This window comes from Struthio camelus, chromosome 3, assembly GCF_040807025.1.
Source record: "Struthio camelus isolate bStrCam1 chromosome 3, bStrCam1.hap1, whole genome shotgun sequence".
NCBI lineage: Eukaryota > Metazoa > Chordata > Aves > Struthioniformes > Struthionidae > Struthio > Struthio camelus.
In genome coordinates, this window is record NC_090944.1 from 42,020,173 (window position 1) to 42,596,888 (window position 576,716).

At 40.5% G+C, this 576,716-nt stretch overlaps 7 protein-coding genes and 1 long non-coding RNA gene across 14 annotated transcripts; 4 read left to right on the forward strand and 4 right to left on the reverse strand.

Moving 5' to 3' along the window:
- Positions 1-400: 400 nt before the first annotated feature.
- LOC138066710 (uncharacterized) lies at positions 401-19,435 on the reverse strand. The gene is made up of 3 exons (XR_011140111.1): positions 19,273-19,435; positions 17,947-18,349; positions 401-5,219 (listed from the first exon to the last, which is right to left on the reverse strand). It is a non-coding gene; the product is annotated as an uncharacterized lncRNA (long non-coding RNA).
- KCNQ5 (potassium voltage-gated channel subfamily Q member 5) lies at positions 18,944-323,915 on the forward strand. Of its 2 annotated transcripts, none has more exons than XM_068937551.1 (14): positions 18,944-19,328; positions 231,681-231,771; positions 248,753-248,879; positions 271,319-271,494; positions 271,914-272,039; positions 279,880-279,990; positions 281,787-281,882; positions 285,576-285,670; positions 287,893-287,919; positions 295,607-295,827; positions 308,695-308,803; positions 316,111-316,242; positions 317,820-317,946; positions 318,365-323,915. In XM_068937551.1, exons 1-14 carry the CDS (start codon positions 18,952-18,954, stop codon positions 319,304-319,306), a joined length of 2,757 nt encoding a protein of 918 aa, XP_068793652.1. In that variant the 5' UTR covers positions 18,944-18,951; the 3' UTR covers positions 319,307-323,915. The 2 variants fall into 2 exon arrangements, with proteins under 2 accessions (XP_068793652.1, XP_068793653.1); XM_068937552.1 differs by lacking the exon at positions 18,944-19,328 and adding an exon at positions 138,763-138,858.
- A 1,556-nt stretch (positions 323,916-325,471) lies between these two features.
- On the forward strand, positions 325,472-346,674 carry DDX43 (DEAD-box helicase 43). Its single transcript, XM_068936468.1, has 16 exons — positions 325,472-325,823; positions 326,123-326,178; positions 326,555-326,687; positions 328,052-328,198; positions 328,739-328,820; positions 330,483-330,639; positions 330,715-330,833; positions 331,137-331,247; positions 333,332-333,473; positions 337,064-337,164; positions 337,928-338,015; positions 339,368-339,495; positions 340,986-341,095; positions 341,860-341,998; positions 342,806-342,893; positions 346,561-346,674. Exons 1-16 carry the CDS (start codon positions 325,472-325,474, stop codon positions 346,672-346,674), a joined length of 2,067 nt encoding a protein of 688 aa, XP_068792569.1.
- On the reverse strand, positions 344,996-356,258 carry CGAS (cyclic GMP-AMP synthase). Of its 4 annotated transcripts, XR_011140114.1 has the most exons (7): positions 355,482-356,258; positions 354,709-354,759; positions 354,213-354,435; positions 353,161-353,406; positions 351,835-351,937; positions 349,637-350,683; positions 344,997-348,711 (listed from the first exon to the last, which is right to left on the reverse strand). XR_011140114.1 is itself a non-coding variant. In XM_068937556.1 (6 exons), exons 1-6 carry the CDS (start codon positions 356,046-356,048, stop codon positions 350,341-350,343), a joined length of 1,533 nt encoding a protein of 510 aa, XP_068793657.1. In that variant the 5' UTR covers positions 356,049-356,258; the 3' UTR covers positions 344,996-350,340. The 4 variants fall into 4 exon arrangements, 2 of the variants coding, with proteins under 2 accessions (XP_068793657.1, XP_068793658.1); XM_068937556.1 differs by having other exon boundaries at positions 344,996-350,683; XR_011140115.1 differs by lacking the exon at positions 354,709-354,759 and having other exon boundaries at positions 355,482-356,256.
- Positions 356,259-356,623: 365 nt separating this feature from the next.
- Positions 356,624-364,346, forward strand: MTO1 (mitochondrial tRNA translation optimization 1). 2 transcript variants are annotated; one of them, XM_068937554.1, is made up of 12 exons: positions 356,624-356,774; positions 356,867-357,066; positions 357,953-358,070; positions 358,680-358,969; positions 360,209-360,321; positions 360,455-360,645; positions 360,906-361,036; positions 361,407-361,611; positions 361,693-361,864; positions 362,556-362,674; positions 363,182-363,339; positions 363,525-364,346. In XM_068937554.1, the coding sequence occupies exons 2-12, from the start codon at positions 356,872-356,874 to the stop codon at positions 363,750-363,752; spliced, it is 1,920 nt and encodes a 639-aa protein (XP_068793655.1). In that variant the 5' UTR covers positions 356,624-356,774; positions 356,867-356,871; the 3' UTR covers positions 363,753-364,346. The 2 variants fall into 2 exon arrangements, with proteins under 2 accessions (XP_068793655.1, XP_068793656.1); XM_068937555.1 differs by lacking the exon at positions 356,624-356,774 and having other exon boundaries at positions 356,936-357,066; positions 357,925-358,070.
- A 14,303-nt stretch (positions 364,347-378,649) lies between these two features.
- On the reverse strand, positions 378,650-383,439 carry EEF1A1 (eukaryotic translation elongation factor 1 alpha 1). The gene is made up of 8 exons (XM_068937558.1): positions 383,156-383,439; positions 382,105-382,296; positions 381,058-381,237; positions 380,618-380,914; positions 380,257-380,407; positions 379,828-380,084; positions 379,398-379,632; positions 378,650-379,053 (listed from the first exon to the last, which is right to left on the reverse strand). Exons 2-8 carry the CDS (start codon positions 382,246-382,248, stop codon positions 378,929-378,931), a joined length of 1,389 nt encoding a protein of 462 aa, XP_068793659.1. The 5' UTR covers positions 382,249-382,296; positions 383,156-383,439; the 3' UTR covers positions 378,650-378,928.
- Positions 383,440-407,540: 24,101 nt separating this feature from the next.
- SLC17A5 (solute carrier family 17 member 5) lies at positions 407,541-434,131 on the reverse strand. 2 transcript variants are annotated; one of them, XM_068937560.1, is made up of 11 exons: positions 433,749-434,131; positions 428,386-428,582; positions 426,803-427,036; positions 426,206-426,293; positions 422,964-423,050; positions 421,676-421,794; positions 420,758-420,916; positions 418,441-418,573; positions 414,316-414,463; positions 410,592-410,682; positions 407,541-409,182 (listed from the first exon to the last, which is right to left on the reverse strand). In XM_068937560.1, the coding sequence occupies exons 1-11, from the start codon at positions 433,807-433,809 to the stop codon at positions 409,045-409,047; spliced, it is 1,455 nt and encodes a 484-aa protein (XP_068793661.1). In that variant the 5' UTR covers positions 433,810-434,131; the 3' UTR covers positions 407,541-409,044. The 2 variants fall into 2 exon arrangements, with proteins under 2 accessions (XP_068793661.1, XP_009687458.2); XM_009689163.2 differs by lacking the exon at positions 433,749-434,131 and adding an exon at positions 433,176-433,532.
- A 22,119-nt stretch (positions 434,132-456,250) lies between these two features.
- On the forward strand, positions 456,251-545,278 carry CD109 (CD109 molecule). The gene is made up of 33 exons (XM_068937561.1): positions 456,251-456,333; positions 456,734-456,894; positions 476,278-476,306; positions 480,908-481,138; positions 481,285-481,410; positions 490,008-490,047; positions 490,986-491,070; positions 493,461-493,557; positions 494,577-494,712; positions 495,579-495,688; positions 497,307-497,546; positions 497,938-498,039; positions 498,136-498,198; positions 500,312-500,485; positions 503,363-503,515; positions 504,284-504,358; positions 504,784-504,844; positions 505,358-505,493; positions 506,269-506,386; positions 509,108-509,221; positions 510,343-510,561; positions 510,916-511,060; positions 512,231-512,407; positions 516,462-516,543; positions 517,759-517,987; positions 518,529-518,694; positions 519,784-519,974; positions 523,296-523,451; positions 523,530-523,595; positions 532,486-532,622; positions 536,772-536,928; positions 537,353-537,455; positions 539,888-545,278. The coding sequence occupies exons 1-33, from the start codon at positions 456,254-456,256 to the stop codon at positions 540,076-540,078; spliced, it is 4,350 nt and encodes a 1,449-aa protein (XP_068793662.1). The 5' UTR covers positions 456,251-456,253; the 3' UTR covers positions 540,079-545,278.
- Positions 545,279-576,716: the final 31,438 nt, after the last annotated feature.

Genomic DNA, 576,716 nt, shown 5'->3' on the forward strand with positions numbered 1-576,716 from the left:
AGCCATTCCCCCCAGTTTAGTATCATCAGCAAACTTGCTGAGGGTGCACTCTGTCCTTTCCTCCAGGTCATTGATGAATATATTGAACAAGACTGGACCCAGGACTGACCCCTGGGGGACATCGCTAGCTACAGGCCTCCAACTCGACTCTGCGCCATTCACCACAACCCTCGGAGCTCGGCCATCCAGCCAGTTCTCAGTCCACCTCACTGTCCACTCGTCCAGCCCACACTTCCTGAGCTGGCCTAGGAGGATGTGATGGGAGACAGTGTCAAAAGCCTTGCTGAAGTCCAGAAAGACAACATCCACTGCTCTGCCCTCATCTACCCAGCCAGTCATTCTGTCATAGAAGGCTATCAGGTTGGTCAAGCATGATTTCCCTTTGGTGAATCCATGCTGACTACTCCTGATCACCTTCTTGTCCTCCACATGCTTAGGGATGGCCTCCAGGAGGAGCTGTTCCATCCCCTTTCCTGGGATGGAGGTGAGGCTGACAGGCCTGTAGTTTCCTGGCTCCTCCTCCTTACCCTTTTGGAAGACTGGGGTGACACTGGCTTTCTTCCAGTCCTCAGGCACCTCTCCTGTTTTCCAGGACCTTTCAAAGAGGATGGAGAGTGGCCTAGCAATAACATCTGCCCAGCTCCCTCAGCACTCGTGGGTGCATCCCGTCAGGGTCCATGGATTTGTGGATGTCAGGTTTGGACAAATAATCTCTAACCTGATCCTCCTCAACCAAGGGAGAGTCTTCCTTTCTCCAGACTTCCTCTCTTGTCCCCAGGGTCTGGAATACCTGAGGGCTGGCCTTAGTAGTGAAGACTGAAGCAAAGGCAGCATTCAATAACTCTGCCTTCTCTGTATCCTTTGTTACCAGGGCACCCGCCCCATTCAGCAGTGGGCCCACGTTTTCCCTAGTCTTCCTCTTGCTATTGATATATTTGAAGAAGCCCTTCTTGTGGTCCTGGACATCCCTTGCCAGATTTAATTCCAACTGGGCCTTAGCCTTCCTTGTCGCATCCCTGCACACTCTGACAACGTCCCTGTATTCCTCCCAAGTGGCCTGTCCCCTTTTCCACATTCTGTGTACTTCCTTCTTCTGTTGGAGCTTTGCCAGGAGCTCCTTGCTCATCCGTGCAGGTCTCCTGCCCGCTTTGCTGCACTTCTTACTCAGAAGGCTGCACTTATCTTGAGACTGGAAAACAACCAGCCTCCACCCTTGTACGAGAGGAGATATTTTCTCAGAGAAAAAGTAAACAAACCCTTTGAAATTCGAGGAAGGTAGAAACCTTGCTTTTCCCTTCCCAGATTTCCTGCAAAGCATGTGATGGTCATTGCCTTGTGCAGAATGAGGTTCAGCTGTCTCTGAGCAACCCAGGTTTTGCCCTTGAGACAGCAAAGAAAAAGTAGCAGAAATAGGCTAAATTTAATACTGCCATTCTGAAAATGGAGACAGAAGAAACAAACATCTTAAGCTTTGGGATGGCAGGATGACACTTCCCAGAGCTGGCAGAGAGACAGGTCTTCCTAGGCAGACCCTGGCTCCCTGGCTCCTTTGCCACGTGGCAGCCAGGAACAGGAGGACACAGGCAGCCACAGAGCACCCTGAGCACCACAGTTTGCATACATACATGATTGCCTGTTCCTTGGTGTCGCATCCTGTGCCTTTTCAGGGATGCTCCTTTGACTACTGAGTCAGCACGGTCCAGCACAGACCATGGCCGTGATATGAGACAAACAGGGTGAGATGTTCTCCTTGACATTGTGATTTTGCCTAGAGCTACACCTAAAGCCAACAGTGAATAGCCTTATGTGCAGCATATAAAAATGAGAAACCAACTTGCATGCTTCCCACACATTAAAAAGTTGGCAGGCCGTGTTGTCTCTCTTGCTTCAGCAGTAGTATTTTCAGAGAAAAGACAGATACCCAGAACTTGCTGAAAATCCCTGCACACTGGGAGGTGGGATAAATCCAGGCCTGCATGATGATGGCTTGAAAAATGATTCTTTATGGTTCTGTCCCCAGAATAGCATAGCTTAGGGCTGAGTATCAGCTTACCAGTGGAAAAAACAGAATGATTTAAAAAGTGTTATATAGCACAAAATATATAAACAAAATGAGATAATTTCTATGTTTTCCTTGGTTTCTGTTCATTATGAAGCATACGGCCAATTTCTCCCCTTTCACTATTTTCCTCAATAACCTAGCTAGGTAAACATGCTTTTGACAGTGTTTATACTACAACAACATAAGCACACGAGCTCTTGCATCAATAATTTAAGCAAGCTTTATAAAACACAATAAAAAAGTGCAGATTAAGTGAAATAGATGTCTACCTTTTTTCTTTTTTTTTTCTTTTTTTGGTGAGTGAAATTTATACCGGTTAGGTGGTGTAGTTAAATCCCACTTGTCTGAGAAGTTTACAGTACTATAGTGAAGAATACCTAAAGAACAAAGAGCAAACTTCTATGAGAGTTGCTGATTATAGCAGTCCTAATATGTCACAACAGAGCTATAACAACACTCCGGTATTGGAAATATTTCCCACACAGCATTGTAAACGTAGTTGAACTCCGATTTCAGTAATCTTTCTCTAATGTCAAGGCTGACTGGAGCAAAGGCGGGGAGCAGCTACAAACCATGTCTAAATACAACTCATTCCATGTTCAGTTTTGGTTTTTAATAGTATGCAGTTTTACCAGAACAAGATCAACAACCTGCAGTAAGGGTGATTATACTGACTAGATTTAAAGCAAGATCTCTGGAGATGAAAAGCTGGAGCAATATCCAATTGGACTGACAGGCTTGTGCTCAGAAATCTCTAAATTCACCCCTCTCTCATAATGTAGTTGCAGGCATAGTAAAGAATACTAATAACCTGAGTTGGGTTAGTAGGGAAAAAAAATGAAGTGAGGTAACTTTTAAAGAAAAAGGTACTATCTACTTTATATTACGCTATACATCAGCCGGGGTTTGTGATTTGGAAGAAAAATAATGGCTCAGTAATAGCTTCTAAATAATAATAACCTTGTATCCCAGTACTGTTCCAATCGGCCATGGCCAGAAATGTGCATCCAAGTGCATGTTCTCAGCTGACTGAATAGCCAAGAGGTGCTGGATATCCAATAGTTCCTGCTGAAATGTTAAAAGTTAACATAACCTTGCTATTGGTAAGAATTTGGATTTAGCATGTAACTTTAGGCAACCAGTCCTGAAGTAAGTTAGCTTCTGGCCTCTCACTCTGCAAACAGCTCTTTTGCAGACAGGCTGCATCGCCTCTCTCGCTCACAGTGGAGATTTGTTCACATATCAGTAAGCTGCTCGTAGTCTTTCAAGCATTATATTAAACTAGTCAATAAGCAGATAATTTGCTTTAGTGGGATGGGGAAGGGAACGTCAGCATTAAGTGCAGGAGAGAGGAATGTCATTCACGCGAGCATGTACTCAGAGTATTGTACTTCATCACCTTTCCCAATGAAAGAGCAGCATAACTTGGTTTCTGTAAGTGGTTAATCCACTCCTTGTCATCTTGCTATTTCCACTTGCACGTTTAAATTAGGGTTTTTTAAAGTGGTATTCCAATGCTTCCTGATTGAAATTTTTAAGGTGTTTTAAAATTATCTGCAGGGTAACTGAGCCAGATTTGGATTGGTTGTGTATAATAACACGTTTGTCAGTACTGTGAGGCAATATAACAACACGCTGCAAAACGTGCCATTAGAAATGTATACTTGGTACAAGAATAAGAGCATTTAATTGATTTACCTTTACGGTCTAAATTTTTTACTCTTAGTCATGCACTAAGATAGATGTATTTTACACAGTGAGAAACGTACCAAACATCTCACTTACTAAGCAGCATCCGATGGTGTCAGAGTTCTCCCAACTGCGAGCCAGTTCCGCTCCATCTGTGGCAACCAACGGAGGCGATAAGCAAACCGCATTGCTTTTCAATATTAATGAAAAGCAGACACGGTTAATCATGGGCGTTTAAACCATCTTAAGCAGCATAGCACCAGTCTTCAAGAAGTTGAGGGGGCTACCATTATAACACTGTCACGAAGTAGCAAATTATTACTCCGATTTTAGAGTTTGGAAACTGGGGCTTAGATGTGTCATGAAATTTCCCCAAATTTGCTCAGGAACACTGTTGGCTGTGCTGATAAGAGAACATTGACCTCCTGCCAAAGTAATGGATTTTCTGTAGTATCTTCCATGCCCTGCACATTCAAGATAAATCTGCAACAGTTAAATCAGAAAACAATCTTCTTTCTGACAGTTCCTCATGATATTTTCCCTTTTCCTAATCCAAGAATTAGTTTTTCCTATTACCTCATTCCATAAAAGTACTTTCACTCTAAAGCTGAGTCCCAAGACAAAACTAGCCAAGGCTTTTAGCTCCTTTTATATGCTGTCCCCGAACTAGCTTAGGAAAGAGGAGTTGCTGCATATTTGAGGTCTTGCCTGCAACATGTTATACTGCCTAGAGAAGTGTGGAGCAATTAATTTTAGACGTTAAAATTAAGAGAGTTTTCATAAAAATCAAAACAAAAATCACAAAGACTGTACTTCTTTGTATGCTAAATAACTAGCTCAGATATATTCTTTCCCAGTAAAAATAAAGAAGGTTTGCAGCACCAGTAGAAAAAGTACTTAATATCAGTGAAAACTTTTCTCGTTTACGAAAATTTTGTAAAATCTATATAATAAATTGTTAATAAGTACATTGCAGAGAAAAACTTTTCTCAGACAAATATCTACATTGATCCTGCCTCCTGATAAACCTGATGATCTCATGTTATAGTAAAATATCATGTCTAATCACGTCCTGCTCTGCGTGCCTATAAAAAGGGATGGTGCGTCTGAAACGAGTACCACATTACCGTCTCACCCACCCGAAGTTTTCCGACACAGTCAGGCAGAATCCTGAGTATACTAAAGGGCAACATGATAGATGCTGAACGCTGTTCACAAAGTTGCTGAAAATCAGAGGGCTGGGTAGGACACTGGTAATTATGTGCCCTTCCTGATATTTCCTGAAGGTGTCACCTTTGCTTTTCTGCCTGCTCGCGAAGCGTCTGCCCTCTGAACGGGGGAGCAGAGCTGGGAGGAGGAAGGGCAAGCTCCTTGGGGCTTCTGTCTGCTCCAGAAGGACAATTTAGGACCTTGTCCTTCATGTGTCGTCTGCTCCTCTTGCACTCACCCGGGATTCATCTGCTTCCTCCTGCAAAACACATTTCAAATAGATTTTGACAGTAAGCGCGATGAGAAAGGAATCAGTTGACATGTTCTCCTTGCATTACACCATTTATTTATATGATATTGACACGGGATATTGAAACTTCTTCATCTTGCAGCAGGGAGTGAAAAAAATCCATGCGTCTAAGCAGTTATTACTTTTTCAAGATTAGAGGCCTGCAAAGCTCAACCGGAGATGGTTGTGCCTGCTAAAGACTTGTCACACAGTTACAGGCTGGGTTAGGTGGTGAATGGCATGCACATAAACACTGCTTATGCTAACCATAGAAACGACCGGTTGCATGCACGGACCATGGGTCTCAAGACTGTTTGCGTGTACAAACTTGGTTTTTACAATTAACACTAGCAGAACAATTTTTTTTTAAAGGGATCAGTAATAATCAGCATGAAGTTCTCTATTTAGATTTAAAAAATAAATGCTATTTGATACCAGAAGATCACTTAGGCAGTGGAACTTTTCAGGATGCAAAATAATAAGAAAAAAATTTAAAGACAGTACAATGTGATTGAATCACTACCTGCAGCAATCATGGAAGGGTATATTTATTTTATGTCACAAAAGACTATTAAATAAGTTATGAAGTATTTTATTATTTCAAAACTCCGTAACACTTCGCTGAAATAACTGGACCAGAAATTAAGGGGAAACGCAGTCCTCAGGAAGACCAAATGTGGAATACCTGTGGAAATGTTTCGTCTTTGCAGTGTTGCTCAACAGCAGAGCATACTTGGGGTATGCTTATTATTGGGGTAAATAACATAGTTATCCACAATTTAAAAGTCAAAATCTAGGAGGAGCATATTTCCTATATGCTACTGGTATACATGAGGTGAGGTAACCTGCATTTAAAATAACTATGAATAGATGAGGCCAGTCTTCTTTATACCATTTTGGAGTATGAGCACTACAGGCAATGTGGGAGAAAGAGGACTATCTGTACGTATTAAATTTGTAATTCGAAACAGCTTGCTTACCTGCAGTTACATGTGTTTCATGAAATCTGCAAACCGCTAATTTCATTTTAAGTAACTAAGCATCTGATCGAACGCACCGGTTTGACAGCTGATAAGCATAGCCTGGAAAGTGTGTAGGATTTTGTGTTTCCACAGCCTAACACCAGTCAGAACTCCACTGCTCTGCTGCCTTCCTTTCAGCTGGTTTTAAACAGTGTGCATGTTAATGAATAAAACATTGCAGTAATCAGGTTGAGAAGACTTAAAGCCAGGGATAGAATTTGACTTCAAAAACGCAAAAGTCTGGAAATGTTCTCCGATGGGAAGCAATTAAAACAATATAGAAAAGTTAGGTGTTATTGGATCTTGCACAAAGTAAACAGAGCAGCACAGCCATGGTAACTACTGCAACAGTTCATCTTTTCTCATGGAGCTCGGAGGAACTCACAGAGCTACTGATCTTGGAACTCCTTTATTTTTTTCCCTGCTTATTCCCTCTTCCTTCTTGATATGAACCATCATCAGTGGGCAGGTGAAGAGGAACTGTCAATCAATATGCCGCTCAGGGCTCAAAAGATATGCTTCTTGTCAATAAAGGTAAGTGTACCCTTCCTCCCCATCAAAAATATGTTCTTCCCTAGTTGCCTGAAGCCCCAAATCACAGGACTGAGCACTTCTTTTCAAAATTTCAAGTCTCACTTGCAATCGTTGAATAGCCAGCACACGGCTGCACCAAATTGCCAAATTTTTAAATGGAAGGTGCACAGCTTCCAGAAAATAAATAGAAAAACTGTCAGAGAATATATGCAGATGAGCCAAATATGTAAAAAGAATATTATTTTTAATAATTCTCAGACAGGTACTAGCAAACAAAGAGTCAGAAAATACAACAGCATGGCACTACTCTTTCTTTATTCTCTGTCTTTTTAACTAGAAAAGCACACATGCTATACAAAAACCTAAAATATCGAAAAACAATGAGCAGTGGTCGTTACTGATGACAATCTAATGAAGTTAGTACAGACACTATAAGGAACAAAATCTGGACCAACAGCTTAACTGCCCTTATTTAGGTGAGTATTAATTACACAAACTTCATTCAGTAATTATTCCTGCAAAGCTTAATCCTCTAACATGTAATCACTTGTAACAGTTATTAAAAAAAGGTATATTTAAGACTGTTGTAAAACATTTAAGACAGAATAACAAAATGGTACTCCAGAAACAGCAGAACACCTCAAAAAAAAAAAAAAACCAGAAAAGCAACGTGGAGACCATTTACCGGGGCTGCCTGCATAGACTTAACATGCTCACGTGATTCTAGAAACAACTTAACTCAAGATTTTGGAAATTTTTACCAAGAGGAATCGTGCTGCTTGAAAACTAAATGTTTTGACATCCTTTTGAATGTGGCTGCTTCTTTAAATATCCGCTCTCTCCGGGGAATAGCTCCTGACTGCTAACGTTTTACAACATTTCATGACCGATTGTATGTATTTGCCTTGATTTTTGGGAGGGGGGGCCGGGGGGGGGGGGGGGAAGTGTTCCTGAGTGAGTGCATGTATTTTCCTTGAAATCAGTTGGCAGAATAAGAGCAGGGGCTGACAGAGCCGCACGTGCCGGGCCGGGACTGGCAGAGGCAGGTCCGCGGGCAGCGCAGTGTCCGCGCCGGGCCCGCGGGGGCCGGAACCAGCGGGGCCCCCGCTCGCCCGCTGCGCTGCGCTGCCCGCGCCGGCCGCCTGCGCGGGGCCACGGGCGGTACCGCCCGGCCCGGCCCGGCCCGGCCGCCGCGGGTCGCCAGTGCCCCCTGCTGAGGGCGCCGGTCCCGGGCTTTAGGGAGAAAATGCACCGGTTCAGTGGAGAGCAAGTAACTACGCAAGAGGAGGTAAGGTTCCCCGGTGGAACTCGTTACTCCTAACTAATGTGCTCCTCTAAGCCAAAATGCCTTCAGTAGGTCTCCTCAGCCGAAGGAAATACACCGAAGAGACTGTCAAATATTACATTAAAGAAAAAAAAAATCTGTTTGTTTGGTGACTGGGAATAAGACCCTAATCAACGCTTGGGGTCTGAAATAAAATTACTCTTGCGAAGTTATTGTAGGCATTGCCAGTGCCCCCCTCTCAGCCAGAAATTCATCATCCGTTGAACACAAGTAAACAAAAAATGTTTGTTACGTTCTGGGGCTTGTTTGCTTTAGCAGGAAACTACCTCAACTCGCACACTACTCAAGTGTACAGATTAGCTGTGGAAACAGAGAGGTAGTCTTATCGGTATGGATTTAAATATGGAAGAGACAGTGAATGGAAAGAACAACTTCAGTCAGATATTTTAAGTTACAACTGAATCGTAGGTTTGTGGCCCCAGACAGCATGTTCTGTGCATTGTTCCAAAACACTCATCTCTAAGCTTTCAACCATTTCTCACTTCTGCTCCACCGAAACCTTCTGAGAAAAAAATTAGTTTTGTTATCAGTATCTAATAGAAGGAAAGTAGAATAAAGGTGATAATCATTTTCAGCTGAGTTATAAAGGTAGTCTGCTACTTTTCTTTATGACCCATAATTACCTTCTAAGCCATCGTTCCTTTTTGAAATGTGTAAGAGTTTTTGTTCCGGTACATCATCTTTGCACTGTAAAAATCATTTTGGAACCGTAGTTTTGCAGTGCACCTTTTAGAAGGTAATGGTTTAAATTTCTAGTTTCTCTCTTTATTGCAGTGATAAGATAGCTGCTTCTATAAAACAGTCTAGATAATATGTCATATCTCTCTTCAGCAGGTACTGCACACATGATATAGGAAACTCTTCTGCTACTGGTTACTCATTAAAGTTAAGTGACAGGGATCCACACAGCAAGGTTAAGTTTCGACATTTTAAACCCTGCTGAAAGTTGCTAATAATATTGTTTAATTTTCATTCCAAGGATTTTTGGCATCATGAACTTGAGCTCTATGTTCCTCTTCTCCGCAGCGGGAATCAATGAAACACCTTGCAGAATGGCAGTCTTCGGGAGAATAACAAAATAGAGGCAGAATTTGACTCCTGCTTAAATTAAACAACTTAAATGAATGTCCTATTAATGAATGTCCACTTAAGTGAATGTCCTATTAACCAGAGGCAAAGTCAGATCAAGATGTTCAGAAAGGACTAGAGACATCGATGTTCAAATAGTGAAACGCTAATGGAAGCTTGATTTTCAAACCAAAAGCACTAAACACTTTCTTAAAATGGTTCATTATGTAGGGCATCTGAAATCACTACTCCCTTCTAAAAAATGTCAGTTTTGAAATGGTGCCTTTTTATTTGAGGAAAAGAAAAGGTTTGTATCTAAGCCTCTCCGCACAGAAAAAACCTGCTGTAAAATATCAACTAAGTTCAAGCCATCTCCTAAGGAAATGAAAGAGATGAGAAAAGGAAGGATTTTCACTATAGGAGAGAGGGCTGGAGAAGGGAAGTACTGGCCTGCAGGACTGTGGGTTCCATTGTAGGGACAGGACAGGCACCGAAATCTGTGCCGCTCCTCGCAGGAAGGCTTAGAGGCAAATGTGGTACGACGTCTCCCTTGGGTCGTTCTCCCACCTCTGCGAACTATTCCCCTTTTTGGGGGAAGCAATTAGAGGAGCTATTACATTGAACCACTGCTACCCTTTCAACCCTGTGCCCCCTGCACCTATAGTTGGTGATGTGGCAGTGGGAGTAGGATACCAGCAGTGACAGATGCTTATATGTCCTTACAGTAGTGACCAGGTCAAACTTATCAAAGGGTTTTTATTTCACGGAGTAGGTCATGAAGTATTCATTGCCCTGGGTTATTTAGAATCACCAAATAATTTAGGCTGGAAGGATCTTCTCGAGGTCAGCTACTCCTGCCCGTCCCAAGCCCCGCTAACCTCCAAGTTAAGCCAGGCTGCTTGGGGCCTGCTGAGTTTTAAAAAACCCCAAGGCTGGAGACTCTGCAACCTCTCTGGGCACCTGTACTGGTGTCTGACCACCCTCATGGTTAAAGGTTGGCTTTTTTGCGTTACATCCGTATTTGTACATCTTGCTTCTCACGTAAGTGCTCCTCTAGTGAATCTGGCCTCTAGCATTCGATCATCCTGTCGCCAACTCTACAAGGATGTTAAAAACCTTTTCCGGTTCATACACTTTCTTGCAGACAATGATGTACATGGAGACTTAATACAAGTTAGCGTCAGACACATAACAGCCTCTTTTTCCTTCTTCCTTTTAAATAAAATAGCTATTTCCAGCCTTTCCTAGGAAGAGAGCTTTTAGATCATCCCTTTAAGCTTCTTGGAAAAAAACCCCTATTCTTTACAAATATCTTATTCCCCATTTTTATGATTCTTGCTTGCCTGTTGTTGCAAGCTTTGTCTCACTATTGTTATTTCCCACAGCCTCACTAGAGCACCTATATTCCTTTTAACTTTTGCCTTCTTGGTTTTTTTCTTCATTTTTAATGTTCTCCTGATGCAAGTTTTTAACGTGCACACTTTAGGATGAGATTTAAACACATAGGTGACTAAAGTTAAGCACCTAACTATGCAGGTAGAAGCCTAAGCGATTCCCTTCTTGATTGCTATAGTTCCAACAACTCCCATTGAATTTGATTATTTGTCCAATAAAACACAAGTATTTGAGGGCCTTACTGACCTTTGACATTTTCCCCTCCACTTTTATGTTTTACCTAATGATAGGAATAAATCTCACTGAAGTCAGTAGGAATGCAGTAGCAGAAAGGAAGAGCCCTAAGTATGTAATTCTTATTTGTCTTAGAAGGAATTTAAAATGCAAAAGCTTTCCAACAAGTACTTGTTTTCTAATATAGTAATGGATTTATATACTTTCAGAGTTTATATCTATTCTAGCATTCTGTGATACCCCTAGTTTATGAGCAGGTTATAGTTATGCCACTTGGGTAACTCAGAGGGCATCAAGGTCTTACTCATACTCTCTGAGGCTCACTGAGGCATGAAATTAAAAAGGTCACATATTTTTATAATTTTTAATGGAAATTGGTAGTAAATTTTTTAAATTATTTTAAAATACACCTGCAGAATATGTTAGGTTCATGACTGATCATCTAATTCGGAAAGAATATTTCTTCAAAAAGAAGAGTCTTCCAGACTGTGTGCAGTACAGTTGTCTATTATTGAGGCCAGTATTTCTGCTAGGAATAAAGCCTAAGACATAGCGGCATTTGCATGCAAGATGAACGGCTGATGACCATTTGAGAATACTAAATCACTCCTAGATTCACAAGAGTTTAGATACAGTGAAACTCTGTTTTAGCTCCTAAAATTTGCACTCCCGTTCTGACGGCAGAAACCAAGCTGCTATATTGGGAACTAGGCTATCTCAATAACTCATGAGGCATATAGGAGCCTGCATATGGGGGTCACAAACACCAGGGCGCTGAGCAAGGAGCCTGTTGAAGGGGCCAGAAGCTACCAGAGCGCGTCTTCTGTCGCGTCCCTCGCTCCAGAGGAGCCGCGGCGCCTACTCGGCAGCTCCGAGGTTACAGAGCTCCTCGTTGCCTCGCGTTGCTCCACCTCCTGTGAGCAACACAAAAAATGTCCAGTGTTTCTGAAGTGAAAGTGCTCCGCAGTATGAGCACCTGAAGCAGTTGACTCTCTCCATATTACTCTCCATGGATTTTCTGAGAATTATTTGGGATAGGGAGAGCAAGGATGAGGCTGTCTCCCTCATCTAGAGACATTTAAAGTTAAGAGTATTTTTCTGTGTAGGAGAATTTACAATCCTTTTGATAACGGACCCTCTGATATCTCTAACAATTTCATGCAAAACAGTCAGGCTCAGGAGAAAGGAACGAGGCACCCAGAAAGAACCGTTATGATGCTCACAGCTGTATTTTCTTACAGAGTAAGAAGAGTCTCATGATTATGATACTCTTAAGGATCTGAGAAATTGGGGTTGGGGGAGAGCTCTTAATCCCAGTCTCCTGTATCTTTGATAGGTGCTCTTGCTCTTAAGTTACCACTTAAAAGAGGAAGGTAAAAGAGGAAGGCACAATGTCACTTCTTAGCTTAGTTTAAGAGAATGCAATGATACCATGTTACACATGTTGTTGATCAATCTCTCAGGCAAGGTACGTGGAGAAAGGTATAGCCTGGGCAAACAGGCAGTATAAATGCAAATTATGGTCCAGCTGTAGACTGAAGGGCTTCTAGGTATTTTCAGAAGAAAAATTTTAGGCAATTCTGAAATAGTCACGTCAAAAAAATGTCAATGTCAATGTCTTAAAGATTAGGCCATAAACACATAGGAATTTTCAAAACCACAGCTCCTGTAGTTCAAACAGAAGAAATCTGAGAAGGGGAAGGAGGAGATTACCAAAAGTTTTATGTTTGGCAGACAATGAAGGAACTATACTCTAAAGAAAAAGGTCATAATGAGGGATATCAAAATATTATATACTAGCTTCTTCCAGTACACAAGCAAACCCCTCTAGATGACCTATCACATAAGCTAAGACTATGCATTTGGTTGCGTCTTAACAATGTCTAAGCAAAGACATTGTTGTGCCTGCATCTTTGACAATTCAAACATCAAGTTGGGTTTCTACACAATATTTCCTCCATACCCAAAGAAACCAGAAACAAATTCAAACCAGAAATCTTTGCTTGGGATTGCAATCCCCCAAAAAGAATGTCTTCCTGCTGAATGCCTAAGTAGCCATTACTAAGGCTCAAGGATTTCCAGCACGTTTCAAGTTCGAAATTAATTTTATTTTAGTTCAGGGAGTTCTTTTCTTTTTTTTTTTTTTTTGAGGTTTTAGTCTGTTTTACCTACATATCTGTCAATATTTTGACCTTACTGGCTTTCCTGTAGGTCTACTGTGGGTTGTTACTGTGCCTGCTGGAATGAATTGAGTAGTTGCACGCCAGCCAAGTTGCATTCTTCTCCTTGATAATAAACAATTTTGAAGAAAATATTCTAAGGTTCTACATTTCACTTTCCTATTTAGACACTGTGTTTGGCTATAAAAGACTATATTAAACACTAACACTTTTGAGTGACATGTTTATCTCAAAATTGGTATGTATTGAGGGGAATATAATTTAAAAAAACTAAATATTTTGAGAAGTGAAACTTTTTATTTCAAAAAAAATTTCATATTCTATTATATTTCCAGGTCATGTACAGTAAAGTGGTTTGTTGTTCACAGTATAAAGTCCTTTCTTTTCTTCAAAATGGAGCAAATGCTTTGGTGTCACTAGATTACAGAGTGGGAATGATCTATGGAGCAGATTCTGCTACTGTGGCAGAGTTGCTGCCCTTGAAGACATATGGTGTTGTTCTGGCACAAGGCTGTTTGGTCAGAGAGCTGAATAACGGAAGAAGGACACTTTGGACAGAGGGAAGAAAAGAGCCACAAAATAATGGGGGGAAAAACAGAAAACAGAAAGTAAAAGAGCAGAGTGGAAGAGCAGTTATAAAGAGATAGTGTTGGAGGCTGAACATGACTGAATGGACAATTATGCCTTATTAATGGGGAGTGCTGTTTAGATGCTTGGTTAAGTAGGAATGAATAGAATCAATTAATTCTCTTATCAGGGATGAATATCTGATCAGAGTAAGAGGAAATACTAGATGTCAGGAAGCAAAATGAGCATTTTGCATGGAAAGCAAGGCCAGGAACCGCTGCCCTGAGTTTGGTGCAGCACGAGGGGGAGGCTGAACTGCCTCACTAAGTGTGGCCAGCAGAGCCCACTCCTGGCAGAGGAAGCTGAAGGGGCAGAGTGCAAGGCTCTCTCCAGCCAGGTTGGGCTAGCCCTGGGTTTTACAGACGTACTGAGCCAGCCAGAGTCACTTCTGGCATACCTCCCGTCAAGGGGGCAAAGGGAAGAGGCATTGAGAGAGCGAGCCATTCGCTTCCTCTGCTCAGATTAAAAGGTAGCCTGAACTGGTAGTTACCCCGAGTGCTTATTGGTGTCAGTTGTGGTGCACTTGAAATGAAAGCCTCATCTCAATACAGCACTTTGTGGAGACAGGACTTCCACAGAATTATCAAGCTTGCCTAACATACTTAAAAAGGATGTTGAAACTAAATTTCCTGTCAGGGTGCTCCCTCCAGGCCAAGGTTGAGGGCTGTCCTGACGGCGGCGCAGGGAAGGTTGGGCAGTGTATTCTGCGCTGTCCATGCACATGATGCCAGTCTTGCCTCTTTCATTTCTATGGAAAGAAGCTTGCAGAAGAATACTCCAACATGAGGAACTCAGGGTCCGGCTACAGCTGCTAGTGTGCTGCACGCTCCGGCTAGACAGCTTGTAATATGCACCCTGCCATGCTCTTCACCTTGTTTGCCATTTTGCTAATTATTTATTTTGCAATAATGGTGATTCATTTGGGGTTTCCTGGAGATGCAGGCCATATATCACAGGGCCACACAACAGTTGCACATACCAAATGAACTGTCCTAACACCTAATTGATTTGAAAACTTATTCCTGTCGTATGCTTGGCTTCAAGAATAGTTATATGCATCCCCTCCTCCATATAATTAGACGGAAAGGTCAAAATCTTACAAAGAGATGCAAAGCCACAGTGTATGTGATATCTCACAGCATTATGTAACACAAAAAAAAAGCTTATTCACAAGCAACTTAAATGAACTCAAAACATGATACCATGGTAAACTGACCTTTGCAAACCATAGCTACCAAGGCCCTCCAGCTAGCACTCCAGCTGCCTTTCTGGGTAAAACAGCTACTATACGTATGTGATTTGTACTATTCTTTTTTTTTTTTTTTGGTAGTACTGTGTCTTACAATGTTCTATGTATTTATGCTAGCAACACCTCCAAGAATGAGTTGCTACCACCCTCAGTGACAGATATGAAACTATGGCACAGACAGGCAGATTTTTCAAAAACATTTAGCTGCAGACAGGGACACAGCAGACTTTGAAAAATTCATTAGGCACCTGACTGTGACTTCAGGCAACTAGGTGCTTAGGTAAATTTGACTTGAGTGGGATAGACTCTAGCTCATATCCGACAGGGCTGCACAGAGCAAGACTGTGAACCCAACAGCCTGAATTCTGGCGACAACCTTGCACAACTCAACCAGTCGTCTTTTTTTTCCCGAACAGTTTAACAACGTTTTTCTTCCATTAGTACCTGTACCACGTGTTATGATCACATCAGGCTTTTTGTGTATTTATTTCTGTTAAAGTATGTGAGTGCAGCCATCATGAAAGCCTCTTTTAACTTCTAGTACTTCTATCCCCAAAATTCCAGTTAGTAAATGTCTTTAAAGAGAACTTCACATATTGTTGCAGAAATATATTCTGTTATAAATATAGGAATGAGGGAATATCAGTACTACTTAAATATTTTCCTCATTTATTCAAATTGAACCCAGAAACACCGATTTCAGACAACGTGATCCTAAGTATTGGAAAGAAAATCTTGAAAAACCTAAACATATGCAACATTTTGTAATTGTCCAGAACGGGTTATACGTCCTTCCAATGCTGGTCCTTCCACAAATCAAGATATATAACATTTGATTGGAATAATGCAACATGATCTTAAAAACTGTGATACATGATTTTGGAAGAATGTGTTGTTGCCATTAGCAATACAGCGCAGCAATATCTGCTCCTTGGTTGCACTCATATAGACCTTTCCTGGTCCTACTTGCAGGGTGGACGTAGTACACCTGCAGGCAAGGAATCTAAGTCCAGATTCCTTGGAAAGTTCTTGCCTTGGCCATTACGTCAAGTAGATCCTGTTACTGACACCTGAACCCAGGACGATGCCGCGCTTTGAGGACGTGCTAGAATTTCACACGACTCATCTCTATAGGTGTTACAGAGTCTGAAGCCAAACTAGCAGGGAAATCTCTTGTCTTACAAATGTAGACCCTTATTCTGCATTAAGAACTGCATTAATACTTAGAGGATCGCTAGAACTTTTTACATAATATACGCCTTCTGCCTAATACAGGGATATCAGCTGCACGTGAACGCTAACCCTCTACTCGGTGTTTGACTGACATATCATGCTCTGATTATCTGACATGCTAACAAGTGAGGACTTCATTAATTGCCACCAATCTTTTCATAATACACACTTTTTTGAGCATTACTTACCAAAGATAATGGAAAAACACTTTTGTTCACACATAGTAAAATAAAATACTTGATTTATCACTAACTATGATATTTGTATGCTTCTGGGTGTCTTTGCATGTATGGCTACATTTCAACACTGGCCTACGATTTGTGCTCACAAACTGTCTTCCTTGCTATTATTTAAATGAATAGATGGCTTTAGGAACCACTAGAGGGCACAGAATTATAACCATATTTCTTTGAGGGTAACAAACAGTGCATCGGGAACAGGAGTTCAGTAGTTTTCACGGTTTATTGTCCACATTCCCCAGTTTAACGGCTCGATCCTGCCAACGGCGATGCCTGTGTTCAGTTGCGCTACTCCAAGGAGTCCATCGGAGATCGGATCGCCCAGCCACGGCCACTACACGAAGCTCTCGGGCAAGCGCGTGCAGGCCTGGGGCCTTACAGCGCGGGCAAAGCCAACGAGCGGCTGGAGCGTGTGCTTGCAGCTTAACTGCACGTTTTAGCTTTTGGGAATTTGAGTACCAATCCTCAAATATTTTCCTCAAGTGACTAAGGCCGACACAGTATAAATCTAAGCGTAGTGACTGCGACATAACTAACTTCAAAAGACATTCTATACATATTTTGCTCTAAATGGGTACATGGGGATGAGAAAAATGAAAAGACTATAAACACTTGCATATCAAAACAGAGAAATGCAAACAAGTCGTAAATGAAGGATTAACTAACTCAATTTCCAATTCAAAGAAAGAGGAGTAGATACGGGCTACTGGAAAGCTTAAATATTAATGGGGTTGCTGTGGATACTTCTACCAACTATTTAACATTTGTTTGGCCATGTGCGCTGTTTCTGCCACCCCTTACCATGAGTGTGAACCCGCTGGGCTTCACGTGCAAAAGGTGCTGTTTGCAGGTGTTTGCATTAGAGGAGGAAGTGCAATGAGGAAAAGAAGACGACAAAATTCTTTGTTCAAAGGCAGCCGATCGAGGGGCTTTGGAGACAGCGCAGCAGTCCGTAAGCGCTGCGGCTGGAAACATCAGCGCCGTGTTGCCTCAGCTCCTTGCCAGCTCACGCCGGCAGCCGGAGCGCAGCAGCTCCCTTCCTGCTCACTCGCGTTTTTTTCGAAAAGTTGGAGATGCGCGTGCAAAGTTGGGCCCGGCCTCCGAGGCGGTAGTTAGGGAAACGCCAAACTTGACTGGCTCTGGCGATTGCCCCAAGACGGTTTTCGGGTCGTGTCAGCGGGCCGCGCTGCTGCGTTTGGGGACGGGGCGGGGGGAAGCGCAGCCCCACGCTGCCACCTGCGGGCGCGCCCCCCCGCGCGCGCTCCCCACGCGCGCCCCGGCGCGGGGCGGGGCCGCCCCGGGAGCGGGGCTGCGGCGTCACGTGAGGCGGCGGCCGGCGGCACGCGGCTCCCGGGCGCGGACCGGGGGGGGGGGGGGGGGCGCGGACCGGGGGCGCCCGCCGAGCTCCGGCAATAAACGGCGCCCAAAACCCTCGCGGCTCCCGCTACGCCCCGCCGGCTCCGGGCGCGCCTGGCGGAGCGGCCGGAGCTGCGGAGGATTTCTGTATTATTATTTGGGGGGTGGGGGGGTATTTAATTTTTTTTTTTTTTTTTTTTTTTTTGCAAACTCACCTTGATGCGCCGGGGAGTTAAACGCCCGTCCTCAGCAGGGGGAGCTTTCTTTTCTTGCGCGCACCGAGCTGCACCGCTGCTCCCTGACCGCACCTCGCCGGGGTTGGGGCCGCCGGGCGCCCGGTGGGAGCTGGCGAGCCCGGGAGGGAGGGCTGCTTGCCGCTGCTGCTGCTGCTGGGATTTACTCGCTCGCCGAGGCGCGGGGCCGCGGCAGCGCGTCAGACTGTGCAACGCCGGGGGATTTCCCGTCTGCTGGCCCGCCGTACCCCCGCCCGGGGCCGGCCGGGGCTCCCCGCCGCCCGCCGAGCTGCCCGCGGGCTGCCGCCGCCGCCGCCGCTGAGACTTCCAGCACTTCTGTTACTTTCGCGGACTTAAATGGACATCTCCCGAGAGCGCGCGTAGCCTGCGGGAGCCGCGCGTCCTGCCAGCCGCTCGCCCTGCCGTGGCCGTCGGCGCCCCCGGGCAAGCCGGGCCGGGCTCGCGTCCCGCCGGGGCGCGCTACTCGCCGACTTTCGCCGCCGCTGGGAGCCCGAGCAACAGCTTGCCCGGCCGAGCGAAGCGCCGCCGGAGGGCGGGGGCAGCGAAAGGTACTGCCGGAGCCCCGGCGCGCAGACCTCCCCCGCCGCGCCGCCGCCGCCGCCGCCGCCGGCTGCCGCTGCCGCCCGCCCTCCTCGCCGCTCCTCCCGCCGCCCCGTCCAGCGCTTCTCGCCGCCGCTCGCCCGGGCCCCGGGGCCGCGTTGCGGGGCCGGCGGCCCCCGGCCAGCGGCGGCGCCGCCTCGGCGGACAGCGCACCCGGGCGGGGGGCGGCGTCGTCCCCCCCCACCCCCCCGCGCGAAGCTGCCGCAGCCCGGCCCGCCGCGCCGGGCGAGCAAAGTGGCCCGCGCCCCCCGGCCCCGCGGGCTCCGCTGCCTCCTGCGGCCCGCCGCCGCGGCGTGCCTGGCCGCCGCCGCCCGCGCCCTGCTCCGCCGCTGCCCCGGCGCCCGCCCCGGCGCCCGGGGTGATGCCATGCCCCGCAACCACGGCGGCGGCGAGGAGAGCGGCGGCTCCGCGGGGCTCTGGGTGAAGAGCGGCGCGGCCGGGCGCCCGGCGGCGGGCATGAAGGATGTGGAGTCGGGCCGGGGCAGGGCGCTGGTGAACGCGGCGGCCCGAGGGGACGGCCTGCTGCTCCTCGGCGGCGCGGCCGCCCCCGCCGGCGGCGGCGGCGGGCTGCGGGAGGGCCGCCGCGGCAAGCACGGAGCCCGCATGAGCCTGCTGGGGAAGCCGCTGTCGTACAGCAGCGGGCAGAGCTGCCGGAGAAACGCCAAGTACCGCCGGCTGCAGAACTACCTGTACAACGTGCTGGAGCGGCCCCGCGGCTGGGCCTTCATCTACCACGCCTTCGTGTGAGTACGGCCGCCCACGTCCCGTCCCGTGCCGTGTCGTGCCGTGCCGTGCCGTCCCCCCGCGGCGCCGGCCGCACCTGTCCCCGCGGGCGCGCAAGCGGGCAGAGCCGGCGCGGTGCGGCGCGGCGCGGCGGGCCGGGCCCCTTTCCTCCTCCTCCTCTTCCTCCTCCTCGTGCTGCCCCGCGCTCGCCGAGCATCGCCCCGTGCCGCCCGGCCAGATTCAACGCGGGGGCGGCCGCGGCCGCGTGGGAGCGCGTGCGGGGCCCGGCTGCGGTGCTGGCGGGGAGTGGTGGTGGGGGGGGGTGAAGGCGGCCCCGTTCATCCCGCGGGAAAAAACCCCGCGCGGAGCGCGCGCGCTGCCGGGCCCCCGCGATAGGAGGCTCCCTGCAGCGCCCGTCGCCGCGGCCTCGGGGCCGCCCGGGCCGCGTTAGCGGAGAGCCGCGCCGTTTGAGCGGTCCGTGCCGTCGGGCTGCACCGCCCCGCGGCCGGCCTGCGCCTCGCCGGGGCGCGGGGCCGGGGCGCCGGCAGCCGCGGGCTCCTTCCACGCGGGTTTCCCTTTCGGTGCGGCGGGGCTGCTGTTGATGGACGTGGTGTTGCTGTCGTGCTCAGCGCCAGCGGGCAGCGCTTCAAGGCTGCGGGCCTCCTGCCGGTAGCCCGGCCCGGGGAGCGCCCACCTGCAGCTGCGGGAGCCAGAGGTGTCCCTCGGCCAGGGCTTAGGAAACAGCTGAGCAGCCCAGTCAACTGGGAATTAACAGTTCGCTCACCTTGCTCTCCTGATAGTTGTCATTTCTGCTCTCTTGAGTTTAGCAAGGAACTCCTCCTTTTGGGTGAGCGCTTTGTCCGCGCTCTGAAAGAGCTGTGACTGTTGCGCTGCTCTTTGAAGAGTGTCGTTGCCACTGTGCCATTAAACTTCTGCTGGTTTATCTACCGTGGGACAGTTACGTGAGAGGGGGATCTAAGATCCATCACTACCTCAAGTATCCATCTCCACAGTCTGTGCTATTCCTTCTCTCATTAACAAGCGTCTGGTGTTAAGGGGCTTCCTAACAGCAGAAAGGCCCAACTTTAAAGCCCTTTTGGGTGGCCCATCAGGACGTGCAGTACAGCATGCAGTGCCGTCTCCAGCCTGGGGTCACTGCAATTGCTCCTAGTCCTAGATGAAAATATTGCCATCAGTTACAGATGGAGAATGATAGATTTTATTATCATTCAGGTGGACAGAGTTGATCTTCAGTATTATCCCAGATATATCTGTGTTTGACCACAGAAAATGTATCTTGAAGAAAGTGGAGAGTTTAACTGATCTGCTGTACATAACTGTCTCTTCCGTGGTACTAGCTAGAGTCAAACTACTGGTTACAGCAGATTTAGTGAAAAAGCAACTATTCCCTAAAAGTTCCGTTGGATAACGTAAAGAATACGCTTCTCCCAGCAGCAGGGGAATCCCCAAACCCTACTTTAATAACAGGTTTTTATAGCTGAAGCAGTTTTTTGCCAAGAACATGACAGTGTGATTAATGAGATACTTCATAGACAGATTTACTTAGTAGATCAAAATTGCTGTAGATGATAAACAGTAGAAATATACTTAATGTTTTGTTTTATTCAGTAAAAGGATTTTTGTCTGCTCAGTACAGCTGCTTACCCTATTATTTCGCTGCGAAAATCTACACTTACAAACAGAACTTCCTTCTTGGAGAGCATTTATTTGGTACATTTTGCTACTTAGGTTCTTACAGGAGTCAGCTGTTATCCTATGGAATAGGTAGTACTTAATGTGAAAACCACTGAAGTATTTGCTAAGAATTGTCTTAGTGCGCTGTCTTAAGCTGCCATATAAAATCTATAATTGTAGCTTTGAACCTTTCTCTCTGAGAGCATGAGGAAAATTAAAACAAATAAAATTCAAGAGGGAAATAAAGTTGAAAAGTTTAAACTTTCAAAAAAAAAAAAAATTTCCATGCAAAGTGAAGTCATGACACAGCAGCACTGTAAACAAGGAAGATCGCCAGCTGCGTTTAGATAATTGCCTGCATAGAAAGAGTGCCAGTTTTAATTTTTAATTGCAAATGGCAATTTTGGCAGCTGTAAATGCCAATATTATATCTTTTATCTGAGCAGATCTGTGTGAAAGAACTTGAAACGTTGTGGTGATATAAAGGCACCTAGTAATAGTACTACCTTTAAGAATCTGTCACTGCTACAGCTCCCTGTTTTTAAGGTGCGTTTTAAGTAGACACTTCAGGTTGCATTGGATGACGATTTGACCAGCTTGGTTGCCCCCCTAGAAGTTATTTTATTGTATTTATATCATTTTGAATTAATGACCGCAAATATTTAGATAGTATTTTTGGTGTTGTGGGTTCATTTCTTTCCAGCCACCTGCACCACAATTGCATCTTGGAAAATTTGTTTTCTTATAGAAATAAAAAAAAAAAAAAAGTGCCTGAAAGTCTTCAAACACTCAAGTAACTCTAGAGTTCCAGGGCCATTACTCAGCCTGTGGCTGAGACTTCTGCTCCTACCTTTGCTAAGCTATGCTTGATCAGAGCAGAGCCCCTCGGAGCTCTGTGCCGTTTCTGCTGCAGGAAGGGGCTGTCAGCTGTAACGCTCGGTCTACATTGTTGGTCTCCTGAAATGAAGCTCGCTGATATGCCAGTTGAAATAACCTGTTTGCTTTCAGAGTTTCAATTTAATGCTTAAGATATGTAAAGTTTAGGTTTTGCTCGCTTGTTTTTGAAATAAAGAATGAGGACTTAAGCACCATTAACCAATAAGAAACCATTTCTGCAGTGATATTTTCATTTCTCATTTCCATAGGGAAAAACACCTTAGAGCTGAGAACTGTGCATAGTGTACTCCCCTTTTTTTCTTTTTACCCTTTTGAATAAGAAAAAAAAAATAGGACAGCCACCTGAGGAGTGTTGTGACCTGCATTCAGAAGTCAATTTGTTAGTTTATTCATAAATATGAACTTGCAAAATGCTAGGAAAGGCAGCAGTTCTGCAGGCTTCTGCTACTAGATTAGGCATTTACTCTTGAGCCTAGGCCTTTGACTTCAATATGATTATGCCGGGTAGTAGAGCTGCAAGTTGCATGTTTCTTGGTTCCCGTATGTGTACCGCAGTAGCTCGTTACATAGAAGCCCTACTGAAAAACTAAGATCATTCCTGTAACGTTTTGAAAAACTGCTTTTCACATACCACAGGCTTCTGTTCTTAATCATTTAGGAACACTTACTTAAAATATGAACACTTGTACAATCAGAAAAGAGCATTCATACCGTTTGTGAGTAATGAGTCAGTAACTTAAACTCCTGCTAGTAAAATATTTATGCCGCACCACATCACATAGGCATGGTGTATGTGCGTACTTAACGTGTGCACATGCGTTAAAATGCTGTACTTTTAAAAGCATTGTCTTGGGATGTCATAGGATTTCTTTTTTTCTTCTTGCTGTTTGCTTAGATTCTTTTTGGTTGTTTGGTGTGATGAGAACGTAGGACGAATACCGTGACATTGCCTGAGACTGATCAAAGGGGAATCCCAGATTTGTTGCAAATTTAACTCTGGGTTTCATCTTCAACTGTCACAAAGGTTTTGTGTTACTTTTATTCTTAATTGACATTCTGAAAAAGAGATGGCCTGAGCTGTTCATTAAACAATATTGCTCTTTGATACTGTTTATGCTGGTAGGATATAATTAGTTGCATAAGTTTCCTAATTTAACAAGTTAACTTTATTGTTCCTGAAATAAATCTTCAGTTTCTTAATGACTTCTTTATCATATATTCCATGGAAAAGGTCTTTAATGGTGTGAGTAGGTCCTCCTTATTACAAAGCCACCACCTTTGCTCTGGAAGTTTCTGAATCACAAATTGCAGAGGACTGGATGTGTACACCAGGGTGGTATCACGTTGCATGACCTGTTTTGATATGTTTCCACGGGCATCCTCTATTGGTCCTTACTAGAGACTAGATACTGTGCTAGATGATCTTATGATCCAGGATGATGCTCCTCTTGTCTTTTGCATTCTTCGTGGAAGAGGCTGAAAAGTAATTTTATGAGAAAATCTAATGAGGCCACCAAAGATTTAACTAGCAATTTTAGTTATCCAAATGTGCTTTCCAAGCATAGTTTACTGATGATCAGATTGCTATTGAACAACAGTTTGTTTGCATGTGAGCTAACAGTGCTGGATCATACTGTGCTGCTGGTATCATTAGGGAGGTTCCACATTCTTACTTAAAAAGCAGTATGTGCAACAGCCTAAATACTTGTTTTTTTTTTTCTCCTACTATCAGAAAGTGCATGCATGATTTTATTATTCTATTCTGTCCAGCTCAGGGCATCTAATGTACTAGTTTTTAGCACTCTGTGGCTAGAGCTAAGGTTTTCCTCTTTTCACGTACCATTTCAGAGTCAGGGCCTGATGTTGTTAAGATAACACTGTATTTATATTTACATTAATCTCCCCCCCCCCCCCCATATTTACAAATAAAAGCAATGTTGACAACATAAATGATGTTGCAAAGTAAATCGTACTAGGTTACTGAGAGGGTAAAAATTTATAACTGTTTCATGTATCACCTAAATTTCAGTAAGCATTTTCTTTCAGAGAGTGACAATGAATGATGGTAAATACTTAGACTCCCTTCACTATAAACCTGCAGCGTTTTGTCCCATGTGAGGAAGTCTCTGGCCCTATATGTATGCGTATTTCTCATTTACATGTTGTTTGGAAGGGGCCTTTGAAGATCATGGGGTCCCGTTTGAAGATGCCCTCTCCCCCCGCATCAGGTCAGCCAGGCCTTTGTCTAGCTGGGCCTTGAACACTTTGAAGGATGGCGGTCCCGCAGCCTTGCTGGGTAACCTGTTGCAGGACTGCACTCTCCTCCTGTTGTGAAAGGCTTTTTGGTCTTTTTGGTCAGCCTGAACCTTCCAAGTGCAGTTTGTGGTCATTGCCCCGCATTGTGCTGTCTGGCACTAGCAAGGGAGAGCGCTTGGCTTCTTTGTCTTGTAACGTCCCTTCAGGTCGCTGTAGGCTGCTGTTCGATCAACTTGACAAGCTCATCTCCTCCAACCTCTCTTCGTAAGACATGTACTCTAGGCCCTCGCTGTCTCGCTGCTCTCCTGGGTCTTTCCCAGCTTCTCCGCATCCCTCTTCAACTAGGGGGCTCAAAACTGGATGCAGTGGTGTCAGCTCACTGGCACCGAGTAGAGCAGAAAAATAACTTTCTGCAGGTTGCTGGCCACGCTTCTCTAACATACTGCAGTAGGCCGTTCGCCTGATTTCTGATGAGAGCATGCTATTGGCTTGTACTCAACCTGCTGTCCACAATAACCCCAAAGCACTTTTCAGGGGGGCTGCAACCCAAACAGTGGGTTCCTAGCCCATATTGATGCATATGCTTAGGGTTATTCTGCATCAGATGCAAAGCTCCACTTTTCTCTTAGCTGGACTTTTTACATTCGCTTCCTGTATTTCCTTGGACTGAATATCTGAGGTACAACAGTCTTTAAAATTGCAGCACATTCTCCGTGATCAGTAGAGAGGATGAAATGGGCAGTAACACTTTTCCTTCTTTTTTCCTAGTGTTGCTCATGAACAGCAGGCCTCTCCTGGAATACTGTCACAGGCATGTGAGATAACATACACGCATATATGTACATGTTACATATACAATAACATACATATAATACACATACATGTACAATAATTTCTTGTTTTCGTTTGTTTTTTGCTGGAGAGCTATTGCCTCCTTCAGGATTTTTAATAGGTAAGTATCAAACGTGTAATATGTCTAAGAAATGTTTTCCAGTTACCCTAGTAAAATATTGTTTTGCATTTTTAATCTTTTCAAGCTTGGTCTAGTAAGTTTGCTCTTTTGTGCTAGCCTTACTTTCTGGTTCAACAGGATATGATCCTAGAAAGAAGAGAGCAAAAGCCTTTATTTGATAAAGAGTCATTAAGGATTGGACTGGTGAAAGTCCATACGTGTGGGCTTTTTTCTATTGGTCATGATGTTTGGGTCTCAAATGAAACTATGAATAGTGTATATGATTACGAAGATAAATTGTATATCAAATTAGCGTTTGGACTGGAATTTAAAAATAAATGCACTACCTGAATGAGTAACGTCGCCTTCATCTCTTCTCCGTTGTTAAGCATGAAATGAGTTCAGACTTCCTTTATAGTATATATTATATAGTATGTATTAGTGTATATATAGTGTGTGTGCATATATATAGTATATAGTGTGTGTGTGTGTGTATACATATAGTTTGTGTGTGTGTGTATAGTATATATTTTTTCTATAATCTTTTTCCCTCATGCAAAAATCATACAATTAGCATTATGTTGGGGGTTACAATCTAGTCTTAGATCCATTTCAATTTCTGTGCCAGTCTTGCTTGTTACACTTCCTTTCTTGCTTATTGAGGGTCTTGTGTGATGTGGGATCTCTTGATGCACTTTCTATGGCCTCATGCAGTGAAAAATTTTGCCTGGAATAACAGATTCTGTCCAGGGGCCAGACGATCTGTGAGTACTTAATGTGCCGTTAAATGTGCGTTCTCTCAAAGGAGTATTAGTTTCAGAGGATGCGGGAAAGATTTCGGAAAGTTTTTAATTGCCTGTTAGACAGTATTTGTGTGACAGATTTTGAGAGTAGGTTCTAGACAACAGTTTAATGAGCTAAAGGACTTGTTTTTGTTAGTTTTTAAGTTTCTGGGATGTCTAACTTCTTAAAGTAAAAATAGAAATCATGATACTTGCACAGATTTGATGTGCTTTCAATGCTGCAAGTGTGACTGTATTAGTAAAATTTGTTTGCACTGTCTTGCTGTTATTTGTAGCTGAACTGAGTTTCTTGAATTGCATTAAAGTTCAATTGAACTAGCATTTTTCTAATAATTGCAAATCTTTTCCAGCATCAACCATATGGAATATTTATGTTCATTCAGTCATCGATAGTGCATTCATTATTCATTATAATAACAATCATTAATATATTTAGTAATACTCAGGAAGATGCAGTGAACTTTTTCATGCTTGTTTCAGTGGAATGGAAAATAACACGGTTTGTTATTTCATTAATCTTTTTATAGAAAAAAGATTACACAGACAAGTTTTTATTCCTAGGTAATGTAACACCCCCCCCCCCCCGATGTTCCAAATAGAACTCAGTGCTATATGGTGATTGTTTCTTAATAATCCATAAATAAAACTTAATTGCCAAGTATTTAACATTTTTATATGGTTCATATTTTCATTACCATACATTTCATGTCTGATGAAAATTAATGAAATTTACCACTAATTTTAATGGGAGCAAAACTGTGTCTTCTGCACACAGTATCTACTCTGTCTTTTTTACCTGTCTAGTGAAAAATCTTTAACAGTGCTAGGTTCTTGCTAATGAAGCAGCTGTTTATCCTTACAGTGAATCTTGGGTTTTTCCCTTTGCAGGCCATTAACACAACAGAGCATGCATTATTCTAATTTGTTGTTATTAAGGCCTGTGTATTGAGATACTTTACATTAGTAAATTGTATTGAATTTGTGAAGAGTTGCATATTTTCCCCCCTTTTGTTTTCTTGTGGGAGATTTTTAAGAGTTTGGTTTACAGATTTCCTGTAAGAGAGCAGATTTAGATTGCCCGGGGGATTGCCACCACAGTGGCAGATCAGTTTAAGTAGAAAATTTATCGGTTGTACAGTTTTATCAATTGAAAAATAATTTTAAGCAGTTCCTCAGCTTGTGTCAAAATAAACTTCCTTAAAAATTATTAATTAAAAGTTCAAAGGCTATCTTACAGGTCAACTGCACTTGATCAAGAAGGACTGTCAATTTTCTATTGAATGGTAGATTTATCTTTTGATAGCTGTCTGAGTTGCGGTGTAATTGTGTTACCGGAAGCTCTGCAAAACATTCATCATTTGGGGCACTGAAGTGCAGTCTTAGATGCTATTCTCCTTGAAAGAGTGTAGGATTACTTTGTATGTATAGTCTGGTTCAGTGATTCAGAGGTGGTCACAGTACTCCAGCTATGTATATCTGACTTTCTCTGCTAGGTCTTCATCCAAGAAAATACTCAAGCATAAATGTGTATATTTTCCTTAACAGAGATGGGCTTATATAAATATATATGTACGCACTTTCTTGAAGGGTAAAGGATTTTCAGAAGCATAGAATACCTGCAGCTTCCTTTAATTAATCTACTGTACATTCAAAGGCTGATTCACTTTTTTCTCCACACTTGTACAGAATGAAGTTTAGCAAATGAATCATGCTCTTAAACTGATTAGAAATAATGAAGAAAGGAAGTTCTGTACCTGCCCACTTCTTGATTTAAGCAATATATTCCTGTTTGTTTTGGCTTCCTTCTTGCTTTGAGACTCCGTGATTTTAAAAAAGCAAACACATTAAGCCTTTCAAGATTTTTGTAGAGTTTTAATTATTTTATTCCAGTCATACCAGATATCATATGGTGTCAACATACTGGTGCCAAAAGTCAAATATGACAAAACCAAGGGAATAAAATCTTTCTGCTTTGGGAGGAGGAGGGAAAACAGTTAGCTAACACATATTCAGATACCTTTCTAATTCACTAGTGTCTTAAGCTAGAGCATCTGTACGCACCCTTTTGAGGTCAGTCAGTCAGAAGTAGCATCTAACTTTTAGTGCGTTAGGTTTAATTGCTTTATATGGCCTAAGCTCATCCATAACCCTGGTATCTGAGAATTGTCCATTGGAAGCAAATATGCAAACCTTCCTTTTCCAAGTTCTGTTGGCAGGAATGCACTTATGTTACTGCTGGGACCTTTTGTAAATACATAACGTGTAGAGATCCTGACGTATTTGAGAGGGCCTTTGTAGGAAAATTAGGACAAAAAATTGGTTTGAACTTATTTCCGTTAAGTGGTGAGTGTGGAGGATCATGCATATCTGGCACTGAGTTTAGAAAGCTAGGTGGGTCTCCCCAGGGGACACATCTTTCCTGTATATGAGTAACTTCTTTATTTTTTTTAAACGGCAAAACTATCATGTCTTTTGAGAATGACAGGCGATCGCTCCAAGGTAGTGTGGTAAGCCTGGAGAGTGATGCGTATGCTGCAACCTCCATCATCAAACAGATGATGTACTGTGCTTCTTTTTATGTGGCCTTCCGCTGGAGAAAAAGCATGTGTTACCAGGAAATAACATAAAAAAAAATGCACGAGCTTCAAAAATGCTTTTACTTCTGAGGAAGTTACGCTGACTGACGTTAGAATTAGTCTCTAAAATTATTAGGAGGAAAGAAACCTGCGTTTCTTCTCCGGCCTGTCTTTGTGCAGTTGATAATACTTCCAGTGGAGTCAGTCTGAGTTACATGCAATCATCGTAGGGTATGGTTTTCTGTGGCGGTGGTTCCTTGTATGAACCACCGCCACAGAAAAGAGCTTGTTTTTGCTCTTTCCTACTCTCTGCAAAAGGACGCTTGTCGTTGGCAGGAAACGCAAAGCAGTGCACGTGTGGAGGGAGTGAGCTACTTGAAACAAAGATGAGCCTAGTGCAGGCAGTCCGATTTCTCCTCAGCCTGTCCCCAAGACCCTGCTAAAGTGCAGCCGGGAGGCAGCTCTCCTTATGCCTTTGACCCCACTTGCTTGTTTTTGCTGGAAGTGATAATTAAACGTTGGTTCCTTTGAGGAGGTTTCAGTACATTTCCTGTGCTGTCTGTAGCTACTTGCAATAAATGTGCATGCACTTTAGTGATTTACTCAATTGCTGGTCATTTAATCGGTGGATGTTTCCCTGTTTGAGAAGATGTCCCATTAATAACTGAGTCTGTAGACTCAAGATAAAGCAGAATTTAGAGAGAAAAAAAAAAAAGGAACAGCTTTGCTAACGTCTTAGAGTTACGTAAATTTTTATGAAATAAAGCAGTTTGTTCAAACATATGTCTCTCTCCCCTTCAGCCCAGAAATGTTGGATTTGGTTTGCCGGTGGGAGATGCTGTCTGGAAAGAAGTTAGCCTTCCTCAGAGGTCACGCTGCCTGCTGACGAAACTTTACTCGTTAGGTGGTTTCCACAAATAATCTCATTGCCAGGGTATTGGGACTGGGAGATCATTGTATGCAGTGATGAGGCGGGTGGCGGTCCTGAATTGTAGATGCAGTTGGGAAGGAATTTTGATTTTCAGCCTGAGAATGCTTGTAGACATACTACTTCAGCGGTGTTGTTAGTGCCTTTTAGGTACTTACATAGTAGTTAGTAGAAACTAGAACAGTGAGCATTGATAAAAGCTCCGTCTTTCAGTCAGGGGGTGATTGTGAAAAAGTATGTTTGACTTAGAGGTATGTTTATAAAGCTTCTGAAGATACGCTCAGATTCTTGTATGGAGAGAGAAAGGCCTGTGCTGAAATCTTGAAAGCTACTACATTATATATGTGCAGGCACTCTACCTTAGATTTCGCTATTTTTGAGATATTATGTAGGAAGAGTTATGATGAGAGCACTCTTGAGATTCTAAAGGTAGGAGGTATTATCTAGATGCACACACTGGGAACAGTTATCAAGGTGAGGTAGAACTTAGGAGAATCCATTTGACTGTAAGACTTCTTGATTGATACCGAACATTAGAGTTAGACATGTGTAAGTGTTTTATATTATCAGTAATATATCTTTAATTGATTTTTTTGCTTTTCTTGCGTGTTCTCTGTAGAAAGAAAGTTGAAGCACCAATGTGAACCAATTTATTGCACTTATATAGCTAAAACATAATATTGATCTTTACATTTTGTTTTCCATTGAAGTTTTGACCCTTTGTGCGGAGTTGAGGAAATAATGGGCAATATTTTTACTACATCGTGACAATCTTAACTCTCTACCTGATTGTGTCTGAATGCTTTTCCCTCAGTAAATGTCTATGTATTTGGGGAGGGTGCATATGTGTGTGTGTGTGTGTGCGTGCGCGCGCGCGAACGCATGTGCTCTGGCAGCTGATGTGATGTAAGAATCTGACTTTTTCTCCAACAGCGGTCAAGTTTCTCTTCAGATTTAAAGCTATAGCTTTCTGAATTTTTCTGGTTTACATTGAGGTACGTATTTGAGGTACTCTTCTTTCAAGTTAGAGTAACTAGTGAACCCTGGTCGATGTGATCCAAACACTGCACAAACAGTTTGAATTTGCTACAGCAAAATAAACTGTGGTGCAATGGGCATACCATTATTTCAGAGCAGCAGCTTGTAGCTCTGCTGCATTTATCTTCATCCCCTGGCTTTTCTAAAAAGCCAGATGAAATAAATAAGCTCTGCAGCATGCCCTGTAGCAGGGACGTTTGGTACTGGCTGCCCAGCTTGCTGAGCAGGTGGTCACTTCCGACCGTGCTTCCAGCTTCCCGTGAGGATCTGAGCCGTGGCCCCATGCGGAGAGCCCTCCTGGGCTCTGCTATCAAAGGCACAGGGGTAGGGCTAATCACAGCACCATCTGCATCTGCAAGATAAAGTTGGCTAGCAGGGTGCAGAAGATAAAATCACTTTTCCAGACTGCAGCTGATTTTGTTGATGGCTATTATAGGCTTAATTTGTGGTGGGGGTGACAGTCCCTGTGCCATTGGCAGCGTCTTCTCCCTTCGAGCTGAGACTGAGCGTCAGCTGTTATTATTGAGATCTGTGTGCACCCTGTGCTAGAGCTTAGATCACTTTTTTGCTACTTTTGTGGATCACTGGACAGGAAGACGTGAAGCTAGGTCACCAGAGTGCAGCCTAATCTCTAACCTCCAGCATGGCTATGTTTACGTTTCAAGGAAGACCTGGGGTGCATCTGAAGTCCGGCACTCCAGAATGCCCTTGAGGCAGCTAATATTTGGGGACTTTTTTTTGCAGAAAAGAATTAAGTCTTTCCAGTGTGTCTGATTCCTCTCCAGGGATTTCTCCTTGAAAGCACAGCTGAATTAGAGATATGCGTGAAATACCGAAAGCATTAAAAAAGATAAAATTAGGTTAAATTTTGGGGTTTTTTGCTCTTCATTTATGGGAAAGCATCAGCTGAAATATCTGTACCAAACTGAAGCGTGATCTCATGCCAGTTAGTGTCAGAAGTGTTATTTACATTGAAAAAGCTTTTGTGTAATTTTGCTCTCCGCTACTTTTTTCACTTACCCATGTCTGTAAACAGGCCCACTACAATGCAAGATCGTCATGGGCTTGCCTTTATCTTCAGTTAATTAATCCTAAATAATATTTAATTAATTAATCCTAAATAATGTAATGGCTAGTAATTGGAAACTCAAATGTATTAAGACAGTGCAGCTTTTGGAATTTCCAAATTCACTATTTAAGAAATAAGAGTCTATAAAATTTGGATTATGTTTTTCAGGTTTATCAATCCTTGAAAAATTTTGCTTATTCTGTCTTTAGTATGAAAAAGGAAAATCTCTCTGAGATAGAGCTGCTATATGAAAATGATTCTGGATGAGAACAAGCACAGTTGAAAAGATTTTAAAGTAGTTCAGAGAAGCGTCAGTCAAGAGTTTTGAAGCACTCTTTGACTTTAGGAAAGGGATAAGTTGATTAGTGAGGCCCGCTAACACCTACATTTAACATCCTGCGATGAACCAGAGCGTTTGCATTTCTCACAGTCCAGCGTGTGCTGTACAGTAGTGTCTAATGAGCCCACAGGATACCTGCTGTATTTTGTGTGTTGTGATGGCTCAGTAATAAAACTTCCCTCTGTCAGGCTCATCTTTGAGTCGAAGGAGTGCTGTGACGGATGTATGATGTTGGCTGGTTATGCTGTTACAGGTCTGGTTCTGTGGATTAATTTTTATGCTGAGGCCTTCCCTGCCTACCTCTAGAGGGTGTTCAGGTGACAGCAACAAATCACTGCAGATATAGTTAATACTGTTTCCTGGCAGGAGGATAAAACTAGTTATCATCTTGCAATGTAGTCCTATGAATTACTGATTCTGTGTTCTGAAAAAAATCGTTGACATTTTTGCTTTGTTTAAAAATGATTATTAATGCAACATACTGAAAAATTACTGCAATACCTTGCAAAGATGATTGCTTGTAGTATCACACAAAAGCACAACTCTACAGGATGTTACTTACTAATCCATAAACTTCTTTGCTTTAACAAATGTGAGGTGTAAGTTCATGATTAAATAACACAGAGCATTTGTATAAATTTTGTGCTTAGGTATTCTAGTTATTTACCATTGTACAAACAGAGTGAAAAATCTTTGAGGAAGAGGCTATCTGTCTTTTCGCTTGGAATGATATGGAAAGGCAGTTAAATGGCACTGGTCAGCATAATATCCAGGAATGTCATTCTCCACCTACTTCTTTTCTTAATTAATGCAGACAGTAACATGATTCTTTCTTTTACTGAGGCCTGTAACCCAGGCATCATTTTTGAGATGGACTTTTATCATGTCTAGTATGATTTTCATCTACCGAATATCTCAATCATCTGTCTGTCACCACAGCTAAAACCATCACTGAAACTCTTCAGATTTCAGTTCTTGTAGCATCCTTTGGTCGGGACTCAGCAGTATGTTCTGAATGCTTATCACTTTGACTGTATCACCTCTGTCTTTCAGCCCAAATCAAGCTCTTTTCCTGTCTAGAGATAGTTATTTGTCTTAAGTTTCAATAGCTGTAAAAGCCATCTGGCTAATTAATTTTTAAAAACTGCACTTATAAATGAATAACAAAAACAGCTAGAGAAAGTAAACTTTACATGATTCATTAAGGGGAAAAAAAAAGGCACGTGAAACTGGTCCTTTTTACTGTCTAGCAGCCTCAGTAGCATGTGGTGGAAATGCTGTTGATTCAACGGTAAACTATTGACAGAAAAAGATGTCAGCACTGATGGACTTCTAACTAACTGCAAGTAAACATTCCTTCAATAGACCTGTAACTAAAACAATGGTATATATTTTTTTAATCGCTTTTTGAAAATAGCTCTTATTTTGAATATATGGAGCTATTGTGCAATCTGGGAATTTCGATATATAGCAGTTTTCGTTAACCACACCATATACATATCATTCATAAGGAGTTCTTCCTACACTAATTGGCTTTGTCTGAAGATACTGAGTCAGATAAATAGATGATTGGCAGAAGAACAAGCAGAATGGTAACCCAGCTTCCCCACACGCTGGTAAGGGCGACAAGATGTGGATGAGCTGATGGTTGTAAAGTTAGGTCTCCGTGACTTTTTTTCTGAGGCTGGGAGCTAAAAGAGCCACAGAAGTTAAGACTATTAAGAATATGGGGAAAATTGTCAGTGGGATGCCCTGGGAGAACAGACTGATAGCGGCCTCACGGGTTCTTCTGAAACAGGCTATTGTCAAAATCCTATGGCTTGACAAGCTTTGAGAAAGATGGTCATGAATTCAAGTAATTTGTTTTAAAGTATGTTCCTATGAAGTTGCTTCTCTCAAAACAGGCTTCTGCATCTGCACACTTTAGTTTTGCAGTCTCTAGTGTGGCGTGAGGAGGGACTTAATGCTCTTGAGCTAGTTTACCTCATTTCATCTGATCCTGTTGCTATGACATGATCGCTGTGCCCTTTGGGACAGTCTACCTAACTTGGTAGATCAACTACCTAGCATAATTTTTTTTTTTTAATTTTTCAAAAAAAGGAGTAAAAAATGTTTGCTTGTGACCTAGGATGGAACTGCAGTTTACATCTTTGTAAGTAAAAGACTTGCATAACTTCTTTTAATTTTACCAACTCACCTGCAGATGACGAATATTTCAGGCTGAGATATATTGTGCCTAAGTAGGCTGAATATACTGCGTCTACCGTTTCATCTTTTCATTTGATCATTCAAAACACTGTGCTCATTAAAATAGACCTTAGAATTTGTTGCACGCATACACTGATTTCTTGTAGTTGTCTTTCATGTTTCCTTTTACAGCCTTTTTAGGGCATCTGAGAACACCCTGAGAAAGTTGGAAGTGTATTGGCCTTTCAGTTGACAGAACCATAGCAAATCAGAAGAGAACACAAACTTTCTTGAAACATTACCCATCTTCATTTCTGTGTTGTCTTCCACAAAGACAAAGCAAACAAGAATGTCCTCTCTTTATCCTGAGAAAAAAACACCAGAAGGACTTTTTTTACATGAAGGAGCAAGCCATCGCAAGCTCCTGAGTTGAGAATGAACAAATGTTTCTATATTCTTATTCCAACAGAACAGATGCAAAAAAACTTCTGTTTCTTCTTCTCGGGTGTCAGCTGTTTTCTTGGTTTCAACCTTTTAACAGAACTCTCACAGAATCACAGAATCACAGAATCGTTTAGGTTGGAAGGGACCTCTGGAGATCATCTCGTCCAACCTCCCTGCTCAAGCAGGGTCACCTAGAGCATATTGCCCAGGATCACATCCAGACGGGTTTTGAATATCTCCAGCGAAGTAGACTCCACCACCCCTCTGGGCAACCTGTTCCAATGCTCTGTCACCCTCACAGTGAAGAAGTTTTTTCTCAGGTTCAGATGGAACTTCCTGTGGTTCAGTTTCTGCCCATTGCCTCTTGTCCTGTCGCTGGGCACCACGGAGAAGAGGCTGGCCTCACCCTCTTGACACTCCCCCTTCAGATACTTGTACACGTTTATGAGATCCCCTCTCAATCTTCTCTTCTCCAGGCTGAACAGGCCCAGCTCTTGCAGTCTTTCTTCATAGGAGAGATGCTCCAGCCCTCTAATCATCTTGGTAGCCCTCCGCTGGACTCTCTCCAGGAGTGCCATGTCTCTCTTGTACTGGGGAGCCCAGAACTGGACACAGTACTCCAGGTGAGGCCTCACCAGGGCTGAATAGAGGGGCAGGATCACCTCCCTCGACCTGCTGGCAACACTCTGCCTAATGCACCCTAGGATCCCATTGGCCTTCTTGGCCACAAGGGCACACTGCTGGCTCATGTTTAACTTGTTGTCCACCAGCACTCCCAGGTCCTTCTCGGCAGAGCTACTTTCCAATAGGTCAGTCCCCAGCCTGTACTGGTGCATGGGATTATTCCTGCCTAGGTGCAGGACCTTGCACTTGCCTTTGTTGAACTTCATGAGGTTCCTCTCCGCCCACCTCTCCAGCCTCTCCAGGTCCCTCTGAATGGCAGCACAGTCTTCTGGTGTGTCAGCCACTCCCCCCAGTTTAGTATCATCAGCAAACTTGCTGAGGGTGCACTCTGTGCCTTCCTCCAGGTCATTGATGAATATATTGAACAAGACTGGGCCCAGGACTGACCCCTGGGGGACACCACTAGCCACAGGCCTCCAACTTGACTCTGCGCCATTCACCACAACCCTCTGAGCTCGGCCATCCAGCCAGTTCTCAAGCCACCTCACTGTCCACTCATCTAGCCCACACTTCCTGAGCTTACCTAGGAGGATGTGATGGGAGACAGTGTCAAAAGCCTTGCTGAAGTCCAGAAAGACAACATCCACTGCTCTGCCCTCATCTACCCAGCCAGTCATTCTGTCATAGAAGGCTATCAGATTGGTCAAGCATGATTTCCCTTTGGTGAATCCATGCTGACTACTCCTGATCACCTTCTTGTCCTCCAGATGCTTAGTGATGACCTCCAGGATGAGCTGTTCCATCACCTTTCCCGGGATGGAGGTGAGGCTGACAGGCCTGTAGTTTCCTGGCTCCTCCTTCTTGCCCTTTTTGAAGACTGGCGTGACATTGGCTTTCTTCCAGTCCTCAGGCACCTCTCCTGATCTCCAGGACCTTTCAAAGATGATGGAGAGAGGCCTAGCGATAACATCCGCCAGCTCCCTCAGCACTCGTGGGTGCATCCCATCGGGGCCCATGGATTTGTGGATGTCAAGTTTGGACAAAAGATCTCTAACCCGATCCTCCTCAACCAAGGGAGAGTCTTCCTTTCTCCAGCCTTCCTCTCTTGTCTCCAAGGTCTGGAATTCGTCAGGACTGGCCTTAGCAGTGAAGACAGAAGCAAAGAAGGCATTCAATAACTCTGCCTTCTCTGTATCCTTTGTCACCAGGGCACCCGCCCCTTTCAGCAGCGGGATACTGCTCTCTGGATATTCGATTCCCCTTTGAGTGGCTTTGAGTCATTTTGCCAGTCAAGTTGTTCTTCTTTTGGTTGCACCCCGTTGGTTCCCTGAGAGACCGGGTCCTGAGGGACTCCCTCTGCGCTCTCTGATTAACTCCGTCTCCTTTCTGACCCTGCAGCTGCAGCCTGAGGGCGTCCTCGTGGCCAGCCTCATACAAGGTCACAGTGGACACAGACGAGAGGTGAAAAGAGCTTTTCATCACAGTGGTTTATTTCCTTTAAAATTCCAACACCATCTTGACATTCAGCTCACGTTATTTTGGGCTTTCAGAAAACTCTCTGGTGCACTCACGTATCTGTGTGTATATACATATATATGAGAGTATGTGTATGTGTGTATGTTATATTCATGTAAGTACACCTATACACATAAATATGTGTATGTGTGTATATACATGTACTTTTATGTGAATACGGAGCTATCTCATTATCTGCAGAAAGGATGTCTAAGAGCAAAAAAGTGCGCTGAGTTGTTACTGCTTCTGGAAGCAGCTAGGAAAAGGAAGGGTGACAAAGTCGCAGCGCTTGAATCACTAACTTTGATAACGTGTCCTCTTAGTCTCCAGTTAGAAAGTACACCTCTATCAGATATTTTTGTACAAAAGCATATACTGATGCACCCATTAGTAAAAGTAGAGAGCATGATTAATATTTTATTGAGTCAAGCATTAGTACTTTTGAATAGAGAAGTCTATAGCAAGTACAAATGGCAAGCCAAATCCTAAAACTGTTTACTAGCCATTAATTCCAGGCTGAATCGAGAAACTCATATTCAAGTGAAAAATCAGTGAAGTAACAAGATGCTTTATCTTAGTATCCTTGATTTTTCTAAGAATGCTGTGCAATTTAGACTAAATTCTACTTGAGGTTTTTGTCAGCAATGTGTCATCAACTATCTTGTGCAGCATCACAAGATGTGATCACAGCACGAATTTGGTATGTTACATGCTAAATCACCTGCAGCTGAAATGGATCACAATGTGCTTTAGACAATGTTTTTGGATCTTTGCTTTAGCCCTTTGCAACGAATAACATAAATTATAAGTGGCAAAATACTTTTCCTTTAAAAGTAGTCATTATAAAGACTGCCACAAAAGTAACTATAGAGTTTGGAAAATGATACGGTACAAAATAACATATTTTGCTACGTACAGTTTTATTCAGAAATGAAAAAGATTGTTCTCTTGCAGGCATGGAAATCTGGAAATGTTCCTAATCTAAAATCAATAGGAAATACTTCAGTTGTTCAAATAACTCTTAAACATATTTTAGTTTGAAAGCTGACGGTATATTATGTTTCAGCCTTTGTGCAAAGCAGTGTTTTATAGCAGTTTGTTTCATGATGAATGTAGACAAAGAATGTTCTTTATGTTATCAATCTAAACAAAAACATGTATTTTTTTTCCTCTAGTGCCACTTGCTTGGAATTTCTTGCCACATTGCTTGGGACATAGCCATCAACTAAACAAAAAAAGCAAAGCGCCCTCTCCTTAAAAATATCAAATCTAACTCAAACCTTATCACTTCACCTTTAGAAAATGACCTTACAAGTTAGTCGTGATTGAATTAGCAAGGTTATAATGACTCTTTGGAAAAGCAGCCTTTAATGGAAAGTTCTCAATATTGGTGGGGTTCACGTATTTGATTTTCCTTTTGTTGCTGTCGTTATTGCCTATGTATGCAGTGGTTATCAATGACTATAATTGCTTTAGGGTTATCAGCCCCATTCTCATGCTGTTACTATTCATTTTTAGCTTTTCTAAAATTTCAGCAGAGAATATGTGGGGATTTAATCTACTGCTTTGTTTTTTTTGTGTGCTGTAAGTCGCTAGTTATTAATGACCACCCTCGTGGCATGAAAACAAATATCCTGACGTTCTCCTGACAAAATATATTTTCTTTTGAAATCTCTGGGACCAGTTTTAGTCCCATCGATGCGCATAATCTGCTTGCATAGTGCTGTGAAAAAGTGTAAAGTAAAGCAACTGAGTTGCATCCACTACGTTGGAGATGTTTCAGAGTGAAGAGACCTGGCCAAGCATGGGGGGTTTTTGGGTCTTTTGCTCGCATGACCTGTAAAATACCCCAGCTTACCTATTTAGCTTAAGGTAAATGACTAAATCTCCACATGAATTGCTGTTTTAGTCTGTTTTTGTCAGAGCCTAGTCATAAAGGGATTAAATCTGGCTTGAAGATTGTGTCTGCATACAGTGCTGATTATCAAGTGAGGAAATTTACAGTCTCTCCAGGTGACTGAGAACTTCGTGGGGTATCATGACTTATTTCGAGCGTCAGTGCAACTGATTCAAGGCATATAGGAACAGCTGAAAATCAATAAAAATACCCAGTGAACAAATCAAATGATGAATTTTTCAGTGAATTTTTCTATTACTCACTGTTAAATAATGAATGTAAAGCTTTTTTTGCTCAGTTTTAAGACTTAACTTCTCTAGCTTACTGGTAAATAGCAGTTATTTGATTGGTGACGTACTCTCCTGGCGACAGGAGCGCAATCTCTGCCTGCACTGCTTTTTGCAAGTGTTAATTAAACCAATCGGACTGGTCGGTGAAAGAGACATACCGCCAATTTAAAAAAGCCTTTAAAAAAAAACTTCCAAACTGTTCATGGCATTTGCAGTGTTTCATAAGTAAACGAAGTTGCATGTAAGGGAATCACTGAGGAATTTGACTCTCTTCTCTCAAAATATGAGACACTTCTTTTTAATATTTTTCTTTTCTCTCAAAATATGCATTATGAAAACAAACCTTGTGATTTCAAGATTTTATAAGTCACTTGGCTCTACTGCATGTTTGGTATATGGCCCCGTCACTCATGAGTAATCAAACTTCCCACACTTTAGCAAGCACCATTTCTGAGTAGCGCTTCTTATCCTGTACTAATTCTCCATCCCTTTTTTATCACTATAGTGAAAGATTGATGTAAAAATAACAATGTCACTATATCTATTATTAGCACTTGTTTTCAAACAAGAAAGCTTCTTAACTTCACTTTTAAAAGGGTTAAAAAGGTGATAACAATTGGCAGTCAAAAATATCACTTCTTTTTTATGATAGCAGAAAAATACACTTATCCTGGTTTTCTGTTTAATCTAGGTTGTAACATTGAGTTTAGAATAGTTTGTCCTCTGACTCCAACTGCATAAGCTGAACTTGAAGTCCTGGTTGTGATGATATTCTTAGCAGTAGTGAGGAGAGCTACTGCTTTAAAACTATGCTTCCTGTTGTGGTTTTCTTCCTTGCAGTGTGGTGGATGCTGATGTGTCACAACTTGCAGCTTGTGCTGTCTTATTGCTTAATTTAACCATCGTTTTCATTTCTTATTGTTTGATTGGTTGGCAAACCCTGCAGAAATTCTGAGTCAGGTTCACCTATTTCTGGATGCCCAGGATAATTAGGTGCAGCCCTGAAGCATCATATTTTGTGTAACTTTCCAGGCACACAAAATGCAGAAATACAAGCGATGGTTTAAAAGTGATTTGGAAAACACAGTACTGTTGAACTTTGCATTCGGATTGTACTTGTGCTTCTACTTTATTGTACTTTATTAGTCATAACGTTGATACATGAGAAATATGCTAGATGGGCATTCTTGGAAATTTAGGTGTCCTGTGTAACCTCCGAGGGGCTATATAGAGCAGGCACTGTCATTAAATTCAACAAATTTATGTACTGTTTTTCTATAGCCTTGTCTTGGGGCATTGCTTTTAAAAGTGAATTTTGTTTCTATAGCCTTTGTAGTTTGGTTTGTATGATCAGCCTGCTAAAAAGTGTGCTAATTAGTGCTGCTGCAGTTGGATGCACGATACTAATTGGAAACAGGACTGACGACAGCAGCTTGTGTTCCGTGGCTCGCAGGAATTATTTGCTGATGATAATTTTTGGTCCCTAATAATTAGATTTCCGTCTGGCATTAGGAGAAGGAAGGCTGATTGGCTATAACTGTCTTAACTAAAAAGAAGGTATCTGAAAAATGTTTTCCCCTATATTTGAAGAACAGGGTTATATTGAACAGGTAATAATGTTTGAGGCAGTTAGCATTTAAAGTGCTTAATTGCTTGTGTGTAAATAATGGAGTAAAATCCTTATGGGAATTAATTGAGATACACCTGGGAGCAATTAAGTACAGCGAATTAAAATGTTATTTTCCTTGAAATAAACCAAATAAACTGGAAATACATGAATTCTCATGGCACACGATCACACACCTTTGTGTATTGAAAATATTATGTATTTGCCTCTTGAGAACCATGCAGAATTTAAAGCCATAGGGGAAAAATCTAATTCGAATATATTTTAGCTTTCTTTAAAAAAAAGTATACTTTAAACCTTAATTTAGAGTTATCTTTTGAGGTCTGCCACTGTTATTTGCTTCGTTTGCAAACTGATTCACTGCATCAGCTCTACCCTTGACTGAGAGCGGGCATGGTTTTCCCTGGTAGGTACCAATACGTGTCTGTCAGGGGATGGCAGCGTGAGAAGCACAAGTGTCTTGGCGTTCCTCTGGGCTGGTCTTCTGATGTTGCAGTAGCTACTACACATCTGGAGAGTCAATACTAAAGTCTGTAGTAGGCTGACTATTATGGTTGGATTATTATGCGTTTATGTTTATGGTCAGCCTTTCTCCCCACTATGCATCTTTATTTACATTAAAAAATATATATATGCTCTTTCGAGTCTTGTTTGTTTCTCCTACAAAAATTCCTTTGCATATGAAACTTTTACGTAAAAGTTTATGTATAATTAAAGTAAGCAGCTAATGGAATTTTAGGGAGTGTATTTTACCTTTATTAAACAGTGAGGAAAATATCTTTGAATTACCAAGGAGGGAAAAATAAATTAACATTGGAGACGCAAAGAGTGGAAGTTTACAGATGAAGCTGGAATTTTGGAAAATTGCTGTAGTATTTTTGGTTTATTTTTTAAAAGGGTGGAAATATTTCCGTTAGATTTTCTTAAAGAGATCATTCTAAAAGCCATACCCATAAGTTTTTAAAAACTTAGTGTTCATGTGAATGAACGTGTATCCCTTGCTATGTTGCTTATGAAACTGGTATTTCTACTGTTTTTTAGCCCTTCCTTTTTCTCACGTTTGTTTTTTTCTTTTGACCTAGCAGGAATACACTTGATAGGTGGGCCAGCGCTGTATGAGCGTCTTTAACTGTTGCTTAATGTATACGCTAGTTTATTCATGCTAAAGGCATGCCAGAATTAACTCATTTCAGTAATAGTGACACCAAGTGAATCCATTCCAACAAATTGCGGACCAGCCTGAACATCCATTCATATAATGGACTTAGAGCTTTTATTTATTTTATGTGTGTGTATGTGTGTGTGTGTGTGTATATTTTATATATATATATATATATACATATATACACACATGTGTATGCACACACACACACGCACTCGAGTTGCCCATAGCAGCTCCTGATCTTAAGGTGCAATGATGCAGCCTTTCCATACCACTTAAGGGCTGACTCTCGCCCATGTTGACGGGCTGCATCTGTCCTGCTTAGGACTTGACCAAAGGTCTCTTCTGGGCCTCAGGTGGTAGTCCTCTAGCTAGACCTTACACATTTCCCCTCTTTATGTGGAAGTATAATGAGACTCCTACTCCAGAGATTTCTGCTTAGTTTCTTGCGGCGTTTTTCATGCAGAATTCACAGAGGAGGCTGACAGTCTAACAGCAAAGTTTATTTAGTGTGGGTAGTGGTCTAGGAAGCACACAGTTCAATATTGAAAGTACCAAGTAGGCTTGGGGAGCTGCAGGAAAGGGTAGAGAGAGAGAAAGAGTGGGAATACTGATGGACACTCTTTAAGAGTATTAGATGCTCTTAAAGAAGTCAGCAGGCTGACCCCACGTTTAACTTTTCATCGCCTACCTCTACCCTTTCAGAAAAGTGTAATTATCTGGCAAAGTTGGCGAATCTCTCTGAGCTAAGTTTCTGAAACTTGGTGAGCCACCGTGCTGTGCTCCGAAGCTGTAGGAGTTGTATATGTAAGCACATATTTCGCCCTTTTTTTAGGCTTGCATTTCTGCATTCTTACCAGTATTTTCAGTTTGCATCTCAATGTTTTCCGGTGCTTTTGCTGTAAGGGAGCTAAGGATCATGCCCTACGGCAGGGCTTAACTTAACCCCCTTGCTGCTAGCTGGAGCAGGTAACAGGGCTTGCGCTGTACCCACACCAAAAAACCTTATGTTGAGCTTTACTGTTATCAGAGGCCCAGGTCTGATCCCTCCTTATTGCAAACATAGCGCTATACTGTGGAATGATGATTATTTACAAACCTTTAATGAGCTAGCAGCAATGTCATAGTGTTAGCTGTCTGGGCTACGCCTTTCGTAGCACTGTTATTGCAGAAGTCCCAGATCTCGCTAAAATGAGATGTTAAGTTTTCTATGTATTATTTATTTACTTTTATAAAAAGCTTGGTATATCTAAATAATGTTTTAGAAGTGTATCGTACTCTCCGGCGCACAGTAAAAAGGTATATATTTAATGAAAAATTTTCTACCTTGATTTTTTTTAAAAAACTTATAATCAAAAAAGCAACCCAGATACCGTGTACTTTATACAGATGTAATATATTTTGGGACTGATACACAGTGGGTGAAGTAGTATTCTTATGTGTTTAATAGTATGATGTAGTATTTTTAACTTGTTAATTTTCGTGTGTGTGAAATACTTTTTAAGAGAAAGGAGCCATTTTATCATATGACTAATCAGAGGATAATTCAAAGAAAAGTTGCTGTTACAAGTTAGAAATATTCTTCAGGTTGTTTAAACATTTCACAATCCTGTGTTGAAAAAATGCAAATGAAGCAAGCCACTAAATGAAGACAAGCTGATGTTACGCTCTGGTGCTGCTTCTTTTAAATTTGGCTTAAGGCATAAAATAACAGCTGAGAAGCCGGTGCAGCAAGCACTTACTGTTCTCATTCATTTAAAGTAATCACACTTTTAAACTCGAAGGAGCTTTTGGAGACAACATTCTTAATATTTAAAAAAAAAAAAAAAGAGCACCCTGAAATGTGCTTATATTTTTTGCTGCCAGGTTCTGATGTAGCAGCAGTGCGTATTTCTTGGAGCAGACCTAGAACCTGTAGGGTTTTTTGTTATGAAATACCAGTCAAGCATCATTCATTCTGCAGTTTTGGCAACCTAATGTGCTTGTCTGGCAACCTTTCTCATTCCAGAGTTTACTATAATCTCCATTAGTGCTTGTTCCTGTGGAAGAACTGCAAGGCAATGCCACAGGAACCTGTACATTGTGTTGCAGTTTTAGATGAAAGTCGAGCAGAAGGCTGATGCTTTGCTCCCCGTTCCTGCTCTGGCCAGTGTGTGCTGCTGCCTGTCTGCTCGCTCTGGGCTCTGGGCTCGCTTTCCATCTGCCACCTGTGTTCTCGTAGTGGACTTACCTACCATGGGTTAAAAAATGGACAAGCTGAAGTGAAGCCCATTGAGCAGAGATGCTCACAAGGTTGGTTGCTGGGGATCTGAAGATCTTAGTACATTCCCATCGAGCTTTTTCAAAATAAGGAATTTGGGAAAGATTCGGCATTTAATATTTTCTCTGCTTAAATTCAGAATTGAAAAGTATTTGGAATGTTTAATTTTCTAATTTGTGTGGGAATTTTTCTTTTCAGTTCAGATCTTGAATATTTTGTAGTTTAAATAAACATCTAAATGTTTTTATTGAAATGAAAATATGCCAGATGCTGGAAACGGAGGCTGACCCAGACCACTTCCATGGTTTCTGTGTTTGATCTTTGGGGAAAGTTCTCTATGGAGTTGCTTGGACCTCCTTGATACCAGCTACCCAAAGTAAAGTTTCCAGGTGAAAAAACAAGTGTTAACTGGGTCTGGTGGAACTCTTCTGCAGCATAACTCTTCCCATTCTCCTCCTAGTGTCTCCTGACAGTCCCCTTGCTCTACTATAGGTAGTTGTATGTGGCACAGCTGATCACTCTAGGTTGCACTTTTTTAATTATTATTTTGATGTCTTTTTTTTTTTTATTAAGGTTAGGAGCTAGTGCTAGATACTGACACAGGTGGTTATGGACTACTGTGTAGACTGCACAGGTTAACTGTCATGGAGATAAAGGTCAGGATTTTGTAACGTTAGGCACGCACAACCTGTTGAAATTCAGCGGCAGTTAGTTGAGGCCTGCTGAAGTCCCTGAAAGTCTGAGGCAAATGCAAAACAAACCTTGTGGCTTGGTTTTGTAAAAGCTCATTTGGCAGGAAGCGGGCATCACTTTGTGTCGTCTTCTCAGCACACATGTATTTCTGCTGCAACTTTACTGCGATTTAAAGGTAGACTAGGCAGTTACTGCCTTACTTTTTCAAAAAATATTTGGTAGCAGCAGCAGATACTTCCTATTTATTGACTGATTCTAAGACAATGTTGATTGTCCTGTTCTCCAAGTCCTATTCCTTGTATATAAAGTTATTGTTAGCAATTAAAAACACTAAAAATGTTGGGTGAGTGCAGAATTAGTTTAAGGGGAAAAAGATTGTAAGTAATAAGTAGCTCCATAAGCAGCAGGATTAACAAAACCTAGAATTATGTTTCTGGATTTCCTATTTTGGTGTCTAAGGAGGCCTGAACTCAGTTTGAAGCTTTTTCTTCAGCTGTGGCATTTAAAACGTTTCTCTCCTTACGAATTTCTTATTTAGTTAAGAGCTGTGTCACACGCTGCACCGTTTTTGTGACATAGGATCTGCACATATTTTTTTCCTCTTTCATTAAATACATAAAAATGTAAAGTTTTTTTCTGATTTCCCCCTTCTGTCAAGTCTGATTGAAATCAGCTAATGTGGAAAAGTTGTTTTGCGTGGAAGAAAGGCTGGAACAGACAGGCATACACACAAGCAGCTTGATTGCATAAATCTTGTTTCCATAAAAATCAGGCTAAAAACCTACTGCTAGCTCATCTGTTAAAGGTTGAAAAGTTTCTGTAACTGTATTCCCAGAAGCATACAGTAATGTCTCTAGTCTACATGGCATTTTTTTGATAATTGGCTTAGTTTGTCCAAGCAAGGACAGCTGACTTAAAGGAGAGGCGATGGTAGCCTCAGTGTTCTTGCACCATAGCTATGGATTGTGCTTTACAAGGAAAAGATGAGTCCTCTGTCTCAAAGGTTAACCTAAATAAAATGCAAATCACAACATATTAAAATTGGCTTGTCACTTAGGTTTCACTTAAGGTCTTTCCACCATGAACGACATTCCTGTTGAATGAGAATTTTCCTGGAAAGATAAAATGTTAGGTACCCCCACCCCTCCGCCTGTTGCTTAATCCCTGTGGACAAAAGATGTGATGAAGATGAAGATGAGAAATGATACCCTTTTACCAGCTTGGAGAGGTGCTGATGTTCAGCAATGATAGTGCTTTATTGTATAGTTGCCAACATTTAGAAGCGCAATCCAAAGAAAATTCTCTAAATAAACTGGGTGCTTGCTGGGCTGCCAGAAGCGAATAAACATAGAGATTGCCAAGAAAGTAGAGTACAGGGCACCACTTGGACAGGGCCAGATTTGTAGAAAGGATGGAGGAGCCGTAGGGGAACAGGGCCTTGTACCTTAAAAGCTTCCAGAAATGTTCTTACCCCTTAGGGAGCTGATACAGCCCTGCTATGGGAAATACATTAAATTAGAATGGACAAATACTCTGCGGAAAACAAAAGGGGGGGGGGGAAAAAGCTAAATATATTCAGCTTGGTTTTTGTATAGTGAAAGTAAAGACACTTGCAGGTTTTTCTTTTCTATCCCTCTGTCTTTCACAGCAGAAGCATAAACATCCTGCTTTTATCCCTGAAGAGTATCTTCTTCTTCTTATTGATACGGAAAATCAATATTTGTCTAGAATGGAGACTTCTCCTCTAACTGTCTTGTAAGATAAATCTTCAGTTAAAGTGGGAACTCTGCTGAATAAATTTGTTTTGCTAGTAAATGATTTTAGTTTTAAATCAACATCTCTTAAATGTTAAGTGTTTAGAGTGACTTTGATCGCACTACACGAAGGAAATGCGTTGTTCCATTTCCACAGAGTGACGTGTAGTAACATCTTGCAGTTATATTTTGTAATCACAGAATGGTTGAGATTGGAAGGGACCTTTAAGGATAGTCTAGTCCAACCCCTCTACTCAGCAGGGTCTTCTAGAGCAGGAACCTTTCCTGATGACTTTTGAATATCTCCAAGGAAAGAGACTCCACAACCTCTCTGGGCAACCTGTGCCAGTGCTCGGTCACCCTCACAGTGAAGAAGCTTTTTCTCAGGTTTAGGTGGAACTGCCTGTGTTTCGGTTTGTGCCTGTTGCCTCTTGTCCTGTCACTGGGCACCACGGAGAAGAGACTGGCCCCATCCTCTTGACACCCTTCCTTCAGATACTTGTACACATTGACCAGATCCCCCCCTCAGTCTTCTCTTCTCCAGGCTGAACAAGCCCAGCTCTCGCAGCCTTTCCTCATCTCAGAGATGCTCCAGCCCTCTAATCGTCTTTGTAGCCCTCCGCTGGACTCTCTCCAGGAGCTCCATGTCCCTCTTGTCCTGGGGAGCCCAGAACTGGACCCAGCACTCCAGATGTGGCTTCACCAGGGCTGAGTGGAGGGCAAGGATCACTTCCCTTGATCATTTTCAGCAAGGCTATGCATATTGTCATTAATCTTTATAGTTTCATTCATATTGGTGGGAAAGAATGTTCCAACCACAGTGGCTTTGGGTTTTATTTCATGGCTTTCAGAAAAATGATGATTTTAAACTTTCTTATTTCCTCCTGCTGATTTGTAACTGTAATTGGGAAATCTGTATATTTTTTTTCTCTTGTGGCTTTTGTTATTTTTTTCCCCACAGTTTTAGTTCCCACAGATTCCAAACTAAACCCTCAGCAATTCATTAGATGTAGAAAACCAGTATTAGGATTACAAAAACACATACAAAAGCAATTGATGACTTTAAAATTATTGATTTGGAATAAAAGGCACCCATCAATAAGTCAGGTGTTTGAAAAACAGCATACTTGATGTTAGGTACAGCTAATCAATGTGGATAGAGAGACTGAATGTATGTGAGCATATACAGAGTATATGTATGTAAACATATATCTAAAGTCTAAACTTGGCGGGTAATTTAAACATAAGACTTGGTTGGGGTAATTCACGTACCTGGAGTTAAAAATAGTAGCAAGATTTTTGCTGCATCTCACCCTATGCGTGAGGGTGCGCAATGCGAGGGCAATCGCATCCACATATGCTGAATGCTGTGCAAACTGGCAATATGATAAGACATGCTCCACTTTGGGCTTCCTTGTTTTTGAATGTCACCTGTGCAATGGCTAAAGATGATGTGATAGGCTGTATGGAATGATTAGATGATATCTGCCCCTGGTCATAGGTCCACATCAAAAAATAATAATAAAAAAATTCTTATTTGTCACTAGTTGACAGGATGGCTAAATGCTCTAAGCAGACGGCTTAAGAACTGAAGACGTATGTGAACTGAAATGCATTTTTATTTGAGAAGAGGTCCTTGAAGGGCATGGATGGAAAGGAGGCTCTTGGAAAGAGGAAGCTTGTACGGATTTCGGTTGTTTTTTTTTTCCCCAATAAAGAACATTATTGCCTGACTGAAATGAAGAAGAAAAACAAGCAACTAAGAACAAATGCCAGGCATTCCTCTTTATTCTACATGTACTTTCCTCCTCATTTTATATGAGAATTTTGGCCTTTTTACAACTCGGTTGTGGTTACTAAAGAAAATAAATTAAAGAGAGAGCATCTGTTTTTTAATCAAGATATATTTGCTAGATACGCGTGATTTTTTTGAAGGATAAAAGCAATTTCTGAAAAACTGAAATAAATGGCAAATCTTTTATCAGCAGTAAATGGGCAAGAAGTTAAAACTGCATCCCTTTTAGGTTTCTAAGATTTGTAGAGTTGTAAACATTCTAGCAAAACTGCAGAATGCCAACAGAATCCTATTAAAAATATTATTATAAAGTTCTTTATAAAAACTTTTTTCCTATTTATGTTTTTATTGGCTCTCAATAGGATACGAGTTCATAACCCAGTCATAATCAGTTCCACTCTGAAATTAGAAATGGGAATGAAGCCACTTTTCCACAAGTTAGAGAGTAATCACTATTTATGCGCCAACAAAAATGCAACTAATAACGGTTCTTCCTAAAGACACGAAGTACATGAAGTGATGTGTAAAAATAGTTATCTTGATGAAATGGGATAAGAACAATAATTTAAAAATACATGCGTGCGTTGTGGATCAATGCAATTCATTTCTATCTACCACATTTGTAAAGTCAAAAATGAGCATATTGGCCATTTATTTTTAAAATGTGTTTTAAATATACAGTAGATATATGCCAATATAGTTTATATTGTCAGTTAACATTTTATATACTTTCATCCCTAGAGGTTTTCAATGAAATGTTTGTGGACTTCTAAAGCAATTTAAATCGAAAACAAATACAAGTGCTTGTGGAGCAGCAGTTAATTATTTCTTTGAATAAATTTTTTTTTCTTCTTGGAATAAAATTTGGAATGTAAGTGAGCTGGAAAATCAGACGGAAAAGAGAATTCTTATCTTAACATACTAGCATATGATCTCATAACTTACACGTATGCCTAACTTTATTATAATAATGCAGTGTTTACAGGTTGAGGTTCCTCATGTAGAGAGTGTGGATGCTGTCTACTCCATTCTCATTGTGTTGTAGAGTGCTGAGGAATTTTAAACTAGGAGTTTCATTTTCATTGTAATGCAAGTTGAAAAAGAAAGACAAAGTTCCTGTGCATTACCGATCGCATATTATCAAGGCGATGTGCTGCAGGACCTTTCCGGCAGATTTTCTGCAAGGTTGTAGCCCAAACAGTACAGATTGAGGAAAGAAGGGGAGGGGTATTTTGGCCTGGGATGTCCTTCTGCATTGGTTCCATTGGAGCTTCCCTGGCAGCCGGACACCTTCAAGGGAGCAAGGGCCCGGGGTAGTAGTCCCTATACCATTAAAAAAAAACGAAAGAGGTAGTTCCTGACTCTGGAGAGATATCTGAGATTTATGTAAGTCTCGGTGGAGCAGAGTGTTGAGGAGTCTGAATCAAAAATTCAGCAAGAGGACTGAAAATGAACTTCCTTAAGGTGAAACTCTTGGGATTTCCACTTCTTTGCAGAAGGACAATTGCCTTGGGGGCCTGGGGAAGAACTTACGTCCAGATTCTCATATGTGACGGTTAATGCCGTAGAATTATCCATTTGCTCTCAAACATCCTGAGGTAAATCAGTCATTAAGGGAACAGCGTGATTAGAAGTAAATGTTTAAACTAAATTCTGTATGCTGAAATACTTGTCATTCTTATGTTTTTAATATCTGCAAAGTGTATACCAGAATGAAGAACACTGTTTAGAGAGTCTAGTTTATGGCAAGTTCATCATGGTGGGGAGGGTTATGGAGATTATGATTTAAAGTCTGTAAATAGAAGAAAGTGGACACCGTTGCATAGGGCTTGATTATAATTTACGGTTTTTTGGAGCATAGATTGCAGTCAGATCCAAAAATATCCATTCAAAAAAAATTGGACAGGCAGTTAATTCATATGTTAACAAAGAATAACGTTAGGTGATCTCAGAGGAAAAATTGTGCTTTGTGACGCACTGCCTTTCGCAATAACCAAGATATGCTCACATTGGATATATGTCAGGCTTTCAGTTTTATTTCTCTTGGCTGTGCTGGTCTTTTGGCAAACTCGATCAAAGAATTTATTTCGGAATAGTGAACAGAATCCCAGGAGTTGCAATGGACTGCAAGTCTTTACGAAGCAATGACAAAAACCATTTAAAGAAGATTTGAACTGAGATTACAGATCTGGCTCAAGGCTCTGAGCATGCCGCATGTGGGAAAACACTAAGGAAAAGAAGGTCAGTTTAATTAAAAATACGATGCATGTTGTAGTTATAACAGTCATATCAGGTACCAAAAGAGCATATCTTCTAAGAGAGGAGATGTATGGTGTTGGTGGACATTTTGAATTCAGGTGAAGTTGTTCATTGACAACTAGCAACTTGTTATATTGAGGTAGGGTTGGGTAGTGCGTCGTGCTTTGGTTTGGTTTTATTTTAATCCTTTACTGCTGGAGAGTGCTGACCTGTGCTCTGTGGTACAGTGGAGCTGTGTGGCGCACTGGAGCTTGGCTTGCCGAGGGGATCCCTTCCTGTTACCTTTCCTAACCAGGTGCATTTCATAATAAAGCTGTTTCTTGAAGACAGTGAAGTCAATTGCTGAGGACCCCTCAGTAACATTTGAGACCTTTCTGAATATTTCTTCTTCAGTCTACTTGTTGTCATAGGGAAAGCTTCAATATATTCTCAGCATGCTTAGTCTTTTGAAATTTTTTTTATATATTTTGTCCCAAAAGCCCCAAAGAGCGCACGCTCTAGCTACTTGCTTGCTCATAAAGCCAACAGGGTTTAGTTTCATGCTTCGCAGCAGGCATACCACATTGAATATATCTGTTTGTTAACACTCATTCATATTGGCAGCGATGAATTTTTATACCCTGCCACATTTTTTTCTGTTTGAGTCCTTTCACCTCTGTTCAGGTTTCATTGCCTGTTTGTGCTTCTCTTCCTCTGTGCCTGTTTTCTTGCTTATCTTTAATGAGGGCATTTCTCTTTCCCTTTCATGACTCTTAACTTTTCTTTCCACCTTATTTTCAGGATATCTTAGAACACTAAGTAGGCAGTGCTTGAGTATTTTCCATAATTATATTTAGTACCATCTGTGCCAATGATGCAGGCTGGCATTGCTGAGAAGAGGCTGGCCATGTAGATGTCCACTGAGTTCCAGTCGTCTGCTTCATGGATGTCTAGACCCTGGGGGAGACATGGGAGGTGGGCATTTAACATGGGTAGGTAAGAAAAAAGTTATTCAGGACTTACAGCAAGAGTTTACACATTCAATGTCCTTTTGATGACTAGCAGCAAGTTTTTCTGAACTCTCTGAAAAAGCCCACGCTGGCGGGAAGCTTTTTATGGAGTTCTAGGTTGAAGAAGCATAGGGCTCCTTCCTTGCAAAAAGCAGTGCTGAAGTCCTAGTTTTCAAATGGGCACCTCTTATGAGTGCTATAATTGCAACCTGCTTTATGGTTCATTTATGTTTCTTGAAAAGGCAGCGATGTAACTGCACCCTACCTTGATGATTAGCAGACAACGTATATAGAAAGTATTGCTTGAGAACCAGGGAAAGGTCAGGCAAACTCGAGCAATCGATCACTTGGAAAACAGAAACAGTTGCTTGCAGAGACCATGGCGACTGCTCGTCCTCTCCCCCTCGCTTGATTTATGCTGCACGATGAGGTTAGCGCTTCTCAGTTGCTCATTAAGTGTGACGGGGAAAGTGGTTACTGTTGATGCAAGCAAGACCCTAGTGATACTTGGAGTGAGACGGCCAGGCCTGTACGCCGGCCGCGTGTTTGCTCAGCTGCGTTAGAGCCTTGTCGGAAAAAACAAGAGTTCTGAGAATACAGTGTACGTCCTGCTAATTTGTTTAATGTCTATTATGTTTGTAGTTGGTGCTCTGTTTTGGATAACCAAATGCCACAAACTTTCCAACGATTTGAAATCAAACTTTTCTGTATTTTCTGTTTCTTGCTGAAACAACCTTTTTCAGGAAGAAAAAAAAAAAGGCCGCTTTCGTTGACTGCGCATGGCACGGTAGGGCTGCTAGAAAGGCGGATCAGAGCAGCATGCATCCATCCTCTGCACGGGGAGCGTTGCTAGCTGCGTGGGCCCGGCTGCCGTGGGGTCTGTGCGTGCTCAGCGCAGTCTCCCGCCCCTTCATTCACGGCTTCAGCCTTTGGCTGCCTGGGTCAGCAGCATGTTCTGCATACCCTGTCAGCACGGTAGCATCCAAGCGTTGGGCTTTCAGTCTGTTTCCAAGATAAATAAATACATGAACTACTAAAATCTGTGCCGGTACAGTCAAAGTGTGGTCTAGCTATTCCAGGGTGGCTGAAATTCAACTTTTGTTCTTGTGTCCAACACAAAGTATTTATCTCCCTTTTGCCCTAGCAGATCACCACGCAAATCTTCACAGGAATGATGAGTCAAACCTGTGTAAAATAAATTGAGAAATTCTCAGTATTTTTCAAGTGATTAGGAGGAACATCCAGCAAATTGGCATGTGGCCATCATCTAAGTGGTATATAGATAAATAATTTTTACATTATGGAAAATAGCGTGGTTCCATACAAAGGCCATACCTATTAAAAGAAAACAAAGGATATTGCATACATATTTTATCTCCCAGGACGAAGTAGGAAGAATAAATGTTAATCATGTCACTTACCCCATGCCAGAAGGTTCCTGGATACTGTGGTGATTCAGACTATGTAAGAAAACATTCAAACCGCAGTAGAATTAATGAACTGGCATTAATGAAAAATCAGTGTTACCTGTAACATAAATACATGTCCTTGGTGAATACAAATTGTAAGACTGGAAAAACATCTTGTTTTAGGAAGCAGCTTGCCATAATAATAAGCAGTGAGGCTAATATAATATTGCTAAAGATATATGTATTTTTAGTTGAAAACTTTGTTGCCTTATTTCCCATACCCTCAGTGTCATTGTGAAAAAATATTTTTCCTCATCTTTATACTCTTTTCTGCTTGATTATATCTACAAAAATAAGTCATCATAGCAAATTATTAAGATGTTTATTTGTTATTTAGCAGGTAGGAGATTGGGTTAAACACATAGAAAGTGTTAATTCAAGTTTTGATGAGAATTCTTGAAACTGTTGGTGTAGACTGTCTAGGTGTTCCCTGCATTTTTAAGAATGATTGTAAAGTTTGAAGCAATCTCCCTGTTTCTTTGAGAGCTAGGATTGCATTTAGTGGTTTTACAGTTCTTAAAGAGTTAGGTGCTTGTTAAATTCCTTTCAGTAAAACTCAGTTACCTTTCAGAGATGCCACCAGTAACATTTCCCAAAGAACATTGAAAATGCAAGTTCTTAAACATGACTGTAGGGGAAAGCTATATATTGCTAGCCTTCTGCCCTTGACTTAGTTCTAGCTCAGCATAAAACACAACATGTAAGTTTAAGCAGGTGCAAGTCAAAGTAGAGCAAAGGATTTCTGGGCGACGGACAGTCGTTCAGGTGTTACGGGGTGAGTGGTGGCTGCCTATTTGAGTTTGGGCTGCAGTGCGGAAAGTTTTGCTTCTTCATTGAATTGCAGGCTCTTTAAAAATGTACGGGGTCAGGTTTAAAAATCAGGTGTTCAGTATAATTGCTTTGTCATTTTTTTTCCCTCTTGTATTAGAGCTATACCATTAAATTGCCTTCTTCTGTAGCTTAGCAAGTTGTATTCGGAAAATTTTGCCATTAAAGATTGAACTGAGAGCCATTTCATGACAAGAGGTTGTAATAATCCTTGAGCACAAAAGTACCACTGTGTTCTGGTAGCTAGCAATTTTAATCAGCAATAACTTATGTTTTCGAGTATCATTCGAGCTAGGTATGTTTTCAAACTGGGAGGACTGGTACTGTAATAAAGGTTTTGGAGATAATCTCTGCTCAGAGGATGTATATACTGTGTTATCTACAAACACAAATTAGTGAAATTAAAATAATATTGTCTACATGTTCTCATAACAGGTTTACAAGCGGTTGTAGGTAAATGTTAAGTTTGGAAGCACTGTGGTCTATTTCTCTAATTCTGCTCTGTCCGTTGACCTTGCTTCTTAATTTGAAACTTTCTTGGCTGGTATATTCCACAATATGGAAACAAAATCAGAGCTAATCCCTGGTCTAGGAATCCAGACAGTCTGATTTTCTTCTGTGGCTCCTGTTTAGCTTGTCGCTTAAATCTTACTCTGTGTTTGTGCGTATGCACATGCACACGCGTCATCTTCTTTTCCTGTACTTGCAGGGTGGATCTGTATCACTTTGGAACTGTGGGCAGGGCAGGCTTCTTGAAAGCTTTCCCTTAATAGTGTCCAAACTCATATAAAAGCATATTCCTTATTTTAACAAGCTAGCATTTAGCAAATAGGAACATTTTTTTCAGTGGAAATATCTTTTGAAATACCAGGGAAAAGATGCAAGAAAATAAATTCCTCGTTCATATCAGCTTGCCATTTTTAAGGCATCTTTTTATGAGACCAGTGACCCGAGGAGAGGGGGAAATAGAACGGATTCTTACCAGAGAAGGTTATAGGTGTTCGCTGGTTTAGCAGGGAGTAATTTCAGAACTTTATGAAAAGAAAGTCTGAAAGACAGAAGCATATCTGAACTCACATAAGTATGCCTACTACTTTAGTATCCTCGACTTACTGCTCGAGTAAGTTTTACTCCACTTTTTTTCTGTATTTTGCGTAATACTCATTTTCTCTTTGCAGAGACGCTAATAGGCCTTCTGTGATAGTGCTTATACCTCTGCTGTACGTCCAGTTGTTCTGCACCTTGCCTTGTGTTTCTGCTAAAACAACAGGCAGAGAGACTTTTTTCCCCTGGATTATTAGAAAAAGAAGGTATTCCACGTTATGAAACCTTAGAGCTATTATTTGCTATAGGTGCTAAAGTACAATACCGTTTCTTAAGGAACAGTATCTTTAATAAAAAGTATGATGTTTGCCACCATAGAAATAATGCTTAGGAATAATGCCTTGAAGTTAACCTTGTTAGCTAAGCTTCCCTACACAAGACTTTTCTGTTACAGGACAGTAATACACACAGGCATTTTCTCTCTGATCTTGTCAGGGGGATACGTGATCTCAAAATGCATGTTTTTGCATTGCTTGAGTTCACTTTGAGTACGGTGGCAGCCTCGCAGCAGAGCAGCGTTTTCCCCATGAGCAGCAGTGCTGGAGCCACCACAGCCAGCGGTCGTTCGGTCCCCACGTCAGCAGCCGGTTACCTCCGCAGTCTCCCGTGAGCCTGACAACCTGCAGTTTGTATTCCTCGGGTGAGGGGCGCCAGCACCCCGCTTTGCCTCGGGGTGGTTCCCTCACCGCTGCCTCCGCCGCTCCCGGCGCGGTTTCCCATCTCCTGCAGCCGAACCCCTTCCTTTGCCCGTGTGTCGTTGGCCCAGCCCTCCCCTGGGGAAGAGGTGGAACTTGCCGACCTGCCTGATGGGCAGGAAAAAGCCGTGGTGAAGCTCTGGAAACGACTGAGGAGATGTCTGAAACCTCCTGGAGCGTACTTTTTGGATCTTTGGGGCTTTTGGTGAAGCCGTCCTCTGAGGCATGTTGTGTATATATTTATGCAGACTTTAGAAGCACCTTAATGATTAAAATCTTTTTTCCCACTACTCTTTTCTATTTTTGATTTTTAAAAATAAACCAAAAACAAATGGTGGCATGTAAGCACCTGGTCAACTCTACAGCTGCAGAATAAATGTTGCCTTTATTTGCAAGGGAAATTTGCAGGAACAGTTGTGAAAACAGGAACCATTGCCAAGTTTGGCCATAGCTTGCCTTTCTGACTGATAGGCAACAGTAGGTAAATAGCAAGAAAATAACGTGCAGACTTCAGGCATTCTGATGATGACTACCCCCCCCCCCAAAAAAAAAAAAAAAAAGAAAAAAGTACAAAACTTGGCACTAGAGACAAGCACATGCAGCACTTGTCTAGCTTTTTCATCTGGTATTGATGAGTCGAAGTCAATGCATTACTGCCTGAAACTTGCAGAGGGATTTAACCATCTGTACTCTCATGCTTGTTGGATCGCATCTTGAGCGTACAAGACAGGGTGGTGGGGACCAGTGAGAATTCAGAATATTGTATAACGTTGTCATTTGCAAACCAACTTCAGGCATCACGTCCTATGATCACATCCTGCCTCCGCAGTTGCTCCTGGTTGCTACTGAAATAAATTACGCACTTTCCCTGTCCCCACCCCCTGCAGGGACAATGTGGAACCAAAGCTGATCCTAAATTTTGTCAAGGCCTGCTGAGATCATTTTTCTATCCAAACATAAATGATATACTCTGAGAGGTTTCAATATTCTAGGCACTTAGTAAATCAGTGCTGTTACTGTTTTTGTTAGATAGGCGTAAAAACTGTGTTAAACTTCCCATGTAAGGTACGTAAAGTATCACTAATGAACTGTTTAAGTTGTTTTAATTTATTATTAATTCTTGAGCTATATCATATTTTTTTCTTTGTGCAATCTGTATTAAATTCTTTGATACAAAAGGCTTTTTACTGCTAACGACTCAAACCTTGCAGTCGCCAGTTTATCCTAGAAGCTCTGTTAAAACCAATGAATAGTACGGGAATAAGGACTGTTCTCTGAGTCTGGCTTTGCAGAGTTAAGCTCTGAGTTTTTGCAGTCTTTAGCTTTGAGGAGATTTCTTTCAGCGCGTGTACTCAAGTTTGCTTGTATTACTGTATTTTCCTTACAGTGCAGTGTCATCTTTGTCTTGAGTATTAGTGAATATACTTGTAATCTGGATATTTAGGTTGCTGTGGATTACTCAAAATTTGTGGGAATTATTTTTAGGAACATAAATATTTGGTGGCTCAATGCAGGTAAGCAGGCTTGAGCTCTTATAAGGGTAGTTGTGCTGAAAATGATGTAAATGATACAGTTAAACAAAAGGCAAGTTTTTGGAAACCACATTAGTATGGAGCATCTCCTGCAATTGCAGTGCTGCTTGGAAAGCTTCGTTGAGAGATACGTAGCGGTAAGTTGAAAGCTTAGGAGGAGTGTCAGGCTTTCTAATGCGATGAGTTGGGAAAAAATTGGGAAAAGCTGAATGAGCTTTTTTGGGAAAAAAGGTTTTTTATGTATGTGAGGCAAGTCTGTGAGAAAGACATTTATGCCACTATTTTTATGTGCTTTGCTTTAGAGTCATTTATTTTCATTCTCATGTTAGCAGAAATACTGTGGGGGAGGGGAAGGTGCGTAAAGTGATCTTAAGATTGGATACGCATGTGAATTGTAATAATTTGTGAACAGCCCTTAACATTTCACTGTCTGTTTCTGTATTGAGAAATGATGAATATCATATGTGTGCTGCTGTACATACAGTTCGGTTGTAATGCAGCATAAACTTAGGGGCGATAGTTTCTGTTACTCCTTTCTGTAGTTATAGGTAGAGCTGGTATCATCGCCTGCTCTTAGATTTGACTGATGTTTCTCATCCGCGTCTCAAGGGTGTTTTTTCAATCAGATTTTTTAGACAGGAGCCATGCTAGGTGAGATTTTTTCCAAGCCAAATGTTTGCCTTCACCTGGATTATTGTGAAATAATCATTTTGAAAGCAGGGGGCTGGCTAGAGCTTGGGGGGGAGCTGTGTTTTGGGCAAAACGACTGGCCTTTGACAATTTAAGAGAACAGGGTGGGTGGGCAGAATCGCTGCCTAAAACTCAGCCTATAATAAATTCTGTATTAATAGCCAGCAATGAGAAGCCCTGTGACACGGTTCAGCTGTTTTGCACGCAGTTGTGAGCTTCGGCTGAATTTCAGCTGACGCCGCCGGGAATCCCCCTCGGAGAGGAGTGCAGTGAGTGTGGGAAGGGGTTGGCGCTGGGGCACCTCAGGTGCCCAGCAACAAAAAAGAGGGGATTGCTGGTCCCATCCTGTCCCTGCAGTCAGGAGAGCCAGGCTTCAGCTGGCCCCCGGGCTGTGGCCGTCCGTGGCCATCCCATGGCCGAGGCTCGCTCCAGCGGCCTCTGGGTGCCGACTTGGGAGAAGACCCAATCCAAGATATATATATATATATATATGTGCGCGATTCTGTGCAAACAAGCAAGCTGCAGTCTTTCTCTCTTTTTTCCTCCCTTTTCTGGAGGTGCTCCCCACTTTCCATAGCCACGAGCATGTGAACAGCTTGCCTTTAAAACACTTACTTTCAGAACATTATGTCAGTCGTTGTGGAATGATCTTCGCACTTGGAGGTCTCTGACTAAAATTAACATACTTTAAAAAAATTACTAAAGGTGTTTGATCCCTCAGGAGAGAGCCATAGAGAAAGGATCTAACCTGGCTAGGAGTATTTATATTGTGTTACGATAAAGGCACTGTCAATGGCATTTGCACATGTTACTTTGGCTCGGTTTCTTTTTGATTAATATTGCAATGGTGCTATGAGGTCGGCTAGATTTCTTTCCCTTTCCTGCACTTCCTTTGGCATGAGAGCTTTTTCCTTCACGTTGCTCAGCGTAAGATGTTGCACTTCCTTCAAGTCGTAAGTCAGCAGCTGGGTCCAGGCTGATGTATTTAACTGGATATTGAGCCTCTGCCTTTCCTCCCCTGGGTAAACGTGACGCATGGTACGGGCCTTCTAGAAACAAATTGCCGTTAACAAAATCGTTTAAATCGTTAAAGGATTTAAACAAATAATTTAAAAACAATGAGCAATGCATTGCGCCTATTTAGTTCCCATCTAACTTAGACCATGCCCTCATTAAGTTAAACTGGCTTTTCTCTTTATTTGCGGGATTTGGACAGAGTAAGGTTTTGTTCTCGCTAGCAGAACCTGGATGCTTCCAGGCTTGAGAGATTGCTTCCTTTCCGTCCGATTGACCCTGCTCCAGCTGATCGCTGTTTGCCATGACAGCAGATTCATAGCAATAAGGAGACTTGTTCTGACATTTGCTAATGAGAGTGTGATGATTAACCCCTGAGACACCAGGGAAAGAGGCCCAATACCTCTCTCACTCGTTAGGAAATCTGCTGCTCTGCTGAAGTACTGAGTTCATGACAGACCCTGGTAGCAGCATTGGTAACTCCTGGAGAGGATGGATTAGCTCATGTCGCAAATGTGTATGGAGTTCTGGAAAAGGCGCATCTTAAATTCTGTCTAACGTGACTCTGTGAGTCTGCTCGATCCTGTGGCATTGACGTTGGTATCCTCAGCTAACGTGAAGAAAATCGCCTGTCTCTAAACCAAGGCAGCGGAATGATGGTAAAGTTTTCTCCCTCCTGCCTTGCTCACCAGCATAAAAACAACATGCCAGGTGTGGTGAATTGTGATCTCTCTCATCTGTACATGGGTGAGGAAGAGGAAAGTCTGTGCATTTGCTTTGATGTCTCTCTCCTTCAGTCCTTTTTCTCATTTTGCCTGCTGAGCTTGCCAAAAGGAGAGGGTGGGACTGCTGAGCTGGGAGTGCTTTGGGTCATTGGGATTGGGGTAGCAGCACAGCAGGTAGTTAATATCAGGTAAGAAGTAATTCGAATTGCCTCCCTTCCAGCTGCATGTGGTTTTGAATCTCGTTTCCACTTACTTTTCTCATTGATCTTTCTTTTCTTTTCTTTTTTTTTTTTTTTTTCAGATTGGAATATGTTCATTGTGGACACTGGACTAAGCTGACACGGTGTCGTCAGCAATAAACTAGGTTAAATTCATACTCAGGTTATGTTCATGAACCTTGCTTGCGTGGGCATAACTTTGCTGTTCCATGTTAGGATTGTTGTTTTTATTTCTGCTGAGCACACAGAAAAGTAGTTTCCGTGTAACAAGGCAAGGATTAACATCATTCATGGCTAGTTTTACACAACAGTAGTCCCTTAAAGCCTTTGTACCTTATTAAGACATATGCACTATAAATTTTAAGCATGCCAAAATGAAGATCTTGTGTGGGATTATATGAGAACAGCATTTTGAACAAAGAGTACCCCAAAGAAATGTGATTCCTACAGCCAGCGTCATACTTTAGTAACATACTTTAACTGCTGGCACAGTAATATACTTGTCTAATTTGAGATTAACATTTGTTCAAAAAAAAAAAAAGTAATGCTTTAAATCAGTTGTTAAGCTTGAACACACAAGCATTATTATAAATAAACAATGGAATTTGCCACTGGGAATTTTATGAAAATCTTTCAGCAACTCCTGTTTACACATGCAAATTGAATTTCTTTATTTTGCATACATGAAATGTGACCTGGGCATTACATCCCGTTGTTGCATGTCTTCAACTTCTAAAACTGTTGGAAAGGAAAACACTTTCAGAAAAGATGTTCATCATTTTTGAACAGTACAAATGATTGCAGTGTCAAGTATTACTCTTTCTCGGTTTTTACAACCAGAGGGTAAGGCCTAAGAATAAACTTGCTGGCACGTACTTAACTACAATAGCATAAGGAAGCATCTCCAGAATAAATAAATAAACCAGCCTCTAGCTAAAGTAATGGAGTAAAATGAATGTGTAAGTCATCTGGGGAGCCACATATTTGGAAGGTGGTATGCAAGGGCTGGGCTGTCCAGTTTATCAAGACAAAATGTTCTGCTGAACGTTGCTAGTTGATTGTAACTGCTCTAGAGACCTTCATGATACAGCATTATTTACTGCCTGAGGGGCCATTAAAACTGAATTATTTGGAAAAACAATAGTCACTAAATTACAGATGTGTTTCCACCTAAATGTACAACAGTAAAGAATTTTATCCTTACATATAAATGAATAGTTTTTATAACAAAAACAGTGAATTAACTCTAAGATACTTTATATACTAGGATGTCTAGGAGTAACCATGACAACAGTCTAGTTCACATCCATTTGCTATATCTGAGCATGTTCTTTTTTTTTTCCTCAACTGAAAAAAGGGCAGTGAGGGACTAGTACGCAAACACTAGAAAAATAACTATTTTCCTGTTATCTTCCAAGGGAATAGAGATGTCTTCATCTAGGTGTATTTCTATGCTTATCAGGCAAGTTATTTATTTATTTTTTTTCCTCTCAAAGTTTGAGAACTATTTCTTGTGCATAGAGTTATATCCTACTGTCAGATTACAAAACATGCATTTTTTCTGTGTCATTGGATATTTTATCAAATAGTTTTAGAAGTAAAAATTTACCTTCAGCTCTGTGAATAATTTGACCAACAAAGTTGCATCCAAATTAAGGATGTGTAAATACTGGTTTTTAATACAAAAATGGATGTGGGTTGTTTTTAGTTGGAAATTTGAAGTGAAAATAAAAGGCATCTTACGTGGCAAATGCTTACGTTTTGCAGCAAATACTGAATTTTAAAAATAAGCTATTTATAAAATTAAGGACTCATAGGTGGTGTGTGTTATATGCAAATACAGTGAAACTAATTTTCCTTCTAGTTGAAAATTTTTTAGTTTTACTCGTAGAAAAGTCACAAAACAGCAACAGCGTGATAAGTGCATATTAAATCTCCAGAGGATCAGGTTGAAAGGCATATACATGTTTTTAATTAAAAGATGATTTAGTGGCCAAAAGAAACTAAACCAAACACTGCGGTCACTATCACAGAGTACTGAGACATGATACAGGATCTACAGCAGACTTGCACATTCTGTCTGGCAGCGTAAGGTCATAAAGAGTAAGAATCAGTAAATTCTATCCCATAAAACAATTGTTTTGTGGTCCTGCAGCGTGAGAAGCCTTTCACCATTTTGGCATACTCTGCATAATAAATCTCCAGCTCTGGTTGGCAAATTATCAAAAACAATGTCCTACAAGTTGAAAAATCCACCAGATTATTCCTTTACTATGATGTGAAGTTTTTCCATTACTAATGAATTAAGTATTAAAACCAAAACAACTCTGAGTACACTGTCCAATCTAAAGTACACATTTCCTTGTGAGCAAGCAGCAAGAATACCTTCTTTTTTTTTTCCTTTCTCTTTTTCCCTTCTTTGTCCAAGTGGAAAAAAAATTACATCACTGAAGAACACATAATAGCCACTGCTATAACAAGGGCTGTGTGTTGGTGACGATCTTTTATTTTATTTATTTATTTTAAGGAACTATTGTCACACAGAACAAGAAAGTTTCTAGGTTAGAGGAAGTGCTAAGGATACGCATGTGAATGGTCACATAGCAAAGGTGGTGAATTTTATACCTTTAACTTTATGCTTGAAGTTTTGCTTTTCAGTGTGGTAGCTCTAGACTGTGGTATAACTGCAGACAGAATTTGTTCCCGTACTTATCCACCAAGAGCTTAAAGGCAGAGTTATCACTGGATAAATTATGTGTGTGTTTTTGTATTTTTTTTTTTTAATTCTATGATTTCCTTTTACATTTTTTTCAGCTTTTGCATGTCATACTTCCATTTTGTATCCATATATTTATTAATCCCAAATACCTGTGGTGTTTTTTAAAAGTTCAAAGCACAATGTATTGTTTTGTGGACTTCCTGCCCATAGCACTGTAAATACTGGCTTGCAGTGACTGCGTTTGGGTGAAACGTTGTTTTGGCCAGTCATCCAAACAGATCTTTTCATGCTGAAGCTATTTGCAGATATGTCCCCAGTGTGTTGTTTTGTCAGACAGGTTATTTTGGTTTAGGTTCAGAAAGTAAATGAGGAGGAGTGGTTGTGGTCCCTGGTTAGTCAGCTCTTCTCTCCTTATATTTTCCAGGACTGAATTTTAAGCCACCAGTTTACAAATTTTTTGGGAGGGGTGGGGGTGGGAGGGTTGTCTCACAATCTCTTCCGTAACATCTTTACGTTTTGTATACATGACTATCCCTCAAGGGAACTCTCTTGTCCTCCCTCCTCGATAGAAGTTTAATCACTTGATCTGTTTGTTGGGAGATTTTTAAGGCCCCCCCCCCTTTTTTTTTTTTTTTTAATAATGTGGAACTGCTCCAGGCTAGGCTCTCCCCTAGGCTGATTGCTAGGGTGTTCACTCACGAGGGTCAAACCCGCTCTCTTTTCCGACTTTGGGGAAATCAAGCCTCCTCGAGTGGTCTAGCTACAGAGGGAGCTCTTGCATGGGTGGGAGACTACCGCTATGTTACTCCCATTTTATAAATCTAGTCCCTTACTGTCCAAGGTATTTTTGTTTTACAAGTGTTTGGAAACTGGTTTTGAGGTTATCTTTGTTGTTCAGCTTGGAAATAACTATGAAAATTTGGCTCCTCTGTCATGGAGTGAAGAGCTAAATTTTTTTTTGCCGCTAACCCTGTGAGAGACCGTTGTCGCCTGAAGTTAGATTGAACTGAAGCTGCGGGTGCAGTATTCCTGCCCAACTTCAGCTGATGGTTGCAAACTGGAAAAGTTCCTCTAGAAATACTTTCACACCCATTGTTTGCAGTCACTTCTGCTGTGCGCATGCTGCTTTTGTGGCCAGACTGCTTAAGGCATATCATTTAAATGAAACCTGTACAAAATAAAAAACACCTCCTTTTTTAACGTTTGCAAGGACAAAAGTATGTTGCTCTGCCGCTGGGAGGTATTTCGGAAAGTGAAAATCCAAAAACGGAGCAAAATCCTGCCAGAGATCCAATTTTGTAGAAACCAATAGTTGCTAATAATTATAGATGTTGTTGTACCGCTGTCCAGAACTCTACTTAGTGATCTGCGCTTCTAAGGACAGAAAATGTGGTAGTGCTTCGCTTCCTCTCATTTCCCAGCAGCGCAGATAGCTATACGTGCTTGAAACCCGCCTCAGTGAGAATGTGAGGTCTTTGATAAATCCGGCAGTTTCTTCATGTTTATGTGGTGGTGTCATGTAACTAAGTTAGAAGCTGCTTTTTTCCCCCTCGGCTAGCGTTTGAGGTGAGTCGGATTGTAAGAGTTAGGTATGTTTGAGATGTTCTTGCCCTGTTTTACTCTGAAGTCGCAGCAGTCTGGTCCAGAAGGCTGGGGGGTTGTTGCCCTTCTTGTGGATGTGGGTTTTATTCGTTTTTTTTTTTTTTTTTTTTTTACACTTGCTGCCTTTTTGACTGCTGCGGAGGCGGGGGGGGGGAGATTTGCCATTTGATGTGTATATTTGGTGTGGCGTTTTGCCTCCAACAGTAAGTTGAAAGTGAGCATAAGCCTGCAAATCCTTACACCACATCCGTAGTGGGGCGTGCGAGGGTTCATCCTGTATCCGCAGTGTGTTCCTCGTTAAGTCTTATTAGGCAGACTATTTAAAAATAATTGTTATAGTTATATTAAAACAGGCTTACAATAAGACTGTCAAAGCAGAGTGCAACAGGATACTTGTCCAGCAGAATTGAGGAAGCAATGCAGCTCCGCTTAGCTGGTTTTTTACTGCTCTGATAGGTACTATATGTCCTTCTAAGTTACATATTTGGAGAGGATGATAATTACTGCCATATCTGTCAGCAGTATTGCAGTGCTTTGATAAAGGCTATTCTGCTTACAATCAAATGACTAAGAAGTTATTTTTGGCTTTGTTTATGGAAAAAAAGACATTTTGTCAAATTATAGTTGGAGACTGGAGCAAAAAAGATGAATAGTTTCTTGGAATTGCAACTCAGAAACAAGCAGAAAGAGTACCTCTGAGATCTTAAGTCAGCATGTGAAACTGCTGCCATGGTTTGAAGAGGCCAGCAGCTGTGTGCAAATGCTCATAGTGCTTGTACATGGTTAAAAATTAACTCCTTTTATATACTGTTCTAGATAAGGACGAAGCATTGTGTTGGAAACTCACTGCTTCAGTGGTCGTTATCGTTTCACAGCCTTGTAGGATTATTCTTCTTTATTCGTTTCCAACCAGACTATGACGTAATACATCATATCAGAAACGAGGACTTGCCGTTCTGGACACAAAAGTCAGTGGGAATATTATGAATGGTAATGATTACATAAAAAAAAATTGTGAGTTATAGAAGTGAGGTATTTTTAAGACAAAATGGACTTACAAAAGAGGAAATGGTTAGATGGGAGAAAATCTCATGTCGGACACAAAGGTGGCCCTGATGGACGGCAAAAGGAGTATAGTTTGGCCGAGTGCTATTTCAGGAATAGATGATGAATCCAGACTCATCCCTGCAAATGGGGTGAAGGCCTAACCTCAGCATCTAGTAGCCCATCAGCATAATATCACTGCGTTATTAGAAGGACCGAATAACAGGAAAAATGATCTGTATCAAGAGAGAGTCTTCAACTAGTTCCACCTTAATAAACTTAAAAGAAATCTAGCATGAAAGTAGAACTTTTCCAGCATTTTGAACAAACTTCATAAGGAAAGTGGCTTGGTTCTCATGGAATACAGAGCTCAATTTATTGTCTAGTTAGTAAGTTTTTCTCTGTGCGTAATACAGTTCCTCATGCATAGTCTGACTGAATATCACGATCGATTTTTATGAACTTCTGTGATATCAGCCTGGCTCCATGAGAGATCACTCTTTTTTTTTTTTTTTTTTTTTTTTTGGATCCTAAGCGTGTACTTGGCTTTGACTGGAATATAAGACTGTCAAAAAACAGGGCTGTCTTGTTCCAGGAAGCAAGCTTTTTTGCTGCAGCTGGAAGATGTTGAAATGCAAAGGGAGGCAAATTAAGAATGACCAGGTCCTGTGTGCTTCAGGATTGAGTGCAAAAGCTACCGTTCCGCATGGTACTTGGCTGTTGTGACATAATTTGTCTTTTTTTTTTGTTTTAGGGCTGTTTTAAAGATGAGATTATTCCTGACATCAGAGATTTCAGAGAAACTGTTTTATGATTTATTTCCTGTGAAAGCTACTCGAGAACCGTGCTGATTGGTACTCGCTGTAAAGTTGGAAAACTCTGGTATTCAGAGCACACGCATATCTTTTTTAGGAGAGTGGATATAGTGTGTGTCTGTGTGTTAAAACAATCTGAATTGGTTTGTTTACTTAGGCTTTTTCTTTCCATCGGCTTTTTCTTCCTGCTTAAAATTGTGATATTAAGTTACCCTATATTTACTGTGGTCTACTATTAGTATTCTATTTTCAAAAATTTTAAAGCGATACAAATTTTAGAGCCAGAATACTTGTCGTACCACCAAACAGGAGAAAATTCCTGGCTTAACGTCGATGTAGTAATCTATAGTTTGTTCTGTGAATAAGGAAATAATATTTTCTTCATCTTTTTCCACTCAGCCTGTTCAGTTGAATATCTAAAGAGATTTATTTGGAGATGAAAAGCAGTTGCATTCTCCTATATTTTAGACACAGAAAAATCGATGTCTCTATCGGAAAATCCTTACAGATCTGATCATCAGGACTGTCCACTTCATTTAACTGAAATACTACTTTGTTTGACTTGTAGATCACTTTGCTAAACTGTGCTTTAATAATCTGGGGGAGGAAGGAAACTGTGTTTGTGTGTGTGAATCCAGAAGTATAATAAATTTATTAACTATTTTTAGAATAGCTTTCTGCATTTTATGATCCAGTATCCATCTGAATGCAATTTGACATAAATTATTAAAAATTACCTTTTTGCTGTTTTATAAATTAAAAACGCACAACTTCAGAATATGATGAAATTCACTGATACATAAGTATCAGTAAATCAGTTTGAATATGTTTTTGTCCGGATATAGTTTCTGTGTGTGTGAAAATATATATATTTTGTGTAGCCTCCGGTGGTGCCAAAAAGTTGTCTTTGTTCGGCAAGTAACAGGTTTCAATAGTTAACAATCAAAAAAAATAGATATTTCTTTAGGAGATTAAATTGGAAAGTAAATATTCAAGAAAAGATTTCAATACCTTTAAATACAAGTTTCCTATTAATTCAGAATCATGCTCTTTTTAATGGTTAGACTGAGTTCTTTACATTGATCCACAAATGTGACGTTACCTTTCATTTTAACATGCAGAAAAACATTTTGATTAAAAGCAAGAGCATTAAAGGGGGCATTGAAATTTTTATAATTGGCTTTCCCAAAAGTAATTGTTTAAAAGCATCAGAAACAAACTCCCATTTCGCTTTTTGGATAAGCTCAGCTCTTGCCAGCTTTTTTTCATTGACTTTGAGCTTTAGCCTCTTCTGATTAAAAAGTACATCCCAACAAGGAGAGAGAGGTGCTTCCCTCACGTCCTTTGCAGCTTGGCTCAGAATAGTGACGAGGCAGGTAACAGGTATTTCCCTTTTTTACACAGACCGGTTTGTACTCGTGGAGATGCGTTAGTATCATAAAAGGGGGAAAGCACGTTGATTCCAATCCTGATTATTTTCCGAAGAACTTCTGCTTTCTTAGCAGGTCGGTGCTTAAGGAGTGACATTGACAGATACAGTCTGAGTGTAGAAGAGCAGCGACATGGAATGCCCTCAGCGTAGTCTGAAACGAACTTTCCCAAAGAGCAGCTCAAAGCAGCAAAATGTTTACATAAAATTGAAACCTGCCTGATGTGCATTGAGTATGCCTTGGCAGGATCAGGATGAGCAGCCTACTCTTCTAATCCAGCAGTTCACGTGGGCAAATATTTGCCTTAGACTTCCCTGTTCCCCTTAATAAGAGTCCAGAAGGTGTAGAAGTAACTGTGCCTTTTGTGTGTGCCTCTTACACTGTTTCTGTGGTCATCTACAGGTAGTCAGTCTGCTCCACTTCCCTTCCTGCTCAAGAGGAGAGTGCATTGGGTCCCCGTTCATCCAGAATTGAGTAATTCCGCGCTGGGGCAGAGATGCCGTTTCAGGCTGTTGACCTTTACACCTCTCCTTGTGTAACGCTTTGATACTTGTCACAGAGATTCTGTCCCCGCTACCCCTCACTGATTTCCTTAAGGATTAGGAAACATAGTGTCAAAAGCAAATTAAAAGACCCACTGGACGTGTCTTTCTTTTGTTTTCTTTCCTTTTCATTAAATAGCCTTAAGCAATCAGACTAAGGTTTTATCCAGCCTATTTTCCAGTCTCGGTTACGGAGCAGCAGTGGGTCCTTAGAGGAGGAGGGTGGGAGCCACAGTGCTCCTTGATCCCTCCCCACTAACCTTTCTCCATTTCTGATAAGGAAGAGCTCCGGGGCCTTCTGAACTAAAAGCTAAATTATTTCTGTTGTGCTTAGTAGACCAAAAGATGGATTCTTTCACTGAGTAGTTTCACTTTGTGTCACCTTTTTGTGCTTTGAGAAATAGTACATGTTTCCTTTTCATTTCATGATGATATAGACATCCCCACCTCAGGTGGCTTTTTTTCCACCCTAAAGAGCTGTAGTCTTTTATCCTGCAAACTCCACTGTCTTTTCCTTGCTCTTTTTCTACACAAAAAGAAGAAATATGAATCCTAGTGTATGGATTTTTAGAAGTGGGTGTTTGTTAGGTACTAATAGGGGAAAAACGCACTAGGCTACAAGAGCGAGTATTTATTGCTAATCACAAATAGGTAGAAATACAGCTTACTAATTTTATACTAATTCACTTGAGAGGGAACAGATCCGGGCACTGAAAATAAAAGCATCACATGTCCTCCATTATTTGCTTATGTAAGCAATAGTATGCAGTAGATGCTATTGCAAACATGAGCTGGTCCTTTTTCCGTTGAAATCAACGTCAGTTGATTAACTTCAGCAGAAGCAAGCTAAGCCCGAATGGAAAATATCACGTGTGCGTTCTTCCAACATTTGTGAAACAGATAACTCTATATCCTGATTCTATCTTTATGAGTGCAAATTAAAATAAAAAGTCAGTGTTTTTGCTGAGCAATGTTGATCTGTGCATGCCTGATCTATAATTACAGTGCAACTCACTCACTAAAGCTATTTCCTTGAGGGAAAGCAAATTTTAAGTTATGTTATACTTTCACATGCACACATGTAAACAATTTTTTGATTAGGTTAAATGAGAAGCTCCTGTTTTTCAACCTAACTGTTCCTGACAAAACTAAAGTCAAGACACAATGATGAGTCTGCTAATTGAAGTTCAGTTGTTAGCCATGCCTGAGTGCATCTTAAAACCCCAGAAGTATCCAAAGTGAGAATGACTGTAAATGGTGCTCTATAGTTGAGTTGTTTGGGAATTCTCACTTCCCATATATAAAGAGTCAGGAGTGTGTTTATATGATCCTCTTAAGCCAGTTAACGGAATATCATCCTTTTGGGCTTTCAACTTCCACTTCGGTGATGGATGTCAGAAAAAATAGAAGGTGGGCTTTCTATTTCCAAAGGTGAACCCACACCTCCTCAGGCATTGAGGTGGGATTTGTCCCACCTGCTCTGAGGGAATGCCATGCTGTAGCTGTCTCCGTGTGAGCTAGCCATCCTCAGCTTCCTTCATAGCCAGCTGAGAGGTCTCATTCCTAGCCTTGGCGGAGCAGAGTCAACATCTGCTCTACTTCCGTGACTTTGTGGAAACCTGCATGTTGCACAAAGCACCTGTGATCTGCAAGTCATGCGGACTGCATCTGGGATAGCCATTATACAGCTTCTTTTACCACTGTCATTTGCCATAGGACTCATCCTTAATCTGGAGTTTATTTTGCCCGGTCACAGAACTGCTTTGTCCGTCTTCACCAAATACAGTGTGCGTAGGTCTTAGCTGAGAACGATACAGTGTGTATATACACATGTATCTCAAACACACTAGTTAAAACCTATATTGTGGTGTCTGGCTTTTGTAATTAGAACGTATGATTTTGTTATATGTAAATTAGGTTAATGCTTATCTTTTATATCCTTGAGGCTTCCTCCAAGTGAATATACTTCCTGAAATGCAATACTTTTGCATCCATTTTCTGAGAAGGTCACTTCCCCTCCCCCCCCCCCGTCATGTGGCTTTATCATTAAAACCAAAAAAATCTCTGATATTTGAATTCTACAAATGAAAGCAGGTTTTATATTGAACATTTTTCAGGCTTAAGAGCTGCCTTCTTGCGTTTGCTTTGCAGTTGACCCTTTAGACCTATTTTGAGTTACCAGCTGAAAATAAGGTTTCCCTTCAAGTGGTGGTTGCCAAGGGTAACTGGCACTGACGCCAAAAGATGAATACTCTACCTACTTAGTATAATGCCTACTTTGTGAGCTAAATAAAGAGCTAAATTGCAGAGAAGGAAGTTGGATAAATGTGAAATATCAAGGGACAAAACCTGAGATTATTAGGGACACAAAATTCAGAAAGGATGATTGATTTTTTTGCAATAGTAATGTTCCGGCGTGCAAATTGTATACGCTATTCTGTAGCTAGGCACTTGGCTCGCTTAGTCCCGCTGATCCACTGAAAAGTACCCATGCCGTTACCTCTACTGGCATAATAATAAAGCTGTGGAAGTGAGAGGGAGGGAGTCGGAATTTTTCACATGAAATAATTACTTTGAATTTTACAAAGGAATGATTACTGAGATGCAAGAAGTTGAATATTTGGAGCTTGAGGTTGAGAGACTCAGCTACAGTTATTGTTGAAATTCAGAATTTCTTGGAAAAACTGATGAATAGCGAGTGTAAACAGAGAAGAAAAAAAAATTATCTAATATTACATAGTGGAAAGAATTAATTATTCTGAGGCTGGGTTCAAATATGGAAGCAATCTTACCCTCTTTTCTACAAAAAAGTTGCTATTCCTCTTGTGGTGCATAGCAGAAGGAAGCTTTCATAATGGTTCAATGATAATCCTGAACAATATATTCAGAACTTGATGTCTACTGATGTTGCCATATATTTTGGCAAAAAGAAATTAAAGCACATGACCCAAATAATTTAGTATCAGAAGATGTAAGCTCTTAGTTTCTTACAAGTTAGTTGAAATACTGAATAATTCTCAGTAACAAAACTGGACTAGCCAGAACTGGGATGTGGCTTTCTAAGCGACTCGGGAGGCTGAGCAGTCAAGGCCCTTCCTCTTAAAGCTGATATCTGCTCCGACTGTTGAAGGTTTTAAGGCAGGTCCAGTAGCTGGTAGCTGGTTCATCAGCTTCATTCAGAAGATACAAACCAGTCCTACTTCTTAAAACAAGGCACTAGTGTTTTTTATCAAATTAAACAAATGGAGGTGATTAATCAAGGACCACCAATGCCTAAGACAACTAAAAATACATTTACACTGAAGGTTGCATTTACCTCAGAGATCTCCAAACAGGCCTCAGGTGACCAGGTAGCTGGGTGGTCTAAGGCAGTGTTAGTAGGACATTAGTAGGACACTGCACCCGAGCCAGAGGCTGTAGCTGGAGCCCGGGACCGGTGTGCCCTTGTGGCTCACAGTGCCTGCCGTGCCACTCGGTCCCCGCTGCAGCGCTGCCTTTGCCCCGAGCTTTGCTGTGACACCCAAGAACGTCACCACGCGTGACAGTTCTCGGAGGAGAAAGCATTTGGCAGGTTGGCAATAAAACAGTAAATGACAGGCTGCTGCTCTCCCTTTCCATCAGCTTTTATTGCTACGAGCCCTTTCCATCCTGAAGGGAATAAGGAAGAGGTGCCCCAGATGCCGTACAATTACAGATGACTCTGACCGTGTTGCTTCAGTGAAACGGGGTGGACCAAGAGTCCCGACCGAAAAGGCAAAAGGGGAAAACAGGGAGAACACTTTTCATTTCACATATGCTTTTAATGCTTTTTCATTGTGCCTGTAGCTTCGTGCCTAGTTTTGAGAACTTGCTCAGGTTGCGGTGTAAGGAGGGTCCAACCTTCAGCATGTTCACTGAGTTGTGATATCACATAACAGACGAATCCACTGAAGCTTTGATCCAGGGACACTGAGCCTAGGTAAATGCTATTTTTAATTTATTATGCTATTTCACAAAGTTAATATAACTCAGGTAAGAAAAATAACTTTGCACAACTACAAAATATACAGAAAAACATTATCTCAAGGTTGAGCACCCCAACCGTCCCGTGCCCTACTGGATTTCCATGGTTACTGTGAAACTGCTAGCGGAGTGTAGGCAATGCTTAGAAGATACCACATCTGTAAGAAAAACGCTTTTCATGGACAACAAAAAGGCCAAAGTGAAAATACCATAGCTTTCCTCTGTGATCTTCACTTGCAGTTTATGCTCATCAGAACAGAACTAAAATCCTGCTTGGCGCTTCACAGCCCTCTACAAAATAAATCATCTAATAGATTAGAAATGTCTGCTTTCTAAAAAAGAAAACGTATCAGCCTTTGCCATGTACGGCTTAGAATAGTAGAGGAGACTCCTGGCTGGTTTTCTGTGTACAACATCCTCCGAAGCAGAACCCCCACGGTGGGACTCGCCGCGGGGGGACCAGGCAGAGCTTGTGACTGACTGTTCCTCTTTTCTAACTACTGCATGATTTTGCTCAGCTGTCTTCCCAGGGAAATTCCAGGAGCTGATAGCTGAACATATGTACGTACACTTAAAAATACGCTAGCTAAATGCATATAAGAGTTCGTAGTTCACTCAGGACTTTACAACTTACTCATCCAAGGTTAGAGGGTGATAATTGTGGACAGTCCCTTTTCTGGACTTTGCATGGATTGAGGTAAAATTGTATGAATCTTCCAGAATCCTTTACCAGTTTCTGCAGGATGGACAAAGCCTTAGTAACCGTAGTTTAAACCCTTCTAAGTCGTATATTTATGTACTGTGGAAAGTTGATTTATTTTTTATCTTAATTAAAAACAACTATCCATGGAGAATGCTCTTAACATAAAAGGATCTTCTCCAGTTTCACATGTCAAAAAGCTCATTGCATTCAGATCTTTGCCTGCCTTGGTAATTTTGATCTTATCTTTGTAAAATAATGATTTAAGAAAAATTCTGTAAAGTTCTATCAAATGTCTGTAGATCTCATGGAGGGAGCCTTCTTGATTTCTTACAGTTGTCAGCAGGTTTATAATGAACTGAAACATTAGATAATTATAGAAGTTGAATGTGCTCTTAATACCTAGTGAAAATGTATGCCAAATGGCCTGTTATACTACTGATGTTATTAATGCAGTGTGCCTAAATAGACTTTCTTATTCTCTGCATACAAAAATAATAAAATCATAGGTATTTCTCATTCTAATTTCACATTGTTTTCGCTTCCTTTTCTTGTTTTAAAGCATCAATGAATACTATTTTTCATCTTAACCTTACAACAAGCTCCGTAAGCTGTGCTTAACAGCATTTTGGAAAGGGATGACTACTAAAATAGTAAACATGAAAAAGCTATATGCACAAAACATGGACTGTAGGAATATTTTACTTCTAATTTTTGCACTCTTGCTATAGAGTTTTAAAATCTTAAAGGGATTTTTGTGATTGTCTAGTCATACTTGACAATTAGCAATGGACAGGTATGATTAATAGGTGAATGAAGAAATCTTCTGGCTGAATTAGCCGGCACCTTGCACAAGGATGCTCAGTTTTGATCTGAAGGTTTCAGGAAATGATTAGGTCTCATCTTCTTTTCATAAACTTGGAGGGGTTTGCCAAGTCACATAGCTGCAAGGACACACAGGATGAACGTAGAGCTAGAAAGGACTTCCTGAACCGTTTCATCCAAATCTATTATGGGCAGTAGATGTAATGCCTTGTGTAAGATATTTTAAGATGGATCTTGAAACAGTGTAGCTGTTTTGCTTTAGATCATTGGTCCACTACGCTGTCCCAAGAACTCTTCCAAAATCCGTCTCTTTTTATGGTTGACCGTAACTTGAAGCTTGAATTTCTCCATGGGTAGTTTATGCTTACTTATGCCAGCCTTGTCCCTGAAGCTCTTGTCTCTTTCAGGTGTTCACCTCATCCCTCGGTGACTCCGAGTATTTGTACACCTAGATCATGTTCCCTTTGGCTTGTTTTTGCTATACCAAAATAACCATCCTGTTTTAACCTCCTCTTATAGGAAGTCCTACATTTTTCTTAAACAAGATAGACTAGAATTGCACAGAATATTCCAGATAAACTCTCGCTATGCCTTGTGCAATGTACTTCCGTGTCTCTATACGAGATGCTTCTTAGGCTCCGTCTGTAAGGACGTATGCAGGGCCGTGCTTGTTGGACCAAAAATATGCTACCAATGGTTGCCAGCGTACACAGGTATGGAAAGAGCATTTCCTGTGATTGTATCCTTCTGCATCCCAGTAAGCTACGGCTGTGCCTTGTCTGGGAGTTACATTAGCAAATACGCTAATCATGTTTTCAAGCTCTTTGCGCTTTGGCGCTAAAATATCTTCCAGCATTAGATTCTTCAGTTTAGTTTTGAGGCATATGAAAATGTACTGTTTTCGTGTGTTAAATTTTTTTTTTTTTACTTTCTTTGATTCCACTTGCTACTGGTGTTATTGTAAGAAACAGTGAGTCATTTTCTCTTCATCATCGTTTTCATTTTGTTATGTTAATACCTGCCTATCTCTCTGAGGTAATGCGAATTTTATATAATGCTGCTCAGGATTTCCAGGGTGCTTAAATGAGAAGTTCCATAAATTTGAACAACTACAAGTATTCAGAATTGCACTGACAAGGTCAGGGATATGCATTTTTGTTTGCTTATAGTCTTTGAGCAAGTTTTTTGTCTAAAGCAATTTTTGACGTAACGACTATTTATTCCGAGTGCTCGTTCCTGTAGGCATTGATCATTCTGAACTGATACTTCCACGTCAGAAGTGCAGTTTGCTTGTTGTGGGCACTTACATCTCTGACAGTGCTAGAGGTGGTGTTTCTCTGGAAGGGTGTTGCAGGTTAAGAGCCGGGGAGTTAAATAACACAGTCTGAGATTTATTAGAGTATAGAAGTGCATGCTTCTGATCAGTTAAATATTCAGGCGAGAACATTGACCGCACAAATTCAGTCCACTGAGTGTTAGTGGTGAATTAGGCAGAACTGTGTTGATTTACATTCAGGTGACTTCAAAAGGATTTCATATACCTTAGCAGAGTTCATTGCAGGTTCGCACTAATGTTGATAAGAGCAAAGTCTCTGCTAAAGGACATCAGTGTGTTAGTAAAACATAAGAGCAAAATAACTAACTTCATGTCTTCCATTGTTATTGCAGCCTTCTACTGGAGGCTGTTTGCTACCTCAAGGAGAGAAAGCGAGTCACCTTGAGAAGCAAAGTCATCATTTTTTATGTTCATTTTAGAATAGAGTAAAGCACTCTCTGAAGATGCCTAACTGTCAGTTAGCTATAAGACAAACCAGTATGACTGTCCTTTTTACCAGTATATGCATGTGTGTGTATAGCAGGAGATGGCCAACAGGAAAAACAGCGTTATTTTTAAAGAAAGACTGGTGATGCCTTCTCTAAGTGAAATACCTGTTGTGATTTTAATGAAACACAGTTCTACATGTGATGATGACAACTTCTTTCAGGGATCTATTGTGTTTTTTATATTAGAATACAACTAAGTATAATGACATAATTTCTGGGGTAGTATGAGGTGCTAAAATAATCAATGAAAATAGTGTGGGGCAGCAACATCAACTTTCACTACTCTTATAATTTGTACAAGCTTTCTGTTGAATGTTAAGTAAAGGTTTTTTTCATAGATACTGGAGATGATTAACTTTTTGAACCTAAATATTTAAAAGATGCAGGACAAGTAACATGCATTGACTGTACAAGAAAGACAGCATCACGGCACCGAGTACTGAAAATTCAACTATGTAGTAGGCGCCATAAAAACATCTTGTCATTTTTTTTCATTTTTGTAATGTAAAATTTTTAAATGCTTAATATTTGAAGTTCTTCAACAGTGCAGTGTCTTTATTTATCCATAGTCATTTTTCGCTATCCACAGTCCAGAGGGAGGAAACGCATCCTGAAATGAGTGCTGGGGTTTTTATTGAGTTTGCCTGTATTTCTTGGTGCCTTTGAATCAAAAATTATGCCATACTAGAAGAGAAAGATCAATTAAATTGATAGACAAACTATGTCCTCTTACAGAAAGTCATGTTATGGCATGTGTAAATGTATTTGAAAATTACTATGCAAACAGTTAAATATATATAGTAACATGGACAAAGATTCCATGGATCATATACGGATACATGTTGCCTATATTTCTGTTTTCTCATTGTTTTTTTGAGTCATTAGAATGTCACAATTACATTTTAGAAAACTGAACGTCACAAAAAACATAAACATGTTATACATGCTAAGTATAACATGAAGAAGCCTTATTTAGATGAAAAAATTGATAGTTACCTCATCATAATTCTACTACTGTAATTCTGTGTGTGCTGATAGTCTTATTCCAGGATCAATGCCCTTGCCCAGTTTGTCTTGTACCTACAGCGGTAAAATTCTAAAATACCAAGGGATCTGTGTGTTTGTTTATATGTAAGCAAGAGACATTTCTGAATCTAATCCTTTAGTGATTTGGTGTTGATATGGTACAGAGGCAAGAACGTTTCAGTTAGATGCTTCGAAAGGATACTGATCTTAATTTTTTTTTCAATTTCCAATTATCCATCCATTTCTGGAAAACAATTCAGAACATGAATCTGTTACACTTTCTATGTGCTAGCTATGATTCAGTGTGCCAAAAGGGGAACGATAAAAGTATTTCCTTGATTCTGTGTTCTTTGGCAGCAGCATAACGAATAATAAAAAATAATCTCTCTAGAAAAACATGTGCTATCTTTTCACCATGATTTTGCATGATTGCAATGAGAAGATTACTTAGTGCTTTTTAGTGTCCTATCAAGTTGCTAACTGTTGAAATACAAGGCTGTTGCTATATATTACTGCTAGAAATTGGAGCTACATGTGCTGCATGTGTGGCCTTGTGCCTAGTACTGCAGCTTGCCATCTTCTGTCGTTCCCACTAGCTATAATTATTTAATTGCTACTGTAATATTTTCTTCATTTCTTTAATGTATGAATTAAATATTAGCCATATTGATAAAGAAATATGTCCATTTTGCTTCAGACTGAGAAAATGTATCGTTCTTATTTATGTAAATATGTATAAATACACGTTTACTCATGAAGCTTAGTGTAATATGCGCCGATATATATAAGAACATCTTTTCCGTAGATAATTCATTTCGTCTGACACATGAGCTGAAAATAATTGTCAGCTTGGCCACTGTGACCCCAAAATGCAAAGTCTAATAGGTGTGTTTAGCACTGGGGGTAAAAAAGTACTTGTAACCTCTCGAAAGAACATAATATCCATTACTGCTTTATGTAATGTTCCTTTTCCTTTATTCTTTTTTGCTGTAGACCTTCTGAGTTATTGCAGTGATGAAAGAGATTCTTCTCGTCTTCGGTCTTGTGTTACTGCATTCATGGTTCGTTGTGTTTGTTAGCAGAATGCTTAGGCTTTTGAGCCAATAATTTAAATATGGGCCTCAGTTTAATCACCCAAGTGATTTTAGTTGATTTAACTTCATCTTTGAAGTTAGCCATGCTCTTGCTGAACTGCTGCTTATCTCCTAACCTTGTTTCACAGAAGTCTGAGTCCTGCACAAAGTTCCAGTTTGAATAATTCAAGTGTTGACGGCAACTAGCCTTATCTAGTGCCACGGTCTGTAGGAGAAAAGAAGTGGTAGCAGCTTTCTTGCTAATTCCTTTATTACTAGCACAAAAAATAGAATCCACAGTGCAATTGTGCTAGAAAGAGCATTGAGGATCTGTTATTAAATCTCCTACCAAGTTTACGAATAGGGAGAGCTGTGGGTTTATTTTTCGTTGTGCTTCTAATAGAGTTCATTTTTTTTCTGGACACTAATGAAATGAGTTTAGAGTACTACAAACGGCATCCTAAGTCTCAGACTTTTCAAAGCAATGACTAAGAAGAGTTATTGCTCCAGAGTTATCCTTTGAATTCTTTTCTTTTACGTGCTTATCTGCTGCTTCAACTCACGTAAATGAAACACTCTCCTTGAAAAGACAAGAGGCGAAGGGCACAAACTGAAACACTGAAAATTCCACTGAAATGAAGGAGCCCAAGGATAACCGTTTTTACTGTGAGGGTGGTTGAACACTGGAACAAGCTGTGCAGGGAGGCTGTGGATTCTCCACCTTTGGGGATATTCAAAACCCAACTGGACACGGTCCTGGGCAGCCTGCTGTAGGTGACTCTGCTTGAACAGGGCGGGTGGACTTAGACACATCTCCAGGGGCACCTCCCAACTGTGACTGTTCTGCGATTATACGGATGTGACTGTAAACATGGCATCGTAAAACCTTAATGTGTTCCTTTTCTGAAACACAGCCCCTGCTGCCTGATCAAATAAACTTAATCTTGTTGCTGAGAACACCAGGAAATGAAATGGCAAGGTGGGTAGGCTAGAGGAATAATTCTAGACGTGATTCAACGCCCCAAAGCTTCCCATTGATTTCTGTGGGCCTAAAACTTTGAGATCCTCTATTTCTCTCTATATGCAAGCAATTAAAATGATTTTTAATGTTGATTTTAACAACTTGCATGATAGGAATCTTTCAGTGTTTAAGTTCTGGCAAGTTCTAAGCCTGGTCCCAGCTGTTTTGATTCCTGCTTCCCTATTCTCTTCCTGGTATGTACATCTCGTAAAGGCACATTCTCCAGGACCACACGTCTGGTTCAATCTGTCACGAAGATGAAGATCTTTGGGAAAATAAATAATGTGAATTTTGTGTCCCCAAAATTGTGTTTTGAAAACATGTTCTGGAGAAATGAGGTATATGGTACGGTTAGCAATGACGTGCAAATTGCTAGGGGTAGATTAGGGTTAAAAACTGTATGGGTGAGGTTTTTGTATGTTGAAAAGGTACAAGATAAAAATGAAGAAATAGGTTTACAACAAATTGCAAAAACTGCTGTCATTGAACATGCATGCATCGAAAACTGAGATCAGTCTAAGGGTGGTCAGTAAATCGCATTAATGTATGAAAAAAAGCAAAGTGAAACTTGCATGCGAGACAATTGTCTGCATTCTGAGGCAAGATTTGGTGTCCTGCTTCCAAAGCAGCAAAGAAACAATCAATCATTCAAGACATAAAGCAGCACAGATGACAGCGCAGGGCATCAACCACGCACGTTGTAAGCAGACTATCAGCTCCGGCAGGTGCAGGGGAAGCAGCATGAACATCGGCTGTCGGGAAGCAGCATGTTTGCTGTAGAGAAACCCGTCGTGCAGAATTCAGCTCTAGGAACTGTGGCTGCAGTTAGGGGACAGTTAAGAACTGCTTTTGCTACAAGGAAGGTGGACAGGACCTTATTTTGTAAGAGCAGACTGTAGGCTGCATGTAGAGGGTGGTTTCTGTGCCCCACGGCTTGGTGGGCTCCTCTCTGCTGGGGCTCCGCAACCTGCTGAGGCTTGGGCCCTCCGTGTGGTGGTAGCTGGGTGACTCTTGCATCATGTGAATCAGCTGATAATATATGAGAGTATCAGTCCCTCTTTCTGGACTGCTTTGCATTACAAATATTTTGTAAGACACCTGAATTATTTATTGTTATTATTTTATTGTTCTAGGATTTGACATCTGAAGAAGTTCTAACTTGTGGCTGGAAATAAGGCTATGTGACTAAAGTGTTGTGCTGCTCCAAAGCAAATTGAATTCACACTACCAAATAATCTGTCCTTCCCCAGTAGCTCTGTAAGTAATGCCATTAAGATGTTTGCATAATTCTCATGATTCAGCTCCTGCTAGAATACTGTGCAGTTCTCTATGTATTATTTTTGTTCCTGACTAATAGTTTGGTAGCATAATAAGAATATCTGTGAGAAGGAGCGATATTGCATAGCTTGCAGCTGCTTTGTGCTACCATCAAATCCCCACAAATTAATTAGGCTTCAATGTCTCTTGAATGTTCTGGGAAACCAAGTAATCTACAAAGGCTATAGGAAATAATAATGATGAACTAATGGGTGGCTCAGTTAATTAGCAAAATCTTTGCATACGGAGCATTAACAATGAATTTGTAACGACAAGATCTGACGTGAATATGTAGAGCAATGCATTGCTGTGCAGAGATATCCAAGGTATCTCTGCCCATGCTAGCTCAGTAACAGATGCAGCACAACCACATTAGTCCAGCCTTTGCAGGGAGGGTGAAGTGATCCACTTCTTGCTACTCAGTTAATCCCACTGTAAACTTTACAACAGAACTGCCCCAAATAGCAACAAATCAGTACCTGAGTATCTCTGCTAAAACAGATAAAGGGGGAGAGGGGATATTAACTCCCCCATCAGATGTTTTGAAAACAGTGATAATTATGTGTAGTTAGTACTTTGTTTGCTTTCACATGTTAGTGATTGAACATACTCTGAGTACTTGGTAAATATAATTCTTGTGGTTAAAAATATTTTACTTGATGGATGTCCACTAGTAACTGCTCAAGAGCAAATAATTTCTACCTTTGCTACCCCTAAGCATCTTTACTTCCTTTCCTTCTGAAAATTACAGGAGGTGGTGCCACTGCTCTGTATCTCCTCTCCAAGATTCAACCTTTTCACAAGGGCTGTAGGTACTCTTTGGATTTTTGGAAGTTTACCTTTTATTTTCTAAAATATGAGTTAAATCAACCATCTTTAAGTGGTTACTTCTGAGACTGGTTGGGTAATTGCTAGCCATATTATAACTAACAGCAGAAGAGAAAGCTCTTTTCTGTCGTCCTGTTGGGAGGAGAAGAGAAAAACAGTTGGAAAGAAAAAAATCATGTTACTGGATAAAAGAACATTACTGGAAAGCAATCTTTAAGATCCTCACTATGTGCATATTATAAGGGTAGTCCTGCTAACTAGTCCTGCACAACGGTTATTGCATGGCTTTTCAGAATCCCATGTATATTTGCCATTTATTGTTTAAGGCCAAAAATTATTTTATCTCGCTATAAGAATTGCCAGAGAAATGGAAAATACTGGTTCATTAACAGATCAGACCCTTCCTGGAAGGTCTGTGCAGGTGATGGTATTAAGGAATTCCTTTACAACACGTAGCTGCGCTTCTCGCTGTTTTCTGTAGGATACTGCTCTGCATGATGCTATTTTTAAATGGTCAGCTATATCAGAATTTGTCTCCTCAGAACTAATCACTTTTTGTTTTAATGCACAGTGTGTCAAGTAAACTTAAATTGCATACTATGAGAAAAGACTGTTCCTTAGGGTAACGTTTTTCCGACATGAGCTTAGTGCTAGAATATGTTTTTTAATGACAGACAAATTATAGGCTGTCAGAGAGTCATTTAGCAAGACTGGGGCGTTCTGAGTTTCTGCTACCGTTATTGCTACGTTAATAAAAATACATTCAATTAAAAAGAGACTTTTTGATTACAATTCAGTAAAAAAAAAAGTGTTTCAAAAGCGAAACATACGAATTGTAGAAATGTAGAACAGGCCAATGTGAAAGAGTTTGGGATAGCAAAGCAATTTACAATGGGTTAAAAATACAATCAATCAAACATGTAAGGGGAGATTATGGAGCCTATCCCTACCATGGGAAATAAAACCAAAGTTAAATTTCATGATATGGTAGCAGTTTAGTGCTAGCATAAGGCAGATTTATATGAGAATATAACGCTGAGCTTAGTGAAGCATTCGTACGCTCTGAGAGTCCTGTCGAAAGAGTATGGTCAGCTCTGGCAGTCTGCACAGGGCCACTGGCAGACTCCAGGGAGCGACAGCATCTTCTCCTCCTCCGGGAAGTTGTTTGCTGTCAAATCGAGCTCTGAGGAAAGGAGCTGTGAAAGAAGCCATGAAGGTCTTAGACGTGATAAGTAATAGCTTGCAATTTTCCAGTTATTCTATAGAAGCTGACAGTTGCCTATACTCACTGCGTTCACTGTGTGTCATTAGCTGTGTCACTGATGTATGGGGATATCAAACCCTTCAGTACTGACATCAAACCATGGAAGATTGAAGTGTAGTGAGAAAACACTGAGACTACATGACATTCAGTTTACATTGCTTACAAGAACTGGATTCTTATAGCTTTGAACTATTTGTAGGCATTCCCTTGAAGATGATCTGTTTGGGCAAATGCTATACGGTGGTCCGCCACTGCGGAATGTAACTAGGCGTGCTTTTTCATGCCAAGACTGATGACAGTGAATCAGGGGAAAAAACTGCTTGTAAAACGGCCTTGGAGTCTGTGGGGCATCAGACCTGACATACTGCGATGGGAAACGCGTTGTTTGTTCTTGTGTATATGATCTTCCGTCGTATCTACAAATCTATAGTGTCTTACATTTTTCATCCGGTGTAATTCAACAGTTAAAGAAGACGAGAGATCGTTTCTGAAGTTAGTTGACTACTGATAGAAATTCTTTTGGTAGGTGTTTTAAGTATTCAAACTGAAGCTGATACTTCTCCTCAGAGACAGACACGTGCCTTTAAGTTATGGACAAACTTTTAAAATAAAAGGAAAAGCTATTAAGTGTATGTCATTGGTCCCAGTCCTGCATAGGCCTGTTCAGAAGGGTTTAACTTTATGTAGAGGAACAATCCAAAACGTGTACCATTAGACACAGGTAGCATCCTCAGTTAGGGCTTAGAAGATTATAGTAGTATTTTGGGGGATGTTATTGATGTAATAACTCAATATTTAAAATTTCAGATAGTGAAAAGGGATAGGAGAGAACACACCTTCTGGGCAGGATATTTGCCAATATTCATAGGAGGTTTTACTTGCCTTCTCTTTTATTTGCCATCAATCTGTCCAAAATTATTTCAAATATTTAACCCTCAGACTGCTAATTCCTTTAATAATATTTCTTAAGAAGCCAATAACTATGGCTTTTAGATTTGTCTTGCAGATTTTGGTTCATCTCAGAAGGGATAGATGGAGCTCTTGCTATTTTTCTCTAGGCTTTGTTCTTTATCCTGTTGGGTAATTGAAATTCAGATTTCTTTATTTTTAGTTTCACACATATTTGATTCTTAGATTTGTATTTTCATTAAAAACTTGCCAGTAATGTGAGCTATCTGTGATTCTGAGATATTCATTAAATGAGATTTGTAACAGTTTACACGGTATTCTGACAGTTTACCAAATCTATCAGTCAAAAGCAGATGGCCTGCGTTGGTAGGATTTTTCTGTTATAATGAATATATTTTCAACATATGTACTTCATTTATAATATATTTGCTAGCAAGCTTTTATTCTTAAATCGTTCAATAAATCTGAGATACCTTCCTACACTTAAGCTTGATATTTGAATGCTCAGACGTCATCTACTTGCAATTCACTTCAGTAATACATGTGTTTATGGAAGAAATTCAATTATTTTATTTATCAAGCCTAAGACACTGAGAACACAGCTGTATTCATTAATCACTTCTTTGCACTGCTCTCTTCGTGAACATGTTTTACAGTTGGACCGCCAGTCAAACTTGGCTTGGACTCTCCCTGATTAAGAAAGTTTTTTGCATTTTTAGAGCAAGCGAGCTGCGATACTGCGGGTTCTTGACGAGCGCTGCGGCTCTGCTCCCCGCACCGAGGGGCAGTGGTAGCAGAGAGCCTCTCCGAAAGGGGAATGGTTTTGGTGAGGCGCCTCATTGGGGCTGTCTGTATTTGTTGGCCACCCACACCTGCCTGCACACCAGAGGTGACCGTCCCTGGCCGGGCTGGTTCCCTCTGGCCGTAGGAGAACCCCCTGCTATATCATTTGGGCCCCTTTCTTTGGCAGCTCGGTGTTGTCCAAGGCACCTTTGATACTCCGTGTCCTTACTCGTATTTCCAGCCTCAGCTCCATAGCTTCACGGGGAGGCAGCGAAGGAGAGGAACCCCGCCAACAGCGGCTGGTGTTTCGGTGTGGTGGGCTGAGGAGGTCTGGTGGCCCTCGAAGCGCCAAGGGAGCAAGGTGGGGAGGTGACCAAGGGGCACGTTAATACCCAGGTCAGTGCACAGCAGTGCTCACAAAGGCCTTTGTGTTGCTGTTACCTCTTAGGGTGGGTAATATCAATGCAAAGGAGCTCGAGGGTGTTTTACAGTAAAAGGCAGTTCCTCATATCTGTGACGGGTAATATAGATGCCGTAAGTCTGCAAGATTTGGGCTCAGATTTTCAGTCTTTTGTAGGCATCTAAATTGTTTGAAGCTATTTGAATCTTTTCTTTTTTTTCTAGTCTGATTTGAAGTTTTGAAATTCAGGCATCTGTAGGATGGAAACAGAAGGAAAGACAGCCTCATTTGCAAGTGCCTTGTATTAACCACGTTTTCACTCTAGTCAGGTACTGGAATATGTTTGCACTATTCACCTTTGCAGGACTTTTATTTACAGAGATCTGTAGAAAGCAGCTCAAAGAAGAGGAAAGTAGTTCAGGGCCAGCTCATATCTTTGCGTATTGGGGAAAACCAGTCCCTGAGTAATCCGCAGTCCTGGTAGTTTACCAGCGGACGACTGAGGCTGAGTAGTTGTATATTTTTTCTTTTTGATAAAGTATGGCAATAATACTGGACTCGATAAATGCTAAAAAGGTGATAACTGTTCTCCAGTTGCTTCTTCAGACTTTCTGGAAGTGAACCTATGTTGAGCTATGTTTATCTTTTCTAGAGCATCCAGTCCAGGGCACAAACACTTAATCCAAAGCTTCATTAATGAGGTTAACGGTGTCAGATAAAAAGGCATCATTGAAGTTTGAAAGGCCTGGAGCTGCAGTCCATGAGAAGTGCTAAAGGTGTGTTTTTCTTTCATCTGATCACTGTGGTCAGTCTGCATACACTTTGGAGGATTTTGTTTGTTTGTTTGTTTGTTTTTTCGGTGTAGTTTTTGGTGCACAAAAACAACAATTTAAATTTCTCGCTGTTAAAGCAGAATGTAGTTGAATGACATAAAAATAAAGAACTTTTGATCATTTTATTTGGAAAAAATTATTCTTGGAGAAAACTTTATTTGAGTGATCTAAAATTACACAGGTAAACTTACTTTCTGAGTTTTTTTCAAAATTTTAATTTGTCAATGTTGAAACGTTCTCATCAGTGACAATAAATTTGCTTGCACTAGAGCATCTGCATAGTAGTTGGACAAGGGGATTTTCATTTTTAAAAAGTATAATAATTCAAGTATAAGAAGACGTTACATTTTTCATTATGCTAAGGTTGATTATTCTAAGAGAGATTTTAGGGTTTTTTTCACTTTAGAAATCTTTTCTCCCAGCACACCATAAGCTGCAAATAACAGCGGGAAGTGGCTTGGCTTTGAGGCTTTGTCTGGAGCAGCATTAGTCGCGCGCTACCTTGGGTGTGGGTGATACCTGTGATCAATCGACGAGTATTTGGAGTGATCATAAATGCAGCTTAAGACGAAGTCCTGTGGAGGAAAAATGCTCATAGAAATACCGTTTTTGGTTATTAAGGTGTTTGTAAGAGAAGCAGTGCTTTCAGTGAACACATTTTCTACATATACTCAGAAATTCACAGAACTGATGACTTCCAGGTTCGAGTAATCAAGAGTATCTGTACTGAACTCGCAATAAATATGAATCAGAAGCAAATGAATGTAAACTTCCAGAGTAATTCAAGCTCATCAAGGCAGACGTGAGGAACATGTTGCTTTAGATTCCCTCCCATTGTCCGTGCTTCTCAAGACTTGGTTCTTGTATCGTTGTGACGGAAACGTGTAACAGGGAGGAAGCTTATCGTAGCCGGAGAACCCTCCCTTGTATTTCTTGTGCTTTGCTGTGTTTGTTAGACAGTTGGAGTAACATAATCGGCTTCTCAATTAGAGTTATAGGAACAAAATATAGTGTAATGATATTTATTATTTGCCTTAGATACATATCTTTTTAAGGGAAAAATATTTGTGTTTTATATAACTAAGGAAGGCAGGACATAGGAAGTTTTTTCCATCTGGCCAGAACTGAGTGAAAATTCCTAGTTATCTTCTAAGTAAACTGTGACTTCAGATAAACTACTTGAAAACGTTCATGTTCCGTTTCGTTATCTGAATCAAACTATGAATTAAACTATGTAGCTCACTGTACCTTATCGTAAGGCAGGACACAGGGATCATCTGTTATGTAGCTAAAGTTTTAGCAGTTTGAGAGTTCATCTAGATTCACAGCAAGATTAATGCAAAGCCAGCACCAGCAGTAATGAAGATGAATCAGCTTGGGTTTTGTGCAATTTCTGCTCAGCTGCTAACCAGCAATAAATATCCTGCATTTTACATTCTCTAACACTGATGGATATTAAAATGGGTAACTTATTAAAATCAAGCCTTAATTATAACATAGTGCCAATTTAGTAATCTAGTAGGTAAGTAGAGGAAATTATGCTGAGGGAGCATTATAAATAAAAGATTTATATGTGTAAATATATAAAGAGGGAAAAAGCGTGCCTTTTCTGGCATGTGTTGTTGTTTTTATTAGCAGAGTTATTTGTATATTTATTTAAGTCTAAGAGTCCCTAAAATAATTGACTTGAACTGAAAACAATTTAGAAGAGATTGGTTAAGTAAGTTCTGTGTATTTTCATGATCTGGAATTTTAAAAACGTGCATGTACTATAGACTTTTGGTTTTCCGGTAGCCAGGTAATTCAGGTTTTTTTCCAGAAGAGAGACAGATGTTAATTGGAAATTGAGGTGAGTAAGAAAAGAGGGTTAAGGGTTTTCATGAAAGAATTGTACTAGCAAGATAATTTGTAACAGTTGGCATCATCGTTGCATTGTCACTTAAATTCTTCTTTTTTTTTCAGTAAAATCTGTAACAGAAAGCTTTGAAAGGAAAGACTTAAAGTGTGTATACAGACCTGGAATTGTCTCGTTTCTCAAATACCTACTTGCTCAGTTCCAATAATAAATCACCTAGTGGGACTTTCTCCCTTCTCTTTGCAGTATAAGTATAAAGGGGAGTGGAATAGAGGCCTAAAATCTTAAAAAAAAAAAAAAAAACTGTTTCTACTCAGAACCATCCTGAGGTAGTAGTTTATTGCACCAGAAAGGCTGGTTCTTAAAATCATTTTATTTTCACTCATGTACAAGTATATCAAACTTTCTGCTGTATCATATGAGTTATGTAGTTCTTTCAGTGTTTGCTGTCTCATGGTTTGTTTTTTTGAACTGAAATACTGATTTAGACGAAATTTGTTAGTGAGTATGAAGAAATGTTTATAACTTCCTCCAAAACCTTCTCCTCAAGAAGCAAAACCGGCAACCTGCCTGTAAAACATGATTATTGACAAGACCTTGTAAAACTGCTATAAAAGCTTTGACATAAAATTCTTTGCAACGGGGAGGAAAGGCAATCATTCTTAAAAAAACATTTATCACATTTCATTTAGCAGCTTAAAACAATAATGTATGCTCCTCAGTCAATACTTTATTTACAGTTTGGTATATTTAGATAACGGGATTCCAAAGATACGTGAATTAGTACTATTCAATACAACATAAAACACATTATCCTCAACTCATAAATGGTAACTGTGGTTTGGACAAGCTAGTCTATAGTGTTACTGTCTTGAACGTTCAGGAATAATTGATCATATTCTTTTAAAAGAAAATAAATCAAGATTTTCGGATGTCTCAAAAATGTAAATGGGAGCAGGATAAATATATCCAGATATTCAGATATTTGTCTAATGGTAAACAATTTTAAATTCATTAAAATTTTAAAGGTAATTGTATAAAACAGCAGGAATTTATGTTCGTTCCTGTTGCTTCCTATTCAGCCTGTGAGGAGTCATTGCTTTTAAAAACCGTCACGTTACTTTTAAAACCGTAGCTGAGAATGCTAATATCAAATACAGGTTTCCTTACCTTCCACTCTCTACAGTAGTACCTTTGGAATAGGAACAGTACAAGCCACCTGTGGGTTTCTTATGCCTAAATACTATCAACTTCCAATTTTAGCGAACTTTTTATCCATTCTTCAGGCAGTGGCCGACCTTTGCAAGGTTAATGCCCCCGCTCCGCTGTCCGCTTGCCCTTTCCGGAGACTTGCCACCTCCTTGGGAGGGTGCGCGACTGTGTCCTGGCACTGATGCTCAGCTCTCCTCCCTCCCCGGCAGTCCCTTTCCCTCCCGAAAAGCAGAGCTGCGGCTCTTCTCTCGCCTCATGCATCGTGGAGCTGGAGGGTAGCAGCAAAAAAAACCAGGGCTGTGTGGACGAGCACCGCGAGGACGGAGTTAGGTGGTTGTAAAGCCGATTCAAGGACTAGGAGGACCAAGCGGGGGCTTCCTCGTCCCACCTTCGCTTGGCGTCACAGGCAGGTTCACGCTGCAGCTGGACGCGCCGCCTTCGTGGGTTTTTTTCCTCCCCGAGTCCTCGCTTCCTCCTTCCTCATAAAACCGGGAGCGTGCAGTTTATAGTGACCGCGCTGATAAGAAGCAGGATGCTGGGAAGCGGCGGAGCAGCTGCCGTGCTGCGGCTCTTCCAGCTCAGTTTAGCCCTCGGCCGCGCGCTCACAGTAGTTGCTGGTACTTGGTCTTACGATGTTATATATATTACTAGCAGAGAGGCCTCGGGGGTAGAGAGCGCTCGGAGGAGTCAGGGTGCGCCTGGGGCCGCGGCTGCGAGCCGGTGAGCGATGCCCGGCGGCCGCGCCGGGCTCGGCGTGCCTGGCGGTGCCGCGGGAGCGTCGTGGCCGGGAACGCCGCTGGGGCGGGGAGAGGTGCTCTCCGCTAGCAAACCTTACGTCTGGGTTTGGTTGCAGCTGAATGGTGATGGCTCTAGCAGGTGGTGGTGGTTGTTGTTTTTTTTAAACATTATCTGCCATTTAGCAGATGCTGTGGGAAGCTCCATATTCCCCAGTAGGAGCTATCGGTACTAAGTGAATCTGTTACGTTCGTATTAGAAATTCTGTTTTGTTCTATTACTACTACTTATATATGCAAGAAGGAGGAGGAAACTGAAACTTCGCATTAAAACACTGTTTTGTCTGTGTGGAGTAAAGCGGACTTGGATAACGCATCAGTTTCCTCAAACCGGAATGAGAGAGTCTGTTGCTGTTTATGACCAACTCCCTTTTTTATGCAGGTATTGCAGAGCCACCAAACAGGCTTCCAGTCTGGTGTAATTCTAAGCAACGCTGCATATGCCATTAGCCGAGTGCTGTGCCTCGAAGTGACTGCAAACGGTCAGAGCTGAACTCAGCGTCTGACGGGAGCAGGGAATGCGTCATTAACAGTGCAAAATAAAAGTGAAAATTTCTGCCTATTTTCCTCTCTATTTCTTTTTATACCTCTGTATTTTTAAGTCTATTCAGTGTCCATTTTTGTAAACGTATAAAGCAGCAGCAAGCCATCAGTGAATCCCTTTTCCTAATAAGCAGCGGAAGCTGTTGACATTCAGAGTTCAGAAACTTCTCTTTCTGCTTTGAACTCTGTTATAACTAGCTGCATGTATTGTTGCAGACACATTCTCTATGCAGATGTATGTAGAAGGAAAAATATACCTCTGTTGAGAATATCCATTTACAAAAAAATTCAAGGATTGGAGCTCAGTGTGGATCGCTGGTTTTTCAAAATGGAAAATAATTGAAATGGGGAAAAGAGGATGCCTTTCTTCTAATACATCTTGAAGAAAATTATAAGAACAGATGTAAAAAAATTAGTTATTAGCTTACCTAAGCTTGACGGAAGCAACTGATGCAAAGACATTCCTAAAATATTGGCACAGCTAACATTACGTTATGTATATTAAAGCTTTCTTTGTATATTGAAAACAATTTATCTGCTTTGAAATGTTAGCAGTTTTTGCTCATTTTTTGTGGTAATACCATTAAATTTTATTAAATAAGACCTTTAGTAAAATAATTCCGATGTTAAGAAATGCAAGACCTAAACCTCTAGTTACAGTGCTCAAGTGAAAGCCTGAAAACGGATTGTAAGTAATTCCTTTTAGTCTGAGTCCTGTGGTAATTTTGTCCTCTTTGGTCAGTTATGTGGGTTTACCCTTTCTGTATCTAAAAGCAAAATCTTTTTTGCTGTCGCAGAGAGCTCTTCTCGGTCATCTGAATTAGAGAGCAAAGAAACTCTGGTTCATCTCCACTTGTTCTTGGTAGTACACATGAGAAAGTAGGTTAATTTATAAGCAGAAGATTTACGTTTGTGTATAAAGACGCCTGAGTGGCACAGACCATCCATGCCAAGCTAAGAGAGTTTGCACGCCACATCCCTTCGCATACCAAAAGCGTGGCTGAAGCGCGCTGCTTTGGTAGTCCTGGGCTTCAGGGCCCTGGCAGAGAGCCGGGAGACTCTGATTTACTGTCCCGGCGACCCGCCTCCTGGCCGAGGAAGCGCAGGGGCGGCAAAATGTTGCTTTTAGTACTGGCATCTCAGGTCCAGGCCTGGAGACTCTCTTGGCACAGGTGCTTTTGAGGTCCCCTGGCAGGGGACAGCTTTCCGCCTGCGCTCCGCAGGGACTGGGGGGTTCTTAAGGCACGTGAACCCGATGCCGCTTTCACCTGGCGTGGAAGGGCTGAGGTAGGGTACTGCTGTGAGCTGCGTAAATGTACCCGCGACCGTGACATACGCCATATTCACTAAATCTTGCCCTTAGTTCTTGTTATGTGTGTTAACGCGTTATACACTTTTTTCCTGTATTAAGTTATTTTGTTAGAGGCATAACGCCCAGTGATCTCAGAGAGTAGCAGTAATACTTTGGGAAGCAAAATGATAAGATGAGGAAAGAAACCCTGACAGGATCAGCTGTAGCGACTATGCAATAGCATGACATTGGCCCTCGATCCTCTATCCATTGGCCCTGCGGTCCTCGATCTCCACGTGTCTGGACACAACAGCTAGCAGAAGACTTCTCTGCTCCTGTGGTGTCCAGCTATGTGACACCCTTGCTTTTTACAGTGTAAAACTGAAAGTAGGTAATGGCAAATAGGTCTGCTGTGTCTACTTTTTTAATGTCATAGATGCCTCACACTAAATGGTTTTATACTTGTAGTAATACATCCTGCTGAAGATACTTGCCTTCTTTATTTCTTGTAGAATATGTATGTGATCTTAAGAGGAATATTAATTCCACTCTTTTGCCTTTTTTAGCAGAAGGTACAGAAAGCTGTATCTTCTTGAGACAACATACAATTTCTGCTTTTCAATTGAAGTAATATTATCTGAAGAATAATTGATCTTTCTGCTTAAAGGCGAATATCCTAGCCTTAACTGATTTTAAATCATTAGTTGCAACATTAAAGCAAGCTTTGAATATGTACTTGTATTTTGTAGTAAGCTATTTTACAGTGTTTTCACAAATTTGGGTAAGTATGTTGAATGGCAGTTCTGCAATTTCCAAATACTCTCCAGTTAATGAACAGAAATCAATGTACAATAAAGTAGTAAACAGACCATGAATCTGAATCACTTCTTGTTTTTCAAGCTGAATTTTTCCCGGAAATTAGTTTATGAACTGGATTTTGAAGTCTGCACTCCGTCAGTCTTGAGGAGAAAAAGCTGTAATTACATTCTCTCTCAATTTATGCTGTGTATCTGCACTCCTTTTTTTAGAATTTTTCATTTTAATTCTATTATATTGAACTTAATTTTACATGACAAGTAGCAGAATCATACAGATAAGTAACAGAAGAAATATAATACAATTGTTCATGTAAAGACCCCACAGTTTGCGGTGAGGATATGTGTACTTTGTAGTCACTCACTAGGACTGCAGCTTATGAGGATATATCTACACTAGGGTTTAGACTCTTGGCTAAGGTGGTGGAAACGAGAGGTTCTCAGCAACCCAAAACTCAGGTGGGCTAAACTCTTCTTGTTTTACGCATTTTCATGGATTTTCTTTTGCAGCTGACGCTGAACAACAAACTACTGGAATGGATCTCCTGTTTTGCAGTACAATTTTGTTACTTTAAAGCTGGTAGTAGATGAGCTGCAGTCCCAGGAGCAACTTCAGTATGGACATACAATTTACCTTAAAAAAAAAAAAAAACTCCGCAACTTTTTCTGTACAGTTTTCTCTTTTGTGATTTCTTGAACTGGGAAATACTCAGCTTTCATCTCATACTGGGAAAACAATAAGTTATAGTCACATATAAATCTAGGGTTAGTTTTTTCTCTTGATTTGGAATTATGGTATCTTAATTCCACTGATAAATTTATGTTTTGTAGTTTTAAAAATCTAAATAATCTCAGAGTAAAGTGCTTTTATAATATGCTTACAGTATGTCAAAGTTTTCTATTTGACACTGAGAACAGACAGAGAAAATATTTGGTGAATGGACTCTGTCCTCAGTTACTGTGAAGCAGTTTGCCAAGCTGCTTATCTCTGGACAGAGATTGGTTAGTTGTAGCAAAGTTGTGCAGAGACTTAGGAATTTTTATCCTAACAATGCCTTTTCTGCCATTGAAAATGCTGAAATTGGAATTTTTAATTTCAGAGCATTACATCTTCATTTGTTCTTTCAATCTTACTTCACTACTAAAATTTACAAGAGTTCTTCTGTTGAACTTTCTTCTATTACATTTTTAGACAAAATGGGTCTTTTCTGAAAGTGTTTCCATCTATTCTGTGATTGCACAGTTGCTGGAACTGAGACATTCACATTGTGAACTTTTCATACCGTCTTTATAACTTTCCAAGAACTCGTAACTTTTGAACGTGTTTTAAGAGAGGAGATATATTTTATGTAGTATAAAGTAGCGTCTGTATGGATCTGCTGGTTGGCCTCACCGCCAGAGAATGGGCCGAGGTATGCTTTATTTACTAGCACAGACATATCCCGCTATGTGCTTGGAGCAGTCTGGGCTGCAGGCCAGTAGATGTATCCACCAGCTGCAGTGTGCTTTGGGCACAGTATTACTGTACTGTGGTTTAATCACCTTTTTGTTGGTACCTCTTGCCCCACTAAGAGATTACTCTTTTCACTCAGCGAGGGTGAACTCCTAATAACGGTTCTTGTCCGGTGCTCCGAATGATGGTGGTAATGCACACGAGCTTTGGTGGCCTCTTGAAAAAGAAAGAGGGACCAACCCACTGCACTTCTTCCCCCCTCCCTCCCCCCCCCCCCCCCAAACAAAAAAGCATACAAGAGATCTTGCATCTGGTCTACCTGTGAGGAAAAGAGGAGTTGATTAATAGCAGCTCATGCTATTTTTGACACTAGCAAAGAAAACAAACAGAAATGTGGGTTTAGTGGTGGTGAACCTGTCAGTGGTATAAGGGACATGCTGTTCTTTGTGTAGAAGAGATGCAGTGATAAATCGTAGTAAATAGAAAGTGCAGATAGTAATCCACTTTTAGAGTGGAGATCACAGATGTTACCCTCTTTATATGAGTAACCCAGAAGGTATGAAACCAGTAATACAGTACATATTTTATTGGTTACTAATGAAAAGATAATATACTAAATCTCCACTTTAAATTTACCCTGAGATACTTTGCAAGTAAAAGCTCTTATATTCAGTAAAATTAAAAGGAATGTTGTTCTAGCCGCTGCGCAGTGGTTTTCTTAGAAACAAATTGCAAACATATCGGAGGCTTTAAGTTGCTGTTATGTCACCCGAGAAATATTAGACTTGAAATAGGATGAATAGTTTTAATCATGTGTAAATAGATTCATTAAAGAGGAATGCAAAGGTCCTGCAATTATTCATTTTCTGAGATTAGATTAAGAATGTAGTGTTTAGAGTCTTGTATCTTAATAGACCACTTTAATTTCTGTTAATACCTATTGTTCGCTTTCAAATGCACATTAATCTCCTCAGTGAAATGTATCCATTTATCCAACCAGAAGAAATGTTCCTAGCTATTCATGCAATTATTGGAAAACACTGATGATTTTCATTTGAGGTTGTAAATGCATTTTACTTTGCGCTTGCCATTGTTGCCTTGAGCGTCTCAGCATATTGTTAAGTAGGAGAAATTCTCTACTGTAGAGGAGAAGAGAGATTTTGTAAACCAGAAGCTTATTAATGGCATTTATATACTACTTTTCTGTGTCTTTTTGTTGAAATATGATAATTCCTATATTTCTAATGTTTGCTTTCCTGCACAGAATTATTCAGCAGTGTTTCAGTTTAGTTTCTAAAGAAGAGATCATTTGCATATATTTGCAAGGCTGCTCTTGTTTATAATGCAAATCTATATTTTCAAACGGAAGAGCATTTCCATACACACACGAGTAATGCCTGTAGGTGAGAGGTCGGAAACGAACTAGAAAGTGACCCTTTTTTTTGGTCTATTTTAATTATAATAAATATCTGTTTATATTCACTAGCAGTAATAGTGGTGCAAAGCATTTCTGTTCAGTTCTCTCACTCTTGATTCATGCAGGTGAAGTATGATCAGACCCAAGCTTATTACATCTAGGCTTGCTAATCCAGGGTAACATTGCAGTCTCACTGGTAAGATATTTTCAAAGGCATAGTTCATTACATATTCCCACACAGTTGCTTTGTATATTTTTGTATTCCTCAGGAGGCTTGAATATCATGGTTACCAAAAGATAGAAAACACAATATGATAACAAAGAAATAAAAAGTATTTGGTGCCCCCAACCGGCCTCAGTTGAAGGGAAATAGTTGTAAGAACACTCACTTTATTTTGTTGTGTTAGTCAACATTTTGTCTGTGAACTTGTTCCAAGATCTGGTTATACTGTCATGTATCGCATTAGAAGAGAACATATTGCTGTATTTCTGTATCGCTGTTTAGGTTGCACCTCTCTTGCGCTCCATACCACCTTGATGTCCCAATCGGGTCAGGATACAACTCTTGCCAGTTTGTTGGAAGTGCGCTGGATACCTGTAGTTGAATGTGGCGTATGCCACAGCAATCTGAAAGCCGTGAGAAACAAGCAATGGGGTGGATGGAGGCACCCAACAAAGTTCTAATGCTTATCGTTAGAATTCTAGAATTCTGATTGATTAATCTTTTTAGCCCAGTCTGACAACCTGCGTTCTACTTCTCTGATTGACCTTTCTGGTATACCCTTAAGACAGTCAAATGTGCTCTTCTTGTAATGTTTACCTCCCTTGGATTAAGTGACTCCACACATTGTTTTTCTGATAATTTCTGTCTCTTGTCCTGGAAAGGTACCTCGTCCCCATTTCAGCTTTGTGCAAAGGTTGTAAAACATCTGCTTTTCTTCTGCTGCTGCTGCCACATCAGTGGATGATCTTGAACGCATACTCAGCCATCCTGTCTCTGCTGATGACTCAGAGATCTGCTTCCAGACCTACTTTCTCCTCTCCATATTAATAGGTAGGCCCCATTCTCTGGCATCTCGTCTTATCCAGTTGTCTCTAACTGAAATTTGAACAGAATTCGTTTTTCCATTCCTGACTTACTCAGATGCTGCCCAATACCGCCTTCCTTGATTCGTTTGGGCACCTTTCTTTAAATTAGCACATTGCCCGATGACCTGAGGGGCATTTCTGACTCAGTCTTCTCCATAGCAACTCATTGCCGGACCACGACAAGTCTTGCAGGTCACTTGTGTGTGTCGTCTCTGAGAGATCGCTCTCTCTCTGCCTTGTAAATCCCTTGTTTGCATCCCTACTGTCTTGCAGTGTGATCACTGCAAAATCATTTTCTCTTGTCTTTACTGATGCAGTCCTGCACTTAGGATATCCATGTAAAATGGAGAATGATAAATAATCTGTCCAGCTCGTCCATTTAACAGTCACAATCCTGTGTCTATGAATCACTCCACTGGCTCCCCCTTCTCTTTTGTGTTAAACATAAATGCTTGTCTTCACTTTCAAAACTATTTCTTAAACAGCCTGAACATAGTTTATCTAACTTGTGTCTAATATGCAATAGTTTAATTCCCTGATTAATATTTACTAATACAAGTTATATGAAAAATGTATCATTTTGTCAGCAGTTTAAAATTTTCACTTGAGTCACAAATTACCTCTTTGCATTAAAGCTTCTGTCATAACAAAATAGCTGTAAAACACTGAAGGAAATGACCTTTAATTTCAAGATCAAGAAAATTGATATAGAGAATAAGCGGGTCGGTGGTTTGCTGAAACATACTGAAATCACGGAATCATAGTTAGTTGGAAGAGTCTTTTGAAGGTCATGTAGTCCAGCATCCCACTCAGAGCAAAAGTATCTCCAACACTAGAGCAGGTCAGCCATGAATTTGCCCAGCCAAGTCTTGAAAATTTCCAAGGATGGAAGTTTGCCACGTCTCTGAGGAATCTCTTCCAGGCTGCACTACCCTTCTGGGGAAGGCGTCAGCTTTATATGTAATGCCCATCCTGAACTGCCAAGCCACAATTTAAGGTCATTGCCCCTTACTGTGTTGCCAGCACTACCATGAAGAGGTTGGCTTCAGCATCTTTGTAACTTTCCTTCGTTGACTCGCCCTTTTGCCCCTCTTTGCAGGACTGACCGAACTCAACTCCCTCAGCCTCTTTCCACAGGGCGCGTGCTGTAAGCCACGACCGTCTTGGCTGCTCTCTGCTGGATCTTTCTGAGTTCCTTCGTGTCGTTCGTGGTGTCTTAAAATATGCATTAAAAAATGTGTGAAAATGCCGTTCTGCAGTATGTGGATCACATTGTTCCTTATACCTTTTTTCTTTTTTAGGTAACTGCTGTAGTTATTTTTGTTTTCTTGTTTTTAAGAAAAACGTTTTCACTATAAAACAAATGAGTAAATGGCCCTTCAGACTTTGCCTGATTTTCTAAAACTGCAAATCTGCAAATTGAGCTCTTATATAGTAATTCAGCTTCATTCCATCAGTGTAATGAAAAAAAGGAATCAAAGATGATTATTACATTTTCTTGTAGTTTAGTTGTGGTGCTGAGATTTGTTTTACTCGTTTAATATTTATTAAATAGGTGCTGGTGGTGATGTTGGAATACCATGGTACATGTGTAGCTAGTGCCCAACAGTAATTTCTTTTAGTCATCTGGCCAACTGTGAGTGAATATTTTTGTTGTGAGTGAATACTACTGGAGTGAAGGAAAGTTTACGGCCTTTCAATGTTGTAAGCCTTGTTTAAGCATGTTAAGGATGTCAGCCTGTTCCTGTCTCCCCCTTTGCCTTGGGCTTTCAGCATTTTGAAGTCCATACCTATTAGGGGTTAGTAGCAATACTACAGAGTGGTAATAAAATAAATACAAGTGAACACTGATGTTAATATGGTGGTGTGCCACAGTGCCTTTGTACAAATACTTTCTATTGATTGTTTCTCCCCAGAATCTGCTCAGAGCAAAACCACAGTTTTTGGTGCTTCTCTAGCAGAGAATGTGTGAAAACCCCCCTGTCTGGCAAAATGAATTTATGGAAGCTCAGGAAGCACAGACCTCCAGGAGGCCATGTCTCTTCCAGTGGTGTATCTCCCAAGAAGTTAGGGACTGAACCACTCGGTTAGGGAAGACAATAATTTTTCCAAAAGTAGAAAACAACGATCCGTCTGGTTACATCAATATAGGTTTGGGGGTCTGTGGCATACTTTAACTTAATAGTTCTTCTGCCAAAGTGTTGGAGACTGTGGCAAACCTGGTGACATTAGTTGTAGACCATTTGATGTTATGTTAAAGTCTGTTCACAGCAGTTTTTCGTTATGATGCCCTCATGCTTAGGACTGTGAAGGTGTTTTTAAATACAGCATTCTAAGGTGATTTAAGGGCATTTTGGAAGCATTTAATACAAATCAAACAGTGAGAACTTGCTGTGTTGGAGAAACTGCTTTTTGAAGATCTCAGTTGTGTCTGTCTTCTATTACTTAGTGACATGTTCTGTCTTTTCAACCTGCTGCTATTTTTCTCATCTGCCTCGACTTGAATACTTCCATATTTTCATACACTAGAAACAGCAGCAACAGAAAGCAGTGATTTTATAAGCTGAATTTACATATTTAAGTAGAGGAGAGAAGCCTTTTATCTTAGTGTTTCTGCAGTCACTGTAATAAGTGTATCTAAAATAAGAATGTTTTTATTTGTAGTTAAAAACACTACTTAATTAGATTAGGTATTAGGAAACCCAGAATTATCCCAATTAACAAAAGGTTCTCGATAATTGCTTCTCTCATTTTTCACCAAGTGGCATTTCTCAGGTGAAGTTATAATTAATCACAAGACTATAGAATGTTTTTTTACAGTTTAAGTACAGTAATTTTTATTACACCATGGAAGCATTAGTAACTTATGAGAACAAAAGTAAGTATATAAGAAGAATTGGCTTATTTAAACAATATTTAAGTCTATCTCATTTTAAAAATACTGATGTAATAGTTACAGGACAAGGAATGTCATATATTGTTCTTTAGAATTCTAATAGAATATGCACTTTTATGAATTTATGGTTAAACAGAACAGTAGTAACACCTCGATGAAGCCCCGAGAGGTGGTGTTGAAAGTGGACTGTGGCAGTGCCATTGAATACTATGGAGTTGTGCAAGTTTAAGGGAGTAGAACTTTCTCACGAGAAGGTCTATTCCAGTTCATTGCTAAATGCCTGAAATTTCACCAAAAATTTTGGCTATAAATTTCAAAAGCAGGACTTTCAAATGAATGGATTATTTGAGGCTTTCAGTTCTAGAGAAGTCTTTACTCTCATTGCTTGTTTCTGAAAGTTGAAGATAATTGAAAAATAGGCCACTTACGGTACCTAAGAATCGTCAATAACTGCTGGACTACGTCGTACATCCTTTTTTTGGTGGTACAAGATGATCATTTCTGACTAAAATCTTTGTCCTTTATATATTCCGAAGTAATTGAAATTGGAAAACTTAACAGGAGAACATGCACAAGTTCGTTACTCTTCAAAAAACACATAATTACCTTAAAGTGCAAGAGGATTAGAAGTAAAGCAGAACTGGTTAAATACCTGAATTTTTCGAACTGTGTACTTGATTACATTAGCTTTTCTTCCTGTCTGGGGACTTACTGTGAAAAGTTTATTATCTTCTCACATTTCCTTATTTATTCATTCAAATTAGTTGGAATTGTTTGCAGATGGTTTTTAACTCTTTGGATCTAGTCAAAACGGTTTGGGGAAGAACTCAGCATTGAACAGTGCTGATTCCCTGTGTGACTGATGAGAGGGAGGAGGCAGGATGATATCCAACTGAACAACAGCAACAAGTAAGCCGTTCACCACTCGTATTTCCCTCATATACGTAAATCCCACTGTAGGTGCTGCTCCGCCAGGCACTGTATCCAAATATTTAAATGTTTGCAGTGAACACCAAAGGAAACAAACTTGACTGAGGTTACTTCTCCTAAAAATGTTACAATTCATTTGCAATATGTTCTGTATTGTTTTTGTTCTTTGTGCGTAAGCCACCTCTAGGGATGAGAGCTAGTGCTATATTACTATTTTGGCTTAAAATGGCTTCCAATTACGTGGGCTGGAATACCTCGCTAAAAGTCTCTGAACATAGCATACGTAAGCACCACAGTATATTTCAGTAATCTGAAATAGCTTGGATATTAAAGTGGGGTTCATGAGACAAACTGTGATTGCTCTCAGTCACGATGCCAAAGAGTATGTCTGTGGATCTGGCAGCTGTTTCCATATATTCTTTGTGAGCTGAAGAGCTAGAAAACGCTGATCCTGCACTTTAATTTGCTGGTTTCGCTTTGCATGTCCTGTGTTCTGACAATGATTTGTCAAGTAAGATTTTTTTTTTTTTCCAAAAGAAGAGAATTGCTAATTTTCCCAGCTTATGAGGGTCCTGATTATTTAAAACCATTTCTTTCTGTTTTGGGGGTAGTGTGCCCTCTCCTTCTGGTTTGGACCCACGTTTTTCAAATTCCACTCTAGAGCCTCTGAAACTTACTGAAATTATTTCTGCAAACTATTGACTAGTGGTAGGCATAGACAGACATTTTCTCTATCTTGATTTGTACTTTACAAAGTAAACTAATGAAACTAGAGACATGGCAAGACACTTCAAAAATGCTTACTAGTCATATATTGGTTTAAAACCTTATGTGAAATTTGACATTGCTGATAAACCTGTTCGTTGTAGATATTGTCAAAAAGAAAAAAGAAAAAAAAGGATATTATTTATAGCTTCTCATTTTTTTGTTGATTGACAACTCTTTTTTCAAGTATGTCTAATTCTCGCTCATTCACTGCTACAATTTCAGTAACAAAGCCACTGAATATTAGCCATTCGAAATCCTCAACATCATATTCTGCACGGTGAAGAAGCCCTCGCTGTATGGTCTGGATATGAGCCTGCTTGGCAGATGTCATTTTTTCAGGCTAGGAATGCTACTGGAGAGCCACGGAGAGTGGCATAGGCTTGCTCGTGGAGGAGCACGCCTGCTGTTTCTTGAACAGCTCTTGCTGTTAGCTCAGGAAAAGGTAGGGGAAGGAACTGCTCCAAGCTCTGCGGGAGCCAGCGGGGGCGGAGGTAAGCCAAGGCCACTGATCCTAGGGTTACATGGTGGTGCAAATAGGAAGGGAGACCATACACGCAGCGGGCCCTATATAGATGCTTCTGGACTCAAGTGAGCTCTTCTGCCGTGGCTAAGGGGCGGCTGTTGTAGATTTGCTGGTCATGCATGTGTCACTGGCAGAACCTACCTATGGCAGAATTTGAAAACATTTGGGTAGGAAAGGGGAATCCTGCGGAGATTTGTGTCTTTAAACGTGTCAGGGAAGCAAAACAAGGGGGACACAGGTTTAAGAGCGTGGGAGGGGTCTGGAAAGGTTCGTGATGAAATCTGAGTTTACTGCTTTATGTAATTGAAAGTGTCCGTTTGCATAGTTTCACGGGCATGTTTCTGCATCCGAGCAGAGAAGCTATTGAATTTTTACATGCCTCTGAAGTTACTCCAAGTCCGCAGGGTCTCACCGCGGTGTCTTGGGTGTTCTTTGGTTGACCTATTTAAGGATGCTTAGAAGCGCATCAGCTGGTGATCTGCCTTGCAACAGTTGGGAGCACGCTAAGAGCACGCCGATAGGTAAAAAGTAGCCATTCATACTGATTCAGTAAAAGCTGAATTTGGATGTTGCTTCCTTACAGAGTCCCTGCCAGAAAATGTCATTTTCGTAGTTTTTTTGCAAGAAATTTGGTGTTTCTTTTTCACTCTGAGGAGCCTGTTAGTCAGTTCCTGTTTGTGGCTTTTGAGGCCTAACTGGGCCCCTTACAGTTGGCGGAAGGATGTATGTGCAGTAATTCATATTCATACAGAATATATATACATATATGCGCGACAGCACTGAAGTGGGAGTTAAGAAGTAGAAAAGGGAAAATACTTGAAAATAAGGCTCCAGTTTGGCCTGGAAAAGCCTCATATCACTTTGGATAACAGAGTATTTATTTATAAATCTTCTCCTTTGCTGTGACTTCTTCTTTCTCTAACATAGGAGTTAATAAATATTTAAAACACGTATTGCTTCCCAGTTTGATGAACTCAGGCTTTAATAGATCAATTCATGTTTAGAAAAGAGCATCTCGCCTTCTACTGCTGTATGCTAACTGCTGGGTCGTTGGTCTGCATCTGGCCAGGGTGCATATCCCCTCAAATCGTGTGCCATCTAGTTGTGTGTTACAGCCTGTGAGAAATAATCAATCCTTTTTCATTTGAATTTCATCAGGCATGTCCTCTTCCACAAATGTTGCTTCCTGCAGCAGGAAAGGAAAGCCAAAAACTGATTTTAAATTCTTACATCCTTCCAGGCCAGGTTGGATTCAGTCACAGCATCGTCATGATGCCAGCGTTGCATGTGTGCGGTGCACAAGGGGGGCTTCATTTTTCAGACCTGCTGATGGCCACTCAGTTGCTCTCAACACAGTTTTGTGAAGTGGTGCTTTGTTCCCAAGTATTTTTTTTTCCACAAATCTGTAATGCTTTACCAGCAGTCAACAAGCACAATCTTTTAAGATGTTACAGCATTTTAGATTTGTTTTAAAAGCAGCATGTAATATAAACTTGTGCTGTTCTCATGCTCTTCCCTACTATTTTTTATTTCCTCTCCATTTTCTTTTCTTCTATCCAACTCTCACAGCCTTTTATAAAGCTAGCAGATAGATCTGAGGGCAGCAGGTAGGGAATAAAGACCTTTCTATTTTCTCTTGTAGGTTTTAGTTTAGAGTGGCTGATTCAGCGCGTTGCAGATGCTTGTGCTTTAGTTGCCACTGAGGAATTAGCAAATAATTATGATAAGAGTTTGCCTTATTTCAGAGACTGGAAAAGGTAATGATAGCTTTTAGTGAAGTGCATACAAGTGCTGCAGTCATGGACTTCTTACTTTCAGAGTTTGCCCAATTCAAAATTAAATGCTTTTACCCTTGAACTAAAAAAGTGAGTAAGATGTACTCTGTGAAGGAAGTTAGAAGCTGCTACATTTGGAAAGACTGAAACATAGATTTTTATCCGGATAGTTAAATACACATTATTAAGTAGCAGAACACTGTATACAATGAAGTCCTGGTTCACTTATACAGCTTCCCGACTGAAAAACCAGTGTAGTGAATGGGTACCATCCCTTTTTTTTTTTTTTTAGAAAGAAACCCATCTTTCACATATAGAGAAACAGCAGAACATCTCAGATGTCAGATGAAAAAATTTTCAGAATGGCATTGTGTTATTTCTGAATGGATAATGTCTTGTGACCCAGGCCTTCAAAAACTCTTGTTCCTAAAGAGAAAATCAGATGAACCGTGATGATTTTTATCCGTTTGTGCCACATATGTTTATTTCTGGGCAGATATTTAAAATGTTGGTCTGTTCTCTTGTGACTAATGACCATGTTGGGAGAGGAGAATATAAGGTCCTTACGAAAAAATTTTTCTGTGCTTTAGAAAGTCCAAAGCGAACACATTTAACGTAGCTATCAAGCTCATAAACTTCTCAGCTGGGAAATGTTATAAATTATGGGAACAGAGATTCAGCATGCAATAACATTTTAATATTAGTGTAGTCACTCTTTTTTGCTTTTAGAACTTGTTATCTCAGTGTAACAGCGTAAAAGATATACATCAGGAAGAGACCAGCTCTGGCACGTTTGAGGCCAGGTCTAATTCTGTCCATCTGCAATCACTTCTTTTCCAAGCTGGACATGGAATTAGCTAATGCAATCCCTGGTGTCTCAGCCCTCATTAAAAACCAGCCTTGCTACTAGAAATCTATCGAAAAGTTCTGAGAAATGGAAATGCTTAGCCTGAACTGTAGGTTACCAATCCTACCCATAGCTGCTGGAAGTATTATATCAGCAAGTTACATGATGATTTTATCTGTAAAACTGCAGTTTTTAAAGCTCAAGTGTTTCGTCCTCATTTAAATGCAGATCTAAAAGAACAATGAGTCCTACTAGTTTAAGTGATTTCATATCTTCAAGAAATTTACATACTTCCTAAGAAAAAAAGACAAATGCAGTTGTTATTCCCATTTTTTCCAAGATACATTAGCATTAAGTTATTCAGTTCGCTTGTGATTTCTAATTTTTCCTGTTCTTTATTTGTAAGACATGCCACTTACACCATAACTTAATTTCACTATGATCTGACCTTCTTGTTTCTCCAAAATAGCCAATATTATAACTGAAATTTCATTAATGTTCGAACTAGCTTGCTGCAGCTTTAAAATCAATGAAGCAAAAGCATTCTAGCAAGCTTTACCATTATTGTTTGACTTGTTCCATCCTTACAGCGTAGATAACTTACTGATACTGTTTGTTGTCCTTCGTATTTTCTATATTCTGTAAATTTTTTCTTGCAATTTTTTTTCTTAATCTTTATAACCAGCTTTTGCAAATAGGTTCATTAAAAATTACTGCCTAGCCATAAGCATTTTTTCCTGAAGCGATGTATCTGTTATGTTAATCTTTGGATGCGGCTGCAAAATAGCAGAGGTAGACCTTCCATGTTCTTGTACATCTTGTGTCGAGGCTTCCCCCACAATCCAACATAATTCTTGCAGAGCACCTACATTCCTCAAACTGAAAGAGACAAAATGTTCCAGGTCGCCTCAACCTGTTAAGTTGTCTCCAATAACCTGCCTTCTAATGTACAAAGAAGCACTTGAAGATAAGAGAATGCAAAGTTGTAACAGAAGAAGTCAGCGAAGACCCAGACAATAATGGCACCTATAAACTTGTCAGCTTGATGCCTCATCACTGATGAGATGAAGGCCAACAATAATGTCTAAATGCAAAGGCTCTGACACAGAAGTAGTGGGGATGTAGTCAAACATAAAGGGCATCCAGACCTGGAAAGACAAATCTCCTTGGATACTGAAACAAAATGAAGCCTGAGCTCCTGGGATCAAACAGAACATTAATTTTCTAATTATACCCTAAAATGTCATAGCCCTTTCAATTCTTGCTTTTCAATTCACATTTTGCTTAGTTCACAATATCCCACATGATTTTGCCCTAGTTACTAATGTACTTTTAGCATTATTGATAAGTAGCCCCTGCTGCCTCTTCATGTTATGTTCTCAGACTTTTGTTTGTCTCATAAAAGCTTAGCATGTTTTATCAGAACAGCGAATGTCTACACACTGTCAAGTTGTGTCTTTGAAGTTACCAGCAAAAATAGATACTCTTCTACCGCCTTGCTCGTAAGAGTTAAATTTTTTTGAGGCACTTCATCTTTATTCACGTAGACCTTTTTAAAGTTTTAGACTTCAGAAGATTTCTGTTAACTATTCATTTACAAACATTCGAAAGTTTTATAATATCTGGCTATGAGAACGCTCTTTATCTGATACTGAATTCTTCTGTTCTATATTAAAATATTCCTTCAATACAAAAGTAAACTGAATGAAAGGTGTGTTTATGGATTACAGCATGTGCTACTGGATTTAAGAGTCTGAGGGAAGGTAGAGGACGCTGCGTTAGGAATAAGTGAACATACACTGAAACAGAATGGCAGAGTCAGAAAGGAAATGAGAAAAATCTAGAGATGAGAGTTATCAAGGTATCTCTGCCTCTGTATAGAGAAGCAGATTGATGGAGGTTTTTAGTGTGAAAGCCTTGATGTATGCTATAAGGAAACGAAACAAATTTAAGACTTTAAATTAGGATTTAACACATTTGTGTGGATTCTGGATAATCTGCAAAGTTTTCCTTTACTTGCCCAATGTTTTTCCAGGATTGCTGCAGGAGAGGAAAACAGGACTTGTGTTTTCACCTTCTATTCTAGTTAATTCTATTCTTATCTTTTAAAATATTATCATATAAGATAATGAAGTCCAATAGTATGTGTTGTGCTATAATGTTTACTTCCACTTCTCTGTCTTTTATCTACAGTGTCAGAACAATCTAGCAGATTATATTTGTGCCCTATATTATGGAACGTCTATTAAGAAGTGATGTTTAGGTACCATAGCGCTCAGCAGAAATATCTGAGATGGAAATACTCAAAAGTGTATATTTCAAAATGTCTTACTTCTTTGCATAATCAAATCAGCTGGTTACATGCCCAGGAAATGTTCTTTCAAATGAGTTGAAAAGACAAGATGTGTGAATGAAATGTTTGCCCGCTCTGGATAAACGCCTATCAGGTGGACATTTTTGTTAAATAGTGGCATGTGAAAGAACTCATTATACTAATTTATGGAGCCTGAGCAAAATTTAGTTCTCCGTTTAGTCTTTCGTAATTGTCTTGTTAAATGATAATATAGCAAGAATTTAATAGTTTAACAAGAAAGTAGTTGTCACTTTTTTATTTGATGGGTCACATGTAAGTGTTACCGGTGCCAAATTTGTTATACTTTGCTTCCTTTAATCTGATTTCTTGAGGAAAAAATTTTCAGATTAAAAAAGAGATGAATTTAATTTTTTTTTCTTGCCTAGCATTTACAACTTTTTGGGTTTTTTTTTTCTGCCTTTACTGATTGTCATTGTTGTAGTTCATCTTTTAGTGCTGAGATAGCTCACCATATTTGCTTTGAACATTTAAGCTTCCTGAAGGTAATTATCTTTTAAGTACAGAAAACTACCAGACCAATTAAAAATCCCAAAGGAATACTCACAATTTGACAAGCAAGGGCTGAAGAGAACAGGAAATGTAGCATCTAATTAAATAGTGGTCATGCTATTTTGCTGCTCTGGCAAATTAAAGATGAGATGTATAGGTAAATGACTGGAGTTTATATTTAGGGTGTTCTGTAAGAAGTCACTCCTTAATTATACTATTGATGAAACCTGCTCTTATAGTAAATAATTTATTAATTTTGATTAATGGCATGTATAATTCCCTTTGTAGCAAGAATTTGTAGTTTCATTCATTTAGTAACATACTTTAGTGTTATCTGGATGACTCCAGCTTTTAAGTTCAGTTTTACTACACCTAAAGCTGTCTATTTCACTGGTTATTGTAACATCCAGAACTATTCTATATGTTTAAACATTACCTAGTCCACTTATCTCCTTATTTATGAATGGAATCATTAACAGTCTGGAGACATGAGAAACACACTTGAACACGTGTGCTTTTAAAAACCTTCTTGATTATTAACTGAAAGCTTTGCAACCTCTGAACTCATTTGAAGAAAGATGCAAATTCGGAGAAAGATGATAATAAGAAAGTACCAAGCATTTTGAGGGGTTTGTAGAGTGTAGGTCTAGTTTTGATTTACGTGGATTATAGAATCCACGGCACCTGCTGGTTGAGTGCTACATGGCAGCATGTTGAACTATTCAGAAGTGCTCTTCTGGAATATTATTTTCAAGTGAATACGTATTCTATCTGTAATAAATTTGGAAAGGAATTTTATGCTCTTACTTTCAGAGATCAGAATGAATACACCATTTTATATCCAGAGAATGTGCGAGGAAGAAAGTCTCAATAGGCAGAACAGTTCGTTTCCATCTTGCTGCAAATTTTTCGTTTAGGATTATAAAACACTAAGTAAAATGTGCAAGTTCTATTGTATTGCAGGCTTTCGTACATATTCATTATTCTTTGTATCAGCATGCACAAAGAGCTGGCACTGAAGCAGACTATGTGCGTTCTAGCTACTGCATTTCAACAGCTGCACTCATTTAGGTGGTGTTTACCCTGGTAATGATTGTTTTAATGAAATCACAGTCTGAATTGGTGGTATCAGGGGGCAATCCGGGAATAGCAAAAGCTTTGGTACCAAATTAGCAGATAGAGAGGGAAGTGCTGAGTAGTTGACGTGAGTGGTTCTTCAACAGACTGTTACATGTGCTGCACAAATACTCAGATTGAAGCAGAAAATGCAGTGTGTAATCTTCCCCATCTGTCCTCTCTAGTACTGTGTTCAGCAGAATACTGAGGCCTGAAGCATCTGAAATATGATGGGAAGTTGGAATTTGAGGTTGCAAGCATCAAACCGGCTTGAAGACTAGCTAGACAAGAGTTAGACAACCTTTTTAAAGTGTAGCAGCCGGAAAAGAGATAGGATATTGTCCCATTTCTAGTTGAAATGTTTGCACTGGTGCTGTTATTCCAGAATGTCTCTTCTAAAAAGAAGTATGCTGAGCTTTTTAATGTGTTCAGTTAGCATTCATATTCCCTATCTGAAAGTTTCCTTTGGGAGGTTTCTACATAAAGTCAGCAAAAGAGCATTTGTCCATATGTATATAATAGTAAATAACCAGCCAGACTGTTCTGGGGTATTTTACGTGACACTGAAACTCAGCTAGGTCCCACCTAATTTGTGGCACATGATTAAGAAGGCTAATTTAGAAGACCAATCTTCTGCCAAGACTCTGTCCATAAACTATTGAGAAAATAGGCAAATCTAGCAGAGAATTCAAACCTTAGCAGGACTGAATTTCTTTGAGAGGTTTCTATCTGTCTCTATCAACCATAGAAGAGAATATAGGGTAGCTGTGCCTGCTAGCTTGGCTGCCTTGGTACCTGAAATTAGTTTTGGATGAAGCTGGATTAGAATGTGAACTTCTTTAGACAAAGTCAAGCTTGGTTTATTTAGTGCACCACTGGACGCTTGCTGCAGCTTTTGTCTCTTGTAGTAGTGACACAGTTTTATCTTGGTGCATGTTCCTCAGTGGGAATTGTCAAACCTTTGCCTCTTTCAAGAGATATTCCGAAGAAGATGTATTAAAATAGACAATAGTACTAATTCTAATCAAGTTTGAATCTTGCTTTTCCACTGCTGCAGACATGGACAGCAGACTAGACAGAAAACAGAGAGTAGGGGCTGCTACCTGTTGAATTCAGAACTAAAAGTGATAGAAGTGACAGAAGTCTTTATTTAACTAGAAAAAAAATGTTTAGCCCTGTTTCTGCTGCTTGTTTAGCTTGACGAGGAGTATTCTACACCTAAAATGCTTCTCCACTTTCATTCCTTGACAGGGGCAGAAGCTTCCTTGTTGAGATATGGCATAAGTAGGCCAAACATCAGCACTGTGCCAAAGTTGAACTTCAGAGCTAGTAAAAATTACGATTGTGTTAAATATGCATTGATTTTTGCCTGATCTTTCTTCTTCCTTGAGTGAACTGCTTAATTATGCTTCTCTTGTGTTGTTAGAAAAGCAAGAGTTGTCATGGTGGTTGATCAAACATAACAGATGGCTGATTCTTCATTTCTTTAACCATCTGAAGTTGATTATGATTTAAGCGGGATGTGCACACTGCTGTTTTGATTGTGAATAATTTGATGCTCGTTTAGTAAGGGTAAGTGTAAGGTTATAGGCGAGGCAGTGGGGTGTGCATTTATACCTGGAGAACAGATAGTAGAAGAGGTGTTAAATTTTACCATCTATGCAAATGGCTGAAGAATTCTGATAGGTGTTTGCCTTCAGTTTGTCTGTCTGTTTACCTAGCTCTAAGTGCCTTTTGCATTTCTTTTTCCAACAGTTTATTTGTATATAGTAAAGGAACTGGTCTGGATATCCTTGTGTGACTTAGCCTGTCTCTGCAGTTCCTTATCTCTTACATATTTCACATCAGGTAGCGCTTAGTGCCCAAAGCATGAATATGTGAATAGTAGGATACTTCAGTCAAAAAAAGGAAAAAGTGCTATTAGGGGTTAGACTTCATAAGGAGAATTTTGAACAACTTAGGAGTTACATCTGTGAGCTTCGGTATTTTTAGAGTGGGTTTTCTCTTTGGGAGATATTATCAGGGTAGTGTGCTAACTGTCAAATGAGGTCAAGGAGGAGAGAAAAGGAGTGTCTGGTGCTTTGCTTGAACTTCTTTTATAATTTTTATTTCAAAAGTTATGTGAAGGACAGTCAGGGACCTAGACTAGAGTTTATCTGTGTGGAGTTTTTAAATATAAATACAGCTAAAGACTTAATTCTTGAGAGCTATTAAAGATTCTACAGTACTTCTTACAAATGCAGGACTCTACCATTCAATAAATATATTACAGCAATGTTTGAATTTTATCAGTGCAGTACAAACCTTGCAATGTGCCAAATGTTTTCATTTTCAACTAACTGATCAGGGTTTGAGTGCTTGGCTCTTTGCAAAAAACACTGAGTTCTTCTAACTATGAATTCTTGTAATTATGAATTATATATTTGTAATTTCTTTCAGGACGGTGTAAGCAAGGTTCTGCAAACCTCACAGGATTTGAGTCACAAAAAAAATCACGCTTAGTTTTTCTTTCCAGAGCTAGAAGTGGTTCTGCACTCTTTTCATGGTTTCAGAGATTTTAAAGCTAGGAGAGTCGTGAACATCTGTCATAATTCCAGCTATAGACTTGTGGACATATGTCATTACTCAGCCCCATAACTCATGGTAAGAATAGAACCTTCTTTTGTGTGAGATCCATTTACTCGGTGAAACAATGCTACAGTAACCTTCGTGGTATACCAAGAACTTACAGGTTATCTCTAGATTTAGTTCTTGCATCTTCAGCTTCTTATGATCTTCTTATACCTCTATCTCTAAAGAATCCGCTAATATGAGAAGTTACTCTTCTTGTTGCAGTTCTCTAAACCTGCCTTTTGAAAAGCCGCTCCGTGTGAACTTCCACTAAAGTGTGACTGCATAACCTGTGTTTTCCAGACCTTGAGCTACTACATTATTTTAACCTTCTCTGAGCTTGTCTGTCTGAAGTGAATGAAGTTGCGCTCAAGCCTTCTAGCACAAAACATAAAGCTGTCCTCAGAAGGACTCTCACTGGTATTCTGGTTTTCAGTCCAACAAACGTGTCATCTGCACACCTCACTTCACAAATGAGGTTATGTGCTCTGTGTGTGTGTGTGCATTTATTATAGAATATTCTTGTAGATCATTTGATGAAACAAGTGCATGACACGCGGGCCACTAACAGTTCCTGCGATATCAGACTGATTATACCATAATCTGTTAGTAGGTCTCACAGTTAATTCACTAAATGATTATGGTTGTGTACCACATAACTTTTTTAATAGTTAGACTGTCATGAATTACTAGAGAAAGGGCATATGTCTAATCCTAATGCATCAGTATAGTCAACTGAAGACATAAATTTGTTAGGGTAATATGCAGTATCCAGGTTTAATTTCAGTGAAGTCATTCTAATTGACATTAAATGTATTTCCGTATTTCAGTAATATATTTATTGAATTCTGTATCAGTTGTCCACTCATTTTTCAGGGGAGCTATATCAGGCTAAGAGGTCTGTAAGCCTGTAATTACCTATGTCATCCTTTTTATTCCCTCTGGCCCACTTCCAGTCCCCTGGAACTTGCCCAGTTTTCCAGAATTTATTAAAAATGAATATCAGCAGCCTTGAGATTTTTTTCTCAGGTCACAAATTTGTTTGGAAGTTTCAGTTGCCTAATTCAAACATCTGAACAGGACTCTCTTAAAAGATTCCTCATTCATCCCCCACATTGCTCAGACTGTGAACTCCCTCTCTTTCCACAGTATACTCTTAGGTGCCCCTGCTTCCAAAATCCACTTTTTGGGGGAAGAATACAACTCTCTGTTACGAAAATTCTCCTTGTTTGTGGTGACCTCAGTCCATGCTCATATAACGTTTGCGATCACATGCTACATGTACAACTTTGAGCAAAAGTATCATGCTTTTCTAAGCACAAGATTTATTTCAAAGGAATTTTGTTGCTTACAGCTGTGGTGCTGTGTTTGGAAATCCCTGTCCATTCTCAACCCAGGCAGGTGGGCTGAAACTTGTCCAGTGCTGAGCTGCAACCCCTCCTCCTCCAGAACAGGCCTATGGTTGCTTCTTCAGAGAGTGCCTAGGCACTGAGCGGGCAGGCTAGTTTAGGTGAAAGTTCCTAAATTTTGCTTATTATTACAGGCAACAGTGCTGCTAGCCCTGTATATACAACTCCTTTGTATGAGCTAGGTGAGTTTTACGTTTTCCAGAGATTGCAGTAAGTAAAGATAAGGTGCAGGTCCCAAGCTGGCATCCAAACTACCCGTCCTTTCTGTATGAACTAGTGCACAGAGTTCTGTTACACTTCATGTAACTTACCTTTTACCTTTAGCTCAGGAAGAGGTTAATAACCTGTCCTTAATGCCGAAGCTGCACGGGTGAGCTTCTTAATCTTGCCCTATGCATCTGGTGCAGAGTGTGTGTAACACTGTACCTGATGCTAACATGGGAAAGACAGTAAGGAGGAGAATAGGGGCGAAAAAGGAAGCAGATAGATAGATAGTTTTCATCGGTGAAGTAACAATCTATCCCTTAGGTCTTAGAATAACAGCCAACTAAAAAGAAGCAAAGGAGAAGCAATATTTGCTCCAAATGTGAAGAAACTGGATTGCTTGTCGTCAGCACTTCAACTGGCCCTTCAGACACGTGCATCCCCTGCAGAGCTGTAGTAGGGCAGATAGACAAGTCTCTCCAATACTAAGGAACAAAAGCTTCTTCAGAACAGCTTCGTGTTCCTTAAGATCTTGCAAACTTCAAATACTACACAGCAAAGCTCTTTATACTGATTAATGTAAAAACCCCAGAAACTAAGGAACTATAATAGTATGCTGAAACAAAAGGTTGGTTATATGTTGGCTCTTAAGAAAGACATTGAGTCAGGCTTAATTATAGCACAGCAACGTTAAGTGGAGAAATGTGACTCACAACCCACTGAGCAAGGAGCTCTTGAAATTGTGTATGCTTCTGGTATAACAAGGAAGGACAATGTTTAGAAAATCCAAACCTCAGACACTTAGCACATTGTTTAGAAACTATGTGCATGCACACACTATCCGTGTGATTAAAACTAAATAAGGAACATACGTTAAAAAGTTCTGTGGGATGAGGCTGCTCTCTGCAAGGGAAGAAGGGAAAACACTGTAGTCCTTGACCAAAGTGTTAGCAGGTGGAAGTGACAGAACTCTTCCTGTTTACTTCAGCCACAGTTAGCCCTCCACACCTTTCAAGAAAGCTGCATAGCAGTAAAACTGTATTTCCTTATTCCAGCAAGAGTGATTCCAGTAGTCTCAGATCAAGAGAGACCTTTAGATCACCTACTCTTACCGTTTCTGCATCAAACGGTATCAAATTCTACCCACTGAAGTCTGTAGCAAGCACAGGAGGCTGCCGGTGATGTAACTTACATTAGATCTTTCAGGAGGGTATGTAATGGTACTTGAAAATCGTCAGGAGATGGAAGAAGTTTTCTTCTGTTGTATTTTCTTGAAGCGGTTCATCACCCTTTCTAATGAGAATTGTTCCTTCCCTCTGCTTTGTATGGATGCAGTATCTAGGCGTTTGTTCTTGATATGCCGTTTTCCACAACATGGGAGTCCACATGTGCCTCTGATTAGCGGCATTCAATATATTCATCTCAAAATTAAAGTTTATGTGCCTGACCTCTTTCCTGAAGGAGTACTTGGCCAAAGCCAGAAAGAGAAATCTCAGCATTTTACACATTATGTGAAAAGAGAACGCAGCAAGACTTAACAGTCCCGAGAGGGAAAGTTCCCCATTTGTTCCTATTTTACAAGTCTGGAAGGCTGACTGACTCCTCCTGTTACCTTTCTATTTCTTAGAAGAAGTGACCAGGATAGTATGTGTTTATGCCAGCCAAAATCTATCTTCTATAATGCTATTGTAGACCACTGTTTCTAGATTTCTGTTGTTTAAAAGACGATATATATATATGCTTATATATATATTCGAGCTCTTTCACATTTCAGAGGCCATCAGGCCTCTAAATTGCTGAATATCAGCAATTTGCTGAGATAAAAGTGACGAAAAATGATTTGTTAACACTTGAAACACCCACCATCTCCACTGCCTTAAAACACAACTGGGAGGCTCGTGTGTGGTTCCTGACCCTGGAACTCAAGCTTCGTTACACAGTGGCCCGTTGGGACATCAACAGTGCAGGTAGAAGAGCTCTGTAGTACCTTGCTTCTGCCTCAGAACAGATACTGTAGTTAAATCAACTTCTCAATTCTTTTATCTGAGTTAAAAAATGAGCATGATACGTTTCTGTAAAGTCAGTCTTTCTTTATAGTCCCACCTTTATTTCTTTTTAGATGAATTCCTTTTTTTTCTGTATTTTTCAGGTATTTTTCCAGCATTATTAGTAACACCTTGTATGTACACTAATTCTGCTTTTTAGTGTTTTAGTAATAATCACTATTTAAGTCTTCTGGAATTTTCATGTTATGGCAAATGTTATTAAAACAGAGCATCTGCAAGTCAAGATTGTTGGTCTTTTGGACTCTCATCCACACTAAAAAATGCGTTTTGTTTTCAGTGGTAATATTTTCAAACGTTCATCCACCAACCTCAACTGAGTTGAATAAGAAGTTCTTCGTATCAGTATCTTCTAAAATAATCACAACAGAAAAGCTTTTAAAAGAAACAAAATCTAACCTATTTTGTTATGTATGAACATCATGTACATATGAACTCCTCAGTTGAAACTGGTATCTATATTATTCTGCGAAAGGAATTTCAGCAAATAAATAAATATAAAATCAAGTCAGTATATTTGTTATGAACACAGAAATGTCTTTTCTTTTGTAAATACACTATATGTTAATACATTAACTTTGCTACAGGTATGAAATACCCACAAGAATAATGATAGAAAAAAGTATTTCTTTTTTGATTTTTAGATACTTCATCTCTACACAGATGCAGAGTTTTCCATAATCCAGAGTCTTTACAATTCTTGACACAGGCCGGTAAAACTAGTTGAAAAACAACTTCAGCTAACTACAGAAAAAACTTATACTTTAACTTTTTTTTCCAGTTTTTGCCACCAAAGCTCAAAATTTTGGTCTGGAATACACATATGGAATGCACTTTTTGAACTACAAGCAATTTTGAAGCAAAGAAGCTAATTTTCCTAGGAAAAAGAAAAAAAGTGATTTTAGATATACTTTGGGTTGAGGAATTCATTCGGTTGTAGCTAATATATGAAAGCTGTATCAGCCTCTAATTTAGTTTATCTATCAGGCATTTATAGAACACTTGGCATAGTTGTACTGTGTCTAAACACTAAATGTGGGGTTGGCAAACACCAGGGGTACTTGAATTTCTTTCTTAATTCAGGTCCATTTAAGAATGAAATTTTGTGATAGCACAGAAGAGTGAACACACCATAACAAACAAGAGTGGAGATTTTTTTTTTTTCTTCAGAAAACACTCCAATGTTTTCCAGGCCCCTTATGAATAGACATTTGATTGCTAAAATGACTGAAATGTTTATTGTGTTGCTTACAGAGTTGCTCTCTTCTTTAGTGAGACCTCAGGTAAAATAATTTTTATTCTATTGGAAAGGTAGTAAACTTCTTTAAATATGGTCCTGACTTCTCTGCTGGGCAGTCTCAAGACCTCTGGTAAGCACCCTTCTGCACTGAAGTCTTGAGAGCCCACAGTTCATCATACATGTGCTTACAATCTTCAGCTACTTCTGTGGGCGTAGAAAGAGGGTTATTAATGTTTGCTTATTTATAACATCAGTTTTTGAAGCAAGGTTCAAGTTATACTGGAAAGTGATCCTGAAAAAGCATTTTTGCAGATTATCTGAGTGGATGAACGTTATGAATCTATTAAGCAGATGGCTACTGAACAATCAGATGATATCTGATATAGCCCTCAGCAGCTGATAGTTAGAACTGAAGACCTAGTAATAACTAAGTCTTTTGGCGTCACAAACACTTCTTCTTTAATATTAAAAACCTTTTTTTAAAGCTGAACTTGTTACTCTTCAATGCCCTGTCATCCCTGTCAAGAAAAGAGTAAAGATTCTATACGTGAGTTAAAATGAGACACCTGTTGGCATATTTAAATCCTCCAGAAATAGTCCACGTTTCTGACCAAAGCTAAATTCTTATTTAAAGTCCTTGAAGACAGAATTTGCATAAATTATTCTTAACTTTCTTTGTTATGCTGGTTGTACCACCTTGGAAACAACTTCTGAGTTTGTGTTGAACTCTCAAATAGATTTGGCTGAAAAACCTTTGGAGGGAGTAGACACCTTTGAAAAGATGAATCATTCAATTTCAATAGTTTCTAAATGATATGTTTCAGCTTTTCATTTTGAAAGAATGTGTTATTTTTATACCAACCTAACTTACAAAGGTTTTTAAAAAGTAATTAAGTAACCCAAGAATTAAAGGAATCACTTTGTTGACTGAAAACAGGGCAAAAAAAAAGGTGGGGTTTTCTCATTTCATCAGCTGGGGAAAAAGAAAAGACTATCAGAATTTCCATTTGAAGTCCACCAGAACTGATTTTTCCGTTCAGTCTTGCTTTGGTTTGGCAGCCTAAGTAGGAAGTCCATTATTTACGCAGTATTACTTGTAGGTGGTTGAGTCTAATCCCTAGCTCTTACCAGTAACCATGCCATATGATCTTTAGAAACTTTCTTGTTTATAAACTCCATCTTTAAAATTGCTTAGGTTTTCTTCACTTTCTGCTCCCACGGAATGTTTCTCTCCTTTGATTAAAAATCTTATTTTCAGTCTTAATTTTCATAGGAAGTTTATAATCATCCAGTTTTATACAACCTGTGCCGATTATCAGTTAAATAGCTCTTCTTCCCTCGTGATTATCCCACTTGTATTTAGCAAAAACTGTATTCTCTTTCAGCTGACTTGTTAGCCAGGCTGAACAAGTCAGGCTCTGTCATGTTGACAATTCATGTCATGTTGAAGATGCCTCCATGACTTGATCATTCAGCTGGGCCTTTGCACTTTTGCCCTTGCTTCAGTTTAATTTCTCTTTCTTGAACGGTGGCCAGAACTGTACATGGTATACAGGATGTGTTTTCCAGACAGTGCTGCTAATATTTCCCTGTCTATACTGGAAATACTTCATCTATTAAAACCCAGGATCATATTTAACATTTTTTCCACAGCAACATGACACTGATGGTTTTTAGCCATTCTTGACCCATATGACCCACCCATATGCCTCTTTTTCCTCCTCCGCTATTTCCAGTTGAATAGCCTCAGCTTAAAGCTGAAATTATTAATAGGATGTAACCTTCTAGGACCTGTGTCCAGCTCTTGTTCGGTGGTTGGATATTTCTGAATTGGCATTGACATGCTTCCTTTCTTTAGGAAATTGCCACTTCCAGAACCATAAAAGAAATCTCTGGACTTAGTCTGCTTTCATCTGTCTAATTCCATCCAGCTTCTATATAACTCCCTTTTCATACATTTTCTTCATATATGTCCTTCAGGGGTATCTTCTGGATACTTGCATAATACTGAAATCTTTCGCTCCAGGTCACACTCCCCATCCTCCCTTTTCAGACATAGGTAAAACTTCATCATTCCCTTGATGTGATCAACATTATTAAGTGTTTATATGCAACCATATATATGCTTTCGGATGCCAGTTCTCAGTGTTCTGCAAAGACTACCGAAAGGTGTTGGCTCCACCACGATGAGGGTATCAAGCTTTGCAGTTGCTTCCATGTCAGATGTGGTAGTTTCTGAATTTATTTATTATTTCCTGTTAGTCACGCTATCTTTCATCCACTGTTCTTCAGTAAAAATTTATTTGGAAAATTAAGTCAAATATTAGTTCAGGTTTTGGCCCATATTAAATCACTTGATTTTGAGCCTATCACTGTTTCGGCTTTGGAGATCTTCACGTTATTACCACACCCCCTTTGAGCTCTTATCTCATCCCTTGTAAAGGTTCATCCTCCCGATGTTCTTTGAAACTGTGTTCAGTCCAGGTAGCTCAGCAGTTGTACCAGAGTCCTTCACATTAGGTAGGATACGAATGCCAGCAAAATCTTTAGCTTAAAATAACTCCAAATCCCTCCTCCATATTCACATCCCGTTCTGTTCAGACTAGATATTTTCACTTGTTCCTTTCTTGTGTTTCCTACTTCTGCCACAAAACTCTGGCAAGACTTCCGAATTACCTTTTCCAGTTACAGTACTACTTCACTGTGTAACATGGAGCAAAATCCTTGAGCCCATTTCAGGTACCTTAGTGTGAAAATACTGCTATTTTTTCTGTTTATTTCTTAATAGCTACGTACAGTATGTATAGTTGATGTCTGGCATGTATTATTGATCATAAGACTGAATAAAGTTTAGGACAAATTTTAGGGTCCTAATCTGGTGGAGTGAAAGCCACCAGCAAGTGGTACTGCAGATGTGTGCAGCTTGAATTTAGCTATGCTGGCAGGAAGAGGAGGAAATGCCGGCGGGCAGCGTGGCATCTCGGTGTCCAAGCGGGCAGCGTCTGCTGTGGGAGCTCCTCCACCCCTCGGCAAAGATTTCAACCTTGAACACAGTCTTAGAAGACCTCTTACATCATGTCAATGACTAAAGCCCAGTTGTATTTAATCTTTTAATGTAAATGCCTAGATTTAAAATTTATGGCACTTCTCTTTCCTTCGCCTCTCCTTCTGCTCTGCACAGATTTGAAAAACAAAAGTGACCAGACACTAAATACATTTTGCATATTGGTTACTTTGTGATTAAAATGAGTGAAATAACATTTTGAATTAGAGGCACTGGAGACATGCGATATTCGTCAGTAGCTGAGGTCAGAAATTTTGTGCCAGGCTCGCTAAAGTAGTAGCTTTCAGAAATACCCCTAATGAGCATCTTGTGTCCCACAAGTGTTAAAATGGGGCCACACAACCTCTTACTTGGAAGAGGCTAATGTATTTTTATATCTGTTATGTGTTAATATTTTTATGTATTCTGTGGACCTAACAAAATTGCTCCAGGTTCAGCAATTGGTTTCCGTAGTAGTTTGATTAGTGCATAACAGAAAACGGGTAAAAATAAATATTTTGGAATTACGTGGAAGTAGGATACCATCTGGGTTCCCTTCTCTGTTTAAAATCTGTTCAGTTTTGGTCACCTCTTATTAAACAGTTTACTGAGAATAGGGGGTACCACTGCAGTGTGTAATATTCATGCCCCACCAAGGAAAACGTATTCACTCAGATTCACGAGGGGACTTAGTTTTGGGGACCAAGAGAGAGGGAATCATCACTCACCTCTTGTGTGTTGTGTGGGTGAAGGCTTTTATGAAGAGAAAGCGTGGTCGTGGGCAGAGGGAAACTATTTGTATCTTTTAGCCTCCAGATGTCTTCTCTCTCTTAGCAGAGACTACTACACCCTCACCCCTTTCCCTGGCTGCAGGAGCCGGAATCAAGTGTTTTATTTTGCTGAGTGCTGCCTCCTTGGGAGAGCTCGTCCCGTCAACAGGGAGCTTCTGTTCACCTTCCCCACAGCGGACGCTCAGGAAAGCAGCGGTGCAGGCGCGTGGAAAGCTGCTGTGGTGTCTTCTCTCCGCCTGCCCAGTTCCCCACAAATAGGGACTGCCCTGCTGCATGTCCCTGAGCTAGACCTTGCTGCTGGTACTCCTCCGGAGCACTGAGCAACAGTGTCTGCTGAGACCTGCTGGTGCCACCGGTATCCCGCTTGCCTTTGGGACCACCCTTCTTGTCTTTTTTTTTGCTGCGACCCTTCTGTTAGACCTGAAGCATAGTCCAGGGGGTCACAGCAGCTGTCTGTATTAACGTTTTGGTTCAGATCTTTTGAAGTGAATGTCCCAGTTTCCCCACTTGCTGTTCTTCGGTTTGCATCAAGGAGCAGTGTTGCAGCACTTGAAGTGGATTTCTCCTGAATGAAGGAAACTGAACTAAAAGCTGTGTCCCAGGTCATTGCATCCAATGCGCTCTAGCCATTAACAGCTGTCCACGGGAATTAGTCCACAGGACTAGGCTTGATTCGGGCTGAAATGAAACTTCCCAAATTCCTTTATTGCCAGGTCCTTGACACCAGCAGTTTTGCTCTGTGGATCCAGTCCTGTTGCACCACATTATTTGTCCGTTGCCTGTGTCGACGTTGCCATGTCGCAATTTAGCAGGTGTATCTGGTAAGGAAGCTGAGCAAAGGTGTTGTCAGTGGGTTTGAGAGGGCAGCAGCCCTTCTTTCGTCATGCTCCTTAGCTGAGTAATGGCACAGAAAAGGAGGCCGTTATTGTACATACTTGTAAACAGTTAGAAAAAAGCAGGGGCCCAAGATAAATCAGTAGGGTTGTGACTTATATAAACCGTACTCCATCCTGCACCCCTCCTGTTTTTACTCTTGTCTTTGACAGGAACACTTAAGACTTCTTTCAAATTTCTTTGATACGATGTCAAATTTACTGCAGCAGAAAGACAGTTCATTTGTTTTCCTGAAAAGGTAGTTAACTACCTGTGTATAAAGTAAAGTAATGAAGATAAGAATTTAATCCAAAGCATTTTTGAATACTAGCCTAAAATACAGTGAAGGAACATAAGCACCACGTAATAATGCATCCTCCTCTCTAGACAGATACAGTACTGACGCTAGTGTAATTCACATTTCTTAGGAAGGGGGAAATAATCTTAGATAGAAATGCAAGGTTAGTCATAAATATGTGCTGTATATATGAAAATCTGAGCTGGGGAGAACACCTCCATTTTGACAAGTATTGTACTATATTTGGAGATATTGGCTGCTACCCTATTTGTACTACATTGGCTGGATGTATCCACCTGCTATTCTTGCATTGTTTGTTTCCTAATTGTTAGTTGCTTTACACATGCTGACACAATGGTAGTTATCTTGGCTTGTTGCTGGAAGGTTGCTGAGTGGTTACGTACGTTTTATCTGGGTTTGTAGCTTGGTGACACTGGAAGATCCAGAAACTGGAGTGTGACTCCCATCCCCTATTTTGCCATCGTAAGGAATTTAAGCAATTCCACAAATAGTCTCATAGAAGTTAGTAGGACTGGTCACATGAGCGTTCACTCTTTGGTGCCGTAGGTGCACTGTGGGGAAGAAAACTTGAATGCTGCCTGCAAAGAATATCCCGAAAGTTTGCTTCAGCTAAACATTAATGAATAAATACAAATTTCTATTCTGTATTAGCATAAAATATGAATTATGCAGTTTGGCATGCTTCCTTGCTTTTTCTGCGACTGCGCTGACAATATGGCTTTCAATAGGAACATGACTGCAAATGCACGCACGCTTTATTGCAGGATTATAAGGGATTGTGTTAACATAAATGAACATTTTGTTGCTTTTCCCACCACACTTCCCCCCCTTAAAAACACTGCTAGTTTTCTGAATCTATGAATGCACTGAAATTCTGTAAAATGTGTACTATTTTATTGCCATAGAAAACAAGCTTAATACTTAACCACATTGAGGATATGTCGGCCTTGAAGGGATGAGGTATTATAAACACTATCACCACAGACAGTTGAAAGAAACAGTGTGGGAGTCACAATTATGGGTTCAAGAACCTATTTTTTCTTTTTTCTCCCACACATGCTCATCTCTTGTCATATTCTCTTTCAATAGTTTGCAAATTTCAAGTGTTTCTCAGAGTGTCCTTCTGCTAACGAGATTAATACAAATACTAAAATTCTTGTATCTGCATTTTTTCAAAGCTCCTCCACATAGCAGTACTGCAGTAGCGTTTGCAATTCAAAGAATATCCCAAGTTAAACTGTAGATTTAAGTGCTGACCAGCGCGTAGGAGTTAGGGCTATCAAAGAGAGCTTACCTCAAGGAATGCAGTATATTGCGTGGGAACCGACAGTATCCTTCTGCATCAAAGTTCTTTCATTTAAATTTGTTTAAATTTAGATTGGTTTCATTCATGACAATGTCGTTCTCCTGGAGGAATGCCGGACAGATTGTAGTTACATAACTGAATGCAAAACTTGCCCCTTTAAGCATCGCGTTTCTTTCAAGCATTATTGCCTTCTTCAGGAAATGCTAAAATTAATATGTTGCAAGCTTTTGGGATGTTAAGAAGGTTTGCTGTTTCTTCTTTAGAGTTAAGCTGTGTGGGTATTGAGTAGTTCGAATATAGAGTCTTAAGAATTTTTTACATGAAGAAAATAATGTCATTTTTCCTATCCTGTGTGGTTTCAGCTAACATGGCTAAAATCTTACGTAGTTCAAATTAGAACAGGAATCCTCCCTGTGGTTCTGTCAAAAATTAGAACAAGACACCTTGTTTGACAAGGAAAACATTTGATATCCTTAACAATCAGTGAAACATTGTTGCAATCAGGAACTGAAAGACACTTTTCCTGCATTCCAGTGGCTCAGGCACCTAACATCTCTCTTAAGCAATGACTTTAAAAATAAGAAACGCAGCACAGGATTGCATTTCCTCTTGCCCTAGCTCCAAATAAGCCAGTAGCACTGAGCAGCAGATAATTTGGCCCCGTTTTGGTTCCCTTTTTTTCAGAGAACATTTGCTGGTTAGGCCATGTGTGCCTCAGAGTTGTCAACAGTGCAGTGATCATATAGCAAGTGCTGTCAGCGAAAGCATCAGCTCTCCTAGGAAGTAATAGGTGTCTGGAGAACACAGTACGACAAATCTGCGCCTGGTGTGATCCCATGCAAAGGAGCAGCTCATAAATGAGAAGTTAGATAGTGAACCAGAAGTAAACCTAGACAATTTCATATGAAATAATCTCGTCATAAGCTTCAGTTTAATGTCTGCGGTCAACACAAGTGTATGATACATGCCTAAGAGGGTAAGAGCCAGTATTTCCTCAGACTCGGTTTCATTGCCAGTCCATGTCAGTAGTGCCTGAGGATCATTCATAGTCAAAAGGATTTGTAATTCTTTCGAAACCATACAAGAGCAGTGACCCTATGGTCTGCCGTTTAAAACTGCCATACTGCCATTTAAATTTGTCCTAACCTCATCTTTGAAATAATGAGACAGTAGCTGCAAGAGGAGATCCTTTCATGTTTTCCCATTTTTCTCTCACCCTTTCTCTCACTCTTCCTTTTTTCCTGGCATAAGGGAGGGGAAGCAAGACAACTCAGCAGCTCATGTAGAGGTAGGAGCAGCTGCTGATTTGATTGAAATGGGAGTATAGCCAGAGATACAATGAAATAATTAGACCAATTGCTCTTCACACTGCAGAAAAAGCCATGCAAGAAGTAGTTACAATCTTTAAACCATTTAGAACATGAGCTACTGTACCCAGCTGAGGAAGGATGCCTGAAACATTTCACCTGTCTCATCAGCATTATTTTCAGAAGAAGTGGAGAAACTGGAGGAGTTGTCTAGTTTAGCAATTGCTCTCTTTTTTTATAGTGTGCCTTGGCATTGTATCGGTATATATAGTAATCAGAAAGTTAAAAAAAGAATTTTCAGCTCATTATACCATTTTACAGATCTTGCAATAGTTGTACAGCTACTGAGAAGATACAAGAAGACAGAAAGATGTCTGACAGAAGCTTAGTTACAGTTCTGAATAGAGATCTCCTAACATTTCAGATAAAGTACCTTTTGCTTAACTTCAGCTCTGTTGAAAAACAGGCTCTCTCCTGGCCCGTGACGAGAGGGTGTAGTCAGTTCATCCAGCGGCTCCCAGTCTGGGGTTTGATGTTACAAAAGTGGGTGCTGCCCTCTGCGTTTGGCTGCAAAGGTAGAAGTCACCGAGATATTTTTCATCCAGACTGTTTCTGCACTCTGTCTCACATCCTGGCAACACAAGCTCTTGCGATCCTTGGGCAGGTGAAGGGACGGTGCACTGCCGCACGGAGGCGGGAAGCTTGTGGCAGCCTAATGCCGCTACCACTCACTCCTTAAAGTCAAATCAAATCTTCACCGTGTGTTTTAGGAGGAATCACCACTGGGAGATACCTGTGTGCTGGTGTTTCCAGGGAGCCTGGGAATGAGACAATATGGCAAACCATAAGATAGATGGAAACTAAGTGAGGAATTCTGTCCTTTCTGCTAAATCCCTTTTTGACAGAAGACTGAGGTTTTGCCTAAAAGTTTCTTTTTTTTCAATAAATGCTGACCTTCTGTGAAAAGTTTTGGGTTTTCGTCAAAAAAGAGTTTCTGGAAACTTTTCAAGGAAAGCTGCAGTGTTTTCACTAGTCTGTTATGCCATACCAGTCCATGGAATTTATAGATCAGTTTGTTTATGATCTGATCCTATAGTCAATGGATGTTTCTTTTGATCTTCTGGTCCCTATTTTAAAAAACATAGTCCATCAGAAGGTATAGTGGGACCAGGGAATCTGGTTTATAAAGGAGAATGGAAATTAGAGACGCGGGAGTAACTGTGATGAGCAGAAATGTTTCCGTGGGGGAAGGCAGTGACCAATTTCTGGCTAGCTCTAGTCATGCTGCAAAAAGCTGAATTGTGCCCTGGACAGTGAGTTTATGAAAAAAAGATTAAAGAACAGAGGAGTCCTTCGTCGTAGAAGATGGACAAGTAGAGAAAGCTTTAGATCTGCTTCCCCAAAGAAACGGTTAGAGAAACTACATAGGCTAGATAGGAGCCTGTTCATTCCTAGGATACTCCCTGTTTAATGAGGGCTCTGTTCTAAAACTATCTAGATATTATCATTACCTTTAAAATAGTTAAAGAAGAAAAAAGAGGAAAATCAAGGCCAAGTTAATGTGCCCCAGCTGACTGTCAACAGGAAAACGCCCCATGTAGTATTTAATACTGATAGTGGTATTGGAACATTCCGATTCCACCATGAATGCCTTCATTCACAGCAAGAAGTATGTTTACGTTTGGGTGTCTGTGGCACCAGTATGGAAAAACTGGAGAAAGAAGAACTCTCTCAAGTTTAATTAAAATAAAATTAAACCTGACATTAAGGTCCATGACATTAAGGGCCTTTTTTAAGCCTTAATATCTTGTATTTTTATAGCCATTTTTAAATAAACTGTTTCATGTAGCTGCCCTTTGTTATCCATGGATATTGTTCAGTGTTCTGTTTTGAATGAAAAGAAACTAGAAAATACCACGGAGATCTCTGTTACAGCAGATTTAATGTGGGTGTTGCAGTTTTGGAAAATCAAGATGTTAGGGATTCCAAACCAAATTCGACCGAGAAAATTTGCTCATTATTGAAACTTATATAATTAAATTTAAAAATGTTAATGATGATACTACCACCTGTAGTATCAGACTGTTTTCTGGGCTCAGGTGCTATGGACTTGATACTTTGGTGGGTACCTCAAATCTGCTAAAGTTAAACCTTTCTTTACAAATTCTTCTTGAATTGTGAAGACATTTACAATTTATGGAGAATTCATCATGTGGCTATTTGATCCAAAGGCATTATATATTTCCAAAGGCCCCATTTAAGATCAGGGTCCAGTCACATTCTTTGGGCCAGTTATAGAGAATATCAACAGTGATGTCAACTGTGGCAATACTATTAAACGGATGCATACCTTCTAAATAGACTGAGGTCCCAAACTTACTTCAGAGCGGCCAATAAAAACTTTTCTGCAGTATCATTTTAGGGTTCATTTCAGTGCGTGGCCACAGGCATCTGGTGCTATTTGAGATGCTCTAGGGTCTCCTCCAGGCCTCCAGCTGTGGCTTCTGGAGGACACTGGTCTCCTGCTGATCCTCTCTCATCTGCCAGCCCTGTGCAGATGTCTCAGATATCCTAGTACGTCTCAAATGGCGATGTGTGCCAATGTTTAGGCAACTGAGTTGAGCCCTTAGTTACTATGCATTGGACCTAACCGCAAGTGGTTATATTTTTCTGTTGTTTGTGTTCTCTGTGCCTTTTATATGTCAGGCAATAAATATGGTTCAATGTTTAAGTTAATGTCACACCTGACAGGGAAGTAATTTGCAGAGAGGTTTACATTGTTTCAGTGATACTTGGCAATTTCTTCCTGGGTCACACACATATCATCTTATGAAGCTGGAACAGCACTAGATGAAGCGTGCTTTTGTTTTTTCTTGCAGTGGCTGGCCAGCATGACAACCACAAAGATTTCCTCATTTGCTGCCAGTCTGTTGTGGCTTACTCATCCAGATTATTTCTGACGTGATTAGGTGTAAGTTATTTTTATTGTTTGCCTTCATATATGCCTATTTCAGGTAGTGGCATGCAAGTAAACTACATCATTTTCTAAATATGCCTGAACATAACTTAATTATGCCCTTCCTTAGAAAATACACTGCGGAGAGCAAAGATAGCAGCCTGTTCTGCTCTGGTAAGATACGTTTATTGGGGAAAAGGAATTTTCAAATAAATAGCATTTAAAGTAAAGAGATTACTAGCCTCTCTAAATAGAAAGCTTTAATTCAGGGAGCTGGCAGTTGAAAGCTGAGGAGCCAGGGCCTCGCTGTCCTCCTGCATGTCTGGTGGCCTTCAGATGTGCTCAAGCCCTGGTGACAAGGGAGGGGGGAGGGGGGGGTGTCCCATGAAGAACCTGAGCCAAGGCATGGGCTATTGATTGCAGGAGGTTTCGTGATCAGCCCCGAGCTGCTTGCTGACTGACAGCTCAAGGTTTTCAAATACAGACTTTACTTTTTAACGGAGAAGACCGTTTTAAGTACGTTTAGGATCTTGATTCCTCTTGTATTTAAAATCCTTTAAAAGTTAGAGTTAGTTAAGTATCTTTAAAAGTGCTTTTCTGATACGCCAGTCATCCTACTACCGTCAAGCAAGCCAAGAAGATGAAAGCAACGTTTCTTGAAGAGAGAGAATAATAACAAATGTTGTTATTATGGATTTGTTTGGCTTTGTTTTGTTCCTTTTTGGAGATGTGTTGGGGGAAAAACATCAACAGACCTCCCACGCCAGCACCTTGTCATACTGAGCTCTTTTGCAGAGTTTTATTTTCTTCCTGTGCATGTGTGGCTTCCATCCATGCTAATCAAACTCAATCAGTAGAAGGAATCAACTGTTTGTATTAACTATTGTTCTCTTGACTGTGGTGTCTTATAATAGATTTTTAAGATCTGCACTGACGCATACAATACGTATCTAATCAAAAGTGAATTAAACTGCAAATGCTGACATGACATTAGTGACAAAATAGCATTTAGGACAACACAAGTGTGATGCTTTTCATTACATAACAGAAGAACAGAAAAAAGTCCAGTGTTTTGCTTTGTTTTTCCTGTATACATTACTGTGTGTCCTTACAGTGAACTTTTTAGCTAGTGCTTTTATTCAGAGTGTTTTCGTATATAGCAGGTATTTTTTTTAACCTGAGTGCTTAAATTTTTCTGTTTCATAGAAAATTTCAACAGGGGGTCCTTTGCAATATCTATTCGTAGTTTGATGAATAATACCAACGGCAATTCTGTGTATTTTGAAGGGTCTTTTAACAATTTTTGCAACCATTTTAAACCTGTTATATAGCATTTGTGTTTCATAAAGTCGTTAAAAGTATTTGTCTATCTGGTCATCAGTCAAATACATCTACCTCTTCTCTGCTCCTTGACAGTTTCATTGAAAACGTGTGTCAGCATTTTTTCAGAGAGTTCCAGCTTAGCTATAAATATAGGCAATAAGCTTGTGTCTGCAGAAACGGTTCCAGTGTAGTGAATAAAGAGCCAGATCAGGTTAAATTAGCTAAATATATAGATGCTGATCAGTGGAGATCTCAGCATGAGCTACAAAACCTGCTCAAGAAGCCAATTACATTCTCTTCAGCGCTGTGCTGCAAGCGTGGATGCTGCATTACTGCGTTTCCAGGCAGCTTCTGTCCGCATGAATCGCTCCGTCAGACACGGAGGTGTCGGGCCAAGGGGTGCTGCGCGCGTAGCAAGCGCTTTCTGCGTGCGACACGCTGCCGAGGGGGGAGAGCGTTGTACAACGTTCCCAGGAGGCTGGGAGGCCGCAGCTCTGGACTCATCGTAGACCTTTCCCTTGCAAAAGGGGCTGAAGTGTATTTTCTTTGAAAACAAGAAGTGGCCCTTCAGTCCTTAGTCACACGTCCCTGGGAGGGTCTGGACATGCACTCGGACGTCTGCCGTCCGAGCTTGCACAGCTCCCTGATCTCAGCACCCGTGGGGAGAAACGCAAGCCTTTACGCAAGTGGTCATTTTTTGTTCTAGACAGCTCTTGCCACACGTGAAATAGTAATTTTTTCATTGGGTGTGCTGAGAGTGTAACTCCTATTCTTTTAGTCTTCAAGAAGATTCTCCTGGTTGATGTTAATATGTGTTGTTTATACAGTGTTTTTAAAGTATTGTATGGCCATTACTCCTCACAGCAGCCCCAGGAAGCAGGTAGCATTATCCCCACGATCTGTATTTGGGCAAGTCTGTCTTTCAGCTCGTTGCAGCAGCACGCGAGTCAAGGTCGGAGCGAGGGGGTCCCAGACTCCCAGCTAGGGTCCTTTCCTCCAGTCGCCCCTTCTTCCTGTTGTACGTTACAGGGTTCTGCTTAGCATGTTGGTGTCTCCTACAAGCAGGACAGTGAGAGGTAGGAAGATTGCAGATGGAAATATTGTTGCCTATATCTCCTGTTTTTGCATGGCTGTGGGAGAAGACTGTTATCCCTTTCATCATAGCAAGTAATTACTCATGAATTAATAGTCTACAGAACTTGGAGAGTTCCCTTGAGTCACCACTTGGGCTAAGTTAGCTGGTTTGTTTCTGGATTTTCATCTCTCTTGGATTCTTTGTTTTCTTTTGAAACTGTCCAGAAAAGAAAGAGATAGAAAGTCTATCATAGTGTCAAGAAAAAACATTCAAGAGCTAGGAAAGGCATCAAGATTATGATAACATGAATTCAATACTTGTATTATTATACAGGAGTTTAAAGGAGCAAGAAAACAATTAATATGTACATTAGCCACTAAAGAAAGCAAATCATTATTAAACATTAGTATTTGCTTTATATTAGTAAATATAAAGCAAATCACTAGCTAAAGGAAACACCAATATATTATTTTAACTTGATCATCACAGGACTCTTATTTGCTTCTTCGATGGATAATAGTTCAAATCATTTCAACTACACTAGTGGAAATAGTGAAATTGCTTCCATGAACTTATCAGTCTTTGACTAACAGAAATTACAAGATGGTTACTGTGTGGCTTATATTGCTATTGCAATAGTGATTTTGAAAAAAAATACAAAGCATAGACTAGTTTTAAAATCCCTATTGCATCTGAACATGAGCTCCTAAAGCAAGCGGTAATTCTTGAGATGGAAATATCTGAATATATATCAGTGGCATATCATCGCTCCTCGGGCACACTGCTTATCAAGCTGATAAAAAGAAAGAAACCCCCAAGTATTAATTAAAATGCCTTACTAACTGACTATGTTTTTTTCTGCATGTGGGAAATTCTGCTGGCCTTTCTGCCAAGTTATCTGTGAACCCTCTTAATTGTGCCAGTGGTGGGTTATCCTGTGAGGCCCAACCATGCATTCTGTATGAGCTCCTACATCCTCCAAGCTGTTAGCAGCTTTGGAGACATTAGAGCACGACTGGACCAAAATGTATATTGCAGCATGCAGGTATGGCCTTTGCTTCCTGCGATTTTGTCTTTAGATACCACTGTAATGAATTCACAATTTTGCATTAATCAGTAAGAGAGAAACAAATATATTTTCAGTTTTTTGGTGTTATAGCGCATACACCATTGAACATGAAATACTTAGAACAATTTCACGGAAAAGACTTAATTTATATTGACATCTTAAAATAGTATCTGAATCTTACTTTCCTAGAGCTCCAGGAACATTGCATCAGCATTGGTTGGGATATTTTAATATAAATTCTGCTAAAAAGCTTCTCATCTTTAAAGAAACAGCAGTGCCTTCTTTATTTTAGGAAAATCCAATTAAAGGGAAAAAAATTAACTTGTGCTTCTTTGTTTTTTATGTTCTGGGTTGTGATAGGCTCCAGAATAAACAACAGCACTTTCTTCTTCCCTATTAAAAGCTTATTTAAGGAGGAAATTATTCTAAATGCCATACACCTGAAGATGAAAAATCTTTTCATTCCATATGGAGAGAGACATTAAATGAATTTTGCTGTTACTTGCCTCCTGTGTTTTCATAAGCAGTGCTTAATGATTTTTTATTTTTACATTTGCACGCATGTGCATGCATAATGTATATTGCACCTTTTTAGGCCTTACTAACTCTATGCAAGCACTTCAAATATCAAAGAGCAATTCTGAAAAAAAAGAGGCTGTTCATGCTGATATGATTCAGTTTTGATAACAAAGAAACTGTTGCACCCCTGTGAAGGAATTTTAACTGATTGATAGTTTTACATGCCTGTCACATATTCTAGGCTAACACTCAGAGCAGGTTAAATGAATTGATTTTATTTGAAAAAGCTATTCAGAATCTATAGTCATTTTTTTTAATTCCCAGCTTTTGAGACAACAGAATTTTACAAATATAATAATCCCTAACTGTGGGGTAAACATTAAGAAGGTTCAGATAATATTATAAACCATAACGATATGGAAGATCTAATTCCAAAGCAGAGAAATCTGCACTATACAGAAGCACCTCTTCTGCTGTCTTCCCTCTTCTAAAATCCTGCTCTTGAGGCCGGAACTCATCATCTGCCAGTAACCCAGAAATGCAAACACAGATCTTTGCCTTTTGCCTGGGAGTGAATAAATTTAATTTGGATGCAATACTATTTCTCTAGTACATTTTTAAGCTAACTTTTATTTTTATAGACAGAGGGAGTAAGGAGGAGACTTAAGACTAGAATTTCTCCAAACAAAGCGTTGCCTTCAGATGAGTGTTGGCTGTGAGAGTCTTGCATAAAGAAATCATTCACACAGGCCCTGGTAAGCTGAAGTTCATTGAAATGACACTGCTACCCATAGCAGCAGTTCTGTCCCACAGGCAAAACATTCTTTCCCCGGCAAAAAGCTATCAAATTCCCACTGACTCCATTTGCTTAAAGACCAATTCATAAGTGCCTTGTTTTTTAATAAGCAGAGATTATGTTTCTGGCACTCTGAGATCCCCAGCCCTGAATAAGGAGAATGTTATTTTCTCTAACAATATAGAGTCAAGGGCAGGTTATTTTCATTTAAAAATTGTCAAAAACACTTTTTTGATAATGAAATATGCTATGGCATGAGTGCTCTGCATGAAAAGATCTCACTGCATCAACTAAAAGCTATGCTTTATGGGTATGACATACGAGGGTCAGAGAAGAGCACCACAGTGCAGTTCTCCTGTACTAGCACTTTGTAGTAGTATTCACTGAGCTTTATGATTTAAAGAGGGAGCTGAGGATGTAAATGCTCCCTCCATTTAATTTTTCCTCTTTTGGATTTATGGTCACAATGAGTGGACCTCACCATTTAGTTTTGCATGGAAAAAATTTAGTTTTTAGTTTTTAACATGGAGTTAAAACATTCAGTAATATAATTTTGCATTTTAACACAATTTTAGGTGCCAGGACCACCTAAATAATAGCACCCAAATAATAAATGAGCAGAGTTATGGGTGCTGGTTTAGTGGCTGGAATTTAAACCTCGGAGTAATAATGGGTAAAAAAAAAAAAAATAAAAATAACTGATTTGAGTGGCTCAGTTTTGTCTACAGTAGAGAAATTATTCAAACATTTACGACAGAAAGTAATCCAGAGAACTCCTAAAAAGCCTCACAGAGTTATAAAAAGCATCAAAGAGTTAGCAAAGGTGTTCAGGTTTGGAAAATCCAAATTAGGTAAAAGTACTGTGAGAAAATCATGAGGGTCTGACAATAGGCAGAGAGGATGAGGAAAGTCGTGCAGGTAAATGCCATTGTCTTTATTTACATTTCTTTTCCTCCTTGAAGCATGCACTGACAGTTTTTAAGCCTTAAAAATTGACTGTGTAGTTTTCTCATGTCTTTAGTTGGATGCATTTAATTCTGTATTATCTAAATTTCTCCCTTTTTAACTTAAGCAGTCTGTAATATTTTCAGAGACACCGATGCCTCTTTAATAATTCATATAAAACTGCTGTGAAGTCTGGTATAAAGTGCAATATTTGGAACCAAGCAGGGAAGTGCTAAATTTTAAGTGTGTGAGTGACCCACTGGCTCCAGGTGTCCTTTCCCATGCCTGTCTACCACTCTTGGGTTAAAAGCTTTCCACATTGTTCGTCTTTGAATATTGTTATATTATAAAGATTTTTAATGTTGCAGATCTTAGCAAACATATTAAAGAATTAGTAACTAATATTTAAATGTATTAAATATGTACAGATAATATGGCATGAAAGTATAGCAAGCCTTCCCTAATCACAGAAAAGTCGATTGATAGCGCAGAGATAGGATTTATTGAAAACCCCATGATATGTAAAGAGTAAAGAAATTCTAGTCTGTGATATTTATATGTGTTGTCAAAGGTTAGTCTGAGAGAATTCACTTCCCATTTCTGATTTTGTCTGTATTAGGTTTACTTAGGGGTGTTATATCTGCAAGGGAAAAGGCTGAATTCTCTTTAAGTGAAAATTCATGTAGGTGCAATGATGCTATGCCTTATACAATTTTGTGTACGTTACACAATAGGTTCCCAGTGTATATTTAGAGGTGTAAACAAGTACTAGCTTACTATTCCGCATTAATACTATAAAAAACAGATGAATCATTTTGATTTGAGCTTAAAAATACACTTATTTTGTTAAATATATTTTAATACCTCCTCCATAGATTTATATTTTTTTCAGCCTTTGAAATATACTACAATAATTAAGATAATACACCTGCTAGGATTGAGTTGTTCTGCTGTGGGCCCCTATTGACATCATCCCACTGAATAGTAAGCGGTTACATTCAGGTGCATTGGTATACTGCCATTAAAATCAATGAATCTGTGTTGCAATCAGTGGAAGAGGAAGTTGGTACAGGTGTGTGGGGTTTTTTTAAACGGTATTAAATAATTTTGGAAAGTGAATTAATTTAATAAGATTGTTCTCAACTGTATCAGCTTTTGTAAAGAGGCTGTTTTCCAAAGTATGACTTTGTCATGTTAGTAGGATCTTTTTCAGTCAAAGTTTGTTTGCCATGTGTTATTCCTGATTTGTCCCTGAGCAGTGGTAAAAATGCATCACACATCTGTGATGGAAGTTATGGAAGCCAGACTACCTTTAAGACGATATGAATATTACGGTCCAATTTTACTCTATCTGCAGACCACGCAAATGCATTTGAAGTCACTGAAGTTTTATATGTTGCAGTTCATGAGAGAATTTGATGATGGATTGTGATAGGACTAAGAGATAAATAGCATATGAATTAAAAGCTGATATTTCCACAGATAATTTTCTTATCATGTCCATACAGCATTTATAGATTTAATGTTCTAACAGTCGTACTAAATCTGTTGACTGTCATTTGCCCTGCAGTTGTTACACTGATGACTGAATTCTCACCTGTCTTCTCCAGCTTTCTTGTTATCTCACCTGGCTGTTGTCCTGTGCCATTTTATTATTGTTATCCATCCTATGTACGTCATTAACTCTCCTTCTCCTCAACGCGCTCTCTACTGAAATCCCTTATAGCCTCAGCGCCACCACTGCTTTCTCTGTCTTCCACCTTTTGCTTTGGAAACCTCATGGAAGATTTTTAAAGATTTTTTAGTTGTAAAACAGCATTTATTTCCTGGATTCACATAAAATATAAAAAAGGTATTTATTATTATTTAAAACATCTACTCACTAAACCAGGTGGTAGGTGCGAGCTAGGAGCAGATGTGTATTAGTAAAGCAGACCATTGGGAGCAGCCTGATGCTGAGGTGATACATTGCCATCCTAATTCTTAAAAACTCAGGAGTTGCACTGACACTTAAGTTAAATGTTGGCCTAACCCGTTCTCCCAGCCGGATTTTCTTCCCATCCACATTTACTGTGTACAAGCATGGCCTCATGCAGCGAGCCCTGAAGCTCCCATGCAGACGAGTGCCCAGGCACCATCAGCATCTCCATCCTGGCCACAAGCTCTTCCCAGCTCAGGTGGGCAGCGCGGCAGTGGCAGGATCAGGTGTTGTCCAGCTGTCCAGCAGCTGGGATCCCTCCTCGGCAGGCACCGGAGAGCATAGGGTTGCAGGGTCTGGCAGCCTTGAGCATACTTTATCTGTGTGGATGTTGCAGCCAAGGGGAGAGATGGACGCGGGGAGGAGGCACAAATGCCAAACTGAGCTCCTCGGACTTTGCGGGCCATGTTCCTCATCGCTGCGTGGGCCGGCACGATGGGGCTGGAGGTGGGCTGGGGATAAAAGCTAAAGTGCCAAATTCTCTTCTCCCGCTCCATTTCCTTAGCAGTTATATAGGAATCAAATTTCCCTTGTTACCATCAAATACTGCATATTTCAAAATGGGGAAAAAAAGCTACTACTCTTTTCTGATATAAATACCTCTGCAGAGACATCCATGATAGGGTCTGGAAAGGCTGAGTTCTGCACATTGCATGATTACCATTAAAGGTTCCTGTAGTTCCCTAAGCTATTAGCTCTTAATAAATTTTACACCATCCAAATTCATAAAAGTCACTGGCATACTTTTTCAGTTCACAAACACAGGTGATTTTTTTGATTCAGTGCATCCTTTCACTTTCACAATAAGTTTTGTCTCCGTTACCCTATAAGGCTTACAGATACACTATTGCATTGCAATAAGCAAGTTTTTCTCGGGAGGAATTGGCTTAAGTATGCTTAGCCACACACTGGAATTGTCAGGGTGGGTCTATGAGATACCCACCCTGATGATGAAATGTGTTCATCATCATTATTTTTAGCAAATTACAGTTTATTAGATGGTTACTCATTATCTCCTTCAAACAGAAAAGATGAGCAATACAAAAAGCTCAAAGAGACATCTGATACTTGTATAAGTAGCTGAGTTCCTTGCTTTTTTATAAACTCAAATCTCCGATGATGTGAATTTAACTAACCACTGTAGCTGCAAATTAATCATGAAAGTATATTGAGTGCCACAAAGCTAGGATCAACATCACAGTGAATGCACTTGCCCTATTCAGTTGTCTAAGTGGTAATTTCTCATTACTCATCTGACAAAAAATGGTGTCTTGTCTTACAACTTAGAAAGAAACGATGGCTTACTGACACCAAAGTGTCCTATAAAACGATACGATGAATGCGCTTCTCGCTAGATCTGCTGATGGAAGTAACGCGTTTACATGTCAACATGCCAGTAACATGTCAATTTGCCAGTGGAGACACAGTGAACCAATATATTCTGCAATAATTATTAAGCAGGAAGCTTTCTGCTTATCTCAGCTGTATTGTGCGGTCATTTCAGAATGCCCTTTCAGTAGCTGGAAACAATTTTAATGGGGGTGGATTTTGCCTAAGTCTTCTTTCACTGCATACAGGTTGTGGTGGAGCTCTTTCCTTTTCCACCATCTGAGTTTATTTAGACTTCTTCAACTATATTATTGTTTAGTGTAACTAATGCCAGATAATATGACACTTCCTTAATTGAGTGCAAGTAGTTCTGTGTTCTTCATGCTTTTATTGTTTTTGGCCAACCACCTACCGCAGACAGTTGTATCTACTGCAAACATCAGCTCAGATAACTGACAAGACCTACAGCATTTCATTAAATTGTTATTGTAAGTTAGCTTCTTGATGCTTTTCATTGGCTTTTTTCTACAGGAAATCATAAGGAGACATTGAATTGAACATTGAACATTTCATTCACTTTCAAATATCTCTGTGTTTTTTGAATACGTACCATAAGGGAAAGGAGTAGGGGAGAAGACTTGTTCATATTTGGAAATTAGCTGTGGGATGCAGTATAAACATTATGCCACGGTGCGACCATTGCAGTTTGTGTTGCCCTCCTATTGAAAGAGTTTTTCTGCTGGAGAAGGACAGTCAAGGGTGAGCAGGGTGACAGTCAAGGGCGGCAAGGGTGAGCAGCTGCATGGGGCAGCCTTTCTCCCCGCGTTTCATGCCAGGCTCCAGTATAGCTGATGGTCTGGACCTGTGTCCCCGCTCAGGGGCTGCCCTCTCCTTACCTTACCTATTTTGATTTGTCCAGACTGCTGACTAAACTTAAAATAAACCTAAAAGAGTTTTTTTCCCTTCCCAGTCTTTTATTTTGCTGCATTGGGAGTCCCAATTGTAGGTAAAGCTATTTGAGAAAAAACAAGTTCACTTCTAAGCAAAAATAAGAGGTCACTTCTGATCTGCCATATGTTGGGAAGAAATCAAGCAGGCACTCGCAGATGAAAACATACCTCAGGTAAACTTTGGGAAATAATGGAACCAGTCAGCTTTTGGATGGATTTTCACTGTAACTTGCAAAAGTGCGGTTATTTGCAGACAAACTTCTGCGTGGTGTAAAGGAGCACGCAGCGTTCCAGCATCTAATGATACCTTTTTTATTTGTACCTCTTCTGAACCGCCACTGCTCTGTACTCCATGACCAAATCTGTAACAGAGTCTTTTAAGGCTCAGCCCTATATATTATAAGCAGCTGGAAAATTTCGCGCACCCACTGAAGGTTCCAACGAATACAAAATACCACAGAACAGATGCCAATAAGAGGTATTTTTAGTGGCTCATGTCACAGTTGCTGTTTGCCTCTGCTGTGATGGTTAATGAGATTTGGATGGCTGGGAGAAATAGCACATACGCCAGGAAAAGCCTGAGAATGCCACTCCATCCCTTAGCATAGGCAGTAAATGTTTATTTGAGGTCTATCTGAAGCTTTACAGCAAATCGTTATATTCTACATTGGTTAAATGGATTACACTGTAGAACTCCATTTCATATATTTATTTCCGTCAGAATCTGGCATGACAGTTTATTGTTTGTTTGCTCAGTAGTATTGGCTGCTAGAGGTAATGTTATTGTAAATAGAGCTTGACTGACTGAACATTTGTTACTAGTTGATAATATCATATACTTATATTTTCTTGGAATTGGATAAGGAATACTTGAAATGCAAGAAGATCTATTGTGTACATTTTCAATTGAAGCTGAACCCGTTTGTTATTGCATAATGGAAAAATTCTAAAAGTGTCATAGGCTGAGTGAAAGAAAATCATTCTTCGTGTGTTGGGGTTTCTTCTTCCCCCTCCCTTCTGTTGCACTTTTTTCTTGCACCGAATGTAGCGTGTTCCAGTCTCAGGAGGAAGTGAGATGGATGCATGTGTAACCAGCTGTGTGTTTGCTCTTCATTATTCACGAAGAGGCATGAGAGGAAGAAATAGAAAGAGAAGGGAATTCAAAGTTATTGGAATGGTTGTTCCTTTCTAGCTCCGAAAAATGCCAACTTAAAAATTCAATGCAAATGACTTATTCGAAAAACTCCTGTATACTCTCTTAACTTGCTTCTCTTTTTATGGTATGCATTCATGTAGGTTGTCTGATGTCTTAGTGTGAGGTGTGTGGAACTTCTTTAGAAATAGGGTTTTTTTTCTCGTGGTTCCTAAAGAACAGACACTGCGCGTGCAATTGGAGAAAGCGCTGGATGGATCTGCTTTCGCTAGGCCAGAGTGAGTGGGGTGAAATGTCGTTGCTAGCCAAATGTAATAACCTGTTTAAAGCCCGACCGCAACCACCCCGCCTCGGCCGGCCCCAGTTGCGGATGTGGCTCTCCAGGACCATCTGACCGAGCTGCCTCGCGTAGGGAGGGGCACAAACACCGCATGAGACATGCTTGTAGGAGAAGGGGAAAAAGGGTAACTTCGGTCCTTTGACTCCCCCCAGTAAATATGTCATGAGCGATCATCTCCCTGCTCAGAGCTGTGAATATGTCTTTTACTGTCTTTTGTGCCTCATAATATTTCAGTTGACTGTTTTTCTGTTACTATCTCTGCTTTCATTCTTCTCCTTTATCCTGTGGCCTTTAAAATATTTTCTGTTTACTACCATCTGTGATATTCAGCGGTTTGGTGCTTTTTTTCTGTATCGTTTATAAAGCTCTAAGATGAAATTTCAGTTCTTCTTGCATGTTCTCAGTGAAATATTCCACAGCAGTGGCTCTCTTACTACAAATGATGTTACAATTCTGGTAATGTTTTCAGAATTTTTAGTCTGCATATTCGTTATCACTGCCAATGTCTTCTCCTTGTTTTGTGGTAGGAATATTAGCTATTATTATGAATGGTTTAGTGCTGCATAAAATGGCATACCTTGAGACTTCTAGTAAACACTGGGAATGACTTTTCTGCCTACAGCAGCCATTGGCCTTCTGTCAGGATCCTGAATTGTTCACAGTTCCTCAGCTGCCAAGTGCTAGCTGTGAAGTAATTAATTTTCTGAGAAATCTGTTCCTGGCCTCATTTAATGAAGATATATTCGCTGGATTTCCGTATCTCTAAAGAATCAGCTTTAAATAAAGGATACAGGTTCTGGTGAATTCTGCTCGGATCCAATTTTACGGACTAATTTAATCATTCAGTTGCATTTTTATTTACCAAAACCAAATATAAACTTTATGAAGAGAGTCACAGAACGACAGGAGTAGAGGAAACAATGAGTTAATTAATTACCACTCTTGCCTTCAAAATTGGTTTTCTTTGAATAAATCCAGCCAAGTCAAGACAAGGAGGAAACATAATGAACACATTTTCTCTTATCAAATATATTCAGTTTTTCTTTTTAAAGGGTGAAATTGGTAATTTTAGTTAACTACTGGCAAATCTGAGGGTTCAATGAACAGAACTGCGGCACAGTGCATTGCCTCAGTGGTCATTTTCATGTCCAACAACCCTTGTCAGGCTGCTTTCAGCGCTGTTCTCTTCTGAGCTTCTTTAGCAGTGCTAGATTTTGAAATAGTCTATGTTTCAGCACTAGAACGTAACTGTGACAATTATGGAGACTTTTGCAGAAATCCCAGTGATCTTTTCCTTTCCCAGAGAAGGACGTTTGAATTTTTGAAAAAGTTTCCTTTTCTGTTTAAAGACAGCCAACCGAAAAAGCAAAACACGTTCATATGTCAAGAAGTATAATACACACAAGCATACAGCCAGGACCACATTTTGACCAAAATTCTCTGCAAGCTGAACCAGAACAGCAAGGCCAGGCTAATTTTCATGACCGAATCCTGTTAATCGTGAAAAGAATATTAACATTGCTTTTAAGTTAGTTTTATTTAAGATTTCCCATCTAAATAAAGTTTGGGAAATGCAGAGAATGCAGTTAAATATAGCAGAGCTTCAGCGTTTTAGTGCCTTTCTTTCTGCAGCAGCAGCTGGCTGCCTTCTTTTTATATTCTTGGGCAAATGTGGGAGAAACTGTTGCCTGCACTGAAAGATTTTTAGTTTGTATGTTTTTTTTTTTTTTCAGCCTGCACAACCGAGGTTTAGTGTCTGCTTGGGATTCTGTGAAGTGAGCCTGTGATTTATCTTCCCTACTAGCAGCAAACTTAAATGTTCTCAGGAAGAGGATTAACAATTTGTATATTGTAAAGGTAGTGCCTTAGAGCCATCATTCTTTAAGAATAAGGAACAGCGGTGGTTGTGTTTATACAGGGCAAAAATTGGTTTGCCTGAATTAGCTTTCAAGGTAACTTTATGAAGTGTAAGGAGAAACAAAAAATGTCGGGATATTAGAAATCTGCAGGAAAATAACAATGCACTCATAAATATTGTAATAGCAGGAGCAGTGCATAGACCATATAAGATAAAAGCCTTTCTTTATATTCAGTGGAAATGCAGCAGCATATATTTCCAGAGAAGGCTCCAGTATCTGTCAGAGGATTTCCTGGTGCAGTTGCATTTTATATACTTTTAGTAGGAACTGAAAACTGTTCTTTGTCATTAGCAACTTGTAAAACAAGTAACAGATGCTTTGGCTGTGTGTGGTTGAAATAGAAGGAGCTTGGGCTGTTTCACTTCGTATCCCCATAGCCCCTGCTGAAATAGTTGTTTTTATTAGGTACTGGCTGATCTGAATAGAATCAAGATAGGTTCTGTATTAAAATCATCTGAGCAATGATTTAAGATAAAAAGAGGTAAATGTGGATTTGTTTAGAGTCAGTGCAGTTTGGAGAAACTGTTTGGAGAAACAATGGACTTTGCATTGAAAAATATTAAGGTAAGGTGATCGGTCACTTGGCTGTGGGGTTTTTGGAATAAAGTTTTTTTTAAAAAAAAGGAAACAAAATCCAAAAATTAAAAATAGCAGCATTCCATGGATAGTGTGTAAATGAATAAGCCTATCAACAGGCATATTTTTAGAGATAAGAATTTATATACGCAATAAACCCTTTCGGTATTTCTTACACAAATTTACCTGTATAGGTGAAAAACAGTTGGAAGGATATCTTTTAGGTGATTTTAATAGGAACGTAAATGTATTTTCCTCTTTTGCCATATTCTATTGAACCTAAAATATATCGCTGTAATTTCAATGGCAAGATCATCCTAGCCCAGCTTCTCCAAATTCTCTTTTTATTACTGATTTCATTTAGTCATTTGGATATCAAAATTTCATTTAGTGAGAAAAGTCTTATTTTTTTAAAAGCTGAAATATTTATGCAAATATGTTGATTTCCTTTCAATTTTCATTTATTATTTTTGGTTTCTTTCTTTTACGGTAACACTACTGATAGCTTGGGTTGGCTACCTTGTGGGGTTTTCTATGGTTCTTTAACGTTTTATAAAATGAAAGCAGTTGCAGAAAATACCAGAACCAAAAATACAGAGTAAAATTAAAAATGTAGTGATGAATAGGGAAGGATATTTTTGATTCTCATTCCGTGTATGGTGACTTATAATTTTTCAGGATTTCTATATTTCCACTTTGCTAGAAGACTCTACTTAATGTTTTAAAAAAAGGTGGAAATGGTTCACAGAGTACCTAAAGTAATGTGCAGTGCTGGCCTGAAGCAGTGAAGTATCAAATGAACTGGTAATATCAGGATGGTGCAGATGTCCATATCATAGAAATCAGTAAAAAGATGAGTAGCTGGGAAGTCTGATGTTTTTGGTTTTATTGCTGTTCCGTCTGGTGAGACTGCAAGAACGCTACCGTGGCAGGACATCGAGGCTCCTTGTTATGGTACAATCATACAACGATATGGCTCTTCTCTTGAGAAAGTTGGTTGTAAAAAGAAAAGACGGGAAGAGTACGATCTGAAGAAAATACTTCTTTTGTATGTCTGTTCTTGGGATAAAAAGCTTAGGGTATAGGTTATCATCCCACTGAATGTCCTGGGGTCTGTATTTAAAATGCAAAGGACTTTTTGATGTAGAAAGTATTGATAACATAGAACAGATCTTTTGCAGCACAGGCTTGAGGTTAACATAGCAAAAAATGGGTGTGCAAAAGCAGTATAAAGAACAGACTTATTTCCAGTGCTTTCGTAGTATCCATTGATTAATCCCGACAAGTTCCATGCTAAGTGAGCATGGCTTCTTTTTTCAAGATTGGTAAATGAATGCAGAAGGACAAAATGGCCACTCTTTCAAAAGCAGTCACTGATAGCTGTTGCGTGATTTAAAGCAGGTTAGACTTGATTCTGGGAAATCGGGATAGTCAGGATTCCCACTGAAGCGCTGCCAAGCTGACGGCTGATGAGTATAGCAATAAATCAAGATAGGCTATCTGGAGTTGGTAGATCTCGTCTTGGTAGTACTGTAGCATCTGGTGGCAGTAGGAATAGGAGAGGTGCTGAAAAGTGCTGTCTTACTGACCTCCTGGGAAGCAGCCTTTTCTGTTTTAACTTTTGAATCTGTCTGCTAAGATGTCAGCGTTATCAGGGCCGTAGGATAAAGAATTTGGAGATACCGCGCTGATGCAGCTTCGAAAGCTGCTTTCGGGAGAATGAGAAGTAGGATGGATAGCTGAGCACCCGTTTCCGATTGCGATTCCGACTTCCCAGTTGATGGAGTGAGAAGGAATCCTAGTCAGAACAGATGACAGGCAAGTTTCTTCTGCTATTTTTGGCGTGGTGTGTTCTGGAGGATAGTCCCCCTTCCGTTGCCACCGGACCCCCACATCTCTGACACTTGGCCGACCACGTGAAGGGACAGTCTTCTGAAGCAGGCTGCTGGAATTATTTAAATTCTAGTAGGCACAGACCTGGAAATTAGACACTGTGATTTGGTATGTGAGCGCAGATTTTGTCTTTCACCCGGGAGGACCTGTAAAGCAATTAAAAGTTACTGCACTGCTGTTTGCATTCAGATTTTGGAGGAGAGGACAGGGATCTGAATGCAAACTGCAGGAAAATCTGATGTGTTTGTGCCTACTCACCTGATTAACACAAAAACTAGTAAAAGAGCTGAGTGGGACCCCGGGGGCATTGCTTGTGCTGGCTGGATGTGTCCCAGGGACCGCGAAGCGGGCTGGAGGAGAGGCGTCTGGGAAAACAGACAGCCAAGCACACAGGCAACCTTAAGGCAGAAACCGTCCTTCCCCGCGCGAGGCAGCTGGCTTCTCTGGATGCAGCTACGGCCTCAGGAAACGGCCTGAAGGAAAGACCCAGGGAGGAAACATCCATCGAGGAAATGGTTGGAGGAAAGAATAGTGAAACGACGATTCCTTACATGCAGCAATGCCTGCTTGCTTATGGGAATGCTAGCAAAGGGCTAGGTGTGCTTCAAGGCTGAGGATCCTCTAGAGTCAGTGTGTGAAAATGCAGTGTAATTTAACGTGTTGATCTTTGCCAGGCAGTTAAATGCAAATGAAGAGCTCTCTAAACTAAATGGAAACTTAATGGGAAGGGAGATTTAAGTACATAATCTTTCACTCTGCCTCATCAGAATAAGAATTTAATTTAATTTGCAAGAAATATGCAAATGGTTTCTCTGTGTTATTCAGATTCCTTCTAATGGGCAGCTAACAAAAAGAAATTGAGAAGATAAAAAAAACTTAAAGGGAAGCTGTTAGATCAGTTAGATGAGTTAGATATAAAATACAGATTTTGCAGATAAAGCTTACAGACTATAAGAATATTTCCATTTTTTAAATAAATAGTGTAGTACCAACTGTGCTCAAAATTGAGCTGATTACAAACTGATTACAAATGAAAGGGATTAACTGTGCTATTTTAAATTATCAAAGACAATTAAAACAAAAATAACAGCCTAAGCAAAAAGTAAGATAAATAAGATTTATAGTTGTTTTAGTTTTCCTAACTAAACATTCGTAACAAAATATTTATTTTAAAATATATTTCATGTAATTGTATTCATTTAGCCAGGCTTGTCTATGCTGGATTTGCTCTGTAGAGCTCGAGCATTTGATAGCATATGTTTATAATTGAAAACCAAAGCATAAGCCAAGACATCTCTATTTTTAAAAACAATAAGCAACTTTTTAGCTAACTCTGCATTCTTTATACTTTTTCAGTAAACTAATCAGAAGTCATTCAAATCAACTGTTTCATGTCATCTTTGGCCTGTCCTGTGTAACACTATTGTAGCTTCTGACTGAAAGGCTGAGCCAAAAATAAGAACTTTCCATCTGTAGACCAGTAATGGTTAGTTGAAACTTGTTTTCTTGTTTGAAAAGAGTTGAAGTAAGGAGCGTTATAATTAGGTTGGTATTTTATTGACTAATAGCAGCATTATATTATGCATACAAGATTTTTGGTGTGCATGAGTCAATAATTTATTTGAGCGTTTGTAAAAGAATTAGTTAAGAAAACAAGTTCTTACAGTATCAATATGCCACGTATGGCATGGATTATACAATGCCTAAATGGTAGGCCTCAAAGTAAATTTTAAATAGCAAATAGTCGTCAGGTGGATGCATGTTTAGTAAAATTCCCCGGGAATCTTGTTTCTACACTATTTAATAGTCTTATCAGTATATAGAAACTGCAGGTGGAAATGAAAACTGAAATAAAGAAAAATAGTGTGAATAAGTGCTGTCTCCTCATTGCACCAGAACTAGCTCAAGGTGCCGGAATCCTTTGCTAATTTATGTTTCAGGTAAGAAATTACTTCAGTTTGTACAGGAAAGTTTTTATGGCACAGATCTACAGAGATGATTCTTAATTCTCCTCTCAAAATGTGATAATTTAGTAATTCTATAGATACTGCAATGTAACAGATCACACTGCACTTACATAGATCTTTTTCAGCCAGTTTTGTTCCCTTCTCTTTTTTGCTGCAGCGCTAGTACTCAAAAGAGATCTTGTAATTTCCCGTTGCAATTTTGGACAAAAATGAAGAACAGAAAGAGTTTCACCTTGCCTTCATATCTCCTGTCTTCTTCCTGGCTTACAGAAAGGAGATGCACATACAGAACGAAGTCTGATACTTGCTGGTGACCAAGTAGTTCTCTGGCAGTCCCATCACACTGTAATTTTCCTAAATTTGATAGGCAGAGAAATCAGGGAGCTTATTTCCTGTGTGTGTCTATTAGTTTGAAAAATGTATTTAAATGTGCCATCATTATCCATGTTTTCCATTTCACTGTATTACTTTTTCCTATATCTCTCATGTTAAGCATCCTAACAATAGGGACTTCGTTGAGTTAGTCTTACTTTTCCAGAACTGTTTTACTAACAAGTAAATATAATGGGAAAGATTTTTCCTTTGCATCTGTCCTCTGTTTAGGACAGGTCTACTATTTCAAAGGTTTTCAGTGAGTAATAAAATGGGAAACGGAATGTTGTTGCTCACACTACTTTTTATGGAAAAAATTCTTCCATGATTTCTTTGTAATTAGCTCTACTTGCAGTTTATGGATAATAGAACTTGACTGCTGGTTTTCTGGTTGATTTTGTAAGAGAATGTGACCTTCTGTTTCAACAGTTAATGGCATTTTTGTGAACAGACAGTTCCATTTAGGAGACTCTCTGCAACACTACCATAAGAGTGGAAAGAGAGGGAGAAAGTTTTCTTTTTAAAGTATATTTAAGAAATCTCAAAGAATACCATCAAGTTATTCTTGGCTTTCAAAATACCCTTTTTTCATTTTCCCCGACCTTTCACTATATTTCTTGAAACTGGACCCACATTTCCTGCTGGCTTTGTCATCTTCCTGGCACACCCAGAGTCCTTCTGAATTAATAGTTAAAGTAAGAATCTAATTGCCCCACTCTCTATGACCCTGTGGAGGAACCTGCCTGTCTCCAGTGACGATAGAAACGCAGTTAGAGAGGTTAGCTTCACTGGGCTGAAGTTTGCTTTTGGAAATCCCCTAGTATGAGTCTGTGCTGACATCTACATATTTAAATCAGACAAACGTGCGTTGAAGCAGATGGTTTGCCACTTACTGAATTTATACATCCAATTATGTATGTGCTAATGAGAAGAATTCACATTCTGTCATTTACTGTTGATTACACAGTTTAAAAGACGGTCCCTTGTTTTAAACTTGATGCTGGGCCACCAGTTATAGCAAAATGAATGTGGTTAGAAAAAAGAGTAAGATGGTGCATGGCAAGCAGAAGGGCAGATCTGCAACCAAAGATGTAGAAGAGAAATGAAGAAAGTAGAGATCAGAAAGGAAAGGAAATGGATTCTGGTGCAACAAGAAGTATGAACTGGAGGGATAGAGTGAGGACATTCAAGAAAGTGAGAAAGGTACTGGCGCCTCGCTCGAGAACTGTTGTAGCAGAATTACAAGTCAGTGTTGATCTTTGCTGTGAAATACCATCCAGCTAGAGGAGAAAATACATGAGTCACATTGCTGCTTGCTCTCCCAGTTACTGTTTCTGGAGGTTTGTAGCAGAGGCTCCAACATGAGATGTTTCTTGCATCCTTTGGAAGATCTGAAATAGGGCCTTTGACTGAGCAAGTTCGGGTTTTTTTTCCTCATTTGGTAAAATAACAGTTCGTATGCTCTGTAACTTGGTACTGGTGTAGGCTGCTCTCATCTGTACTTTAAAGAAATTCAAGGATTAAATAGCTGAATTGCTAGCTCTGGTCTGTGTCCAGTTGCCTAGAAAGACTTCAGTACCAGAGAATGGGAAGGCGATCTTCAGGACACCTATTTTTCAAAAGGACTCCACAGAAGGTCCGTGGAATTACAGATGAGTAAACCTGTTGTCTGTAATTAGTACAGGCAAATTATAAGAAGCTATAACAAAGAGTCAAATTAGTGAATACATGAATAATGTGATGTCCGGGGCAGAGTCAGCACGCCTTTGCAAAGGGGAATTGAGCCCTCTAACCCCTGGTGAATCCGGGGGGCATCCCCAAGCAGGGGAAGGAGAACCGGTTGATGTGACCTACCTCGATCTCAAAAGGCTTTTGTCATGCTCCTTTACCAGAGACTCTTAAACAAAGTTACCGTGGGATAAAACGGAAGTTTCCCACAGAGGAAAACAACTGATTAAAAATTAGGAAACAAAGGCCAGGAATGTACTGTCAGTTTTTACAGTGTAGGTAAATCACCAGTGTGGTCCCACGTATGTCTGTGATGATCAGCATATTTATAAATGTTTTGTAAAGGAATGAGTAAAGAAATCACAAACGGCAGGTTATTTAGTGTAGTAAAAACGAAGGATCCTGCAGAAAGATATTATGATATTGAGTGACGACATGTGGGAATGATAGATGAAATTCAGATGTGAAGTGATGCACGCAGGGAAAAGAAGCAATCCTTTCTTCAGACATGAAGTGACGGGCTATTAGCTAGCGGTTACCACATAGGAGTGAGCTGCTAGAGCTAGAATAGACTGTTCTGTGAAAAGAAGAGCTCAAAGTTCAGGATCAATCAAAAAAGCAAATACAGAGTTTGGAATTATTAAAAGGAAGAAGAGAACAAAGCAGAAAACATCATGCAACTGAATATATCTGTATCATGAGTACTGTGTACAGTCCTGGTCCCCTGCATCTCAGAAAGGATACCATAAAAGCGGAAAAGATTCAGAGGAAGTCAAGAAGGGCGATTGATGTTTTGGACAGTGTCCCTATGAGGAGTAGTAAAGTAGACCGGGACTCTGTAGGCTGGAGGAGGCATGAGGGTGGGGTGCGGCACAGCAAAGCGGGGAAGAGACTTGGTCAGCTGCAAAGACACCGTGTCTGGCTCAAGCCAGGGAAAGTATCTTAAGGAAACATCATTATGCATTGCCCATTATTTTAGTATTATTAGATGTCTGCTATGTAGTTGTATTTAGCCTTTGGACACAGAGGGCATTGTTCATTTGGCTGCTGTATATCCGCCACAAGTACAAAAATGGTCTAGTTCAGCATCTCTAAAAATATTATATAACATGCAGAATATTATACAATAGCATAGAAACCTAAATAAGGTACAGGCCTTTCCTTCTTTTAATATCCAAGAAAGCATGATGTATTGTGCAGGATTTAATGGCAGCAATGTGCTCATATATAGTATCCAAGAAATAAATTGGTAGACCTTTTATCTCATGACATCACTAGATACTCAAATCTATTTTTTTTTTTTAAAACATTCAGGAACAAGATTTTTGATGTGTTTGTATATGTATATAAGCAGCATGCATGTGCGTGTATGTGTTATATGTTCCTAAATGATATGTGCAAAGTATGTATATTAAATACCTGTAGATGTTTTAATTTAAAAAAAACTGTAATTATATATTTGCTATGATTATAATTGTAAGCAGTGCCATTAACCAAGGCATCTACCCAGAGTAAGTGCCCTTAATAGAGAAAAGGGTATAAAATGTGTAATGTTTTCAAAAGAAGCCAAATTCTCCTTATCTTAGTGATGCTAGAATGATTGAACTCAAGAAGTCAGGGTTTTTTTTAATAGCCAGATCACCCATCACCCTAAAAACTCACTGAATATCTAATGTCTTGTTTCAAATGGTGTTTTTCTTTTACAAAAATACCTAACTTAAAAGACCACACCAAGACCTCTGATGGCAAGCAGCTTACCTTACACTGCAGCTGACTTAAGGTGAAAGTGATATGTTAAAGTGTAGAAAATTAATATATAAATATGAAAGGGTTTCATGATGCCATTGAATTGCTTGGTTGCAGATCGCAAACGACTGTTGAATGAAGCATGTTTTTATTGTAACTACTGACTTTTTTATCTTCTGAAATGATAAATAATTAAAAGATTTCATTAAGGTGTTGATATACATAATGGGGCCTTAGAAAGCTATTTAAGTGTAAGTCAGGTTTTTCTCTGAGATTGGATCTCTTGATATGATTAGCCTTTTCATTACCATAGGAAAGAAACATGAGATTATCATATACTAAATTTAAGCACTAGTCATTGTTAATGGATTAGAGCTATGGAAAGTGAATGCATCTGTCTGAGAGTTTCAAAGGTTGCTACCTAATGAGTCAAGAGAAAGCCTGTGTAGAAAATACCTAAAAATCTGAATCATGCTGAATTTAAGGCCCTATTAAGATCCAGTCAGCGGAAAGCATGACTAAATTCACCTTAAGGTGATACGGATGAGCTTAATCTTTGATCTACTGCATTGCCGTCAGTGGAATTGCCAGGGGATGAGCCGAGCTTTGTGTACGTGGGCATACGTGGTATTTTCTTCCCGCTGAGTTTTTGAAAAGACCAGTTGAATGCTATATTAACACAAACCTGTTATTCTTGAACAGGACTAAAGTGAAGTAACACCGCATGTTGAAAATGTTAACGAGATCTCTGCAAGGGGCTATTTTAAACGTTAGGCTCAGCCTGGGTCTCCATGACTTTTCTCCCGCCGCCTGGGAAGCCACGGAGGCTGCTCTGCCCAGCGCCGCGGGGCCGGCGCAGGCGGGACAGCTTGCACAACCCCATGCGGGTGAGCCCCCGAGGGGGACTTGTTCCCAAAGGGGAGCAGGTCTCCTAGAAAAATGCCTCCAGGTCCTCATCAAGACTTCCCTCGTGCCCTCTGCTTACACAGCCGTTGTGGCGTTTACCGATTTCTAGAGGTCCACAGATTTCAGAAAATTCATCGGTTTGGAAAGCAAGATTTTCTTACACTCCCCAAACATAGCATGAGATAAAAAGGAGTCATGAAGATGAATTTATGAAGTTTGAGGGTTGTTTTTGTGGGAGATTTTTGGTACTGCTAGCCCAGCACATTTTGTGCATCTGGCAGTTTGGGCCCAAAATAATTCTCCATTTCTGTTTAAAATTTTTTTTTAAGGGAGATGTTATGAACATTGACGTAGAAGGATCATCAGGCAACCTGGATAAGTGTTAACTGTGTCTTCAGTATCACAGAAGATACTTACTTTCATGAAGGGGTTGTTCATATGCCTTTTGTTAATCTAGAGAATATTAAAAGTTCTTTATTGAAGAGGTGGAAAGAGAAGATAAAATGTTACAATGTTACATTTAAAAATAAGTGGAGAACATGTCCCTGCGTACACACACATATACGTATATATACCATCCTTTGGATCACTAAGAAGAGGGCAAAAGCAAAGGTTTTGTTGCAATGGTTTTTAACATTCAAGAACAGCTGTACCATCGCTCTGCTGTTTCTTAAGTCTGTGCTATTGCCAAGCCAGAGTAGTGCTGGCATGAAGAGAGAATTTTGAACATAGTCATAGTTGGCAGCACAAATCTCATTGCTGATAAGGCTTACAGCCACCCCTTTGCATTTTCTTGTCAGATAAATAAAATGTCACTTTGGGACTGGCAAGACCCATTATTCCCAACTGCTGTCTGTCTGTACCTCTGCCAGGGCAAACTACATGCAAATGTGATTTGGAGAGCTATGGGAAACGGCTGTGCAGTGGGATGGCTGGAACAGGAACGCTGGGAGGACCAGGCAGCGGCACGCAAGGCACGTAGCTGATGGGAGAGCGGATGGTGCAGCGTGCAAAAAGGGAGGTGGCAGCGTTGAACCGGAGCAGATGGGCTGTGCAACACGATGCGGGGCTACCATGCAGTAATCCACTTTGAACCAGTGCAGAGCCCAAATACATCTGAGCTTTGTCTACTTTGTTTTATAGGGTTTATTGCTTCTTTCCTTCCTCCTTGCACCTTTCCTTTTTAGATATCTGCTGCATGCTGGACCATGTGTCCGTGTGCTGCTCATCAGTGCCCCCCCCCCCGGTCATTTTGCATATGCTGGAGGTGTAGGTGGCCCCAGCCATCTCTTCTGGCATTTTCCTCACCGTGGGTTCCTCGTCCTGCAGCACTTTACATAACTTCTGTGCTTCTCTTCATGCGTGACATCTGCTGAAGATGATGAGAGATCTGTATGCATGAAAATTGTCACAAAGTGTCTTCTAGGAAACTCATCTATCTAGTTACATATGTGCATAGTTTTTCACTGCCATCTTTGACTCACAGAATTTTCTTGCTTTACATAAACTTCCTTCTGATAGTAATCAAATATTCTTCCCAGATTCAGTGAAGGCAGCTCACTGAGTTGCTACCAAAAATGTTTTGTATCAAAGAATACACCTTTATGTTACTGTGGATGTTGGGTGGACTCTAGCATCTCAGGTTTTTTCTACCACAATTGAGAACCACCGTAGCATTATAAATAAGAAGCACTTAACTTCTGAGGACCTTGCTGTAGTATGCAACAATTTTGTGGCATTATGTGCCAATTGTGGCAGAATTTAATAATGAGGCTATAATGTTTTTTGGAATTACTGCAGGCAGAGCTGAATAGATACTGATATCTCTTCCATAGAATTGTTTTCAGTGCAAAATCCAGTTATTTTCCATGGGCCTTTTCTGCAGTTGATTTCAAAGTGAGTGCCTCACAGTTTTCAATAGAATTTTTTGGTTTTCAGTCAAAGTAGAAAAAACAGTAAAGAGAGTTGACACGAAAAGTATTTTTTCTTTTGCTAAGAGTCTATGTTCAAGAAAAGTACAGTGTGTGAGAGGATAAAGGGCAGCATTTTCAAAATTATCTAAGCAGCATTGCAGCCTTTGTTCCGTTTTCAAAGCAATGCAAGCACTGTGGAGCCTAAAGGCTCCAACAGATTCAGGTAATATCCTTATTGTAGTCTAAAATTGACGAAGTACTCTAGGTGCCTAATTCTTACTAAGTCCAAATGCTTTTATGCTCTCATAAGCCCTGCGAGGTACTTCTCTGAATCAATAGGAACCTGAATTCTCCTGAAAATTGGACCCTCAGTCTCACAGAAATGCAGTGGGACGTGAGTGCTAATGTCATTTCTTAAAATAGGGCTTACAGTCTTAAGCCGTGCAGGGCCTATTAATGTTAAAAGCATTAAGGATAGATGCAGATGCACGTGGGTCAAGAGAAATTTTCATAAACCCCCAAGGAGCTCATGAGATTTCCAGAAAGAGCACTAAAAAGGAGAAAGGAAGACAGCCAGTTTACATATCAAAAATCTATCAAATATGAAAATCAGATATTCAGATATTCATCAAACAAAATCGCATATGACATTCAGGCAATCCTTTTTCCTTCAGAAGCATTAATTTTTGTAGTTACTTTGAAGCTTAGGAAGTGGACTTGTGAAGCTGCATAAATGCCTGCACGTGCAAGCAGATGTTATTTGCCAAACGCTTGGAGATCACAGCAAATCTGAAAAATATACCTTCTAATTCCACACCAAAAAGCATTTGTTTTGGTCTGCATGAGAGAGCCACAGGGATGTTAGCTCCGGCTCACCGAGCAGTAATGACTAGGTTGCCATGAGCCCATCCCACTCGCGGTGGAACATGTAGCAAACGGGTGAGGGAGTGAGGGAACTGCAAGTATCGCAGTCAGGGTGGAGGGCAGGGCATAGGGAAGTTATATCTGTGGTAATAAATTAAGCGCTGCCCGGCTGTGCTCAGGGTGCCTGAGGTTGCCCTTGCTGCACGACTGCAAGAACGGCCCCACCATCATTGAGAGCTATGATGAGGAGCGCTCTCCCAAACAATTTCCAGGCCCGGTGGCACCAAGAGCCAGAGACCATTGCCTGTAGGCAGTTTGGGTTTGGTTGCATTGCTTGGTAGGGTTCGCTCAACTAACACCAGCCAAGCTGTGCCAGCTGGCCTAAAGGTTGAAGAATGGTCTCTTGACCATTTATTTCCTAGCATAGGCATGGCCAGGCTATAGCAAAAGGGTGCTGTGATGCGAGGGAGTAGGCAATGTGAGAGGGAGCTTCAAATAGGGGACACAGCTATAGGGACATTATTAGTTTTGCTGCTCGTAAGCTTACATCTTTCTTTTAGATTTGTCCTTAAAAACAATTTGACACACGAGTTTTGTCCAGGATCAAGAAGGTGTCAGCCCCTACAGTACCCAAGAAATACCATTAGAAGTTTTTCTGCTTTATTTATTCCTAGTTTTAGTCCATTCCCCTTGATGGCAATGTGATGCTGCAATACTTCCTTCAGGTGCTGTTAGATGGTATAAGCAAGCAGTGTTGCTAAGCCTGTTTACATGGCGAAAGATGCCAGCGCCCAGCATCTGTTGCAGAATTCTCCTAGGAGAAATTCAGGGTAATTAATATAGAGAAACAAGCATGCAGAAAATCCCATTTGCTGCTGTGACAAAGTTATAAAATTATTTTTAAGAATACAAGAGCAGAAAAGAACCAGTTCTGCCAAATTTTTCTCTGTTTTGGCTTCTCTTTGGAATTTAAGTAAAAAGATTTAAAAATTGGTTAGCCTCACATAGGAATCTCTTAATCATTTTGAAGCTTTCTGCTCCTCAATGGCAAATTGATTCGCCACTTAGCAATAGTCAGTATCATGAGTATGGAAAATGCAGAGGGCAAGAAGGCCTCAGATTTACAACCGATGAAAATCTAGCTCAATTTCATTATCACCGTGCCACATGTTAACGTCAGCTTCTTTCACAGAAGTGTCACATGTATACGCTCTGCATAGATAGCCTGTTCCCGCTGTCTTACAGAAAATGCAGACTGGTTTTGGTGGCTCAGTGTAGTAGTTTGGAAGACTTGACGCCCAGTTATCACAGAGAGGAATTTTCTGGCCAAATGCTGAAAGAGATAGTTGCGGCTACTCTGATGAGTCTTCTCCCTCCGTGAGAGGAGGCTGGCCAGGCAGGAGAGTTGGTGGGGGCGGCTGTGTGTGAGGGCGCAAGTGAGCCACTGCTGCTGCATCTCCTGCCCTTACCTAGGGAGTCCTTGCTCCCCCTTTTTTCTTCCTTTTCCTATTGGTGCCAGGAATTAACAGCCCTATCCACAGAATTACGTTTATATTGGCTTGCTGGGACTGGCCATTGCCACCGTTTCAGGAGCTAGGAGATAGTCCGCCTATATGTTTTTTATTTTTCCCCACTTTGACCTCATTGCATTGAAGACACGACATGAAGTTCAGGTAACTGATATTCAGCAGATGGCTGATGCCCAGGGCACTAATTTGCAGTTACTGCTCGGCTCTCTGGCCAGGTGGAGCCGGAAAAGGACACAGAGCAATGAATATTTAAGGAAGTGGTGGATGAGGGGGTCGAACATCGAGCAACTGCCGCAGTATCCTCATGCGTGTTCTTAACCTTTGTCTGAAGAGCTCAGGTCCCAGCAGTAGCTAAGATTTTTTTCTTGTACTCAAAGATGTGTGGCATTATCAAGTACACAGACACTTTTGTTAAGTAGATAGTTAGACCAGTATGAGAAAAAATAAAACAGCTTCTATAGCTATAAAAATCTTCTGAATGTTTTAATCAGGGGCCAGGTTCATTGGGCTAGCTCAACTTTTGGTTATTCAAAACAGATTTGAGTTTATACTATTTGCGATTGAATGCAATTTAGCAGAGTATACATCTTCTTAGTCTGTACAGACTATAGAAAACCGACTAATAGGAAACTTATGTTGGTTATAATCCAAACCCTAATTTAAGTTTTTTTTCCTAGTGCAAGAAGATTAAACCTTTTTTCTTCCTACTGATTGATAAGCTGCCAAAATAATTTATATCAGATTCATATGAAGATTAAATTAAAGGGAGCTCCAGCAGTAATGTGTTGTTATCACAGTGTCATTACTTGAATGCATGGGCTCTAACCCATCCTCGACTTGGAGTAAATTTTTTCTTCTCTAGCCTTTATCTGTAATACTCAGTCAGACCTTCCTGGAACAGAGAAGGCTGCATGAAAGGATTCTATATACTGTCTAGAAATGTCAAGTTTGTAGGAACACAGGGCCGGAAGGGGCTTCAAAGTCATTGCGTCTCATAATCGTGGCAACCGTGAAAGCAGTCTTGCGCACGGGATGGTCCCTGGCACAGCCACCGCACTCGCCGCTTGCACAGAGCCACAGAGCATTGCCTCAATTCCTAGAAGATCAGTATCTATAGTAAAAAAGCAGAAACTAGAATTGTAATGTGCTACAGAGACTAAGAGAATTGCCAAATCCTCCTCTGTGTAATAACACATTGGTTAAACAATATCCCTGAACAGTATGAGTAAGTTTACTGGTGGGAGGTGTGGACAACCCAACTTGTCCCTGCTTACCTAATCTGTGGAAAAAGTTGTTCTTGATCCCAGATTTTGGGATTAACTTAGCCCTGATCATGTGAACTGAACGCACCGACCGCATGTCTGGGAGCGGAGTGAGGGCAGGAACGCAAGTGCTTGTCTTAAATGGCTCCAGCTTCCAGCTCCGGCTTCCAGGTGGGCTTCCTGCTTCTCCTAGTCTACTGGCCCTACTTTTTTTCAGGACAGCTAAATGTTTTCCTGAGTCCCATAGGCAGCTATGGTAGGCTGTAAGTAGGAGGTTCATGCCATATACGTTATAATGAAGGATATAACAATCCAGTCTCCTTTTAATTTGAGGATATGAATTGGATGCACGACTGACATTATGGGGTTTTTGCCTCTAAAAATTCTCCTATCTGTTTATATCATCCCTTTCTGAAATTTATGGGACTCAACTTAAAATAGTTTAGGTTTTTGCCCCGTAGGACTGTTTTAGAACTCTAATCCTAAAATGGTTAAATATCTTCTTGTAATTTTAAGTCTGTATTTATGCCCCATTTATAAACAGTTTCCAGTTTTGTGTTATAGTATGTTGAACTTATAAACCATTTGCATAGACTTGGTAATTGATACATATATTTTGATTTTATTTGCTACAGATACATAGTTCAGTCCAACAGGTTGCTTATGAGAATAAATTATTATCTCTGTAACACCTTTGACAGATGTGTGCTTACAGCCATTAAGGAAAACAACATCTCCACCTCTCCAACATGCTTGTAACATCTATCAATCGTTTCTAAACATTTATTTATTATATAGCATCAGCTTACAGTTAATTAATGATATATCCAGATATGATCCAGATACGATCCTAGGATATACAACTTGCATAGGTTGTGCTAAGTCAACAAGGATAGCTTCTTTGATTAAAAGTCTGGATACCCATGTATCCAGATATCTGGATATCCCTGTATTTACATTTTGATACAGTAAATCCCTTACTGTGGTGAAAAAGCCAGCATGAAACACTCTGGTGCGTGCATAGATTCTCCTTGAAGGTTTGGCTTCCTAATAATTAACACAACATAAAGGACCGATACACCTAATTCAGCAGCTGCTTACAATAGTGCTGCTTTTGTTATTTCTATAATGACACCAAACAATTGCCTTGGTATTTCCAATGCATTGCAATTCATATAGCCTCTGTGCTTCTGCACAGTGCGGAACAGAGTGTTTTTCATCTGATAACATCATATTATGCTCAATTTGTAAAAGTTAAAAAGCTCAGGCAAGCAGTGGGGAATCTCTACCTGGGTTATGTGATACAAAGGAAGTTTCTCTTTTTTATTTATTTTCTTCCACTAGATTAGGTTTATTCTATTTTGTGTTATATTGGAATTGTTGAATATTTGGATGCTGACATCAAAATACAACAGAAATGTTTGTCCAGAAAAGAGTACTTTTAGTTCTAATGTAAGGATTTTAAAATACTGAGTAAAACCTATCAAATGTTGTCCTCGTTATGCATGTATTTAGGTCTCGAGTGAGTAAATTAAAACTAGTCTAAAAATTAACTTCCTCAAAATGAATATTAAAATTCTGCATTTTGGGCATTCAACATCAATTATATTTAAGATATTCATTCAAAATATTTTCTTTTGGCTGTTTGCAGTTAGTTGGGATCAGCTAGGTAATTAATACTTTGAAAAATTTTGACATTTATGATAAATTTTGCTCTGCATGATTCTAATATATTTTATGGGATCTCTGGTACTTTCTTACTCTGAGCATTAAAACAGTAAGACAGACATAGTATTTGGCACAGGTCTCAGTTCTCAGAATAATGAGATACAGAATAGGAGCATTTTTGGTTTTTTTTTTACAGTGAAAAGAAATTCATCATGATATAACAATACCAACCTCAGCAGGGTAATAACAAAAACAAATTTACCTCAGTGAGTCATTTGGTATTACAAATGAGGTAAAGTAGATTCTGCAGACTTTGAAATTTGAAGATTCAGGGAGAAAAGAATGACAAATTAAAGGGTGCAGCTGTTAAATGTAAGCAAGGAAATAAATAAATAAAGTTACTAAAATCAAAGGGAAAATATTAAGTCCCATTTCAGATACTTTGCTTAACATAACATATGCTTTTCTTCCCTCGCAAGAGAACATGAGCATAGGAATCTAGGAGGAGGGCGGTCATTGTTTTTTAAAGTAATACTTACTTAAAAATCGTTTTCACAGTTTTCATGCCCTTTGGCCACACATTTGCATGTGTATAAGAAATGTTATTTTCCGGAAGACTGAATTCTATTCTAATCTTTTGTCTGGATGCTGCATTAAAGGCTTCCTTTCCTTTGGCCCATCAGTTTGATGATGTGATAAATTTAGCTGTTATACAAATGGCAAACACTATATGCTAGAGATGAATAAATGTGTATTGTGTGCCTCAGGCTCATCATCTGCTCTGTATAATAATCCATTTTACATTTTTACGTTAGTAGTTGTTCTTATCCAGAACATAGAATGTGATGGAGTGACAGGCCGCACAAATATAGCTGATTTCTACTATTATTACCTTGAAATACTGTACAATGGATATTTAGGTTCCATAGTGTTTCATTGTGATGAATTTGGTTACGAAAAAAGTCAGTAGAAACGTTGGGAAAATGATCCTGTTTCTATGTAGCAAGCTGTGTTCTGCAGCACTTCTAAGCAGAGGAGGAGGGGGGAAGAAAGAGGGGGTAGCGTCGATGGTGCTTTTGCCCATTCCCTTCAAGAGGACTGCCTATCGCTTGCATTGCTGTAAATTTATATGAAACCTCTACTAATAGTGCCTGGGAGCATGATTCCTGGGCAGTGGGCAGAAAGGCCCGTGCTAGCAAGCTGGTTGTATATGCACTCCGGCTTGAGCTGGCGTGCTGCAGCCCGTGCCCTTCGCAGCACCATCCTGGCATGTTTTGCCCATTGAAATGGTCCAGCGAGCATCCCAGCGGGCAGTTTTCCTGCAGCCAGCCCTGTGCCGGGGACGAGGGGCTTTTGCTAGCGCCGATGCAAGCTGGTCCATGCCAATTGCTCTTAGTGCCCAGCAGCTTTCCCAGGCGGCCTTAATTTACCAGCATAGACATCAGGTTTACCAGTACAGACATAGGAGCCAGTTGTGTCTCTCTCACTGCGGTAGCACCGAGGGGCCTTAACCAAGCTGTGAGTTCATGTTGTGCCAGCCGTCTGGAAAGACACAATAGTTGACAGGCCTGTTTAAGAAGGCTCGGTTAATATAAAGCTCCCCATCTTACTCTCTGTGCCCTGATTACCTCTGTAAAGCGGGAACTAACCTGCCTCCCGCCTCACCAAAGTGAGATTATTAATATTTGCAGTCGCACCACGATAAGCAGCCCCAGGTGAACAAGAGGTGGTCGATAATCCTCGTAAATCGGAACGAATGCTGCGCTCTGCTGTAAAGCAGCCGCGGTGAGAAGAAAACAAAATACTGAATAGTTGTTTGTTATACGCCCGTTGTCTCTGCTGTGTATTGAAAAAAAACCAAGGATCCTGTCAGAAAGAAAAGAGTACGTGATTGCACAGTTAATGTCGGTAACCAAATGCATTTACACCAGTCTTTCAAACGAAGGTTGCCCAAGGAGTCTTAATCCCAGTATTTCCTAGCAGAGGGCGATCGACTTTGAAAGCTCAACCGTGCGCATATGTGTTTGGAGAGCAAGTCTCCGCTTTTAACTAAACCAGAGCCTTCCGCGGAGGATGGGAGCCTGCTGCAATAATCCCATGCCTGTCAGCGGTAACTAAGAAAAGTCAGCGCCGTGGCGAAGCTTGTCACTCGCCTGGTGCAGGCATTACAGCGGCGCCGCGAGCGGGAGCGCCTGCCTCTCCTTCGGCTCTCGGCTTTGTGTAGTACCCGTCCTAACAAGCTGTGCAAATATGTTCCTGTAGTGTGAGCAAATTGCATGAGTATGGTTCAGCCGGGCGAGCGCTTCGCAGCAGCACAGCGTGTATTCTTGCTTCTGAAGAGACCCGAAGGGAACAAGCAGTCCCGTCCCTAAACGGGTTTAGCGAGACTGCTGTTTTCATTACAGCTGCAACTGATGTGCTCCCTTCGTATCCAGGGCCATTTTCAGAAGTGCTGCCTTAGGCTGAGGGACGCATCCTTTCTGTGAAGTGTGGGCTCGTGAGGGAGGTGGATTTTAGAACATAGTGGGTAGTGTTCAGTTCCCTTAGCGGACAGCGAAAGCCGAAAAATTGGACCTATCAGTGCATGATAATGAGATAATTAGCTGGAATCATTATTCTCGGAGTGCTAAATATAGCTTTACTGGGGCTGTCTTAACAAAAACAGAGCTTCAGTTTCGTTGATACCGCTATGCCACGAACAGGTCTTTTTTTGTATCAGTGCTATCATTATAAATATTTTGCTCTGGTATGTGTCTTATCATGACAAAGACTATTTATTTTGTTTGGAGACTTCATTTCTTTTACGTAGATATGGTTTTGGCTGATCCAACATCTCTAAATCATTGAAACAGAAATATCAGTATCTTATTTAATGTATAGTTCAGAAGGCGCCACAAAAATGCATACTTTTTCGGAATGTAGACATTAGGAATCATGGTTTCGTTCTTCTGTACTTTTAGCCTTCCTGTTTTAACCATCTCCCATGACTTCTCACAAAGTAAAGAAGAGAGGACTCCCAGGGTCATTTTTAAAATAACTTCTAGGAATGTTAACTTTGAGCTCTCCTAAGAAAAGGGTATTTCCTCCATGAAGCGGTAACATAGTCAGGTGACTCCACCTCACTACAGCTTGGCAAAAACATACCCCGTATGTGATGCAGATTTCCTAGATTTCACTGCGTTCTGTCCCAGCAACTTCGGGCTTAAGTGTTTTATGCGTACATAATGCGTACAGTGATCCTCCTCTGCAGCCCAAATACTACATCCCGTACAGAAAGATTTTATGTAGGACTGTCCGTCTAATGTAATGTTAGCCCTATCCCGAAGCTGGCTCAGCTCTCACCAGCCAGCACAGCCCAGCCGGTTGAACTGCTTACTGGAGACTGGCCCCACACTAAAAATGTTTTACCCTGATGCGATGCTATGGCAGTTAGCAGTGGGAAGCCGGCGTTCTGGTAAGGGAAGGCTGAGTGCATTGTTAGGATCAAATAATACTCACAAATTGAGGCATAGGGTAGAAGATTATCTTTGGAGTAGTCTGTCATCAAAGGCAAATACTCTCCTCATTAAGGACTGATCTGAAACCCATTGAAAGCAATAGAAAGACTTGTTCCGATAAGCCCTTATATCCACTAATATCAGGTATAAGAAGTAAAAGACATTAGTCTCCAGGCAACGCTGCTGCGATGTTCCCGGGAAGTGTTCTCGCTCGCTACGGCTTGCCCTTTCCACTATCCGGGCTGATAAAGATGCTGCCTCGGTCCTTACAAACCTGCAGGAGACAGCAGTGCTCACAACAGTTCCCAGTACTATCAGATTTCGCCTCGCCAATTTTTTAGTGAATAGCATTGACCCGTTAAAATACGGCCTGAGCTTTTAGTTTTTGTACATCATATTGTCAGCAGGACTGACAGCTTCAGTTTTTTTTCAAAGCAAGGACAGAATATCAGTGTGACCATCAGTTTTGCGTTAACTGTCCTTTTGTTCTTGCACGACTTCCGAGCGCGCAGGTGCAGCGTTACGAAACGGGTGAGAAGGCGAAAGTTTCAGCACTGATCTCCCTGGTAGCGTGCCCATCCAGAGTCATTTTGGTTGATCAGCTCAAAATCAAAATTCTCTTTTCTGTGTTGCAAGTGTAAGTTCCGTTAACACATCGCTCAAAGCTTATTCCAGCTATGCTATTTTAGTTTGATAGTTGTTAACTGGAATGCAGAAAGGTAGCCAGGAATTTGGTATTTTTACTGGATTCCAAGTTCACTTTATATAATTTTCCAGCTGCAGTCAAGCCATCAAATTACAGCTTAAGAAATGCTGCTAAATTAGGAATGCATTTACTATCTGATTTAGAAAATGGCTTATTCTTTTATGTTTCCTCAGCTATAATGCTTAATGTTACATATTTTAGTAGGCCCATCTAATATATTTGCTAATAGGTTTTGGAGAGTACAAAGACGAGATTCCACTTTGAAAACCCCCAACACAGAAATGAGATGCCTTCTTCTTGTCTTCATTTAATGCCACCTGCCTGTGAAACGAAGAACTGATTTAAAATTCTTAGCAAATATTCAAGGCACCTTATGTTAGAGTCCAGACTTTTTAATGGTTCACATCCACTGATAAAGTCCTTCACATTTTTATGCTAAGAGTCTTATTTTCTTTTCTTCAAAATATACATAGAGAATCTTTTACAAGCTGGCCTTTATTCAATTCCCTTTTATGTAATATATAAGCTTAGGCTGGCTTGAAGGTGAATTCACTCTTGCCTTTTAAGTCTCAGCCTAAAACAAAACGTATGTATTTTCAGCAGTGTTTCGCTAAGTAATATGTAATAGCTTATTGATTGACAGCTAAAAAAATGAGGTGTTCCTGAGTACATTATTTGATACTGCCGGAACACTGTGTACAGCTGATGCTCTCCAAGGAAGCTTATCAAGATTATTATTTCTTACAATTATTATTAGGATTTTTATTTAGATAGCAAACAAGATTGATGTTGATATGGCTGTAGCAAAAGCAGCTTTGCAGTTCTTGTATACGACGGCTTTGCAGTATGTAGAGCTTTTGTGAAAACCAAAATAGGCAAAAGTATTTTAGCCAATTTATTTCAGAAGATGAGATGAAAAAAGCAGGAACATCCAGACACTTGAGGATAACTGGAATATTGAGTTTAGTTCTGGGCATCCCTTCATAGATATTAGTTATCTTTCTAATGCTTATGCATAATTCTTATGGGAGAACAGTTTAGGCACTGATTTAGAGCAGAGCTATAGTCTCATTAAGCAGTCACATCTTTGCTTTGGCTGCAAGCGAAATGCAATTGGGACATCATTGAAAAATTATGCAAACAAACATTACTCATGTGTTTAAATTCCAGTGCGAGCATTTAGCTGACCTTTGCTCCAATTCGACTGTCTCCCATTTTTATTCTGGAGTCACATTTTTCCTACAAAAAAATCCACTTGATTGAAAACTAATGGTTTCTGGTTGTTGATTTCACGTAACTGATGATATTTTCTCTTAAAAAATTCAAATTTATCAGCTTGATATTAATTTCTAGAAAAGAGACAGAAAAACTCTTTGTGTGCTCCTTCTTGTGTAAGTTTCTTTTAGTGCTTTATCCAAAATACAGACAACTCACAGACAGTGTCGTCTGTGAAATCCTAACAGGATAATCTTCCTATTTAAGGTAGATCCCGTTCAGCTTAATATTTACCATACGTAGCGCGTGGCGGGGGATGATCATATAAATTTGACTTCACTGAGCTCTTTGTGGCTGGTGTTTTCCATGATTCTCTTACCAGTAGTAATATGAACATTTTAAATTTGGGAAAAAACGTCCTTCTTGTTTTGGAGAGACGTAAGAGGTACAAAGCAGTTTGCCTCCGTTACTAAGGTAGTGCCTCCCGTGAATTCAGCTGTGATAAATACAAGCAATTACCCCGGCTGGGTCTGTCTGGATAAGCCCGCTGGTGTTGTCACGTACAGCCTTTCTTCCCCTACCGTTCACTCAGTAGCCCAGCTCTATGTAGCCAGGTGCTCATTAAAACCAGACTTAAAAGTGACCGTTTTGTTAGCGCCTGATTTTTTTGCGGGGTGGTGGCGATGCGGCGGCCCTTTCTCCGAGGTGCCAGATGGTGCCGAGGGGCGCGGGAGCTGCAGATGCCGTCGCCCCGAGTCAGGCACCACAGCGTCAACCCCTGTTTCTTACTTAGACGCGGGTTGTGGCGTTTTTCCCCGCAAGGCTTCTTGAGGAGTATAAATTAAATAGCTGTTCTCTCTCTGGCTGTGAGTCTGCTGCGCTCTTAAGACCTTAACAGTAGCAAATTTAGCCGAGACGAAATGACAGAATAGTCACCGTGCATTGAAGCAAAAGTAATGAAATACATTATTCTGCTCCTCATCAAGTTTTACTGGTGCAGCCTTCACCTTTTTAAGCTCGCGTCAGTGGTAGCATATCAGAAATAAACTCAATTTCTTTTAATCAGATTGGAACAAAATCATTTCTTACTTACTTATATAACATGATATGTTCATTATCGAATGCCAAAGCCTTTTCCACCCCCAAAAAAGAGAGACTCGTGTAAGATTTTCACTGCATTTACCATTAATCTAGAGGAGAAAATGAGACTTTTTAGCAACGTCTTGCAATGTGGTTCTGCCGCGATTTGAAATTTGTTGGCATGGAAAGCTTTTCCACTGAGCTCATCAGTGTAAGAGTTCAGTTTGTAAGCTTGGTAGTTCAAGCCCAGAAGCTCTTTATAGTGCAGCGTGAATGACTCGAGAGGCAAGCTCGGCACACCATGTGACTCGTGCCAGCAGAAATTGAAGTGACTGAAGGTATCCCAGGCTAATAGCATGAAAGTGCCAGACTTGTCTATGATTAAGTGTTTTCCTCCATCCTTTCAAAAATACCGTGTGCTCAGCTGTGTAAGCAAAGGCACAGATATTGCGAAAGGGTGAACAGTTAAACCCAGAAGAAGAGAGCTGACCTGCCTCCCTAGCACAATAATTTGAGTAACCTTTTTTAGGTCACGTAGGTCTGTATTTTCCCATATTTCCAGATGTCTTCTAATAGGTATGATTCAGCTACGCAAAATTTGTCCTGACTTGTTTTTGGCGTTAACAGAATTAAGTACAACGTTACAAATACTCTAGTTTCTGTAGCTTTGATGCTACCTATTGGTTTACACACAAAATTTAATACATTTTTATTGATAATTGATCATAAGGGTATAATCCTTAAAGCACTAACTTCAATTATTAACTAATCCTCTATGAAAGTAGTCTTAATGATTCCCTAAAAATGCTTTGTCTGCATTGTTCTTGTAGCCCATCTGATTTTATTGAAGGAGAAATCCCAGGCTGGGGTAAATTTCCCCACCTCAAGTAAACCCGAGGATTGGTGTTATGTTCTGCTGATGGTTTCTGCTGGCAAATCAGTTAAACATAAATCTCCTTTGCAACATTAAATATCTATTCAGACTAAAACTTGCTGCATTAGAAGTATCGTAGGTGAGGAAAACCTCTCAGGGCTTCTAAATAAAGTCTTAAATGCAGCTTACAGAGCTCCTGATCCAACTCGCACTGAAGTTAGTGACAACACTTCTGCTGACTTCAATGGCTGCCAGATCAGGCCCATGTTACAAATACCACTGTCAAAATCAGTCATGAAGCCAGCAAGTGCACAAGTGTGTATTAATTTTAGCAGAAATTATACTTTGGGCAGCTCTGAAAAGAAACCAATTTGACCTTAATGTTTCTGAAGAAACTTGCCTCCTAATGTACCATGCCGCAGAGGAAATAAGAGCTGTTAGAATTATGTTTTGAGCTCTTAGGCATGTGAATTGGCACTAAAAATGTGGCACTAAAAATAATAATAAAAATCCTTATAGAGCCAGTAGTCTCAGGTCTATTTTTGTGTTTAAAAATAAAATAAGTGTCCATTTCATTTTCAAGCGATCTCGTGGGAGATAACAATGCCAGTTAGAATTAGTGAAGAGCGTTGAATAACTAGAAATTGCTCACACGCTTAAGGATAGGCCCAGCACTAAGTACAGTTACCGTAGTATAGCTGTTACTTATTCTGTGTATTGTTACAAGGGTTATTAACATCTTTGTTCTTTTATCAGGGTTTTTTCTGCAGTGTGCTCTTTGCAAGGCAAGTGTGCTTGTGCCTGCACATATTTCACTGTTTTTACGTAGGTGCTAATGCATCACTTTAAGTGAGCCAGAAAAGGAATGGAGTTTTGCCTTTCACAGTCAGATTTCTGCACTCGTAAAATTTATTTTTTTTTTTTTGCTAAGGTAAAACACAGTATTGGTTTGTGGCACACTATAAGCTTCAGAGCAGTGTTATTTTTAAAGTAATTTTCTTGGAAGGGCTGCATGGCAGGAAGGGAAAATGGACAAACTCTTTTTTAAAAAATCTCTGCTATTGTTTCCTTTCCCTTGTGTAATCCAAGCTCCCAGTGGCTTTCTCTTTCTTCTACAGCCACTGTTCAGCAAGATACGTAAACACATGCATTACTTTGGACGCATCAGTAGTCTCACTGAGTTTTCAAAGCATATGAAACAGAGGAGGCCTCTCTCATGCTCACAGAATCACACGGACACGGGATGGCAGAGGTTCAAAGAGACCTGTGGAGATCATCCAGTCCAATCCCCCTGCTCAAGTAGGGTCACCTAAAGCAGGTTGCCCAGGACCATGCCCAGTCAGATTTTGCATATCTCTAAAGGTGGAGACTCCACAAGCTCTCTGGGCAACCCGTTCCAGCGTTGAGTCACGCTTGCGGTAAAAAAGCATTCTCTTACTTTTAAATGGCATTTCCTATGTTGCAGTTTGTGCCCATTGGCTCCTATCCTGTCACTGTATTCCGCTGAGAAGTGTCTTGCTCTGTCTTCTTTACATGCTCCCTTCAGATACTTGTACACATTGATCAGATCCTGCCTCAGTCTTCTCTTCTCCAGGCTGAACAGTCCCAACTTTCTCAGCCTCTCCTTGTATGAGAGATACTGCAGTCCCTTCATCGTCTTCATGGCCCTTCACTGGACTCACTCCAGTACGTCCATGTCTGTCTTTTACTGAGGAGCCCAGAATTGGACCCAGCACTCCAGATGTGTCCTCATCAGTGCTGAGCAGAGGGGGAGGATCACCTACCTTGACTTGCTGCCAGCGCTCCGCCTAATGCAGCCCAGGAGACCATTGGCCTTCTTGCCCACCAGGACTCCTAGGTCCTTCTCTTCCAGGCTATTTTCCAGCTGTTTGACCCCCCAGCCTGTACTGGTGCACGGGGTTATTCCTCCCTGGGTGCAGGACCCTGCACTTGCCTTTGTTGAACTTCAGGAGGTTCCTCTCTGCCCAACTCTCCAGCCTTTCAGGGTCCCTCTGAATGGCAGCACAGCCACTCTGCCCGGTTTTGTGTCATCTGCTAAGGGTGCATTTGGCATCTAGGTCATTAATAAAGATGTTATTAAACTGTATAAGCCCGAGTATCAACCCCTGGGTGTACCACTAGTGACAGGCCTCCAGCTGGACTTCATTTTGCTGATCATATCCTTTTAAGCGTAGTAGTTTAGCCAGTTTTCATTCCACCTCGTAGCAGCTCGTACTTCCCCAGTCTGTCAATGAGGATTTTATGAGAGAGTGTCAAAAGCCTTACTGAAGAGGAGATAACATCCATTGCTCTCCTTTCTTCCACCAACCCAGCCATTAATTTCCCATATGCAAACTGGAGTGTGTTACCTCTTTTGTGGCACTCTCATGCCTCTATGTGAGATTAAACGTTCTCACGTAAAACATCTTATGCATAAAAATCCTGGAATAAAAAGTCACGTTTTAACTCTCCCACCCCTGGTGAGAGCTCACGGCAGTAAACTGGGGAGCTGCAGACCATTTTGGTGGTGCCACGCGCAGTCCTACTGTGCATGCCAGGTTGACGTGTGGCGCACTGGTGAGCTGTGTCCCACCAAGTCACTTCAGCAGAGGGACAGATCACTTGAGGTTCCTCGTCAGGCTGGGGCATGAGATCAGCAGCAATTTGTTTCAGGCAGGGCAGCAACGGCTCTGGATGTAAATAGAGCATCATAAAGTAGAAAACTCTTTTGATTATAAACAAAGTAGCTAGAGGAAGGTTTGATGGTTTTCGTTTGCATCTAAAAGCCTAATTCCATCTGTGTTCCACTTAGCTACCTAAATCCTGTGACAAAACTGCTTGAAGTTCTTAATGTTGAAGTAATATGGAAACCTTAATGCCTAGCTACATTTGAAACATTGAAAGCAAGTATTTCTTTTTGCTCTCAAGCATGTATTATTGCGGACCACAGAAATATTAGTATTATTAGTGTGAGTGCTTAAATCATGAGCATAAAATAGAGAAATGAATGGAATGTAAAATTCCCATGGGTACCATTACAGAGAATAAAGTATGCTGTAGATTATCTGCTAAAATGAGCCTTTTAAACCATAATTCCAGAGTATGTAGCACACAAATTAGCCATATATCTTAAGATAATGGATCTTAATGTGTTTACATTTTAAATAAACCGCATTTTTGTATCAAGATTGTTATGAATTTAACCTTGGTGTTACTGCCTCATGGTCCAGAGTTTGAAGCAGAACATATCTGAAGGAGTTTATTCTGACAGAGCAAGAACCAGAAAACTGTGGCATTTGTTGCCAGGACACAAAGGCTCCTCTACAGTGAATGGCTGAATGTGTGAGTGATAGACTTTGCAGACTAGGCAGGATCTAAGCTGGAAGAGATTGTTTTGAGGCTGTTTTTTCCTGAGTTAATTAGCAAGAACATTATATTACTGTAACTCCTAATACTCCATTTTTCTCATGTCTATGCCCACTGTAAACAATGACAGAGCGGATTTTCTGAGCGAAGGCTGTAGGAATGCTTTATGAGCACTTAACCTGTATTAGCCAATCTGTCTGGAAGAGGATGAAAGGCCATCAAAGGGATTCCTAGTGTGTTACTTCCTTCAGATGTGCCCATTGCTGAATTTCCCCGCATCTCTGTACATTTTCCTATTTTAGAATATCTCTTGCCAGATAGTCTGCAATCCCTGACCCGTGGCCAACTGACAACCTACCCGTGGAGTACAAAGATCAAGTCAGAACGGGGGTCTATATTTTATCTGAAACAGCTAGTTTAGATCTAGCCAGATAATGAATTAATTTGGGGCACCCTTTCTTCAACGTCCATGCTGGCAGCAGTTTTCCTGGAGCTCTTAAAGACCCTGTGACAACTGCTGTCATCTGGAAGGTGCTCTGGATTTTCTCACTGGACAGAAATTGGTACCCAAGAGTAAATGTTATATCCACTTCTGCTTTTCTTTTCTTCTTCTATTTACTTTGCTATTGCCTGTCTCTTAGCAGCCACGGCTGCAGCCTGTAATCATGCCCTATTTCAAGAGTGCTGGCCTTGGTTTCTCTAGTTACCTGCTGTAGCAGATTTCCTTGGTGAGCAGACGTATGCTTATGGCGGTATTAGTTGGATGCAGTTATGAATTTTTTTCCTTCAGTTGCAAGCTGTGGACTGTGGTCCTCCAAAAGAGGGGAAAGGCCGCTATAATAGGAAAATATTTTTTCATTTGATTTAACTTGATTCATTTTCTTACCTTTGTTGTTTGTTTGTTTGTTTTTTTAAGGTAAGGCAAGGCTTTAATAAGTTTGAATTTGATCAAAATAGCCCTTTGCCAGATACTGAAATCACCCTTTATGGCTCTGTCATGACATTCAATAATTATTTGACAACTGACCCTGTCAGTGTTCTTAATATCCATTAGAGAAACAGTAGTTGGCTCAAAGAAGAAGAAAGACTAGACATCATGGAAATACCATTCATTTCTGATAATTCTCAGTGAAAGTATGTTATTTGTCAATTTACTTTTTAAATTGTTTTATGCAATGGCATATTGTACCTCTTTAATGTGCAATACCAATTAGCAGCATTATGACTGTTCCTTGTTAATATCCAGACCTTTTGTCCAATTATGGTGTAATTTATTCAAATCCTGGCATATAAAGTTTGGCAAGGAAGCCTGTTTTGTAGCTGTTACTGCTTTCCCCGCTTTATGTTACGATCTGTAATTCTACTTTTTTTTGCTATTCTCACACATTTGTTTTCACAAATTTTAAATGGTAGTGCTGTGAAGTGTATGAAAAGGTCAGAGTGTAACTTTGGCCTTTGATGTAAAAATGTAACTCTGCATCTAGGGAATAGAAGTGAAAATAGCACAAGCACTGTCAGCAGTTTAGATATCTGCTTGGCCTTTAAAGCGCTGCTCTATCTATCTTGAACAGGAGTTTCTAGCCTGGCTGCCATTTCTTAGGAGAACTCTGTCCACCTGGGGACTTTACAACAGAAGATAAGCAGAGGAACATGTATTGTTTGTAGGAACTTCTTGAAAGTATTCACCAGTTTCAGCAAAATTGTGAAATGCTTTTCTACTTTTCAAGTAGAGCACTTTTCTTGCAAAAGAAGGTTTTGCAAAACAGTCCACATTTTATTTTACGTTTTATAAAACTGGTTTAAAGCAACAGTTTTTAAAATATCCAATAAATTTTTTCTTTCATAAAAATTTGAGATCTCATAAAAGTAAATTCCTTTTTCAAATTAAATATATATATACACTTTTTTTTTTTTTTTTTTGTAACATGGGCGCGTGTATGTTGAATATACTCAGATAGTAACTGGAAGCCTATTGGAAGGAGTTCTGCCCAGTTTTCACGTGAATAAGAAGCGAGAAGATAGGCTTCCACTTTCAATGTTTGGGCCTTTTAGTAGAAATTCATCTGTGAAGAGACTTTCCATGCAGGCGAACGTATATCCGGAAAGCCAAGAGTCACTGAATGCACAAGTAATGTTGGATCAGACCCCAGACTGTTCATTTAGCAAAAGTACTTTTTAAAGATAAATGCTTACATGCTCTTTGGATTGATGTCAACAGAACTGATCTTGGTGGTCTGGTAAGATGGTGAAATATGGCATCAGCTGTGTGTGATAATAAGGAGAAATGTGGATGAGATAATTCTCCATTGAACTGCAGAGCCAAAATCAGTTCATTTAAGAGTATGAAGCATGTTACACTGCAGAAATAATCAAAGCAACAGCAAAGGATAATAGTCTGTCACATTCATTCTTTGCCTAAATCATCTTCCTTTAGAAAAGAAGAGAGATTACGTAGAAATCTGCTTCAGAAAAAAAATGGCGTTTTCTGGTCAGTGGAAGCTTATGTTGTAACTTAGTCCTTCAAAAAGTGCTTCTGAAGCCTGGAGCGTCTTTTTATGGGAGCAGCCTTCTTGTTAAATGGATATAGAACATTTACATGCCCACTCCTGTCACCTGAATATATTTGATTTCTAGACTGAACTACTCTTCAGTTACATTCTTCATTCAGAAGTTGTAGGATGCAGAATGGACACCAATTGTTCCTTACACTGGAACTAGTAATTACAATGGAAAGAAAAAAGAAATGCACGCTGTGCTGTTGTTGACATCTCTGAATTTAAGTGAAAATTCGTATAACTGCTATTCATATGATATTGTGAATATTGTATATCAAGATTTAGGTAAATTTACACAAGTGTCATTAAACCTTTGTATTAGAATAATATTCTAATGGATGTGTTTATTACTGGAAAGAACATACCGTATAAATATATGCTGTATAACCACTATAATATCCACCATAACATGGTGGATACATGACACTATTGCAAAAGTACTTTTGCTCTTTAGATATTTAAATGGTTTGGAACCCAGGAATTGAAAAGTGGATCTTGAAGTAGCATTATATTTTTAATGTATTTGTTTCTGCTTGGGAGATATGGCTACTTGAACAAATTTGCTGTAGCTTGGCTCCTTGCAGATCTGCTGCTTGGGCACCCTGCAGAGTTGGAATAGCGAGAGATGAGCAATGGTGGAAATGGCTGCTGTAAGTTCAAAATCCCATGATAAAATTTTGGGCTTCCTAACACCAATGTACTTATTAAAGAAAAGGAAGGGCTCTTTAGAAGTGAATTAATCAATGACAGAACACAAAATGTAGATAGTTCTCCCTTCCTCACTTCTTCAGATGAAAGCAGAATAGGGGAAAACAATAAAGCTGGAACTAGAAGAATTTCAGTTATTTTCTTTCAGCACATTTAGTGATGAAAGCAAATAGCTGTGTCATTAGAAAGCCACAGGTGAGTACTTGCAGTTCCTGAAGGGTGCATACCAGGACACGGCGGTCTGATAACAAGATAAAAGTGTCCTTTACATTGCTCTATAATAAAGCTTCCTTATCATTCCCCAATAGTTTTTAAATGACATGATTTCTGCCCATTTTTTGTTCTGTTTGCACTCTGTTTTTGATCACATAAATGCGGTAGGTCTGAATTGCCTTTCAAAGTATACCATGGTCCACTTAAAGCATCACTCCGTGGCTTGCCTACTGCACGGGTCATTCCGTCTTAGCACTGGCAGGCTGTTTTAACCATAACCCTGGCCTAGGAAAGGCCTCACCTGTTGAAAAATGAAGTAGGAAGGCTGTCCCACAAGCTTCTCCCTGAGCCATTTCATCAGAGTAGCAAAGATGTCCCGAGCTGAGGCTGGAGGAGGTCGGTGGGGCGGCCTGTGGCGGATTCGCTCCAGCCAGATGCCGCAGAGCAGCGAGCGGCAGGAGGAGCCATCTGATTTTGCTTGGTTCGGCAGATAGAGCGCTTCCCTGAGCAAGTCTGGATGAGAAGTACGTTAATGGCTTAATATGGAAAGAGAAAAGCATGATTTATGAAAAATACAGTATTAGGAAACAGCCAAACTGCCTTTTCTAAAAGCCTTGGCAGAGTTATTGCAAGCAGCGCTTTTTCTTAAAGGAATAGACCCAAAGCATTAATATCATGCTAGGTTCGATAGTTTAACAGTGAGAATGGTTCCATTGTGCTTTATCCACCCTTAAAAAGAAAAAAAAAAGTAATAACCAGAACTTGTTAAATGACAATTACAATAGGGGCCCATACCCCGCCCCGCGGGAACAGGGCCCTGGGGGCAGCTAGGGCAGCCCCAGTCCCGTGGGTGTCAGGCACCGCTGCGGGGACAAGGACGGGTGCGGGATGGGGACAAGGACTGGAGGAGGGATGGAGTGGTCCCCTGTCCAGGCAAGGGCCGGGTCGTGGCGGGACTGGAGCCGGTACCGCTGTGGCATCCCAGGGCAGGGACTGACGGCCCCAGGCTGGGCTGCCACAATCTTAGAAAAATGTGAAAATCCTTTGGTCAGAATTACATTGATCAGCTCAGAACTGAAGACTTCCACATATGTTGAAAGCTGCTTGTGTTCGTTTCTTGAGATTTATTATGGAGTCTGATCACACTACAAAGACTTTGCGAGCGTGCCTGTGTGGACAGAGCTACACTCCGACGCCTTACAGCTAGATTTTCGTTATGTACTTGTGTGTGACATACCACATAAAAATAAGATACCACAAAAAATAAATACCACAGAAAAATAAGATCTCCCTGGGTTTGCTTTTTATCCTAACATGCTATAATTTTTGAAAGCTACACAGGAAATTGTGGGAAAAGGTAATAACTGCTCAAGGTGTTGAATAAAAGTCACATTAATTTAACCGGAGACGAAAGTTGCCTTATAAAACAGAAGGGGCCACTTCACAGCAAGAGTAAAAGGTCTTTACTAGAACCAGTGACTTCTTTCCTTGGACAATTATTTTAAATTAAAGCAGAAGGGAAGAGTGGCCCATGTCACCTGAACTGACTGGATATTTTTTTAAAAAGGAAGGGACACAGGGAAGGTCTGAGAGTTTAAAGAGTGCATTACAGTCTTATTCTGTCGCTCTGAAGAGATGGAAACTGAGCCAGCTGACAGCCTTTCAATAGCTGTTTTCTTCTGGTTGTTGAAACTTTCCTCAGAAATACGTTCACTTTTGAAAACTTTGACTGGAACAGCTCCTTTCTCCTGACCAGACACCTCAGGAGAGCCTGTAATCCTGTGTCAAGGGAAAACACCAGTAGGGATCCTGCTCTGTGCAGTTGAGGAGAGAGTCTTGGACTTGTCTCCCTCATAGCTGAAATGAGGGCCATAAACAACAGGCTGCTGGCTGAGCTGGGAAGGCTGTTTCTCCTGCTGCCAGTGTTGCGCTTTCCACAAGCAAGTCAGGATGATTTTTGCTTGGAAGGAGGAGGCTCTGCAGCCTCCTGATTAAGGCAGTTACTGAGGGATTGAGAGCAAAGGAACTAACCTATGGCTTTCTCATCCAGTCCCAAACGCTGCTTCTTACTGTTGCCACACAATCGCACAGTTACAGACTGGTTGGGGTGGGAAGGCACTCCTGGAGATCAACCAGTCCAACCCCCTTGCTCAAGCAGGGTCGCCTAGAGCTGGTTGCCGAGAACTGTGTCCAGCTGAGTGTTCAATAGCTCCAAAGGTGGAGACTCCACAACCTCTCTGGGCATCCTGCTCCATAGTCAGCAGAACTCGTAATAACTTTTGCTATGAGAGTTACTGTCAAAGGATTTAATTCACGACATTTTCTGCAGGTAAATAAGAGAAAAGAGGAAAGGCTTTCCGTTTTACCTCGTTTCTAAATGCTTTATGAAGGAGCAGAACAAGGATGGGTCTGAGAAGGCTGGAGAAAAAAGTTTTGAGATAGTAATGGCAAGCTTATTCGATAGATGTGCTGCAAAACAAAGAAACAGATAAATCTTGGTCCTGAGAGGACAGGAATTTCATGGTTAGCAAACCAGAAGAGGTTACATTGTTGCTAGAATGAATTTCCTTTCAGGATTTAGCCTGTTTCAAAGGTAAAGTGATGGAGAGCTGAATTCTAAGTCACTTGTCTTCTATTGTTTCTGTTCTTGTAAACTGCAAATGAACTGCAAAAAAACGATCAGATACTTGGGAAGCTGGAAGAGCTTGGCTGGAGGCATGAAGCAAAAACTGAAAATTTAAGTTCTAGGAAAGGATGGAAGGCAAGATACTTCTTGCTTGCTGTTAAAGATACTTCTATAAACTGGCAATGATCCTGTAATCTCTTACAAATATTATGATACTGTGCTGGTATCTAGCACATTTTGGTACTATACTGGTATCCGTTTTTGAGTGGGCCAAAGACTCAGAAGTCACAGGCCCAGTTTCAATCAAATTTTGCACTTTCCTAACTCTAGTCTGTACGAGTTAAGCAGAAACACATATACATCCTTTGTAGCTGCTTGTGCTTAACATAGCTTACCTCTGCTGAAGGGATCCCTATTGCTTTTGACCCTAAAGCCCAGTTTTGCTTTTATTTTGCTTGTTTATTTTAAAGCATGGAGGTATGAACACTTGTACCTACTGAATCCAAAATGAGGTAGAAGTCAAAACCTTGTAACTGAAGTATTTCTTTGACTCTCAGTGTTACTCCTGCTCTGAAGTCTTGCAGAACCCCTTCCCTTCCCCAAGGCAGAACTGTACATTAACTCTTCCTGTCTTCCTGCCTCAGGCATTAAATGGAGTTACCTTTTGTAATGAAATCTCCTCTTTCTGGCGCGGTGGATCCTGGCTGTTCCTGTGGGAGGCTGCTGGAGGCCGGAAGTCTCCTAATGACCATGTGTCCTCCAGAGACTTCCCCCGTACCCTCTGACCACAGGCATTCCAGCAGCCAAATCTCTATCTAATGAAAATCAGGAAAACACTGCTAATTGATTTAATGAAGTATGTTGATTTACTTCAGATGAGTATCTGCTTCTATAAATCTGGAGCTACTTGCAGAAGGCAAAATATCAAATAATGTTTTAGTTATTTGTTCTGAGATACATTTTTAAGCAGTAGGATCCCTCAGTTTTCTCATCTTGTTTGATATCCTGGCTGCAGTGGATTACTCCTGTGTTTTGTAAACTGCTTTATCCGCTGAAGGCAGATGGGGTTGAGTAGTCATCTCTATGATTTATGCTGCTTCATATTAGTAAGTTAATTTTATCCTCCATAGATGGATCATAGAGTATCTCAGTGCAGATTCCTTATTTTAAAAGTCCAGGCTGTTCTTGTCATATCTGCAAAATATTCTTGGAGGGTGGGCTCTGTACTGGCTATTAGCTGTTACAGTCACGGCCTTCTCATGCACAGGCGTCCCAGGAATTTGGAAGCCTATGACCCAGGGAGGCCCAGTTCTGGTCTTGGATGAGATCATGGAAAACGTTTATAAATTGGTTCTATGCATCTCTTTGATTACAGCTTTCAGTATTTGCCAAGAATATTTCCCTCCATTACGTCTCATAGTCAACAACTTTCCACATGTAGCTTGTGAAGATGTCTGTGAAGCTGGAGTGGGCAGCAGCATTAACCTACCTGTACTTTGTAACTTGCTGTACGGTGTGTGCATGCAAATCACTTTCCCCAAGTCACGTGCCGATTGCCACAGCGTCTGCAGGCTGGGGCAGGCAAATCCAACTTCCTTCTGCCCTGTCGTTCGTGAGAGGGGTGCCTGGCCACACTGATCTCACCAAGGGGTCTTACTGAAAGCAGGCACTGTGCTCACGGGACATGTGGTCTATAAACTGGAGCTGTAAAATGTCGATCTTTCTTTGCTTCAAACAGTTCTAGTTGTTGTAACTTCCTTAACTGATACGTTCACTGTATGTTGCGCAGGAACCTGGGGAAAGGCATGTTCAATCAATGCAAGCCCTTTAAAACTAGTTGTACTCCACCATTCTTCAGTAAGAAGCAAAGAGAAAAACAACAACCAATTTCCTAAGGTGTTAAACATTGTTTTAAAAATTTTTTAAATTACAATTTCTTCTATGAAAAGTCTTATAAGATACTGCTTGTAAACAGCACTAAATATACTGGTTGTGTTGTGGCAAGAGTAATGGTTGTTACTTTGAATAGCATTTATAAAGAAGTATGCTTAATGCTTAAGAAATGCTTAAAGCTAGAAGTAGGGTTAGCATTTATAAAGGCAAGTGCCTGACTTAGCAGTACAAGCAGTACTAAAGGATGACTTAGACATTTAGCAGCACGCTGTTTTCCAGTGAGTCTTAGACTCTTCACTGTCTAAATAATCTTGAAAACGGGGTTTAAAATAGGGCCCAAGCCACCTAAACAAGTAAAATTGTCCCCAGTTTATTCCTACTTAACATCATCCCAGAAGAAAATAGGCTTGAATGCCCAGCACCCAGCAGAAACATTGCATCAGCTAGCAACATTTTGTGAAGTTCTTTCTCAAACTGAATTGTCATGACCCACAGTGAAGCTTTAGTCTGAGTGAAAATTGAGGTAAGAAACCCAGGATTTGGAACAGTCTTTTTTTTTTTTTTTTAGGTATTAATAGTTTAAAGATCAAGTCTCAGTCCCATGTTCTATGTGCAGAACTCCCACTGTTTCCAGTGGGAGTTTCACAAATATATCCGGGGCAGAGCGTGACCTCGTTATGTACACAGCCTTCTTTGGGTAACATTAAAATTTCAAAATTGGCCATCAATTAGATTTACACCAAGGGTAGTTTAGATAAAATGGCTAATATGGAACAGAACATTGTGCTGACTTTCAGATAGAACACCATCTTTTGCTGGCAAACTGTTAAATAAATTGGGACTATAAATCCCAACAGGCATGTATTTATTTTGCCATATAACCTGCTAATACTCTGGTGACTATGAAATCCATATATTGAACCATATATTGAAGGAATAAACAAATGGGAAAAGAGATTTTGTTTAATTAAAAGAAATTATCAAGAACATTACAAACGCTCATCTAAGACAATCCTGCAATTGCATCAATATGTTCAATAGCTTATACCCATTCATTATTTACCTACTTCTACTCGAAAGAAACAAAGCAATAATTCTGACTGCATAGAAAAATTTAAAAAAAAAAACTTTCCCTCTTTTTAGACAAAACAAAACAAATAGGTTTGAGTCTAAGAAAAAATGTAAGTTTGGATCCCAAAATTATAAGCAGGTTGTGAATTTCACTCCTACGGACTGCAGACTACATTCTATTAGCATCTATCGCTATTGTGGCTGGCTGTTATCGCTGTAGTAATGGCATTTCAGCTAATGATTATGTAACAAAAACCCTAAATAACATTCATGAAGGGGATAGATGATATTAATTCCAAGGAAAACTGTTAAATAGTACCAAAATACATCTAATCTTAAAGATTAGAAAGTCAAAGATGCATAAGCACACATTTGTAGAGCTAAAGTTCCTATGGCAGATAGAAATATTACAGTCATTATTTGTCTTGATCGAACTTGCTTTTTATACGAACAGGTCAACATAAGTGGTCATTATAATTTGCATGGAGACCAATGGAGCAAAGTGCTCAAGGACATTAGAATATGAGTCCTAACACAGAAATGACTTCCCTTGTCGTTTACAAATACTACATCCTCTCTTGTGAGGACTTAAATTACATGCCTGTATGAGCTGGAAGGTAGCATTAAGCAATAAATTAATGTTCATTTTAAGCATATCTAAACAAGGTTGGTTTCAGTCTCAGCCTGGCTGAGGGAGTGAAAGTGGAAAGGATTTACACAATGATAACTTTATCACACAAGGTAGGAAAACACGTTGTATCAAGTGGCGCTAGTAGGAAGTGAGGAGGGTAGAGTTAATTCTCTTTTAATGTCAATCAATGTGAATTAGCAGTTGGAAGCAGCGAGAGGCCCCAAAGGGCTGGATCTTCCCAGTTCCAGTGGAGCTTCCAGCCAGAGGCGTCCAGGGGCAGCCTGTCTCTGTAATCGGGTTCCACTGTATATTGTTTGCTTGAAAATAATATCTCAGAAAAAGCCGTTCTCTTCAATAGCGTAAATACTTTTCACTGGCTCACAAACAGCATCCTGGAAATCTTCTGTCATGGTGTAACTTCTCTCTGAGCCAGGCTCTGGATAAAGAGCAACTAGGAGTTGAGAACACCTCTTAATGAAGGCAGCAGAACTGCCATGGAGTGGCTATTTTACGAAAAGGAATGCTTAAACAAATTCCCGCTTAGGCTCAGTGACTACACTACAATACCCAGGTTTCTAGGCGTTCAGATAATAAGAGGCTTTTTTCAAGAGTCAGGCATTCAAAATGCACTATGAGTCAAGGTGGAAGGAAAATGGTATTGCGGATCAATGGCACAGTAAGGACATACTCACAACTAATCTGTGAAATTCATTCCTTCCATATACTCAATTTCAACCTTTTGTTTCCTGGTTACATGGCAATGGTGTCTGCAGCCGCAGGGGACTGGCTCAGGGACACAAGAGATCCCATCTAGTCCAATACTCTTAAAACAGAGTCAAAATTAGATTTAAGATGTCTGACACCAGATGTATTTCCCAGGAATATTCATAATTGGAGAAGATAAAGCTTTTGTAAAAGAATAAGGACGCTCCATTGTTCAGAGGATAAACTGCTACTTGACTCAAGTTAAGCAGAAATATTTTCAAGTGCAAGCCAGTCCTTTCACCTTCTTCAGAAGCAACAGCACAGGCCAGAGTAAGAAAGAAAATGATGGAGTAGATGTTAAAATGGCAAGTCATATACTCCCTAGTTGCACAGCACATCTTTTCAGCCTAACTTTATGCTCATGTTTATTTAAAGTAAAAGTCAAAACAAACATGGCATTTTCTGCACTGGCACCAAATTTACTGCATCAATCACACCACAAAATGGAAACAAAAGATTCATTCAGGAGGCAAGCTTCAAACTTCACACTTTTTGCCATAGAAAGATACATGAATAAAACTGGCTACATATCTGCCACAGATTTTGCCTCTTAAAAAAAAAAAAGTCAGCATCTTAAACAGGGCTTTTCCATTAAGAAAGCCCAAATCACTTTGCAGATTGTCAGTATAATGATGTTCATTTTATATACGTAAGAACAAGCACAAAGAGGTAGAAGAGGTTTCTGAAAACCATTCAGCAGGCCAACTGCAGAGCCAGGAATATGAAAAGGGGGGAAACCTGAGCTAAAAATTGTAATGCAAACAAACTTTAGAATTTACGGCTCTTTGCGAAGTTCTAAATCGAGGAAGGTTTTTTTGCAATGGTGTGACATAGTCTGAAAGAGTGAGATATACTACTGCTTTTTTCACTAAATAAATGTAGATTCAGTTTCAGAGCACAATCCTTTGCTAAAACACTTCTTTATTATGACCCTGCACAGAAAAGTATTAACTTTTATTTCAACATTATTTTGTTGTAATAAACCAATATATCTAGTGTTTTCATTACAGAGGCAGGGAAAAAAGCTTCCAAAACTGGAAATCCAACCCTTGGTAGAAAAAGTGAAAATAAATAGTTATGGTATAGGAATTCCTAAGGAAAAGATGCCAAGCTCAGTACTTTACGTAGACTGCATACTTTTCTATACCCCTTTACAACAGGCACAAGGAATACAAATTTCCTAGTAAGAATTTACCAGACTCTTTGGAAATGGCATTTATGGAGGCAGCCATAAGAGAGGAGAAGGTGGAATAAAGCCATTTCTCCAGCCGCATGATAACGTAGCAGTACATGATCGTTCTTCAAGTAGTATGTTCACAGCCTCACTGTCACGGCCGCTTTCGCCTTCCCTCATGACTATTTCTTCAGTAAGACGTGAGGCCCTCTGCTCATGGTCTGCCTGGCCACAACAGAGGTCAGCTCCAGTGTAAGTGATTTTTCACTTTGCAAGCTTAAGCCAGAATGCAGTATCGCAGTGTTTTCTGGGATCGACGTTTTAAAAACATTTCTTTTGGGAATCATAGACTTTTATATGAGCACGAAGGTACAGAGGTATACTTACAGGCACAGAGAGATGAAAGTGTGAGTTTGTGCCTGCAAGGCGTTAACATGCGCAAAAGTGAAGAGCTGAGAAGAGGGTTAACAGCCTAGCCTGCAAAAAGCTGACTGTATGCATGCTTCTAATAAGCTGTACAGTTACCTCCAGGCTTTCTTTTTTTTTTTTTGCTATACCTCTGTTCCTTAAAGAACAAAATCCTCACTCCACTTAGAGATTTGCCATTGACTTGAGTAGGACCAGAATTTCACCAAGCATTTTTCAAAGCTCTTTAAAGCCCATCGCTATTCATCCTGGGTTTTCTGTCTGGCCAGAAAAGCAGCTGCTGTCATTAACTTTAATGGCACCAACCTTTTGTGAGTGAAGTCCCTTTGAGCAAGATGTGGCAGTACTTTTTTTTTTTTTTTTGCATAATAGCTCATTTCACAAAACTGTAAATTGAAGGTCTACCTACAAATTGTAGCAGAAAAAAGGCAGTGGAGGAGCTCCAGTTGAGCTCAGATTTAGAAAAGATTCGTAGAAGTACGTTAAAACAAACTGTATTTTTTAAAAGGAACTAGAGAGCTGGTTTAATTGCAAAGATACAAAAGCAAGATTGAGAAGTCGGTGAGCTTCATCAAGGCTGGTTGCACAGAGCTGCAACCATTCCATCTCCCATTGCCATCCTCTGATCGCCACCCCCGACATGAGAGTAGAGCTCGTCGTGCTTTATTAGCAATGGTCAGAAAAGTGCTTGAAGAGTCTTGAACAAAAAATCCCTGTTTATATTCCAGAAATATAGATTCATCCCTTACAGTACAAATGTAGCTATATTCAAAAAAGAGAAGAAAAAACAGAAATGTGAAAAATCACATACAAAAAAATTTGGTTTATAAAATTGATTTCATTTTCTCTGGAAGTAACGAAATGATTAAAATATTGCAATAACTAATAAAAGCGATAACAGACTCTTAGGTTCCAGTCGTGTTATTGTATTCATGAGTATTTCCTGTGAAGGTTGTTTTCTATAATATAAATTATGTAATATAAAGTACACATTTACTTCCTGCTATTTTTGAGATGGGAAAACGTAAACATGGGCAAACAAACAATTCCTTCCATCCCTCTGTGTCCCTAGTAAATAATGATGATAATAATAGGAATAGTCTTCATTAACAGATACTCACGCTGAATTACATCCCCAGGCAACTTTCTGGCTTTAGAGATACAAGCTCTCCCCAGAAGCCTGAGAGATGTTTCCGTAGTTAGCATATTTTTTAAATGAGAAGAGACAGACGGGAACAAATGTTATTACATTGTGCCCTGCCTGAGTGCTAAATCTGCTGTCTGTGAGAAATCTGTTTTGTGATGATTAATCAATAACAAGGGACAGAAGCACAGTGCCATTTTATGGTTCCTGTGCTTCTGGTTTTTCAATTATAATACAGTAGGAAAAGTGAATAGTTATGGTGGATGTAGGTTTTAGAACTGTATTACCACTAAGTTCAGAGCATGGGTAGATCCAGGGATGTTAACTGAAAGTGGATACATATGTACATTTTAAACTAGCATTTTACAGTTCTTCTAATATTGCTCTCAACACAGCTGCAGATCTCATGCATTTCCTTGTTATAGTTCTTTCTGGTAAGTTTTTTCTATTCAATGGTACTTCTGACTTACGAGATCAGATTTTTCTTTCCTTACCAAATATGCAATCCATTAGTATCTAGTAGTGAACCAAAGAAAGAGAACCTTATCATTACTTTTAGGCTTTCTAATTGCTGATTAGAGGAGGAAATGGCTTCATGTGCATTTCCAGACTGAGAAAGGACTGTAAACAGCCTTCCAGGATTCTGGGTGTACTATCACTCAGTTACTTCTATATCACATTTTTTTCAATTTACGAGTAAGAAATGTTTATTCCTAACTGCCAGCACTAAGCACATGACCTACAATCCTGAAGTCAGGCTGGATTCTATCACCGAAAGCCATCACTCCTCATTATCTTTGAACCCGTGCTAATAAAGTCAGTGGGAGTTCATGATATAAGAGAGGGCACAATTTGTAATTTAGAACTTAGATAAAATAAATAAATTCTCTTGATGATGTGTGTACATCCTGATAGAATCCAGCTCCCTTTCCCATGGGTCGATACTGAAAAAAACTGGTGAGGCCAGCAGATGTGCATGAATACGCAGAAGGAATAATTCTACTGAGAAGGAATTTTGAAATCAATGGTGTCCTCTGTTTCACAAAGACTGTTGTCATGAAGGTGCAATTTTTCTTTCATAGTCACTTCTCTTAACCGAATTGGTGTTTGAAAATGGAATTCATTATCTCCTGTTTCAGGCAGATGTTGCTGGGCATAAATGGAGAGTTGGGGAAATGGCCCAGCATCCGGTCGCATGACAGGACTGTACCTCTCCAGGTTGCCAGGAAAGCATGTGGGAAAAGTGTGTGTGCAGAGTCATGCTGTAGTTTTCTTCTGCCTTTGGAAGACCTAGAGAACCTGTAGCGCCACAGAGCTTCCAGGGGAGAGCACACATTACAGACATGAGAACAGGGGAGAGATGGCAAGTGCGGTTCAGCTGTTACACAAAATGGTGATAGGAAATACAAATAGGGAAACGTCAGCTGGTGTCAGGGTGCACGCATGCTGTGCTTATGGAGAAAGGCCTTTTTCTCTTCCTGAAGCTACCTCTCTTCATGAGGCCTGTATCCATAAGTAATAGCAAGACGGTAGGATGACCCAGAGAGGTTGTCCCACGTGACTCTTTCTCGTTAAGCACGGTATCGGAGCAGAATTTTGGGAACAGACCAGTGTGAAGGGTTTACTTACAGAAACTAGATGTGACGCGTAAAGTTTATGGTAATGTAGAGGTAAGTTATGAAAGCAGGCGATGAAGTGTTTCCCAAAGGTTTATACAGGGAGCAACGTTGTGCTCTAGAAAAGCAACACCTTGCTCTGCTATTCCGCAGTGAAGCGGAAATTGGTGGCACGTCCTGTCTAGTCAGATACAGCTAGCACATCATCTGCTAAGCTGATAGGACAAGTGCCTGCTCTTTCACCGATTCTCTGTCAGGGCCCAGAGTTTGCCCAGGTAAATTCTAAAGGTATGAATTATACTTCAGGATGTGAATTATACTTTACCAGTGTTGTACATAGAAGATAATATTAACTGAGCTAAACATTTTTTTTCCTAGAAAGAGCTAACCATTAAAAATTGAAAGGTTTCATGCCCATAGTGTCAAAAACATTTGTGAATTTTATGCTTAACACCCTTTTCCAGATTGGAAAAGAAGGAAGAACCCTGAGAACAATTTGAGAAGCAAACTGAGAGCCTGAGAACAACTTGAGCAAAGTGCCCATGCTGTATTCAAAGCTAACCTAATTTGAAATGAGAAATTATTGTTCAGGCTCCTCAGGGACTATTGCGGCTACCTAAGAGAACTTTTTCTTCCTCTTGGGTATAAGATTTTCTACATCTAGGGTATAACATTCATTTCAAGATGGGGGGTGGGGGGTATATGTTAGAAAACTGGAGAAAAGCAGCAGCTAAAGCAGACTGTAAATGTTTCTAGCACAGACATTGGGAGGTGTGATGTTAGCACATACAAATATAACCATGGTAGCTTTAATTCATTTATTCTAAGTCCTGATGGCAATAAAAATAAGGTGGTGAGTTTTCAAGCACAGACTACACAAGCCCTCCTAGGACGCTGGGTGCCTGGACTTTCTGGTATGTGCTGGAATTTGTCAGCACACATCTAGTGTAGTGGTAGCTGAAACTAGCTGGATTCAGAAGTTCAGTATGTCTGATATCTTAGAGAGAGCACGTAGGAGAGGAAAAGAACAGCCTGCCTGGAGCTGACAAAATAAAATTAAGATTTATGAACTGAGTAATTTGGGAAGGTTTCAGTTTGTATATATATAATGACTGGCAACGCTGAACTTCCATCCAAGGGCTTCCAAGCGTATATAACTTTATTCTCTCTCTGTGTACTGTTATCCCATCCCGATAGATAAAGACAGGGAATTAGAAATATTCGATATACCTGAGGCTACTAGGCAAGTCTGTGGCAAAGCACGGGCGAAATCTTAACAATGCTTTCTTTTAAATCACAACTACAAACTTAAACTGTGGTTTTCAGACACATTTGTTATATACTACTCACTAGGTCCATCTGATTTATGGAGTTTATACCTGATTCTTACCAGATGCATCAGTTCAGAGCCAGGCCATAGTTTCTTTTCAGGCCTCTAAATGTTTATCTTTTTATGATTTTTCTCTTCATTTTCATCTTCGGTATCTTTTAAGTGTTTCTTTGACAACTGGAATTGGATGTGATGACGTATACAGAAGTAAAAGATTTTGGCTAGCTCAAATAAACTGAATGAGAAAAACAAAATGTAAAAGGTGGCTGAGATTAATATGAGGCTGGGAAGAGCTTAGATGGCCCAGGCCAGCCGAGCTGCCCGACAGGGAGGTGTCACAGAGATGAGTCACCCCAAGGAAGAAGGAACAAAGAGAAACTCTGGAGTTGTGTGATTTCTGTAACGTAAAGGGAAGTCGTTCCCTCGTACCAGCTTCGGGCAGCAGCAGCTGCTGTTCAGTGATTTACAGTTTTCTGTGACAAAAGTAAATTCCAGTCTAGCACAAGTGACTTGTCTTGAAATGGGATAAAACTGAGTAGCGTGCTAAAACAGAAACAGAAGATAAATTTAACAAATGGTTTTAAAGTACAACAAAGAAAGCAAGAAAAGTCTTGTGGGATTTTATCTCGGTGTAAATATTTCTAAAGCCATAAATGAAATATGTTTGTTTTTTTGGGAGACACGAATCCATCTGTGGAGACAATAGTCAGAGGAGGATGTTTTGTCCTTGAATCATTTGTACTTTTCTATGAAGAGCTATATTTAAAAGCATTTAATGAGAAAAAAAAATCTGTTCATGATTTTAATTGATATCAAGTGTCATTGATGAATGGTCAGCTGCTGTCCAAAGCCCTGGCTCTCATTATTGAGTTATTTAAATATGTGTATATGAGTACTAAAAAGAATGAGATTTGTCATGTTTATTGAGGAAAAAATGTCCCAGCTTTGGGATGCATCTGTTTTTCAGTTCTTGCCTTCACTTTAAAATCAAAGTATTATAGTATTTATAGGGCATCTGATCAAAGACCGTGCAATGCAGCTTCTACTTTGCAAGACAGAATATGCCTTCCTTTCCAAAGGAGCTTGGGCAAATAGATCTGCCCTAATTTTAGTAAATGTAGCACTGAAAAGGAAAGTTGGTCTGAAGAGGAAGTGTAACTCTGTGTCCGGTGCACGCCTGAGAGACAAGCCTCAGATTTTACTTCTAGTTGTGAATAATTCTCTTAGGGCCTGCTTGTTAGCTGGTTTAAATTAGTGCCGTTGCCTCGGAGGCGTGCAGAGAGTGATTTTTTTTTTAGTCACCGTATATAAAAGTGGAATAACAATTTTCTAGTATATAGGCTTCATGTGACCTTAGAATTATGGACAGTTGGTATACTCTGAGTATCGTAAAAGACAGTATACAATGTTGTGTGTTTTCATATCCTGAAAGGAAGTCCACGTAACCCTGTAGTCAGACAGGCTCCCACAAACTGGCGATGCTTGATGCTGGTATGAAACAATATTCCTACTGAATATGATCACAAGCTTGAGCCCTACATTGCCTATTGCTCAATTCATTGACGTGAAAATCTCTTTATTTTAGTACTCAAGTCTATACCCCAGTCGTTTCTTCCCGGTCCCCCCATTTTCCAGTGCTTTTTTCGTCCGTTGTTTCTTGTCAAACGAGAGAATCTTTGTTGGATAGAGTAATGCTTGCTTCTGAATTCCACTACAGTGCAAATAATAGGTGCTAATAAAAATGCGTTCTAGGAAGCTGAATATCCGTATTGAAACTGTGCATTTCTTATGCCATTATTTTCTTTATGGTGAGCCATTCTATGATTTTTTTCTCCAGTTTTAAAGATGCTTTTAGGCCATGTATATTCCAAATATTAATTCTTTAAAGGAATTATTTAATTCTTTTCAGTGGATTAATGGACTTTCACAAATAACTTTGGTCACCTAGCTAGTATGGTACATAGGAGATTTTGGGCATCTGCATCATACACTTCTCCTGTGTGATTAGGCCAAACTGGAGCTCCTAAGTGAGTCTGTGCAATTCTCTAGGTTAAACTGGTGCAACTGAAGAATGCCAGCTATTTCAGTGGATGTTATGCATATGCAATAACAAAAGATTTACCCTCTGGAAACTTAGAAGAGCAGTATGGACAGATAGGACTGTCATTCCCCTGTAGCTCAGCTAACAGCTGTTTGACAGCTAACAACATTTTCTCTTAAACTCCAGCTCTTTCAAGGCCACGTGTATATTTGGCAAGTTTCTTAAGCTTACTAGTAGGTGACTTCTCAAAAAATATTTCAGTTTAGTTATGAAGGATGCCACTGCAGACAGTCTTTTATTATTGCTTTTAAGTAAGACACCTACGCATCTGCCATGATAGCCTGAGGAAGATTATATTTTCAGGTGTATGAATGAGTTCTTCTAAATGTCCTCTCCTTAGTCTGCTATGTTCTGTCAAGATTATAGTGAGTTGAGTACAAGTCAGTAACTTCAGAATATCACCAGCTCAATATAATGAATTCTTAATGGCAAGAGCAGATGGAACAAGGATTTTTCTGCATGAAAAATGCGTATTATGGAGCAAAAGTACAGTACGAATCAATTTACCTTTATAGTTTTAATACATTTGAGCACAAAATAGTTATAGATACAAAAAATGGTATCCTTTGCATAACTAAATCCACCACAGCAAACTTTATCTGACTTTTAAGAAATAGCATAAACCCCATATCTGTTACCTGTATTTTTAAATACTTGCAGCTTGCCAGTATAACTACTTTGCTTAGTAGTTTTTCTATTGAATGCTATTGCTACTTTCTTTGAAATCTTTAAACTATACTAAGATTTTTTGTATTTTAGCACAATTTTTAATTGTCAAAATAAACATTTTTTAATTTATTGAGTTCTGAAGTAAAATGTACTTCACGTTTCTCTGCAAGTTCTAACCTACTCAGGAATTATCATTTCCCATAGTGTAATTCAGGCGACAAAGCACCAAGGTCAAAACTTAGGAGAATGATGAAAACTTGGATTTTATTAACAGAAGCACTGAACGTATTCTTCAAAACAATTATTTAAGTAAAAGGCTATTCCACTAGCTAGTCACACTTTTTCTGTCACCTGCTATGTAGATAGAGGTACTTCCTACACTTCAAAGATTTCAAAGGAAGTAGTTGCAGAAATCAGTACAAGAACTGTTAGGTACAGCTGGCACACTGCAACTGTTTTAAAACAAGAAACTCTGTGCATGTCATGCAAGAAAGTCTCTGACTGTAAATATTTCAATTTTGTGTTCTTTACAGCTGTTTAGTGTTGTTTCATCTATTTAACTACTTGCTCATGTCTCTGTGCCACACTAGTTACAGACAGTGGTGGCTGGAATGATTCTCTGCAATTTGTAGAGGCATGCAGGACCTTTCTGCAAAAGTGCGCAGGAGTTAGCAGTGTAAAGTACTGGCTTTTGTATTTTCATGACATTTATTTAGAAAGTGGAGGGAGGTGATGGCTTTGACATGCTGCCCTGAAAGTGGAGCTGAACACTGCCAAAGCTCAAATATGCCCAGGTAGTGGTTAAGTCCATCTTTATTTTTAAAAATATGCTGGTAGAAGATCCGTGTCGCTCTACCCAGTATTTTATACTCTAAACGGTTAAGTCTCTGTTTCCAAAAGTGCTCGAAAAAGATCCATTTTTTTGGATTGCTATGTTAGTCTACATCCATTTCTTCATTTAGTAGAGTTATGAAGTATGGACCATTGATAAGAGAAGCTAAACATATCAGAAAGCTATTCTGATGAGGTGAAACAGTGTTTTAGGAATTTTGTTTATTGTACTTGAAACACTGTTTCTTATTTTTCTCTTTAAAAGTTATTTAGGCTTATTACTGATGGAAAGAGTGATCTACTAACAATGTTGCCAAAAATCCAGATGTCTTTAATAAATATTTGCTGTGTATTTGGAAGGAAAAATGATGAAGTATCCATTACATAAAATATGACAAAGTGCTTTCCAATCGAACAAAGATGTTAAACTATCTGTTAGTGATATAAACACTATTCAATCAACAGACCCTGTTGACTTCCTTCAAAAGGGAGACTTAGATTTCTTCCATTTTGATCATAATTCCTCATAATTTCTTAGAATGGAGGACAAACTGAAAGGAGGCTGATGTGCCATTTTTTGAAATGTGCAAATGGAAAGATCCAAATGTAACTAGAAACAGTTTGATTCCAGGCCTAGGCAAAGTAATGGGTGTGCATCTGCAATTTATTGGATAGAAAATGAAAGAATAAATTGTTTAAAAACAATTTACCTGATAAAACTCTAACAGGAGGTGTTAGGGGAGATTTGTAGTTGAATGGAGGTGTCTTTAGTGGTGGTACAGGAGACTCCAGAGGTAGTGTTCATACAGTTCAGTGATCTAGAAGAAACTAAAAAGCCTCTCCAGATAAAATTTGTAGATAACGCACTTAATGGTATGATAAATGATGATTAGACTATGCAGTGCTCGGTGTTCAAAATTATGTATAACTTTACAAAATCAAACACAAGCTTAGATAAAGAGTTTGGATTGCAGCTGCAGAAATTTGTATCAGCACTCTTAACAGGCTCTAGAATTCGTTGTTGAGAAGTGATGGATTATAAGGCAAAAAGATGAAATATTTATATACATACATACATATAGTAAATGTTCTGTATGATAATTCATAACATTCATATATACACATTCACGCATATGTATATTTTATATAAATGGCATTCATTGCATATGTATATATGCATGTATTATATATTATCATGTATCCTGTGCATGAATATGTATGCATATGCTATCATTTAAATAAATATTTATATTGTACTGAATGTATAAGCACAGCAACAGTGAATAGATGTGATTTCATCCATATAAGCTTCATGGGGAAGGTAGTTTGGAAGGCAGCTTGATGACAATGTGTTAGCACTTTCACGGGGAAAAACACCAGCTTACTGAAGAACTCCTTAATTAGATAAGGAGTAAGGACTTTAAAAGTATTCTCAGTGTGTTTTAAAATATAGCATTAGTAAAGAAATACAGGAAAGACTAGGTATGCAAAAAAATTAGCCGTGACACATATTGTATAACTGATGTATTTTTTTGAAAAAGATAAAAAGCATTCCAGCACTAATCTTCCGCTGCACTGGATAGTAGTCAAATTGCTTACCTCTTGATATGCTTTAAAAAAAATTGGATGTGATTTATTACTGAGCAGGACAGCATGTGAAATGTCTTTAATAAGTTTAGTTAATAACCTTTCCTTTTCTTTGTTTAATCATGTTAGTAGTCATTTGAGCATTTAATTACATTTCCAAAGGTTTTAATGGGAGTAGCAATGTTAGCTTATTACATTTAAATGAACCTGAAAAATACAGGCCATTACATTCCTTGGGCAGTCTCATATTTCTGACAGGACATCAGCCTTAACAATTATATTTCTGCTAATTAATGCTATTTTCACTAGTATTGAGCACGTATGTATGTATGAAACGTAATGAATCTACCCTTTAGCTCTGAAGAGATTTTTCAGTGCCTCCTAAATATATAAACCCGAAAGGTTTATTTGCTATGTATATTTAGGTTTATAACCTAAACCCAAAGAGAGAGAGTATAATACAATATGTTTTTATTCTCATGCAGTAATATTCATTTATCTAGCTGCAAGCTACCGGGGGACAAATGAAGACCCTTTACTTCCAAAAGGCATTTTAGTCGTTCTCCTTGCTAGGTACTCGCCAATATGTTTTCTTTTTTAGTTTAATCTGCAAGTACAGCATGGGAAGTCTCTGAGAAATTCAGAAGCTTTCTTATGACTGCCAAGCAAAGAGATATATGCATGAAGTAGCCAGGAGTAACGGAAACATGTACATGAACATTTTCACATATTCCACATTGAAACAAGCCCTCCCTAGCTCTTAAATAAGACTTTAGCTCTGTATTAAATAACTAATGATTAGGGATTTTTGATGAAATTTCCGTAGAATTTGAACTGAACATAATTTCATTCAAAATTTCATCCAGAATTGAAACTGACTTTTTTTTTGAGCTTCAGAAACATATGGGAGAAGCAGTTTCTTGTCTTTCTCTCTCATTTGATTTCTGCTCTGGAATCCTGTGCTTCTAGGTAGTAGTCCAAAATAGTGTCAGAATAAGCCAGAAATATTCTTGCACTCTAAAAGTTTGAAGACTCTGGCTCAGGAGTGGATACTTTGGCATATTTGTCCAAGTAGAACTTTCTAAATCATGTAAGTGCTTATGTAGCATATAACCACGCTGGGGAATTCACACTGCCTTCTCCATGCTGGTGAGGGGGTGGCAGTACTCTGCTCCAGCTGGTCGACATTAGCATCATGCTTATTAACCAGAAAGCAATTGGAAAGCTTCAGGTCATATACCTGGCTCTTCTGAAATCATCAGCTGTGCGTTTGGTGCGGAATATCTGAGAAGCAAATGCACCTCTCATAATTTCTGACTATGAAAAAAGGCGGTCATAAAAATGCTGTCCCAAAGCACCTCCTGGTAGTCAGTAAGTGGAGCAGTGGGGCTCGTAAACAATGTAAAAGTTAGCTTCTGGCCACAAAGCAAGGTAATAGGAGGAATGAACACTTTTATATAATGTAACATATATATTACAAGAAGTGGATTGATCTTCTGTGAAGTAGAGTCTAAAATGAAGAAAAGATCAGAAAGCTGTAGTTACATAGTGGTAACAAACAGACAATGCTAACACTCATATATAGACTGCTTTCAGACGAACTTGTCCTTCTCATTTCCGTGCTTTATATTCTGCGCATATACTTGAGATTGCAGCTCAGGCATCATTTCAAAATATGCAGGAAAAAATCTTGCACAGCTTTTGCTGTTCTTTAATAAAACATCTTTTGCGCTTTCCTGCCGTACTCTCTTGGTACCTTTGTAATGGCCCAGTTTTGTGCATGATCTTACTCGGATCTTCTTTGGGGATCCCTGCAGCTGCCCCTTCACTTCTCAGGTTCAGACCTTCCTGTCCCTCCCCTAAGCACCCTTACATATACCGCCCCTTCCCAGGGCACCTTTTCCCAGCCCACCCTGCTAATGTAGCTATGCACTTGTGCTAGCTACAAGTGTTAGTGAGAGGATTCGTGTCCAAGGACTGCCGGCAGAGGGAGAAGGAAGTAGGGGAAGACCTGAAGCTGTGGTGCATGTTGTACAAAAGCAAACTGTAGCTGCAATAGAGACAAGCTTTGCCTGTGGACAATACGTGTCAGTAGGTGGTTTAACTTTCCATCTTCTGACACTCACAGGTAGGCTCAGCAGTACAGACTGCCTCTCAGCAACATTTTATATAATGTTTCTGTATAATATTCTTCAGGAAATAGGCAGTGCAAGGTTTCAAGTAATGGATGAACCAGTGTTTCGGTAGTTTCTAGTTTTTCTCCATTGTTTTGGGGGTTTGTCCCCCCAAAAAGGAATTTTGTTGTGAAAGTATGGAAAAGTAAGAAAAAGAAAATGAAAATAATTTTCTCTGTGAAAATAATTTTGCTTTATAGTAGATTCATAATAGCATTAGGTGTCAGGAAAATTGGATTTTAACTGATTTGGAAGGATAAAAGGAATGACAAGGTAAACACGTATTCTCTGTTGCTCATTTTCAGCCACCTCTTTTGATTAAATCCCCCTCACTGTATTTCAGATGTACAAAAACAAGGGTTTTATCCGTGATGGAAAATGATGATTTAAACAACTGGAAAAATATGAGTCTCTCCAGACTAGTGAACTTTCCAGTATCTCTTTAAGGAACCTGTAAATCAATTTGTTCTGAGTGGTGCCTCCAGTAGCTTCTCAACGTCTTAATATCAAGAGAGGAGCAGCTATAAGCGTCTAGCTATTCCATAATTTGGTACAACACAAAGTCTCTTCTTGAACTAACAGTTCCCCTTTGCAGGAAGCTGATCCTCTCATTGATTTTTACAGCACTTTCTGATTCATTCATACAATATTCTAGCACACAGCTACACCACACTGCTCTGTCCTATGAAAATAATTTTCATGAAGCGTAATTTTACAGCCACTGCTCCTACTGCAGCTGCCTTTGAAGGTCTTCAGAAGCCACTGCCATTTCAGCATCACGTACGCAATACGTAGGAGTTTTGCTTATGACCGTAGCGTGGCCCTGAGAGGAACCTAGGAGGCTCAGAGGCTCCTTTTCAAACCTGGCCACAGCACAGAGGCGTGCCGAGGGCCTCAGAAAACACTCACTGCAACGCTTTGCCGGGAAGTCGTGCATGACCTTAGTTTTAAAATAGGTTGAAGTTTCAGCTTCTTTCAAAAAGAAGTGCAGAGCCAAATGTAAGGGTGCTTAGGAAAATGGACAGGCCATCAATACAGCACGTTGGAAAGCATCAGACAATACTACGGTTGAGCTGCATGTTAAAATCTGGCTTAGCCCTTGGATTAATATATTCATTTATTTTACTCACATTTATTTTTACTGATGTTCATTTTTGTTTCATTTTATTCCTCGCCGCTCCCAAGTTCCCCTGGGTTTGGCGCCGACGCGCTGTAAGGAGAGTGTGCCTCTAGCTGTCCGTACTCCGAAGGCTGAAACACGCACGCGTGTCAAGGAGGTTTGGTGATGGTAGGCGCACTTGAAGGACTTCAAAGGCAGCGCACGGTTTCTCCGGTTGTTTATGCCCTTCCCGGGCGCTCCCGCCTGAGCAATCGCCTGCTGCCTGCAAAACACGGACATACTCCCCGGCCAGCTGGATATTAGGCTAATTTTTATGAGCGCTCCAGAGCAGCTTTTCTATTAGATTAACCTCCAGCTGCACATGCTACCGGCCCTCTGTCGATGTGAAGACAGACATGTTTCCAGCCTTTCTTTCTCTCCCTCCCCTGCCATTTTCAGACCTTGAAGCAGCAAACGCAAGGCTTTGGCTTGGGCAAGCGCCTTTTTCAGGGGCGCTTAAAATGGCCCGGTGTGTCCGTATCGTTGAGACTCAGCTCCTTCGCACGAAAACAGCAAGGCTGGAGAGAAACTCCTAAGTAGGACAAGAAGGACTCTGAAGGTTTAGGTGCTTATGGTTTACAAGGAGAAAGTTGCTCCTTAGCGAGACGTTATTGCCCAATAAGCCACCGCTGGGCTTAGTCAATCGCCATTGCTGGCAATGGTGTACGTAGGGAATGAGCCATGAGACCTAGGGGGAGGTAGAGGCCAGCCGCGGCCTTACCGGCAACGCGTTCGTGCTTGTCAGTGAGGGGGAGAGAGACAGCCAGCTCTGCACAGATGATTGCTAGAGAATAATAAAGGGAACGAGAGCGTTGCAAAGGTGGAAGCTGTGACTCGGGGGCTCCGGGACGGAGCCGGCTGGCGCCCGCTGCGACGCCCACCGGTGCCCGCGACCAGCGCGAGCGAGCAGCCGGCCGAGGGGCAGCGAGAGGCAGCGAGGTGGGTGGCGAACAGCAGGACAAGGCCGCTGGAGCCGGGGCCCCGGCGCTTCCGGGAGCTGCCGTTCGGACCGGCAGCGACGACGCGGAGGGAGGCGCGTCCCCCCGCTCCTGCTTCTCCTCCCCGACGTGTGTCCTCCGCTCCGGGGCTGCCCCCGCGCAGCCCCTCCGGTTGCTTCCTCTCCTGTTCCCCGTTCTGCTCCCGGTGTCCTGCAAAATGCAGTGACAACTTCTAGGACAAAAATCAACAAGACTGAGCTTTTCCGGGTATTTTACAGTGGCAGCTGGAGGGAATGTTCTGCAAAACATTGTGGAGAGAAATGTACATTCTCCAAGAAAGGGCTGTAATTTTACTCGAAATACCAAGTTCTGTAACAATCACGGTTTTGCTACACTAAAACGCTAAACAATATACTAAACTATTGCAGGAAACTGTCACTACTTACAAGAAAGAGAAGTGTTTGAGTTGACACGCAGGTGTCGAGTGGCGACATTGTCGAGCACCATGATGAGGGCTGTAAGGCAACAACATTTAAGAGTCAGTGAACTGTTAAAAAGTATGTATCAAAATAAAACAAAATTTCAAAGCTAGAAAAGCTTGGTTTTTAAAAGATTAAATTTAGAAATGGTCAATGTTGTTTTATTGAGTGAAATAAGAAAATAGCATGCATACGTTATTTTGGAAGCTTTTGTGATTAGCCACAGGCAGTCTGGTACTGGGAAGGCTTTGTCTTGAGTAGTGTTTACCATCAACCCGTCCGAGAGGAGATGAGACTTACGCTGGCAACAGAAGTGTACTCCTGCACTGAGAATATGCTGTTCCTAAAGTGAAACAAACTCTACCAGGAATAAAGATTCTCTTGTTCCTGAAAGCGTTTATGCTTAGGATTTTGCTAGCATTGCTTTGTCACAGGAGGGTGGTAAGTAAAGGTGTTAAGTGCAAGTGAGTTAGCTGAAGTGCACAAAAGCCTTGTTTAGATGCTCCTTTTGAGAGAGAAAGCAGTAAGGAATTAAGACAGCTTTGTGAATGAGGGACTGCACCTTAGGGATTAACACCTTTTTACTGATGCATTTTTAATTCCTAAGTTTCATTAATTCAGGCTTAACTTTCCAACCATGCTGGTATAAGCAGACGTTGAGGGACAGAGAAATGAGGCATTGCAGAGATCTACTCACCTGTATTGTTTAAATGATGATAGGAGGACAGATGAATTAATTGGTTGCAGGCTTTTATTTCTGACAAATTCAAAGGGGCAACTTCTTTATGGTTCTGCGTACACAAGCACGTTCAGGGAAGTTGAGTCAATTTAAATGAAAGAATGAATGCAGGATGCATTAAATCACTTAGCCTAAAAAGCTTCCACGAAGGTCACTTTAATTTTAAATAGGATTGCTTAAGATGAGATGCTCTTCTCCCTTATGCAGCTTGACTTTCTTGGCTGTATCTTTGTGCATAAGCTCTAAATGCCTAATGCAAACGTCTCACACCAAAATCAGTAGGTATTTTGCCACTGGCCTCTACAAGAACAAGAGCAGACACCAAAAGTCCAGAAATACAAGCAGATCTGTTTACGTGAATGAATGTGGATTTTTTTCTATTTCATTTTATAAAACTCCGGGCTCCTATCAGGTTTGGAGTGTAGTCACTGATCCGGGACGGAGCCGGCCGGCGCCCGCTGCGACGCCCACCGGCGCCCGCGACCAGCGCGAGCGAGCAGCCGGCCGAGGGGCAGCGAGAGGCAGCGAGGTGGGTGGCGAACAGCAGGCAAATATTTTATTTCTTTCTAAACATTATTTCCTGTTGGAGAAATCCTGTGGACAGTACCACTTTCTGACCTTGACTTTTTGATGTTGCTATGCTGGCAAAATGATTAATGGATGTCAGAGTTGTCTCTGATAATCATAGTTGATGGGCATCAAATTTGGACAGTTTGGTGGTTTAAGATTTTGCATGAGCCCATTGGATGGCTGCTATTGCACTTGCTTATCCTAGGCGTCTAACTGGGGTACCGAAACTTTAAAGTTCGGTATATAATGCGTAGACAGAAAGGAGAAAAACAGGCTTATTCAGAGAGCAGTTCAGAGAATCTGTCTTTCTCTCTCTTGATAGCACAAGAATTCAAGGGTGGTTACATATCCTTCTCTCATTTTACAGATTGCTATTCTTCCAAAAAGTAAACCACATTAAAAGTTAGTAATCAGTTTAATCACTAGCTCTGCAAATAGCTATGTCTCCTCCTTTGCTGACAACAGGGCAGTTCCTGACTAAGATAACAAGAGATCGTATTTGGTTGGTACTCTGTGATTTTTGTCATGGTGCTTACCATCAGCTCTCAGCTTAGAAGGAGGAAAAATTCAAAAATAATTATGTTTTAATTATACGAGCAACTTTCCGTTGTTTAGTAAAATGATTGGTCTTCAAGCTGGAAAAATGTTTAAGACTGCCAGATAGGTTGCAGGTGAGCACACACTTTTTAGCTTTCCTTTTTTATAGGAAGTGACAAGCAGCGTGTGAGGTTAGCTGCTGAGTTTGAGGTATAATATATAAATGTGTCACTGAGGATGTGGTCTCATAGACTGTAGGTCTCCTTGTTGAAAAGAATCACATACTTCTCCATTGTACCTGCTTTAACAGCTTCAAAAACTCACTACTAGCAATGCACTTGCTGCAAAAACATTAGTTCTTTATACAAGCTGCAATTCAGTGATGGTAGATTTACAATCATCTTAGACTGGTTGTAAATCCAGCCAGCTTATGTGGTAGTGCATTTGAAAACTTGCAAGGGGTTTTGTTTTTTTTTTTTTACAGCAGAGAAATACAAGAATTTCAAGGGTATTTCAGGAATTTTAAGAATTAATAGGGTATTTCATATACCAATAGCTTCAAAGAGAAGTTTTCAATTTGATGTTTTGCAGACAGACTTCCAGGTACTGCAGTTGTCATTGCATGATGACAGTAGAGCAGTTTGTTCAGTTATTGAAATGCCTGCTCTGAAGTGGACAGTGCAAGGAAAAGACACATGACAGCGCATGAGACATGATTATTTTCCATCCGGTATGACAATTTGGCTTCAAAAAAGATTCGCACTAGGTAGGTCATTATTACAGTATTATCCAGAAGGAAGGTTTGATTAGCTACAATACTGGGAATTGACCCGTTTTCTGCCTATTCACATCTCACCTTTTTGTAAAATCTTAGCAAGCGTAAGAGACGCTCTGCTTCATTCTTGCAGTCTTTTAATACAGGGAATATTAAACTTACCTGCTTCCGCAAGTGGCTGAAGGATGTGATTAGTGTCTTTAATGCATGTTAAGAGCCTCAAATGGGAAGGAAGTCTTAGAGTAGTGCATGATGGTACTACTTAAAACAGTTTGCTGCAGATTCCCACAAAAGCGCCTGATCCCTTCCACGGATACTCTCCGGCATTCTGCTTGTGGTTTCTACCAAACGTGATAGGTGGTGCTTAATGTTGTATATGTTCCTTATAGGCAGCGTAACCAGAAACTGACTTTGTCTAAACTGGTTATGACAGAAAATGTTAAAATGTCACCAGTTTATGCATACTTGCGTTCCAGTGCTGCTTTCATTCCTTCTCCTTTATTTTTATTATATATTTCTAAAAATACCATTTGTGCTTTCTGTGGCCGGTAGCTCAGACTTTGCCTTTTCCTTTTCAGGTGTTAGAAGATGATTATAACACATGTTCTTCTGTACTTAAAAGTGAATAGAGTGTCTGTTAAAACTCCACTATATATGAACTTTACTGCAGTGTTATTTTTGGATATATATCCTTAAAATTTTTTTGCTTAAACTATTAAAAAAAGCACCTCATGACAGTTCTCAGCCCTTGACCTCAGTTTTTGTAGCAGTTCTAGAGGTGTGGCACCAGTTCTTCTTTTTCATAGCACTGTTCCTCCCCAGCTTTACCATTCACCGAATCTCATCATCATTTTCGATGCTGATATGAGTTCTTTGTTCTATGGGAAAAGTAATTTGACTAATCAACACCAGAAAGCCAAATTCTGTTCTTCTGTATACTGAACGTCCATGAAGCCATTGAAAGTCTCTTGATATTACATTGAAGGTATAACTTAGGTTGTCCTCGTCTTTGAATCAGAAAAGGCTGTTGCTGTGATAAGAGCCTTGGTTACTGAAGTATTTTTCATATGTGCAGAGTTTGAAAATGTAGATATCATGTTCTTCCAAAACTACTTGAACGCCATCATGAGATTTGTTGATATGCATATGGTTTTATTTAACCTAGGCAAGTGTGTCGTCCTTGTCACTTAAAGACGAAACCAAACCAATTGGAGCTTTTGAGACGAGGAAACTTTTTCTGGAGGTTTGAAGTGCTTGTGAATATCATACAAGGTTGGGTTGCTCTACAATAATCCAGATGTCATAAGAATGGCAAAATGATTTCCTTATTGTCACCACTAAATCTCTGCAGTATGTTGAGGATAACTTTTAAAAAATATAGTCGTAGATATCGTAGAGATAAATTAACTCCATCTTTCATGTCACTGAGTTTTTTTTTTTTTTTCCAAATTAAAATAAGTAATCCATCCCTTCAATATGAATCAATCTGTGGGGCTGTGTTCTTTAGGAAGACATTTCCAGCTCTTCCTTTGCTTTTTGGATCTTTAACCTTGGATCTTAGAACCATATTAGAAGTGCGATAGCTGTTACACAGGGAAATGCAAGCAGGCCATTCTTTTCCTCAGTTTTAGTGCAAGTGAAAAACTACTCAAGCAGGCGAGTTTACCTACAGCCATAAGACAATACAAGCAAAAGATACTAAATGCTTCTTGTTAATACATAGTAGTAAATCACTGTAAGCAGTGAGGAAGGACTATGTAAAAAGTTATAGATGATGGGGCTTGAAAGATATAAGGAGTATCATAGGAAAACTGATAGGGACAGTTAGGGCACAGCAAACATATGAGTGAAAAAAGATATGATCCAGAGTGAGGCAAGGCAAAGGAGGAAGGAAATAGAGTTGAAGCAATCTCACCAAAAGGACAAGTTAAAACAGAGTGCGTAAATGAAATCAGAACAGGGAAAAGGGGTTCACAAAACTCTTTTCTTGGCCAGAACCATGGAAAAGGGAAGCACAAAGAATATATTTTGCTTAAGTGCAGTTTGTGATCTTTTGCCAGGGTCGGTTGATGGAGAGGGCCAGGAGAGGGTGACAGTTGTGGCTTATGTGGAGAGATCTAGCAGGCAGCGCATTTTTCAAGCTGCAATATGGCACAATCCCAGGACTGGTATCATAGAAAACATGATGAGTTTAAAAGTGGTAGATACATTAACCACTGTCAGTATTGGTCCCACTTCCCCTTTGCTCAGACAAAGGAAAATCAGAATACTAAACTGTGAGAAAAGCAATGTCAGGGAAGAGTAACCTCAACTAGATTTAAGGTAGTAGCACCAGTAGTAGGAATAAGTAGTAGTAAAAATAAGAATAATAACTTTTGGATGTGCGTGTATATATTCACAGTGTTTTCACTCTCCAAGAAAATGGCAAAAAAGAGCAAACCTGTTTACTGGGCTGCCATCAGAAACCTTGTTACTGAAAAAAAGAAACTTGCCAAGAAAAGCAAACTTTTTAGGAGAAAACTTTGCACAGACCTAATCAGAAGTTTTATGAGAGAAGTCAGCTAATTGCTCCTTCTTCGCTTTATTTTGCAGCACTAAAATCCTTCACTATACCTGCCTTCTCTTCCAAAACAGAATGAATATTTCATGATATTCCTTTGAGGTTTAGTGACGACAGCAAAGACCTGCTTTTCCCTTCCCCTCTGACCTCTGAAACCAGGACTGCCGCACCACGTGGCACACGCGTTCGGAGGAGTGCGATGCGAGGGCATGCCGATGTGCTGCATGCGGCAGGGCAGGCTGAGCCCCTTGCACACTGCCTGCTCACATTATCTGTATCTGAAGTGGATATGTTTGGCTCTCTGTTCATAGGAGTATAAATAATTCCCTTTGAGTAAATTAAATATAGATGTTTCCTATGTGGCGTGAAGGGAAAGCATTTCCGTAGTTGATTTTATTGTTGTCATACGCTGCTAGCATGCATGCCTTGCTTTCTAAGCCCACCTCATCGCACTTACTTATTTTTCTCTTGGGTTATTTGATTCCATTTGCCTTATCCAAGCGACTGTTCCCAGACTGAATCCGTCGTCCAATTTTGTTTATTTCTCTGCGTCGGCTCTTTTACACTTCTCCTGCCAGCGGTCTGGCGCTGTATCCCTCGCTGCAGGGGAAGCAGTGAAATACATGGGCTAGTCTGGCAGCGAGCGCTCAAAGGCTGGGTGGTTGAAGTCAGCTGTCACCCAGGCTCGCTCTATATATATCTTTAGGCACATCACTTCACTTTGCTGTATTTTTGTTTCCTCATTTTTAAATATGTTTCTAAACCCACCAAGAGGGCTGTGTAAAGTAAAAAATCTTTATAAAACATTCTGTGTATGCTCATGTATATATTCATTTGAAGATGGAAAATGCTCATAAATGATCAGGGTTACTTGAATACTAATGGAAGACATTAAAAAATAGCAAAAATACCCTGTTTCAAACACAACACTTGTCTGCCATATGGAGATTCATCTTTTTGTGGAGATTTTATGGTCTTTTTGTGGAGATTTTGAAATTAGGTTTTCCTTGTAGCTGCAATGTGTGAGCAAACCAGAGCCAGTTGTATGTTTCACTCTTTGATCAAATCAAGCAAAATGGAAGGAAATGAACTCCCATTTATTACAAGAAATTTTAAGCTCAGTTTGTTCTCTTCAAAGATCTTTTCACTGCTTCAGCATGAAGATTACATTACTTCTCTGGCATTTTTGCTGATGGCTTCTGTCTTTAAAAGTATTGCTTAAACATCTTCCCTTCGATTTTGGCAGTATACAGCCCGTCTCTCATTCTTGACTGCAGTGAACAATATGCAGCCATTCCAGTTGTCTAACTGATACCAGCAAAGATAGATAGAATAAATTATAAAAATTAAATAGGTTGCAGCAAGCTGAAGTTTATGGAGCCTTTTGAATTATTTTAGTAAAATTCTGTTCATAGAAGGTTAATGCAATTGCAAGCATTGCAATTGCAGATTGCTAGGAGGTCAAGAAAAACCCTGAATAGCTCCAAAAACGGCTGGCTTTGCGCTGAAGTTAGAGTTCATACAACCACTCAGTCCAGCTAATATCAGCTCAGGCGGTTATATTCCAGAAGACCTCTTTTCAGTTAAAACTATCTTTTCAGATAGTTTCTTCCTATCGCAGAAGCCAGTTTTCTTTCTCCTTATCCTTATCCACGCTCTGCAAGCTTACAGACAATCTCTTACACATTATAACACCCATTTAGCAGACTCCAGGGCCCTTCCAGGGCCAGGCTCCTGTCTTCCTTCCTCCCTCCCAAGGTGGACTCACACTAGCAATTGAACTTACTTTCAGATTTAAAACAGTAGTAAAAGTAGGTGCAGCCGTCATAACCGGGTCTATACAAGTCTGGGCACCCACCTCCTGCCCCAAATCTGGACACAGGGGAGCTTACCGCACTTCTGTCACACGTCACTGACTAATGGTTATTCCAGTTTTAGACTTAGCCAGTTATTTCTCTGCCATACTTCTGTCTGAGTTTAGTCCTCTCCGTAGCATTGAGCTCCAACAGCTTGGCCAACTCGATTGGAAGGCTGCTGAAAGTGTCACCGGCGTGGAGGGACTGCTGCTCTGGCAGGGTGTGGGCAGGGTGCTCCCAGAGCCCAGAAGCAGCCCTTGAGGGCAGGATGGCCCAGGGCTCCCATCACAGGCCATCACGTTTGACCCACTGCCGATGCAGTGGGAATTACGTCTTGTCTCTACTCTGCCGTGGCCTCTCGATCGAGGTTTCTAACACCTTCCTTCCCTCCTCCTTCCTCCTCACTGCCCGCTGTCCCATATCGCTTGGCACGGAGCTGGCAGCATTTGAGACCTAGTCCGGAGACGTGCCTTTCCTGAAGAGTCAGAGAGAAGTTATGATGCCGTGCTGGAAATGACAATGCCAATATTGCTGTCGGGGAGAGGGAGATTGAAGATTATTGCAGAGGTTAAAGCTTTTTTAGACCTTCTGATAATGTTGTGTCTGCCTGTGGCTATGAATCAGAGTTCTCTGTATATTAGTGGATTGAATCCTTAAGCTCTTATAAAAGGCTTGGACCAGTGAAACCTTATATAAACTTCCACAGCATAAACAAGGCTGGAGAATAGTAGAACTACTTTCTGAGATAAAAGGGACATTTTATGGAACTAAAACTTCTGCAGTATGTTTCCCCTTCAGTTGTTTTAACTATACTCAGTTCATGGAGTGCCTGGGTCACTTAACCTTCCCTGACACCTCGGCACTCCTGGAATCAGTTTCAGCCTATCTCAATGTTAGTGTTAATAACGCATCCGTCATGTGCGGTAGGATAAAGCTGATTCTGAAGCACATCTGTGCATTAGTCCTTCGGTCATGCTCTCCTACGAACAGAGGTTTGGTGGGGACAACATCAGAGGATGAGAACAGGAATGGAAAATCCCTCTCTGAAGTACATGCATTGCTTGTTGTGGAGAAAGAAGTGTTTTTTTTGTTACATGAGCCTTTGAATGGAGATGAACGTCGGGTACGGAGCAAATGGCATGGGGTGGCAGTGGTTGCAGAGATCTGTTTGTTGAGACTGACATTTGTTTCCTTCGCCAGTGTTTGCGATCTGTCAGATAGAATGGCTCCATGCCTATCCCAAATGCCAAGTGAAAAGAAAAGAGGTAACATAGGCATATACATTGGTGAAGGTTACCAGGATGTTAGTGTGGCTCTTTCTGAGTCATTTCACTAGTGAGCTGTTGGTGAAGTGTTCAGTTAAAGAACTTGATATGAGTGATCCCCCCCACTGTGTTTCTAAAACTAACAGTAATAATACTGCCACTGAGAGGGGATGCAAAAAGTGACTATGGATATCGGAGAAGGATCAGAATGGTGACATTGGCGACAGAAATATTGATGAATCCTTATTGGAACAAAATGCGCAGGAACTAACCTCTCCTCTGCCTCAACGATTGTGCACAAACGTGAGCTTGTGCTGACCCTCAGGCATATGTGGGAAGGAACGTCTGTAACCGGATGTACTTGTGTCCTCCTCTTCATGCATATGAAGTGCACTGCACGTCCACAGAGAAATCCCTCAAAAAGAAAGATCTTGTATTTCTCAGCACAGTGGGAAGACTCTTTTCCTGCCAGTAGGTGCTATAAAGAAAAGAAACACTGACTTTACACAGGCTATGCTTAACATGGTATGGAAACTTTCTCTTTGTTAGTTTCCCTTGAGTATATTTAATGTTAGAAGAGCATTCTAGTTCCCCTTACTTCAGACATAAATTATTTGAAAGCTGGTCTCATCATCTTCAGATATTTTCAGTTCATTCCATAGCTTTTGCCTGTCTTTCAAGCTACTGTTTTAAGGCATTTTTTACTCCCATAATTCTAATTTAACTAATCCTAACTAATATTATTTGTGTTGTAACAAAGGTTAGATTCTCCATAAGATGATGATGATGGAGACGTATTTTGTCTATCCCCAGTCCATATTTGGTTTTTTGTCCATTCTCCTGTGTGGCAAATAGGAGCAGCTGAGCTTGTCTGCATCAGCTGCATCCTGGCAACATTATGAAACATCCCGCAGAAATCTTGATGGTTTCAAGACAGGGAGCAAATGCTGATCAGTAATTTAATTTCAGTTTTCATTATGGGAAACATTAAAGGTAATCCAGCCTTGAGTCTTCCTGAAGCATCACATTAGGCTAAGATACAGGGGAGCTCAACACCTCATGGAAAAGTTCCTCAAAACTTTTCGCTTTAGAATCAATTTTGGCTCTGCAATATGTTTTCTATGCCTGTCCCCTTGCTGCTTTGTTTCTTTTGGTTTGTTTTTTTTAGTCTATCGGTAAGCTTTCATGGAAATAGAACTTCATCCCTAGAGCTTTTTCCAGTTATGATATTTAAGAGAAATTTACTTAATTTAAAAGGGGAGGTAACAAATAGCTAAGCCAGGTCTTGGAAACGCTGACCCTATTCCTTCAGCTATGAAGAATTTGGAGGAAAAAGAAACAAGATAGGCAACCGTAACCAACATCTACAACAACTATTCTGTGTCCATCTACATTCCACACCAGTTTTTTATCCTGCAAAAATAATTTTTTGATTACCTCAGAATTCTTTCCTAGTTTTCATACAAGGAGATTAGATCCTGTCTTCTTCTGCGTACAATAAGAATAGAGTTCCCCTTTGCCGGAACATAAAGCTGGCTTGAAAAGATTAGTTTATTTTGTTACACAAAGAAAAAGATCAGCTTATGAAAGTCTAAACCATGATAAAGAGTAACATGTGCTCTAAATGTGTATTAAAAGCATTAGGCAGTATGTATACAGGCAAAATTTCATCCTTCCTTTTTTGGGGATTTTTTTAGAGGAGATATTTTGAAATACAAATGTAGAAAGCTTATAAATCTCGTTGACTAATGCTTATATTGATCGACTTATTTAAAATTATGTTGTTGAAATAATCTTAATGATCAACTGATACATATAACATGGCTATTAATCACAATATTATGATGAGTTTGTTGGGTCATTTTCTGAATGCATCTCAGCTCTGTTACGAGTGTTATTTGTGCGTATGTACAGCCTAATGGAGATGGATGGGAGAACTGATGTCAGATAAACTCTCTTGCTTGCTTAAACTGGATGCCAGGAGCTTCTTTATCATTTTTTAAAATTATTTGAGCTAATGAGTAAATATTTTTCTTTCAAGGTATTTAGATTGTTAAAGGAAAATCATGGCATACTGTCCAAAGAAATTTAAAAGAAAAAAGAAGTCCAAAAGCTCCTGAGCCCTGGGACTCAGGCCATGTGAAGGAGAATGTTATAGCTGCCTCAGTGTGTTGCGAACTTCTACTAGCTGTACTGGGAAAATGCTAAATATCTGAAAAAGTAAGCATTTTTGCTGTTGTAATGTGTCAGAAATCTCTGGCCAGAATCCCACTGAGATTCTCATGCACTTTGCTGCGACAAATGACTTCCGAAAGTTTCTAGGGAATTTCACCTCTTGCTTTTGCAAAATTGTTTTGATTATATTTACCCTTAGAAATGTGTGAGCCTCTCTCTCCTTCATTCACTTGTTTTTCAACACATTTCTTAATGCGACATGGGGTTATGAGAGCTCGCATTAATTTTGAATGTTTTCAAAGAGAAGTTGAACTCATTATTTGCATTCTGTTTAGAAAAGTGTATGCAAAGGAAAGCAAATGGAAAGAGAAAAATTCTGAAGAAGAAGCTAATGAAGGAACACAGCAGAGAACTTCACGGACATCAGGCTCATATGTTGAAGTCCTGATGCGCATGCATGAGGTCTCATATGTCTGTCTAGGGTTTCATGGAAATTGCACACCTTCTCAGAAGCTACACATCTATTCTGCCTGCGTACAGCACGTCAGATATATTTGGCACGTGTCACATTTCTTGAATCCAGTGCTGGGTACATAGTAGATCCACACAGTATTTCCGGAAGCATCAACCCTAATGTACCTAGGTGATGCAGTACAGCACCTGAGTGCAATCTGATGGCTATTTCCATCCAGAAATCACAGACTTGACTGCAAAAAAGCTACAGGTGTCTGAGCTGTCAGAGCTACCAATTATCTATAAATTATAGACCAGTTTATGAAGACCTCAGAATTTACATGCACGTAATTTGGCAGTGAAGTGTTCAGTTCAGGTTTCTTAAAGTTTGTGAGAACTTTGAAAGAGATGTTGTAAGAGTTTATGCCTAGATGTATGTTTGGCTACAGAGTATCTACTCTAGCAGTATTTTAAGAAGAATACAGCAGTTTACCCTGTTATTTCACCCTGCTGTGTACTTTGGTAATGATGTATGGCCATATACATGGTTTTATATCACAGAAACTGTGGTCAAAAGGGATGCTGAGAGTCATCTAGTCCATTCTCCTGCCCCCTAGAAGCTCAACAAAACATTTTTTAATGGTATGTTTTATATGGAGGTGATTCAATTATTTTCTTACAGTGTTTGAATGGAACGCTTACATTCGGGAGCTTAAAGGGCAAAATTTTGAAGTCCAGATGACTAAACTTGTGTGAAATTCCCTTCAGCGTAAGTTGTATCCCACCCTTCCCCACAGCAAGAAATAGGTGGTTTCATCTGTCTTTTCACTACAACGATATCATGGTAAATCTAGTCAGCTTTTGCTCAGAAATCTGCAGAGCATGAGGAGAAAGTCCCAGAAGAAGGACGGCTTCTTTTTCTCCCGACACTCTACCCTCTTCTTCTAGGCTAGTTTGTACCTTTCTGTCTTCAAAAGAATAATGAACTGTGCTCACATTCGTTGACCTGCACCTGTTTATTTTTCTCTTTGTATTTCTGAGGAAGTACCTATTAAACAGTCCATGGAGTGATACAAAAAATCTGATCTCATAATATTTACAAGAAGTAACACTGTAATAATAACACTAACTGGTTTTCAAAGAGAAATGGAAGCTTTTTAGTCAGTTATAGCAGGAAAAGTTTTATGACAGATGAAGGAAAAATTGCACAATAATATTCAAGCAACCTGGAAGCGTCAGTGCCTTTAACTGACTAATAAATCAAGTGCAGTAATTTTTAAGCTTTGCATTTCAACAAAGCTTTGCATTTTCTATATTTACATGTCTGTGAAAATAAACAAAGAATTAAAACATGTGATGCCTAAGCAGAAAACAGTGATGCTTCAGACAGGATTTGATATCAGTGATACAATGCAGTTCATTCTGTAATGAAAATACCTAGGCAGCATAAAAGCCAGTGGTGCCAAGCTGCGGTTAAAATTAGACCTTACAGATCTTGTTTCAAGTGTAACTGGCTTGACCTGATGTGTGTTTTTGCATAATAGTACGTGTGTGAATGTTTTGCAATTGCTTGGGGAATAACAAGCTTTAAAGGAGGAGCAAAACACTCAGGTTTGGGGTGCAAAAACCTCAGAAAAAACTTTTGAGTTTATTTCTAAATTTAGCAGCTGGATGAGCATTTGAATGCTGCAGATGAACAACAAAATATTAATTTGTTTCTAAACTGTTTGTTTTTAAGCTGTCATATGGTACTCCAATAAAATCCAGGATTAGTATTGATAGGATGATGGCATTTGGATCTTAGAAAAGCATTTTGAAATGACTGTTGAATGATCATTTTCCACTGAGCTATGGAGTCAATGATGCCACATTTGTTTCTTTCTTCTTTTCGTCTGCGTGTATTGAGTAATCTTGCCGTTGTTAATTTTGAACACGGGGAAGGGCATATTCAGAGGTGGACCTGACCCTTATGTAGCCCATGTTACATCTCTAACCAGTTATTCTGAATGTTTCCAGCAAGGAGAAGTGTTCTCTACCAATCATTTCTCCAAAGGCAGAACCAAAATATGTGTGTTTCTAGGGAAAATCCCCTGTGGAGGTGATGAGAGATGAGCAGTGCTTTCCAAAGTGTGCTTGTTGATGTATGGGGAGCTGTACCATGCATACCCCCACAGCTGCATGAGACTCTACCTACCCCTTTTTAAAGTACCTCACAAGAGAGGCACTTGCCTCGCTATTTATACAGAGGGCCATCATCATCAGTGCATGAATGCCAGTCACAAGGATAACTTCATATTCAGCCCAAGCAATAGGGAACAATTCTTGCCATTTCACAGAGTTCCACAAAGGGTTTTACCCGAGAAGACGTGAAGAGCTTCTTTCAGACACCTACTGAGATTGGACCAACTGATTTATAATCCAATTACTTGAAAGATGAAACTGTTCTCCCCTTCCTCCTTTTTTAGATTATAAATTGAACTATGCAGTTTGTAGTGGTGTAATAGCTCAAATAAAAGCTAAAAAAGATTACGGTATTCAGGTATATATCTTTGCAAGCAGCAGGCAAGCGAAGTAAGTGCTCACGCACTTCTGTGCTGACACGGTTACCACTACTTACTACTACAGCTACAATAGTAGCATAGTTTTGACCTACACTGTTTTTGCATGTTTATATTGTCCCTGGCTGTTGGACTGAAGTTTCCCTTTCTTGAGATCTGTTCAAAGGGTCATCTGTAAAAATTTTTTGGGGTGTTTCTTCGGTATTGGCAGTGTTTTTCTGCAAGTAAGGAGAGCAGAGACATTTGTATGATAGTTTTAAGAGAGTTTTTCTATTGGGTTAGAAAAGTTTGATCACAATCCCTTTGGTTAAGTTATTGTGGAAAGCAAATATAGTCCTCTGATTTTTTTCCATAATTCTCAGGGCCTGATTCTGATTTTTCTCTTAGGGTAAAATCAATGAATTTAATTCTATTACTTTACTCACAAAAATGATGCTAATACTAGGCCTAGGGATGACTTTTCCTCAGGGAATTAGCTTTTATGGTCCTTAATCTTCTGAAAGTTCTGACCTGACTTTTAACAGTATACTTAGCCGCATCACCCTAATGAAAAAAAATTCTATCACAGCGCAACTTGCTTTTGTGGGTAAAATGTTTGTAGCCCATCAGGTGCAACTTGCTAAGGCACACAATTTTCTCTTCCAGTGTTGTACATGTTTCAACTGATATGAATGTCAAAGGGACAGTTTAAATGCTGACATTATCAATCAGAACCGATTTTTTGTTGTTTTTCTTTAGGTTTATCATATAAGTTTAGAAGGTGATATATAGTATTCTGCCCCAATGCAAATACGAAAAAATTTGTTCTCTTAGCAATCTCTTGACTCATCAGCAATGCACACATAGTATTTCCCATCTTTTTCTAGAGGTACAGGTTTCTGTAGTTTATTGAATTATTAAGTACACGACAACCTATTTATGGGGTAAATGCATACTTTAAACTTTTAACAGTATCATAAAAGAGTTCTGATTGATTCATCTTTAACCAATTACTATGTCTCTATTCGATTCATTCATCTAAAACGCTAGCAGGCTTGATCAAAATTAATTAAGATGACTGCTGTTCATTTCTCTGGACTGGAGTTTGTCAAGAGTAACTACTGGAAAGAAAGCTTTTTACAATTTTTAAAAAATGGGTTCGTGTGAACCATATGTGCTATGTAGAAAAACCTTTAATAGTGCAGTACAATGACAACATGCTGAATCATAGAAACAGAGTTAATGGGGGCAAAGATGTTCTGAACACTGTAATAATGGCATTGAGCTGATCTTAACGGGCATTTTTACTCATAAATGAGTCCTTTTGTGTATATAAGCTCACTCTCTTGGTAGGCACAATACTTCATATTTTTTGCTCCTGCTCTTCAGAGTCATCAAAGTGAAAAAATAATGGACTATGAATTTTATTTTGTTCTGTGCATAACCAAAATGAGTGCTTGCTTTATGACAGCTACTTAGATAGTAGGGTCAAAGGGAACATAATTTGATGGGTAAATTATTCTCTTGGAGTTAACACGGAAGGTGAAAGAAAATGGTATGTACTGTCTGTATTGCCATTTAGAAATAATTGATCACACTGAATCCAGACACAGAGAGAACCTACAGTGTTATTTGGCATATATTTTTTCCCCAAAGTAAAAAGGTGATTACAAATTGAGGTGGTTAAGTGAGATCCGAAAGAAGGATGGAACTGAGCTCAAATTTAAAATAGTTAACTTACTAGTGTACATGTGAATGTCTGCAGGCACATTAAGTACTTCATCAGTTGCCTAAAAATAGGTATCCTGTGACATCTGAAATGTCCTAGAGTATCTTAAACATCTGTGTGACATTGGATGGTATGACTCATGACCTCCAGGAGACTTACAGCCTTCTGGTGCAGTAGCTGGAGGCTGAGCGTAGTTCATGCTATCTCACGTGACACTAGCACAAAATCACGACCAGGTATCTAAGCTCCCAGTACAGTTAATAGACCTGGTCAACATAGTCAGTTAGCCTAAGATCACTTTGACACACCTGAAAGTCTGCTTCTAGGTTGGAAGTTGTCTAAACATATGCATCTAGCGCCATCTGAGACGCTCTAGGGTATCCAGTTCATTAGCACAGCACTAGCACAGGGGTCCTTCAGCATAAAGATCAATGCGGCATAATTCGGCTCTCTTGCACCATGCCTAGCAAATTGGCATATGTTTGTAGTAATTGAGGTGCCATCATTTTGCAATACTACTGTACTTTTATGGCCATACAACCATGATACCTGGATCATGCCTGTATCTTCTGATCTTAATCGTATCATTCATGCTATTGATGGTTTATTTTTAAAGTATGGGTCTGAATCGTCTCTCACTGACCTACACAGAAGAGCCCTAAATTGACATCTGACTAGATAGGACAAATTCTGCTGCAAGCTGTAGCCTTTGCTGAGTCATCGTGTTGTTTGAACCATCTGTCAAGAAATCTTATGCTTAAGAAAATGGCCAGAAGGAATATTTTAAAATTATATCAAATGCAAAAGACCATGATTAGTGTATGAATTATATTTCTATAGTCAGTAGAAAGGCTTCTCTGCAGTACTTCTACACTGGCACAGGGTTTAAAAGAAAAGTGGGAGGAATTAGGCAGATTCATAGAAAGAGCTATCAATGGATATTAAGTACAAAAATACTATCCCTGGTGCTGGAAATCCCTGAACTGCAGCGGAGGCTAGGGAAGTATTCTGCATCTTTTCCCTATTCTTACATCTTCGTGTAGACAGCTATTGCTAAGAGCTTTCAGACCAAAGGACCAGATGGACTTTGACTGTGACACACTATTGCTCTTAGGTGCAATACAGTTCATGTCCTGATTTCTAATCTTAATATCTAAAATTTGTCAAGTGAATCTCATCCGAGAAGTACCTGTTCTTCTTCAGGGTCCCCTAGGCAACTAAGCTAGGTGTCTATGTTGTAGATGCAGAAAGGTACTTAAGCTGAACCCTACAAACATGAACAGAAAAAAACATAGTTAAAATATGACTTCAAGATAATTCAATTGAACAAATATATTGAATTGAATAAATATATTTTAAATTATGATAATAAAAATCAAAACTGTTAAAATCAAAAAAAGTAATAGGTGATTCCTATTTTTTGCATGTGTGGAATAGTATGCCTATTGATTAGAGTCTTTCTTCTGTGAAACTCTATTCATTCAAGTACTCCATTGAGGTAATGGAACCATTTATATAAATGATGGGCCATGCCTCAATTAAATAAGAAAAAAATCATATTTTAAAAGTCCAAGAAAGCATTTTGTACAGACACCCATTTTACAGTTACTGCGCTATGTATATAAACACAGGGTTTCAGGCAGTATTATTTAGCGGAAGGCATGTGGAAGCATTTGCTGAGCTTGTGACTAGCTTTATATTGATTTGTACATAGGACCATGTTCAGTAATTCAGTGCATGTGAATCATTTTACGCTTTAAACTAAAGTTCAATTTGTTCTGTATTTTTACATTTTTGTGGTGTAAACTATTCCCTGCAGTCATATTTATTAGCTATCTCAGGTGTGATGAATGATCAAGAAATTTCTTTGTGGGTGCTTCAGGATAAAAACAGTATGTGATAAATCATTCATGTCCATGGTCAGTCCAAAAAAAGCCAACAGCTGAGGTATTTAAGACCCATATGAATGAAGCTTTGAATTATTTAAGTTGAATTTGTCATGTTGTCATCCTTTTTCCTTCTTGCTTCCTGTCTACTCTTTGTAGGAAACACAAGCTTACCAGTGGTCCACATTACCTGCATACAATAGCGCGAACAGTTGGATGCAGCCCACTGGTGATGCTGTTTTGTGAGAGGTGCAACAGCACAGCCCCTCTCTTGTCTTGTTGCCATCAAAAGCGTGTCACATCTTACTGTGGGGTGGACAGTAGTCCCTTCACTATTGTGGATATATCTGTTCCTGACGTGATGGATATGTCCAAGGCCTGTACTTTGCAATTACCATTAGCTTATTTCTCACTATAGTTGGCTCTGGTGTAGGTGTAAAGGGACAGAAGAAAGACGGTACTGGTGTAACAAAAAAATAACTCAGACTTTACAAAGGAAAGTCTGATGCCAACTTATTTTCTAAAAGAGCTTGACTAAAATCTTAAAAAGATGTGGCATACAGCAGATAAGCAAATAGGCAGATTTGCCTTAATCTCTATTCTTGTTTAACTACTTTTAAATCATACTTAATTACTGGTCTGTATAATAGCATTTCTTCCTCTAAGCTCTTTTTCTTTGCTTTTTCCTAACAATTTACTGTGATGACAAACCTCCATTTTTTATTAGGCCGATTCAATTTTGCATAATTTCATTTAAATTGGCAAAGATATTATATGTTATTATAAGAACTATGTATAGAACTCATCAAATTATGGTTTACATCAGTAATATAATAAGCCTCTGTTATGATCCAAAGCATTTAAGAGATGATGTGAGTTTCTGAGATGTTCAATTGCTGAATAAACAAGCCAGTTAGGAGGGTTCCCTAGCCTAACAACTGTTGTGCATTTCACAAATTGCAGATAACTCTGCAGTTCAAAAGGGAATCTGCACTTTGTAGGGTCTTTCTTTATTCCCAAAGACAACTTCAAGTTTTATTGTGATTGATAAGAATTACATATATAAGGAATTCTCACTTATAGATTTGACATTATGAATAATGTGGAAATAGTTCAGTATTGTCATTTTTCAAAATTTCTCATCTCAGAATGGGGGAAAATCCTAAACTGCTTCTATTATAGCTCAAAGCGTAGAAGCACTTGAGGGGGTTCCTGCCATGGACAGCTAAGATTCTCTGGAATGGGATGAAGAACATCAATGAAGAACATCAATTTTTGCTAGAACAGAAATGGGTCTCTAAATAGTATCAGGTGGAACCAAACCAGGTCAAAGAGGACCTGAATTCTCTCAGGGGCTACTCAGGCTGGGACAATCCTGGCCTTGCACAGAAGCAAAACTGTTGCCATCTTTCACATAATAGCGTAGCGTATCTAATGACATTAAGCAGCCATGGATTAAAGCATTCTTAGATCAAAATTTTATATAAAGGCACCAGAACACCATCTAAGACCTATTTTAGGTAGGGTCTTTTGGGGAGGGGGAAGGGAATCTGTGGGCATCTGTATTTTGAATGCTAGAGAAAAAATACTTACTTTATCACTGAAATTTCTGCAAATATTATATGTGCATACAATGCAAGGCAATAAATGTGATTGAGTGCTGATTGCACCACACCATTCAGAGTGCTTTAATATGTGATAATATATTTGAATGTTAATCTATGTAGAAGAGGAAAGGCATAAGTATGCTTGAAGTCATGAAGAAAGCATTCCTGGTCCTATAGACAACCACTGACATGTTTTTTTCTTCTCACTTCTCTAGAAAAGTAAAGAGAAGTCTAAATATATTTCTAAAATCTTTATTTCAGTGTATAAAAGATAGCTTATGGGGAAAAATGCGATTTGCGAATGCCCTAGTGTTTAATTTTGCAAGTTTCATGCAGGGCTATTTGAGAGTCTCCCGGGAAACTGGCTAGAGAGCTAAGTAGTGCCATATCAGTAGTACACGCTAGTTTGTGCATGGTAGAAGGAGGGATTTCATAGGAAGTGATAGTTTTTAGACCTTTTATCTGCAGCTGGGATTATATGTTTGCTATACTGCCGTGAAAAGTCAGCAATTCATTGGGAAGAATTTCTCTGCATTAACAAATGCAAGATATTATGTTTGTTCCATGTCTTTTGAAGCCTTTTTTTTCGAATTCTAGGCAGCCATAGAGAATGTGCTGCAGTATTTGAACTCCCATCTCATCACATTCTTTAGGTTTTTTAGATATAGTTTTTCAGACATTTTCTCACACCCCTCAGCTGAACATTTATTTTAAAAGGCACATGCAGTCACCTTTGCGGTTGAAAGAAAGCATTTTTGACCAATAAGTATTTTGCTGACCTGCATCTAAAACAACAAGTATTTACCACAAAAAGGGTTCTGCTAAAAAGTGCCATCTTTTCAAAAAGGCTTGGCACAAAGGATGGCTTGGATGCTTGGCTCCACTAGTGCAGTAAAATTAAGTCTGACATCTGTTTAATACAACTACATGGAGCTTAAAAGTGAAGGGCAAGCCTGAGGATTCAAGCTGATGGAAACCTGCTGCCAATGCAGTGTGTGTGCTCATGTAGTTTATTAATCTTGTCAGTTGTTATTACCTTTTTATCTGGATCCTGTTAACTTAGGGTTTGTATTTAACTCATGGAAAAGATCCGCTTTTGTTTGCTTTGTTCAGATATGAGAAGTCTTTTGGCATGTGTCTTCAAAGGCATTAAGTCAGTAGCATCATGGAAATTTGGCTATGTTGTGAGCACTTGAGTAGCTATAAAAATTAGACTAGGTTATTTTAACAGGCTATTGTTTCACAATCTGTCTTACCTTTCTTTTTTTTATTCTCTCTCTTTTTATATCTTTCAAGTCACTTAAAGCTACTTTGGTTTTATTCTGAAGTTCAGCAAAAGCTGGTTCTTGGTCTATGGAACTCTGGGAGTAATTTCAACATTATGTATCAGCTAGTTACATAAACAGTACATGGAAACGCAATCCAAACAGCTGAGTCCTATGCCCATGGAAGAACACCACTCCATAACAGACAACTTCTCTTAGATTTATTTTCTTAGAACAAAATAAAATAACTAAATACGCTTATGCGATAGAGAACAAAATAGTAGAAGATATTGATGTAACCCTCTCTTTCTTTTTGGCTGTTGTTTTGCTCTGATTCAGTTAAACTTGATTGTTTATATCTTGTTGGATGACTTCCTTGCCGTGGACCGTTGGCAAGTGCTCCTGCTGTCATCGAATCGTTATGTTTCTTCCCTTGACCCTCCTAGAATTCCTGACAGGAAGCAATGGAGTTTCACTCAGGTGCCCTAAAGAAAAGTTACGATGATCAGCACCCACCCATGCTTCCAGAAAGCTCTTCTTCCCTGCAGACTCTCGCTACATTCATGTTGAGTATCTTTATGATTTCCCTTTTCAAGCCCTCCATTCTCTTCTCGCTGTTATCTTTGTGACTGAAATCACGTTGTCTTCTCTTACTATCAAATAAATTCTTAGGATGTGCAATGTGCGAGCTAGCTGTTGTTTCATTTATTATTGCTGTTATGCAGTAATACGTGAGAAGAAGATTAATAATATTTTACTAAAGTACTCTTAACATATTTCTAAATGCATCCTTTTTATATTTTCTGTCGATAATCATTATCATTCGTTATTTATTACCACTACTGTCCCACATACTATGCTGCCTTCAGTTTCCTGCAGTTTGTTTTCAAGACTGCCTTTACAAGAAAAGGGCCTGGAGGCTTTCTGGGTTTTGATTTATTGAGGTTTTTGAAGTGAAAAATGAAACTCTCCTTTTCACAGCCCACACAAGGGCTCAGTAAACAAAGTACTGAGCCCTCCCTGCACTCCCCCTCCAGCTCAGCAGCATCGAGTATCCCCTCGTTGGGATCTCCTCTCCAGGAAGACACCTAGGTCTGACGAATTAAGCCAATAGCCCATCGCCCACACGACTCATAGCTTGGACAGGAGCCTGCAAGATGGTAAATGAACGGGAGAAAACATTTATTTGATGTCATGAAATATTTTAGGTTTGTGATTGGCTGTTAATGTCATATCTAGGCCTATGACGCTCCATCCAGCATGGTGCCAGCTACATGTACAACACTTTTCACACATGCCCAGAGAACCAGAGCCTGCCTCCAAAAGATTACCACTTAAAGTCTGGTTCCTTTTCTTTGACTTAATGTTGTACAATGCATTTTTTTAGCAATGGGAAGACGTTTTGAATAGTACATTTCTTTTCGATCATTCGTAGAAGTTACGGTCTCTTAGTTACAACCAATACCAATAATACGTCGCTATGTATATCATACATTATTTACTGGAGTGTTATTCAAGTGAGCACTCTTAGTTAAGACCACATTGTCTCTCATAATAGCACTTCTTAAAGCATCGAAACGTCTTTCATGTCAAAGAGAAACTATTCTCAAGTTACTTGGGCTAGATCTTTATGGATGTTCTAAAGTTGCAGGTAAAGGCAAGCAGGAAGATTACAGAAGAAATGTCAAAACTTGAGGAACTTGTGGAAAATCTTACTAAGTACGCACTTGTATCTCTCATAGCTAAGCACCCTGCGCTACAGGCACTTTGGAAAATGTTCCCTGAGGGTCGTAGCATTTTTGCAGCCATCACAACAAGGGAGTTGGCTCTTAGTTTCTGACTTGATTCTGCAGGGTTTCCATGCATGCGTTCCTTTGACTTTAAGGTTTGTCCTTCATCTTGATCCCTCACGTAAAGAAATACTTGCTATTTCAAGCAGTAGAAGTTTCTCAGAAGAGGCTGGAAGGGGTACTGAGGAAGTTACTTCCTTTCATAAACAGAGCTGATCAGTGCTGTGGTATATTTAATGATAGGCCTGCAATGCGATTCAAAGGAGTGTAGCAGAGGTGTTACACAATTGGAAGAGGGGGACGTTTGGAAGGGCTGGCTCAAACACCGGCCTCAGCATCTGCTTAAGACATTTATTCATTGAGCATCAAGGGGTGCATCATATAATCCTCCATTTCTTTTGGATTCAGTTCTCTCTGCAGACTTGCAAGGACCAACAGTGGGAAGAAATGGCTCTCTGTATTTTGGTATTCAGCCAGTGCCATGTGACCTTATTGATTTTCAGTATGTACCCTGAGCTTTGCTTTTGATGACGTGTGCAGCGTCTCCTGAGTTCACATTTCAGTAAAATTTCAATGCTTTTTCATAGCAATTTTTAAAATGGAAGACATTCTGGTATCTTTTTAAAACCCAGATTTCCTTAGGTCTGCACAGCATTTCATTGTAGGTGACAAGATGAAAATAAAACTGATAATTGTTCTGCAACAAGTTCTTAGAGAACTTTATTTTGGATATTGTGCCATATCAAATTTTGATGCCTCCCGATTCCATCTCAGTTCTCTTCTTCTGCCTGAAAAATCTCTGATGAAGTCAGGGGCAGACTTTGCAGACATATGTGAGCTAGCTTATATGCAGTCAGCTTGGGTAATGAAAGAAATATAATTGTGCTGGGCTGGAGCTCAAGTATGAACTGTTCAGACTCTCTGGAAAGCTGGCTAAATTATTGGACCGTTAGCCTGAACTAACCTCTATGCTTCTTTGGCTGTATTTTGTCAGAACTCAGGCTAGCTAGTTGAAAGCTAACTTTGGCGTGTCAACACATGTTACAGTCTCACCATGCCTTCACACTTTTAAATGCAGTGAAGACACATCCTTGCTATGGAATACTTCAGCAAATACAACGTATTTGTCAAACACCAGATTTGTTGCAAAAAGCAGTGAAAAAAGAACCCTTCTAGGAAATCTTTGCCCTATTAATGTTGATAGCAAAGCCCTTTTCCATTCCAATAGGGGTAATATATCACCCTAAAAATATGCAACATGTTTCTGTGCGCCTTAGCAAGTGCAATGCAACTAAGCAAACTTCATGTGAATCCGCTCTGTACCACAGCAGCACTCAGGAGTGGATTGCATATGTTAAACCGCTTTCCTCACTAAACCTATGGAACCGAAAAAACATTTCCATGCCCTCGTGCTTGATAAGGAAATTAACTTTGAAGTATGAATTTATGCGAGCCTAAATTTTGGCCATTTCCTATACCGCTTTACAGATAAAAGAGAAGAAAGAAGAATAGAGTATTTCTGGCTGACAGACTAAATCATACTGATTAGGGTATTTTCACAGTTAAATGTGCAAGAACTTGCTATTAACTGTGCTGTGTGTCTCAGGTACTGAAAACATGGAAATTGCTTCAAAGCGAACGCGTGCAGTTGCTGATTAGTTACAATACTAGAATTGATGGCTTGTTTATCCAAATGTTATAAATTCGCTGGTTTTCAGTTTTCCTTTTGCAGTAGCTGTTGCCTCTGCTATATAAATGTGGTTACCAAAATGTGGTAATGATATAAATGAGGGACAGAGCCTTTGGTAATACTGATGCAAAATATGCAAACAACTTCAGCTAAACATAGCTTTACCATGGTTTTGTTATATAAATGTCAACTTCAAATTAAATGTTATGGAAACATTTCTTTTATCTTTATGGACTCTACCAGCTGCACAGTTACAGTATTCTCAAGTGCAGTTTACATTTATGATGTTGTTTAAAACTACCACATACATTCAACATGCACAGAAGAATTTTTTAAAAGCAAGCTGTTTGCATTTGTACAGTAATTACCTATGGTCCAATTTCCATCTTCTCGTATGCAAGAGAAGTTTGTGCTAACCTCAGTGAGAGCAGGAGTCACTGCAGCTGGTAGTAGCAGTTTGATTTTTCCAAGGAGCAAGGAGCTGAAGATTTCTTATATGTTGCTGTGCGTTGCACAGGACTCACACTGCATCACCATTTTGTACACAGCCACTGAGTTTCAGTGTAGTATATTGCAATATACCGCATACAGTACAATATGTTACCCAACAGGGTAGCTTTTTTTTTACCTTGGATATTTCACAACACACTTGCAAAGGTTGCATTTTATCCCTTGTTTTTCTCCACACATTTGGTTTGAGACTTACCTAGTAGTTGAAATAATAAGAAAAACATCACTTTTAAAATACAGCTGTGTTGTTCCACTAAAATCCTCTTACCATGCAGGTTACTGATATAGTAGCGTCCCTTTATGTTATAATATCAACTATACTGTCCCCATAAGTGTGAAGTGTAAATATTAAGTACTTTATAGTTAAAGCATTGGACTAGCTCAGCCTCATAGTGTAAGCTGTCTCCAGTCAACAAAACCAGTCGTGAAGCTAAAGAAGCAGACAGCCAGCGAGTACTGCCGACACGTCACCCGCTTGTGAGTCATGAACTAGAGACACCGACGTTCATCAGTGCTGCCAGCCTGCCTGGCCTGATGTGCGCTGGGTTCAGTGGGCAGCGGAGGAGAATTTGGAAATCTGAGCTCATTCTGTCTGTATCTTTCTTAGTCACTGGAAAAGAGATAATTCTATACCTGTATATAATAAGGATTTATAAAATCAAGACTTGAACAGAGAAGATGAACAGAGGTGGTGATGGACTGCCTCTTAAAATACAAAACAGAGGCGGAATTGGTGCAAGTATTTAGTAGGCTCAGACCAACAAAAAGATGTATCTTCATACAGCACATATTTAAACACTGGGAATGTGTGTGTTAATGGACTCCAAAACTGATTGGGCAGCCTGATAGCAGCAAAGTCTAACCAAGCTGCCAGCCTCTGATTTGCGAAGCCATTGAGCCCCAGCCTGCTGGGAATAGGTGCCTGCCATGTCCTTATGGGGCTTCCCTTGGCACCTGCTACCAGCCACCGCTGCAGAGGCTGGATAGACTTTGGTCTGATCTGCTGGGATCATTCTTTCAGTAAATGGCAAAGCGTTTTCTGCAAAAGTTTGTTCCATTACAAAGTAGACTTTCATTACAAAGTTTGCATTTTTTTTGAAATTCTGAAAAAATAGATTGTTTAAAGAAGCTCTGAGGTGCTTCATTTAACTGTTCATTCTACTGATGCATATTCAGTCAGTGAAAATATTCCTGAGGCAGCAGGTGACAAGCTGTAATATGACAGCAAAACTGAAAATATGAGAACAAATCAAAATTGTCATTTTCCCTCAAGTCTTTTTTCTCTAAAGAAATTCTCATGTTATTTTTTCCTGCTATTGTGAAACTGAATTTTTCAGAAGAGACATTAATAATACTGTCACTTTCTTAGCAAGACAATTAGAAAGGAAACTCAAGCATCAGAGCTTCAGCTGGCAGCAACTGAGAGGGTTTGGAGTTTTTTCATTCTGTCCATGAAGGAAAATTGGCCAGATATTTTTAGTCTCCTCCCTCCTCCTTACTCTGAAGCAGAGGACTGCAACAACAGCTAGGGACAGGACACTAGATATGGGCAAGCCGCATCTCTAAAATAGTACCCAAAGAAGCTTTCTTAGATGCCTGACTTCTATTTCTTGTTACATACTGAGGATAGAATGGACCAACCTGGGGGTCAGGAAAAAAATCTTCCTGCGGATCAAATTGGCAACCACTCGGAAGGTATTTCTGCCTTTGCTGGCCACCAGGCGCATGGTTTGCCCATTGCAGTCATCTGGTCAGACATAGTGCCTGCAGTTGCAGCTCTTGTTCTCCCAGGTCAGCAAGGCACAGGACAGTGTAGTCTCCCGAAGCGCACCAGTGGCCTGTGCCGTTCAGAAGCTAGGCTAAGGGAGCTTATGGTCACACCCCTTCATAAGCTCTCAGAAATACATGCATATTCACTTTTAACACTAAGTCTTTCTGCTTCCCTAAGTATTTACGTAAGCACAATAGTCGCTACTGGGTATGCATGCATTACAGCATCCTGGCTGAAGTGGGCATCTGGTGTTTCAAAACGCTCTGTAGCTATCTCATTACAAATTCCCATTCTTCAAATAAAGCCAAAAAACCTAATAAGATGGGCAGGTCCAGTATATGGCCTGCTTCACCATGGCCACAGGTAAAAGAAACACATTTTGGAAAAACAAAGCTTATCCTGGGAAAAGGGTGATAATTACATTTCCAAATGGAAGTGTGCTGCAGCTGAGCATCTGCGTCTGTGCCTGGTTATTTAATTACTGGTTTGCACGTCAGAAGTGCTCCACAGGCAGGCTGGGACACCTGGGTATGTGTGCCTCTCAAAATAGTTACCCAGGCCTTCTAAGTTGGAAAATGCCAGCTAAGATTTGGAGAGTCTTTCAATGCTGAGCAAGGGATAATCTTTTTATAATCAAGTCACTGTTAACACATACATCCTATTTCTTACCTCCCCTACCCAGGCTTGTGGGATTTTTTGCATTTTCGGTAATTTGAAATAAAACCCTCCAACAAATTAAGAGGAGCATGAGCAAATAATCAAGTTGTATACAAAGTAAGCCATGTCTATTATTATAATATAAACAGGATTTCACCTTTGTTCTTGCTGGGTCGCAGAAAGACTAACAAACAGGCAAAATAAAAGCAAAGAAAGTACCAAGAAGAACAATAAGGATAGTAAGCATACTGTAGAGAACTGTGAGATTATTTTATGTTGACAGGCCTTGGCATCTGACCTTAGTGCTTCAATGTTAGTTTTACAGATCTTCAACCAACAGATATAAAACTCAGCTAGATCATTAGGGTGTCGATAGCTGTAAGAGGTTAGCACTAGAAAGGACCAGGGTGCAGACTAGTCATCCCAGCCCATCAAGCCCACTCGCTCTTAATCTAATAAATTGTGTGATGCAGTCTGATGAGCAGAGGAAATTTGAAATTAGGTTCATCATACGTTGAGGAGTAAGTTAAATGTGATACTCAACGTTTCCTATGTGGAAATTCCTGCTTGATATTAGGAAAAAAATTCTGACCGTGAGGGCAGCAGGTTGCCCAGAGAGGTTGTGGAGTCTCCATCCTTGCAGGCGTTCGCAATTTGACTGAACAGGGCCCTGAGCAGGCTGATGTAATTGAACCCGCTTTCAGCAGGGATTGAACTATGTAACCTCTGGAGTTGCCTTCCATCCTGCATGATTCTGTGATTTTTTTATGAATTTCCTTTACAAAGGGGGCCAATGTAATTCTATTTTTGTTAGAGATTAATATGATGATTTTAACAGATAACTCCTCGGTTATTTGGTTTTTTTGATTGCCTGAGCTTGATGATGTTCTGGACATGCTGCAATGCCATTTATTTCATGTGGTTTTATAGGAAGGCTTGACTAAATGATCTTAGTAAATTTGAAAGGGGTTTCTGTTGCTTTGATATATTGGTTAACTGGGATACTTTTTCATCTGTGTACTCTTGTATTGCTGGATGGTTATATATGATCTTTCAGTTAAATCAAGATGCCCAGATCTGCTCAGCATTTATTCTTTAAATTTGCATAAATGAATGTGTATAACAGGTCACAAAATATAAGAAAAGAGAAAGGTTCAGCTAGCAGAACTTCCTTCTTATAGATAAATATATGCTACATTTTTGGCTCACACTGGGTCCACTCTTTCGCTTGTCAAGTTTCCTGAGCAATTAGGAGACCGGCAGACGCACATCTCTGCTGGAAGGAGAAAAACACCTCACTCTTCTGCAAGGAGATGCAGTCAGCTGGCATATCTCCACTAACAGTGATGCCTGGCTGTGTGAGGGCTCCCTTTGGATCCTACAGGTAGCTCCAACCACTCCTAGCCAAGGAAATGGGAAGAAAACCTAGAAATAGTTCTGTACTCTCACAAATTTATATCAGCTTGCACCAACCTGCTAAAGATAGTTAAGCGTTTTAGACACAGGTAGGCCAAACATTTTCAAAAGCCCTTCAGTGCCTAATTTCTACTGATTTTTAATGTGAATTTAGGAGGCCTAAATATCGGATCTGACCATGTACCTTTCATCCCCATTGTTAATATAAGGACACAACAACACCGTACGCGGTGTACACGGTACAACAGTACCGTGTCTCACGAGGGACTTGTCTGGACTATACACCTTGGAAGCGGTAAGATGCTGGTGATGGGAGTCATGGAGGTACAGCAGAAAGATGACTGAGGCTTCTCCAGAGAGGGCATGTGCCCACTCCTGTTCCCTTCCAAAGGTGGCCACATGTTCTGCACTCTGCGCCTTAGCCTTTCTGCAAAGGCACAGCGTCACCTCAACCTGCCTCCTGCTACGAGGGTTGATGCCACAAAGCCTCTTTTGTCCTGTTCCTTGCGTCCTCATGCTACAGTCTGATCCTGACATCCAACTTATGTATAGAAATTCATACCAGGACATTGTGAGAGTGAGTTCGCTAGGGAATCCCATACAACTCCTGAAGACTCTTAATTTGTATGCGGAAGCTCCACTAAAATGACTTTATCTGTGTAGCTAATGAAGGGATCTCCAGGGCTTTTCCTGCAACCACAAGCCACACAATCAGTGCTTGGAAGTACATACGTTCCATCATCTCCTCTTATATTATGCTCGTGAGTGCTGGCAGGATCAGCATCTGTGAAAGGCAGAAAACTGATAGGCTAAAGTAAAATCCATATAAAGTTATTTCTGTGTCTGTAATACTTCTTAAAAACGTGAAATTGTTTCACGCTAATGTCTGAGCATGGTATGCAAGCCACTGTACGGTAAAATGTTGGAAAGTAAAAGCACCTTCATGTGGTATTTCAAATAAGACAAGCAGCACCTTTAATGTGTTTAAGAAGTTCAGAGGGCAAGTTTTTCCCCATATGGAAAATAAGTGATCTCTTTGTATATTTAACATTCTGTATAAGCATAACAGTTGTTTCAGAACCTATATTTGCTACGCAACTCAGCATTTAAGAAAATAACTCAGTAATGAAACAGAAATATTATTTTTGCCAAAGGAAAGTATAAGCATACTGTTGGCACGTACTGAAGCCAGACATGTGAGCAGCAGCCGACTTCCTTGCAAACATCCCGTGACAGGCGGGCCCCGCTGTGGGCAGAAAGGATGCTACAGGTCCATCGTGCTGCTTGCAGTCACTGCCAGCGTGCTTCATAGCTGTGCATCGCAGGGACTTGAGAATATTCTGTTTGATGCACAGAAGAAATTATATATCCCCCTTTGCAATTGCAGTGATTATGAGATAAAAGACCCTGAAAATAGAGGAAAATGAGCTCCATCATTGGGCTTTGACTGGAGGTACTATAACAGAGGAAGAAAACCTCATTTTGAAAAGTATTTGCTACATCTTGCTTTGGTCACTCTGAGAGATGTTCTGTTGTCAGAATAGCAGATGATGTAAAACCACAAGGTGCTTGTTGCACTCACCTCAGCAAGATCTAGTGCTCAACAAAGTGCATACCTGCTGATTGCTTTTAAACATAAATAAAATTAAAGCATGCAAGGAAATAGGTGCAATCTCCCCCGTCCCAATTTGAGACTTTATGCTGCTTTCGTGTCGATATCGTGTATTTAAGCGTAGAATGCTATGACAAGAGGAGATTATTGTTAAAACCAGGAAAGTCTCGTTATCATTCGAACCCTTCAGGATGGAATTCTTTCTGCTGGCCCTTCCTTTTGCAATCTCTCTGAAATGCTTCTGCCATCAGGTCCAATTCTGTTAGTACTAGTGCATAACAACAAGAAAGGGCTCTTCAGATTCCAGGAAGCAAGAACTTATTTAGATTAAGAAAGACAAGACTAATGATGTGGTATAAAACTGAACAACCTTGAACTAAAGAGCAATGATTGATTTTTAGAAGTAAGTTTAATATTAACAATGCATTATGTTGGAAAATTATTCTCCGTTCCATTTATATCCTTGTTTACTACTGAGAGAGAACTCAGGATTTTCTTTGCACTGGTGATACTGAGTCAACTCACAATTCTCAACATAGGCCATATGGCCGCTCAAGTCAATTGCAGGGTTTCAGTAAAGACTGACATGCAGCTGTTAGTTCATAGGGGTTCATTAAATTAGAGAATGAAGATACAGATCTTTGTACATTGAAGACATTTTCGGAAAACATTTGTTCTTGATGCCATTCTGACCTTATTCTGCCAAATGTACTGAGACCTTGCATCTGTGACTGCTTAGATTTCAGTGATAGCCATGAGCGATATTGGGGTGGTATGGCCTTTTAAATACTATTATGCTTACCAGTTTTAGAAAGTCCACCATCAGTATATGTTTTTGTTCAGGACAAATTTTCCGTTTTATCCTCGTTCTCCTGAAAGGTGTGTGTAAAAATATTATTCTGTATTTCAGTATATTAAATGAGTGATTGATTGTTCCCTTCTTAATCAAGCTGCAGAATGAAAGCATCATCAAGTGAACAGATTAACTGGTGTTTGTCATGCTAAATCTGACAATGTATCATTTTGTACCATTACTCCCTCAGCCATCACTGACTGAGATGTAGTGAAGTGCGGGGCAATACACAGCAGTTACACTCAGGAATTGTGATGTTTCCATTGGAAATACCTTTTCCTAGCAAAAATGCGTGGCTTATTGTCCTATCCAGTGTTCTGGTAACATATGAAACTTCATGGCATTTGATGACAGCAAATAAAGTGGAATCCCCATTCAAAGCCACGTATCCCTCAGATTTTTCATCCCTATCATGAAAGTGAAAGTTGCTGCCATAATAATTGTGTTGTTTCGCAGTCTGGAAAGGTCATATTGGAGGATTTGTGGGTACTATTTTGTTCACGTGTCTGGAATACTAAAAAATCGTAGACGTAACCAAAGGTTACTAAGAGGCCTTGTTGAGAGATGCAGTGAAGAGGACTTTCTCGTGTACCCATGGATTCTAGTGGTACATTTGCATGACTGTGTTTGAGTGGTCCTTTCCACTGCGGAACTCCTTTAATTCTCTATACTACTGGCCATAAGCCACTGAAAAATAAATTTAAAACCAGCACTAGAGAAAAGCAAAATCTGTAATACTGCAGGAAAGAATTAGGAGAAATAAGGAAAGTAGCTTATGTTCTAGATCTCTTCGGTAGGATAGCATATGCTAGATGAAAATGCACAGCAGATTTAGAGGAAAATTCCTTTCTTAATCCCAAATATTGCAATTAGTTCAATCTCAAGCATTGTATTGAAATATTCCAAGAAGGCACCAAAATTTGAATGATTAAATTTTGAATAGACTTGACCTCCTTGTCCTTATATTTAATTAAGATGTAAAACAATACTGAAATACTCTAGCTGATCAGAACATTACAGCTCATGTTTTAAATGCACTATTTTGATAGTGTTTGGGTAAGGCCTTAAGTGTAAGAATGACTTCTCATCACAGTCACTTGACATCCAGAAGTATCCTGTCCTTAGTAAAAGATCTAGTAGCAAGTCTAGAAAAAAGCTTACTTAAGGTAACAAAAGAATTGCCTGCTTTTGACTACCAGTGTACTCACAGGCTTGTCAGCCCCTGTATCTTTACAGAGCACTGAACATCTGAGAGAGAAGCAGAGGTGCCTGAACCTCATGCTTGCTACCCGTAAATCATAGACTTTTCAGAACCTACTCATGGGTTTTCACCTTTAGCTCAAAATGAGGTGTGCCCAGACCCACGCTTGGGCACTGAAGCTATCTGGCCCAGTCGCCTCCATCCATATCATTAAACTCTTCGGAAGCTGGTAGCCGCATGCAGAAAGCCTACTGACTGTGCTCCAGATCTGTCCTAACTCCCAGATCATGTGCAGGAATTATCTGGGAAAGTGTTAGTTGGCCCAGGCCGAAAGGAGGCTGGTAGTAGTCCTCACAATTTAGTGTTCAGATCATCGGGTGCCCATCAGGAGCAACAGTGCCATTCGCCAGCGCTGTGTGATTTACTGGGGATCTAGCTGAGTCACTCTGAGTGGGATTAACTCCAAAGGCTCATTTAGGCAGGCTTTTTTTTCTACTCAGCGTTGTTTCTACTTAGTTCCAGCCACCAAAGTTGTGGCACTGTTGGCTGTAGCTGGACCATTAGATAATAAAGGTGAGTGATTACAAGTGAAATGTGCCTTAGTTTCCCTGGAGCCAGGATTGCACTCACAGGATTGAGTAAAGAGACGACGGTTACTTGAGGCATACAAAATACATTGCAGCGTTGCGGTTCTATTCTGTTGATTTTTCTCTCTTACTTCAAAAACCAAACATGTGGAAGTGGTAGTATTTCTGCCTTAAAATCTGAAGGTTTGAAAAGCTAATTCTGAAGTGGATTATTCTGGCAATCTACACATTTCTTATATTAAGAATTTTTTTCTAGTCGGCAAGAAATCTGAGTACAGTGTGTTAGTAAACATTTTTATGCAAAAAGATTCTTTGAGTGTTTTCACTAGCCCTGGATTGTGGGCAATGTTAGACTAAACAGATTATCGTAGGAAAATGATTCTACAAAAAGAATTGTGCAATGTTATCCATTTCTCCAGCTTCATACTCTGGTTTGATTAGATAGTCTCCATTACATTCTAATAAATAGGTTTTATCTTAATGTCGTACATGTTGTAAAAAAAACTCTCTAAAGGCTACAAACAGTGCTCAATACCGAATACTGTATATTTTCTCTTCACATTTTAAATTATTTTTTCTTGGGAAATATGTGTGGAAAAGTAAAGGCTGCTTGATCAGCTACTGAGTTTGTCACTGGGAGTTATGGCTACTTGATGCATAGGTAAAAATTACCTACAGAGTTGTGCAAATACAGTTCTTGCTAACTAAATTTAGGCGTTCCCATTTGAAAATTTGGGTCTGCACAAAAACCTTCTCTTTGGGTATGATAAAAGGAGAGCTTTGTCGTTTCCTATAGATTTGAGGAGGCAAAGTAAGAGCAAACAGGGAGTCTAGTATACACAACTGACATCACGGCCAAGCTTCCTAGTCTCTAAAATAGTTAAGAACTGCAAGAAGAGCGCATGCTTGAGAAGATGGTAGCCAGATGGGACAGCAGTTTCACAGGAAGCCATATGGTTTGCTTCAAATTATTCTTATTTTTGTCTCAAAAAGGTGTCCTATTGAAGGCAATAGAAACATTTACCTTTTAGCAAATACCTGGGTGTTACATATCTCTGAGCCTTCAAAATAAGCATTTCTTTTTCTATTTTCTTTTGTTTTAAGCTATTGTACTTGCTCAAGGAAGAATAATACCTGCTGCATTGACCCCTAGATAAATTTACCTTGATGTTTTATATTTTGTCTGTGAGGAAACAGATTATTAAATGTGCGCTGAATGACATGCTGCTTGGTGTCCCCTGGGTATTTAAGATATATCATTTGTCTTTAATTATATCTCCTATTTCAGCCATTTCACTGCTTTGTCATTGTAGGTCAAATGCAGTCACTTAGCAGACAGCGACTTTTCCCTTTCTCCTTAAAAATATAACAGGAAAGATCAATGTAGGACTAGAACACTTTTTTGACACTTCAGATTTAACCTCTTCCATACTTGCTGTAGTTCTTACATTCTAATTTTTAGAGTGAATAAATACCCAGTGCAAGAGTGAACAATAAAATACTATCCGAATAAAATTTATGCGTCAGAGCCTGACAAAAGTTACCTTTTAAAGTAGTTGCTGCAGTAGCAAGTTCAGTCCATAAAAAATATTCAGTCATGAAAGTCAGCTCAGATCTCTACATTTCTGAAAAAGGTAACAATTGAAAGACAGAACACAGAAAAAGACGAGTTTGCCTACAACTTGATTTCTTTTATCTCAAAAATTATTTGTAACTCTTCCTACTCAGTTTACTTTCACATCTTAAGACCAGGAGGTCTTCTTGTGCCGTTTCTCCATACACAGAGTTTTTGTGTTGGTTTCAGGGTAGACGGCAACACAGTATCAAGCCCTCGTGTGTTACACTCTTCCACTTGAAAAAGAGGTCGAAGTGCGAGTCATTTTAGAGCAAGCTTACAGGAGAAATTTATGAGCTTTCTTCTATGGAAGAGCGCTTATTCTCCATGCAGCTTTTGTCAAACATTTTTAACAAATTGTAATAACCTTTGTCGTATCTCATTTTCTTGCATAAACAAGTCACACTGAAACTATAAATGATGGAAAATTTAATCCACATGGCCTGCACTATCAAAACTGTTAAACTGGATTCTTTTCCACCATGTCAGCAGTGCATTATCTGTTTTATAGAAATGCTGAAAGGATTGCTTTTTAAGGGAGATACCGTAGGACTTGAGTACCTATCCTCCTCAAGCCTGCACTAGCTGATGTTTTCACTTTCAGTTCTTTCTGAAGCTAGGAAAATACCCTAGTGTTTATCTTTCCATGTCCTATTGGAGAGGTTACTTCCACCCACCTCAAGGAATTTACCGCTCCGAGATTGCAGGCAGTGCATTGGAGCTATTTGGTTTCTGCCTGCGCCCCTGTCTCGACCGTGACCATTTGCTTCAGGACGCAATGTGGTATAGCAGCTCTCAGGCTAAGTGTAGGTATCCCTTCTCAGCCTTGCAAATCGTATGTGAGCATTACTGTATCTCGTAAAATGGTGTGGCTTCTGAAAATGACAAATTTCAGAGAGGAAGGGAAACAGAATTCCTTACAAAATATAATTTCTTCAAGTGATTGAAAAGCCTGTTGAGCCAAACATTTTCCATTACTACTGGCTTGCGTTCTTATCAAGTCAGTGGTCAAAATGAGTATTATGGGCAAGTCGTCCTTCTCCAGGCACGTATTCCTGGCTAGTTCTTCAGAAAAATAATCTCATAACCTGGTAGTCCAGCAGACATTCTTTTTCTCTGTCCGTATCAGCCTCACGGTACTCTGAAGCCATAAAATCTCCCCTTCCCACAAACTAGGAGGGAACCGATAGCATGTAGCAGGGATCTCGTGTAGGGCAACCCACTTACCGAAAATCTGTCACCGTGCTTTTTGTAAGAGCTCTTCACCCAAATTAACAGTCCCAATGAAGTGATAAAACTGTGCTATGGATGACTGCCTGCTTCCTTCCTTCCTTCCTTTCTAGTTCTTCCTCCCAGTTTTCACTGGAGAGTCTATCCACTTACCTGAAGCTATAATTTGTATTCCAGCAGATGAATCTGTTAATGCCATACATCCGATATAATCTTCAGCACATATACTTATCTAGTGCCTCCCACAAATTTTATGCATTCAATAAATAAAACTAATTTAAAGTTGGTACTTGGTACTCAACCCAGCAAGATCCTGAGCACTGTGAAGAAAACATCTCCAGCAGTATTTCTGGCTATCGGAGGGATTACAGAGGAGCTCTGCTTGTTTCGTTGTAGACTCAGACCTCCTGAATGTAATCAGCTTGCTGTAGGTTCGCAACCGTCTCATTAGTTCTGACTTTGTACCAGCGGGAAAAGAAAAAGCTATTTTCCTGGGCATAGTTAAGAATAGCAAAAGCTTTCAAACACTTGTTCCCCTTACATACAAATACCAGGCCAATGGCACTGCGAGTGGTTTACAAACAGCTATGGTCCTAATCCTAAATAGCCTTGCTGTTATGGGGATTAAATTAGACCTCAAATAACACTGGAACGTAACTCTGGTGGTCTAATTGCTTAATTATGTCATTTTAACAGTGATACACTTTTATTATTTACAGAAGAGGTCAGAAAACTGTTTGCAGATGTTTAACTTCAGATTATTTTAATTCTAGCACTAAATAATGTGGCAAAATAGCTTTTAAACATCTTCACTGGGTACATATTTTATGCTTATGATGATATTCCCTGGCTAATGTTGTAACGATTTTTTAAGCTGAACATTTTCTGCCATATGACCATCCCTGAAATCATCAACTGTAGTAAAAGGAAAAAATTAAATAAATGAAGAATTGGTAGTTCCTAATTAGCTAGTAAGAAAAGTTTATGAGAAGTGGATTGAATAAATATCAAAGCTTCTGAGTTATATTATCTTTCATAAATTGGCTTTTCTTCAATTAGTGTATGCTTTCAGAAGCAGAGCAATAAGATGAAAGGAGCTGCGTCAAAATTGATTACTGTTGAAACAAAATGAAAGTTGCTGCTTTTGATAAAATATAAGACTGTGGCAGTGCTTGAATAACTTTGTGGGAACTTGCTGCCTAAGGCATGTGTTTTACTGTCTGATACTGAATGCATGAGAAAAGACCATCTGTTTTTTTCAGCCTGAGCAAATATACTATCCAGATTGAACCACTAGAGGCCAAATATAATTGCATTGTGTTTTGCCTTGTACTGTTGTGTACCTACAGCAGCATCCTCTTATATAGCATGTATTATAGCACATAGTTCAAATGCTGGCATTTGAAAATACTTCCTCCTCTTTTAAGGCGCCTAAGATGACTGTACGGGGCTTAATAAAAACCTCTACACTTCATCCATCATCATAGAAGTCGGCCATGATAGCAAGAAACAAGTTTTGGTACACTTCAACCATTGCAGCATTTGAACCTTAGTCTTATGGCATTGTTTCTGCGGCGCTCCAGCAGTCTGCTCGGATCCCTGCTGGTGTTCAGCTCGGGGAAAGGCGCTGCGTGCATCCTCCGTGCCTTCAGCTCTTGCCATGGAAATAGAGAGCCACTTTCATTTCCCTGCCCAAGTAACAGATTTAGCATAAAAAAGGTAGAAGGTGAATCCTGGCTGTTAGTTTATTTTGAAGGAAAGCTCATCAGTGGTAAATAAACTGCATAAAACATTCCTGAGCAGTTAAGCCTTTTACTTTTGTTGCTAGTGTTGTGTTTTACAGCACCCAAAAGTGTGCTTTTGGCTGTGCAAGACTAATAGAAGGTCCAAGTTTCTCCCCTCCTCCAAAGTGCTTGCAGTTTAATTTTAGACATCATGTGCTGAATGGCAGTAAACAAGTGTTCAGTGGTAGAGGGAGGAATGAGGGATAGAGGGGCAATATCTAAGTGCGTGGGTGGATAAATGCAGACGTTTATCTTTTATTCTCTAATGCTGATTAGTAACAATGTCCCATTTCTTGTAAAGCTTCTGGAAAAAGTGAAAACAAAAGGTTGTAGAGGTTTGGAAAAATATCTTGCCAAGACTATTCTTATGTATTACTGTGGGGATTGTTTCTGCTTTTCATGAATAATCTGCAAAACTATGTCTGCCCAGGTGCTAATGTAAACTGTGCACCTGGCTTTCCTGAGTATTTACTTTATTTTGATTAATGCGTTGCTTAACTGTACTGGTTCTTTCTCTTGACTCACTTTTCCAATCTAACAAGACATTGCCCACACTGACCTAAATCACAGCCCTGAGGAAGGATGGCAGTTCATCGTAAATGCTTAAGCGGGAGGATGGTTTCGTGATGGCAGGACTGGGCTAGGACAGAGGAAGGTTCAGGTTTATTCTGCAGTTCTGCCAAAGACTTTCTGAGTAGCCTTCGGCCCGTCCCTTACCTTTTCTGTGCAGTCGTCTCCAGCTGTGATATGGGAACAACAAGTTTTCTTTTTTTTCCTACCACGTCTGTTTTCTATAATTGCGCTATAAGAAATCTCTTCCAAGTGAAAACTTGTACTGTGTGCTTGGACAAGCTCCAGTCCAACTGGGCCTCAATTTTGGTTGGTATTATTGGAATACAACTAAACAAGAGCAGTTTTTAATACCTAAACACAAAGGAAGCAAGAAAATATTATTTTAACTGATTCAGGACTAAAAAAAATCAGCAAAGGAAATGACATCCTTTTACTGTAGATTCTTACTGTCACTTCTCAATTTTATTTTGTCCTCCATGCAAGCCTTAACTGGGAGAAACAACATCTAAGCCTGTACCAGTAGGATTTAGTTACAGCGAGTTTGTATCTGAAGACCTTGAGCAGTTGAAACTACCAGTAATGTTCTGGGAGACTTTCCGTAAAAAAAAGGGAGGGGAGAGCGGGGTAAGACTGGTCGCAGGGTGGGTCATTGTCACTTGAATTAGGCTTTTATGAAAACTTTAAGCATGTATCGGCTGATCTTTATCTTTCTGTGGTCTTGAAGAAAGACTTGAATAGCGTGTGAAAGGCACTGCTTTACCTTCCTAGGTACTTACTATCAAACCACTACTTTTTGAACAGCTGCCTTATCTTTATCTATCTTTAGTTCTTAATAGAGCTTATATGCAAGCTCCTATCAGATACGATTTTCAAGCAGGACCTTCTTCCTAGCAGTTAAGTGGCAATGCAACAAAATTTGCTTCCAGTATCTTATCATGGTGCACATCAGATTTTCTAATAAAAATTCAGAAGAAATGGACTTACATTTTCATTGAATGTACTGGATATATTACACTAAGGCACTATCATCTTATTGAAAAGTCCATATGTTATAAGATCAGTTTTAGTTCCTGAAGGGAAAGTGTGGGCTGATGCAATAATATGATACTGAAGTTTGTTTCCAGTAGTTAAAATTCGAGAAGAATGTAGGTTGGAAAGGGTCTCTTCGGGTCATCTAGTCCAACCTCCTGCTCAAAGCCAAGCTAACTTCCAAGTTAGATTAGGCCCTTTTCCAGCTGAGTTTTGCAAGTCTTCAAGGACAGAGATTTACAGCCTCTCTTTGGGCAGCTTCTTCCAATGCTGAACCACCCTCACTGTGAATCTTTTCCTTCCAGCTAGTCATAATTTTCCTTCCTCCAAATTGTGCCTTGTCTGTCTTCTCTATAACCAAAATTAGATAGTTGAAGACAACAGTCAGATGTCGTAGCCTCCTCTTGTCCAGGCCGAACAAACTCAGCCCCGTCAGCCCCTCCTCTCCATCCTGACCTCCAGCCCCCGACCATCTTGGTGGCCTTCCACTGGGCTCACTTCAGTGGGTCTCTTGTACTGGGGAGCCCAAAACTGGACGCAACACTCCAGATGTCCTCTCTCAATCCCGCAACAACGTTCTTGCTAGTACAGCTCATTATGTGGTTAGCTTTCATTGTCACAAGGTCACCTTGCTGACTGACATGCAGCTTGCCCACCAGGACCCTGGGGCACTTTTCTGAAAAGCTGCTTTCTTTGTCTTCAGAATAACGACCGTATTTGTTAATGGAAACTCATCAGATGATTGAAGAGTGTGTGAACTAGAGTGTAATCTGTAGAATATGCACTGCCTTGCACATTAGATGGTCTTATTCGGTGTGCTGCTTGGCTACTGATTCTAGTCAGTTCATGGCATCGTGGGTGAAATTAACATCTCTTCTGATGCATTTCACAGACATCAGGTTTTCACCAGCGCAGAGGTGTTGCTATTGGCAAAGCAGTGCAACAGCAGAGGAACTTCCTTATCATCCTTGGTATAGACCTCAGGGCAATACCAACTCTTTAGGCTCACAGCTGTAAATACCACGTATGTACTGTATGCTGTAAAGATCAGACGTGGGCTATGCAAGAATTTCTGCAGTGACAGCAGCTAGTTGCATCTTCCTTGCAAAGAGATTGAGTAGTGTGTCCATGCATTGCTTTGCCTGCATGGATCGTCTGTCAGTCCCGTGAAACAAGTAAGCTCGTCCACACGGCCGAAATTGCAGGCACGTTTTCCCGGTCAGGATCACGTGACTTGTGCAAGCTCATCTAGCTTCACTCCTTTCTTTTAATTTCTTTAATTCATTGTATGATTTTAAGCTTGTTCCCAAAATGGAACCTGGTCATTTAGGACAGTGATGCCATAACTCAGCTACCTTTGAATCTCTGCTAATTTGTATATGAAGTCTGTTGTTCGGAAGGAAATTGTGTAAGATGGTAAAAATGAAAAGCAATTGTTGTGCATGGCAGTTAGATGGATTATGTGTCTTAGCTCTTTGATAAGCTTATACAGCAGATATCCAAAGTCAATTCTGGGGGAAATGATTTTTCAGCCTGAGGAGAGATCTTTCCTATTGATGATCTTTTCTTAGAGCCCCTAAGAGTAGTTGGACTAGATAAATGTGCCAAAAATACTGGGTCATTTCCCAAAGAAAATCTTGATTCTTGTGTTGTAGTTTTTGTTAAGTCTATCAGAGATTGTTCCAGCGCTGCTCAGAAGTATGTAGTTTTATGAAAAGGCTATTCTAATGTCCTTAATGAACTGAGGAGTAATTGAATTCCCTTTTATTAATGAAGTCTATTGGTGAAGCAGGATCAATATACATATTGAGTCAGTGTTCTGAAAAAGATATTAACAATGTTTAATGTTCTTTCTTTTTCAGTTTTCTCCTTGTGTTTGGTTGCTTGATTTTGTCCGTGTTTTCTACTATACCTGAACACACAAAACTTGCCTCTGGCTGTCTCTTCATTTTGGTAAGTGAAACTTCTAAAGACTGTTTAACAGATATGTTAATATACACACCAATCCTCTTCCTCATCATGAAGAGAACAGTGTAATTACTGAATGCCTTAAGAAACTAAACGTTGCATATCTATGGTGGAAAATAGTAAAATAGAGGATATCACCATATTTTTCTTTAAAAATAAGTCTGAGATTGTATGAAAGCATTAATAAAACACTGAATTTCATCTTGTTCGTGGCTTGAGAATTGCTGTATTTTGTTACAAATATTTTTTCTGCTGCAGTTTGGCAGTGACTGAGCATGAAAGACCTTCGATACTGCTGCTGCCATTTATAAAGTCAGTATGTAGTAAGAGGCACTTACACTTAAAATAGGAAATAATTTTGCTATCTTAGATGCCAATTTGTGCTAGCTATTTGTAGACGCTGACTTTGTAGTGACAATTGCTGCAGTAGGATATGGTAGTTTCATTATTTCCTCACAATACATGCTTTTGTAATATGTTTATCTCTCCTTTTTTCTTCTGAGGTAGTTTAAAATGGCTTTAATCCATAGAAGTGCTTAACATTTTTCGTGCATTGTATAAATGCCACTTTATTCATCTGCTGCTTGATGTGCCATTTAGTTCTGCAAGTGATGGCCTGAGGATAAGCGGTAGTGGTCATTAAAATGTCACTAGATACCCAGAGTTACCATGGTTATTTCAGTTCCAAGTATACAGCAGGCTGTGGCTTGTTAGGTAATGCCTCTGCTGAAGTAACTGTTGACAAATACCAACATTTTAATTGTCATCACTGTGTATATCCAAAAGTCCTACTCATCAGAACAACTCCCTAACTCGTTATGGAGCAAGCAGGCTGACAAGCATAATTGCGGTGCATGGTACATCTCTTCAGCACAGTGTGGTACTGCATCGAGGTACCTGAACTACATGTCCCGAGACGGCTACGTGCAGAAGCATGGTGCTCTGCTCCCTCTGACGATCTGTCTCCTAGCAGGGCTAATTAGCACAGGGAGAAGCATACAAAATGCGGTATTCTGTTTCCTGTATCCACATTAGCCCTTCTAGAAAAGATCAAGTGGTGTTAAGCCAGCTAAAAACAGTCAGATTCAATCCTGTAGTCGTATCTAGTTCTATTATTTACGTATTTGAACAACACTTTGCAAATGCAAGTTTCTCTGAATGTTCCATAACTAATTATATTATTGTAATTATTGCACTAATTGCTAAGATTTTCTGGTATATAAAATAGGAAAATTTGATTAGTCCGAAAATACCTTATTTATAACAGAAGGTGCTTTCGTGACAAGTGATCTGTTTCCCTGTACACTTATGCAAATTTCTTGAAGATAAGCCATTTGTTCTCACATAAAATCCAAATTTCCCATGAGCCACGTATTTGCTGATTGTGTTTGCATGCTTACTGCTAATTTCTCAGATGGCTGACGAATGCATTCCCCATAGTTTGCCACGGCTCGCCCGGGAGCCTGGCTGCCGAGGAGCTTTGGGGAGTCCTGACATCACTCTAGGCGCCCAGTCCAGGCGAGCGAGCCCAGCTGGGAGCCTCAAGCCACCGCACCAGCCCTTCCCCTGGTGCCCCCAGCAGAGCTGCGCCAGTGGGGAGAGGGGCTCTGGGAAACCGCAGCTCTTCCTGCTGCTGGGACTTCAGAAGCTGCTCGGTGCCTTTGTCCTTCTTAGCCGTTCTGTCTTTAGGTACCATCCTCTGAATATGGAAATGACCCTAAGGAGGAAGAAGGTGGATAGTTAATCCTGGAAGTATCAGCACCGGCTCTAGTAGCTTGGCCTAACATTTTTATGCTATATCCTATCGTGTTCAACAAGCCCTTGGCAGGAATAGACCTAGCGATGACGAATTTTACAGCTCCTGCTGTGGGTCTCTAATGGAGAAAAATATAAACAAAGCAAAGTATGAAGCTCCAGAAGCAGGCTAAAACTGACTGGTTTATTCCAGTTTGCCAATGCATGTTTTGCTCTCTTCTCTGCACATTGAATCATGGTAGCTGATATTAGCGAGGCTATCAAAGCAGGCTTTTGCAAACACATACTAATAAAATAATACAACTTCACATTAACTCAGGAACAGTTGTTTTGGCTGTGCCAACACGTAATTGCTGTCACTGAAGTTTTCACAACCTTTTACTTGCAGTGATTCACACAATTCTTGCAAACGTGTCGTTTAGTAGAGACAGTTGTATTAATCATCAGAGATCTGTTTTAGCGCTGTTTTGCTTTGTGCTCGAGACGGAAGCTATATGTTTATTTTCTAATGAAGTACAGTAGAAATGCAACAATCTCTAGAGCTGCCTGCTGGGTTTCTGTGAACTGTTTACTTCAGAGATTTATTCCCGATGGTGCCACCTAGAGCCATGCTAATTGGCTAAAAAGCTAATGTAACGCTCCTTCAGCTTAATACCTGAGCTGCTGCCTGCACTGGCACCTGTGGCTTTTAACATACTGCAGCTCTTCACAGTTACATGGGAAGGTTAAAGAGGGACTTGTAAAAGAGGTAAGTTAACCTTTCCCTCCTTCTCAGAAGGGCCGGAGGAGCTGCGATTTTTCTTCTGCAATCGATCAATTCCATTCATTTCTCTGAGCTTCACCTTACAAGGGAGCAAAAAAGAATCTCCTAAGCACCACGTCGTAAATACTCTTTCAGAAACATACAGCTCCGTGCGGTAACTCAATGAAAGTAATCGGTTAGGCAAACAGTATTAGCTGAGGACTTTGAGGTGTCAGCGTAGGTTAATGGACTCATCTGGACTGCAGAAACTCCTGAGTTCTGCTCCCAGCACTGATCCAAATCTGCCACGCTGCATTTTCCTGTACACAGCCAGGGTTTCGGTTCTGCCATCTGAACAAGTGCTACTGTATTCCTAGTCACCTTCTACTTATCAGGGGGCCTGTCAAGGGAAATGCATTTAACATTTGCATTTCACACTGAAAACGAAATCTCCATGGATACGTTAAGTATATGCTAAGTATTGTTATATCAGTAATGAATTTTGTTGGATTTGTTTCCATAAATAGTAAGTCTAACCAGAGGGAGAGCATCAGATAACTCCTTATATCTACCAATTGCAATTATCCTTTAGCCTAGTCTGTGCACACAACTTCTGGCACTCAAGCTGTAACAGTGATATATCCCAGACAGACAGTAGAGTAAAATCTACTTCAACATCAAAAAAGCCACAAGCAGCTTAAGAATCCCACTAACACTGCAAGAAAATAATCTTCGGTGTATTGCTGATCTCCTGCAAGTACATTTGCTGGCACTTTATCAAATAATAAACACGAGGGAAGTAAAACTTAGGGTGGGAAGGCAAAAATCAAATCTTTTGGGGAAGATAGCCAAGAAGGAGTGTATCTGGAATGGGAGGTCATTCACTCACATGACCAAACTCTCTGTATTTTAAGAAACACTTGCAACGAGAGCTGTGTGAATAACGGATTCACTTGTGTTTGTTTGCTGTCAATTCAAGAAAATAAGTAAAATAATGTTGGGTTGACTCACGAAGTTGGCAAATTGAAAAGTCCAAAAAAAGTCTTGAATCAGATGAAGTATTTCATTTGACCTGCTATAAAACATTCTTTGTGTATTTGAACATTTTAGAAGTTTTGGCTTAAAAGTAAAATTGAGACTGTGGAAAAGAAATACCATTTTTATTTGAAGTGACAGAGCATTTCATTTTTCTCATAATTTTCATTTTTAATCAAGATGAAGGGTTTGCAAAACTCATGTGACTTTCTGCAGGACTGGTTTTGTCAAATCTATTTTGTGTTTTTCTGTGAAAAGGCTGAGATAGATAGAAAACTTTGCCCAGTTCTGGAGGAGAAGGGCCTCTGAGAATGTGCTCTAGGAACACATTCTTCAGGCAGAAATAGCTCCCAAGCAGCTAGTGTACTGTAGATGAAAGTAGCTTCTACATGTATTGTGGTCACTTATATGATTCCCAAAGGATAGTTTAGTAAGTGCATCTAGTAATTAAATTCTTGCTAAGTTCATCTTTTCTAATATTTTCCCATAAAAGAAATGCGGAAAGAGGATGAACACTGATTAAAAAAACATGGGGTATAGGTACCCAGTAGCAGGCAAGCACATATTTTTATCTGCTCTATGACAGTGAATGTGCAACTGTCTTCATCCATCTGCAGAGGGATAATCATATAAATCCTAGCAACAAAATTTTAAGGCTAGGCAGAGTGGATAAAGAAAGGGAGATGAATAGCGCTCTATTCAAAAAAGTAACATTTTTTGGTTTAGATGTGTTGGCCCATAAGAAGCCCTAGAGCTTGAATCATTGTACAACACATGGATAAAAGACCACCAGACCTGATCAGAGAAATGGATCAATGGCTCTGTAGGACAAGCTAGCAGTACATGTAAGGAAAAACAGAATGATCCTGAGAGATTTCAATTATAGATATTTTTGTAACAAAGAAAGCAGTATATAGATCACATGTTATTGCAGCATCGACTCTTCTCCTGAGAAAAACAGATGACATGATCCCTGAGCTAAAAATCAGTGATTTTTGAGTTTAGAGGCTGTCAAAACTCAAAATTGGTGTTTCTAAGGAAATACTGATCTTCGATGTCGATGTTTCCTTTCATCCCAGATCAAAACAAGGAGTTGAAATTTCAGAATTTCCACTTGGAAATTGCTGAAAAATTATGTCAGTCAGATATGTGAAACTGATGTTATCAAAAACAGGCTAAGAGGAGGGAATTTAATTTTACTAAGGTCAAAGCCTTCGTGTTTCCAGTATTGTTTGGATTCGTGTATATTACTAATAATAAGGTACTGAGCATGAAACAATTCAACCATGCCATAGTAAACTACTTGTTAGCTTTGAAAGAAAATGTTTTTACCTTATCAAAATAAACAATTTCATGTTTTTGCTGATGAAACTGATACCCTCCTATTACGTATTTCAATTTCATCGAATTAGGGTTGGCTATTGCTATAAAATTTTGGACCAGGTCTCATTACAACTGCATGAGAATGTGTGTGTGCCAACAGAAGACTTCCCACCTGAAATGTAAGTCCTGGGTGTGTTTTCCCAAAACTAAGAATTATTAGGAGGAGCTCTGGCTGAAGGGAAAAATGTAAATGAAAAGTTAAATTTGTTTAAAAACGCATCACTAGATGTTCCCAAAGCTGTAATTCTTCTGTGATGCGGTTGTGTTGGTACTCCGAGCCAACCAACCAACCTTTAAAGCAAATAGGCACACACCTTAGCTGTGGAGAGAGATGGAAGTACCAATGAGAATGTTTTCATAACAAAGGAACGTGGCACAGCACGTGAAACTGTAGAGGAGCTATGAACAATCTATTGTCAACAGTGCTGAGGATGATAAAATGCGCTTAAAATATATCAGAGAATAAAAGAAGTCTCAATACTGGCATAAGACTATTACTGATACGGTTCTGGGCTTGATTACATCGTCCAAATGTTTTGTTCTTTCTTTTCTTCTGTTTTTCTGTGTGAAGCACAAATAAGCTTTGTAAAGAGAAAAATGAAAAGTCGCACATTTGAATGGAATCATTTTTCTCTTGTAATTAAAAAATTGCTATGTATTATAGTTCTACTGGGAAAGTTGAAATATGTTTGATGACTAAAGATGACTAAACAGCATTAAGATGCATATTCTGCAATCAGTGCGAAGAAAAATTTTGTAACTGATTCACTTGAAAAAAGGTAGGATAACTGTGAACAGCCACCTCAAGTGCCATAGCGTTCAGCAGCAGATGCAGTAGGAGGCAAGATGGAATTTCGGAGTTACTGTCAAAGCATTTTTCAGGTAGACAGAACTACCAGCAAGTTATCCCTCAGTAAGAAATCACCATTACTGTGTAATGTTAAGACCACTGGAGTTGTCACAGTTCATCGTTGACTACTGGATGGAACACTGTCCGTGAAATTTTTTCCCATTCCCCCTGGATGAACAGAGTATGTATAGAGAGAAGGGCGATACTGTGCAGTGAAAAAAGATAGATGGAAACAGGAAAACCACAACCAGTGGTATACATAATAACGTAGTACAACTCAAGACCTGCTACACTCTCAAAAAATCACTAAACTGTAGTAAGAAAACCAGTGCTGATTATTTTTAAACAGGCACATTATACTTTCTTATATTTCTGTTGTCTATTTCTATGTAGGAGATGTCACTTAGCTTATCTTGTCCATGACATTGTATGACTATAGGCAGAAAGTCAGGAGAGAGGATGTTAGTTCTGTTAATGATCACGTTCTGATTCCTTTTCTTTCCCGGCACAGGAAGCAGTAGCGTTGCTTCAAAGGCAGAGAACATATTCCTTAGAGGGAAAGGACTGTCTAGGTTATTCAAAAAAGAGCCTTTTAGCTATTCAAGGGGCTGTTTTGTCTAGGAGAATACTCATGACTTGAGGATTTGGAGATCAAGAGTGGAAAATGGAGAGGATTAGATGGTAGTGATGGGGTGTCAGCATCCAGATTAGTATGGAAATAATTATTAGAGGAGGGAAGAGCTTGTTTCCTTTTATACTAATCAACACATCATGCTAAAGAAGCAAGCCAACTGTCCTTGACCTCCTTTAAGGACAAAGGAGTAACATTCCTCGCACAACTGTTCTTCCATGACATGTCTTCTTTCTTTTTTTGTCAGTTTACGTGATAACAAGGTAGCATGGGAAACCACTTCCAAGTCCTAAGTGTAACATTTTCCGTAGATGTAGATTTATAATCACTCATACTAGATGCTGCTACAGTGAATTTTATTGGCTTTATGCAAAAAGTTTGATAAGCATCCAAATTCGTAACAGGGATAACAAGAACTACCTCATTAGAGCAGCCAACAAGCAGATAGTTTAGATTGCAACAGTAAAAAAGGGTAGATATGAAGCTCTTTATCAGAAATCCAGACCTGACCCTTGTGAAGGCAATATTGATTTGCCAAATAGAAAGGCAGAATACGTCTCCAGAGGGAAGCCAAAGTATGTGGTTACCACATGTAAGGGAAAAGTCTACAGCAGCATAAATTACAAAAGGAAAAGAATGTTGAAAAAGGCAGAACATCAGTGATACAAAAGCTGTTTGGAAGCCCAGAAGAATGCCCACCATCTAAGTCACTTACAGAAGCTGTAATCCACTCAGTCACTTTGCAAACACAGACTTGACAAAGCATGTAAAGACCTAAGTTGCTACAGTCAAAATGTGATGTTTCTTCAAATGAGAGAAGAAACCTGCTCACAAGATTCAGTTTAAAAGCTGCAAAGTCAAGCAAAGAGCAAATAAAATATAGACAAATATCAAAAATATCTATAAGGATCGAGAGCAGAGATACCTACAACAGAAAAATCCAAGGAGAGTTTAAAGTACGGGTGATGGTAAATACACAGACGCAGACGTGTGCACGCATGCACTGTGGAGCTGAGTCCTGAGTTCTGCGAACCGTGGGTGAGGTACAGAGATGGATCAGCAAAACAAGCACTGCTCATTTTAGACCTCCGTTAGGCCTCCGTGGAGTGCCCAAGGAAAGGGTGTATGTCATGGGCAGGGTAATAACTTTGGTATCAAACCTGAAACAGACAGGAATTGGCTGATTGCACCATATGAAGATATGATCACAGGAATTGAATGTCTCGCAAAGATATATGTATATATTTTTGAGAGGATGTGGAGGGTTTGGTTTGGTTTTTTTTTCTCTTCTTTTCTTTTTCCAGGAGACTAAATTCCATAAGCCTTGAAGAAAGATAATAGGAAAAGCTGCAAAACATTCAGCAAATGGCATCATTTGTAGAACACAGGACTTGGTAGACTGGATTTCACGGTTTAGTTATTGGAGTGAAAAGAGGAGACCATTTTAAATTTTTCACTGAACCTCAGAAATTGAATTAAAACATCATAAGTGAACACTTGTACAGGTAACAAAAATGTTTGCTGAGATGACAGGAGTGAATTGCTTCAAGAAACTAGATGCCTAAGCAGGATTTTGACAGACTGCATAAAGTACGCTCTAAGTGCAGTTTGTCAAAATTTACCGATTGGCAGATAGTACTTTCTTGAAATTACGTTCTGAATGTGTTTGGTACTGGAAACATTTCAGTGTATCGCATCCCAGATGCCAGGGCGTCTCCCAGTAGTCAAAACGTACCTTGACGTGCTCCTAGGGAAGCCCTGTTAGTGAGCTTTGTGAGCTGGGAAATTGCAACAAGAAATAACTTAAAAATTATGAAGGCTTGTATCATTTTCAAAATACAGGAAAATAACTAGTGAGGGGAGGAGGAGACCTGGAAGAAGTTAGGTTTGAAGTCTCCAAGACTGAACAACTCTAAACATGCTAAGATCAAAGAATGAAAAAACCCCAACTGTCCTGTCCCCCTCTACTTTACAGAATGTTGAATGTTATCAGTTAATTCACCTGTTAATTAATAACAGTTAGCCTAAACCCCTTGCAAAGGTACAAAATTAATATGGTTGCCAGAGCATAAAAGGATTCAAAGCCTGTGCAGGCTCTGGCACCTATTCTGCATTTCTGCACACAGCAAAAGATATCAAATTCTTCACAAACATTTCAGAAGGAAGATTTGGGAATTGTGTTGCTATAGAGACATGTGCTTGATCATCTGCCTGTAACACGTGACATCAGAAACTTGACTACAACAGAAAAAAAATGCGTGAACAAATCACAAAGGAAATGCAAAGGCTTGAATACAGCTGTCCAGAGTTTCGTTCTTTTCAATATGCATAAAATTTTAAGACCGAAATGAGATCATTCACAGCTGATATCTCACTACAGAAAAAGAAAATGTGAAAAAGCACAAATCGAGATACAAAGATGCGTTTGGAAAGTAGAATATTAATCTATAGTGCGAGTTTTATTGATGTCATCTACTTTCAGGACTTCTCTCAGAAGAGTAGTTGTACTTGACACATAAACAAATGATCTAGAGCAGAGCAGTGAATGTAAATGGGGTGAGCTGCAAAGCATCGTATTTAAGGATAATGCTCAATCTGGAGAAGAGCAGGGTAGAAGGAATGGGTGGAGAAATCAGCCCTTCCCATTGCCATTTTCCCAATTTGAAAGAGTTTTCAGTGATCACCGAGGTGTTCCTAGAAGATTCATGTCTTCCAAAATTCAAAAGCTAACAAGAGATTTTGGATATATTTGCTTATGTGTACATTCACATGGTAAACCTTGGTAACCATATAGTGCTCCGGGTCCCTTTCTGGAACCTTTGTGCTTTTGAAGCTTTTCTCATAGAACTACAGAAGTTGTGCAGAATTGATTCAGATGATGATCCAGTTCCTTTGGAAAAGGACAAATTCTAGATAGTATTTCTGCAGCTCCCCAAGCCAGGGGTACCGTTCACAACACTGTATTAATTCAGCGGCTGTGCCCGCCAGCACATCTCTACATTATCCTCGCCGGCCCGGGGAGCCGAGCGCTTGCTGGCGAATTCCAGCCCATTCCCGACAATGATGGGAACATTTAGCATTGGAGCTGCTGCTGATTGCTGGGCAGGCCCTTGGCCACTTGGCTCCCGGGAGAGCGGACAGGTAGGACGCAAAACCCCACCGGCTTGCGGCCCCCGCTGCCCCTCAAGGGCTGGTGGCAGCTTATGGGCGGCAGCCCCAGACTGAGCCAAAACTTGCATGTGCCTTCCTAAGATATCTCATCCCGTTGGCAAGCACTGCGGTTAGCCTACGGGGAATGCGCGTAGGCAGGGACGAGCCTTCGACAACTGACCCGGGCGGTTTCGTGGCCTTCGTTTCTTTGGCCTCACAGATCGTCAGCTGCTGGGCCACGGTAGCTATGTGAGGTGGGGCTGCCCATGTGCTGTGGCCTGATTTGGGGAGGCAGGAGGGTTTCTGTCCTCCTTCCTGACCGCTGAGGAAGGTTAGCTCAGTCTCAGTGCTAGCAATCAGGTATTTGTTGCTATGTGGTAAATACTTGTGTTTACTCTGTAAGAGACGATGAAAAACATAATTGAATAGCAGCTGCCTAACTCTGGTGCATGTTCTTATTGTCTGATTCAAAACTGTTGTCACTTGTTAAAAAACATTCTGGTGTTTTCTTTCAGTAAGTGAGTGAAGAAATATGACTGATACGTGCCATTTCAGGTAATAAACACAAAGAGCTAAGGGAGAATTGGATAGCAGACGCCCTATATAACATGTGTGGCTAATTTCAACTTAAGCATATCACTGGGATTTTAATATTATATCAATAGACTTGTAGCTATGTATTAGATTAAAAGGCACAAAATTGATCTCTCAACAATCCTTTATTAACATAGAATCAACGTGGGACACCTTAATCACAATTTTAAAAAGCAAGCCTTGTGAAAGTATCACATTCATCATAAAACTGATAAATGACAAAAATGTGCCTAAATTTCATGTCATGCTTATTGGGTATTGCACTGGGAGCTGAACTGAAGCCTCTGGTTGTGATTTATATGCCATTGATAGGGTTTATTCTAGCTTATATTTGCAGATTTATGGCTACCTCTCCCACTGTTAAGCTGTAGCTGGAAAGAATTAAAACATTACTTCTTAAAGCGTATACATACGCTTTAGGTAGGTGTACTTGTTAGCTGCTTACTTCAGAAATCTTCCCTTCTAACGTGAGAGCAAGGATAATGCAGATATATCCAAATTGCACTGTTGTTTTGAACAGCAAAGTATGCACATATTAATGTCTGCTGATTGTAGTCTGGAACCTGGCCAGCGTAACAGAAGTGCCCCTAGTCCTTCACCAACTTCTGCACCACAACTATTTAAAGCTCAAACCTTCCTCAGGTTTCCTCAAAGCAGAGTAGTGTTACACTTCTCCTTACTGAATGTGCATCCTGATGATATCTGTTTTAAGTGTAGAGCCAACTCTGGTGCTCAGTACTTTGGAATCAATAGAAAGTTTTTGCTTAAGAAAGGGATGCAGAAGCTGAGGTGTTATGTTCTCGTTTTAATTGAATGAGAAAACACTTGTCTTCTTTGCCTATGAATAACAAATCATTTCTACTTGAATAGTATCAACTATTAATCATGGTAACACAGTGACTTTCTTAAATGAATCATCCATAAATTAAAAGGTGTAGAAAAATGTTTATTCTCACTCTTTTCCAACAGTTTTGGAAGCAATAGACACCCCTGTTTATGAGTTTTTAGGAAGAGGTGGCAGTTCCCGAGCTGGTATCAAATGTCATTGTTCCTTCTATTCTTCCTGTTGTTCTATTCCTCCTATTGTTCTCTTGTAGTGAACCTATGCTGGTTTACACTAGATGAGTATCTACAGTTCAGCTACACTACAAAGATGACTGACTTCAGTATGGAAGCATTTGTGGCTTTGTTGAAGCTTATTTCAGAGGATTCATGTGATATGTTCTGGGCCGTTTACTGGGCTCCCGGAAGTGTCATGTATAGACCCAGTTCTGCTGTGAGCTCAAGGCATGCAGCTCCTTACATCAGTGTGACACTTGTTGTCCTACTTCAGAGTACATAACAATGTAATTTCCATATAGGATATATAAATAAAATAATAGCAGAGCTATTGTCTTTCAGGCAGATTTCATATATACAACCCTGGGCTCATTTATGCATTGCGTATTAAGCAGGTGCCTCCTAACTCTAAGCAAAACAGCACAGAGTGCTCAGTTTTGGTCTTTTTCTCATCACTAAAATAGCGCTAATTCCGTGAAGTGATGGCCTAGAACCGGAGAATGTGATTTTAGCAGCAGGCAAGCAGCAAATTATCCGCAGGTTATTTTACGTTTTAATAAGGAATTATGTTAATTAACGAGGAAGCTATGATAAAAATAGTTTTTAGGTGTTTTAGTGTTATGCCTGAAGAAATCCTTATCATTGAAAACTACCTGAGAAGCATACTAATATAGGTAATTTCAACAAATCACGATTTTTATCCTAATTAGGCAAAAAATAGAAAGTGCTCACAGTAGCTGCATTGTACAAAGTATGCTTTATTTAATTAACTATCCACCCTGTTCATTAGAGTCCTCCAAGACCTTTTGTTAATACAAACCTTGATCTGGATGACCTCTCATTTTCCGTTCCTGCCATTTGTATTGCCCTAGATTGCTCCAGTGGCAGAGCAGCCAAGGCACACGCAGATGTAAAAAGAGCTGAGGAACACATTGGCATCTGTGTTCCTTATGTCAAAAGCAACTGAATGTTTAAACCCAAGTGTTTCAGCCTTGCTTCTTCTGCGTATGCCTAGTCCCCAGTGCTAATAGGAGCTGTGTGTGCAGAAATGTTTCAGAGTGAGATAAGTCTGCATGGACGGTGCTTCAGGAAGCAGCAAACACTTTCCCTTTCTGAATCAACAACAGATCCTCCGTATCAGTTATTGAGGGGAGCTAGCTGTGAGCTTATATCCCCCCAAAAGTTACAGATTGTGATGACTTGGTACAAATCAGGGTGCAGGGCCAGGTGCAGCTCTGACTGGAAAGGGCTGACAGTAGAGGGGAAGAAGGAAGGTAGGCTGCCCTGGAAAGGCTAGGGCATCCCTACTTGCGCCTGGTGACGTTCATAGGAAGGGAAGGGTTAGGTTTCCAGTAAATCTAAACTGGCTTATCAGCGCAACATGTCTTGCTGAATGTTTAAAAGAGGGTGGATTTATCAGCAGTGGAGGATTTTCCTATTCTGATGTAAATGTTGTTATTCCATGTCTCATCAATAATCAAAAATTAATGTGGTTCCGACTCATTGTACGTAGGACAAAGATACTTGGAATGTGTCACTTCTACAGCGAGCCTAAAGATCCTATGAAGTCTAATAAATTATTCTGTTGCATGTATTTTCAGTTGTGTTCCGTTTCTGTTTCAATTGCTAAGGACTAAAAACAAGGTATTTAAAAGCCTAGATTTATGTTTACTTTTGTAATAAGCCATTTCAAATGGTTTTTTTTTTTTTTTCACTCTGATCTTTGGGATGCACCCTTTCAGTTTTTCTCCGTGGAAAGCCAAGAAAATGTGGCTAGGAACTCGTGACTGTGCAGCTGTCATAGGAAAAAATAATGTCATTCCCTGGCCTGAACTAATCTTCACAGAGATTTGATGTTACATAGTGACTGAGTGCACTGATTACTAAAACATTACTTATTTCACAGTGCTGGAGGATTCTGTGTGTCTCTCTGGTTTCAGCCTGGACTGACCCAAAATACCAGAACAAAACTGGTGCATACACATCTACAAACAGTTTCTGTTTCAATGCATTCACATTTCCTGGGAGGAAAATATTTCAAGAAAGTGTTTAACCAGCTCAAACAATGATAGGTCAGAATTTATTTCAGAATGATAACTTTATCGTTTTAAGAATAATCGTAAAGTCCAAATCTTACATGTTTTAAACAGACAAAACACCTTTGACCTCAGGAAAGTTGAGTTCAAATTGATAGCAGTATCAGCACAGTCAGAACCAGGTGAATTATCAATGAATCACCAGTAATTCATAGAAATCCTTCAGTGAAACATCAAAACCAGCCTAATCCTATAGACTCTATTCATGATGATATTCCCTTTAAAACTGGTTTTCTTTGTAGAAGTAAGAGCGGCCAGGATATAAAAGATCATCTTGAAACATCACTATTTCAGAAAGTGCAAAAATAAGTGTGAAATCTCATCTCCATCTTATTCGATGGCTTTCCTGTTATTATACCTTATACTGTATTTTAAAGACCTCCAGAAATTTGATATATGTAGAAAGAAATCTATCTGTGTAGAAAAATAAGTTTTTTTTCAAAAACAGGGCAGGCACCACACAATTTTTTGCAGCATTTCACTGCACAGAGCCATATTTAATGTGTCTGAGCTTACCTGCTATAGTAGGTGACTAGTATAACTGTAGTATACCTATGGTGATTATTTTTAAATTTTACTTAATTAGTAGAAACTTCAGTTATTTTTGAGAGACTATCACTATGCATAAATTGTTTTTTCAAAAAAGTTGTTAGGAAAGATAACTATTTTTCTCAAGGAATGAGAAAAGATATTTCACATTGTTTCCCCCAGAAAAATCTTATATTCTTCCTCCTACCCCCGAAAAAAAGATAAAACATGCTTTTGCTCTTTTTCTCCCTCAGACTATGTATCTCTATGAATTTTCATTGGAGTACGTGTATATGCATGTCTGGGGTGGTGAGAGGGAGAGAGAAATAGAATTTCTGCCTGACCGTAGACTGCAAGAGATTTTCAAATACAAGCTTTGAGCATACAATGACTTTTTCATCTTGGTATAACAGAGCAAGTGTAGAAAATAGCACTCGTTAATGGTAGTGCACTGAATACCAAAATGCGTAGCACTAATAGGAATCAGAACATTAAACTACCGAAAAATTAACACTTTTCAACTTCTGTTAGCAATTTTGTGGTATTAATTTAACTCGAATGAGGCTGTAAAATAGTCCTTCCGTACTCATTAAATGCTTGCCGTTCTTGCCGGTTGTCCATCAGAGGCCGTTCAGGGGCTCCGCAGTATAGCAGAGGACATGCTCCTGCTGGGGTGAGTCAGCTCCAGCGCAGAGCACTTCCCATAGGGGATGAAAGACGCCTGTGACAATTTCAGGGCACTTTCTATGCAGGAGGTGTTTCTTATGCCTCTGTACACGCAGCATGTTTTCAGGGAAACTAGAAACTTAATCGTCAAATGAAATGTGAAGGGATTTTGACAAGGAAAAGATTTTATTGGCAGCAAGAAAATGTTTTGTGCTTTTCCGTCTTCCCCTCCTGTCTCTCTTACCCCTGCCCCAAAGAAGTAATTTCTTAAGAGAGTCAGATGCCAAACGGACTGGATGCCTGCCCTGAACCCCTGTAAATTCAGAGACATCATTTAACAATGCGTAAACCAGATTTAACAATTCACGCTATAAAAGCGGTAGGTAAATGACTAAAATGTACATTCGTTCTTTTTTCCAGTTGGCTTATTGTGCTTTTTATTCTTGGCCTACAGAGAATTTTCTACAAGGAAATGTACCACATGGTAGCCCACCAGTAAGAATTATTGGTACTATATGCAGAACTTTTTCAATTTTGAACATAATCCCTTCTAAAATTGAGCAATAACTCTGTCCGTAGAATTAAGTTGAAGTTTGCTGAAGGAGAATGAACAAAAAAATGCTAAACAATTACAGTCATTTTTCCATGTGTCCTTTTTCCAAACAAAAAATACAATCGGCATTTTATTTAGGTGAATTTTAGCAAGGGGATCTCATTTTGCTCTTGTGATGTGTGAATGCAATATAGGATTTACAAAATTGAAAATGAAGATACTGAAGAAGATTCTAAAAACACTGTCAATGTGATGTAGTTATAACAAGCTGGCATGTTTTAGGATGGAATAGTATGTTTTCAAATTGCTCTGTGAAAGAAAAAGCAAATTAAATTCACAATGGTTTTCGCGTACAGCCATTAATCATAAGCTAGTAAGGCATCATTACCTGACATAATATTAATAATACCCTTAGTTTAGGTAAATTAATGCTTGAGTTGACATACGTCATATTTACAGGTTTATTGGCTTCCAGAGTTTTAGTCTCTTACAGACTTAAAAACATGCAAATTATTTATTGGGAAGAAATTGCAGATATTTAATTTATTTGCAATGCTTTCTTACTGGCACCACACTAGTCCTCGTCCTGTAGGAATAACAAATTAATTGGTTGACAAGGAACAGCTTTCTCCTGGACGTGGAAATGCGTTCAGCTGCCAAAAAAAATACAACTTTTATCCTCTTCTTGATGAGCTGCTTAATATGCTCCTTCAAGTACTTTTCTCCTTCTTTTAGTTAACCTACAAATTTTTATTTTATCATTACAAAATCCATAACATTATGATGGCATTCCAGAATATCTAAATTAAGTTTATAGTCCCATACCAATATGTATGTACCATTTCACAGCATATTACAGGGATTCAGATTTCCTTAAGCTACGGAGAAGCTGAGTTCTGCTCCAAACTCTATTGCTGCAACTCAGCTGACCTCACTGTTGTACTGAAAACAGAATTTATTCCAATAAAAATGCCATAAATATAGGTTGACGCTTGTGAAGTGAACAGTCTTTAAAAAGGTTCCAATGTGAAAGAAAAGAAAGCCAGACAAACAAGGCGAGATTTTTAGATGTTTTCTTTCTCCTAGTTATCCAAGGAAAGTTACACCTAGTCTGAACATTCATTCGTCTTAGAAACAATTGCATGCAATTGAATATATTTACAATAGTATGCACCTTAACCTACTTCAGGAGATAAATGGATTTCCTAACTGCTGCTTCCGCATCATCACAATCACTTTACCTGTCACAGAATCACAGAACGGTTGAGGTTGGAAGGGACCTCTGGAGATCATCTAGTCCAAGCCCCCTGCTCAAGCAGGGTCACCTAGAGCACATTACCAGGGCTATGTCCAGACGGCTTTTGAATATCTCCAGGGAAGGAGACTTCACAATCTCTCTGGGCAACCTGTGCCAGTGCTCAGTTACCCTCACAGTAAAGAAGTTTTACCTCATATATGTTGTTATATTATTGCTATATGTTGTTACTGTGGAGTAGAATGAGAATATATGAGAACATAGCTATAAAAACACTCAGCCTTTAGAATAAGAACTAATTTTATGGATGTGGATACATAACACCTGTGGTAGGTCTGTAAATCACCTGTGGTCTGATCCTCTGTATCCAAAGTCACTGAGTATTTTGCTTTGATATTGGTTATGTAGGATTCAGGCCTTCAGTCTTTCATATTAAGTAGCTGATTTCAGCAGATATTTAATGTTGCTGAGGTTAGAGACTGCTGAGGTAGACCTGGCCCTTCACCAGGAAGCTCGGAGGCCTGTTTTTCCTGGGTGGACGTGCAACCATTCTTTAGAGTGGCTGCTCAACACAGGCTGCTGGACACACCCAGTTGTCAAATGCTTCTTGGTGCTTGGATGCTGGTTATCATCGGTAATAACAGATATTTTTCTTATTTGCCTTTCTAGGAGTTTGTCATGATTGTTGTCTTTGGTTTGGAATTTATTATTCGTATCTGGTCTGCTGGATGCTGTTGTCGATACCGAGGATGGCAAGGAAGACTGCGCTTTGCAAGGAAACCATTCTGTGTAATAGGTGAGTGTCCCAGCTCTAGTTTATTTCAAGGTAAAAATAAAAGCCCCCACCTTGCTGTACATGTTGCTTCTAAATGAAAAATAATGGGAGCAGATTCTGTTCACAGTTACCCTGGTGTAAATCCAGAATAGTTGTGTTGTCAACTGTCATCTGCCCGAGGCGTCTCTAGATACAAATTCACAAAGGCCCTGAATACCAGTCAGTTAGTTTGTTATTTGCATATTCCCCAAAGGAGGTTTACATACAATATACAGCTGACATGTATATTGCAAGAATGAGAGGCTGAGAGCTGATCTCCTTGAAAATCACAGTCTCCTTGAGAAACACGGGAGCTGTGTGCATTTAATGGCCATGAGTATTAGACAACTTGTGTATACATATGTACATACCACATCTATATGTGCATGCATTACGTGTTCTCCTTATTTAACCTTCTGTGGTCACGGATAAGATGTGTGTACCCTTCATTAAATTTGAAAACCTACCTAGAAGTATATATCATACTATCATCTGACAACATTACTTCTTCTTCTTGTCTCTGCATGACAGTCCAGGTATCAGCTCTGCCAGTGACTCTGGCATAGCCTATAACATATTGCTTCTACAACCATTACAAGAATCTCTTCCTCCCCTTCTTTGCTCTAGAAATTCTCTCCGAGAGTGGATAAACAGGCCCACAATCACTCAAATCCCTATTTTCGAAAGGAATCTGTAAGAAATCAATTTCCCAGTAAAGACAGATATCAACGATGGCTAGCCAAATTCATATGATAATTTATTATTTTTCTAATGGTGTGAGGCAAATGCTTCATAGACGACACCTGTTGAACTTCAGGATCTCGACTTCCCACCTTCTATCTCAACCTCCTTCCTCTCTCCACCCTTTAATTTCATCTGCTTGTATCTTAAATTAAATTATAAAATGGTTAGGGCAGGAGACTCATTTCCTACAGCAGGTAGCACAACAGAGTTACACGCTCATAGCAGTGTATCATAGCAGAGCAGTAGATGGGAAATCTGTAAGTATCTTACCCAGACCCAGCCAGGCCTGCGGTCACATACTTGCCCCAACATTCCCGCACCTAGTTAAAAAATAAGTGGAAAGAAGATTCAAAAATCTTCCCAGCCTTTACCAGGCCACGTGTCAAGAGAAAGCTAGAAATTCAGACATTCAGTTTCCCTGGCATCAACACACATGGCTACCCTTCTTAACCAAACTTGCAATTATTTCAAGATTTTGTGGTGCACGTGAAGCTTTCCAGTAATTGTGTTTTTTTCAGCACATAATCCTAAGAAAGGAGCAGACCATTAATTTAATAAAATTAACCTACACTGAACATTAGAACTTACTGGAAACATAGGAAAGATTTAAGCATTTGAACTTATTAGGAACATTTGAAACTCCAGACTGTTTTGCTGTTCTCCTGAAAAGCTTTTGTATGGAAACACTAACAGTTTGTTCAATTCAGCTTTTATTTCTCCTCCATTTCCTGTCTCCATTCTACTGGCAAGTTTTCTGACAGTGATTTACTTCACTCTTAGGTGTTAATTCCCAGCAAAAATGAATGAAGGGGTTCTTTCTCATTCAAAACTCTGTATGTTATCTCAGGGCTACTGACGTACATTTTTCCCCTTTCCTTTAAACAGCTACCCTCCTACTATTTGTGTAAGAGTGCAGGCAGATTTCCTGGCACAAGCCCCAGCAAGTGTTGGGGTTTACTTGACTCGATTATGGTTTTTCCTCCTTGCTCTGGAGTCCGTCTGCTCTCCTTGATGCTCCTGTGTTTATGTAAGCCATCTCCAGTCTTAAAACCGTCTTCTCTCTACTGCCCCCCTTGCAACTCTGGCATTTGCTAGCAGAACAAACTCGCAGCCAACAGGCCTTCGCTCGTGGACATCTTCCCGGGGAACTTTGTTCTGCAATACGCTATAAAGCCCCTAGCGCAACTTCTGGAAAAAAAACCCACTAGCTTGAATTTCTCACCATTAATGGCATTTCTTGCCATTTCTTGCCATTACTTCATGTCTCTTTTCTTTTACTGATAGGTTTTTGTCCATTTCTGGACTGTAGCGTCTCTGACGGGAGCTACAGATATTTAGTGTCTCTCCAGATTTGATCTTTGAAGGAAGAGCCTTTAGCAAGTCATCTTGCAGCTCTTGCTACGTAGGCTAAATAACTGTTTGACACCCAGACTTTGCAATTGTTGCAGAGTGTGCCCTAGCAGCAAAGCAGGCCAGCAGTATCCTCGGCTGTATTAACCAGCCAGTCGATTGAGGGCATTATCTCCTTCTACTCGGCAATCATTGGACCATGCCTAGGATGCTGCAGCCCATTTTAGGCCTCCCAGTGTAGGAAGAACATCAGTAAACTGGAGTGAGTTTGGGGGAGAGCCACCAAGATGGTCTGGGCTGGAGCACTTGCCCGGTAAGGAGAGGCTGATGGAGCTGGACTTGTTCAGCCTGGAGAAAAGGCAGCTTTGGGGGGATGCGGTGGACTTAGTGGTGAGGGCTCCTTAAAAGCACATGGCCAGTTTCAGCCTTTTATTTTTTGTGTATTTGTTTAATTGTTTATTTATTCTTCCATTCACTTATTCATTCTGCTTATTACTGCAGTGAAACAATAATATTTTAAAAGACTTTTAGCGTGTTTACTGTTAATACAATTAGCTTATATATCCGCAGCAGTTCTGTTCCCTGATTATTTTTGTGGTCGTAGACAAATGACATAGGGGAATGGCCTAAGAGCTAGAAATTACAAATGTGAGGATTTCCTCAAGGGTCACATTCAGAGAGCCTTTATTTTTTTCCATTAATAACCTACCAGAAAAGTATTATTCAAGGCCAGAGCTCTGCGCTTACGTTAGTGTGCCTACAGTGTCACTACCCTGACAAATTAGTTCATCAAGCAACTCTTTGTGCTACTGGGTAAGGAAAGATATCTGTCAAGACTATTTGTCAATTTTGTACCCTTGTTTAGCTCTGTGAGAATGGGAATAATACTGCAGTATTAAACCTTGGTGTTTTGTTTTAGACTAGGATCAAGAGTTACCTGCCTTCCCTCACTTTCTCTCTTTCTGTACAAGCCTGTGTATGTAACACATAGAGCATACCCTCCCAACGATACTGATGTACTTAGAGATGTATTTACTTCTGTAAGATCCTAATTTTCCGTAAATCCCAGGCATATCAGTTAGTGTATAGTGTAGTCCCAGGCATATGTTAGTGCTAGAAAGCAATGTTGCTGTGTTGTAGCGCAGTTATTAAGGCAGGAGGAGCCACACTTGCTTAAGATCCCTGGGATAAAAGGGGACTTCTTTTCAGGAAGAAAGCATGGCATCCACTTCCTGCAAAGCCGGTCAGGGACACAGAAATCAGTGAAGAATCCATTATCCTTTCTCTGTTGTCAATGGTTCTCCTGTCATTACGTGCGACCTGAAAAAATTAAACTTCTGGCCACTGTCATGTGCATTCAGTTTGGGAGGCTTCACAAAACTGAGCCATGAAAGGTCACACAGCTTTAAAAGCCAGAAGAACACGTCTGGTTTTGCTCAGCACCTAGCATCAATGAAGTCTGAGTATGCAACGGGGGCTCCCACGCAGTGGCACAATATAAAAATAATTAGGAGTAATAAATAACAAACTGTGGGTCAGAAGTGTAAGATCCTGTCAACCTCACTTGCGTGTCTGACCTCTGCCAGACAGGTTCTCTTTCTTAGGCTTTCAGGGGTCCTTCTTTCTCTCCACTGTCCATGTAAGACAGTTGAGGACTTAGTGTTTGCGTGCGAAAGCCCGGCAAGGGTGAGTGAACAGCACACAAGTGCTCTTCCCTTCCAATACTGGAGATTATTAGCACCAGCTAAGTCCTTCCAGTGACAGCACAGCAGAGGTGCTGCAGTATATGGCCTGGATCCCATTGCATAAGACTATGAGACAGTTCATTAGTATTTCAAGCCAATGCGGCAAAGAGGTGTCTTCCTTCACGAAGGCAGCAGCTTTGGAAATGGTGAAGGGAACCATTCCCTTCACCAGGGAATGCGGCAGGGTGGAGGGCGAGTTACCCTCAAGGGCAGGCAGAGGTGAGCGTAAGGGTGTTTTCTTGAACCAGAGGCCAGCATATGCAGGAAGACTAGTCTTCAGATCAGCTACGAAGGCAGACTGGAGAGTTGAGTGTGTGCTTCCTAGCTGTAAAGATGACTGCTGGAGCCAGGGCTGCAGGGGAGCTCAACCTTTGTAATGGGTGGTACAAAGGAGAACATACAAAAGATAGCATTATTCAGGAAAAAGAGACTTAAAAGAGTATCAAGAGGCAGACCCATTGCAGGAATGAGTAATGAAAGCCCAGTGAGGTAACTCAGTAATAATAACATACTATGTTGTTTAAAAACGAGGTTAAGAAGAAGGCACTTGCTGATTTGGCTAAAGGTTGTTGTGCTGTGACCTTCTTCAGTGCAGTTACAGCACGGGGTAGATTGAGGTTGGTTGAACAGTGTCCAGAGCTTTAACAGTGAGGAAGCCAGTGGATCTACAGAGATTAGAGAGTAGCTGGAGAGGCAAGAGGGACTGAATGAGAATTTGCAGAGCAGAGTAAAGCCATTTTTTACGGAAAAAAAAGGCAAAGGAATTAGAGAAGAAACAGACTGTGAATTATTTGGAAGAAAGAAAATTAATGTCGAGAGGAGATCATGAAGAAAAAGCAAAGGATGTGGATAACAGAATAATTGTTTCACCATATTCCTTTCTCTTTTCAAGACCCACTACCAGCTTGCACATTCCAGACAGCACCTTATCACAGTGCATGTTTATTCCGTTATAGACACCGCACAGTAGAAATATACCATGAAACTATCTCTACTTTTGGGAGGAAAAGGGATATTTTAAAGGACTGAGCATTAGTTAGAGCTACATTAAACTTAACAACATACTTGATTCTGCTTAGATATCTAAGCTGATCCACCCATTTTCCTTTTCTCGGTGAAAGTATTGGATAGACCTGTCCACACTACTAATTTCTATTTTCAGTAGAAGGTATGGAGTGAACATATAGGAGTAAATATTCTTTTATTTGTGTTATGGGTAAGGTTTTCCTCTGTGGACCCTGGTACCGAGAGGGGTTTTAAGTATAATTGAAGTTTAATATTGCTACAATTTTTCCTAAGTCAGGGTGGGCAAATATTTAGGTGTTTGAGCCATGAAAGGTACATTTTTCAACCAGAGTACTACACCTTTGTGCCTGTCTTGACATTTTGGGGGGACATTTGGAGTTGATTGGTGGATTTATTTTGGACAGTTTCCCAGACCTCTCCTGTTCCTGTTCCTGTTCCCAACTTTCCTCTTTGTCTTGGCCTTCAGTGACCCGGTTCCCTTGAAACATCTCACTCATGTAGTTGAAGTTATCAGCAGACGAGTTAATACTTTGCATAGCGCTTTTTAGAAAGCTTTTAAATGCCTTTTCTGAGAGTGGTCCTTGTAGGCAGTAATAATAGCCATTCCACCTGGTGCATCTGATAGCAAGCAGCAGTCAGATAACTGGCTCAGCTCTGACTTTCCTTCATGTTTTTGCTGATTTATCAAGTCCAGTGAAGTTCGTTTCTAGTTGTGCTTCAATAACATGTCATATCTCCTTATTTCATAACCAGAACGTACTAGCCGCTGAGAAAGGGCTTCGCATGGCATAGGAAGTCAACAGAGTCATCTTTCCAGTCAAATATTTTTTCCCTATTATCCTTTATTCTCCAAATTCACTTTAATAAGGTAGTTATACCAAATGTGTTCTTTATTCTCCTCGGTTGTGAGAAGCCTGCTTTCCTGAGCATTTCCAAAAAATAGCCTTGGCTCGCCCTTTTAGATTACAATAGTATTTGCTTAGCAAGCCCTGTGTTTCTCACTAACTTATGGCTGTAATATGGCCACTGTTATATGTGCTTTAAGAAGGAAAGGAGTTCTTCCTTACTTTACGTAGTATTTGCCTGTCTTCCGTATTTGCTGTTTCCTTTATTGTGGGCAAAATTCTCTAGAGCATACATCTGTCTGGATGGACTTGAGCACAGAAATTTGGTGCCTAAGCGTTAATGCAAATTCTAAATTCAATTTTGGGTTTTGAAACTCCCATTTGGGAGTGATTTCGCCTGAAAATTGAGCCCGCTTCTAGCAATATAACTTTTTTTCCAAGGCAGTTAGACTTACTGATTGTCCAGTCCAGTGGAACGTTTCGTGAATTTCAGTTAGTCCAGTTAGTTCAATTAGTAGTTTCCCCACAGCTGCCTCTATTTTACCTCTCATCAAGCTACAGTGTGATGGAAATGTCACAGGTTCAAATTCTGTTGAGGCTGGAAAATGAACAAATTCTCTACAGGAAGCTTAAGTCCATTATCTGTAATCAAGCTCTTGAACTTCATAACTGGCAAACCATGTTTCAGAGCATTAAGTGATAGCAGCGGCTGTTGCATATTACTGGATCTATTTTTCATCAATTAGAGTGGTAATGAGCTGTCACAGAGTACTTTTGTCAAACCTTCACAAACAAATCCATATCTAGTGCGTTACAAGGTCAGCTGAACCTTTAATTTGTTTTAATTCAATATATTTATGTAATGATATGTTGTGTGTCCATCACCTTAGTATGTAAACACATTAGCTAGTCTAAATATAGACAGAGAGTAAATCTGTTGCCCATGATAAAAAATATAAACAGCCCCTTTCCAGTATAATTTGAACTCTGTATGACCTACTGGTGGTCTGGAATTAAGTATATGCTTGACCAGAGACACACCTCACATCACATCTCATAATAAATCCCAGGAAAACCAAGTTCCAGCAGGACAAAATTCCTTATTGAGGTGCTCTTCTGGCAACATTCTCCTGTCAGCCTGAGTTAAACTCATTTTTTAGCCGCACACTTTATTCAAGAAAATATTCCAATTATCACCAGTAGATTTGTCCACCAAAGTAAAAGGAAAAGATTTGTCCCTTCAAGACTGGAAAGTGAAACTTCCTTAGATAATTTCAGCAGCCATAACTACGTACAAAGAAAAGAGGTACTGTTTAAATTAAGTTGGTCCCAAATTGTGTAGGTTTTTAAAACTAATATTTAGCGGCATGTCACGTTTGACAATCCTGGCAGTACAATTTTTAAGAATATGTAGGAAATGTAATGTCATTTGAATATTTTCTATGGGCCTCATTCTTTCACATTTACTTTTGTTGGCAAATACCCTCACTATTTCAGATACTGTTTGCTATGTGTAAAGACATCAGACTGGTCTTTTCTTTCTAGAGTTTGTCTGCCTGCTATTCAGAAGAAATTTGCAGGTTTGATATGATCCTGTTCATGCTGAAATTCCTTTCTGGTATGTTCTAAAGAATTCAGCGATCTCCATTTGTTGAGTGTCATTTTTTCTTACACTATTGTCACTATCAGGTTATTTTGAGTAGAAGAGCACCTACCATGAGTTGGGCAACCCGAGTAACATGTGGCTAACGTTTCCTTCTTTCGTGCTGGGGATGAGTTGTGGGTAGTGTCACGTTTCTTTTTCACAAGGCTTGGAGTTTGAGGTTTTGGTTTGGAGGTTGAAGGTTTCTTTATATCTGTATTATGGGTGTCTGCTGAGATCTCTGATGATCAGGCAAGTCAATAAAGCTAGTGAAGAATTTCTGATGAAATGATTTTTCATTGCATTGAAAAATATTGATTAATTGAAATCAAAAACATTCATGGAAACATATCAATGCCCTTTTTCTGAAGGAAGGTATTTTAGATTCAAGCTGGATTTTTTTTTTTCTTTTTTGTCAAGATTAGAAGCACTCCTCCCAAATTTACAGATTAGCTGACAATCCAGTTTCTGTTTTCTGGATAAAATATGTTTAAATTCATGCTCTGGGAGATTTGGAGCACGAAATTCCCATCGTTCAGCCCCATTGAAGCTATCCAAACATCAATCAATAATTCTTAACTGCTCCAGAGAGAGGTGTTGATTTACCCTGTTACCTGGTGCTCATGGTACTCATCTGCTATGTGAGAAATTCTAATTTTGTTCATTCAGTGAATTGTCAGTCATTTGTAAATAGAGAATTCCAGTAGTACACATTAGAAGAGATCCAGACCAGAATGGATGGAATGGCTTAGAGCGCTGCAGTGTGACAGAACTGAATCAGAAAATCTGTTAAAAGCCAGGGACCTTTTGCTCTAAGAATTTATTTGTGATATGAGAAATTACTTTCTTTGAAGCCGCCTATTTAGGAAACTATTGAAGATTATTTTCCCAAACATTATATACTTACGTCCATCCCAGATAAGACTGATAAAGCTTAGTACATGCATTAAAATGGCTAGCAATTCTTAATTCAGTTCAGCTTTGATGAGAAAGTCTCCTGAAGTCAAATGTCACAGTCTAATAGTTTGCAAATAATGAGATTCTCTGTTCATACTCACTCGCATTCTGTAAATGAGTTACAGAGTCTTTCAAATGATTGATGATCTGTAATATTTGAATCTTGGAAAATATATTGATTGTAAAATTTCCAGTGCTGCTTATGAGCCACAAGGTTTCAGTAACATGGAAAGGAACAGTAAGAATCAGGTAAGCAGCTGACAGACAGACCAAGAAGCATTTATCGTTTTCTGGTTTTAGACTTGATACGTTCAGTTTTTAGAGACTGGCTCTAAACTCTTTGCTACTAGAGGTGCCCCGTTCACAAGATGCTCAGAGAAATAGCATCTCTTTCCACTACCTTTCTTTATTTGAGTTGAGATGCTCAAACCCTGCCCTACTAATCTGAATTCTCATCATATCCATAGAAAGCATAGATGCTCATAATAGCCATAGATATGTTTCAAGGCTTCTCCATTCCAAAATTAAGTAGTTGTTAACATACAGCACTGATGTGGAAGGTAAGGAGGTAGACAGGATTGTGCCAAATATACGTCTCTACCTACCTCAGCATAATGGAGTCCCAAAAGCAGTACAATAACTGGTTTGTTTTTCAAGTTTTATCATTTTTGGCATCTAAGTATATATATATATGTGTATTTAATGATGTAGGAGAATAACATTTCAGAACCTAACTGATATGCAAGGAAATATTCTGTTTTCTTGGCTTCTTTTCCAATGTCGTGCTACCGACAACTGCACTGGTTGTGTGACGTTCCTCATAACTCCCATCTCAAATAACTGTTGGCTCTTTTCCTTAGGCTGTCTTTGAAAAGAATTGCTACTGCGGTGGCTGTGCAAGTTTTGCTTCAGTGTAGAGGTGAATTATACTCTCCAGGCAGAAATCCGAATCATTTAGAAACATTTTCATACCGGTTCATGAGAGCATCCTATGTTAGATGTTTGTTATTTTGGACTTCTGCAACTGCCTGTTACTCTATCCTCAGCATATACGTGACCTCTCTTGAGACTGTGATATCACTAGCTTGTTGTATCACTTTATTTCAAAAGTCAATTTTAGTGTGTCTCCTATTTTACTAGCTTGCCTGTACTTACTTTCTTTAGGGGTGCTCTTGCAGAATGTTGACATAAATTTCAATGTTAATACCTTGATTTCGTTCATTATACAATGCTCAGTTCCAGATCTGAGCCATAAGTACCTACACTTGCAGGTTTTAGGTGATGAAATCATGTTTTCTCTTGTGATGTGCCAGCCACCCCCCGTGAACACTGATGAAAAAAGTTGAAGAGGTCTAAACGAGTCATCTGCTTGGTGTATATTGAAGGAATTTTTCTGGAATGGTTTGAAAGTCCTAGGGGAAAAGGGGAAATTTAGTGAGAGTGATTAGACTAGGTACTGTATTGTGGGCAACTGCCTCATTCATGTTTTTCTGTAGTAACTACATTTTTACTAATCCTTGTTCGCAAATCACTTCGTTTCTTTTGCACTCATCCTACAACATATGATAGCCTGCAACATGCTGCTGTCTTATAACCGCTGGACGTCTTTCAGTCTTTCTGCTGCTTTTAATTTAACTAGCATTATTATAATTATTAGTTACCCTTGTTTTATGTTGTGACTGTATTTCTATCTTTACAGAAGACTAGTGTATTTCTATTCAGGGCATTTATATGTGAGCAAGTTCTCCAGGATAAGGGTCCTAGGTACGGTCAGGTTAGTAGTAATTGCTTCATTTTGATTGGATGTGTCATCATTTAGCAAAATAGGCATTTTCTTTTGTTTTGGATATAGCGTTGGTTTCTTCAAACGTAGCTTTAGCTAGATAACGACCAAGAAGCTGTTATCTGTTCAGCTTTAATTTGTTAACTGACAGTGCTGACAGGTTAAAATACAAGCTTTGCCCATTGTTGTGCTCAGGACAGTCAAACCGACTGCCGCGTCTCTTCGTCCGGCGTAGCAGCTAGCTTATAACTGATCACAAGGCTTGAAGAAATTCGGTTTCCGTGGATGTTTATATTCTTTTACATCACTGCAGAGAACTACATGTTGCCACCAGCATTGCTTAATCAGCTGAAAGCCTGATCAGCAGAATCTGATCCAGATCCCATCCGGTCCAGCGGGAATTACAGGCAATCTCTGTTTTTCTGATTGTGCCCCAAATGGTTACCCACAAACTATTACGCTAGAAAAAAACTTGTATATGAAAAGAAAAAGTACTTTTTAAACTCCTCACTTTTACAGATGTTGTGTTAAATGCGGTAATTAAGAAGGATTTTACAATGTAACAGTGCTACAGTATTTATATCTCAAGTTTAGTACAGCTATATAGAAATTCTGGCATATTTCTAGATAGCAAATTGGATAAACTACCAATATTTTAACTTCCTCCCACCCCTTCCCACCCCCAGCATTTAAGCAGTAGGCTCCTGGAAGCTGTAGTCTCCTCCGAAAGAAAGATTACATATTTTACCTTGAGGATGGTGCTGATAACCCTCAAAAGTGAAGATTTGACCTTTACACTGATAGGTGACTGTGTTTAAGATCTCGCCTTGGGATCGCCTCCTGTTGGGCTTGGGAGAGTGTTATCACATCATGTTTTTTTCCCTCTCTGGCAGGCGCTGAGCAGCGCTTCATGGTTCCTTCTTCACATGGCTCGCATTGGGAAGCCCCAGGGGTGGTCACCGGGTGGCCCACGCATGGGCCATGCATCGCCAACTGGAATAAACCCGCATTTCCTAAAGCCCGGTGGGAGACAGTGTTAGGGACAGAAGGAAATTGTGTTTTCTTCCCCTTCCTCCTCCCCTGCTGTTGCTGCTCTCTCGCTGTCTTACGCGGTTCAGGGTTGCTCCGCAGCCAGGACGCAGGGCTGCGACAGCGGGTGCTCCTGGGGGCCGTCCCACCACTGGCCAGAGGAGCCTGGCCACGCAACGCTCACCACTCTGGTGACACGGCACAACCCCTGCTATTTTCATGCAGTTCGGAGAATTCAAGGAAAGTGGAGCTCATACTGTACTCGCTCCTGCTTCTCCTCGAGACAATAGCACTGGTCTTCCCTGAGACATGAGAGCTTCTTGCTGGCACCGCAGCCCCTCGTAGGCTAAGATAAGAAATGCAGGTGGGCTGATAGCTGAGCGTGAAGTGGTTGGAAAGCTCTGGTTCTGCGTTGTCTGTGCATATTCCAGATTTACCAAAGCAGAAGATTCCCGGGAGGTATTCACACTGACTGCGTAGACATCCAAAATAGTTGCATAGGTTAGGAACGCAAGTGCTGTTTTTAGTCAACAGAGAGCCACGTGCCCCTGGAGGATGGCTCAGGAAACGTAAGGTAGGAGTACATCTCTTTCGATTAACACTTCCTGCCTTAGGCACCTAGATTAGGTACCTCAGGCAGATACTGCATATTGTTTTTTTCCCCCTCCACAAATTTGAGAGCAAACCCTCTCTTTCCTTTTCTGCTCTTCTCTTCTCATTTCTCCTGCAAGCAGGCTTTTCTTCTCCCTCAGAGACATGCTCTTCTCTCCTCTACTCTTTCCAGCACCGTTACCTTGTAGTTTTCCCTGCCTTCCTGTCATGTACCTCTTCCCACTTACTTTTTGGCTGTGCACTTCCACCCTGTCTCAGGTTTTCTCTGTTCCCAGCCCTTCTGGCCTTTCCACCCCTGCACTGCTGTGTGGCCTGCTGGCGTGGGTAACGTAGGAGCCCACTTTGGTGTCTTTCTGTAGCCTGCCTAGTGCCAGACACCTCTAAGAAGGTTATTAAAACCTGTAGCTCAAATGGCCAGTTACGCAACTCTTTTGTTCGTACATTGGATAATCAGTGACTGACTTATATGGGGATCTGGAGCCCGTGAAAAGTCTAATTCCAGCAATTCAGAGAGAAACATCCAGCCTTGTCCTTAATTTTCTCCAGTTATTCTTTTACATCCTGTGGCAATGAATTTTACAAGGTAACTGCACGTTTTATTTCTTTGTATCAGATTTAAATTGTCTTTTGATCTCAGTTTTTATAAGGAAGGGTAAATAGGAGGCATCCAACAGGCCTTCGTATCTTTCACTAGTTTGCATACCTCTGTCATACCATCTCATATTTGTCTTCTGACTAACCACTCCTAAGTCATTCAATCCGTTCCCAATACACAAGTCTTGCCATGCCTGTAGTTATTTTATTTTTTCTTGCTGGTAACTTTATATTTCCTTATAGCATGACCTGATGAGCATCTGTGTTTATCAGATATATGCGAGAGAGGGAATCCGTCCTGCTGTCTTTCCCTCCACTTAATCCTCAGTTATTTTTTTCTCCACAACACCAGCCACTTTGTCGCACAGGTCTAGTATCATCCAGCAAAAAAACCCTCAACATAGCAAAGCCACTGGCAAACACTAATTTCCCAGTGCTTGTAAGGCTTATTTTCCCTGGCATAAAACATTTATTGGACAGGGTAAGTGAAGATTTTTGAGAAGGATCTGCTTGTTTTACTTGTGATTTGTTTCTTTGGTTGGACACCAAGTGGACTGATGAAGAGTGGGTCAAAGATATGTTTATAAACGTGTTTCTCTCAGCTGCCTTAAGGCCAAAAATAGGCCTTTCAGAATAAACAGCGGGGTTTTTTTGTTCTGGTAGGTGCATATTAATAATGTTAAAGATCGATTATTTGAAAAAGCTAATAAAGTATAAATCTATGAAAGGCTTGTAATTGAACCTAATTTTGGCTTGCAGAAGGCCCTTAGCTTTTTAAGATTTATTGAGATAGCTGTTAACAATGTAAAGATGTTTGCCGAGGTCTTATTCGGTCCATCTAAACTAAATCAAAAATGGTTAGCATAACTACAATTTAAAATTCGGTGGCGTTCGAACTATTGTGATTCTCAGCCAATTGAGAAATGTTTTGGCTGTGAAAAACAAAAGGTAAATAACATTATTTTGATATAGTGTTCATCATCATGGCTTGGTAATGTGCTGCTTGTGCACAGGAACAGTGTACATCTGCTTCTAGTTCCTGGAAACATCGATGAGTAACATTACTGACCCATACTTGGGGATGAAATTAAGGGTCTCATTATGAACCTGGCTTAAAAAATGACAAAAACAAAAACTTGACTCGTCTTCTTCATTCTGAAATTTTGTAACCGAATATTAGTTACCATGCCTAAACAATTTCCCATGTTGATATTTTGAAAATATTCCTTATTTTTCTGTCTCCAAAATTATTTGATGTGCAGATTCCAAATGTGTTGTGTTTGTGTTTGGTTCATTTTACTAAAGCGTGCCTTTGAGTTGTTTCCAAATTAGTTTTATTTTGTTTTGGGGGAACATATGATTACATTGTAAGGTAAAGAGCCTTACTCAAGGTGTACTGAAGGCAGACTAAGGTACCTACAAAGAACAGGCTTCATCTGGGGCTGATAGGAGTGTTCATATTTAGAGGAAGCAGGGATAGTTCTTCTCAACTTAGAAAGACTATACAGCTCTTTTTCTGTGGTTGAGGCAAGAAATCTTCAGCCAATTTACTCTTTTTCATTAGGGCAGGCTGAAGAAATGCCACATAATGACTGGCTTAAAACCAAACGTTTAGCAGAGGTGTGCATGTATTCATTTTTAGGGGACAGATTTTGTTTATGTTCCCACAGGCACGCTTCGCTCAGTGTTTTTGGTCACTTGCACATATAAGCCTGTGACCCCCCAATCAGAAATGAAGTGGAGATAGGAGCCTCCAAGGAAGCACTGAAAGAGGGAATCAGAGGGATACGTGTGAGGAAGGGCTTTAGAAATTGGAGAGGCTGAGCCATCCAGACAGTGTGGTGTATCTCTATTTTAGGACTGAGAGGATGGGCGAGAGAATGACCCAGCAGTGAGCGGAAACAGCATTATGAGATGGTTGCACAGTGAGAAGGAGCATATAGAGGATATATAACATAGAGGAGGTGGGGAGAGTGGCACACAGATGGGTTGTGGCAATAGCGGGAAAAGTTTTAGATAACTGGATGGCACAAGGATAATGAGTAAATCTTGAAGGATGAGTTCTCTGGACTGTCGTTTTTCACTCTTGGGATGGTGCAAAGTGGACTGAAACCTCCGGCAGTCTCCCAGGAGGATTTGCAGTGTGCCTGTGTGTGTGCGTGTGTGCGCGGGCTGGGAGTGAGGAGCAGAGATTTCCCTCCTTGGTGACCGTTTGAGGTACTGCAGAGGCAGCTACCCCCATACGGCGTACCCCCATGAGCTGCCACCTACTTGGCCCCGGCGCGTGCCCCCTCGCGGGGACAGGCTCACCTCTCTGGTGCTAGGGCTGCTTCGTTCGCGGCTGCTTGGCAGAGCCGTCCTTGCCCCGCACTGCAGTCCAGGCAACGCTCCAAATATTCCAGATCTGGAATTTCAGTATCGGGACACAGTGCTGTAACTAATCCTCACAGTGTTTGCGATTTCAAAGCCCTTGAAGCGATCTCTTGTAACACACTTGCAATTTGATGTAGCACTTATTTGTCACGGCATTGAAAATAACTGAAACATAACACATTTTCCGTTGTATTATTACATTTTAGAATATTTTTATATAGATTGTCTACATCATAAATAGTATATGTTATTTTATACCTCTACTTTATATATATTTTAATTCATCTTAAATAATTTTTCTCTCGTCTGTTTTCTCTTTGCCAGAAGAGATAGCTTTACATGTTGATGAACTGCTTTTTCAAATAGACCCACTTTGGCTATGTAAAAATAACGTATATGCCAGGGCAAAGATGCCTATTTCCAGGAAGTCACTCTCACTTCACATTAAAATCATTTTCCTACTCAGATGACTCCAATATATTGTAAATGAAGACCAGGAAAGGAAAGAAGGGTTCAAGAGAGTTCTCATCTCTTTTGATCTTTTCACTGGAGTATTACTGAACTGATGAGTAAGAAAATCCAAGTTCCTATGCAAAGATCAGTTTTAGTGGACTCCTTAAACCTGAAGACAGTGACAAATGTAGCCATTTTCCATTTTTAGAAGGAAAAAAAATCTGTAAAGTGGAAGTAGTAAAATCTGTGTGTTTTTTTTTTACCCATTTCAGTGTTACACATTTTTGTATAACTCCTTTTTTTCCCCCTGTGTACCACTACCCTGCAGCCCCACCTTCCTGGTGTTTGACAGCAATAACATTCAATTTTCACACTCATGTGTGTTTATCTCTGAGAATTATCTTGATACACAGAACTACTGCGTTTTCTTATTTCTAAAAACACCACGTTGTTCTGCATCTTGAAAAAAGATTACAAAAGCACGTGAAACCACTGATTCTCATTTTGCCTGCAATGACAGTTGGTATGATTTCCATCCAGAGGGTGTTAGATATTTGAAAATGCAAAGACCTTTTGGCTAGAGTGACAACAACATCTGCAAAAATCAAACAGCGTCACGTATCCCGAGAATTTCCTGAAGATATCCTGCCAATTACTTTTACTAGTAGGTGATGATTAATCATAACCTGCCTGGCATCTGAGTAGAAAGATCAGGTTCCAGACCAGAAAGAAAAGCTATATTCAGATATTGCAGAAAGCAATTTTTGCTCAAGATAAGCTAAGCACCATTATTTTTAGTGCACCCAAAGCTCAGTGTATCTTGTTTTGCTTGGGGTTTTTGTTGTTGGTGATGTTGTTTAGACTTTTTTTTTCTGCAAAATTGAGTCCTTCCTCCTGTAAAGTAACTCTGCTGTTTGTGGGAGGTGCAGAAGTCAGTTTCCTGCCTCTCCCTCGTCTCACTAGGGATGGACAGGTGATACAATTCACTGGATGACTTTAAACTGTTTTTTTAAAGACATAGACTAATGCTTGAGTGTATCATGTTTCAGAGGGTGAATTCAGGTGATCTCAAAACACTGTGTGTTGCTTGAGTAGTTTGTAAAAATCCAGTTTTCAGACTTTGACAGTTTTGCACATACTGGATAGTACTTTATCAATGAGCAGTTCTATTTTTTTCCAGTAGGGTAAATTACAAAACATGGTAACAACTGTCATCTCTCTAAGTATGGTAGCATCCATTATCTCTCTAACCATAGATTTGATTGTAGGTTTAATCCTAAAAGACTTGTTCAGTCAAGATTCTGGACGTGTTTAGGATAAAAGTATTGACAACTCTTGATTTTTGAGGTAAATATGAATGCAAGGTCACTGGAAGTTCAGCCCACGCTAGACCAAATTATGTGAAATATCCAACTGAATTGCTATTGACAGCAAAGGAACTGCCATCTGGTAAAAATATTACAATTTAACTCTTTTAAGATTAACTATAACAACGTGCTGTAATCATGAATTTTGTTCTTTGCCTTCTTGAACCAGTAGAGGGAAGTGGTTAAGCTGTTGTTTGAAGCTAAAAGCATGTTTGCAGCCAGTGATGATGAAATGACCTTTTCCATTCTATGACCTTTCTCAACAAGTGCTCAATGAATAATGATACAATTATTTCCCTCTCTGAATATCCCTCTATTAGGGTATTCAGAAGCTTTAAACTCTGTGAAAGTCTCTTTTTGGCTAACCTACAGGAGCATGGAATGCACCAAGGCCAAATATCTTACCAGGCTGTGCAGAAAGGCTGCTGCTCCTATAGACACGTTGGTGTAACCAGACCTTTTCTTTTAGGAGTCGGAAAAAAAGCAATCTTATTTTGAGGTACTGTTGCATGACTTAAGTCAGGTGTTAGTCTTTAGGCTATACCTTAAACTGCTTTAAACTGCCGATTTATATCAGCTTAGGATAGAGCCCACTGAATGTATTTTTGTTGTTATGAAGTTTTTATAGTGTGGCGTGTTCAAATATAGTGCTCTGAGATGTGTGCTGTGTTAACTTTGTGCTGTAGTCTCTGATTAAAATTCTAAGTACCTTTCAAAATTGATTAAACGATACTCTCAGGCCCCTGCCAGCTAGCTGTAGAAATTATTGTAGACAAAGTGGAGGGAGTTCTGAGAACAGCAGTAAACATGATGAAGCTACTGGAATGACTGACGTACAAAAAAAATACTAGAAAAACTGAAAAGCTGGGTATTCCCTCCTTACACCTCACTGCTTACACCTCCTTGTGAGCCAGACTAGAAAGCTGTGAAATTATTGTTTCTATGTAGCTGTTACTGTAAATCTGAACCAAAATTTATTTAAAATCCTTAGCAAGTGAGAGTAATTGCTCGCTGTGCTGCCTGATGCATATATAACTTGTGCCATTGTAGCCGACTGGAACTGCTATCAAAGTAGACTCAGTGCTCTTGGTTGATTATAGATTCCAGTGGCCACGTCACAGAATCACTAAAAAAAAAGCACTACAGTGCTTTTTCTGATGATTTACATTGAATTTTAGGATAATGAATTGGTCTGAGAATTATTGATAAAAAATGACCACTAGAAGAAATATTTTTAATAGATAACTCTAGCCCAAAATTAGACCTTGGAAGGAGAGCCTTAGGGCAGCCTAAATTTGGCTGTTGTTAAATTTGAAATTACCTGTAGCCAGTTAATTTCCTTTGTGAGTTAATAAAGCTACAGGCTAGATAAACCACATTCTTGAGATTTTCTGCTTATTCCTGTGGTGTCTGAGGCAGATGCGTCCTACACTGGTGTAGGTCAGTGCACCTCTGTGCTGGGCTGCAGACGTGGTGACTGAGACCCATTGCATACCCTTAGTAAGTATAAACTAGGAGCACTTTTTGTGAATTTACGGCAAACGTTAACTATTTCAGTGATATAATGATGAGCCTAAAATGATTAAATGTTGCTCATGTTCTACTCAGATTAAAAACAGGGAAAATCTATTACAAGATTCATTTAATCTCTATTGGCTCTAGGCCTCATTTTTATTTAGAAGGAAAGGACATTCCAACACCATCAGCATTAAACACAGGCAACATAAAAAGTTATCACTAGCAACTTTATTATAAATAACACTTTGAAGAATATGAAACAAAGAAAGCGAATTCAAGCTTGCGTGTTACTTTTGAGTGCATACATGAGCTTTGAGCAGGTGAGAGATGGTCATTAATTACATTTCTTGACATCATCCTGACCTTCCTCCTGCAATTTTAAAGAGCTGTACTGATGACATATCAAGGCTTTTGAATTTTTTGCTATATCCAAGTAAAGTTTCTGTGTTCCGCCTTTCACCTGTTCTCGTCAGGTGCTTCAACTGGGCCATCACCACCTGGCATTGACACATACACGATGTTAACACAGTATTTGTCAACTAAAAAACCCTCTGCTAAGGTACACTTTAAAAATTTTTCATCTAATCTCAAGGGTTTTCTTGAGTCATACTAGAGGAAAGATGTGACATGGAAGAATTCATTGTTTGAAATTTAATTTGAAATGAAGTGTTCAAAGCAAACATTGCCCAGAGCTGCCTAGAAGATCTGCAATCTCAGATTGGAGTTTATGAGGGAGGATGCTATCTGCAAGGACAATAAAATGAGAAATATTTCTAAAGACTGAATAGCATCAGCCTCATAGCTGAGGAGATGCTTAACATTTTGGAAGTTCATGCAGAAGATATTACCTGGAAAACATCGAAGGGGTAAATGTGCTTCAGAAAATTCTGCCTTCTAATACATTCTTATAAAGAGGTTTGGAGTTACACTGCCCTCGACTGCCATTATTTACAAAGTTTCCTGGTGCTTTACAGCAAGTGTGGAGTAAAATCTTAGTCCCAGTTAAATTAATTGGAATATTGCTTTTTACTTCAATAAGCCTGGGATTTCACCCATCTACTACTTTCTAGCTTTTTTTTTTTTTCCTCCTGATTTAAGTTTTGCCACTAAAAGGGAAATATTGATAGATGTTTGTTAAAGGCTTTTAAAATACAGAAATATCATGGAAATCTTAGCCAAATTCAGGTGGAATATAGAAGGAAATTCAGAAGAATATTTTCATTTCCTATTTAAAGCAGGGGAAAAGGCACCTGAGGTATGATGGATAAAAATATGATGGAGAGAGTATCATAAAGTCCTTAACTTTTATATTTTCCGGTACAGGTATGCTTACATAAGAAAACTAAGCCAGTTTAACTTATTCAGAAGCAACTTTAAACTGGTGCAAGCTTTCCTTTGGACTCTTTCATTTCATTCCAAGAGACGTTTAATTTGATTTATCTTACACCTGTTTCTGGCAAGTTAAACCACATTGAAATAATTGCCTGACTGTCTTCCCTGCCTCCGAGGGGAAGCAAAGCCAGGCAGGGCTGCGGGAGGAAGGGACAGGACTGTGCTGTCAGAGCACCTGGAATGGGAAGGAGTAAGGGAAGGGGCAAATCACTGACTTTTGTAAAAAACCACCACACAAAGTGGTTGATGGGAACCAAAAAAATCAAAAGGAGCAAGACCATCAGTATGAACTTTAATCATTTCTGAAGCAACCTCCTAATGTTTGGGTGGCCTTTCTCTTTTTTGAGTCCCAAGACTGATTAGCAGGAGTGCACACTGTTTTTCTGAACGTTTCTTTGATGCTGACTAGCCAGTCACCACCAGCTGAAAATTGCTGTTTCATTGCTGCTCTGATCAGAGTAGGGTGGGACAAGTCAAATTGTCTTTGTGTTAGCAGCCAGGGATAGTCTTTCTTCAGCACAGTCCGTGTTGCTCACGGCTATCTAGTACACTCTATGTGAGGTTCAGATCCAGATAAACACAGCTAAATTTAGAAGTTTGCTTGTAGATGTTTACATATGTGATACGTGTCTGTACTTCCTGTATGGCCGGTCAAGACCTAGGGCTTAGCACAACTGAGTAAATAGCGGTGTCTGTGGTTACATGATATGCCCTGCTCTTCAGCTACTTCTCCTTAAGGGCACAGGCCCCCAGGTCTGTTAGCATATCTGCCAGCCCTAGTGGATGTCTCAGATACCTTAGACCATCTCAAATGGCACTGTACAAATTCAGGCAACTGAATCAAGCCATTTTCTGTATCAAGCCTAGAAAGTAAGCCAGCTGAGCAGCCAACGGGAGTCTTCTTGAAGGGTACCTGCACCACATTTGATTGACTTGACTTGATCTCCTTGTGCTGCACAGGGAATTTAAACACCTGGTTCACATGTGGATTCCTAAGTTGAAATAATTGCCTGACTCTGAATTAAGACATTTGTCTTAATACAGAGCTGAATCCCACCCCATGTCTTTTTCTGATCTCCACTGGAGTTTGTGACATCTTTAACTTCTCCAGATTGGTTATATCATTCCTGAATTCCTACACAGACCCCAACAAGCCTTCTGCTTCCTCTGTTGGAGAGGGATTTCTTCTGTTCCACCTCCATGGACCCATGGCGGTGGGAGCTGCAAGGCACTGGTCACTTTACATCTAGAAGCAAATCTAGCTTTATAGTAGCCAACTATATATCAGCCAACTATGATCCATCTGTATAGTAGCCAAAGGCATTTTAAAATGTCAGAACATAAAACAGATGGAAGCTCAGTCTAGCCTAATATACTGTCCAACAGTGACACTAGCCAATAATGAACAGTTAGGGAAGACTGTAACAACAGGACAAGCATACAGCGGTATTTCTCCACAGTATTCTCTCAACCACCAATGATACACCAATGAATGTGGGGGTTCCCTGAGCCAGAAATGGAGTCTTTATATTAGTTAATCCTAGATTAAATTTTCTTCCATGAGTTTGTCCAGCTGGTTTTAAACCCATGTAGACTTCTAGCATCTTGTCACAAGGATTTCCACAGGTTAATGTGACAGTCTTTAAAGTACAGGTTATTTGCGCCCTTAATAATATAGTAACAGGGAAAAGCTGTCCATACGTGCGTTCAGAGAGAAAGCCGTACTGTTTGCAAGCAGGGATATTTGGACCTCAGCTTACTTGGGTGGTTAGGAAGAATGAAACAAGGCTATTTCCTACTGTTTTGGAACATACTAGGGAAGTTATCCAGCTTGTAGATACAACAGGTCTCTCTCGCTGCTCGCTTGCATGGGCCTGTTCACTTACTGGGCCAGTCCTCATTTTTAGGAGCTTCTCTTGGAGCAAAATGAGCATTCCTAGCCATCACAAAAGAAGCAAAACTCACATTGGCATGAACTTACTTTCAAAAGTTCTTCACCAGCAGATGTGACTTTAGAATACACTTGCATGTAAACATACAAAATACACAAAACCCTAAGAATTAAACCAGGTGTTTGTTATAATGACTCTCTAGGCTTTGAAAGAAGGTCAGGAAATTAGTGATGAGGTGAGGAGGAGCTTGTTCTGTCCTTTTCCACTTTACTTATACTGGAATGACTGCCCCAGTCGTCATGAAAGATTATGATGCTTTCTCGCAGTGCTCACGGGCCATCAGTCTGTTTCTTCTTCTCATCTCCCTTGAAATGCTGTTCTCGCTTAGAGGGCAGTTGGCTGATGAGTTCATGCAGAAGGCTCAGGCTCACAGTTCGAAGCTGTGACCTGAAGAAATAAATCCAACACTTGCTGTACTGCAGAGAACTTACCAGACTGCCAACGAGAAGAGTGCTTCTGAGCGTCCAGCACTATATTTTTCCTTTCCAGGAAATGGTACATAAGAGGAGTTGTGTCCAGAAACTCATTACTGCATGCCTGAACCACATAGTGTTTGTTCTTGTAGGAAATTAATATGTGTGTTTGTAAGTCCAAATGCTTCTTTCTACTGGGCTCTTGTCGTCACTGAGGCAGCTCTGTTTCTTATTACCTTTTGTTTTCCTTATTTTTTTTCCTTTTCATAGGAAAGGTGCTATGAGGAAAGATGTGAAGGGGACACATTCTAGTCCATCTGCTGATTTGCACAGTTTGATACATAAGGCTTCCAAGTTCCTAGCTGAGGCATGACAGATTCTTCAAAATTGCTCCTCTGATCCATGTCTTTTTAAAAATACTACCCATGGTTCCCACCCTGGAGGCTCCTGAGGGAGTTTTTAAACACCAGTCCTGACCCCTAACTCAACCAGGATTCCCAGTGTCTAGGATTCCTGCCTACTGCAGGAGGAGTCTCTTCTTCATCCCTTCATTCAGCTCGTGTACATGTATGTGTTAACTGATTGGTACATGGACATTAATGCTTTCTGTAATATATTTCTTTCAGACATCATTGTTCTCATCGCTTCAATAGCAGTTGTTTCTGCAAAAACTCAGGGTAACATTTTTGCAACATCAGCACTGAGAAGTCTTCGTTTCCTACAGATCCTTCGTATGGTGCGCATGGACCGAAGAGGAGGCACTTGGAAATTATTAGGTTCAGTAGTTTATGCACATAGCAAGGTATGTAATCCTAGCTGCTGGGTTTGTCTGTTTGACTTTGTCATAAGATTCAATAAGAGTCCAAGGAAACAAATATTTACCAGTTTTGAGTAGAATACCTAAAATTTCTTGAGGTAACATTGATTGTTATAGCCATTAACATAGATACATCAGGCCATGTTAAAACACCAATAGTTTCTAGAATATGCCAGTAACACTGGACTTGAAATGCCGCTATAATTATCTATACATCAGTGAAGTTGCTCAAGTGTCAAGCTGTAGGAGTAGATTTGGTCAATTTTTAGAGAAAATTTGCATCAGCAGGGAAGCATTTGACTTTTAACTGCTCAGAGGATATAGACCTTTTAAGTGTGTCTTCCTTGAAATGCCGTTCTGTTTAGTCTTTAAATGGATATTGATCTCTGATTTTTTTTATCTAGGAATTAATCACAGCCTGGTACATAGGATTTTTAGTACTCATCTTTTCATCTTTCCTGGTTTATCTGGTGGAAAAAGATGCAAATAACCAGTTCTCTACATATGCAGATGCTCTCTGGTGGGGCACAGTAAGTACAGAAAAACAACATGCACTGGTTAGCCAATATGCTACAATCCTTTGCATTTCACCCCCTGTTCATTTTAACTTAGTGTGCTGTTCAGCGAATTGTTTTCTCTGGCAGAAAACTGGTCTGAGAAGTTCCCTCCTCCAGCTATTCATTTGCGCATCCATATTTCATTTTTACCCATCATGTAGAGTAGCTGTTTATGAGTTTCTGCTGGAGACCAGATCATTGAACCTCCGTGAGAAGAAAACATTTTGGTTTTGACCTAGATCCTTTCAATAGTACAGTTTATAATATGAGCCCTCAAAGAGCTGCCTTGATCCAAGTGAGAGGGCAGTAAGCTGCAATACAGGAGGAGGAACAAGCATCAGGAAAGAAAGAGGGACAGAAAATTCTTAAATCAGCTTTGCAGTGAAAGAAGAAGTATCATCAAATTACACTCTCAGAGTGAAGTTGATTCTCCCGCCCCCCCGTACCTTGAGCACAAAAAAATAAGAATAAATATTCTCATTCTGGTTCAGCACTGTTCTCTGACCACTTTTACAGGTGTAAAGCCCTGATTTAGTTGACTGCTTAAGCTCATGATTCGCTTTCAAATCAATTGCATTTATTTTGTTGAAGTCTGTGGGATCTAAGCACATGCCTGACTGCTTTTTTTTGAAAGAAAGAGGATTATATGAATGCTTACATGTTGAAATAAACTAGGCTTTAAATGAACAATGAAGAACTAGATGCGAGTGTTTGATTTTTTTTTAATGTCATAATGTATAGTTTTTTTGTTTTCATGGAAATAAAAGTGCCCTATAGTGAGCTAGACCCTTTTGTCCCATGCTGCACTATGTGGGAGCCACTTAGGCAGCCTGGGAAACCTGCCCCAACAAAGCCTGTTGCAGAGCTATTGCCAGGCAGCATAAAACTACTTTTTTTTCCCCTCTGATGCAGCAGAACAAACACCATGAGCTCTGACAGAGTGTCTGGGTAGTGAAATGCTGCCCATGAGATCATTAATGCAGACATAACCTGGAGCACTCGTTAGTTTTCCTAGGATAAGTGCGAGAGGCGAACCAGCTTCTGCCACCCCTCCTCGTGAGAGGGATGTAGAAATGAAGCTTTCTCACCTCAGACCTCTGCTGACAAGACTTCAGCTGGACTTAGTAGTATTTGCAGCAGAGAGACTGTGCGAAAGCATTTCCCAAAATGCTTTGAATCCTTGAGAAATACTTTCAATATGTTTTGTTTATATTTTGGGCAAAGGTCAAGGTCATTTCCTACTATTAGACCTTGTTTGTTTATTTGAAATTTGTTCGCCTAAGGGTCAATAATTTGTTACTTGTCTTCCCTTGAGATTGTATTTTTGAGTTGTCAGTGAGCAAAATTGGGAGCTTAGAGAAGCTGGGCCAAGTAGCTCTTACTTGCACATTTAGAAGAATACAGAAATATTTTTCCTGAAGCCTATTGCTTTAGAGCATTGAGGCAAATCTCTAATAAAATACACGTTCTTATCCTGCAATCCAAATGCCTGTGAGATTCATATTGACTTAAGCCACCAGAGCAGGCTTTGCCCTCAGTTACGCCACTGCGATTTATTTTGTGGTTTATCTGTCCGTAAGTGATAGTAAAATTTGGCTCCTCCAGGAGGAGTTTCACTTCTCTGCCAAAGCTGAGGTCCAGGTTTGGCCTAAAGCTTTCTGACCGGTCTGTACAGCTGTCATTGTGCAGCTGGTGGCTTGGGACACCAGCGTCCCCGTGGTTGGGGCACCAGCTCAGGTGACTTGAGGACGCACGTTTTCGGCCTCCCTGTTCCCCAGGAAATACCCTTTCCTCCCTACAGAGCTGTGTCACGTAGCACTGAAAAAATGGGGAGTTTGGCCTGAGGGCAGGATTGGGCCCCCCTGCCAGCAGGCAGTAGTGAGGGGACACGTACGTGCAAGCAATGGCGACGTCTCAGCAAATGCAGACCTCGACTGTGGCATCCGATTTAGGCTCATGTCAGAGCCAAGTCCTTCTCCTTGAGCAGATCTAGCCGTAGAAACGAGGCCTTTGTGTGATAATTTGCTTCCCCACTCTCTGCTGACTGCTGTTTTTTAAGGGAAAACCCTGCTAAGAAATAATCACTGCATAAAATGGTGCCTAAAATATTTTGTATACTTTGAAGTGAAAATGTGTGACTCATAGGTCAGATAAGTTGTGCAAACTGAGAAAATAGGAATCTTTTCTTGATATCAACAGGAAAAACAACAAATTATAATCAAAAGCCTGAAAAGTGTTGTACATTTTTTATATTTTTTCTTCTTTTCTCCAGTGTGTGACACGAATACATTTAAATTCTTAATGTGCTTAAGTGCACAAAGTCACTGAAAATCGGTGTTCCTCCTTACCTGTTATCTTTGCCATTTTAATAATAGTATTTTTTGTATAATATGTAAAACAGTATGTGGGAAATGCTTAACGTGGTTCTTAGTCATGGTTGTTTTTGCTGCCAGAGTAACCCACATACAGATTTTGAAAAGGTCAGATTGTATGGCATTCTAGGGGAAATCAATGCTTAGTCTCATTGATTTGTTTATTTGCAAAAGTTGCTCTAACATAAATCACAGAGTATCTACCAAATCCCAGACTGAATTCTGTGAAATTTCTGTGGAAAAAAAAAAAAAAATGCACTGAAGTCAGTCATAAATAGCCACCTTAAATTTCATGCTTTTACAAACACTTATGTCCCCCTTATAAGACCAGACCCAGCACGCAGTATTTAACCCATTCATTAATTCAGATTACTTGAGAGCCATATCTTGCTATGCTCATTTCACTGACTCTGTTTTTAAAGCCCATAGTTTTACACTGAAGCTAAAGGTAGGATAGGATATACTAATTTGCACAGGAATACTGCACTGTATTTGCAATAAATTGCACACTGTACTGTGCAAGTTGCAATTTCAACATCATGTTAATCTTACTATTGGGTATACTCTACTGGTTGGCATCACCAGTTGCCGCTCAGCACAGCTTAAAGTGTGTGTTATATGAAGAGTTCAAGTTCAGAATTTAATAGGTGGGGAAGCTAAATTCATTTAATCGAATAAAGTAAGCAAACTATATGGGAACAAAAAGTCCATTCAAAGACTTAAGCATTTCGTAACCACTCTAGGCTTGATTTTCTGAGACCTGTTATATTAGCTAGGACCGACTGTGCCTATAGCAGCATTTAGTTTGTATATTAATTAATTTTACCTGAAAATGTACTTTAGATTCCTGTCTATCTGACACATTTGATAGCATTTTTCTTAATATGTCACCATTTTCTAGTAGTATCCAGCAGTTACAGTTGGATAAAGAGGGCTGTGGCATTCCGCAGTGACCTGTAGGTGAACAAAACAACTTAAAATGAATAATATTGCTCAATTACTAGCTCAAATGAGTTAATACTGATGAGGTATTTCACATTTAATGTGATGATAGTAGGAGCAAACTTCATATTTTCAGTTAATTAATGTCAGATAAAGATTCAAAAGGTCAGTACTGCCAACAGAACATACCACTATATCAGAAAAAAAGACTGGGGTAGAGGGGGCCTCCTGGGTCCCATCTCATCTAATTGGAGGCAATTAGGTTATATAATATCACTTGTTATTATATTATCTCACTTATTATTAGTATATTTATTAGCTCTAGCAATGAGATAGACACAAATCTATCTTCGTGATTTATGAGTCTAGCTAGGTGACACTGCTTTTCTTCGCTGATTTGTTCAGACAATTCATTTACAGAAACAACCAAAATGCTCATTTTGCATCTGATATGGAAGACGAGTCCTCTGACCCATTTAGCGATGCAGGAGTTAGCAGTGTGATTCAGCTGGTTAAACACAGGCATATAGCGCCAATAGGTTGAACTTCCAACCTACTGGAGACGTGTGTCTCTTCTGCCACCGATCCCTGTTCAGATGCCCGAAGGCATCTCAGATGGCCCTGGAAATCTGTTTTGAGACTAGCCAGAGTGAAGTGCTAGGTTTTAGAACAGGATGAGTTACATGCTGGAGGAATCTCCCTCTCCCTTGTACAAGTCTGGACAACGAGGTCAGGCTAAAACCTAAGTAATTTAGATGCTTCGAGTTAGGTGAGATGAATCCTAGCCAAAGAAACTCCAACAATTGCTTTCAATTTGTTGAGGTATCCCCTTGCCAGCCTAGCCTAGGGAGCTTGTTAAGACGTGAGGGGTAGATACCGGTGCTCTCAGGCCTGCAACAGACACTGACATGGTGCTACAGGGTGCTCGATCCGCCCATGGGGACGCTTCTCTGGTTAGCCAGGGGAAGTACCCCACCACCCCTCGTCCCCCTGGCCACAAAAGCAGGTTGCACTGGCATGGTGTGATCAGAACAACAGGTTTGTTTCATTGCCCTAATTTAGGCTGCCGGCACTCAGAGACAGGGCTGCCCAGCAGGTATCCACAGAAAAACATGATTTGCACACTTTATTATCCCTTTTCCCGTTTCTTGATCCTCCTTTTCACTGCCTTCCTTTTCCCCACCCCAGTCTCCTTCCAGATAAACAACCTGCCCCGATTCCTTTTTCCCTATTTGTGCCAATTTTGCTACATCCATACCCCGATTTCGTATTTCTGATACTTGGCCTTACATGGTATTAACTGATGCAGTTGCCTACTGCTGGTCGCCTTGCAAGACTGTACTCCTCACAAGGTCGCCAGTATTCCCCTCCAGTTATCTTTGAACTTTGGCCATTTCTCCCTTAACCACCTGGGAGATCCAGCCTTCCCTCATAGCGCTTTCTGTAACTTTTGTCAGCTTCTCACATTGTCTGTTATGTCTGGCAGTTTCTCATGTTGCCATGGTCTCATGTCCAGGTGTTTTCCACACCCAGTTAGTTTAACCCCAGAGTTATGCCAATCGAGGCCTAAGTCAGTGGCTTAGTCATTTGCCTGCAGTCCTAACAAAGATGCTGATGTTTATTCTTGAACCTGACCTTGAAGTTGACTGGGGAGATACTTTCTTAGTTGTGGACCAAAGAAGTATAAAGGGAAAATCAAATCCATTTGTCTAATGTTGAGCAAGATGATATGGCACAGTGCTGACAGCTATCTGCCCACAGAAAGACTATCCTAGTCTACCCAGATAAAATAGCTCAAAGTGAGCAGGGACCCGCTGATACTCTTAATCATAGACTGATACTATCAGGTGTTCAGGACCTAAATGAATGGGGAAAAAAAGGCTTTCATGTGGTCTTACTATTTCTGTGGAGAAATTCCAGAGATATAGCCTGCTTGGCTCTTGTTTCTGGATCACTCTCAGATGTGAAATCCCAAAGGTTCAAGATTATCTGTGATTTCTTTGGAAGACTGGTAGGTGGTAATATCATTAATATGCAGATGACACTTAATTCTGTTTCCTTCTTGTCAACCCAAGCAGGAGATAGCTCTGTACTTTGCAGCGTCTGGCAGAGATAGGGAGCTGGATGGAAGCCAAGGAACTGGGCTCATTCCAGAGCTTCAAACTGCTTCACAATGACTGACCTGGAAATGAGTTTTGAGGAACTTTTATTCATGGATTAATTTGTTTAAATGCTTCATTACTCTCTGGGTCTTAATAGCTTCAAACTGTTCTGCACTTGCCCTGTAATGAGAAGAGTTGGGAATACCCTGTTCAGAAAACAAAAGAAAACCAAACCAAACCCTTCTGCCAGGCCAAGAATGTGGTTGCATGAGCTCACCTCTGCCAAAAAAAAAAGGGAGCTGCATTCCCATCTCCCTTCCTTATTGCCCAGTCTCAGCAATGCATTTCCTCTGACTACTTTGTGCAGGCTCTGGTGCTCGTTAGATGCTTCCATGAGTGCGTTCAGCTCACTGAAGAAGCAAAAACAAACCATACAAAAACATGGATAATTCTCACCACTTTACTGGGTTATGTTGGCTTTCTGAAGGATCCTGCAAAAGCCAGGAAAAAGAGGCAGGGCAGGACAGTAGAGAGGAGAAGAAGAGAGAGTGACACCTGATGTGGCAGCAGGAAGCTAGTTGGCTCAGGTGCCTTGGAGCCACCTAAGGTGGCCTTTATTACAGGTGAGAGCTGTGATGCCTCCAGGCTAGCTAACATTACTAAACTTTAGACTTGACAGCCACTTGAAATTACAGCTACAGCCTTAGTTCAGCTGATTCTCTTTCAGTCACTATGGCTTTCTCAGGATAAATTCCACCCACAGTTTGTTCCCAATAACGCGAGCAATTAAGGCACTGTTTACTATCTACAAAGCCCCAAACAACTGAAATCTAATTACCTCCAAAAGACTTTGCTTCTTTTGTCCTGTGGTGACCCCTGCATTAAGTAGAATTGCTTTGGACCTCTTTCCTAGGAATGAACTTTGAGGCAGCTGGAAGCAAAGTATTGTCTCTAGAAGGCATTTTTTGAAGAATTAATTTCTGCCAGAATATTTGCTAAGGCTGAACTTGCCCACGTTTGGTACATTATGTAAAATAATTCTCTCTGCCCAAGTTCTCCACAAATAACAGGCCCAGGAATCCTTGGCATTTGTCCTATTGTTGTCTATCTTTGTCCTTTAACATTGTGTGCCTGTGTCTGGGCGTGCGCGTTCCAGCTGGACTTCAGAAGTCCACAGCTCGGTGTCTGTGCTTGTGCTGCTTGCATGAGGCATGAGGATTTGAACTCCCCAAGAGGGAAGTACAGAGAAGTGAATTTCTCCTGCTGGACCGGTCCCAGAGTTTGGGACTGCCGCGCTTTTCAGGCCAGGAGGTGCAGAACTTGTCTGGAGGACATTTTATTGGGTTGTTGAAGACCCCCAACTGCATGCAAACATGAAGTCGTAATCATTTGGTTTATTTTACCTTTGAGATATGCTCAGTAACCACAGCCCAACAATGGCATCCCAGTGGCATTTGGAATATATGCAGCACTTCTATGTGTTCAATGAATTGTTGATAATAACAGCTCTGTATTCTGGAGAGGACTCCCACACGTACTGAATTCTGCCATAATCTGTATTGTTGCTATACAATAGTGGTGCTGTACAGTTTTTGAAAAATCTGCATGCTGTATGCCTTTGAGAGAAGGAGCCGTGAAGGGCTTACAGGTGCCCTCCTCTTTCTTTTTCACCCATCCCCACACACATCTGAGCTAATATTGTCCAACAGCCTGAGGTACCTTCTGGTGCTGTGTAGTATTCTTTGGATCTTCATGATAGCAATGGTATAGGTATATCTGACCTTGTCATAAGGAAGAGGAAGGAATCAGGATATTCTTAAGGTTCTTCTCCAGAAGATGATCTAGCACAAATTTCTACAACGGGCTTGTAGAAAATGCAGCTTCTTCGGTTTTATCTTGTGTGAGCTTCAACTTCCTTTTAGCCCTATTATATTTTTCCAGTATGATCTTTGTATAATTTCATATTTGTGTAATTGTGCAAATATCTACAGTTTGTTATACATTTTTGCTGAAAATAGGTGGAACACCTTTACATGTACTGAAAAGGACATTTTTTCTGAGTGATTCACTTCATTTCCATTCACTTGCCTAGACTTTGTGATCCTAAACCTTCTGTTTTATTATTTTTAAAGCTCGTTTATTGCTTATTCGGATGTTTATCTCATATTTATTATTTATCTCAGTTTATTCCGTCACAGAGAGTATTGAGTCTTCATAGAAAAATGTATTCATATCAATTTGTTTCTGTATTTTTTTCCTTTAGAAACAATTATGTATATTTCATGTGTTTTGGTGAATGACTACTTAGTGGAAATGGTGTTTCATGCAATGTATTTTATCCCCAGCTAATCTATCACGAACTTCAGTAATCCATGATGTTCGTTCATTTCTTTTTAGATCACCTTGACAACCATTGGCTATGGAGACAAAACTCCTCTTACTTGGCTTGGAAGGTTGCTTTCTGCAGGATTTGCTCTCCTTGGCATTTCTTTCTTTGCACTACCTGCTGTGAGTAGCCTTACAAAATTTGTAAAACATAATACAAACTTCAGTAGCTCCTGCTGCTGTTACAGTACAAAAAGCTGAAGGAAGCTTTCCACATGAAGAGCAACTGCTTAATGCTTTTTTCTCTATGACAACACTGGTGAAGTCCAAATGAAAGGTTTGCTGTTGCTGTCATTGCCCGACATTTTGGGAGTTTGGCAAGAACAAAACTGGGAAATAATCCTAAATTACGTAGCACACCACTTTGTAAGGATGAAGTTCTTTTCTTTTCTTATGAATTGTGGCTTATATATTACTGCTTTTCATTTAGAGTTTTGAAATAATTCAGCTGATATGTCTTTCTGAATTAGAGTCTACTGAAAAAAGTGGAATATTTCTAGTAGGTTGTCCAGTATGCCCATGTTCAAGCTACCAGTTTACAGCAGCAGAAGGCGTTAATTCAAGCAAAATTTAGTAAAGTTAAATGCAAAAAATGCAATTATTGTTTTCTGTGAATGATAATAAGTAGATATGACAGTTTATTTTTAGTACTTTTATTACTATTAAAGAGACTTCAATGCAAATGGGAATCATCTAATGACTAAAAGCTCCACAAATAACATTTCATTTTTGTAAGTGTAGTATCCAACTGTGAAAGACTGAATTTCCTTTCTTTTTAAAGTGAGTATTGAATAAGCATGAAATCAGAAGTGACATTTGTTTTTGTTGTATTACATCCAGCACAATACATATGGAAAATCAGTATTTTAATATTGAGATTCATTGCCTATAGATCATTAGAAAATATGTAGGTTACAATAATACATGTGTTTTTAACCATACAGACAACCCAACATTGAAAGTCAGCATTTGCCAAGACGACTGAATCATCTAGAATGCTACATTCATTTCTTGCTTTAAGTACAGAGAGTATTTTAGTATCTCTGACATATCACAATGTATTATATAATACATTACCTGTTTGTGAATCTTGACATTTAATGGCAGCTACTGTAATTAATTCTCTTTGTTACCTAGTCACCATTAACAGGAAAGGCAGTCTTAGCAGGACTACTACGGAGTAAATCGACTGAACATACGCAAAACAAATAACCTTGCATATTAGAGATGTCAGAACTTTTACTCCTCATGTCATATCTATATAGAGATACTCATTTTCCTAACACACACTTCTGCGTTGAATCAGTTTGCAAAAAAAGAGATATGTGCAAATCTTCTTTGCACTTCTTGTATTACTTTATCCTGACTAAGAATCAAGTGGAAATATTGTTGCTTAAAATGCAGACATGTCCAGTAGAAGCATTACACTCCTTGCAAGCTAAGGGGGGAAACATTCTCAGTCGCTGGGTCTGTTCAGCAGGAGTCCAATTTATCTTATGTCTTCAATAATAAGAAAAAAAGCCAAAAAGGGAGAGGTTTCATCATCAGCTTTTTTTCATAGCCTGTAGAATGAACAAGAGTGATTATTTAGATGGGAGTGAGAGGAAATGATCTTAACCTGTTAACTCAGGCATATTCTAACTTCTGTAAAAGCAAAAGAGTGAGCACCAGCATTGCGTGTAGCACAAATCCAAGCAATGGTTAGGATGAGCTGCCAGTGGTAGCACCACAGAGAGACTCGCTTCAGTAGTCTCTTGTCTTGCGAAGAACAGGCCCTACTGTTAAGCCCTGTACTGTAATAGATGTGTTATCTGAAGTAATCATATGAAACATTGTCTTCACAAAGCCTTTGCCATTGATTATGGACATGGGTTGAAAAAGCTACCTACATAATGATAGAATGATGTCTTGCATTGTAGGGCATCCTTGGCTCAGGATTTGCATTAAAAGTGCAGGAACAGCATCGTCAGAAGCATTTTGAGAAAAGAAGGAATCCGGCTGCCAGTTTAATTCAGGTAAATATGAAATCAATGAAAAGATAATAGCGGGTGATTTAAAGCACATGTTTTGAGTAAGTTTTATCATTTCACGTTGCAAAATTGTGTGGAAATAGTTTTTAGTAGATTGAATAGTTTCATTAAATAACTTTGTTCAGTAATTGCCATGTGTTTCTGTGTTTCTGTAATTCTGTATACAGCATATCTCTGTATGATTTATGAGTCTTATCCATGCCCAAGAAACCGAGTAGAGGTTGTCAACTGCATGCCTTCTTGCTTGCTGCAGTTAGTGAATTACTTGGGAATATAGAATTGATCCCTAGACAGCCAGACTGACAGCGAGCGCTCTTGCCTATACTACATTACTTTTCACTACTAGAGTGTTGAGAGTGCTTCAAAGAGTGATATATTTGGTGAAAATGGAAAGTGTCCTGTACAGAGAATTGCTTTCGATAACATTCAGATCAAAAGGTTTCTACCTACATAGGCTCTAGCAATTTTGAATTGTCTGAAACTGTCTCTGAAATGGTTTCAGCTACAATATTGAGAGGATGGTGCGGATCAATGTTTTAGGAAGAAAAAAAATAAGTAAAAGCAGCATGATGTTTGCTAGTTTAAACAGCTGCTTTGTAGAGTTTAATATATAAATACATAAATAGTAAATCCAAATAAAGTAGCCAAGCATGAATATACTGGAGTTCCATTATAAGTTCAGAATAGATGCCAGTCTGTCTTTGAAGCACTCTTAGAGTTAGTAAATGTTTCCAGTGTTTCTACTGAGTGATTATTAAACTTTTAATATTTATTAGAATAATTAATAAATACATATCAGTTCCTTTTGTATCTATTATTCTATAGAATTAATGAAACATCTTTTCTGATACTTATACGCTAATTTAATTCTTTCATGAGATTAAAGTTCAGTGGATAGAGAAATCAGATATAATAGATTTAAGCTTTGATAGGTAGCTCATTTTATTATCATATGACAGTCCAACCAAAATATTTGTAAGGCAATCGGCTAAATAGATTAGGAGTAGCTGACCAACTAATCTCAGGAAGTGACTCTTATTGGGAAGAATCATCATGAATGGAAGACATTCGTGGTGGGATCCCGTGAGTGTAAAGTGTGAAGGTTGTTCAGTATACTCATCAGTGATCTTGAAATTAATGTGAAATTGTTGCTGGAAATATTTGTTGATGGCAGAAGGCCTGGCAGAGCATTAAAGATGAGGCAGGGATTTGGAAATCCAGGAGCGGTCGGAATGGACGAGGCCAGAGGGATTCCAACCACATGCTTTACTATCCCAAATACAAAACTCTAGATCAAGAAGCAGTGAATTCAGGCTATTAATACACGACTATATCCTAATATTAGTGACTTTGAAAAAGATTGACCAAAGGTGAGCAGGACAGAGGAGAAGGAGCAGTGGGGGAAGGATGAAGACACTTCTCAGTGTGTTACTCTGACAAATTTTATTACAGTCCTTAGATAAAGAACCAGAAGTGTAGCAAGTAGAAGGCGGCTGATATTACCGCTGTACGTGATGATGCTGGTACGAAATGCTACATATCAACTCAGTATCCACACTTTGTAAATGAGGCTGGATAGCTGGAGAAAGCAAAGAAAACAATCGGAAAAAATGAGCCCAGGGCTAGAGAAAATACTTCATATTCAGAAATGCAGGATGGGTCTGAACTGCGTATCATAGCATACTATATCAGTGCCCAAGTTTTTTTAAAGGGTCTATTGTGGATATTGGTAAGAAGCCACCACAGAAATCAGTACAGTGTAGTTTATCAGGACAATACGCATTTTCTGATCATTGGCTCAGTAGAATTAGTCCGTGTTAACTTCTCTGTTGCCGTAGATGAACTTTTTGCCAGAGCCTACACCTAGCTTAAAGATAGCTAAGGTATCACTATAGAACACTGAACTATATAATATAGACATCCTTTTCTCCGTTTGTTTAGATCATAAGAAATATTTAGTGTGAACGTTATTTGAACATGAAAGTCCAGAGAGAAAATGCTGGAAATTGCAGGACTGCTTAACGTAGCAGATGGAAACATAGCAAATAGCTCTGGCTATAAGCCAAAACCAAGTAGTTTCATGTTTAAAACGATGCGCAGGTTTTTGACAGTGAGAATGATTAAACAGTGGAACAGCTTACAGAGTAAGTGGCATGTTCTTCACCTGCTGCTGAAGATATGTGTTTCTACAGGTATTTCTGAGGTATTAGGCTCAACAGAAGAATACCTGGGTGAAATTTAATGGTTGGCAGTATACAGGAAGCCAGACTAATTGATTTAACTCTTCATTCTAGCTTGAAACATGCTGCATAACATGGCAATGCGTATGATATTTCTTCATTTTGTTGCCTGTGCAATGGCAGCGACAGAATGAGCCTCTTTGCAGCTAAACAGTTTTTAAACCTATTGCCAGTTCAAGGAGTCTAAATTTTTAAAATGATTGGGATTAGGATTTGTGTAGAACGGGGGCAATACTGAGATTACTTTGGCTTTTCCATGCTGCTGTAACTTTTGCATGTATCTATTTGATGTTAAACATTGCTAAATGAGAACTGGGCTTTTTCCTCTTCATACAAATATAAATCACTAAATAGAGTGAGAATACGGAGAATCAGGCCTAAGATTTCCATTCTTTCATCTGGGATGATGCTACACATATCAGAGCAAAGGGCCCGGAGAGACCTGTCAAGAAATACTTAACCAAGATCATTGCCTGACATCTGTTGGATTTTGCCGCACTGAAATGTGTGGTAGAGTTGCCAATGTCTATGCCTATATAGCATCACTGCAGCAGGACAATAAGTTATGGGAAAGAAGGAAGAAAGGAAAGAAATCTAATAAACTTGTAAAGGTGTCAACGCAGATGCTCAGCTAGTACATATTAATATAGTTATGCTGACATCAGGGAAGCTGTACAAGTTTGTTGAACTGAGGATATGTCTCACCGTCTACATGCAGTTATAAATCTAAATGGTGAAATCTCAATTCAGTGCTCTGCTTTGGTCTCTCACCTTTGAAATGATTTATTTCACAGTTTTAAACATTCAGCAGTGTTTCAAACCACAGAGAATACTTCACTTTTCTTCTGAATGCTTTTTGTCTGTTTTGCGGTATCATTTACAAAATGTATTATGACACTTTCTTTACCTCAGACTGCAAGCGTGTGGGGGTTTCTCCCATGGGATTTTCACAAAGAAATCACTGCATTGCATATTGAGCATCTTTATAGGCTGAATATCTTTTAGTACTTCCACAGAGCCAGTAACTCTTACTTTACCATGTTATGATTCACGAACGTTTTGCTAGGTTTTTACTGGTAGCAATATTTACTAAGTCAATGTAATAGATCACCTCCCAATCTGAGCGAAATTGGCTCTCTCCACAATCAGTGCGGTGGCATTGTCACTTCATGTTCTTGGTTCCTTTGTGCTTTTCTATTGTTTCCTCATACCAGGCTACTTGGCGGTTTTATTCTACTGATGCCAGCCGAACAAACCTGACAGCCACCTGGCGATATTATGAAAGTATTCTTCCTCCCCTCAGGCATGTATCAGTGCTATGAATGATAAAAGAAAGCCATGACTTGTATTGGTTACTAATCTGCTTTTCAATTTTTTGTTTCATCCCCTGCTCCCTCTTGCCTTGTTTTTCTTTTTTTATCATATATCCTGCACGTAGTGTGTATGGCGTAGTTATGCGGCTGATGAGAAATCGGTTTCCATTGCTACCTGGAAGCCTCATTTGAAGGCCTTGCATACCTGCAGCCCTACAAAGTAGGTACAAATGTGGCAGCTGGTGCTGTTCTTGATGTCTGTTCAAGCTTATAGAGAATTAGTATTTGTCTGTTTTGTCTTGTTTTGTCTTCTCAAGTCCGCTCATTAAAAATTTCAGCTAACGAATCAGACCAGTATTATCTAGGAGCCTGGTACAGGGGGACAAATACAAGTCATTTCTATTTATCTGTCAACTGTATCATTGAATACAGACATTAGAAACATCTTCCCCCCAAAACCTCATATATCAAGGTTAATATTTTACTACCACCCATGTTCCATACCAGCTGTGCTTTAGCAGTAATCAGCTGTTAGTAATAGTCACAGTCTCCATTTTGAAGTTATGCTAATCCCTCCTTCACGCTCTTGGTAAAGATGTATTATTATTTATAACCGACTTATAGAAGAACACACCTCCTGGAGAATGCTACTTATTGCCTGAGCAAAAAGGGCTCCCTCCAATCTTGAAACTTTAGATCCTGAACCAAATCCTGGTATAAATCCACATCAGTCCATGTAAAACACCAGTTTAGCCCCGTTGAAGGTCAGGGTTGAAAGGCTGTGCCTGATCTGTGGGACCAGGGAGCCCATCTCACTGCCACTGCACATCCCGAGAGCGCTCCAGATGCACTACGGGCTGTAACCCTACGCACTCCCCTTTCTCCTCTCCCCCCGGTCCTGATTTCCATGGGACAAAAAACACCAGCGGCTCTTCTACTAAATATGGTTGATCGGGGACCTGGGCTGGGGGGAGGGCAATGCAAGTCCACTTTCCTTTCACTCTAGAAGTGGCCTCAGTGACCAAAAGTAGACTTACCTGGAGGCTCAGTCCCTAATTATTTGTGCCATGGCATGCACATCTCTTTGTCCAGTCACTTTTGTGTTAAAGATCCACCATCTTTTGAGCAAATAGGCATTTGAATGGGATTTTTCTTTTTATCAAGTGAAATCAAAATGTTTGTTAGCCTAGTTCCAAATTGTCTCTAAGGGGGATAAGATTAATACAGAGCTGGTTCCTTAAGTTCGTTAGTATTTTTATATTCTTTGCTCGGCCTGTACCTCTGTGCAAGGCTATAGCAGCAGCTCTACCTTTCCGAGGGGGAGAAAACCTTATGGCATTTGGTATTTTCTTAGGAGAAATTATACCATCTGTTATACACGCAGCCAGTGGAAAATAACCAAAAAGACCTGATGTCACAGTTTGACAAACAAAAAAACATGTCAATGTCATAGTTTGGGTGAGAATTCACAGAGCCTTGGCGGTCCAAGACACTTCAGTAGTTCAGAAAAAGATTTACCAGCAGGTACTGAACTGATTGATCCAATACCAGACCCAAATCAGGGAATAAAAGATACCAGATAAAGATCAAAAAGGAATGCAATGAGAGCCTTATAGGAAAGCAGTGATAAGCGTCCTAATTGTTGTAATTGCAGACAGTGCGAGAGAATTAGTGGTTTCTCTCAAAACTGGGTGATGAACATCCACGTGACAGTAAAAAGGTAATCGTATGCCAAAAAGCTCAGCCAAAAAAAGGTTTGGCTGGGTACCCAAAGCTGATCTTTGAATTTCAAAGAGTTGACAAGAACAGAGCCATAAGTAATCCATTACCATAAGTATAATTCCAAAACGCTTCAAACTAAAAGGAGCTTTTAGATTAAAAGTTACATGGAATATTGATTTTAATAAGTGTGCAGTTCTTTTGCCATATACAAACAGATTGAAGGCAACATTTGTGTAAATGAATGGCTAAGAAACTACATAAATAATGAAGCTGTATCCCACCTGAAAAATTCTAAAACATGACTCTCCCTCAAAAAGGCCATCTAACTGTTATTTTAAATAAGCACATTGCTGTGATATCCTAAAATTAAACCTTTTTATTTACCGGAAATAACTTTACCTAATAAAGAGTCTACAGCTTTCTGTTACATATGTGTCAGCAATGCATTTTGCCTAAGTGCTTTGCCAACTCAGTCTGCAGTGGTATGTACTAAGCATGTTATGCATGTGTTAAAACAACTGAAAAGTTTATTTTTCAGAAGCATTGTAGTTATGAATCTTGCTTGAATGTTTTTGTGGTTGCCCTGTAATGTGTTGTACACTACTTTATTTAACATATCCATTTCCAGTTTAGCATATATCTAACATCATCTGTAACTAAGGAATGTGATTACTATCTGCATAACAAATATGTTTTTCCCTCCCACTCCCTGACCTGAAGAAAAGAACAAGGGGAAGCTTCTAGCAGGTTTGTAGTTTGTTTCTTATACCTTTTAAATCTTTACTTCTTAAAAGGCTTTCAAATGGTTCGGTACAATAGGCTCAATACATTATAGCTGTTTACTGATAAAAATGACAGATCTCATTTGGATTTAGCCTACACTGGTGGGATAACATTGCTGAGATTTGCTTCTTTGTCTCAGCTTCTGTATGGAAAAACTAGGTGATTTATTTTTTTTAGTCATATATTTTAACTTTTGAGGAGGAGCTCTCAGGTGCCACAGTAGCAGTTAAGGAGCGACGCAGTCTGCACGGACTCCAGCTCCCGCGAAGGCCGAGGGCGCTGCCGTCTGCCGGGAAACGCACGCGTACAGTTTCCAGCCCTTGCAGAGGAAGCTGCAGGCATGTAGTTTAATTTGGCTGTGGAAACTAGCCCATAAGCCCGGCCTTGAGAGCCCCACTGGGCTGCCAGGTCCCCACCGCCTGGCTTGTCCGGGCCCTGGAGACCCAAGGTCTTACGGCACTAAGTGGTGGTGCTATTCCCTTCCTTAAAATAGCTCAAAGAACCGATCCCGAAGGACAGGAAAGGATGGTCTGGCTGCAAGAGAAATTACACCGCTTCCAAAAGGGGGAGTAGGCGGGAGTCTGCGCTCCGGGATAGTCGCGATCAGAGAATAGTGATTACCTGTAAGGGACAAAAATCAAAAACCCAAGAGAAAAGTGTCAGTGACACGTCAGCCCCTGAAACGCACCTGCCCCTGCGTTGTGCTGCGGTTCCCGCGCTGTTTTTAGTGACGGCGGCGTCCGTGAGGAGCCTGACACCCCAGTCCACAAAAAGGGTGGCGAACACATTTATATGAATTTGCCACGTCCCACTTCACTTTTCAAATCGCTGCTCTGTCGTCTGACTTTATCCTTTTTCTTGAGGTGCCCGTGACTGTCACTAGTATCGCAGTCTCTCGAGATGGCTGGCTTTGCTCCCCTGCCAGCAGTTACCTGCTCCGTCTTTCGCAGCAAGCAGCTATGGGCGCTCTGTGATTTCTCATATACGTTACCTCCCTAAGCTCGCTGGCGAGTCCTGACCTTGTAAAATTATTGCGGCTTGGTCGAACCTTTTTGTACGCACCAGCCTTATTTCCTGCTTCTTCAACAATACCATTTAAAGTTGCCTTCAGCTTTTTTAAAGGTGAGACTGAAGTTGGCAGTAAGTGATTATGCATCTCCATATGTTACTGTCTCCAAAACAGTGCTTTATGAAAAGATAGTTTATTCCCAGTTTTACCTGAGAGCAGTTTACAGACAGAGACCAACTTAATTATAAGTAGAAGAAGCTAGATGCAAGAAACACCCAACTATCAAAATTACATTACATGCTCCATTAGTGATAACTACTGTGATTTTAAAAGAAGTCAACAATTTAGCAAGTTTTTTTGACTTTGTTTTCACTGGATAGAAGATATTTGTCTCTTCAGAAAATCTTATCTATTATGGGCTGTTACAGCTGCGTATTAGGGTAGGTATAAAAATGAACTTGTTGACACAATATTAAAGATATTGAACATTTTAAAGATATTAAGATAAAGATATTAAAGATTTGTTCCAGTGATTGCTAATAGCATATTAAAAACTGAATTTATAAGGTCAGGATGAGCCTATGCTTTTACAAGAGAAATACAACTGTGCATTTTTCAAGAAAATCCACAATTTTAAACTTTTTCTGAGATCTTAGTCTACAGTAAACAACCTACAGACCACTCAGTGCTTTTTTTAAAAGGTGTGGTTTTGTCAATGGCTGTTCATAGTTCTTATGCTGATATATTGCTATATGTTTGTGTCACTTAAAATACATGTCATGTATGTGGTCTTTTGTGGTAAAAATGTAAATGCAAACTGCTGTAACGTACTTAGAGATAACTGTCCTCGACTGTTTAACTTCTTTCTTACTGCAATGCTGAGTGACTTGCATGGGATGCTATGTGAACTAAGTAAGCTGCTTCTTGTTTCACTCTTTAAATTGTGTTTATACTTAGCAGTGCATTGGATTGCTTTCTGAATATGCTCTTTGCTCTTTCCTCCGTTTTTATAACAGTGGAGAAAACATTTATTGCTTTAGGTAAACGATAATTTTTATTACCTATTAAAATGAATTTTCTGTTTACAAACATGAATTTTTGTATTTCGTCATCTGTAGAGACCTACAGCCTTTCATTAGGTAACTAAATGTTGCTGTGTGTTTGAGAAAGAGAGCTGTGATGATGAGGCTGCAGCTTCATGCTCATTTTAGTAAAAATATGTTCAACACATTATATTTTCTGTTTCTCAAAATATCACGTGTTCTAGTTAATCATTTATCAAAGTAATGGTAGGCAGCCTTTTTGGTATTTTCCATGATGCAAATAGGATGGTTCTGAAAATCAGTGTTAGAGTTCAGCAAGCAGTTTAAAATTCTGGATGTTAAATTCACTATATCTGTGAATATACACACTGAGTGCAAGTAATATTTATTATACATTGTGGCTGAAATTCTTCCTGTGCAGGGAACCAGCTCCAGACTGATGAATCTTACAACATACTGAGAGCATAAACGGTTTTAAGTTATGTGTAGGCCACGCGTTGGTTCTCGGCAAAGAATGAATTTCACTCATCTAAGTGTACGCTTCTTTTACCATTTTAAATAGTGGGCCTGAATAAGGATTCCCTACTCGGACCACTTTCTCCAGTGCAATATGGTTGAGTTTTGCTAGCATAGGAGCTTGGGGAAAAAAGTGTATCTTCATCCCCTGCTCTGAGACACGCAAGTAAATTATACTCTGGAATTCTCTCCATATGCTGCTATATCATATCTGTTTCTAAAAGTAGATTTAATGTAAATTATTGTCTTTGCATGCACCATGTGAAAAAGAAACAGCCAGCAATCAAGAGTCTATCTAACTTGATTTGGAAAACCTAACCCCTACCTCGTAGTGGAATGCTTAGTAACATGGTCCTCTATTTCCCCTCACTCCTAGTAAGCTTTGTAGTAATAAACAGAAGCTCTTCAGGATGTACACCCCTCGGAAACATAGGTATTCAGCATCCTGCCTATTCACACGATGTCTGAGAATGCCAACTAACATCAGGTGCATGATTCATTGACTTCCCCTTCTTAGTGCTTTAAAGTTCCTTACTTCTCCAAAGGACGTTTCTTGATTTTTTTAAGTGCTTGTAATCCCCCTCATTGCTTGTTGCCTGCAATGACGTTAATACAATAGCAATAATAGCAGTTCTTTGAAGTTCATTCAGTTGGACAATTGCAGTGTGCAGCACGCCGTGATTTGTTCAGCCCTGTTTTCCTCCTGTGCCTGAGACGTGAACTTTTGGAATGCATTATCCTGCCGAGACCTAAATCAGGTGTTGAATATTTGGATAACGACATTTCCCCACGTCCAAGAGGATTTTTATAGCCATGGCAGTTGAGTTCTCTGTCAAATAACTAATAATTAGCAGGGTATGTTAAGATATAACATGCTAGGCAATATCAACCGTTAAAACGTAGTTGTTATCGAGAAGAATCCCCTTGGACACACAGCTTTTAGGAGCTGTGCCTGCATCCTGTATCTCTGGGGTAGAGAAATGCATGTGAAAACAACCACCTGCTTCAGTGGAATTCTATTGAAACTGTGTCTCTTACCAAAAATGGTAATTCCTAGATCTTAAAGAGATCTTAAGGGAACTTAAGAGAGTAATCTCTTGATTCATATCTAAAGCTTGTTGCAATTTTTCCGTATTTTAAAAAAAATTTAAAAAATCAATAGAAGCACAAGCTGATGATGAAAAATGAAGAAAAATAGTTTCTATTCATCAGAAACTGCTTTGAAAAAGAAAAAATACACAAAAAGTGTATTCTTTTTTTTCTGTTTGAAGATTAAGACATTATGTCTTGAAATTCTTATTATTACTCATTGAAGGTATGAGATATAATACTTGGGTTCATGCTTCTAGCATGAGACTGGTGGAAAAGAGTTAAACATTTGAACTTCAGCTATTAGACTTTACTGTCCTATCCATTGCACTTGCATTTGTTCAATTTAGCTTAATTTCAGTAGTCATCTGTGGCCTTGGTAAGAATCAACATTCATATTTATGGAAAATTAATTGCTGAAAATTGATATTTATGTTTGATTGCTGATATTGAAAAGTTGAAAAACAGATCATAAATTGCAACTGGTGGGAAGATGTTGGCAGGTCTGAGGCTGAGGCAGGGCAGAGGATAAACTTGACCGCAAACATGATGGAAGGTAGGAAGGGAAATCGGGGAGCGGGAGATGCTCATCTAACCAAACATTTTAGCAGGATGGACCAAACGTGATAGCAGGATGGTCCATGGAAGACAGACGGAGCTATAGATACAGGAAGGAAAAGCAAATGTTTGTCAGCACTTATGAATTAAAATAAAATGTTATCAAGTCTAGTCATTTGATCCATCACAGGATGGTGTTCATTCTTCCTCCGGTGAAGCTACAGTGACCTCTAGTGTCGCCAAATACCTATTGTGTCGTAAATCAGTGATGGAAAAGGCTTCAGCGGCCAATGGTTCAAGTGAAAAAAGGGCCAAAGGCACTTGAAATGGTATAGAAGTGGTCTACAATCTCCACCACTATTGCAACAGGGCATCAAGAGCCAGGTACTATTCTTCCACTGCAGGAAAAAGCCTGGCCAGGATGCCCGAAAAATGCTTAGATTCGGTGATTCCTCTGTGATATGTTATCTGCCGTGTATAGGAGAGTCTCAGGACAGGGTGCTTCCAAGGACAGAGGTTTACTTCTCCTGGGCCTGAATTTCCCACTGCTGCAAGCAGTACAGGTTATGCCTGTGCCCAGGGAGCTGAGCAGGACCCAGTGACATCAAAAAGAGTCTACTTCTGAGCGTTTCCCACCAGTCTCAAAATAGGAACAGGGACCCAAGAGCAAGGAACTGCTACAACTGGTGTCTTTGGAGAAACTCAAGAGCCAAAACAGAGTTTCTAAAACACCCATCCTCCGGCTGCTCCGTATCTGTTCATGATTGAGCACTCTCAGCATGGGTCCTTGGCATGCCTTTACATTGCCCTTACTACAAAGCAGGGTGTTTTAGGTGTGAGGTCAGCATTTTAAATTAATGTTTTCATTCTCAGTGTTGCACTTTTGCAAACGTCTCTAGTACAGATGAAGTGTCTACTGTTCCTTTCACCATTGCCTCATTGCTTTGATTTGGAGAACTAAAGATATTCAGGTTAAGTAGCCATTGTGTATCATTCAGTTTTTATAAATGAAATGAATCTATAACTCTATACACAAATCATTTAAAGGCAGCCATTGTTTTCATTATTACAAATCAATTGACATAAGAACATTTGTGCTTTTTTTCATTTTTCTGTTTTCATTTTCAGTTTGGAGTTACTGGGATAATAAAAGAAAAAAGTATGACCCATACTGATCTTACTTATGGCTAGTTTATAGATTTTCCTTTCGTTTTAATTAGTGCAAGAGGAAGAGAGCTATCCAGCAATTTTTTTCCTTGTGAGATGATTGGTCAAGAAAACAATAATTTGATTTCGTGCTTGACTTGCTATTCCTGAAATTTGAACCCTAAGACGAGTAAATACAGCATGTGGGACACGTGCATAGAGATAACACCTATAAGAAGTGCATGTTGATTGTGTTGCTCACGCTGTATAGTATGCAGTAACGAGGCTAATAAATACTTTCCAGATTATATTTTCATAAAATCATGCGATTCAAAAGATTCCTGAACTGAAACGTAATTAAGTCATGAAATGTAATTTTCATAGAAAATTACATTTTAGAACTTGCTTTTCTTTCAAATAATATGCTCTGAGGGTCTTTTATATTGAAATCACAACAGGATTTAGTACTGCAGGTGTGGGTAACAATCTGCAATGGAAAGAGATGATACTTCCAGCACCATCATGTGTTTGTTTCAACAGTTGTTTACTTGGGGTGAGGGAGGAAGGGGGTTAGTTTGAGAAATCACAGTAAAGGTATTCTTTCAGGTGTTTTGACATGCCATATAGAAACACGTTTATCTAATAATCTTTCTGTTGTTGTGCTTATTTTGTAGCATTCTTGAAACTTATCTCATTATAAGCGTCTCAGCATGTGCTTTGCCTGCTGCATACTGCATCCTTTCTAGTTTCAGTGATGTCTGTATTCAGATTGAAATGCTCTGCTCTGCTGTGCATGGAAAAGATATCTGATTATCTCAACATTTCACAACCACAGAAGTTTATAATTACATTCCATTTCATATAATTACATATTAACACTCTATTTTCAGAGTGCAGTTGGTAAAACATCTAAGAACCAAATAATACACTTCAGCATTCGTTAATTAGCTGCAGAATTCACTTCTGTTGAAAACGTCTCTTATTGACAAGCTGAAGTTAAATGCAAAGACTCTGAGGGAACTAGAAAGTGTCTTAACATCAAGTACAATTATAATTTACAGGTAGACTGTCTTGGCCGTACGTGTTCTACAAGAACCCCCCCAAATCCTACTCCAGTGCAGTAAGACTAGCCATTGCCTACTCCGTCTCTCCCCTTACAAGAGTAGGGTTGACCTTTGCTCAAGAAGCCCCTTCCCTTGTACAAGTGATTGAACTTAACCTTGTAGATAAAACACGTGTTTGTTTCTAAACCAAACATCAGAACTAACTTTTGTTTTCCCATTGGGCCTTCTGCTTCAAGAAGAGCCAGACAAAGGCAAAAAGTCTAGGTAATGAAAAACATCTGCAGATAGCTGGGGCGACCAGAACGGGTCCGTCATGTATTTTCAGACATGAACAAAAGTAATTTAAGCACCGAGAAGTAGAAACTCTACACATGCCACATTCAGCTAACTGGAAGGGGAAGGTCATAAGCACAGGAAGGGAAAAATCAGCTTACTCTTGGCCAGCTGTAAGTGTACAGGCCACCTTTGATCAAGCAATCACAATCATCAGCTTGGCTGTTGTAACTGTCTTAAAGTAGCACCTGCTGCAGGTAATAAGCTCCCAGCTTCATCTCAGGTAATGACTTTATTGAGCACGCGGTGTAGCTTTACATCTCCATTAATCAGTCATCACACTGATCACAATTGTCTCTTGGATGTTTTGTTACTTCTGTTTTTGTCTTGTCCAAATGAATGCTGTAACAAGGAATTCTGAATGTGAGTGTTCACTAACAATGCATATGAAATGTTGGAAAGTGCCACGTCTTGAAAAAGCATGAATATACTAACAGCACTATTCATGCCTCTTAAACAAAAAAAAAAAAATACATGGCATGCAGTAATAATAAATACATTCTTTTTCTTGTTTATCTGTAGCGATGGTCAGAAATGCACTGAGCTGGCTGGGCCAACTAACACGGAAATAAACCTGATAAAAATTCGAAGAATAAAAAGAATATTTTAGAGATTAATCTGTAATAATTGGCTTAATTTTGTTTTCATTTGTTAACTTTAATTTCCATTACAAGGTTATTCTGTCCTGTCAGACAGAGAGTCATTGATAATGTCTCTATCAAACAACAATTATTTCAAATCACTTTCATTCCCAGATGAAATACATTCCATGAAAATAGAAGTGTGTAAGAAACTGATTCGTACTGTTTAGAATTTTTAGAAATTATTTGCATAGGATAAAAGAAAACGGAGTGAAGGAACTATGAAATAAAATATATTTCTCTTCTTCACAGTCAAAAGTTAAGTTTCAAAGAGCGGGTCCGGATGGCCAGCCCACGAGGTCAAAGTATTAAGAATAGGCAGTCTTCAATCGGAGATCGCCGGTCACCGAGCGCCGACATTGCTACAGAGGGGAGCCCGACCAAGGTTCAGAAGAGCTGGAGCTTCAATGACCGGACCCGTTTCAGGCCATCCCTGCGGCTAAAGAGTTCCCAGCCAAAACCAGTGGTTGATGGTAGGAATTTTTAATTCTGTAGTTTCCACTGCACGCTATTGCCAGTCTGCTCATGCTCTCAAGCACCAGGGCTTTGAATGTGACCCGTTCTGTACGCATCTGGAAAGCAGCACAATCTTCATATTGTGGAAGAGAGACTAGAACATCAGAGAAGGAAGGTATATTAGAAAGCTTCAAACAGGATGCTGAGATGGGTTTTTTTGTATGAAGTGTTGCCTGGTAGCCAGCCACTGGTGAGTAGGGAGTGACTGGGTGCAAAAGAGGGACATTTTGTGAAATCACAGCTGGGCGAAATATCTCCCGCTATGTTTGACTGGACATTCAGAGGAGAGGTTGATCCCTTCCGCCTGCAACGGCCGTGACATGGCAGCCCCCTTCCCTGTCACTGGGCAGCCGTGGGCAGGCTGGAGCTGGCGCACCGTGGCGTTGCTCCGCTAGGCATGCTCCGCACGCTGCGGCCTGCGCCTCTTCCAGCTGGCGGCGGGGATCCCATGGCATCGGCCTGCAAGGCTGAACGGCTTCTCAAAGAACTGAAAGACTCCCTCTTACCTCCAGTGGGGGATGCAGTGACCTGCCAGAAGGCGGTCTACTGTTAGATGCTTTAACTTTTAGTCCTTACTGTTGGAGGGTTGTATCAAGTAGAGTAAGGTAGGTGGCTTTAGCAAACAAAACCAGTACTACTATTTTTACGTATGGCTTTCCAAAGGCTATTTTAGATGTAAGAAGGACTGCTAACACATGAAGAACTGCATCTTTGTGAAAATGCCTTGCTGATCCAGGGGCAGGTGGGAATGTAGCCTTTCACATACGCTCCGGAGCGCCCGACTCCTGAGCATCGGGAAGAACTGATGCTGCCCCTCTCTGCTCTCCACTTGCTAGTTAATATCTTCTTTTGCATTAAACTAGCTATGATTTAGTGAAAGATTTTCATCTACAAAGGCTTATACAGGCTGTGACTCCTCTCATCAGGGAGCACCAAAGCTGGTAAGAGCAGCCTTATGACAGGCAGGAGCAAGGAGAGCCGAACAGCCAGCCTCCTACAGACACAGGTCTTGCCCTGAAAGGTGCACTGGTGTCGTGCAGGGTGTTACTTCTGCCATGGACTTCCCCAGGGATATGGATTTCTCTAGCCACGTTTTTCCCCACTTAGGAATGTTTTAATCTTTCCTGTGGGACTCATCAAAAAAAATAGGGGGAGCTGTCTATGGAAGGAAGGAGTGACACTGACAGTGTGTGGAAGGTAGAGAGTGAATCAGTTGATCATGGTAAAGAAGTGGAACTTTAAACCCTTTCTGTGATAGCAATTATGCCTGTTACTTCTAACATTTGTCGATAAAAATACGCAGACAAGAGTGTAATTTAGGTATCTGCTTCCTTTTTACAGCACGTATTATCACAGATACGTAGACTGGCAAAATGCCAGTAGAACTGAAATACCCCATCCCTCATCTTAGAAAATCCTACACAACACCTCTCTTCAGGAAAAGCCTAGGTACTAAATAAATATTTCCTGGAGGGCTAACGAGACAAGCCACCTGCATTTGCTAAGGTCAGCATTCCAGGCTAGTCTGCCCCTCTGGAGAGCGCTCAGAGACACAAATCCTGAGTTTGTCTGTATTACAACAAGCCCGTGGGGTGTACCATGCCATCCATCTCTTGAGCTTCTGGTTATCCCAGTGGCTCAAGATCCCTTGCTCTTTTCTGGGGCAAATGGCCTGGCTTATCTTCCAGGGAAATTGTAGTGTACAGGGTTATGTGGTGCCTGCTTCACACCAGTGTACAGTTGGGACGACTCCACTTGCCCAGAAATGGGAAGTCAGAAACGCTCTAGGTACCACAGTGTAGTTGAACCAATGCTGGCTAAATGTAGGCTTCCTATGTAATCAGTTAGATAGTGTGCATATCTCCCCAAAATACAAGCCAGAAATGACTTCATAGGTTAAACCCCCGCAACTTGCACAGCCCCTGGAAGTGAACTAACAGCAGAGCAATTTGTTGAGCACGCTGCCAGTGTCTCAGCAGTTCACATGTGTTGCAGTCGCTCAACCTCTACCTCACGCAGGAGCCCATTTACTTTTTCATCAGCCCATTTGTCACAGAAACATGTCCTAAGTGTTGCCCTGGATTTCATCTTGTGCATATTGTCATTTATAGGAACCATCTGCATGAGAAGATCATGTTCCCTGTTATTGTCTCTGCTTGATGGAAAAGGTGTCATAAACGGCATCTCGGGTATTTCTGTAGATAAAAGATAATAATAACAACAACGAGTTCATTGCTGTGCATAAACCCTTAAAGATCTTCCAGCTCCTCAGAGTGAGTGCAGGCTGTTTCCATGTCAGCAGTTTCCAGCAACGAGTCCACCCTTATGAAAAAGGGCCAACAGATATGACCAATTTCTCATCGGTGGCAGGAGGAACAGCTTTCATTGTCTCCAACATGTAGATGAATGCCAAGTTTCCACTCTGGGACCCAGTCCAGCTACTTCTAGGACTGGTATCATCAAATGGACATCCAGTATGCTTACTGTTGAGAGGCAACTCCCTGCTACCTCACACAGTACATTTGCAGCAAAAGACAGGCACTACCAACCTCGATGCGTTCTTTTTTTCCCCCATGTTTGTTACCAATTTCACAGTTTATATGGTTTCTGCAATTGACAACTTAATGGAAAGGATCCAGAGGCTACATATTTAGTTTGGAATATCTTGCATTTCGCACTGAAAGTACAGCAATTGCAGCACTTACTCATATCTCTCAGTTGTCAGGTCATCTGGTTTCCCTCCTTGAGGTATTCTGCGGCTGAAGGATTAATTATTTCGGCATGCCGATATTCCAGCTGAACTAGAAGCCACCCTTTTCTGGATGAGGGTGTGGACTCAAAACAGTAGCCATAAACCGCTCCTCCTCCTGCTGATTCTTACCTCTTTGTAGTATGTTTGAAGGGAGAAAAAATATTTGCAACGGACCGTTCTGACCCAAGGCTTATGTTGAGTACAGCTGACTGGGCAGAACATAGGGCTGTGCCAGACCCCCTAACTAGCACGTAGGGCTGGTGGGAAGCAAAATAATGAAATAAGGAGAGTAAGAACAACGTGATCAGATGTTCCACCGGAGTAAAACTCTGGAAATACTCTGAATGATTCAAAGAAGAGTGAAAACAGTGCTTCACTTTGAGCATCAGAAGAAAAGAGCCTGAAGGGCCAAAAGATTATGTTAGCGATCTCATGAAAAAATAATAGCCTCTCTCTATGAACTTCACCTTCCAAAAGAGAGGACAGATATTTGCTTTGTTTTGGGTTAACTGTATGGGATTTAGGGTTCTAAAAGATTTTCAGTTGGTTCAGGTGCAGGAGGAACTACCTTGTTGTGTGGGTGAGGTGCACAGTACTCGGTATAAAATAAAACAACGGAATAAATGTATAATATGAGCAGAGGGATGAGAAAGAAAGCGAAATTATTAAAGTTTGTGAGGATGATCTATGGCAGATGAGCCAATGCAGCAATTCTGCAGCCTTGACTGAGTTCTGGTATAAGACATAGTTGGAATCTGGGCCCAGGCAATTAGAAAGAGACTGCTAGAAAGCCTCAATGTTAGCAGTTAGAGTCTGTCATGTAAAGGAAGATTTCTAATCCAGACAGGAGCTTATGGAAGGCAGCTAATAGGCTGACATGATGGAAAAGTCTTACTCTTAGGCTAGACGTTAAGGAAAGCTTACTAACACTCCCCTGCTGCAGAATTAAGATCACTGAAGGAGGTACCTTGGCAGTGATTAAAACACACAGGTATCTCCCGAAAGGATATTGGCATAGCTATCTTAGAACAGCATGACCACAACTGTTGCATAAACGTCTTTATTTATGGGAAGCAACAGTACTCTGAAACCGCCTGTAAACCATGTATTGTTATTGCCAAAAGGGGCCTGGCAACTGCAGCAATTATTTCAGCTACATATGTGCATTTGCAAATTCAATTCAAACCTGAGGAAGCTTTGGTGGCTGCAGAGAGCTTTGGTGTCATGGCTGCAGGCACTCTCTAGAGCTTTAACAATAGTGCAGGGGAGCTAAATAGAAAACTAAAACTTATGCAATCTGATTTTAAATGTATGTCCACTCTTAGCTGAAAAGTGGCTTGCAACTGCCAGCACTCTTGTTGAAGATGAGACCCTGCAAAAATTAGTGGCAATGCTGCCAGGATGCTGAATTTCCAGTCCCTGTTATAAATTTTAAAGGGAATTATCAGTACTAAACAGATAAAATGGAATTCTTCCCCTCTAGATCCGTGAAGGCCTGCAGAATGGTAAATTGTCCAGTGTTACAATGTTTACACTCAGAGGGATACAGGAATCATTTACAAATGTTTTACTGAATGATGAAGAGACAAGGAACTGTGCTGTTATAATAGGATCATGAGTTGCCTGTGGGGAACGGTCCTCGGCACATCCCGTGAACTGTGGCCAGGTCCGCCCGGGAGGGGGAAGAGTTGGCCCAAGTCAAACTGGTGCTGAAGGCTGTGCAAACAGTTAAAAAGTACAGGTGATCTCACGCTGCTGCTTCAGGCCCTGTGCCTGTGCCGCCTTGTATTTGCTAGCGCAGATCCAGCCACATTGACTCATCTCACAAAATCTCTCCTTTGCGGACACCTACAATCCCAGCCTTGTTTTCTTCTGCTTGCTTCTTTTTCTAAGGAACACAGCTTTTTCTGCTTAAATCCTGCTCTAGTCTTGTACTACCACGGTTGAAATAAAGAGTAGATCGTATATTGTGCATGCAGGTCTCAGTAAGGGACAAAAATGCCTTATTATACTTGTATTCTACCATCCTCTGCTTCCAAGCTTTTGCATGAGTTATTGTGCATTTATTGTAACCTAGAGCTATTGTGTGGTTTTTTTTGAATAAAACATCAAAAGTGTTCAGTACAGGATATATTACAAACATATTTCATTTGATTAATTAAAAAGAACTCTCTAAGGAAATATTCGATTTCGGCACCATCTCTAAATGTTGTATGCTCACATGAACTCTAGCCTTTCGTTCCCTACAGAGTACTTGCATAAAATCCTCAGGGTAGAGTACATTATAAAAACCATGGAAAGAATGCAATCGTGCATTTCAGCCCCCATGTCCTCGGTTACTACCATGTAATTTATGTATTGCAAAAATGACAAGTTTTCCTTTCAGTAGCACAAACATCTTGACCTCGTAGAAGGTTCACTTGATGTAGCAAAGGTCCTTAGTTTGGTTGCTTTTATAGCTTGGCTAGCTTAAATTTCCTGATTCAAAATGAAGCTGCATGATGTCAAAACCAAGCTACTCAATTTGTACAGCCCCGTATGTGATGAGATAAAAAGACATTTTATTAGCAATATATCAATTTGTGCTAGACAGGAGATTTATGGTCTTGTGATTGTTTAACTTGAGCTCTCATCATAGAGCTCTCATTTATTACAGTGTCACTGTAATTAATTAGTAAGATCTTATAAAAATAATCTAGCATTCTGATCGACGCTCTTGAGTCATTTTTTCATTTTGTGTAAATAGTACGGTCCATTGGTCTCGAGGAGTTACTTCAGTTTATTCCAACCGACGACCTGGCCACATGAGTCTGTAATTGAGTCTCTGTCCTTATGGTCTGTCCTGGTGTGTACCTTTGCTCACTTAACTGAGCGCTTACTCAGGGCTCACAAATGAGCTGAGCTTGCTCAGCTTCACAGCAAGGGAGAAGAGCAGAGCGCCATACAGAGATGCTATTTGCTTGAGTTTCAGGTAGCCTCATCAGTAGTGAGCAGAGAACACGAGTTATGAAGTCATTCTGACAGGATACTCAGAAAACTTTCCAACCACCACACAACCCACTTGCATCAAATCTTTTGGCAGTGCTCTCATTTTTATGAAATGTTGGTGAAATTCCTCATGGCTTTGTAAAATGCAGGACTGTTCTGTAGCTCTTTGAAGCTAACACTGGCATCCTCCTCTCTCGCCCAGAAACCTTCGCCTTTTCCAAGGACGGGCAAGGGAGAGAGCGAAAGGACAGAGCTGGCCTTCAGGGACCGAATGCCTTTGCCTACAACTAAAATCCCCTTCAAACAACAGGACTTGGAAATTTCCCAGGGCTAAGGCCCCCATTAGTCCTTACGGACTATCAAACATCGTATCAACTGACATGTGCTGTTAAGGACATGTAAAGAGACTGTCAGTTAGGCGTGACATTTAGCCCATTAGTCCCTAGTTTAGTTTTTATCATATATATCTGCAGTTTCTTTTACAGATATAACTTCTTGTGTGTGGTATATGTAGAAGAGCAGAGAAGTATGTGTGTACCTATACACTAAAAGCATATATACATGCATGAAAAATCACTTTAGAGCAGACTATCATTTTTCTTTCTTATTCTTCTCATCCGGCCAGCTAAACTTGTTGGCTAATGTGCTACTATTTATAATAAGATCAGCCATTTTAACTCCAGAATTAGTGTGCATATACTGAATTGTTTTTAGAAAGTCTCCTGGTTCTCCGTATCATCACTCAAAATGAAAAGAACTCCTTTTTAATTAAGTAGTGGGAGCTGTTCCATGAGATATTGCCAGTGCCGAAAATTTTTGAGACGTTAAATATAGACGCTAAAGATAATTGAGAGTTATTAGCAGGGAATGCTAGAATTTTAGCTATGTGGAACTGGCAAGCGTTATTTGATAACGAATATTAAATAACCTTCTGACGTGAAGATAATTGCTCATATGAAAAAGAGAGACTAGATATCTCCACAGTATGTACAAAACTTTCCATCAATCCTATCCTCCATCTTTGTGAGATCTGAACTGTTTCAGGAGTGTTTTCACGTATAAAATGACGTTGGTGATATTCTTTGTATTATTCTTTTTGAAAAGCTCCATACTGCACTACAGCTACAAATGCCAGTTCTGATGTCCTCTTCTGTCCTCCCTCTGTAAATCTGCCTTTTTCAGGAGAAAGGAGAGGCTGAAAGGAATAGGATATGCATAGAGTACTGTCCCACCCTGCATAGATACTGCCTGTGCGGTAGAGGCTCAGGTTGTGCTTTACAGGCATGCACAAGGCAGAGGGAGGAGTTTTTAGGAGTCAGTGCAGTAAAACGCAGCACTTCCTATCAGGGAGGCGTCAGTTTCTTTCCCATCCTGAGAGAGATTTCTTTCCAGCATGGAAATGGCAAATATTTTATAAAAGCTTCTTGGAGAAAATGTCTTCAAATGCCATCATCCTTATTTCTTCTCTCTGAATTTTGCAAATGGAATATTGTCTTATACCACCAGTGATTTTTGTGTCTAGACAAATGTTAAACGTTTAATGTGAATAGCATGTGATGACAGTTTACTTGTCCTGCGTTGGACCTCCCATACGGTTAGAAGAAAGCCTTTTCTTTCTTGCCTTCTTGCTGTCAGGACCGAGAAGAAAAATACGAGATTCGCTCCCTTGGGCCCCCTTTTTCTGGCCTCTGTTTTGGAAAGCAAGTAAACATGTGCTGCTGCACTTCTCTGTTTGGGGGTGCTTTGGATATTCTCATCATTAAGTATGCGTTTAAGTTCCATCCCAATTAGTGTTGCTTTTTTTCAGTTTATTTTTCCTATGGAGCCTAGCAAACAATCATGATTACAAGAATTTATGTGAACTGTCTCTTGAAAGACGGTCAGCTTGTTGCTGCACTAAAGCAAAGGAAAATTTGAAAGGAAATCATTGCAAGGAGCAGTTAAGGGAACTTGGATTCCTGGCTGAACAAACAGGAACATAGCAAAAGCTTGTGAACAGGTGAGACGTTTCATGAAACAAATTTAAGTTACTAGGCTGAGACATTTTATTTTGATAAAGGGAAATTGTATGAATTGTATGAACACAAGACATGAAGATGTGCATACTAAGAATACTTTTCTGAAGGAGAAACATAATTGAGATTTTATGTAACGTTCTATGGATTATGACATTTGGGGAAATGCTATAAAATATGTCCATTTTTTACAGAACATGGGCTAAATTCCTAAAGCTTGACAACAAACGCTCAAGAGTGAAGAAAGGTACTTCAAAGGCAGTGTAAAGCTGAGTGAAACGCACCTAGCTTTGGGCATCCTACACCTATCTGGGCTGCACAGCTGACATTACCCAGAGCAGCGTAATAAGTGCTCTATAATCGCTTTCAAAGGGGACCGAAAGAACAAAATAATGGCAGTCATAAGCTGCCAGCGTCCCTTCTTGAACAGGAGCCATCCTCTGACCTCAGTGTAGTTGTTTACAGGTGAGGCAGTTTGGAGCTGAAAGCTGCACTAGTGTTTGGGCACCTCTCCTGTAGCCAGTCTGTCTCTAGTCACCTCCCAAAGGCTTATGTCTCTCTTCTGCCTTAAGGTGGGATGAGCTGTCCTCCAACAGCTTTGAATTTACAACTAACTTTACTTGCCCAAAAGTTAGTGGTGCTGAATCTTCCACTCCTTTACTTTCTGGCCACTGATGCAGAAAATGAATACAGCAATGACTATGCCCTCTCGGGGTATACTTCGGGTATACTTTGCTGCTATCTTTGCTGGCCAAGAGCAGCTCTGTGCTCAGACTAGACTGTGGGGCAGACTGGAGAGTTGCAGTATGAATTGCTTGAACTTCAGTTCTCATTTTGAACTCTGGATTTTGAATGGTAGTCATAAATTATGTAACTCAGCACCTGTGAAAACTAGGCCACCATTCATTTTTCACCTTGAGTCTTGCATTACGATGACAGTCAGATGTGCTTTTTTTACCCAGCTGAAACACTACTGTGCTGTAATATGAATAGGCAGACTGTCAACTTTAGGCACCCATGTTAAGTTCTGCCATGGCTGAAAGGCGGGTCCTTAGCCTCAGCAGAATGATTTCGATCCCTATATGATCACCCAGAGCTTAAACTACCTTCTGTGCAGTCAGTGGAAGATCTAAGCACTTCTGTGGGCTTCCAAGAAACCAGTCAAAGGGTCTAGATTAGGAATCACTTTACTGTTGAGTATGTTAGGAGCACCTCTGTAGGCCTGTTCATGGTGCCTGCACATATACTTATTCGACGCTAGATTATGGTTGCTAGCGTCTGGCAGTTCCCAGAAAACAAATTAAAGAGGAGAATATAAAATCCTTCCTATTTTGTTGAACAGGCACAGAATTTAGTAAAATTGAAAGTGTGGAGCTATGGTCAGAACAATGTTACAGGTTTACTGAAGCCAAAGTATGTTGCTAAACAGAAAACGCTTCTAAGAAATGACACGTGATATTTGCAAAAATAATAAATCAAGCCTTGTGAATAAGTTTTGCACAGAGCCATATGAAATGCTGCTGTGAACTCGTAAATTTTTTGTCAGTGACGTGCAGCGTTTCAGAACGGGGTAATTTTTAGCCGATTCATTTGGGAGAGTCATAAATGACTGGAGTTTGTAAAAAAAATGCATGCACACTGGGACAAACTGGGAAATATCAGCTTGGGCCATCATCGAGACAGGATTCCCAAGCTGCCCAAGCAACCAGCTTGAAAGGCGTGGCAGCTTTCGACCCCTCACTGTGCTGAACCGTTCTCCAAAACATTGTGCTCACTGTGGGAGTGAAGAGCTATATTGTCTGAAGGCGGTGCTTTGAGTTGCTCTGTTTTAACTAGCGGTAGAGGCTCCCGGAGAGAAAAGGATCCAAGAGTGCTAGAGCTAGGGGGGGCCGGTGAGGTTGGCGGGGCTGGGGCAGAGCAGCTGCTGCCCAGAGCTGCCTCTGGGGCTTGTGCACAAATAAACATCCACTGGAAAAATTCCTCAGCACAAGAACTTTGATTTCAGTGAGTATTTAAGCTGGAATTTTCTCCAAATTCTCACTATGCGTTTCTCAAACTTTTTCCCAAGTCGGCTCAGTATTATAAAGAAATGTGAATGTTTCCCGTATGAGTCAAATGAGGTTCATAGCTTTTCCTCAAAAGTTTTGTTGACATGTGGGACTGAGTACCTGCTCAGTACTGAGATAAATTCGGGTGGGAAATTGTTATCGGTGGAAAACTTAGAAAGAAAAAAAGGCGATTTATTAAGAGCCATATTGTGGTTTGACGCTGGCTTAAATTTAAAAGAATTTTCCAATGTCTGTCTAAAAATTTTGCCAATTTTTTATCCACATGTGAGCAACATGGAAAACAACACAGATTGCACCAGTCTGTTCTCCAAATGGTTCTGCAATGATATACTGCATTAAAGAAGCCCTTTTATTAATGACACTGTACTTGGCAAAGGACCCAGGAGCTGTATCAGTGAGAGAATCTTTTAGAAACATGTTTATTTTAGACTTTCAGTTTGGAGTCTTCTGTTTCACTGGGGGTTACATGGCTGTAGCTCTTGTGACCTTGGCAGAACTATTACTAATTTACGCCAGCGTAACTGGGTAGAATCAAACCCAAGAGAGCCACTGGAAATATCACTAGTGTAAAAAATCTGTATTTTTAGCCTGGCATTTAGAAATGAGCGGGGACATTTCAGCACTGGGAGAGGTTACTGGAGAGGCTAATCAAGCATAACGCCTGGAAAATTAGTTGAGTGAAACACTTAGCACCTTTGGAGATGGGCTTTTAGGTAGTTTTAGACCTAACAGACTAATTACATCATTTATTTTAGCTAATCACATCTTTGGGTAGGGATCCAAACATCTGTTAGGCAGGACAGATGGAGAGACATATGTATTTTATGTATAAGATAGCTTTTAAAGAGCGCAAGAAAAAAGCACTTGTATCATCATGGTAGGCGTGACTTACAATAATAGCATGGCAGGGGAGATTCCAAAGGTTTACTACAGAGAATTTCATTTTTACAATGTAAAAATTAAAGTTTTTTAAGCTTGAACTAGGCTGTTTCATGTGTTAGATGAAGACATTATTAACTTGGCTGTATATCAGCTCTCTTCCTACACTTCGTTAAGCTGATGTAGCAAAGATAAAACCTCTAGCTCTTCACAGCTACAGCGGACGTTCCTCATAGACGTACCATTTCGGCAACAGTCAAAAAAGCAAGGATATTCTAGAGGGTAATCTGTAAACCAGAAGAGGTTCACTTCTCCCCTTTGCCACAGACACACAGGCTTAACCAAACCACTTAACTGTCTCTACCTCACTTTCTTCCTGTGCGGCAGTAAAAACTGCCCTTTGGCTGCTCTAAAGTTGTGTCAGGGGTAGTCTTAGTTCATGAATCACGGCAAGTATAAAAGGATCTTTGCTGCCTTTTCCTGTCAGATCCGTGCCAGCTGTGAACCCACTGCACCATAAGATTAAGGTCTTTATAAGGAAATAAACAATGCCACAACTTTATTTTTCAGTTCCTGTCCAAAAATGGTTTTCAAACTAACGACCTTTAGATTTTAAATACTCTATTAACATTTGAGGCCATGATTTTACAAGTTGTATCTCATCAAAATAAACTATTATGGCCAAATATTAAATCTATGAAGACAGCAATGCAGCAATACTTATTCCTGAACATGTAGCTTAGTACAATCCTGTTCATTCTAAGATAATAGTCTAAAGAACAAGAAATTTGAGGCCCTTTTAACTGATAAAGAATGTTTTTCATCTTCATTTATGATCTTTGTGAAAAAGAAACGTGCAAAAAATGTACCCCAGAACATTTGTGTGTGATTTTAATTCACATTTACTTGTAGAAAAGCTCCCCTAAGATGGTTTACTTGCAGTGTTTCTCGATGATGAAGCCGATGTGAATGTGAAGCAGCGTGAATATAGGCAGGAACACAGGACTGGGAAGAAATCACCTCTGTTACTGAAGGTTACGGAATCCCATCTTTTTTCTCTAGTTCATGTGTCACTTGTTTCATTTTACAAGCTCTTCCGTAGCAAGTAGAGACACTTACAAGCTGCAGTACACCTTCAGTGAGTCAAAGTCACTCCGTCCGGGCACTTGAGCTTTATGCAGGTGGACGGCAGGCTGATTAGGAAAAATAAACACCTCCCCTTAACACAGGTTTGCGGTTATTTCCTGTACCTTCAAGATGTACATGACATACTGGCATTTAGTGACCCTGTCCTCCTTCCTACGTTTCCACTCCAGGGCATTTGACGTTTGTAAGCCTTTGTGGTTGCACATCCGTCCCTGTTTCCTGCGTTTGTTGAGGTACCCCGGGCACTGCTGGGAACTCTTAATTAATTTCCAAAGGGTAGCGCTGCAGAGGCGGCGTTAGGAAAGGAGAGAGGATCAATTTCTTTCAGGCAAACAGATTCAGTAACTTGGCCTAAGCTCCTGTTGCAAAGCACAACTGCAATATTTACATGGCTCAGAAGTTTAAGGGGCACAGTTGATCCGTGATGGAGGTCATTCACTATTGATTTCTGCCGAAAAGATATTTCCCTTATTCTACGTGTAATAAAATGTTGGATCATTCCACTGCCTCCTCAGTAAACGAAATGGATCTTCTGCTTTGCCTTGAATGTCATGTTTGTTCATGGTGGTAAAAAAGATAACAATTCAACAGGAATGTCTTTTGATTCTGCCACTACACCTATTAGCTCAGCACTTTCCCTTAAAACAGTGATTGTGATGGAAGAAAGTTAGAGGCCAAGAAGATACGCACTGGTACTACACTGTTCATTCAGGCTGAAGAATAACAGGGTCTTTCTTCATTTCGACCGTTTACCAGTCTGCTTGGTGTATGCTTCTCCTGTCCAGGCTACCTAGTCCTTTCATGACACAAGTGCAGACACAGACAAGTACGTTGTATAATTCATAAACTCATTAAGCTCTGTCTTATTTTGATTTGTAATCCTCATTTTTCCGGAACCAACATTCAGACAGTTAGAAAAAAATATGGAAAAGGTTTTTAAATGCTTGCTGTTTAGTCTGCTCTTGTATTTTGCAGCTGACACTACTCTGGGAACAGATGATGTTTATGATGATAAAGGGTGCCAGTGCGATGTATCAGTAGAAGATCTGACCCCTGCTCTTAAAACTGTCATCCGAGCAATCAGGTGAGTGAATAAATATTTCCGTAATTAACATGTTAACTAATTACATATAAATTAATAACATGGTGATTATTTGAACTTCTTATATGGCTATATTTGTTACATCACTAGTGGGTTTGCTATTATAGTTTGTTTATCCTTCCTTTCCCTCAGTATTTTTATTAAGAATTGAAATTTTTAACAATTCTGTTGTCAACTTTCAGTGCCATAAAAATTGCCATATTATTTGACTCAAGAGAAAGAGAATAATGAATCCTGATTTCCAGTATATGTCCTATAATCCAAAAATACTGTACTGCGTTTTGATGTAGTTTTACCACATGCATATCACCTTTCCTGGAAAAGTTATTTCCTATTATTTAGTAAGTTTACATTTGTATTTCATTTCCATGTTCCTGACACTGTCGTATGACTTCTAATATGATGCAACTTTCTTCTGCAGAATAGTTCTGTTCTTCTGGTTGTGTAAAGCCTTACCTACCGCTATCCACTGAACTAAATAGAACCCCAATAATTTAAAGCTAATAGTTTCCCTCTCTTTCAAGAGAGTAGCAAACTGCATTGAAACTTATGAAATTAACCTGTATCGAAAGCTTAAACTTAGCATTCACTCTGCAGAGACTGCCAAGGCTCCTACCTTCCTGAATATTTTGAAGTGCAAATCTTGACAGGCAAAATTCCCACAGTAAAAGTGTAAATCAACAAGCAAAGAGACCTCTGTCACTCCCTCCCTGCTGACAGCAAGCTTGATGTTATTACTGGGTGCCATTCCACCGGCTATATATCGCAGTTGCATCGCTGACCTAGCACCTCTCTTAAGCAGGCAAACAAGCAGCGACCGCAAGGGATTTCAGCTGAAATCTGTGGGAAATATGAGGTTTTCCTGAAGGGAGACTCTTGCGTTAGTTCTCTCAGCACAATAGGAAGAACAAACTGTAGCTCGTTATCAAATAATTGCATACGGTGATGACTACAGGCTACTTGTATTTCCTTCCCCTTTTTCCACTGATTGTTAATGAAGTCAGATAGTGAGGCTGTTTCTAAAGTTTTCTACTAGGCAGGACAGCTTGACGGATCATTTGCCCATGTCCATTCCAACCACCTTTCCAATCTGCCTGGAAACGAGCCCAGGGGACGTGTCAGATGTTAGGTCCATATGCGCAGCCATTGCAGCTGACAACTCAAATGTCACCGCTGAGAACCATCTCTGGTCAACACAACAGTGCTTCAACAAGTGAAAGAAATCCTTCTACGCATTGGACACCCATCTACAATGCAGAACTCTTCCTTCAAATGGAAAATGCTCAAATTAGGAACATCAGCCTAACCTGTTGGCTCTGATACCAAAGATCCTTGTCTGTAATGTTGCAATTTTAAACAGACCGGTTGACTCTTGGCTCCAAGGTCACCTTGCTACTGTATTGGCAAGTGACACCAGTAGTCATCTCATTCCTAATACTGTCCAAGTTCCTCGAGACCTCCTACCTGACATTTTAATATTAACTAAATTCATGGAGCCTCTTTTCAAAGGCACTACTAGATCACTCAATGTATCACCTTAATCTCTTGCTGGCTTTCTTGGTAATGATCAGCTCAAATGCAAAGTCACTGAATTTGAAGGTCCTCATTGATAAACTTCCTCCACAGAGTCCTCCACAGAAATGTTCTAATAAGATCAATTTTGCAACAGTCTTTGTTTCAGATATGCACTACTGAACCGATAAGAGTCAACTTTTTAGATTACCTCCAACTTTTTCTCTGTGCGCCTGGCTTACCAAAGAACAATACATTTCATCACTGAGGTTGGAAATATGAGTTTTGCATCGCCACTTGCTATCAATTAGCAGTGAACGTCTCCCATCTCTGCCTCCAAATGCAATGGTGTGCTTCGCCAGACTGTAATCAGCATACACAACGTGCTTCAGAAACATACCTCTGTTTGAGGTCTGTAAAGTAGTGATATGCAGTAACCCCCAAACTTTTGTTAACAGCTCTACCTTTACCTCTCAGATTTGAGACTGATAGTTCGTTTCCTGAGATAGCTGATACTCCTCTTGCTTTGGTGTCTGTTACCTGACTACACACTGAGATCTATGCAAGCATCTGAAGAAGGATCTGGGACAGTATATAGTAACTGTAGATTTTCAAGATGATAACATCTGTCTGTATGGAAACTGTGTCCTCTGTCCCTTGTTTTGAAGTTTGTTTTTAGCAAGGACTTTGAATTGCAAAGGAATTGGGGGATGGTTGAGGCTGCTCTTCCTTGCATGCTGATGTACAGGAGGAGTTGGAGACAGAAGGTACATGAACAGCTTCAAGAGTCACCATTCAAGAGACCCAAAACATGTGAAAAGCACACACGGTTGAATCCATTCTGGCTACATCACCTTGAAAACTGCACTACGGGAAACTAATTATTTTTTTCCTGCTCAGAATGGAGTCCCAACTGTTTTACAACGATACAAATCTTCCTTCTGCTTGGGGGGAAAAATAAAATTAGCAAAATTAATCCATGCCTGTGGCTTACAGAGGCAAGACCTCTCACAGTTTTGGCATCAGAAAGAACTATTTTTCTCTGAAAGAAGCTAGAGCGTAGGCCCATTTCTCTCAGGCTGGACAGCCTGGACATAGCACAAGACGAACATCGGGTTAGTTGCAGTGTTTCATTTCTGTAATTTCAGTGAGGGACTTCAGTTTTGACTTTATTTACTTAAATTTTTCCTTAAATTTTTCCTGAACCTTTATGTTCAAAACAGCTTTTTGATTTTAAACAAACAAACCCCTAAGCTTTCATTCTGAAATGATCAGAAGGAGAAATGGAGAAAATAGCCCTTTCCTGCAAATCATTGCAATTTTCTTAATATATTGGTACTTGCCAAGAGTCAAGCTCCCAACCACTGCTGCAGCAGAACAGTCCAGTTATTGTTTGATACTAACTCAGGTTGGTATCAAAGAGCTGTTCACAAAGCTCTTGCTAGCAGTGTAGCAAGAGCAGAAAACATACAACAAATATTCCAAAAGCTTATTGTATATTGAGCCTTTGGGTCAGCAGCTTTTGCAGTACTAGCCAGCTGGCCCTGGTCTTGTTATGAACAAAAAGCTCTTAATATCCTGCAGTCAGAGTTCCTGAAGACTAACAAAAAACATCGCATTCTTCAGCTCTCTCTGTTAGTTTGCAATTATGAAGGTATATAAAAGAGACTAAAAAGAAGGGTACCTTGTTTTCACATATTATCTCTGATCATTTTTGATAGCAAGAAGCACTAAATTCTGTAATATTCACCACAATGGAAATGATGGAATTATTTCATTACTTATGGAATATAAAATTAGATTTGAGAAGCATAAGTAAATATGCAACAGGGAATAACTGCAATGGCAGCAAGATGAACTTGCTGACCTAAGAAGCCTTTTCTATCTTTAACTCTAGTGATTGCGTAGATGTATTTTCATTTGTTGTTAATAAGAAATAATAATAATGTAGCTAAATATAATGAAACCCCAGAATTCCTGAGCCGATAAGTTATGCAGTAATATAGTCATACATATTTAATAGCCAAAAAAGGAAGATATAATTTACTATTTATGTCCAGCTTCGTTTTCTTTGAAATCTGTTTCTGCTATGCTATAAAATGTATTTTTCTTTTATCAGCCGGTATGAATTTGTTCTACAGTGCTGTCTCAGAATCCTCTGTTTGTTTTAAATCACACTAAAATTGGGCATTTCCCACCCAGATGGTCTTTAGTGTTTAGGCAAGGCTATTATTTGATGTGTCTTTGGCTACTACAGCACTGCATAGTAGCTCCTTCTCCTGCCCTCCCGGCACAGTAAGTGAGCAAACCAGCTGTGGGTACCTCCTCTAGCTGTGGGGAAACAACACATGAAGCCCTTTGATATGACACTGTTGGATATGATACTTAATTCAGTACAAAATAATTTGCTTCTGCCCTCCTCTGGACGCAGACTACTATTTATAGCTAATTGGTACTAGAAAATTGCTTTACACTTGAGACGTGGGTACGTGTAGAACACAGTATATCTTCTATCACATTATATTTGAGTTATTAAACATGATCCTGATACATGGCATACAGCGATATAAGACTATAAATATTGTTTTAAAAAATCTTGGGGACTAAACAGTTTTGTTCTTTTCGGTTAGTTTATACTTTACGTTTTTCTGTGTGGTCAGCACTAGCAGGTAGGTATTGCTAGTGGTGACTCAGTTTAGTTTATGATGAGTCTTTTTTGCCCCCTTGTGGTATAAGTAGGAAAGACATGCCAGGCTGTATTTTGTGCGCTGTACACTTAATCTTGGTGTTAAGAACTAGTATTTCGGATACACGGGACAGGAATACCTTGGTGCTCATTTTCTGAATATTCTCTACATAGTTGTCATAATCTTTCATGATGGGTGTTCAGACCTATTAAGCTCAATTACATAGATATTTCAAGATACAGAAAGAAGACTGAGCGTTTGAAAGTAAGTAACTATGAAGAATAAACAAAATTTATTATCTACACAGCAGTTACTAGGCTCCATCACCGAAAGAATTCAGTTCTGGTGTTTTCAGGTAACTTACAGGCTTTTATAATGTTAGTCTTTTTTAATTCTTCGTTTTTGCACAGTTTTACATTAACTTTTTACATCTGAAGCAAAAAGAGGTAAGCAACAAGGGTCTGTTCCAAACCCCACTGAAGTTAATTACGATGGGATCATATGAGCTAATCCGTGACACAGAAGGAGTGCAGTTACACCTCACTGATATAGCCAGGCCACTTTCAGCCCTGTGCTTGTCTTCTGAACAGCGTTACGAACAAACTACCCGGACAATCAAAACCCTGTTATAAAGCTGCAGAACAACAAGAAAGATTTTTGTGCATGCTGATTAAGAAGTTCATATGGCTGATAAGCTTATGATAAAAGTAAGGTTTGTGTCTCATCTCTTTCAAAAGCACCTGGCTGTGGGAAATTCATTTACGCTACTCATGCTCTAGCTCCCCTTTTCTAATTGAGTTTCATGTTGTTACTTTATCAAGAGCATGGAATAAAAAATTGTGACCACCAAAATAGAGAAAACAATAATTAAGCAACAATACTTTCTTGTATGTCAACTACATTCATTTATTCTTCATAACCTGACTATAAAGAACTAGGTTCCCAGGAGACTGTCTGTGCTACCAGACTATTACAAACAGAACATCTTGGCATCATTGCTAGTGACAGCTAAAAGAAAAAAAAATCCATATCCCAGCCTCAGAGGCCTTTGGATTACAGAAGACACCGAAAGCTGTTAGTCTGTAGAACTGTCTCACAAAGGAGAAGAGGAAAGTCTATCATTTGGCGTATTTAAAACTTCATGGAGATAGGTCCTGAACTGTCAAGGTGATGGACTATTCCTAACAGGCTTTTTCCATTTTTATTTCTATATTCAAAGTCGTATTTCAAGCTCTATGCCAGTGACAAGCATTTGCATTTTACGCTGGAAGTTGACAGAATGAGACAAGTTAACAACCTAAATACCCTGGCAAAAGGCTGTTACTATTTGGAAGAACATTTGTATGCAATACAGAACTCTACTAGAGGATCAGTATACACTATTAATCTGACTCTACATAACTATTATCATAATGTCCCAACTATACAAAGTATGGTTTTCCTGACATTCCGCTGAAACACTGCTAAGCTACCTTTATCATAGAGTGAGAACCATGTTCTGGGTTTTTTATTTTCATGCATTGTCTTACAGCTGCAAAATGCATAGTATAATAAACACTGCATAGATGGAAATATTAGCATGAAATACTGGCATTTGGAACAGACTAGCAATTTATATCTCTGCTTTTTTTAACTACAATAGATAGCAGATGTTAGCAATTTGTGCCTGATGGGTGTTCATAATCTCTGTAACACAATCAAGAATGGCCCCCGTACCTGCTCTCTCAAAGCGCTGAACCTTCCCTACTTCTCACTTAAACCAAGGAGAATCGCAGCTGTTACTGTCTGACTTTGAAAATCTGGTCACTGTCATTTGCCTTCAAAATCTGTGACCTCTGTCACTTCCAATTTGTGATTTAATATCAAGCTTTAAATTCTAAAAAAAAAAAAAGCTTCTCGCTGGACATCACATTTCCACATAAACGTCACAGAAAACTTGTACAAGTCTCACATAAAAAACATACGCCATTCATCAATTTTGGATATTTACTATAATATCGTTCCTACTATTTTGCAGTAAAATTCAAGACAAAAAAATCACCAATTCTAATTAAACAGTCATTCTCATTGACACACTCAATATGGGACACACATGAAAACTTCTCTTTAGATTGCAAAGTTTGATCTTAAATCGGCAAAATAAATAAATTAAAAAGAAAATATAGGCCTGAATGTTAATTAACAAATAAAAATTGATGAAAAATGAATTGGGAATTCTACAAAATGGAAAGTGAAGAGCTTAAAATGAGTACCAGAAAAAGAATAATATTATTTATGTGCACGTAATCAATTTGCTAGACGGATCTACCTGCCTTTTTAAAGTATAGGGATTTTGATTTTGATTTTGATTGCTGGAAACAGAATCAAGGGATATACACTGCATGCAAAACTATTAACTAGAGACAAAACAAAGTTTCCTTAAAATAATAAAACTACTTTTTTTCATATACATACATTTATCTTTATGGGCAGGTCTGTAAATAACCTATTAGGCTTTATCACTGTAGTAATTCAGAACTAGAAAACCAGAAATACAAAATACGAGGGGCATTTACTAACCAAAAACACAGCTTTCCGAGGAAGCAAATCAGCAACAAAGAAAGGGTGCATTGATTCCAAGCTTGAGAATAACATGAGAAAGCATGTGATACGAATGTTTCGGTTTAGAAAGTAGCTTAAGCACAGAGGTAACTTAAAGGATAGTCTGACTCAGGGGGGCTAATCACAGGCTTTAGTTAGTTACGTACGTCAGGACCTTTCCAATCAGGCACTGAACGTGAAAAAGCAAGACAGGCATATAGTGATAAATTAAACATGCTCCGCGTTCTCAAAATCATGTTATTTGCTCTCTCTTACATAACAGTCCAAAGGGATAGCTGCAATGCATTTGTACGTAAAAAAAAAAAGAAAAAAATTTGTAAAAGGACTATTTCACTTGTATAAGTTATTCCTCTTCTGAAGAAAACATCTTTGATGTTAAAAGATATTTTAATTTTGATCAAAAAGCAGTCGCTATTTTGACGTTTGAATCTATTGCATTGTTTGGCACCTGTTTTGAAGATTAATCTGGGAAATGCTTTTTCCCTGCAGAATTATGAAATTTCACGTTGCAAAGAGAAAGTTTAAGGAAACACTTCGCCCATATGACGTCAAAGATGTCATTGAACAGTACTCAGCAGGTCACCTAGATATGTTATGCAGGATTAAAAGCCTTCAGTCACGGTAAGGAAAGAATCATCTTTGGTCTGCTCTGCATAAGCATCCTGTTATGTCATTCACTGCATGATGAATATTGGTAACATTTAACGTTTCTGTGTTATATTTGGGTACAAATTCCTATCCATGCTTCAACCAAGCCTCGCTTTCAGCTGAGCCAGAAATTAAATTGTGGGTGAAAACAAGCAAAAAAACATGCATCTAAGTTGTCCCCAGAAAACAAAAGTCTGAACATAGACTATAGAAAAAGTAATCCTTTATCTATGAAATTCATTCATAAACAAGGAATTTAGCCAGGAAGGTTGCCAAAAGGCTGAGGTCAACATTGACAATGGACGTGTCTGTTCCCCCCAACATCAGCTAACGGAGAGGCCACCTCGCCTGCCCTCGGTAAATCTAGCCGTGGCTTTGCCAGACAGTGGCTCAGTTCTGGCCCCGGATCAGTGCCAATGTATAAAAATGCTGTCTGTGAGCTGTGGTTGGGACCTTGGGAAAATTTCAGAGGTGCTGGAACAAACCCTGCATTTCCCCTGCTTCTCCCACTCTGCCCTTTATCAATACTGTCTGGATGCTGAATGTCTCACCTACTTTTAGAGATGAAAAATATTTTTAAAATTCTTCCGCTCTACAAGGAAACAGATGAGAAGATCCATGGGAAACACGGGATGGAAAAAAACCCCTCTTTAAAGCTTTTTCTTAAATTCTCTTTCTTGGTTCATGCCATTAGTTTGAAATGCGCCACTTTGATATTATTCCATTATGCCAGGTCTTTGTGTTCAGTCAGCAGATGCTGTGTCTGCACCAAGACCTGGCAACTCCCTGCAACATGCCTGGTGTCTTCTCCAGTGACTGTCCAGACTGAGGGTTTAGTCAGCGTGTGATGGTCCTAAATGCCTAATCTTCCTTTCAACGGAAAGCATGGGGCCAGCCTGCACCCATGGACGCAGCCTGGCCGCAGCACAGCCCTGAGCCCAGAGCCCAGGAGACCTTGGTGGCTGCTGAGGACTGGTGCCTACAGGTGGCCGAGCCGGGACATGAGCGGGACGAAAGTAGGGACCCCAAATAGGAACAACCAGGCTTCCAAACCCAGAGGGACTTTGCACTATCTCAGGATGACTTGTTAAATAAACTGCCATACTAGCTGTATGTTTTTAAATGTTTCTCTAGAGGCAGGGAATCTAAGTTAGCTAAATCCTCTAAACACTTGATCACAATTGCCTATTGGAACTGTAACGAATGCAACCAGCAGTGTTTTCAGGCTCAAACTTACTAGTTTTTGATTGAAGAGTTCCCCACAAATTTGGATTTATTACCTCATTTATCTGTTTAACACAGTTCACTCGTATGAGCGGATATAACCTTATTTTCAAATAATTTCCTGCTTGATAATCTCCAAATGCTCAAATATCACTCCGCGTTTTTCATAATTTTTTAATAAAATTAAGTTTATACTCTTCCTCAGGTGCTCTTCTGATGTAGTTCTGATGTACTATGATTATAATTTCTAAAGTATATATACGTAGTGAACACTTTCATAGTACCGCAGTTTTCAGAAATCATAACAGGCTATAGTTCTCTTACAGTGTCGACCAAATTCTTGGAAAAGGACAAATCACAGCAGATAAAAGAAGCAGAGAAAAGAATACTGCAGAGAATGAGACCGCCGATGACCTTAGTATGTTAGGGCGTGTAGTCAAGGTGGAGAAGCAGGTAATTACCTTTTGTCTTGTTCTGCTGCTTATATTTTTTGTGCATTTTGCTGACAGTTTCAAATGTTGAACAGGCAAACTTTTTTTTTTTTTTTTTAATATCTGCACCATTTATATGCTGAAATAAAACATATACAAATTGTTTTACCTTAACTGTGTTTTAGGTACAGAAATGTAAGAAAGGAAAAATTACAAGTTACTAAATTTTCCCTCCGTTTTAGCTTGAAAAATCTATAGCTTCAAGGCTTTCAAAACGTTATTTTTCAAGAGTCGTTAGCTTCCATTTATAGAAAAAGAATTATCTGATTAAGTGCCTAGCTTTTTTTCTCTTCAGCAGTTACATTTTCTCTTTGCTTGGGTTCCAAATATTTTAAATTAATATTTTGCATTAATGTTAACCTTTTCCTCTCCACCTGTAGGTACAATCCATTGAGTCAAAACTGGACTGTCTGTTAGATATTTATCAACAAGTTTTACGAAAAGGATCTGCGTCAGCGCTCGCTTTGGCTTCACTTCAAATGCCAGCTTTTGACTGTGAGCAGACTTCTGATTATCAAAGTCCAGCAGACAGCAAAGATTTGTCTAATTCTGCACAAATTAGTGGATGTGTATCCAGATCAGCTAGTGCCAATCTGCCTCGTGGCCTACAGCTTATACTGACACCAAATGAATTTAGCACTCAGGCTTACTATGCTTTTAGTCCAGCTATGCATAGTCAAGCGACGCAAGTGCCAAATGATGGACCTACAACAGTTAGTAATGCATCAAACCAAATAAACCAGGCATCTAAGCCAGCAACTCCCACAACATTACAGATACCACCTTTCTCATCAGTGAAGCATATCAATAGGCCTGAACCCGTTCATATAATTCCTGTAACCACACAGGAAAATATTTCTGATGTCACCGCTTGCCTTGTTGCGTCAAAGGATAACGGACAAGTTGCACAGCCCGGTGCAGCAAAGGATCTCACATGGCGAAAAAGTTTCGATACAGAGGGAGAACCTTTGCTCTCAGTTAAACCTGTGGTGCAAATGGATTTAGGGAAATCTCTGTCTGTACAAAACCTTATACAGTCCACAGAAGAACTGAATGTACAGATTGCTGGTAGTGACTCCAGCGGTTCGAGAGGTAGCCAAGACATATACTCCAAATGGAGGGAGTCAAAATTATTTATAACTGACGAAGAGTTGGAAACAGAGGCAGGAACAGAGACTACTGAAGCCATCTCTCGCCCGTTAGTGGAAACAACTCTCTCTACTGACTCTCTAAGGACTGGAATATCAAGATCATCTCAAAGCATTTGCAAGCCAGGGGACGGTACAGAAGCACTCAGTCTGCTCCATGTCAAACTCAAATAACAGTTTGTGGGCTTTCTTCGTTGGCTGGGAAATTCCTCTAGTCATACATATCATAGCATGAACTATTTTGAAAGCCTTTTTAATAAGATAAAGTCACAGAAATCAGGATCAGTCTGAAAGGCAGTTGAATGAGCCCATATCTTCTAGTTGCATGAAAATGCATGTTTAAGCGATGGCTAAAATTCAAATTTATACCTACAGTACAGCAGCCTTTCATGTAGTACAGTAGGTTTAAATAATGAGTTATCAACAAAGCTAATGCTGCAGGATGTATCAAAAAGCAAAAGTCTGAGCATTTAGACCTAGTGCCGTTTCCACAGGGCAGAAGTAAAAATCCTAAGTTTTAAAGCACTTTGCTTCTGAACTAATTAAAATACATATATATATATATATATATATGTCCTGATTTAGATGATAGTTTATGTTTACAACAAAAAGAATTATCTACAGCTGCTAGCAAGGTACCAAGGAAACCAGTAATATGGGATTAGAAATGGCTGCCAGTTGCAAGATATACACATTAGTTCATCAGTAATCAGTTATTTTAACTCTGAAAAAAACAGAATGTTAATATCTGTCTAATTTTTGGTGATTTAGTGTTGTGGCAGAAGTACTTGACACACTACTTTCAGGTTGTTCTTTAAAATGAGAGCGTTCTTTTGCAACGAAAAGTTCATAATCTAAAGATGGGGGCTGGCCTCAGAAGTGGGTAATTTGGGCAATTGCACTAGAAATTCAGGGGAACCTCTCCTTCTTCCAGTCTTATTGAGGAGCCCTCGTGTGCATCTGAAATATTTAGGCAGCAGCGTGTCAGGGAGAGGAGCAGGCACTGCCTTTGACGTAGAAGCAATATTTCCTTCTGTGGAGATGTTGGCAGTTTTCCTCGTTGCCACAACCTGTTACCATGATAGCACTTTGTAAATCTGAGAAAGGAGGGAAAATGAGGAACTGCAATGCAATTCCTCTGAAATGCAGTAATGGAAAAGAGGATAGGGCAGAGAAGAGAGAAAGACAACACAATCAATGAATTAACAGAAAAAAAAAAAAAAGGAAAGAGTATGGATTTCAATGAGCAGGAAGAGAAATGATCCCAGAAAATAAAAGAAGGGAGGTAAAGATGGAAAAGATCTTTTAAATTCCAGCCTGTCAGTCACAGACACCAAGTGCTATTTCCAAAAAGGCCGTGTAGGCATTTGGAAATGGAAGTAGTGATAGGGAAAAACATCCTAACTGAACAAACTGAAGGCAATTTTTTTTTTTTTTTTAATAAAAGAGGAGGAGGAGAGAGGAAAAGAGTTCACACTCTTATAGTGCAACACTATCCCAACTGTAGTCATTTCTGATGAACTTTCCAAGAAAGGACCTTCAGACTCCTTCCTCCTGATACCCAAGTTTTAAAATTCAAAGCCTACACTAGACTGAGCATTGCTGCTTCATACATCCTCTTTCTTTCTTACGCTACCTACGTTTCCCCTGTGCTGAGATGCAGGAGCCGTGTCTGTGCCTACCTGCTCGTCCCCAGCAAGGCTTCACTGCTCGAAGAGCCCCTGGGGAGCCGAAAAAGGCTTTAGCTCTTCCCAACTGTACACGATTCCTGTTTGGTTTCTCCCCCCAGATTCATACCCTACCTGCACTGCAGGCTTGTTGCAGACAACCTGACTTGGGCTCAGCTTCCCTCTAGCGACAGGAGCGCCGAATGTAGGGGGGTGCCAGTGCCAGCTCACTCAGGGCAGTGTTTCCTCAAGGCCCACACCTGCTGGGAACTCACAGTATACATCAAAAACGTCACTCTAGTCTTAAATCATGGCTAAATGCTGTAGATTGTATTGTGAAGGACTTGATCTGTTTACTATGAAACCATTGTAATTTCTGCTTCCATATCTCTTTTACAGAAGTATTCCTGTATTCGATGTTACACGATAACCTTATTATGTGAAAGTACATGCAAACTGCGGAGTGTGTATTGCGTGCGGTTACGGGGGGCCATGGATGGTACGCTGCGCTCCGCAGCTGACGCCAGAGCAAAGCGCAGCTGTTAAATTCTGAAAGACACCTTAAAGCACAATTTCCTCACCACTAATTTGCCATATAATTTACCACATTCAGCCTGTGCTGTTTTCTTTAATGTGCAAGCTGATCATGCTAAAAAGCCTGATGACAAGTCATTTTGTGTGGTTAAACAGGGTTTTTTTTTTCCACATCTCAGTTCATTTAACTACTAACTTAGCTGAACTCCTGCCCTTTATCCAGACAAATCGGTATATTTAAAGTATTATACAAAACTTAAAAACTTAAAAGTTTTGGGGCTTCTTTTTCTTTTTCCTAACAGTTTTTGGTGCCTTTCTTTCCTCTTATATGAAGCCTCCTGCTGGCCTAAGCATAAACCTGCATTTAGGCTCAGTGAAGGAGCAAGAGATGAGGCGCATGGTACCTATGTGTCACTAATGGAACTCACCTTCCCCCTCTCATTAGGTAGAAAAATAAAGGCATCGTGAATTGGACTCCGGCCTTCTACCTTCATCTGCATGAGTGGATCGTTACACCCCCATTGAGCCTGGAAGGAGTCAATGGGAGAAGTTAGTATTGGCTCTGACTTTACCAGAAGCAGGGCCTTGGGTTTTGCTGATAATTTATCTCACTGAACTTGGTATTTTTGCCTTAAATGACATGCTTGAGTCCTTCTAATTTTAAGTTAATTTATTTAATACAATTTTGTGCACAAAAAAAAAAAAAAGAAGGAATTCTATAAATTATGTATGAAAATGTTAATGTCTTTACAAAAACCAGAAGATCGTATCTTTTCAAGTTATGATTTAAAATCCTAATTTTTTTCTTTTACGCTTATCATTATTTTTGTAGCTGCAAGTCTTATCATATAGGAATTTGTTAACGTTATATTGCTAGCAAATAGAAAGAATAGTGCATATATGAAATTCTGGAGAGGAAGAATTGTTTGTTTGGGTTTTTTACGAGCTTTGGTCGTGTTTCCTCACGAAGAGTTTCCTGTTTCCATGCTCTCTAACTACAGTGTCGTGACTGTCAGTCATTCATTGGTTTCACAAAAGAAGGACCTGTCTGGCTTTTCAAGTCTTGTATGGAGCTGCTTAACAAATGCAAGCTCGTGATAGCTAATAGGAATTTTTCCTGAGCAGGGACAGAAGACAACATTTTGCTCTTATCTACAATCCTTTGGAGGATTGTTGAAGAGCGAATTGAACCTAAGTAAGAGCTTCAGGAATTAAGCCTTACCCAAATAACTGTTTTCTGATCAGCATGTTTCTTGTACCTGATTGAAGAGAAAACTGAAAAGAATAGTTTTGATGATGATTATTTGTTGAAAAATTTGTATTTGCTCCTGGCTTATATGATCTATACTTTTTATTTAAATATGAACATAGTGTTTTAGCCTAGGGTTCAAGATTGCAAAGATCATACACTTTTATTCACAGTGCCCACAGTTGTTGTATATGTTTTTTGAGACAATCCTACTTAAAGTGACTGCTCTCATTATAGTATGGTGATGAGAAATTCACTTGCTCTTCTGTGGTAAGTCAAATCATACTGAATTGCTGATGTATAGTAGAACACCTGATGTACAGTAGTGTCTCCACATTAGGACCTGCATTCCTTACTCAAGCAAAAATTCTACTGACTGCAGTAAGACTATTGCTTGAATGGGGAGCTCACGTTCAAATCCTTATTTTGTTGGGCATCTGTTTAAAGTGAAAATGGTAATATTCCAGTTATTTCCTGAGGAAACTTAATATTTAGCTGAATTTACCCATGTCACATTGACTATATAAAACATAACGCACAAAATACTAAGGTAAAAAGGGAAGAAGGGACATTTTTTAAAAAGCACAGAGAAAAGGAGAACAATCAGAAAAGAGGCGAAAGCAGGAAAAGAAAATGTAAGAGCAAAGGACCGAAAAAAGTGTTTAACCACCTGAGGCTAAATTCATCCTTGGATGGCTTCACTGACTTCAATGAATTGACTGCGCAGTTGGGTGAAGTTCAGCCTTCACTGGGATGATCAGGCTCAGTTCCACTAACCTTACCGGAACTGAACCCACCTATACCAGGAATGAACTTGCCTCTCTGGGCCAACTTTATCCTGACTCATATGTCATGCAATCCTTTTGGATTCACTAGGTTTGAATGAGATACAGGTCAGAAGAGAATTTGTCCCAGATATTTCTGCTTCACATTTTTTTTCCAAGTGTGTTAATCAGCCTAATTCAAGTGGATTACAACATCACACGAAGTGCTGCCGCTGTCTAAAAAGGTTGATTGTTTTTTGAAATCAGAATTGTCCACTGCAGCGTCAGTGGAAGCATGTAATGTTTTCCTGTTCATTAATTTGGATGCAAATGTGGCCATTCATTCAGCTACACTTAGGACAATTCCAGACATATCCAATATCATCTGCTATTGGAAGCATTTTAGACTTCTTTGAATGTTAAAAGCCAGTTTCATAACAGGTTCAGAAAGTATGAAGGCTGCTTCCACTGACACTGCAATGGCATTAGCCAGTACATTACAATGTTAATTGTAACTTCTTGACAAAGTTGAATCCATGTTGTTGTTAATAAAAACGATTTGAAAAGTACTTACCATGCTTACTGTTTTTTTCTCTGCATTTAAAAATTGTGTGGTGTGGACATATACCAGGCAAAAATGTTTAAGGCTTGCTCATTTTCTTCTTTTGGAGTTTTGTAAATTTTTTATTACCTGGACCAAAATATCACAAAGGAAATGGATTAGAATAAAATGCGCACAAACCAGTCTGATAGGTTCAGTTTCTAATGACTGTTTACAGCAGAGTTTACTTGAACTTCAGATGCTTTAACTCCAGAGGTTCCAGCACCTCTATGAAAATTACTTTGGAAGTTATTATTAGCTTTCCTGTTAGAGAACGGGAATTTATACAGGATAGGAAATCAGGGGCCTGTGTGAGACTACCCAGGAGCAGGATTGCTAGGAGAATGAACCATCTCAATCCAACTTGAGCCACAGGTGAGGTCTTTTCCTCTGCACAGAGCCATGAACGTGGTTCTGCAACGCTGCTGCGCCAGAACAGCGGCTTTCTCACTTTGTGCAGTCCTACCATTGAAGACAAGCTTTAGTGTTTGACGACAGAGCATTAAATACGTAGAGCCCTCTTCTCTGATGAATTCACTGGCTCTTTGGAGGCATCAAAATCAGAACAAAATGCTTCCGTGTACAAGCACGGATGACCGCTACCTCTCCTACATACGTAATCTTAGATACCGAAATTTGGAGATGCAGTCTCTAGAAAGGCAGATTTTCTCTGTCGGCCATTTGTGTCCATAAGGCTACATGAATACAGCCAAGCTCTGCCTAACAAAAAGCACGGGATGGAGAAAAGGGCAAATTTTGTAAAACCAGGCAGTTCTGCTTCATCTATACATACAAGATTGTATGCACACAACCAATGCAACGTAAATTCCTTCCTTCCTCTTTAATTACTCTGCTGATCACAGCGGCCAGGCACAGATGGTAACGCTTTAAGACGCACCTATAGATACTCAGGTACTCAGCGGTCCTCTCGGAGGGCCTATAGGTACTCCTCTAGACTGCAGTGCAGGACTGTGCCTACAAGGCAAATTTTTAGCAGATTTTCAGTGTTAACTGAAGGCTTCTGACATCGAGTCGGCCTTAGCGCACCCAGCCACGTTGAAATCTTCATTACAGGATCATTAAAGCTTAATTCAAGATTAACTATTAACACCTCCCTGTAAAATTCGTACCACGATTTATCAGCGTGAGTAGCCCGGACAGCTCACAAAACTCGTCAGCGCTGCCGGCGCCCCCCAACCGCTCCGCGCTCCCCCCTTCCCGCCGCACGGCCGTTGTGGCTGCCCGCGCGCGCCCCACCGGCCCCAACGATCCCCCCCACCGGCCCCGCCCCACCAGCCTCGGCCGCCCCGCGACCAGGGGGCGGCGCGGCGCGGCGCAGCCGCCGGCTCCCGGCCCCGACACAACCGCCACGCAGCGCCAAGGAGGCTCGGCGGCAGCGGCCTCGACGAGGCAGCCAATCGCTGCCTCGTGAGTCATCACGCTGGCCAATCAGCGCGGCTGCTAGCCTAAAGCACGTCCAGGCCCGCCACGTGGGCCGGGGAGTTGGAAGTGGGGGGAGCCGCCATGTCGGACTGGGAGGCGAGCAGCGACGAGGATTCCGGCGCGGCGGGCCGGCCGCCATCTTCGGCGGCTGCCGCCTCGCTCCTATGGCAGCCACCGGCGGCTTCTTCGCGGAGCTGCGCCTCGACAGAGGGCGGCAGAGGGCGAAGGAGCTCCGAGGGGTGGTGGGAGGTGGCAGCGGGCGGCTTCGAGAGGGAGGAGTGGGAGCCTCGAGGCGCCGGAGGCCGCCGGGGCGCGGGGGAGGTGGCGGGGCAATGGCCGCCCCCCGCCGCCGCCGCTGCCCCCCGCCGCCCTCGGGACGCCGCGGCGCCCCTCTGCCTCCGCCTCGACAGCGCCCTGGTCGGGGCTCTCATAGGTAATAACTGCCGCATAGGTAAGTGGGTGGGGAAGGAGGCGAGGGCCCGGCCCCGGGGCGCGCAGAGGTGTGTCGCTGCAGGCCCCTTCCCTGCGCCGCCGCCGCGGCCCGATGGGGCCTGTCAGGGCGCGCTGCTTCGCTGCCCTCCCGCCGCCTGGCGGCCGCCGCCGCGGGGAGGCCCGTCTTGGGAAGGTATTCTTAGTTTTCTGGTTGTCCCCAAAAAAGCTGGAGTTGCAGTGTGTGGTTCTTGACAGTTTGAGCTAAATATTTGTAATACCTGCAGTGTATCTTTCTAACAGGTCGAGGTGGAGCTAAAATAAGAGAACTTGAGGAGTCTTCAGGTGCTAGGATACAGGTACTGTGCGTGCTGCATCTCATCCAGGCCAAGACTCTGTCAGGAAGATAGTGTTTTGGTTCTGCTTCGGTGTAAACCAGAGTTACTGAGGCAAGTTGTTGCCCTGTAATAATTCTGATCTTTTATAAGAATAGCTAAAAAGGAGGAGGAATTGAGGGTATAACTTGGCTTATAGGTGAAGGTAGGGAAAGGTCGCTTTTTTGTTTCCTGTTGTTCTTTTCCTGAAGTATGTGTTTAATCCCTTTTCTTTTAAAAAGGGAATTAAAAGGCCTTTCCTAGAAGGGAAGTTCAAATCCAGGAAAGAATGCAGTGTGTATTCTAATATAATATCTGTCTCTGAAGTATAGAAACATTCAGTCAGCTTTTATAAACATAGGTTATAAAGAGAATCTGTGAAGCTGAAGTAAAGATTTTTGGCAGCATTACTGTGCAAAACAAAGCCAAGATGTTGATTGAAGATACTGTTACAAGACTTGGGCAAAACTACGCTAGAGGTGGGACTGAGAAAGGTAAGAAGTGTGTTACAAAAAACAATGACTAGGTTATTTCTGTGTATTTGGTACTTTTGCGGGAGTGTTTGTGTCTTACCAAAAAGAGTGGACTTTTCACCTTTTTTTAGACAGTGCAACACATCGTTAAAACAGAAATATCTAGATGCTACCTGGGAGCAGTTTTTCCCCCTCAGACTGTCAAACTTCTGGTGAACCTCTGTTCTTATGTGTTTCCAACAGTTTAACAAATAAAAAAAGGTCATATTACGTGGTTTCTTGCAATATCATTGTGATCCTCCCCTAGAAATACCAAGTTTGTTTCCAGTGTATGCTCTAATGTAGTGTCTGTACTACAATTCAGTATTACATTAAATTCAATTCAATTAAAATTCAGTAAGGTTGCATAAACGTAGATTATAAAGTGAACAGGTACTGATTACAGCATAGGTGAGACTGTTTCTCAACTCCCTTCATGGTAAGTTAGTATTTATGGTTTGATGTTACACATCATGCCTCACTTTATTATACTTTGTAGTATTAACTCTGTCCGTTATGTGGTTATCTAAGTAATGACTTTTATTTTGATATACTGTTTATATTGTTGCTGTTTGTCTTGTTTGCCTGTACAGTAAGCCCCTGAGGCAAGGGCTGTCTGCACAGTCATACTTGATCTGAGGCACTGATGAAGAAGAGAGAATCTCAATTGTGTTTCAGCCTTAGAATGACAAATAGAACAATTTCCTGTCTTGTTTTAAGAAGGGCCTCAGAAAGTGCATTAGTATGCATCTTTGAAGAAGCTAGGAATACTAATGTGCCTTACGTGTGTGTGACTGTTTTTGCCCCACCCTTTGTTTTTACACTAGTAGTTAGCTGTGTTGCCGTTTATATCGTCAACATAAAATCTCTTTTCCTAAAGAAATGTTAGCCTAATCAAAAAAAGGGCGTAGAGCATAATTACTTTGAGGTTTTATTTTGATGGTGCTTTAGAAATAAACCTTGCTATTGTAGCTGTTAAAAATAAAACTTGGTCTGTTCCTCATCGGCCTTGGTTCACTCCTCCTCTCCCCCCCCCCCCCTTTTCTTCCCCCAAAAACCTGCTGCATAATGAGACTTGTTTGTAGCTGAAGGAACTGCATTTCAGAGCCTGTCATTAGGTTCCTTTAGGCAGCTAAAGATGTTGAAATGCTTTTCTTCTTTTCTCATCAGAAATAGATTTGTGCAGTTTTTACTGATTATCTCGGGGTAAGGCCTAAGAAAAAAAATTCTATTTAAATGCTTCATGTCTGCTCAAAAACAGTAAGAGGTCTTGTAATTTTTTTTTTTTTAAGTGTGGAAAATAAAGGTGTTCTGCTTTTTGGGGTTTCTTCCTCAACCCTCAACAGATTCCATCACACAGCAGCACTTTGGTGGTAATTCTGCAGAAAAACACTTGGATCTTATCAAGCCTGAAAGTACCCTGCAGAAATCCGTGATTAACTGGGCCTCCATTCGAGAAAATAAAGCTAGATATGAAGCTATGAAGTGGGCAGGTTAGTTTTAAGAATTCTGGCTGTATATTGCTGGTCTTGATTTGATAAATTTTTTGACTGCGTAGACATTTTTAGGTTTTGCTCTGAGATGACTTTCATCTGAATCAATTAAGAAACCACAGTGAAGTGGCCCACTTCAGGATTTCTCAGGGGTGGTCGTGGGGGACAGTGTAGTCACTGTGTGAAGACTTAAATGCAGTACTCTATATTTCAGCTTCAGCCTTTGAAACCGCTATGATTGCGTATGTGGCTGCGGCAAAAACTTGAGAATTGTTAAATGTAGTGCAATGTATTAGTAAGAATATTTTGAGAACTTGAAACGTAAGGAGGTCATTGTTTTACCTGTGCTTAAGTGTTTGTCTCTGCCTTTACTGTTAGATTCACGTGAAAAATAGCCTCCCGCTGCTTTTGACTACTTTTGTAGCGCAAGGCGCATAGTCTGCTTGGATTTGGGGTTTCCATCTCAAGCTTTAACAGACTTGCCCTGAATCTGCGGTATCTCTTACTGAGTAAAGTTTGCTTTTGTTCTGATTGTTCAAGACTTGCCTCCAATTGAGAAAAACTTTTATAAAGAGTCATCAAGGACTGCATCTATGTCACAAGAAGAAGTGGAACTGTGGCGGTAAGATTATTTTGCCAAGCAGATGATTCATCGTAGAAAATAACTATTAAAGTATAAAGCATTTCAATGGGAGATGAAATACTGGAGCAGAAGTATTAATGTTTATGTCTTGTAGTAACTTAGCAGATCTTTCAACAGTGAGTAACAGATGAGGTATTATTAGTTGTTTGGAAAATTGACTTTAGGAATTAACTGCTTCCCTAAACAGTATTTGATCAGTTTGACTTCCAAAGGGGAGAAAATCAAGATTGTTCATTGGCTTTTGGTTCTTTCTTTACATTTCTGTAGACAGCATATTCAAGGTTTCTGTGTCCTTCCAAATAAATCTTAGTATTATTTACATGCTGAATACCTTTTGGCAGCCATTATGTTTCATTATATGTTTGAGTCAAACATCATCTTTGAAATAGGTTTCAACTTTGATTCCTGTTTTTTTTTTTTTCTATCCATCTTGTCTTTACAAGTGCATCCTGGTGAGTACATGCCTCAGTTAATTGTATCCGTTCATCTTGACCCAGCAACCTACATCATTAGTTTGCAAGAAAAACAGATCATCTGTTTCAAATGATTGTGTTCAGACCCTGCTAATAGTTTCAGTCTTTTTCAGTAGTTCTCATGGAATTGGTAAGCATTTCTGGAAGCCTTACCTTTTATTACTTGTCTTTTTGCATGATGCCTGTGGTGTTGTGTTTTTTTTTTTTTTTTTTAATTGCGTGCCCTCCGAAGAACCTTGCCACTATGAGCACTATGAGTGAAGCTTGAAATTGACACCTGTTTCCTTAAAATACGTGTTACTGTTGGAGCTCGCCAAGAGTAACTCAGCAGTGTTCTGTACGTTCAGAATACACACTGAGGAATAGCACTTTTGTAATAAACAATGAAGTGTTTTTCCTTTTTCATCTTACCTGTTTATCTTTTAAAAAAAAAAATTGAAAATATATATCTTTTTTTTTTTAAATATGGAAAGAAGTTGAATTCTTTTCCTAGCCTATTCCCTGCTTGAAGTAAGTATTTGTGGAATGGAATCTTCGAAGCAGAAGAGGACTGGAATAAAGATAAACCACTGATGCATATTTATACCCCCTAATTGGGCGGGGGTAGGGGTTGGATGACCTTAAACCTTGCTGTTTATATAGCTTTTTGTGCGCTTTTTTGTAGCTTGTCTGTCTTACTGGCCTCCTCCTTTTTGTTCTAAAGTATTTTGTTTGTATTTTCTAGAGCATCCAGAGAGCTGCTCTGAAAATATTTCAGGAAAGGTTTTATCAGAATGTAGAATTCTGACAAATAAGTCCAAATCCATTCTTAGGAGCTTTAGGTTGCCTTTCGGTGTAAAAACTATAACAGTTCAGTAATTTGTGATAGAGTATAAATGAAGTCTGATATGACAGTGATGCAGTGCATATATAACTTCAGATTAGTCGTTGATTTAAAAAACTTTTATAGAGGAAGGGGTAATTGAGGAATACAGGAGAAGTGTTTCTATGATAAGGCTTTCTTGGAAGTTAAACGAATGGTTATAACTCTAATCCAGGAGCCTGAATTTGTTTGCTGTACTGGAAACTTAAAAAAAGAAAAAATCAGAAAGATGTAGTCTTGTGTATTAGTTTCACATTGTCAGATTCTGTGGTTTTAAGGCTATTTCACTTCTTTAATTCTACACAGGAAAGAAAATAATAATATAATTTGTAATGACTTGAAAGAAGGTGAAAAGCGCTGCATTCCCAATCCTGTTTGTAAATTTGAAGATGTGTTTGAGCATTATCCTGATGTTATGGCTAATATCAGAAAAGTGGGTTTTCAAAAACCTACACCAATTCAGGTATTTCTTCAATTCTGATGGTGTTTAACTGAAACTTGAGAGATGTCCGTTTAAATATGCATTGTTCTATGTTAGTCCCAGGCATGGCCAATCATACTCCAAGGAATTGATCTTATTGGCATAGCACAGACGGGTACTGGGAAGACATTAGCCTACTTAATGCCTGGATTCATTCATTTGGATTCACAACCAATGTAAGGACTGTTTGTATCTCTGAGTTGCTTAGCTGTGCATACCTTCACCCCCCCTCCCCCCCCTCCCCGAAGGTAACTTTTTTTTCCTAGTTTAAAAAAAAAAAAAAAAAGGTAGATCATAAATTGAAAAAAATTCATAAGCCTGGGGGAAAACATTACATTTGTTACAGAAACAGTACGTTCTAGTAGATTTCAATGATGAGAACTGAGATTCTCTAAAAAGGTATAAGAATATTGATCTATCAAATGTGGCAGACTTTGTGTCTCCTCATATACCTACACTATAAAGGTGCTTTATTGCAGACCCAGAGATCAGCGTCGGGGGCCGGGGATGTTAGTCCTTGCTCCCACTCGAGAACTGGCGCTTCAAGTTGAGGCTGAGTGTTCAAAGTACACATACAAAGGAATTAAAAGGTAATCTTCCCTCTCACCTGTTAATCTGCTAATATAACTGTATTTGTTAAGGAGGGAGGAGTAAAGGCGGTAGATGCACAGTTCATATTTTCCTTGATTTTTTTAGGATGTCTTGTATTCTGTTTGTATTGCATGGAAGGTGTTTCATGAGCTGCGAGGTGGTATGCGTACTCTGCCCTCCTTTGGGGGGAAAGGGCTCAGGTGTATTACTATTTTTGTCCCTACCCAGAGAGAGGGAACCTCATCTGAAAGAACAGGATGTTTAGAAGAAGCTCTCATGCGTTCTTAAGACAATGTATCTGTGGGTATAACACCTAAGGAGCTCATACGGTTTTTTGTTGTTGTTAATTCTTTAGGATTTAGTCCTTTATGGGGTCTTATTCCGTGACTATTCATGATCTTCATGCATGCAGCGTCAGCCAGCTGTCGGGGTCACTTCCCCTAGAATAAGGCCACGTTAGCAAGCTCGCTTTCAGAAGTGTTTGTTTGTGTTCTGCTGCCTCAAAAGCGCAGTGAACTTCTTAAGGATAATCTCTTGTAAATAAGAAACATTGTCAGCAGTTACTTCACTGTATCACTGTTTGTATCAGAATGTTTTATTCATATAATCGTAGGCTCATGTAGGTTAGAAAGGACCTTCAGGTGTCATCTAGTCCAAGCTCCTGTCCGAAGCAGGTCCGGTTAGAGCAGGCTGGTCAGAGCCTTGTCTAGTCAGGTTTTGAGCATGTCCAGGAATGGAGATTTAACAGCTTCTCTGGGCAACCTCTTCTAGTGGTGAACCACCTTCATGATGAAAACCTATATCTTGGACCTTTCAGTGCTCAGACTTTGCCTTTTGTTCTTCCATTGTGGACATCTGAGAAGAGTCTAGCTTTGTCCTCTCTACGCCCTGCTGTTCCGTAGCTGTAGACAGCGATGAGATCTCTGAGCCTTCTCCTCTTCAGGCTGAACAAGCCCAGTTCCCCCCTTCTCACGTCAGGCGCTCCAGCCCCTTGACCATTTTTGGTGGCTATCCGCTGCGTTTGCTGCGGTCTGACAGTACTTTTCTTGCAGTTGAACAGGGGGATGCAAAAACCGGATATGGTACACGAGGTGTGGTTTCTCAAGCGCCAAATAAAGGGGAATAATCACTTCTGTGAATCTGCTGGCTGCACTGTTTCTAGTACAGCCCAACATGCAGCGTACTTTCTCTGCTTTGTGGGGCACAGTACTGGCTGATTTCTAGCTTCTTGTCCACCTAAGTCTTTTTCTGCAAAACTGTCTTCTAGCCTGTTGTCCCCCAGCCTTCACTGTTGCATAGGACTGTTCCATTCCAGACACAAGCCTTTACTTTTGCTTTTGTTAAACTTCATGAAATTCCTGTCAGCCCATCTTTCCAGCTTTTTGAGGTCCCGCTGAATAACACCCTGGCACTACAGTGTGCTGACTGCTCCCCAATTCGGTATCATTCAGAAACCTGCTGAGGGTGCGCTCTGTTGCATCATGCAGATCTGCATTAAAGCTGTTGAACAGACATTATTGTATTCTATAACTTACTTAAGAGGACTCTGTAGTAACCTTGTATAGCATTTAGAATTAGTTTAGTAGTCCTCGGTGCAGTCTGTTTTCTCCTTCCCTCCCCAAAGTACTTGAGCTGTACAAAAAGTGAAGACCTTTTTTGTAGGCCTGAAACCTTAGGAGTGCATTGGTTGGTTTAATAGCAAAAAATCTGACTTTTGAAGGTACGTCTCAGAAAATCATGCATCCTGGTTTAGGTTTGTCTATTTGGTATGAATATTTTCAAAACAACTCAAAATACACTTGTAGCTTAATAGCCGTTTTTCCCTTCCTCTCGTGATTACTTTCAGTAGCTCTCTGCTGAAGTTGTACAGTTGAGGGGAGGGAGTCATTCAGTGTTAAGCTATTATTTAACTTTGATTCTAGCAGTCGCGCTTACATTATATTTCTTCCTTTTGGTAATACCAGGTGATACCTTTTAAAGTAAAGCAACATGGTGGTATTTACTTGAGAAAGATTGACTTTAGTTGAACCTTAATACTCTGCTTCTGGAAAACTTTTTTTTTTTTTTTTTTTTTTTTTTTTAGTATTTGCATATATGGTGGAGGGGACCGAAAAGGACAGATAAACGTGGTTACCAAAGGTGTGGATATTGTTATTGCTACTCCTGGCAGACTGAATGATCTTCAAATGAACAGCTTCATAAATCTGAAGAGCATAACATATTTGGCAAGTAGTTGATATGAAAAAATAACGCCCTAGTTGGGAAATAGTTGGTTTATTCTGAACTCAAGCTTTAATTTAGCTTTCTTCTAATTTTTTTTTAAGTCTCAATTACAATATATCTTAAAACTAACATCGGAGTTGGGGGGGGGGGGTTCATTCCTATCATAATTGCACTGCAGACACGGAGTTCCTAGGAAAAAATAAGGCTTCTAGCAGAATAAGCATTTTGAAGATGATAAATTGTTTTCTCGTAATAGTAACTTTCGCCATTTCAAACTTAATTATGCAAAGACCAATTATTAATGGATCAAATGTTTTTCCCTGAGTCATCCTTTCCTTTTCTTGGAAAGGTTGCTGATAGCTCAAGTCCTTACTAGTAGTTGTGCAGTAAGGACCAGCCTCACATATGTAATGCTTGGGTGTCTGACTTTCTCTTGATTCCAGTGGTAAAAAAGACACATTAATATTGTTTTGGATCCTTATGTTTTCATCTTGTTCTTGCTTTTCGCTGTGCTGGACACTTTAATGCAATAATTATTTTGTAGAATAGTTATGTTTTTGACTGGTCACTTACCTAGTTTGGCAATTTGGCCTGCTCTCCCTTACTTTCCTCTCCTCCTATTACTAGCAAGTAGTTGTGTGCTTACTGGTAAGGCAGTCAGATAGCAACATTAGCAGTTGCCATCTAGGAAAAAAAATATCGGAACACAGAATAGCCTTATGTAGAAGAACAACACTTAATTGCTAAACATGAAGAAATAAGGCTTGAAAAACTGCTTTCTGAAAGCCTGTAGTTTGTCTCTTTATCCACCAAGGCAAATATGATCAAATTGCATCTACACGCTTCTTTGTAAAGCAAAGAATAAGTCTGTGACTGAAATCGGATATTTCGGTACGTGCAGAAGATAGGGTAGTATGACTGCTAAAAAAGAATTGGCTGTCAAATTGAAAAAATGCTGATATAAAGCAGGGAGAACATTTATTGTTATACTACTAGTGGTTCCATCTCTTCAGCAGATTGAAACCATGGACCATGTTTTGAAAAGTGGTTAATATCTCACACCTCAGACTATGCTCTTTCTGTAAATGCTCTGCTTCTTTAGGTCCTGTATCTAAAGTTAGACATACAAAATCCTAGATTGTTGTTGTTGCCTGTACGTTTTTCCCTGTGGTTTCGTTTTCTTAGCTTTCTCAAATGCAGAAAGCATTCTATTCCACAGGGGTGTTGTCGGTTTTCAGCCAAAAGACAGATTAATGTTCTTCAGAAGAAAAGAAAGGGATATTAGAGTTCAGATTTAACACCTAGGACAAAGTACATTCTTTATTGCAAACTTTATTTACAATTTTCATTTAAGGCTACTGCTGAATCTTGTGAGTGCTCCCTGAATGCACTGAGTCATATTTAGTGATGTAATTGTTTCAAAAAGGGCTTCCAAGGCCAGAGCTTAGGACTGAGCTACAACTGGTGTAGCTGTTTGTAAGAGACTCATCCGCTGGTGAGAGCACAGACTTTGCCCATTTCATGGAGGTTGGCAGAGTCGATTCTATTCAAAAATACAAGGTGGACTGACAGCATGAGGAAATCTGTCTTCCTGCCTGACAGATCTGTCAAGTTAATTGCAGTCGTGACTTGTCTCAGACTTTCAGTAACCCATTCATTCCTTATAGTCTTCTCTTCTTCGTGGTTTCAGAAGAAACACTGGGTATTTCTGTCATGTACGACCTGCTAATTGTTTAGAACACAGGTATCGGTTGGGGGGAGAATTTAACTTATAAAGCCAGAATCTGCTTATGAGGGGTTTGGAGAAGATAATGCTGATACCTGTCTTAAATCTGTTACAGACTTTATTTTTTGTTATCAAGCCTTCAGCAGAAATAAGGGAAGTAAGCTTCAACTACTAGTCTAATTCCTCTAATAGGCGTACTTAAATGCCTTCCTCTCCGTCTCTAGTGAAGTACCAGTGCGCTTACTGGCCTAGAAAGCTTCTGTTGTTGGAAGGGGTATTGTAAGCAACTCTCTGTTTAAAATTAAGTCATGCTTCAGCCTTGCCATTTGACTAGAATATGGGTAGTTTAATGAAGCTTCCGTGAGTCCTTTGAAAATAGAGAGTGAAATCAAAAAATAGAATTCCTGTCTTCTGTCTCTCCTGAGGACTTATCCCTGGAATTATTGTTTCAGAAAATACTACACTAAAAGCCTTTACTGTAGAATAATGCACCCAAAAAGAAAGAAACTACAAAACAAGAACAATAAAAAGGATTATCCTCATAGTCTTATGCTTCCACATAAGCGAGAGAAAAATATTGATACTTAAAATGCATGATCCGTAAAATTGGTTGATTTAGATCCTTCTATTTGAAAGTTAAGAGAGAGAAATCTGTTCCGGATGGCAGCCTTCTCTCATTATGTAAGAGAGTTAACAAGTGTGCCTGTATGTTAGAAGAAAGATGTATGCTGAATGGCTGTACTCCGTAGTTTTTGGTTCACTTGTTCTCTTACATAATCTTACCCCTAAAGAAAGGAGGAGAAGAGATTTTTCTCCTCTTCTAAATCAGTTAACAGAGAAGTATTGAATGCGTAGTGCCGCTCTTGGGTTGGCCAAAATAATGGCTGTTATCATCAGTGGACACCAAGGGATTTAAAGGTTTAAAGAAGTGCTAAAATCATCTTAACGGCTATATGTTTGAAGCCTGTATCCTTTAACTTTTTCAGCCTTTACCAGAAAGGACAATGTAGCAAGTAGCAGCATTATTGCTTTCACTTGCATTTGACAACATCCGTGCCTCCATGGTAATGCTGATATCAGTCAGATTTTTACCTCTAACTTGCCAGATACCTAAGGCATCATTTTGCTTTTCTTTGCGTGCAGGACTTCTGTCCTCTGCAGAGAGTCAAAATTATCTTGGTTACCCTTTACTTTGGTGTTTTTTAAGTAATAGGGAAGATCAGGGAAACGATCCCTTTTTACCAGATGAAAGCAGTTTGAGTTCTGAGAACTTAAATTTCCTAATGAAAACCAGAATGCACAGAATCTGGATGGCTGGTGTGTTTGTGTGGTGTGTGTGTGTGTGGCTTCCCCCCCCCTCCCCTTTCCTCTTCTTACTGATGAAGAGCTAAATGGATAATTGATATTTTGGTCAGGTTTGAAAGCTATAACAGGTTAAACTGAACCTTTCCCTTTAAATTTCTAAAACCTTCTCATTGAGAGGATGCTGTGTGTGTTGTGTTTTGTTTCCCCTCACCCTAAGATTTGGGTGGTGGTGGTTGTTAGTTATTTTTCTTAATTATGTGCTTAAATGTAGGCACCGACTGAATTAGAGTGAACAAAATAAAAAACACTCCAAAGCCTATTGTTTCCTCTTCAGTGACTTTAGATGTTCTTAAAGATGATGTGGGATTTCTTGTGATGCCTGCAAATGTACTACCTAAGCATAAGGGAAACTGAAGAGGGGAAAGAAAAAGTTGAGCAGGTTTTGGGATAAACTACTGAGTGGATTCTGAAATTGAAGTCATTTCCTAAAATGGTCTGCTATGTCAGGTCTTGCTGAAACGCCCTTCTAAGGGTATTAGACACTAACCCTATTCTAAGCAGGTTTTAGATGAGGCTGACAGAATGTTGGATATGGGATTTGAACCTCAGATAATGAAGATCCTAATAGATGTGCGGCCTGACAGACAGACCGTGATGACGAGGTATGTAAGTGCAGTAGTGCTCAGTACTTGAACAAGTTAACCTCAGAATGAGTGTGTCAGTTCTTAAAAAAGCTTTTACTAGCCTAAATGACAGCTATGTCTTTTTTTTTCCCCCTGTGTAGTCAGTCCTAATGAAGTTTTTGTTTGTTTGTTTTGACAAGATATCTTACATTTCTTCCTCCTTTTCTGAAATTTCATATGCAGCTATACAAACATCTGTGTCCTTTCCAAAAAGGAAGGTGTGTCAAGAGTGCTAGGAATTACCATATTAACATGAAAGATCAACTTCTGTTTTTGTGTCCGAGACCAAACGTGTATCCAAGCTTCTGATCAGTGCCTGTGCTAGTCTGTACCTGGACTAATTTTGAAATTGTGTGGTTTTCAGGAGCAAAGTAACAGTGTCCCAACAATAACTCTTACAATCACAACTATTTTAGATTGGTGCTACTGTTCAAAAGATTTGGACGTAGGAGAAGGTTGCTTATTAGAAGTCGTTAAATTACTAAACTCGCTCTTTGGCTTCATTAGGCCCCGTAATTGTTGCATAACTCTCTAGGTTTAAAGTACGGTTATCCTGAAAGGAAGAGAGCTGTTAACTTGTTAGGACTTTTTCTAAATGTTATGGAAGTTCACTATTATGTTATTGAACGTTCAAGTGCCTCTCTGGTGTGTAAGAGGAAAGAAAGAAGAACGCGATTAATGTATTAGAGAAGATTTTTGCACTCTTTCTTGTGTGTTTGTTTTCCTCTTCACTTCCCATTAGTGCTACTTGGCCTGATGGTGTTCGTCGCCTAGCAAAATCCTATTTGAAAAATCCTATGATTGTATATGTTGGCACTCTTGATTTAGCAGTAAGTTGCTCTTTTTTTTTTTCTCCTTTTTGTTCTAGAAGAACCTACAGTTAAACCAGAAATTTTACTTGTAACCGTGTATAAAATGTGTGTAACTGAAATCAGTGTGAACTTCCAACACGCTCTGTTGCTCTTTCTGAACTTTTTATGAGGCTTTTAACAAGCTTAAAAAGAGAGTGGAAAAGAACTTTTTTCTAACATTTATTTAACAAGATCTTGGAAGTCTGTCTTCTGCTGAAACTCTAGGAAGTCAATCAAAGCTAGAACTTTACTGAATGTCATATTCCAATAAGGACGTTCCTGCAGTTTCAGTAATAAAACTTTCACCCAAGTCTAGAGCCAGACTCTTTATTTTTGATATTGTTAGTAATTATTATTTCGAATTTATTTTGTAACTCTTCCAATTCAGATTTGAATTCCAGATAAAAATAAGAAAGAATTGTTCAGAGCACGTAGATGACTTGTAACTGTAAGATGACACAAGACAGCATAAGCTCTATTTTGGAAAATTGCTTCTTCTGAAGCTTATGAAATTAACTGCTTAATTACTGATCATCTTATCAGTTACTTCAAACAGAAGTATTCTGTATATCTGACAGTAGCATTTGGTAGTAAAATATGGTTGAAATAGCAAACTGATGTTCTGAGGTGGATCATGAGAAGAAGTGCAACCACTCATCTCTATAAGCATTAGGTAACTTGCTTGCAGCGGGAAACAGACAAGAGAAAGAGCATTTCCTTTCCAGCATGGAGAACTTAATTTTTAAAAAAAAAAATTTTAATTTTTAAAACTATCCAAATAAAGAGACGAAGTTCTTTGCTTCTGCTGCTGAGCTGTATGTTTATACTAGAGGGACTTAGTGATGTCAGTTAGTGTCAAAATGTCCATGCCGTATGATTTTTTTTTTAAAAAAAAAATTGGTTTTAAACAATTTAACTTTGTTAATCCTTTGTGTTCTCCCATGTGGAGAAGGGACCTTCCTGACTACCTGACCAATTTCTCAACTCTTGCCATAAGATATGGCTTACAATGTCAGTGTCAGGAGAATGTCTACCCAGAATAAGCTACTTCAAATTGATTTTTACTCACATTAAGAATGTTTATTTCATGTCATCTTACTAATCTGTAGATCAAAATCTCTGAATACCTCTAAATCTGTGAAAATGTATGATTGACAGACTGCTTAAAAATAAATTTTACTACTCTCCTAAGGCAACTAGGATTCTAATATATATTCTATTTTTATAATAGTTTTACAGGATAGTATTTATTAATTTTATAACTTGGAAATTAGCAGAAACAGATTGGAGTAATGTTTTTCTATGTGATGTCCCTTTTCTATGTGTGACAGGCAGTAAACACGGTAGAACAGAGAGTTGTTGTCATCCCAGAAGAAGAAAAGAGAGCTTTCACACGATACTTCATTGACTCTATGAAGCCAAAAGATAAGGTCATCATTTTCGTCGGAAAGAAACTTACGTATGTAATCACTTCCCAGTATCATATCTGTGGTGTGTAGGGGTTTCCGTGTGGTGTCTTTTCTTTCTTTTTTTTCTTTTTTTTCCTCCCAGAAATGCTGAATAGTTTATGTTTGGATAATGAAGTGTGATAGCCACTTTCAACAGTGTGCTGGTAATGTTGATGGCTGTGGTGTCCTGGCTCCCCTCGCACCTGTCCCCCCACCCCAGAAGAATGCTTGCCTCATACTTCATATACTACTTAATTTCAGAGCTACTAACAGTAGCGGTGGGAAATCTCAATCTCACGTAATTAAAGTGGATGCTAATGTTTTTAGGGATATATTAATATAACTTACTCTTGACTTGCATATACAACTGGTGTGTACGAAACGTGTTTTTTTGTCTGTCGTTGTACCACACCTAAGCCTTTCAGGTGCTGTGGCAGACATTGTAGACAATGGACTCTTTTGGCCTTTTGATGCAAGGAAGTGAGACAAAACTTTGTAGCTTGCCAGTCTTCAGCTTCTTGAATATTTGAAACTAATTATGCTGTAGGATGCATGCAATTTTTTTTTTTAATAGGTGGAGGGCAGAGGTAGAGCCTGACATAAGCTGCCCTCGAAAGGATATTGTGGGGATTTTTCCTTTAAGCTGGTCTAAACTATTGTCTGAAAATTGTTCTTGAGCAGCCTGTGTGGGGAGCTTCTGACTCCCGCTCACGTACCTTTCAGTTGATAAACTTCGTTGCCTGTAGCGCACATAGCTTAATCTTGACAGCTGCCTGGAAGGGCTTCAGACTTCTGTCTAGAAATGTAAGAGCTGAGGCTTCTTTGGCAAAGTCAGAAACACTGTTCTGAGATACAAATACGCAGCCAGTGTCAAGAGACAGATCTTTGTAAGAAAATGTCAACTTGTTAAGACCGATTCTTTGTGGGAGGGGATTGTTTGGGGGTTCTGAGGTTTTTTTTTTTTTTTTTAAAAACACATCAGCTGCTAAAGTACTACATTTTAACAAATCCAAAACTATTCAAGTGAGTACACGCATGCCATATAATCATGGTGTGCTCGTGTCCGTGTAAAACAAGAAAGCTCTTCTTTGCACTATCCACAGAGTGAATTTTTTACTACTTCACTTTCTCTGTCTTTATATATATAAGGCACATGATACCTGCTGCCATCTTTTCTACTCTTCCGTTAAGGTAGAGTGCTTCCTGGGTTTATACTTTTTTGCTGCATGGCTGTCTCTTTGCTTTGTGGATTCAGTGCTTTCATCAAAGACCTCTTTCTGGTGAGAGAGGGAGAGAAGGGCTCAAAAAACATGTATTTCTTATGTTAAGAGTTTTCTGTGCTTTCTGCCATACTGTTAAAATAAGTATCAGCTGGCCTTGGTAGGATTTTGACTCCTCTTAGACACACGCTTAGCTTTTGACAGCACATTATCATCTCTGCATTCTTAATCTAACTGCAGTATTTTATTTTTTAAAGAACTGTTGTTTTATTTCATCTTAGAGCCGATGACTTAGCAAGTGACTTTGGTCTCCAAGGAATTCCAGTTCAGTCGCTTCATGGTAACAGAGAGCAGTGTGATCGAGAACAGGCTTTAGATGACTTCAAGAAAGGTGGGTTTGTACCTTTTTAAAAAAAAAAAAAAGCAAGCTTTGTTTAGCCCCGGTTTTTAAAGCTTGTGCTGTGCAGCTTAGTGTCTGTTTGTAAGTGCAGTGACTCTTTAGTGCATTAGAAATGAAAACGTTGAATGTATGGGAATGAAGCTCTGAATGATATATATATATATATATACGTACTTTGTTAATTTGATAAACACAAACAGCAAACAAGGAGTTGCTCTTTGTTCAATAAAAATTGGAATGGCCGAGATTTAAATAATTTAAGGTGAAGCCTATTTGAAGTCTCTGTGAAACAGTCAATACTGTACTAGTCTACACTAGTCTAAACTTCTGTGTCAAAAGATGGTGCTGGCAGTGAAACAGTTCTGCTTTTTGATTATGCTAGGAGGATTGTCCTTTGGGATTATGTGATCCAATGTTAGTAAAACAAAAAACAGTCCTGTGATAAGGATGCCAGCACAGGAAATACGTGTTGAAGCTTCTGTTCTCTTCACAGACTTTTTTTACATCAACTGGGCACGTTACTTGGTTCTTCTGCGCCTAGTTGGTCTACCTGTGAAATGAAATAGTAAAATGACAATACGAGCACTTACCTGCCACCTACTATCTGAAGTTAAATCAGTGTGGGACACGACAAGCACATATTTCCTTTAAGTGTCAAGGGATAGGTGCGTTATATGTGAGCAAACGAATAGGCTAGAGTGGGTCTTCTGTGTATTCCGTTAACTCCTGTTGTTTTTTTGTTGTACTTGTTTTAGGCAAGGTCAGAATACTGATAGCTACTGACTTAGCATCCCGTGGTCTTGATGTGCATGATATCACTCACGTTTTTAACTTTGACTTCCCTCGAAACATTGAAGAATATGTTCATAGAGTAGGTCGCACTGGACGAGCGGGGTACGTATTTTCAAGAAAATAGCCGTATTTGTATTAATGAATACTAGTATTCATTATGCACTGTGTTGGTGTTTTGTGTCAAATGCTAGAGCTACAGATGATGCAGAACAGAGGAGCGATGCTTCCAGAGTATACCAAAGTGTGCTTCAGATGATAACGTGCTGCTTTGTGGTCTGAAATTTGTTAACTGTTAAATTGAAGACCAACAAGTTTTTTATCTTTCTGTCATTTCTTTGAAATAGTTGAGGGAAGGGATGTTTGAAAAGGGTTTTAATATGAGCAAGAATTATAATTCTGTGTACCTCTACTTTTGTAGAGATATTCTGAAATGTCACTTTGTTTTAGTCTGTCTATTCATGAACTGCTGAACTGCTTAGTTTCCCGAACAGCCCACTGGAAAAAACACAGTTAAGTGCAGAGTTTTCTGCCTATAATGGTGGTATAGTTTGCTGTTAGGAGGTTTGAATACTGCTTTCCCAGGCTGGCACAAGCCTTTTTTGAGTTATTAATGCATGACTTTTCATACTTACGTATTTTGTCTTTATGCTAATTTATTGGCTAAAAGTCTAATTTATTTGTGGCTTTGCTCCATTTTTAGCTGAATGGCCTTATTCTGGCCCTCACAAAAACAAGAAGTTGTTTTCTGTTATATGCGCAGCAAGTACTCCAGCCTGCTCTATCTAAAAGTTCAGAAATATTGCCCATAGTCCAGTTTAGTACTAATTGAAGTATATGTTGGTAGGAAAAGCCTAACAGTGTAGATATTTTCTATTTGGAAGATCAGCATTTATTTTATTTCTTGCCCAGACGTACTGGGGAGGCAGTAACGCTTGTCACTAAGAACGATTGGAGAGTTGCGTCTGAGCTGATTGACATTCTGGAAAGAGCAAACCAAGTAAGAAAGTATACCTTACTGGGTAAGGTTTATATTGATTCTCGGTTACCATGGTACCCAGGTTGTGAATGTGAGAGCCTACTTACACTTTTCTTGATGATAGTATGTAGTATGATGATGTATGTATCTCAGCAAAAAATGGGTACTTAAATCCTTCTTGTCCTGAATATCCTTAGCTTGGACCTTTTCTCAGTTGTTTCTTTACCTTACTGCAGATGAGTCCCAGAAAAGAATCTCCAACTTTAATTGAAGCCTTCAGCATCTCAAGAAAAAGCAGCTATCTAGCATGTGCATGCGTGCACATGTGTGTGCACACACACACACCCCCTCCCTGCAGAGGAATAATATGACCTAGTTTATTCCTTGGTATTTAGTTCCACTCATTTCACTTCTGAAGACATATACCACTGCTCATCTTTAACAGTATAAAGATCAGAAGAAGCTCAACCATCCTTTAGTTTCTAAGGTCTGACAGTCATGATGATATCTGCCCGTACTTTCCCCAGCTGTTTTTCTTACAGATATTTGTAAATAGTGGAGAGGTAGGACTAGAACATGTAACTTACTTGCCTATTTAAATGAAATATTTGTTCTTATTACCATGTCTGAGAACCCAGAAACAATTACGTTGCTGTTTCTTGCTCTTACAAGAAACAATATTTTGCCTGATTTATAGTAAATAGCCAGTTTGTGCCCCGATTGAATTGTGTGGGGGCTTTTTGATGTTTTGTTGCTGTTGATGAATGCAAACTAACTTGCATTTACCTAGGGCCAGGAGGGTACTTGTAGCTGTTATTGTGGACATTTACTCCAACTTTAAACCCTGAGCTAGAACTTGACCTAATCTTCTGGTTTTAACACCTTTCAAAGAAGAGTTGTAATGCCATAAACTGCAAACCTAATAAAAATCCTTGTGAGGAAGGAAAAGAGATTTGCCTTCTAAAAAAAAAACTACTTAAAGCTGCAGCATTTTGGAGGAGGAGGGGGAAGTAAGAGTTGAAGCTCCTAGTAGTTCTTCAAATCCACTTAATTAGAACGTAGACATGCCTTGTTGTGTATTCTGAATCGGCCACTACTATCCGTGCGTAGTCTCCTGCTTCAGGTTGAAGTTCTGAAAGTTTATTGAGAGACGATAGTTCAGCTAGGAACAGTTCCTGAGTTCAAAGGAGAAAAGAACATCTCTGCCCCCATACCTTCAAGGGTAGCTAGTAGTCCTATCTTTCTCAAGCTTCTAGTTACAGCTGATAGAAGGGAAACAGCCGTGTAAGGCAGTTTTTTTTTCCTCACAGTCACAGCAATGAAAATTTCATGACTTCAGTCTTTTAAGCATCATGTGAAAGGGAAGGAGAACAGCTGGAGACCTCAAGGTCCACAATGCTTCAGTATCACAACTAGTAAGGTGCCTTTCTTAGCCTCCCAGATGTTGTCCATGATTCTGAATACACAGATCAACTCTCTAAAGAAAAACAGGTACCATGGGAAGATTGCCAGGTTTTTATATCATGCTGCAGGAATCTACTTGATGCAAGTCGCTTATTAAGAAGCGTGGACAGGTTTGTCGGGGAATCCGGTAGAAAAGCACAAGAAAACACTTCTTTACTGTGAGGGCAGCCAAACACGGGAACAGGTTGCCCAGAGAGGTTGTGGAGCCTCTATCCTTGGAGATATTCAAAACCCAACTGGACACAGGCCTAGGCAACCTGCTCTAGGTTACCCTGCTTGAGCAGGGGACCAGATGATCTGCAGACATCCCTTTGAACCCCAGCTATTCTGCGATTTCTGTAATACCATAATTTTTATGTAACACCGTTCTTGGTATCTTTATTCCTTCTTGTTTTCTCATTTAGACAACCATCTAGCATGTATATAAACTGCCTGTGTAAAATCTTACAAAATCAAACCATTAGGTGCTGGATGTTACCTCAATGAGACTTTTTTGTGTTCCATTTTCTAGCTCCTTCCCACTCTTCCCTTGACCTTCTCAGAAACCAGTCTGACAAGGAACTGTTGCAGTTCGAGCTGGTGTAAGTTCTCTCTCATGCTGCCAGAGAGCGTCTGCTGTGATACAGAGGAGGAAAATTATACGCTGCTTCAGCTGGAAACCTAACTCTGTCTCACTTCTTGTATCTGTAGAAATCACTGTATCGAGTGATTTTTTTTCAGCTAGAGATGCATCGTTTTTTCGCTTTCTTTTGAACAACGCCTAAAACTTTAGAGGGAGTCGACTGTTTCTACAGGCAGCCTGTTTTGTGGGCTTCTGGCTGCTGGGTACGTGTTTACCAGTGAGAGCGTTTCAGTATGTAAAATGCATACTAGCAGTCCGACTCATCCCAGTGTAAGAAAAGTTGCTGATACCAAAGGGTGAGCATCACTGAATTATGCAGCCTGACAAAAGAAGTTGAAACAGGAGGGATGCCGTCTCGCTCGGCCACGCTCTTAATTGCGGCTGTTTCCTTCATCTGTTAAGCGTTGTCAGGTCTAGGGAGGCTTAACAGCATGTAAACCCACTACGTTTCAAAGCAGTGCTCCAAGTCTGTACTGCACTTTTGCCTCTTACGGAGGGACAAACTATACAGACTGAGCAATCAAGGAATTCCATCGTGCACTGGAGGGGCTTGTTTCTCCCTCTGAGCTCAGGAAATTGGACACATCCTACCTGCTATATGGCTGCCTGCTGTAGCAGGTTGTCTGAGCAGGCTGCTTTTGATAGATTAGTAATCTGAAACCTCTTCTGACAGCACAATGCACGGTTAGTAGGGCTTTTTGCAATAGATACTGCATTAATGTCTGCATAATGTCTGATCCAGTTTAAGAACTTACTAGACTCGGCCTTTGTTTCATGATCTATGGGAATGGGATGTGCTTATTGTCCCATGTCTTCTATTCAGTAGTATTAATCAAAGTCACTCGACCTAATAAAGTCTGTCTAACTTTTTGCAGCTGGCCTCAGTCTTTACTAACTTGAATAATTTTGAGGGGGAAAGTTTGCTGATGATACTATCTACCTCCTTTTCCACAAAATTGCAAACAGACTAGAAAGTACATGTGCTAGTACAGATCTCTTCTGTTAGATGCTTTGGTGACCTTCCACTGCTGTGAGAACTGACCTGCTTATTCCTGCCCTTCTGTTTCTATCTTAACTGTTTTATCCATGTGAGGATGCTTGCCTCCTATCCAATGGCAACGTTTTTTTCTTTAAGAGCCTTTGAAGGGGAACTCTTGTACCTAATGCTTCCAAAAAGGATTTTGTATCAATCATAGTTGTATAACATTGAAATATATATAGTGAGTCACGTGTTAATGGCACTTGTAATATTTTCCACTTGTTTTCACTAAATGATTTTTATCTGAAATAAAACTATTTTAATTAGCTGGTCATTCATCGTCATCAGATACGGTGATAACAGCATACATATATAATGGAAAATGCATGGATGGATGCTGTGCTGAATATTTTCACTCAGGCTGTAGTACAGTTTGGTTTTTTTTTTTTTTTTTAAAAGGTTAGACTATGCATCAGTAGATCTACAGAAAAGCAAATCTGCAAAGTGACGGGAGCCAGATGAATAACCAAATCTAGTTTAGGAGGACTCAGTGGTTTTTTTTAAGTAGATGTCTAAAAGAATTACTTAAAAATGACTTTATTCTTGTGCTCCTTTCTCGCCAGGCAGTTCCTAGTGAGCTTATTTCAATGGCAGAAAGATACAAACAATTTCAGCTCAAAAAAGAAATGGAAAGGGATGTGAGAAGACCTCAGAGACGGCCTCCAAAAGGATTGTAATCGCCTTGAAGTTACTGAAACAAAGTAAGTGATTATAGGTAGCGTTAGCATCTATGGATTTACACTAGTTTAAAAACCCAAAAATGTGGATTAATTTTATATAGAAACAAATTTGGTTTTGTGCCCAGGCATTATTTTAACTTAAGAAAAATTAATTTCAGGACTACTTCCTTAACACGTATAGCTTCTGAAGCCATTATGTACTGGTTAAAAGCAAATGCTTTTCTTGCTTCTTAAAATGAATCGCAGTGTTAGCCTATGAGAATGTAAAAGATAATTTTTCCTTTTATTTTCAGAGAACTGGATTAGTGAATGTAAGCGCTACTTGTTGATGTGGTTTCAAAATACTGCACTTCTCTGTTGGTATGCCACATCTGTCAGTGGCATGCAAGAGTATTTCTAATGTTAACTTACAGTTACTTGAAAGATGCTGTGTTTGCATAACTGATGTTTGCTGAAGCAAGTATTTCTTATTTTAAAACTAATACTGAAAGCCATTTTTGTTAACACTTGTGTCTCAGACTTTTTTGAGAGAAGACTGCATTTCTTCTCAGTGGAGAGGAGCACATAACAAGAGGTCTGTGTTTATGGCTAACTGAGAAAAGGAACTTCCACTTTTGCGCTCAGGGATGTAATGTTGTTAGCTTAAGGGGGGAAGGAAGTAGTTTACCACAGTGATGTTAAGAGAGTCCTGAAGAGCAGCTTGGACGTTTGAAGGTCAGCTTTACTTCTTTCAGATGAAGTCGATTCAAGTCGTACACTTGGATGTCAGGTTCTTTCACACAGACTGCTAATGGTAATGGAGTATCCTCTTACTCTCTGGAAGTTGGAAGGGAACAGACTATTTCTATACAAATGACATTGGTCTGAACTTGTGTTTACTTGTGTGTGTCATATCAGCAAATGGAAAACTAATAAATGTAGTGAATGAGAATATTTTAGTAAGATAATTCTCAGAAGCGTCTTCTGGTCTTTCCTTTTTTTTTTTTTTTTTTAATTGAGGTGAAATGTGGGCATTATTTAAGCTGGTAAGTGTTTTGCCTTCAGAAAGTCGGCTAAAAATACAGACTTCCTATGTCTTCCCCCTTAAGAAAAGAAAAAGATGTAGTTTCCTACAGCACAGCAGTTCTCAAATGCTGTGTGTGTATCAACTGCAAAATTTTTAAAAAGTCTGACATGCCATAATTCTCCACCACCTCAATGCATGCCCCTCATTGTAAGAAAAATTGAGCTGAGTTCTATCTAGGCAGCTTAACGAAGCACTGTCTAAACTATAGCCATCAATACTATTCAAAGCAGGATGAACTAAAATGTAATTGTGCGCTAGTTCCTCTCTTGGAATATAGTAGAACTTTGAGTTTTGCGAATGAAGATGAACCAAAAAATCTTTGAATTTCAGCCTTGCGCTGCATTTTGGATTTTTCTGTAAGCTCTTAAATGGAAACTCTTTGATGTGGATGGAAAAGGTGTATATTTTTCTACAGTGATCTCCAAACAAATGCTGTTGCCACGTTTACTGGATTTCCAGCACAAGAACGTGGCTAATCATTAATGACACACTAGGTTACAGCAGGCCTTCATAACATTTTTATATCAAAGCACTTGATATTGTGGCACTAATGTTAATTTGTGATATCTTCCCCTTGTATCTCTTTCATAGCCTACCCTCAGGTGTAGCACACTGGATAGCGATTGCTTCCTTTGCAAAGTCCAATGAAAAGACTAATTTCCAAAGCAGTTCTGAAGATTCAGAAAAGAGAAGAAGCCACTTAGAATACAGGGAAGTAACAAGATATTGTTATTTCCCTGTATTCTGTCTGTGCTCAGTGGTGCTGGTGACTGTCGTCCTGCGACGGTTTCTGTTAAGGGATGTTAAAAGGGCTGCTGCCTCTGGTGTGCTCTAGGACCTAGGGATTTCTCTGGGGAGCCCAGCCCAGTGCATGCGGAGATCTGGAGGTCTCTCTCTCCCAGGCTGATGGATGCAGCTGCTGCTCTTCCATGTGCAGGTTCAACCAGCAGTGAGGCTGAGTGTATATCCTAGCGACACACAAAGAGGATGTTAACGTGGCTAGCTATACAAACTGTCACAAGGCACTGCCTTTGACAGGACCCACGTGTAACATGAACTCGTGTAAACAGAGCGCCCCCTTATCCGTTATGCAGGCCTCTTGCCTGGCAGCTAGTCCTGCTTGATGATCGCTAGTAAACAGATGCGTGCACTCATTTCTCCGGTACCCCTACACTCAGAGATCCCTCAAATTATCAGCGTGGGTCCTCTGTCTGTCTCACACCTCTGCCCAGACCCTGGGCTTCCTACTTGACACACATGGATAAGGGAAAGCACACAGGTGTGCATGCCTGTGACATAGTTAAGGGAAAATACACTCTGGACCAGCAACACGTGTGCTGTGACTGATGCCAAGACCCTCTCTTGCTCCAGTTGCTAGCACCAGACCCGGGGCCTCTGTTACCTGAGGTCTGAGGCCAGTTGCTGGCCTCAGCTTCCCTCGTGTTTCCAGTTGCTGGCACCTAAACTTCACAACACTTACACAGCACAGAGTTAGATTACATGGAAAGATGGTTAAGGAGGGATTTAATATGAAGATAGCAGAGACTGCAGTGATGAAGCAAGGGTACTGACTGGCAGCTGCTTACACACATCTGGACCTTTTTATATCCTTCTCCTCTCTCTTGCCCCCTTTGTTCCTCACTGATGCCCTTCTCCCAAACGTTCATTAGTAAATTTTGTGTAGTGCCTCAAGCCCTGTGAAATATCCCAAATCCTTGTTTGTCTGGTTTTTCCTCTTATCAGTTACGAAATCACAGAATGGTTGAGGTTTGAAGGGACCTCTGGAGATCATCTAGTCCAACCTCCCTGCTCAAGCAGGGTGCTCTAGAGCGTATTTCCCAGGATCACATCCAGACGGGTTTTGAATATCCCCAGGGAAGGAGACTCCATTACCTCTCTGGGCAACCTGGTCCAATGCTCTGTCACCCTCACAGTCAAGAAGTTTTTCCTCAGGTTCAGATGGAACTTCCTGTGGTTCAGTTTCTGCCCGTTGCCTCTTGTCCTGTTGCTGGGCACCACGGAGAAGAGACTGGCCCCATCCTCTTGACACCCTCTCTTCAGGTACTCGTACACGTTGATGAGATCGCCTCTCAGTCTTCTCTTCCCCAGGCTGAACAGGCCCAGCTCTTGCAGTCTTTCTTCAGAGGAGAGGTGCTCCAGCCCCCTCATCATCTTGGTAGCCCTCCGCTGGACTCTCTCCAGTAGCGCCATGTCTACTGGACAAGTCCAGGTTGGTCCTCCCCAGACTATGCCTATAGTCTCCTAACGGCCCATCGGTTAGTGACTGGAGACTTTAGGTCTTGGTCGTTGACTCAGTTATCCCTTGCCTATGGGGTTTGTGTCTGTGCCCGAGTTTTGTTTGTTTGTCGCTTTCCCTGTTACTGACTGCCCTTGAGTGAAAAAGGTCCTTGATCTGATACCTTTAATGAAGCAGGGTTATGTTCAAATAGTGTGACTGAAATACGTTCCACTGTGTTCTTGATTGATATTGGTTTCCATAGCACCAGATTATTAAGAAATAACTTACACTGCTAGTCTTCTATTTTTAAATACTCAGATTTTTCAGGGCTTTCATGTAGATATTGTAAATGATGTTTTTAATTGTCCTGCTGAAATATTGGGAATCTGTTGTTAATTTGATAGTTTATTTCCCTTGAAAGGAAGTCATTGCTCGCTTTATCGTTCAGGCTGAGTAAGTTGTACTGGGGAATAAAAAAGTGTGGAAGTTGAGAACTTTGCAGGCAATCCAGAAAATATCCCAGATACTTATGAAAGCAGTGATCCAGGTCCGCCCACTGCCAATCTTTGTCATGTGGCCAAATGACACATGAGTGGAAAAATGCAGTTTTGATGTGATATGAACAGAACTTTTCCAACTCCTTTTTATATTTCATTTTAAGTTGTTCTAGCAGATACTTCAGAAGTTTAAGACACTCTTTCCTGTTAAATGAAAAAGAATTGATTAGGTATTTTCTATAGAGTCAGGTCCAAATATCTAAGAGGCACATTATGCATTGAAGGCAATCAAAATACTCCTATTGTAATGGAATAATACTTTCAATCATGTTTTGTATAAAATCTGAAAATAAAAGTGCAGTAATAGGCTAGAGAGTCCTAGAAGCACTGCAAATGAATTTATTTAATCCTAACGATGAAGGATCTCTCCTTTAAAAAGCATTTTTTGTGCAGGAACTTAATTTTTCCTGGTAGCCGCAGCAACACAGAAAGCGCTGGTCAGCAGTGCGCTCAGCAGTATAGTCTCCTCGGTGCAGATGCCACATTAGATGTGGACTTGGAGGACTGCTGAAGATTAAAGCTACCCTTTTGGCTTTACGCTGAAGGGAATATGGCCACATTCCTGTGGAGAGACTCAGTGAAGATGGAGAGGTGTAGTTTAATAAACTGCTAGGCAGGGGCATAGCACGTCTGATAATACTCAAAAAGCAAAGATAAAGAATTATGTATTAGCTGCGACTCTCTTAACTTTCTTGACTCGGTACCAGATACAATTAAACTAAGCAAGCTATGGAGAAGTTGTTTCAAGTATGTGCTCTACGCGATGTGGTTTTGGTTTGGTTTCTTCCTCTTCAAAGAAATGTGGAACCCAGTTTTTATTAGTGTGAAAAGTAACATTTATTGATCCTGTCCCCATTCAGCTGTTCTTCTCTCACCATCATTTAAAAAATTTGCCTTGGTAGGAAATGTAGTTTGCTCCCTAAGCTCAGAAAGCCGAGTCATCAGTTTGAGCTAATTTTTCTGAACAGGACTGGGTTTGGGAAAGAGCTCTTGACAAATCACATCAGTGTACTTTATAAGCCAAATTTGGAGCCTAAACCTGCAATGTCATTTGCTTCCATCTCTCATTGACTGAATGGAAGTCAGACATGTTCAGTGAGGCGTGAAGGTTTGTACTAGTGTCCACTGTAGAACAGTGGTGTGAGAATTAGTGCTTAAAAGCCTCATTCTCGCTCCCTTTTATGAGTTTACTCTTACAACAAACTCTTCTTAATTTAAATGTTAAACTGAAACAGTGCTAGAAAGTATTATGGCTCAGACAGACTTAAAGTAAAATATTAATATGAAATACCAACCTACAACATTTTGCTCCATCAAATTCACAACATGTCTTTGCGCTGCCGTGGTTTGTCATCATTTCCTTTTCAATATGTGAGAAAGACAGTCGCCAAGTGTTTCCTAAAGCGTTGAGCAGAAGATTGTTAAATTGGTACAGAGCAGTATTATCAGTGTCTATAACTAACAAAAGACGTTTTAAATTTGACTTAATTAGAATATCAGCAACTTGGATTCACTTTGAAATTAAGCTTAATTCTGAACTTCCCTGCATTTGCCGAACATGATTTGGGGCATAATTACACTATCCACAGAAATTACTACCTCTAAATTTCTGTTATGGATTGTCAGCCTTACCGTTTAACCATTTTGTTTTTGAATAAACAGATCTTGATAATTGGTATAAATTTCTACATTACTGTGCAATTAACGTGCTTGTGAGCTTGTCTTAGGTAACAGGCCTTTTAAAGCGTTCCTTTTGTTCTGCTGTTTATGTTTCTGAAAGAAAAAATTCATATAGCTCAGCTCACTTGTTTTGTAACACCAACAGTAATGTTTGTCTTTCTCACACAAGTTAGACTGTTTCTGTGCACCATTTTGTTTAGTTACTATTTCCACTTAATCCTCACTGGAAGAGAGGGAGCCCAGTAGGTCAGTAATGACTCTCATTTGGCACTGTATGAAATGGCTGTGCCAGTTAAAAAAAATACCAAGCTGCCTCAACTCTTCTTGCTAAAGTAGACTATTTCTTGTAATCCAATGACAAGTTGGGATGTTTTTTTACAAACTAATGTAGGCTTGGGGTGACAGTCATGTGAAAAAAAAGTTATGTAGCAGTCATACCAATTGGAGTTTTAATGAGAAATACTGTATCTTGCCAGAAAAGTATACAATACACTCCGTGTAGAAGTATGTAACTTAGCACTGTGTGTACAGTCCCATTTAGAGGGATGTTTTTTGACTTTTTAGAAGTCTTAAAAAAAAAAAAAAAATCTTACAAAGCAGAGGAGTGGATATTGCTGTTAAGTACATCACTATCATAGGGAAGATCCATATTCACGTGTCAGTCAACTTAATATCACGCTGCTAGGAAATGATAGTATACAGTCTCGCCCAGCAGTTTTGGTTTTAGATTTCAGTACAGGTTGAGCAGTATCACAAATCTGATGTTTTACAGGGAGTTTTCAGTTGTCTTTGATCTGAAAGTGTCCTGGATAAGATAAAGATCTGTACCTTGAAGACAGAATATGAACAGAATTTGGATACTCTTTTTATAGCACTTGTAAGCGGTCAAGTTGAAGAACAGGTATTTCACAACTTAGGCTTATTGTCTGTATTTGAGATACCTCTTAGCACCTTTTCTTCTTTGTTTTGTTTGGCTACTAAATAAAGCTTTCTGTTTCTGAAGATTCTCCTGACTTTTCTTCCTAGCCATTGTTCAATATTTAGGCCGTTCTTTGTGCTGGGAGGCCAGCTCTGCTGAACTTCCAAAGCCAAGACGATGTCCAGTGAGATTTCCGCTGGAGGCTTTTTGATCTGAAGTGTTATTGCAGGGCTTCCAGCCTTTTTCCTTGTCACAGTTACTGCCACATCTAGTAACAAAAAAAAAAAAAATTGATCTTTTTTCACATTCGAAGAAACATTTTTTTTGAAGACTGTTAAGGTTATTTAACGAAAATTTGTATCAGTCAAAAGAAATAACCTGGGTGCGGTCACTGACTCTTCATCCTATAGGATTAGTGAAATGAATACTTTTACACTGTTTTATTAAAATACACCATTTTAAATGAAATGTTAAGAAGGATTATTGAGGAGTTCTACTGTGAAATAAGGAAGACATCTTGAGTTGATGCGTTTGATTGATTGCCTGTATTTCTGATTCTAATTGCAAGACTATCTGTAGGCATAGTAATGTTTTCTAATGAGCTGCTTTAGTGTGGAAAACATGAAAAATGAAGAAATTCAGTCAAAGTTTCTGAAGGCTCCTTCCAGAAAAAGAGCTACATAAATAGAGGTAATTCATAAAAGAATGCTCTTTTTCCTACCAATTCAGCAAACAGCTCTCTGCTTAAGACAGACAGGTTCAGGATGTCTAGGCCATCTAGAAAGTACCAAGCAGGGGACTGTTATTCCCTGTTAACCCTGAATATTCTTTGTTTTCATACAGAAAGAGGATTGCATAATGGACCAATGTCTAAATCACATAATTACCTCTGGTGTGTTTGTGGTGATTCTTAGAACAAGAGCAAACATGAGATAAGGAGGATGGGGGTTCCTCGCATGTTTAACTATGCTGATTGGGGGAAAAATACATTTCATCAACAACACAGCAGTGCATGTGTGCAATTTAATTGGATTTTTAGCATTTGTAGGTAAAACTTGTTCATTCAGTACTTACTTTTTATGGTTTTTACTGCTTCTTTAATAATTTTTCTTAGTGCTTCAAGCATTTTTAAGGATGACAATTTTCCATCTTCATCTAGAAACTTAGTCAAATACCTTTCTTTTGGATTTCTTGTGAACGTTAGATAATAAAAAGCTCCAGTGCTGTCACACTCCTCAAGCCGAAGTCGTGTAACAGGCATTGTAAGCATGATGTCAAACTCATTTGGTTCAGATATCTGCAAAATACAAGAATGCAGTATCGAATGTGCAGATTAGATTTTGTCTTTGCAGTTCAGGTTTTACCCCTTTTAGGCTTTCATCCCGGTTTAGGTTTTATCTACAACTGCCTTGGTGTATTTCCCACGTCTGGTGTGGAGTACGAGCTTATTTCTGTGGATTTCTATTAAAACAGACTGGTATGCATTTAAGTGGAGAAGAGCAATCTACTGATAGCAGTTCTTCTCCCAGCTTTTCAACCTCTTAATTTTTAGGAGTTGTAGGATTCTTACTGTTGTGTGTAGTAGATGAGTTCTGGTCTTTCTTTTGCATGTAGGAATCGGCTGTGAGGGAAAAAATGCATTGCTGTGCCTGAAACAAGTAAAAGATGTCTCACCTGTTTCACCTTTTCAGATTGAGCTGGAACCAGAAGCACTATTGCTAGTGCTCCTGCTTTTCAGAGGTGACAAAGTTGAACTCTGAGCTATCAAAACAGCTAAAAACTACACAGATAACGTATTGCCTTTCATACTGTGCTGTGACAGAGCAGCTGACTCGCACAGCAGTAGACATGGCTCAGCAGAGAAGCTGGCGGCCTTATCAGTGCACTGTGTAAAGCCAAGGGCTTGCTGCGGTTTTTAGATGAGTTCTCGTGTGATGGCGTTGCTTGCTAAGTATATACAGATACATCTTTTAGTAAGTTAAATATTTCTATGTAACCGATATTCACGTGGTAGTCATTAAAGCCATTTCTCGTCGGAAAGGGCCACCCCTTGGCACATAACCTGTAGTTAGTTATACATAAGAGAGCGGCGCAAAGCTGCCTTGTGCAAACCACTCGCGACTTCCTTCCACAGCTGCTTGCCGGGCTCCTGGTCCCGACCTGCGGCCGGTAGAAGCTCCGCCTTCAACCAGACTTCGTTCCGGCACTAACCTGGAGCCGGGCCCCTCCTGCCGGAGGGACCGACCCCCCCCCCCGCCCCGAGCCGCGCCCGCCGGGCGCCGCCAGCCTGCCCGCTCCCGCCGGCCCGGGCTCCGGCTCCGCGCCGGGCTCGCCGTCACCCACCTTGATGCGCTCGTAGTAGCTGCCGGCGCCGAGCCTCTCGAGGGAGCTGAAGCTGCCCTCCTGGCTGCGGATGGCCTGCAGGAGCTGGGTGACGACGTCGTTCACCAGCCCCGACGCCTCGGACACGTCCTGGCGACCCAGGCTGAGCTGCGAGACCACCTCCCGCAGGCGCAGGGGGGCAGCTCCGGCCGCGGCCGCCGGGCGGGCGGTCCCGGCAGCGGAGCCCCCCGCCTCGGGCCCCGCCGCTCTCCGCCGCGCCGCCCTGGGCTGAGGAGCGGGCGGCTCCTCTCCGCCGGCAGCGGCTGCCTTCCCCGCGGGGCGGGCTCGGCTGCTGCGGACGGGGTCCGTCTTCCTGGCGGCGGCTTTCCCCCCAGGGCAGCCGTCCGGGGTGGCGGATCTGCCGTCCTGGGGCTCAGGGAGGGAGGCGGCGGCGCCGGCGCCGGGGTTATCTCTGCGGCGGTCCGGGCAGGCGCTGCGCGTTCTCGCTGCTGCCGCGCCTCTGCCCCGGCCTCTCCCAGCGGGCGCCGCCCGCCCGCCTCTCGCCGCTCGCCCGCCGGCGCGCTCCATGGCCGCCGCGCTGCTCTCCCCTCTCTCCCGCCGCCGCCGCGCTATGCGAAAGGCGCTTTCCCGCCTCTCGCTTGGAAAAGTTCCTCTTCCAGGCAGCGCGCCGGCCGCCAGGGAAACGAAACCGCCCCCAAAGTGGCGGGAAGGGACCGGACGACGCGGGGCGGGCCACGTGGGTCGCGTCGGGTCGGGCCGCGCCGCGCCGCGCCGCCCCCTCCTCCCTCCCGCCCGGCGCAGGCTGGGGAGGGGCCCCCCGAGGGCGCCGTACCTTGCGCGGCCTCCGCGGGGCACCAGCTGCTCGGCCGGGCGGGGCGCCCTTCTGCGCCAGCCCCTGCCCGCCGCCCCTGAAGGGAGTAACGGCCAGCAACGGCCGGCGGCTGCGGAGCAGACGAGACGCGGGGGCTTGCCCGCCCCCCGGTTCCGGTTCCGCCCGCGGGCCGCTCTCCGCACGGCGGCGGCGGGGAGGCGGGCCGCAGGCAGTGGGCGCCATGTTGCTGCGCCGGCACTGGCGCCGCTTGGCGCTGCCGCCGCCCCCGCCGCCGCGGCCCGGGCAGCGCCGCCGCGCGGGCGGCGGGGCCGCCGGAGTGGAGGAAGGGGAGGCGGCGGCGGCGGCGCCTCGCTACGACGTGGTGGTGATCGGCGGGGGCCACGCGGGGACGGAGGCGGCGGCGGCGGCCGCTCGCGGCGGGGCCCGCACGCTGCTGCTCACGCACAGGATCGGCACCATCGGTACGGCGGGCGGGGGAAGGGGGGAGCCGCCTCCGCCCCCCCCCCCCCCGCCGAGCGGGGAGTGAAGGGTCTCCGTGTGCCCTCCCGTCTAGGGGAGATGTCGTGCAACCCCTCCTTCGGCGGCATCGGGAAGGGGCACCTCATGCGCGAGGTGGACGCCCTGGACGGCTTGTGCGGCCGCGTCTGCGACCGGTCCGGCGTGCACTACAAAGTGCTGAACCGGTGCAAGGGGCCGGCGGTGTGGGGGCTGCGAGCGCAGATCGATCGGCGCCTCTACAAGGGCAACATGCAGGTGAGAGCGGAAACCGGAGCGCGGCGCCAAGTCCTGAAAGGGATTCGGAAAACGGAGGCGTGCATGGGAAAGGGAATCGCTGCGTTGGGAGCTGGGGGGGGGGGGGGGAGCTCGTCTTGCAGCGAAGGAGCCCTGTGTCTCTCCTTAGCTGTTAAACAAGAAGTGACTTTCCTGTTACGTGTTGTGTTTGCTCAAATACATGTAGGAGTTGCTTTTTCTTTTTTGAAAAATTGACCCAAAATATGTTTTGTTTTATATCACTTAGCACTTAACGTTTATATTTGAAAAACAAAATGCAGCTGGTAGCCGTGTGTTTTTAGGCAGAACGGCACAGCGCCTGCAAGAACTCGGTGAGGTTTCTTGTGCAGACGTACAATGCCGCTGCCTCGCAGCGTTGCAGGCGCTGCATGGTTGGATGCAGAGAAAGGAGTAGACCCGGCAGCTGAACTGGCTGTATGTGTCACCGGCTCCTGTACCTGCCGCACAGTGCCATAATGGGAACTGGGACGTGCTTTCTGCAGCTAAGGTGGAGCAGGATCAGAGAGCATCAGGTTGGGCAGCAGGAGCTCTAGTGTTCTGGGGCCTTAAGATCGCTGTGTTTTTTTTTTTAAGATCGCTGTGACCCATACCTTTTACGTATGGGTCAGGTTACGTGGTCTAATAATTTCTTTTGAGCTGAAACTCCATCTGCATATTATAAGTTCTACTTAGTAGATCAGGGGTTGCTATAGTAACTGAGTATCTGAGTGTCTCAGATGCTGCCAAATGACCTGGTAAGGATGCAAAAGGGAAGAGGGAAATTGGATGTTTCGGAAAGCAACGAGGTTTGGGACTACCAGACATTCTGGGATTTCCTAGATTTTTGCAGTAACTCCTTTCCTGACAGAGAGAGATCCTTAATACACCACTGTTGACAGTTCATGAGGCATCCGTGGAGGATCTTCTCTTGACAGAGCCAGAACCAGACCATCCTGGGAAATGCCAAGTGACAGGAGTCGTTCTGGGTACGTACTAGTAATCAGCGAGCACCTTCAATTACTTTGCGCTACGAGCAGCCTTCACGGTAAACCTTTCTGATTCATTAGCTGGAAAGCTAGATTAGTCAACGGAGGAGGTTAAATGTAGACCAATCAGGTTAATATCTGTAACACAGCGAAAAGTATGATAACTGGATTGATTAGATATTGGGAGGCTGCACGGGTTTTATTTTCTGTAGGTTAGTGATTCTAGATTCCATTCTGCGTTGTATATTTGGTAGGAACGTGCAGTAGACAACATTGTAGTCCTTTTATTAGCAGACTCGTGCTTTGTTACCACTTGCTGTTCTAGTAAGCAAGCTTTCGCAGAGAAGGACCTGGTTAGGAATTGTTCCCAGGAGCGGGTTTTCTGTATTAGGGGTAAAATACGTGGGGAGATAGGGAAAGTGTAGGAGTAATTGTTATTGCAGTGATTGCTACTCATACTTCTGGTATGGAAGCATTGATTTTGTCAAATGCTTAAAGATGAATAAACGCTTGGTAGAGTGTATTAGGCTAGTTTTAGATGGAAACAGCAAAGTGCCAGGGCTTGGCTGATACCAAAACATACGCGTATCTGAAAACTTGCTCTTTCAGGGGATGGGAGCAGAGTGCGTGCTGGGAGTGTCGTCCTTACCACTGGTACGTTTCTGAGGGGGATGGTTGTCATCGGACTGGAGATGCATCCGGCTGGGCGGCTTGGAGATCAGCCAGCTCTCGGGCTAGCCCAAACTCTGGAGAAACTGGGATTTGCTGTGGGTAGGCTGAAGACTGGGACGCCGCCCCGACTGGCCAAAGATACGATTGACTTCAGTGGTCTGGAGAAACGTACAGCTGACAACCCTCCTGTGCCGTTCAGCTTCCTCAGCAAGGCTGTGTGGATCAAGGTGGGACAGCGGACATCAAATGCACCTATAGCCAGGCAGTGAACTGGGGGGAGTGCTTCTGGGACTATCATGCTCAGAATCAACCAGGAGAGTAGGTACAAGGGATCTGCGTGACTGGGAAAGTGAGCTAAGTGGTATTTGTGTTTGAGGTTTTATATTTCTCACTGCAAAGGAAAAATCTGCTTGTTTTCTTTAAAAGCAAGCACTTTTCCTCTCACTTCTCAACTTGAGAAGCAGACTTTCTGTACTTTCAAAATGAGAATTGCCTGAAGTATGACGTTAGCAATTTGTTGTTCATGCGCTGAGTACGGCTCATGGCTATACAAAATATTCCTACGTTAGCTGTGTAATGTGGAGATTTACACGTTTTTGCTGGTTACCATAGCTCTGAAGCAAGACTAGAATGTTGAAAATGGAAATTATTAATACTTTTGACTTGTAAAGAGAATGGATAGTTATTCACAGAGCTCAGAAAGAGCGTGTTAAGAGCAACTTAAACAGCTGCCGAAGAAACTGAATTTTCCTGAGAAAAGTCTGGAAAATGAATAGAATTCTTTTGTATAATGTAGTTGAACGGCACAGGATTAGGTACTAGGAGGTAATTTGTCCCACAGCATATAGGAATTTTAATCCCTTATAATAATAAGGGCGTAAAAGTGATAGCGTTTGGTTCTCAGTATTTGTAGAAAAGATTTTGAAGAGTTGAGGTGCAGTGCTGTTAGTGTTTTGAACGTTAGTCTATTGATTCTTCTTTTCAGAAGAAACAGTGAAATACTTTTCGCTGTTTGTTTGTTTTGGATTTCCCATGTTAATTGCAGGGTTTTGAGAGATTTCTTTTATCTCCACCACACTCTGCTGCTGCTGTTAGCTTTTGAATCAGCACTTGCACACTTCAGAGTAATGAGTTTCTACAGTTAATTTGAATGCTGTGACGCAATCTGTTGCTTCAATAAGAATCTCCGTTCTGTAATTAGGAACACTGTGTAGAATAGAACTTGAATTCTAGACTCCTAAGCTGTGTTTTTTTCCTGTTCTCGATCTGCTTTGGGGTGTGTTGCTGAAGCTCTCTGATTGTTAGTGTTCTGTATGCACAGTTGGTGTGATGGTACTACCCACCTCTCAAGGACTTGAGAGCCAGCTGTCATGAAAAGCCCTTGGAGATCCTCAGAGCAGAGTTGTTCAGTAAGCCTCTGGGCATTGTGGCTGGATTAACTTAAAGAGAGCTTTGACTTCTTTCAGCCAGAAGATCAGCTACCATGTTACCTGACTCACACTAGCACCAAAGCTGAGCAAATTATACAGGATAACCTTCACCTGAATGACCACGTAAGGGAGACAACAAAGGGGCCTCGGTGAGTATACGGCATCATGCAGTGCTCTTAATGTCATGAGCTGACAGGGTATCTGAAACTGGCTGGGTCTCCCCTGCTTTGCTTCTGTCTTTTCTCCGTGTCGTATGGTGCTTATGGTTATTTCCTGTTGCAGATACTGTCCCTCTCTTGAATCGAAGGTCCTGCGCTTCCCAAACCGCAGACATCAGGTGTGGTTGGAGCCCGAAGGCTTGGAGTCCAATGTCATTTACCCGCAAGGCATGTCAATGACACTGCCACTGGAGCTCCAGGAGCAGGTGATCAGATCCATCCCGGGCTTGGAGAAAGCCACAGTGTTACAGCCAGGTGAGAGGGAGGAGTAGTTTTAAATCTGTTTGTCATATTGGTTACAAGTCAGTAAAAATCAGTCTTTGTTTAGAGCATAACAAAACCAAGTTAGTATGAAACAAAATTAATTCTTGGATCCAGGGATTGTTGCTTGGTTATTTTTAAGTTGTAAATGAAAATTTATAATTTAGGTCACTCTGCCCAACTGATTGCTTTTCTTGATAAATAGGGACCTTCAAAGCCCCTCTCCTAATACCTGTCTTCTCATTTTGTTGCAGGCTATGGGGTACAATATGACTTTCTAGATCCCCGTCAGCTGACATCTTCTCTTGAGTCTCGTCTCGTTCAGCGGCTCTTCTTTGCAGGGCAGATAAATGGCACTACAGGCTACGAAGAAGCTGCAGCTCAGGTGGCTGAATCTGAGAGCGTTTAAGAGACACGGGCTTGGCCTTCATCCTTGATGTGCAGCCCTGCTAAGCCAATGGGCAGGCTGTGCTGATGAGATGTTCTTACTTAATGGCTTCAGACTTGCCCAGAACGTATTTGCGCTTCAGTATCTGCAGTTGCCGCTGAGATTGCCGTAAGGGAAGTCATTGTACGCACTGCCAAATATTGCTACAGTTACCACAAAGAAGAAACTGCCTAGATAGACTGCTAGCGCTGACTTGTGTGTTTCCAAGGTGCAGCTTGACACACAAGTCTTTGTAGCCAGGTGTGCTGATGTTTTAGCTGTGAAGGAAAACAGATAAATCTTGCTTGTTTGTTTTCTGCCTGTCCAGGGCGTGATTGCTGGAATCAATGCTTGCCTGCGGGTTCATGGCAAACCCCCTTTCATTGTCAGTCGCACCGAGGGCTACATTGGTGTCCTGATCGATGACCTTACCACTCTGGGCACCAGCGAGCCGTACCGGATGTTCACCAGCCGCGTGGAGTTCCGCATGTCCCTCCGGCCTGACAATGCCGATGCCAGGCTCACGCAAAGAGGTCTATTCCTGTGCTAGCTCTTGTAGTGAACAGCCCTGCCTGGCTGTAGGCCTTTGTCTCACTTGCTCTCTGTCTCTGCAGGTTTTGAGGAAGCTGGATGTGTGTCTCAGGAGCGATATGATCAAGCAGTTAAGATGAGGGCTGCTTTAGAGGATGGAAGTGCAACACTGAAGTCCCTTCAGTTCAGTATATCCAAGTGGTCCCAGTTAATACCCGAAGTTCCCATTAGCAGCAGTCGAAAGTCACCTGTCAGGTAAAGGTTGCAACTGAAACTTTCTTGTCTGACCTAAGCTTGCTTTTGGAGATGTGCTGTGAAACTGGTACCTCTTGTCCACCTTGTTTCCTGAAGCTGTCAGTACTTACCTGGAGTATTCCCGCTCGATTCCCTTCAGGGGACTGATAGCTCATCTTTGCCTACAAGAAGAAACACAACATTGGTGTTCTTATTATGCTGCATCTTATTATGCTGGCTTGACGCAGCGTCCCAAGGCGAGGGAATGCTCCACTGGCCCAGTTGGTTCCTGTCGCCCGTATTAAAGAGTATCACAAAGTGGTGACACTTTGTGACGTTTCAGGCCAGCTGCACGGCAGTGTCAGATAGTGGTTATTCTTGGACACGGTGGCTCTTGTTTCCTGTACCCATCCCCTCTACCTTACCTTCTCTTCTCTGTTGTTTTAGGTCAGTGACTGAAACCTCACTGACTCTGTTTGAAAGGCCCCTTGATGCTATAATGTCGTTGATTTTTTTTCTTGCTGTTTCTTTATGCTAACAAGCCTTCCTCCTAGAAGTGAGCTGGTTTTCTGTGTAGGGAGGTGAGCTTGGCTCTGCAGTTGTTCAGACCTATGCTGAGGTGTTACGAAGTTTGAGCTGGGAATAGCTGTAAGTCTGTGTTACGCAAGTGAGAGTCCTTCCTACAACAGAAACTTATTCTTGTTTTCCACAGTGCCTTTGACATCCTTCGGTATCCGGAGGCCAGCATGGAGATTCTAGCAAGGGCTATCCCAGAGCCCCTGGGAAAGCTCGTTCAGTGGAGAGAACTGGCAGAGAGGTTGAAAATAGAAGGTAGAGTGCAAGTGTTCTCATTTTCAAATGGGATTTGTGTAGGGTTTGTGCAGTAAGGGAAGAGCCAACCCATTCACTCCTCTGGGTATGCGCTGTTTCCTTGTCAAGTGGAGCGTTGTTATCAGAGCAAGTATCTGTTCCGCTAGGCCACAACCGTGCTCAAGGCACCAGTGTTTCTCTTTTGTGGTGGGTGTGAGAGCAATCAAGTATTTCTACTCACTCCTGGGTTTTTTGTCTTTACTCCTCTGTCAAAGAGACTGTCCTCTACTGGAATGGGAGAAAAAGCCAACCTGTGTTTTCATTCCTATAATAAATTAAGGGGTATGACTTCTTCCGAAATAGTGATGCCAGTGAAGTTCTTCAGTGTGTGGAGCTGGCACCTTCCTTTAAATGTTTTTGACAGTCCCACTGGAATTGCTCATTTTGCTTCCAGAAATTTCTGCAAATGACCAGTTTCCTGTGAACGTCTATATCTGGTCCTTTTGTTTCCCTAATCCTCCATTACAGCTGCTTACGAGTGGTGTGTAGTGAATCAGCAGCAGGAAATGGAAGAAGTGCGCCGTGACGAAGCCCTCCGACTGCCAGAGGACCTAGATTACTTTGCCATTGATGCATCTTTGTCAGCAGAGGTGCGGGAGAAACTGGACTCTAACCGTCCTCAGACGGTAAGAGGTTGGGCCAGAGCAGGGTTGAACACCGATGAAACCCTTCCGTGCCCTCCCGAGGGGTAGGGAGGGGTGAGAAGAATTGGGGAGAGGGATACATGCTGATTTTTGATTTCATTTCTCACTGGCTGCAGTGAAGTTTGTTGTTGGTTATCCTGTTCCTCTCTCCTCCCACCCCGCCACAGATCGGTGCAGTCAGCCGCATCCCTGGAATTACACCAGCTGCTATTCTTAACCTGCTAAGATTCGTGAAGACCAATTACCAGAAGACAAAGAAAGTAAAAGACTTACCTCGGGCTGACAGGTACTTGCCAGGGAAAATGTTCCTGGAGAAAGCAACTTCCCAAACACAGACTGCAGCAGAGCTTTCTGAAGAGCAGCCAGAGAGTAGCCTCGTTAAAACACCTTTGTAGAGAAGTATATCCATCCTCCCACGATACGTGACACGATCACCTTTCCTCATAAGCCTGTTCCAAGATGGAAAGGATGCTGGCTGGAGCAAAAGGAGTTCTAATTGTGTCCTGTGGCAGCGTCACTGAGTAGAATGAAGATGATGAACGTGCCATCCTTCTGTAAGCGCTCGGGAATCTAAATACAGCCCATGAGATCGCCAATTCAAGTAAAAAGACAGAAGAATTGCTTTTAGAATTCCGCTTACTTGGAAGATGCCAGATAACCAAGATCTGTTGAAAACCATCTTGAAAGGAAGGTGTTTTGCTCTTCCAGTATGATAACATCTCGTATCCATTCAGAACCCACAGTTGCACAAGATGATTGGAGTTGGAAAGCGTGCTCCATTGACTTCAGTGCTCATTTAGAGCTGTGCCGTGACTATAATGTCTACTGTTTGTGTGATGTTAGCCAATAGGAAACACTTCGCTGTGACAGTACGTTTGCCATATGAATATTGAAGACTAAATAGCAGACTGGTTGAATGTAAATGCTGTAACATGTTTTGGTTTTTTCCTTATTCTCCATTAAAATAAATACAACATCTTCAAACTGGCTGTAGAGCTTGGTTGTCTCTATTGGAAAAAAAGTTATCATGGGTTTATTTTGCTACGTAAGGGGAAAACTTAAACTATGTGAGCCTTAACCTATACCATAATCAGAAGAGTTACTAGCATCTTCTAAAACTTCACACTTCCTCCAAAAGTGTTTTTGGGTGTGTTTTTTGTTTGGTTGGTTTTTGTTTTTGTTTTTTTTTAACTTACACACTGCATTTGCTCTAATAGCTATTATATTGCAGTGTATTTTATACAAAGGTGAAACTTTACTCTTTCGGACTAATAAAACTTTTTAAAAATTAAATATGGGTATGTATGAATGAACTGTTGAAGATTAATTAAGGACATTGTCTGCTGTAGAGGCTGATACAGAGTTTAACAGTGTCTGGAGCTAAATACGACTTTGTTCTGTTCTATAACGACTTGCAATCTAAAGGGGCCTAGCTCTTCAGTGTTTTCCCCCAAAATGTTATGGTCATAGAAATTAATAACAGCCTTCTGATCTAAGCTACTTTTGTGAGGATAAGCCGGTGTGATGGCTATGTTTTGAAAAGGCTTTTGATTTTGCAGAGTTACGGTCGCTAGTAGGGCAGTAAGTTCAGACAGCTCTGCGTTCGGTTCTCTGCTCTGCTCCTAGCATCAGCTGAGTGAATTGCTTTTTCCCGCCCCCAAGGGTATTTTATAAGTGGAAGGAGAAGAGAGAAGTTACAGAAACTGCCAGAGAAAGTATTCATTGGTGGGGAAGACAGATGGGCCGTTTGAATGGAAAGGGTGAGTTATAGCAAGGTAAAGTTAACTTAGGGAATTAGCTTTCAAATGAGCACAGCTTGCACAAGCCAGCCTATTTAGGAAGGTGGAAAGTGCATCTACCTTCAGAAAAGCCCTAGCGCATCATCAGGTCATAATTTTACATATACGGCTAACGAACAGACGTAGTGCCAGATTCGCTGCAGATTGGCGAAGGCAGCTAGGGGGAGACTTTCAACCTAGGCCGGGGCAGTGAGCTGTGAGGTACACGGGTGGGTGCAAGCCTGCTCCGGGAGCCCCAGCCTCAGGCAGGGCCATCAGGAGCCAGGGGCCAGGTCAGCGAGTGGCTCGGCAGCCAGGGCAGTGGCCGACGAGGCACTGGGGCCAGCGGTGCGGTGCCTCTTCAGCGCTTGCCTGGTTGGGCCGCCCGGGCTGTGTCTGGTGCAACCTACAGTAAAGCAAAGGAGAAAAGATGGAAGCATGCAGCCTTCATCAGAAGCTCAGCTGGTTTGAATAGGCAAACAGGAGGCCTATAGGCATCGTTGGGGGGGAGGAGTTCTTTGGATTCACGTAGCTGGCATTTCTAGAACACCAATTTTGGTGCCTGCGTTGCGCTACAGCAAGCGTAGCTGCCTTCTTTCCACGAAACTCCAGGCTCACAAGGTTTGAACGATTTCTTGCGCTAGCAAAGCTGAAAGGAACGTAGGCCACAGAGGCAGAGGGGCAGACACGCACAAGCTTTTTCCAGACCACTGTGACATGAAGGCAGATCTAGAGCTTGCTCATCTAAAACACTGTTTCATACAAGGCAGTAGTTAGTTACAGGAGGGACTTTCAGGAGGGCAGAAAATTCCCCGAACAAATCTCTAAGCTCTGCCCGTTCTCCTGCCGCGTGGCAGGGCCTCTGTCAACAGAGGATTGCTCTCCTTTCTCTGGCCGAGAAAAGAACCACTCATCCAGGGCAAATACACACCGTACGGTTCAGGAACATAATTTCAAAACAGTAGATAAATTTATTTCCAACAAAACTTGTTCCCAAGCCTGTTTGCCCAGTCGGTTCAGAGGATATTTAGAGAGAAATTAGGTGTGTTTGAATAGCAGTACGCTGTTGTTTTAACCAAGATGACTAGCATCAGACTAGACAGACTACTGCTTAAATTAGGCAAGGAGTCAGGATCTGTGCAGCAACAGCTTGAATTTGGTCTTTCTTGATGGCCTGCGAAGACTCAACTGCCCAATGCACATCACATTCAGATGCAGATTCTGTTACCACGCATTAACCCTTCGTGCTCTGATCATGGTTGATGTACCTAATCCTATACAAATCGTAGATACAGTTTTTACAGCCTGGGAAGGAGGCAGTATTGAATTCTTTATCCTCTCACTTTTAAACAGATTGTGCAATTTTTTTGAAATTGCTTCTCCTAGTTCTTCTTCTTGTCAGCAGCCATTTGACAGGGAAATCCTGCTTCCTATAAGGTATGTCTTTAAAGGCAAACCCCCTCATGCCCTGCTGTAAAGGTAAGCAATTGTTCCGCGCTCTATCTGTAGTACTAAATGTGTTCCTTTCCGTGCTGCAGAGGCCTTGGTTCTGGTCTCAGGCACGCTAGTGTAAATCAAAGGGTGATTCCACTCAGCTGAGATGCGCTCATGTGAAAGGAAGAGCAAAAGGAGGCTTTTGGTTTTCTTTAGCAGCTTAATATGGCATAGCTGTGGTTTGGGAGCTAGGAAGTGGGGAGGAAGTTAACTCTGGGGTAAAATTGAAGTCAGAGGCACGTGGATGTACTGCTTTCCAGAAGATCTTTCCTTAACAACTGCTGTCTTTCTTTATTTTTTGGTATGAAGCTGTTCTTCAGCTGCTGGTAAGATCCCTTTTTAAGACTGGGTGTTCTCTGTTGACGTATGTGGGTTAATGATCTCCCTGTTTGCTGAAATATAAAGCCTGGCACGTGCACAAGTTGGAAGACTGGTTGTTCCTCAGGTATTAGCTGTTTCACGTATGTCGGGTTTGCCACAGTATTTCATGTTTGTTGAACTCTTCTTGTTTGGGGAGAGTTTGAGCATTAAACGAAGTTATGGGCACAAGTAAGTGGCTGCTATATTTGTTTTCCTAAGAGAACTGAGCACAGAAATGCTAAACAACTTGTTGTAAATAGCGTGGGCAGATAAGAAGGCTGCGCTGTCTGCTTTCTACTGCTAACTGCTGGAGACTTGTTATAATGCGCAAGGTTTGTTTTTTGTTTTTTTTAAGGAAAGGCAAAGCGTGTTTTGAGTCTTGCGGTCTCACTCAGGCAGGCAGGATGCGAAGGGTAGAACGAGGAGCTCGTCTTTAACGTGAGCGTCTGCTTGCTCTTCCTTGGCTGTGCTGTCACGAATTGCGCTTTATCCTCTTAAAATCCTCACTGTGGCCAAGGAAGCAAGGAGGGCAGGACGCGCAGCGAACCTGGCCTAGCTCACTGCACCTAGCAAGGGTCTTTGGGTTCCCTACTTCGGTGCTGTTCTCTCTCCACCCCCCACCCTCACCCCTGCAGAGCATAGGCCTAGTGATCATGAATTTTTCCTAAGCCACCATTCCTCACATCTGTACCTTTCTACTGTGTACCCTACTTTCAGGACACCTCTTGTCTTCCTTTTCTATTGTAGCTTCTTATTCTTACCATACTTGAGCGAATCTCCTGCCTGCTTTCCTCATACGCTTTTTTTCTATTTTTTTTTCCTACCAGAAAAGTCAGAGCAAGAGAAAAATAAGAGGATCTTTATGCTAGAAGGCACTAAAAGCTGTTGCCAACTCATCTCTGATTGATAGTCAGACAGGTCCTGGAATGATCGCAATGGTGACTGTGCTAAATGGCTCTCCTTAGTGCCCTGCTTTGCTGCCCCTTCCAGTGTACGTACACGTCCCCTAGCTGAGGGTTCTCCTTGCGCTTTGGCCAGTAACGACCCTCAGTTCCATTCGTTTGACACCTACCTCCTATGCTGAGGTCCTCCGCTCAGTGATAGGTATGCCAAAGTTGCCATTTAGCAGATGCAGGAGGAATCTGTGGCTCCCCAGGAGCTGCGGTTTCCCTTGGTAAGGCGCAGTCTGTGCTTCTTGCTCACGCATGGCCTGATCCTTCCGTGCCGGTCAGAGTTCTTCCGGGTGTTTGTTTATAGCCCTTTGCATGGCTGTATAGGGCTAGTGAGAAGAAACTGTGGCTTTCCTCTCTTGTGCTAACAGTTACTTGGTGGCCAGGGCATTCATCTGAAAGGTGGGAGACTTAGATGGCAGTTCCCGTTGTGAAACGGGCAGAGAAGATGGGATTGAATCTAGATCTCCTCTTGCTTTAACCACTGGGATGCTTAAGGAGAAAAGTGATGAGTTCGTCTCTGTTCTCTTTTTAAACTACTGAGCAGGCTTGGGTGTGTAATCCTGAGGGAGGAGACAGGGTGGATTCAGCTTGGAGGATTTCTGACTCCACAGGAACCCTACGTGACTCCGTGTAGTCCCATACGTGAAGCCTGGGCCTTGACCTCTGTGCAAAGACGTCCAGTGGTGGCAAATCTAGCGTGAAACTTGGAGGCTGCAGCCTCTTCATCCTCTTCATCTTGGCTGCAACCCTTTTGTCCCTTATCTAGACTTAAGTCTAGGTACTTTGACAGCCTATGATGTCAAAGGTGCTCCTCAGGCACCACAGGCTTGAAGATGCCCTGGTCACCATCTTCCCAATCCGTGCCTTTTAGGTAACAGTTGTCTCCTCTCCTCTCCAGGAGTGGCTCTGCAGAGCTGAAAAGCAGCAAGGGGCCGGCTCCACGCTACCTCCTGCAGCTTGCTGCCCGCAGGAGCGAACCGCCCCAGCACAGCTTGTTAAAAGCTGCGGCTGAGACTGGAGGTGCATGAAGTTAAGGGTGAATGCTCTCATTCGCAGCATCCATTGCAGCTCTTACTGCAAGCCCCAGAAGGTACGTTTTCGGCACCACGGGGGATGGATAAGCGCACGCTGTTCTCCTTCAAGGCAGTTGGAGCTTGCTTCAGCCGCCAGAGAGCGGGCACGTGGCCAGCTGGGAAGGGAGCTTGCTTTGGGCCTGGGAACAACAATGGAAAAGGGGAGCTGGGCTGTGCACTCTGGACAATAGGCTCCTTAGTTGCAGTTGTATGTGGCTCCACGTGACAACAGTCATGAATGATCAGGTGGTGACCTGTGTCACACGCGGATGGGGTTTTTGGAGTGGCAAGCAGAAATGCTGGTGTGGCCTGTGCAGCCGAGCTGGCTGCTGCAGAGGGTTTTTTGGTCCCGCTTCCACAGCCTGCAGCGGGATGTTGGTGGAGCAGCCGCTGGCTGCGTCGGTGCCGCTGCCTGCAGCCCAAGCCAGCCGCCGCGGGTTGGGAGTCTGGCAGGGGCTGGAAGTGGCCGTACCAGATACAGAGCTGTCACCTGGTGGGCTGTGGTCTCAATTTCTCTTTTGCTGTACTATTAATGTGGACATTCCTGGGATCTTTGCCCAGACGTGATTTGTAAGAATTACAATAGCAAGGAAGTGACTATAGTAGAGCTTTTCCACCCTGCTTTACTTTCATTTGGGGCTGTTATCCCCATTCCCTGTAGTCTGTGCCAACACACGTAGCGCCCCCCCCCCCCCCCCCCCTGTTCTTGTGAGAATTAGAATATTGCTGTCCATAAATAAAAGCACCTTAGCAACACTCTACATAATGCTAGTTATTATTACTAGAAATAAAGTCAAACAGCAGTAGGGCTATAATTACACTTAAATTCATGTATTCTTTTTTTCTGTGGGAAAGGCCATTTAAGTGCCTGCTTGTTTTACACAGAGACAACTCTAATGCCAAGCAAGCCTACACTTCTTTCTCCAAAATACCCGTGTCCTTTTAGCAGAGCCACACTCCAGCTTATAGAACTAAATACTCAAGTCATTTGATTTGTTTTTCCTATTTACTAAGGAACTGGCTTAGACTACAATTTCAAAACAGTAACTGCAGATTTTTAATAATGATGTCCTGAATGACACGACTTCAATCACTAATAGTTGTAAACAAGAGAAAGCAGGCACTTTGTTTATTTATATCTATAAAATATATGTGTATATAAAACGAAAAAATTGGAGTGTTGCTTAAGATGGGCCTAGGTGGCTGCAGATGAGCAGAGTCTGAAACTCTCCTTTAAATAGCAACTAGTTTTCAGCAAGCATCTCATCCCTGCCCTCTCTCCTTTACTTTCCCTCACCCCTGAAGTACCCTTTAATTTTGGTGTTCGTGCACATGCTGACAGCTATGCATTTTTCCACCACAGCTGCAACAAACCTCTTCTGGAGGGGAACAAGGGCACTGCGTTGGGTTCCCCGGTGGCGCGGGGTCGAAATCGGTGCTCCCCGCTCGGCCTGCGACTCTGAGCACTGCCTGGCGGGGATGTGGCATGGTAAAACGGGCTCGCTTGTGGCTCGATTGTGGTGATGCTGAATAATTCAGATTTCACTGGGCCGAAAGGGAAAAGGTGAACGTGACCGCTGCCTACGAGGCAGATGGGACCCTGAGCTAGGGACAAGCTGGCTTCAGTTATTTTCAGTGACTGCACAATAGGGAAAAAAAAGCATATTAAACCCCCAACTTATGTCTGTGCAGGGCTGGGTTGAGGTGGTCTTGCAGAAAGACTGTCAGTTTACCAGGCTATTTTGCTCAGAAGAGATAGGAGGAAGCCCTAGCTAGGTACATGCTAGCTAGCATGCTGAGGACTAATGTCCTTGAAAGCATGAGTTTGAGGCACAAAGGGTATTTTTTTTTTTTTTAACTTGAAGGGATCTAAGCTTTCACTGTCAAAACAAAAGAAGAGGCGGGGGGAATTGCACAAACTTAGAACTGCTAAACTTGGTAATGGCTTGCCGAGGATTGGGCTGGGATTTAAATGGCATTTTGGAGGGGGTCTAGCTTGTAGCACGGACCCGCGTGCCCATCCACGCTTCCAAGAGGCCTCAGTTTCGGCAGGAGGAGCCGCCGGGGCTGCCTTCCCCTGGGCCCCCGCGGCCGTGCGGCGGAGGGGCTCCTGCCTGTGCCACGGTGCCCGTCGGATGGCCCCGACGCTGGCCGGCGGCGGCAGAAGGACTTCCCAAGCGCCTCTGAAAATGCGCAGCCCTGTGTTTTTTGAGTTAGTTCTTGTTTGGGGCTTGGTCTGCGGTTTTTGTTTAGAGCACTATTGCTCCTCAAGATTTCGCTTGGCAACTTTTGAGGAAAATACGTGTTTAACTGTCATCCAACCAGGGTATAGAAGCTGGCGAAATTGAATTACGTAAATACTTAAAGCGTAAAGGGTTAAATAACTGTGGATATGCAGGCAGGGAAAGTAGCGTCATTTAAAAAAAAAAAAAAAAAAAAGGACGTAATGTGTTTAATTTTTAATGTAGAGGTAACCTGAGGGGAATAGACAGGATTCACAAAAGGCTGAAAAAACCATTGATGTCTTTTGGAAACTGATACAGTTTTTCCATCTACCAGGCTTTCCTTTGGCTCTTTTGTGCCCTGGGAGCTCTCTCCTTTCTCCTGAAGTGAAGCTATTTCAGCCCTCCCTGGGCAGGGGAGCATTACAGAAGAAATGCTAATCCCGTCCAATGTTACTCTCTGTGGTCACAGTTAATGCTGTGTATTCTTCCATTTTACTTACAGTTGGTTATTAAGGGTTGCAATTTTTGAAGGCCAGATTCCTAAACACGAGTCTTTGGTGCAGTCGAACAACTTGAAGGATTCCAGGACTCGAAAATAAAGGAGGTCTGGAATCCCTTAAACTCAAAGGTTGTAATACTATTAGGAATTTGCCTTGGAAATAAGGAGAGAAAATTCTTGCAAAAAGGGGCTTTGAATTTAATAGGACAACAGCTACCTTGAGGAGGACCTCAGAGAGAGGGAGAGGTGCTAGCCTTAAAGGGGCTGGGGAGAAAGAGCTGGCTGACTAACAAAGCAAGCTGCATTTTAAATCAAGAAGCAGAAAGGTAAAAAACGAGCCTCGTGAGAAGTCAAGCTGAGTGCAACCTTGCAAAGCATGTTGAAACAAGGCCGTGTAAGTTCTGCGGCCACCTGCGCAAAGGTAACAGCAGCAGGGGAGCCTGCATGTAGCTCAGGGCAAACCCACCTTGGGTTGCCCCAGATGCTGTTGAGTTGTCATTAGGGATGATCGTGTTGAGCAGTGAGAATCAAAGGCTGTGGAAATGAGTGCAGTCATGGTAGCAGCAAAAAAACCTCCAAGGGCTTAATGCGTTCAGAAGGCTTGGCTTAGGCTCACACGCAAGTTATTGAGTGGCTTGCAACTGGAAGGACGTCTACATTAAATGCGGGCTGGCGCTGTCTCCCGGAAGAACCTGTATGTGGCCATCAGCATGGCTGCGGCCTTGAGACCGGCAGTGGGCCCAGCATTCGCAGGAGCGGTTGCGTGCCTGTTCTTGCTTGTGACCAGCTCCCACACACGAGGTGGGGCAGTAGGGAGCTACACTGAACCTTGAGTTTTTTTGCCTGAGGTATTAGCAAGTTTGGCTCGTTTAACGCGTAGCACACGAGCAGGTTATGACTTCATTGCGGGTGGTAATTGCCACAGTAAGTCAATGATAGTGGCCTGAAACCAAAATGGGTATGAAGTGGCCTATGTACCTTCACGTCAAGCATTTAAGTAAGGTTGTATAGCCACAAAGACACCCATTTGTGAGTCTCTGCCCCTCTCCCCGAACAAAATCAAATCAGGTATACTGAACATAGGTGAAGTTATTTCACAGAATGGTTGAGGTTGGAAGGGACCTCTGGAGATCATCTAGTCCAACCTCCCTGATCCAGCAGGGTCCTCTAGAGCACATAGCACAGGATCACGTCCAGCCGGGTTTTGAATATCTCCAGCGAAGGAGACTCCACTACCTCTCTGGGCAACCTGTTCCAATGCTCTGTCACCCTCACAGGAAAGGAGTTTTACTCATGTTCAGACAGAACTGCCTGTGTTTCAGTTTGTGCCTGTTGCCTCTTCTCCTGTCACTGGGCACCGCGGAGAAGAGACTGGCCCCATCCTCTCGACACCCTCCCTTCAGATATTTGTACACATTGATGAGATTTCCCCTCTCAATCTTCTCTTCTCCAGGCTAAACAGGCCCAGCTCTTGCAGCCTTTCTTCCCAGGGGAGATGCTCCAGGGCCCTCATCATCTTTGTAGCCCTCTGCTGAACTCTCTCCAGGAGTGCCACGTCTCTCTTGTAGTGGGGAGCCCAGAACTGGACACAGTACTCCACGGGAGGCCTCACCAGGGCTGAGGAGAGGGGCAGGATCACCTCCCTCCACCTGCTGGCCACACTCTGCCTCATGCACCCCAGGAGACCGTTGGCCTTCTTGGCCACAAGGGCACACTGCTGCCTCATGCTTAACTTGTTGTCCACCAGCACTCCCAGGTCCTTCTCGGCAGAGCTGCTTTCCAGCAGGTCAACCGCCAGCCTGCACTGGTGCCTGGGGTTCTTCCTCCCTAGGTGCAGGACCTTGCACTTGCCTTGGTTGAACTTCAGGCGGTTCCTCTCCATCCACCTCTCCAGCCTGTCCAGGTCCCTCTCCATGGCAGCCCAGTCTTCTGCTGTGTCAGCCACTCCTCCCAGTTTAGTATCATCAGCAAACTTGCTGAGGGTGCACTCTGTCCCTTCCTCCAGGTCATTGATGACTACATTGAACAAGACTGGACCCAGGACTGACCCCTGGGGGACACCGCTAGCCACAGGCCTCCAACTTGACTCTGCGCCATTCACCACAACCCTCTGAGCTCGGCCATTCAGCCAGTCCTCAGTCCACCTCACCGTCCACGCATCCAACCCGCGCTTCCTGAGCTTACCTAGGAGGATGTGATGGGAGACAGTGTCCAAAGCCTTGCTGAAGTCCAGGTGGACAACATCCACTGCTCTCCCCAGCCAGTCAGCCCATCATAGAAGACTATCAGATTGGTGAAGCATTATTTATTTCCCTTATTCTTCCTTTTTCCTTATTATTTCCTTCATATTTACCTTGACCTATGCACCCCACCACCCGCAGGTCCTTAGTATGCATCCTCCTGAACATCCCCTGGCTGTGGTCTAGCACTTGTATTTTAGAGGGCCTTCCTCAAGGTGCACGCTCCTGGGGCCAGCCATGGGTGGCCCACTGTGGTGGGGCAGGCACAGAACTGTACGCCAGCGCAGCTGGCGAAGAAAACCTTTGGAAAAAAAAAAATCCCTTAAAAAAAAAAAATCACTTAAAAAAAAAAAAGTTTTGCTCATGCTATATAGAGCAAGAAAGGCATCATTAGGTCCTAAGCGCTCTTGCTTTTGGGAGAGGAAGGGAATGTTGCCAAGGGACCTGTAGAAACGGCTTCAGAGCAGCTGGGGTTGCACCTTGCAGAGGCCAGCAGCAGCACCCCGGGCGCAGGGAGCATCAGGTGCCCCTCCAGTGCCACGTTTGGGGTTACCATCTGGATGAATTTGCTTTTGTGGTGTTCCAGATGTTTTTCCAGTTCTACCTTTTTAAGTGGAGTTGAGCTAACTGCGATTTTTCCCCCCCGCCCCTTCCCTTACGTAAAAGGCAGGCAGCTAATATCTTGTTATCTTGCTAAGCGCTTACCATTCCGGCTCAGCCAATATTGCAACGACTGAGCTGTTGTAATTAAAATGAGGCAAGGCAATAACTTTTATGTGTTTTTTCTCTTTGGCCAGTCAGGGAACTGGAACTTGATTTTTTTTCAATTGTGTAGAAAACCTAAATTCCTGTTATTAACCTCTCAGGAGATTAAGCTAAAAGAGGCACTGAATACTTTGACATACAGGAGAAAAAAGAATGCTGCGGTGCTAAGGCTCAGGTAAAAATGTTCTAGAATATTTTATAGTACCCTTCTAATAAAAAAAGGGAATTTCAGAACTAATTCTGAGTTCCCAAACATCAAGTAACTGTGACTTGCGCTGTAAACGTGCTGCTGCAAAACTCTTCTTAACCACATTCAGTTAATACTGCAATAATTACGCCTCACCATTAAAACATGCCAGATAAGGAATTTAAATGAAACATTCCTTTAGCAAATCCATGCTAAGTCATGTTTCTGCCCAGCACTGTGCCGTTAAGCCCTCCTCCCAAAGCTCTTCCAGGCACTGCATAAATATGTAAGCAGAGAGTGAAAAACCTGATGAGTTCGGTTTTAATCCAGGCCAAATTAATGCTGTTCTTAACTACTGAGTTTTATCTAGCAGTAATGAGGAAAAAAGGATTATTGCTCTACAGCACAAAGGTGCTAGTGGTGTTCATACAGGCAGTTTTACCTTGATCAAATCAAAAATTAAAAATATGTATTAGAGAAATTATTAGTAATAATCAATAACTCAACCCAAAGTTACTTTGTCAATACTTTTTAACATACGTTTAGCCAAGTGCAGTCAGAATGAGTGAATTCATCTTTTGTCTGTAACTTCAGTAAAATTCAAATATTCCGGAGGTAATCGCCTTAGCATGAGTTGGGTTTGAGCTGGAACTAAAATATCTTAGGGTAGGAGCCAGTTTCGTTCCACCCTCAAATGTTCACATAGGAAAACACTCCTGAACAAGAAATTACTTGGCTAGGGCTGTTATGGACTGCGTGGCTCCATTTCCCAAAGCAGACAAAGCTTCGTAGCATGGAAGTATCTGGGCCCCAAAGTACCCAGTGACATCCATTTTGCGGATGTACTAAAAGCCCTCCAGAATCCCAAGGCATGCATTAATGAGGAAGGTAATTATACTTGCTCTAGTCCAGCTCCGTCCGCACTGTCAATGATGAACTTTAGAATGGACTAAATGAAGTTAATAGTCTAGCCAGTTTTCTAGAAAATTTTAACATTTAGCTACATTACCCAACTGTGGAAACATACCAAAATGGTATAAACATGACTAGCATTATAGGACAGTATTAAGAGAGTTCAGGACAGTTGTGAAAGTCACTTAAAGAAATAATCAGGCAAAAGTCAAATATAGTTCTGAAACTGTTCAAGTTTATTAGAAGTTTGACCAAAGTAGTTTTAATTCCCAAGTTTCGTTTACAAAAGTCTAACAGTTTCCCTCACGTAGTCAAAGCTTAATAGAAGAACTGAGATGGTAATGCATTAGTGCACAGAAAGCAAAACTACTCTACAACAGTCAAAAATAGCAGAATTGGTGTAAAGCTGAGGTTTTAAGTAACTGCAAGCAATTGTTAGTATTATAGGCAGAGACTTAAGTGTTGTTAGCTGGTTTATTGCCTGCTGCTCTAGGCTTGAAACGTTCTCCTTTCCCCTAAAAGAGGCAGAAACTCCTCCCTCTTTTTTTTTTTTTTAAAGTTTTTGACCTTTCTGATTTTTTTTTTTTTAATATCTGATCAGCTAGGCAATTTTATTTATGAAATATCTACCTAGCAGCTCTTGTGGCTTCCACGTTCTGGAGTTGTTATGATTTACAGCTGATCAGAAAACAGCCTCTTCCAGTAACCATATACCTGGCCTTTGTCTTGCCCCCTTTCTTCACCTTCCACTGCTTACGCTCAGGTACATTTCAAATGCTTAATCTTTACTCAAACTTTATTTGCCTTCAGGTTGCCATTTGAATCAGTTTCTTATTGCAACTTAATTTCCAAAGCGTAATACAGCAAGTACTCCCAGCTTAAGACAATACTGTCCAAAGAACACAACGGAACGACGACAGAGTGGTAACGGGCTATTGCATTTTTATGCCATTGCTGTCCACATCCAGCATCTTACTACCCCTTGAAGACTTAAATTTGACTTTTGAGAATTTCTGCAAAACTTTAAACAGATGCTTAGCTACACAGAAGATGCAGTTGTGCCAAAGCCCTTTTTTCCTTTCATCCCAAATAAATAGGTTCAGCAAAGTAAAAAATTCTACTTGGGGCAGGGAGAGGAATCTCTTGGCAAAGTCAGTAGTTTAAGTGAAAAGGCATGCAAAAGCTTGGCAAAAGATACACCTTGACTATTATGGTAAAGATATCTGTCTAGATTTTAAATTATAATCTTGCTGTTGTCTTGGGGATAACTAAGTCTTCAGAACAAATTAACTATTATGAAGCTGAGATTTTTTTTTTTATATTAAATTCCATCAACCTTCCATACAGATTCAAGCACTCTAGCCCTTGCTTCCATCATATTTATACTTTTAAAAAACATGTAGGGGTTTAATCCTTTAAAATTTTACAGTAATAAGGCATGGAAGTTTGAGCAGAGAAGGGAAAAAACTCCCATCAAATCAAAGCAAAAAAGCACAAAAACAATAGCAATTTAGGATTATTCAAGCAGTACAGGATTAGTATGAGTTCCTGTAAACAAGGCAGATTGCTGAAGGAGAAAGGAAAAAAACCAAATGCCAGAGCAGTACAGCCATTCTGAGGGTGCTTTTGTTCATTTTAGAAAAGGCGCATTACAGGTAAGAATAAACATACTGGTGTCATGACACCAATCATCCTTCAGAAATACTGAATTCTTTTGGTATTGATGCAGGGAGGCTGTGGGGAAATGGTAACAGGTTAGTAAAACTGCATCATTGTGTAAGCAAGCTCTGCTGATTATCCATTAACTGTTTACCTTTCATCCATTCAATGTCAGTCTTTAATTGTATCCCCAAATCATTATTATACCTGGCGTTCCTTACACCCAAAATGTTTTACTTGCAGTGGATTGATTATTCATCTAGGAACTAGCAGTAATATTCTGTTGACCTGTTCCAGTTCAAATCAATTCAACTGATCCTTGTCTGATCTGAAGCTTTAGCTGCACTGTTAAAATGACAACAAATAAACAGTCCTGCCGTATCACTTCAAGCTGATACTACTACTAGTAGGAATCTATCGCATCGCTCTGGGAAACCTAACAGTACGTACTTCAGGCAGACAGCCTAAAAACATCTTTACCCAAAGGTAGGTTCAAAAGCTCAAACTCAAACAGGACAGGCATAAACAACAGCATACTGGTGGAAGTCCATCAAGTAGCTACTTCTCTCTCATGTTTGTTCCCAAAAACACAGCAAGATGCTATAATGGTGGGTCAGAGATTGCCTGACAAGGCAGGCATCTGAGTACTTCTAAAAAGACACACAAAACTTTCTTTTGAAATTTAGCTATGAAATGTCTTACTACCTTTTAAATACTTTATCTAAATGGTTTTTAATCTCGGAAGAGCTATAAGCTACTTTCCCAGAAAAAAATTTTGAAAATTAGAAAACCGTATGTATAAAAGTCATGTGAAGCCTAACCCTTGAATATGCTTTTCCAAGACTAAATGTGTTTCTGTCCATACTATTTCCACTTCAAATGACCAAGTTCTCTTGGTTTACTCAACGTATTGCAGAACACCGCAATTGTTACCTGGTATTTATGCTATCCAATTTAGCAAACATCTCTAAAGAAGCACCACACAAGTGAAATTACTTAAGGCTTAGATACAGTTAAAAATCGAGCTGCAGCTGATTTTCACTCTACTCTTCAGGAACAACTGATAGGCATGTTTGCTTCACAATTTCTGAACACACTAAAGTAAGAGTCATCCTTTTGTATCCCACAATGACTGAACACACAGACATAGCATTGAACTTTTGTTTTAATGGTCTCAAATTCTGTGACAGGTTTTTGGTCAAGTTTCCATTTTAAAAAATTTATCGATTTTTAAAGACTAATAACTTAAACTGCCACGAAACAAATGGTCCACAAACATTCCTTTCCTTCTGAAGCTTTTACGATGCATTGTTATCATTAACCAGTCTTTTACTATTAAACTTAAATGGCCAATTGAAACAAACAGTTCTGAGACCGTTCTTCCACCACTGATTAAGACTGAGGTGGCAGCTGATGTACAGAATTTTCATTTAGCCTTCTGGGCCTTCTGGGCGGACTTTGTGACCTTGCCAGCTCCGCCAGCCTTCTTGTCAACTGCCTTGATGACACCAACAGCGACCGTCTGTCTCATGTCACGCACAGCAAAACGACCTGAAAACAAAAAAATGTTTTTAACTTTTGCCTAGTGCTGCATATACCCTGAGCGTTTTTTTTTAATCTGCACAGATAGCAGCAACACACACCTTTGGATAAGAGAGCAAATGCTATTCATGGACAGCTAAACCGGATGGGACGGAGACTGACATTCAATTGCCTAAGTGCCTAGGCGTTACCTGACCTATTTAAGATTTGGTGCCATTTTAAAAGTTTCTATGAAGTTACAGCTATCAATCCACGTTCTGTAAAATACAGAACGGGCTACTTTCAGATTCGAGAAATCAAAGAGTGCGTGACTAAAGTGAGTATTTAACACATCATCTTAGAGGATCCCTTACCCAGAGGAGGATAATCGGAGAAGCTCTCAACACACATCGGTTTGCCAGGGATCATATCAACGATGGCAGCATCTCCAGATTTCAGGAATTTTGGGCCATCCTCCAGCTTCTTGCCAGAACGACGATCAATCTTCTCTTTGAGCTCAGCAAATTTGCAAGCAATGTGAGCAGTATGGCAATCCAGCACAGGAGCGTAACCAGCACTAATTTGGCCAGGGTGGTTCAGGATAATAACCTAGGAAACCAAAAAAGCACAAGCTGACCATGAGTTATTTTGGAAAGAACTTCCATGTATCTGCTTAAAGTAAATCAAGTCTCAGAACACAAGTCTGTTCCTTTTTAGCTTAGCCTACAGTTAGCAGAACGTTGCTTTTTCTATTTCACAATCCGCAGCTACATTTCAGACGTTTTCCAACAGCTGCAAAGTTACCTGTGCAGTGAAGCCAGCGGCTTCCATTGGAGGATCATTCTTGCTGTCACCAGCAACGTTACCACGGCGAACATCTTTCACAGATACGTTCTTAACATTGAAACCAACATTATCACCAGGAAGAGCTTCGCTCAGGGCTTCATGGTGCATCTCAACAGATTTTACTTCAGTTGTAACATTAACAGGGGCAAACGTAACCACCATGCCTGGCTTCAGAACACCAGTTTCCACACGGCCAACTGGTACAGTACCAATGCCTGTAAAAAAGAAGTGACTTTAGTCATTCAGCTCTGAATGATGCCCCTCTGCAAAAAGAGGGCTTCAGACAAACATTCCACATTTTCCTGTTTTCAGGCAAGCAAACCCATTTCTGCCCCATCTATTGTTTGCTGCTAGCAAGTAAGAAACTAATGGTGCAAGAATACATACCGCCAATTTTGTAGACGTCTTGAAGAGGCAGTCGCAGAGGCTTGTCAGTTGGACGAGTTGGTGGCAGGATACAATCCAGAGCTTCAAGGAGGGTGGTTCCACTGGCATTGCCATCCTTTCGGGTAACCTTCCATCCCTTGAACCAGGGCATCTGTAATAAAAACAGCCCAGCCATAAATTATCTGCTGGTTTTGATGACATAAGACTAGACTAAGAATTTGTCGAGTGGCACGATCCGATTTTGAGCTCAGCACCCACAAACTGAACTTAAACTACCGAAACATATGCATGTTTTACTATTACATGAACTAATAAGATTACTGAGGATCAATTAAGTTCTTAATACAAACGTCAAACCTACGTTAGAGCTAGGCTCCAACATGTTGTCTCCGTTCCAACCAGAAATTGGCACAAAAGCTACAGTGTCTGGGTTGTAGCCAATTTTCTTGATGTAAGTGCTGACTTCTTTAACAATTTCTTCGTATCTCTTCTGGCTGTAAGGTGGCTCGGTGGAATCCATCTTGTTAACACCAACAATCAGCTGTTTCACACCCAGTGTGTAGGCCAGAAGGGCATGCTCACGGGTCTGCCCGTTCTTGGAAATACCAGCCTCGAACTCACCAACACCAGCAGCGACAATCAGGACAGCACAATCAGCCTTTGAAAAGAAAGAAAGAAAGAAAGAAAAAAATAGTAACATCAACTATGAAGTTTACATACGTGTCTGTGTGTTAAGATACACACAAACAAAAAAAACACCCCACTCCCAAGCTCCTAAAATCCTTAGTTCTATTTACATACCTGAGAAGTTCCAGTAATCATGTTCTTAATGAAGTCTCTGTGTCCAGGAGCGTCAATGATGGTGACGTAGTACTTGCTTGTTTCAAATTTCCACAGGGAAATATCAATAGTAATACCACGTTCACGTTCAGCTTTCAGCTTGTCCAAGACCCAGGCGTATTTGAAGGAACCTTTGCCCATCTATCGATTAAGAAAAAAATTCAGTGTTTTTGAAATACGTACTTAATTTTGTTCAGAAAAATCACGAACTGAGAGACACTACCTAAAGGGCAAAAATCTAAAAATAAGAGTAGCTTATACTGGTAAGTGTTGTTGCTTACAAAACTCTGGCCTAGATTCATCTGGCACTACTAGTGACAGATGCCAACTCGTTTTGTTATTTAACCTGCTGACACTTTTAGTACTCTTGACAGCTTGTTAACTGTACTAACACATTACAAGTTAAACCTTGTAAAGCTAAGCTCTCCTATCAAGTGTCCTTCAGAAATTTTTCTTTTCTTAGTAATGCAATCCCCGCCACAATCAAACATCTAAACTGCTTCTCACACTAGCTTTAGTATGTTTCACGTGTAAAATGTTTGCTAAGACCTGATCTCCAATATTACATAGAAAAAGGATGAATAATTTGTTTAAGATTAGCATTCTACAAGCTCCAGTGCTGAAGTGCAGGCACTCCTGGATTTTCCGGTATAAGAGCAATCATAACAACTGCTTTAATTTTATCCTCAACTAAACGCACACAAAGACTTAAGACGGGAACTGCACGTTAGCTCCAATCCCAGACTATCGTTACCGTCGTTATGTAGATGCTACTTGTTCTTCTGTTCTGCTCGTTTCAGCATCAATAATTTGAGCGGGGGCCAACTAACAGAATGCGCAGATTCAAGAGATACAAACACTACTGCTTTTTCAACTATGGGCACAATTTCAAACCAGCGGCCCGCAAAACAGTACATTCGCAATTTATCAGCTTAGTTTTGCGACTGAACTTCTCTTTGTTCACCCACGCTCCCTTTACGTGCTGCTGGATGTTGAAGGCCCACAAACCTCAGCAGCTTCCTTCTCGAACTTCTCAATGGTCCTCTTGTCAATGCCACCACACTTGTAGATGAGGTGGCCAGTTGTGGTGGACTTGCCAGAATCGACGTGGCCAATGACGACTATGTTGATGTGGGTCTTCTCCTTTCCCATTTTGGATGTTTAGTTAAGCTCTTTCTTTCGGCAAAAGAGAATCGACACCTAAAAGCCAAAAAGCAAGCAAACAAACAAAGAAGTAAAAACGAAGTCACGACCACAGGTTTCCCCACCGCAGCCCCGTTCGGTGACACCCAGGGGAGCAGTCGAAAGGGGGCACCAGACCGTGATGGCGGCTCCGCGCGCGCACGCGCGGCGTCCTCGCGGCCGCGGCTCCGCCCCGCCGGGAGAGGGGAGGAGCCGGCGGGCGGGAGCAGGCCGGGGGCCCCTCGGCGGAGGCCAGCTCGTCGCCCCCCTCCCCTCCTCTCCCCGCACCGCGGCCGGGGCTCGAGTTACCCCCCGGCGGCCGGGGAGCAGGGCGGCGGCGGCGGCGCGGGCGGCTGACGGGCAGCGGCGGAGGGCGGGGCCCGGCCCGCTCCTTTGTGTGTGACTCACCCCGCCCGGGCCGCCGCGTCCTCCATTTTGTGAAGTTCGCAGCCGGCAGGAAAAGCGAGCGGCCATTTTTTTTTTCCTCCGCGCACCCCGTCCTCCCCTCCCCCCACCGCCGCCCAGCCCGGGGCACCACCCGGCCGCCCGCGCTCCCGGGCCCGGCTCCCCCACGCCGCCTCCCCTGCCCGCGACCACCCCCTCGCAGCCAGCGGCCGCCACGGCCCTCGGGGCAGCGGCGGGCGCCTCGCGCCTCCGAGAGCGCGTGCGCGCGCCCGGCCACGCCGCTCCGCAGGCCCCAGCGGCGACGAGGAGGCGACGCGCCACCGCTTCCCCAGCGCCGCCCGCCCCTCACCCCGCGGATCCCCCTTCCCCGGCGGCCCCCCGCGCGCGCGACGGCTCGCTCGCTCGCCCGCCGCGTGGGGCCCCGCCGGCCCCTCCCCCTCCCCCCGGCCTGCCCCGCGCGGGCGCGCCTCACCTGCCAGGCGGCGACGGCGGCGGCGGCAAACCCGGAGCGAAAAAGACCGACGGCGTGAGCGGCTCCCCTTATATAGGCTGGGCGGGGGGGGCGGCGCCTAAGCGACACGTCACCACTCCCAGCGTTCCAGCGGCTCCGCCCCGGCAGCGCCGGCCCCGAGAGGCAGCGCGGGCAAAGGGCGCGGCCGCCGAGGCGGGCAGCGGCGCGCAGCCGCCGGGGGCTTCCCCGCCGCGGACTGCGGCCTCGGCGCGAAGGGCGCCTCGCGGCCCTCCCCGCCGCGGAGGGAGGGAGGGAGGGAGGGAGGGAGGGAGGGAGGGAGGCTGGGCTCGTCGCGCCCCGCCCCGCCCGCCGCCCGGCGGCGCCCGCGAGCCCCTGCCGCCGGCTCAGGCGGTTGGCGAGCCGCAGCCCTGACCGAGCGAGTGGGGGCGGCCGGGTCGAGGGCGTCGGAAGAACGGGCATCGGCCAAGAGCTCCAGCAGCCCTTGGCGTGCGTGGGTGTGAGTCACGAGTTGCACCAACATCATGAAAGAATAGAACAGGCAGGCGCAGGTCAGGGTGGGACAGAAAGGTGAGGGAGGCACAGGGATGACTGCTTGACTACGCCATTGCTGTTGGAGAACTACAAGGAGCTTAAGAGCTGGCTGGTCTTCATCATCCCTGGCCCTCAACATACACGGTGGGGGGGAAGGGACAAGCTTAAAACTTCTTTCTTTTCTCCAAGATGACCGCAGCAGCAGCAAGGGGAGCGGAGAGATACAGCAGGGTTTGGTTGAGCCAGATTTCTCCTCTGGACCCTCCCACACATGGAGAAGATGGGGAAGAAAAAGTTGTACAGATTGGATCAGTACCAGGTCCAGCACAGGGACATCTAGCAGCTAAACCAAGCCCTGGAGAATGGCCCCAGGCACCCTCATTATGTTTCTTATTAGAGACACAAAGGAACTCAATCAATGAGATCAGAACTGTCGTTCAGTCTGAGTGGCACTCGTTCAGTCTGAGTGGCACTCGCTAGCCTAAAGTTGCCAGTTGCTTGAGATACTGGAAAGGAAGAACCCCTCCAGCTCATTATATCCCAAGTGCCCCAGGAACGGAGGTGGGGAGAGAGAGCGAGCGAGCAGGAGTCCAGGGAACCCCGTTACACTAGAACAGGAAACCACGTAGTCTGGCTTTTTAAAAAGATTTTTCTTTTTTTCTGGCACCATTGCGAGAAAAAAAGTTAAAAGGTTTTTTTCGCACAAAATACCAGTCAAGATGGACATGCTTTAAGACAGGCTGCATCTGAAATGGAAAGGCTTCAGGTGTGACCAAAGAGAATCACTTACACATTTAAGAAATACGACTTCTGTGTGCAAAAAACCCCAAATTGCATGAAGTGCCCTCGTGCTATTTTTTGAGAGGTCAACATTTATGAACAAGAGAACTACTGGATGGCCTGGCTCCCTCAACAAGTCCTCATGATTCCAACGGATTGAATTGTTTTCTGATTCCTTCACTCCTAAACGAGACAAGAAAACCCATTACATATTCAAATCTCAGATACCTATTAAAGAGAAATTAAAAAGATGAATATTTTCACATGGCCCTTTAAAAAGATGATATCTGCGAAGAAAGAAAGAGTGCATGCTCTATTTCCTTCTCCAGGTACTTTAAACACCTCCATTAGAGGCCATTGCTTAGATATGCCCAACTGCAGTCTTCAGTAGAGCAAAGTCAACAAAACCATTCATTCGCTGCAATGTTCTCCAGATTGGAGTAGTAAAGCGTGGAAATAGTTTCTTTAAAAAAACCCAACAAAAACAAACAAATTCACCCTACTTCATGGGTTGATGTACAAGTGAAATGTTTCCATAAATATCTGGTATTTTTCCACATCCACAATTAACAAAAATTAGGCTGTAAAAATAATTTGAAAATGTCATGTATTAAACAGGCTGTTGAGTTTAGAAAACACCTTTTACACACACACACACACACACACACACAGCCTCAGTTTCACTGAGTAAAAGCCTGCAAAAAGATTCAGATATTGTTAAATAAAAATCACACGCTGACAGCTTCAGTTTCACTGAGTAAAAACCTGCAAAAACGTTTAGATATTGTTAAACTCACTATTTTTTAGGAAAGGAATAAAGTTAAAGTTCTTTCTCTCCAATGTTTTTTAGGAGGAAACGGGTAGCAGCTAGACAGAGTTCAACGTTCTGCAGAACTAACATTTAGGTGAACAGAAATGCTGTTAAGAAGCGAAGAAGTTTCATATGAAGACACAGTAATGGGGGGGGGGGAGGGAAATGGATCACTTTTTTGAAACAGAACTTTCTATTTTTCAAAATTAAAAATATCCATGACCATAAAGTAATTTAAAGGCTCAGGTTGATGACAAAAGGGTAATTAACATTTGGTAAGGAAGATAAGCAGCGCTTTTTGGGTCTCCTGTAACGCGAAGACAGCTTGTAAACGCAAGCTAAAAGGAGTACTATTCAGGATGCTTCAAAGTTAGCTTCTAAAATGGGTATTTCAGTAGAAAGTATTTTTAGTGGACTGATCTGTCAAAGGATCCATTCTAATAAAAATAGTTTAAAACTTTCAATAGGTATCAGTTCCTTGTGCTTCAACAAAGGGAGGAGAAAGGAAATATTTTACTGATTTCTTACGTGGCCCATAATAAACTGGACTTTTTTAAATTTTAAAATAACTTATTTTAGAAGTCTTTTTTTAAAATGAAGCCGTTTGGAACTACGTATTTCTTAAGACAGGAATTTCTGTGGTATGTATGTGGCTGAAAGTCTACTGAATTTGTTGTACAACCTTTTAATCATGGTCCTGATTCAAGTCCACAACAGTTTTTTCCTCCATTTATTTAACTGAACTTTGCACAAGAATTTTATTATTTCCTCCTTAATCGGTCCAATGCACGCTTTTATTCTCTCAACAACTGGCATGTCTTTCATTGTCCATTCTATTCGCGGAACATTCCTATTATCAATCTTGCAAATATTTATACAGCTGGGCAGCTTTCAGATATATGAGTAGTCTCACATAATTCAGTGGAAATACATTCTGAAGAATCCTCTCAAACAACTAACACAGATAGGCATTTACTGGATTAAATCCTGGATGCAAATAGCCTGTTACATATTTCTGATTCTGTTCATTAGACAAAACTATTCTCTTTGATACGAAAGGCTTATGAAGAAACGAAGAGATTTCAAGAAGTCAAGATCTTTCAGGCTTTGGAGCAGTCCTTGTAAAGTCTAGCCCGACCATTGCTGGAAGGGCTTTGTGGGGGGAAAAAAATTATTCATTCTCCCGTGATCATGGTTGAGCATATGCTACACTGAAATAACTCATCCTCATATATGCCTGCAGTGTTAAGAATACACAGAAGTGTTCTCCAAAGCTTTAACATTGTAGAAACCTATGGAGTAGCCACCTTTGCAGAAAGTCCTGACTCTTAGGTCAAATAGTACTGAAACGAAAGTTACGCTGTCCACATATCTAGGCCAAATATTCTAACCAGCGTAAAAATAAATGTTTACTAGATTTGGAGATCAAACTAGCTACTACAGTCTTATTTTCAATTTAATACATAGCTATAGAGAGTATACTATAAATGTAAAATAAGGTCAGTGAAATCACGCTAGAAAATAAAAGATGTTCTCATTGAGCGCCTCGATAATTTTAATGTTCGCTTCCACATGCATGTGGAAGTGGCATCTTTTTGATCAGACCCTTGCAAAGGTGCAGGTAGCACTTACATAACTATTCTAATTGCAATGAGCATGGTCATTCATAAGTGAGAGTAAACACAGGCTTTATAAACACAGTTTAAGGTGTTGGGTTTATCAGATCTGTATTTATCAGAGCTCACGATATATGGAAGAGACGCTAAGATTTCCTGAGGGCACTTTCAGAAAGACTGGTGGAAAAATACCAAATTAAAAATACTAATTGGTGATTAGGAAAAAAGAAAAAAGATGGTGCACTACATTATTCTGCAATACAGAATAATTTACAGAATAATTTAACCTCATAATTTACAGAATAATTTAACCTCATACTTACTATGACGTACTTCCTAGTTCCTGCTGTATGTAACTATGTTGGTCCAAACGTTCAACATACATTATAGGATGAGCACACAGCTTTACTTCCATCTATAAATGCACTTCAATGCCTTGGTTCCTGCTAGAAGTAGAAAGCATCTATATCTGTTAAGAAATCCTTTTCCCTACATCATCCTAATACTTATTAGCAGATTTAACAGTCATCTCAGTGTTTATTAGAACAATTAATAGACTAATGGTGTTATTTACACACCAAGAGATTAGACAGAGAATATGCTTCAAAACTTGAACTGAGCATGGTTAGGTAACTGAAACTTCTTGAAGAAGCTAGCTTTTCAAATCATTTAATATGAGTAACGAGTATTTTTATATATAAACAAGTTAGTTGGTAGAGGGAAGAGACAACAATACATACACTTTAAGTTACAATCTTAGCAGAGCACAAAATAAAACCAGCCATCCGTGGAGGTTCTCAAGACCAAACTCGATAAAGCTCTCAACAACCCGGCCTGATCTCGTAGCTGATCTTGCTTTGAGCAGGAGATTGGACTAGAGACCTCCCGAGGTCCCTTCCAACCTGAATTATTCTATGATTCTATGGAAGATGCTGTTACACGTTGTAAAGTATTTCAGGTGACCGCGTCTACAGTTTTCACATCAATCTGTTGATACAGTTAAATATAATTGCTTTTGTTCAAACAGATGCTTATACTACTTCTATTACTGTTGTTTGCATGCAGTCCTAGTATTAATCAGTTCAAATTTACTGGAAGTAATTTTTGGAAAGATTTCTAGACATGATGAGCTCTTGTAAATACCACTAAAATCCATAGAAAAGGTGAGTGCTCAACACCTTTAAAATCAGACCTTTACTACCTCATGCTTCTGAAGAACCATTTCATTCTCTTTACTCAGTATATCGGCACAGCTGATAAAAGCTATCCAGACGTGGAAGTTAAAATTCACACTGGCAATGCAAACAAACCTCCCTCCCCCCCTCCCCCCCCCCCGAAATATCCAGAGAAAACTCTCTCTAATCAAAGAAAGACAACAAAGAATTGAAAAATGTGAAGTAATAAATCACAAAGGGTAAATTCTTAACGCAGGTTACATGTGTACATTATAGGATGTTTTCGTTTCTATTAGACTCTTGACTCAGTCTGAGGCAGATGATCTGGCAAAACTGCATCCCAAAGCAGAGGGAATTTGACAAAAGTTACAGACACAGAATAGGGTCTTGCAGTAGGAGGCATAAGAGTGGCCTTCAAGAGCTGTTGAGAGTATTACTGGGATGAATGCATGTCCAGAGGCTTCTCAATTACTTACCACGAGCCTCTTAAGAAAGTACCATTTCCCACAGAAGCAGCTTACCTGCAGGAAGCACTACTATTCCGCTTACAGCATTTCCAACAGGTGAAGAACTAATGGTTAGAGGGCACTCTGCTAAAGCAAGAAGGAAAAAACCCCCAAAACTCCACCTGCCTATTCGACAAAGCTTTTCAAACCATGCTTATCCACAGCATCGGAGAGATAATTTATACAAAAGGTTTAGTACCAGTTTCAATCACACAGTGGGTGCCTGTGTTCTACAGACACAACCAGGACAGCTGCGGGTAAATCCTGCTTCCTTCGCCAAAAGTCCTGTTCTGTGGAAGCCTGCATTACTGAAGCCGAAAAGGAAAATATCTGGTTTACAGAAGTGTTTTAATCGGCAAACACAGAACTTCACAGGTGGCCGCTTCCGTAAGACTGTTTTTCTGGAGCAGAACAGTGAACAGGCAGGTACATGCAAGACAATTAGAGGACATCAGATCCAGTGAGTAATTGCTCCTTTAGTTTAACCAGGAATAGGCCACTTCACTGCTAGGCACCTGAAAAAGCTTCACATACTTCACTAGTGCTATGCTAATTTTTACTAGCTGATGACCTGGCTCCAGGCAAAGAACCAAGTGCTACTATTTGGCATTGGTGCCTAAAGGTGAAGGGCTGATGAAGTAACCACCACTATTACGGAGAAACAATATAATTTATTAAACTGTTGTGTGGTTTTGCTTTAGCATTTTGCAACATCCAACAGGTTACAGTACAGCATTTGCTCCTTTTCAGAACGGAATCACATTTTTACTACATCCACTTTTCAGGCACCCTAATTAGAGACAGCACATAAGCCCTTACAGGATTTCAATACAACGGACACCCTAAAAACAAGCATTAAAAAAAGTGCACTGTGCATAAACATAACAGCAGACACTGAACAGAAGTCCACTGGGTGGGGGCAATTTGGCTCTTCTCAAGTTGTCGTGAACTCCTCTTCCAAAACTCCATTTTAAGGCACTGGTTTCTCCTGTTAAAAAAAATCATCTTGCCCAAACCCACTGAATAAGCCTTTCACTCTGATAAAGCTATGAAGAAACCTTTAAGTTGGACCTCAACTCGTCACCCACTAACCACACATTTTAAATTTCTCCGTTCAGGCTTCACCCGTGATTGAACCATACTCTAACAGTTCTGTTCAATGTCCATGGATACGGTTAATTTTGCTGCCTCTCTCTACGGGGAGTTTGGAACTGGCCGTGCATTCAGCAAGCTGGAAGTTCGCTCACGCTGGAAGTTCACTCACAGAAAACCTCAAATGCTCATCTTGCAGCCTGTTTACATCCTCCCCCTTTCTGCCTCTCCTTCTGCCTCAAGTAAAGGCAAGTTTTCAAGGAGGGAGACAAAGCCGACAGGCAGATTGCTAGGAGAGGGTTGTTTTGTATGGAGTAAGAAAACCTGAGGTGTAGCTTAAGGCTACAAAGGAGACAAACATAATAAAGGTGATGTTGGTGAAACTATGAAAATATGCTACAAGTTGGGGAGAGTGGCCAGAAAGAGGACGAAGGAAGATGGAGGGCAGTACCTGAGGCTTGTCCTAAGGAGGGCAGTGTGGACACATCCAGCTGTTCAACTTGGTGCCCTCCACCGGTTCACTCAGCCGACCTCGACGTTGCTGTGGTTTCAAGTATTGGCATAACTCAGTATGTGGATTGGTTTCCACTGCAGTTGCACATACATGACTTGCTATGGGCTAACCACAGTCGCAGGAAGTGGAGCAGGTCAAGTCATTTACAAGCCTTGCTCAGGTCTAGCACATACAATATACGCTTGACATTTATTCAGTGAATTTAGATTCTAGGCATGTTTGAAGTTTGGAAAGGTTTCAGTGAAGAATTACGGGAATAAATCTAGATCTGGAAATGTACTTATATTTGACCTGCTCAATCTCTTAAGTTTACTGAAAGGCAATTTGGCTTAGCCTCCAGAAATCTACACGAGACAGAAAATCCTATAAAGGAAGAATCAGGAACCTGGACATAAAAAGGCATAAAAAGATTAAATTGTTGGTAGTTAAATTAAGATAGAAATATAAGCCAATTATTTATAACTGGCAATGAAGAATGGGACCAGCTTGCTAAAAGCAGTAAGCCAAAAGACCAGGAAGTGCTCAATATGTAATTATGTCAAAAAAAGAGGGGAGGGAAGGGTGGAGGTTAGGAAAGACCATTTACTTAAAATTATGCCTTTGCTTTTACCTAGACGACCCTAATAGTCTCTCTGAAGTATTCAGCCAGTATGCAGACCTACTACTGATGATCTTAAAAAAAACTCAGAGTAGAGAAAGTTCCACAGCACTGGAAAAATAGAAAAAAAAAAAAAAAGCCCTAAATTAATGGGAGGGAGGGGGGAGGGGAGAAGAGCCTGCACACAGGGCAGATACTGAGCAGTCAGTCTAATTTCAATTCCTGGAAAAATACACTGGAACAAATGAACTATTTTTAGAAGATAATAAGTTGATAAGTAACAGCCACATAGATCCGTTAGGAGCAGATCCTGTCAAACTAATCGTTACTACTATGCCAGTGTAACAGTCCTCCTGGATAGGGGAAAGGTAGATATCGGTTACCTTGAGCAAAAATTTGACATTCCTTACACGTAAGTTGCACAAGCAAGCTCAGCAAACTTTGTCTGGACAAGGTAACAGACATCTGGGGGACTAGTTTTAAAAAGACGCATGCTCAAAGTAATTGGTAACTCCACTACGGAAGGTGGTATCAAATCAGATTCTGTAAGCACAGGCATTATTCTATCACATAGGTATACAGTTTATACAGTTAGAAATACTTACAAATATAATTTAAAATTGCACATGGGAGGGGACCTAACTACTTCAGAGGACGGGAATGGAATTCAGAGTAACGTGGACAAGTTGAAGAAATGGTCCAAAATAATTGGGAGATAAATCTAGATTAATATTTGTCTTTATTAAGGAATAGTTGACTGCACAAACAAAGGAGAACAAGGGGCTAACCAGCAGTCCTGTAGAAAAGGACCTGAGATTACAGCAGATCACAAACGGAACATGAGTCAACACTGTCGCGCTCTTGTGAAAAAAGCAAACATACTAAGATGTATAAACAGAAGTGCTGTATGTAAGATACGGGAAGTAAACCTTCCCTTCTGCCGATTAAAGCCTCTGCTTGGATACTTCGTCCAGGTTAGGAACAATGCTTCAAGATGTGAAATGGAGACAACACAGAAGGAAAAAAAAAAACCTCAGCGATTAAAATCAATCTGTGAAGCGTGGCTGACGATACTAAGCTTAAAAGAGCAGTCTTCTGACTGAGGGGAGAGACACGATAGCCATTTTAAAAGGGTCGTAGCAGAGACGGGACAAGGAGACACAACGTTTTCCATGTGCAGGGCACACTAAGTTAGAAATCGGGCTTAAATTGAACTAATACACTAGACGTTCAGGGAAAACAGCGAAGGGCGAACGAAGACATTGGAACAGATTCTGCGGGGAGATGGTGGAATCCCAGTCGTTACCTAACTTCTTATAAGCAACTACATACCTATCAGAAATGGTTCAAGTATAATTAATACTTCTTAATCTATTGATTGAGTAATATCTGAAAGTTTTATCAAGCCATAACTTCCAGTTTTACATTACTTGGATTTAATTTTGAGTGAATTTCTCATATCATAGTTCCATCACATGTTTTTTAGCTAGAGAAGGGCATCTCCCCAGGACTTTAATGGGTTTATATCAGCCGAAGGTCATTCTTATTAGTCATGCTAACGTCATCTGGACTGAAATCTCCGAATGATGTTTCAGCCCCTACCAGTGCACCTCACCTCACTGTATAAATTCCATCTTCCACATTAAACGATCAGCCAAACATTACTGACAACCAAGAGGTTGGCCTAACGTAACTAACAAAGCGGCACAGAAGGGAATGGAATAGTCGGTTCTAAGCTTGAACAAAGGAAAGATTGGACTAAAAATTGATAGAAGGAAGAACAAACGTTGTACCAACCACTCCTCCTGCCACTATATAAAGGCAGATCATGTTAAAATTGTCAAGAACCGGGCAGAATTCTGGCATCATCTTATAAAGTATTCAATACTGACTTCTTATCGAAATGAAATGCTGGAAAACATGTTTGGCTTCTCCAGCGCTTTCTAAACAACAACTAGAAGAATGCTAAAAACAGGGCACGCTGTTTTCCCACAGGCAGCGATACCATGGCTGGAACTATCAACTAAGTAATGATGTGGGAGGTCAGTCCCTATAGGCTACTCCTCACCGTCCTTTCAGCAACAATACTTGTGAAAAACAGCAGCTGTGGTTTTGACGGGCAACACAGAGGAACAGCATTTCAGAGGTTAAAAGCTTCTATCAAGTGCTGTGTGAGGTAGACTTTGTCCCCTTTAAACTGTGAATGCACACTGAGTCAGCTCTCACAGCATTCAGGCCAAATCTCAGAGCGAACTCAAGCCAAGGCTGACATGCCATCCTATCAGGCCCTGCCAAACTCTGGGCATAATTACAGCAGATATATTGGGGGGGGGGGGGGGGAGGAGAGAAGAGGGGAATATGGGCTAAAGACAACAGGCACTTGAGCTTAGGGATGTGATAATTCCACAAGCCAGAAAGTAAGTAAAACACGTAAAAAGGCAGTATCGTTTAAAAAAAAAAAAAAAGCCAACTGATTTATAACAGTGAGCCACGTATTACTGTCCTCTACTGCCTGGAACTGGAACTTTTCTTCTTTCAGCAGCAAGCAGATTGTTCTGCTAAAACTGTGAAGAGGAATCAAAAGAACCCCTTCGTGTAAAGCAGGAAGACCTGAAAGGTCTATCTTAGCTACCGGGGCTGTCGATATCACGTTCCATGTTGCTTTTAAGGCAACTTAAAACATAAAGCATGCTCTTGAGGTTTTAATTCTGTACACTGTTTTCAATTTAGCACAGATATCAAGTCACCCCCACCCAGCTGTTTTACACACACACTTTACCATTCACCATGAAGAACCTGACTGCATGTACCCTACATTTAAGCACTGCAGTAACACGTAGGAGCATATGCAAGTAATGCCCCCTCCCCCGCTTTGCCCTATCTAAATGGTTCTATGGTAGGTATAGGGGGAGTGGAAATTCGAAAGAAATGCTACTTTTTAGAAAGTAAATTTTAGATCCTTTTCTAAAGTTAGCTCTGCGGAGGCAATACAGATAAACTGCAGTATCACTATTTATGGGAAAGAGTCCATGCTTGCTGTGTAAGCTAACACAATCCCATTCACTTCGTAAAGCTGTGCAGTGAGTCATGTTACCCAGCAACATTTACACATCCATATAAACTACGGAAGCAGAAACTCTTGCTCACTTGCTTTCCCCTTTCCTTCGGGGATACTCCGCAGAAGCACCATCCGCTAGCAACAGCTCAGAATAATGACATTCCTATGCAGATGACAATCTGTGGGGAAGAAACTAGTTTCAATGGAGAAATGGCACTCTGTGCCAAAGCTAAACCTATGCAGCTGTGAATCCCCGGCAGAAGGGTTGGTTTGTCTCCCCTGATCTATCTGAATATTTCCTGCATCAGATGTAGTGATAGTATGGCTGAAATGTAGTAGTATGATAGTAGTATGTAGTATCCAGTAGTATGTAGTAGTATGATAGTATCCAGTGCAAAGTGGGTTTTTTTTTTCGGGGGGGGGGGGGGGGAAGGAGGAGGGGGGAGGGAAGGAGGAGTGTAGTTTTCCATTGAATTATCTGGCTGATCCAATTAACCTCTTTTTCTTTTCTGGGTATATACATGCACAACGCCTGCTAATAGGACTGGGACTTAACAGGTACCAGCTCAAAGCAGATAAGCAACAACAGAAAATACCCAGGTACACCCATTGATCTAATAATGGCAATATGCAACAATCATAGGATATGTTTTGCTTACTTTTGACTCAGTTCATTCCTTTAAATATGTTGAAAGTAAGTAGTAATTACAGAAGTACTTGAGTTTTAGTTCCGCTGAAGGCTTAGAGGCTTTACAAGTGTCATCCACCGCGATGTTTGTTTACAGCATCTTAGAGGAGCAAACCCAGGCTTCTGGCATCTCACAGTGGTTGAGCTAATATATATACCCTTTTAGCAGTACTTGACTTTATTACTTATGTTTTTAAGTAACTTTAAAAACAAAAAAAACCCCTTATCATCCAAACATTTTATGCTTCAATTTTAAAATCAGCATTTTTCTTCCTCTTCCAGTCATATGCATTTTGACATCCAGTGAAATATAGAGCCAAAAATAAAATATAAAAAAGTCACTGCACAGTGTCTTTTTTGGATCACAGGACCAGCTACCTCAGGGCTTCTTTAAAACACAGTACGAAAGCAAAACAATGACAATAATCTGTGCCGTGGCTTTGAAATGATGGTTTCACCGAGAACAGCAGTGTTTCCACCTGTTGCTGATGCATCTTTCAATGTCTCCCAAAACAGCAGCAGTGAAGTGTCTCTGGTACTTCCTCTCTGCCTAGGCTCCAAGGAACACGGAGGGCAGGCAATGCCTGGGATGCTGGCAGCACCACTGACTCATTGACCAGAGGGCTGCCCCTATCAGCTATAGGATGCAGACACATCTCACTTGCAAATGAGACCAGAATACTCCCTGAGCTAAAAAAAGGGGTACAGACTGATCCAGAGTGGGGAGAAAAAGACACAAAACAAAAAAGCCCAACATTGTGCGAGAGAAACCCCAAACCTGTTTTCACTCCACAAATTACCGGAGTTACCCAGCATATCACACTGGCATAGCACTCCTCATCTTACCTTACAATATGTATAGGACAGTAGAAATGGATATTATTTCAACTTCAAAATTACAGGTTCCTAAGAAACATAAATACTATTGTCATTTTAAACACAGGATAACAAGAAGAAAAGCTAATAGATAGACCCACCAAAGCACTCAAAGTAAGGCTTAGTGTGCCTAAATACAAATATGAACCTTCATAAGTTCTTGTTGTCACGATTCTCGGTCACTTTATCCTAAAAATAAACATTGCTAAGAATCAAGGTAGAGGCCAGTTTTACTGGTTAAAGTGTTTGCATCTCAGAGAGGTACGGTCTTTAAAATAGAGCTCCTTCCTCAGAACGTTACATGGGTAATTCTCTCAAATATCTATCTTCGGCATCACACAAGGAGCCTTCTCACCTACATTAACATAGATTGCGTAGGGACGTTTGAATGCATTCTGTGGATCATACTTCACTGAATTTTCGGAGATCACAGAACTGGTGTCAAGACGACTTCTTCCTTCCACTCTGGATTTTTTTGTTGTTGTTGTTTGTTTTCATCACTACATAATCTGAATGTGTTCCATAACACTCAAGTTTGCTTGAACTTGTAGCCAGTTTAACAGTGACTCTTTAATAAGCGCACATAAAGCAGTATGCACCATTTATTAACCTCAGTACTTCACTATGGTATCTTTTGGACAAACCATGTTTTAAAGTTAAAAGTTCTTGTCGTTCTCTTCTTATTCATAACGTAATTACCACAAATTCTGCTGGATGAAGATGCAGTGAGTTGCGGTAAAGGATGATAAGGCATTTAGTCAAGTGTCAAATAGTTCTTGCTTTCTAAATTCTCATACTTAAAATAACTGCCAAATATTACAGAAACAGCAGTGAAATGGAGGGATTTTCATTTTTATAAGCACGTTATGCTGTAATATATTATGCCCTTTTAAACACGTTCATTTTTCAAGGCATTTTGCAGACATTTGTGGAGCTCCTCCAGTACTGTAGTACCGCCCACCTCATAAATGTTCACAGTATGTATCCATTTTACTATGAGAAATGACATGCAAAAAGCACTACTTCATACTACATGACTACTTCAGAAGTTAATTACAAAACCCATAATTCTTTTGGTGAAAAGACAAGACCATAGTTGCTCATCTGCTTCAGGCGTGCTGATGAGAAATTGCCATATTGTCCGAAACATGGTGTTGCTAAGAAACTCACCAAACGCTGTGGGTCCGCAGACTTTCTTCTTACACAGAGACAGAATAAAAAAAACATTTTGCATGGGGGGAGGGAATATAACTCTCTGTAGCAAACACAAAAGCAAATCCGCAGTAACTATTGTGATCCAATATTGTGAACTGCAGTAGGTTCTGACCCTATTCAGTCCCACACAACACACACACAGATGACTTGCCTGGTGGGTTTCCTAGCCAAATTTCTTATTTGCTGTCTCAGAAACCCTCCATATTGCTACAGTGGTAAGAGGCAAGAGAATCATGTTGCTTCCCGCATGCAGGTCAGTCTACCCTGCTGTTCTCAACAGCACTAATATCACTCCAGCTACCATCCAAGCAGCAGTAGAACTGTATTTCCAAGAGTAAGCCATAGTCATTAAGTAGGACAGCATGATTTATAATACTGTATTTCTTACAGCATGCCAGGCAGGTCTCAGTCCAGAAGTATCTACAAGGTTTTTTTTTTTTTTTTAAAAAAAAAAAAAAAAAAGAGCCTCGATATACACTTCTCAGCTACCCTCTAACATGCGCCTGTCAGAGCCTTTAAAAATAAACACAAAATCCTCAATGGGTGAATTACAAGCAGGCTTCCTATTACCGCAGTTGGAGATGCAAGACATTTATCAGTAAAACATCTTTTGTGGTTTACTTGTAGCACGTATAGTTTTTAACCATGGTGTTACGCTTGTTGAGAATATAAGAGAATAAAAACTGAGAATAAAACAAACAAAGAGGTAATACACATAAAGTAAGCCTCCTGAGAGCATCTTTTCAATCAGACAGAAGGAAAAAAAAAAAAAAAAAAAACCATAGCACTGAGTAAAGCCCTGCTTACCAGGAAGTCACTGATTTCAGTGAAAGTGAGATCAAATGCAGATGTTAATATAGAGCCAGGCACAAATGTAGCAATTTTAAGCTTTTCACCTCCAGAGCTTGGTGGAATAAAATGATAGGAAGCGCGGCCACCAACAAACAAGGAAAATTAACCAGAAGAAATTCATCTCTTTTGCCCTCAGAAGTCATCAATCTACAGAAACTCTACAGACAACTCACCTACATTGGGAACTGCTATGAGCAGTACTCCCTGCAATACACAATCTTTCCTCTTTCAATTCCCTCCTCCCTGTTAAGCAAAACTGTCTAATCTTTGTACCTACACCTGCTTGTCTCCTAGTATTTTACACTTCCATCATTGAGTTTTATTTTGAAAGTGAGCTTATTGAGGAGACTGCTTGTTACGACCTTGCCTTTAAGTATTTCAAAATTTAAAGCCCAGTTGCAATGTGTGGACTTTTAGAATAAAGTATCTAGTTATTGTGAATCAATCATTTGACTTTTCATATACTGTACAGAAAAGGTCAGAGTTTGGGCACTATTTTCGTTTTCGAAATAGCAGATTTAGACTATACTGGAAATCAATTAGGTGGCTGCCAATCTATCATTTAACCAAAAAACTAGACTGGCATCATACTGATATTCTTAACAAGCCTGCCATTCTTATCTTAGCTTATATATAAAGCACAAAACTGATTGTAAGCACATAACTGAAAACGCACTCGTCAAACACTTTTGCTGGAGAAAGCGTTACTGAGGGGCTGGAATCCCTTCCCTGCACCACTAGTTGTTGTGGTGGCAGAGCCTCCCACCTTCAAAGCCTCCATTTGTGCTTTCCAAAAAAAAAAAAAAGATCCAGTGTTTAGTTTTTGGCTCCCCTCCTGCACTACCTATTTTCTAGGTGTGAGAACCTTCCACAACAGAACCAAATTGTATATTTAGCCTGACAAAGAAAAATGTGAAGATTAACGGTTTTCTCTCAACTCAGCTGTCTAGGACTGAAAGCACTGAACGCTGCTAATCTAACAATGAGCCCATCGCTGACCTTTCAAAAGGTTTGGAGCAGCAGCTCTGCCTTTGCATGGTATGTGTGTTTTGAAGAGTAGCAAGTCACTCTCAGGACTCGTTCCTATTCTCCAAGTGCCCCTTCCACTCCTCCCCCCCCCCCCCCCAAACAAGTTTCCTCTCAGCCGTTCTCTCTGGTACGCTAACTTATGAACAAAGGCAATAACGCAATATAACGCCAAGGTATCTAGGAAGTGTTTGAAGTCCCTTAGATGGAAAGTATGGGACACACAGACTAGCTATTCATACTTTATTATGAAACCATTAATGCATTGCTAGCCAAAACATTTGTGCCTACCTATTTCAGGTCATTTTTCACTCCAACAGAGTCAAGTAGGTCTACTCAAACCTTTACAGAAGCAGAACTACCACTGGGCCTCTTTCCTTTGCAGGATGATAATAGGGGTTAGAGTTCAGCTTGAAGCCATTTTCATTTAAAGCAAAGGCTCTAGGACACAATTACAGCTGGAGGCAGTGATTTCAAATAAACTGCATGCAGAGGTGGAGAGACCACAAAGAGTTTGCAGCAAAACTGAGGCCTGTTTGGGAAGGTTTGGAAGAACACTTAAGAGTAGTTCCCAGATCAAAACCAAGTGCAGTAAAGGCAGTATATGAAGAGTGAAAATAATCTTTATTGTTTTGACTTGCCGATCTTGAGATTTTTGAAAGATCAGTATTTCAGCAGAGAATAAGAGTATTAAGAGAAAATCTTTTCAATTCAAGTGCTTTGAATTCTTATGCTGCCTTATCTGCGTTGTCCTCTGGGCTTTCCTTATACATCGGTGAAGTGCCTATGGGGTGGTTCGTTGGAGAGGGGTGGCGGTGGTGCTAGGACCTTGCTGCCACGCAGGGGCCTGCCCTGGCTCTGCACGGTTGCAGAAGCATGCACCAGCTCAGCAGTGCCTGCTAACGCACTCCAAATCCCTGCTTTTGTGTTTTCTCTCGGCCTGGGATAGCTGCCGTGAGCAGCCGTCTCCTTGCCTAGTGCACTGAGACAAAGCAATGTGTACAACCACATAGTCACACTTCATGACTCAGCTCAAAAGATACAAGTCTAACAGCGGCCTCCTCACAACAACGCGAGCAGTGTATTAACCATCCCTCTGTGCAAACTGCCGCCTGGCGCTCACATTTTGTGATTCAAAAGAATTAGAACAGACATGTGGAAGAGGAAATCGGTGGAGAGACTTTTTCCCCCCCCCCCCTCCCTTTCGGTAGGAAGACATCTGCCCTTGTGAAAGTGTACACATCGCTGACATTCGCTGAACAGTGAAACTTTCATCTGGGCTTCAAAGCAACACACATAGTATTGAGCGTTCACTGAGTGGAAGCACAGCTGGGTTTAGACTGGAATTTTGTTTGGCCTGTTTTTTTGCACTGGATTCTCAGTCGGAAGTGATGCCAGCTGGTACTTTTAATTGAGTTTCAGCAATTCAAACTGGTTGCTTGAGTTCTGACCACTTGTTTAATACAGTTGGTATTTCAATGGTCAAAAGCAACCTTTGAAGTTAGCACTGTTAGGAGGAGACTTAGGGGAGGAATCACAGCTCGTGCTGCTTGTGACTTCAGTCCGTTCTCAGACTGACTGAGCAAGACTGCTGTGGGTTGATTTTCCACAGCACAGCTCTTCCAGTAAAAAGAGATACTTCGAATGCAGAAACTGTAGCAACACACGCAAAGTTACGGATACCTATTACATCTAACCTTGAGCTAACATATTTTGCACGTTTTGGCAGTGGTAGTCAAAAAATTCAGCTGTTGTCCAGCATTAGAGAGAGTTCTGCCCAAATATGTCCATTTTTCACACTAAAGCTCTCCAGTTCCTAAGATTCAGCTGCTGGCTGCACACATGCAACTACCCAAACCTTCAATACATGGCGGTTTGGTAGCTCTGTTTTCTTCCCAAACCTTCCGCAGCACCACAAGGAGTTCATATGCTCAGCTCTTGAGGATAAAAGGATTGGCAGGGTGCGCTGCTCATGAAACCCAAGCTGCCCCTCTTCTCTATTAAAACAAAAGAGGGGGAGCTAATTCTTTTTTTTCCCCCCTCTGTGATAGAAGGTGGATCTAGGCTGAATTCCACCCTCTACCTGTGGGAATTCGAACCTGCCTCTCCCACAGCAGGGAAAGTGTAAGCATCTGAGAGAGCTATGCGTTCTCATACTGGAAAGATGCACTTTAGCAGTTATGCACGGCAACACGACTTTGCCACACACTGTCTCCTTTGCAGACCTGAGTTTAGGTCGTGCTACAGCAAAATACTCGAAAAGACGCTTAGCTCTCAACCGCTGCTCAAAGTACTATTGACATCAGCAGGACTCTGTGTAAAGATTAAATTAACATCCCATACCTGTGGGAATATTTTTCCACAATCTTTTCCTTCTCCACTGCTATGTATATCTTCTATTTGCCTATTTTCAGCACCGCAGAGGTGCTTAGCAATTCTATCAGCTATCTATTAAGTCAAACATCTATGAGAAATATTTCGATTTCTCATTCTCTTCACACAAAAGCCTTTAATCAGAGGATCTTTTCCTAACAGAAAATACTCGTAAAAGTAACACAGCATGGGAAGGAGATTCCAAAATATGTGCAGCTCAATCTGAAATAACAGATGACTGCACCAGTGGAAAAAAAAAAAAAAAAAATCAGGACAAGACATTACGCTTTTCCATAACCATTCCCAAGGAACTGACAGTGCAGCTTACAGAAAGTACAGTTACAGATCCTTTAAAAAAACAAAACAAAACACCCATCAATAGGTTGATCAGGCCTGCAGAAGCAGTGCTCAACTGCACAAAATAAACGCTAGTGATAATGAAGGTAATAGCTGAGACAGACATGTGGGCAAATCACTCTGGCAAATAATTCCTCTGCAATCACTAAGGGCTCAGTTTTCCATTGTATTTATGCAGAGTAATACATCACCTCCTCCTCAATGGGTGGCAAAACTCACCCTCCCCCCGCTTCAAAGCTACTACATACTTTCCCAGTTGAACAAAACAACCATGCAAAGTGTGCTGACCATGCATAGCATGCAAATTTGAAAGCATCGTAAGTTAGTCAAGTCAAAACCAAATTTTATTTAGTGACTATGTTTTGTAGCATGCAGTTCAGTTTTACGACCATTCAGAAGAAAATTATTTTTGGTGTTATTAACGGAACTGACCTCCTTTCCATTTCTCCCTCCCTATCTTTCCATTCAGATGTCAGTTGAAGTGCTTTTGCTTAAATAATGCCATTAGAGCTACTTACCACTCAGTGGAACTGGCAGAATTAGGTCTTGAGTTCAGCCGCAAGATATGCTCCATTTCGGTTTCCTTTTAAAGATGGCACTGGCTCTCTTCATATCATCACATTCTGACAAAAACTACTCGTAATTTTTAGGATATTGTATTTTTCCTAAAGTGCTGGCAGACTTCAGTTATTGCAGGGCTTCTGCTTATTCTCCTTTTTATGAATACGCGGAAAGCGCTTCTTTCCTTCTGTTTAAGAGACTGTTTAAACTTGCAGATGCAGAAAACACTTGTCATTTCTTATTCTCTGAAAAGCCCAGATGGCCAGGGAAAAAGAGTGGGAGAAAGATGGGGGTTTAAAAAACAAAATCAAAAGTAAAAACAAAAACACACCACACACTGGCTGTCTTCTCAGCTAGTAAGATGATTCAGAAAGAAAAGATTAGTCATTTACTGCTGGAATGCATCAGCAGAAGAGATGGTCAGAAAAACATCAACAGAACCATACGCTCCATTAGACAGTGTGACAATATCAAAGTCTAGCCGGACTGAATTTAAGCCTTTACACTGGAATTTAATTTAGGAAGAGATCAAACATGAATATATTATTTCCCTTTTCTGAAGTAGACATACAGAAACTTTTGTATACTACAAAAGAAATTAAATGAAAAAAATTCCTTTCATGAAATTGCAATCCGAATTTTAAAATGCTTTATGAAGTACTACTACCATTCTTCACACAGCTCTCCTCAATAACAAGCTGATATCCTTTAAAAGGGAGGGGAAGGCAAAAAGAAATTTGGCTTAGTGAGCCACGCTTTCTTTCCACTGCTAGGCCTTGGGCAACATCCAGGCACCATCTTTTGCAATTAGCTGCAGCCTTCTACACATTATGTTGCATCAAGCACAAAATTTCCATTATTCCGAATTCATACTACACTTGTTTGAGAATGCATATGTGTATCTCAACGTTCTTTTCAGTCACTCAGTTACTTGATTTTTCTTCTTGTGTGTCTGATCCAGGCCTGAATTCAGCCAGTGCGGAATTACCACCAAGTACGCTATTGAGAAGCAAAATCAGTTCAGCAATTTTGGAGCTTAAGAAGGATAGGGAAAGTTACTTCTCAAAAACAACATGTGCAGCTCTTTCAGGACAGTCCTGCTCAACTTATATGGCTGGACAGTTAATATTTTTCATGGAAATAACTTCTTCATAGAAACGCAATTTTCCCTAGATTGAGTTGTGACTCTTACTACTTTAGCCAGATCTGTATTTGAACTTCCAACACTTTATTAAGTGTTACCGTAAATCAGATCAGTTGTTTTACACACAATAGAAACCTGCTGAAATTAACTCATTTCTGTGTCTTTGAGTCAGTGCAGTTTTAGTTTAAAAAAAAAAAAACCACCACCACCACCACCACCACCACAAAACCACCCAAACAAAAAAAACACCATACCACGCAGCCTTGCGTAAGAAACCGGAGACCCTCCCCATTAAGTCACCATCGCAACCCTTCCCCTTCTTCATAAAATTCTGCCTCTGCTGCCATAATGTGGTTGATCACACATTTTTATGATCTGGTACGTCTTTGTGCCCCCCATTTGCTATGCCACTGGACATATAAATAACTGCTGGTGTCTTCTTGCAGTTCCTTTTCTGACTATTTGAATCTTACAAAAATGTTAATAAACTAACAGCCTGACTTAAAACAGTTAATAGGGCTATATGCAACTTTACTGGGGGAAGAGAAAGAAATTCAAATAAATATAAAGGCATACAAAAATATATAAAAATAAATAAAAACTCATTGTTTCACTCATACTAGATGTGGCATGAATGACTTTTGCAGATTATGTACATATCACATAAAATAAATGAACTCTTATTTAAGCTACTTTTAGAATCATAAACAACTTACAGCTCATTAAATACAGAACTACAGAAGTATTAGTAACTGTTACATGAGCGAAGCATTAAATAGGCATTCTTCTTTAATGTTGCATTCATTTACTTTAAAATCTGCAAAGAGAGAACATAAACTTTTCTGAGTAATATAAACTCAACAAGGCTGTGCATCAGCATGAAATATTTCCTTCAGAGAATTTAGAAGCGCAGGAGAGTTAGGCCAAACCAGAGCCTCAGTGACAACTCTCTGAAAAGACCAGCAGGTAGAGTTTGCATAAACACTCCCTTCCATGAAGGGCACGTGACGTGTACCTCCCACTTCTGAATGAGCTCTAACCCAGTGGGGCCCCTGAACACGACCTGAAATGCAAGCAATACCGTTAACTAATATATAGCTACTATGAATGAAATGACAGTTGCTCTAGCTGCTTTAGGAAAAGTGGATGGAAAGTCTGTGGTGACTGTGGTCACTGAAAGACTCTCCAGCCTTATTTCCTGGGAAAAAGGTGTTAGTCCTCACAGCTAGCTGAGCACTACTTTGAATAGCTCTGGTCTAAATTCCCTTTGCAACTTCAGTTATTGGTAAATGCCTCTTACCTCTCTTGCCCCAAATATATATTTGGGGGTGGGGGAGGATACACTGCAGTAACTGTGGAAAGGACTCCCTGGTGATAAGATAACAGCACAGGAAACAACTCAAGAGTTCAGAAAATCCAGTGGGGCAGCTTTAGGCATTTCCACTCAATAACGCCCACCTGCTGCACCTCTCTGCAGATTTGGTGGAAGCAAAGGCAGCAGAACTGGAAACGTGCCTAACCCATTTCACAGTATGGCACATGAGCTTTTAACTGCCTATCAAGGTAGACTTCGCTAAAAACTAGCGCTATAAAACCGTAGCAACATAAACATGTACAAAACCTAGAGCAACTCAAGAAATAGACCACTTACTTGAAAATCAAATCAGTAAAGCTTTGATTTGACTAAAGCACAATCCGATTTGTTGGATTAAATAAGTGCAGTTTAAAAAAAACGGCTCATTACTTATCTTTATAGAAAAGAGACTGTCATCTGGCCAACTAACTTCTGTTTCTTAAGTTCTTATCCCCGCAAGGTTCTCCTTTACTTCTTATGATGGCACAATTCTGATTGATATTAATACAAAAAAAGAAAAAGGATGGCATAACCCCACCATCCCCCCAAATACAACAAAGAGAATCCGTGTCAACTCTTCCTGGAAGTCGTGAGCACCCTGGAGAAGCAGAAGGAGTATTTTTAAATGGCAGAAGAAAGAGGATGAGTATTTTCTGTGAACACAGAGAAAAAACAGAAAACAGAACATCACTAGCGCGCTGCGTATTAGCAAAGATATGAAAGGCTGCTTCTGATATTTGAATATATAAATATACACACACACCCCTCCTATGAAGCTTCATATCTGAACAGCTGGCAAAATTCAGGATCTTCTTCGCTGTTAGTAAACACAGTACTGCTAATATAACTATTTCCTCGCAGCTAACACAGTAATAGCAGTTTATGATAATACGAAATCATTCATGGCAAATGAGATCATTCCCTTAACTTCAGATCAGATATATCTTCTTAAGTATAACACAAGCCAGCGTCCTCGTACTAACAGAGACTGCATCTTTACTGATGGGTCTCAGAACAGGACTCAGCCAGGCAACAACAGCTGTTTGAGAGAGAGAATTTGGAGAGACACGATGTAAGAGCAGATATGGGGCGTTCTGAGACAGAGGTACACAGGAGACCCTCTTAAGATTCCAGTCACTATAAGAGACAGCTTTGAAAACACACTAGCACTGTCCTAGTTGCAATGGTTGAGCTAATAACGCAAAAGAGGCAGCTCGAAGTTTAAAAGCCATGTCCGTTTTTCCCAGAAGCTAGAAAGGATTTAATAGAAGAGACTACCTTTCCATACAGACTTCTTCCTCACTTACCTTCATAACGTGTAGGCTTCTTCACCTACACCTTTCCTTCCTGACAAAGGCTAAAAATATTGGAAAGCCTATTAGACTCAAAGGTTAGTCCATTTATCATGGATTCAAATATTGCCAGAAAGGAGGGGAGGAACTCGCAAACGAGTAAATAAGTAACTGAGAACAGCAGCCAGAGAAAGATATATTCAAAGAACAATTCAACTTCTGGGAAAGGAACGAAGATGACCCTTCCGTGCAGCACGCAGCCCTGGCTAGTTACGGAGGAACGCGTAGATAGGGAAGACGCACTGATGCGTGTATGTTATGTAGAGTTATGTAAACCTTCATTATTTCAGTACTTTAAAAAATCCTGCATAAATTAACTAATAGTTTTGGGTGTCAGACACTCAAGGCTTCTTTAAGGGGTCTGACTGACAACTGCTATAGGATATTCTGCTAACAGTTACTCCACCTCTGTTATTAATGATGCAGGACTTTGCACTCAACATTCCAAAAAATGTTTAGATATTCTGTGGAAAAGCAGAATGATGTCAAAAGACATCGAGGACAATGCACTTAAAAAAACCCCCAAAAAACTGGCAACATTAAGACATGCTCCCAAGCAGTGATTCAACTACTGCTCCGAAATGGGCAAAAACTGGTTTTGAACTCTTGACTTCTCACATTCCAGGTGGACATCCTAATCAGAGGGTTCCTCATGGAAAAGGAGGACACAGCTTCTTACTCTGGCAAATCTGTGCAGGAAATTCAGCATAAAACAACAATCAAAAGTGTTATTTTCAGTTTAAAAAAAAAAAAAAAAACAGTAACCAAAATACGCGCCCAGTTTTAATCAAGACCCCATCTCACGTGGGTGAGCTGACAACAGAGATACTCAAAACCACTGTCACTTCTGAAAACACACAACATGAGAAATATTTCTGAGTAGAGATGAAACTGACTGACAGATGTGTGAACATGAACATGGCAAAGTAATAAAAAAAAGATGATTAGCAGAAATAATTTTGACAGCATTTTCCTACAGATTTTCCTTTTGTGTGAGCATGATGCAAGAAAGGTAGAACTGCTAAGTGTTTAAGAGCTTTGATGGACTGGGAGCAAGAATCCCATCCGGTGTTCTGATTGTTTTAAAATCAGATTGGAAATAATTATTTCCAATCAGGTTAAGTCTAACCTGTTGTTTAGAAGTATCAAGATTTATAGACATTTTTTTCAGTCCCCCTTTCTGCACAAACTCACTTAGGAGTAACACAGTACACAACAAAAGAATTAATGATGCATTAGATGAATAAAAACAAAATCTGGTTTCCAGGTCAGAAATTCCTGGACTGCTCGGTCTGCCTGATATGCATAAAATTGCTTCAGTTTAACTGGCTCTAACTCAGGTTTATTTCAGTGATACACAGAATGTCCACATCTACTACATCTGCTCCCTTAAATATGCATTTTTCTTTTGAAATTCAATTTGAGTGTTTTCAATAGAAAAGACTGGAAGTAAGAGAAGTTGAAGTTTCAACTTCAGAACAGTCAAAACAGAAATCCTGTCTGTATGTTGCCCCACTCGTGACCGCTAGAAGAGCAGAAGAGCAGAGGAGTTAATTAATTCAATATATATCCAAAAACTTTTTTTTTTTTTTTTAAAAACAAGACTACTAAAAGAATACAAATCTCTAGACACAAAGTGAAACTATTCCTTTAATATAGTGTCAGGTGTAAGATGCTACTCACCTGTAAAGCTAGATTAAGAAGCTGATGAAGCAGTTTTCTGGAAACCATTAGCCATCCCTTAATCCAGTCAACAATCTTCTTCAGCATACTTAGAGGATTGTGTCCTAACTTCTAGGAGATGATCCTTTTCAACAACTACTGCACATGTAAATATTCATTCCATTTATTGTGGAAACACAGGAGACACAACATAGCTTTAACATACTCCCACTGAACAACTTAATTTCATCTGAATTTTGCATCATTTATTGTGGAAATGCTGCAGACACAAACCCAGATTTAAACACACTTCCACCAATCAAAGAACACGACACAACAATGAAGGTCAAAACAATACGGCTCTTAAAGCTAGTAAGAGGCGGATGCCATTTCCTAGAAATGAAGGAAGGTAGGCTCCACTGGAGCAGCTTCAGTACTGGGTTTTTCTTTTGAATTGGTGGCATGTGGGAAACCCGGAGCGCAGGTTTTTTAATTTTTTCTTTTTAAAGTTTTTTTAAAGTGTTTTTTACCGAATTGCTCCAATCCAGGAATCTTTGGCATGGGAATTTTCCTTTGCTTTGTGACAAGATTATTCAGCTGTTCATTCTCAACTAGGCCACTGTTTTCACAGACTTCATTTAATCCTACTGTGTGGCACTCAACTGCATGTTGTGCCAAGGATGCTCGAGTGTCAAATTCTATGCTGATAGGAGAACAGCAGCATCAGGATATTGCACTAGTTCTTTTTATTCTACTTTTATCTAGCAAGGCTGTTATAGAACTAATTTTCTTCATTATGCCCTACACCGGCCTTATTTTATTGCATTTACACCGACAAGCTGACATATACATCTACATGCAAGAGGAAAAAACTCCACCGTATCAATTAACAGCCAAAATTGCACTGCCACATTGAAAGTTATGTTAATGTAAACATCCAGACATTCTATTTCTAGTTCACTCTTTACACCGCTTAGATTTAAACCACATATTTGCACCACGTCTTCAATTGCACAGAGGAATATAAAGTAAGGCCTGTTTAAAAAACCTGCACCACAGAGAACAGCAACACATGGCTTACTCCGTCAGTCACAACCATACATTTTACTTCCTCATTGCTCTAGATCGATTGTGAAGCCGCATTCTTGAAACAGTGAATATTTATATCTTGAAACGTTGTGCATAAAATAGAATAAAGCCATCTGTGCATTTCTTTAGGCTTCAATTAAAACACTGACAAAAATAAAAGAATTATAAAAGACTGTAGAAAACTAGAAATTTTCTGGACATTTAAACAAAAAACATTATCAATCTTATCATGGAAACCAAAACACTGCTTTTCACGTTCAGTTCTTTGCATTCCATTCCTCCTCATGCTGCCGCACAATCACTTTTTTCCCTCTCATTTCAGTATTAGCAAACGTCCTCCTACACATTACTTCAGAAAATTTTCATTAAAATCTGGAAGGAAATTGAGCCTAGCACATCAATTTAAAATGTTAATTCTCTGATCATACATTTGATATCAAGTCCTAACATGAAGCCATTCTATTTAATTCAAGTAGTTTCTTGTTAGGAAATAACATACATATGCTGTCAATGATTTCCAGTACAAAAAGATACACAGATAAAACAGTTAAACTGAAAAGCTCTGAAGACTCTTAGGCATCAGTAGGAAAGGCACTTTTCCGGTCACATAATTCTAGCACGCGGGGATTCAGCACAGCTTGGGTATTTCAACGTCTCCTTCAGTTTCTGTGCAAGTGATAACCACTGACTGCCCAGTCCTGAACTTCTCCACTTCCAAATAATGCAAAGAAAATTGCTCCAAATAAATTAATAGAAGCAGCAATATAGAAAACAGTCTGCCATTCTCCCACAGTATTCTGTCAAAAGAAGGGGCGGGGGGGCGGGGGGAAAGATGCAGTCAATTTGCAGCTCCACACTAAAGAAAAAGTTATTTCTAAAATAGATCCTACATGGCTCGCCTATTTAAATGTAAAAGCTATATAGCATGATTTCATATTGACATAAAAGCACTATAAACATAAAAGATCAAATTGCCAGTTTAGTCAACTTCAGTTTAATAACCCAGCATACACAGACAGTCCCATTAGGATTACATTAGACAAGCTGGATCAGTTTATCACCTCAGATGCACAACTTTCATACCCAAATTCAGATTTGCATGAAGACTACACAGGCACACAGAGAACATTAGGTTAACGGAAAACGCTACATGGCTTTCAGGTCAGCTGACTCGAGAGCAGAAGTTCTCCCTATACTAAGCAATAAGCTAATTTTAATGACTTCCAGACGCATTAGCATTTTAGCCATATGTGAATTAGCCCAAACAAGGTACTTATCTTTCCTCAGATTTCAATGACGATCTTTTGAACTCTGACGTTTTTTGTAAGAAAAGCTTGAAGACATGTAGGCTTTTTTTTTTTTTTTTAAATGAAGAAATAATACATGCAGATGTTTTAAGGTTTTTTTTTTTTTTTAAATTGTAGATGACTACTGTAACAAATCTATATATGATCTTACTAAGAAAAGAGGACAACACTACAACAGTACATTCACGTTGGGGTGAGGTGGGGAAGAATCATTAAAACGTGCCTTGAAGAAGCTAATTTGTTTGGATTTATGCATTAGCTAATATTTTCATATTATTTAAGAGAATGACCAGAGGGATCACAAACAGCAGCAATTCAATTGTATCAGTAAACTTGCTCCTCCCATTTTCATTCCCTACAATATTTAATAACGCTTATAGTTGATTTAAAAAGCAAGCAAACAACTCCTTTCCTCCCTTCCATCCTTTCAAACAAAAAACTGCAAGTCACACTTTCTGTGAGATTAAACCGTTTGAGGTAAAATTTAACGCTTACTGTTCAGTTTAGCTCTTGGGAAACTAACATAGGTTAGAACGTTCTGATCCTGTAACGTACACACAGAGCGGTGCACTATGAAACCCATAGGTCTGAATCTAGTTTCTTGTTGATATGACAAATGCTGACCTTGCAACTCAACAGTGTATTTGGGAAACTGATTTCAGAAAAAATATGGAAGGGCCTGTCTTAATTTCATAAAACAATATTACAGCTGTGTCGTCTAGTTGGAATTTTAATAGAATTCTGACACGTGCTAACAACGTGCAAGTTTTCCTCCTGAGAGGATACAAGGGCTGAGTCACTAAAATTCTAAAGCCCTACATAGGTCTTTGATTTTACCTTATTCCCATTCAAGAGAGTATATAAAATAGAGCGATGGAAAAAATAGAAAATAGACTCACATTATGAGTGAGGTTCTTGGCAATAACTGGCCCCACCATTCCTGGGATGGTGGCAAATGAATTTGTGATTCCAAGGAGGATTCCAGCATACCTGTAGGAGAAATTGTTCGCACTGCTTATTAAACTTATCCTGCTTATCAGCCATGGAAGCAATTTTGCCTAATCAGATCACACAAGCCTCATCTTGATCACACGAATGTACAAGTGGGAATCAGTTGCACTTATCTAACAGAAACTCAGTGACAACTCAATACACGCTCATGTTCTCCAGAGGCCAGTTACATAATTTAGCATGAATTAACTACTCACAGCTTTGCTTAGGACCCATAATCCAAAACCACATCCCCTTAGCTAAGCCGCAACCAAACTCTCTGGAACGGATCCACTGGAGAAATTAGAAAAGAAACACTGCATGCCTTGAAGTGAAAAGGCAACAAGGAGCATGACAGAGTGCTGTCTGGCAACAGCAAGAGATGGTTCAGATATCATTGCTAAAAAGTATCTGCCAAGAAGGCAGTATCACTAGTCTGGATGGATATCCCCACTCACACTACAGAGCAAGTTCCAAAGGCCTGAGTTAGCAGAGCTCTGCAGCAGTCCTTCCCCTCAGCTTTCTCTGGGTCGGGGCCTTAAACGCCAATGGGGAACGGGCCTGGCTTAACCCCTTCTACTGGTTGCTATTCTTGCATTTCCACTCTGAGGCTTCCGATTCCATGAATGTGTACCTCTGTTACACACACACACACACACACCCCTCCCAGCAGCCATAAAAACCTGCTGGGAGAACCCGGTAACTTGCTTAACATCTGAGCCTCAGCGTCTCATCCGTGGACAGTTAAACACCTCACAGGAGTACTGTGAGACAAAAAAAGAAATCATGTTTGAGACTGCACCACAAGCACCGACTTGGGAAAGACACTGAAGAGAAATGAGACCTCAACATTTTACATCTGAGCTCAGCCTTCCAACCACCAGAGCACAGATCCCTGCAGTTCAGCTTTTCAGACTGAACCTCCTGGCTGAAGAATCACACAAAACATTAAGACCAGCTGTTGTTTACTGGAGGAGAAAGGACTTATCTCCCAGTGATCACTTTGGGCCGTTCAGCAAAGTGCAATTTTGTCCTCATCTATTTTAACAATGACAACATAATAAGAAAAATATAATTATGTCTCTAAAGACTTTTTGACTATTTTCATTTATTAAAACAGGAGAATGCAACCACATCATTGCTATAAAAGGTTGTGCTATGTGCATTCAGTCCAGTAAGATTAGGAAAATGTGGTGTTCCTCAGAAAATTATTAAACCTATTAGTTGATTTTTCTTGGAAGTCAACACACACATCAGTTCAAAGTATGGCAATGTATTTTAGACTGAACTTCACTGCTGTAATTACAACAATCCTTTTTTCTTGCATATCAAGCACGTAGCATTTATATCCCTTTCGTATCTTGGAAATGCTTACAATTTAAAAGGCCTCCATGAAGCTGAATGTGAAAGTGTAAAAGCTTCCTCAGTCAGATAAGCATACAGTAAGACTCCATTTAAAGGCTTTAAATAGAAATAAACGTATTTTGTCTTCAACAGCTTGTTTAAGCACTACAATGCTGTTAATATACACTTTCAAAATTAACAGTTCAGTAGTTTCTCTGGTCCCCAGAGATCTTTGACAATTCATTGCTGGCCAAACGCCTCTCGTTTTGCCTACTGTTCCTGACATGGGTGCATTCTTGATAAAGCTCAGTGTCTGATAGAGATAGCAGCTATGCCACTCCCTCAGCATAGCGGAGGCTCCTGTATGAAATATGAAAGTAAATAATGACATATCTGTAGAGCAAGACTAATTAGCAATCTGTTGGTCAGGTTCTTATGACATTGTAGGTATGAGTGAATACAAAGGGACTTTCAGGGTAGTTACAAAGCAAAATCAGGACTACAAGAGCAGATACGTGAAGTATATAGCACATAACAGAGCCAAAGAAATAATATAAAGCCTCACTGTGACATACTTAAATTTAAAACAATATGCTGCCATAATTTTTTAAGAGCTAGACTGGAATACATTTCCCACACAAGAACAATCTCGTCTGCCGCCCACAACTCAGTGCACTGATAGCACAACAAATGTGTGTTATAAACTAAAAACATACAGCAGTTATTTTTCCCTCTTCAATATCAGTATTTTCATTCACTTTTTCATGGGAACATAAACATTATTTCTTTGGCATAACGCAAGTTTTAGTAGCAACAAGGGGCCCTTTGCTATTCTAATCAGCATACTCTCGCCCAATTACAAGGGGCATGTAAACGCATCATAGAATTGCTTTGAATCACTTCTGGTTAGTCTTATGCCTCTCAGACAGAAAAAAGAAAGTCAGACTGAGTCAATTCTCAGCAGAGGATTCCTTCAGACTTTTCTGCAGCGACTGTTCTCAACCGTTTTACAATTATGCCAAACTTTTCCTTGAAATTGTGGAAGTCTGCCTGGGCCATCTCAGCCGTAAGAGTTAGATATTTCCAAAAACCTAAACTGGGGGGGGAAGAAGACTTTGCTCTTTTATTAGATGTTCTGGTAATTCTGTATTTGGAGACAATTTTCTGTAGGACCTTTGTGACAAGTACATTCCCTTTTCCTTCTCTGTCTCCGTTGGGACCGATGTTCCCCGAATTAAAGCTTGCATATGCTGAATAGAGAGTCACTGTTTTCAGTAAAACAGCATCCACCCTGCGCATATGCCAGCCCAAGAAATTTTTCCTGCAGGAGCAGCCATTCATCTCTACAGGCCATGCTGGGCCAAAATTCCTGAAGCGAGAGCAAGACACCTGCCTCTCTTGCACTTGCAATCAGTCTGCTCCTTTTTCCATATGTAGGAGGAGAGAAGGGGTGAAAGAACTTGTCTGATTTAAATGCAAAAGGAATAAAACCAGCACTTGGGGGAGGGTATGAAGAACAGAGTGGGATGTGGTCAGGGGAAACAGCAGCAGTCCATGTGGTGAAGCTAATTAGCCTGCGTGGCTGATACGGAAGCATCAGTGCCACACCACATGATTTTTTTTTTTTTTCCTTGTGCTTTTTTTAAACACCTAAGATATTATGTGCATTATTAGATACAAAATCCCCCCTGAAAGAAACATATTAAGACTGCAAAGTGAAACACCTCCCCAGTTAAAACACACACGCACCATCCGGAACCTGGAAACCTCGGTTGTCACCTGCATGCAAAACATTTGCTTGTGGATATGCCTCATGAGATGCACGCTGCAGCTGCATGATTTCCTTTTTCCGGTTACAGCTCTATTGCACTCAGAGCATAGGATGGATTGTGCTCACTGAGCACTATTTAGTATTTTGTTTCACTCTAGTCGCTCAGTATATGGGCCCAGGCCTTACTTTCTGCATACTATTCAATTATTACAAGCAGAACTGTAATCATCCCAACAGCTTTCCAGCGGAACTCTTCACAGATATTACTTTATTTTCACAACACTCTTGAGGGATGAGATGACAATATGGTACCCATCCCATAAATATGGGATGAAAACACAGGCCAAGAACATATACTCCGACTGGATGCTTGATTTGAGAGCCTCAGGATCTGACTTAATTTAAGAGTATTTAGCAACATACCATGGCTCACCTCTAAGGCTCCCAGACACCTCAGCAATACAGAAAGGTGGTCATAAGAGTATCGCAAGCACTAATAATACTCCAGCAATACTTACGACGGTGCTATGTCCAGATGGTTGATGCTGTAACCAGATGTACAAAATCCTCCTAGTGTTGTTGATATGGTCACGAATGCCACAGCCAGCATATAGTTGCAGCCTATGAAGCCAGCCGCTACTAAGAACACTGCGGGTCCAATCATCCCTTTAAAATAAAATCTTAGAATCAAGGGACTCGTAATAGCTGGTTAACAGGCTCTAAGCTGCTTTTAAGTTTTATACACACAACTTCCACCGCCACCTTGTGTACAAAACCCAGCACTGCGCCACACACGCTAAAGGGGGCCTGGGCAGAAGAGCCCGTTGCTGCCTCCGGAGGGAGCCAGGCTCTGCACGTTCACCAGACTAGAAAAATCTCACTCTGGCTGCAAAGGATAAGCTTTAACTGAATAAAATATCACCACAACTCAAGTGATACTGAAAGTGACTTCAAAAGCTAACTTAATTTTACTAAAAAACAACAACCCCCCCCCCCAAAAAAAAAACTAACAGAAGCTGTGCTGACACCAGTGAACAATGTACTGTGAATAAGTTTCCCTTGTTTAATGCTCCAGCTTTTAGGAGATAGTTTTCTAGTTTTCCTTCTAGCACCTTCTACAATTAGTTTTATTTCTTGCTTAAGATCTGAATCTCTCATACAGGTATTCTTGCAGCCTGCAGAACGGCGTACAAAATCCAAGCTAACCTTGGAGACGCTACTTCAGGTACTGGGAACAGTTACTCAGCAGCCATCATGAGCTGCGGCATGCTGCTTCTGCTCTGAAGTTAACTTTGGTGCCCATTTCCTTGACCAGAGCTGGCCAGGTACATGCACTCATCATGAGCTCTGAAAACAGCTCCCAGTACATGTCTTATTGTTGATGGAGCCAGCCTAAAAAAAGCCTCCTGCATTTCATTAAGCCACAGCACGCTGCCGCTGAGCTGCGTGAATCCGGCTGTGAGGCCCTGCAGTAAACAGGATCACCGAAATGGCGTAGGCTTCAAAAAACGCTTGCGAGTTTGTTATATTGCTTTACAGCAAGCAATCGAACTGACAGATAGTGAACGGCACGTAGCGTGGGCATATATCAAGCAGGCTGCACCCTGTATGGACCCCGTGCTCCCATATTTAATTCTGATTCACTAGTCACTAATTTAACTGCTGATTCACTACTACGCAGACCCTGCCCTGTAATACCGGTGCCTAATCTCTCCATTGCTTTTTATTTTTTATTTATTTATCTTTTAAATCAGCAATCGATTTCACCTTCCTAAATACACCTTTTGTACTTGTCCTCAGTATAGCCCACCTTGATTTCAGATCACCTCTCCTGCAATTAATCCAGACTATTGGGGATTCTCTTTGGCCTGCTTATCCTGGTAGTGACTGATAATTTTACAAGTTTATTCCTGTTCAATTATCCGAGTCTTAAATAAGCAAAACATTCAAACACTGGGCTGGGGACAGACTCATGCCTGACAATCGGCCCTCTCAGCTCGAGAGGGCCATTCACAATGTATCATTCTTTTAAGCAATTATCACCGTTAAAATGGTGATTTTACCTATTTCATTAGCTTGCTTATAAGAATGTCCGAATCTTCACTCAGGTCAAAATACATCAGTCTATGTTTTTTCATTCGGTAAGTCCACTTTATTATGGAAAAATGACATGATTTATTCTCAACAAATTCACATGAGGGCTCCCCTCCTCTTTTTCTTAGGTCATCTGAGTAACCACAATCAGCAATAAGACTTTCACGAGTTGAACTGAAGGTTTCTATTTCTAGAAGTGTTTTTTTCGTCTTCTTTAAAAGAGAAATACAGCATTTATGTTGCTCCTTTTCTGCTTACTCTCACAAGATACCTAAAAAGAATATAGCTTGCAGTCTCTGAAGGTTAAGTACCACAGTGAGTTTCGCCATTGTCCTGCCCGCTTGAATACACATAATTTAGGTAAATCTTTAATTGTTCTTTCCTTCTGTTAGTCTTCAACTCTTTAATTTTGTCAAGTATCTGCTAAAACGGATCTTTCTTCTGAAGACTGAACCAGAGAAAGCACTGAATATTCCACCTCTCTGTGTACTGTTTATAATTCTCGAGTGAAACACAAGACATTTATGAACTAGTAGGAGAAACGGTGGTGTCTAACACAAGTAGTCAGTTTGCCACGATAACACCCATTTAACACAGGAGAAGAGAGAGCATTTAGGGACAATACAAGCAAATAATTCTAGGGACACGGAATAAGACAAAAGCTGTCCTCATCTGTAATCCAGTTACCACTTCAATCCAAGGGGCAGTTTGCAACACTTAGGTCTTCTTTCTTTGGCTCCACCTGACATTATTCCAAAGATCTTGTTTCTTAGTCTTGTAAGGTTTAGGTAAACACTGACTGAAACAACAAAAACTCGAGTTCCACAGACAGATAGAAGCTAGGGTGAAATTCCTCCGAGACAAGATTTGATTCTGTCTTTACAAATACCTTAAAAGAAATAATTTGCATAGAGAACACCTACAAGCTCCATTTCAGCCAGTGATCTAAAATAGTCTTCAATAGCTTATTATTTCTTAAAGCTCTTTCCAAGGAACACTGGCAAGGTGAAAATTCTGGAATACACCGGGACACACAAAGATGTGCAAAGATGCTGCCACACTTAGCCGAATAGCGCATGCTCTGCTAATGTATTATTGACTCTAATGCCACGATGCATAGGCTATTGCAACACTGAAATTAAGTTTTTTTAAAAACAGTTTCTAAATATCATAAAGTTTACCAAGATGAATTCTCTCCTGCCTTCTTAGCAACTAATGATCTCAAGAGCAGCAGCACAGTGCTTATACAACACTCCTCAGCAGGAAAGAAAATGAGAAGCAGCATATTCTCCAAGAGGGCAAATCGCACTGAAGAGTAATAAAAAGAGGGCAAATCGCACTGAAGAGTAATAAAAAGACTTGCTTAAGGCAGGCAGTCCAGTGGCAGCACTAAGAGCAAAACCTGTATGTCCAAACCTCTATTCAACTAGGGCACTTTGCTATTCTTAGAAGGTACAGCCACAGCTTTAACAATCCCTTTTAACGTTACACTCACTCTGACTGAGATTAAAAAAAATAATTTAGAACACGTGAACATTTCTGCATTTCTAACTTTGAATTTCATTATTGTGTCCCCCCCCTCAAGCCCCTTAACATCACTGAGAGTTAAAAATTCCTGGTTGCAATTCAGTTTCATTAGCTACTTGCTTTTGTTCTCAAGTGTGCAGATCTGTGCAAAAAATAAAATAGGAAACATAAGTTTCTTGGGCACAGGTGATGGCTGACTAAAATCATCTCAGGATTATCTGGGGGGGGGGGGGAACCCCAAGAATAGCCTAGAGCACGGTACTCATACCATGCAAAAGGGCACCAGACCTCAAACAGGGAATTTACTAACTTTCAAGGAAATCTAAACACATTTAAAGATTTTATCCTTTGATTCAAGTAAAGTTAAAGCAATCTGTGGAACTGCTGCTTTAGTCGCATGTTTTATCTGTAGTAACTCAGTTTCTCAGGTAACTGTTGTTCTTTACTTAATACAGGATGGTGCAGTTAGATGATTTTTCCTTAGCATTTTGGTATACGTACAAAGGGATTTTCTTCCCCCTGCTTGTTATTTAGGTAAAAAAACTAAACGCTGTAGCTTAAGTTGTTAACATGGTACTCTACTGGTCAGGGAAACAAAAGAGTCAAAAACAAAACAAAAAAACAACAATAAGAAAAACCAAACACGCCTAAGACCCTTAAAAACTTCTTGGCCTGACAGCTGGGCAGAGGAGAAGAAAAAGCACCAGCACTACACATTGAAACATAAAGAATTTTCAGCTAAGGCAGTCAGAAAAGTACCAGCCAGGCTTAAGACATTTGGGTTCAGAGGAATACTAGAAGATAACATGATGCCAGATGTCCAGCACAGCAAGCTGATGCAAACATTTTAGTTCCACTTCCACAGCCCAGCACAACTAATACTACTGAAGAGCAGCTTCTCTCAAGCCATGCACAACCCTCCTGAATTTCGCAGCAAAATGTCACATTATTCTCCCAGTGTCTTAATTTTTCCCAGACTGGCCCTATGGTACGTTCCAAACCAAGAAGATACTTGCACCTACCTATTAGGGTAAAACATTTGCGAACACAAACGGTAGACAAGTTCTGTTTTTCCCGTAAGTAGTCAGCAATTTGTCCAGACAGAATTATACACAACCAGCAGCCAAAATAAGGTAGGGCAGATAAAAAACCATTCTGTTAACGAGGGGGAAAAAAAAAAGATGGTTAAAACACTGAAACAGCAATTTAATGAGCTGCAAAATAATTTGTGCTGGAGCGTTAAGACAGACTGAACCAGAGGTGCCATGACCACCCAAATAACTATTGTTGGTTTTACTGCAAGAGAAACCTGAGCCTAGAAAAGGCAAAGCAATCTAAAGTTATGCAATGAAGAGTTTACACATCAGTGACATAATCCTTAAGCACCAATGCAGCAAATACAAAAAAAAATTCACAGGTATAAATCAGCAACTGGGTTTTGGAAAAAGAAAACTATACATAAAGATACTTCATGTTCATTAACCTGATCGTGTGAGATTCCAGAAACAAAACACTCATTTCAAATACAGCAGGCTATCAAGTGATTTACTAGCGTAAGAGGAAGCTGTTCGTATTACCTAAAATTTTGAAAGCTATACGGAGTCTCAGGGGTCTATACTACTATAACTCTTCAAGATTATGTTATCTCACATCTGTGCTGAAACACTTGATGCTGGCCGGCCATAATCAGAGACCACATATAAGCCAGGACTTTCATCAGATCCAGTCTGTATGTCTTATGATCCCAAAATAAAGCTATTATCTAGGACCTGCCATTATGTATACTCAAGTCACATGCTAACTCCCATTACTTTAAGTAATAGTTGTTTAGTGACTCCTGCTTTATTCTGCATTTTTCTGATAAGGGAAACAAGAAGTACTTGCTGCACAAGCTTCCAGCCTTTCCACATGACTATGGCTAAATATAATTTGCCTAAACTCTGGTTAAAAGGTATGTGGATGAAGTTGGACGGAAATGTTTTAACATTTACGTACGATTATAAAATGCAGATTTGTCAAGAAAGAAGAGAAAGCTTCCCTATGCCATTTAATTTGAAATGAGAGCATAAAAACACATCCAAGAATCCACTCTATCAGCAAAGGTGCTGCCTGTTGGGTTTCAATGCCCAATTTTAAAAAGCAGTAGGAAAACTTTTGAAAAATAGAAGACAGTCTTAGTAATAAAAATCTTATTTTGAAGCAATGTTCAAAGACGCAGTAGTACTTTTAATTGTTCCCTTTATTATAGAATGGAAACTGGTAGATTATACAGTTGTTACCGCATAACATTTTAAACGCTAATGCAATTCCCAACTAAATGTGTGGCAACAAGCTAGTCCGACACTATTATGCAAGCATTTTTCTTTTTTTTAAGTGTCACAACAGTCAGTACTTTGAAGTCACTCCAAAAAGAAGACGAAATATAACCCAGAGACATAGGAAACCACTCCACAGCAAAACTTGTTGGCATTTAATGCAATAGTGTTTTACAGAAAAATGCATTCAGGGCTGTGGTAGCAAATACCTTTATAGACAGTTACGCAGGTACTCCTCTGGGGAGACGTTATGAGGAACCTTAAAAGCAAGTTCTTTCAGCTATTTTTTTCTAGCCATTTTGTAGCATGTCCTACTCTTCTGGCACTCTAGTTCCCACCTCCCAGTCCTCCCAAGATTGCTAACGTCACCTCTTTCTTGCAAGGTGTGCTTCAACAGTTTACTCTAGACCAACCTCATGTGTTAAACTGGCAGGAACCTATGCTAAACATCTTGAAATCTCCATCCGAGCACCTTTTTACTCAAGCTATACCAGCTCATGCAGGTAAACTATGCTATCACTGGAACTTTCTCATTAAAGAAAAAGCAACAGCACAGCCAAATAATCGCTATAAATAAGAACGTTCTCCCCTGATATTTTTTTCCTGATGAGCAATTCCATCTTTCGTGAAAAACGCTATTTCTGGACTTTAGAAGGTCTGTGGATAAGTTTAGTCTAGTCCTCAGAAAAAAGTGTTCTTCCAGTTTTGTTCTGTTTTTTTTTTTTTTTTTTAACTGCTGTAATCTAAAATAAAGTAGCATGCATGTTCAGCCAGAAGAATGAGCTGGAAAGCTAGCGCTGACAAAAAACATCAAATAGATCCTGAAACCCTGTGGAAATTACAACACAGACAACATTTGAGATGTATCCCTTCAGCTGTGGGGATTTAATTTACTATTTCCAAGCTGCACATTTACATTCCCAGGTTTGTAAATGAGTTCCTCCACTCTAAACAGCAGGGCACATTTCTTATTCCATTTCTTTAAGTCAGAACAAAGCGACTATATTGTTCTTATTTATCTCACCTCTTGTGCATCAAACCGCAGGATCTCCTTCATGTACGTGGGCAAGAGCGTGAGAAGAGTATAGAAAGTCCAGTTATAGGAAAAGTGTGCCACAACAATAGCCCAGAGCGGCAGGGACTCCAGTATCCGTCTCCAGGGAACTGATTTTTGTGTCGAAAGCTAAAACACGGGAGGCAGAGAGAAAAAGAAGAGACCGAATGATCAGCAGATAAAAATGAACATTTAACTACAAGTATTTTGACCCTGTCAAATGAGTGGTGATTATTCATTCTGAAGGGCACAGAATGAGTCTATGTCAACAGATGAAGTCATCTGCAATAAAGGAATTGCTGTGGTCAGTTTTCACTGAAGGCATCTTAAGGTATGTTACTCTTCTCTTTACTATCGCAAAGTAAACCAATGACTAGTATGTTTTGTAATCAGTTTTAAAAAGCATGCCTTCCCTTGTTGAGATTTGTTGCCTCCTTTTTATACTATCAGCAATTTAATATTAAAGTCACTCCTCACGTGTTTATTGAGCTGAATCTTTGCTATTCAATCTCATGTATTAGCTTTGATCTCTCAACCAACTTCACAGGTTAGAAATGCATATTCGCAATCACAGGAATAAACCCTTATGCATGCTTTAGGGATCTTCTCATGAGCATTTCCAAAATGCTTTCTTCGCTAACAGCGGTCTCTCTCCCTTTGTACTCTAGTAGATAGATACACAAGGAAAAAAGGCACAAAATGTTGTTTGACAAAGTTTAAAGACATAATACAGGGTTTTTTTTTTTTTTTTTAAATTTCAAGGATTTTTTTCAGTTTTAGTTTAATCCTTTAGATTAAGGATGTTTTTCTAGACCAACTGAGCATTATGGTGACTCCAATATTTACAGTTTATGTTCTTACTTAGATGACTATACCAAAACGCTATACCTGATCTTTTAGAGAAGAAAGTATATATTCTCTTTCGGTATGTGAAATGCTCCTGTGAATTTCTGGTGTATCACTAACCAACCACATCCAGAAGAAGAACCATAATACTCCAAGTGCACCTATTGTTGGGAAAAGATGGGTGAAGGAGAAATAAAAATAAAAGCAATTACACTGACTGAGTAACATTCCCAGATGATTTACTTAGAGAAATAATGGTCATTAAAATTATATTAGAGCATTTGGAAAAAATTCTATCTTCATACAAACAGTAGTTCCCAGAAGTGGCTTAAGTACGTACATTTAGAGGTAATAAACAATAAAACTAACTAAGAAGGAAGCTGGGGGCTTTTTGTGGCTTTGTTTTTTTCTGTTTGTTTTTTTTTAAGAAATGCCTCACACAGCAACAAAGTTGCATACACATACATATTGTATTTTTATCAGTCACATGGAACAACCACAGAAGATATGTCTCTCGGAGAGGAAATAAAAGTCACATTAAAATCAATTATAAAAAATACTGAGAACATGCACACAAAATACTGCTAAATAAAGCTTAACTGGCGTACCAAGCTTCCCTTTCCTTTTTTAAACGAAATCCCAGAATTGTTAGGAAAAATTTACCTTTGTCAATAATCAGTCCAAATCAACTGTACTTTTATATAACATTACAATTTATTTTGTTTCCTCTAATTTTCTGGTCTGAGCTTTTTTATTTATACAAAAATTAGAGGAGGCTTTGCTGAGGAAAACGTAATCCTTGTCTTTCATTCTGAGTCTTCCCTTCCCGTCCAGAAGATGGAACAGCTCAGATACACATACAGACCTATTAAAAGCTGCCCTTAGATCTGTGACATTCTATCAGAAAATATTTTCTGTTTGAGCCTCTTACGGAACAGCATTACAACAGCAGGAACTTTTTAGATGTTCTTTCCTTTGTACTAGAAGTTTGTTCCTGGGATTAAAGTTATTAACTCGATTTCACACTTCAAATGAGAAATTACAGTCTGCTGTTTCCCAATGGTGGGAGAGCTGAGAACCATTGATTTGTACCAGCTTTTGTTCAACTGAGAGACAGCTTTGCTCATTGGAAGCACAGTTAACATAGCCACCCTCAGGAATCTTCTTAGCCTTAAAGAACTGTAACTTCCCAGGAGAAAAATTAGCTCCCTGCCATGTCAAGCATGTCTTTAAATGTTATTTCAAGTTTCATGTAAGAGGAACTAACACAACATACCATGGCTTCTGAAAAGTGGATGGATTATACTCTAAATAATAAGAAAATCCTTACCAAATATGTAAAACACGTAAATCCAATTCATATAGTAGCATATTAAACCAGACAGTGGCAGAGACACAACGGTTCCCAGCTGTGCACCTACGAGAAGAAAGTAAAAAAAAAAAAAAAAAAACCACCACATCTATATAGCTCTTAAACTAAAGAGCATGTCACAGTCATTTTATTTTTCTGTAAGAAATCATGCAGAAAATACTTGTTACCACCAGCAGAGGGCTGCCATTTCATCTTAAAGTAACACAGGAACAAAAGAGCTGCTTTGGTAACTCCACAAAAACGGACTCAAAGCCCTAAACTAAATTACGCACAATTATAAAATTAAAAGCAAAAAACAACGAGAGCGGGCAAAGAATATACAGAAGTTCTTGGCACATTACTAATCTCCAGTAAAGCGGTGGCCCTAAATATGAAATCGAATGAGAAACACACATATTCAAAACAGTACTGCTTAGCAAACTGACGTTGTGAGGAAACAAGATTGAGCTGATCACAGTACAATTACGTACTTTTTCTTTGGGGGGGGGGGGGAAATAAATATTTCCTGACTTGGTGTCTTCACTTTTCATTGCTCCTAACCCTTACTAGCTCCACAGGAGCAGGAGAGCGAGGCACAAGAGCCAGAGGACACTCAAGTAATCAACCGCTTCTATATGTGCCTTCACTTAACTCAGCGTGGAGCAGGATCAGGCCAGGAGGAGGGGAAAGATCAGTAGAGTCCAGTTCAGGTACAAGTCACAAGCTGGAAAGAGCTATTCCTGAGTTTATGATTCAGGATACATTTTGTTGTTCAGATTTTCTTCCACTAATGTAAACTAGAAACCCAAACCATCTTATCTACATACTTAGGAACTCTCAGCTGGTGTTAATTAAATAGTACACCTTGTCTCTTAATGTTAGTTATATGATCACTTTTCCAAACCCAGTCTCAACTCAGAAAACAGCAGATTATCTTGATATGCTGACTGAAATGCCATCTTCATGGGAACAATCATTTTTCTTCTGGGCAGAAAGCTTCAACCACAAACAAAGCCACATACTTCATACAAAATACAAGTCAAAACAACAACTACATGCAACTTTGATCAAATGTTCTCAAAAAAAAAAATCCCCAACCAATGTGATTAAATAAACCACAGATCACATGACGGTCAACTGAGAAATGTGGGGAAAAAAACAAATACTTCACTAAATTTGGGAGAGATGGCTTATCCATCCACGTCTGCTAACAAATGGCAATCTGGGGCCCCCGTCTCTTCTTGCTTGTACACTAGCATATGGTTTCACCAGATACAAAGACACAGTGCTCACTGTTGCTAAATGCAGCAGGTGCCAATCCCAACTCTGTTCTCTGCTTTACTTGTGCTGGCTTTCACAAGCAGACTTTTAAGCAGATTTAACTCACTAATAAGGCAGAAAAAAGAGATTAACTCCCCCTCCCCCCCCCCCAAAAAAAAACAACCCAAAACTTCCTGCAGCATTAGGTAGGTTAAAGCGACTCATGGAAGGGTCTGATGAGTGCCTGCGATAGTGCAAAGGCAGGCATGTGACAGGTGGCTAGAAGGGAGCGTGGGAGCGTGCAAGGAGAAGGGAGGAAGAAATGATTATGGCCTCCTTCCTTCTAGCACAAGTGAGCCATTAGACTGGCTTAGCTGGTTATGAAACCGTAGCCTTAGTTTACATGGTATCGCCCGTTTTCTGGACAAAGTCCAGTTCTAAAAAGAGCCATTAATTCCATTGTAACAGATTAACACTAACAAGAATGAGTAAAACAAGCCATACTTCATTAACTGAAGGCAACATTTGTCCTCTTTAAAGAAAGAGTATCAATTTTGACTAGTGAATGTAGAAATCTATTTGTGGCACAGCTGAAAAAACGTAAAAGCAGCTCTTGTAACAGTGCCTGGGACCTTGGACTTTTTCTTCCTTGATCTCCTCCAAAAGCAGGTTGTGGGTTTTTTTTTTTTTTTAAAAAAAAATCCTTCCTGAAGATTTTGCCCCATCTTTTTTCTTCCTACTGCTAAGTCTCCTTTATTCACAATATCTTTTATTAAACAGCTTTATAGTAATTTTCTACATCACTTTAAACCCCAAAGGAATGAAGGTTTATGGAAAAACTGAAGTACACTGCATTCCGGTGCATGAACACAGCAGTACGAAAAAAATCTCTCTCCTTCTTCCAGGAGAAGTTTTAGAAATGATTATCCTACTGAAAATTTTGAAAATACCAAACAATATTGCAAATAATAGTGGTAAATAATGTTACTAAGAGGACACAGTTTAGGAAATAACCTTAAAACTGCTTTAACAGTAGAAGATACAAAATGATATCACAGAAGAACAAAAATATTTTTCATGTTCAATGATTATATTTGTAATAAATACTTTTTCTTTAAAGAATACTAAATCAATTGTTTTTCAATATAGTGCAAAGCTTAGATCTACTATATTGAAATGAAAATAAAAACACTGCAATTCCCTTCAAATTTTCACAACTTAAGTGTTTGTTTTAAAACAAACAACTGCATACACAGGATCAAGAGAGAAATTCTAATTCTGTAGATAAAATTGAGCTTTATAAACATCACAATGTTATAGCCATTGAGAACGTAACTTCTTTATTTCACAGCTACCGACTGGAAAAAAGGAAGGCAGTTATTGTCTTTTTTTTAATGCAAGAATACATCTTAAGTTACCTATTAAATTCTAGTAGCTTGCTGTTCAGGAACTCCTTCACGGTTGACTACATACATTTAAAGCTTGCTTTTTTCTTACACACAAAGCTAGTACATTTAGTACTTTTTCAAGCATTTATAATACCACTTTTCATCAAAATACTACTTGAAAAGAGTCGCAAGAATGTAAAAATGAACATTTGGCAAAATTAACAGCTAGCAATTTTCTAGCTTAATAAAAAAAACTAAGAAAAATCACAGTACTTTCACAGAACCATGTAATGGTTAGGTAAACGTATACCGTGCATATCTCAGTCAGCAAAACGTACCAAATTTAGTCTGAAGTTTATACTTAGTTGCAGATTAATATCTTTTATCAGGGTTACAAAACTATGAAAAAAAAATGAAGATTACAAACGCAAAAACAAGCTTTAATTCCATGTTATGCTTTCCAGTTTAAATCCCAATTAAAATTGGTAATAGAAATCCCTTTGATTTAAGTCAATCCTCCCTGTTACTGCAGTAAAAATGTATAATCCCGTTATCAGCGTGGGAATTTCTCACCTGCATAAGAAATACTAAGGAGCTTGCTGCGTTCCAGTGGAGGAGCCCAAGACGACCACATCGAATGCATAGCAGGAAAGGTAACACCCTGGAAAGCAAACATTCATTCTGCTGAAGTGTGACAATTTCAGAACTCCCTTCAAGTTCTCATTTTTCAAAACACTTTTAATTAAAAACAGTAGTGCAATCTGTTAATCTCTTCTTTAGCAACAACTAATTGATGAAATGCGTTCCCAGTGCGAGGGTAATTAGTCAAAATAAATTTCTCTTCTGCTTTTGATTCTCTATACACTGGAAAAGCTGCAAGAATGCAAACAATATTGTTTTGAGCTCCTAATTTCTGACAAAAGAGAAAGAAGATAATTGTAGTTGCGTTTTACAGGTGTTCTTGCAAATAAATCTATTTTCTTACTCAGAAAGCTTAGGCCCAAAACAGGGTACACTTTGTAACTATTCAAAAAAGTAAAATTAAGCCACTCACACTGAAGCAATCCACACACTTCAAGAAGTATACCACCACCTGCAAAGTCCGATCAGTCCAATTTATTAACAAATTGTTCAGGCACATTTTCAGGTTGTAAACAGAAAAAGGATTACCTCTCCCAATCCTTCCAAGGCTCTGACAGCTATGAGATAGCCAACTCCCAGATTTGCTGCTAAGGGAGTAAGCAAGGTGAAGACAGCAGTACCAAAGACGCCAAACCCCAGCAACAGCTTCCCTCCAATTTTGCTGGCAAGATATCCACCTGGAATCTGAGTAATGATATAGCCATAGAAAAACGAACCAAGGATCCATCCCTGAGTATCAGCATCCCAAGAATATTTTTTCCCCTAAAAAGAGAAAACAAAACCTGAGATGCAATAAGCTCAAAATAGCAGTTTCTCTGGCTATATTAAATATGACTTTGATCCATCCCTTAGCCCTTTATGACTAAATTGCAGCTCTTTTATAAATGTACAGACATATGTAGCCTGAGCACGAAAAACATCACAATATTAAATAAATGCTTGGGCAGTTATTCCGTGCTGAATTCCAAGCAACCTGGGTTAGGTGACGTAGGTACTGACCACTGGGATGTGCCTACACGAGTGTGAATCCCACACTTGTATCACAGCGTTGCCATTCTATGTACCACTAAAGAAAAGAGACAGAATGGCTCTCTAGAAAATGGCTTTCCCTACAGGGAAACTTATTGGAGAGAAAAATCAAGCAGAGAGATGGAGACACTTAAATTAGATAAAGAGAGCAGCCAAGGAGATGATTCACAAAGATAGGTCAAAGAAGAGGACAAGCATGACGAGGGAAGATGCGTTTAGCGGACAAAGCAATAAAAGTAAAGATGACAGAGATATGAAGCCTGAAGCTGTATGGGAAATGAGCAAGAGGATACCAGCTGTTTCTGAAGAAATTGATTAGGAAGGATGGGATCACTTCCAAAAGCATTATTTATGGGCATCTAAATGAGCATACATTTCACAGAAGTGATGAGATAATCTTCTTCCCAAACAGTTTACAGTTATACTTTAATCATGATAAATAATAAATGACCTCTAAACAAGCAAAGTAAAGGCAGGAACAGGGGGAAAGGGCTCAGTAATAAAATTCAGTTATAAGGCGAAAAGCATCTTTTCACATCCAACAAGTCCTGTTCAGTTAGAGAATGAGATTTTAAGGATTACTGGAAGGGAAATCAAGAAATGAAGGACATAAGACAAGAACCATGATAATGTAAAAGAGACCAAAGAACTGAGAAGAAAGATACTGCATGTTAGGTAATGTGCAATGAAATTTCATGCCATCAAGACTGCATGAAAACCAGACAGACAAATACAGGCACTGATGCGAGCTCTGACGCAGATATAATAGTAACAGTCAGTCACAGGCATAGAAAACAGTGAGTCATATTAGACCTATAAGGTCAGATTAGCCAATTTGTAAAGGATAGTAGAGTACGGATGTACGTAAAACAACTTGACCGTTAGCACAGCATTTCTACATCAGCTAATCATTTAAAGCATCATTTTCAGACTATCTCTAAGAGAACCAGTATGCATTCTGAAAAGGTTACCTACTAAAGAGCAAGCAGGTCTCTTGCTACCTAACCATGAGTCATTAATCAGAGTTATATTAAAAACAACTTTAAAAGTTACATTTCAGAAGAATATAATTGAGACCTTACCGACGTATTGCGAGGAACATTGATAGTAGAGGAATGTTCTGGACACACATTGGAAGTTGTATTCTTTGCTAAGCTTGTGTTAGGTTCTACCATATCCACGAGAGCAACACTGAGGTTCACACGCAAGGCATACAGAAGGAAGAATCCAAAAAAGGCCAGCAGCGCTAAATTGTAGCGAGCTGAGCAGCATGCAGGCACTGAAATGAGTAAATAATAGGTTAGATTCTGTTAAAACAAAAAACAAAACAAAAAAGAATGAGTGATGAACAGTTTTAACTAGTAATCTCAGATATTTATGGGGAAAAATAAGCAAGAAAAGTTCATTGCTCTACTCTGAATGAGTGTATTCAATAGGGGTAATAGATGTCGGAGACAGTGAACACACGGACGTTTTTCTACTGATGAGCAAAACACAAAAGTAATTCTGGTTTAGACTAATGGCAGCTATGTGCCTAAGCACAAAGGCTGCAGCGGAAACATGATGCATGGTTTGGAGAAATGGATTTATAAATCAGCCTGGAGAAGAGAAGACTGAGGGGGGAATCTTATGAATATGTTTAAATATCTGAAGGGAGGGTGTCGAGAGGATGGGGCCAGACTCTTCTCCATGGTGCCCAGCAACAGGACAAGAGGCAACGGGCACAAACTGAACCACAGGCAGTTCTGTCTGAACATGAGGAAAAACTTCCTTTCCTGGGAGGGTGACTGAGCACTGGCACAGGTTGCCCAGAGAGGTTGTGGAGTCTCCATCCTTGGAGATATTCAAAAGCCGTCGGGACGTGATCCTGTGCCACTTGCTCTAGGTGGCCCTGCTTGATCAGGGGGTTTGGACTAGATCATCTCCAGAGGTCCTTCCAGCCTCAACTGTTCTGTGATTCTGTGAAATATGGTTTCTAAAGTCCTCTTGAAAATGCAGTGATAATTATTCAAACTGGAAATTGATGCTAGGAAAATGAGATTAGCGAGAACCCTGTTATATACTTGAAAATGGTTCAAGATAGATAGATTCTTAAAGCAAAGCTAAGGAACAGCCACTGAGATTCCATGCTGTTTTCTAGGACAATCTCCCCCCTAAAAGTTTGCTTACAAACCAGATTGTGTTTTCTAACGTTTGCCAAATAGAGAAAACCGTCCATCTACCAGAAAGGGAAAAGGCAAACCCTGCTGTGGCACTGTAAATCGCTATCAGTTTCCCACTCTGCCCCTCTTCTGCAATCACTAGGCAATAAGAAAGCTATCAAGGGAAAATAGGTCTTAGATTCGGCACAAAGTCTGTGTTTCAGCATTAAGTCAACTCTGCCAGCTCTTTACACCCAGACACCAGAGTCTGTACAGTTACAGATTCCCTTCTCCCACCCTGCAGCAGCACACAGCAAGCAGCATTTGGCAGAGCTCATTCATCAGTGCCAGATCACGCTTGTTTGTCCTTCAGATCAATTCAGCTGTACTCTGGCCAGCACATCACCAGTGGCAATAGGGAGGCTTTCCTAACTCTATGAACTCGAAGGTACTGTTCATGTTCTCAGGAAAGGAACAAAAGGTGATGTTTGGTTTAAAAAAACAAAACCAAAAACCAAGAAGGAAAGAAATCTAAATGGTATATAGAGCTAATCTTGTACCTCTCTGCCCTTCAGGACACTCTGAAGGTCAAATATAGCTTATACATACGGTGAGGGTTGACTTCATGTCATTTGCGTCATCAACCATGAACTCCTAACGATGTGATCCTTCCCCTGTCATGCCAAGGAGTAATAACACTGGACAGGCTGCCAAAGCCCAAAAGCAGCTCTGCGACTTAACCATCAGCACGGAACACACATATCCATGCCAAGAGGGTCTTCAGCTATCCACACGATGACTTTCACAGCAGCAGCTATGCTAGCGATTGAAGTTGGAGCCATCTCTAACAGTGATGCTAAAAAACCAACAACATAGCCCATTTGGAAATCAGCATAACTTTAAAAGTAAGTAACCAATCCTGTCTGTATTTTGGTAAATCTTTGTGCCCAAAGATTCAAAACTATAATACAGTATAAGAACCGTTGAAATTATTAGATGCCCAGCCTAAGACAGCCAAGAATGCTAGAGGTTACCTGACTAGGTAACCAATCTGAAACTTTCCTGTTGCATAAATACACAATCAAAACAAGTCTTACAGATTCAAGAGAGACTGTTACAGACTTACAGGAAGATTAAACACGTTATTTGGTATGGCAAGAATCAGGTTTGAATATTTATCTATTTTAAAAAAGAAAGATATTTTCCTGCTGAAGCACACACCCACAAAAAAACACGGTTGCTAAACCCTAACAATCAACTACAAGAGAGAAGAGTAGTGTCGCATCCGAGCACAACTAAAAAGTCAATCCTCGTGATGCAACACCTGAAGAACAAAGCAACACCATTCAAAGCAACACCTGAAGAAACAAAGATAACAGAGAAACTTCAAATATACTTGCTCAAAGAGGACTGTTATAACAGCAAGTGATTCTTAATGCTGTAGACACAGCAGGGTTTGCTGATTTGTGATGTGTCATATGGGAAACTAACATTAAAAGAAAATCCAGAAAGCAAAGCAAGGGAAATAAAGCATTACTTTCCTAAAAAAATCTGAATAGATATCTAAAGTTACTGAATAGAAATGTCAAAGAGTTCAGAAGCCACTATGAAAAATTTGCTGTATTTTCAAATGGATAGAGAGAGTTTCCACTTGTAAGGAAACTATACTGCTAATGGAAAATTTTATAACCTGGAGTTCTGGAACTCTGGCAGGATTGCAAATCAACAGCTGAAAATACTACACTAGTGTAGAGCAACCGCAACTTTCTCTGGATATGCAGAATTTAAATGATGACTAGAACAAGTAGTTCTATGAACAGCACGATTGACTGAAGCCTGATCGGCGGCGGCTGCTGCTGTATGTCTCTTGATCGGATTCCCTGATCCGCAATGAGAGACAAAAAGCTTTTCCTGTGGACAGTGTATCTAAAGACTCTCTCCCTCTCCTGAATTTTCTAGAAACAGGGATGAGCTTACGCCATCTCTTCTTTCTCAGTGGGAACACCAGCAGAGCCTTTCTGCAAGAGTGTATTTTTCAGGAAGGGTGTAGAACTTTGCTATTTCTCTCTCCATCTGCTATCTTATCTCTCCGTGAGCAGCTTTATCTGAAGTTTATTATGGCTGCATATGTTAAAATGACAGAGAGGCTGTATTTGTCACGTTTCTTTAGTAAGCGACTAATAAAGAGAGGCTACTGTGGAAATATACAAAACATGCCTTCCAGACCTGTGATAACTACAATTTCTGTCTGCAGCATGTGGAAAAGGCATATATGATTTTTAAATGAAATCAAGGACAGCAGGCAAGAATTTATTGGTTAAAAACAACAGACACCAAGAGCAGGAAGTTCTTCCTGCACAAAAACCAGTCAAACAGCTTCACTGCCCCTTTATTGTTGTTTAAAAAGCAATTTATCCTCAATAGAAAATCTGTAGTCAGCTAATTCATAACAATGAACATAATTACAGGTAAAGCTACTTAACCTTTCCACTGCTCTAGCTATATTTGCTGGGGTTAAACAAGCAGTAATAACAGAAGGCTGAATATCATGCTATTTCCACTTCCTTAGAAATGCGGATGAACTGAAATGTCCATTATTCTTACTCTGGAAACTCTTATCTTGCCTGGAGAGCAAGCTCCACTAAACAGATGCATAAGAACTTATCATCACAAGTGTCAGATTTTTTTCAGTTGTAAACAGCTTGGCATAAAAATCAGACTAACACGTGGATTTGCATGACTGAAATAAATGGCTGTTATATTAGTGCTTTCCTGTCTTTTCACTAAGTGCGTTTACAAACACTGGAAATATTAGATCAGGTTAGCCAAAGAGAGGAAGATTCAGGAAGATTCGAGGCGCAATTCAGATACCCACCTTTAATGAGATGAGACTGCAGAATACACTGACCAAGAGACAGACGTTTTTGCTCTAAAGTTAAAGGCAGCTAACCATGATATTCAAGCCCTTACCTTGATCAGCAGTCTGGGGTCCTACATCTACAGTTAATGCCGATTTTGGAAACATGTTTTACAACAAACACTGTGGCTATAATTGAACAAGATCTCTACTTTCAGTAAGAAAAATGAGGTCTGTACTGGGAGTCGCAATGCGGTTAAAGGAAGTTGCTCTTCTATTGTATTTTTCCTTGTGGGTGAGGTGAACAACTTCAACTAGAACATGAGACATTGTGCAAACTTAAATTATTGCTTTATTAACCGACTGGAACTCAAATTCCTCTTTAGCACTCTTGTCGTTTTGTTAACAGCCCCTGTGGCTGCAGTTACACGTTTCTTAAGAAGGTAAGAGCGTTTCTGTGTGGCATACTGAAAAACTTAAATCTTTACTTTATTTGTATAGTTTGGTTTCTCAACATAGACAAACAGCACAGACAACACCCTAAACACGAGATCTACTGCTAAGCCCTGTTGTTAAAACCCCGTAATGGTCATCTTTTCCTCTAATCATCTTCACGCTTTCTTCCACTTTTATTCTTCTCTGTATGTCTGTAACAAGCAAACAGCCTTACTCAAATTCTCTCGTAAAACGAAACAGTACTATAACCTTGGTGGACCCCTAGCAGCTGTTAACAGCTAGGCCAAGGTTTAAGTTGAAACGACCCATTGCTCCTCACTTAAAAAAAAAAAAAAAAACAAAACCCTACCCCACCAAACCAAAGATATGCATTTGCAGGCAAATCAGACAGCACGGCCGTACTTCTGTTGTCCCTTACCAGAGGGTTTCAGACAAAACCCTGACCCCTGTAACGGCACACGGTGGTGCTTGGCTGGCTCAGCGCTCGCTTGCGGAGCTCCGCGCTCAGGAGCGAGCACGTCTCGCTGCGGCAGGCGGGTCACGCCGGCCGCCCCCGGCGCATCAGCCCCCACTACCCGCGGGGGCCCTCGACGCCTTCGGGGGGCGAGGGCAGCACTCGCTGCGGTCACGCGGCATTTCTGTTAACTGCAGCCCGCACGGCGACGCGGGCGGCTTTCCCCCGCTGCGGTGCCCCCTAGGGCGGGCAGAGGTGCGCGGGCCGCTCCGCTGCGGCTTGCGCCAGGCGAGAGGCCGGGTCCTGCGGCCCCCCCACCCCGGCCCCATCGCCCCGCGCAGGGTGACCCCACAGGCCTGCGGGCCGCGCCAGCTCCATGGCAACGCGCCGTCGCCGCCGCCGGGCGCGGCGCAGCCCGGGCCCGCCCCTCGCAGCGTCGCCGCCGCCGCGCTCCCCGGCCCCGGCCCGGCGCTGCCCGCAGCGCGGCCGGGCACAGCCGCCGCCGCCGGGCGGCTCCCCCGCCACCGCGTCTCTCACCCGTGCCCGGCTGGGACTCCTTCAGCAGCGGGGTGCGGTCCGCTCCTTCCTCGGGCTCCATCTCGCCGCCCGCCGAGCCCCGCAGGACGCCCAGGGCCAGGCCGCCCGCCGCTGCCGCCACCACCGCTGAGAGGACGGGAGCGCGGGTCGCGGCGCCGCAGCCTGCCCACCCGCCCGGCTCTGCCCCGCCAGCGCCGGGCAGCAGCAGCTGCAGCCACGGGCGGACATGTGACCGCCGCAGGCAGGCAGGCGGCCGGCCGGGCGGAAGCGGCCTCAGCCGCAGCGCAGCACCGCTCCCGGCCTGCCCTCAGTTGCCATCTTTGGTGAGGGCAAGAGGTTTCGCGGCCTTCCTGCCTGGAATGGGACGCGGCCGCTCCCTCCCTCGCGGGGGCGGGGCCTAACGGCCGCTCCCTCCCTCGCGGAGGCGGGGAGGGGCGGGGCCTAACGGCCGCTCCCTCCCTCGGGGCGGGGAAGGGGGCGCGCTGACTGACTGACGGACGGACGGACGGAGCGTGTGTGTCGCTGTGCAGCCTGTCTCAGCTGTTTTGAGGAAGTTCCTCTTATTTAGGACAAATATTGTCAGGCAAATCACGCATAGCCACTCTTCGGGCTGCGGGGCTGCTTCTGTGGTAGCTGTTGGTACATGTTTGGCTACGTATTTCTTTTGAGTTTTGCTTTAATAAGAATACCTACTGCTGCTTGAAGCAAAGGAGCAGCAATACAGAAAAGCATCAGGGAGCCTAACTTAAAGGATTCCTCTGTACGGTGGCATGTGTTTATGGTATAATGACTTCACATGACCACACGTGTGCATGATCTGCCTTGTGATTGTTGCCTAAAACGTTACTTGCCTATCTGAAAGAATGCTTAACAGCTTCTCAGTGGATGCAAATGGTGGAATCGTCTCTAAATGAGGGAAGATTAAAGCACTGTGCAAGTGCTCAGTTCCTCTGTAACTACTAAAAACGCTCATTTGTATGGACAGCATCATAATAGTAGATTGTAGTATCTTAAGAGCACAACCTTTTTTTTTTTTTCTTCCCTGTGTCTGTGCGCAGGATCCTTGAGTGAGGCCTTGAAGTACAGCAACATAAACGAAAGTATCACCTTAGTATACATAATAGAACTTTTCCTCTCTGAATTTCTGAATTGGTGGTTCTTAATCTCTTTTGAATTGTAAAGCCTTACGAATATTGCACTAATAGGTTTTCAGTTCTTGTGCATGAAATACAAGCCGGCTGATAGCAGGCAGTTAAAGCTGTCTTTGTTAACTTTCATATCCTTTCAGACTGTCCTGGACTTCAGGTCCTGGACACCTGATAGAATTATGGTTATGTACCTCATGCATATATTTCAGAGATATATATTTATATATATATATGTTTCATGTATCATGTGCGTGCTTCAGAGCTATGTTGCACTTGTTGTATATGTGCTACATTGCTGATGTGCACATGCACAGTCAACTCGACATCTTTGGTATGTATTGCATTTAACATGTCTGCCGATCAAGTAGGTGTGGGAGGAAACTCTGACACTGTCAGGCTCCTGAGAGCACTGATAGGCTTTAAACGGCCTCCACCTACACTCCATGCCTGTCGGCCCAGGAGCCCATTTAAGCTCAGCCCTGGGCCTTCAGGCCCTGCTTCAGCTATGTCAGGAGAATGCTTGTTTCCAGTTCAGCCACAGCTATGCCTTGCCGTGGACCCAGCTGAACTGGACACTGACCTGTGGGCTGACTTCCCAGCTTGACCTCACATCTGTCCTGTCACTGTGGGACCTGCCCAGCAATCGCTAGACCTACCCCTGACCTGCACATTGACTTCCCAGCTGGCCTTAGACCTGCCTCATCACTGTGAACTCGCTTAGTGATCTTGACTCTTGTTCCCTGACAGCCACCACTGCAGTAACGAGAGAAGACAAAGCTGTGAATTTTTTAGGTCTGTGATGAAAGGGCTCTTGCCGAATAGCTAAAAACTGCAAAGATAAAGTGTAGGTTCCTCATCCTTAGCAGGCCTATTGGGTGTGAAAGGTCCTCATGGCTTACTTTCTCGGTGCAGAAGTCCTCCAATATCCTTCAAGGTCGTCTTGAGCAGTTGTTAGGGTGCAGCAAGGGCCGAATTCTACCTAGCAGCTGGGAGTGGTGGGGGATCCTACGGCTGGCCTGGCAGGGGCCTTGTCAGCTAGGGCCTGTCCCAATCCCCCTAGCGAGGGAGCAGGGCAGGCTGCGGGGGGGGGGGGGGGGGGCGGCAGCCCTGAGCTCTGGCTATCAGGCACCTCCGAGGGGATAGGACAGGGCAGGGGCCAGGCTGGGCAGTCAGCCTGTGAGTTGGGGTCAGGATCAGGCCCAGTGAGCTTAACCACGGTCAGACACAGCCGAATGATCGCTGGGCAGGTCCATAGTGATGTGGCAGGTCTGGGTTAACCTGGGAAGTCAGCCGTGGGTCAAGGTCCGGACCAGTGGCCAGGCACAGGCATGGCTGTGACAGCTGTAGCTCAGATGAGGGTCCAGTGCTACAGCCTTAGCTTAAAGCAGCTCCCACAGGAAGGGGGGTCAGCACTTGCTAAGGCTTCTCCACAGCCCTATTTGGCAGCCTTTTCCCATAGTCCCTAGGGGGGAAGGGGCATGCCCTCAGCTGCACCATCTCTAAGGTGGCCTGAGGCTAGGCAGCCAGACCTTCTAAATGGGGGATACTCTCAGAGCTATTGCACCAGAATCATATAGCGTGCTGTTTGCCTAGAATTTGTTAAGTCATTATGAAGAAAAACACAGCTGCCAGCTTTAAAACCTATATGTACACGTAGTTCTGGTCTATCTTAGTTTAATCATACAAGCAATTCATGAGCCCATTTCTCCTCCCTTAGAAAGTTATTATGCAAATGGAGAGAAATGTCAATTGGATTTTTTTATCTCTAATCTCACCTCCTTATTTGCATATGCATTTCCAATGAAAGATCGAATGATTTCTCTTGCGGGTCTGTTTGGATTTTTTTAGTCTTTTTCAGGTTAGCTCTTGGGTATTGAGCTTCATGTTTTTATGCTTCTTTTCACCCTACGATGGCTGATTATACAGATAAAGGATAGGCTTCCTATATAGATATGGGAAAGGCTGAGAGAACTGGGACTGTTTAGCCTGGAGAAGAGAAGACTGAGGGGGGATCTTATGAATATGTTTAAATATCTGAAGGGAGGGTGTCGAGAGGATGGGGCCAGACTCTTCTCCATGGTGCCCAGCAACAGGACAAGAGGCAACGGGCACAAACTGAACCACAGGCAGTTCTGTCTGAACATGAGGAAAAACTTCCTTTCCTGGGAGGGTGACTGAGCACTGGCACAGGTTGCCCAGAGAGGTTGTGGAGTCTCCATCCTTGGAGATATTCAAAAGCCGTCGGGACGTGATCCTGTGCCACTTGCTCTAGGTGGCCGTGCTTGATCAGGGGGTTTGGACTAGATCATCTCCAGAGGTTCCTTCCAGCCTCAACTGTTCTGTGATTCTGTGATAAAAGGAGGCTGTTCATTGAGTTGCCAGTTGTCTCTATACTTTGTACATAAAGGTCTAATTCTCACATTCAGTGCAAATGAGTGTTAGGTCATAGAGATTGCAAAGCAAACACATATTTATGCCAGAAAAGTGAAAAAAAAAAAGACATATCTTAACAAAGGCTAATTTGAGAGTCCACTGTCCTTTTACATGTAATTGTATTTACCATTGGATTTACCAGATATCGTGGTTCCTGCTCAGCCAAAAGTCTCAGTAAAATGTGACTTCATTTGAACAAAGTCTTTGAGACTGTGTAACTATTTAGAAACTTGTTATTTCATTTTGAATGAATTTGAGTAGATTTTTATAGATAGCTGTTATTTCTGCACACATTAAATATGCCTACCTCATCTGATTTCAGTCTTTCACAGTTCTAAGATGATCTGGCTGGCTATATCACAAGACAGCAATGTCATTATTCAAGCTGTATGCACCTAGAACCTCAGCAGCTACAACAAAGCCGTTTTGTTAATGAATGCATGGGTGTTAAAATGATGTGGAATGACAACTATTACACGACAACTGGTGGCAGAGACTGGAAAGATAATAGATGCAGACAGCCCGAGTTGTGTCAAAACAGGCCTGAAGTATTTGAAGAATATTTATGTAAGGGAGAGGAGAGAGAGTCTGGAAGAGAAAAAAAAAAAAAAAACCCATTGAAAGAATGGCTTTCTGGCTACCAGCACTTAAAAGCAGTGGTCTAAGGGAGACAAGGAGCCTGCCTTGGAAAGCGACTCCTCCTTTAGTTCCAGCCTTTACTGCTGAATTACTCTTTGCCAGTGGCAGTTTTACGTATCTAAAGGCTAGAATGGACCTTTGTGATTAATCATCTCTAACTCTCTACGTAATGCAGGGCATAAAACCTGACCCACTTCTGCAAGATATACTCTGCCAGGTGCTCTGCATTCTGTTTTTATTGGAAATTGAGATGGAAAATTATTCAACAATCCAAATGTTACTTTTTTATTAGCAGACTTTGTGTCTGTAAGGCTGCAAAGTAAGTTAGGAAAAAGCAGCAAGACTTCTGTGCCTTGAGAGCAGGACATGAGTATCATTATTATTATTGTCTAAGTGAGACTTGAGAATAAATGAATAAGTAAGAAAAACACCAAAATGCTTGGAGACAAAAAACAGCAGGAAAAAGATCCTTTTCCTTGAAATGTTCTCTCATCTTTCTATGAGAACTAGAAGAAAATGTAAAATTTGCGGAAGAAACTTCTGGAGACAGCAAATAATATTTTAATAATGCTTTTATATGTTCTTTTTAGAAAAATTATCTTAAATGAAGTATCAGAATGAAAAGACCCAAAACAGCATCTCTACTGCAGACAAGACTAGTACTAGTTTGGGATGTTCTGTGTGACATGGTATCTGCAATTGATTTTCAGGGAGCTAGTAGCAAAAAGCTGCAAGCAATATTGCAAATTCTTGCTGAAATGGTACTCATCTCTACTTATCAGCATTTTTTGGAGGTGCAGAGGGCTGTGCTGGTTGCTTAACGTTTGAAGCAGTTGTCAATTGGCTGATTTCTACCAGACTTACAACAAAGTAAAACTTTGTACTACAGGTAGTACATTCAAACGTGGTGTTCTGTGCATTGTAATTTTATTGCCTCTACATAAGGAAAATGTATTGCGCCCCTTAAGGACAAAAATCTGCTGCCCAACTGTTGGTTAAATGACAATAGTACAGCTCCTTTTAAAATTATTATTATTTTCTTTATAATCACACTTGCTCTGTCTGTCCCCATGTAACTTTTCAACTATTGGCATATGCCAGTCAAAATTAACAACAGGGTGGAAGTGTTAACCAAAGTTTTACAGGCTCTCACATGTGAGAGCAGATCTGCTCTTCAGTGCGCTTGCAAAGGTTGGAGTACTGAGGCATTTTGATGATCCTGTTGGTCGTCCTTCAAAATTCTCTGCTTTGCTAGATGCCGGCGTCATCAGAGAGATGTGGAAACAACGGTGTGGAAAATTTGTCACACTGGAAAAAGAATTTAAAAGAAGAAGAATTTAAAAGATTCCTGACAGCATTTTTAGTTGCATCATTTTGCATAAGGTAGATGTACTGAATTTGCAAATATCAATTCAATGGCTATAGCTGTGTTCCAGTGGCGTAGTATTAGGTCAATTTGAACATGTAAAGCAAACCAGGACTTCTGTTCTGATTTTGAAATTTAATCCAAGAATGCCTTATGTGAGTCAACCTTACCAGGAAATCACTCTTTTAACCAAAATTACAGGATGAATATAAATTGCTTTATTCTAAAAAAATACATATTAAACATATTTTGCAGCATTTATCAAAAATAGCGATTTTTCTTATACTATTTGAAGACTTTAGCGTTGTATTTCACATGCACTACAGACACTGGCTTTGGTCTTTCCATACAGTGCCACCAAAGAGACTCCAGTGAGCTAACACATAACATACGAGGAAAGAAGTTTGTAGTTCAGGATAAGACTAACGTGCTGAGTAGGGTCATGGGTATCACCATTTTCATTCACAGGTTACACCTCAAGCTCTCATTGTACTCCCCTCATCATAGCACAGCAAAGACAAGGGACTTCAGGGACTGAAGCAATCTGCGAAGCTTTTGTTAGGTTTCCCTTTTTTACTTCTCTTTTATTCATTGCTTCTCACCTGGCAGGTTGTATTTTAAATCTATGTACACCCTTGATACTAGACAATACCAGCAAACCTGTAAATCATCCCTTCCTTGCAATAGTGAGGAGTATGGATTTTTCTGCCCTGCTGCCTCTTTCTCTGTGCTCTTGTGGACACTCACAGGTGAGTGAGTGAAACTTCCTTGCTTACCGACACTGCACCTAAAGCAGCTTTCTTGGAGGCTGCAGCAGTAGAGTCACAAGCTGACAGCCATACATGCAGACTTAGTAGTGTGTGACGAGCCCTGACCTGGGCCACAGCAGAGAAGAACATCATCACTTATTCCCTGAGGTTACCTTTGCGTTTAGCTATATGGAAACATGTTTGGTTTGCCTGAATCCAGCCTACCAGGCAATGCACTTTCCTCTGCAGGCTTTGTGTCATGCCGCTACTTGTGTTGCAATCCTGATGTGAAGGATTTGAAGAATTTTCTATCTTGATTTCTTTTTATATATAAAAAGAATGGTTATTTGTATGTAACCGCTCAAGCCCTGATTACCTTACTGTCAGTGCTGGATGCAGGGGAGGTGGGTGATAGCACTGCTCAGCAACATGCTTCCCTTCTCGTCTGGTTCCACAGCATGAGAGAGGAGGACAGTAAAGGTTTGCCCTTCCTCCTCTGAATCCTCCCCCCTGCCCCCATTTGACATAGTGAAGCTACAAGGACACGCTGTGGCGTGTCTCCTGTAGAACGGCAGATGGCCCTCTTTCCTCTGAAGTCTAGTTGTGAGAAGAAACCTCGGATGGTGCTTGGGTCTTAAGAGAAACCCTGGCCATGTTCCCTGCCGTGCCCTGGCTTCTCAGGGCAAGTTCTCTTATTCATGCGCTGGTGCAGACAGGATAAGGCTGTACTGACACAGCAAGAGATGGCTGTTTTGTTTTGTTCCTTCTTTTAACCTGTTTAACGTTATCTATACTAAATACACGTTGGCGGTTGCTTAGAAGATGGAGATGGGGAAAAGGTCAGGGAGAATTATCAGTGGTGCTAAGTCACAGCATCTCCTCACAGAGCAAGATAGTGTATGCTCTGTCAGGTTATGAAGTGTTAACAAAGTCAAGACATCAGGTCCTTAGGACAAGAGAAGCAGGTCTGAAGCATGTGCTTCCCAGCAAAAAAAATTTTCAGGTTTCCCACAAGAAAGTTACAGTCAGTCAAAAGGGAGAAGAATTAGGCTTCCTTGAACTGTGCAGTGCTTCTACTACAAAAGAGAATGCAAAATCGTTACTAAATCACGCGTAAGACGATGCTGACCAAATCAGAATTAGTTTATATGACTCTGGCAGTACAATGTGTTTTCATCTGTCTGGAAATTCTCTGTCTGCTGCAAATGCCTCAGGGCTCCCTGTCAGCATGGATATTTTTGCCTTGGGGGTTTGTGATGAGAAAGGAGACATATATCATGTCCACTCTTCTTATCATTTGTTAGCAGAGGCACTCCATGTGGTTCAATTTTTGGCATTGGCCATGACAACAGAAAGCTTGGGACTTTCCATATGTCAGCAACACTGTTTGCCTATGGCGGAAAGGAAGTGCATATTGCATCCTCTCTAAAGTACTCTTCTGGATGTTGTGGCAACACTGGGCTAGATTCAGACCAGTGACTTCAGCCTTCTATTGCCTAAATTTGAATGTTGCGGTTGCCAGTGGAATTCCCAGCCGAGCTTGGGAGCACAGGCAATCTCGGTGTCTAGACTCCTTTAAAATGTACAAAGGAATTAGAAGCAATTCAGAATATTCTGAGTATGCTGAGCCATGAGCCCATCTAGATTAGCCAAAAGGAAACGTTCAGAAAAGAGAAAAGGTCTAGAGTCTTAGGCTTGTTTCTTTGCTCAGAGTTCACAATCATGATCTCTGTAAGAGGAAGCAGAAACTTAAAGGCGTTCTTCCCAAAAGCAGTGGGGGTGGCAGTGCTGCATTTCCTATTAAACAGCTGGCCTGTGTTCAGGACATTCATCTGTGCGTGGAAACAAGGATTCATACTTCTCCATCAGCGGCATTTAGCGCTACCTCTGAAGTGACTGCTGAACCTCAGGCCAGGCAATGTATTAGGGTTTTGTGGAGTTTTCTTTCTTTTTAACTTTAATTGTTTCCTGGTAGATAGAAGTCTTGAATGTCCTTACGAAGAAGAACAGATTTCCCATTAGCTCAGCCCCACGGTGGGTTCTGTATCTGCTAGCTGAGTGGCTTTAAATGCTGAGCTGTGGGTGTATGGACTGCCAAGGGATATGCAAGAGCTCACTAAGAAGAGCAATTCTATTGTCAGTGACCTTATAAAATCATAAGAATGATTATACTGAGTCAGACCAATGGTCCATCTCCCTCAGTATCCTGTCACTCCCGGTAATCAATAGCAAATTGACCTGTACCGACCAAACACAGCATGATACTTCCTCTGAATATTCTCTGCGTGTTTGAATAAACTGATTGGTGACTATGCCCTTCCTGAACTGGATGTGGTACCTCTTTATTTAATAGTGCTTGATAGATTTTTCTTTCACGAATTTACCCTATTCATTTTTAAATCAATGTAAAATTCAGTATCCATGTGTCTCGTGGCAAGGAGTGCCACAGCTTAACTGCATCTATGGGAAGGGGCATGCTATTGTGTTAGACGTGATCTGAAAAGTGACACTTAGTCTCTGAAACCTTTGTGAAGAATTACGTCTCCTTGTGCATATGCCTAGCCATAAAAATGCTGGCTTTTAAAACATTCTACTCATGAGAGTCAGGTGCTGCAGTTCTAGGCATTTATTGGGGGATTTGGGGGTGGATTTTATGAATTCCAGTGGAATTCGTAAATGTTGGACTTATGCTTGCAGCCACATGTCTATGAAACAGACAGCTGCTCTGTCTTGTGAAACCATGTCCTTGTACCTGCCTGGTGCCAAGCTAGAATGAGTCTTTTATGAGTTACTATGCCATGATGTAGTGCATTATAATACACAACATTGATGCTATTCAGGTCTATGGCGAGACGAAATAAATCTGTGTTATCCTGTCATCAAAAAACGGAAAGATGAGGATAAAAGATGCTGGTATCCCCTATGGTATCTCAGTAGTTTTGTTCCATTTCTGCCGGGAAAGCCTGATGGAAACTTGATTGGTAACCAAACTTGCCAAAGTCTGAAAATGCCCATGATCATGCTGCAGTGGTAACTTAAGTATTTGATAGCTCCTTTTTTGGATGTAGACTCTGTAATGAAAGCTGATGGTAAAACTTTTAAACATGTTTCCAGTGGAGAGGAAGCTTTACTTAATCTTAAAAGTGCTGGTATATACAACACTGGCATTATATATAATAGATGAGAGATCCTGAAAAACTTTTTTCTGTTGGCAGTAACTAAGCAAATAATTTTTCCAGAGATTTCAGAAAGCTGGACGGTATCTGTCACACAGGACAGGATGGTGTGCTTTGTTATGCTCAAGGAACACAAAATGCCAAATAAGGGAAGAACCCGTGAATGAGGTACTTAATAACGGATAGTCTTTTGGAAAATGGTGAATCCAGGAGACCTTAAAATGTGTGTAATGGTGCAGGAACCCTTTAGACTGGTTGAGGAAATAGAGAATGGCTTTTCTAGTTTTTACCAGCAGGTGTCTAAGGAAGACTGAAGTCTGAAGATTCTCGGAGCAAATCTGCTAGGTAGTCTAGGTGTGCCTAGCAATGAGAAACAAAGCTTTTTTCAACAATGAAGAAATTTCTCCTTTGATGTTTATTTTCAAATAGAAATATGTTGAATTTTGAAAGAGTAAATGTCTTTTGCTAAAGAAATTTGTCACAGTGTACCACAAGATGATACCTCCAATTTGTCATAATGTGCTCCAAAATTATACCTGAATTAATGATGCTAATAATACTTTCATAACAGAATCAAACTGCTATTTCTTTTGCAAATACTGGCAGCTGTCCCCACTTTACATTTGGGGAAGCAGCCACAAAGAAGCCTTATCCTTATGAGAGATTTGGGAATAAAATACAATAGGACTATTCAAAAAAAAAAAAAAAAGAAAGAAAGAAAGAAAAAGGAAAAAAAGGGTCCTACTCAATTAACTGCTGAAAAACTGAACTTAGTTGCACAGCAATGCTTGTACTATCTCTATTGAGTCATAGGTAATGAACAGCTTGTATGTAGCTTGTTGCATGTGCTGCATGGTGAGTTGTGGCAGGGTGCAGGGGTTGCTAGATAATCCAAATGTCTGTGGAAAGAAGATAGCCTACAGAGGTGCTAACATGATTGGGGTCTCTGGCACCTTGCTACAAGTCCAGCCTCACCTACTTATGGGATGGAGGAGCCCCTGCAAAGCTGCTGTCATTTCTTTCCTGCAAACTGGTCCCTTGTTCTCTCTGCAGGACATCTCTCTGGGACATCTCTCCACGATATCCTGCAGTTGCTAATCTCATGAAGATTTTGGTATATAGCTTACAGTTGTCACTCTCTCTATCCCAGGATTTGGTAAGTAATATAAAGGTTTGCATTCAGACATAAAAATTCTCAGCCCTCTAAGCTCAGTAGTCCAACATGCACCTTATGAACTCTCAATATCTTCCTGAGGTTTATTTTTGTTCTTATTCTAAACTTCAGGTAGATTCGGGCAAACTATTCTTTCTGGCTAGCATGGAAAGGTCACCTTTGTCTTTTTATAACTTTTATATCTTCTTTAAATAGCCTACAAGTATTTTTTCCTTCTATTTGCTAGGTGGCATAAAGTCTCAGGAGTTAGAAATTTTAAAGATAGATGTAAACGTATATCTATACCTTCTTTGTGATCCATGCCAGGGACTAAGCCCTGGGCTTTGGCTCAGTTGTTGTCAACACTTCCACATTGCTCAGGATCAGCCTCAGGACAGCCTGGTCATGCCCATACTAAATATCAGTTGGATCGCATCCTGGCCTGATGCCTATCACATGATCCTTTGTATCTGCTCCCTCAGAGTTCTTTCTAGTGTGCAATACATACCCCATGTCCAAGCAGATAAGATCATCTGCCCCATGCACCACAGATGGCCATGCCATTGCAGTGGGTCTACTTTTTGCCATGCGTTTGAATTTAACATAACTTTTCAGAAAGCGCAGAGCCATATCTGCCCTTCACGAGTGGCTTATCACATTCTGGGAATACACTGCTGTAAAGAAGAGCTGGAGGTCACCCTGTGAAGTTTGAGAAACCTATACTCCTGCTAGTGAATTAGCGAGTAACTACGTGTGGTGAGCGAGCCTACTGCGGGCATGCTGGGTGTAAAGGACTGCCATACCATACTGAGAATCCTTTCTTTCTGTGTGGTCTGCACACAGAGATACACCCTTGAGTCATGAGATCCTTTCTCACTCAGGGTACCCTACCTTCAAAGAGGCCGCTGACAAAAACTGCATCCCTCTGTCCTGTCCCCTGCGTTTTTCCTCAGGTTTTATGCCATTTAGAAATTTTTGGGGGAGGGCAAGCCAGTGCACTCTTCTCTCTAGAAGACATCAAAATGAAAAGAGTCAGGATTCTGATTTGTGTTATAACTGATATCTCTTACTGCTGCTACAAGTTCAATGACTTTTTTTCTGCGAAGCTTCAATGGAAGGCTGTTTGTTGAGGACAGTTCATCACCTCAGCCAGACAAACCATCATCTGATCCAGGGATCTGGCCAGCTAGTCACTTAAAGTGAGATTATGCTGTTTCTGCACTGGAAATGTTTGTAGGTCAGTAATGTTTGTTTATTCATTGTATACTGCTATGGACTTTCCCATGTTTTCTCTGCAATGTTTACTATCGTATAGATAAATATTATATTATGTTTTCATGTTATCTTTGCTTCATAAAATCTGAAAAAGAAGATAGGATACCACCTATGTAATATATGTACATTGATGGGTCTGAATGTGATATCACTTATACCAGCGCTCTTCTTGAAAAGCTCCGGTGCAGCTTTAAAAGGTAGTTTGAGAGAATAAGTGCAGGCCTGTAATCTTCTTGACTAAGTAAGTTAAAAGATTCAATAAATCAGTGGCATTTCAGTTACCCAATATTATTAACATTGTATGAAAGTTAGTTTTTTTGGATTGTAACTGGAAGCACTGTACATTTGTTTTGGTAATGTTGACCATCATTAGACCTATGCCATGAACAAAGACTGGCTTTGACGGCTGAGCCTCTCATGTAGATTTACAAGACCTATTTGACTAAACAAATAGTAATAAAGAATAAGATGGTAGTAGTTTTGTTGTTTATGATATACCGCACTGCTACTGTAAATCTTTTTCCCTGAGTACATAATAGGTGCACTTTAGTGCCTCCAGATGTCTGAGTGAAGCTTTCATCCACTTAACAAGCACTGTTTTCTCCTCCCTTCCTCCGTTTTGGCTTAGGCTGTTAAATAATTCATTCTAAGCAGCAGATAGCAATGGACAATGATATTTTCATTTCCTTTGATAATCTGGGAAGGGGAAGTCTACATTGTGTTGTTTTGCATTCTTAAAAAATCTAAATTTCTAGGTGCAGGTGTGTATGCCAAGGGCAAAATCTTTTTGAATTGATTATTTTCTTCAGGAGTCTGCTAAGGTAAAAATTTGCTTCTATTACCAGCTTCTGGGCTTCTGGTTATCCAGAGCCAAAACAGTGATATCACAGTATGTACACATGACTCTGTGCTGCCTTATCACTAATTGTCATTTCGATTGTATTTTGCACTCGTGCATAATGTAAAAAAACTGATTATCCTATTGCCAAAATGTCTGGCCTCTAGAGAAGGGGAAACAAAGGCAATAATAGCTACTGCAGTCATTCAAATAGCAATCTGGTCATGATTTACATTATTTTAATTAAGGTGAAATATGTAAGCATTGCAACAAAGCATAAGTAAATAAAGTGCTGCTGGAAAATTATTAACAACTCCATTTCAGGAATAGTAAGGAACATAATTGTGAACTCCTGAGCTCTGTATCATCTAGCTATATAAAGCCTGGATAAAGCCCTGAGTAACTTGGTCTAACCTTATGGCTCACCCTGCTTTGAACAGGAGGTTGGATGAGATGATCTCCGGAGGACTCTTCCAACTTGAATTTTCTTGTGATTCCATAACCCCTTTCAGGAGGAAAAAAATCCTGTGCACTAGATATTTTAAATGTAGTAGTTGTTGTTTTTTTTTTTTTAATATCAGAAGTAAACTGTTGCTAAGGGAAAAACGAGGAGAAAAGAAGAAACTCCCAGAACTGTTGTTAGTGGTCAGAAAAATCACAGGGTGACTCTTTAGCCTAGAAGCATGACTAGGAGGCCTCACAACGTAGTCCAGTACAGAACACGTTTCAGAGGTATTACAACAACTTCCAAGCATTCTATTGCTTTGGAAAGATGTTTTGGAAAGATGTCGCTGTTGGGTCCACACCCTCTTCATTTGAATAAACACGACTGCTGTTTTGGGTGGCTGGCAATGGAACAAAAAGTTGCTTTTTGAACACTGTGAATGAATTTCCTATAGTGGCGTTGCTGAAGGACTAAGTTTATTTAGACATTGGCTTATTTGGTGATTTGAAATGAGACCTTTACTCAGGTCCTTAATAATCCAGATCAGACACCTAACCCTCCCTTCTTTCCTGTAGGCAGTATGTGGTGAGAGCTAGTCCTCAGGGAGAGACTACTGGTATTTCCCTGTGTCTAAAGTAAACATAAATGGCAAGTCTTATAAATAGTTTGAGTGTGTGTGTTTTTTTCGTAAATAAATCTTTAATCAAATTGTGTCTGTAGAACTCATTTTAGCCACTACAGATGCTGATTTGGTAAGAGACAATTTGAGTAACAGGAGGTTAACTGTCATGGTACGTGATTGTCAAGATGGATGTCATCTTTACTCGAAATAACTCTTGCTTCTTGATGCCATGGTAGAGCTGGCTGGAAAGTAAATGTTTTTTCCCCTCAAAAGGAGGTTTCCATTTTTATTAAAAACAAACAAACAAACAAACAAACCAACCTGCTTTAAACACAGCCACAATTTTAGCTGTTCACCAATTTCCAGAGAGAAAGTTTGCTTTTCAGTTTTCTTTAAAAAAAGGAAAAAAAAAAAACAAGAAAAGAAAAGAAAAAAAAGCTTTGTCTTACAAAGAGATCATCTCCTGAAAAGTTTTCCATTTTAACAGCTACTTCTAATTCTGTCTTTCTTTTTTCTTTTTTGTCTGTTATTGTTGACCTTTTCTGGAGATGCCAAGATAGAGGAAACCAGGACTGAAATAAGATACTCTCCACCATTGTTAGATGCTTTTCTTTCTCTCTTGCCAATTCTATTTAATCTCTTTGGGAGCAGATCCCTGCTCTGTCCTTTCTGGGATACATTCCTCTTTGTGTATGATTTTGGCCCTTTGGCTCAACAGCAGCCTAATGGTTTTTTGTTAAACTTCTTGGAGATCACATAGTCTGATCTTCTGTATATCATGGAATACAGAATTTCAGCAAGTTGTACCTCTGTTTAGCCTAATTACTTGCTGACACTTTCAAAAAGTATTCAGGTTTGATGGGAAGACTTAAATAGAAGAAACTACCACTTCCATTGGTAGTGTCTTCCAGTGGCTAGTCTGTCTCGCTGTTAATAATATGTCTTATTTCTTTTAACTTGAATTTGTTTGGCTTTAACTTCTGACCATTAGTTCTTTTTACACTTTTCTCCACTAGATTAGTACATGTTATTTTCTTCCTATGAAGGTGCTCGTACCTGTCATGAAGTCCCTTCTCAGTCTTCTCTCTGATAAGTTAAAATATGTATCTCTCTAGTCGGTTATTTTAGGGCATTGTTTCCATGCCTTGAATTACTTTCGCATAAGATGCGGAAAATGAGGTCTGTTTACACTATGAATTACATTCAGGTCAGTCTACTTTTAAAGGAAAGCTGCCACTGAATATATGGAGACACTGATTTATAAAACAAGCTGCTGTACTAACATCTCTTTTTGTGGATAGCTGAATTTAGTAAATAACTATTATAGAAGCACATATGCCTTTAAAAAGCCAGTTTTTATATACTTAATTGAAAGTGAAGTTATAACATACGAATGCGTGTACTTCAGAAAGCAGTAATATACTGCTTCATGACATTATGGAAACACTGGTTTTAGAAATTCCTTTTTTAAACATCATAATTTAAATTTACAGTTTAATTGTAGGCTATAGTTTAACATAATGGAATCCTTAGGGAATTTTTACTTTCTTTAAAACGAGGCAGTGTTAACTCACACTAACTGTTTAATAAAAATGAGTTTTTCTTGGCTGTTTCAGCAGTATTTACAATGAAGGAGGGGTGGCCCCGACCTTTTAAAAACCCTCAAATGGCAAAGGGAATGAGCTTATAAGAAGGTTAAGAATAAGAAGGTTAGTGTAGTTTGGTAAATGGGATTTTATGGCATACAATTGTAAAAAGTATTGCCCAAGAAAAACAGATTTTTGAGGACATCCTGACATCATTTGTAAAAGCTTTTATTTTCTCTAACTTTTATAAAAAACAGCATGGTTGAACAGATTTAACATATCCCCACTGTATGACTGAACATTTTACAGAGAAAAATGCTAAAACAAAATAAAATGAAGACATAACTTCACTTTGCAATAAAAGGACATTATGTGAATCTACTTCCTAAAACATATTCTGCTCATATGTACCAGATAAGATACAGTATGCCATTTAGAGTAAAGCTCTCACTGGAAATAGACAACCAGGCCATAGCCTATTTTGTGCGTGAAGGGTTTTATTCCACCTGACACGATTTTCAAAGTTTCTGTTTTAAGGGGAAACATATTCCAAAAATGTCTTCTGCTGTTAAAAATCAACACTTATTATAATGATTTTAATTCTGTAGAACTCAAGTTGTCCCAAGTCCTGTTACAATATTAATGCTTTTTCAGGCAGCTGGAACCTTCTCTATATTCCAAGACTTATTAAAACTCAACACAAATACTTTAGATAGTGCCTTATAATATTCCTGGGTGGAAGCTGGAGAATCCTGCAGATTTTAAAATGTTCCATTTTAACAGTTGCTGTGTAGCAAATTCCTTTTGGTATTTTGGTGCTCAGCAATATGACTAGAAATAATTTAACTTTGAAGAAAATTCTGGATGGAAAGTTAAGATTTTCTGTCTCAAGAGCAGCATCTACTTTACTATGTTGACTTTCTCTTGTAACAGTAAATAATCATTTGTAGATTTCCTCGTCAAACTTCCACATTTTCCATAACATCATTCCTTTAATTCCCCTTTCAGAACCTCATTTCTAAAAGTGAATCTCTCAATACCATGTGAAGTCTTAACCATGATATCCTTATGCATTTGATACATTTCCTAGAAGAGAGCGCTTTACTTCCTCTGGGTATTGCAGAGCAGATGTTTAATGTAGTGCAATAAAAAAATATCTACAGCCCTTATCACATTAAATTTTCATAGGTATAAGTGAAAATTAAAATGTATTCAAGTATTTTCATAATAAAATAAAAATATTTTGAAGATGCAAATATTTTATTCCAGGGTAATAGGCTCTTTTTTATGCTATAATAACAAAGAAGCAGCTTCTCTCCTATTCAGACATTATCACTGCTTGCTTGTTCTCATGCCAACCTTTGAACAAACGGAAACAAAATCTGATACCTTCAAACAGGCCCTGATCCAAAGCTTGTCAAAATAATGTCCATCTTTGGGTTTGATTAATTGGTTTCTCAATGAGGACACTTAAGGTTGTTATCTCATATGCTCTACATCGACAACATGTACTTCAGCTATCTATCTGGAATCTCTTTGTAGTTATTTAATAGACTAATAGAAATTGGTACGTTCAGGATGGGATTCATCTGATGACTGACTAATTTAGAGGGCCGCTTTTGAATGTATGCTCATTCATATATAGATATCTTAATAAGTCATGTGAATCTCATCTGAAAAGTACCTTGTCCATTGTCTATCTAGTGAATTTAAATAATTAGTTGTAGGCAATAGCAGAGTCCCCATTTGGCCAGGTGAATTCTACTCATTATGTCTGGAGTAACAGTAAAAGTTGGAAGTGAACTTGCAAACAACTGCATTTATCAAGAGAGATGTCTTCAGGTGCTAGGAAAAAACCCGGACCAGTTTTTCATGAAACTCCACCCGGATAGCTCAGGGCAAGTTTCACTTAGTGGCACAACCTCTGTCAGCATAAAACGTGTTGATGGATTCCATCATCAGAGCCAGCATCTGAAGTGTTATTATCGAACATTTCCGTGAGAGCTTTATATCCTGTGTTCCTTTCAGTAGTTTCAAGCAAATGCAAATTCTTCAGGCTTATACCTAAGCAAGGGATCTGCCCTCCTAATACCACAGAATGATCTTCTTTCTACCTATTTTTAATATTCATTATAATTCTTGTCCATTCACTATGAGCAATAAAACAGACTTTTGCTTCCTTCCTAGTTCCATGAGTTGATGAATCACAGTTTCTTTTAGGACCTTATCCAACGCCTACTGAGATTAATTAAAGATTTACTCATCACCTAAGTGAGCTTTGTCGCAGGCCTTGAGTTCAGTGACGCATGGGCTACTGGCTAAGCTTTAGAAAAGACAAGAATATTGGCCAGGAAGGACTATTGCGATCTTCTAGTTCAAATATCTGCGTAACATAGCTCTCTGAATTTGACTCATTTGATGGAAACCTGCTTTGTTTGCACCAGAGTCCAGTTCAATGCTGCCGAGTCCAGCTGAATGCCTGACCTTCTAATGCTAAAAGCAGGAAAAGGCATTGACCATTCAAGTCCTCACTGAGGTATTAGTTGTTGAGATTTCCTCCACTATTTTAACTCCTGTAGTGATTAGGTTTTCACATTTACCATATCACAGTACTATTTTCTTCATGTGATATTAGACAAAAGCAGACCTTGCCACACATGTATTTATTTCCATCTGATCTTTACGCCATTAGTAGTGTTTGCTAGGTCCTGGGATCCAAGGCAAAAGCTGCTTTCCAGACTCATTAAGGAATCATTCCTGTTTTCTGTATTTATTTAAACATATTTTTATTTAGAATATACCCAAGCTGCAACTCAAAGGTGTGATTTCAGCTGCTATTGATATATGTATATATATAGCAGGGCTAGTTTTAAACTAAGTAACATGGGTACAGACAAGAGTATAGCTGTTAACTGCCTGAGAACTTAGCCAGCGCTATAGAGTTTTTCAGCCTTTACAAGCTTTGTTTTTAAGGGAACATGAAGAATTAGTGAAATTAGGTTCCAAGGGAGCAGTAAAGGTTGTTAAAAATGGGATTTTTGTTGTGGTGACATATCACAGAAAGGTGTAAAACTAGAGTTTGGCAGTGCTTGCTTAACTCCAAAACGTGAAAATGAATAGAGAGAGATTCTTCAGCTAGCTTTCCTGGTTGGCATGCTGAACACAATGACAACCTGTGTTACCTCCCAGATTGTGTCTCCAGAGTATCCACTTCACTGGCTTGGAGCAGTTGAAGATTATTAAATCCTTTCATGCTAGGTTATACACTTTCAAAATTATTCCCAGTATGCAGAAATCGGGTCCCAAACAGATTTTCCTCACATGGTGATCTCAGTACGTTGCTGTGCGTTTCCCTGCTTCCAGTTCCTGTCTGGACGCGATCCTGGGCAATATGCTCTAGAGGACCCTGCTTGAGCAGGGAGGTTGGACTAGATGATCTCCAGAGGTCCCTTCCAACCTAAACCATTCTGTGATTCTGTGATTCTGTGCGCAAATTAATCTCTCAGGTGTTTGTCAGAGCCAGGCATTTAAAACCTACTTAGGCCTGAGACGTTGCTAAACGGTCATTTCAACAGTCTTGAAAATTGTGTGTATCCCAGTTAAGATACTTGGTGTAGTGGAACACAGATCTCCTAGCAGTTTAATAAGGATAATGTACTTGCTTTAATCTGCTTGTTCTGTAAGAACAGTTTTTTTTTTTTCAGCTGAGGATGTATTGTGTAGTGTAATAGAAGCCAGTGGATATGCAAAAACTTTTCAAGTCTAGGCTTCCCAGAGATTCAGTTTGACCAGTCTAGCAAAAACTGAAGTACTGCTCATTTTGCTTTGAGTTACCAGTCTGACCTAGATCAAATTAAATGATGACATCTAACTGTGTAATGAAATTCGAGTGTAGACAGCTGGTAAACGGAAATGAACAGATTAACAGGGTAGGGGAATGTAGCAGTCCTGTAATCACTAATGCTGGATGGTACACCATCTTAAACAAATATGGTACACCATATTAAACAAATAGTTTAATACCTAGCGAGCATGAATACAATACTGACTTAGCCCAACTCTTTATAAATGCGCTGATTTTCCAGTTACTCCTGAGTCATTTTGATTCTCTGCGCTTGCCAGTCAGAGAGCATCTGCAGAGGAATCTTGAGTTACATGGTGTAGTTATAGCATATACTGGCTATAGGGCTGAAGTTAGTTGCCTTAAAATTTCCTGTTATCCTCATATCCACTCTCTCTCCACAGTTTCCTACCTATATGTTATGCTGAAAACCATATGTGGGACTGCATAGCAAATGAAATGATCTGGGTCAAAATAAACACCTCTCCAAAGAGAACTGTGTTGTACAGGCTGCAGAGTACGGCTGAGGAGGCTGCAGACTGCAGAGCTGGGAGATACTGAGGGCAGAATGGGGAGGAGAGACCCTCAGGCTGGCTTTCTCACTGGCACCAACACACGGTGTAACTGTACCCTGCTCAGATATAGAATTTAGTCTCATTTGGGCACCAGAGTGGGACTACATTTTATAAAAGAATTTAGCAGTTGAGGTGGTGGTTTTAGGGAAATTGCAGCTTATGTTACAATGGGAATTAAGAGTTGTGGAGCGCTTTTGAAAATCAAGATTTTATTTAGATGGTGATAAGAAGTGACTCTCCGAATTATGTCTAAAGTGGGCCATTATGTGGTTTAAGCTTCCTGCTGAAGTGGGAACTTAACCAATCCCTATGTACTACATTTGATTTTTTAATTCCTGTAGGCTAAATGGTATGTTTAACCATGAAAACCCTCTACACATACATACAGCATAGTCTATCCAGTTTTGAAATGAAACGATGAAAGCACTTATAAGTATCTTCTAACAAGGCAGAGGGAAGCAGGATAGTGTAATTCTAAAAGAGGAAGGTGCATTTTAGACGAGGAAGGACATGAAAGGGGTACATTCAGAGAATGTTAAGCTTCATACATGTCCAAGAAGTAGGATTATCCTCCATTTATTTAACTTGTTTATGAGTAAAAGGATGTACCTTTAAGAAATGGAGCCTGCATGCTCTTGTGGAACGGCATCAAACACTTAATTTCTGTTTACCCGTTTCTTACCGGCGGTAAGCCTGTCTCTGACAGATGGAATTGTAATATCAATAATCCGTCTCTTCTCTTAGGAAGAAATTAGGGTTCTAATTGGTAGGATTTCTTTAATGGGTGTTTTTGTAGTTGAAGAGATCAAATACATATACAAAAGTATCTTTAAGCAACAAGACGTTAGGGAAAAAAAGAAAGATGGAATCCTGCAACACTGTTGAACAACTGGGCAAAATCTGTGAGGTTTTGCAAGCACTGTCACTAACAGACTTCTAGACTACATCCATACTAACAAGTTAAACAGTGCCAGAAAATGTTATTGGGACTAGGCATTGACTGTCTTCTCCTTGGCACGGTTTTGGCCTGGTCAGCTCTCTTGAACAATTCTAGTGTGGTTTGGGAGTTAGCATGGTCCATGGACCATACCCAGTAGGAAGTCTGTATGTGGCCACCCAGTTTTGGAGGCTGAGAGAGGTAACTGGTATTGACAGGCACAGTACAGTGTCAGCTCACCTCTGTGCCAGAGCCTGGAAAAATGTGTTCCAGTAGCCAAGTAGCTTTATCATCCAAGTCTGGAGTGTTGGGATGGGGCACTAGTTTCTTACAGGCAGTGAGTTAAGGGCTTATGAATAGCAGCAGCAAAATATCTCCCCAGCTTCCCTTTGCCTCAGCACACATCTTTTCCAGGTAAGGAGCTGTCAGGACTGACTTTCCATGCAACACCTGTGGCTGCTGTTATCTCGCCTCTTCCCTCAATCTACAGAGACAGCACCCTCGCCTCCTGTCACTACAAAGACTGGCACACTGAACAGAATCAGCAGAGGTATGAAAACTTATAAAAGCAAATTTAAAAGAAATGAAAAGAGTGCATGAGTAGCTGGGATACCGGTAGAGCATGGCATTTTATGTACATTTGCTGTTCATTGCTGACTTCCGTAAGAACCAAACATGATCAAGAAATGCTTCTATTTAGGGCTCTACTTGTGACAATTTTTTATGTTTACATAACACAATGTCGAATACGCTAGCCCCGCATTTCTGAAGAGACTGACTTCAAGTACTGGGTGGAATTTCTCAATGTGTTAGACTTGTGCAGGGTTGGAAGGATTCAGATTAATCAAAATGCCGTTAGATGTGTCTAGTCTACAGAGCTGCACCGTATGGGCTAAGTGAGAGCAATCGCACCTAAGCTGCTTTAACGCACTTTTTGGAGTCTCAGAGTGGGTTAGGGTGCATATGCGTACATAACCTTATTTTGCACATATTGGGCATAAAGGCCATTCCAGCCGGAGTTACATTACTGATTTACCGATTGGTTCACACTGAAGTAGCGACGAGACTGCTGGAGCTTCTGCTAGCGTTGTTATCCCCTTTTGCCGCTTGCCTGCAGGCCTGACTGAGCCCCAGCCAGCACACCTCAGGCTCGACAAGCCTCTCCAAACCTCTGCAATGCAAAGCCTTACTATAAAACGCCATATAAAACTATAAAACGCCCGTTTCCAAAAATGAAGACGAAGTTGCCACTTTTGCTGGACTCTCAAGGCACAAAACATTACTGCAGGCTGTTTGTTTCTAGGAGTTTGCTCTGCAGTTACATCTGCCCGACGATGTCGGGTACAGGGGCTGCTGTGCAGCGGGGTGCGGAGAGCAGAAAGGCGCCCGTGGATATGGACACGGATCTCTATTTCTGCGGAAAACTACATATGTGCTGAGCTGCCACCCGCCTCTCCCTCCCCGGGCCGGCCTCGGGAACGCCCCTCGGGAACGGGATGCTCATGCGGCTGCTGCCGCCGGAGCGTGACTCACGCTCGGGCCAAGCGGCTGCCTCTGCCTTCCCTCCCCCGCTCGGGAAAGCGCCTTGCAGCGCTGCCGCCGCCCCAGCCGCCGGGCTCTTCCCGCCGCCGCCGCCGCCGCTGAGCGGGCACGGCGGCGCCGCGGGTGCCGGCTGCGGGCAGCGGAGCTGCCGCGGGCGCCGAGCAGCGCGCACGGAGCGCCATGGCGCGGGGCCGCGGCGCCGCCGGCCGCCTCCTCCTCCTCCTCCTCCTCCTCCTTCTCTGCAGCTCGGCGGCAGCCGCGTACGTGGGGCCGGGCCGGGGGGCCGGGGTGCGGGTGCGCGGGGCGCCGCGCCTCCCCTGCCGGCGCGGAACCTGCGCGGGGCAGCGCGCGGCCTCTCGGCGCTTCCCCAAAGGCTTTCGTATGTCTGTGCCCGCCCGGGATTTCTGCCTGGCAGCGCTTCGTTGGGCTGTGCGTAGGCACCCGCTTCCCCCGGCAGGGAAGCGCCCTGAGCGTTGCTTCCCTCCAGTTTTGCTGGGTGCTCTCAGTACCGCTTGATGAGCATCACCTCCAGCCTTCCAAATGCAGTAAGGGGAGTGTAAAAAGAGCTTTCGTGGATGTACTGTACGTTATTACTTGTACACTGCTACTTTTTTGATTGTATTTCTCTCCCTGCTCCTTCTGCCTCTTTGGATTTTCTAGACCTACGTTTCTGGTGACGGTTCCCTGGAACATCAGGCCCGGGGCAAACGTGACTATTGGGGTAGCTCTGCTGCCAGACAGCCCAGCACAGGTCACCGTAAGGGGAGAAGTGATCAAAGATAACAAGACCCTTTTGAGCAGGGAAATGGTCTTTGAGAAAGGTAAGACGATTGCATTACTCCGGAAAGATTTAGGTTTGCCTCCTCCCACAAACGTTTTGTTGCTCCCAGAATACTATCGCTAGTAAACAGTGTTAAAATACGAACTTTATTTTACCAAGTGAAAGTCAGTTATGGAAAAATAATCCGGGAGTCTGCTTGTTCCGTGTGCAGGTGGACTGTTGGGCTGGATAGTGAGTCGTTTGTCTGTCGGTGTTGATAACTCATTGCAAACTCTGAAAATAATCCAACATTAGTGAAGTGCGAGGTGATATGGGAAGTCTGAGGAGCCTAAAAGTACTCTGGAATGGGGCCACTGAGGAAGAAGCAGATTGTCCCTCTTGCAGGCTTATTGTTAAGATTCAGGGTCCAAGCAAGTGAGAAAATACTGAAACAAACGAGCTGATAAAGCATTTGGTCCCCGCTGCTTCTTATGCCTTAAGAAAGGGAGTACCTGAGGGCCAGAAGAAAGCAGCTCACCGTATGAGACACTGTTACTTGCAAGTCCTGTGCATTTGAGGAAGCAGAAAGTTTTAACGGTCAAGAACTGATTCCTAGGACAGGTTGGGGACTGAAGCTATGTGGATGAAAGAGCAGCCTGATGAATTTATGCCCACTGGACACTGGTAGAGAACACTGTGGCCGTTCTGAGACATTCTGATCACTGCTCCTTTTCATAAAGGCCAGCAGAGAGCAGAAGTGTAGACATGCTGTGCTGCCTCTGTCCCACCTGAGCATTCCCCTTGTGGGAAAGAAAATCTTTTGTCTGAATAACCCAGCTTTCAGACTGCTTTTGGCTACCAGGTGGGTACGAAGCAATGTAAATGAGACCCACACTCTAGTATTTTATTTATCTGAAGTAGAGAGTCTTACTGGGAGCAGAATGAGGTCTTAGAAAAAGCTACCTTACTATACTGAATTTCTTCCTCATTGCTATTGACTGATATTTCTATTAATGAGCTATAATTAATATAAATGCCTTAATTGGAAGGATCACATCTTCATTTGAGAGTCTTCAGAAAAGCCCACCTTTCTCCACTATCTGCATAGGAGCCTGAGGCTTTGGGTGTGCTGGAGTACATTTGACCATATCCGAAATGTCAGGGTGCCATGATGCAAGAATGCATATCTGATCCAAACTCTTCTTGCCACTTCAAATTTTCTGAAGTTTTCCAAAACCAGGCACTGGCAGGTTTTACTGCAAGTTAGGTATTATTATCCGGCCTAATTCTATATTGGTGTGTGTTCTTTTGTAGCCAGTGTCAAAGCAGAAAGCTAAGCTAGATTTGCTGTTGTACGCTGGCTAATTTAAACAAAAATGAGTGCTCATTTCAGTTTCAATCAAATTTATATTGCTCATTTATAGTGTCCAAATCTGATACCAATGATTGTGGTGATATAAGGCTAAGGTTTTAGGAGGATGGATTTGCTAGCACCAAAAATATGTAAGTGAAATAGGCTGGTTGTCATGCCTAAGGTCCTCAATTGTCTATTTTCATAACGTACTAAATTCCACAGTTTGATTTTGCTTATTGAGAAGTGCAGAGCGAGCCTATTGGGCTAGACATAGTGAAGGATTCAGTAGCAGAGAAGGAACATTTTTCTTTTGTGGAGAAAATAACTCACATGTATTATGCTGTTAATACTGAGTTTGTGTCAAAGGTGAGCTATGACATACATACTTTTCGTCACCTTCGGTGTTAGTGTTAGGTCAAACACTACTTCTAAGTCAAGCTGCTCAAAGCCTGGTGACGCTTCGGTCATGCTACAGTCCTGTTGAAGAGAGGTGCAGTCTTCTGTCTAGGTGGCGATAACAGACAGAAGGTTCTTCACATGGCTTCTCCCTGTATGCAACATGATTTCCGTACTCTTCACCCAGAAGTTGAGCCTGCTACAAAATTATGTTATTGTCACCATTGGTTCTAGATCTCTTGCTCGTTAGATGTAAGGAAAAAAGACACCCGTTGACGTTAATTGTCTCTATCTCAATTTCTTGACAGTGAAGTGCAGGACACTTAGCCAATAAAAGGGATATGAGCCCATCCAACTCCATCTACTTGTACAGGTACCAAAAGCCTTGTTACCAGCTGCTTAGGAAATTTCCAGGCCAGGGCAGTTGATTTCCAGCATCATTTTATTTTACAATGTAACTCTCGTTCCCTTCAGTTATATTAACCGAATCCCTTCTTTTTGAAAAAAATTTCTCTATGAATGTCAACCTGATAAAGAGGCAGCCCGTGATGAAAAAATGATTCGTACCACAGTCATTTGAATCATATAGTAATGTTTTATGGTAGGATATTTGTTTGGATAAGGACACTTAATTTCATTTGAAAAATCAATCTAGGAAAGTATAAATACAGAAGTAAAGATTTATGTGGTTGCAGCTTAATTTATGATTTTTTTTTCTGCCTTCAGCTGTGACCTTGACTTAACTGTCAGTTATTGGTAGCATAGACAAGTCTGTTACCTGAGATTTACTGGTCACTTAAGGGTACGAATATTTGGATAGTGCTAGTATAGATGTGAAATACAGCAAATTATGCCATTTCAATAATTACACAAAAAGCGTTGGCATAACAGATTGAGCATGCAGAAAAAAGCTTGAGATAGATATATTATATTGTTTATCAATTGCTTTACATGCAGCTTGCCAGAGGTCGAATCCTTTTAAGTTCACAATTCCTCTTCAAACCTGTTCTGACTTTGTTTGGAAAAAGAAGATAACTCATCATTGTTTAAAAAAGAAAAAGTTGTCGTCTTTTCTTCCTCTAGCTATTCTGGCTTTTATTTCCTGCTTCTGTTTTGCTTAACATCAAGTCCAGTAAGCCTTGCATGAGCTTCAACCTGTCGGTTGTTGCCCATTTCAACATTAAAAAACAAACAAGTAACTGGTAATTCCAAGCATGTGAAAATATGCAGTCATAGCTACCTGTACAGCATATACAATGATGTTTGACACTAGGAGTTGCTGAAGTCAGGGAGGATCAAGGGGGATCAGAACAGGCATATGTGCTATATCAGATGGACGTAGAAGAAGGGGAAATGCTATAACGCGTTGCTTAAACTGTGTGCATTCAGTCTTAATCTCGAATCTTCTACCTCCCTTTTATATAAACATGAATTTTCCGTGCTTTTTTACTTGATAAATGAAACAGCAAAAAGGAAATTGGTACTATGCATGCAGTGTATTTCCTCTTGTAAAAATCTTAACATTTAGTATGTGACCGTCTGGTTTGTAAAGGCAAGTAATGTAATGTGTTAGTCTTTTACTCTCTGTGCGCAAATATGTAGGCAACAGTGGTAAGCACCAGAAGCAAGGGAACTGCTCTGTACCTGAGCATGTAGAGTGAAGGAATGTGTCCTGGGAAGCTCTGTGAATGGATCAATTATGAAGAGTTACTTAGGGAAGAAACAATTTGTTACAGTAAGACTCTAAAGCCTTTTAACTGTTTTATAAAGAAAAAAACAACTTTATGGTAAAATACATAGCGGTATTGTTGTAGCTATGATAGTCTAAGGATTTAAATGAAGCAAGGTTTAGGGAGGTTTTACTAGGCCAGCTGTTGCAATTGAAGGAAAAAAAACTCAAATACTTCTTTAGGCACACAAACTCATCTTTGAATTATGTCAGCAATGCATGTAGTAGAGCCCAGGAAGCGTTGCTTTGTCTCTCATTTGGGCCCGTTAGGTTACCTGTTGTGCACATGAGTTTGGCAAGTTTTATTGCCACATGTCTGTACAAGGCAGTATTGCAGGAGGCAGGCAGGGTGTAACTGTAGTTGTTGGCCATGCTAAATACCCAGAGGGCCAGAACTGATTGCCCGCCTTGGTTAGGGTGCGACGGGTGCGACATTCGTTGGCAATGTTGCTTAAGCTGGCTCGTTTGTGCTGTGTGTTTTTCCTTGCATTGTGGCAGCAAAAGCAGGCAGGTAATTAACTGCTTTGTGAAACTGATCTGACTGAGAAGTCATGTTTTTATTTTATTAAATATTTTTTTAGGCAGACAGGTTGCCTGATGTGGTGTGCAAACATTTGTTACGGTACAGCTGAGATGGTGGAGTTGGGAATTGGATGCTGAGGGTGGATGGCAGGCTGAATACACCTTATTTATTAGTGCTGTTTAATCTTGCAGGCAGGCTCAGGCCAGCAGAGTGCCTAAGCGTGAGAATTATTGCCTACTTGCTGAAGAAAGTGCATCTGCAATTGCTCAGTGTTTAGCGTGTGCTCTGTTTCTTTGGCAGCAGCTCAGAATGATACCCATGCCTGTCTTTAAATCTGTGAGTTAGCTTCATGAAAGGATCTTGTTGAATTAGAGGCACAGTTATTTTTTCTTTATATAACGTAACTCTTGCTTTATACAAGAAACATTTGCCTCGTAACGGTGGATAATGATTGATAAAACGTTCACCATTTAAAAATTGCTATAAATGAAATTTGGAGTTCTGAGCGATTCTCGAGAAAACCATGAGAGAAAGACTGTAGCAGTGTAGCATGGTCTACACCTTTCTCACTTGTTTTTCATATGACGGAGGGATCAGAAATATATTCATTTAAGAAGCTGCTAGTCTGTATTCTCTGGAGCAAGTGAGCAAAAAAAAGCACATGTGCATATGCGTGCGTGTGCCTGCACGTTGAAACGAGCGCTGATATTCTGACCTTGGATTAACATATCAGAATCCAAATGTGCTGCAGCAAGGGAAATTGTTTAAAATCAGTGTTTTGGTACAGAAATTAAATTAATTAGATTAACTGTAGTGCAAACGGACGCACTGAACTTCTGCAAGCAAACACAGCACATGTCAATGTGTCACCAGGAGGGAGCAGTTTCTATTATCTGCAGCAGACCCAAGGAAAATCAAAAGCAATAACTGAAGCTGTATCCATATACCGTATCAAACAGTGACACATTTTCTGTGAAGCTGTAATATCAGAAAAATCCTTACCCTGATTGAAAATGACTGCGGAAGACGGTAATGGCTTACACACAATTTGAGCTGCTGGCTTTTCTGGTCAACAAGTGAAAATGATGAGAATAACAGAAAGGTAACTTAAATTTTATGGATGGATGGTTTGATTTTCAGTGGTTACTGTGTAGGATGACTCTCATTATACATATTAATCCAGTAGCGGATCAATAAAAATCTGGTATGAATTGGCAAGAAGAACACAGGAAGGGAACAAATGGATCCGCCTCTGCCTCTAAAGAATAGAGAGAGTATGTGAAATACATGTGTAAAAGCTAGCTGTTAACTTGGGCTGCTAATTTAAGCGTCACAAGGAGAGCGTGAGTTCACACTTTGCCATCGGATCCAAAGCAAAGCTATGGAGTGTTTTGTGAAGACAGGAGTACCGCTGCTATAGGGAGCCAACAATCACTGTGATGATAATGTACTAGAAAAACAACGCTTCCCCCCGCCAGCCCCAGTCAGAACTGAAGGCAATTGCAGAGTGACAGTAGGTCAGCCACCTTTGCGGTAAACATAACGTTTGGTTCTTCAGCCAGGCCAAAGTTTATTATAAAGTTGTCCCAAAAGGCAGTTTTTAGGAAAAAAGATGCCAATAGCCAAGTGAATTCAGCTATATAGCACATAATATGTGCAAATAATGCTTCCATAAATTACAGCAAAACAGTTGGAAAGAAAAATAAAAAAGGACTGTTGTCTTGCAGGGTTTGCTACACAAACGCTGCAATATGTGTTAGTATACAAGTGAGCCTTATACTTTAATCCAGAGAAATTCTGACCAGTCTGTTTTCCTTATCGGCACTTAAAATAACATGGAAGAAGCATGTAGCATATGTGATGAAAAGTAAATTAGATTTAAAAAATGCTGTAACCTCTAACAAGGTGTCATCGTTTACCTGATTGCACAAGTGGTGTTGATTCTTTGAGTAAGATTTAGTTAAAGCTTCTTGTACTTAAGGCGCAGTTTAATGTATTTAAAGCACAGTGAAATTAGAGCTACTTTGTGAACTGAAGAATCTAGTTTAAATAGCTTCCATAGTTTGGTTTCCCTGTAAATTGTCTGTACATTTTAACTGATTTGCACTGTTTTTCTGTATGTCTTCTAGAATGGAATAAATGTATTTTTAACAGAGGTAACTGAGCTAGAGCATGGTACAATACTCAGCTGAGATTTATGCAACATGACAGAGTTTGAGAGAATGTCTGTCAAGCTCAGACATGCAGTGATCATGTGGATAAACACTGGAAAATCTGCTTTCATCAAAAGGGAAAATTTGCTTTAAGCAGAAGGCGTGTTTTGTGTACTTAATAGTATGGTTCTGCCCACATCAGTATGTGAAACAGTGAAAAACATGAGGAATAGTAAGTTGTAAAGTAACAGCTAAACTAGAATGAATGGTCTGACTATGCCTATCCCTTTTGTTAACCTTAAGTTGCCTCTGTTTCTTGTTCCTGAATAAAGTGACGGACTCATCAGTGGCTACAATATCTATCCTGAAACTTTGAGTCAAGTGAAGGATTTTGCTGACAGCTCAGCAGGGCAGCTCCTTTTACGCTGCTTCTGTGTAAGTGGCTAAACAGCAAAGCAGCAGGAGAGCAGGAGTACCGTGTCTTCATGTGTAAGACCTTCATCTTCAAACATATGCATAACTATTCCTCATGAAAAATAATTTGTCACATAGTCAGCCCATGCAGATAACCTACACAAAATCAGAGCACAGGAAAAGTTTTGGGGAAAAAATATTGGGACTGGATTTGGAGACAAGGGAGCTATTAGAGAAGACAGCTCTATTATAACTTTCACACTGCTGGAATAGGTAAAAGAAGAAATACAGATTTCTGTGACTGTTGTTTAGTCCATAGTAGTTTATTGGTAACGGGCCATTAAGGAGATTGCAGAAAAATGAGAGTAACGTTCGTGTCCAGTGCTCCAGCTATATGTTACTGGTTGGATGGTGCTTGAAACTTCAGGGGAAGAGTTCTGTAGCTTATGGCTTGCACATTTGCACATGCCTCTGTCCGTGAGGTCATTTTAGTCTCCACATTCTTCACTGGTATCCCACTGAAGAACAAGTGTTACAGACTATTTCAGAGCATTAGAACAGACACAGGATGGAATAACTGCGTCATAGCAGAAATCATGGCAGAGGGGCAATTCTTGGAGAGAAGTGACTATTACACAAACCTGTGTGGGGAGCTTTCTATTGCTTCTGTGAACTGAAGGGGCTTTATAGTTCTTAGGGAAGAGAGAGAAAAGCAAAGTAAAGGCTGTGCATTTGGGAAAAAAAGTGATGTCAGAAAAGGGAATTGGGAGGTACGACTCTATCAGAAACCAGAAGAACAGGAAGCAGGGGAAGAAATTTCTTAGGAAATCTATATTAAAAGGATAAGTGCATATATCCCTAACGTAACAGAAGGGATCTTATCACTGATCGGGAAACAACAAAAAAAGGAAAGAAAAGAGTAGAAACTGAAAATGAGATCTGATTACAAAGGCTGAACATAGAAGAATAGCATGGATATGGGGAGACTAAATTGGAATGGCCAAAGCATGAATAGGAAAGAATGTAAAGGATAATGAGGCAAATATTTTAAATACAATATTAGTAACAGGAAGGCTAGCAAAGGAAGTGGTTCACTACGTACTGAGAAAGGCGTTGGTCGATGATGCTGAGAGGCAGTAAGTGTTTAATCTTCACTAAAAGAATCAATTGTGATATGACCATTAACACAACTAACTAGGACTAAGGTGACAAAAGGGGAGGAACTATTTAAAGAGTGCCCTGGTACCTGGATTGTGGGTGGTATGGTGCTCAGAAAGAAAACAAATGCTGTACTGGAATGTATAAACAGAAATATTTTCTGTAAGATATGGGAAAGTATTCTAGTCGTCTTCACAAGTCTGGGCATCCTGTGGAGTACTGTGTCCGATTCTGATCACTGCTCAAGGAGGATGAGAACCAACTGAGAAATTCTAGGGAAGAGCAGAGAAAAAGATCAGAGATCTGTCAGGAGATGCTCTTCAGATATCTGAAGAGCATCCCTGACCACTATTGGAGACAGGACTGTGGGCTAAATGGGCTTTTGACTTGACATTGAGAGTCTCTTGGCACGTTCCGGAAGCCTTTGAGAAGAGGTTGGAGGAACTGGGGTTAAGTCTCTGCAGAAGAATGCTATACACCTGGTATTGCTGTTCAGGTATGCAAAAGATAGCTTTAAAGTGAATGAGGTGGGAGCTGAGAGTGGATCTCAAAATGGGTCTAGGGCAATCTACTTAATGACATCTGCTTTACAAGAAACCCAGAGTGAAGTGCTGAGGATCATAGAAGTACCATCAGAGGGAGGAAACAATTGGAAAATTAATGGTTTTCTAGTCATACACAGGTGACTTTTGTTGTTTTTGTGAGAATCTTATGACTATCTGCCTTGTCATTGCTGGTTCGCATGCTCTGCTGCTTTAGGCTATTTTTGAAGGCAGATACAAGATCCCATCTGCAGAAATCGAATAGCACAAGGCAAGAGAGGATGCTGGTTCATCTACATTCACTGCAGTCTAGGCAAGCATTTAAACAGAAAAATGTGCACTAAAGTGACTGGCCCCTTGCCCCCACCTTCTCCAGTCTCCTGGAGGTGTGAGTCCCAAGTGCTTGTTTTATACCGTTAGGGAATTACATTGCCTTTATTTACTAATGAAGGAAGTGTTTGGTAATATTTTTATATATCTAAATAATTTTGAGGTCTCAGAAAAACTGTGTGGCCTTGTCATCATGGACTTTTAATGTCTTTCAGAAAATAGAAGAAGAATGATTCAAAAAACCCTCTTATTCTAAGAGGAAGCTTAAATAGTGCCTAAATGTTTTTTTTTTTTTTTTTTCAGTGAATGAATTTAAAAGGTGATTTGATTTTGGAATTTTGCTCCAATTGCAGCCACCCTCATGGTTTTAATACCACCAGATCTCTGACATGAACAAGTATAGCCACATTTTGTCCAAGTATCGTTTCTCTCTGTTGTAAATGGGTATAATAACTGCAGCTGCTGCAAAATATAGTTACAGTGGTTTTGCCTGTGTATATTATCCATTCAATTGTTCATGAGATAATAATGGCCAATAGTGCCTTGAAGGCAAGGTTTACAGACAGATGCCTGTGAGTTTGCATGTTTATATATAATCACTGAAAAGTAAGTGAATGAAATGAATTTCCAGTTTAGTTGTGTGAAGGGCTAGGTTTGAGGTTAATTGTAAATTGCCTGCATAATTTCATAGACTGGATTGAAAACCAAGAAAGTTTTCTCTGTTGTATTAAAAACTTGTGTTCCTAACAAACAGCAGTAATTTATAATTCATAGGAATATAGTTCTGTTAGCTGGATATGCTAAGTAGTGATAGGCTCTGACAGGCAGTGTGCTTGACAAAAAGTCCACAGACAGCTCTTAGAGGCTTGTCTCAGGAGTAAGTTGGAAAAAGCTTACACTTGTGTTTAAGTGTCTGGGATGGTAGCTATGGGCGTAGCTCTAAGAAGTTCTCTGACCAAAGGGAAAATGTAGTTTTAGAAATATGAAGCTGTTCCATTTTCCTACCCAGCATGCAGTATCTCAAGTAAACTGGAGATGATTTTTAAGTATCGTGTTCTTGCAACTGACCACTCTCTGACCGCTCAGCTGCAAATGGTAATCATGTGGTCCATAGACTTAGTTGTTTTGCTTTAGAAAACCGAGCTGAGAGTTAAATGTCTGAATTATGGCTTAAGTCTAAAAAAAATTAAAGCACCCATTGACCCCTAAAGAACAGTGAATGTCGTGGCCAGAAGAGCAAGAAAATTGATGTTTGCCTGTGCAATGGGGTTCTGGAGGGAGGGAGGAGTACGAGTGAAGAGTTGCCCAATATCTACAGTGTTTGCCTGTTTGAGGGGGATGGGACATTGTGGTCTTCCTCAAGGGTGGATCCAGCAGCGATGGTGAGAGGAAAAGGGCTAAATTGGTAAATGGGACAAGCAGGGAGAAGGTGAGCCGTGCAGTACCGCAACTCCTTTGCCACATGATGTAGCATAGGAGAGGCATAGGGAATGCCACTGTGAGTTAGGGTTGAGAAAAGGAGGGGCACTACTCCTTTTCTGCTATTTTCTTCATACCTTCTGGTAAACCTGTGCCCATTCTTTTCGGACTATGAATGTTTCTTGTTCTGCTTTCTAAAGCTGGATTCACACCACTGTTACGATAGTGGAGTAAAAGTGCAAGAGGGGAGAAAAAGAGCTTATTTGGACTTGGCTGGAGAAGAATTTTTGTCATGATTGTCCTGGTTGTCAGGAAAATACTCATCTGCTCTGCATAGCAAATGGAAGCTAAAACCTGCTAGCTACTGCAAAATTTGGTAAAGCTTGGCTCTAAACACTGAAGCTATCTCTATCATCTAGAGATACAGTGCCACACCTCTTGACTGGATCTTCAGATTATAAAGTCTAGTCCAGTTTGGACTGTTCCTTCTGTGCCTCTACCGTTTTCTCCATGAACAGAGCTGCTGCTGTGTCTCCCTCTCCGTTTGTAATTACTGAGTGATTTTATTCTCCAAAATTGCAAAGAAGACTGAAAAGAATAAAGAGGCAGTGGGAATGGGGAGTAGGTAGTAATGAGTGGCTGTGGAAGGAAGGGGTCATAGTGCTGTGGTAGGCAGGAGAGGTTTAGGAGGCTTTGTGGAGCAAATAATGTGCTCCTTTACTCCAGGCCTGCTGGCTTCGTTTGGCTCTGGATGACAGCCTATACCCTGATGTCCACTAGCAGTCCGTATTTTGTGTATTTGATTGCTCTATTGCATCTCACGGTAATGACTGTCCCAGTTTTAGCCATAACTTACTAGCAATGGCTCACATTGTATATTTTGGGTTATTTGCATAAGTAATTGATAATTTGGATGCAAATTTAGAATCACAGTATAAGACAGAAAACTGCAAACTCAAGAGAACAAATATTTTTGTAGGCCTTCTTTTATGAAGAAAAATTATTTTTCCCTCCTGGGACAGGTTAAACCTTTATATTTACTTAGGCTGTGAAAACCTTACAGATGTTATATTTGGCTATGTCACAGTAAGTAACACGGACTTCCTTTTTTGAAAAATGCAGAAATAGTATATGTTTCAGATAAGAAAATAAATCTGGAAGGACATTGAAGAACAGATTTTTTTTACTTCCCTAATATTAAAGTCTTTTGAAATAGGCTCTTCAGTAGAAAAAATCCATTTACCACTGTAAAGAAAATACTTTCCTTTAAGCACTTCTTAAACAAGGATATGTGAACACAGCTGCCAGAAGAAAGACATGACATCATTTCAGTAAATCAGTCTCAAGTGGTTCCAGTTATTTCCAATTTTTCCTTTCTCTAACAGGATTGAGAACAAATGAGGACATAGGTAGAAAAGGTGAAATGAGAAAGTCTGTTTGCAGAGACCTCTGCCACATAAGCTTGAATATGGAGTTAAGACCTAAGTTTAAATTAGTTACTGGCTTAACTGCCGTTGTACTGATTTATATTGGCACGAGTTCTGGTTTACTGTGCCAGGTCACAAAGCCATATTTCTATCCTTTTAAGGGAGTGGAAGCTGCAACTGATGTGTTTGTATTTGTTGAGATATAATCAGTTAATTTGTAAGACACCAAATCTAAGGAATTCTAATTCTGAAGAAATACTAATTTTTTCAACATTTATTTTAATCCCTGATTAGGTGTAACTGCTTGGCCCTCTGCCTTGACCACACTTCCCCTGATGACACTGTGTGGCCCCTACAGTGGACCGTGCCATTCAGACAGGGAAAAGACATATATTTGGAGATCCCTGGCACACCATAGGGCATAGAGACTTGGACTACACGTTCCGTGAAGCCATACCAGGGATACAGTTTTGTATTGAGATTATTTGAAACAAAACACTGAAAACAGATTGATCACCTCCTTTTGGAAAATCGTTCTGAAGGAACATTTGCAGCTATGCCCGCTGCTGCTATTTGCAGCTTAAGAGTAAGTGACAAAAGTTCCCGGGTTTTGGTAGGGCCAATAAAATGGGAAAAATGTAAGATGCTGTCCTTTGTGCAGCCCTACGTAAGTATAAGAAAAGATTCATGAATTTGGCCTTGTAGATTTTTTTTCCCTATTTCCTCTACTGATAGCAAGAGTGTTAGCCCTCCAAAAAATGGCAGAGTGGCAAGGTTCCTTAAGAAGATCATTTAATTTCCCACTGGCATCTGTGCTAGTGCCATCTCACTACCATACTGGCTTTCATCCTTCTTTTACAGGAATATTGTGAATGCCAAGGACTCTGAGGAAAAGGAAGCAGGACAATGTGGGTTTTGTTTCCTTTGTACTCTATTTATTCAGTGCAGTAGTCATTCAGTAAATACAGTACAAGCTTCAGGAATTCTGCTGATTGAAGTGACTTTTGAGTGATGGCAAGGGATGTTCTTTCTTGAAGTGTCGTGTGATTTCTGGATTTTTTTCTTACTTTCTTCAAGATCAGTCTGGAATAGACCACTGATTTTTTTCCTGCCTCCTCCTACAATTAGGGCAGGGCTGCCATCTGGGTGTTTTCTTTAACAAATTCCTTGCAGTAGCAGAGGCCTTTGCTCTCACCTGGTCTTTCCCGTCTGTGGTATGTTGCAGTTGTGCCTGTTAGTCCTCTGTTCTGGAGAACTGACATGTGACAAGTCAGGAGGAAGTATTTTGTCTTCTGTGGTGCTCGGTGCATGTGGAGTGTTTTTTCTTGGCTCCTTTCTAAAACTGACTTCTATCACCTGGACTTGTTTTCCTGTAGTTGCTGGGATTTGTACTTGATAACTGAAGTGATGCCTTGCAAATCTTATGTGCTATAGGAGGGAGGCAACTTTTATCCTTTATCAAGAAAGGGCATTTGACTGATGTCTTGTGTAAATCAGCGTTGAAGTATTGCCCGTCATACTGATGTAAAAGAGTCCAGCAGCATTGTAACAAAGGTTCCAGGAGAGCAATGTCAAACGTCAGTTGTTGGACTGAGGTTAATTCCTCATAAATCACCGTACTATTAAATAAAACTTTCGTTCACCAAATGACGGAAAAAAAAATGTAGATTTCAGCAATTCAGCATTGGCATAAAGACAGTCTTTTGCCTACTGATCTCATTTGAGAACGTCCTTAGCCATCTCTAGATGTAACTGAGTGGAGCTCAAGCGGATTGCAGCTCAGAAGTCTGTGAGAACATGGGAGAAACTTGCATGACAAGGAAACTCACAACACCTAAGGGTTTTGGATCTGCCCAGGCTGCTTAACTCCTAACAAAATAATTATGTAGTGATATGAATGGAAATTCATAATGCCCCAGAGTCTAGTTTATGATTTTCACTGTCTGGGAATGAGACAGCCCTCTTGGCTTTGTCGAGGGAGCCAAGGAGGCTGTACCTCCCTTGCTAGCCCCCTTCATGAGGTAAATGCTTTTTGAGTTACTTAAAGAGGAAGTGTCTGTGATTTACATGTCTCCCCTCCCTGACTTCTTCTCCATCTGCATCATGGCTATATCTGGCTCAGGCCGGATGTTGGATGTCTTAGCTACATTGAAGAAACTCACTATTTCTGATATCATCCTGTCTACACTACTGCTAGCATTGCATGACCTATGTGCAAGCGTTTGCCAGAGCCCCATTTGCTGAGGGATCATGTCATTGATTTTGTGCTGAAAATAGCTCTTGGAACCAGTCACAATCTGTAGCTAGACTCTCATTCTTGTTAGCATTAGTGCTTCTGAAATGGTGCTACCTATAACTTTACATGCTTTAGCTTTATTTCCTGGATGTAAGTAAGGCTTTCCTGAGCTTTCCGATTCTAGCTCTGATGCTGTACCTCACTTTGTGTTTGGGTGTACAGTGTATGGAACGTGGACATCATAATAAGGCTTATTTAAAGTTTGAAAAGCTCTTTGAGGTTTTTTTTGTTCTTCATGGTAGTTATCGAAATAAGTGGATTCAGGAAGGTGCTGGAAAATCACTCTTCTGATCAGAAAGTTGGAAAGCGCCTGCTCCTGTGCTACGTAAGGTTGCTTTGAGAGTTATTACGTGCTGTGCAGAATGCTGGGCAGCAGCTCCATTCAGTGCTCTGCTCTTGCTCTGGGAGTGTACTAGAGCATTTGCATTAGTGTGGGTGATGATGGAAATAGAAACCCAATGGTGTGGGCTTTGATGTGAATACCGGATTTGTGTATGGGGTCTCCCAGCATACTGAAGCCTGTTCTGCTGCTATAATCATTGCTATAATTAGCTGTGCTAGGTAGATTAATGCTAGTGTAGCACTAGGTAGATTAATGCTAGTGTAGCAATACTTACCCATGTGGATATGGACCCAGATACATGTATTCAATACAGCTAAGTTCCTCTTTTGTTAATAACAAATATCAGCAATGATAAAGCTTTTTTTTTTTTTTTTTGCTGATGACTCTGTACTGTTGGCTGTGGCCATACAAAATTCAGTTTCACCACAGTCTTATTCACACACTTTATCATGCAGAGGGACAGAAACTAGAGAAGAGTTACCCTCTTGGTATACAACTGGGCAAAATTTCAGGAGGCAATTTGATCCTGTTTCTATTGTTGCCAGTTATCCTATATCCAGCCTTCTTTACCAGTGAAATATCTCAATCCCTTAAAAAAATTCTTCCTAGTTAACAATAAATCTGTTTCTCATCAATTAGGAAGAAATAGATTTCCTATAGATAAAAATATGTCTCTTTTAATAGGATTATTTGGGCACAGAGTTCTTTTTGTAGCTGTTGGGAATATATATGTCAGTAAGTCAGAAGAGGGGTTTACATTACCAAAAATTGGGTATTCTGCAAGACTCTCTAAAATTCCTCTTCTGTAGTTGGCAGTTCTCCAGTTGTCTCATGTGCCAAGCAAGCTTAGCAAAACTTGGAACTCCCTGCCATTATGCAGTAGGCCAGAATGTCCCCTGTGCTTGCTAGTGAGAAAAGTGTATATTTTACCTGAGACTTCTGGCTGGAGAACCTCAAAGGTCTGTGGGGCTGTTCACAGTCTACGACTGTGAGAGCTACTTGTCAAGTGAAGAGTACAAATACAGAAGGATTATAGGTAAAAACTGTGGCTCTAACGGTAGCATAAACATGTTATGGAAAGAACTGTGTTGCTTAGTGCCAGATTCTACCCATCCTAGCTAAGCTTCCGAAGACCAGAATGAAGTATTGAAGCGTGCTACCCACACGCCTCATTTTCAGGATGTGAGTCATTTGGTTTAACCCAGGTTATAATTTGAACAGATGAAACATGTTGGATGGGACTTTTCCTTTAACTCTCTAAAGGTAGGCAAGACCTACTGATTTCAGTTCGTGGGGATTTACTCCTGTTCTGTTCAAAGGAGGTCAGGTATTTGCTTCATCATTGAAAATGTTTATGCCCGGGATCACGAAAGAGAACATTGCTTTTTTTCAGGTACAAGGAGACCAGTCTTGACGTTTTTCCTGGAAAGAAAAGATCCATCCAAGTCAATAGCAGATTTGTCACAGTAAAAATGCCATAATAAAACCATATGTCTTCAGAGACAGGAAAAGATAACGCGATAGTCAAACTGGGTTTTTTTCTTTTTTAATCATCACAGCGGTAAAATTCAGCTGCCTGTATAAGGCAGCACTTTTGTTTAGAATGTATGTGTTTAGGGACACTGCTATAAACCCATCATTTTTAGGAAATATGCAAAGGTGTAACTGAAAGGAAATTGCAAAACAGTTCTCTTGACACACATGAAAGGTGAATCCTGCTGTCTCTGTACTACTGATATAAGTTTTGCAGTGCTAACTGGGAAATTATTTAAATGCATTTTTGTCATAAAACTATCAATTATGTTTTACTATCATTTATGTAATAAATACTCATGGACTGTAGATTTCATGAGCAGGTAGGTGCCACTTTATTCCAACTTCAGCAAAAAAAAACCCATAAAAACAAAAAAAATCAGTTGGTAACACTGAGATATTAGAGGTTATGATACTAAGAGGGGTCACCACTAAAATCAGCAAAATAAAACATTACTTATTAAAACAAAGCTATGGTGCTTGTGGCTTCAAGATGTAATGGAATCCAGGAGTTTAACAGCGCATTGGATTATGAAAATATATGCAGCCATATTATCCATAATAGTTAAAATAATAATTTATATTAACCCATATGCACTAATATGTTATTTACTTGCTCACATGATGATGTAATGCTGTGAGGACAGTTCATTCCATTGCTTGGGAGTGGTGATTCCTGTGCATGGTTTTGAATATTTAGATCTTTTTCTGAGTTTCAGACTCAATAGGAAATTGCAGGTCCAATGAGATAGAAGATTCAGTGGACTGTCAGTGCATGAGAGAGTAAAAGTTCCCTCAGTGAGGGAACAGTGTTTTAGGTGCTGTAGCTATATTTATTTTTATTAGGCTTTTTCTCAATCTGAGAGAGGTATTTAGTCTTGCATCTTGTTTATGCCGTGTTCCTGTTTGTACAGTGACGTGGTGGTTACTTTTGGAGATGTGTGATAGTTACTTTTGGAGAATCTAGTATTAGTATATGTCTTAGGAATTATGAAAGAGGGCAGTTGCCTATGATTTGTGTCTTCAAGAACTAATTTATAATGTAATAATAGAATATATTGCATTAAGAAAATGCTCAGGCCACATCATTGGTTTTTCTGACACTGGGAAAAGAACCTTCCAGTGGGAAACATGGATATCTGCTCCTAGTAAAGAAAGAAGTCGTACTACTACAGCAGTACCTGGAGTTCATACTTTGCAGCCCTGCAAAAGTTGTCACACATCTGTCATTGACCATGTAAGGAATGAAAGGGTGGAACGAATATATCTGGCTAAGAGCAGGCTGAGCACCAGCTCGCAGGGAAGAAACAGTTTTAAACTATCATAAGAGTTAATGGCTCAACATAGATCTATTGCTCACTTTGCTGGATTTATTTTGCGTTTGTCTCCATAGCAGTGGAAGCACCAGGTAGAAGGTTAGCTCTAGAGGAAATGAATAGGATTAAGGAACTTTTTTGTCTCTTTGTCTTTAATAGCAGGTAGTTTAAAGCCCTTTCATTTTTTTATTCCTTCTGGAAAGTTGCTAACTTGATAAAAATGACTGCAAAAAGTCGCCACCTACTAAATTGAAGAAAAGGTTAGTAGAAAATATCCTGAGTTTCTCTTGCGCATAAAGGAGTTGCAGAATCAACGACTTTACAGAAACAAAGGAATCCTTTGACTGTGGGGCAGCTATATTGGAGAGGTGATTCATTCTCTGGGAGAGCAGTGCCAAATCTTATCCTCCTTGTTCAGCTCCCGGCTGGGGCTCTCATAGACACCTGGACACCATTATTTAAGTGAAGCATTGCATTTCAGTTTTTCTGGGCTGTACTGCCCTGGCTGGTTCTTTTAGCAGACTTGGGGTTGTAGTGATTGTTAGAGAATTGCTGAATCTGGTGGCCCCGTGGAGATGAGGCTGCTATAGCGCCATGCTTCCAGGTCCAACAAGTAGCAAGGCTGAGCATGTGTTCTCAGGAGGCTCATAAACAAACACATGTGTACGATACACCTATGCACGCTCTTGGCCACATAGGTCAACACAGACAGAAACACTCACTACTCACACAAGTAGAGAGTGAGAGACAGTGAGACAGTGTCATCAGACATCTCTGGCTGATCAGGATGAAGGTCTGTTAATGGGAATACATCCATGTATGCAATGTGGATCCTTCCATTAGCTCAGTCTATCCAGTAACCAGCCTTGGATCCCTGGGCTCCTCAGTTGCTGGCACCTGGGCATGTGAGCCGCTGAGGCCCACAACCCCACTCTAGCTGTGGGCACAGGCCCCCTTGCACATACCATCACATGCGCAGTCACATGCGCATGTGCGTGTGTGCGCACACATGCATGAACTGTGGATCCCTCCGGTAACTGAGCTTAGACACACAATCCATCTGGTAGCTGGTACTGGATCCTTGCTCGCCCCAGTTATCTCCTGCACAGAGGTAGATGGACAGACACACGCACATGCACACATGCATGCAAAGAGGTCTCTTGGTTGACTCCCAGACCCCATGGTCTCTCTGGCACTTGGTCTGGACCCCGAGTCCCTCCAGTAGCTGACTTCTTCAGGTGCCTCATCCTGAGATGCACTTAACTGACTCCCTGGCCACTTCACCTACTCGCCAGGTAGTCTGACTTGATGTTCGCTAGCGATCACACACTGACGCATGCACCCACAATGTGCATATGCGTTCTGATCTCTCCAGTTGCGGCACCCAGACACTCAGCCCTGTAGTCCCACTCCAGTAGCTGGCACTCGGACCTCCGGGGTGCGCATGCACACAGAATAGAGAGCCCCTCATGCAGGAAAATCGTTAGAAATGGAGTTTAATAAGAAGACAGAGCAGGTTGTGGTGATCAGGTGCGGGGCATGGCCACACAGGTGTACTGACCAGCCTCTGTTTATACTCCATCAGCCCCTTTTATCCCCTCAGCCCTCTGTTTTCCTATGTTTGTTTCTTCCCACACCTCCTTGATCCCTCCCTCTTCCTGCCTTTAGTTCCTTCCCTAAACATCCCATAACAAGTCTTGTACAATCCCAAGATGCTTTTCCCTGCATCCCGTAACGAGCCCCATGCCCTGAGGCAGTGACCCCCTCAGTCTGCGAGGTGACTGGAGAGCCTCTCCCCTCGACTGATGGTGACGGTGCCCCAGGGCTGACGCTCCCCTGGGACAGCCCTGGCAGCCAGGTCGGGGCTCGTGTCTCCGCTTGTGGGTTACTGGGGCTGCCCCGCCGTTGTGCCTCTGGGCTCCTGTCACTGTTCCTCTGGGCTCCCTGGCGGGTGGAGAGGAGCGTTCGTGGGCTGGTGGCTCCCTTGTGAAGGCCTGCGAGGAGCCACGCAGGGCACTAGTTGCGTTCCCCCACCTCTGCCCTCCTTGGTGTGCGTGGATGAGCATGTAATCGCATAACCAGACAGTGACTGACAGTGGTCTTGACAGGATTTTGGAGGTGTCAGTTAAGGGAGGGAGATGTTGAATGAAATATAAATATATTGATACAACATATAAATCTACTGATACAGCAGTTGCTCTGGGCTTTTCAAATCTATCTGTTTTTCAGTTTCGTGTCCAGACTATGTCTGGCAACAGTCAGCTGGCCGACAAGCATGCGCATGGCGGCCAGACCGTCATACCAGTCACACGTGTATTGGCTGGACTGTCAGCGTGCAGTGAGCTCCACAGGAGCCACAGCAAGTGATTTTAGTTGTCAAATGGGTATGATAAGTACTATGGGAATGGAAGAGCAGAGCTGCTTTTTAAATTATCCTATTAGTATTGAAACTTTTGATAAACTTTTATGAGGTCTGTGACAGTATGGTATTTCTTCTTCTCTTTTATTTAGATTCCTTTGGGACTCTTGTTCTTCCAGTAGTAAGTATTTTTTTCCTTTGCTACTTCTCAGAAGATCCTGACTGTCTGTAACTTTCCATCGGCTCATGCTGATGACATGATATATTTTGTATGTGAAACTAGTTATTTTCACTGTCATAGATGAGGGTGTTTGCTGACCAATAAGCCAAGGAGTTTTCAGATCAAGTGCTCTGCAGTTTTTTACACACATTTACAGGAGTTAGGAGCTGACTTCCAGCATCAGCTCAAACTGCCATACAACTTGAAAACAGAACTTTGCTTTGTGTTATTTTTGACTGGCTGATACCTACATCTCTATTTTAAATGCACTACACTATGCAAGCTAATTAGAGTTGAACAAGTAGTGCAAAATAGTAATCCACATTTTAGATCAAAATAAAAATATTATTTTGATTTGTACACAACCTTCTTCAGGATTTGGAAATGCACATTTAGTAAAAATGCATAATATGCTAATCTGTGAACAGAAAGCGTAATACAGAATTATGTATTTATGGTGAATCCTGAAATTATATGATACAGGACGTTCATCCCAAGAGACCTAATTTGAAGAATTATGTGTTCCTGTCAGGGAAAAAGTTTTACCAAAGTCTTTATTTTTTAAACGACTGTAAGCCCGAGTATCTGTTAAGTCTAGCGAATTTCAATTCTGATGTCAAATAATCTGCATATCTGATGAAATCATCTGGAGATATTTGATAGGTGGATAGTTAATCACAGTGAGCAGTTCAATGTTATACAGGTTGTTGGCTTGAAACACACCCGTCCAAACTGTCAATTAGCAAACACAGGAATTTCAGTTTAAAAACAGTTAAATAGAAAATATCTTACTATAATTTGACCAGTTCTTAAAATGTCGTTATATCTCACCAGCTTTCTACAAAATTAAATTCTGTAACCACTTCTAATTATAAAATTAAATATAAAAGGAGACAGCCACTGTAATTACCAAACTGAAAACTTTATATTTTAGAAGACTTCTAACACACAATAAATAAAACTGGGAAACTAATACCAAATTCAGATCCTAATCTGCCAGCCTGCCTTACAGCTGCCCTAATCAAGCAATTGGAGACTTTTCCAGTAAATTCCTTGGGGACTCTTTTCAAGTTTACTGAATGCTCAAGGTGTGTTCTGGGGGTTACACAGGAGTGGTGGTCCATTATTTGGACCTCACAGTCTCCAGCCAGCCTGTCAATTTGTGGGGAACCGTTACAATTGGTATGACATAAGGTAGGCCCATGCATATTCCAGGGACTGAATTTATGGATTTGGCAGCTTCAGGAGCTGGGAGATTTTAAAGCATTTCTGGGCCCTTGCAGAATCTCTAAAAGTTGGGAATATATTCAGCAGTGATTCATCTCATGTAACTTCTGCTGTCGAGAAGTGAGGTGTCTAGTCAAGAGTTATTGGTGTAGGCTCCCTCCATAAACAAAAGAGAGACGAGAGAGAGGATGAGTTGTCAGCCCAGGTGAAGATGAATCACCTGGACTTCTCTAATTCTTTCTTCGGGCTGCAGAGGAAACTCAGACAACTCGTGAAAACTCACTACTGTCGTGTTCAGCAGCTGGAGTTAAGTGAGGTGAATTCTTCACTCTCTCTCACTACTATCTGAAGCTATGAAAACTGACTTTTTTTTTAAATGGGAAGGTGTTTTTTTCCATTAATGTAGCTATGGTAGACTTATGTACTGCTCAAAGCGCAATTGGCCGGTAACGCAATGTGGTTAGTGAGTTACCAGTTTCGGCTGCCCTATTTTCCAAAGGAAACAGTAGCTTCCTTGTCTGAGGTGCTCATGGCAAGTAACTGATGTGGTTAGCAGAAGTACTTGAGAGGGCCTTTTTCTCTGTTATGTTAAGAGTACCAAAATGAGGATAGTAATACTATTCACTATTAAATACCTTTTCAGGATAAATATCTTCACAATAAATTCCTAGTAGCTACTGTTAAAAAGCTGTCTTGCTCATTTTTGGGATGAGAAATACTCTTTTTAGAGGAGTTGATGGGATCGAGGTAAGTAGTTTAGTTTAGTACTGACCTTCTACAAGCGTTGTGAATCTCTGTTAGCATAGAAATGTGAACTGGAATTTGAGTTACTTTACACTTCAGCTGTCCCAATACGCTGCCATGGCAATGCAGACTTGATTGCTTCTGACATTTACATCGAGAAAGATAAAACAGGCAGTTTGGTCACTGGGTTACAGGAAGCAAAGATCCTTTGGGAGAAATGTTAAGGATATCAACAAATCAAAAATTAAAGGAGCAACCCCTGTTATCTGCCATTATTCATGATAGGAAAAAACTATGGAAAAATATGAGAGATCTGTAAATGGCAACTACAGTCTTTTAAAGAAGAAATCAAAGACAGTCCTTGCAAGTATGTTAAAATTATGCTTTAAGAACAGTATTCACAGATACGATAGTAGGAAACAAACCTTTTCCCTCCCATTTTATTTATGATTTTGACAGTCTATGATGTTTCTTGGACTTTTTGAAGGGAATTTCCCCTTCTTTTTTTAAGGGAATACAACCTGTTTCATAAATGATAATATTCCTAATTATTTTTGAGCTAATTTTTAACAGATGCTGTAACTAAGGCTGTTCCTCCTATTGAATATATTCCAGAATACTTGGCCTCCAAGTATGAGAGTGATGAAATGTGTGAATCATATATTCTTGGCAATGTGTATACAAAAACCTACAGCTGAAGAAAATGCAAAATCAGTTTCAATGTGGGGTTCTGCACCTAAAAGTTACTTATATAAATCCAGATTTTAAAGGGGACCTTTTTTTTTCTGAGTCATCATATGCCTGTTCATGGGTGAAAAAGAGAGCCTGTTTATTTTTTCTACTCTTAATTTTTTTTTCTGGCTTGTTTTTAAAAACAGAAAAACCACCAAGGGGGATGAAGTTGTTCCTGATTCCTCTCTATACACAGAAGGAAACATATTTGGTATAGACATTTGTATTTGCCTCATTTGTCATTGTAAGACATTTTTTCCCTGTTTGGGAAATTCCATTAACTCATTATATGATCTTAAGATGAATTTTAAAAGCAAAACAGAACTTCATAACAGAACTTGGGAGGATACTTTTGAAATGCTGTGCCTTGTGAGTAACCAGAAACCAGACGTATTTTTCATTACCAGTGCAAAAGGAGTGCTTAATCTCCATGTGTTATGCGGAAAAATGCAAGCCTCTGTCTGTTTTACTTGTCTTGACATTGAGCGGTTTCATTCCAGATTTACACTGTTCTAACTACAAACAGAAACATGTGACTCTTAAGCTTTTTAGCAGTGCTACTTGTTGGAACCAGCTGTGTGTTTTATTAAACCCTTTCCTTCTTCAAAGAGATATCTCTAAGCTGATGGCATTACGGAAGCCAGAATTTGGGCTGGAGTGTTCCTGGGGTTATTCACTATCTGTATGACGTTGTCTGTCAAGGTGAACTTTCCCTGTGTGCTGCAGTGTCTCTGCTTAGAGCCTGTAGATCTGCTCTGACTGGGATTCTTCTCACCTTACTTTGCAAAACGAACTATGTGCATGTGAGGTATGAGCTCTAGATTTCCTCTAGTAACTGGAGAGAGAGAGGTACCTCGTCATTCTGATCTTACGTGGTCCTGGCTAACTGACAGGAATGTCTGTCTATGTTCACGTACTGTAGTAGAGGCATCTAATGTGCGTCCTAAATAAAACATCTCAGTTAGTTAACCATATACAATGTCTACCTTTTCATTCTCTAGCATTTTGGGAAAAATAATTATTTTTCTTACGAGATGAGTTGTAATATGTCCTGTAATTATGAATCATGAAACCACTGAAATGGGACAAAATCAGTTTCTACTGAAAAGCACTGTCTGTCTCCTGAGGATATTTTCCTCTGAATTTAGTGTTTCCTCTCCAAAGGACAGGATGCTAAAGCCACTAAAAAGAAGTGCAAGGTTGCACCTGTCTCACCGCTGTCTGGCTCATCTTGAACACATCTAGCTTCTTCAGCTCTTTTCTTTCCTAGAAAATTCATTATTAGAAAATGACAAAGTCTGAAGAAAATTAGCCCCCAAAATCAAACCCAGGAAGTTTCTGAATAACTTAAGAAAGAAGAGAGGGAGCACAGTGTGTATGCGTATAGGGATGGTATATGAATACATAGCTACTTACATTATTGCAAGTAATTGTTGGGTAATTGTTGTTATACTGATAGTTGTTATATGGGTTTTATTATATGGGTAACTGGGTAATGACACTTCAGAGTCAGCCCAGTAAAGCTACAGAACTGTTTGTACAGATATAGTTGAGGAATTTGACTTCTGATGGAGTGGGTCATCATGGCAGCCTTTCCAAAATGGCACCTTAAAGGCAGAGCTAGCTGTATGCAAATACATGAAGCAAAGCACGATCTGAATACAATTTTTCTTTAAAGAAGTTCACATTCAAAATAAGTCTTACCCTCACACTGAAATCTTCTTTCTCTTTTTAAGAATTTACATACTTGGGCAATTCAGGAAGAATATGTCAGAGATCTTTAGGGCAAATGTTTTTGGAATAATAACCTCTTCAATTATGCTCTAGATGGTAACAATGGGTCACTGCTGTCTTTTTAGCTGCCTTTGAACAGTGCTTCTGGGAATTACGAATTACTGGTGGAAGGCCACGCTGAGGGCCAGCCTGTCTTCTCTAACCGTACCAGCTTGACATACTTGTCAAAGAGCATCTCTGTATTCATTCAGACTGATAAATCTACGTATAAGCCAGGACAAGATGTGATGTTTCGGATTGTCACAGTCTATCCTGATCTCAAACCTTACAAAGCATCTCTGAATATCTTTATCCGAGTAAGTATCTGGCAGGAACGTAGTTATACGTTGGAATCTGCCGTATGTTCCAGTGTTACATGCCAAATAAAGATCAGCTGAATTGCTATCTAAATCTTGCTGCTAAGGTCATTCACCTTTAACATGCAGCCTGACTTCTCTTCTAGGACCCTCAGAAGAATTTGATTCAGCAGTGGCTGCTGGAGGAGGGTGATTTGGGTGTGGTTTCCAAAAAATTTCAGTTGTCAGTGAACCCTCCACTAGGAGACTGGTCCATAGAGGTGGAAGTGAATGTGAGTATTAACATTGCCAATTTATAGAGTTTTTTTTTTCCTACTGATAGATGTTCTCTACAATAGTGAGTAAAACTGTGTTCAGTTCTCCTTTGGTGAAGCAAAAACAGAAGTTAGTACAGGCCAAGACGTTAGGATTCCTTCACCCCAAACCCAAGGAAGCTAAGCAAAGCTCACAAGGTGTTCAGTAGTATATAGTTTTATGAGAAAAAATATTTAAAAGTGAACGTATTTTATCCTGAGGTCTGGGTTTTGTTTCTAAAATGTGAATGTTATTTAAAAAGTGAGGGTTTTAAAAATTAGTATAAAAGAAATCCTACAGAATATTAGAAATAGTTTTTTTTTTTTCGTTCCTTTTTAAGTAAGACACCATTAGGTTTATTTTTGCTAAATGAGTATACAGAAATTCATTGTGCCCTGGTAGGCAGTCAGTCAGTGTCTCAAGGGGTGTGGAACCAAACTGTCATTTACAAATGTTTATCTCGTTTATTGGTGTTTCAGCAATTCACAGTGCCTGAAGTGTTACTGAGAGCAAATGAATGATGCAAAATAGGGAGGATGAATAATATAGCAGAAGTATTGCATAACAAAATTGATGTGATTTACTTTGCGTGTTGCTAGTGATACAATTGTGTTTTATCGGTCTTTTAGTCATTTAACATACACATTCATGGTATACTGTGAAATATGTTGTAAAAATAGTTGGAGTTTTAGTAGTTCAGGGCTGTGTGTGTTGCTGTAACTGCTTATCGTTTGAGAACTGCATTTCTGATGGCCGTTCAGAGGCATTTAGCAAGTACAAGCAGGACTGATTATGTCCTAATAAGAGGGAGAGATGTTGGGGCAGAAGAAAAGCTGGTTTGAACTTGAGGATCGTATGTAACACTTGCATAGTTTATGGGTTTATATAGACAAGGTAGATGGGGCTGGTGTTCAAATGAACATGAGTATTGGATTTTGCAAATATGTTCTCATGTGGGTGTGGTTTCTTTAGTACTGTCTTTGGGAAAGATGATTTGTTTCTGCCCTTGTGTCTGTGCTCAGCCGTTCCCTCCTGTCCCTGTGCTGCTATTCAACAGCTTCTCAGTCATGTTGAGGCAGCTGTAGTGAGGCCAAGATGCAAACTCCATCAGGGAAATAACCCAGGCTGAAAAGCATCTCTATTTTTTCTTTGGCTAACGCAGACCAGTTTGCTCATCGGGTTCACAGGACAGCCCCACTCACAGCTGCGCAGACACATTTCAGGGAGCAGCAAAGTGTGACTCAGAAAGGCTGTTGACAGAAGTGGGCTTCTTCAGCAGCTTTCTTGACAGAGGAAAAAATGTTTGTGAAATTTTGTGTGGATACCTTGCTAAGTCATGAATAATCCTGAAGTCAGGTGGACACTGCTCAAGGAACCGCAATAGCTGTTTTCAGGATTTGACTGTACGAGCATCATTCTCTCTTGGAAGAAAACAAACAAAAATTTGGGGGAAAATTGTAAAATTAAAAAGTATATTAGATTTCATCTAGGCTAATGAAACAGCTGTGAGAAAACAGACAAGTGAAGTGTGAATTGAAATCTCAGTGGATCATAGGAGGTGGTATTCTAAATTTTAACTGTCCAGTATGTACTATGAAAGGTTAATGAATGCCAGCGAGCTCAGAAAAGAGATGACAGGATGAGAATGTCTTTAAAGTCATGAGTAATTTGGCGAAGGTACATAGGGAACGTTTTGTTCGCTCTCTTTCCCAAGGCGAAGTCTAAAGGGTTTCAGGTGAAGCAGGTAAAGGGCATTTTCAAAACAATTAAAACAGCATGAATAAGCTCTGCAGCACATCACCAAAGGGTACTTTGAATGCTAAAAATTCAGCAGGGATCAAAAAGTGACTGGACAAATTCATAGAAATAAAATCCATTAAAAACTGTTAAATAGAAGCACTGGTTCTGGAGGCCCCTGTGTCACAGGTGGGCAGAGGCTGGGAGAATATCATGGGAGAGCACAGTACCGCTACCAGCTGGCCCTGTTTGATACAGTTTGCTAGGCATTCAGTCTTGGCTGTTGCCAAAGACTGGATATTGGCCTACGTTCATGCTAAATCTGTTGTGGTGCAGCCATTCCTAGGCTGTCGTTATTATACTTCAATTAAAGATGTCTTCCGTACTATTCGATTTTTAAAGCTTAGGGATTTGCTATAGTGCTCAGTGTGGCCTTGAATGCAGTGTTTGGGGTCCTTAATAGAGCTGCAAATGCTTCAGCAGTGTGAAGAATATCCAGGGACAAACAGCATAATGCTATCAAAGTAGAATATTTTCCTCTATTCACCATTGTTACAGCAAGCAATTTCAGGAGCCAGGTACTACAGAACATTTTTCGTACATTTAACAGGGACATCCTCTTGGGACGAGGTAAACTTGGGTAGAACAGAGCTAGGTTTCTCCTTTTTTTTTCTATTGACAAAGGGAGCAGTTAATATTTAATAAACACATCATTTAATAAATGGAAAAAAAAGGAGTAGAGGCAGGACAGGAGGCAATGGGCAAGAGGACAACAGGCAACAGGACAAGAGGCAATGGGCAGAAACTGAACCACAGGAAGTTCCATCTGAAGCTGAGAAAAAACTTCTTTCCTGTGAGGGTGACAGAGCATTGGAACAGGTTGCCCAGAGAGGTGGTGGAGTCTCCTTCGCTGGAGATATTCAAAACCCGTCTGGACGTGATCCTGGGCAATATGCTCTAGAGGTCCCTGCTTGAGCAGGGAGGTTGGACTAGGTGATCTCCAGCGGTCCCTTCCAACCTAAACGATTCTGTAATTCTGTGATTCTGTGAGTAAATTAATAGAAATCAATATAAACGAGAAAGTCTGAAGTCTTGAATATTTTTAGGAAATGTAAGGATCTCAGGGAAAACTTAATGGTTAATAAAAGCACGAGTGAGTTTTTTAATTTGCTAGTAACAAAAGAAATTCCGGTAGTGGCAGAGCCCAGAAATATGAGGAAACAGCAATTATATGGCAGAGAGAGAAACATTTAATAGGTAAGTTGGTTCTACATGTTCAGAATGTGGGTGAGATTTGAGAAGACAAGCAGAAGAGGAATATGCCCTGAACAGAAAAGAGTAAGTGAGATAACCTGGAAGCTATAGATCTGCCATCTGGCATGAATCCTGAGAAAAATAATGACAAAGATGATTTGGGATTCTACTGCTAAAGAATTAAATTCTTTAAAACTATTATGGATTTGATTAATAAGGTAGTTTCGCTGATGAAACAGATGTTTGTAAGGGATTTTGATTGTACTGAATTTTAATGAAAAATGTCAACATAAGCTATGTAAAGTCTGTCAAAGAAGATATAGATTTATTACTGGGCAATCATCACTCAAGGTACTTCTAATACAAACCGATGAAAGAATTTACAGAATCTGGGAAGAAAGCTTCGTGATGGGAGGCTGTGGAAGTTCCATCTGTTAACTAGGGATCAGATGAATCAAAAGATTACTTGATTACAGTGTGTGAATGCCATTACAGGTTTTAAAAAGCTTTTGAAACTGGTGGAGCAAGACATAATCAACCAGTTAGTAGAAACTGAGTTCAAACAAATTTACTTTAGCATATGGATTTTTTTCGTCAGTGAGACTCTTAGTGCATGGAACCAAGTACAAACGGGAGTGAGGGCTTCTCTGTTACTTGATGTTTTAGCATCAAGAGTGGTTGCCTTTCTGGAAGATGCAGCTGAATACTAGAGTAACCAACCCTGAGATAAAAGGAGATAAGGCTAACTGCCCTAATGGTCCCTTCTGTTGTTAAACTGTATGAATTGAAAATTGAAGTAGAGGAGAGAGAAGGAACAGTATATTTTATATATATGCACACACACACACACACACACACACACATATATAAATCTGTATAGGCTTTGAGCCCAGAAAAAAATGGCTGTTCTCACTGTGCACATCCTGTGGGAATAAAACAGCAACCCAAAGCCCCACACTTAGAAGCTTCTGTTGTTTTCTTTCAGATTCTTTTTCCTCCAACATGCACGTTTACTCTGCTTCAGTTTTCAAATTCTGTATTGAAATAATATAATGCAATGATCTGCAGAATTTCTCTAAGATAGCCTGCACCTACATACGGCAGAACTATCTTATGTTGGGTAAGGCTGTTATGTGCAGAGAGTACATTAAATATATTTTGAGATACCACATTATTATACTAAATCTGTCTAATGAGTTATCTCACACACTGTTCTTTTTCTGGTAGCTTGTTAAACCATTGGATTAGTGAAAAATGTAATAAACCTTGCAGAAAAAGGAAAAGAGAAACTTAGCTGATGGGAAATTCTTTTTGGTTCTGTTAATTAGAAGTGAGCTTCTGCCCTGCAATATGAGGAGTCATATTGGGTGGGATTCAGTTTGAGACTTAAGATACGTAGATGTCCATATGTAGGTTACGCTACGTGCTTAAGTTCCCACTGCAGTCAATGGAGATCTAGTCAGCAGTCAGTGAAAGCTAATGAGTAACTCGGATTGTAACTCAGAGAGGATATTCCTAGCTATTGCCTGGATATTTTTAGCTGTTCTGAACCTGCCATCAAAGAGAGCTACAAGTTTTTCTGCATCATATTTAAAGTTGCATTTAGTGCTAAGGAATATGTAGGATGCGTCTGTTTTGCAGTTCAGTGGGGACTAGTACTTTTGTAGATAACCCCATCTAACCTTAACTAGTACTGGTAGCCTTGGGTCCACAGTATCCGTAAGATCCAGCACAGCGTTTGGATCTACTCAGGGCTCTAGGAATACCTTCAGATGGCAAACTGAGCGTGATCTCCACATGACTTAGCTACCCTGAGGTCAGCACCTGAGCTTTCTAGTTTAAAGTGTCTTATGTCCAACCTTTCCACCTGAGTTTTCACTCTTGTTGTTAAAGTATCATTAGTAGGTCAGTAAATAACACTTGCCTCCCGCTCATCACAGATCAGTTCCCTAGTGGACAGAATTTGAATTCCTGGGAGTACTGCCTCTGAACCTCATTTTAAACTAGGTTCTGATTGCTTGCTGCTATTAAACATCCTGTAGTACTTTTTTCATAAGAGTCCAGGTGTTAGTACAGCTGTTCCAAGAAAACTCAAGACAGAGTCATTACAGTCTGGTTCCCAAGTCTGCACCTTATATTTTAGTTGGATAACTTATATTTCCTGCTATGGAGCCTGCTGCTGAAAGGCTTTTAGTTGCTGAGCTTTATGATTAGGCATTTTTCTTCAAAAGTTGTTCTTATAAGACATTTTGTAACCTAATTGACGGAAGCTGCTGTTTAGAAATTTATGATGAAATATCGGAGAATAGTGAAGTTTCAGCTGGAATTAGGGCTTTCTAAAATATTTTGGAATAACTGTATTATATTTTTTAAAAGCTTCAGTTCTAAAAGAACTTTCAAAATCAACTTGGATTGATTATATCCTTTACACTTCTAATTTTGAACTTTTGAGGTTTTATGTATATTTTGTTGCATCTGCGGTGATCTGTGATGTTTTGCTGCTGGGTCAACTACAGATTTCACATTTGATCAGATGAGTTTGAGGTTATGTCATTACTTAAAGTGTCACCCTCTTTCAAAAGCAGTCTGTAAATAAAATCTTTATAATTTTATGTGTATTCAGTAGTTTTTAAATGAGCACTGATAGCGTGGATCTAGCTATCAGGAACTGATAGCGTGAATACTGGTGACATTAGTAGGACTGCTTAGTTTTTGGAGACTGCTGATGGATTTGAACAGAAGTGTGGGAATTCATGCAGAATTTTATTTCAGAAGTTATTTGATACCTATGAGAATAAAACCTGAAAATCAAGTAATCGTGAAATGTTTCTGTAATTTTAGTTCTGTCTAGATAAAAATTTATTTAGTCAGCTGCAAAGCAAAAAAGGAGGAGTGTTTCTAACATTGACCGTGAGATGGCAGTACAATCACAAAAAAAAACAGCATATGCTAGCTTTTTTGCTTTTTCAGGGCAAAGTCAGTAAGAACACACCCATCCTGATGTTCTAACTGGTGACTCACGTACAGACCAAAAACAAATAAGAAAATAGACCTGACTAGTCACATTAATTTCAGAGACTTTCAATTACCAAAAGAGAAGTAAAAATTTTGGGAAAAACTGCTTTACCTTGCTTGTTATGTAATCGAAATGACTTCAAATGGAACAAGTTCATCACAGCAAAGCAAAATCTGGACCTCAGTTGTCAGTGATTCTTATATGTCAGGGTCTACAGCATCTAGGACTCAAACGCAGAAAGGCTCTGTTGTCTTCATGATCTCAGAGTATTTATATGGATCTCTTTTTGGCACTGTTTTTTTAACTGATGGATTTACTCTAGGCGGCATGCAGAGAATGTGATAGACGTTTCGTGGTTTAAGAATTAGGGATTGAGAGTAAAGTGACAGTAGCCTGGAAAGAGGAGTATGTTTAAGAAGCAGAAGAAGGCATGGAAAAGTAAAATATAATAGAAAAAAGCGGCGCTGGAAACAAGTGGAATAAGCGTGATGCTATTTTCCTGTCTCAGTCTGAAAAAGTCATCTCTCTTGGATTGTGTTTATAGCTAATCACTTAGTGTCTCAAAAAAGCCACCACTCCTGGAAACTGGTTAAAAAACCCTCAAAAGTATTTGAACAGTATTTGCCAGAGAGACAGCCCTGCTCTGAAGAAATAAAAGATAGGAAGTGGTTGCAGTGCTATTACTTGACCTATTTCAAACCAGTCTGGATGAAAAGTGTGCATTAGTGAGAAATGTGGCTTGTCAGGCAGATCGTCTGGATGACTTAGTGGAGTCTTTTCTTTTCTCTGTTCTGTGAATCCATGACTTTGCTTCTGTCACAAAAGCTGTCATTTTAGAGAGACTGGAGTCAGGAGCTCTAATCTCACTTTAATCTCTCTTTTCTACTGCTTACAGTTCTCTTAACTTTTAATTAACTTTTTTTGGCTTCTAGTGTGAAAGAAGAACTCGTTTCCATGAGAGATGCTTTTTCACCCCACCTCCTGGGCTAATGTTCTGCTCATGAGCCTAGGAGCAAGGGTGACATATATATGTAATTAGTATTGGAAGTAGGGAATATAAAGAACACGGAATATAAAGAATAATAAGATAAATTCCCCATATGTCATTTTCTTAAGAATCTGATTGTGAACTGCGTGTCAGCAGTGTAGCATTTTGCATTGTAAGGAGTATGATCTGCACTAATGTTGTGAAAACAGGGGACTATGCATGTATGTTTTCAAACCTAGGAGTATAAATTACGGTAGCTATTTTGGTGAGCAGTGAATTAATCACAAAATTGTTAGCTGGTAATTGAGGCAATTTGATTTGTACTTTGATAGAAATCTTTTCCTAGGAAAAGTATAGGCATACATGTATAAGAAGCTTCATTTTATAATCTTATTTAGCAAAGTCAGGTGAAAGAGATGATTAGTTACAATTGGCTTCCATCGTGAATCCAGGCCCAAAAGTTTCTCCCACGGGAATTCTCAGTTCATACTCTCATCCTCTCTTGCCACAGTCACTCCTATTAACATATCTTGATGGGATAAAGTCTACTGGTAAGTGAGACAACAGAATTTGTTTACCTCTTTCAGAGAAGGACTAACGTACCTTTAAAAAAATATACCAAGTTTGTATATTATTTTACATTTTTGGATGAATGCTAGTATGAAGATTTCTTAAGCAGCATCCTGAAATTCTTTTTCCTTGGATAAGACTAATTAGAAGTACTTCTATTCACATATAATAATTTAACTTTCTTTCAACCACATCATCTGTTTATTGGCACTGGGAATATGAAATGATTAGCAAGATCCAGGGTATGAGATGTATTACGCTAACAACTGTTTTAGTCTTTATTTGTTTAGCTGATACATTGTTTATCACAAAAGAATGTGTTAATGTGTCCTATATGGTTAAGTGGGGAGCAATCTGAGCTATTAGTGATTAACAAATCTTTATGGAAGAGTATTTGGTCATTGTTCTAAATACAATTGCTGTCTAAGTCAAGTAGGTCAGCTCGAATTCGGAGCTCCTGTTCCCAGCACTGCTGGTGAATCACCTCGTGCCGTTGCCCTGCTGATAGGAGCTTTTGGCATGATGTAGTAAAAGATCGTTGAAACGTCAAGGGTTATATGTCCTCAGATAAATGCCTTACATATTTGGTCAGAATTACTCTGACTTTAGTCAAGAAGAATAGTGGAGTACAAAGAATAGTAGAGAACAAAAAGCAAAAATTACGTGGGTGAGTTCTGTAACTGCTTGAGTCAACTGTAATTGCACCTAGGAACAAAGATAGCTGCTAAATTTTAAATGCTAAGAGAGTGAAAAAACTTTAAAATTAGATTGCCTTGCAGATTGTATGCAGAAGACCTCTGAGGTCTTCATTACGTATGCTTAGAATCTGCTGCATATGCGGTTCTGGATCCTAAATCCTCCCACAGTGCAAGTATATACTGCTGGCTTTCATGGGAGATACATGTATTAATAATGGTTGAGTCATGATTTAACTTTGACTGGCCTAAGATATGTTAAACTTGCTAATCTAACCACAATTTTATGTACCTTCTTATATATTTTTTCAATAGGGTCAAGTTCATTATCAAAAATTTAAAGTGATGGAATATGGTAAGTATTGCCTAAGTGCATTTAGTAGTAATCAAATGGGTAGAATTTTAAGTGTGATGAAATCATTAGTATCAGGTGCTATATTCATTGACATATTCACTTAAATAAAGATAACTAAGTGATTCTCGAGTGACTTGATATGGAACCAGGGGTTATTCCTTGGGGTTCATCATAGCTAAGCAAAACTGATCTCCCTGGTCTGCTTCTATAGCCAATGAAGAAAGAAAGGCTCCTCTAGAAAAATCAGGTGTGAGAGCCTAAAGCAGGTTAACTGAAATGCAGTTTCAGAGTTTGAAGAATCTGTCATTTCCGTTAATTTAGAGTTTAGAATGACTAGCTTCCCTTGGCTAACATACTCCCAGAAAGTCTTAACTTTCCCATCTTCTGCTTCTCTGAGGCTGACTCTCTGTCCTGGGAAAAACATCGTCATTTTATCAGTAACCCTGTTTATCTTTGATAGTTGTAATGAACTACTACTACAGCATCTGAATGTCATGCAATCTTTAAGATACTTATCTTAAGCATATGAGATACAGTTATTGTCCCTCTTTTCCCAGGATCATGCCGGCAGTGTGTTATTCCAAAATGTCTGTTTAATGTCTGATCCTGAAGCTTACTGATGGTTCGTTCTGTGAAGGCTGAATAGGCTGAAAGTTTCTTCTCCCCTTGTCAGCCTGTCTTGTGAAAGGAGAAATGGACGCTTTATGCTTCAATAGTACAAGTTTTTGTATACGGGCAGCTCTTGTGTTGCTCAGTATTTCCTTTTAACAAAAGATCTTAGCCTTAGCTGTGCACCAGGTTGGGTTAAAAGCATATCTTACCTTCTGTTCTTTAGGAAACTACCAGTCTTCACCATGTTACAGTGAGCTACTTATATTACTTACAAAAATTCAGATATTCTTTCTTATATGAATTTAATATTTTCATAATTTTTTTAGTTTTACCTAAATTTGATGTCATGATAACAACATCATTATACTACTCTTTGAGAGAGGAAGACATAACTGGTGTTGTCACTGCAAAGTAAGTAAATCATTGATATCAATGTCACCCTCAATCTTAAGATAATTATTGTATCTCAGGAAGTGTCAAAATAAAAATTTAGATTTAGAATGCTAAAAAAAGTGCCTTCTAATCTAAATTAGCTGTCTAACTTCAATTTCTAGTTATTGGGTCTTGTTATAGCATTGTTAGATAGATCTTCAGACTTTTAATTGCAATTTTTTGCTTCGGTATAGGTATTTCTAGACTATGGTCAAGTTATGTTTGCTGCTTTATTTATAAAATGTTGTGAGTGTTTTGCTTATAATGCATGTTTGCAAGCATTTTTTTTTCTTCTGGCTCTCTAGTGATGCTCTCTAATTTAGTAGGTCAAGGTTTATGGGTAGAGTAACTATATTTTATTAGACCAACTGGAAAATTATGGAAGCTTCTAGGCGTATGCTTCTTATTCCAATCTATCTACATTCTTCCTATCCTAACAGGGTTTGAGAGAGAAGTATAAGCTTTTGCCTAATGAAAACCCTGTACCTGTGAATGAGTGAAGGATTAAAAACTCTTGAGAAATTCAGAAGAGACTTTACAGTAGACTGCTATATGAATAAAATTTTATTTTTCAGCTGAACAAATACCTAGACAAAAAACTCGGTATGCATTAATCTCAAATGGAAATTGATTTTGTTTTGGGAAGATGAGAGCCAAATGAAGCAACTAGAAAAAAATAAGTTTGTGGTGATTTAATTCTGAAAAATGCATACTTTTCTAAACACTCCACTTATAAGTGAAAAGCAGAAATGATTGATTTAGAAACTAGTGAAATCATATGTTCAGACCTTCATGAAAAAGCTTCCTTTCCCCTCCGATGGGCAATTTGACCTGACATTATAAGCATTGTAGGTTGGTACAATTTTTGTAAAAGGGTACTGTTTTCCTCGTTTTTTTCTTCCTGTTCTGCCTTGCCTTTGCAGTTTAATACATGTCAGCGTGCATTTGGTTTTTATTGTTATCCAAGCTGTTTTGGTCTTCTGTAGGATACTTAGCACCTTTGCTGAGCTCTGATAAGGTTTGAAAGTCTACCTATCTGCTCCAATAAATCTAGACTTGGATGCCATTGAATTCTCTGAGATTGAATACCAGCAGTGCCAAAGTTTTACTGATATGCCATAATTTCTTATAAGGAGCGATTTCATTCCCAGTGACTGTTTTTAGGCATAATATTTCTGTACACAAAGAGTTTACATGTTCTTTAGACTGTAGAGGTCATAAAACCTTTCCCTTTCTCATTTCCGGAGTATTATTAGATTGAAGTAAGATAAGTGTAGGCATGCTACCCAATGACAACTTCATTTCAAGGTTAATGGCAGCTTATTATTGTAATTAGGTTTGCTCAGAAAGACTGCAGTTCAGAAATCTTTCTGAATCTAGGCCATTTTACAGTACTTTTCCTTAGCTTGATATTTAAGTGACTGCCAACTGGTTCCATATTGATTAAAAGTACTTACAGTTATCACATTTGAATTTATTAATACTGTTGGACTACAATGATTTTGTTTATTTTTTTCCCTTTGTCTGTGCTAACAGCTCTGAATCAGATAATTTAATGGTCTTACATATAACCTGGAAACATTTGTGTGAAATTTTTATTTTATTACCACACTGAATGGGACTTGCTAATAGCATTCTGAAAATTGAGTATTTTACAGTTTTCAGGTTTAACACAGTTACAGGTTTTGTTTGCCATGTAAGAATGCTGTGATTTGTTTTGCACTATGATTGTTAAATAATTTGAATACAAGTATCCTGGGATCTCTCATTTTGTATTAGCAGCAGTTGGGAAGCATAACACTTTCACTTCCCACATCCCATATTAACTCTGCTGCAAATTGATTATTATGCTACACTGGTGTTCTATTCAATAACTAGCTTCAAGGTGACATTTTTTCTTTTATTGTGAATATGATATCCTTAATTACAGTGAAATAACAAAATTAAATAAGTCTGATGATGTTCTTTTTCTGTATCTCTTTTCAGAAGGTGGATGCCATTCCAGAATAATTGCCAAAATAATTCTTATTCTGACACAAGAATACCGTGTTTCAGCTTAGTTAAATCTAGTTAATTGGCCTACATTACACAGCCCGTCATAACAGAAATAGATTTCTATAATTTATGTTAAGGAAAGGGCAACACTTCCTACTCCTGTACATATCCTTCATTTTTGGGGCTGGCTGCTGTCGTTAGTGTCAATAATCTGGTCTCCGCTAAAGACTTCATGTTTCAAAATACACATGTATTCTAGTCATGTTTGAGACCAGGATAAAAAACGTTGTAGTAGAATCTTTTCCCTTGGAAAATCTTAAGGAACCCAGGCCCTCGAGGTAGCGGATTGTTTGACTGTGGTTGACATGTTTCAGGTATACATATGGAAAGCCAGTCAAGGGAACTGTAACAATCGTTTGCCTTTCTGTCTCTTACTGGACAAACAAGAAAAACATAACAAAAACAATGGAGGTGAGTCTTTCTTTAACAGCTCATAGCATTGTAGAGCCTAAGGCTATGTCTGCTTTTGTAGGTTAAATATGCCTGGGACTGCTCTCAAGTGCTGAGTTCAGCTGGCGTAGGAGAGACTTGTATGAATAGTATTAAACTCTCTTATTTTCCAGAGCAAAGTGGCTGCATTCAAACTGCCTGTTGGGAATGATACTTGGCCTATGTTATGTATTGAACTGTGTGCCTAGAAGTGGTTTTGGAGAGTACTAATTGGCCCGAGTCAAAAAAGCATTCCAAAAACAATCCTAACAGTATAGGTGATAGTGTTCCAGTGCCCAGGAATGTTCCCTGGCTCTGTATATACCATTATACGCATAACCTTACATTGTAAGGCCAGAAGAGACCGTTAAAATTGTCCAGGTAGAACACTAACTTAGCAGAGACCAAAGTGTTTTGCCTACTAATTAGATAGTAATTGTTTAATAATTATTGTGCTAGAAATGAGCTAGAGCATGATGTTTGAAAAGGCGTTTGATTTAAAGACTTAAAGTGGTGATAGATTCATGGCATCCGTTTGCAGAAACAGGTCTTTTAAAAAATTTTAAATTGTCGAAGACATTTAAAAAAGCTTCAATTTTGGCTAATCAGTGTCTGTTTTTTCCTTTTGGCTGACTTTGGGTCTTCAGCAGCACTTAGCCTACAGAAGGTGTGAGCTTTGGGAATTTAGGTAGAGTTTAGCCCCCAGGGACCTGTTGATTGTATTTTCCTGTAAAGCATAGACACCAGTGCTCTGGCAGTGTAGAATTGAATAAATATATAAAAACAACAGATAACTTTATCTTTCTAAACAGTAATGAACTTCTACTGGATTTAAGAAGATTACGAAAAGCAAAAATTAAATCACTATTTTCTGGTGTTGACACTCCAGAATTTACATGGGGAGAACTGCAGAACTTAACCAGAAATAACTTGTTGTCAATAAAACGGTGTGCTTGATTTTGGTGGTTTGACAAATTTTTTTTTTTTTTTCTGCATTGCAGATAAATGGATCTGTGAATGTTACATGTAACAAACTTATGTTGCAAGACTTGAATGCTGATCACTCATGGCACCGCCATGACACTGGTTACGCAGAGCCGATAGAAATTATAGCTATAGTTACCGAGTCACTTACAGGTATGTTGCAGTATGATGTCTTCCTTGAGGAATCCAAAAAAGTAGGCCATATTGTAAGAGCTTAGTGAGCTCTTTAAATATGCAAAAAGGCTTAGAAGTGCTAGGAAAAGTATCATGTGGAAGAAACCGCTAACCTTTTGTATACAAATATATTATCTAAACTGTTACTTATCTAGATATTAGAGAGTTTAACCAGGCGTTAACTTAGCTGAATACAGTCCTATGCTAAATGATTTATTAAATAACCGAGAGGTTTGTTCAGATGGGGTCTAATGGCCAATGACTGATCGCTTTTGATGAGAAGAGCGGGCATAAAGAATTGCTAGCATTAATTTGAGTCTTACAAACTTGGGTCTGATCGTAAACTTATGTTACCTGTTTGTAAACCACATTAACAGAAGAGTTGTCTGACCACATGTCCTTTGCTGTCTTTTTCACTCTCTTTTGGAGAGGTGGATTTGCAAACTGAACCCTTCTGTGGGTTCACATAACATTTCAACTTACCTATTAGAAAAAAATCATTTGAAATTTCCACCAGTCGTAGAAACTGGGTTTCAATAGACTTTCTGTAGAAATCCCGTTACAGTGAAGTTGACTGACTTGGGATTCTTAAGTCCCTTCCTTTTGTCAGAGGCATGATATTGTGACACAGTCTGTATGGAGTAGAGTATTATGCGGTATGGTTTATCTAACATTGGTGGAGACGGTACATATACCACTTAGCTGGAATGGTGGAGAGCAGTAGGAATGGAAGCAGTGCAAAATATGATAGAATTATGTGAAGAACATAGGCAGTAAAGAATATTGTTGCTAAAGGAGTATATGTGTAAAACCGTGTTGTCTAAACACAATCAATTATCCAACAGGAATCTCCCAAAATTCAAGTACCATCATATTTCCAAAGCAAAGTGACTATTTTATTGAATTTGTGGACTACTCTAGAGTAATAAAACCTTCTCTGAACTTCATAGCTACTGTAAGTTCTTTTATTTCATTATGTTTTGTGTGTAAACAAATGGGACTTTTTTTTCCTGTGCTTTTGCTTAGATACCAAAATTTGCCTCAGATTTTTAAGTGTAATTTGTGGCTTTGATTTCAAATCACCTCTTTTTCACGATGCATTTTGGAAAATACTAAACTTTTTGACACCTGCACTAGAAAAGGATAAAATGTCAGGAAATGCTGTAGCGTTGGTAGGATCTTTCTGAATGTAGCTTGTCAGCATTCTCAAGGAAGAGAAATCTCTTCAGTTTCTAGCTACTGCTTTAGGGTTATTTTACTAAGCATTGTTGCAAAATTGAGTAAAACTCATTAAATCACATTGCTCTCAATTGAAAGTGTCTCCTTTATGCGTTCTGTTCTGTCTTTCTTGTACCAGCTATAGACCTGTCACAGAAGTATTACATGTTCTTCGTGTTGTCCTGGTCTACATTCAGTATTTCTACATTTAACGGGGGTTTTGTATTGCATCGCTGCATTTTGTTCATTTGAAAAGGGGAATAGACTTTACAACTCTTGCAGACAACCAGAGTCTTTGCTGCATAGAAATCAGATACCAAAATGATAGGCTGAACAGGCACATTCAGAGAAAATTGGCTCAAGCTATACCTTTCTGTTAGCCTGATCGTTTGGATCTTTGGTTTTGGTCCTTTTCCTTTTTCTTCCCAGCATCCCAGTTTGACTCCAGCTTTGACCTACTTTCTCCTCACCTTCCAAAGATGAGCCCGCAAGGAGCTGAGGCATTTAGCAATGCTGTATCTGTCATGGGACAAAAGAGTGTCAGTTATGCTCCCAGAGGAACATGAAGGACAGCTTCTGCTGTTACTGATAGCTGGAAGTCTGTATGTACTGTACAGGGAAAGAATAGCAAAATAACGGTAGAGTAAAGAGAGGTAATGGGGTGACAGACCTTCGGATTGAGAAAGAAAGGGGAAACATTTATTGGATGTTTACAAATGTAGCAGTCAAATTTTTGGACTGCATAATGCAAAAGGAGAATGGTTATACTGTGAGGAAGAATCTGCTTGAGTGTGGGAATAAAGGTTGATGTAACTTGTAGTGGTAATTGATAGATTTTGGAATGAAGAAGTCATGGACTGTGTTCATTTTGGGCCTGATTTCAGTCTTTTCTTTTGTAATACTTTTGAGGAAGCCAAAAAACATCTGACTGAGTTAACATGATGAAATGTTAGGCTAATGTTAGGTTGGTCGAGGCGAGAGAGAACAAGTGATAAAATTGAATATTCAAGCTGTAGGTAGTATATGCATATTTTGCCTGAGAGACAAGCATTTTTATAGGAAGAGTTGTAACTCTGGGAGAGCTTAAAGGCAGGTCACCTTTTCCATTCCATCTGCTTTGTTTTTACTTCTTTTTACTCCCTGGAGTTGTTATGGGAAGTTTTGTCCTTGGATGGCTTACCTACTTACACTGCTCTCAAGGGATTAAAAATAAAGATACTGATGCGTGAGAAATCTGAGGATGCCCTTGTTTCCTGGACATGATATCATAAGTGCGAATACATTGTTACATATTGCTTATTGCGGATTTTAGTTTTATCCTGTTTTATAGGTGTTTTCTTTCTTTTTGTTTTTAGCTAAAGGTGACACGTTCTGATAGCAACCAGCTGACAGCCGAAGAGAGACAGAATCTTGTCACAATCACTGCAGAACAGTCAGACCTGTTTTTTCACCACTCTTCACTTTCCTACCTTGAGAATGAGGCAACAGAGGAGGGAAATAAGACAGTCCGTGTCCTGAATTACACTGTCCCAGAAAGTGGAATTATTGATGTTGAGTTTCCAATTCTGGCTAATACAAAAAATCTGAGAGTTCAGGTATTGTTTGTAATGTGTTGCTTTGGAACAATGATGCACCAGACTGAGCAGTCTGTGACTGTTTTCAATGATATACTGTTCCTGCTATCTGCAACAGCTGATACAGTCACCTGTTATTATTTACCTTACTTCCTATTTGTGTTGTAAACAGAGTTGGAAACAAGGTGACAGATCTTGCGTGACACAATGTTTTAAAAATCTAAATGTCATCTAAACAATTGCACCGAGATAGGGGGTGGGGGTAAAGAAACAGATACGCGGAGCAGCAAAGTGTTTCTGTACTGCCGTTAAGGCTACAGTACCATGGTCCTTGCAGTAAAAGTAACATATATGTGAACATCTCACAGATTTTACTGTTTGCTTAAGAGCTTTGTTTTGCATTGTCTTACAGGCAGAGTTCCTCAACAGTAAGACCGACATAGGTGTTTATGATGTCTTCAGCTCACCCAGCCAGACTTATCTCCAGATTAAAACAAAGAGCCAAGATGTAGAGGTAACAGTCTGAGATGGAGCTTGCCAAGATTAGAACAGTTCAAGTTAACTCATCGTGTTCCCATACTAATCCGTATCAATCATACTATTTGCCTAGGCTGGAAAACCTTTTGAGCTGAGTATTGCAAGCAACAAGCCAGTGAAAGAGTTTCATTATCTGGTAAGTTATTGATTTTACATATGTGTACAATTCAAGATGACTTTTACCAACTTCAGAAATATTGAAGTGAATGGAATATGATTGAAAATTAGAGAAATTCAGCATTTCTTCTACGCTTTGTGGAAGAGGTGGCCTATACTCTACTTTTCTGCTAGGATGGTCTTTGTTCAAAAGACGGGCTGTTGACTGCCTAGCAAATATGCTTCTAGCACTGTGAGGAAATTCTCTCTCGGAGAAGTGTGACTCTGCCTTGGGTACTGGATTATCTCTAACTATGGATGTGTGAGGCAAGGTGGAACTGTGATAGTGGTACTGCCACCGTCTCTTACTGTACAGAGAGCCTGATGGGATGGGGAAGGGGGCAGAAGAGGCTGTGAGCAGCCCAAGCTGGGGTTTGCCGGCATGTTCTGAGGGTGGCAGATGGACGCAGAGGGCTGGTGGAGCCTCCCTGCACATTCAGGGACTGACAGGGCTGAGTCTGTGCTGTAAACACAGGATAAGGAGACGACCTACCTGCTGAGAAAACAACTAGTCCAGTGGGCAGAGTTGCAATGTTAAGGGGTCTGCATTTTGTATGCAGTAGGGAGCATTTTTTAATAAATGGCTTAGGTAATGATGGTGATCTTCTCATTCGTTCTGCTGAACTGTATCTTATAGCATCTGAATCGGAGGGTTTATTATACCATTGCCAGTTTCTCATCCCATCCTTAATAAGCATGTGTGTCTTGTCGACAGTCTAAATCGTAATGATCATGATAATTGCAATTACTTTTTATCTAATAGTAAGCTGAGTAAGCAAAACCTTAGAACAATATAGCATGAGGGCATCCATGTGTATTTTCTAAAGCAGAAAAACTCTCTAGATTTGTCTAGAAGATCTAGCAGATTTTAAAAAATGAAGTTTGGAGGCATACCTTTTATTTTAGAAATGACATGAGCATCTGGTTCATTCTTCTTTGGTTGTCTGAAGTGAGAGATTTGCAGCTTTCTTAGCTCTGAATTGAAGACAATTTTGAGGCATCCACAAAATCATTTTCCCTACCAAGTTAAATGATTAAATGGTTTAAATTAAATGGTTTCTTTGGAAAATGCTGGTCAAAAATATGGGAAGTTGCAACCCTCTCCCACATGCCAGTGTGTTTATGTGTTTATATATCTGTATATGTATATATTTGTGAATTTGTAATTTCTACCATGTTACTATACACATTTCTGTTAACCTAGATGTTATAAAGAAACAGTGCCCTTTCCATATCTTTTATTGTTTGATTCAAATAATTCCTTTCTCAGTTAATTAGATTTTAGTTATTTGCTCTCTCTCTATAAATATATGGAGCTAAACATTGGAGGTAATAAGCAGCTGTGTAAGCTAAAGAAATTCTGGCAGAACATGTAAGCATAAGCTGGCCGTGTAGTTTTTAAGCCACTGAAGGAAAGAGGTTACAATCAAGCTGACTGGTGAAAAAGTCAGTTTGGAAAGTTAAGGGAAACAATTATGTGCCTGCAATCAGAGACAGAGAACTGCCGTCCCTGGCTCTCTTCATTGCTAAGTGGTATGGTCTAATAGGAACAGATTTAGAGTGAAAAAGTTGGAAGTCTTCACTGCAGGTGTTTTGAGGGAGCTTCACACTAGCTCTAATCTGAGCTGGTAAATCAGATGTCTGTTATTAGCTGGAGCACATTAGTGGACCCAGTTCACACTCTCCATGATGTGAACAGAAGTGTGATAAGTAGGGATGGCTGGGAGATTTGCTTCGAAATTGTATTTCTGATCCAAACTCAAACGCTACTGTAGATGAACCACATGACCCAGCCATTTTATTCTTGCATTTCTGTATTCTCATAGCACATGTTGTACCATGCACTCATCCTTGTAGTTCTTCACTTGTCCACAGTGATGTGGGAATTAAAGCATGGAAAATACCTATTTCTAGTATTTAAATATTACTTTCTGCCTCTGTTTGATACCTGGTCTCATAGATCTAACGCACCAGTTTTTCAAAAAAGTTACAGCTGTATGGCTTTTCTTTTAACACCTGTTTGTAGAAGGAGTTGCAATGCTTATGACATATTGAGTTACCAATAGATTCCGTGATTCATTTTTCCTTTTCAGGTGATATCTAAGGAACAAATCATGGCTTTTGGCACAAAAGTTTCTACAACGTTCACTTTAACAGCAGAAAATTCCTGGGCTCCTTTGGCATCCATACTTGTATTCTATGTTGATGAGCTTGGAGTAGTTGTAAATGATGCTCTAACTATCCCGGTTCAGCCGATTTTGGACAAGGTAATTATATTGAACTCGAGTCTGAGATCATGTTCTCGTGTGTTTCTTGCATGCTAAGCAGTACTTTGGAACATAGGGTTGTAAATACAAAATCTTTCTCATTGTGGATCTAATCTGAGGTTTGTGTAAGTCCATGGAAAGATTTTTGATAATACAAGTACAGTTAGGGTTCAGCTATAAATGTAGGGCTATTTCATATCTGAAAGAAATTCCTACTAGACCTAGGTGCTACACATAAACAGATAAACAATGTCTGCCCATGTTTGTCATGGTTTGGTCAATTACTAAGCCAAAGACTGCTCTAGCTAATGCAGTGGGAAGGTATTTACAAGTACTTAAGTAGGGAACTGTGAAGTTTAAGAAGACCTCACTCTAATCAGATAGTGATCATGTGGTATGAGGTTTGGCCCAAGAGAGCCCAAAACGGAGCAGAACGGGCGTTTTCTGCTCGGTCTTTCTGAGGAGGCTTTGCAAAAGGACCTTCTTTCAGTAAGCCCTGAGTTCTCCTGGCTTTCCTTATGGAAGCACAGAGGCAGCTTTTTTGGCTGTGTGGTCAGTGAACATGACCAATATTTCATGTGACCATGAGTACTTTAACTCGACAAAGCTTGACAAGGAGTGGGAAAACTACTATGACAGTAGTTATTTGATTTCCTGGTTTACTTATCAGGATGAGATTTGATCCTTTATGCAGAAAAAGGACTCACTTTGACTTTTTACAGATGCGACCACCCAAAGACTCATGATGGGTTCAGATTCTGCTTCTTCCGTGGAAGCTTAATGGATTTCTTTTAGAACCAGACATCAGTGGAGAGGCTCTTTGTCTTGTTCCTGCGTGCAAAATGGTTATCTGTTCTCCATTCTTTTCATAATTTATGCATTCTCAGGATATGATTGTTGCTATCACAGGATAAGGAAGTGGAGAGGCAGTATGATCAGAGAGCTGCAGTGACACTTTTGGTGGTTATTTACCAGTGTCTGAAGAATCTAAATAAACAAGAAAGAAAGAAGATAATTTAGTATCAACATAGGAGTTTTAGGGTAGAGACCGAAAGATGCTTGTAATGACAAAGCATAACAGTTTGATTCAGCCTTCTGGAAACAAGTAGAAATCTTTCTGCTGATTGCAGTGTTCATAATTCAGATTACAGTATACTTTATCACTAAGTGATAAGGTCTGATCTTGAAAATACCAGTTTGATTAAATGTAGTTTATAGGTGAAAAACACCATCCTAGTTTTCATACAGAGAAGATGGAAAATTGAAAGGATAAATTATAGGAGTTAAATATCAGCCTTGATGTATTTGCTCTGGAGACTAGATAATGAAAAAATGTGAGATGAGGAAAGAACTGTTCTCAAAGACTGGAAAATGTCAAAGTATGTCAATTTCTCCTTTTGAAGGTTAGCCGCATTTAATACAATGGTAACTTAATTTCTATAATTTGTAGTCTTGCCTGGCATTTCATTTCTGTAAATGAGTTGGTAAAATGAAATATACAGAGCTGCAGTGTCCCAGTGTCTTTCACCCTGAACCAAACCTTTTCATTGCATGTCTGATCTCCTATTTACGGTGAAGTACATGGTGCTAATCCTATTTATGGTGCCAATAATTAGTGTGTTTGCTGTTGCTCTAGAATTTTCACTCTGAATGTGTAGGGAAGAAAAATGAAACCCTTAAATGGATTTGTCGGGGGAAGGATAAAACTGAGTTTTAGATTGAGACACCTAAATATGTGTGTTTACGTGTAAGGACCTAAACATTCAGTTGCTGAAGCATAGGCATCGAATGTCCTCTGAGATGCCACAGGGTATTCAAAATATCCTCATGGGACCAGTAGATGTTTCGTAGGTCCTGTGGGAGACCTATGGCCTTCTGGAGAGGGAGCTGAGGGTCAGCCAGCATACTATGGGGCTTCTCAAATGGTTCCAGATGCCTTCAGGTGGCTGAGTCTCATCTCTGATGTCTGTGTGAGAGCTATGTGCCTAAACTCCCTTTGTGGAGGTTCAGGGGCCCAAACAGAAGAGTCTAGTGTGGTTTTAAGAATATTCTGCCCGGACTCCAACACCGGCTCCAGAGGCGTAAGTTCTGTGTCCTGTCTGGCAGCACCACTTTAGAAGTCTTGGATAGCTTTGAAGATCTCAAATGCCAGTGTTTATGTACCTGAATCCCAATACAGTCAGTAAAACCTGTAGAACTATCTTCTTCTCCACCATTTGGACTTCTGCTTCATGGTGAGCTGAACTGCTGTCTAGTCTCCATTCTGTCTTTTGAATCTGTTGTGTGTGATGGGACCTTTAACACTGAGCTGAGGTGTAGATGGCTAAGTGCAGGTGTCTTTAGTATGGAACTGGATACCGTCTCAAGACTGCAAGACTGCATTTTTTTTTTTTTTGATTAAGAGAAGAGTAAAAGTGTTCATCTTAAACAGAAATTCTGTATAGTCATTTGACACAGTAGGGAGGAAAAGCATTAGTTGGAATCTTTGAGGGCTGGAGGTTTTCCCCAAAATGTCTTTCCTAAAATATGGTACGTGCTCTCTTCTGCACTGATCAACAGAGAAAGCATTTCTTTTACTGGCATTAGCTGTAGAAAGTGGCGTATACTTGTGGCTGAAGAGGTTGCTGGTTCTGCTCTAAGTGTTGGTTGAAATGACTGTGGATGCTGATGCTGACGTCCCAGCAATCTAAGGAAATGAACAAGACAGCAAAAGGACTGTTGTGTTTTCCCAGGGGTCCTAGGAAATGCCATGCTTGCTTGTAAATCCAGAGTCTTAATTAGAGCTGGTTAAGTTAAAAAAGTTTCCTCGGAGTTGTTAGCTGACTGTAAATATCACTGTATAATTTAAAGCAATACCATTTTCTACTTTTTTTCTAGATTAAAGTCTCCTGGAGCAAAGATAAGGTCAAACCATCTGAGAAAGTCTCCCTTAAAATCAGTACAACGGAACCAAGATCAGTAATTGGACTTGCAGTTGTTGATAAAAGTACAAAGCTTCTAGGAGAAAGTAGTGACATAACAGAAGACTCTGTAAGAAAATGGGAAAAAAATGATTTCAATATTGTGTGTATGAAAGATGTATGTTTATGAAAATACTACCATGTGGATGCTGAATGAGTGATATTCTTTCAAGATGATTTTTAGTCCTTAATTGTAAAAATAGATATATTTTTTTTCTGCAAGTAGTTTATCAGAATGAGTGGAAAAGGCTGTAAGGCTTTCAAGGTAGTAGGCCCGATATTTTTAATTCCAATTAATACTTCATTGTTTTTCCATTCATTTATTCAACGGATTGCTCAGTTTCCAGTTTCTCAGTTTCTTCTTTCAAGAAATAAAAAAAGTCAGGAAAACTCCCTAGTGATTTGTGCTTTATGCTCTTTAAAATCCATAATATAAAATAATTCAAAGAACTGTATATTTTTGAGAATAAAATAAATGATCTTTTTGTATTCCCTTTGTTGCAGGAGCTCTAATGCACCAACAAGTAAAAAGATATGACGATATACATCATTCCTAAAGTGCCTAGATGACCTATTAGCTTAAGTGCCATAGAATATCAGTGGACTGTAGGCTCCTGTTTTAGTCTTTTGTAGTCCTAGTCACACTCCCATTAATCATGAAACCATTACAGCCTAATCCCATTCATCCTGTCACAGATTTTCTTTTCTCTGTTACATCAGAGTTACAGAGATGCTTCCTGAGGTACAGCTCTATAAAATTAGCATCTGTAACAGTAAAAGTTCTGAAAAATGTGAGTAAGCATTCTCTCTTCGGATGGTTTTGTTTCTCTCGTCTTAGGTATTCCATGAACTCCATTTATACAACACAGCACAGTACTTTCCCCTGGTCAGGGGTTCTTTTAGTGTCTTTCAGGTACGCTTTTATTTTTCATTTTTTAATTACAAGCTGAGTTTTTTACTGCTTGGTGATATGCACATCACTTCCTAGAAGAAAAGGATGTTTTTTAAAGTTTGGGACTGTAGACAATGTATTGTTTTCAGGGTTTATATTGGTTTTGAATTATGAAATTTGTCAGCATGTAAATATATTCCAAATGCAGAGAAATGTGTCTGTATTTTCAGAAATGCAAATTGCTTTGTACTTGATAGCACATTCTCTTTTAAAAATTTTCTAACATTAAGGAAATATTCAGATTTAGAATTTCCTTAAGGTTTATAACTGCTCTATTATGGAGACTTTATTTTCTTAAAACGAAAAAAAAAGAAAAAGAAAATAGATAAGCAGTGCTGATGTCCTGAATGTCCTGTTTTGAGATGTACTGTATAAATTTTATCCAGAAATGCAGCCTTTGGGTATCAACTGATGCAGTTCTTGAGGAGGATAAAGAACATTTACTTTGTAAGTAATAAAAATAAATGTAGCCAAATCTAATTTACTGGGTGGGGAAGGGATGTCTATGGGTTAGGCCCCCTATTAGCAGTTCTTACTGTAGTACATGCAGGCTGCGTTCAGCCTTGCAAACCATTGTCATTTTCAAGATTCAAGACATGCAACACTCTCAGTATTTTAAAAACTTCCTTTTTTCTGTTGTCCTGAGTGTCAGTACCCATTAAGGGCTTGAGGGTGAATGGGTTTCCATTCAGGTCCGTTTGATATATGGGGCAGTGGTTTGTCACTTGAATATGTGCAGCCATACCGTATCAGTTTCATGAGTACTCCAGAGAGGCTTTGTAGGAACTTGAGGCTTTAGGTTCTTGCGAAACTTCTTAGTTCATAATGTCACAGAGTACTGTCATCCCAGGTATTGCAAAGCTATAGATTATGCCCCAAACATGGTATTTCTCTGATTTTTTTTTTTAAACTATTTTTTTTTGTTTTTTGGTAGATAGGACAATAATTTTTATTTTGTAGATGGTGGAATGATACCCATAGAGGACGATTTTCGTGATGATGTGGTGGTAACTAGAGAAGGATCTCCTGATTTCAGCACTCCTTATGTGAGGACACATTTTCCAGAGACTTGGCTTTGGATTGACACCAATACTAGGTATAAGATTAGAAGCAAATGGAAATGATTTATGCTTGCCTCCATTAATATTTTGTAAATGTTAGTAGTACTATTCTGCGCTGATGAACTCTGCTTTAAAATGTAGTATTATTTATATTATACTACCACCTAGAGGCCACAAATGGGATTGAAGGCCCACCAAATTTGTCATTTTATGACTGCACAAAAAGGGACAATGCTTGACTGAAGGGCTTGCAGTTTCAATAGACACTAGATAAAAGTGCTGGAGACGAAAGAAACGATCTTCCTTTTACAGATAGGGAACAAAGTCATAGGGAGACGCAGTGTTTTTTCTCTAGAGTACATGAGAAGTTTGTAGTTAGTCCAGAAAGTGAATTCTATTCTTGTCTGCGCCTAATTTAGGGAGCAGTTCAAACTGTCAAATGGATGGTGCAATTGGAGCTGTGTTGTGAAGGAAAATGTTTGTATTCATCCGTTGCTGAGGAGTTAGGGAAACTGCTGTCATCTGGGATTGTTTTATAGGATCTATAGAAATTGATTAAATGTAATGAAAAGTAGTTATATGTGATTACATTCAATTTATTTAATTTGAACTAATTTGAATGTAATTTTAATTATTTTGATCGCATCACAAATATTTTTAAGTAGTTAGGAAAAGAAGAAAACAATGCTCAGCAGCTTTTCCTGCCAAGAGTTTGGACTTCATTTTTTGACGTATTTTAAACATTTTTTTTCACTTGCTGGTGTCTGTAAATGGATGCTTTTGAAAATCTGTTTGTCCTTCTGCTGTCAGATCTGACACAGATACTTCGATGGAAGTTACTGTACCTGATACCATCACATCCTGGGTAGCCAGTGCTTTTGTGATTTCTGAAAACAGTGGGCTTGGAATGACAACCACTCCAGCTGAGGTAACATACGATTAGACAGTTCTACTTTAAACTTCTGGTAAAACTGTAGTCTAACATTTGAAGGTGTATTTTAGGTCTAACAGTGGCTGCCTCCTTATACTAATGAAGCGATTGAGACGTTAATTTCATTCAGGCTGTAAAGAAAACACCCCAGTCTGCTGTGGTACTATATGTGCTTCCCCTTCATGGACTGATCTTTATAGCCCAGATATTGCACAGATACTTGGGTGCATACTTTTGTTAAAGTGGTTGTACTTTCAGGATGTGGCCACATCAGAGTGGAAAGGGGGAATAACTGTTAGAGGATAGCGTATTTTCCTAATTTGTTTCTGCCAGAAAGGCTTTGTATGAGTTGGATAGTGCACGCGGGGAGAGCGCACCAACTAGCTGGGAAGAGGTGGCTGGGACAGAGGCATGTTGTCTGCTGAAAAGGTCATGCCACTGTGTTGCTATTCTAAAACTTACCCTAGGAGGAAGGACAGCAGAATTGCTTAAAGGTTGAATTCTGGCCTTGTGTTCATTTGTTCATCAAAAACAGTCTTAGAGTAAACTTGAACAGCAATCTGAGTAGCAGAGTGGACACTGAGATCCAGTGGTGGCACGAGGTGCCTCTAGCTGCCAAGTGCCTGCCTCCTGTAGCTTCTTTACGCTTCCAAATGTGCAAAGAGAGTGTAGCAATTTGTAGACTTTTTCTTTATTCATAGGGAAAACTACCTTCAGAGAATTATTCAATCATCTGTTTAAAATAGGAAACACTTTCTCAGGGCTCATTTAATTTGTATTTTAGATACATTGAATGATCCTCTGAAGATTGCTATCTCCTTCCATTCATTATGTAAAGATTCTACAGAAGCGACATTCCTAACTGAGACAACTTCAGTTAAGTGTCTGAAGTTAGATGGGGTGAAACTATACAGTACTGGGTCGCAGATTACCAACTTGATGCCAGGACTAATCAAAGCATAGCTTAGAGACGGTCCTTTACCCGTTAAAGTTCTCATGCCCTCAGATTCTTGGGGAGGGGCAACTTTTGGAATCCAAACCCAGATTTAGATCCAAATTTCATAGTTGGCTGCTACACCAGACACAGAACATGTGCTTTGAACATCATGATCATGACTCCACCACAAAATTTGGAACGTGATCTGGTTTTTGCGGTAAGGCTCCTTTGAGACTGGAATCATGATTTTTGTTTCTTTCGCGTAGTTTGGCAGTGATAGGACAAAAAAAGGAGTAGTTTTCTGATTCAGACTGTATGAAAATATATACTTGGCCCCTCATACTCTAATTTGAGTAGGCTGCAAGTAGAGCAGATGTTGAGGTTATTCCTTAACTGTAATCACCCTCATGCACTGTTCAGTACATCACCCACACTGGGCTGTTTAGATTGTGCTGAGTTCCATATGGCTGAAACATGTTAATCAGTACCATACAGAAAAGCAAATAAAAGAAATGCATGAAAATTGTGATGGAGAAATAAATATGTGACATCTGCATGTTTAATGTCATTTACTGCTTTGTATCTCGTTTTTACATGATTTCTACTATAGGGAGTGTCAGTACTTTTACCCTATATTGTATTTTATTCTAATATACTGGGATATTCCTGAATGTAAAACTTTAGTATTGCAAGAAGTTTAGAGAGAAGGAAAGCAAAAAAAGGCAGAAAATAGGTACGTAGAGAAAATGTTAAGTAAGAACTAACCAGAAAATCTCCACCAAAACTTCTTTAATGGGAAAAAGACATTTTTGACTAACTGAAAGCTTGAGAAAACTCAACCCAAAGTTTAGCTAGAGTTTTGAAAAGAAAATTTTGGAGTATTTGATAGCTAGAAATAAATCTGAGGGGTTTTTTGGAGCTGAAACGTGGAACATATAGAAGGATTTTTAAAATGAAAATAAAATTAAAACCATTTTTAGTTGACATTTCACTAATAAAAGATAATCATGCCTCCACCATCCTTATTGTACAGATGTTCAGAAACAGTGTAATTTTGATTCCATTCAGATTGAGGAGAGCTTACCGCTGACTTTTTAGAACTAAGACTTCATCCAAAAGCCTCTGTTTGCAGATAAAAGTAACTGCTTGCTGGCGAACTTCTTCAGTTTTTCTTTCAATTAAGAAAAGATATATTTTTAGAAATATAGTGAAGAACTTAAAACAAAGTTAATCTTACAAAATAACATCAAACTACTGCACATGCAGTTGTTATGAATTACAGAATTTAGGAGAGTTAGTTATTTTATATTCTAACATGTGTTTCCCTTTTGACATGGTGATAGGTCAATTGACAGATACATTCGTAACCACCCATCATTACTTACGCATTCAAAACAGTTGGCAGTTGCCTTCCTGGGATCTCAGACGGATCGCAGGACAGATTACAGCTTTCAAGCCTGCCAGCTGATAGACTCAGAAGTCCCAATTTAAGTGCCTCTATCAGAAAATGCCCTCGTGTCGTAGCTGCCAGGAGTCCAGCAGCTCTCATCTGAATGGTGCTACAGAGTTCTCACAAAGATGCTAATAACCAACAGCTTTTTTTGGTGTCTGCTTCGGCCCTATAGTATTACATTCTGTTAACTGTAGAGTACAAGTAAACATACTATCTCATCTAAGTTTAAAGGTGAGACAGTACAAGCAGAAAACACGTTATATGGTCATTTTCACAGCTAGCGTCTGATTGCATGAGTTCACTGTTGTGTACTGATTTTGTTTTGCAGCTAGAAGCTTTTCAACCTTTCTTCATTTTCCTGAACATCCCATATGCTGTCACCAGAGGAGAGCAGTTCATTTTGGAAGTGAACATTTTTAACTATTTGAAAGAAGAAGCTGAAGTAAAGAGTTACTAAGCCTTTCTGATGAGTAATTTTCACTACGATTCTGTTATGGAACGAAGTTAGCTAGCAATCCTGGAGTCAGTTTATCTGCATGCTGCTTTATCAATCTTGGTTAAATAAGGAACTCATCTTAATGGTTGGAAATAACCCATTTCTGAAGTTTAAATCATTGCACTGATTGATTGGATGCCACATCCTGGAATCCTCTGAATTAGATTTCCTAGGACTAGGACACTTATGAGACAGATTCACTTCAGAATTAAAACACCCAAGTGCCTGAACTTAGGTATTTGGCACTGATTGAAATGTCCTAGGATATTTCATTAACATTCTACCTGCCATACTGGAAATCACTTGTCTCTCACTGGTTCTGGGCATCTGTGAGCCCTGTGAAGATGCCTTGGATACCTCAAGTCAGCTCAAATGACTCTAGAAGCTATGTGTGGGGACCTGAATTGGACCCTGCATCTCCACTGATCATAAAGGAAGTTTAGATATTCAGCTCATGTCGAGATATTTAGGAGATGCTTAGGAGACACCTAAGTTTAGGTGCCTTGACCTCTGTCTGAGTGAATACCTGGGTTACATGAATCAGTGCTTAGATTTGATCTGGCATATACAGCATTTTTGAACTCTTCCATTCAGTAAATGGCAGTTCTTGAGAAGTCAAGTGTTGAAACCTCCGACAGCTTTAGACTGCAGTAGATGTAGGTGAGGTTTTTCATCACGTCTTGAGACAAAAAATAGTTCATAACAAAAACGTGTTTATTTTCTTTTGCTTATTCTATTTCTGGGTCTACCTTTTGCTCCTCCAGCTATTTTTTCTTATTGTTTTTCAGCTAGCTCTACATCATTCTTTTCTGTAGTCCTCCTGTCTGCCACTTACCTCACTTTTCTCTTTTCCTCTTTGTCCCCATTTTATTTCACTGTACTTGAATGTTATCAGACACTGCAGGGCTTACATCATAGCTAGTGTAGATCACGTGTTTCTCTTGAGAGCGTGAATATTTTCTTCAGTGAGGTATTTCTCCGTACACACAAGAAGCGACAGCTTATGAAAATAGTTCTTCAATATTAACACCTTGTAACAGTATTACAAACATTATTGTATTTTACAGGTTACTGTGACCTTGGATATGAACGATGCTTTTGAAATTGCTCTAGCATCCAATGAAATAAATTCTACAGCAAATCAGCAGTCCATATTTGTACCAAGTGAAGATGGGAAAACTGTTCAATTCCCCATCAAGCCAAAACGACTGGGAGAGATTCCCATCAAAGTGACAGCAGTATCGTCTGCTGCTTCTGATGCTATCATCCAGAAGGTTTTAGTAAAGGTAAATAGTCAGCAACTTGGCTTGTTCCAGAGATAAATTATTCCTTTAAAAAAAAAAAGTATACAAAAAAGTCAAACCAATAGGATATTTACTTACCCGCCTCTTGTTTTGTAAGGTTGGTTTCAGATCAGGTGGATTCAAATAGAAATGACCTCTTTTAAATAATTCCTCCTTTTAAATTGTGTAGATCCCCTTTCAAAAATGAAAACATAGATCCGTTCTGGAGTTGATCATGTGTCAAATGCTTCTGAAAGCCAGGTGAAACCTGTTGTTACATGAGTGAGTCCCTGGTGCTACCGCTAGCTTAATAATCTGTGCAGAGATTAGAATAATCCTCTCTGTTTATTTTCATAGGCTGAAGGATTGGAACAGACTTACTCTCAGACACTTCTTTTGGATTTGACTGGGAATAAACCACAAACATTGTCAAGAACTTTGGATTTCACTTTTCCTTCTGATGTAGTAAGTGGCAGTGAGAGAGTGCAGGTCACTGCTATTGGTAAGAATTGTTTTATCCTGTTTCCGTCTTTATTATTTGCTGGGAAGCCATATTGTGTATTATTGTCTATTTTTAAAATGAATTTTGCTGCCTGCTAAGTTTCTGTTGAACTCAGATAGTATCTGAGATGTGGCACGAAGGTCCAGTTTGCCACTACAGCTCCTTTTGAGAGTCCAAGGTATCTTTATTCCACACAGATGTGGAAGGATTGGTCTCCACTGGCAGCGTATGGCATACTTGTTATTCTGTTTAAGTAACTGTATTTTCTCCAGATTTAATATTTTTCCATAATGCAGCTGCTGGCAGCTTCTGCATTGCAATCGTAAGTGAATTTTAAAGGATGGAGCAGCTACCAGCTCACCAGCTGTACCAGTGTCATTTGCTCCTGCAGCCCTACTGTCTATCACCTTGTTCCAGAGGGGAACTGCTGTAATAGGATTTGACAGAGCTTCTCTCAGAGCCTGTATAGAAGGACCTTTACAAGATTTTTGCCCCATGTAGCTGTTTATTTATATTTCTTAGAGAACTGCATTAATTTTGATTTTCTTGTTATATTAATGGGGTGAATCACTCATTGATTCAAAATCATTTACCAGCATGCATTGAACTAAACATAGGAAGACTTTGTGAATGAAGGGTGTTATTCCTTTGTTTCAGAATCAAGGGTCCGTGATTATTCTGGTATTGACTATCCTTTTCCAGAGTTAGAGCGTGTCGTATTTTAATAAGGAAAGTCCTGCAAAGTTTCCTAGTGTCCTAGTTTAATTCTGCTGGTTTGCAGAATAAAACCTAAAACCTGTCTTAGGACTGATTGTTGCTTTGTGATTCCCAGGCTTTAATAACTGTGAGTGAGACAAGAAATGCAAGAAACTTATAATACGTACAGTTACTGAAATATTTTCCTGGAGAGAATATATTTTGACTTTTTAAACTGCTGGCTGTTTGAAATGATCCTGTAGTTGGAAAGGCCAGAGAAAGTCTGTGGGGAGACAGGTTACTAGGCCAAGGGCTGATGAGAAGATTAAGTATGCTCGCTTAATGCAGTTTTCTGCGTGATTGGCGGTGTTTAGTACAAGCATTCCCAATGTAGCTTCTCCTAGTTTAGACGACATCACCTTTGATGTACTAGGCACGCATTTATTTGCACTAAGCTTTAATTTTATCTTTCAGGTGATATACTTGGGCCTTCTATCAGTGGTTTGGAATCATTGATTAAGATGCCTTATGGCTGCGGTGAACAGAATATGATCAATTTTGCTCCAAATGTTTATGTTTTGCAATACCTGACTAAAACCAGGCAGCTGAGAGAAGATATTAAATCGAAAGCTGTATCATTTATGAGAAAAGGTCTGTATGCTTCAAAGAAATGTGCTCGATTTTTAAGAACTCGTATTAGTAAAATATATTTGTGACTTTTCATTTGGTGTTTGAAATACTATTCTGTTGTGCCATGAGAAGTGGAAGAAAAGGCCATTTTTCTGCAGCTCTTTCATCTGGGCTGGGAGAATTAAAAAGCAAACAATTTTGTTTGTAAAGGTAAGTTTGTTCAGTGAAAACATATCATTTTTATAGGGTTACTTTTCAGAAGAAAACGGCATTTTAGAAGATAATTCTTACGATATTCTTTGGAGATCGTTCTCTCTTCTTTGATTAAACTGTGTGAATGAACCTTTCTGACCTCTACGTGAAGCACAGAGGTTAAAAGTTAGTCAGCAGACAGAGTGAATCATATTAATTTCATGTTTATATCGGTCTTCAATGACACCTTCTCCACCCTGCCATATCTTTGTAGCACTTATGTAATTGTCTTTGCTCCTGTTACTGGTGTTTAGACTTGGTCAGAAGTGAACTCTGTGTTGGAAATTGAAAACTGGAAAATTTTGACTGGAAACTGTTGTATTTTAAACCTAGAAATATTACAGGGCACCAGGAAACATGCAGAACCTATGTCCTGCACTATCCTTCTTTGTGCCTTTGGATTAGATGGTATCTAACTGTGATGTACCACAGTTGCCATATGGTAGTCTGCATGCTGAGTCTAGTTCTTAGGCAGGAATGAGACCATCCTCATCTGAGCTACACCCCTACTAAGGGACCACGATGACATTTTCAGATTTTATTTACTCTCTGTAAGACTTTGATTTTTTTCGATATTTGATTTTTTTGGGGGAAAGGGGGGGAAGGTGTCAACATTTTCCTTGGAAAAGATACTACGAAAAATAAATTTCCCTTTCATCAAGCACCCAATTTGCTGTCAAAAGCAGTTAAATAGGTTTTTAAAAAACATTCCTATTACACATTTTAATTGAAAAGTACGAGGGGGAAAAGAAAAGAGACATTTATTATGTGAACAGCTACTCTGAAGTGTGTAAGCAGTCTGCGCCCTTCTTTAGGGCAAAGGGGGCTACTCTGCCCTGAGTAGCACTACCAGAATCTTCTGAAGTTTTCCAGTAAGAGATTTATTATGATTATTTTAAAGTGAATCAGAATTGTAGGGTTAAATGTCACTTATATACAAAGCATTGTACATATATTGTATAAACTTGTTCCTGGGATTTTTAATTTAGATACATGTTTTTAACACTGTAAGAGCCAAGTCAGTAATTATTACCAAGTATTTGTAACAGTAAGATGGAGAAGAACCACAGTCTAAAAACCATCAGAGATATTTGCTTTATTCTTCCAATGATTTCCATTATTACGCCAATTCTTTAAAGTGTAATTTTAAAGTTGAGACTCATTTTTGGTGTGTGTTGTAACTCTTACAAGCTCGGTTTTCAAAAGGAGTGTTATGAAGTTTTATTTAAAATAGACTTTATTTCAGATGTCAGAATCCACTAGGAAGTATATAGTTGAAAAAAGTGACCCCATAATCTTCATTAATACTGTTCTGAAGTAAATGTAATGAATTTTAAGATTAAATGCTTTTGAGAAGAAGTAAACATATAGCTAGCAGAGGCTGTTTTTCGTTTACCAGATTTTATTGACCTAGAACAAAGGCAAACCAACAGTATTTTCAAGCTGTTTGAAATGTGAGCTCCATTAGTCTTTCATGTTACTGAAGTCCTTTCCATCCTGATATACTCTTCTTTTACCCCTGCTCAGCTAGTCATCTATGTAGACATCTTTTGGGTTTCAGCCAGTGCTCCGGAAATGCTGTTGTACATATTGATAATAGGATCCTTCTTTTCCTTGCCTTTCTAGTTGTATGTGTTGACATTTGAAGTATCATTTTTCGCTTTTGATTGAGTGTCCGTTGGATTGAATATGGTGGTTCTATCAGAACCCTCCTCAGAGAATGGACCCCTCAGATCTATTGTTTCAGGATTTCTGCAGACTGTCCTGTGTTAGATCCACTCATGTTTGAAGATTTCTGTGTGACAGCAGTAAGGCTGGCATTAGGAAGAAAGCAGACTGTGGGAAATAACTGAGTGATCGTTCCATTTTCCCTCTGGTTCTACTCATCTTCAAATCTTTCCCAAACTCAATAAATTCTAAGATATATTTATCTCTGTGCAATGGCTCCTCAGCAATCTTTGTTAAGCAGGCTGTTGGGCTTAGTTCAGTGCTTCTGCGTTACCAGTGGTGGTGATTATAATCCTAATTTCTGTGTATTGCCTGTTCTGTGCGGGAGCAAAAGATCTCAGCTTTCAGGCTTTTTGCAGTCAGGTACTTTTGAAGAGGGAGCAATCTGTTTGTACATATACGTATATTTATGTTGCTCAGAGAACGTTATTTTGAGGTTAAAACTTTGACAGGGACTTTTGCTTTCTTTGTTGCGAAATGGCACTTACCAAATTTCTTCTTTTTTCCTCTCACTTAACAGTGCTTCACTTCTGAAGCTCATTAGCTGAGATTAGAGATTTATGCATATGGGAAAGATTGAGCTGTTTTAATGATGTAATTAAGCGTTGTAGTTATGCTAATACATTAAAAAACAACTATGTTTATGTGGAAATTGTGATTTCAAGCCCTTCTAAAGAGACAGAAATTAAACTGGATGCTGCTGGATAAGAGTTCATATGGGAAGCTGCACTGGTATAATATAGCAGTTTAAATTCACATCTTTCTACCTACATAACTTTCTGTTATAGAGAGACCATGACCAAAAGTTCATCTTATACCGTAAGGTCACTTGTTCCTTAGTAAGTAAGGCTGTGATTCACCCACTAAGCATCTATAGTGAGGATTGTATGTAAAAGCAGGATAAGTCATGTATCAGTGAACGCAAAGAAAATGTTGCAGGAAAACCGTTGTGAAAGTTGGATGGGCCTCAAGGGCCCTACTTCTAAAGATATTCTGACATTTGCTGTCATTCATTTCTGTAGGACTCGGTGATGTAAATGCCTTAAACCTTGCCTAGGGCTTTTCCTTCTGCCTAACTGGTTCAGTACTCCGTATCTGTTTCAGGTGTTGGACTAATGAATATGCTTTCTTGATTATAATAACCAAAAAAGCAAAGCTAAGAAAAAAACAAAAGGAAAAGGAAAGAAAAAAATGTCTCATAAAATGCTAGAAATAGGTATCATTATTACTCTGGGTGCACAGGTGGCAAGCAAAATCAAGCAAAATGTAGGGGAAGGAAGGTTTTGGAGATGAGAGACTAGTGAGTAGCATATCTTGGGTTTAACTCTTCGTGTTTAACATTACTAAATAATGGTTCTGCACTGAAGAAAACTATTGAGGAAGGATGCTGTTAGCGGTCATGAGCAGCTAGTAAGCCCTTGTGATGCTTTTATTATAGATGTTCAGCAGTCAGTAGAACACTACAGCTATTCTAGATACTGAAAAATCTTTGGACGCCTTTTAACGAGGTCCCTTTGAGGAGGTTCTTTTGAGGACTTACTGGCAACTCTTTTCAGAACAGCTTCTTCCAGCTTACTTTCTCTGATAGCTGGTCCTTTGATTTGGCAGGTTGCTGAAAGGGGCTATTTTTCAGTGGCAATTGCAGGTTTGCTGCAGCCTTGCTTTTTCAGTTGGAAAATATTTCATTTCTTGCTTCTCTCTCCTTCTCCTGGGAAAACAGAACGTTTCTGCAAGTGTGTGACTTAAGTCTTTAAAGCAACAAAGTACTGAACTATAGCTGTTACTCTGGTTTGCTCTCCCTGCTGTGCTACTGGAGCCACCGAGCTATGTGGGAAAGTGTGTCTGTACATTGCACTGTCATACCTGAATTTTTGTAGATAGATCCTTCGTGTTACCTCTGCTCACTTTTTGTAGTCTTTTGCACAGTTTTGTGTATTCCTACACATTTGGAAGATATTTTATGAAATTTGAGCTTAAGTTCTGCTGTTCGTCTCAGAATTAGAAAGTGCCTTGCTTCGAACGTCATCAGAAAGTTTGAGCTGGAACCCATGTAAGAGGAACGCGTTCAATACCTTTCTCTGCTTTCTCACTTTAGGCTACCAAAGAGAGCTTCTTTTCCGGAGGGATGATGGCTCTTTTAGTGCCTTTGGAAATGAAGATTCCTCTGGGAGCACATGGTAAGTAGTTCTGCCAGATTCACTTTGGAATTTGAGCATTTGAGATATTTTCCCTGCAACTAAAATCTTTGTGAAGCTGGTAAAAATTTCCAGCCCTATTAGCCTTCTGCCTAGTTTTCATTAGGTCTTTAGGCCAACTTTTAAGGTCATTCTGCTGGATACCGTGCTATCAAATGCATTATTAGGACAAAGCTTTTTAATTTTGCAAAGGATGAACAATGAGTTATTTAGGCCATGGGAATCGGTGAGTGAAATGCTTTGAGATATTGTCCTGTTGGAGAGGATAGCACACCAGTACAGAGAATACCTAGAACTCTCTTGGAAAAAAAAATGAGTTAAGACTAGTTGGGATTTGGCTGCTTGCTGCAATGAAGAGGATGAAAAATTGCTGTTAACTGCACAAAGGAGGATTGTGGTTGGGTATTTAAATCACATCGCAGGTGATCCAGAGCTGATGAGTGATTGAAACGCACGTCAGTTTATTCTCTGGTGCTATCTATGTAGGTTAAAGCAGTGCCCAGGAGTTTAAATATACTTACATTTTTCAATATACATTACTGGCTTTAAATAGAACCATTCCAGTTACTATCACTGATCCAGTCACTCCTTCAGTGAGCATCTTTCATTGACTTCAGTGGAATTTGCCTTAGACTCAGTATTAATAGATTGGAAAAATGAAGATAATTTATCTATGCCATCAACCCTGGTACTTAAATAGTGCAGTGACAGGTTACATGAATATGCATTTGGCAAAGAAGGGAGTCAAGGCAGAACTTGAGATTATCGGTGAATAAAGCAACAAGGGTTGTTTTGGTGATGTGATTATGGGGAGAACGGTGCTAGTTAACATCACACTCATAACTGTCTTACTCTGTAAATTATGATCATGCTGCTTTAGTCTTGCGGCAGAAGGTATGAGAACAACATTTGAATAAAGATAAATGTTTATGGGCAGACCTGGAGCCTGCAGTCTGTGCTTATTTTTGAAATATTCCAGCTGAAAAGGGATCATCTTTAGGAACAAATAAATAAGTTCATTTTTATGCAAATTAAGATTAGTCCACTTTATTTCCAGGGTGAGGCATATATTTTCCTCTGTGGTTGGAAGATGTGTGTAGAACACTTACGGCATCACTACATTCTTAAATCATGTTAAACAGAGGAAGCTGTAATATGTTTTTAATTTTTTTGTATTCAATTAACCTTTTCCCCAAGGTTAACAGCTTTTGTACTAAGATGTTTCCTTCAAGCTCGTCCGTTCATAGATATTGACTCAAATGTACTCGTGGATACAGCTAATTGGATTGTCCAGCATCAGAAATTAAATGGAGAATTTCAGGAGCCTGGCAAAGTGATACAGAGTGACCTTCGAGGAGGCAACAACAATCCAGTCACTCTGACAGCTTACGTCATGTCATCCCTCGTAGGGTTCCCAGATAAACAGGTACTGGGATTCATGAGAAACATTTGTAGTTTATGGAATACTTCATAAGTTGTCATACTACCTGGCAAACACTTTATAGTGTAAGGAAATAGAGGAACATCTGAATAGAGCCAACATTTAACCTAATTTGGTTAAACTTCCCTATACTTTGCCCTACCTACTTGAGACAATAAAGAGTTGGGCTTTGAGGCCCTTCAGTTTTATGTACTTTTGCAAAATCTAAAAGCAGTTGTTTTTAGCAAAAATATTGTCATAGCTTTAGTCCAAGAATTTGGAAAGCAATTTAGGGGGGAACTATCCATAGAGATGCCAAATCATGCCAGTTGATTTCAGTCAGATTACTCACATTCTTAGGAATCAGTGCCACATCAAAAGGTTTCTCTTTGAGGTTCGTGTCTGTGACTCTGAAAGAGATTTTCAGTATTTCTTGGTTGTTGCTAGAAGACAGTAATATTTCTGCTCTCTGTTTTCTCTTAAATTAAAATATTATAATACATTATTTTATTCACTGTATGTTCTTCAATATGATTTTCATTTCCAGCATATTGGCGTGATCAAGAGTGCTACAAACTTTCTAGAAGATAAATTAGAAGAAGGCATTTTGGATAATTATACTTTGGCACTTGTGACATATGCATTGTCATGGGCAAAAAGTACAAAAGCAAAGGAATCTCTGAATATATTAAACCAGAGAGCAGAACACCAAGGTATTGCACAACAATCTTATACAGCTGTATAGATGGATTTTCTTCAATTTTAAAAATAGATGCCATATATCACACCTATATATAGAAGTAGAGACAAAGAGAATCTTACTTCTGAACTCAAATGTGTTTTGAGCATGATATATAGAATGGTCTAGGACCTTCTAAGACAACCTTAACGAAAAGCGTCCGTAAATGAATGACAATTCGCAGCAAAAGCTAGGGCTTTCAGTCTTACAGTGTTCCTGGTGTGAGTACCATGATGGTACTGGAAAACATTGCTTCTCTGTTTTCCCATGTCATTATGTGTGCCTGTGAGATCAGCCCAGTTAAACAGAGTTAGATGAGGTCAGCTATTCCAACGGGTTCTGATAGGTCAGGAACGTGGTGGGGGTGATTAGTGGAAATCAGTATCAGAATAGAGAAAGGAAAGACTGACCTTTATGTAAGCTAATACAAATATCTGTGAGATTTTCTTTAGTGACCCATATTGTGATGTTTAACCTTTTTTGAGTTCAGCACAACTAAGTTTTGCTCCTTGGTTTAGGAGAAAAAATAGATCACATGGAATGTAAGAAGTTAACCTTTTTGATTTAAATATACATCTATCCTCTTGAAAAATCGGAAGCAATTTATTTTCTAGCCTGGAACCCAAGCTTTTTCAAGTGTATACTGACTTAGGCTTTTTGGACATACCTCACTAAAGAGTGAGCCTAAGATGCAGTCTTGTTATCTGAAGTTCCTTCTCTAGTCCTGGAGAGAAAGGAGTACCCCAGCACTGAGTTAGCTTTTTCACAAGAGCTTATTTACATGACCACTTCAGGGTGACAATAAAAGGGTCCATACAAGGTTCATTGAAATCCAAGGGAGTCACTGTTTGGATTCCAGCTTTCTTTTTATCTAGATTCAGCCACTGCTGAGGAGGGGCTTAAGTCAGTCCTTTGCTGGCAATGCACCTCAACATTAACCTGTTTAAAGAAACTTGCTAGATCCTGTAGTTAAGCATAAATTAAGAGGTTTCCCTTAAGTTTTTCCTGGGAGTCCAAAGGCTTCAGTCTGTGGATCTGATGTTATTATTGGTTCCTTTTTCAGGAGAATTTCGTTTCTGGATAACACCTGCTTCTGAAATTTCTGATTCATGGCAGCCACGGTCCATTGATATTGAACTTGCAGCATATGCTCTGCTCTCACACTTCCATCAAGACAGATTAGCAGAGGGGATCCCTATTATGAAATGGTTAAGTCAACAAAGAAATCACCTTGGAGGATTTTCATCTACTCAGGTAATATTATGTATGAATACGCTTTGTTATACTTTCCAAATGAGCACTAGATCTTATTTTAAAAAAAAAAAAAAAAATTGTTTTTAAATAAGAAGTATTAAGTTTTGTTTTTCCTAACAGCCTTGGTTAAGCACATGCTTGCATTCTTGCAGGATTGGCATCTTAAACATAGACTAAAATTTTTAGTGAGTTGACAAATATAATAAAGAAAGAACTAGAGGATCATCTTGGTTATGTGAAATATTAAAAAGAAAAGAAGATCTAAAAGTAAAAAGAAGAGATCCTCGTGGAAAAACAGTTAATCAGATATTCCAAGCAAGTGTGATAAATATCTGTGTTTTCCTTCCAAGGAGAGAAACCTCTTTCTATTCTTTCCATATGTGGGTCCCTGAACTCCTAAAATGCTATTAGCTGAGATAAGAAAGTGGAGTCAGTTTCAGAGGAACAACCTACTCTGCTGTCTCTGTTGGGAGCTGGTCTTAACTAAATATGTGCTATGTCCTCATTATTACATAAACTTTTGATGGGCTATGAAATTTGGAAGATCTTCATTATCTCCAGGGGGTTTCTGTGTTATTGAAACCACATCATGTAAGCTGTGCTGGCATCCAAAAAATTTATATAGTGCTTTGGATTGCATTAGTTGCAGCTAGCTTTTAAATTAACTGCAAATGCTGGTCACGGTACAATGTCACATCTCATCACACCGCTTGGTACCAAGCTGTACAGGCTATTCTTCATTATTTTCAAATGTTGACATTAATCTAAGAGAAATTAGTTCTATTAAATAAAGTGCAATTTCGGAACTAGTCTAGTTCCCCTGGGATTCCGGTGCTTTCCTAATGTGTTAATTCTTGCTTATTATTTGAAAAGCCCGATTGAAGCGCTAGATGGGTTGAAAAGGATTTTCTCTTTATTCTCCAGAAACCATTTTTACTTGAAAGTTTGAAAATCTACCAGTGCACCATTTACCCCAAGGGTGAAGTTAAGAAATGAATTTAATCCTTTTATTCATCTACAGTCTAAACTATTTTGGTTTTAAAATTACTCCAAATGTCTCTCTGGATGCCTTTTTTTAATTTGTGGAAATGGCCACATACTTTTTGTTAACTTCTAAGATTGCTTTAAGAAAATATTTGGAGTGTTTTCTTGCATGAGTTCATTATGTTAGAAACTTTATGTGTTACCTTGTCGTGACCGGCTGTGTTCATTGTGCTTCAGCTATGAATGTTTCTTGGTGGAAAAACCTTGGGTGTGCCTCCTGCTGTAGAGCGTGCCAAAGGGCACGTTTATCTTCTCTATAGGTGGTTCTTGGCCGTCTTGTTTTTGCCTGTGTTTCTGGCAGGCTCATATGAACCTAAGATGGGGACTAGCCCCAAAGTCACCTTCAGGAAGGGCAGATAGGATTTCTAGACATTTTGAGCTCCAGTGAATTTAGGGAGATAAGTCTAAACAATGAGACGTATGGCTGTAAGCACTTGGAAAACGCAACTACCTCCACAGCTTAGGTAAGTGCAGGCATATTTCTGTTTTTAGATGATTAAAATTGGATTCTTTGACAAGATCCTATGGCTCTTTAGGCCTATAAGATAGATCAGATCTATAGATCTGATAGATCCACTGTAGTTTCATTCACTCCAGTATGAAAGAGGTTTTAAAAGTTTGAACTTCCAAGCCACAGATCTTCAGCAGGAACTGACATAAGAATTGCCTGAGTAGGGCGGAGTCATTTGTTTTGTCGTTGACTTCTGTAAAGGAGTCAGCATTTGTAAATATAGAGGCATTCTTGAAGGGCAAATATTGGCTTCCTACTGAAAAAGTTTGCCAGTTTCTCCAAATTATTAAATCTTCCTGTAGTCCGTTAGCTGCATCTATTCTGTCATATCATATTAAGCACTGGAGTTGGGATCCCAGCCATAGTGGTTCAGTGTACCAGGAACTTTGGCCTTGTTGCTGATCATCTACTGTTTCTGGATTTTAAGAAATGGGTGAAGCAGGTCATCTTGGAACAGGGCATGGCACAAGAAAGGGAGTGGTTCCTAATCATTCAAAGAGTGGTTTCTACTAATTTAGAGTGAATAGGCAGCACGTGCTGCTACACTAAGGTATGGTATAGTCACCACGTCACAGTTTAATGAACATTTATTGTCACCCTAGAATCTTGTTACTAGAAATAGCCTAAGAATGAGTAAATCAACCCTGTATGCCAAGCTTGCAAGGCCCATACCTTCACTATCATGGGTTAAGAGTAGGTGAAAAATGAAATACACGAACAACAAAAATTCCTGGGAAGCATTGCAGACATAAAATTAATTATCGCATTGTTGCAGGAAATAGTGGATATTAAAATTCTCATCCATTGAACTGTGCTGAATCAAATGTTCAGAAACTGCCTCTGATGTTCAAACACTGGAGGTCTAAACCTGAAATTGTGCACAAAGATAAACAAAAGAGAATTTGTGGATAGCTATGATGTTGTGCTTATAAACATAATCCGCAGTGGTATGATTGTACAGAATCTTTGGATCAAACGTAAAGCGTAAAAACGGGGCTGAATCCCCTTCGAAATTTATGCCGTAGGACTGATGAGAAACGATTTCGGTCATTTTTACAGACATTACTAGTTTTTCAGACCTATAGCTTTTGCTCCAGTGATCAAGGTGCCCTGAAAAATTGCTATGAAGTACTGAATATGTAATGCTTAGTTATGCTTAGTCCCTGTGTAAATGTAGAAAGTAGCAGAATCGTTACTTACTTTATTGGCTTTCTTCTCCTCATTATGTGTGCGGTATGTGATTCAGGCTATTGCATCTAGGCTGTTGCCTGGTCTTCCACATCTTGCACAAGCAGAGTACTTCCTTCGCTGACTCCCATCTCATTCTCTATTGCATGTTTCAGTATGTATCTTAATTGCTGTACTGTGCTGTTGTCCCTCTTCTGCTCTGGAATCCTTCATGCCAGTGAAATCCCAATGGATGTGGGGGGGGGCGGCTGCCTGAAAACTCCAACAAAATGAACAGATGGGACAGTACAGTGACTATGAGGGGCCAAAGGCATGGCCTATACAGACATAGTTCACTAAAACTCACTGGTGATAACCTGATTTGATTAAATTGATGTAATATGTTTCAATGCGTGGATATTCTTAGACCGAATTAAAGGATCTCAGCTGAGCAATTGCACTGACTTGATCATTTTTGTCGAACCCAGCTTAGTTAAACAAATTCAGCATAAGTGTTTAGACAAACCCTAGACAAGGATTGCCTGTCATCTGGTGTGCAGAGTTGTGTTTAATACAGAAACACTTACTTCTCTCAACAGGACACTGTAGTGGCTCTACAAGCCTTGAGTCTATTTGCATCTCTTACCACTGCCAGCAAGACCGAAATTGATGTAACTGTGACAGCACCCACTTTGAAAATTCCAGAAACATTTTCAATTGATACTCAAAACCGTTTTCTACTTCAGACCAAGGAGGTACTGTAGAAAGTGAGTAAAGCCTACTGCCTGGAAATATTTTGAAATTACTGTTTAACTCATCTGTCTTTCTTTTAGATTGCCCCTGTGCAGCCCATGACTGTTACGGTTTCAGCAGAGGGAATTGGATTCGCTGTCTTTCAGGTATGCGGTGGAGTTATTCTTTCTAAAGATATGTTCTCTGTAAAGAAAGTATGTTTGAGTAGGAAGCTTTATAAAACGTGTTAATAAGAACAATCCTCTGTAATGTGTTAAAGCGATAACAAAGTACTTCACTAATTGAAAAAAGTGATATGAACCAAATTTTGTGTAAATGTACAGATTTCACATTCACATGTTCATGTATGTTGAATAGTCCAATCTTTTAAGTGCTGTTGGCTGGTTGACAGTTTTGGGGCACTTCCATGGATCAGAGTCATGTCAAAGCAAGCCCATCCTGCCGAAATGCAGTGGCGGGTGCAAGGAAAGAACTGCAGTGGTACATTAGGAGGCATGGTGGTCAAAAGCGCGTGACTCTGGTAGGCCACAGATCAATGTAGAACGTGATTACATTGTTAGTTACTTAGAGTTATTTCCCTTTTAATGAAGTAGAATGCAACAATAGTGCAAAAGCTAAAAATGAAGATGAGTATTAGGGCCAGGTTCTCCAGCAAATTTTATGCTGCTCTGAAATAATATAAAAGACGATAAAAAGTTCCTGAAACTTGCCAGCAGTGGATACTTAGCATCAGCCAAAGTGTGGGGATGGAAAAGAGTGAAGGGATATGGTGATCCCCTCTCTGCCAGTCATGTGTGTCAGTGGTAAAAATTCAAGTTTTAAGTTTAAAGAAATTAGGCTGTGATCAGTACATATTGTCTTTGGAATTAGCAAACAGTAAATAGCTCTTTTATGCTTTTCAACTTCTGGCTGTCCCCAGTAACAGAAGATTATGTTCTGAAGAAAGTCTTCCTTCAAGATTTTCAGTAGCGCTTTGAGAAATATTGTATGAGAAAGGAGACAATATTGGATCTGATTTGGTATGGCCACTAGTGAGTCTCTCTTACCTTCCGTCCTGTTGGTAATAGTGGTTTAGAACCAAATGGACGAAAGAAAAGATATTGGAAAAGCTAGAACAGTAGATAATACAGAAATATTAGTCTCTGCTGAGCATGGGACTCATTTTTGTTTTCCTAAAAGTGTATAGATAAACTGATAATTGCTGAGTCTGTCACAAAACTGAGCAGAGTTACTAGTATACTCCTACTAGTCATACCTGGGAAAACTGAACTTAAGTCACTTTAATGGAGTAAAAGTTTTAAGCCATGTAAGATTCAATCTCAAGTTCCTTCTGATCTGACCCTCACTTGAATGTTCTTGCACATCTGATAGTTTAATAAATACCCTCTTGGCTAAGAACCTTTACAAAGAAAACTTCACAACTGCCTATTAGCAATGAACAGCAGCTACAGATATACCTCTTTGACTCAGCAACAGTCTGCAAAACCCACAGTGACATAAATCATTATCCTTGTTTATTCATTCCTAGAAGTGCAAATGATGTTTACAGCAAAGTTCAAGTGTTTCAGAGCATGTTTTAGATTCAGGCTTGCTGGCCAAGGTAGGAATGGATGCCTCACAGCAAGACTGCATTTACTTATCTGTCGTTGCAAAGTGTGTGTGTGTGTGCGTGTAATGTAGCAGAGTGGGGCTCCAGATCAGTTAAGACTGCTTAAACTTAATCATTGTTGAGAAATACTCCCTGATATTGAGTCAACTAATTTGTCAGGAGAGCCAATTAGAAACTTTTCAGCAAATTTTTTCATGCTGGAAGATGCTGATTTATTGAAATGAATGCCTTCTGTGAAAGTGTGTTGGTTTCAGTTAAGCTTTTGCCAGCAGACGAATTTCACATCCAAATTGGCATGTCTGGTGAAGACCAAGCTGACCTCTTGCACACAGAATAGCCAGTACTTAACTCAGTGGTTAGAGGGCTCCTCAGGGATGTATAGCAGCATGATTTAAGTTCCTGGTTTGTTATACAGTTTTAACATGCTACCAAATGACTGGTATTCAGAAACCAATGCCAGATTATCTACTTCATTTAAGTCACTGTGCTGTTTTGTTTTCTCCTGCAACTTTGAGGCAGAGCTGCTGTGACTTGTTTCCAAATATTGTACTTAACGCACTGGAGTAGTTCCTCCAAAAACTTTTCTTAGATGGGACCAACTCTTTCCTTCTGCTTCCTTTGGCAGGTCTGCTATTCTAAAGAGAGAGCACTGATGCCGTTTGAATGAGATTTTTCTTTTTTCCAGACACAAGCTAGATCTGGGTCTCATTTAATAAATCAGATAGCATATGACAATGCGATCACATTTCTTCAGCTGGATTTCATTGTCTTAGACACGCCAAAGTGCAGTGGTGAGATTCACTGTTCTGGGATTTGACTTCCTGGCCAAATGTAGCGTGTCAAAACAGTAATTCATTTAAATATCACAAAACACAAGATTCAGTCCGTTAATGGAAAAGCCTGCTTTCCCAACAGAATGGAGTCTTAAAAAAATTATTTTTTTGTGAAACGTCACTGCTTGTGTCTGCGAGTTGGCTGTGTGTTCACTCTCAACCCTGCAATATCTCATGAAATGTATTTATTTTGGACAGTATAACTAAAAGAGCAGGCATTTATTTGTAGTTTTATGGTTCTGCTGTCAGCAAAGTCTCCTAGCTCATCCCTTCATTGTATGGGCATATACTGTGGATGTCTTAAGGCACTGATTCTGCAAGGTGAAGGAGAGTATGGTTATAGGGATAGGGTGTATGAAAGGCGCCCTCTAGACAGAGGAGTGGAAGAAGTCATCTTCTCTTGGTGGCCTGCTGAAAGTCTTGGAAGAAACTTCTCTTATCTAACTGAACCACTGTGGGCTGGGCTTGGCAAGTGCCTCAACAATTTGGCATGGCTCGTGCCTTCTGGGACGATGAAGGGTGCTACTGAAATGCAGGGCTAACAGTGAGGGGAGGGCTGACAAGCTCAAGGAGGATGGCTATGGGCCAAGTGGATTGGTGGGCAAGATCTGGCTGCTCATGGAAAACTCTCTGCAGAGCGCTCTATCTCTCACTTTCTCTGTGTCAGGACAGAAATTGCTGGCTGACATCACTCTCCTCTCTGCCATCCCCTTTCAAAATAGACTCAGTTCATGTGTTGAGCGATAGCTGAAGCAGCAGTTCTCAAATGACAGAGGAGAAGAGTGGGCATAGGCTGTATCTTTGGCAGGGGGAGGGAGTGAGAAAAAAAACTGAGAACCACCTGTTGCTGTTTAGTGAAAATCACTGACCTTTTCTTCCACTCAGCTTTTTTTACTAGACTGAAGGACCAAGTTTTAATCAGTGTGATGGTACTGAAAAAGATGTACCGTGAAATGGATATGTATTGACCAATCTGATAGCCTTCTATGACGGAATGACTGGCTGGGTAGATGAGGGCAGAGCAGTGGAGGTTGTCTACCTGGACTTCAGCAAGGCTTTTGACACTGTCTCCCATCACATCCTCCTAGGTAAGCTCAGGAAGTGTGGGCTAGATGAGTGGACGGTGAGGTGGCTTGAGAACTGGCTGGATGGCCGAGCTCAGAGGGTTGTGGTGAATGGCGCAGAGTCAAGTTGGAGGCCTGTGGCTAGTGGTGTCCCCCAGGGGTCAGTCCTGGGCCCAGTCTTGTTCAATGTAGTCATCAATGACCTGGAGGAAGGGACAGAGTGCACCCTCAGCAAGTTTGCTGATGATACTAAACTGGGGGGAGAGGCTAACACAGCAGAAGACTGTGCTGCCCTTCAGAGGGACCTGGACAGGCTGGAGAGCTGGGCGGAGAGGAACCTCCTGAAGTTCAACCAAGGCAAGTGCAAGGTCCTGCACCTGGGCAGGAATAATCCCATGCACCAGTACAGGCTGGGGACTGACCTGTTGGAAAGTAGCTCTGCCGAGAAGGACCTGGGAGTGCTGGTGGACAACAAGTTAAGCATGAGGCAGCAGTGTGCCCTTGTGGCCAAGAAGGCCAATGGGATCCTAGGGTGCATTAGGCAGAGTGTTGCCAGCAGGTGGAGGGAGGTGATCCTGCCCCTCTATTCAGCTCTGGTGAGGCCTCCCCTGGAGTACTGTGTCCAGTTCTGGGCTCCCCAGGACAAGAGAGACATGGCACTCCTGGAGGGAGTCCAGCGGAGGGCTACCAAGATGATTAGAGGGCTGGAGCATCTCTCCTATGAAGAAAGACTGCAAGAGCTGGGCCTGTTCAGCCTGGAGAAGAGAAGATTGAGAGGGGATCTCATCAACATGTACAAGTATCTGAAGGGGGAGTGTCAAGAGGATGAGGCCAGCCTCTTCTCCGTGGTGGCCAGCAACAGGACAAGAGGCAATGGGCAGAAACTGAACCACAGGAAGTTCCACCTGAACCTGAGAAAAAACTTCTTCACTGTGAGGGTGACAGAGCATTGGAACAGGTTGCCCAGAGAGGTGGTGGAGTCTCCTTCGCTGGAGATATTCAAAAGCCGTCGGGACGTGATCCTGGGCAATATGCTCTAGGTGACCCTGCTTGATCAGGGAGGTTGGACTAGATGATCTCCAGAGGTCCCTTCCAACCTAAACGATTCTGTGATTCTGTGATTTCTCCACCGCAGTTGCTGAGTGGATACTAACTAGATGAAAAAGGGGTCGGAAAATGAGAGGGGAAATCTACTGAATATATTTCACTGAACTCATGCCCTCAGTTAAGCACATTTATGTTGCTAGTTGAAGAACAAAAAGGAGAGGAAAGAGACATTGATTAGGGGAATATAAATGACTCATTTTTTTCACCTAATGCTGTTGATTGGATCTGATACTGTTAACAAGCATCTCTTTCATGCAGAAGATTAGCTTTTAAATTCCTCTTCTTGGGCTTCTTACTAGAGCTGATTGCAGTATGACAAGACTGGACCAGTTCTGCCTTCAGCTTTGGCAACTGTATCTTAAAAAGATTAAGAAATGCAGTTGTTTATTTTGTAGATTTAATGCTAGTTCCTGTAGAACAGCCTTGCTGTCCTCAAGTCAACTGTGTATAAAAGAAGGAAGTTTTAATTAAAATCTTTGCATTGTGAAAAAAGATTTCTCCTTTATTGTCATGAGATAGCAGGAAAGTCAGAACTTTGCAACACTAACTTACTCCATGAAAATACTAGCTGATTGACTTGTTCAGAATGTAGTTTCAGATGTCCTGCATTGGCAGTAAACGCGTTCGTTTGCTTTTTTTAGCAAAAGTTCAAACAGCTTTGTTTCTGTGATGGCAAATTGCAGAGGCACTGCCAGCTTGTCCTTACCAAACTTTCTGCAAGCCTTTAATTGGCAGACTTCTAGATTTGCTTTATGCTTCATACCACCTTCTGCAGAGCAGTCATATGAGGCAAGTCTTCACTACCACACCACTGTTGTTCTGCGTGTCTGTACAAAATTGGCTCCGTAATCCAATACAGCGTGGATTCATTCAGGAATGCTAGGCAGGGTGATGGGAGTTATATATCTGTAGATTGAAAGACAGGGCTTAACTTTCATATCAAGGAGTCAGAGAGGCAGCGGCAAAGGCAAAGATCAGAAATTGAAAGACTGTTTGCACTGACTTGCTAGCATGTAACTTAGGGCAACCCGTGCCGTGCCTTTAAATTTGGAGTAACGGTTTTCCTTTTGCTGCCAGGCACTGCTCTAAAGGGACTGTGATTTTCTGGAAACATCCCTCATTCCCTTTTCATTAGCCAAGCAAAGTACATGCTGGGGTCTTGCTGGGGGAGTTATTTGAGCCACTCTCTGATTATTTTCCTAGCAAAGCCAAAGAAGGTTTTTTCCCTCTCAGTGTTCTATCTTGATGACTAAGGGAACAGATAATGATTATGAGTTTGTTTATGAAAACTGTATGAAAACTTACGATTCCATTGTTGGTGAAAATCACAATTCTGCCAAACAAATGTCAACTAACCTTTGATAGTAAATATTTTCTTAGTTTATTGTATTTGTTTTTGTGATTCTAAAGTTTTGAAAGTTGAGCTTTCTGATTAGCCTCAATGATGCGCTGAGTCAGTAACTCATTCTCTTGTCCTCTACTGGAGGTGTTGCCTTGGTATCTTTGCACCACATTTCAGCAAAGGGATGTTGCATTTACCGCCAATATCACATGGAGTGTTAATCAGTCTAAGGCATCTGGCAGAATGTTTTCTCACAGTTAAATTTCACTCTCAATGTCTGCTGTTGCCTATAAAAACCACAAGAACGTGAGAACAGACATACTGGGACAACTGATATAATTTGTTATCCCGTATCCTATAGTGGCCAATAGAGAAAGGATGCCCAAGAAGGGCTGCAAGAACTGGGCAAGCATGACCTAACACCTCACTGAAGGACCCTCCTCCCCTTCACCAGCCTGTGACACAGGGCCTTCCCAAACCACAGGTCATCTCTTTGTGTAATCTCTGGCTTAATAGATTTTTCCTTGGTAGAATTTTCTTCCGTGAATATGTCACTTTTTGAATTTTTCTAAGCTTTTAACAACTACAGCTTCTTGTGGTAAGTAGTTCTACAGCTAATGGTGCATTGCATGAAGAAGCACTAGCTCTTGTTCATCTTGAAGCTGGTCCCCTAGTTCATGTATTTGAAGAGATGGCCTAAGAGAGACTGTGCTGGGTCAGAGCAGAGCTCAGTCTAGCCCAGTGTTCTGTTTCCAGCAAGAGCCAGAAGTGGATGCTCAGAGGAGAGTGTAAGAACAGATTAAACATAGATAATATATTCCCTGACTGTCCTTTCCACCGCCTATCGTATATTATTCAAGATGTTCAGCTGGGCATTGTTTCTGTGTACTTGGCAAATCTCAGTTGATTTCCATGAGGTTATCTAATTTGCCCTTGAACTCATGTACACTTTTAGCAGCCTCCTGTGGGAAGCAATTCTGCAGTGTAATCTTGCATTATATGAAAAACTGTTTCCTGTTCATCTTTTCCATGCAGGTCATTATTCTACTATTTTACCTACTGTATCACTACTGTATGATTCTTGCCAATACTGAATGGCATTCCAGCTTACCTTTTCATGGCTGAAACATTTTCATCTATTCTACCGTTCTTTAAATGGAAGCTATTCTCTGCCTTTGATTATCTCAGTCAACTTTCTCTGTGCTCATTCTGATTCTACCATATCTTCTTTGAAATGGAGGATAGAAACTGCACCTTGGCTTAATGCGGTTTCATTGTGATGTTTCTAGCTTTTTTGTCTGTTCTTTTCCTAATAGCTCTCAGCATCTTATTTGATTTTATGATCACTGCTGAACATGGAACTGATATTTACACAGGGCGGCAGCTCCAAGATCCAAGATTCTTGAATTGTAGTAGTCAATTCAAAACCTGTTATTCTGCAACTCTTTGCAGTAATCCTTATCTTTACTACCCCAAATAAATTAGTATAATCACCAAATCTTATCATGTCAGTATTCAGCCTGTTTTCTGCAATATTTGTGGATCTGTTTAACAGTGGATATGTTTAACATTTAGATATGTTTAACATTTATGGATGTATTTATCAAGTGTCACCTAGCACGGATTCTTTTAGGACTCCAGTCCTTTCCTGTACCAACATTTGTTCCTACCCTCTGTTCCTGTCTTTTAACGTTCCTTTATTCCTTGACAGCTTACTTTGTTCCAGAACCTTTGGTTAGCAATCTTGCCAACCAGCTTCATGCCTGTTGAACATGCGGAGAGCTTGTGTTAGGTAGAGCTTCTTTGTCCACGTGCTTGTTTACTTAGTTCAGGTAACTTTGGTAATTTTACAACAGCCTGTTCTCCAATGTATCATATTTACTCATGTGTCCACTATTTTGACTTTTTATTGAGTTTCTAGCATGTTTTCTGGTGCAGATATTGAGTTTACTAGATATCCGCAGCTCTCTACACTCCCCGAATTCTTTTAAAATTTGATGTCAAATTTGCCATCTTCCAGTCTGATACCGAGGCATTTTTTAATGAAACACTGCAGGGAGTGATTCAGCTGTTTCTTTACCCCAGTAGGTTTAGTTCTGTAGGCAGTGTAGTCTTTTTATGTTACTCCCGAATTTTCTGTTGTGGATAATAATAAATGAGTACACATTGGTTGCTCAGTTCCAAATCCAGCATTTCTGCCTTGGCTGCTGACATTGGTAGGCTGTCGGCATTGTTTCATAGAATGTTGAGATAATCAGGTTATCTCCTAATTTTTCAGACCACCTTTAAGGCCTTCTGGTTTCACCACTGTTCTACCACTATTTCAAACATCTTATACACATCTGCACTAAAGCAATAGGAAACCCTTTAAACTGTGCCTAACAGATAAGCCTATTTTATATTAATGTCCCTGTCGTCTGCTGGCCAGCCTGTCATACATCCTTATTTGGCTCACTTGGCAGAGCTTGGGTGAGAGCTCTGTCCCTGAGGCAGTCTAAGGACTAGCTTTGTCTTTGCACAGATGAACCAGAGGATGAAACTACTTACTGAGTGCCTAACAACTGCTTTGTTTTAAGCTCGGAGTAATGTGCTGTTCCTCATCTGTTTTGGATGCGTGAAGGCTGTCACATGAAGGTTGAAGACAAATTCTGAGCATACGCTATGTATTTGCTCTTGCTCTGCTTTCATATTCAGTCTTTCTTTTTAACCCAGTGGGTGTCACTCTCTAACGACTTCCTTCATTCATCCTGTTTGATGCTGACAGGAAGTAACTGCACATATTATAAACCAGCAGAAAGGAACGAGGAAGAAGATTACTGGATGTCCTAGAACTCCCTCATGTTTGCCTCAGCTATGTCCTGCTAACTGCATTGGTATTGCTGCACTACAAAGTGCTCAGAAAGTAATTTTTTTTCTCAGAGACTTCCTATGAGTCTCTTATGTGCAACTGTCAGAAACGAGGGCATTGTATCCTTCTCATGTGATCATTTCTCTGGAGTTCTACTGTTAACCGCTTAGTGTTCTTGACCACACAGTTTTGCTTTACTTATGTCATCTAATGTCTCTGTTTGTACTCTGCAGCTCAATGTTATTTACAACACAAAACACGTTGATCAGAAGCTCAAATCTGTCCAAAAACAAGAAGCCTTTGACTTGAAAGTTGATGTAAAGGATAACAAAGACGATATAAACCATTTGACCTTGAACGTGTGCACAAGGTAGGTAATTCAGTTGGGACGTCTCATGCATCTCTTTGTCTATGCAGCATTTATATATATATCAAGACGAGCTAAATTTTCCATTTATTTGTACAGATTTCCTAATGCGCTGGATATAAATATATAACTAAACAGAGCAAAAGAATTACTTCTTAAAAACCAGCAATAATTAACTAGGAAGCAATTCATAGGTCAATAAATACTGTAGTATTTATTGTAGCATTAAGGATGGTGGTTCCCTAGATGTTAGAGGTATATGGAAGAATTTGTGTGAAATGTACAACTCAAAGGCCTCTTTGGTGCAGGTGCTTCTTAGCTATATGGAGAACTGTGGACAAACTAGAAAATTCATCCAGTGCCTTCTGCATTGTGAATTACTTACCTTTCATGCTTTGCTTTTGATCTAGAAGTAGATATTTTCCTTTTGTAGCAACAGAAGCAAATTCTCAAGTTCTGAACTCATCGTGAAATACAAGTAATCATTCCTTGGTCATCTCCGTTAGTAAACTTTACTTGGAACACTTATGCCTCTGGGTTAAAATCCATGTCTACATAGTGACATAGTCAGCTGAGATTTGACTTACTCCACAATTATCTTTGTAGTCTTTCATTTACGTTTATATCTTATGTTTACGATTTCAGTAATAAAATGTAAGTACCATTCTAGAGTTGAAAGAGGTAATGCGTTCTCAGGCCAATCTAATTCTGTTCTTTCTGCTGAATAAGGGTTGGGGGGGGTGCATCTGGGATGATTTTACTTTTTCAGTAAACACCTACTAGGAACTGCGCTGAGACTGTTGAAGTATCATTTCAGAGGCCACAGAGCAGCCAGCAGATGTTAAGATGAATAGAATTTGGATCACCTATGAACAGGTGACACTGAACAGTTCTATCTCATATTCTTAAGTCATCTAGCAATTAGACCAAGTTGTTTCTTTTAACAGCTTTGCTGCCTTCTTTATACTTGCCATGGAAGTATTTATACGTGTATTTAAGAGAAACATATGAAGATGTCTTTTCTCTTGCAGTTTCCTCAGCTGATACATTTTATTGTGGTTAGAAAGCATGCATATTTCACAGAAAACCCTGTAGGATGTTGTATCTATGTACCTATATGTCTATTTATATTTTTTGTATCTTTTATGTTTTATTATTTACAAGGATGTTGAGGTGAATACAGTGTTTGTATTTTTTGATCCCATCTGTTTTTCCCAAATACTGCCTCTTGAAACACTGTTTTCTTCTTGTGACATTATAATGGGTTCCCTGTTAACACAAGATTTGCAAAATACCATCTGATCTACCAGGTTTACTCTCACATTCCTTTCCTCCACATCCTTTTTTCTGTTATTTATTTAAAAAGTTTAAACTCCGTATGGCTAGGAGTATGTATTATGCTCTGCCTAACACAAGGAAGCTGTGACTGGAATTGGGGCCTCTAGGTGACACCGTCGTGCAAATAATCAACTGTAGTGAATATGATGTCAGTACAGAGAGGATTGATTTAATTTGGGAAATAACCAGCAGGAACAAAGCCAGAGTCCTGTTTTCATGCATGTGTTTCTGGTAACCAATTCAGTGATACAGATGGTGGGCAGGGACACTAGAACACGAGAGCTTTTAGAATAGAAGTAGAATTTTTTCTCTTTTAAAGTTTTCTATGAAGTGTCAACAGTTTTTTTAAAGTCTAGCACTAACTCCTGACATGTAAAGGGCTTACATGACTGGCCTGGGATAAGTTTGGCTGAGCATCATGATTTTCTTTTTCTGGCTAAGAACTTTGATTCAGGAACAAAGACAAGAAGGAACCCATCTCTCTGCTCGAGGCTGATGTTTTAATTGCAAAGTGTTCAAAGTATAGAGGAAGAACTAACAGCAGCATTTTAAAACCAGCCCTGGAGAATATTTGGAATGTCAAGATTCATCAGGTGTAGCATGGAAAGTAGGCCGGTATGCAATTTATAGCAATAAATTATAGTTAATAGCAATTCTGTATTTCTGTTCTGTAGGCTGAGACTTGGTCTCAGGTTGCTTGGCCTGGCAGACTGGTTGTCCTCTCTCTTGTTTTTTTTTCCCCCCTCAATATAGCCTATATAATGCACAGATTATTAAATTACTGAATTAGCTTAAAGTTGGTCTTTTAGTCTTTACAACACGATGTGGCTTCTTCTACAGAAGCCTAAGCAGGCAAATGCAGAAGCACTGTTGAAATCTCAGCCAGTTTAGCTACCTGTGGGTATGCATAGTCAGGTAATGCTGGATACTGCAGCTTAGTGGTTTTTTTCTATCTCTAATCTGCAGAATATTCCACCTTGTTTCAACGAGCTTAACAATTACTGATTGACCATGGTCATTTTAACTGGGTATGAGTTGTGGCACTGGAGCATATGATGTCTCATGGAATTTGAACAGATCCTTGGTTAGAGGAGCGGCCTCACCATCTGTAAAGCATGTACCCAGGAGTGTCATTTTTTTTTCTGGTTGGTTATGTCACCCATGTACCATTTCCAGGAATGGAAAACTGATCGCTGGTGCTTCTACTCACCATCTTCTTTATGCTTCCTGCATACATTAGCTTGGTGTTGGACTTTTCTCTCATCTTTGCGCCATCTGTGGGAGGGTCTCATACAGATCTCATACTTCTGATGTGCTGAAATATAAAATGCAACTCAAAATATTCTCAGTTATGTTACAATTGCAAGTTTCAAGTCTTGCTTCTTCTTTCTCTTACTAGTCATTCTCCTTTTTGTGTGATAATTTTTTTTTTTAAGACACTCTGGAGTTAAGAAATAATATCAGGACCCTCCCTCTAGGCAATCTCTCTTCTTTATTTAGCAAGCCCGATGCTCATAATTTCGAGGGATATATCTTATTCACTTCTTGGAAGTACCAGGCTGGCTGGGTTACCTACTGGTATTTTGATGGCACCGCAGGCTGGCTAGGCAGCTTTGGTATTTTGTCCCCTCTCATTTGTAATTATACAGATATAATTACATCCAGTTCCAGTTCAGTTATTTGTTTTCAATAGCAGCTACTCTGGCACAGCACATCATCCAACAGATGGTTTCATTTGTTTCTAATCTCATGAGCCAACTGAAGTCAGCAGTTGTGCTGTATTTCTTTCAAAGTCATATCTGTGTTCAATCAGCCATGCTGCCAGGCTTAATAGCCTTGCTTTGAAAGCAAGTCTTCCCTTTTTTTAAACCATCCAACTCTACAAAGAAATAGTTTTATTCAATTACTTTCAACTACTGTCAGGCATTGAAAATGCAGATTGGAGACACTGCTATTATAGTGTAACAATAGTCATTTACCCTCGATGCCAAGTGGAGGGAAAAACTCTTCTCCTACCTACTTTATTTAAAAGAATACAATCTTTTGCAGCTCATGCAAGTGTTACGCGTAGCACAGAAAACCATAAATATATTTTGATAGTTCTGTTGTGTACCATGGTATGTTAGGCTTGCTTAACAGAGCAAAGCCTTTTAGTCCAGCCTCTGATTCTCAAATTGGAAAGAGATGTGATAATAAGCATTATTTAGGAAAAATGAAGGAACTCAACTTATTAAATTTTCACTTTCCAAAACTGGATGAATAACATGGTTATGCATTTTAAAACTGGAGCTTGGAGAAAAAAATCTAATGATAACTCTGTCAAGAGAACCATGTGGGAAATAGGAAAAAGTTTGGGAGACTTTTTGGTTTATGCCTTTACCCTACCTTCCAAAAAATGAATAAAAGCAAAACAAAGAATGCATCCATATGAATGTTGCAGCTCAAGAGTTCCTCCAATGGTTTCTGAATTACCTCCTTTGAAACATGCATTTAATGTTGATATTTCTTGCATATTCGTGACGTAAACCTGCACTTATAGATGCCAATGGAAAGGGTCCTATTGGTGTCAGTGTGGTCAGAATTATGATCTCATATGATTGCTATTCTGTATTTTTTTCCAGTGGTAAACTTACTTTTGCCCATGTGGTTGAAATTGTCAGGCAGCGTAACAGAGAAGTAAATTATTGTCTCTTTAACGTTACTAATTTTCTTGATTATCCCTTCCATTGTTGAGATTTAATGATCAAACAGTTTATTTGCATAGGGAACTGTTGTATGTCTACTAAAATTTCCTTGTCTTTATGTTTTGAAAAGGTACGTAGCTTCTGGTGCAGCTTCCAGTAGTGGCATGGCTCTTATGGAAGTTGGCTTACTCAGTGGTTTCTCTGTGTCACCAGATTTCATTCCATTAGACAATACCGTTAGGAAGATGGAAAAGGACAATGGAAAAGTCAACCTATACTTAGACTCTGTAAGTTGAAAATAGTGGGGAAAAAAAAATGCATTTGCAGTGATGCTCATCTTGACTCAGTTACAATTTGAGTCAATTTCAGAAAGACATCATGACTATGTTCCTTGGGGAATTCACCATTTGCTATTCACATTGAATGAATAGTTTCACTTTTGTTAATGAGACTGATTGTGTAAGTACAACTCATATTTGTCAGAGGTTTCTAGATTGTACCTCTTGTAAAATCATGTATAAGTAGGCAAGCTTTTTAAGAAATCTGTATTTTGGCCAAAATGACTACAGATGCGATAAGCATATTTATATGTATCCAGACTCTAAGCCTTTAGAAATGAGATTGGGTCTACCATCAAGTAATAAGTCTTTCCCTCTTCCACAAAACCACCATCACTAGGGTTCTCAGGATGTTTCTCTTCTTTTTTTCTAGCTAAATGAAACACAGGTTTGTGTGGATATTCCAGCTGTGAGAGACTTCAAAGTGGCAAATACCCAGGGCGCCTCAGTGACTATAGTGGATTACTATGAACCTAGTAAGTGTCAGTCATTCCAAATGGATCTTGGTGATTCAGAAACTGGAAAAAATTGCTTTTCATGAATGTAAACAAGACAAATTTTAGTGAAGAGAAAGCCACATTGCACTGAAATTTACTTTTTTGATGTCACTGCAACATTTTTGGACTTTGATGTGCCAGGAGTTCTAATAAATAGTAGTTTTCCCTCTTATATATTTTTGTAGTGCTAATGGGTTGGTTCCTCAGCTGGTGTGAATTGTCATAACTTAATGTCAGCTGGTATAAATTGGCTTCAGTCTGGCGCAGAGTGTTCCCAAAACTACCAAAATGAAGCAGGAACTTCACTGTGGTTCACTTACCAAGTTAATGATTATCTTTCAAGTAGCTTTTCCCTCTGTTTCTCATTTAATCTGAGTCCTTCATGTAGAGAATGCCAAAGTTTTTATTTCAATAGTTATATAAAAAAGATATACATAGAAAAAACAGTTTCAAAGTTTTTTTTTTGGTATGGAGTGTGTTTTAGAGAAAGGCAGCACTATACAAAGCTCTTGAGCAAAGTGAGAAACAAAGAAAGATTACAAGCTGCTGAAGAAGATAGTAGAGAGGTTTTCGTCACACCAGGCAGCTGAAACATTAATAAGAATTAGGTCTTGGTTTGAGATAAAGCATAAAAAAGTTGTATAGGTATTTTTCTTCCTGTTGCTTTGTTTTGGTGTAAGACAAAAGACAGCCAAATGTGCTATGATGTGTACTACTTTAGCTAGACAAAGATCACATTTATTTTTTGTAGGCTGAGATGTTTATTGAATCATAGAAATTAAAACTAAAATAGTAAATTAGTGGAAGTAGCTAAACTGTCCATTAACCTAAAACGTGTTTTAAGTCCTAGGGATTGGAGAGTTGGAGCAATTTTTATTTGAAACAGATTCATAGCACACAGAATCAGTGGCCAGAATAAATTTCCACATGTTTCAATGTCTGGGAGAACTCAGGACCTCGGCTGTTATAAGAATGCTGTTAGGCTCATGTCTATATAAAAAAAAAGAACACATGTAAATGAGTATGTATAAATACTGTTAATTTGTTTAAATAAACTTAATATCCATGAATTCTCAATAAACAAATATTCATTTAAGGATGTGAATGAATATCCTTACAGAGTAAAATCTGTACAGCATAATACTGCAAATGTAGCTGCAGTAGAAGGCTTTAACATTGAATAAAGAAAAAGATTGCTTCAGATATTATTTTACAAGTGGCCACTCCTAGTATTACAAAGCATAGACATATTATTAGTCAAAACATATATATATGCCATGATTCTGAGTTCTCCATTCTACACAATGGAGAGAACTCCATTCTGTATAATACAGAAATGCGCTTTTATTGTATACCATTATTTTCCCTTGTTAGCATAGCTGGTAACCCAAGTTGCATGTGTATATATTATGATAGTTACAGTCAGATTCGAGCGGGAGTAATAGCTTCGTAGTCAGAAAGGTGACTAAATTTCATTTCACTTAAAACGTTTACAGTGTCCCTCGTTGAAATCAAAACCTTCAACCCACAAAACCCACTATGGAAATGAAACTTTGCAAAAGCTTCTTCTATAAGCAGTTAGCATGTACTGATGTTTCTGAAATGTGTATAGCTTTCCAGGCTCTTAGTCTATTTGGCTCTGTAGCAACTCTTCTGAAAGTTGGAGAGGAAAATACAGGAGCAGGAGCTAGGTGAGGTGGGGAGCCCCAGATTCAGCAAGCTGAATCTCCCAGACATACTAGTGAGAAAAAGCCCCAGCTGTGAAAGATTCATGTCTTAAATGTCATAGCCAGTAACCTGCCGGGTAAAACATCAGATTTCTGGTATCGTGGAGGTTCCCCAGTAGGTAGCAGAAAAGTTCCTCATTAAGTATTTGACTAAGATTTCTGAACAGATCGGGTCTAACAATTGAGTCTGAGTCTATGAGCATGTGCCTTTCTCCAAGTGCTGTATGACTATATTGAGGACATTTTAGTGCTTTGTGAAGAGAACAAACTGTAATCTCTAAACTTAAACACACAATTGAGGAAATGTTTTATGCTGTATGACTTGGTCTGCATTAGAGTTTAGTGCATCCTTTAAAAATGCTTTCTTTATGAAGCTAATCTGTTTAAGGTCTTTCCCTTCCCAAGATGTACAGATGTAAGTTACTGGGTTTTTTTTTAAACATTGGCCAAACTGTGGATGTTGAACTGTTGAACTTGAATTAAAGGTATAGCCCTCTTTCTCCACATTGGATTCCACTAGAAATCATGTAGCATTTCAGAAGCTTGGTTCATTGCAAGTATTTATTTCTAAAAGGAAAGATGAACAGTCTGTATCAAACTCCTTTTAAAGTACATTATGTGTTTCTAAATTTTGGACAATTCTCCGAAGTTTATTGACTAATGTTAACTAACCTTTCTGAACAGGGAGAAGAGCGGTGAGAAGCTACAATTCAGAAGTAATGCGACGTGTAACCACTTGTGATTTCTGTGAAAATGACTGCAGTCTCTGCAACAGGGATAGTTCTCCAGCCTTGCTTCCACTCTCTTCGTTGACTTCCCTGTTCTCTGTGCTATTTGTTGTTCACATAAGCTTGCTGTGTGGTTGGGTGCTGTAGGAGGAAACTGCTTATGTTTCGCATCTAAGGTTTCCATAAATTATCCAAAGAAAATTTTATGTTCAGATACCAGCTCGTCTTCAGTGATTACAGTGACCAAACTTCTGCTGTGCTCAGGGAGAGCAGGACTGACCCATATGGTAGATTTCTGGCTGTGTCAGAAAACTTCTTAAAGTGTCTGCTGGCAAAACTTTCTGAGTGTTGGTTCCATACTACAGAAGCACAGTGAAACCGATACCGAGAAAATTTGAGAAAATACAAGCCTAGATCCGTGTTCCCACCCCTTTTTTTACCTTAGCTTTTTTGCTTGTTTTTAGGGGTGTATGTTAATTTATAAAACTATTCGGAGAAGTTATCTGCTCCTTTGTTGGGATGTTAGTAAGCAGAACACTAGGAGCTGTGTGTCAGAACTTGCTTTGTTCTGTTCTGCAAACCTGACGCTTCACGTCAGTATTGAGTTTCACTGTATGCTCTCATGGGAAATAATATGAGAAATAAAAGGAGCTGGCTTCAGAGCAGATCCAAGAGCCAAAAAGTACTGTGTTCACAAACTGCTGAACACTCCAGAAAATTGTCAGTCTTTTCTTTTTTTTTCCCCAATTATTGCAGAGAAGCCACGTGGATTTTTTCCAATCCTTGAGTTAATCATGTTTGAAAATAAGGCCTCAGGATGTTTTCATGCATTTTACTATGAAATGTAAATATACCAACCTTGGAGATATCTGAGACTTCATTTTTACAGGGTTGATCCAAAATGAACCTAATTCTCTTTCCCTATGAGAATACTGGTGTCCACTGGCATATTTAGGGCCAGGAGGATGAAGGTTGTCTTGATCCTTTTCTGTTTTTTGGAAGTCTTCTAGAAAAGTCATTCTGGGGGATAACTTATGTCTTAGGTTTGCGGTGTCCTTATGTTAATGATTTAAGTGGCATAATCCCTCAACAGCTGTTTACTTGCTCTCTGCTACTGTGTCAACTGGTCTGGCCCTGAATGTGTTTGTACGTGTAGCTCCAGCTACTGACTGGCAGGAGAGGCTTTTAAGAGGTGTGGACTGCACATGCGTTCAGTCCAGCAAAACAGTTAAAATACTTGCTCAAACTCAAAGCATATCCTTGTAGACTTAAGTGCTTTGCTGCATGGAGGGCTGGGCTGGGATGGAGGAGAGGGATCATGAGGCCTTCCTAGACTTGCAGGCGTTTGGAACCAAACCTGCTCTTTGTTCATGGGGAGAATTGAAGACCTCTGTCAATATGGAAGTGCGTAAGCTTAGGAACTCTTCCCTCTTCCGTGAGCATATGCACGTGTTTACTTTCTGGCAGGCAATTTATCATTCATGAAGACTGCCTGTGATATTTAATATTTACTTCTTTTTGATAAGGAAGCTAAACTGGTAGCATTCCTAGTTACTAAAATGAAGTCAATTGCAATCATGCCAGCTAACGCGGTTAGAAATTGTAAGGCTGTTGTTTCCTTTTTCATTCATACCATTTTGAGACAGAGTGTGTGCGTGTGCACATGTCATTATTTCCTTGAGCAATTTTAAGTTTGTATTCAAATTTTGCTACTGCTTAAAATGTATATTTTTGTATTTTATGCTTACCTATATTTTTGTTCAAAGAGGAAATTAGCTCATGGTAGCTTCGAAAGAGGCGAGAACTTCCTGAACTGGGTGCTTTTTAATACTACTACTACTAATTTTAATAACAATAAGATATAGTATTTTTAACTACAAAACTAGTTTAGGTTGGTTTATTTGTTTTACTTTACCTGTATTTAAAATTCAGAGTTTTTTTTCAGAAACTTGGGATCCTGTTTTTTCTCACTGGCAGAGCTTAGGCCTGATTTGTTGTTGTCAGTTCATGCTTTCCACTTGTCTTTGCACATTGGACCTAGCCTCTTGAGTAGTTCATTGGTGCCTTAACATGAGTTCCTCTGCCACTTTGACCAAGGTGAAGTAATTTCTTATGTACTGAAGTCCAAAGCGCTAGTTAGTCAATAGGGTGCAGGATCTGACCCATTCTCACTCATGCCCCTTTGTTACGTGGGTCCGAAGCTAATGGAAACCAAGATACAAACATGAAATATATCTTTGGGTCTCAAATCCTTTATTCCTATGTGGGAGCACAGATGGAATTGTGCCAAATGTAAGGTATGGAAGACATTCACACTCTGAACTGGGATATGTTTTGCTCTGGGTTTGATTTCTTGGTGAACTATGAAAGCAAGTCTTCTTTTGCCTTTGGGGACAGCAGCCATGGTGTCCCATTTGCCTCAGTTTACTCTAAGTTTCAAGAACTCAAAACTCACACTGTTAGTTTGTACTGTATGTAGAGCTTCAAAGAGGCACATTATGATTAAGAGGCTTATTTTCCAGTGGAAATGTACTGGAGGTAAACTACTTCTTTGCAGTAGGTAGTAGGAATAGAACTTTAGTTTTATTTTGCGGGCTGTCCAAGCTTCCCAAATGCCCTCCGGAGACATGAATTCAAACTGCTCAGTCTAATTTCAGGCAGTACAGCTTTTATTAGCGTTCTCTTACTTTTATTTTTCAGAAACAAACAACATATGTTTTTAAATGACTCTTGGCTGCCTTGCACACCCTCCGAAGAAGCATCAATCCCAAGCACCATGTCACGGAAATTGTCAGAGTCAGTGAACAAACACCCTTTTTTACTTTATTTTTTCTCTACAGCAGGAATATCATTACAGACATCCAAATCTGCCTCCTTACTAAGCTATTTTAAAGGAACCATGTACAATGTATAACTTGAAACAAATGTTGACACCAAGTGGCCTTTAACTTCACTACACCATTGCCTTAAAATATGCCTTCAGTCACTTTGCAGTGATAGCTAGTGCTTTTAATGAGTTGCAGAGGATAAATTTTGTATTGTACATTGGCAGGGAATGCAATGGAGAAAAGGGAATATAATGTGACTTAATGACTGTTTTGTTTTCCTATTTTATTTTCTTGTGTTTGTTATATAGGAACCTGTACACAAATGCTCAGCATGTGTATTTTTCCACTGCTCTGTAACGTCTGTTCTTGAGGTTAGAGGGGGCCATGCTCCCACTGAAGTTAATAGGAAATCTTTCAGCTGGAGTAGGATCAAGGTCCTCAAGGAGCTTTAACGAGTGGTACTAAAAGCAATCAGGAAAAGCTTTTTTTTTCCCTAATCTGATGGAGTCTTCCTGTGCATCGCCTGAACATTTTTGTGTGACTGCTGTTTGCTTAAAGAGTCCATATTCTCTGGTACTTCCAGTGCCCTTTTCAGCCAAATGCTATCAGTGCGTAGTCTGTGCAAGGCCATTGCTATCTTCTTAAACCAGTAAGAATCATTTATTTCAGACTGAGTTTAAAAACAAAAATACAATGCATTTTGAAGGTGCTCCTCAAATACCTGCACGGTCATCCATGCAATCTGCCAGGAAGTGCTGTATTTGAATGACTGTAGCTAAGTGTGGATTTTGGCCCCTCTCTACAGATTTCTCTGAGTTTGCCATTCAGAAACCTTCTGTTCTGAACACTGTTGTATGTAACAGAGAATGCTTGTCCTGGGAGGAGGGCGCGGTGTCATGGTTTTACAGCACTGCGGCGTTTGTAGGCTGGGTCAGTTCAACAGCTAGTTTGGTTCCCATCATGGTGAGAAAAGCAAATGAACAAACAAAACATTTACTCCACAAGCAAGATGTGCTGAGTTGCACATCAAGGGTACATGATAAAAGAGATGTGGCCAAAATGATACGTGGGAAGTGGAAGAGCCTGGGTCCGACTTTACTTGCCTCTCTTTTGACCCTAAAGTCGCTTTTGAAAATAGGACCTAAGATTCTGACATTGTTTTAGTCAGTTTTCAAAATGTTATCCTAGCAGTATTTCTCTAAATGTGTTGTTCAAGTCAATATGAGTCTTGACAATATTTGGTTTAACCAGATTCCTGAGGGAAGCATGTGTACATATGTTTCCATTACGAGAGCTCCACTGTAATATAGTGTGTAATGTATGCACTATTAAAAGCATACAAGACCTGCAAAAAGGACCTAAACCAACAATCATTCTCTGTTTTGCAGAATGTACAGTCAGGTTTTTATGAAAGATTATAGTTGAAAGGCAACTGGTGCCTAATTACATAATTTCTCTATCTCAGCACTAAGCAAAGAAGGCAAAATAATCACATTTTAAATGTAATAGCCAGCATTTTTCTAGTATAGCTTTTTTATTCTAGCAAAAATCTTCATGCTGTGAACTCTGCTCTAAATAGATAGGAGACTTTGAAAATTTGAAATTAAATTGTATCACTGGTAATTTACAGTTAAAAATATAACAGCAGTTATATCAGGTGTCTGAGTTATTATTAGGTTTGCCTTCTCCCCATGTCAAGGTATTTGACGTCAGTATTGTTTCTTGGTCAGTTTTTTGCATTTTTGTGTGTCACTTGGAAATACAACTGCCCTAATGCTATTCTGTGGAAAAAGTCTGACAGTGTACTGTAGATGAATCCAGTGATTATTTTTCCTAATGGTAGCTTTTTCTTTTCAGATGTATCCAAACATTAATTGTATATGTGCTGTTTGGTACTACATTTGAGTCACCAGAGCTCGTGTTAAAATTTCTCTTTAATTTCATATCGTGCATTTTATTTCTGTATTTCTTAGTGGTTATCCAAAAGCTTCATCAACCTTGCTGAGATCTTAAGATGTTGTATTATGAACTGACTTTTTTGGAGGTTTTTTAGTATTGTTAGGTTGGGTAGGATATTAATATAAGGAAGAAAATATAAAAATGCTGGCTTATCTGTATACACATGAACAGACGTAGTGTACCATACATTAGCTGTCCTATTGGGTGGCCGTTTCTTTTTCCATGCCAGGCCTTGAGCAACTTGAACTAAAATTCTTGGTTGCCTTGGGATGTAGGCAGATATCCACTTTGATCTAGATTAGGATCGTCATACATATTTTCACTTTTGATCAAATCAGAAATGGTAGCGATATCATGTTTTTATGAGCTGTTTTGAGCAAATGGAGGTGAGTTAACACCAGCTGTGCAAATTGCTTCTGTCTTTTCAAGTAATACCACAAAAATTAAGGAACTAGACTGTTTCACAGCATTTTGAAAAATTATTATTGATTTATTTTTCTTCAAATAAAGTTTTGCAATAGCTATTTTAAAAATCTATTAAAGATGACTTTTAATACTAATTTTTGTCAAGTGTTTGCTTTTTTAATGATATGGTCACCCGCAACAGATTCCAGTTTCTGTAGTCTATGGACCACTGTCCTTCGCAGTCCTCCTTACAGGCTGCCTCACCTGTATTTTGAAACTCTTAATTTGAAATGCTGCAATGGTGATTTCCATGGTCAGGCTGCTGACCACTGACCGTGACCTAACAGATCATTGCTTGGGACTCTTCCAACTCCAGTCACCACATTTTAAAAGCACGTTATTTTATTCAGCATGAAGTCAGTGGGAGTTTTCCTAGAAATAGTATACATAAGATTATGTGATAAACTCCATTCAGGCAGGCTGTTGTGGTCATGGAGAGCCTCAGGAACTGTACAGTTTCTGTGAATAGGGGCAAACCTTTCAGATGTGGAGTTTATTGCAGTTTGGAGCCTGAAGTGGCAGTAAAAGAGCTCTGAGAAATCTTTATGCCAAAATATTTTATGAAAAACTAGCTGAGTTCAGATTTTTTTTTCAGGCAAACTGTTATTTTAATTGTAATTTTTCATGCTTTAGAAGTTTGGCCTCCATGGCTCTACCAATACCTCATTCTCTTTGAAATTCTCTTGCCATTCCTTCTTCTTGCCCTTGGAAGTTTCCTGGCCCATTTCAGCTTCTAGTTCAGGTTCCACTCAGCCTTGCTCACCTCTGTTATGCTAAACACCTGATCTGTCAGTAATTCGTGATGAAATGAGCTCAGCAACCATCCCTGTGCTGATGACTCACAGATCAGAATTTCTCCTTTAGAGCTTTTGTTGCCTGTCAAGACTCAAATCTTTTGCAATCTCACTTATGGATGAATAGCCATCACCTCAAGCTCTCTGGGGATAAAAGATGCTATTGGGAGTAGCTGGCATGGATTTATGAAGAGGAAAACATGCCTAACAAGCCTGGTAGCCTTCTGTGGTGAAATGAGTAGCTGAGTGGATGAGAGGAGAGCAGTGGATTTTGTTTATCTTGACTTTAGCAAGGTTTTCAACATTACCTCCAATAATATCCTCACAGACAAACTGATGAAATACTGATTAAATAAGTGAGGTAGGTTGAAAACTGGCTGAAATGCTAGGCTCAAAGGGTTGTGATCATTGGCATGAATTCCAGCTGGAGGCCTGTCACTAGTGGTGTCCCCCAGGGGTTGATACTGGAGCCAATACTGTTTAACATCTTCATTAATGACCTGGATGATGGGGCAGAGTGCACCCTCAAAGAGTTTGCAGATGATACAAAAAGGGGCAGAATGGCTGATACATCAGAGGGCTGCGCTGCCACTCAGAGGGTCCTTGACAGGCTGGAGTAATGGGCAGAGAGGAACCTCATGAAATTCCACAAAGGAAAATGCCAAGTCCTTCCTCTAGGGAGGAGTAACCAGAGGCACCAGTACAGGCTGGGGGATGACAGGCTGTAGAGCACCTTTGCAGAGAAGGACCTGAAGGTTCTTCCTGGTGGACAACAAGTTGACCATGAGCCAGCAGTGTGACAAGGAAGGCCAATTGTGTCCTGGACTGCGTTAGGCAGAGCATTGCTAGCAGGCTGACCTTTCCTCTCTACTCAGCATCTGGAGTGCTGTGTCTAGTGCTGGGCTCCCCAGTATGGACATACGGGAGGGAGAGCAGAGAAAGGCCACAAAGATGATGAACGGCTTGGAGCATCTTTCTCTTATGAGGAGAGGCTGAGAGCAGCTGGGACTGTTTAGCCTGGAGCAGGGGGAATCCTGTCAGAGTGCATAGATACCTGACGGTAGCATGCAGAGGAGATAGAGCCAGACTCTTCTCCATGGTATCCGGTGATAGGACAAGAGGCAATGGGCATGAACTGAAATTAGGAAAATTCCATTTAAACATAAGGAAAAGCTTTTTTTCTGTGAGGGTGTCTGAACACTGAAACAGGTTACTCAGAGAGATTGTAGAGTCTCCATCCTTGGAAACAGTCAAAACCCAAATGAACGTGGTCCTGAGCAACCTATTCCAGCTGACCCTGCTTTGAGCAGAGGGGTTAGAATGGATGATTTGCAGAGGTCCCTTCCAACCTCAGCCATTTTGTCATTGTTTGAAAAAGCATCAATCTCTGAAAGCACTCCACTGTGTCTTTTCTGGATGATTGAGGACCGTATCACAATCCTAGGTGTCATCCACGTCTCTAATCTGTGAATTGTCTTTATCTGGGCTTCCCTAGGTTCCTACACCCAGTTATTCTAAAGTTCTGTAATCCTGCTATGTAACATTCCTAAGACACTTGTCTCCTACCTGTCTGCACGACTCTGTCTTTCCTTCTCTCACTGAAGGGACATCTTTTTCTCTGGCCTTGACAAATGAAGTATGTGCATTCTTCTAAAATGCTGCAACCTATCATTTTTCTTCCCGTTCACTTTGAGGCTCATCCCTCTTTTGACATCCTGTTCCTCTCCCTTCATTTTATCATATGTGTGTTGCTCAGTGTCTCTTATTCTCACCCAAGAGTAAGGTTATGACTTATCTCCACTCTGTCAGTCAAGCCCTATGTGTGTGATGACTCATCATTTTGACTGGCCCTCGATTCCTTGTACTTTTTCAAACAAGCACCCTTATCTTTTCTGCATGATGTCTTGCATGCTTTCATACGCGCCCATAAGGCCATATCATTGCTCTCCTGCAAACCCCTCTGAAAGCTCTCCTTTGCTGTGATTTTCATACAATGAAGTGTGTGGATGTTGACAAGCCTTTCGCCCCCTGGGAGCTGAGAGCGGTTGTGATGACCGCATCATTTCCTCGCTGTTTTCTTGTGTTCATCTGCCTGTGTACATCTACTATTGTTTCTTGCCTTCTGGTACGATTGCAAGTGACTTGTGATCTAGGTAAAGCTTACTTTTGCCTGTGTCTGTTCGAGTTTATTGCAACAGGGTCTGTCACTCTATGTTATGGTTCAGATAATATCCTTTTGTGGGGAAATACAATAAAGCCTAGGAATATCACATTTGGAAATAGTGTTCTATTTTGGTAGAATTTAAAATATCTCAGTTGTACAGATTAAGAATCCACTGAATTAAAATTACGGTATTCGTTAGCTCTGAAAAAAATCGCATTCTGTCATTTGTTTGTTCACCTAGAGCGCTCCCTGGAATTCCTTGCAGAAATACACCTATTTCCAGATGGCAGCAGATGATGAAGGCAATAGAGTGTTTCTGTCTTGTTCTGTGCTTTTTTCCTCCAGTTGTGTTACTGTTCTAAGAGCTGCAGGTTTGTGGGTTTATGGTTTTTGCTCAGTATGAGAATAAAGCAATAAAAATACTCTATTTAATCTTATTGCCATATGTTTTAGTTGTGTGTTCTTATCCTTAACACATAACTTATGCTTGCATGTCTTGTAACAGAAAAGTAAAGCACTTCCCAGAGTGGAAGATGGTTTCATGTTTTTTTCTGGTTTCTAAAAATATATTCGCTTACACTCAAAAGAACATTTGTCTTTACAGTATTTTTCTGGAATTGCAATGCCAAATGTCTGCCGTTTGCTCTTGCTCCCTTTCTGCCTCCTTTCTTCTCATTAGGGACTGAGGAGGGACTGAGGAGTGGTAGTCTTTAGCGTCAATGAGAACTCCAGCAGGCAGTGGCTGTAGAACATGGGGGATGTACATTCTCTAATAATATAAGAGGGTGGATGCTGTTTGTAGGTTTTGTATGCTCTGCAAATCATGCTTTTCCTATTTTCCCTTTTGTTCGTTTAATCTTTTGTTTGCTGCTTGTCTATGTTACACTGCTCCTGTTCCAGCAAACACAAAGTAGTTGTGAAGAGGGTCAGGACTGTAACCTTAGGAGAATAGCTGCAGGTGAATCTTCCTGTACTGTCTAAATCATTGATGAAGATGGGCTTCTTGAAAGGGTGAGTTAGAGCACCTAGCTTAGTCTCCTGTTTGAATCATGCCCTATGAAACTTCTATTTATTTATGCTTCTGCTTTAGAGGCACCCTAAGGAGACTGGCATCCTAGAGAAGGTACCTTAATCTCCATCTAACTCAGTAAGTTAGGGAGAGAGATGAGATGTACCTGTAAGGGAAAGGGCTGTGTACAAACCGGCAGTGCACCCTTTGGCTTCTCTTGGGAGTTATCAAAGCCCCTGGCATGGTTTAGAAATGCCTGAAAATCTGTCGGAGGCAGACTGGTCTCTGAACGACCCATGAGATGTGAAGCTGTTCGAAACAGCAACTACCTTTGTTGTTACCTAACAGCTAGCACCTTACCTTTGTGGTAAGGTGTGATAAGATTTTTTACTTGTGAAAAGATGCACTTAAACACAGCCATGACTTGTAGGGTTAATGTTACCACTGAATCTGCTGGGACTGATTACAGCTGTAGTTAACTGGGTGGAATGGAGGTGTCAGAGTTTAAGCTTAAGAAAGATTAGGAAGAAATCCGATGTGGGATGGATTATTATACAGATGGATTTTCATACCTTTTTTGGAAGCATCTGCTGCTGGTTCCACTACTGGAAAGAGGCTACTGGACTGCATATACTTCTGCTGTTTTCCACCATAAAGCAATCCCTACATCCTTCTGATTCAAAGATTTCTGGGTGGAATTCTTACCTGCTTAGTATGCTCTCCTGGACTTTGTAATCCTTAAAATAATGGAGAGTTGCAGTGGAGGAAGGATTACACAGGCCTGGCAGATCTTTTGAAGCAAAGGGAAGGTTACATTGAGTGAAGTTCCATGGGGTATATTGAGATCCTACTCAGTAAGCTAGAAAGGAGGCTTACTAAATTTTCAGGCAGCAATAAACCAAGAGCGACTTTCAGCGCTCCATAGGATAGAATTCAAGCTGACCTTGACAAAATGCAGAAATACTCTAAAAAAACTGGTTCTGCTTTGATAGAGACCAAGAGCAAAGCTCTGTGCTCAGGAAAGTACTCGGCTGCACAAATACACACTGGGGAATGACTAACAAGGTAGAAATTCTGCAGATGAAAACCTGGGATGTAAGTGGGTCACTCACTGAATGTATGCTAAACTATTGCATTTGATAACATTTGTCTAGCTGTTGCAACGTACTGGGTTGTATAAACAGGAGTGCTGAATGTAAAGCCATGCTTTCTCCAGCCATCACTGCTATAGTCCCAGCCGGAGTAGCTCATATTTGGGCTACTTCAATATAAAGGGGCTCCAAATGGAAAAGGCAGCCAGAACGAGTTGAATATTGAGGTTTTTGAAAATAGCTTGTAAGTTAAAATAATATCGTGCAAGCCTAAAATATGAAATCTAATTGTTGTAGCTTTGCAACTGAAAGAATGCAAAGCCTGATAATGTGACTTTTAAGCAGTTATATATTAAATGAGACAGAAAATGCTTATCCTGCCCCAGGTGACTAACAAAAGCCTACATGAGACACTGTGGAGTTTATGGAAGAGCTGCTGAAAATCCTGCCTGGGGCATGGAGATGATTTCTGGGTGTCCCTGTCATGCTTATTTATGTGGTTCTAGAAACCTATCGTTGGCTCTGGTTCCACAAGGCCATAGCAAGCACTTCGGCAAACAGCTGCAGAGCAGAATGGGCTCATTTAGATACAAAACTTGCTTTGTGTTTATGTTCCTACTGGCAACTTACATTTAGTTTTTGTCTCTTGTGTTTTATGTGCTGTTTGTGGCAGTTGGAATCCCATTTTGTTTTCTTCATTTGCCTTCAATTTAAGTCTTTTATGAAATCCATACCACTGATTCCTTCCACGCTGACTACAAGTATTGCTTCATAGTTTTATCTTAAATTCAGCAGTGGGTTTGCAATTTTAAATACATCTCAGTGTGCTTTTTGTTTCCTCCTCTCTTAATGTACTTTCCAACTCAGAAAAGTAGCAAAGGGATGTACTTTCTGTCAGAGTTGAAAGGGCACATTTTGTTGAGGAAACACATTTCTTCACTTTGCTGTATGCCCCAGCTGGATTTCTCTGGTCCTTCTCTGTTAAGCACGTCCTTAGGTGTTTTCCTGTGCTGGAGTTTGCTGCTCTAATTTTTTTTAGAAGGAGCATATTTTCCGTACTAATAACTAATAGTAACTAATTGTTAGGAGTGGTGAAAATGAACTGACATCTTACGAAGTAACTAGGAAGCTCTGTGCCACCTCTTCAGGAGGTTGCTGTGTCCCTGTCATCCCCCCCAAACCTGGCAGCGTTAGAGCACTGTTGTGTAGCAAGTGACAATGACCACACAGTCGATGGACAACTTGCAGTCTTAGGCAAATGTGGTCTCATGGTACAAAGTGTGTATTCTGTAGCCCTAATGCACAATTTCTGTGGCTGAAAAGTTATGAACCATACGCCTTTTTTCCTATGTCAAATATCACCTTTCCTTCGGTGTAAGAGTATATTAGAAGAGAATGAATGTCAGGGAAAATACAAGGCAAGTGCTCGGGACAGAGGTATAAGTGCATGACAAATACATAATTTAGAATATAATGTATTTTATATACTTTTATATACTTTCAATATTATCTACCCTAAGCTCCCAGCTGATAACTGAACATTAATACACCTAGTATATTAAAATGTATCTTTTAGGCCGACACTTTTATTATTGTCATTAGGAAGGCAATAAAACTGATTTACTGATCATGGAAGCACAGAAGAAAAGGGGCAGCTACTGAGATTATTACAGTGTCATTCAACATATTTCATTATTAATTAGGAAGAAATTAATATACCGTTAAATTTTCAGATGATTTAAAATTTGTAGGGTGGTAGATAACAGTAAGTTGATTTTACAGCCTGATTAGAGGTACCTGGTAATGTGGTCTCCATACTGAGTGACTTGTTTGGGAATTTGAGTTTCAATTACATCAAAAATTGTTTCATTTCAAGATATGTTTGTATTAAGTGTGAGCAAAGACAGAGGCTGTATAAATTTAACATGAAAATACCTCTTAAATCATCTTTGGCTCTCAATCAAAGCATTACATTTAAAATTTTTGATTTCAATATTGACATCACCCCTAAGTAAAGACGAGTGGGGAAAAGGAGACACGTAGACTATGGACCTTTCCTGGAAGCGTGACTTCGTTGCAGGCCGCAAGATAAAACGTAGAAGCGACCAGAGCAGGCTGGCCTAACTCTGAGGAAACTTGTGTTTAAATATAAATATTGGTGTAAGCATAATCTGTTTTCCTACATAAGCAGCCCTGGAAGTATCAGGCAGATGCATGTGTAAGTGGTAGAGAAGCGTTGGCAGAGGAAACGCCACTCGGTAATGCTTGCCATCAGCCATGAGCATCCAGTTCTTTGGCTGAGGCAACACGCATCCGTCTGACACTAGCAGGGTGTTCATACCTTGAAGACAGCCCAGACCTTAGGCACTGCAACTTAGGCACAAAAGTTGCAAGGCTGGAGCAAGGAAATAGAAATCATATTCCTAGTAAAGAGGAACAAAATTATATAAAAAAAAGAAGAGACTCTCGATCTAATTCGCAGTGGCCGCCTACCAGGGAGACTCTGTGGACTTCCCTGTGGATTCTTCTGGCTCACATCGATGCGAAGGGAGGACTGGGCTGAATGGCACTTTAGGCAAGTGGATAGACTTCTTTTTCAGGTGAACGCTTTTTAAAATGCTGGGTCAAGGGGCAGGCATAGTAATGCATGCACATATGGAAATAATGTACTGAGAAAGCTCTGTGGTTTCATATGGAGAAGAAAGATAGCAGCGAATTCTAGCTCAGTGCACAAGTAGTTAAGTCACAGACTTCTCTGTACATTGTGTTCTAAGTTCAGTATGAGAGCATGTATCAGTGAGGTGCCATGTGATTTTTCCTTTATAGATTTTCGTTTTGGGTATGGCCTAACGTATCATCACCATAGTGATTATGTAAAGATGAATGGGTTGGTTCAATGTTAAATGAGAGTCAGTATGATTAACATGTCTTACTCCTGTGCATGGCCATTTCTGTTGGTTAGTTATTCACATCCATCTTAGGGCTGTTGCTCCTTCCTGCTTGGTTTTAGCTGGATTTTAGTTAAACTCAGAAAAAAATAAAAATCTAATCTTTAACTTGACATTAAAGGTAGACTGGACATGCCCATGAATTTTTGAAGGTGCCTGTAAGGAGTGAGTTTGCCATTGTTACATCTTCTGCCTGCTCCTTTTAAAATGAGCTGATAAGTTTTTCACGATTTCTTCCTCCCCGCCGTCTGCCATGTTTCCAACCACACTCTAGGATACTTTTATTATAGGATATGGGAGAAGCAAAGAGAAAAATCTAGTGTGAATTCCTCAGGAGAAAGCAGAGTGCGTGGTCTCAAAATGATGCCTCTCACTAAAGGAGTGGGAGATATTTAAAGGTGCTATATACAGAAGACAAATACTGCTGTTACCTATCTAGCTGTGCCTCAGCAATTTCTCTAGTTTCATTCTTTTCTTCATAATGAGTTTAATCCTGTACATTTGCAAGAAGTAGGATTAGGAAAATGCTACTCCACCTCTGCGTTCATCTCTTGTCCCTCTTTCCTAGCCTGTTTCAGTTCTCTTTTTGAATTCAGCAGAGTCAGCGAGGTCCCAGTTTCCCAGGAACATTGATGGACAAGATCAGTCTTAAGAGAGTTCGCATTTTTCTCTGGATAATTTTTAATATACACCTGTTGAAGATCTGAAGTCAAGAAATCTGTGAATGTAAACGATCAGCTTGAATGTATGCTTATCTTCCTGAAAGAAATCTGTTCCCCTTGCAGCCATTTCAGAATTGCTCTCCTTGCCTGGTGCAAATCAAATCACTTTACTCTGCCTGTTTCCTACTTTTCTCCTTATGGAAGTGCAATTTGCTGTTGTCTACTTCCCCCGTGACAGTAACTTCTTAAATAAAATTTATTTTCTGCAATGGCTTGATACTTTATTTAGGCCTTGATATAGGGTAAGTTCATCTTATAAATAACAATTTGGCAGCTAGCATAACTGTTTGTGACTGAAGTCTCACACTACCCAGTCAGTCAGTCTCGGTTCTAAGTTGGGTACCATTTCTTAAACCCTTGGAAGAGTAAGTCTAGGAGGGCTTTACAGTAGCTTGTACCACCTCCATCTCCCCCCTGTAAAGTCGACGGAAGCAGGATTGCATGCAATAGTGATCTAGATGGAGGTAAGGGAGAGCAGAATTGTAAGATGCTCTGACATCATATGAACCAGATTTTACCATGTACAGGAGCAAGGAATACAAGCCTGGATGAAAGCGAAGCATGAAGAAGTTAAATGACTTGCACAAGGTCAAATATAGGAACTCTCTCAAAGATGAAAATAGACCCCCGTCTCTCTAGACTACTAGATTGACCTGGCAACTTTTGGGGCAGATCTAGCTTGAAGGAAGGTTGTACCCGGCCCGGTCCCTTTTCCTCAGAGGCAAGAGAGAACAAGTTATGGGAACTGAAGGCCAGGGCAAACACTCCTGGGGCTTGCCCAGCCCTGGCTGCTGGACAGCTGCTCCAGTCCCCGGCATGAGGTGACCTGGAGAGGGGGAGAGGGCCAGAGCAGCTGCTCGGAGAGACAGCAGCCCAGCAGCCCAGCGCTTGTGGCCCTGCACTGTCCGGCCCTGGCACCCACCTGGGGCGGCATCCAGCCTCTGCTCCCACCTGCTGGCCACTAAATCCCTTTGGCAGTGGGGCATGAGTCTGGCAGTGAGGCAAAGAGGTGTATAGAAAGCTGCTCGTATGGAGGAAGAAAAGGAAAGATGACAGAGGAAAACTGGCCTCCAGTTGTCCGTGTTGGACTATCAGTGCTAGATCAGTGTGTAAATCAGTATTTATGCTGTGCTAGCTGCAGCAAAAATAACTCTTGAGGCTGAGATTATATGAGTTGTTTTGCAGGTTACAAAACATATTCCTACACATATTCAAGATGCATTTTACCGGTCAGGACATGAACCTATTACTCTGCATCATGCGCAGTGTACGTGTGACATAGACCATGTTGTGAAGGATGCCAAGGAACAGGACATTCTAGCATAAACAAGCTGAGCAAGAGTCAACAGTGTCAAGCTGCAGTGGAAAAAGGCTAACAACAAACTCAGATGTATAAACAAGAGTACATCTTAGACGAGCCATGACGTCCTTCCGTGCCTTAGCTACTGGGAATGCCACAGCCTTATTTTGTTTAGGTCTAGAAGAGGAAATCTGTGGCCTGACTGTAGAGCTCCCAGAGGCCAGCAGTGATGATGGTCAGAGGTCTAGAAAGCAGAGCTGCCAAGGGAAGGTTAAGTGAATTAGGTTGCTTCAACCTCAGAGGCAAAGGCTGTAGGGTTATAGGAGAAGTTTCCATATCAACTATATCTAACTGTATCAAAAACTTTTGAAAAGATGAGGGGAACAATTTGCCAACTGTGACTATGACTGGTAAGATTGGGGGTAGGTGGTTAAATTGCAGACAAAAAGTTTTGGCTTAAATGTTAGAGAGGACCTTCCTAACACAATAGATGCACCGTGGGATCAGCTGTTGGGGGAGACAGCCTGCTTCTTCAGCAAGGCACTCCTGAAGAGCAAGTTAGATAAACATCTGGTATGAGTGACCTGGGTCTGGCCGAGTCTGTCTCAGGGGCGGGGATGGACTAAGCGATCTCTTGGTGTCCTTTCCAGTGCTGTTTTGTTATGAGCTGATGTCTGTAGGCTCTGCAGCAATGACACAGCGGGAGAGAGCTTTGATAAGAGCCATACTGAGATGTTCAAGGCATAACTTTCTTTCTGCTGATGTTAAGGTAAGTGCTGAGTAACTCCTCTGAAATCACTGGAGTTATGCTAGGCTTATGTGCTACAAATGGGAATCTAGCCCATAATTCCCAACATCAGTCAGGGCTGGTTCTTAAAAGCACAGTGGGACCATGCAGACAACAGACTTGTTTTGGAGTTATTTTGTTAGGATGACCTAAAGTAGTAAGTAAAAGGCTTCACAATATCTGGAGAATGATGTAATTGTTCTTGAAAATTCCTCATTGGACAGTATAGCATCAGGCATCCTATAAGAAAGGGTATAAAACACAATGATCTGAATTTCTGAGTCTTTCAAGGCTTGCTTTTCCCTAGTAAATGTGAGCAGGCAACCTAACTACAGGTCTGAGTTGCATAAATATATACTGGGTGCCATTTTTCCAGGCTATTCCTAAGGTGAGGCCAAATCTTTTCATAGGCTTTATAGGTTTCAAAGCCCAGTTCCTCATCGTATGTTTGTAGACGGGTTTAAATGATTTCTTTGTGACTGTGCTCGTTATAACTGTATTGCTAGACTACAGCGTGCAGATTCAGAGCGTGAGCAAGCTACACAGGGAGTGTTTTCATTAGTGGCTATAGCTGTGTGCCAAGCTTTGTTCTCCATATCATATTTCTGCTGAACTTTCCTACTTTTTCACCATTTTCTTCACCATGGATAAAATCAGAATGCCAGAGGATACAAAACCAGAAAGATTACACTGATTGCACTCTGCACACAAAGCAATAGAGATAGAAAGTAAGATTTTATAACCAAGATAATCAGAACACTTTTGATTTTTAGTTACAGTTTTCCACGAAAACAAAGCATATTTTTGCTTGTCCAAACAGATGTGGTAAAAATGAACTATTTATCACCAAATTAACTGTGTGTTGAAGGCAGGCTGTTAGGCCAAAGTGCAGATCTACATCCAGTACCTTTAAAATAGATAGCTATGTGAGTTTATACTTATATTTATAGATGGGGCTGACGTGTTCACAGTGCCTCCCATCATAAAACTTTTTGCTGTACTTACAGTTTTGCCATGTTTTAACTGTGGCTGGCTGTGCAATTGGATTGGGAGTCCAGGACTAAGGTTACGCAGGACCTCGAGGCAGATAGTTAAGTGACTGAATATCTATCATGCGTAATACACTCTGGTGTGCCAGAAAAGCCCACAAACGATGGGTGGTTGTTTCTTATACATCAGCAAACTGCATCTCCAGTAAAGGTTGTAGTAGAAGATTAAGCCTTGAAGGGATCAGCCGTGCATCAGAATACTTTAGGTCATCCTAATAAAATAGCTCCAAAACAAGTGATCAAGGGACTGCTCATTCTATAACGAGGTAAGAGATGTTCATTGCCTGACTTACTTGATTGCTGCAAATGACAGCTAACAACCATTGGGCTTTTTTAATCATTTAAAAAAGAAATGTCCCCTGTTCCTTGGGAGGTTGAGACAATTACAAGAAGCAGATGGACGACATGGGTAATAAAACAAACAGAGGAACTGCTGTGTTCCTAGTGAGAATACTCACTAGCTCCATAAAGGCAATTCCAGAGAGAGAAAGAACAAGGAAATAGAGATGTTCTGACATCTCTAAACTTTTAGCTCTTGAAAATTCTTTGGCACTGCTCTGTGTCTCTTCAAATACCCCATTACCATCTACGAAAGGAAGTCTATTCTGGATGTTCAGCAACAGCATTTACTAAGGCTGCTGCTTGCCATTTTAAGGCTTCGTAAATGACAGAGAATGTATCTGATGTTCTACATACGTGTCAAGCAGAAACCAACCAAATCACACCTGCAAGATTATATTAGAACAGTGATAATTGTAGGGAAAGATTTTTGACCTCTGTAGGTTATTAGTTTTGCATATCCAAATCTGCATGACTTGAATAGAAGCACAGCAGTTTGTTATTTTGTGCTCTACTGCTTGCAGCTGCATGCATAAACACTTAAAATTTGAAATTCTCCCAAATCTGTGCGGGTGACATGAAATCCTCAGTGATGTAGGTCATGTATCCTGGCTGCAGTTCAGCTCAGCATCTCTCAAAGAGTGTTGATGAAGTATGCAGACTCATCAGTTACTTTGTGTGCTTCCAGTTTTCTGGGGTGCAGATGCCTATGAAAGAAGCCACAAGGTTGGGCCAGGGTAAATACTGGAATTGCTGCCCTTGAGCCATTTTAGCTGTTAACATCTGGGAAACAGTGGATTGGATCCATTTGAAAAATCAGGTGCTGTGTTATTGAATTTTGTTTCATTTTCTTGTTGAAAATAGTAATTCAAACATTAGTGCAAACTGATGCATGCCTTGCAGTACTTGGACCATGGGCAGACCTCGACATGGAATTTTCTTTGGGGGGTCACCAACAGCTTTTGGCTGAGACACCTTCCCAAAGCTCAGCCGCCAGCTACGCGTGTTTGGGTTTGCTAGGCCACCTTCAAGCACTTATGTTGAAAGTTTCAGAATCAGAAATGGAGCTGAATTTCAGTTATTGATTTCTGAAACTCCACAGATCCCAGGGATCTCTTCCTTTGAAAACGAACTCATTGCTGTTCAGTCACCTACCTAGGGATGTAAGAGCTTACTGGTCGGTTCAGACTGGAAACTTGCCCATGCAGTACTGGTAGAACTTGGGTAACCTCTAGTGAGACCATCACCATCTGAGAATCAGACCAATATATATATATTTTTAATCATCTTTCTCTTGATACCAGCAAACAGCACAATGTAATTCTAGTTCCACTCCTCAGCAGGCTGTAGTGGATTTTACCTGGTGTTATCTGAGTGGTCAGTTTTTATACGAGTCTTACCATACATGAAATTAAGCAGAGGAGATAAAGGAGGTAGAAAGATTAGTTATTAAATGACTGTGCTGATAGATTGTGTTTTATTTTATTATTTGCAGCAGAGTATACAAAGCTTATGTACTATCAATTTTTTATGAAGGTGGCGGATACTTAAATAGAAGAGGTTTGATATGCCACTTGTTTAGCTTTCATGGGAAACGCCTCTATGCGAAATGCGTATTCATTCACAATCCATTTTCATTGGATCCTAAAACCAAACCATCCTATTATAGAGTCCCAAAGCCACAGGAACTTACCAGCTTTCCCTTCAAGCTTCCCGACAATTTGCAAGTACTTCAGTAAGTCTTGCTTACTTGCAGACTCCTGATACAAAATTGGATCCCTAAATTAAAGAAAAAAACGTGAAGTTCACTATCCAAAGATCTTTTTAACTGGATTTTCTTTTAAATATAATCATAGAAGGACTTTGTAGATGGTTTTATAGAAGGATATCAGGTAAAGTATTTCAGATATATTCACTGAAATATTTTGTAAACAAAAAGAAGATTTTCAAAGGTTCAAGGAGCAAATCAGTTTCTAGCTGTCATGAGCACTAAATTCCCGTTTTGAAAAATCTTCTGTAGCTGATTATAACTGATGTACTGATTTTTTAAACAGATTTTCTGAAACTGGATTCCACTCCAAATCAATCTTCTGGATGGCCTTTCATGTGGTCCGACCTTTTCGCTTTGCAACACGCTTTGTGGAGCTGAAGCTAATCGAATACGATGTCCAGACTCAGCTGAGCGTTTTCAGTGTAACTGAAAACTTGTCAACAGAAAACGTTGAAAATGTTCTCGCAAGTTCATTAAACAAATGCTTCAAGTTCGTTTTCTTGGGCTATGTAAAACTTCAGGAATGTGTGCACAGTATTCAATTTTAAAAGATGTGGTGGAGAAGCACTTGTCACTTCAGCATGCCGAGGGCGGTCAGGGCTTGGCGCACACACTGTTGTGAGTGATTGTATCATTATTTATCAATTATCATTCATTGGGATGGCTAAGGAGTCTGCTCAGTGGCCAGGACCTGCCCTGTGCCAGGCATCGTACAAACGCAGAGCAAAAATACAGTGCCTACTGCTGAAAACTTGCCTGAAAAAGGGAGGGATGTAGACTTATGGAGTAAAGGAAACAGTGAAACGACTATAAAGCGGCAGGTACATGAATTTTGCTTTGTAATATGTGTCTCCTATAGTCAAGTATATCTAACCGTGGATCAGATCCTCTCATCTACTCTCTGAATCCCTTTAAAGGAAGCAGCAACAACCGTAAACTTGCTTTAACTGCGTAATTAAATTGGGCTTCTGCTGCTTTGCATGACTAAAGTTGGGAAAACAACTACAGTGAGTCTGATTTGAACATTAAAGGCATAAAAAGATCATTCAAATTGCTTTGAATATGTCTCTTAGCGGTATCATGATCAGTTCTAAGGATCAGAGGAGGAACCACACTTGGGTTTCGCTCAGCTTTAAACTTCGGAAGTGAAGGCAACTTTAAAGACGACAGATTGCCTTTTGGTTTAAATATTAAAAAAATTGCCTTCCTTTGCTTTCATTACTCCCCCACGTAACTAAATTATTGTTCTGGAAATATCATTAAAATAGGTTAAGAAGAAATGTTACCCGTAACAGAAGTTTCATCATTGCTTTCATTTTTCTCTGTGGAAAATAGTAGGTTTTTAATGTAATTAAATGGCAAAGCTCTGCAGATGTAGCTGTTGTGCCTTAAAAAAAAAAAAAAAAGAAGTCACACTACCCTGATTAGCCCTTCTCCCTTTTGGATGACTGCTGCTCCACCTCTGTGTGCAGAACTGGTGAGTGGAAAAATCACATAAGAAACCAAGAAATGAAAGAAATTAGAAACACCCTAAAACTGCTGGCTCTGTTTCCTGTTCAGCAAACATTGTGTTCATAAATAGACTGGATTACGGCTGGATTCTGGCACTGCCTTGCCAGGCAGAAGGTAGTTCAGAAACGGAGGCGGGCCAGAAGAACAATGGGGGTCGTGAGGAGAGGGAAAGCATTCCAGATTTAATAACATTGGAAAACTTGGATCAAACCTGAACTTCACTAACGTTTCTGTCCTGAAATTTGGAAATATCAGCGTTCTCCAGTGGTTTAATACTGGACTTTTTGCAGCTTGGGGAGAGATGATAGAGCAACTCAATTCAGAGTCAGCTCCAAAGAGCTCCTGCATCGTAGGTGCACGTGCTGCCGAGTACTGTAATAAAGCTAATAGTTTTATGCCTCTAAGAGCTGAACCTCTTTGGAGGGGCTTAGGAAGCAAAAGTATTTTAGGACTGGGCGAATCTTTATATCAGCCAACTATTCTGGGAAATATTTGGGTCTGAGAGAAGACTAATGTGCATTCTTGTGTAAGTAAGAAAAATATAAGTGAATCTGGCTGTACTTCAAAACACTGTATGTACTGTTCTGTATCTGCTATGTACTGTGCATGAACATCTGGAACTGACAGATACTATTTTTGATAAACATTCGGTGCTTCGATCATTTTATATTTTTCCACAAGCCAAGAGGTCTTTTAGAAGTTCTTATAAAAACTGAACATTTGTTTGCAAACAAATTTTGCAATGCAAATGCAAATATTTGTTTGAATTTTGAAGCAACAGGAACATAAGCGAGTGGATGCAGTTACCTTGTCATACATGTTCAGAAAGTGTTTTACCTGCAGAACTGAGGCACAAGTGCCGGGGACACTCTGAATCTGTGATCTCGAGGCTTCAGGACTGGGCTCAGCTGATCCTGTTTTATTGCTGAGAGTGCACTGGAATAAAGGAAGAAGAATCAAACATGTTAGTACAATTCCAGAAAATCCCTGCAGAAATTTCTGAAAATTTCCTAAATGTTTTTCTCTCTCTTTCACTTCTTTTCAGTTTTGATGCTGAATGTGAACTTTCAAGTCAAGATATTCTTGAAAGATTTGTATTTTGAGAATGCTTCAAGATGAGCGCAATACATATCTGCAGGGTCATCATGCAGGAGTTTGTAGCAATGATTTCATTCTGTAAAAGTTGTAATTCATCATAAAGTTAGGGAAAAATACCATAAAATATTGCTGCAATTGTAGAACAATTGCTATGTCTAACTCGACTAGCAGAAGCTTGGACATTTCAGTAAGCTCAGGTTTAGATTTCATTCGAATATTCAAGATTCACTGAGCTGTGATAATTATTCCTAAATGATCTTCCTGACTTGAATTAATAAAATTATCTTAAATCCAGGACTGGTTTAGGTTTTGAAGCGTTGTTTCAGAGACTGGGGGTGGAGGGCATTTGCACGTTTTTGAACCCTCTGATAATATCGAAAAAGATAGTATTTGACGTATTTGCCACAGTATTGTCTAGAAGACTCCAGTTATGGTAGGATCTGTTGCTCTTGTTTTGGATTATACAATGCCTAATATGGTGGAGCCCTAAGCACACCTGTTTAGGTGAGAAACTGAGTTTCAAGACCTACATCATATGCAACCTAAATCTCCAAATAAATACCTATATATTGGGCCACTGCTATTCGCTTATGGGCTAATTTTCTTTGGACCAGAGGATTTGGACCTTTCCAACCGAGGATTAGAAAAATTTCTCCCCAGAAAAGTTCTTTGAATTTCTGAGCTCTGGATACTAAGCCAGACATTATGGTCATGTGGTTTTCAAGAGTTTTTTTTTTGCTTTTGTTCTTAAAAACCTCTGAGAAATCCAGTTCAGGTCTGCACAAATGTTGTAAGACAGTTGGAAGAGGAAGTATTCAAATACAGACAAAGTTTTGGATTCTGATGAGAGGCAGTATTGAGATAGTTGCTTCAGAAGAAACAGATACTCGAAAAATCCCCAACTCAAAACTCCCAAGGAGGAACAGCTGCTTTTGGCCTAATATGGGTTTGTCAGTTCTTAAAATTGCAATTTCATGGCTCCAAACTCATGAAAAAATGAAGAACACCTTTAATATTAGCACATGAATATATTGTTGTCCACAGGCAACTCCAGTAAGACTACTGATGAACTGTATGTTAGAAACAGGTTTTAATCCCTTTGTTGTATCAACATCACATAATGTCATGATCTGCCTTCCAAAGAGCATTTGTGAGGTAGTGTTAGATTAAAGCTTCTAGCCTATGCTAGTTGCTAGTCCCTGTGCAACAAAATGTTTCCACCCATGGTAGGAATCATGTAGATCACATTTCAGGACAGATCCTATGGATTAAGCTAAAGAAATGGAGCACCAAACTGTATTTTCTTGGGCGAGCAAGGTTCTCCGACCGGTTCCCATAGTATGAGTATAGTTAAAACACGCTGAAATTGTGGTCGGCACTCTACACTCTGTCCTACAAAACAGTCCCTCCCTTCAGCTGCCTATATACTGAGGAACTAACTCAGAGAAGGCAGATAGCAAAAGAAAATCAAATCCTTTAAAAGGGCAGCAGAAAGTCTTGCAGTGTATCTATTGGTTAATAGCCATGATTTATCACTTTGAATCAATATACTGAATTTATAGATTAACGTTAGGGATTTTCTTCCTTCCTGAACTCATCTGATACGTCATCACTTACCTTAAAAACAGTTTCTTTATCTGATAGCATATCGAATGACCAAGCCTATTATTTTTTCCAATTTTAAAGAATGTCTAGGAATAAAACTTGCTTAACGTATTAAGTGGTCCCAGCAAGCCAAGTATCAGATCTGCCTTTGCTATTCAGTGAGAATAGCGATGTTTTCTCCAGATGACAGTAGATCAAATTGCTGTGGTACTTGGAGATTTATCCAGAGTGATGCTGGGCAGCCTTAACTCCTAAGTATGTCAATGGAGTTTCAGAGCACACAGAACCCAGTAACTTTGGATACTTCTAGGTGAGGATCTGGCACCGTCGGGCTTGTTTGGACTGATGATCCCCATTCACAGGCTTATTTCCCCTCTGAGGCAGAGAAGGTCTGCCATCTAGTTCATGAGCCACGACTTTCCTTTGTCTGCTTGGCAACACACTGCCACGTACAACTCCAGAATGATAAAATATATAGTCTTTTATAAATTAAAATAAAAGAAACTTAAGGTTTTCAGCTTGCAAAGTCAATGATGTTTTCTCCACCGAATTGGTCAGGTTCCAGAGCAACTGGGAGCTGCCTAGATTAAATACTGGGTCAGTAGTCTGGTAAGGGACCAAAGATGATGATGCTTTTGTCTCCCTAACTGCCCTTAATTGAGTCCGTGCTGCTGGACCAGTCTTTAAACTGGTCTTGTGCAAAAAAATTACAAGGCCATCTATTATGACAACGATGGTAGGTACCTCTAGTTGTTGGAAATGTGCCTTTTTCTCCTTCTTCCTTTCTGCATGCTTAGTGAATTTAAGTTTATATTGATTTTTTCTGCAGGAAGAAATTAAATTAAAATAGTAAATGCAGTAAAATCATCTTCAGGTCAAGAAAAGGGTAAGATTTTGTAAGACAAAACTAAGGGAAAAATGTTTACAAGTATGAAGAAAGAGGACAGGCAAAAGGTGAAATGTTGGTGCATTGGATTCTATGGGCTTTATTTCATGTGTTTTGATAAATTTATTAGCTACTATGTCAGTGTGAAAAAGCAAGATTGTGAAATATTGTTTCTATTCCCTGAGGCTACTGGACTGCTTTTAATATTGTTCCATCCATCAGTAGGATGATAAAAACAGTTAAAGGAACAGAGTGAGTAGAAATCCTGAACATTTTTCAAAACTGAAAATTCAGGAATTCTGTGCTGTAGGCCACAGGGCAGGTGAGAGCATTTTGGCCTTCACCCTCCTAAAAAATCTCACACTGTTCAATTTAAGCAAATGTAAACTAAATGACAATGAGTTTGCCTTCTTGAGGTGTCATCACAATGAAGACACTGTTGCCACTAACATGGAGTAATCTCTAGGAAGCACAATATCTATTTTCTACAACCTTTCTTCATAGATTTTTTTCCACCCAAATCTTTACCTACATGACAGCTGTTCTGTACTGGGCTTCCCCATACCACTTCCCTTTCAGTAGCAGCTCGTTCTTGGGGGTTGCCTTGAGGACTCCTTGAGAGCTTTCCTCTTCCTCTGTCTAGCTTTTATTGACTTCAGCGCTGGGGCTTCCACTTCCCTTGAGAGAGTTTACGACCATCCTGAAATTACCACTGCTAGGAAATTATTCTTTTCCTTAAAGGAATGTGTTCTTAAAAATACCACTAACCTTTCACGGTAGACTCAAGAGATGACTAATACCTTGGCATTCTCCCAGAAGTACATATTCTGCTCTTATCTCTCTCTTCCCTTTCAGTTCCATTGTGTGGATTTTCTACTCTTGTAAAAACACAATTGGAAAGCATAGCTTTGTTCGCTTCTTTCACCACACTTTTCCTCTGTAAATCATCTTGCTGTTCTGGAAATATTAAGGACTCCGAACAAATGAAAATGGGTAACCAGTGCTTTGGTGACCATTCTCCTTGTTTTCTCTAGGTCCTTTCAGATACAATTTTTGTCTTCATCATTTTTGTCATCTGTGGTGAGGACATTTGTCATCTGTGATGAGGACGGCATTTTGCAGTGGACCTCTGTAATTTGCAGTGGACCTCCGTAATCATTCTCCAGGGTCCATCCCTTCTTTTATATACAACAATTGAAGTCAGTCTATCCTGTTCAGGTCTTAAGGTTTCTGAAAGTATAGACGGTAAAGATCTCTGTTCCTTTTCTTCTTCCAAGGGATTTTTTTTTTTTTTAACGATGAGGGCCAGCTAACTGTTGTGCTTTCACTAGCATCCTCTGCTGAGCTGCATAACTGCCAACTCAAAAAGGCTGCTGGGTGCTTCTCTTTCCCAGCATACACTGTTCTACTCTTCGTACCATTTATTCTAATACTTATCAATCCTGCAGTGCTCTTTTGTAACACTAATCAGCCTGGAGACCCCATGAGGATGACAAGTGTTAGCCTATTTTTAAGGCAGAAAAAATCAGAAAATCAATTTCTCAGAGTGAAGGAAGTGAAAGCCACAGGTCCTACTAGCTTTCAGGAGCAGCGGTAAGTCACCTTGGTGATTTTGAGGCCGGGTTCCTAGCAGTGCTGGACCCCTGTAGCTCCCGCTGCCTTCGTTGTGGGCAGGAGGAGGCAATGGGCTGGTCCCAGGCACACCAGGTCTGCTTGGGAAGGGAAGTGTGGAGGCTGAGGACAGCAGGACCCCTCCCCGAGACTGTGCCGAGACTGAGAGAAAGTCTATTTTGCTCTCCCTCCCCCTTCTCCATTTACTCCCTGTGCTAGGAATCTCGTCTGCACTCGCGATGCTCTGCTCATTAGAACCCCGCTCTTAACATACATCCTAAATACATCATTTATGCTTGTGTGCTGGTGTGCCGGTGTGGCGCTGGGCTGCAGAAACCAGCCAGAAGGACATCTCCAGGAAGAGGTCATCATCAACTACATGTTTCACTGGCTTTGTTTCTGGGTCTTGGATGCTTTTTCACAATACTTAAACAACGCGCTCTGCTCTAATTGCTTTCCTATTTTTTGCCTTGATTTCCAGCCAGAAATAGATCTTTTCTAAAGATGCCACTCATATTGTCAGCTCAGTGCCACCACACGATGAAAGTACTGCAGTGCATTTTCTGTAGGAGAGCAGCCTTTGGGGACGTGGGAGCGCATCTGCCAAAGTGCCTTGTAATACACAGATGCTCCATCAACTGTCTGTAAGCTTCAGAGATAACAGGAGGTTGATAAATGAGCTCCAGAATGTCTCAGGCAGCTTGAAGTGATCCAGTGATCCTACCTGAAAGACCATTGTCCCACCTGTTGCCATACTGTTGGAGGCACAAGAAATGAAGACATGTGGATAGGAGCCCTGTGGAAATAAAAAGGAAGGGCATTTTCCACCAGGACCCTTTGGCAGGGCCATTCCCCTCTGTGGTCCAATATGAGCGGGGACTGATCTGCAGGACACACTGCAGTGTCCTGTGACACAGAGACAGTGTCTGTGTGGTGCTGCTCTGTTTGTTCTTCACCTATTGTGCGTGCCTTTCAGTTTGACTCATTTTCCTTTCCTCAGTCTGATGTAATTTTTATAGATGAGACATAAATGGAAAGATTCCAATAGACCTCTAATTGCTTTTTCCATTGACATAATGCTTTACGCTTTTAAAATCATTTCAGATAAATATAATAATTAATAGAGACAGTCAGCAAATTAGGAACACAAGACATTTCTGGAAGATGAGCAAAGACCACCCAGCATATCACATATTTCCCTTACACGCATATCTTCCCTGCACTGTTCTAGCTAATCACTGCACAAACAGCTCTAGTACTATAATCCTAATCATTTTATCTCTTATGCCTATATATGCCATGGTCATAATTAAAAAATTTGCTGTATTCTTGAGAGTCACAAGGAACCTCAGAAACCATAGATGATAGGCTGAAAATGGACTTTGACTGATCATAATTTCATTGCTTTGCCATATGGAAACACCACTTGCCATGCCTGACAGATATTTGTCTAACCTGCTCTTCAAAGTTTAACGTCAGGCATTGTGCCTCTTTAGAGTGACAGCTAAACCAACACTGCACTTAAATAACCAACCCTTAGTACTGAAGTCCCCATCTGTAATTCTTATTCCTAAGAATTCCTATCCCATGGCCCTATTGAAATCAGTGACTAGGGGGTTCAAACAGTATTTCATTGTTCCTGAGTAAAAATGTCTTCTTAGAGTTACATTTCAGAAATCTGGCTGGCACAAACAGGAGCTGCACACTCTTTCCTGGGTGTTAAGAATCATGGGAACCACATTATTTTTACCTATTCCAGTAGCAGCAAGAGTAGAAACATATTTTTCAAAAGTGTTGAGAATCGCTTTCTCCTCTCTTTTCAGGTATGACTTTTGATTTTTATTGATACTCATTTAAAAAAAAAAGCACCCTTCCAATGCTCTGGCACCTTTGGTAGACTTAAATATATTAAACTGACCATTTTGTGTTTCCTTGAGCTCAGCCCCAATACGCAGCTAGAGCAGAATGAAGGAAATGAGTTCACCCCTCTGCCATCCTCAGTTTTATGTCCCTCATTTCCACACCCACCTCCTCGCAGGCGAGGAATATGATTCTCTCTCAGAAACTAATGACTACATGTGGCTCAGGGGAAAAATGATTTCCAAGGCATTGAGCCCTAATAGAGAATTTCCTGCCGTGCTCCTGTCCTGCTCTTGGGCTCAAGAACAGCATATCCTTATGGCAACATAAGGCAGCTCTGCCTGGCTGCCACAGGGAAGAAAGGGACATCTTTTAGGAAGGGTCTGGCTTCCTAAGGCTGATTTTAAAAATCTGATCTGGCAGATAGCCTGGGGAGAGCCCATGTTTGACATGTTCATGAAGGGAAATGCCTCATAAGGAGTGGGAGGCTGAACTGAGGATTAGCTGCAGCCTCCAAACAGATGTAAGACGTTGCCCTGCGCAGAGCATAGCGCAGTCATCAAATCTCCAGCTGGCACAGGCTCAAAAGGCAGTTGCAAAGTTCGTATCCAAAAGAAATGGGCATAATCCTTTAGCCATATGGTAAGTGGAAAAAAGTAAAATTTGCTTTAGTGGTTGCTAATCTTCTGGCAGCTGGGATGCAAACCAGACCCACAGATTACAAAAGCAAACAACAAAAGGCAGGAACACACCTGTCCTGAAATGAGCAGCAACTGCCTCCTCTTCCGATTGCGAGACACAGCCAGCCGATATCACCTACTCAGAGCTAGCTCCACAGCATCCCAAAACGCTACGTAATGCAACTGACAGCTCTGGGTCAGCAGAGATAGAGATTATAACGCAGTCTGTCGCTAGCATATTGACCTCAGGTCCTCCTGTGATTGATCACTAATGCTGTCAGGAGGTCTGCAGAGCTCCACATATGTGAAAATAAGGCCCAAAGGTCAACATCTCGGTCCCTCTTTACGAGCATCCTACCCTTAGCGAGAGCATAGTGTAATGACGGCTGTGCGGGAGGCACCTGTGGGTTCCTTGCTCCCACCACTGGAAAGAGGTAAGGGTGAGGAGTAGAGTGACCTCCTGCTCCTTTTCTGAAGAAAGTACTTAGGCTCCTGTCTTCAGCAGAGGGATCTGGGCTGTGACTCCCGAGCGGCCCGGAGGAGAATCCTAAAAACCGAAGTGCGGTACCAGAAGTAAAGGAGGGAAAAAAGTGGGCCTTGTCCTGAAAGCTCTGGTGAGATGAGGTGGTTTCCCCGTGGGAAAACTGAAGCCAGATGCCTAAAACCCAGATTTTGTGAGGCTCAAAGCACCCAAGACCTTTTCTGGTCTTAACCTGAATGCATATGCAGGTCATATCTGATGAGGGGAGGCTAGATCAGCTGAGCGCCAGCAGCTCTTCCTGGCCAGGGGCACTACTCCTTGGAGCTTGCTCCTGTTGAAATGCTGGCCCAAGGAAGAGCTTTGCAGCTGGTGAGATGGGTCTGCTTGGCCTGAATTTTTCATCAGCAGGGGATTGCTTTCAGGGGTGAGGAATGATGTCCATTGGCAAAGGAGGTATCAGACTTTGGGTTGCTGGAAATAGGTGTCTGATTTGTACCCAGCCTGGTCACATTGTTTAAATCAGTAATGAAACACACTGCATGCAAAAAGGTAAGGCAAATCCTATCTAGAGACTTTCACTTTAAGTACGAAAAGTAAATTTATTTTTCCTGCTTTTTTTCTTATGTATCACTGTAACAGGGCAACTATTTGTAGCATTTTAGGGTTACGGAGGATGGAGTAACAGCGCAAAAACTGGCATTATGTTCCCTTGATTTCCTATCCAATCCCCATGAGAATTTAGGTAGAAGCTGTACTAAGCACAACAGTTGTGGAGGTGGCGGGGGAGAGAGGGGAGCTGCTCTTTCCTTTTTCCTGACCCCAGAAAGCTCTGTTTCTGTTTGCCTCTGATGATGATCGCGTTGATGCTCATGGTGTCGAGAAATTCACCACTAGTGAAAGGGCCACCGAGCTTCAGAGAGGATGAGCCCACAAAAGTTCGCTGCTCCCCCTGGACGAGGAAGGAAAACAGCGCACGCAGCAGCCTCACTTAACCTATGCACTGCCCATCAGACAGCCTGAAACCAAGCCTACAGTGATGGCAAAACAGTGCTGCTCCGAGCCTGTAAAAATAATCAGAATATGCTGCTGCGGTGGGGCCTGGAGCCAAGCAGCAAAGACGGGCTGGGGCTGGGTGCCAGTGAGGGCGAGGGCTGCTCGGAAGGCTGGGGCCAGGCCGGGAGGACGGGCTGAGCGCGGGGGACGTCTGGCGCCGCACACGGCCCTGCACCGGGCACCAGGTCTGCACCGGCCCCTCCGCCACCCCAGCCCCTACCCCGGCAAGCGCGAGGGCCAGGATGTTTTAACGATGTCACCAGGGGGTTTTGGTCTTCCCATGTTTCAAAAGAGACCCAGATCGTTATCGTGGCTACTACTACTAACAGTAGCAATCACAGCAAGCGCTAATGGATAGAATGGTTTGCCCTGAGTTATCAGAACCAGTGAGTAACGGGAAAACAGCACTGGTCCAGTACTGTCACATTTGCTTATGCTTTGAGCTGCATTCAGGACAGATTCGGCTTCTGTCTCAGGACAAAGAAAAGACGTTTTCAAACGCAGTGGCCGAGCACCTGTTAGACCTCCTGCCTGCCTCGGTCCGAGCTTCGCCCTAACAGCCTTTGACTGTCTAGGTGAATTTCTCAGCTGCAACAGCGTTGGAGATTTGTTCTTCATTCATTCTCCCCCTAGTCCACGAATAAAATAACAAATGTAACAAAGGCATCAAAACAAGCCTGGAAAAATATTTGCTGCAGTGCAGAAAGCAGGGGACAAGCAGTCTCACAAACCACAACAATTTCTGGGAATACGTACTCAATCAAATCAAAGTCGATGGCAAAGTATGTATTTCTTCCAGATTCACTTTTCTGCAACAGCTGAAGTACTAGCTGGTGATGGGGTAATGGTTATGTGTTTTTTTCTAAAACAAGTTTTGTTTGTGCTCTCTTCTAAACCAGGGAAAAGGAACTCTGATATATGGTGTAATTTATTGCCCCAGCCGATCTTGAGCACTAAATCAAACAGTCAAATCAGTCTGCTGAATAAAAATATGGCTTTAATAAATCTCAAGAATGAAGAAAACCCAAGGAAATGTCTCCCCAGTATTTCACAGCCTCCTGTCTGCAGAAAGCTCTATGGCCCTGACTCTGTGAACAGGCGAGCCCATAGCGTACACATTTTACAGTCCCAGCATTAATTATGTGATTTCTCTAAAGCAGAGATTCCAATGAAGTAAAGGCAATTGAATACTGGATTATGGGAGTATGCAATGGAGGGGAAAAAAACAAAATAAAGCAGCAAATCAGAGTCATCCTACACGTTTTGGTTCCCTCTGAGCAGCACAGCCCCAGCTAGAGGTGTGGCTGCATCTCTGTCCAGGTGCTCGGCCCCTGGTGCACCTCTCTGGTGCGTGGTCGGCGCCTCGCTCGCTGAGCCGCAGCCGCGGTCGGATATCACTGCTGGGGTCATTCCTCTGCCAACCATTTCTCCGATAGCAGACTTGCTGTCTTAACTGTTCAGAAATGACCGTTACTAACATGTTCTCCTGTCGGCCCCAAGATGCTGCCCCAGCCCAACAGACCTAGATGAAAGACGTCTGGCAGCCGGTTACCTCTCTCCCTCTCTATGTGTGTATATGCAGGTAGATCTGTTCCCGTTTGGAGCCGGTGACGTTCCTGCCGTCACAGGGGCAGGTCTGCCAGACCCTCGCCCCGCGGCCCTGCGAGCGCCTCTCCCTTCCCCTGGCCTGCTCTCTCTTCGCACAGCAAAACGTTCCTGAGGAAACAACCACCCCCCCAAAACCATCCCCGTTCACAGGTGTCAGGGCAAACGGGCCAGCATCCAGCTAGCAGTGACCCGGTGTTAACACGTCCGTAACGTGCGGAGGTCCTCTCATCCCTCCGCGTGGGCGGCCTTCGTCCCCGCCGGCCCAGCCACGGCCGCCTGCGAGGAGGCCCCGGCGGCGCGGCCTACCGCAAAGGGGAGCGCTGCCTCCCCCGACAGCGGCCGGGCGCATCCGCCCGCCCCGAGCCCTCACGGCGGCGGGGGGCCAGGAGCACAGGAGCTGCTGCTGGGGCCCGGTGGTGGGGGGAAGCTTTGAGAGAGAAGGGCCCGGTGGTGGGGGGAGGCTTTGAGAGAGAAAAGCCGTCTGGAAAGCGCCGCGTGTCGGTCACACCGAGGGGGGAGAAGGGCAGGTCCGAAGAGGGGAACAAAGCGAAAGGCTGTGTGCAGCACAGACCCAGCAGACAGCTCGCGGGCATGGACGTCAGGGAGGTAGCTGCCTGGAAAATGTCAATGCGAAACTGTAAAAAAAAAAAAAAAAATTAAATTCCATCCTCCCTCCCCCCAAAAAAAGGCAGCCAGAAATGTTGAAAGTTGCAAATGAATAAAGAATTGCAGATTTTGGTGAAAAAAACAGGAGAAAATTTTCCAATAAATTTTTCACTACTCAGAAACCTACTTTTCCACTAGAAAAGATCAGACAATTTCTAGCCAGACCTGCTTGAGCCTGGTGTTCCTGAGAGGACCATAACCACTAGATGTCAGTCTATTGCCATACAGTGAAAACAAATGCTCCAGAAATGTCATCAGGACTTTTTTCAGGATGAGATTATTTCCACTGAGCTGTCTGCCGTTAGGACTATTGCCAATAACTCCTTAATTTCTATGAATTTCCTCAGCTTTAGATTTCCAGCGCTTTTTCAGAGCGGTTGCAACACGTTCCATGGAATATGCCAGCCAGATATTTTTCCACTACCGCGTCTAACCCTTGACTGACCTTTGGTTCACCAGATCTTTAAAAACTCTTAAATGATGTCTGAAGAGCAGACAAGAAGAGTTTAAAAGACTCCAAACCCTTCAGTTCAATGTATTACTGTTTTTCTAATGACTGAGACACAAAGATCTTATTTAGTTGAGGTAAGTGTCCACGGCAAACAATTTATTTCTGCAATATTTTATACAGCCGAAGTAAATGTCTTTCTCTGTGATGAAGACAGAGAACAGATGAAGAGAAATGGGGTGTACTCCATGAAACATGACATAAAAAAAAAAAAATCTGTGAGTCTCTTGCTGTCAGGATAAATTCTTTTTGATTTGCAGGTGTTCCAATCAAATGCCAAAAAAGTCATTGGAGATAATGCTTACAGAAAATGATTTTCTTCCCATTATGTTTGTAGCAAAAGCTCTGATGCTGTAAATTACTTGCATTGACTTTCATTCCTGAGTTGACATCCATGGAATTTCTGGCCTTTGCATCACGAGAAATTGTGGCCATCAGTTTCTAAATGTTGTGGTGTGGGTAGCAGGCTGTTTCAGTATATTCTGCTGCTTGTGTCTGCCTCAGCATTGTTTGCACCTCCTTCGATACTGCTTATGTTCAAAGAAAAATATATAATATTTACCTCTGGTGCTGAAGGCAACAGAAGTAATTCAGAATGGTACTTTTTCACTTTCCTAACAACAAAGCAATAATTTTAGGAGGCTTGTTCACACACTTCCCTTACTGAATTAGAACCTTAATTTCGGAAGGCCAAGACTCCCTTCAGCATGCACATATGACAATAACAGAATGGGCAGCTCAAATTTTCAAGATTTTGCATGTGACAACCCAGCTTTCCAGAGTAGCACACAGAGGAAAGAGAGTAACACTTAAATTATAAAATCTGCTTGGATGCTCTGGTTCAAGCCTTTTCCTGATGGTCAGCTGAGATTCTTCCATACTCAGAAGAAATTCTCCGTCTTAATAGATGTCATAAAAGGTTTTTGAAGAAGACTCTTCTTTTTGTACAGTTAATTTGCACCTAGCGTTTGCAGTTGAATTTCACAGGTTTATATAACTCTTACACATTTCAATACTGGGTTGTGGCAAAACAGATTCTTTGAGTTCACAAAAGTAAAAAGAAGTGATTCAGATTTGTGTCTGCAGACTGGACAAAATGAAAAAGGAAAAAAGAGTCCAGCCGGTCATAAACCTTCAAAGTCTTACCTTCCTTACATGGAACATGAGTGAAAATTGAGAAAGGTACCTCCTCACATCAAATACCCTCCTGTCCTGATAGGTATTGGGCATCATCACAGCCTCACGATCGTAGCTGGAGAGAGAGGCTGGAGAGCTGGGCGGAGAGGAACCGCCTGAAGTTCAACCAAGGCAAGTGCAAGGTCCTGCACCTAGGCAGGAAGAACCCCAGGCACCAGTCCAGGCTGGCGGTTGACCTGCTGGAAAGCAGCTCTGCCGAGAAGGACCTGGGAGTGCTGGTGGACAACAAGTTAAGCATGAGGCAGCAGTGTGCCCTGGTGGCCAAGAAGGCCAATGGTCTCCTGGGGTGCATGAGGCAAAGTGTCGCCAGCAGGTGGAGGGAGGTGATCCTGCCCCTCTCCTCAGCCCTGGGGAGGCCTCCCCTGGAGTACTGTGTCCAGTTCTGGGCTTCCCAGTACAAGAGGGTCATGGCACTCCTGGAGAGAGTTCAGCGGAGAGCTACCAAGATGATGAGGGGACTGGAGCACCTCTCCTCTGAAGAAAGGCTGAGAGAGCTGGGCCTGTGTAGCCTGGGGAAGAGAAGATTGAGAGGGGATCTCATAAATGTGTACAAGTATCTGAGGGGGGGAGTGTCAAGAGGATGGGGCCGGTCTCTTCTCCGTGGTGGCCAGCAACAGGACAAGAGGCAACGGGCAGAAACTGAACCACAGGCAGTTCCATCTGAAGCTGAGGAAAAACTTCTTGACTGTGAGGGTGACAGAGCATTGGACCAGGTTGCCCAGAGAGGTAGTGGAGTCTCCTTCCCTGGAGATATTCAAAACCCGTCTGGATGTGATCCTGGGCAATATGCTCTAGAGGTCCCTGCTTGATCAGGGAGGTTGGACTAGCAGATCTCCGGAGGTCCCTTCCAACCTAAACGATTCTGTGATTCTGTGATTCTGTGATCATGCCATGCTTCAAAGGTGTGGTATCTGGACAGATCAAGACACTGTTTCCGGTGACTACCAGCCTTATGCTGGTAATGAGAGAAACAAATTTGATTATGAATATTGAAGCCTCATCTTCCCCCAACAAGTTTCTGTGACTGAGTTGTACAAATCAAACTTTTTTCTTATTGCCAAGAGAAGTGGCTTGCATAGTGGACAGGTGTAAATAGGTAGTTAATAAAATGAGTCTCTTGGTGTTGACTGGAGTTTGGTAACAAGAAAATTGTCAGTAACAAAACCTAAGAAGCCATACACACATAGCTCATTCAGAGAGAGCCTAAAGAAATCAACAGCAAGAGCTTGGGAGAAAGCTCTAGCTAAACACATGTTCCAACTTGCAGGCACTGTTTCCAGTCACATTTGGCTTTCATCTATGAGTCTTGCTTTGCACATGGGGTCTGTCTCACAGGTGTAGTGTGTTCCAGACAGCAGAGATCAAACAAAATTGGATAAAGCTGCCCATCGAGACTTAACACATGATGTATGCTGGAAGATATGATACAACACCTTTGGTGCTCTCTAGCTATTTATAAGTTGGAACATAATTGTACTTAAAGAGGTTCACTGGAAAACTGTTGTTTAATTTGTTCTAGCCTAACACGTACCTTCAAACCATCAGGGCATTTTTCCTGTAATTGCAACAGTTTATATGAGCAGTAACCTCTCAGGTAAGGCTGCTTTGTTTTTCAGCTGGTCTAGGATCGTTTCACTGGCTGTTGGTGACAGCTATGTTTCCCTGGTCTTTGGGACACACAATAACAAAGCAGCTAAAACAACAGGGGAGATAACCCAATCCTGCTCTACCGCTGCACCCTTATGTTGTTGCAAGAGCAATAACTCAAAGGGTTACCAGAAAGCTTTAACTCCTCCTATGTTACAGTTCAGGCCCCTCTAGCACATGGGAAATTACAGTGCTTTTGGCTTCAAAGTTTGTACAACAAACTGCAAAGCCACGTTTCCTTTGTAGCTAGCTGACAAGGAAGGGCTCTACATGTAAAATCTTCTGGGAATGGACTTGCTCAGCACAAGGACTATGAGCACTTTCTTTGGCTAAAACTGTGTTGCTACCTTCTAAATAATTTTCTGTTAGATTTGACCCTGGGGTTAGAAAGTACAAAAAATGTTACTTGGCTCTGAAAATGCCCCTTAGTAGCAACAACAATAATAACAGAAAAAAAAAAAGAGGCTGTTTGTTTTTCTTGAACATTCATGTGGAAAGAATCTACTAGAAAATGTGTTGTTAACAGTCCCTCTATATAAGCCATCTTTATGATGTATTCTGATGCCCCTTACCCTGAGGAGCATCCCTGAAAAGGTGGGAGGGCTTATATGTTCCCACAGCCCTAGCAAAGATGAGGTGTGGGTTTGCCTCATGCTAAGGTCACCCCAACTTAGACAGGTTAAAAGAATAGTGAACAGATGAAAGATAGTCCGTGGTCCTTCAAACTGCAAATAGAAAGATGGACCAGCATCCTATTCTCGTACGAAAACCAGCATGTTTTCCAGCCCAAGGAGGTAGTCTCCCCAGGTAGCAATTTATTTAAAGGGAATCTATTCTCGAAGTAATCTTTGGGACAGTCATCGGGAGGCAGAGGAAAAACCAGGAAGTCTAAGACAAACAGAACTGTTGCAAATGATATGAATAGACCTCCTAAATGCTGGCATAATGCCTGCAAGGACAGAATTTGTCCAGCAATGGAAAACTAAATATTTTACTGGCCTTGCACTGAGGAAATGTGGATGGTTAGATGGTAGCAAAAAGTGACTAAAAAGAAAAGGGAGAAGCTTCAATCGATCTAGGAAAGCATCGATAAAGAAGAACATTAATTATGTCTTCTGAAAGAGAAATATCACTACTATGGTGGAAG

Coding starts and splice junctions, on each gene's coding strand:
- KCNQ5 (XM_068937551.1), top strand. CDS start 18,952: ATGCCCCGCAACCACGGCGGCGGCGAGGAGAGCGGCGGCTCCGCGGGG. Junction 19,329..231,680: donor TTCATCTACCACGCCTTCGT/GTGAGTACGGCC, acceptor TTTCTTTTTCAG/TTTTCTCCTTGTGTTTGGTT. Junction 281,883..285,575: donor CGGCTGCCAGTTTAATTCAG/GTAAATATGAAA, acceptor TCCTGCACGTAG/TGTGTATGGCGTAGTTATGC.
- DDX43 (XM_068936468.1), top strand. CDS start 325,472: ATGTCGGACTGGGAGGCGAGCAGCGACGAGGATTCCGGCGCGGCGGGC. Junction 330,640..330,714: donor AAAAACCTACACCAATTCAG/GTATTTCTTCAA, acceptor GTTCTATGTTAG/TCCCAGGCATGGCCAATCAT. Junction 341,096..341,859: donor TTTAGATGACTTCAAGAAAG/GTGGGTTTGTAC, acceptor TACTTGTTTTAG/GCAAGGTCAGAATACTGATA.
- CGAS (XM_068937556.1), bottom strand. CDS start 356,048: ATGGAGCGCGCCGGCGGGCGAGCGGCGAGAGGCGGGCGGGCGGCGCCC. Junction 354,760..355,481: donor GCTACTACGAGCGCATCAAG/GTGGGTGACGGC, acceptor TTTCCCTCACAG/CCGATTCCTACATGCAAAAG. Junction 350,684..351,834: donor GATGGAGCAAAATGTTGTAG/GTTGGTATTTCA, acceptor TTCATTTAACAG/GAAAGAGTGTCTTAAACTTC.
- MTO1 (XM_068937554.1), top strand. CDS start 356,872: ATGTCGTGCAACCCCTCCTTCGGCGGCATCGGGAAGGGGCACCTCATG. Junction 357,067..357,952: donor TCTACAAGGGCAACATGCAG/GTGAGAGCGGAA, acceptor CTTTCCTGACAG/AGAGAGATCCTTAATACACC. Junction 358,071..358,679: donor AGTGACAGGAGTCGTTCTGG/GTACGTACTAGT, acceptor TTGCTCTTTCAG/GGGATGGGAGCAGAGTGCGT.
- EEF1A1 (XM_068937558.1), bottom strand. CDS start 382,248: ATGGGAAAGGAGAAGACCCACATCAACATAGTCGTCATTGGCCACGTC. Junction 381,238..382,104: donor TCGAGAAGGAAGCTGCTGAG/GTTTGTGGGCCT, acceptor CTTAATCGATAG/ATGGGCAAAGGTTCCTTCAA. Junction 380,915..381,057: donor TGATTACTGGAACTTCTCAG/GTATGTAAATAG, acceptor TTCTTTTCAAAG/GCTGATTGTGCTGTCCTGAT.
- SLC17A5 (XM_068937560.1), bottom strand. CDS start 433,809: ATGGAGCCCGAGGAAGGAGCGGACCGCACCCCGCTGCTGAAGGAGTCC. Junction 427,037..428,385: donor ATGTTCCTCGCAATACGTCG/GTAAGGTCTCAA, acceptor TTCTCTTTTTAG/GGGAAAAAATATTCTTGGGA. Junction 421,795..422,963: donor TTACGTGTTTTACATATTTG/GTAAGGATTTTC, acceptor TCCCAACAATAG/GTGCACTTGGAGTATTATGG.
- CD109 (XM_068937561.1), top strand. CDS start 456,254: ATGGCGCGGGGCCGCGGCGCCGCCGGCCGCCTCCTCCTCCTCCTCCTC. Junction 456,334..456,733: donor TGCAGCTCGGCGGCAGCCGC/GTACGTGGGGCC, acceptor TGGATTTTCTAG/ACCTACGTTTCTGGTGACGG. Junction 511,061..512,230: donor AGTGCAGGTCACTGCTATTG/GTAAGAATTGTT, acceptor TTTATCTTTCAG/GTGATATACTTGGGCCTTCT.